The sequence below is a fragment of the Canis aureus genome, chromosome 5 (assembly GCF_053574225.1).
Source record: "Canis aureus isolate CA01 chromosome 5, VMU_Caureus_v.1.0, whole genome shotgun sequence".
Taxonomy (NCBI): domain Eukaryota; kingdom Metazoa; phylum Chordata; class Mammalia; order Carnivora; family Canidae; genus Canis; species Canis aureus.
Window position 1 is genome coordinate 24368960 of NC_135615.1, and position 488112 is coordinate 24857071.

Sequence of the window (488112 nt, forward strand, 5' to 3'; positions counted from 1 at the left end):
AAGCCTCCAACTCTTGGTTTTGGCTCAGGTCAGGGTCGGGAGATTGAGCACCGCCTCAGGCTCCTTGCTCAGGGCTCTGCTTCAGACTCTCTCCCTCTGGCCCTCCCTGCCCGGGCGCTCTCTCTCTCTCTCTCTCTCTCTCTCAAAATTAATAAATCTTTTAAAAAGGCAATAAGATGTATGCCATTCCTGCTCACCTCACCGGCTGTGTGAGGAGTGGAGAATCCTTGAGCAAGAGCTACAGACACGGGCAACCCCTCTGCAGGTGCGCTGGTCCCCCTGGAAGGGGTCCGGGCTGCTTGAGCCCAGGGCGGATTTGGGGTCCCGGCTGCTTGAGCCCGGGGCAGATTTTTGCCTGGGGGCTTATTCCTACTCATGGGCAGGCACGGGGATCCATTTTAAGCTGTCGGGAAGAAAACCTCTTTCCAGCCAGTCTGTGATTGGGTTTAACAGCCCGGAGGACCAGCTGCATGTGGGGTACAACTTCATGCCCTCCCGGCTCCACGTGCAGCAGAGAATGCAGGAGGGATTTTTTGTTTTTAAAGAGAGAGAGTTGGGGACAGAGAGAATCTTAAGGAGGCTCCACATCCAGCACAGGGCCCGTTAAGGGGCTCGATCTCACGACCCTGAGATCATGACCTGAACTGACCCCAAGAAGCAGAGGCTTAGCCCACGGAGCCACCCAGGTGCCCTGGAACTCATGAGTTCTTTCCAAAGGGACTCATTGACTTCATCTGGCACATAGGGTGCACCTGTGGGTTCAAGGCGTTTGCCCAAAGCTCACTCCTCCTCTGAGGAGCGAAAAGCCCCTTAGCACACACAGGCCCTGCCGTCTTCTTGAAGCTTCCTTAGGGCAGCTTGCTAATGCTTTGGTACCTTGTCCTGTGTGTTTATAATAAACACAAGACTTTAAAGAGTTAATTGTAGGTATATAGTTGGGAGGCAACGGGGCTCTTTCCAACACACAATGAGTGGTTCAGTCCCCACACTGCCCCTCCGCTCATATTAGCACCCAAATCAGAGCCCAGGCCCCACCCCATCTCCCGGGCAGCCAGGGTAACCGAGCAGTTGGGAGGAAACCCAAGGAGGGAGGATGGTTGGCGGGCAGCCTTCTGGAGCCCCCCAGTGATCCCCTGGTCCTGGCACTCACACCCTTGGGTAATTCTGGCTCTAATGCACATGGCACAAGCAGCGTGGCATCACGTCCAAGGGTAGGCCATAAAAAGACTGGTTTCCATCCTGGGTACTTGTTATCTCTCGTCCTCCTTGGCTGGTCCTACAAAGAGGCCCTACGAAGAGGTGGGGGTGGGAGTGAGGGGCCCCAACCACGCGAGCGGATCCTGAGGGGTCCCAGCTCCAGCCGGCAGCAGCTGGACCGCATGTCGTGAGCCACCTGACGCCAGGGCACCCAGCGAGGGACACCGTGCACAGACAACTCCCCATGCACAGACACCGCGAGAGAGCCAGTGTTTGCTGTCGGAGTCTTCGTTGGCGCTATTTGGTTGCAAAGCCGGTAGCTAATGAACGTGCGTGGAAAGAACTATAAGCAGAAACGACAGAACTGGAGAAAATAAAGGGAAGAGGGAGAGAGAAGAGAGTAAAGGAAAAGACATGAAGCCCGAATACATCTCTGCCGGACTGAGTGCCCCCAGCCACCCCCTCCATGGGGTGACCCACGGAGCCACCAGGTGGTGGCTAAGGGCCTGGCTTCTGGCATCAGGCACCTGCATTTAAACCCTGGCTCTAGGGCAGCCCGGGTGGCTCAGCAGTTTAGCGCCGCCTTTGGCCCAGGGTGTGATCCTGGAGACCCAGGATTGAGTCCCACGTCGGGCTCCCTGCATGGAGCCTGCTTCTCCCTCTGCCTGTGTCTCTGCCTCTCTCTGTGTGTCTCATGAGTAAATAAATATAATCTTAAAAAAAATAAACCTTGGCTCTGTCACTGGATGGGGTCCTTGGGCTGCCACAACAAAGTCCCCCACACTGGGTGGCTTCAACCACGGAGAACAGTTGTCTCACACCTTCTCGGAGGTGACACCTCTGAGAGGGGGGTGTTGGAGGCGTTGGGTCCCTCCGAGGGCCGTGGGGTCAGCAATCTCTTCAGGCCTCTCCCCTAACTTCTGGGGATCTCTGGCATCCTCGCTTGCAGAACTCTGTCTTCATCTTCACTGCTGTTCCTCCTGTGTGTCTTTAAAAATTTCCTTTTTAAAAAGATAGGGACACCAGTCAGATTGGATTTGGATCCACCCCAAAGGCCCGGTTTCCAAATCAGGGCACATTCCCGAAGTACTGGGGGTCACTACTTCAATATATGAATTTTTAGGGGGGCAACGTTCAATCCATGACAGCCCCTCGCTAGCGGTGTGGCTGGGAGAAGCCCCCAAGCCCTCCGTGCCTCAGTGTCCTCATCTAGAAAACTGAGCCCACAGCAGTAGCTGGGTCATAACAGGGCTGTGATACGCGTGGCCCAAGTCTCGAGTGGCCGCTCGCACACTACTCATGTTTGTCATACGAGGTCATCAGTCTCTTGTGTCCCAGTGACCCGGTCTGTGGGTCCGTCCCTGCTGCCTGGAGAAGCGGATCCTGGGCCCTCTCCACCTACAGGTAGGATGTAGGGGGTTTTGCTGATGAGAGATGGTGGGTTCCAGAAAGCACGGTGGGGAGAACAGAGGTTGGTTCGGACCAGAGGAGATGGCCTGAGCTCGTTGAAGCAGGTGCTGGAAGGCCTGGGCCGGGGTCGTGGGTGCTCAGGGGAAGGCAGGCGGCTGCTGGTGGTTCCGAGGTGCACCCTGCAAGCTCTGGGGTTCCTTAGCTCAGGTGGCTTGATGACGAGGCTGCCCTGGTTGTGCACCTGCGAGTCCCTGAGGCCACCTCTCCTCCCCAGAGATCCAATTCAGCTGGCGGGGCATTGACATTTTCAAACAGTGCCCAGGGTGATTCAAACGTGCAGGCAGGCATGAGATGCGGAGGAAGAGGCTCCTGCGAGTCCCTCGTTTCTCAAAGTGGGGTCCCAGGGCCGGTGGCAGCGCCCGAGAGCTTGTCAGAAAGGCCTTAAGGCCGGGCCTCAGCTTCCACCTGCTGAACCAGGGTCTGCACCCCAGCACGCCTCCCCCGGAGAATGGGTGCGAAGCACTGGGGTGCAGCTTTCCGAGCAGCTGGACTCACCTGAGCCCGAGGGCGACCAGGTGTTCTCCACTTGCTGTGCCCTCAAGACAGTCCTTCACGGTGGGGACTGCTGTCCCCGTACAAGACGATGACTTTAGAGACTTCCACCTGAGTAAGCCTTCTTCTCTCCCTCAGGGGCGCCATGTGGCGAGCACGTTGGGCCAGGTGAGTGCGTAAGTCAGCTGTTCTCCAGCTCGGAGCTGGGGCCCACCTGGCCCTGGGCAGGGGAGGGGGGGGTGCTCTTCACCGTCAGAGCCAGGTGCGGCTGGCGGCTCAGCGTCCCGAGTGAACTTCTCCGCCAGCTGACGACACACATAGCAAGGCCCACGTGAATCCATCTAGACACACTCAAGGAAGAAGACAGTGTGGAAGCGAAATGTTGGCCAGGGGAGGAAGGGGCTGAGAGGTGGGCAAGAGGGAAAGGGTTAATAAATTGGCCATGAGCTGCATTTTCCTGGCCCACTGTCATTCTGGAAAGAGTCCCCTCGCTGATGGAAACATATTAGGTGGATGAGCTCATGCTAAATCCAGTTCCTCTCAGGGGAGGCTGGAAGAAAACAAGAGATCTGAGACACTTTCTTGAAAATAAATCAGCGGCTTTGTAGATGATCTGCAGGAAAATAGCAGATGACAGGGAAGTCGGCATGTGAGATGTGAAACTGTGCACGGATGGAACTTTCCAGAGATACGAATCCGAGCAAGAGAAGAGACTGATTGCAAAATAAAAATAAAAATAAAAATAAAAATAAAAAAATAAATCCAGCCGTGTTATGATTATTGTCTGCATCTCTGATTCTAGATCAAATCCAGCTTCTGTGGCATTTCTCCTTGAGAAATGGGACAACAGAACAGCAGAGAACAAGTAGGGTGCTGGCAGAGGGACGCCTCTGCCCTCCCCGTGGGCCCTCGTTCTTGGGTCACACCTAAGCCCGGGCTGAGCTACTAAGAAAGATGAATGTCCCTTGGAGATGTGGACTGGACCCCGGGAACAGTGGTGTTCTGAAGAGTTAACTGATTTGATTGCGACAACCCTCAATTCAGGAATCGTCAGTGGTCCCCGCACACCGACTACATAAAGTCCAGATTTCATGCTTCTGACTCCAGTGACCTGGACAAAATCACGCGAGGCCCGGTGGCACAGTGGCCTTGGTATCAGTCCCAGCTGAAGCCACCTTCCCATCAGGCTGATGGGTAAACAAGATGCTGGACGGGGTGAGGCGTGGGGCCCTTACACGGTATCTAGAAGTCAGTGACTGGTCCACACATGATGTCATCATCACTATTCTTGTGGGTGCTGCTAACGCCAAGGCTCCCCCGGCCTGCCTACCCCCTCTTGCCCTGGGAGATTCGTGCTGTTGCGTCTGCACCCACGTCCTTGCTCGCACTGCCCCTACTCGCTTCCTGCCCTCCAACTCTACCCTTGCTTCCAGGCCCCTCCTGCAAGTCCCTTTCTCCTGCAGCCTCCGAGGGGCGTGTCTGTGGCAGATTTACCTCGTTGTCGTTGTTTTTGCAGGATGCATGAAAACTCTCGATTATAGTAGGTGCCCAGAAGATGTTGAATGAATGAATGAAAGCTTATCACAGGGTTCACGTGAAGGGCCAGGGTGGGACTTGGTGGGGGGATGGGTGAAGGAGGGTTTGTGGGTTCCACAGGCCCTGGGATCTAATTTCTCTGCTGCCAAAGGACCTGAAGGAAAGATAAACTCTCCCTGGGCCCCTGGCATGCGGCCAAGCAGGCTCCCACAGTTTCCTCAGCCCTGAGGCCGACTTGGTGTCTGTAAAGTGCTGTCATGTGTACCCGCCCTCAGGGATGGCCTCGAAGGCTCACGCTCCTCCCCTCCTCTGCCACCCCTGGGTGAGCTCCCCCGGAGCCTGTGCTCTCCGCTGGCTGCCCTCTCCAGCCTCGGAAGCCTGCTCCAAGTTCTGGTTGTCCCACTGCTCAGTCTGATGCTCCACGGTCCGCCGGGCACGTGCAAACCCGCTGGCCCCTGGGTGGCACCTTTGTGTGGATCGAGTGGAGAGACCAGGACCCTTTCCCCCCGAGCCAGGGTGCAAGGCCTGGCCTGGAGAATGCAGACTTGGATCGGCCCCCACTACGCACTCCCTCAATCGGAAGCCCCCCTGCAAGGGGTCCAAGAGCACGTGTGTGTGCATACGCGACGCTCTCTCGTTATGAAGAGCTCATGGAACAGGGGTGCTCTTTGGAAAGGCCATGCTCTGGGGGCTCAGCACAGGTTGACAGCGTCCCTCCCTCCATCTTTCTCTGGCATAGCCAAGTACGCGCACACCCCGAGACCACGGCTAGCCCAGCCCGATGGCTCGGCAGGTGTGTGAACATTCTGTTTTCAGAAACTCTCTCCATGGAATAGTTTTGCTGTAATCGTCCTCCTATGGGGGTGAGGGGGGTAGGGCCGGGAGGATTTTGGGTGGACACGGTTTGTATCCCCTTTTGCCGTCAAGCTCTGTGCCTGCTGTTATCAGGCACGGCTCTTTTCTGGATGGACAATCCAGAAAAAGTCTTTACTTCTTAGACTGTCAGCCCCTAAGTGCATCATGACGGATGATAGATACAAGAGAATGTGTCAGACCAGGTGATATCTGGAAAATACAGGATACTTGGGGTGAATTTCAGTGCCCAGAGCCACAGGGAGGCTGGGTAAATGTAGGAAGGGCAGAGGGGCTGGGCTGGTCAGTGTGCCAGGAGCCAGGTACAAGCTGACCTTAAACACTTTGACGCCAAGGCATCAATAGACACCAGCTTTCCACCAGGGCGTGTTTTATGCTTCAGTGCATCTGCTTTGGCTACATTTTCCATCACGCTTGGTGGGTCCTATCTTTACTAGATCCTTGTAAAGGGTTTTCAAAAGAGGTTAGGTTACCAAAGTTCTTTTGTTCCATAAAATTTCCATTAACAGTGTCACCTGTGAACCCACCCAATCAATGATGTTTGCTTGCTATATGTCATAATTAGGGTCTGGGCTAAGAGAAGCAGTAAGGAACTCCGAAAAGACTAGGAGTCAGTCGGCGTGCACCAGATTTCTCCGGGACGCCCTTTATTCCCACAAAGGCCTGTGCAGGTTTCTTCTGATACTGGCTGCACGGGACAGCGTCGATTTTGTGGTTTTTCTAACACACTTGCGGTTTACTTCCCTCTGCAAACGGCCACTTACTGTTTGGATTGGGGGAGTCGTCTGGTCATCAGACCTACTCCCCACAATATATTTGATGACCTGTGAAATGCTTGTCTCCCACCACCCCCAAGAGAAGGAAAGATAGCAGGCAGCCTTCTCTGCAGAACCAATCTTCCTTTGGGCCTGGAGAACTCCATAGCTGTGGGGTGCAAACCGATGGGTGTGGGTGGGAGCCTGCTCACCCTACTTAGAGAGGGGTTCCTCGAAATGAGCAATTCATGAAGGGAGCTCTCCTGTTGGGCAGGGTGGTAGACTGGGGGCACCTCGCACCTGCCCCAAAGCCAAGATGCGCCCACCCCTCCCTCTCCTGGCACTTTGGGCTCATCGGGCAGGTGACAGGAAATATTTTAGGGAACCTCATGAATTTCCAGGGAATCGGTTCAAACTCCCTGACTTCAAATCCAAACTTTGGAAAGAGGAGGAGAGAGTTGTTGGAACCACCTCCCGCCCCCAGTCCCGCTCTTGATGGAGGAAACAAACCGCATACCCCTGAAGGTGATTAATTGTCTTTATTGGAGGAAAACAAGAAGTCATCAATCTCATTATCATTATGATAGAAATCTTGATATGTGTACATGATTGTCAAGGCAGAGAATCATTTGCTACATAGGCCCATGAACAATTTTGCAGTGCCGCAAACCTATGTGGGTTAAACTTCTTGCAGAGTTTGTTACATGCATGGAATAAATGCACAGTTTCCCTTCTTTGGGACAAACGTGTTTTTATGGGACAATTGAACCAATCACAAGCCTCATAATAATAGACGCGGGGACATTCCTGGATTCGCCGGCTGTAAGCTTTTGGAAAACATGCTCACTCGCTGCTGGGAGGGCTCTGAGAAGTGACTAAGGCCAATTGAGAAATTGTTCCAATTTTTTTTTTCTGGACAGAACGTGCCTTTTCATGCCATCCAACCCGAAAGTGGCACTAAGTGTTCTCTGAAACATGCCGCCCATCTTTGGAAACAAAGATGCTCTGCGGCCTCTCTGCTGTCATTGGCCAGCATGTCACACACTCCGACGCAAGGGCCTGGGAACGGGGGTGGCAGGCTTCTGTGTGTATGACCCATGTCCCAGCGAGCGACGCTCCTGTTCCTTCTTTTTCTCCCTGGAAAGCCCGGCTGCCAGCCCAGCCCCAGCCCCCAGGCCCCGAAATACAAGGCTGGCTCGAGCGCCTGGCAATCTCGCTCTGTCCAGATTAAGGTTTTCCTTTGAGGAGTAATTTATTGAGTGTTTGGGGCTTTGGAGTCCCCGGTGATGACTTATCTCTACGACTGAAGCCTCAAACACTCCTCTCGTTTTCTTTGTGTTGTTTTTGTTTTTGTTTTTCCTGTCCATAAGAAAATAAAATCACCTCTAAGTAAAATAATTCAGTAAGTAATCAGAAGACAAAAATCACTGTATGAGAAGTTCCCCCAAGGACCAAAAGGTTAAAAATAGATACGGCAAATGCAGAAGCGGCCACAGGACACGGGGTGAACGCGACAGCTCGTCCCTTTGGTGTAGAGATACGGACACCGAGAAGCCATTCCACACTTTGCTTTGTCCACGAAACCAGACCTGGCAGCCGCATGCTGTGGGGTTGGCTGCCAAATGCACGGTCTTCGGGTTTGCAGAAGCGGAGCCCCAGGCCCCCCAGAGCCAGAAGCGGACGGCGGCTCGGGCAGCAGGTGGCAGGGGGGCGACTTCACAGTGGGGCCGGGCTGCAGAGCCTGACACGCTGGGCCACGAGGAGGGTGCAGGGGCGGAAGGGGGGCGGCCCTCGGCCTTCCTTTCTCCTCCCCACCTGCTGGCCTCCGCAGCCGGCTCAGCTGCAGACTGGGTTCCTCGGTGTCTTCAGGAAACACCCCCCACCGCCCCTCCCCCAAGTGTAGGACTCTGTCCAGTTCACCTTTTCTATCTCAACACTTTCCATTCCGAAAACCAAAGGGCTGGAACGCTGGTTTGCAAATGTCAGGGACACCTGCAGCCCCAACCTAGGGCCAGGTGCCCCCCGCCCCCCACACCCCAAAAGAGTGGTGGGTCACATACAGGTATACACATCTTTCGTTGTCGTTGTGGCTGTTTGGAACAAACCGAACAGTGTTTGGTCTGGAATGTGTTTTAAGGAAAAGGCAAACGTTGCCGAGTCTGGGCAGAGGGAACGTGGACGTAGTTGACGGTCTCAGGAGAACATGCAACGGGCTCGGGCGCTGGTTGAAACAGAGGCCCTTCGTTTCATTGGCCAGAAGCGAGCGCGTGACCCTGGGAAGCAGTACATCTTATTTCTGTTTGCAAAATGGGAGGAGCTGCCCTCTGCCGGCCCTTGCTTTCCTTTCACGCATCAGAAGGAGACCTTGGGAGCCACGCAGGGTTGGGGAGCGTTGCCGGGGGAAGCACAGCAGTCACCCCAGATCTCTGTCCTCAGCCCCGGCGCCCTGATTCCCGTGTGGCTGCTCCAGGGCGAGAATCAGTGCAGGCCGAGGCTCAAGTACTGAGTTATCTCCGCTGGATACGGTCTTTGCTGTTTAAGATTGCTCTTAAAATGTCACATCCCATGGGGTCATCAGATGAAGCTGTCACTCCTCGAGAGAGAGAGAGGCTCAACCCCCTTTCAGGGGTAGGGGGCTGGTCCCTCGTGTTCCTGACCTTCATCCTGAAGGGGAGTTCCTCTCTCCCACCCACAGCCCATCTGGGATGTGTTGGACGCCAAGGTAGATAAACGAACAGGATGAGGTGAGTGCCGGGCAGGTCAACTGAGTCTGGGGGTCACGACATGATGATCCCTGTCATCAGACGGCCCTTGCTTCCTAAGTGCCGGAGCCTTGCCTGTTCAGCCCCAGCCTGCTGAGTTCCCTGAACATGACACTAGCAGCTGGTTGGAGAAAGGGACCCTCTCGAAGGCCAAAGGCTCCCGTGCAGGGAGGTGAAGCTGCTCCCCGCTCCCCAGCTGGGATTTCAGAAGCGACCGGAACCATTGCCATAGTCAAGAGCGCTAAGCCCTGGCAGCTTCTTAATTTTTCTGGCATGCTTTCTGCATAGCTCTTTTCTTTAAAAAGTAGACACGAAGGGGGATGTTATCCTTGCTGTTCTCTCATGGGGTCAGAGGCAGTGGGAGATGGGGACACCTGCCCGCTCCAGGGGCCACACGCTGCCCTGGAGCTGCGGTCAATCTATCTGGGCATCTTCTCCTTTTTGAAGAGTTTTCCGTGCTCATGTGTACTTCCCACAGGGACTCCCTGCCCCTCTTGGCTCCGGCTGCCTACACCCCATCCCAGTGCAATACCCCAGGCCCCGGAGTGCTCGCTGAGGGAGAGCAGTGAGCGCTCCAGACTCCGGGGTACCCTGATTAGGAGCGATCAGCTGCTGCTCTGGGGGGGGGCCCACGTGTGGGCTCATACTCTGCTTGCTTCAGTGCTCGCTTCGCCCATGGCCTCACCGAGGAGGTGCAAAGTGGGAAATGAGGGATAGGCAGCTGAGGGAGAGACCATTCGAGAACACAATTTCAACAGGTCATGTTCAAGTGAAAAAAATCATCTACTTGCTTTGAGAGGCTTAGGAGACCAGTGCGGAGCTTGGGGTCGAAAGGAAGCCCACGAGGGGGCCAGTGGCCGTCCCTGAGCCTTGGCCACACACTGGCTTCCACAGGGAGTGGAGGCCGGGGGCACATAGGAGATGCTCAGCTACTACTGGTGGGATCTGAAATCGGCGAGGGTCCTGGGGCCTGGCCACCCCCCTCGGCAGGTCTCAACAGAAGGCACATTCTGGGTTCTCTTGCCATGTGATGTGATAATAAAGCATAAATAATACCAAATGTGGTTGAAAGAGAACCTCGATCCTTTTGCCACAGAGGCTCTCTCAAAGAGCAAGAGTTCTTTCTCCTCTTCCTAAAACAATAGGAAATGACTGAAGTCTGGTGACTTTGAAACAGTATGGATTTGCCTGATGTCAAGTTCAACACAGTTGATGTTTGGCCTGAAAGCAGTCACCATCTCCTCGCACGCTGTTGTCGAGACCCGGAGCGTTACAGGCCCAGCATGGCCAAGGGCTGACCAGACCCCAGAGGGGACGCTTGCAACGTGGCTCATCTTTGACCTGTTCTGCACTTGTCCTGTGAGACATACTTTCAAACTAATGGATTGGAACATGGACCCCAAATATCAGCTCTAGGGAATAATGTAGTCACCCGTCAGTGACTCTGGCTTCTAGGGTGCTCTCCCAATGCAGCACCTGGCTGCATCTAGCTCACAGGGCAAACAACTACTTTGACAACTATTCACGCACACGTGATAGGGACCACATTTGGGCAAATTACCAGCCCCTGTAACAGCTGATGGCTTGTTTTCTGATACTACAGAAACATGAATGTTCCATTGCACCTGTTAGTAAGCAACACCCTAACAAAGCCCCCCGGAGAGAGACGTCAGCTTTCTCAGATGCTCTTTAGAATCTCCATGCCATTTTCTTCTGCCTGTAAAGTTGTTGGGCCACAGGGACAGGTGGCCAGCCTGAGGCTGACGGTGCAAAATGCAGACTCCTGGTGTTGCATGGACAGGAGGGCCGAGGGAGGGCTTTTGCAAAGCTAGCATTTGGAGCCACCTGCATGCCTCTGCAAGGGAGCATCCCTGAAGCCTCCTACCCCCCAGAAGTGGTTTGCCTTGGGTTTCCCACCCACACATCTACGCACCACATGGACGCACAATGTGGCCAGTTCGCCCAGGACAGTGCCAGTTTTAGCAACAAGAGTCCTACACCCCAAGAAATTCTTCAGTCCCAGGCAAACCGGGCCCTTTTGTGACACCACCCTCACAGGTCTTTGGTTTTCAGATTGCTCTGGTCAGAAGGAGGGCTCCCAGGGCTGGCGGGGCCTGGCAGAGGCCGGCTCTGGCCCTCACCGTGGGGGCCGGTTGTCCCGCGTGCTCGGCAGGCCACCTCTCCCTCCCACCCCAGGTCAACGGACTCTCTCCCCAGGCCCCTGCCCTCGCCTCGCCTTGGTAGTAACACTCATAGAGGAACAGGGTAAAAATCTGCAGAAACGACTTCTGTGAGGTGGAGGCCATTTTAAGTGTTAAGATTAGAAATGCATTTTTAAAAAACAGAGAGGTTAACTTCAAAACTGCATAGCTGAGAGCCGAGCTTTCTGTGTCACCCTCGTGAGAAACAGGAGCTGTGCGGGGCATTCCCTTCGGACACACTGGTGGCTGGTTCCTTCTGGAAGGCAGGCTCTTAAATCTTTGCTGGGCATCTCCTTCACAGCAGGTAAAGACTCCTTAGGGTGAGCCTTCGTATCGGGGCAGCAGGCTCCTTTATTTCTGACCACTGGTGGGAGAAGGCCCCTGGGGTCTCCAGGTGGCCAGGGGGCTGCTGGAGGGGGTGGGTGCCGGCAAAGGTTTTCTGCAGGTTCCTTCCCAAGACGGGCCCTGGACATGAGACAGCCCCGAGGAACCGGGGAGTTGTTTTCTTAGAGGGCTGCTCCTCCAGGGAAGGAGAGAGAAGGAGGACAAATAGAAGTAAAGTGCACTCTTCGCCTTGGAGACAGATTCTTGATCCTCTTATTAGAATTTTAAAAAATACCTTTACATTCCTCTTGGTGGGGGGAGAGAAGAAAGAAAAACAAAACATCTCTTAAAGGTTAACATAAAACTCTACTACTGACAAGCCAAAGATACAGATCATGTGACTAAGTCTAGATCAGAAGGGCGTTATTTCTCAAAAGGTAAAAAATAAAACCCTAATGCGCAATATTTACCAATACTTAAATAATCCAGTTGAAACCTTGGTTTTTTTTTTTTTTTTTTTTTTGTCATTAATGAAAAAATACAACATAGACGGTTACCCATACCAAGAAGAGCGGAAGTGACAGGGCTTGGGGGAGAGGACGAGGGAGGTCCGTTCCTGCAGAGCTTTTGCAAGATTCGTATGTACAGCACCAGATCCTATTACGCGTCAGCTCCCTTGAGTCAGTACAGTTTGTGAGAAATGAACACTTCAGAATTGCAGTATAAAATATGGCCATAAAAAACTTCTGTCTTCCAGTCCTGTGCAGGAAGGCGCACCATGCAAGGTGGGATCACTCTGGAGGGGCAGGTGGCGCTGGGGGCCCCCTGCCCTGGCCCTGCCTCCAGAGGCAGTCACTTGCTTCCAGAGTGCACTGTGGTCACAGTGGTGGGCCTCGGTCTCCGCTCCGACCCCACTCCAGAGACCCCCGAGGAAGAAGAAACAAGACTACAGAGTGTCGAGGGTACCAGACCTGCAGGGGGACAGCAGATACAGGGGTGCAGGGTCAAGGCTTCAGAAGATAACGTTTGCTTCCCCTTTCCCCTTTTGGGTTTGGAGCAGGGTTGGGGGGGTGGTGGTAAACTTTTATACACTTGACTCTAAATTTTTTCCTACCTGTAGGAAAATGTTTGCAATGGGTCCTTAAAATGCTTTCCTCTTAGACTCAACTCTTCCCTCCCATTCTCATAATATGATCATAACTGCTTTGTACCCAAAGATGACATGGTTTAGCCACCCTAACAGAACCAGGTGCCACTTACTACGTACTAGGCTTCAGGCTCGGTGTTGAATACATACTGTCGTTATAAGAACTGCTGTCACACATGAAGAGAAATCTCACAGAGGAAGACATAGACATGGCCAACATGCACATGAGAAAATGCTCTACATCACTTGCCATCAGGGAAATACAAATCAAAACCACAATGAGATACCACCTCACACCAGTGAGAATGGGGAAAATTAACAAGGCAGGAAACCACAAATGTTGGAGAGGATGCGGAGAAAAGGGAACCCTCTTACACTGTTGGTGGGAATGTGAACTGGTGCAGCCACTCTGGAAAATTGTGTGGAGGTTCCTCAAAGAGTTCAAAATAGACCTGCCCTATGACCCAGCAATTGCACTGCTGGGGATTTACCCCAAAGATTCAGATGCAATGAAACGCCGGGACACCTGCACCCCGGTGTTTATAGCAGCAATGGCCACGATAGCCAAACTGTGGAAGGAGCCTCGGTGTCCATCGAAAGATGAATGGATAAAGAAGCTGTGGTCTATGTATACAATGGAATATTCCTCAGCCATTAGAAACGACAAATACCCACCATTTGCTTCAACGTGGATGGAACTGGAGGGTATTATGCTGAGTGAAGTAAGTCAATCGGAGAAGGACAAACAGTGTATGTTCTCATTCATTTGGGGAATATAAATAATAGTGAAAGGAATATAAGGGAAGGGAGAAGAAATGTGTGGGAAATATCAGAAAGGGAGACAGAACATAAAGACTCCTAACTCTGGGAAACAAACTAGGGGTGGTGGAAGGGGAGGAGGGCGGGGGGTGGGGGTGAGTGGGTGACGGGCACTGAGGGGGGCACTTGACAGGATGAGCACTGGGTGTTATTCTGTATGTTGGTAAATTGAACACCAATAAAAAATTAGTTTATTAAAAAAAAAAAGAACTGCTGTCACAACAGCTCCATGAATAGAGATGTGAAGAATAAAGAAAGAATATGATCCCCCTCCTGACCCCCGTGTGGTATGTAGTCTGTACTCCTGGCTAAGAAGCGTCTGTGACACAGAGCGACTGCAGTGGGAAATCCCCTGTTCCTCCTGTTCCAGCAGCCCTGGCCTAGAAAAAGCCCTCATAGGCTGCACTGTCATGCTCCCCAAGGGCATGTGTTGGCATCAGAAAATCCTGATGTGGGATGAAGCCCCTACAGCTCGGCCTGGTAGTGCATTTGCCTGTGACCTTGGGAGGCCCCCACATAGGGAGATCCAATATACGTGGGTGTACCACAGGGCACAGTTGGGCCAGGGGATGCTCATGGAGATTTCTTGGGAAAATTTAAGGGCTCACATTCCTGGATGAGACAGGAAGACTATTTAGACAGGGACTATTGGTTACCTTTTCCGAGGGTAATGGGATGAAATGTGATGCCCAGTGTGAGACCAAACGCCTCAATGATCAAGGAGATGAGGGCCAATGGGACCATCAAAGCAACTGCTCTGAAGTGGACAAGAGCCACTGGGGCGGCCTAATGTGGGATTAAGATAAATATACTAGGGGGTGGTGGGGAGTGGGGGAGGGAAAAGTAAGTGTGAGTGTGAGTGTGCCCTCAAAGACCTAACAGTCCACGCAAAGATGAGGGACCGTCAAATATTCTTACTATTACTCGGACTCCACAGCCAATGCACGTCATCTGCTTCAGCCCCAGTGATCACCATCCTCATCAAAAAAGCCAGATATTAAAACCCATTGAGATCAGGCTGTCATGAGCCTCCGCCATCGCTTCCTCAACCCCGAAGAAGGATGCACGGCGAGGAGCAAACCTCAGGGGAAGGAGACAGATCGGAAAGTGTCTGGGCTTTTGTCCAGACAGACATGGCCAGGCCGGGCCCAGAGCCACACATTTCTCATCTAAAAATGAGAATAATGAGGCCCACTATTGTGTGAATATCCAATAATTAAACGTCTAGCAGAGATTCTTTCAAATTAAACAATGTCCCAGGGTTGGCAGGGACGTTACACGACATGAAGTACCAAACATGGGGTGCTCGCAGACGTGGGTTCCCGCCTCCCCACCCTAGCGGGGCCTGAAATGCCAGTTGAAAAGTTCAGTCCTTGCTACATACGCACAATCTTTTTGGCTGGCCAAGCTGAGGCTGCTGGAAACACTTGCATTTGAACTGTCCAGGCTGCTGCCGAGATGGAGCTTCCTCATATGCCTCACGACGGCCGTGGCATTAAATGCTTGCTGAAATTTAAGAAAGGGGAGAATCAGACAACACAGTCTGGCCAATTCAGAAAAGACTCAGAGTCGTGTCCTGTCATTTCTCCCGTTACCCGGAGCATTTCAGACTTCTCAGAGCCTTCTCACACAATCCCTTAGAGGGGATGCTCGTCTTGCCCCTTCTTCCAAAATGACAGGGATTTTGTGTCCAGGCGCCTCCTCCCCCCACGGAGATGTATTTTGGAGATTTAAACAGATACTCTTCTCTTCTGATTCTAGTACACATCTAGAATAAATGTAAACCAATTCTCTCCGTCACTTAAGAGAAGTGCCTTTTAGAATCAAAGGCATATTGTAAAAAGACCGTATCCAAAATGGTACTTTTTGATGATGTTTTCAGTAGTTTTAATTTTCCTGCTATTGGTGCGAGTGTGCTGATTGTAGGTCCGTGGAATTAATTTTGTTTCTGTACAGTGTCTCCTGGCAACACAGCCAGCTCTTAACTTATGCACACTGATTAGAACCTAGGGTTTAGACTCTCCTAAACAGGGTTTCCCTGGGTGCCCCCCGCCACCCCTTTCATATCTTTAACAGAAGTCAACTAATCAAAGTTCTAGCAAAAGAAAGGCAGACAACAGGAATTATGTTCCTAAGAAACAGCCTCTGAGTAAGAGCCGCCACTATTGCTATTTTTTTTTTTTCAAGACAGTGTGGTACTGGCACAAAAACTGACACATAGATCAATGGAACAGAACAGAGACTCCAGAAGTGGACCCTCAACTTTATGGTCAACTAATATTCGACAAAGGAGGAAAGACTATCCACTGGAAGAAAGACAGTCTCTTCAATAAATGGTGCTGGGAAAATTGGACATCCACATGCAGAAGAATGAAACTAGACCATTCTCTTACACCATACACCAAAATAAACTCAAAATGGATGAAAGATCTAAATATGAGACAAGATTCCATCAAAATCCTAGAGGAGAACACAGGCAACACCCTTTTTGAACTTGGCCACAGTAACTTCTTGCAAGATACATCCATGAAGGCAAGAGAAACAAAAGCAAAAATGAATTGTTGGGACTTCATGAAGGTAAGAAGCTTCTGCACAGCAAAAGAAACAGTCCACACAACTAAAAGGCAACCTACAGAATGGGAGAAGATATTTGTAAATGACGTATCAGATAAAGGGCTAGTTTCCAAGATCTATAAAGAACTTATTAAACTCAACAGCAAAGAAACAAACAATCCAATCATGAAATGGGCAAAAGACATGAGCTATTGCTATTTTGAATCACAGAGGGGGAATGTTAAATCGCGGACTTTACCCCTCCCACACCACGACACCCCCTGAGGCTTCATCATTATTGGTTTTAAAATTAGCAAGATTTTCTGGGTGAGGTTCTGGGGACTGTCATCAGACCTGGGGGACAGTGAGTGTTAGAAATAATAACGCTCCAACCACAGGCAAGTGTCATGGGAGGGGTTTTCAGTTCACCCCGGATTAATTAAATCTCAAGAATAAAGACTCAAGACTTACTCTCCACTTGCTCTTGGCAAAGTTCTTGCGGATCTGGGCACTGACCGACTCGTGGATGTTTTTGTTGAGGGCGGTGTCACCAGCGATCCTGAAACAGAGGCAGAGATGCTTCTTTTAAAGAGTTTCTTGGGTGGAGGCGGGGTGCCCAGACCCTGAGTCCCCTACTGCTTTCCCAGGAAAGCCTCCATCATGTGCCCATCCGGAGGTTTACTGAGAGGGTGGCTTGCCCTTGCCCTTCTAGGCTGCGTGGCTCTTGTCTGAACACACATAACCGGCCACCACCATGCTCAAAGTCCTGTCCCCCCCCCCTTTTTTTAAGATTTTATTTATTCATGAGACACACACACACACACACACACACACAGAGAGAGAGAGAGAGAGAGAGACAGGCAGAGGGAGAAGCAGGCTCCATGCAGGGAGCCCGATGTGGGACTCGATCCCAAGTCTCCAGGATCAAGCCCTGGGCTGAAGGCGGCACTAAGCCGCTGAGCCACTGGGCTGCCCTCCTGTCCCCTTCTACACTCGCCACCCTCCCAGGAATTTGTTGACCTCTCTGCTTGGTTCCCACTTATTTCCTTTTGCCTGCAATTCCTACAACCTCAGAAGCCACAAGGTCACCTGAACCCAGTTTCCCTTCCCTCTCCCTCCCCACCTGCTCTCTACCAGTAGCGCTTCCCCTCCGAGTTCCCACATGTGTTCCCTGCCACCAAATCCCTATCTACCAAATCCCTACCCGGGGCCACCTTCCCAGCTTCCTCCTGCTCCAGGCTCCTCCTCTCTGCTCTCTCTGCCCATTGCTCCATGGCCCTGCTCACACCCTGGGGCCCAGAGCATCCTTCTGGCTCCATCTAGGAGAACTAAGCTCTGCGGCGCTCTCTTTGCCCACACCTGGCGCCCCCTCACCTCCTCTATGCTCAGTGAGAAGGCGCGCAGCCTCAGCTCACCCCTGCTTGGCAAATCTTCTTCCCTTGCATTTCCTTGGAAAATTCTCAGAACTGCCAGGACCAAATCCACTCTGCACTCTGCTGAGTCCCTGATATCACAGGGCATTAATTACTGTCTGTTCTATAGCCTTCTGTCGGCAGGGGAGAAGTGGGTTTGCTCTTCACCTCTGTCCTTAGAAACTACTTACAAATTACCCTCCTCGTCCTATTGTTTCCTCCTTCATTTTTTTCACATATATCTAAAAAAATTTTTTATTAGAGTTCAATTTGCCAACATTTAGCGTAACACCCAGTGCTCATCCCTCCAAGTGCTCCCCTCAGTGCCCATCACCCAGTCACTCCAACGCCCCGCCCACCTCCCCTTCCACCACCCCTTGTTCATTTCCCAGAGTTAGGGGGTCTCTCATGTTTTGTCACCCTCACTGATATCTTCACTCATCTTCTCTCCTTTCCCTTTATTCCCTTTCACTGATTTTTATATTCCCCAAATGAATGAGACCACATAATGTTTGTCCTTTTCCGATTGACTTATTTCACTCAGCATCATACCCTCCAGTTCCATCCACGTCGAAGCAAATGGGGGTATTCGTCGTTTCTAATGGCTGAGGAATATTCCATTGTATACATAAACCACATCTTCTTTATCCACTCATCTTTCGTTGGACACCGAGGCTCCTTCCACAGTTTGGCTGTTGTGGACATTGCTGCTAGAAACATCGGGGTGCAGGTGTCCCGGCGTTTCACTGCATCTGAATCTTTGGGGTAAATCCCCAGCAGTGCAATTGCTGGGTCGTAGGGCAGGTCTATTTTTCACTCTTTGAGGAACCTCCACACAATTTTCCAGAGTGGCTGCACCAGTTCACATTCCCACCAACAGTGTAAGAGTGTTCCCCTTTCTCCACATCCTCTCCAGCATTTGTTTCCTGCCTTGTTAATGTTCCCCATTCTCACTGGTGTGAGGTGGTATCTCATTGTGGTTTTGATTTGTATTTCCCTGATGGCAAATGATGCGGAGCATTTTCTCATGTGCTTCTTGGCCATGTCTATGTCTTCCTCTGTGAGATTTCTGTTCATGTCTTTTGCCCATTTCAGGGTTGGATTGTTTGTTTCTTTGCTGTTGAGTTCAATAAGTTCTTTATAGATCTTGGAAACTAACCCTTTATCTAATATGTCATTTGCAAATATCTTCTCCCATTCTGTAGAGGTTGTCTTTTAGTTGTGTGGACTGTTTCTTTTGCTGTGCAGAAGCTTCTTATCTTGATGAAGTCCCAATAATTGATTTTTGCTTTTGTTTCTCTTGCCTTCGTGGATGTATCTTGCAAAAAGTTGCTGTGGCCAAGTTCAAAGGGTATTGCCCGTGTTCTCCTCTAGGATTTTGATGGAATCTTGTCTCACATTTAGATCTTTCATCCATTTTGAGTTTATTTTGGTGTGTGGTGTAAGAGAATGGTCTAGTTTCATTCTTCTGCATGTGGATGTCCAATTTTCCTACCTCCTTCAGCTTTATCATAGGTAGATACCCCTATGCCCATCTCACACTTCCCTCCTCTCTCTCGGCTCACAATCTCCAGTCCCATTGGTCACCTGGAGGTCCTTTGCAGCTCATTCTTCTCCCACACATCCCTTTCAACCTCAACACCATCCCTCCGCTACATTGAACCACCTGGCCTTCCCCGCTCCATCCCCCCAGTTTCAGAGGAAGCTGTGTTTGCTCTCATTCTCTTCTGCACTTAGAACCTTCCATGTCTTCCCTTTCTTTTAACAACTATTAGATTCTAGGTCGGTACCTGATACCAAAATAATTTTTTTGCATCTTGGAAAGTTAAGGGACAGATAGATGTCAGGAACACTGACCGTCCTTTCTGGCTGGAAGGTAGACCCAAAACAGCCTGGACGCCTCACACTACAATGCACAAGCATTTCAGGACACGAAGGGAACAAGCTTAGGGCTTGTTCAGACAAGAAATCATCCCTGAGCAAAAAGTATGTCCCCACCTACCCAGCCCTTCACTTGAGAACTGAAAACATGGTTGATGACCTGGACCTTTAGTCTGTGCCAGGCTGGGCCTATGTTTGGAATGCAGTCTGATATTCCCAGCTAAAAGCAACCCCTGCCCCTCCCACCATAGACTCTGGTCTTTCCTCCAGCAGGGCTGGAAATACTTAGTCAAGAGGACACTCAGAAACTAACTCAAGGGAACCAGGTTTCCATTTCCAACAACTGTCAGTCGCCCCCTTTCCCCAGACACACACTAATGAAATAGAATACTGGGCAAATCCATTTGAAACAAGGGGGACGAGGTTAGGGGACTGCAGACATCTTCATTGGGCTTTTCCTTCTAGATAATTCATCTGAGTGTTTCCTCTTGTACCGTTTGAAAAAGCTACAGCCTCAGAATAGAAGGCCAATTCCAACTCATCGGTGGCCAGCGCCTTCTTGGAAACAAGCAGGCACAAGTGGTAGAAGTCTGGGGTTCCTCGGGCTGAGCAGCACCGCAGGGCAGAGCTGTGCTCCAAAGCAAACAGCCCAGCGAGGGGGGCAGGGAGACTCCCTTCTCTGTGGGTTAGCATGGGCTGAGATGCAAGGAAAATGCAAACTTCCAATTATTTTAGGAATGTTCCGTGCTCACTTCCCACCGTGCTGGGGAGTGCTGTGGCTGAGGAGGACCCAGCAGGGCAGACGTGGCCCAGAGGCTCCCGTGAGGCCCTCTCCTTGGAGAGATGTGGCCCTCTTGGCCCATGACAGCACACCATCTTCCTCAAACGGGCACTGTCCTGGGAATGCCTGCTGCTGCTCACGAGCCAGAGAGTTTATAACGACAACGTAGGACACTCGCGATGCTCGGTGCTACTAGCTTCAGCTTATTCATCAACAACACTGGTGGCGCGGGATGTTAGGATTGGAAGGGACTCCGGTTTTGCCTCGATGGTCCTAGGAATTGAGCAATGCCTCTGATACGGCAGAATTTCCTTATAAATCCGTATATACACACATGCAAATAGCTATGGACACCCATGTTCTATTCTTGTGTCCTTTGCTTTCCTTTTTTTGTTCCTTTTTAAGTAATCTTTACACCCAACATGGGGCTTGAACTCACAACCCCAAGATCGAGTCGCACACTCTACCAACTGAGCCAGCCAGGTGCCCATCCGCTTTCCTGTCTTAACCCCTTGCTAACAACACAGATGGCATTCACAGAGACTGCACTTTGTAAGGTCTTGCCTCCTTCTCCACACGCAAGTCATCAAACTCCTCTCTCCTTGCCTTCTGCTGTTTTGTACTTAGTCTGCTGTATCTCCACAGCTCTGAGTTTGCATTTACCTAGCCACTTGCTCAAGACAGGCTTGGTGATGCCTGGGTGACCCCCAGGACGGGGTCTCCCAGACTCCTAGTGGGCTGCTTCCCGATTCCTGTGGTCAACTGTGGCTCAGCTGGCTGGAGCCCAGGAGAGGGGAGGGGTCTCAGCGAACACTGAGGAGGGGGCTGCAGATGCCATCCAGCCTGGCCAATACACCATGTCTCCCCAGGTGGGCACACTGCCAAGTGTCTTCGCCTGGAGCATGGAAGCCTGGGAATCATCACGTTGGTTTCCTTGTCAGGGTAACTAGAGACTGAGATTCAGAGCAATCTGAACCAGACAAACAAACCTCATCAGGGTGCTTCCCTTAAGAGGGATGGGCTTCCAGCCTGCCACTTGCCAGACCCTACTCTTTGGCTGGCAGGGGGCAGGCTGTTGGCTCCTTACCATGCACCACCATGAGAAGGCAAAGCCTCAAGTGAGAGAGGCACAGGAAACATCTGGCAAGATGGGCTGATGGTCCTCTATATGGACAGTTTTTTTAAAAAAAATTTATTTATTTATTTGAGAGTGAGAGCAATAGAGCAAGAGTACAGAAGTACAGGGAGAAGCGGACTCTGAGATCATGATCTGAGCTGAAGGCAGACCCTCAATCCACTGAGCCACCCAGGTGCTCCCCACACATGGACAGCTTTGAAAGGAGCCCTGTCCTGTCTGGAGTAGTCTGTTTTGAGGCCAAGGTAAGGGGTCTGTGGCTTCCTGAGGCCGTCCAGGCTCCAGGTAGCCTTGATTGAGTTGGAGGAGCAAGTGCAGAGTAAGAGATCATGTCCTCTGGATATAATCGATGTGCCCAGAGCACAGCTTCTAGAACAGTGCTGCTGAGAAGCTGAGCTTCACCAGAGTAATCACTCCACTTTCTGCTAGATCTCTGTCGAACCTGTGCTCTTGGCCCAGGCAGTTTGACATAAGAGAAACAAGGATATCACAAATGCAGGCAGTGGGGCATTTCAATGATATTTGAGTCAAATGCATTCGTTTTCACCATTTTCTAATGTTTGGCTTCCAGGGCCTTTTGAAATGCATGGTAGAAATAATAAAGCACTGGCAAAAACCCAGCTCTGAAGTAAAAAGGCCTCCATTTGTGCAGCTCACGTGCTACTAAATCCTGATGTGACCCGGGCCGATGACCTTGAAATCTGTCTCTAGCTCGACCTCTTTCCTGGGCTCCGGACTCAGCAAAGGGTCCCCGAAGCTCTCCATGTGGAAGGTCCTGGGCCCTCCCTCCTGCTCTAGCACAGGCTGCAGCACCTCCCAGTAGAGGCATCTCACCTGCCCAGTCCCTCCAACTGGAACCCTGGGAATAAGCTCAGACCCTGCTTGTCCCAAACTGTGGCTCCCCAGCCCTGGCATGTCCTTCCTGCTCTCCATCCTGCTCCATCCCTGTGGCTCCGGGCAGGCCCCCTCCACCCTTCTCTGGGCCAGCGGCAGCCCGGCCTCCAGTCTGCACTGCCCTGTCAGCCTCCCTAGGCCCAGCGCCAGCAATTCCTCCAACCTCCATCCTGCAGCCAGTTGAGCTCTCAGAAATGCAAATCTGATCATCTGCTCAAAACCTCTCAGGGGCCCCCAATGCCCGATGGGGAAAGTACAAATTGCTTTAGTATGATAATAAATTAGCAGCAACTCATATAGATTGGAGATTTGTTCGGTACTAGGTCTTCTTCTTATTTGTATGTAATGTCTTACTCAATCCCTTGAAAAGCCCCATGGGATATGGACTATTATTTATGATCTTGGTTCATTCGACACAAGGAAGCCCAGGGCTCAGGAGCTCGTCCATGCAGTAACAAAGGGAATCTGGGACCTGGACTCAAAGCTCACGCTGCCCTAGAGGCTACGCTGGAGCAGGTGCCAGAACCCTGCTGGTCGGGCCTTCCCTTCGAGTTCTCTGCTGCCTTGCTCCTTTGTCCACTCCTCCTCCAGGAATACTGAGTGCAGGTGTCCCGGCGTTTCATTGCACCTGCACCCCGATGTTTCTAGCAGCAATGTCCACAATAGCCAAACTGTGGAAGGAGCCTCAGTGTCCATCGAAAGATGAATGGATAAAGAAGATGTGGTCTATGTATACAATGGAATATTCCTCAGCCATTAGAAACGACAAATACCCCCATTTGCTTCGACGTGGATGGAACTGGAGGGTATTATGCTGAGTGAAGTAAGTCAATTGGAGGAGGACAAACATTATATGGTCTCATTCATATGGGGAATATAAAAAAGTGAAAGGGAATAAAGGGGAAAGGAGAAAAAAATGAGTGGGAAATATCAGAATGGGAGACAGAACATGAGAGACTCCTAACTCTGGGAAACGAACTAGGGGTGGTCGAAGGGGAGGAGGGCAGGGGGTGGGGGTGACTGGGTGACGGGCACAGAGGGGGGCACCTGACGGGATGAGCACTGGGTGTTATTCTATATGTTGGCAAATTGAACACCAATAAAAAAATAAATTTATAAAAGAAAAAGAATACCGAGCACCGTGGCTCTGGGATAGAGGCGCAGTTTAGGCCCTGATCAAGGCCCAGGCTGCTGGCCCTGCCCAGAACCCCATCCCTCTCCCCTCCCCTCCCTTCCCCTCCCTGGACAGCCTGCGGCAGGTCCTCTGGGAAGTCTCCTGCCAGGCCCCTCAGCAAAACCGACCTCTCCCTTCTTTGGTTTCTCAAAAATGTCTGGTGAAGGAGAGACGAAGTTTTGGCTGGCATCCTTCCTGTCTTCCACAGAGCGAGGCTGGATTAGTGAACTGGTCCAAAGAAGCAAATTGCTTCGCCTCTTTAGAAATCACTTTCCTCCTCCATCAGATCATCCCAAAAGTCTCTTTCGTACAAGATAAATATGGGCTGGGACGTAATGTACAATGTGATGGCTATGGTTAGGCCGACTGCAGCATCAATTGGAAAACTACTAGAGAGTAAATCCCTCAAAGGTCTCAACCCAGGGAAAAAATTGTTTTGGGGACCTACGTAAGGGGATGGGTGGGATGGGTGGGATGGGTGTTCATTACACTTAGTACGGTAATCATTTTGCAATACATTCATATGTGAAGTCATTATGCTCTATTCCTTAAACTTACACAGTGTATGTCAACTACATACTTCCATAAAACTGGAAGAAGACAAAGTTCTCATACAGCTCTGAGGGCCAATTGTTGATAAAGTAAGAAAAGCTTTACTAACTTTATCGTCACACACTTTGACCTATTGTCCAATGTAACTGATTACAAAATAAAATACCATTTATTTTAAACTCACTAAAAATATAAATGACCAAACCTGTCTCCATATTTGGAAGTATCTTTCCCTCCTCTTCAACTATTCCTGTCCTTCTTTTACTTCTCCTTACAGGGTGGTGGTCAAGAGCATTTATTTTGGAATCAGTTCTGGCTGGAAACGATTGTGGCTTTACCGTTAGGTAGAGGCTATGCAGTCTTGGCTAAGGCTAAGTTACCTTTTATTTCTAAATCAATTTTATTATTTCTGAAATGGAGAGATAAAGCCTACCTTATTGGGTCATCATAAAAAAAAGAAACCATAAGATGATATTTTAACACAATTAGAATAGGATCTGAAATAGAATTGGTGCTCAAGAAGTGACAGATGTTGGGTAGCCCCGGTGACTCAGAGTTTTAGTGCTGCCTTCAGCCCAGGGTGTGATCCTGGAGACCTGGGATCGAGTCCCATGTTGGGCTCCCTGTGTGGAGCCTGCTTCTCCCTCTGCCTGTGTCTCTGCCTCTCTCTCTCTGTGTCTCTCATGAATAAATAAAACCTTTTAAAAAAAAAGAAGTGACAAATATTGTCATAAATGAAAATACAGAACTTCCTTAACTTACAATAGGGGTTATGTCCCTATAAACCTATCATAAATTGAAAATATCATACAGCAAAAATGCACTTAATGCACCAAACCTGCCAAACATAACTTAGCTCATCTACCCTAAACGTGCTCAGAACACTACGGTAGCCTCCAGTTGGGCAAAATCACCTAACACAAAGCTTATTTTATGCTAAGGTGTTGAACAGCTCATGAAATTTATTGAACACTGCACTGAAGGTGAAGAACAGAATGGCTGTATAAGAGATAGAACAGCTGTCAGGGTATTGGTTATGGACCATCATGATCACATGGCTGACAGGGCATTGTGGCTACCAGAGCGGGCATCATATGAGGAGATCTCCCCTAATACAGCCAGCCTGAGAAAAGATCAAAATTCAAAACTGGAAGGGTTCCTACTGAATCGGCACCACATTGGCATCATCGTAGTCAAAAACATCGTTAAATCAGTGGCCATCTGTACTATGAAACCAGGTTGTGACATTCCCCTGAGCAGGTCCCCTTTGGAAGACAAACCAGCATGTGACCCTATGGAGGAAATGCCACAGTGGACAGCAGAACACACAAGTGGCAGTTTCCTAGACTGCTTCTTAGGGGAATTTCTCCTGAAGTCAAAGTGTTTGTTGTCATCATACAATACATTTTACCATCCCCAGTCTCTGTTTCTAAATGGATGCTCCTAGTGGTTTAATGATAATAACCAACAAAACGTTTGCTATGTTCCAGACGTTGCGCTAAACCCCTGATAGGCATGATCTCAATTATTTCTTACATCAACTCTGTAAGCTAGGTATCATCTAGCTTACAGATGTTCTCATTTTAAAGATAAGAAAATCGGAGGCACCTGGGTGGTGCAGTCATTTAAGCATCTGAGTCTTATTTTTGGCTGAGGCTGTGATCTCAGGGTCATGAGATCAAGCCCCTCACCGGGCTCCGTGCTCAGTGTGGAGTCTGCTTGGGTTTCTCTTTCTCTTCTCCCCTGCACACACACGCTCCCTCTAAAATAAATAAATATTAAAAAAATTTAAATAAAGATAAGAAAACTGAAGCTTAGAGAAGTTAAGTATAAACCTAATGTAACAGCTAGTTGATAATGAAGCTGGTTTCAAACCCAGTAAGTCACAGGAAAAGGTGGCCTCAAGAGCACTGCTGAAAGCGTGTCATGGAACATCACAAGCATTAATAAATGCTGCTGGGGTTGAAGACACATTAACTTGAAAAGTATTTTCTTTCTTTTTTTCTTTTTTTTTGAGTAGGCTCCACGCCCAGACGGGGGGGCTTGAGATCATGACCTGAGCTGAGATTCGGAGTTGGACACTTAACCGACTGAGCCACCCAGATACCCTGAAAAGCATTTTAAAAAGAAAAACATATATAACATCAATTTACTTACTTATGGAACAATAAGCTCAAGGAATAAAACTCCAATTTTGATGCCTCCCTAGAGAACCACCTTCAGTAAAAACGATCCTAAAATACTTCATGTAAAATGAAAAACCTTCAGCTAGCTTTTGCTCACTGAACTTGTCACCCGTGCATTCAAAGGCCTGTGTGCCGAGGGAACAGAAGAGTTCCAGTGTTGCTGTGGGGATGGGATGAGAGCCAGTGGTCAGAATGAGAGGCAATCATTCCAGAACCGAGAACGGCCGAGAGGGGGTTTGCTCTGGGAAGGCATCAGATAGTGCGGTCTTCCCCGTGGGTGATCTCTCTTACCATGGGTGCCGAGCTGCTTGCTCACAGGTGTATCTTTTATTTGGATCTTTCTCCATCAGATTCCGGATGAAGTCTTTTGCTGTTGAAAAAGAAAGCACAAGGGGCGGGATCAGTTTGTGACTTGGGATGCGACAGTTTGATGCCACCAGGTTTTTGAGAATATTGTGTGGAGCCTGAAAAACAGGCCAGCCCTGCTGCTGACCCTGTGGCAGCTTTAGCACAAAAGGCCCACAGGATTCCGCAGTTGGGAGAAAAGGAAGCCACGACTTGGCAGTCTGAGAGGGAACACGGTGAATGGGGAGGCGGCCAAGCCAGGCCTGGGACCCTGCCTTCGCAACCCAAAGCCCTTCCTTTTGGCAGCCAGGGACATCTTTGGTTCAGAGATCAAACATCTTTGTCATCACGTGCCTCTCACTGAGCTCACTGCTTCGGGAAGCTGCTTTCTTGACGTCCTCTCTGTGTTTTAGACATTACTGACTCCAGAAGGTCCCCGCAGCCCCTGCTCGGGCCGCCGAGCTGTGCAGGCACTGCGGATACGCAGCCCACTTAGGCGGCTATGATGAGCAGGAAATTGCGATGCAGGAAAATGTGCCCTGGTGGGGAAGGGCAGAGCGCTAGGAGGCCTGGGATGAGGAAGGACCCAGAAGTGGGACCCTGAGAACACAAGGGACTGGGTCACAGAACCTGAGGGTGACACCTGTGTGCCAGGCCAGAGACCTGTGGCATCGCAGGGCCTGGCAGCTCTCTGCCCACAGGACTGGGGCTCCTGGCGGGAGGACTGTGCCCTCTGAGCTCAGAAATCAAACATTCCTCATGCCGCTTTTCCCTGCAGGCCTTGGAGAACTGTACTAGGGCACCAGCTTTTAGAAGACTGAGGAATAAAGCAGTGTCTCCAGTGAGGAGGAAATAACACAGATAATACATGTGATATTTGAACAGCTCAGCAGGATGGGAATGGCTCTGCCCCATTTATTATTTTATTTGGGCCTTGTGCCACCCTCTGTGGTAGGGAGGCCTGCTGTTACCATCCCAACCTTGTCAGGAGGACACTGAGGCTCGAGAGGCTCGTCAGTCCACCAGAGCCTTGGTTTTGATCTTTATCCCTGAAGAGGAAATGGGGAACATCCCAGAGGACTGAGTGCATTAGTGCGTGTGCGGAGCTCACAGTGCTCGGCACACAGCAAGCACTCAATGAACACTAGCCTACACTGCGGCAGTCCTGGAGTGCCCAGGTCAGGGCATGGCTTGCGGAGGGGGTAGGGGAGTCGGCCCCGACCCTCAGTGTGGCTCCAGGCAGAGGCCCCCAGCCTGTCTTCTGCTTTGCCAAGTCAAGTACGCAGCTCACGGAGCTTCCCTGGGAGCCTCAGGACCACCCCGAAACCCTCAGGCCTGTCCGGGTCAAGTGTAGGGGTCCTGGGGGCCAGCCCTGGGGCACCTGGACACCTACCAGAGTCGGAGATGTCATCCCAGTAGGGGGAGTCAAATTCATATTCTGCCTTGAGGATCTGTTCAAAGAGCTTGGAGTCATTTTCATCATAAAAGGGAGGGTAGCCACAGAGCCTGGAAGATAAGACAGAGTCAGGACCCGTGTGGCTCTATGTCCACCGTGGTCACTGGCCATTCCGCCTCAGAGGAAGAGCCGTTTATACTCAAGGGGAGTAAACCTGCACTGTGTGTTGCATATACAACCTGAGCAGAGAAATCACACATTCCGTGGGCAGAGGTGGCACAGAATTAAAGCTGCGATTTGATGGACGGCAAAAAGGTGAACACATACGGAAGCCCAGCTTTTTTTTCCACGTTATTAACCAGAGCCTTGTAATATTCCCAGATCAACCCCTAAACCCTCTGTGTGTAAGTGCTATTGGTCGTACTGTCTGTAACGTTATCCCCAACGGTCAGTGGGTTGATAACCAACTTGCTGTAAGTTGCCCTCACATGCACATTATCAACCTACCAGGCCCAAATTGGGTAATTTGGAAGGTTCCAGTTTGGGTCATTAATACACACTAAATATAAAAGCAGAAGTCGGCACAAGTCATAATGCTATCACCGCTTTCCCCCCCGAAACCCTTTCAAAATGGATTTATTTTAATTTTATTTTATTTGAAGATTTTATTTATTTATTCGTGAGAGACATGGAAAGAGAGGCAGAGACATGGGCAGAGGGAGAAGCAGGCTCCTCTAGGGGAGGCTGAGGTGGGACTTGATCCTGGGACTCTAGGATCACGCCGTGAGCCGGAGGCTGACTCTCAACCACTGAGCCACCCAGGCGACCCTCAAAATTGATTTTTCAAAAGATAATATTAGGATGTTGGTGCAAGTAACATGTAGTTCTAGAGATACTGACAGTTATCTGACTGGCATAACACGAGTAGAAATTTTCATTACACACTCCCAATACAATTCATCGCCTGAGACTACTACGGGCTCTCACTCCACTTCTGCTTTCTGCTCTGATGTGACCTGTACCATCAGTACAGGTGCCACTGGTGTATGTTCTGGACCAGGATCTCCTCATTTGGATGAGGAGGCCACACCAGGAAATTCCTAATATTCTTTGTGGCATGAAGACACTATGGCTCTATGACTCCCTCTTTCAATTGGCTTGCACAGCAAGGAGACCTAGGGAGGGATCTAGTACATGCTTGAGGCCCACATGGGGCAGGGCATCCTGGGAAGGGGTAAGATTTAGCTCATAGCTCTCAGGGACAGACAGAGAAGAGGCAAGGTTGGATTCTAGAAGGCCAGGTGCAAAGCAGCATGGTGTAGACCCTGGTTCTGGGCCTGTGGCAGCCCAGTGGGGGGCACCCACGCAGTGGGGGAGTTCTCCCCACAAACGAGCCCTGAATCTCCCCCAGCTAGCCAAACTTTGTTCAAGACCCAACTCCAGCCTAGAGACCTGTTTAATGAGAACAAGTGAACAGGAATCAACAGGCCTGTGAGGGATTAGGCTGTGGGCAAATAAGTAATCCCAATAAGGTTCAAGATGCAGGCTTGGTACACTCATTCTTCAGCTGCTCCTGCTGTGACACATGGTGTCACCGGTCCTGCTGCCCAGGGGGAAGGCCGATGACATTTTTAAAGGCTGTGAGACATTTTGCGGGCCGATGAGATTCAAACTCATCTATCCCCACAAGGTTGATTTAGGGGCTAAGTGCCTGGAAAATTTCATTTTTTAAAGATTTGCTGCTTTTGGCAAAATGAATTAGAGCCAGTGCTTCTGAAACCACCGAGCGCATATTTTACTGCCCAGGAAACCCTGGAGCCTGGAGATGGATATGTAAATGTTTCCCATAATGAGGATTTGGGCTTAAATGAAATGTGCATATTAGGAAAAGCAGACAGAGCAAAATGTTAGTTCGACTTGGAAAATAACTAAATTTTAGATATGTGAGGTTTTTGTTTATTAACAACTGAGTGTGTTTTACTTTACAGTTTGGCACTCTTTTCAACAGGGAAAAATCTTTAAGAAAATTCTAAGAAAGATTTATTCTTCTTGTGCCAGTTTTCTTAATGTATATCCCAATTTCTTCTGGTTTTTGGAGTGGGGGATAGAATACTGTTTATGCGGCTATATGGAGGACAGAAGAAAAGGATGTGGATCTAACCTGGAGACTGAGTTAATGTTAAGAAAGAGGATTTTAAAAATAAGGATGGGGAAATGAAAAGAAGGACAAATAGAAGTCGTAGCATCTTCCCCAGATCTAGAAATTTCGCAGAGCTCCCTGGCCAGGCTATTGCATTAGTAGGTCTGTGTTCAGGGTCCAAATAGGAGAACAAACAACTTTGACCTATTTCTCTCCATATACAGAACATGGACTTCCGTGGTCTGGACCTCTTTGTAAGTGGAATCTCTATGTTCTTATTTTACATATCAAACCATTTAAATAACGTACAAATTATCTCACCATGCGTACCCAAAGACCATAAAGCCATTCTCAACTGTTCTAGACCTAAAAAGTCTGTGGTTCAGAATAACATCTAAACTTCCAACCCCGATGACTGATGGTCATGCCCAATTATGGGCAACACATGTCCCCGGGGCTCATCGATTGCATCCCTCCCAGCCTCGGGATGGTCATCCAGGGAGAACCCTGATCCCTTCAGTCTTTCCTACTTTGCCATCTTGTCTACCTGTGGCACATTGGTGCAAATGTACTGCTAGATTCTAGTTTAACCTTGACCAGGCACTTGTTTTGAGTAAAAAATACCACTAAGAGCTTTAAAGTATTATCTCACTCAAGCTTCTCTTCCCCGGGAGGTGGGCATCCTTGACACCTTCTGTTTGTACTTTAGAGCCACCTTCCACTCACTCTGTGCCCTGGGAGGCTGACCTGTATCCCTAAGTGAGGGGTGAACTCCGTAACATCTGGTATGAGTTGGCCAATGGGGGGCCCCCAGTGGAGATGGTGAAAGAAGGGGGAGATACAGGACAAGGGTACGTACTGGCCTGACCCCTCTCATCCAGCATTCAGACCATCTCTACCCTTTGACTGAGGGCCACTGTTCCTCTGAAGGAGCACACCCTACCATGCACTCCTCCTCCTGGTAACTTCTCCCAGCCTCCCTTTACCACCTTGGGTCTAGTGGTGTTTATGGCTCAGCAGCTAAGAAGCTTAGGGTCACAGTCCCTTGTATAACTCCTATTTCGAAGGCTGAAATACAGAGCAAAGTCAGGAGTCCAGGCCTCTCCATCTGATTCCAGCTTTGTGTTCTTAACTATTTTGCTTATTCACTCAAGGGAAGGAGGCTTGAGAAATGAACCTATGTTTCAATCTTGACTTTGAATGCTCTCTGTAGGTCATTATTTAGTTTGCCCACCTGCTCCTTCACCTGGAAGTAGAACCTGGTGACTGGATCCTACCTTTCCTTTTTTTTTTTTTTTTTTTTTTTTTTTTAAGTTAGCACTTTTTTTTTTATTACACTATGTCAGGTAATACTATTTTATCTTTTCTGATGTTTCCAACCCCATTTCCCACACTCTGGGTCTTAAATGCTAAGATGCTCAGTGTGTGTTCTCCACTGGGCACTTTTTATTTCTGGACCAAGGTAAAGGTATGTGCTTGACTTGGGCTACCCTTCCCCCTTCACTTGCCTCTGGAATACCCTTGAAGACCAGCTAGGGTGTTACTAGGAAGACCTAGCCCCCTTCTGCCAGGTGGTAGGTGCTCTGCTCTGTGCCGCCGGGGCAGTGGATGGCCCTTCCTAGTGACACTTCCTACACTGCATGCTGCCCTGCTGTCCTGACCTATCCTCAAGCTCCTTAAGGCAGGACCACGTCTTAGGTCTTACTCTCATCTTTGATTTTTCAGTGGCCAGCCCTGGGTCTGCCATAGCAGATGCTGAGTAAATGCTTGGATGAACAAACGCATTCTTGAAGAAGAGGCTTCATCTTGGCTGCTGAGCCCCCTGGTTGGGCTCTGCAACAGAGACAAGGATCTATGATGTAGGCGAACCTACCTCTGCCCCAGCCCAGGGAGCCCTCAAAGATCCCACCGACCCTGACTCCTTCCCATACAGTACCCCTACCAGGAGGCAGTATACTCTGCATCTTTAAGAGGCATTCCAGAAGAATTCAATGGGCAAGGCCCAGTGTTGGGAGCAATCTGGCCTATCTTTGTAGAGAAGGCAATGCGGTTTGGATGACCTTAAATGTCCCTGTTGGGTGTGGACGCATGTCATAAAGGAGATTTTCCATGAAGGAGAGGGCTTTTCACATAAACGAATGTAAAAATCAGCAATGGCCAACCGTGGCTGATTCGGCAATGTACAATTTTTCTTGGAAACTAAAATGCTGTATTAGCTTAAGAGCTCCTGAGAGGCCCTGCTAGTTTACCGGGGTAATTAGGCTGCATATGTTCTTCTTGCTCATTTGCCCTTGGCCACGTATCTAGGTCCCACTGAAAATGGACACAGGCTAACAGGATTCCCAAGAAACAAGTCATTACCTCTTTACTCTTTTATGTAACTTTATTTCCACAATTCACCTCAACCCACTGGGGGAAAACAGTATGGAGGTTTTAATTAAAAATTTTAAAAAGGACAACCATATTATCCAGTAATCTCTCTTCTGAATATATTCCCAAAGGAAATGAAATCAGTTCCTTGAAGAAAGATATGCATTCCCATGTTCACTGCGGGGTTACTCACAATAATCAAGACAATGGAAACAACACAAGTGTCCATTGACAGATAATGGATAGAGAAATTACAGCATATGGAGCACTTGGGTGGCTCAGTTGGTTAAGCATCTGATTCTTAATTTCGGCTCAGGTCATGAACTCAGGGTCCTGGGATGGAGCCCTGCATTGGGTTCCGTGCTCAGTGGGGAGTCTGCTTGGGAATCCTCCCTCTGCCCCTTCCTCCCTCTCTAAAATAAATAAATAAGCCTTAAAATAAAATAAATTATGGCATATATAGAAAATCAAATATTATTCAGTCATAAAAGGAAGACAATCCTGTCATTTGCAACAACACGGTTGAAACTGGAGGGTATTATGCTAAGTGAAATAAGCCAGACATAGAAAGAAAAATACTGCATGATCTTACCTATACATGGAATCTAAAAAAAGTCAAATACATAGAAGCATAGAACAGTGGTTACCAGGGATGGGGTAGGGGGTGGTGAGGGAAATGGGGAGATGGTGGTTAAAGGTAAAAGTCACATATAGATAGGGTGAATAAGTCTAGAGATTTAGGGTACCGTGTGAGATCTATAGTTAATAACACTATACTGAATCCTGGACATTGGCTAAGAGAGTAGATCTCAGGTGCTCTCATCACAAGAAAATAGAGTAACAATGTCAGAATATATGTTAATTAGCTTGACTGTAATAATCATTGCACTATGTATATTAAATCATCGCATTATAACCTTAAATATATACAATTTTTATTGAAAAAAAGGTCATGGTAGAGAAAGTACCAGCTATGTTCAACATTAGGCAGTGACTTTTTAACAAGTGTTATTACGGGGGCATCTGGGTGGCTCAGGCATCTGACTTTGGCTCAGGTCACGATCCCAGGGTCCTGGGACTGAACCAGCTTTGGCTCTGAGCTCAGCAGGGAGTTTTCCCATCCCTCTCCCTCTCCCTCTTTTCCCCCTCCCCATGCTCTCTCTCTCAAATAAATAAATAAAATCTTTAAAAAGATGTCATTACAGTAAAAAAATAAAACCATGATATCTCCTGTTTTAACAAATTTTAAGTGTCTTGCATAGTACTGTTGACTACAGGCACAACGTCGTACAGCAGATCTCTCTAGAGCTTACTCATGTCGGGTCACTGAAATGTTATGCCTGTTGCTTCCCCATTTCCCCCTCCCTCCAGCCCCTGTCAACTACCATTTCACTCTTTATTCTATAAATTTGACTATTTTAGATACTTCATATGAGTAGAATCATGCAGTATTCGTCTGCCTGTGACTGAATCACTTCACTTAGTGTAATGTCTTAAAGATTTATCCAATATTCCATTGTATGTATAGAACACACTATCCATCTGTCGATGGACATTTACATTGTCACCGTGTCTTTGCTATCGTGAATAATGCTGCAATGAACATGGGCGTGCTAATAGCTCTTTGAGGTCCTAATTTCAATTCTTTTGGATATATACCCGGAACTGGGATTGCTGGATCATATAATATGCTCTATTTCTAATTTTTAAAGAAGATTTTATTTATTTATTTGAGGAGGGGAAGGAAGGGACAGAGGGAGAGGGATGGAATCTCCTCGCTGAGAGTTCGATGTAGGGCTCAATCCCATGACCCTGAGACCATGACCCAAGCCAAAATTAAGAGCAGGTTGCTTAACCAACCCTGCAACCCAAGCACCCTGATTTCTAATTTTTTGAGGAACCTCCATTCTGTTTTCCTCAGTGGTTGTGCCATTTTGCATTCCCCCAGCAGTATGCAAGGGTTCCCCTTTGCCCATATTCCTACCAACACTTTTTTTTTTTTTTTTTTTTTTATTTCTCCAAAGAAGATATACACATGAAAAAAGCAAGGGAGTATGTGTATGGGGTCCCAGAATTCAGACTACCTGATGTACAGCATAGACTGGATGGCTGTGTAAGGACAGCTGGTTTGTTTTTTTGTGCAGGCCAGCGAGCACTCAGCGTGAACCCAAGTGATCCCTCTTCATGGGGAATACGCTTGATTTTTCCCTGGTAGGTTTCTGTCAAATATTAGCTGGCTGGCTTTCAGGCCTTTTGCCCTGGATGTGAGCACAGGCCTGCGGCAGCTGTTCCTCACCCTCCCCAAACCCCATGTACCTTCCCTAAGTGTTCTCCTCAGGTCCCCACTAAGGACAGAGGATGAAAAACCACCCATCAGGTAGTCCTCTGGCAGGCCCCAGATGCTGATTGACATTGGCTATGTCCCAGGCTTGGGGATAGGAAGAGACCATGAATCCTACTCTCATGGCTTTTACATTCTATTTGGGGGGCAAGGGGAGAGACACTCAACATTAAGTTTCAAAATAAACAGGAATAGAAAAGTAGACAGGAAAGGTAATGGGAAGGTGATCACAGGAAGCCACAGCATTTCATTCGGATTTGAGAGTATTCCTTCTCATACACTGTTCCCTGTGCCTGGAATGCTCTTCCTCTTGTGTCCACTGTTGTGGTTCCTCCCTACTCCTAGGGCACCACATGTCTCACCCCTAACCTGTCCCAACCCTTCCTCTGAGCTCTCAGCCTTTTTGGCACAGCCATCATGCACACATGTCCTCTCCTCTGTTAGATTCTGAGCCCCCTGAGGGTGGTGACAGTGCCTCATTCATCTTCGCCAACCCCAGGACCAGCCCAGGATGTACTCAGCAAAAACCATTTGCTTCGACATGAATGGAACTGGAAGGTATAATGCTGAGTGAAATAAGTCAGTCGGAGAAGGACAAACATTATATGGTCTCATTCATTTGGGGAATATAAATAATAGTGAAAGGGAATAAAGGGGAAAGGAGAAAAAATTAGTGGGAAATATCAGAAAGGGAGACAGAACATGGAAGACTCCTAATTCTGGGAAACAAACTAGGGGTGGTGGAAGGGGAGGAGGGCGGGGGCTGGGGGTGGCTGGGTGGCTGGCACTGAGGTGGGCACTTGACGGGATGAGCACTGGGTGTTATTCTGTATGTTGACAAATTGAACACCAATAAAAAATAAATTTATTATTAAAAAAAAAGAACGGAAAATAAAGACTAGTTATAAAAAAAAAAAACCTGCTGGATGAATGACCCTGTCAACACCTCAATGCTTCAGGGACTGCCACCCCCACTGCACTCAACCCCTCTCTGAACACCTCCCATTCTTTACACTCTACCTCAATTCCATCTCTTTCTTGGGTCTTTTCAAAACATTTAGAAAGGATTATTTTGTGGTTATTACATGTGTCTTCCCACCTCAATCATGAGTTCCTACAGGAGAAAGACGATGTCATATATTGCTTTTCTTTGGATCTTTCATTTGCATTCAACAATAATCAATATTTGTCAACTATTCTTTCCTAAATGGGAAACATTTACATGAAAATTGCTTGTGTATGTTTGCATGCACAACAGCACACACTCGAGTTGACTTATGAAGTAGTGTTGAACACTCTGAAATGGATGTTTCCTCTGGGGAAATAATTTAACTACAGTTTCTCATGAGTTACAATTTTTCAGTTAGCTTTGCAGTGAAACCTGCTAATGCCCAATGATGTCTGTTGTAAGTCCTTCGAAGTGGATGGGAATGAGCACACCACTCGTCAACAACTATCCTCTGTGCTCACATTTGCCCCGTACCCTGAGGGCTTCCACCATGCATCAATCTCCCTGACCTCTTTTCCTTCCATCCAGGGGATGCCCATGAGATGACACAACCCATAGATCCTACCCTCTGTTCCCAGCCCGAATCCTTAAGCCAGAAGCTGAAAAACAACTTTGCATAGTAGGGGGATTTGCACAGAATCACAGAAATTTATTCTGGAGTTCAATAGTCCTCATCTGGCCCTAGCCACCCTCTCTTAGGAGACTGGGAAAGTAGGCCCCAGGGAGATGAAGGGGTGACCTCCACCAGAGCAAGTGGCAGGCCTGAGCATCTATCTGCCCAGGGCTCAGGCTTCAAAAACAAAAGCCACTTCAGCCCAGTTCTACAGAGATTTATGGAGCACCAATGCCTGTGCCAAACGCTGATCATATAGTAGTGAAGAAGACAGGCCCTGCTCTTGATCCCCAGGGTTCAGCATCCAGCCATATGTGAATAGCACAAGCGGGAGGCTGACTTTTCTATAAAGGACACGCTATGTTGTGTGTGTCCTGTAAACTTAATAACAATAGCCACCACGTGTGGAGTATTTTTTTTTTTTACGTGTGGAGTATTTACTTTGTGCCAGGCACTGGGTTATGCAGCTTACACGCCTTGTCCCATTTATGAGACGTGTGTACTTGTGACCTAAGCATGTCTGTCTTCCATTTCTAGGTGAGGGAATACATGAGAAGAACAGAACTTTAACTTTTCTCATCCAATTCCAGAGCCAAGTTGTATTAACCTTTCATGTGGGCTCTGTTGCCAGATAGGTCATGGCAAAGATGAGGAAATGCATACATGCTGTCTTCCTAGACCTGCCTCTGAAGTCAGGGTGCTGTGCATTTTTTATGTGATATATGAAGCAGGGCCAGAAACAAGGCTGTAAGACCTGCCAAAGAAATGAAGACCAGCTGAGTCTTTGCACTCAGAAAATCAACCCAGCCTGCCTTCTGGAAAAGACAGAGCAGAGGAGGATGGCTCCCTAGGGATGACTACTAGGGCCTATCTGTGGGAGACAGGGATTGAGTCTATACTGAACCAAATTCCAATATGATCACATCCAGCAGCCTTGCTGAGCTCCCATGGGGAGCCTCAAGGGGATGTAAAGGATAGAAATCCTTCTGTCAAGATCTTGTGGAACTCTGCAGGATGGGCAGGAGTTCAGGCATGCCTCACCGACCCAGAGTAGTTGGGAAATCAAATAACATATATAGGTGAATTTTCTAAGCACCTGAAATGGGCTTAAGTGCCAAAACTTATTTGCAATATTCTAGAGTTGTGTTTTTTTTTTTTTTTTTTTGAGAGGGGGAGCATGTGTGAGCAGAGGTGGGGGGCAGATGGAGAAAGAAAGAATCTTAAGCAGGCTCTATGCCCAGTGCGGAGCCCAGTGCAGAGCTCAGTCTTATGACCCTGAGATCATGACCTGAGTGGAAATCAAGAGTCGGATGCTCAGCCGACTGAGCCACCCAGTTGCTCCAATTATTTTCAATATTTTATCCAGAAAGCATTTGGGTGTGACAGTCCACAATGACAATGGAATAATCACTAGGAAAAGGCAACCCAGAATTTGCCATGTAGTCTAATTGGATAAAAGAGCTCTGAAGGAGAACGGAGATGTGGCTTTTCAAGGGAACGTTTGCTGTTGTCCTTTGAGGGCCAACTCTGTCACTCTGTGCTCAGAGGTTTCATGGTGTGGTTTCCTCAGCCTGAGATTTAGAGAAATAAAGACACAGATTCGAATCTCGGCTCCGACAAGTACAGGTTGAGTGACCTTGGGGAAATGACATATCCTCTTTAAGGCTTAGCTTCTTCTGGAAATGAGGATAATAGTGCCCACCGTAGAGACAGACATGACATGTATAACACATAACTATATAACAATAGGTGTTATTTATGAGACACATGCATAGGTGGATAGAGGGACAAAGAAACCTACAGGTAACAGGTAGAAAATAGGAAAATGCTGTCATACACTGTGTAATCCCTTTCAGGTCCCTCAGTTGAAGCACACAAGTGGGACGCTGCTCATGCACCAGCAAGAACAATAGAAAGGGGACAGAGGAACAGATGAATCCCGAGGGACTCAGTCCAACGGCCTCAACATGAAAACGAAGCAATATGTTTTTACACTTTGTGCAAAGTCTACAAATCATCCACTCAGGCCTTCTAAGCTTGCTACGAAAAGGAGGAAGAGCCGTGACTGAATTATGGACCTAACTTTGTGCACTGTGTCGTGAAAATAAGGACAGGGCGTACCAGAGACCAGCTCGTCACTCTGCTGTTTGTCTACCACTATTTCCAAGCATTTAGCTCGGGAGCCCCTCACTTCCAGGAAGAGCTCAAGGATCCCCGTGGACATTTGCTCAAAGGTGTATTTGTGAAGAGAGAATATTTTTGGGCAATTCGACTGGGGGTGCCATAGAAATGACCAAAACAACCAACCTCTATGTATATTATTACAAACTAAGGAAGCCACAGAAAGCCAACGCAGGCCCAAAGAGTCTCTGAAAAACATCAGCAAAGCCAGTCAAATCTGGGTGTCTCTCCGTTGGAGACGGGCGTCTGTCTGATATGCTATAACTCCGGGAAGCCCCTATTTGCCTTTTTGTTTTGGCACCCGGTGGGTATTTACGAATGTCTGGGGCCTGGGCTAAAGAATCCAAGTGTTATTCATCTTACTCTGGATAATATGACAGACTTTAATAAAATAAAGCAAAGCTTTTTAAGCTGATAAACCTCTTGTACTTAGCTGCAATGCCCACTTAGTGAACAAAACAGGTTTCGGCATATTATTCGGATTTATAAAACAGAATGACCAACGAGACCCGAATCATCACAAAGATGTAATCCAATTATTTCAACAACCATATGTTTGATTATGCACGTTCCAGAACTTTTTCCTCGCAAACTTGGAAAAGATCAGGCTGGAGAAACTAGGAATGGTTTACATATTAAAACCATGTGCAGGCTGACTTCAGCAAAGCGGGATGGATGAAAATTCAGGGGATACATGCCCCATGCCCCCCCCACCCCCGGAGATTTAGATCATGCCTTGAAAGCTGAGAATGAGTAAGCAGATCAGGGAAAGATGTAGGGGAGAAAGGAAACACATTTCTTGGAACATTTATACACAACTGGACCTGAAGATTGGGAGTGGGGAAGGGTGGGGGGGGAGACCCAGCACTTCCCCAAGCGAGAGAAGGGAGTAGCATACTCCATTTGAAGTAAAACCATCTTAAAGGAGTGGGCTGGACAATGCTGTTGCATTGTGATCCACGGTCCCACTTCCAAGCATATTACTTTTTGCTTGTTGTGTGAGCCAGATGGACAGCGCCGTGAGGGGTCTGGGGACCCCAGGGGCAGAGGCTCTGGGCCTCCTCCTGCAGGTCAGACACAGCCAGAGGAAGCCCAGACTGTGCTCCTTTGCATTTGGAGGGCATGGACAGTGGAAGGGAGGGCAGGTGGGGAAGAGGATGAGCAGGGACAGCTTCTAACAGCCAGGACTGTTGTGTTAGGAAAAACCCAGTGCAACTTCCAGCAGCTAAAATTAGTTCTCACGAGTAATGGATTTCATCCCGAAGCACTGCGGGGTGTAGACATCCATTCTGGAGGTGATTAACACCAGCGCTAACTGATGATTCTGAAGCCCGGGCGGACTTCCAATTCGACTTTTGCATCTAGAGGTTACTTTTTTTTTTTTTTCCTTGGTTCAGGGCTCTTGCTTCCTACCCGCCTCCCCTCCCCCCCCCTCCCCCCCGCCCTTACCTTTCCTCTCTCTCTTGCCCTCTCTCTCTCACCTGCTGATTGGTAAGTGATTATGATTCTGTGTGGACTGCATTTGGGAAATGTCCCTGGGTGGCCACACCGTGGAGTTTGGCCTTTGGCCCCTGGTTTGGTCACTTGGCCCCTGGCCTCTGCTTACTGTCTTACAGAGCATCCTCAGAGCAGGGCAGGGGACCAGAAGGCCCGAAGGCAGTCCTCGGCATGGTCTGGCCAAGTGCACACTGTGCTGCTCAGCTTCTAGTCCATTCTTCCGTGGGTCTTCCCATCATCTCCACGAGCAGTTACTGGCTTGCTCTTGGAAATCAGAGCCACTTCCCTTCCTGTCTCCATCATCTGTGCCTCCTGGTCACAAACCCAGCATGGAGTAAGTGGTCCAAAATCATGCCTTGCTACTGCACCTCCGATGTGCTTTCTGCTTCTTCCCACATCTGTGGGCCACCTCCCTCCTGCCTCCGGGCTGCTGTGCTCCATATCAGATGGTTAATATGGTAAAACATCCTTAAGGCCTCTTTCCAGACTTCCGTTTGCTCACTATGGGGATTGGTGAGTTAAAAATCCTGCTCGTTCAAAGACTATATTTTTCCCATCACCAAGTTTTAGACATCAGAAGGTCAAAGCTGGATCAAATCTTTCAAGTTCTATTTGAAAAATTATGTTTCAGATTGAATGGTACATCTTGTCTCAAACACAGTAAGTGCATCATCTCTTCAGATAATTGGTCTTGAAGGATAAACCATCCATTTCCCCGCATGATGGCCAATATTTGAAGATAGTCTGTCCAGAGCCAGATCACCACCACCTCTGTCGTGGAGACTTCCTCAAGGCCAGGCCAGTGTTCACGGCTCTGCCCTGGGAGCTCTTGGCTCTCAGCTCGGTGACAGCCAGCAAGACTGGGTTTTAACTGATCTGTTTACTGTCTGTCGCCTCCAGCAGACAGCAAGCATCTCCAAGGCCGGGTTGGTAATGAATCCATCTCTAAAACCCCACTGCCTGACATGTATTAGGCTCAATAAATGAGAGTTAAGTGAGAGAATGTCAATCCCCTGCCTTCCATTCTCCAGGCTAAATATCCTGAAGCATTTAGCTGCTGCTGAAGTGAAGGTTTCCAGGAGCCGATGCTGACATGAACACGAGAAAGCAGTGAAATGTTTTTCCATCCAGCCTGAAACCACACCATTGAGTGTAAAGGTGATACAGGTAAGACATTCCCTTCCTGCTTCTCCCTCCAGGGGTCCTCTCTACCCCAGGGCCTTTGCAAGAGACAACCAATAAAGTCTCTCTCCAGGAGCAGCAGAGAGAAGGCCACAGGCTCACAAACAAAGCAGGCATGTGGTCAAGCAGTACCTGCTTCTGAGATTAAAGGTAATCAAAAGGCATTGAGCCACACACAGGATCCACTCAGTGTAGACGGAGGAGGGGAGATGAGGCACCTTTCTGGAAAGCGCCACACTGAAATGCAATCGGTGGAATAAAATCAGTGAGCCTGAGAATTACCACCACCAGAGCCTGCTTGAAATACAAGTGATGATGCCTGAAAGGATGAAAGAGAGAGGGAGCAGGAGGCAGGAGAGGGAGGCGTGAGCATGGGCCAGCATGTGGCTACTCTGACCAGCCACCAGGAACGGCCCTGCCACAGCGGGCGGGACACAGAGAGTCTGGAGACGACTACAGGTTTTGTGAAAACCCGTCTGGCCATCGAGGTCTAGGGCTCTGATTCCTTGTTCGTAAAGGAAACTTCATACTTCTGCTTTTAATTTGCTTTCTCATGGAGCATTTCCTATTGGGGAGAGAACATGCTAGTTTGAGGACAGGCATATCCAATTACCCCGTGGGGCACAGATCCCATCATTTAGTAAACTGACACTCCAGGTTTTTTGTTTTAAATCTCTCTTGAGTCTGGCTAGCGTGAATCAATTCACTGGGATCATCTGAGCAAGACGAATAAACAGATTAATCTAGTTTCTGAGCTTCTAAAGCCAAAGTCCAGACCATGGGCCGAAGGCAGCCTAAACAAGGCAATGTGTCCCGTCCCACAAAGCTTATGAATATAACAAGATGATGGCTGTCTGCTGGCAACGCCAGTTAATTATTCCTATTAGTGTTAACGCTCCTTATGCTGATGGAAGTAACCACCATCATGATGCCCCATGCTTGGTTCTTTCCCTGGGGCTAATTATACTACATTCTCTCCTACTGGAGCTGGGGTTCATGCTCTCTCCCTGGGACATGTGTAGCCAGAAAGAGGCAGCTGTCAATGGTTTAAAATCATGATGACTCTCTTGGTGAGGAGCATTCTTTGTCTCAGAAAATGGACCTACCATGTGGATTAGGCATTCAGAGCCACTCTTACGAAGCCAATTACGCTGTGTATGTTGGCCAATTGATATTTATGTCACCTCATTTTAAAGACTGAACGATGCCAGAGGACAGTCGAAAAGCAAGTGGTTACCATCAATATGCGGCCTGGAGTTTCTGTTAGGCAGAGAGGTCAGAGGTCGTGGCATGGGTAGTGGCCCTCCCCACCCACGGCAGACCCTCCCTCACCATCCAGCCCACCCTAAGGCTCTAATGCCTAAATTCCTTAAGATCTCAGCCCATTTCTTATAAGGGCAAACATCCGCTGTGCTTCTCCATGGCATGCTGTATCCCCGAGCGTAATCTAGGCAAGCCATCATGAACTCATGTCCTTGAACTTTCGAGAAGAAAGGCAACGTATGTGTGATCACAAAATTCCATCTGGTCAGTGACATGGTGATTCTATGTCCTCAGAACTTGTGCTACCTTGGCTGAGCCACACCTCCAGCCTGGACACCAACATGCTTGTCAGGGTGCCCAGCACACTGTGTCCTCCATCCTTCTCAGTAGCTTACGTGATGCAGGCAAAGATGTTCTTCCGTAAGTCCTGATCCCCAAAGACAGATTCCGGACAAGATAAGGACCCATTGGATGTATTTTTAACACTGAGTATCCCTGATAGAAAAAACGTATTTCTCTTTCTGAATGATGGGTAACATAGAAATGCATGTGTGCAGAGGTCAAGAGAAGCAATTGCTCAAGTATTCGTGCTGACAAAATGCAGAATATTTGCTGGTGTGCAGAGAGGAAGATGTCTGGTACCTGGCCTGTCACAACCGCTTTTGCTGTGATCGGATATCTCAGTGTGACAGGGTTATCAGATGAAAATAATGCTGCACCCCAAAAAGCCGCAGAGGCTAACCCCTTTTCCATCACAGGTGACACGAAGACTGTAGTTGCATGCGGCCCCCCGCGGCAGAGCTGGCTTCCCCTGCGTGCTGTCTGTGGGTCACACGTTGTGCAGCAGCCTGGCTCGTCGGTCTCCAGCTGAAGGGTGGGGTGTCTGGGCACAGTGCGTCAGTGGGAAGGAGTGGAAGTCTGAGAGGGAGATCTGTAAGCTCTAACTTCTAATCCTCATCTCAACACCGAGCCAGCCTCCTGCTAGGCCGAGGCCACAGGCCTCTCACAGAACATTGTCATCAGCCCTACAATGTGCCTCAGGCGACCTCGTTCCTGTGCCCGCATTCCTCTCCTCTCCTTATCCAGCCTTCTAGACATACCTGGAATGGTGCCTCCCCCTTCCTGAATACCCTGTCCTCAGTGGTGGCTTCATCCCAGGAATTCCTACGGCTGTTCACAAGCCTCCCTGCATGTCACGTCATCTAATTATGAATTTTCCTGTCCCGCCATATACATTGTTAATTTTCTCACGAGAGGCAACATGTCTTCGCCATCTTGATATCTTTAGCACCTAATGCAGTGCCTGGACTAGAGAAGGTGCTCAAGAAGTGTTAGCTGTTGGGCCGCCTGGGTGGCTCAGCAGTTGAGCGTCTGCCTTCGGCTCAGGTCGTGATCCTGGGGTATCGAACCTCTCATCGGGCTCCCTGCAGGCAGCCTGCCTCTCCCTCTGCCTATGTCTCTGCCTCTCTCTGTTGTTTCTCATGAATAAATACATATTTTTTTAAAAAAAAGAAATGCTAGTTGTTGACACTGATAATGATAAAGTCAAAGCTAGAGGTTCTCAAAACATAGAGCCACACTGTGTAGAAAAATTATATCTAGACTTTGGCCTATCACTCAAAAGGATCTGAACATCTTGGGAGGTATAAGTGAGATGTTCAACGTCCATTCATTCTCTGCCTGAGACTCTCAGAGCTCTGGAAGGCATCAAGGAAACCAGGACCCTGGCTGCCATTTTGGAGTCTGACATAGTCATTAAATCAACCTGAGACCAATTCCTGGAGCAAAACTGGGGGTGACCAGGTAACCACCAAGTTGAAGCATATCAAGTTTAAACTTAAAATAGAACTATAGTACTGCTTTATTTAACTTAATTTAATATTTTAACCCAGTCAAGTATTGTATCATATACTATAATTATGATGATTTGGATGTAGAATGTTCAAACTATATACCCAATGATGTATATGGTATTATCTCTCCCCCAGACTTCTGACCTCCACGTGATTCCATAACCATTCCATGGATATCTCAAAGGGGCCTCAAGTTTAACATGCCCAGAAGGAAATTCTTGATCTCGCTGATCCCCCTAAACTTGCTCCTCCATCACCCCCTATTCTTTTTTCTTAGCCATTTACATGATTGCGTAAGCCAAAGACTGGGGATTATACTCGAAACTTCCCTCTCCTTTATCTCCCGCATCCAAAGTACACCTACCACTTGACCCCCCTCACTGCTTCCCCGGTAGACACAACTTTCACTGCTCACCTGAACGAGCCTCCCAACAGTCTCCACCCCCCACTGCTGCCCTGTCCAACCCCTGTTCATTCCAGAGTAGCTGGAATATTCCTCGAGTGAAAATCAGGTCAGTTCACACCTCTGACCCAAATTCTTCTTTGCCTTCCTATCACTTGTGTTAAACCAAACCTTTCTAAGTCTCTTGTTCCCCAGGCCCTTGTGTACCTCTTGGAATCTAACTTTCTGATATCCTGTCTTGCTATCATGCCTACGGATCGTGGCAGACACGCTCTTTACCTACTGCAAATCCATTTCCTACTTTCTTCTTCACCTGCACACCTGTGATTTGCCCCTCCTACACATGGTCACCTGCTTCACTTGGCCAGCTGTGAAATCCCATTTTCTTTTCTAGGGACTACTTTAGAAATGAGCACGGGAGGCATTTCTGGCCAATGAGACATGAGGAAAAGTTGGCTGAGGGACTTCTGGGGAAGATAGTCTAGCTCTAACTGCCACATGGGGATAAATATCACCTCTTCTTCCACCAATTGGTGCAGCATCTGTCCATGAGGCCAGAAGCTGTGGCAACCATCTTGTTTGGTTGGGGAGGGCACAAGGAAAAACCAACGCATTGAGGATGGTGGAGAGCAAGGATGGATATAATCTGGGATTGAGGTTCTGACTTAGGTGATCTTAGTGCTTTCCTACCTATGCACTTGTTATTACCTGAGGTATGACTTCTTAAAAATGCCTACGTTAGTTGGGCCAGGTTTTTCTGTTACTTGAAGCTGAAAGCATCCTTTGTTCATTCTGCCTGGAATATTTCCTCCTCACTCCTTGTCTCCCTATTCATCATTTACGTTTCATTTTAGGCCCTCTGCTCAAGGAAGACTTTCCCAGCCACCCACTGGAAATAGGTAATCTCTGTTCTACTTTGCCATGGTACCTTGTGCTCTTCTTTTAAAAGCAATTTGCACATTTTAAAATTCCACGTTCATTTATGAGATTTCTTTGAATGCCTGTCTCCTCCACGAGACTGTGAGCCTGTTTACAAACAGGGGCTGCATATGTCTTGGTGAGTGCTCATTCTCAGTATCTTGCATAGTGGCAGGTGCATGGGACAGATTCAGTAAACATTTGTGGAAAGAGATAAACAAATACAAGCTGGATAGAACATGGAGTGAAGTATCTTCTCTACGCTCAATGACATGGCCACATCCCCATGGGAGGGGTATACGGTATAGCACAAAGAGCTGGACTGGAAGTCAGAGCTGGGCTTGAGTTCAAATGTTGATTCTGCTACCAAGTGATATTATTTAGTCTCCCTGAAGTTATCCTCTCAGTGGGTTTAAAACAACTACCCCTATCTTGTAGGATTTGAGAGAGGGTGAAGGGAGATAAAACTTGTGACCGTATTTATATTCTTGCAGTGTTATACAGATGTTTGACATCAGCATTATTATAAAGTAGGTGCTATGTCCATCCTGAAATGTTCATATCTTAAAGGGATTCCATTGTAATAATTTTATTAAGGATAGCACAACCAAACTATGTACTATGGACCGAATAGTGTCCCCCTCAAATTCATATATTGAAGCCCTAACCCCCAATGTGATGGTGTTTGGAAATGGGAACTTTGAGAGGTAATTAGGTATAGATGAGGTCATGGGGATAGGGCCCCCATAATGGGGGCCTTCTTTATAAGAAGAGGCACCAGAGAGCTTGCATGCTCTCCTTCTGCCTCTTAAGGACATACCAAGAAAGTGGTGGTCTGCAAGGTGGAAAGAAGGTCCTCCCTAGGAACTGAATCAGCAGGACCTCCCAGATCTTGGACCCCCCAGCCTTCTGAACTGTGAGAAACAAACCTGCTGATTAAGTCACCCAGTCTATGATGTTTTTTGTTCTAGCAGCCAGAGGTGTCTAAGACACCACTGCTTATCCCAGTAAAGCCATCTGCACCTCCTCATAGCTGTGGTATGTCAAATGCCAAGACTTTAGGGAGACAATTATATACACAGCTGTATATATGAAGGGAATCTATAGACACTATAATGTAGACCAGAGTAATGGTTTAAGATTCAGCCAGATGTGAAGGAACAAAAAAGTAGAAGCCCAGATGGGGGGGGGGGCATTTTTTGCCTGGCCCCAGATTTCCCTAGATGACACCAGCTTTGGTCCTCGGCAGGAAGGACAGTGGCCCATCATTCATTTCTTTAAATCTTCCTTGTCAAGTCTGGCAAGGTCGGACCTCTGATAAGAGTTTCAGTTGGGGTTTTAAGGAGCCAGAGTAAATGACACACAGTCCATGTCTGCTTTCTGCTTACCCAGGAAGCTAATGAGGTATGCAGAAGTGTGTGTGTGTGTGTGTGTGTGTGTGTGTGTGTGTGTGAATTTATTTATTAGGGGAGAGGATCCATTGCTTTTACTAGATTCTCAAGGGGTCTATAACCCTCCCCACCCCCACAAAAAAGAATGAAACTACCATAGAAGACAGTCAATGTGCTTTGAAAGTGAAAGCAGTATGTAAGTGCAATATGCTAGTTTTATAGCTCAGATGAATCTGGCCTTTATCCATTTCCGTAAGTGGGGGCCGTAGGGGCCAAGGATATTATAATGGAAAAATCCTGTGATAATGGCAGGAATCTACAGGAGCTGTCAACTAAATCCACACTAAACTACAAAAGCTGCCCAGTTGAATGTAGGCTGTAGAAAGACCGCTTGCTTTCCAGATAATGAGACAAAGCCAACACAGGGGGGATGTTTCCAGTAGTCCCTGAGGATGCCACATGCTGTCAGACCTTTCTCTGATCACAATCCTCCACAGTCTTTCATTGTGTGTAGTGGGCTCTATCTGCTAGAAAGCCTTCCCTTCCCTGGGGAGAAATTCATTTCCTATCAATTACAGACACCAGTTGGCCCAAACCCACCCTAGGAATGTGCTCTGTAGTAAGCATTTGAAAGTATCATTGCAAAAAGAAATTATAATTAAAAAATAACTTTACAGTGGACTTAAGCAAAATGAAAAATAACAACAAAACCCAATATTGATCACCCTGAAAGAAATGCAAAAACCTTATGTCCATGATGGCCTTTCCTGGGTTGGGGAGATGAGGCACCTGAAAGGAAATGAGAATCTAAAGGCTACCTTCCCATTTTCATCACATTTTTTTTTCTCATTTTGATTTCTTTTGGAGATGTCCTAATACTTTCATAATACTGGTTTGTATCCCCAGGAAATCCAAGGTAGCACAAGAAAAGGTGTTAAACATCATTAACCATAAGAGAAATGCACTGCAGCATTATTTGTAACAGTCAACATATGGAAGCAACCCAAGTGTCCATTGATACACACACACACACACACACAGGAATATTACTCAGCCATAAAAAGGATGAGATCTTGTCATTCACAACATGGATGGACCTAGAGGGTATTAAGCTAAGTGAAATAAGTCAGAGCGAGAAAGAAAAGTATCATATCATTTCATCATATGTGGAATCTTAAAAATGAAACAAATGACTACCAAAACAAATAAAAAGCAGAATCAGACCTATAAATACAGAGAACAAACTGATGGTTGCCAGAGAGAAGGGGTTGGGGGATGGGCAAAATAGGTGAAGGGGACTGGGTAAGTCATGAGGAACATGGCCAATGGTATTGAGATAGCCTTGTCAGGTGACCAATGGCAGCTACACTCGTGGTGAGCACAGCATAACCCATAGAGTTGTCAGATCACTGTGCTGTACACCTGAAACTAATGTTAGCACTGTGTGTCAACTATATTCAAAGAAACACATTACCAATACATTTTTAAAAAGAGAAACACAAATCCAAAACGAAAGCACTTCATGCCAATCAGGATGGCTATTATAGAACATTGGAAATAAGTGTTGGGAAGGATGCAGAGAAACTGGAACGCTTACGCATTGCTGTTGGGAATGCAAAAGTGAGGGCGCTGCTTTGCAAAACAGTATGGAGAGTCCTCAAAAAAGCTGAACAGAATTACCATACGAGCCAGCAACCCTACTTCTGGTGTGCATTCAAAGGCAGACATTTGTACACCTATGCTCATAATGGCATTACGCACAATAGCCACGGGGCAGAAATACCCAGTGTCCACTGATGGATGGGTGGAAAAATACAGTGTATTATATGCATATCATGGACACTTATTCAGCCTTAAAAAGAAGGAAATTCTGTACCTACTGCAACGTGGATGAATCTTGAGGACATTATGATAAGTGAAAGAGCCAGTCACAAAAGGACAAATACTGTAGGATTCCACTGACGTGAGGAACGTAGAGTCGTTGAGTTCACAGAGACAGAATGTAGGACAGTGAGTGCCAGGGTCTTCAGGGAGGGGGGGGATAGGAACTTTAGTGTGTAATGGGGACAGAGTTTCTGTTTGGGAAGATGAGGAATTTCTGGAGATGGATGGTGGTGACGATTGCACAATACGGTGCCTGTACTTGATGTCACCAAACTGTACATTTAAAAATAGTTAAAATGGTAAATTTTGTGTCATGTATATTTTGCCACAATAAAACAGAAAAAAAAGGAAGAAAGAAAAAAGGAGCCAAGGTGGCAAGCAAGACTTACAAGATGTAGGCAATCACCCCGATGGACCAGCAGTCAACAGCTTTGCTGTATGGTTTCTGGGCCAGGACCTCAGGAGCTGTGAAAAGATAAAGGAGAGACACAAGCCTGACAATTTAAATGCCTACAACATAAAACATCTTTAAAATTTTTTTCTTTTCTTTATTGTCTGCCCCTCAGCCTGAACTTTCTGTGACTAAAAACTGAGTAGAGATATAGGACTTATTTTATGTGTTGGCTTATCTAACTAGAAAAAAATCTGTGTGTGTGTGTGTAATGAGATTAACAAAAAAAAATCAATCTATCAATCGGAATAGGTGGCTATTTTATATTAGTGCTATGCTAGGTATTGCAGCTCAGATGAGGCTGAGTCAGAGAAAAGGATATTCCACTTGGAGCCTGGTGGGGTGACCTCACCTAAAATTAATTCAGGGAAGCATTTTTGGCCCCAGGGTAGGGCCCACCTGGGTGCTGTGGCGGTGTGAGCGTGAAGCCTCCTCCTAATGCCTTTATGGAGCTCATGATCCAGTGGAGGTGAGACCTGAGACCTGGTCCCTGGGAAGCCTGCCTTAGGCCTGCTCTCAGCTCACTCTTAAGGTGTTGGGCAAATGACCTGTCAATACTATCGTTTCATTTTCTCATCCGTGAAACAGCAAAAATGCTCCTTGATCCTGATTCCTTGGTTCTTACCCAAGAATGCTCCATCCCGGGAAGGGGGGTGTGTGTCTCAGCTTATTTTGTCTTCTCGTGCTTTTTAATCCTGGCCTTGTGGCTCCAGCCCTGGGCTGGATATCCACCCAAGTATCTGGCAACCAACAGTGGCTGCCATACATTTTGTGCAAAGAGTAGGTAAATACAAGAGAAAACAGTGCATCTTTACAAGCAAAATCCCCCTTTTACCCAAATACACTTGACTAGCATGTCTTTAGCATGGACATTCCAGAAAACTTGAGAGTACACAAAGTAAAACTACCAGGCATGGGCTGTCTGCTGGATTGTGTGTTCTATGGGTTTGGGATGCCTTAACTCACTTACTCACCTGGCTTTGGGGGGGAAGAGCTTAATTAGCATTATTATGAGGACTCCCTAGTCACAGGTGAGGACACAGAGGGATTGACAGATCCAGTAACTTGCATCAAGTGATCCAGCTAGCAAGTGGTCTCTATACCAACTTCCTCTCTGAAGTTTAACCTAAAAGAAGTGCCTGCCGTGGCCTGGGTCTTGTGCCAGGCATTCATAGATGTTTTCTACTGTAACCCTTTTGGCAACCCGCACACTTATCACACTCTGCACCTGATCTAAGGAAAATGAGCCTCAGAGAAGTTCTTTTTCTGACACCACACAGTAGACATGGACCAGTTGGGATTTGAACCGGGTCAGTCTCTTCCTTGTTCCAGTTCCAACCATCGGAATATATTTACTGTGAAGGTGAGTGCTTCTTTAGCTTATAAGAAAAGTCTTTTTGCAGAAAAACCGACGGGGAAATCCTCTTATATTCATTAAGGTAAAAGTTCCTAAGCAGGATGAGGGACACACACAAACGTTTGCTGAATGTTTCTGGTTGTGATGGTAAGAAATACAATCCACAGATAACCCCCAAGTCTACTTTTCGATTTTAGCTCCCATTCCTCCACACTTCAAATCAAGCTTTATTTTTTGCTTTTTTATCAAGAGCAAAATAAATTCGCTTGCGTGTCCTTTCTTGACTGTGTTCACCCTCAATGCAATGGCACGAGGAGAAACAGGATTATAAAGTTAGGAAACTCACGTATCGAAGAAGTGGCCCTTGGATAATTGGGAGCTGGCTGCATCAATACGTCCTTTTCCCTGTAACTGCTAAGAGCATATTTCTCAGACACTTCTATTATGGCAACTGACAAAAGGGAGCCGTTTCCCACAGTAAATGTCTTGCTGATTTAGGAGGTAAGCTCTCTCCGAGCTGATGTTCTTCTGGCCTGAGTGGCTGCAAGGGCACAGATGGTGGAGGTGATTGCATCTGCAAGGAGCTTATTTCTGAGTCTCCAGAGCCATCCATGTAGCTTGATGGAAAGTTCAGGAGGCAGGATAAGGCTCACCGGTGACTTCTGACCCAGTGTTGCTTTCCAGCAGGACAGACGGCAGAAATCCTGAGCACAGAGGCAGGACGGCGGGCAGGTGCCCTGGCTTCGATGTCATGATATCTGCTGGGCTCTCTGGAGAGATGGCAAGCCAGCCAGGCCCAGCCGCTGCATGGCACCAGATGTCAAACAGTGGTGCGGGGGCAGCTAGAGTGCAGCACAGGATTTGGGGCACAAGCTCACGTCACACACCAGGTGGGACATGGTGACAGATGTGGGGAAGGAGCCCTGAGAAGGAAAATATTGGCGTCCCCAATGGCTGTTTCCATAGTTTATAAGCAAAGATTGAGCTGATCTCCTGAGCCGTGATTAGTAGAGGGTTAGCCTGCAAGCAGATCTCACCCCTAGGAGGAGCTGAAACTGTGTTCTCTGGAACATTCCATCCTCATGCTCTCCGGCACTGTGGGCGTGCGGAGGGAGGGCTCCTTAACAGAACATCCTTGTCCTCCTTCTCCTCTTCCCCCTTCCCTGCCTTTTAGAAGGAGGGATGTTCTGGCCACCATCCATCATTCAGAAAACAAAAGAATAAAGAATACGGTGTCCCTCTGGAAGTCTGTATACCCCCGGGGACACGCACACTTGGCAACTCACCTTCAGGCTGGCAGGGCCACCCCCATTTGGGAGAGCCGTGCAGGGGCCTACGTGCACTTGAGCAGCGAGTGGCTGATTTTTATGCAGTGTGGAACTGGGATGTTACTTGAGACGTTTAGATTCTTGAAGCCACAGATACCACATATAATTTTTAAAATATGAGATTTTGCATAAATAGCGAAGTTTATCACAGCAAGTATATGTTTTTAAAAAAGGTATTTGGTTCTTTCTTAGATGCTTCTGGTCTCACAACTGACAAAAGGGAGACACTGATGGAAAGGTGCCAGGATCAGAAGCATGGGTTTTAGAGGGGAAAGTTCTAAATGATTAACAGGCAAACATCAAGGTAGCAATCCGGGGGTGGAAGTCTATGTACCTGTGCCAAACATTTCTTGTTAGTTTTCTGGTGTTGTGTCTTATCTAGGTTCTATCAACAACAGCACAGTAAACATTTTTTAACCAGTTGTTGGCAGATGAACCACTTGCCCGCTGGTGAGGTTCTTCACAGCACTTGAAACAAATGGAGAGCGTGAAGTCCTTGGATGTGTAACATAACAATAAAAAAGGGAAAGCAGACTGATCTGGAGAGTCTCACCAAACTAAAATATTTAAAAAACTATACAATGGCAACATACACTAATGGCCTTAATTCCAATTTCACTTTTGATTTGATTCTTGAAACCAAATGTTCTCAGGGCTCCTGGATGGCTCAGTCGGTTGAGTGACCAACTCTTGGTTTTGGCTCAGGTCATGATCTTGGGATCATGAGACTGAACTCTGTGTTGGGCTCAGTGCTCACTGTAGAGTCTGCTTGAGATTTTCTTCCTCTCCTGCTGGCCCTCCCCCTGGCTCACACTCTCTAAATAAATAAATAGATAAAATATTTAATTAAAAAAATCCAAATGTTCTCTGGGACGTTGTTTGAACAAGCCTCCCTATATCCCTTTAGCTACTTTTCATCTCATAGTGATTCTTGGAAAGCGTCAATTCTCAGGCAATAATCAAAACCTTCCTGACAATGTGATATGGCAACCAAATCATGCTGAATCCCTGGGATCTGGGATGTCTTTTTCTCTTGCTCTCCTCTGGGTCCTGCAGTTGGCACCTCTTGTTTGGCCAACCTGTTGAATTCTTCCTGGCTTTTGGCCCCCCTCCTACCCTTTCCTTGATCCTTTCAGCCTGTAGACTGTGCTCTGTGAGAATCCGCCTCTGGCTCTGATCACTTTGAGAACCAGCCACGCTCCCTCGGATTATATCAATCTTATACCATGTAATTCTTGGCAAGAATTCAGCTGTAATCCTAAAAAGTCACAGCATCCAGTTTACAAACTCTCAGACAGTGAATAAGCTTCCAGGCAGAGGAGGCCCAGGGCACAGTCAGCCAGGAGCCTTGCAAAGTGGGAAGGGTTCTCTGAGCCATGCCCACCACACATCCACCGCTCCCCCAACGCTGTCAGATGCTGAAGAACTTCTTTATCAAGGAGAAACAATTTTCCCTTCTGACTGTATCCAGCTCAATGCATGTGTAGTGGGAGGGTGACAATGACTCTCGCCACCCCCACACCTCCTAATAGAGGGAGGCTTTGAACTGAAATAATTGGAACTACTGGCACTCGGAAAAGAGAGCTGTCATTAAAAGGCACCGCAGCTTGTTGGTGATGCTATCAGCCCCTGGGCAGAGCAGGAAAGGGCTTAGTCTCCAGGTCAGCCTAGACAGAAGGAAAGGACTCGAGGCAAGAGGACACATATGTTCCTCCGGTGCATCTCCAGGCACAGTCCCTGGGGACCATCAGTGGCAAGAGACCCATCTAGTGATGCTGAAAGGGACATACGCAAGATAGGCAGTGGTTGAGTGGGAGCAGCTCTACCTAGGTGACATGTGTCGGGTTCCTGGGTCCACTCAGAAAAAAAAAAAATCCTGTAACACATCAGCCTCCTGGACCACCACGCCTCTGCATCTTTTCCCTGCTGCGTGAATCACACTGTCAAATACCAGGCTTCGTGCCACCGGACACCAGCGACATATCTCAGGTCTATATTTTTAGGGCTTAGCACATTCCATTTGGTTAACAAGTGGCTATTCCTAACATGAATTTTAGGGATAAAACAGGCTGAATTAGCTCCAATTCTCTGCGTGTGGCTGACTGTCATTCATACCATTCTCCTTTTAAAACCTTGTTTGCAAAGGGATTTCAGGATTACTACTTTTAGGTCTAATGGGCAGAAAAGATATTCTGTTAAGTGATCTCTCAGAACTTCCTCCCTGGTCCAAGGTTGGGGTTAACAACTCAGTTTTCTTAGCCACCCCTGATGGGAACAGCATCCCTCTGGCCAGTTTAGTTTATTCCAGCAAATGGGAGTTAATATGTAAAGGATGCAGCTTCAGCAGAGCATCCCCGAGCTACTGGAGATATCTGCGGACAGACAGATGTGGTCCTCCTTCTGAGGCTTTTCTCATGCTCTTCAGTGAAACAGTGGTTCAAGATTTAAAATAACTGAATTTACTGCTGTGAGACTCACCGACCCACCGTGATAAATTCCACTTGGTGGGACACATCCTACAACCTGAGCTGTTTTATATTGGTTGAGAGCTAGGGTTCCTGGTAAACTCCAGAGGTTTCAAAAAAAAGGAAAAAAAAAATTTCAGAAACCTTTTGTCTTGTTTTTAAAAACATTTAAATTGCCCATTTTCCTTACTGAAAATGAAGAAAAAGGCATAACCAAGTCTAACTGGACACGGGAAGAGCCGCTGTCTACTGGAGAGACAGGAGGAGATTGAGAAGATCTCACCGGGTCCACCAAGTTCACGTTCAAGGCCGTTTGTCCTCCTCTGTGGAAGTCTGAGTACCACTGCACTCAGCACCTCAGTTGACCACCTCCAGTGCGTGAAGGACAGGGTCACATTAGGAAGAGGGTGGCCTGGGATGGGAAGGAGCAGCCCTCAGTGCCAGAAACGGAAGCCCACAGCCCCGAACCACGGGGGCCTAGGCTGTGTTTCTTGCATTCTTCAATTGTTTACCAGCTTGGGTTCTGTTCCAGGCACTGGGCGTACGGTGTGAAGGAAGCTGACCCGGCCCCATCCACCTGAGTGCTGAGTGTGGACACGAGCCACAGAAGTCATGCCAGCCACAGCTGCCCTCCTAGGGGAGACGGTCAGACCAAGCTAGACAAGATCGTGGCAAGATTTTTAAAACTCTGAATAAAACTCTGAAAACACTGCACTTGCTCTAAATAAAACTCAAAAATATCTAGGAAGGGATATATTACCTCCAACAGTCAAACAGCGGGGAAGAAAGGCTGTCGCTAGTCTGTTGTGAGAATATGCCCTTGAGTTGTGCTCTAAGAATAAAGTAATTGGTTTAGAGATGAGTAGGAGAGGTACGGGGGCTTGTTTTCTCATTACACAGGGGGTAAGGATGTGAAATGGTTGCTCGGATGTAGGTGGTTTTAACTTCAAACAACTTTAGTTGTCTGTATTTACGAAGTTTTAAATAGGCCCACTGACTCTTCAGTAAAAGAAATCTGGGATCTGCCACTTACTCCACCTGTGGACTCAGGTGAGTCATTTGATCTTTTTGAGCCTCTAGTTTGTTCATCTGTAAAATGGGCACCTTCACAGAGCCCGACCTTCAGGACTGTAATGAAGCTTAGTGAAAATAATAAACATAATAAAGTTACAGATAGAGCCAATAGTGTATCATGTAAGGACAAAAGGTTGAGAGAACCACAGAAAGAGAGAACGGAGGTTCTATTATTTTGTAGAATTTAGAATTTAGAATAAAGGATGGACAGATCCTTGATTTCATTCGGTACCCTGCCTTCATTCTAGCTTTACCTAATGGAACTGATTCATAAATGGGAGATTTCCTTCCTTTGCATTAGAACCTTCAGAAATCAGAACAGAACGGGGACTACAAGCAATGGAAAGGCACAGCTGAAGATTTGAATCTTTGAGTTCGAGGGCAAACCTCAAACCCCCTATACCAACCTCCCGCCTCGCTGGTCCCTCTGTCCATTGAGTTACTGATCTTTTGTTCACTTATTCGCCAACACACTTCTACAGGCCCCTCTCGGTCCAGGCACGGTTCTAGACACTGCAACCCAAGAACTGGGTTGTCATCATTGCTGACAGCGCCATGGGCATGAGAACTGTCTGTCATAATATTAATGATGCCCACCATGGCCGAGGGGCACTGGCTCACTGTGACCCCTTCATGGCTTTGTATTTATGGAGAGAAGAGCGAGACTGTACTCCTCCTACGTTCTCTCTCCCTGGCCCTCGGCCCTCCCTCACCCCATCCCACCCTCTCCTACCTCCAGGCCAGGGGTATCAAGATTGCCTTTGCCATCACCCTGAGCTCTCTTCAGTCGTGTAATTAGCAGCAAGGGAGCAATGCCCAGCTCCAGCCCAATTCTTCTTTTCACTGGCCTCAATTATAATTCTTTCTTAAAGGGAGATTAGAAAAATTTGCTTCAGAAGTAAATATTAATGTATCGTAATTTTTTTTCTAATTCTTGGGAGTTTGCAAAAGTCCTGCCATTTCCCTTACCTGCAGAACAGAGATGACCAGACCCCAAGATTAACAGCACTCTACATTTCCTCGAATGAGCTTCTGTTTTTGAAAATGGCTTAAAAAAAAATTTTTTTTTAAAGATTTTAAGCAGGGAGCCTACTTCTCCCTCTGCCTATGTCTCTGCCTCTCTGTGTCTCTCTCATGAATAAATAAATCTTTTAAAAAATTGATGAGATTTTAAAAAATCTTTAAAAAAAAAAATGATGAGATTGGGATACCTGGGTGGCTCAGCGGTCAGGCGCCTGCCCTTGGCCCAGGGCATGATCCCGGGATCTGGGATCGAGTCCCGCATCAGGCTCCCTGCGAGGAGCCTGCTTCTCCCTCTACCTATGTCTCTGCTTCTCCCTCTCTCTTTCTCTCTGTGTGTCTCTCATGAATAAATAAATCTTTTAAAAAATTGATGAGGCTGTGCACACAGAGAGTGGCACTCTCACCTCCACCCCCTGAGATCTGGCAGGGAATCAGAGAACAGAATTACAGGCTGGGCCCAGGACCAGCGAATCTCAGAGAATTCATTAAATTTCTGTGCCTCAGTTTCCTGTCTCAAAGGGCACCTGCTACTCTGTCCTGAAGTTATGCCTTTGTGGTAAAGAATCTGAGCTCAAGTGAAGAGTTGCCCGTGACACCTCATGGGAAGGAATACGGCTAGGGATTTGTGTCCAGGGCTAGCCACTTGGATCCTAGTCTTCCTGTTTTTGAGGATTTCCACAGGTGGTGAGAAGGAGCAGCTTCCTTGCTGGTGGATGAGTAAACGAGGCCTTCAGTGAAACTGGAATCCGGCCCCAAAGAGTTAAGTGATGGCGCAGGTTGGAGAAGTGACAAGAGGGATTTCTTTTAAACACTGGGAGAGAGGGGATCCCTGGGTGGCTCGGCGGTTTGGCGTCTGCCTTTGGCCTGGGGCACGGTCCTGGGGTCCCGGGATCGAGTCCTGCGTCAGGCTCCCTGCATAGAGCCTGCTTCTCCCTCTGCTTGTGTCTCTGCTTCTCTCTCTCTATCATGAATAAATAAATAAAATCTTAAAAAAAAAACACTGGGAGAGAAATAGGACATATCAACCCAGTAGCTACCTGTGCAGGGATGATAGATAAAATTCTACAGATCAAGGAAAATAAATTTCAGGCATCCCTTTCAGGGGGGAGATTTGGTTTCAGGAAGAACCGATGACAAGGAGTAGGACTGACTGGAGGAGCCAGAAGTCTGTCGGTGGACGTTCCAGCAGCAGCAGGGGGATTACATGGGCAAAAGCCCAGATAACGAGGGGCTTTACCATGAGCGTCCTCACAAGCGGTGCTGCTTCCCCGAGGGTTAGAGGACCGCCACGGGGATTGCTGGCAAAGGATACAGCTGCAACACAGATTCATGCTTTGCCTGCCCTCTGCCTTGAGCCCAATGTCATGGGAGCTCCGAGGAGTAGCGTGTTCTTGGGACAGCCCTGTCCTGCCCATATGGGTTCCCTTGTACTTTCTCACGCTGCCCTTAGAATTGCCAGTTACTAAAAACACATCACAAAACAGCAGCTCGCCCTGGCTTTCCTGGAGCCCCTTGAACTCCACCACAGGCAGGCGAGGTCCCCACAGAAAGCGCCGTGCTGCTGTCTAACCCGGGCTGATGGGGGCTGCTTACCAGGCCTGCGCCACCCAAGCCACAGTGTGGCGGTGCCTGGAGGGGCGAAGCCGGGGAACGGGAAGGCAGTGGAAAAATCGGGGGGCAGCTGGTGGTTTAAAATATGGGGGATTATGAATCTGAAGCGCTACCTACTGTGCTAATGAGGCACCTACAACCCAGCAACTGCACTGGTGGGGATTTACTCCAAAGATACAGATGCAGTGAAAGACCGAGACACCTGCACCCCAATGCTTATAGCAGCAATGTCCACAATAGCCAAACTGTGGAAGGAGCCTCGGTGTCCATGGACAGATGAATGGATAAAGAAGATGTGGTCTGTCTATACAATGGAATATTCCTCAGCCATTAGAAATGACGAATACCCACCATTTGCTTCGACATGGATGGAACTGGAGGGTATGATGCTGAGTGAAATAAGTCAATCGGAGAAGGGCAATCATTATATGGTATCATTCGTTTGGGGAATATAAAAAATAGTGAAAGGGAATAAAGGGGAAAGGAGAGAAAATGAGTGGGAAAGATCAGTGAGGGTGACAGCACATGGGAGACTCCTAACTCTGGGAAACAAACAAGGGGTGGTGGAAGGGGAGATGGGCAGGGGGACGGGGTGACTGGGTGACAGGCACTGAGGAGGGCACTTGATGGGATGAGCACTGGGATGCTCTATGTTGGCAAATTGAACTCCAATTTAAAATAAATAAATAAATAAATAAATAAATAAATAAATAAATAAATAAAATAAAATAAAATAAAATAAAATAAAATAAAATAAAATAAAATAAAATGTGGGAGAGACCTGGAATTCAGTGGGAAGGAAGAAGCGAAACATTCAGAGCCATTCTGGCCATTCTGGTGTTTGGGGTTTTAATCATTAAAAGAGAGAGAGGGGAAAAAAAAAATAAGTTCCAAAGTGCCACAAGGCTTCCTTCTCTTCCTCACCACCCCAGCCCACCTCCACCCAGTGGAACCAGTTTAGAAACTTTGATACTCCATCCTAATATCCTCTCTGCCTCCTAAGGTTCCGGCAGGGAATCAGAGGACAGAATAACAGGCTGGGCCCGGGGCCAGCATATCTCAGAGAATTCGTTACCTTTCTGTGCCTCAGTTTCCTGTCTCGAAGGGCGCCTGCTAGTCTGTCCTTCTGCCATTCAGCAATCGCAGAAGGGTGAAGAGTGTGAAGAGTGAGTTAGGGTGCCTGGGCACGTGGGGGGGGTGCTCCTCCAAGGGTTTACTCTCTGCCCATGTGCTGACAGGGAGCTCCTGCCCCCTCAAGGCTAGCGTCCCCACTGAGGGGGGCCCTGTTCTCTCTGACAAACGGGGTCTGGCTGCAGCACTCCGTGTGGCAAAACACTCACTGCTGGTTGTCACCAGCTAGCTGCAGGGAGAGGAAGAAAGAGAAAATTCTTCTCTGGGTCCTCCGCTTACTCATCTGCACCCTGCATGGCCATTTACGAGTTCTAGAAACCCTGTTTTAACACCAACAGCCTAAGAGCATGAGAATGATGTGATATTTTTAGCCAAACACTAAAATGTGAAATTTCAAGTAGCAAATAGAGGCTCCTGGGTGGCTCAGTTGGTGAAGCATCTGCCTTCGGCTCAGGTCATGATCCCAGGGTCCTGGGATCGAGCCCCATGTCAGGCTCCCTGCTCAACGGGGGGGGCGGGGGGGGGCTGCTTCTCCCCTTCTTCCTCCCCCTGCTTATGCTCATTCTCTCTGTGTCAAATAAATACATAAAATAAAACAAATAAGGGAGCAAACTAAAAAATCAAGCTCTGTGGGAGAAACAGCCACACAGAAGAGTAGGGATGAAGGGCTAAGAGCAAGGGCCCACGGGGGAAAAGATGAGAGGAATCACCATGACAGGTTGCTGACCAGGACAAAAATGGTTGATAGCAACTTATTCTAGTCTTTTCTTATTCGTTCTGAGTGAAGGTGGGAAAAGTGGCAGTCAAGATCCTCCACACATGGATATTTGTATACTTAGAGGACCGTGAGTCACATGTCTCTAGAAATACAAGATGGCAGACCCAGAAAAAATCATGGAGCTCGGTTAGTCCAGCAGTTATTTTATATCCAAGAAACTGACAACCCAAGAGTTTAAAGAAGGGCTCTGGCCTCCCACATCTCTAACCAATGGCAGAGACATGCAGGCGACTCGCATGCAAGTCTCAGTGCTGTGACTGCCACCAACTAGAGGCTGGGTGGCTTGGAGAACAAGTTGGGTCCTTGTCCCAACACCATGCTGGCTGCAACCACCACTTTCCAAGATCTCATCGGAGCCACAGGGCCCAGATCAAGCTCTAAAGAGGCTGTGGTCTCATGAATTCAGGGCATTCCTCTATCAAAAAAAAAAAAAAAATGCCAAGAATATCGACCAGCCTTTCTTCATTCCATTTACAAGAGAACATGATGAAACTTGTTTCAACTATTTTAGGGAAGTTAAGCCAGAGCTAGACCAAAGATTTGTGCAGGCAGTACTACAAGTAAGTTAGGGAAGGGAACCAGGACTCCTTTCCCACCGAGTTAGGAATATGACAATCAGCCACCACGTACAGAACCATGGTGTGCTTCTGCTCCTAAACGCAGTGGTGGACTGGAGGTAAGTGCGCCTTCCTATTTTTGAGCAACATCCCACCATGAAACAGTGTGGTTGCTGGTGTGCACTCCAGAGGAAGCACTGCACAGCGGTGGATCATCGCTCGGTAGGGCTCGATGAGAAAAGAAAGTCTTGTTTAGCTCGGAAACATCACAAAGCAATGAAAGTCTCTACCACTCTTCTTGCCCTTTCTAAGGTGAAGTCTGGGACTCTCGAGTCACCCTGCTAGCAAGAGAACACCTGCGCGCCTTCCTCTGACGAGGCACCCCTGTCACTCAATCTACAGATGGTGGTTTGAAGTTCTTTGAAACTGTTTACTTTTCTTTCTGGAATCAGGAGAACCAGACCCACAGAACTGGGGAAATCGCATTAGTGCACAAAGAGCAACATCAAGAAATAAAACAACACGCTGTCCTCTACCAGTCGGAGGAGATTTGTCATCTTTAGTTTGACTAAAATGGGTGCTTTCCATGACTTACTGTTGTCTTTTTTAAGATTTTATTTATTTATTCATGAGAGACACAGAGAGAGGCAGAGACATAGGCAGGGGGAGAAGCAGCTCCCTGCGGGGAGCCTGATGAGGGACTCGATCCCAGGACCCCAGGATCACACCCTGAGCCGAAGGCAGATGCTCAACCACTGAGCCACCCAGGCATCCTCGTGATTTATTGTTTCCATTCAGTGATTCAAAAGAGAGCCCACTTAGATATCTTAATTTACATAGCAGAGCAAGTGACACAAGTAACTTTACTAACTTTCTAAGCTTGGACTTTTGCCTTATTGGTGACACCAAGGGGAACGTTTCACCTGGCTCAATCAAGTGGATTCCAAGTCCAGGTCAATACCATACTGACGGCCACCACGTTACCCCGAGGAGCTAATGACCACCGGATAGCCCCATCATTTCTTCTAAATTATCTCCAGGAACTTGTATATGCAAGTCCCCTCTCCAAGCCAAATGAGTCTGTTCATTTCTTCCACACCTGACCTGACTCTGGAACTTTGTTCTCCTGCTTGCCCACATCTGTCACTCTCTTCGTCTTGGCCCAGAATTCTACTCTTCCTTCCAATCACTCCTCCTCCATGAGTTTTCCCCTGTTCATTCCAGCCCTTGCTGATTCCTCTCTCACCTGCATTTGTGAGGCTGCTTGTGACACCTGTCCAGTGATGGCATACTGCAAACGCGCCACCTTCTATGGGTCTGCATCGCCCCCGGCCGGAGTCCGTTGGAGGGGCCCTAGGTGTGAGAGCGAGCTCTAGGAGCTGCCGGCAGCGATGGGAGATGCTCATGGTCTCCTGCCACCACTGACGTGATGCTCTGCAAGCACCCTGGTTCCTTATAGAGGACATGTAATATCTGACAGCTGCGAAGGGTGAAGGGTGAAGCTCAAGATGCTCAGATCCTTTCACCTTCTCAAGCACCGGGTGCACCGGGATATTTGGGATAAACAGCCCTTTCTTCCTCACTATTTCATCATTAGAGAGCTCATTTAAATTGAAGGTATCTTGATGCTGCCAAACTTCACTATTTAGCCGAATAGTCATGTAGACAAGAATAGTGAGAACAAGAACGCGATGGCCTTTACAAACTGAAATCAATACTCCTAGAAGGACCTAGAAGGAGTCTGGACCAAAGCTGAAAGCAGACAGTGGTGCTCTGTGCCTGGCTTGGGCTCCTGGACAGCACGGCCCCCAGAATCAGGAGGGCTGACTGCAGCTGGGCTCTGCTGTGTTCAAACTCAAACTGCCCAGTAGGGATGGGGCTGTGGCTTCTTTGTCCAAGATCCCAAATAGTGTCCCAGTCTCGCTGAGAGATAAGCCAGGAGTGGGGAGCAGGTGGAGGTGGGGGTGTCCAGAGCTAGGGTTGACAGCATGTTGGGGTCCCCTTACAGAGACCCACTTCATCTTCTGCCCACTGGCTGTCGGGATCCCGGGATCCCACTGGCTGGGACAGATCCATAATTCAAGGCCCCCAAAGCCAATGGCCAACACCCAGTCTTCATCTTCCTTGACTTAATAGCCACAATGGACACAGGTACTCTCTCCAACCCGAGGTACTTCCGAGGTAACCACAGCACCCTGGTTCTCTTTCTGCCTCACATGCTCCCCCCTCACTGTTCCTTGGCCTCCAGCCTCAGTCCTTCTTCGCCTCCATCTCTCCCTGTCCAACCCCCATAGCCATTTCATCTGGGTTCATGGCTTCAAAATACATCCAGAAGCTGTCAAGAACCCCGGTCCAGTCCATCCTCAAGTCCACACATGGATTCTGTCCTTTTTAATTTGCCTACTTGCTAAATTTGTAGCCCCCAAATCAATACTTGCCATGCTTTTAGGTCACTTGTGGACATGAGCAGAGAGGCTCAAACTGTGTTTCTGAGGCACACGTTCCCAGCTGAGGTCAAACAAGGCCACGCTCTGCCCTCCTGTTTCGACGCTCACACTATAAACAACTGTCATTTTCATGATCTAGTTAGGGTCATGTTTTTCCCATTTCTGTGCATTTTTGTAGATTCATGGTTTAAAACGGCCCCCAAGTGCCGTGATGAAGTGCCTTCTGGTGTTCCTGGCACCAGAGAGCAAAGATGTGCTTATAGAGAAAATATGCAGCTAGATAAGCCTCCTTTAGGGCTAAGTTATGGGGCTGCTGGCCATGAGTTCAACGTTCATGAATCAAGACTGTCCATAAAATAAGGTGCCATGGAACAGAAATACACATAAAACAAGGTCATTTATCGATCAGGAGGTGCAAATGTGGTGACCAGAGGTTCACAAGGAACCTGACCCTGTACCTCCCCTGGGAACGGCAGGTCAGTCTTTACTAGCTCAGCGTCGACAGTGATGTTACAGGACATAATTCCTGCGCATAATGAGAATCAGACCGGCTCTTTCCCCAGAACTCCAGACTCACGTTCCAACTGCCTCCTCGACCTTGCAAATTCAAACCCATCAAAATCTGAACCCCTGATAATATTTTTGCAACCTGCTCTTTCTACTGACTTTTACATCTCAAATAAAATTAAAGGAAACTGCACCCTTTCTGGGGCTTAGGCCAAAAAACCCCCTTAGAATCATCATGGATTTCTCTCTCAATCCCTACTTTTAGTTTTCCAGAAAACCTCCATGACATTACTTTCAAATTTTATCTGACAACTTCTCACCACTTCTACTCTGTCAACCCAGCCCAGACCCCACCATTTCTCCCCTCCTTCCACCCTGGCCCTGCACCCTGGCATCTCTCCTAATCCCCGGCCTGTCTCCTAGAGGAATCCTGGTAAAAGTCAGATCATGCCATGCCTTGCGTCAGAACGTTCCCATGGCTCCCCTACCACCCTGAGTAAGAGCCACCATCTTGACAATGACTTCTAAGTCCTGGCTGCACGTGCCCTGCCTGTTACTTCTCTGCCTTTATCCTCCACTGCTCTCCTCTTTGCTCACATGACTCCCGTTTCTCCCCCAAATACCCCTGCCTCAGGGCCTTTGCACTATCCTTGGAATGCTCTTCCTCCAAGTAACAACATGGCCAGCATCTTCACTTCTATCAAATCTTGACCTCACTGTCACCCTCATAGTGAGGGCTGCCTTGACTACTATGTTTAAAATCACAACCTCCTACACACACACACACACACACACACACCCCTCTCTTTCCTGCTTTATTTTTCTTCACAGCACTCATCAATCTAAGATACTAAAGAATAGACTTAGCTGTTTGCATACAGTCCGTCTCCCTCTCGCTCAAATGTAAGCCCCTTGATTGAGGGCAGGGATTTTTATCTGCCTTTCTTTTCCTTTCTACTGATGTGTCCCCAGTACCTAGAACAGCAGGTAGGCACTAAATAAATAATCCTTAGGTGATGAATAATGTAGCACTTACCAGATATTATTCAATTTGCCTGTTTGTCCTCTGTCTCTCACAATACTGTGAGCATTTTGAAGTCAGAAACCCTGTCCCTATATATTTATATTCCTAACACCAAGCCACCGAGCTCAGCATGTAACAGGGATCTAATAAATGCATGCTGAATGAACGGAAGAAGGGGAGAGAGAGAAAAATGCTAATTTTCAACAACCTTGGGTTTTTATCAATTTAACAAGTGTCTCTGCAAAGATGAGTGAGAGAATTCCTAAAGATGAATGTAGGAAACACCCGCAGTGCAGTGGGAAAGAGACACTGATACGTAGGGACCCTGATGCAATGTAATCAGAGCCATGATGAAGAAATGGTTAGGAAAATGAGTAGGATGACGAGAGAGAGAATGAGGGGCACCTGGGTGGCTCAGCAGTTGAGTGTCTGCCTTCAGCTCAGGTCGTGATCCCGGGATCCTGGGATCGAGTCCTGCATCGGGTTCCCCATGGGGAGCCTGCTTCTCCCTCTGCGTATGTCTCTGCCTCTCTCTGTGTGTCTCTCATAAATAAGTAAGTAAGTAAGTAAATACATAAATAAATAAATAAATAAATAAATAAATAAATAAATAAATAAATAAAATCTTTAAAAAGAGAGAGAGCGAGAGAGCGAGAATGGGTGTTGGTAAAGTGGCCAAAGTGGGGGCAACCTGTGAAGTGGACTTTGAGGGCTGAATAGGAGTTTGCATGCAGCCTGGGGAGTGGGGAGGAAACAGGCCAAGCTCTGCTGCTCCCTGCCCAAGATGTAGGTCTACAAGTCATGAGCTCCCCAGCGTGGCCCCTTCCCTGTTCTCAGAGGACTCCCCAGGCATCTCAGTGCTCACAAATGCAAATGCTTGGAGCTGCTACATTCCCACAGAGCTCCTCTTCTCCCTCCTCACCCAAAGAAAATTCCATATCTGGCAATGGAATTACTTGATGGCTCCACTTGCCACTATTTAGGGTGGTCACAGCAAGGGCCACATCTACATGGTGCTCTCGGTTCCCGGACTCGTCAGCGCCTGCACAGAACCAGACCTCCCAGATGACAGCCGCTTAGAAACCCAGAGAAAGTGCCACTTTGCATTTTCTGATTCACCTGGTGGAACAGGTTTCTCTCCTCTGGGCCTTTGACGAGAACTGAGAAGCGCACCTCCTTCATTTTTATTTGCCGCTCGCCTGGCCTGGAATGAACCGGAGAAATCCCATGCGCGCACCGCACACACCCCCACTCCCAGGCACACACATGTGCTCCCATGTGCATCTCACACCACAGCCGTGATGCCAAGTCCCCTCCACCCCACGGGGCCCAGATGGGTCCTGCTGTGTCATTTCCCAGGCCCAGGACAGGGACCGCTCGGGACACTGTCCATCTCATCGGGGCCTGGCCTGCGTGGCCTCTCCGTCCAGTGCACACCAACCGGGGACACCACGCCCGCCTTGGCCACACTGTCATTATCTCCTCCTGAGTCTGTGGCTTCCCTTCACCTTACCCCCCCCTCCCGGGGCCCCCAGCTGGCTCCTCTCTCCTGTCCTATGGGCACCTTCAAAGATGGGATGGCTGCGACCTAACGCCCTGACACCCCTGCCCGCGATGGAAGGACCAAGAAGGCCACTATGCACCAGGCCCCTGGCTCCTCAGGTGGGAGGCCCACTTCCCGCAGCCTGGCCTGGGAAGGCCGTGTGCTTGGACCTAAAATCAGACAGGAGTGATGCCCGTCAGAGAACATTCCCTCTTCTCTTTCAGGGTGGGCGTCCTGTTCTCATTAGGAAAGGCCATCATGGTTTGTACCACGGGAATCCAGGCCTGGTCTCTTGTTCTGCATCCGCATCCTCGGATATTCCCAGCTCGGACCGACTCCCCAGGCTTTTCCCACTTGGGGCTCTGGCACCAGCCGACGCTCCGCGCCCTTGCGTCCCAGGGCCGCCTGCTTCTCCACAAGCAGGCGAATAGGCCGCCCGCCCTGCTGCGCCCTCAGCCCCATCTCCCCGGCGCCCTGCCACTCTGCTGCCTGCTCCCACTTCTGTTCCTCGTAGCCCTCGCCATGGCCTGAAACGACCCTGCTCTTCACCTCTTTGGCTGTGGTCTGCCACCCCCGAGTAACATGTAAGCTCCTCGAGGGCAGGCGCCCTGCGTCTCGTGCCCTGCCTTCACCCCGGTGCCCAGCACCGCGGCTGGCACGTGGTGGGCACCTTCGTGTATACATTGGCTGCAGGAGTGAACACGTTCGTGTAAACCAAAGTCACGGACCCCTCGCCAACGGCGCCCGTGGCCTTTCTCCGGGTCCCCAGAAGGCAGACGATGACTCTGAGCGTGCAAGTGCTCTTGCCCTTTCTGCATTCCGAATGCTTGGTACAAAGGATCTGGGGCTCTGATTTTAGGAAGGACTTTCATTCTTGGCTTCTCCAGGACAGATCCGGACCGGCTACTTCAAAAGTGACTGTCAAGGTACAAAGCAGCTTCCTCCTATGGATGTTCTCTTTCTAGCAGCTTCTATCTCCATATTTTACATGTTCTGTGTGTGTCTGCACCTCACTGCTATGTCAGTGTCTCGCTGTCTCGCTGTAAATCATTTGAAAACACGGGTATGTATGCAATATTTCTGGCATCAGAACCCGGGAGCTCATCCAAATCAACTCCAGGCCTCCGCGCCCAGGCCCACACTTGAACTAGACAGGATTTCTCCCCAACTATTCAAAGGTTTCAGGGGAAAATGCTTCCCTTCTATCTTGTTCCAATGTCTCTCAGCCTTTTTATTCTCCCCTCGAGGGGAACGAAGGCAGCTGTGATCCCGCGCCAGGCTCGAGCGCTTTAAGACAGACAAAGCGGACACGGACACACACACACTGTGCTTACCAACGTAGCCCGGGGTCCCACAGGCTGTGGACATCACGTCTCCTTTGCCTTCCATTTTTGACAATCCGAAGTCACTGATCATTATTTTGGATTCCTCATCTTGACTGTAGTACAAGAGATTTTCCGGCTGGAGAGAAAATAAGAAGCAAAAAATCAACAAAGGGTGTTTAAAGCGGGGTTAATTGTGGGAGACTCACCAAGCCACATAATCTGGTCACAGTTTTTTTTTTAATTTTTATTTATTTATTCATGATAGAGAGAGAGAGAGAGAGAGGCAGAGGGAGAAGCAGACTCCACACCAGGAGCCCAACGCGGGACTCGATCCCGGGACTCCAGGATCACGCCCCAGGATCACGCCCCAGGCAGGCACTAAACCACTGAGCCACCCAGGGATCCCCTAATCTGGTCACAGTTTAAGCACATGCTTAAACTTCAGACAGAGTAAATGCACCAAGGAAAGCAGTGTTCAGTAAGAGCAATGTGGAGGGCCCTACGTAGCACTGGGCACTCAGGTTCTCAAGAAATGTGACTCCCTTTCACTTACCAGTATGTTCTCTGCTTTAAAAAAGTGAACCCTCTATTAGGGTGACCTCGAAATCCTCTCAGATCTGTCAGTGTATTTCTTGGGTTGAAGCAGGGGGGTCTCACAGAAATGAAATTCCTTCCGCAGGTGGAATTTCTTGTTCCCTTTCTCTGACCCTTGTCAGCAACCTCTCTGTAATCCCAGGCTCCCTCTCCTGGCCCTTGGTAACGTCCCATGTCCTGCCGTTCTGGCAGATGTGTCCCTCGTTCCCTTCTACTGAGCCAGCTGACCCCTGCTCCCCCACCTCCTGGGAAATAGAGGGATATCATCATGGTTGAATCAAATCTGAAGATCCAGCACCGTGTAGGCATGTGTCCTTAAAGATTCTGAGCTCTGTTTGCCTTCCTGGAAAACATGGGTTGCAGTGGTTCTTCATTTGCTTCCCGGAACAGTACATGATGGCGCTCAGAGAGTAGGAATGCTTGACACATGGCAGAGGTCCTGTCTCCCCAGAGCCCTGCAGTCAGGGGCACCTGCATGGCAGCTCCAAAGGGGGGGCCGAGGGAATGCAATCCAGGGGTAGAGTGGGAGACAACGAAGCGTTATTTGCATAGTGTTCTAGGAAAAATTGGGGTGTCACTCTTCACCAAAAGGGGGAGAGAGAGAGAAAGAGAAGCTCAAGGAGACAGAGGGAGATGTCTCAGCCTCGGGACTGGGCCAGTCCTTCCCCAGGCAGAGCCTGAACACAGATGGGCTGCCTCAATTAATGATGTTGTCCCTGAGGAGATAATGTTGAGGAATGACACCTCCCCTCTCCCCCCACTGGGAAAATTCTGAAGATTGACCCAGTGAATAAGCAATCGCTTCTCTCATTTGCATTTAACCTTAGAGGAAATGCAACAGGAAGGACGGGAGCTGGGCAGGCCCCTTCCCCACGCCATTTCCTGTCTGGCTCTTCTCCCATCCCTGAGAGTGAAGCGAGAGCATCTCTGGTCAGCACTGTGTGGTGAGTCTTTGGTTCCCGAGTATTGAATTTGAGGAACTATTCTCTCATCGAGTGACTAGGCCTGTGTCAAGAAGTGGTTCTGGGCCTGGCTGTGCAGCAGAATCCCCTCGGACAGCAGCAAATGTCTGCATGTCTTCTTCAGGAGATTTCAGAAAGGCCCAGGGCCTTTGGGTGTTAAAATCCATGGAGGTGGGGGTGGGATTCTGAGGTGCAACCGCTGCTGTGAGGAAATCCTGGGAACTGCTCAAGACACCCTTTGTGAAGAAACCGTAGTCAGGCCACTTTGAGCCCTCTTTTTTTTATTTTTTATTTTTTTTATAGGAGTTCAATTTGCCAACATATAGCACAACACCCATTGCTCATCCCGCCAAGTGCCCCCCTCAGTGCCTGTCACCCAATCACCGCAACCCCCTGCCCACCTCCCCTTCCACTATCCCTTGTTCATCTCCCAGAGTTAGGTGTCTCTCATGTTTTGTCACCCTCACTGATATTTTCACTCATTTTCTCTCCTTTCCCTTTATTCCCTTTCACTAAGCCCTCTTCTTGACGGGGCCTCCATCCTGGCCTTCTGTGTCCTTCCTGTCTTGCTGGGCTTGCACAGTCCAGTCTTAGCAAGAGTCCTGCTAAGTCAGGTAGAGAGAATCCCTCACCCTTGATATCTGGCCAAGCTGGTCACATCTCACCTTGGATGTTGTTCAAAAACATTTATTCAGACACTTGGTAAAGACAGTTGGCAGACTTAATTCGGGGGGGCCACTGCAGTGGGGTTCTACAGTAGGAGAGGAAGAGTGGGCTCATGTCCTAATGCAACAAAGACAAGTGGAGACCTATACCCAGGAGCAGGAGGAGGGTCAGTGGATGGGAAATCACTGAGAATATCATGAGTGGGAGGATGGGGGCTACACCGATCTCAGAGGATCCTTTTGAGGGCAGGCCAGGGTGGGCGGATACGGAGGGTGGAAGATAAGGAATCTGTTCAGACCCTCAAGTATGGGTGATGTTCACCAACGTGACTCAGTGGGATTCTTGCTCAGCCTGGAACACATGGCCAGAGCCAACTGACTAAGGACAGAGCCCACGGAGCCTAGTCAGAAAGAAGACTCAGGAGGGGCCAAACTCAAGTTTGGTCAAGGGAGAGAGTCTGCCAATGTCTAAATTCTTGGCCAGGCTTTTATCAAGAATCCCCCCATCCTTGATATTCTCTCTTGGCAATTTTCCATCCATGCCCCTCATTCTGTTTAATGGCTATAAACCCCCCACAGGTCCTTGAGGAATTTGGCGTTGAACCCAATTCTCTCCTCCATTGTCAACCCTTCCTGCAATAGCCTTAAATAAAGTCTCCTTTATTTTAACAAGTATCAGAATAATTTCTTTTTTTTAACAGAGCTCAAAAGAAAAAAAAAAATACTATCCTTCACCCCAAATCATACCCCGAGAAGGAATAACACTTAACATTCACAGTGACATGAATTCCACGGATGAAGCATGAGAGTAGAAGAAAATCAAATGTATGCTTGAGGGTGCTTTCACGGAGTTTGAAGAGAGAAGAAAATGGGCCAGTCAATAATCAAAATAAGAACAATGCTTAGAGTGGGGATTAAATAATCTAATTAAAAGGTGTGTGTGTGTGTGTGTGTGTGCGCGCGCGCGCGCGCATGTGCGTAGGTGCATATGTGGTTCATGATAAACAGGAAGGATCTGACCTTGGGGGTGGAGAGGACTTTTAAGTTTCTGATTTTTAATCTTTCTATCCCAAGCAAGGATTGCGAAGCCAGTGGCCTCATGCTCCTCAACAAGGCTGCATCTAGGCAAGAGATTGCCATGGAGACAAATATCCCCCTTACACATTCTTCCTCCAGGGGATACATTTGGGTCATAAAGCCCTCTTTTTGCGGGATGATTACCAAGGAGGGTTAAAGCCACTGGTCATTCACAACTTAGATCATTACTTGTCCGTAAGCATCTTCTGACTTAGTGAAGATATAGCTTTTCCTTGAGGGGAGTGGGGGGAACAGGAAAGTGGGAGAGAAGACAGGTTCCAGGGTAAACTGGAGGGAGGCTCCCAGTTGGCAATAGGAGGGCTCAATCAGGCAGACAGCCTGGCGCAGGTGGGGGGGATCCAGCAAATCTGCCTGGGGTCACAAGAGGCCCAGGATTCACCTGAAAAAACCTTGTTCCTTTGATGACATCTTTGCAAGAAAACGGATGGCTAACTGGGGAGTTGGAAGGTCAATGCCAACCCTTTAATAGTTTATATAACAAGCTTTTAAAACGTCTGAATCAACACTTCCTATTAAGTTAATGTTATACATAAACACACTCCTAATCCAGTGATTCTCAACTGGGGCAATTTGGCACCCCAGGGAGGCGCTTAGCAATGTCTTTGGCTGTGTCAAAACTGCAGGAGTGGTACCGGCATCTAGTGGGTAGAGGTCAGAGATGTTGCTCAATATCCTACAATGCACAGGACAGCCCCCCACCCCCGACAAAGAACATAGGGCTGAGAAGCCCTATCCTGATGTGAGGGGGCAGTACTGGACATTGCCCGTCTCAGTCCCTCATTTTGAAAAAAGGACAACTGGGATGCCTGGGTGGCTCAGTGAAGCATCTGGCTTTGGCTCGGGTCATGATCCCAAGGTCCCGGGATCAAGCCCCATGTAGGGCTCCTGCTCAGCGGGGAGTCTGCTTCTTTCTGCCTTCCTGCCCCTCTCTGCACTCATGCTCTCTCTCTCAAATAAATATAAAATCTTTTAAAGAGAGAGAGAAACACAGAGAAAGATAAAAGGGCAACTGATTGTCTCCAGTAGGCCCCTGGGGCAAGAAGACACAAGACCACCTTTCTGGAGGACGGAGGGGGTATATTCGCATGTGAGGGTGCCACGGTATCCCAGATGGTGCCCTAATCTTCAATGAACCTGATCATGTTCTCTATTGCTCTGACCTGGATCATCTAGTTTGTTTTCATTTTCTAAGATGTTTATGAAAATTTAATAACTCAATCCCAATTGCTGCCACGTAGATCAAATTCCTCTGTGACTCTGAAAAGCAGTGACGAGATCCCAACGTGGCACTGTTCTTTCCACAGCGATAAGCCTGGTAGTCTCACAGTTGCAGAGGCTGGGAGCTGCAAGTGCTTCTCTGAAAGTGCTATGTGGGCATAAAAAGCAGTCTCTCCTGTGCAGCCCATTTGCCTTTTGAAAGGGGAATAAACAGTGCCCCTCTAGGAAATGGTATCTGCGTAGGAATGATTTCTATGAAGTACAAACAACCCAGCCTATCACGTCACACCCCCATGGTCAGTTCCCACACTAACTTGTTCAGAGAGCTGCCTGCCTCCTCTGTTCTGGAAGCAGGGAATCGGCCTTTGGTGAGGGCACTGCTGCCTGGCAGAGAGAGGCTAAGTGGGCTTAGCACTTGAAAGGGCCTCGAGGTTCTGAAGATTAATGCTCACAGCCCATTTTAGCTGTCAAGAAGCCTGCCAGGGGCAAAGGCTGTAAGGACTCCATCAACATTTCCAAATACCCTTGTCCAGCAGTTCTCCAAGAATATTCCCAGGGTAACACCAGCATCACCTGTAAACCCCTTAGAAATGTGAGTTCCTGGGCCCCGCGGCAGACCTACAGATTCTGAACCTCTGGGCTAGGGCCAGCCTGATTGCACAAGTGCTCCAGACAATTCTATGTAGGCTAACATTTGGAAGCTACTACCCCAGCTCCTGGAAAATGCCACTGGGAAGAAGAGGAGAGAACTTCGAGTGAGACCTTATGAAAAGAAAAGCTATATTGTTTATTCACACCCAGTATTTAAAAATGGGCAGATGCTGAAATTCTGTTTTAAAAAATGCTTATGGTGGGCAGCCTGCGTGGCTCAGTGGTTTAGTGCTGCCTTCAGCCCAGGGTGTGGTCCTGGAGACCGGAGATCGAGTCCCACATCGGGCTCCCTGCATGGAGCCTGCTTCTCCCTCTGCCTGTGTCTCTGCCTCTCTCTCTCTGTGTCTCTCATGAATAGACAAATAAAATCTTAAAAAAAATGCTTATGGTTTGTTCTTTACATCGGTTTAGACTTCACATAGTCATGCAGAGCATGGCTCCAGTACGATATAATCCCTGTGTTTATGATGTGAGTGGCAGGTATGTGGGCTGGGGTGAAGCTTCTGCCCTGACTGGTGCAGTGAGCTCTGGGGTCTATACCTGTGGCCACTGTAGCATGAAGCCACATTACAGCCTTGGGTTAACAATGTTGCTTGTTACTGTTCCTCCAACCAGTATGTTCACCACCTGCACTTGGTAGCATATGATTGATATCTACCCTTCGGTATCTATACTGACCAGGAAGGGATGCCAAGCTGCCCAATGAAGGCTCCGATCCGTTAGTGCTATTGGGTGAAGGGTCAGTATGCCAAGTCTTCATCAAGAAAAGATCAGATTATAACCAACAGGACACTGGGGGAAGGCTGCGATTGTAGGGCATTTCTTTCTTTCTGCATAACCTTCCATTTTTCCTCTTCTGTCATGCCTTCTATAGACTTGTTCCATTTCTTTCATGCAGTGTGGTGCTGAAATGGGGTTGGACCTGTGGGAAGGCTGTGTAGAATTGCGCTGGGAGAAGGCTTTTCGTGGCCAATATATCCTGAACAAAACTACCTTTCAGGTAGGCTGAAAGCAATACACAACCTACCTCCCTGTGGCCCTTTGGCTGCACGTGATTATAAAATCTCCCAAATAATGGCTGGCCCTATTGATCTTAATCTTCCTTTGGGTCCCAAAGGCCCTGACAACTAACAGTACACAGATGCCCCCATTCATGCCAGCCATATATCCATCCAGGCAACCTCATCCGTCTTCTGGGGTTGATCCTCTAGGACAGGTGCATTGTGGGTGGGAGAGTGGTAGGAGGATGTTGCTAAGTGACGGCCTTACCTTGAGGTCCCTGTGGACAATGCCCATTCTGTGGAGATAGTAGACAGCATCCAAGACCTGGCGGATCAGAGTGCTGGCATCTTTCTCTGTGTAAAATCCTTTCTCCACTATCCGATCAAATAGCTCTCCACCGGATACACTATTTTTAAAAAAAAGAACAAATAAGAAATTTGAGAGGACCTGTGGAATTGTTCAGGGGAAGCCATCAATAAGAGATTTCAGTCTGACAAAAGAACCAAATTTTATCTCCAAAATAAATTCATTTTCAGATTTAAGTTTTGCCCCATCTTTTCCACAGACACTATGCCAGGGAAGTGTTTCTGTGTCATGATGGTATAATTATCTGGAATGAAATGAAGGGAATAAAAATAAACCAGGACTCATGGACTAGCCAGGCTTGAGAAGTCTCCTCTGGCCTTTGCTTCCATCCCGCTATGACAATGTAAAGTCAGAACAACTTTCCAGAATATTAGCATCATAAGATATAAGGAGATGATGGATAGGATGCTTCTTCTGCATAAGCGAGGTCTGCAAGGTCTTCAAGGTCTTCAAGGTCTGGAGGGGTAGAGAGCATGGGAGGAGCAGCGCTGTGGGCAAAGAATAGCCAACATGATGTTTGGGTTCTTGACCAAGTTCTGCCCCTAACATGGTGGGGGCACGGGCATTCCTTGAATCTCTGGACCCCAGTTTTTTATCTGTAAAATAAGGGGATTAATCTAGTCAACTATAACCAACAGAAGGTAGGGGCACACCCTCTGAGGCATGAGAACCTGAAAGCCAATTGCAATTTACAAAAAAAGAAAGAATGACACCCCACTACACTGTTTTCACTGTTTTTGGTGACAATGTTAAATTTTAATTTGCTTGAATTTCATACTGCACTAGATATTTTCTTGGTATTTATTATATTTATTGCCTAGGTTGGCAAAGGTCAAAAAGCCCTGGTGGACAGGCCCTCTAGCCCCTTTCAGCTCCGATATTTGGTGCTGCTCTGAGTTGAACAAAGTAACAGAGCTGTACAATTCTGCCTAGGAACAATTCAACCCTTAGTCTTCAAATTTGTAGAATTTATACTTCTCGAAGAAAAACAGTGCTTCGTTCAGATAATTAAGCCATCTTGGAAATTAGCTTCGAGGGATATATTAACATTATTCTCTTGCATAAAAAAAAACAATTTCCAAGACCAAAATGAAGACGATTTATTTGAGACACTAAAATCTTAAAGCAGTTTCACAAACAACTTTTACAGCTGTAATAGATATAGTAAAAGACATGCCCTGGCAGTAACACACACACACACAAACACACTCGGGGCTCTGATTCATTTTCTGCAAGTCACAGCAATTAATGCGCAATATCTGATCCATCAAAACCCTCCTTTTTAAAAAAAAACAATAAAGAAAACCAATTGTGGCTATAAAACGCCAAGGTGTTTGAGTTTCTCCCATTACCGAGAGTCATTCTAAGCGATGTTGTGCTTGGATAATGTCTTGTTTCCCAAGCAAACTGAACAATCAAGACAAGAAAAGGAAAGACGCTCTGAAGAAATAAGAAGTAATTCAGAGAGTGAAAAGAAATGGAAACATCAAGGAGAAACTACACCTTTTGATGACCAGGTTGTCTAAATGGCCCATCCTTATGTACACCAAAATCCCAAGACATCCCCTCTCAGCAGCTCAACATCAAGCTCTCACCAGTCTTCATGTTTCTAGACCCTTCTTGCAATGAGTTTCAGTGGAAGAGCTCTGCAGACCTTGAGGGTGTACTATGGAGCATGCCCTGCTGCCAAGGCTAGGGTGACCCTGCGTGTGCTCACTTCAGCTGAAGTGACCCCCCTTTGCCAGATTCTCTCCCTCCTTCACAACTGATCTTTCCTGCTTCCCATTCTCTCCAAGTCCTCCTTTCTCCTATGTAATATATTAGGTATTAATAGAACATCTGCACTCTGATTGGGCATCAGTGCAGTAAGAATTGAAGCATCAGGGGCTCCTGGGTGGCTCAGTTAAACATCTGCCCTTGGCTCAGGTCATGACCCCCATGGTCCTAGGATCAAGCTCTACGTGAGGTCCCTGCTTGATGGAGAGCCTGCTTCTCCCTTTTGCTCTGTCTGCCACTCCCTCTGCTTGTGCCCTCTCTCTTTCTCTCTCTTTCTCAGTCAAATAAATAAATAAAATCTTAAAAAAAAAAAAGAATTGAAGCAACAGAGTCGAAGTGTAAGACACTGTACCATGTTCTGTCACAGTCTCAATGCTCTGCACATTTATTTCACTTCTGAAATTTCAAATCACACCAAGGCTTTATTCTTCCGAACAGTGTTCAGAAAGTATATGGTTTCCTTAGAAACCAAGGCACAGAGAAGTCTAAAAACTCACCAAAAAAAACCCCCATAATAATACTCATAAAAATGCCTTAAAATTTGCAAATCACCATATATTTTTCAAAAATCTCCTTAAGCATACATTCCAAATGGCTACTGTTACGTACTACATGTTTGTGCTCCCTCCCATACTCATGTTGAAGCCCGAACCCCCAGGGTGATGGCATTTGGAGATGGGACCTTTGCCTCAACCTTTGGTATTTAGGTTGAGATGAGTTCGTGAAAGTGGGGCCCTCTGGCGGGATTAGTGTCCTTATACAAAGAGAAACCATTGAGTCCAGTCCAGTTCTCTCCTCTCCCTCCCCATCTCCTCCATGCCATGTGAGGACACATTGAGGAGAAGCCATCTGTAAGTCAGGAAGAGGCCTTAAAAGGAATCACATCAGTTGGCACCTTGGTTTTGGATATGCCAGATTCCCGAACGGTGAGAAATAAATGTCTGTCATTTAAGCTGCCCCGTTTCTGGTATTCTGTTGTGGCAACCTGAGCTAAGACACCTACTTCTTTTGAAAACCATTTGTGAACAACCAGAATCCTAGAATCACTAATGGGGAAATAAGTTTAGAATCGTGGTGAGGGGTGTATCTCATTTTTAAGCCCGCAGATCAGGAGTTAGGTCGGTTGGTTGGCTGCTGAGCTGACTGACTGGCTGCTTTCTTCAATCAATACCCTTTCTTTTTTTTTTTCAATACCCTTTCTACAGCAAATTTCCCAGGTGCATGGTTTATAGCTCCACGTTAGAAATGGAGTTCCCCAATGGGAGCACGTCAAGCATCAGAAGGAAGTTAGAAGGGTCAGGGGTCAGGTGATTGGGGAAAAGGAGTAGAATCATCATGACAGATCAACAAATAAAATTAACTAATGGTGGTTATGGGAGAGAGGTTCATTAGGGGAATGTGGACATAGAAAGAAACTGGCTATTGGGACTCCTGGGTGGCTCAGTTGGTTACACATCCGACTCTTGGCTTCAGTTCAGGTTGTGATTTCGCAGTCATGGGCTCAGGACTCAGTGCTCAGCACAGAGTCCACTTCAGATTTTCTCTTCCTCTGTCCCTTCCCCCACCTCAAATAAATTTTTAAAAATAAAATCTTAAAAAAAGAAAGAAACTGGCTATTAAAAATTAAGGGAGAGGACAGAGATCGTGCAAAAATTCTCTACTCTTCTCATTTGACATTCATTTAGAACAACCTGTCTTTGCATCGACCTTGGGTTTGCTCAGTTTCTTATCTTCTGTGTCTATTACATTTTACTGCTATCACTGCACGTGAATTTTATATCCGCAAATATGAAATGGTTCGATGTCAATCTCAACCAAATTTCAGTTTATTTGTAAAATTTTAAGTAGTGCAAATATCTTCAAATGAAAAAAATCATTGTCAAGAAACATAATGTTAAAGTTGTTGGATCAAGTTCTGATTTCACCACGGCACACTGCAACATACCCTAGTCAGTGTACCATGCACCCACTGTTAGTACTGGGTACACCGAGCCATTCTTTACACGCACTTGAACTTCTCCATGCGGTTTCCATAGGTGTTATACCGTTGTTTTAAAAGTCACTGTTAATTATAACTTAAAATGTTTTTAAAAATCTTATAACAATATCTACACATTCATTAAAACACAGCACTTGAGTGGCTGTACCTGGTGGCTCAGTGGTTGAGCATCTGCCTTTGGCTCAGGTCATGATCCTGGGGTCCTGGGATCGAGTCCGGCATCAGGCTCCCTGCATGGAGCCTGCTTCTGCCTCGGCTTATGTCTCTGTCTCTTTCTTTCTCTCTCTCTGTCTTTCATGAATAAATAAATAAAATCTTAAAAAAAAAAGAGACAGTACTTGTGGCTAATGCTGAAAAGTGGGCTCCAAAAACCTGTTCCTCTAGGAGTTAGGTATAATAAAATATGAAGAAGGCGGCAGGAAACCAGAATATGTCACCCCAAAATATGTCTCCTTGACATAAAATTTATTTTGAGTTCCAAGCAATTAAGAAGCAGTGAATGCAAGAAAAAAAGTCTCCCTCTTTTGTCTAAAGGCAAGAAATGAGTTCTCCTTTTCCTGGAGACAGACTCTATCAGCCCACAGACTGCACCAGAGGAATGTGCAAACAAACCTCCTTCAACTAATCTTTTATCTCTCTAGTCTCCTCACCATTTACTATCACCGGCCCAAACCCCTCTGCGTTGTCAATTCTTCACAAATTTATTGTTTGTGTAAAAGGTATAAAAGCTTCCAGCTCTGATCACTCCCCCAGGTCTTCATTCTCTGGGCAAGGATCCCAAGTAACTGCCAAACTTCATTAACATGTGTCTAGTTTCTTCCCGTTTAATGTGTCTTTGTCAGTTTGACCCTAAGAGCCAGCCAAGGACCCACAGACAGGGGTCAAGGAAGACTTTGTATCTCCCTAAAAAGCCAAGCAGTATAGGGCTGTGTGGTTAATTTTAGAGAGCACTCTGAGAAATATAAACAGTCATGCTGAGATAAAAAAAAAAAAAAAAAAAAGCAATGCTATAGCAAATATGCCTTGAAACTCACAAAGACCATCACCCAACTAGGGGGTGATAATGGAAAAGAGCCAGAGACCCGGCTACGGAGCAAGGTGGCCTCTCTGTGCCCCAGAGCAAGGCTGGTTACACATGTGTTTTCCCAGAACCATCTCCCCCATTCACATTTCATCCTAAGAGGAAGGTCCTCTTGAAATGTGCAGGATGTGAATCAGAGAGGCTACAAGCGAGGCATGTTTCATCCATGAGACCCCAAGGCCCAGATGGCAGAGGTGTGTATTTTTTCAGCCAGCCTGGAGAAAGAAAGGGCCCATCCTCTCAGTCCTTTCCTCAATGAAGTCCCAACTCGGCGGTCCTCGGGATTTCCCTCCTCCCACGCAGGGCAGTCGCCCAGCTCCCCAGCTCCCGGGCCTGTGCTCTTAATCCTCACAGCTTCCCTTGGCTTTGGCACCCACATCCCCTGCTCCCGAGGGGACTGTCTCGCCCGCTCTGGAAGGATTAAGGGTTTATTTCATGCAACCTCTAGCCTCCATGTTTCCTCCCTTGACAAATCCTACTTTAATAATAAAAATATCTTTTTTTCTTAGAATTCAGTTTCACAATATCTTCCTGGCTCAAGCTGTTCAGAAGATTCCAAAACGCAAAGGCATGCCTCTCCACCTCATGGACCAGATAGACCAGTTTAACTTCTGGCGTTCTGGTGTTGGGGGGTGGGGGTGAGGCCGATGAAGGCGCTTTGGAAAATCCCAGAAAGACACCGAGGAGGGTCTCCTGCCCTGCAGGAGAAGATGAGTCTTAGCTGTCTTAAAGGGGACTGATATTTAGTCAAGTAGACAAAAAGTGCGGGGGGTAGGCTGACACCAGTAATTTGAATTGTCATGAAAGGAGTCTTTTGGTGAACTGAATATCCTTAGGGAAGTATAGTCAGTGAAAGAAGTGTTGACTGCATGCCTTTTATAAGCCCAGCACTTGGCAGGCAGCGCTAGCCTGTATTTGGGGAGCTACTAAAGAAGCCCAAGTTGACAATTCAGACTACTAGCAAGCAAGGACTTGCCAAGCCATGACCCCAGCTCAGTATCACAGGACATCGCGGAGGGGAGACATCAGTGAGGAGAGGACGCTGCCTGCAGGACAGTTCCTAACTTCCCTTTTGCCTCCAGAGTCCAGCACAATGCTAACAGAAAGACGATTCCCGAAGGCAGGGGTCACGCTGTCTTCTAACGAAAGTCTCCCATTGCCATCCTGGAGGCCTACTGATTTCAGATTCCCGGTCCTGTAGCCTTCCTGCCACCCTCAGAAGTGCTCACAAGAGCAAACCCATTCCTCCAAATCCACGCTGGCCAGCTCTGCAGTGCACACTAATTTTCCACCCACCCAGGCAGCAACTTCCATTGCATTCCGTGGGGCCTCAGGGATTCCTTGGAATTGTCTTCTCTCCCGGTTTCCAACTACGCCCCTTCGGTTCCCAGCTGGCTGCCCCTCAAGGAGGGCCAGGGAAAGTGTGGTAATAGTCAAAACCATGGATAAGAAACAACTAAGGCATTTTAATTTTGTATGGGAAACTTGCTTGCTGAGACCCTCATAAAGAAATTCTACTTTTGTATTACTCATGAGAAAAGGGCCAAATGATTTGTTGAGAAATTATTAGCATGTTCAAGTTTTCAAGAGAAAACAACTCATCTGTTCTAAGTCCAAACACCTGCTCACGTTTCAAAAAAAAAAAAGATAATTACAAATTATTTTTAGTTTTTGGTATTCCAAGGGGGCAAAGCATATCTCATTCTTATTGAATCCCCAGTATCTATAACTGTTGTATTCCAGTGGGAAATGCAGAAAAAGAAAAGACATAAATCAACAAATGAAGAAATGTAAACCACTCAGAGAGTCCAAAATGCTGTGCAGAGAACTGAAACAAGCTGCATGGTGTCACCACTTGAGTGGGCTCCAGGATGGGCCCCTCTAGACGACAGGAAAGAGCCGGCCAAGTGTCCATGGAGGGGAAGAGTGTCTGGGTAAGCCAATCCTAAGATCCTCAGGACAGCAAAGGTCTTACAGAATTTGGGGACCAGAAAGAACTTCAGCAGTGAGTGGAATCTGCTGGGCAATGGGTAGAATGGAAGGCCCAGATCACATGGAGCCGCTTGTTACAGATTGAATGTTTGTGAGCTCCCCTGCCCATTGATTCAAATGTTGAAACCTAATCCCCAATGGGATGGTACTTGGGGGTGGGGTCTGTGGGAGGTAATAGGCCATGAGGGCAGAGCCCACACCAATGGGATTAGTACCCTTATGAGACACCCCAGAGGGCTAGCTTGCCCTATTTTTGCCAGACAAGGATCCAACAAGAAGTTGGCAATCTACAACCTAGAATGGGGCTTTCACTAGCACCTGGCTGTGCTGGCACTCTGATCTGGGACTTCCAGGCTCCAGAGACTGTGAGACATAAATTTCTGTTGTTTACAAGCCACCTGTCTATGGCACTTTGTACTGGCAGCCCAAATGGACTAGGGCATCATGCAAACTAATGTTCCAACTGTGGTGTGTTTATTCTGTTTGGTAAGAAATCATTAGGAGGATTTCAGTTGAGGGACAGGTGAAATCATTTTTTTGTTTTTAATGATCACGCTGGCTGCTCTGTGGAGAATGGGTTGTAGAGGCAAGAGTGGAAGCAGGCAGATCACCGAGGAGTTACTGCAGCCTTCCAGGTGAGAGAGGAGAGTGGCTCAGCCTGGGGAACACTGGAAATCGAGGTGGACACCCGTGGGATATATTTTGGAGACACAGTAGGCAAGATTCACTGATGAGGTTGACATGGGCATGCAGGAAGGAGAAGAATCAAGGATGCCTCCTGATTTTTTAATTGAAAAACACCTGGGGGTAGTGCCATTATTTGAAATAGGGATCTTGGTGAAAGAACAGATTTGGAAGGGTAAAAACAGCTGAGGCAGCACTGAACTTCCTATAACAATGGAATGTTCTCTACCTACAACGTCCAATCTGGCAGCCACGAGCTACAGGAGGCTGTTGTGCATTTGAAATATGCTAGCACTTTAATTAATGTAAGCAGCCACATGGCCCTACCACATTGGATAGCTCAGACCTAGAGCCTTGGGTAGGATATGTGAAATCTGAGGTGCCTTTTGGATGAAGATATCAAGCAACAGCCGTGGGTAGAAGTCTGAAGTTCAAGGACAAGATCAGGGCTAATGTTTAAAATTAGCAAGTCATCCACATGGAGGTGGTCCCCAGAGCCAAGAAGCTAGACGTGATTGACCACTGAGAGAGTGCAGCTGAATAAGAGAAAGACGTCTGGGGGTAGCCCGGGTGGCTCAGCGGTTTAGCACCTGCCTTTAGCCCAGGGTGTTATCCTGGAGACCGAGGATCGAGTCCCACGTCAGGCTCCCTGCATGGAGCCTGCTTCTCCCTCTGCCTGGTGTCTCTGCCTGTCTCTCAATCTGGGTCTCTCATGAATAAATAAATATAATCTTAAAAAAAAAGAAAAGAAAGATGCCTGACTCCTGGGAATGCCAATACACAGATAAAGAAGAGCCAGCAGGGATCCCTGGGTGGCGCAGCAGTTTGGCGCCTGCCTTTGGCCCAGGGCGCGATCCTGAAGACCTGGGATCAAATCCCACATCGGGCTTCCGGTGCATGGAGCCTGCTTCTCCCTCTGCCTATGTCTCTGCCTCTCTCTCTTTCTCTCTCTGTGACTATCATAAATAAATAAAAATTAAAAAAAATTAAAATCATCTTCTACCTCCATAAAAAAAAAAAAAAAGAAGAGCCAGCAAAGGACCAGAGGTAGGAAGCAAAAGAGGAGACTGTGGTACCATGGAAATCAAGGAGGGTCTGAGAGGTCAAGCATCATGAGGATAGAGAAACATCCATTGTACTGGGCAAGACGAAGCCCAGAACAGGAGGCAGAGAGCTGGGAGTCACTGACATATGAGACTGCATCTAGACTGTGGGACTGGAGATGTCTGAGGACACAGAGAAGAAATGGGTACCCAGGACTGAGCTCTCTGAGTCTCACTTTTCTCCTCTGTAAAAGGGGTAATTATATTTGCTTTAAGAATTAAAGCAAATGAAGGCAAGGGAAGTCCCTAGGTAGACTCCCGGCATTCCTCACTGTTCTGTGAAAGTCCATGCCTTCTCTCCTCCCACTGAGGACCTTGGGCAGGTGCAAACCACTGACAAGGCATCTGCGAGAGGGCTGCTAGGAACAGAACTGCCCCCAGAGGAAGGTGGCACAGAGTTTTTGGTTCTCTGGACAGGAGAGCCCCTGCATTTCTCTGCTCCCCACAGACATAAAGGGGATTTTGGAAAATATCCATGTCCTTGATTAGGATGGAGATTTGTGAAAATTTCAGCCTTATTACATAATCTCACAGTTTTGTATTGTGACTTCGTCTGCATTAATTAGTTATTTTTTTTATCTTTCTTTCTATAACCTTAATAATGAGGATTTAAGGGGGGTGGTGGTGGTCAGAATGCTATCAACCTAGTATGGCCTATTTCCTGAAATGTTCTACGTTAAACATGCCACAGCCCCACATAGTGACCTTCTGAAAGAACACGCACAGCAAGCGCTTTGTATGAACAAACAATCTTGAACGTTTTAAATACAATTTTGGGAAAAGTTCTGCAAAGAACCATTACACACTGGCTTTCCAGAATTAGTCTCAATTAGAAAGATTTTACTTGGCAACACATTGTTCTGTTATGATTTTTCTAATATTAGAGCAGCTTTGCATTCCTTGAGCAGATAACAACTGGAAGAGGCATGAAATGGCTCTGGAATAGGTCTAGGAATATGGCTTAGTTACAGATAGTCCATAAATTATAACTCCCATGTAGGGAGTTGCCACTGGGCTGTAAGCACGTCTTTGTCTATCTTGGGTAATGGGTTGTGTTCAAAACTGATAGAGAGCAACCGCATACTTTCATGCATGCTCAGAGATTCAGACTCTGAAGGCAACTGGCTAAGGCTCTAATTTTACAAGCTTAAAAACTGCATTTTTTATTTTTTAATTTTTTTTGGTTGAAATATCTATATAAATTTTTTATTGGTGTTCAATTTGCCAACATATAGAATAACACCCAGTGCTCATTTTAAATTCTTCTCTGTCCAGTTTTAATGAAGTTCATTATACGTATTTATATTAGTTCTAGTGTTTCTTGGCTAAAGGGGGTCTCTTCCAAAAAATCTTCCAGTAGATGTGTGGGAGAGCGTATGTATTTAGGGAACTGGAGAAAGATCTAACACTGCCCTCAAAAGAGCAAAAACAAAATAAAAATGGCCTGCCTACTGTTTAGGCTTGCAAAATGCTCAATGCTTTTGCTGATTAAGTCCGTGAACCTCCCAAGTTTACTTCCTATCAATAGCCCTGACCAAGGGCATGGTCACAGCTGCCCACTGCAGGGTTCCCTGGCTCCAAGCCACCTCTGTACCTGTTGAACCCTCAGATAATTTCTGAATCTGATTCCTGCTCATTGTTGGGGTTGTAGCTTGAATGTCACTACTTCAGAAAAGCCTTTTCTGTTCCCCAGACTAAATTAGGTGCCCCCCCTGCCAGCCAATACATTCTCTTAATGCCTCCATTTCTACACAACACTCACCTGTTAGAGTTAATTATTGGTATATTCATCTGTGTAATGCACTGTCCTCCTACCCTGCCCCGACCTATCCCAGACTGTGAACTCCATGTAGGCAGAGGCAAGGTCAGCTTTTTTGCTGCTTCTACCCAGGGCCTAGCATGGTACCTGCACAGACAAAAAGCTAACAAACTATTTGCTGAATAAAGAAAGATGTTGCACAAGAAATGCATAGTGAGTGGGGTCTGGGTCTTGCTGGGCATGGCATCGTTTAGCAATCATGCACATTGCCAAAGAATGTGCCACAGAGCACCAAACAAAAGAGACCCAAACAGGCTGCAAAACAAAAGCAGGTAAGCCATGGAGATTGTGGTCATTTGTACATCTTGACGGCTAAGTATTTTAAAGCACCCCCTTGTAACTGTACGAATACACATTATATGTCCACTGAAATGTTTTCTTCAATTAATGTGCTCTTTTAGGAGGAAGGTAACAAAACGAAGCAAGTGCCAGACATTCCAGGTAAACCAGCCGCTATACTTGCTCTTTCACTCTGCTCAAACTGCAACGAGTTGAGGATGTAACAAAACCTCCACTCAGGGCTATGTTGCCAGAAGCTCCTAGAACATATTTCTTAGGTGTCCTAGTCCCCATATTGGGCTAAGTAATGCTTGCTGGTGCATTTCTTCTTTTTTTCTTTATAGCACCCACACATTGACCTTCCCCACTTAGCATAGAGGGGAAATAAGATGCAACATGACATTGAATGTGATCCTTACAACATGTTCAGAGACAACAGGTAACAATCTCTAAAACCATATTATGTTTGTGTCTAACATGAGCCTTCATATAAAAAATTGGCAAAGGTTTCTTCCAAGTTGACAAGGCCCTTAAGAATGCACACCATTGTGGTGGCTGGGTGGCTCAGTGGCTGAGCATCTGCCTTTGGCTCAGTCATGATCCCAAGGCGTTGGGATCGAGTCTCTGCAAGGAGCCTGCTTCTCCCTCTGCCTATATCTCTGCCTCTCCCTGTGTGTCTCTCATGAATAAATAAATAAAATCTTAAAAAAAAAAAAAAAGAATGCATGCCACTAACCTCAAAGAGTGAACGGCAACCTTGTGAAAATTACCATCCTGAAATTTGAGTGATAATTTAGAATTACTGTCTCCTGGAAGCTGTGCACAAAACTTAGGAGCGGCTGTTGGGCAAAGTCTGTTGGTCATGGTATGAGTCACCGATAAGACCCCTAGTTCATACTTTTACAATGAAACTGTCTCTCTGTAAACATAGATTATTAAATAAGAGTGTAAAAAACCCCTTGAGTGACAATCAATAGAGAAAAAGAAGTCATGGAAATAATCTGAATCCCTATAGCCCAAACTTTGTTTTTTATCAATCACCATTAAGGAACATCAGGCCTTGCCCAACCATGTCCATTGGCAACCGGAGTTTGGGGACATGGCACAGTGAAGAGCCCCTCCTGATGGGCTGTGTAAGTAGCTGCTGTCCTACTGATGGAAGAGTCACTCTGGTCTGCCAATGATCCCCAAACCAGAGGCCTGGAGCAACTCTCAGTGGCTTTTCAGATTCCAAAAAGGAAGCTCTTGCCAAAAATGCTTTTCTTCCCTCCTTGAGTTTTTTGTTTGTTTTTAAAAAGATTTTATTTATTTATTTGAGAGAGTGTGAATCAGCATGCACAAGTTGGGGAATAGACAAGGGAGAGGGAAAAGCAGACTCCCCGTGGGCCTGCTGAGCAGGGAACCCAATGTGGGGCTTGATCCCAGGACTCTGGGATCATGACCTGAGCCAAAGGAGAACTCTGAGCCCTGCCCACCTGGTCCCTCTTCCAACACCAAGCATGTCTCTAGCACCCGAGGCCTGAGCCTCACAGGAGCTTCATGCATCATTCCCCTTCTTTCTTCCTGATGTTCTAAGCACAGAATGGGTCTTCATACTTCAGTTTGACAAGAGGACTTTGACAAAATATTTCTTACTCAAGATTTTTCTGAAAGACACACTAAATACGCTTGCTTTTGAACCATTTAAAATATATATATATATATGTTTTTAATAAATAACAACTGGAAAAGTTTAAATATAATGAGCTGTGAGGGGTGAAGAGTGGAGTAGTGCTGGCCAAACTAGACACCAGGATAGTTCCTTAGCTTCTCTTCTTTGTATCTCTGACTGGGGCTGATACGGTTAACTTTGTGTTTCAACTCTATGGGAACACAGGATGCCCTATTCTGTGTGTGTCTGTGAGGGTGGGGGTTTGGGGGCAAGATTAACATATGAATAGGTAGACTGGGTAAAGCAGATTGCTCTCCCCAATGTGGGTGGGCCCTATCCAATCAGTTGAAGGCCTGGATAGAACACAAGGGCTGAGGAGGAGGGATCTCCTTCTGCCTGAGTGCTTTAAAGCTGAGACATCTGTTTTTCCTTGCCTTTGCACTTGAGCCAAAACATCAGGTCTTTCTGAGTCTTGAGCTTATTGGTCTTTGGATGAGAACCACATCATCAGCAGTCCTGCATCTCCAGCTTGCTGACTCACCTGGCAGATCTTGGGACTTGTCAGCCTCTCTAAAATTGTAAGCCAGTTTCTTACAATAAACTCTTTATATGTATTTTATATAGGGGTGTGTGTGTGTGTGTGTGTGTGTGTGTGTGTGTATTCATCAAATATATTTATATTCATATAAAATATATAAAACATCATGTGTACACACACCCTATTGGCTCTGTTTCTCTAGGGAGCCTTAACTAATGCATGACAGGGACTTTCAGCTTCCAAGTTTCTGAAGCTTCTAGAACTCCTTGGCTCAACCCCAACCCCAATTAATGGCATCATCTGCGGTATTCAGGAAAATATCTGGCCTCCAAGATGTGGGTTCCTTTGAGGCCATCTGGTTAGGCCCTTCGTTCTGCTGATGAGTAAAGGGGGCCCTGGCTACAGTGTGATTCACCCACGGTCACACAGTTCTCAATGGCAGGGCCTCCTGGCTTTGCCTGGTGTTGCCTCCTGTGAAAGGACACTTTTCTCTGCAACCCTAGTCACCACTCTAGAAAAGAAACCAGAGAGCAGAAACAACAATGTAGCAAAAGAAGAGGAGATGAAGAAGACTGGAACAGAAGAGGCAGCAAAGAACACAAAAAGAGGAAGTCGTTTCAGGAGCTGTCTATTCAGAAACCATTGTGTCGCCCCCCCCCCTCCAACACAGACCCCCCTCCCCAAAAAACTTTCTCTATAATGAAATGGGAGTGTACAACATGGGAAATTCATATTTATAAATAATTCATCTACTACTCCAAATCCTCCCACGATTTCTGGCAAGCTCTTCTAAGGTACTTCAGCCTCAAGCAGACAGATCTAAGACTCAGTAAATTGTGTTTTTACTTTTACAGGTAATTGTAGGCACCCAGCCAAATACTAAATGTCCCTTTGATGACAAAAACCCTCCAAGGCCAACTACAGCCTAACATGCTGCCCAAGTGCCAAAGGGGCCCTGGAACATATTTTCAACAAAGTCACTATCCTTAATTCACAGTTTTCTAGAAGAAAGTTCTTATACCACCCTTCCTTATATTTGGGAAAAAAAAAAAAAAAACACAACCCTCCCCCCCCATATATGGCAATACTTAAAAAACTTACAAAAACCACCTAGGGCAGGGACACTTTCTTCAGTGAGACCGACCACAATGATTTACCTTTCCCATTCTCTTTAGCACATTCTGTTTCTAGTGTTTTATTTAGTTCAGGACGTGTGTTTACATGGACATTTATTTGAAATTAGCCATGAGCTTTGACACTCTGGCTGTTATAAAATAGAGCAGGCTCTGTTTAATGAGTGAGGCCAGAACAGGCATCGTCATGGTCCTGCAAGTGACAGGGTTCTCCACACCAGCGGCCACCAAACCCCCTCACCGAACACAGAACTGAGGGCCCCAAACACGGAACTCATGTTTCTAGCATTCACCTTTCTTCACTGTCAGAGTCTTTTAAAGTGTGCCCTTCCACTTTATGCATCCTGGGAAGGCTATAATTTAAAAACAAAGCAAAACGAAAAAGCAGAAATGACAAATGTCGGTGGGAATGTAGTTAAACTGGAATCCTTCCATATTGCTGGTGGGAGTGTAAAATGGTGCAACCCCTCTGGGGAAAACAGTATGGCAGTTCCTCAAAATTTAAACAGAGACTTACAATAGGACCCAGCAATTTCATTGGTTGGATGCAGTAAACATACAGATGCCTATAAAAACTTGTACATGAAGTTCACAGCAAAATTACTCATAATAGCCAAAAAGTGGAGATAACCCAATGGCCATCAGTTGATGAATGGATTAACAATGTGGTATATCCATATAATTCATATAAGAATATTATTCAGCCATAAAAAGGAATTCAGTACTGGTACATACTATATAATACTGCAAACATATTGAAAATATTATGCTAAGGGAAAGACATGAGACATGAGTACACATTGCGTGATTCCATTTATATGAAAAGTCCAGAATAGGCAAATCCATAGAGATGGAAAAAAGATCAGTGGTTGAAGGCTGAAGTGAGGGGAGGGAGTGCGGATGGAAGGCTGGGTAACCACTAATGGGTACAGAGTTTATTTTGGGGGTGATAAAAAGTTTCTGGAATTATATAGTGGTGATGTTTCCATAATCTAGTGAATATACTAAAAACCACTGAATTTTATACCTTAAAAGGGTGAATTTATGGTAGTGAATTATATTTTAGCTTAAAAATCCTCTCTTTTGGGTTTCCAGAACTTTTCTTTTATCAACAGGATGACACATGTACAAAGGCTTTATACAAATCCTAGAGAATGCCTTGTTTTCTGCCTTGGCCACTTGACAAATGGAATTTTCTCCCTTTGTCTTTTTACCACTTTATTCCCATCTTTTCCACATCTATTCCTTCTCCTCTTCATGATTCCATCTAAAGGTGGTTTCTCACTGGAGCTACTGTTTCCTATTTTAGAAAGCTGTCTTTGCCTGCTGTCTTGCACACACTAATACTTGAACAGTTCCCTGTCTCTGATAGAAGAGTTCTCTTGAGGAATGCCCTAGAACTTTAATGCACAGAGCCGTCTGTCAGATGTGTTATTCTTAGATGACCTCTGGGAATAACTCACTTAAAGGGAGGGACAGTCATTCTCTCTGGAAAGAGCCTTCTTTACATCTCCCAAGGTCTTACATGATGTGACCTTAAATAACTTGTAAATGGCACCTCACTCATATAAATGTAAGTCTTGTCTTTTTCCTATCAAGAGATCCCTTCAGTTAAGAACTTAATTGCATTAAAACTTCACTGAAGTGACTTGCTTCAAAATATACCAGGAATAATTTTTTTTAAAAGGGAGTGTGCTGTTAGAGTGATAAAGAGATTCTAAAGCCAGATGAGGGGTAGGGTTACATAACTTGGTGAAATGTACTGAAAAATCATTGAGTTGTACACTTAAGATGAGTGGATTTTATGGTATATAAATTATATCTCAATAAATTATCAAAAAAATAACCCACACCAAAAAATAAACAAACCATGGGGCTGGAAGGGTCAGAAGCGGGTAGAGGTGGACACAATGGATTCAAGGTGGACAATCGTGGAAGATGAGTGGTGGGTAAATGGAGTAGATACTGTTGGGCGGTGCCTAGTACTCTCTTTCAGGCCACTCCAGATGAGGGACTGGTGGCTGAGGAAGGTTCTTGGCTGGGTCCCTCCAAAGGTATTTCCCTTAGTGGAAGAGCACTGCTCGTCTGAGGCTGTGCCCTCCCTCTCTGGGCATAGCCCACATACAAAGAGGAGACATGTGTTTCAAGGAAGGAGAGATCCTTTAAGGGCCATGCTCATCCAGATGTCCCAGAGTTGGCTGAGGCTTTTGTTGAGACTTTCAGCTCAGCATCTCCCTCTGGCCTGGCCTGCTTCCTTTACTTCCTGCAGAAGCTGATCACGACTGCTCTCCCCAGAAAACCACCTGCACCCAAACCCCTGCGTCAGTCCGAGTCGGTCTCCAGTGAACCTGATTTAAGACTGAGGCTCATTATATATTCTTTCTGTGTTTGCAAGCATTTAAAATTTTTCATAATAAGAAGAAAACAACAACAACAACAACAAAACCACCCCAAAAAACAAACAAACAAAAAACAACCCAAACTAAAATACCACAAACTCTAGGAACAATATATCTGAAGTTTCCCAGACTGTGTAGCCAATACAAAATTAGTCATTCAATAAATTCTACATCAAAACCTAGGCTCATCTTTATCATCACTTCCTCGGTCTTTGTTAAGTACTGAGATGTATTTACTCATCTGTGTAGATGGGGTGTTGAACTCAGGTCTCCTTTTGCCCTGGCTGTCTGCAATCATTTTAAGAGTGTGCGGTCTCTGCCAAGCATGAAGAAAGAAAAACAAGGAATCTGAGAGTAATGAGACTTTCAGAAAGGCAATGAGATGCCAAGTAAGTCTGTACCCACACTTGAATTTAGAGTCCATTTGTTTCCTACATTTAATATAATTGCACTTTCTGCTAGAAAGCCCACAGGCAGAAGAATAATAAGATTTTGGCGATTAAATTATTTAAAGTCACTGATACTATAACATTTTAGGGAACATTCCACATATTCTTTCCGTTACATCAAAAGGATGATCTGGAAAATCCCCTTTCCTTAGGGAGCCCAGGAACCAATTGTCTGAAATTGCCTGGCTTAAAAAAAATCCCAAATCTTATTAGACATCTCTGGTTATCTAACCATCATTAACTCCCATTGGCCCATTTCATGAATGTTAGTACTATACTAACTGTCCTCAACCAAAGAGATATAAATTACTGCTTTGGTTGTGCTAGGTCCAATTCAGTACCCAGCATGATGGAATGTGTTGTTCTATGTGAAAACAGTTCTCTCCAGGGGAGGCACTGCCTTCCAAATTCTTACAAATTGCTACAGAACTGCCTTAGTTTACCTATTTCCACCTGGTTCGGTCTTAGCTCCTCCAGTTGTAAGCCCATCCATGTTCATCCATTTGTCCTGCCCACCTTTCTGATTCCATCTCCTGCCTCTGATTTTGTCTTTCTCCCTTGACGTGGTACTTCCATGAATGAATCTCTTACTTATAACACAAAACCCTCTCCCATTTGTAAATTTCCCCAATAGGCTGTTCTTTGCACATACCTTTCTAAAACCAGTTTCAGGGAATACTGCCCAAGTGGAGAATAGAAGAGAGACCAGGGGATTTCTTGGGCACAGGCAGAGAAGCACACAGTGAGAAATCAGGAAAATGAAACCCCAAATGGTGGGATGAAATAGCAAGCAGCACTACTCCTTTACCATGCTATTTTAAAAAATTATTTATATTTATCTTATTTTTATTTTATTTTTACCTTTTCATGCCCTTCACTCATTTCTCCATCTCCCACCCCCTGTCTCTGGCAACCACCAATCTATTCTCTACATCTATGAGCTTGGTTTTTTAAATTAATTATTTTTAGATTCTATATATAAGAGAGATCTATGGTATTTGTCTTTCTCTGATCATGCTATTATATTTTTACAAGTTAGGAAACATTTGACACATTTCAACTCATAACTGTTGCCAGTCTTTTACTTTTTGAAAATATCAGTGAGATCAAAATGGCAAAATAGCAGTTTTCTATTATCTTCTTTCAAAGAGCACATATTTTGATAATCACCCACAATGAGGATGCCTTGTGAAAGCCTAACAGTCCAGAGAAGATGTTTCAGTGTACCAGTGGAGCCTAAAAAAATCTGAGATTGGAGTCATTGAAGAGGATAAGAGGAACTGTTTAGCTTTACCTGTGTCATCTTTCTCCCAATGTGGCATAGATCAGGGCCAAGGGAGACCTTCTTGGTCCAAGATTTCTCCCATTTGGGGATGTGAGAACATATGAGTGAGCATTTGGCTTCCCCAGATCTGCAGGACACCACCAAAGAGACCCACTTCTTTCTCACCCTACCAGAAAACTGTGGTATACTGTATAGCTGAAAGACAAGCAGATAATGGCAGACCAGTAGTCAGGTCTCTTTGATAGCCTCCAATGGACATGGATCCCACTAACTGCTTCACTGACTCTATCAGGAAGCCTACCATGAGCCTTCAGATGTGCTATCTGCAGATCCTCCCAACTAGCCCAAAAGCAACCCTAATGTTCTTTACACCTGAACCTCCCACCCTGAGGCCAGCTCCCTTATGCATATTCCGAATGGCAGCAAGAGTGAGCCTTTGCAGATGGCTAATAAGCACATAAAAAAAAAAAAAAACTGGGCCAGCTCCATGAGAGTGGGATAGAAGACACAGACTTGAGCATTTTCACCACTGCCTGTGGGAAAACAAGAAAACGAGAGGCTCTCGCACCTGGTATGACTTTGCAGAAATGATAGAAGACATATAATCTTAAGAATTTCTTCCCAAGAAAGAGCAGAAAGTGTGGAGGAAAACTATCCACAGAAAAGGTCTAAGAAAGCCTCAGAATCCCTAGCAGAGCTAATGGAAGGTATTTCTCTCTTGAAGCTAGTTAGTAAAGACTGGGCAAGGTGACTTCATTTTAAAGACAGCATAGCAAGACTTCAAGGAATATGAAATATCAAGGAAACATGACACCACCACAAGAACACAATAATTTTCAACAACTTACCCCAAAGAAACGAAGATCTATGATTTGCCTAATGAAGAATTCAAAATAGTTGTTTTAAGGAAGCTCAGTGAACTCATAAGAAAACATAGAAGGATGATTCAGCAAATTAGAAGAACAATACACAAAAAAAATGAAAAATTTAACAGAGAGACAGAAATCATAAAAAAGAAACAAACAAATTTGTACTGGAGACAAGGAATACAATGAATGAAATTTTACAATGCAATACAAAGTATCAACAGCAGACTGGATCAAGCAGAAGAAAGAATCTGGGAAGTAGATGACAGGTCATTTAAAATGATCCAGTCAGAGGAGAACAAAGCGAAAAAAAGGAATGAAAAATAGTGAAGAAAGCCTCTGTGAACTACTAAACATCATTATGAGAAACAACATATATGTATTATCAGAGTGCCACAAAAAGAAGAGAGGGAGAAAGGGACAGAAAGTTTATTTGAAGAAACGATGGTAGAGACCTTCCCAGATCTAGAGAGGCATTTGGACATTCAAGTTCATGAAGCTTATGAGTTTTCCAAAAATTTCAACCCAAAATGATATCCTCCAAGACACATTATAATAAAACTAAAACCAGAATTTTAAAAGCAGCAAACTAAAAGAGGAAAAAATTCTTCTCGTAGAAGCAAACTCCTATATGACTATCAGGGCATTTCTCAGCAGAGACCTCACAGGCCAGGAGAGAATGGAATGATAGATTCAAAGTGGTGAAAGAAAAAACAGCCACCCAAGAACACTTTACCTGGCAAAGTCATCCTTCTTAAATGAATGGGAGATAAACACTTTGCCAAACAAACAAAAATTGAGGAAGTTAATTACCATTTAGAGTTACCTTGCAAGAAATGCTTAAAGGTAGATTTCAAGCTGATATGAAAGGATGCTAATTTTACCATGAAAATATAAAACACGATGACAAAGGCAAATATATAGTCAAATTCAGAGTACTCTAATACTGTAATGTGCTAGGATGTTAAGCAACTCTAGTATAAATTTATAGTATAAACTTAAAGGATAAAAGTATTTAAAAAACATAGCTATGATAATTTGTCAGTGGAAATACCATATAGAAAAGAGGTAAATTGTGACATCAAAAAACATGATCTGTTTAGGGAGGGGACAAAAGGGTAGAGTTTTTGTGTGCAATTGGAATTAAGTAATTATTAGCTCAAAATAGATCATTAACTCTTTAAGATGTTTTCTGTAAGCTTTATGGTAACCACAAAGCAAAAAAACTACAGTTGATACACAAAATATAAAAAGAAAGGGATCAAAGTATATCACTATGAAAAATCAATTCATAAAGGAAGGCTGTAAGAGAGGAAGCCGGGAATACAGGAACTGCTAGCAAGAAAATAATACAATGGCATTAGTAAGTCCTTACCTATCAATAATTACTTTAAATATAAATTAATTAAATTCTCCAATCAAAAGGCATGGAGTAATTAAGTGTATAAGAAACAAGACCCAACTATATGCTGCCTACAAAAGGCCCACCTCAGTTTAAAGGACATATATAGGCTCAAAATAAAAGAATGGAATAAGATATTCCATACAAATGGAAAACAAAAGAGAGCAGGGGTAACCACACTTTCAGACAAAACTGATTTTAAGTAAAAAACTGTAACAAGAGACATAAAAAGTTATAATATATTAATAAGTGGGTCAAATCATCATGAAAATACAACACTTGTAAACATATATGCACCCTACATCGGAACATTAACTTATTTGAAGGGAGAAATAAACAATAATACACTAATAGTAGAGGACTTTAATATTCCACTTTTAATAAGGATTGATCATCAGAAAATCAATACAGAAATATTAAACTTAAACTATACTTTAGACCAAATGGACCTAACAGACATATACAGACATTCCATCCAACAGTAGCAGAATACGTATTTTTCTCAAGTACACATGAAATATTCTCCAGGATAGATCACATATTAGGTATTCACAAGTATTAGCAGACTTAAACCATTCCAAGTGTCTTTTCCAATTACAATGGTGTGAAATTAGAAAAACAGAAGGAAAACTAGAATACTCACAAATTACTAGATATTAAATGAAGCACTCCTGAATAACTAATAGGTCAAAATAAAAGCCAAAACAGAAATTTAAAAAATTTTGAAACAAGTGGAAATGGAAATATATACCAAAAATTATGGAACACAGTAAAAGCAGTTCTAAAGGGAAGTTTTAGAAATATGGAGATAAATGGTTATATTAAGAAAAAGAAAGAACAACACAGAAAACAACAGGTGTTGGCGAGGATGTGGAGAAAGGGGAACCCTCTTACACTGTTGCTGGGAATGCTAACTGGTGCAGCCGCTCTGGAAAACAGCATGGGGTTCCTCAAAAAGTTAAAAATAGAACTATCCTGTGATCCAGCAATTGCACTACTAGGTAGTGCATCAAAAGGACACAAAAATACTGGGATGCCTGGGTGGCTCAGTGGTTGAGCGTCTGCCTTTGGCTTAGGGCATGATCCTAGTCCCAGGATCGAGCCCCACGTCGGGCTTCCTGCATGGAGCCTGCTTCTCCCTCTGTCCGTGTCTCTGCCTCTCTCTCTGGGTCTCTCATGAGCAAATAAATAAAATCTTTAAAAAATATATTGATTCAAAGAGACACATGCACTCCAATGTTTACAGCAGCATTATCAACAATAGCCAAATTATGGAAAGAGCCCAATTGTCAACTGACTGATGAAAAGATAAAGAATATATATATATATATATAATGAAATCTTGCCATTTTCTTTTCTTTTGTATATATATATTTTTTATTGGAGTTCAATTTGCCAACATATACTATAACACCCAGTGCTGGGCAGCCCGGGTGGCTCAGCGGTTTAGCACTGCCTTCAGCCAAGGGTGTGATCCTGGAGACCTGTGATCAAATCTCACATCAGGCTCCTGCATGGAGCCTGCTTCTCTCTCTGTCTGTATCTCTGGCTCTCTCATTCTCTCTCTCTGTATTCTCATGAATAAATAAATAAAATCTTAAAAAAAGAAACACCCAGTGCTCATCCCGTCAAGTGTCCCCCTCAGTGCCTGACACCCAGTCGTCCGATCCTCCCACCCACCTCCCCTTCCACTTCTCCTTGTTCGTTTTCCAGAGTTAGGAGTCTTTCATGTTTTGTCACCCTCTCTAATTTTTCCCACTCATTTTCTCTCCTTCCCCTTGAATACCTTTCACTATTTTTTATATTCCCCGTATGAGTGAAACCATATGATTGTTCTTCTCTGACTGACTTACTTCACTCAGCATCATACTCTCCAGTTCCATCCACGTTGAAGCAAATGGTAGGTATTCGTCATTTCTGATGGCTGAGTAATATTCCATTGTATATATACCACATCTTCTTTATCCATTCATCTTTCGATGGACACCGAGGCTTCTTTCACAGCTTGGCTATTGTGGACATTGCTGCTATAAACATTGGGGTGCAGGTGTCTCGGCTTTTCACTGCATCTGTATCTTTGGGGTAAATCCCCAGCAGTGCAATTGCTGGGTCATAGGGTAGCTCTATTTTTAACTCTTTGAGGAACCTCCACATAGTTTTTCAGAGTGGCTGTACTAGTTCACATTCCCACCAACAGTACAAGACGCTTCCCCTTTCTCCACATCCTCACCCAGCATTTGTAATTTCCTGTCTTGTTAATTTTCACCATTTTCAAAGATGTGGATAGAGCTAGAGAGTATAGTGGTAAGCAAAATAAGTCAGAGAAAGACAAATACCATGTGATTTCACTAATATGTAGAATTTAAGCAACAAAACAGATGAAAATGGGGTAAAAAAGACAGGCAAACCATAATACAGACTCTTAACTATAGAGAACAAACTGAGGATTGCTGGGTGGGGTTGGAGGGTGGGGATTGGTCTAGATGGGTGATGGGCATGAAGAAGGGCACTTGCAAAGAGCACTGGATGTTTTATGTAAGTGATGGATCACAAAATTCCATTATTGAAACTAATATTACTATATGTTAACTAACTGGAATTTAAATAAAAACTTAAAAAATAGGGCAGCCCAGGTGGCTCAGAAGTTTAGCACCACCTTCAGCCCAGAGCCTGATCCTGGAGACCTGGGATTGAGTCTCACGTCAGGCTCCCTGCATGGAGCCTTGCTTCTCCCTCTGCCTGTCTCTCATGAATAAAAATAAAAATAAAATAAAAGTGGGAAAAAAAAGAAAAAAAGAAAGATCTTAAATAAACAATAATTTTACACTTCAAGGAACAAGGAAAAAAACTGCCAAATTAAGAGAAGGAAGGAAAATGATGGTAACAGAAATAACTGAAATAGAGATCAGGAAAACAAAAGATTAATGAAAACATGAGCTATTTTTTGAAAAGATAACCAAAATTGATAAGCCTTTAACTCACTAACTATAAAAAATGAAAAAAAATCAAATAAAGCCATAAATAAAAAAAAGGAGACATTACCACTGTTACCACAGGATCATAAGAGACTACTATGAGTGGTTATATACCAACAAATTGGATGACTTAAAAGAAACAGATAAATTCTTTGAAACATACAACCTACCAAGACTAGTTTAAGAAGAAATAGAAAATCAAAAAAAAAGAAAAAAAAAAAAGAAGAAGAAGAAGAAATAGAAAATCTGAACAGACAACAAGGAGAGTAAATTGTGATTAAAAACATCCCAGCAAAGAGAAGCTCATAGCAGATGATTTCCCTGGTGAATTCTACCAAACATTTAAAGAAGAATTAGTGTCAACCTTCTCAAACTCTTCCAAAATAAATGACGAGGATAGGGCACTACCAAGCTCAGATTATGTGGTCAGCCTTACTTTGATACCAAAACCAGAAAAGAACACAACAAGAAAACTACAGGCCCACCTGATGAACATAGAAGCAAAAATCCTCAACAAAATACTAGCAAATTCAACAGCATATTAAAAAGAACACATGCCATGATCAAGTCGAACTTATCCATGGTACATGAGGATAGTCCAACATTCACCAATCAATGTAACACACCACATTAACACAACGGTAGATAAAAATCATTCTATCTTCTTCTTGGAGAAAAACCACTTGGCAATTTCAGCATCTTTTCATGGAAACAAATTTCACCTTGCAACAAATTGTGAATAGGAGGAATACACCTGAACATAATAAAAGTCATATTTGACAAGCCTACAGAAATCATATACTTAATAGTGAAATATTGGAAGCTTCTCCTTTAAGATGAGGATTGAGACAAAGGTGCCCACTCCCACCACTAGCATTCAACCTAGTACTGGCAGTCCTAGCAAGAGCAATTAGGCAAGAAAAAGAAATACAAGGCATTTGAATAGGTAAGGAAGAAGTAAAATTGTCTCTGTTTGCTTGATAATACGATCTTATGTAAAGAAAACCCTAAAGACCTCACAAAAAACCTATTACAACTAATAAAAGAATGCAGTTGAGTCACAGGATATAAAAATCAACATAACAAAAGTCTGTTGTATTTCTTACACTAACAATGAGCTATTTAAAAGGAAATTAAGAAAATATTCTCATTTAAAATAATATCCAAAAATGAAATAAAATACTTAGAAATATACTTAACCAGGGAGGCAAAGATCTGTGCACTAAACTATAAGACACTGATAAAAGAAATTGAAGATGACACAAATAACTGGAAAGATATCCCATGTTCATGAATCAAAAGAATTAATGTTTTTAAAATGTCTATGCTACCTAAAATAATTGAATAGATTCAATACAATTCCCATCAAAATTCCAACTGAGTTTTTCATAGAAATAGAAAAAAAAATCTTAAAACTCTTATGAAACCACAAAAGACTCCATATAACCAAAGTAATCCTGGGAAGGAAAAAAAAAAAAAAAGCTGGAGGCATCACAATTCCTGACTTTGAACCATTCTGCAAAGTTACAGTAATCCAAATGGTATGGTACTGGCATAAAAATGGACACATTGACCAATGCAATGGAACAGCCTTGAGAGACCAGAAATAAGCCTATGAATATATATGGTCAACTGACATTTGACAAGAGAGCCAAGAATGCTCAATGGGAAAATGACAGTCTTTCGAATAGTGGTGCTGGGAAAACTGGATATTCAAAACAAAAGAATGAAACTGGACCTTTACCTTACACCACTCACAAAACTTCACTGGATATGGATTAAAGACTTAAATAAAAGACCTGAAATCACAAAACTCTAGAAGAAAAGCAGGGCAAAAACTTTGAGACACTGGTTCCAGCAATGAATTTTTGGATAGGACATCAAAAGCACAGGTGACAAAAGCAAAAATAAACAAGGGGAACATCAGACTAAAATGCTTCTTCACAGCAATGGAAATAATACGATGAAAAGGCATCCTACAAAGGGGAAGAAATCTGCAAACTGTGTGTCTGCAATATCCAAAATATGTAAGGAGCTCATACAACTCAACAGCAAAAAAACTGCAAATAATCCAATCAATATGTGGTCAGGGCACCTGAACAAACCTTTTTTCCAAAGTAGACACACAAATGGCTAATAAGTACATTAAAAGATGTTCAACATCACTAATCATCAAGGAAATGAAAGTCAAAACCACACTAGGTATCACTCAATATCTCTTAGAATGGCTGTCATCAAAACAATAAGAGATAACAAGTATTGGTGAGGTCATGAGGGAAGGGAACCCAGGAATACTGCTGTTGCAAATTAAATTGGCACAGCCACTACCGAAAATAGTATGGAGGGTTCCTCAAAAAATTAAAAGTAAAAATACCCTGTGATCCAGGAATTCCATTTCGGGACATATATCTGAAGGAAATGAAATTGCTTTCTCCAAGTGATAATGGCACCCCCGTGTCCATTGCAGCATTATTCACAATAGCCAAGACATGGAAACAACCTAAGTGTCCATGGAGAGATAGGTGGATGAAGAAAATGTGAAATAGATATAGATAGATAGAAGATAGATAGATAGATAGATAGATAGATAGATAGATAGATATAATGGGATATTATATATTCATAATATATATACACATATAATGGGATATTACATATTTATAATATTATATATATATAATGGGATATTATTCAGTTACAAAGAAGAAGGAAATCCTGCCATTTGTGACATAGTGAATCCTCCTTGAAGGCATAAAGCTAAGTGAAATAAGACAGAGAAAGGCAAGTCAAGTACTGTATGTTCTCACACGTGTAAACTAAAAAAGCCAAACTCGCAGAAATGAGAGTGGAATGGTGGTTTTCAGGTGCTGAGGTGTGAGGGAAAACAGACAAATGTTGGTCAAAGGGGGCAAATTTCCAGCGGAAAGATGAATAAGGGGGATGTAATGTACAGTGTGGTGATTACAGTTAATAATATTGTATTATACACTTGAAAGTGTCTAGGAGAGTAAATCTTAAATGTTCTCACCACACACAAGGAGAAATAATTATGTGAGCTGAGGGATGTGTTAACTAATGCTATTATAATCACTTCACAATTTATTCAGGTATCAAGTTACACCGTACACCTTAAATTTATACAATATCATATATTTATTATATGGCAATAACACTGGGGGAAAGGCATTTGTACAAATGTACAAATTTCAGTTGCTTCTCACAAGGCAAGCTATTCCTGGTGTTGTTTTAAGGATAAAGTAGCAGGGTTATGGAAAAGATAAATGATTCGGCTGGTTAGTAGCTGAGCTGAAATGAACACAAAGTCAGAGAGTACCACAAATTTGGAGGGCTTCCAAATTTCTGATTGTGAATAATACATGATTGTTATCAACAATATGGAAGGCACATAAGTACCACAAATTTGGAGGGCTTCCAAATTTCTGATTGTGAATAATACATGATTGTTATCAACAATATGGAAGGCACATAAAACATACAAAACTTTAAAATATCACCCAAAACTACCCGCAGTGGCAGCCACAATTAATACTTTGTCTTTAACCTCTCAATCTGTTATCTAAGTTATATGGAGACCAAATTACATCAATATATAACTTTGTATTGAGCTTTTCAAGTAATATGATATAACAAATGTTTCTTGACCTTAATAAAGATACTTCACAAAATAATTTCTGAGGTTTTCACAAAATGTGATTAAAAATAATTGAACAATATAGTCCTTGGGGATATTTTGGTTATTATAAATAATGAGAACAACTTGGTCTAAGCGCCTTTGTTTATATTTTGGATGATGCCTTTGGGGTCCATTGCTAGGAAGAACTATAGCCCACTGACAAGATAATAGGAGGAAAGAAAGTGCTCATTTTCACTCATACCAACAGTCTCTTATAGAATGTCTGGCGTCTTGCCAAAAGAGGTTAAAAATTTTTCCCATTCTGTAGGTCACACACATACGCTGCTGTAATTTGCGTGTCTTTAATTCCTGGTGAGTTGCAACATTTTACATGTTTATTCACCACATCTTATGCATCTATGTGACTATATCCTTTATTTACTCATTTCACCAGGTCAAGCATCTTTTTTTTGTTTTTATTTATTTATTCATGAGAGACACTGGGTCAGGCATCTTATGGTAGAAATTAGTATGGGCTCATAGTATGGTAAGGATATGAATCCTAGAGTCTATCAACTTTTGAAATATTTTTCACAGTTTAGTATTTTAATGTTATCCCTCCTCCATGCTTTGTCACTTATAGTTGCTGTCAATTTTATTAGGACATTAAATCTGTCCACATATTCTTTATTTCTTTTTTAAAGATTTTATTTATTTGAGAGAGAGAGCATGAGAAAACATGAACAGGAGGAGGGACAGAGGGAGAGGGAGAAGCAGATTACCCATTGAGCAAGAAGCCTGATGCAGGACTTGATCCCAGGACTCTGGGATCATGACCTGAGCTGAAGGCAGACAGTTAACCAACTGAGCCCCCCAGGCACCCCTATTCTTCATTTCTTTCACTGAAGAAAGGTCTTCTCTCTTTCAAAAATCTTGTAACTCCTTCTTCCCAGAGATTTTGTGATTTGGTTTGCTATTTTATGTTATTTAATCCACCTAGAGTTTGTTTTGATGTGTGATCTTAGTCTTGTGTAATATAACTGGCACATGAGGTCAATAAATCTCAATTGCTGTTATTTTTTGTTGACTTTGGATACTATAACTCTCATTCTTAGAGTATTTCTTATTAATCTGTGCTCATCTTGCAGTTCATGTTCCCTAAAAGTGAGTAGAAAGCTATAGAATCTAGGATGTGGTAATAAGTGACAATTATGAAAAATTTTGAATATACTATACTCAATACTCAGTACCTATATAAATCAACATTCACAAGATAAAGTGCTGATGGTAGCAGTATTATCTATCATCATAGATATTAGTGGAGTGGCCAAATCATGGAGAGAAGGCCTTGGGACTTTATTCTGCTAGCAGGAAAGACAGTGTTCTAAGCACAGAAATCTCATGTATAGGGTTATGCTCTAGAATGAGCATTCCAGAGCTGAGATGAGCTGAGGGGAAAAAATAACCAAGGTGCAGGAGTCGTCAAATGGCTTGGCAACAGGCCAGAAAGATGAGTGAAGTTGCCCAAAAGGAGCAACAGTACTAGGGGTAGGGAAAGGGGAGGGGTCGGGGGGTGGGGGTGACTGGGTGATGGGCACTGAGAGTGGCACTTGATGGGATGAGCACTGGGTGTTATTCTATATGTTAGCAAATTGAACACCAATAAAAAATAAATTTATAAAAAAAAAGGAGCAACAGTGATGCGAAGGGAGGAAAGAATTTAAGATTGCCAGGGAAAAGGATTGTCAGAACTCGATGGTTAATTGGCTGTTGGCAGGACGGAAGGATGGGGTGGGGAGAAGTTTTGAGAGCGAGTGGGGTGTGTGTCTAGCAGCCTTTGTACCAATAAGAGGACACTGTAAGCTCGTGTAATTAGTGAGCAGGAGATACAAAGAGTCACATGGATGACTTAGATAAGGCTAATAAACATTTAAAATGCTCAAACTCACAATTGAGAAAACACAGGTTTAAGCTTTGTGAGGGTCCTCCTGTGATTAGGCTAGGCCAGTGCATGTCCTCCTCAAAGCTGCATCTCCCGGACTTGTTCAGGGTTGCTCACTCCTCTCTTGGGGTGGTAAGCCAGAATGAGTCAAACCTTCGGCCACGGTCCCCACTGCAGGGGCAAAGGTCCTCCATGGCAGCAAAAATGAACCAACATACAGAGAGAATATGAAAGAAGAGACACTGAGAGTGGCCAGGAGAGAGAATGAATGAACATGAGAGAATCAGCACTGGCTAAAGGAGCTCCATTCTGGGGCTTGCTTCTGCTTGGGGTTGCTCTCGCTTGCAACCAAAGGAGTCTTTTTTGTAAGACTGATTATTCATTCATTCATTCATTCATTCATTCATTCATTCATTCATTCATTCATTTAGAGAGTGAGTAGGGGAAGGGGCAGATGGAGAGGGAGAGAGAGACTCCCAAGCAGACTCCATGCTGAACCCATGAGATCATGACCTCAGCTGAAATCAAGAGTCAGATGCTTAACCTACTGAGCCACTCAGGCGCCCCAACCAAAGGAATCTTAACTAAAAACAAATGTCATGCTGGCTTCTGGCCTGGACAACCAGGTAGACGATGGGGGCATTCATCTAGCGAAGCAATACAGGTGGAAGGAAATGTACTGGAAGGGAACAGAAAGTTTGAAATTAGAGCATGTGGATATATCCAAGTAGATGCATACAGCTTGTGCTTATACATAAGCATATAGCCTTGGCTTTCTTGTTATTCATTTGTCACAGTCTTTGAGTTTTGTACTGAAGTGTTTTTTCAAAATTGTAAACTACAAATCCTTATTTAAGAACTCCCAGAAAACTTTAAATGATAGAAGTTGCTTTGTTTCTAAAATTGAATTGTTTAAAGAAATTTTAAAAAAATTGTCAGTATTACTTTGACAAGAGTTTGGCAGTTAAATGAATAAAACTCTCCAGTCTAGCGCAAGGTTTATCCCTTCAACAGTGAGAGACCTGGGTCTTGTGGGTTGAGGCCACTCGCAGCACATGCACTTCTTGCACGCTCCCTGGGGACACAGAGGGGAGGGCAGTGGGGTGTGTGTGTGAAAGAGTGAAGGGTGGGACTGGGGCTCTCACTCAGAAGAGAAGGTGAGGGAGTGGGGGAGAGGAGAAAAGAGAAAGCATGGCTTGTCTTCTGTCATTGAGGAAGACACTTGTGGGGTGCTTGGGGCAAAGCAGACTCCACAGAAGTTTTGGCTTCTGGCACCATGATCGAAATCTCTGGATGAAAAAAGGGCAACATTTCAGGACTTGCTGCAGACCTGGCTGTCCTCCACAGTAGCTCCCCCTGGTAGCACAGCCTTCCAGCCAGTGCCAAATCTAAACAAAAGGATCCCACAGCATTCACCGGCTCAAAGATTCTTTAAAATTCCTCAAGATGCTTACAGTGGAATTTCAATCAAAATCAGCTTATCCTTCTTTTCCCCTTGCAATCTGAGCAACTGCCAGCCATCTATCAACCCTATAGCAGTTGGAGTCTGCTGGTCAAGAGTACAAGGGGTGCAGCTTTTTTTTAAACAGATTTTTTAGAGCAGTTTTAGGGTCACAGAAAAATTGAGAGGACAGTACGGAGATTTCCATATATCCCTTGCCACCACACATGGAGAGTATCTTCATTGTCAACATCTCTCACCAGAGTGCTACGTTTGTCACACCTGATGAACCTACACTGACACATTATTGTCATTCACAGTCCACAGTTTCCATTATGGTCACTCTTGGGGTTGTACAGCCTATGGGTTTGGATAAATGTCTAATGACATGGATCTACCATTTTAGTAGCATACAAAGTAGTTTCACTGCCCTAAAAATCCTCCCCGCGCTCCACGGATTCATCCCTCCCTTCTCAGTAACCCCTGGCAACCACTGTTTCTTTTATTATCCTCATAGTTTTGCTTTTTTTCCAGAATGTCATATAGTTGGAATCATACAGTATGCAGCCTTTTCAGATTGGCTTCTTCCACTTTACTAATATGCACTTAACTTTCTTCCATGTCTTTGCATGTAAGTACAGTTTCCTCATGTTTTTCTGTTTCTTTAAAAATAAATAAATAAAAATAAAAAACACCGGTTGACTCTGCTACCCTGTAACTCTACTGGGATTAGAACTAGCTAGGCTGTGGGCCCCACATCTTAGACTGCTGCTCCTGGCTCCCAGGTCAGAGCAGGTCAACCGACATGGACTTTGGTGACCTGAATCAAAGGGCTCCCTGAGAGTCCTAATTGCAGGACTACAATTTAACTCAATTCTGACGCTGTCTACCTGGAGATACCGTCAGATCCCACAGGTTAAGGCCTCCATCCTATAAGACTGTCCCCTCCCTACTTTAGATGCCAATCTCAAGTCCAGATTGTCACTGTGCTTCTGACCCACTGGCTATAAGGCAGAGAGTTCCACGACCTCCTCCTCTGGTTTGATTAATTTGCTAGAGTGGCTCACAGAAGTCAGAGAAACATTTTCCTTACTAGATCACTGGTTTATTATAAAAGGATAGGACTCAGAAATGGCCAGATGGAAGAGATGTGTAGGACAAGGTGTAGGGGAAAGGGCGCAGAACTTCTGTGCTCTTGGAGCATGCCACTCTCCCTAAATCTCCCTGTGTTCGCCAATCTGGAAGCTCCCTGAGCCTCATCCTTGTGGGGTTTTTTGGAAGCTTCGCTACACAGGCATGATTGATTAAATCCTTGGCCATCGGTGACTGAAAGTCTCCAGCCCTCCTCCCTTCCCAGAAGGTCTGGCGGGTATAACCTGCCAAGTTACAAAGCTCTAATCACCTGGTTGGTTCCCCCAGAGCTTTCCAGAAGTTGCCTCATTAACATAACAAAGACAACTTTGTGGTTGCTCTTGTCACTTAGAAAATTCCAATGGTTTTAGGAGCTCTGTGCCAGGAACAGGAAAAAGCCAAATGTCTATTTGCTGTCTCCTGTGATAAATTATAGTATTATAAGTTCCTTCTAGGGAGACACGCTACTGCCAGTTTATCACGTGGATGCTGCATTGCAGGGTAGTGCTACGATTCCAGGTGCTAGAGTTTCAATCCTCACTCCTCTACTTCTAGTTCCCTGAATTTGGATAAGATACCTTCCACTCCAGAACTCACAGAGGTAAAATGGGCATAAAAACTGTACTTATAAGGAGAAAAAATGAGTGGGAAATATCAGAAAGGGAGACAGAACATGAGAGACTCCTAACTCTGGGAAACGAACTAGGGGTGGTGGAAGGGGAGGTGGGCGGGGGGGTGGGGGTGACTGGGTGGCGGGCACTGAGGGGGGCACTTGACAGGATGAGCACTGGGTGTTATTCTGTATGTTGGCAAATTGAACACCAATAAAAAATAAATTTATAAAAAACCCTTTACTTATCTCACAGGACCATTAGGATGAAGATACTGTATGAAAAACAGACACAGAGTAAGCCCTCTATACATACTTGCCATTATTATTTTATTATTATTATTATTATTATTATTATTATTATTATTATTATTATTTATTTTAAGATGCTTCAAGCTAGACAAATGGTTGAGATCGAATCTCCATCACACAGATGGGGTCTAGTAAACTTGCACTGATTTAGCAAATGTTTACTGGATTCATGTTTTGTGACAGCCATTCTCTTAGGAGTGGGGAGGAACATGCCCAAACACTCCAATCCATCGAAAGGAACTACTTTTTATTCCCAACCCTATTCCAGAGAGCAGGTTGGAAAGGATGCAGGAAAGAAAGAAAGAGAAAGCATATGTACTATAAAAAAAATAAATAAAATTAAGGAACAGAATGAAGCTAAGGTGGGGCGGGGGAGAAGTGAGCATGCAAAGCCATGATGTTCTCCATACTTGGTGGAACCAGGTCACAATGTGGCTCTAAGATTTTCCTACAGCTAAGTGCAAGAGGCTTGTGTCCATAATTTCACACAAATCAATCGTGTGTAGGAAGCACAAGGGATGAGGATCTGAATGGAGGCCACTGCAGAAAGCTTAATCACACACAGTCTTGGCAAGGCTCAAGATTTCATCTTCTGGCCTTTGAACCTCTTGCCTTTCAAAAACTTTAAAATAATTCGGAAGCTGGGGCACCCGGGTGGCTCAGCCAGTTAAGCGTCCAACTCTTGATTTTGGCTCAGGTCATGATCTCAGGGTCATGAGATCCAGCCCCGTGTTGGACTCCGTGCTGAACATGGAGCCTGCTTAAGATTCTCTCACTCTCCCTCTCCTTCTCTCCCTCCCCCATGTGTATGTGAGCGCTCTCTCTCTCAAAAAAAAAAAATAATAATAAAATAATTTAGAAATTGAGCACATGTACAATGAGTGCATTTATAAGAGATACATATGGTTTTGAAAGTCACAATAAAATGAATGTCTGTTTTGAATTTATTGGCTAGAGAAACAAGTTCAATTCAGGAACCATGAAACCATTTGAGCCATATGGCTCAAGAAATACTACCATATATGATCATTACAAACAAACTGGACGGGTGTGTGTGCAGAACATAGGGAAATGTATGGAGTAAAGAGACACTGGTTGGCGTTGTAATTGTGATGTCTCTAAGACACTACCTTGTGTAATAATTCTTCTGTGGCTGTATACAGGGTTCCCAACACGGTGAGGATTTTGGAAATGGGTCCATGTCCTGATTATTGCCAAATCTGATGGAAACCCACTCAATCAACGAAGCAGCTGTTTGCCATGAAGTGTTCTAAGCCTTTCTTCCCATCTGTGTGGTCACCGGAGCCAGAAACCCGGGAGACCATCCATGACTCTCCACCCATCATTAATTCAGGTTTCAATTTCTGCTTATTTATGCTCTAGACATACTTCTCATCTCTCCTCTCGTCTTCATCTCCTCTCCTACTAAGGAAGGTGGCTTCTTCTCCTCCCTCAGCTCTTAGAATAATATTCGAGCTGCACTCCCTCTTTCTGGGCTATCCTTCTCAAAGTTGCCCTCCATACATTTATGGAGCAAAAGCTAAGAAATGGAGGCAAATGAACCCTATTTAGCAACTTGTTGCTGGTACATAAAAATAGAAAGAGAAACTGCCACAATGCTCCAAACTAGAGGCACAGGGTCTCACATGAAGATTCAAAGCAGGAGAGGGACATCATAGTGATATTTTAGGTAATTACTATCTACCAGGCACTGTGCTTAACATTTTATATGCACCATCTTATTTAACCATCACAAAATGCTTCATCTTTGGGGTACGTACTTTTATTGTCTCCATTGAGCAGATGAGGAAACAGAGACTGAGAGGGGTCAGTATTTGCCAGGCAGCAGTGGTGGAGTGGAGATTGGAAATGAGGTCCACTGTGGCACCAATGCCAATGCCTGTCAATCACATGACACAGATGATCCTGCCACCACCACTAGCTTGCACCACTGCTCCTCATTGCTGTTGGTGACTCTTGACCCCAGATCGCTTCCCCTCATGTATCAATGGTTTGAGCTCCCTGCTCATGGTCACACTCTTCAAGACCATTACTACTTAGTCATTTCAATATGCATGGAGATCACACTGCCCATGCATGGGACCCTCAGGTCTTGAACAGAGGTCCTCTCAGATCATCCAAGGATTTAGTCCTCCACCCAACCTCATCATCCATTCATGCTCGAAATCATAACTGAGACCTTGCTTGTCATCACCAATAACTGCAACCCTTCCATAATCTTAATATCAAGCATGTCTCCTCCTTTCTGAACTCTACCTTCAATCTTTCCAGCCCATTCCATCTCATACCAGGACTCCAATAATCCTTCAACCCATGGGGGCCTCTCATCCGTCTTTTCTACCCACCATCTTTTCACTGTCCTTAGCCAAATTCAGGTTCTCTCTTGCTCCCTTAACCAGATTAAATTTCACAGCCAGTCATTAAAATCACCCCTCCCATATGCCCTTGGTCCTCTCTCTAGCTTATTTACTTGGCAAAGCCATGACCCTGGTTGCAGCTAACCCTTTGCCTACTCCGTGCCTGCACCTGTGCAGCTGAACACAGAGGCAGAAAGACACACAAGCCTGCCAGCTGGTCCACTTTAGATTCCTGACCATGCTGACCTTTGACAATGCCTGGCAGTCATAGTCTATTTCCCCAGGCCATTTACTGTCTGACTCCTCCCCACAGATGACCATTTTGCAACTTTCCCCCTTCTCCAGTCTCTCTTGCTCAAGACTCTCAGCAGAAGACCTGGTTTCCTCCTTCCCTAGGAAAATCAGAGAAGAATTTCCACAGACTCTCACCACCTAAATAAAGCATCTGACCGAGTTACTCTGTCTTCTTCCTCTTTCACAGGCAACTACATCTGTCCTAATGCCAGTCCTTCTGGTCCTGCACCAGACCTCATCCCCTCTCCACATGCAAGGACCCATCTGAACGATTCTTACTTCCCTCCATGGTACCAACCTTCTCCTCTCTCTGCTGGATCACTGTCATCAAAACACGAACATACTGTATTTTTCCCCATTAAAACACACACACACAGAAACCTCCTAACTTGATCTCACTTCCCCCACCCTTGCTACTCCCCTATTTCTCTATTCTCCTTGGCAGTGAAACAGCTCAAACACACGTTCTACGCTCACATTTAAATCTTCTACCTACAATTCTCTCTTCACCTCCAATCAGGCTTTTGTTCTAACACTTCACTGAAAAGACTCTCATCAGGGTTTCCAAAGCAGTGGTCAAGGCTCAGTCCTAACTTAATTGACGCCCAGCAGCATCGGACATCAGTGGCCATGGCTATCCTTTGGAAACACTTCGTGACTCACCTTCCAAGGGATGGCTCTCATTTCCTGCCCACCTCACCAGTCATTCCTTTCCACTTTACTTTCTGACTCTTCGTCTTCTCCCAGCCTCTTCATGTTGGGGATCCCCAGTCTTTGTCTTCCTCTCTATCTATCCTCATACCTTGGTGAACTCATCCTGGGTCACAGATGAAAATTCAAATGGCAATGCCAATGACTCCCTACTTTCTATCTACAGCCCAGACCTCAAGCATAAATGCACAGAATTGCCTATTCAAACTGTCCACTTGGATAGGTCTCAGGCATTTCAGACTCAGCATTTCTAAGAGTGAACTCTTGACCTTTCCCTCAGATCTGCTCTAACTCTCATCTACCCCATCTCAGTTGATGGCAAGTCCATCCTTCCAATGTCTCAGGACAGAAATCCTGGTGTCACTCTTGAGTCCATTTTCCATGTCCACATCCAACCTGCCAGAGAATATTGACCCTCAAAACATCCAGTTCCTACTATATCTGCTTATCTCCCTTGCAACCATCCTGGTCTGAACCATCTTAAGTAGATCACTATAGCAGCCCTGTGATGGTCTGTGTCCACCATTGCCCCTACAGTCCATTCTCAACATAGCAGAACAACCAGAGTGATTTTTTTTTTAAAGATTTCATTGAGAGAGAGAGAGAGAGAGAGAGAGAAGGGCAGAGGGAGAGGGGAGAAAGAATTCCAAGCAACCTCCATGCTGATTGCGGAGCCCAATGCAGGGCTTGACAGGGCGCTTGATCTCAAGACTCTGAGATCACGATGTGAGCTGAAACCAAGAGTCTAATGCTTAACCAACTGTGTCACCCAGGTGCCCCTGGAGTGATTCTTTTAAAAGGAAAAACGGGCAGCCCGGGTGGCTCAGCGGTTTAGCGTCACCTTCAGCCCAGGACATGATCCTGGAGTCCTGGGATCAAGTCCCATGTCGAGTTCCCAGCATGGAGCCTGCTTCTCCCTCTGCCTGTGTCTCTCTGCCTCTCTCTCTCTCTCTCTCTCTCTCTCTCTCTCTCTCTGTGCTTCTCATGAATAAATAAAATCTTTAAAAAAAAAAGTAAAAAGAAACACATCACAATTTACCTCTGCTAAAAATCTTCCAGTAGCCCTGCATTCTCCTCAGAGTCAACCCAAAGTCCTAAAGTCCACATAAGGCTACACAGTCCTATAGTAGTAAGCCTCCTATTGCAGCTGGAGCCTTGTGTCTGTCTCTCATCCCCTCACCTCGCTCTGTCCCAACCACATTAGCCTCTCTGCAGTTCCCTGGCCATACTAGGCATATTCCTGCCTCAGGTCTTCCTCTACTCTTCCCTCTCCCTGCAATGCTCTTTCCCCCAATACCCACTATGTTAACCCCTCAGCTCCTGAAGTCTTTGCTCAGGTGTCACCTGCTCAATGAGGTTTATACCTGACCACCCATATCCTCCTGGAACCCTGATTAATTTTCTCTAGAATACTCAGCACCTTCCCCCATAGTAAAGACTATACTTAATTATTGGTTCTGTCCATCTACAGAGGCAGAGACTTTGTCTGTTTTGAAACTATAACCATCCCTGGCACTCACTGCATACACAATTCACAAGATTTGTTGAATGAAGGGTGCTTGAGTGGCAAAGCTGGTTTCGTGTCAGGCTCTCAGTTTTGGCTCAGGTCATGATCTCAGGGTCGTGAGGTAGAGCCTTGCATCGGGCTCTGTGCTTAGCAGGGGAGTCTGCTGGAGATGCTCTCTTTCTCTCTCCCTCTGTTCCTTCCCCCACTCTCTCTCTCTTTCTCTCTCTCTCTCAAAATAAATAAATCTTAAAAAAAAAATTTATTGAATGAAAAAACACACACAGAACTGCCCTGTCCCATGTTCCAAAGCCCCATTATGCTGGGAATCCTACTATCCCAACCACACTGACATGAAAGCATAAAGGATGGAATCAATCAAAATACTGAACTTTAGGGGCAGCTGGGTGGTTAAGCATCTGCCTTTGGCTCAGGTTGTGATCCCGGGGTCCTGGGATCAAGTCCTACATCAGGCCCCCTGCAGGGAGCCTGCTTCTCCCTCTGCCTATGTCTCTGTCTCTCTCTGTGTTTCCTAGGAATAAATAAATAAAATCTTTTTTAAAAATACCAAACTTTAGTAAGGAAATAAGAATTATTTCAGTTATTTTTTAGTTTTTTCACGTGTTGGAGTATCTTTTAAATTTTTTCCCCTTGTTAGAGAATTTGGAGAAGTTACTTCTTTTCTGAAGAGCTACTGTAAATTATCATCTCCAGGACTAACTACAATTTCTTCTAGACTTTTCTGTAAGCAGGCACCTGACTAAAGAGGACATGGACACATATACCAAAAGCCAAACAACAGTGGCGACCTCTATGGAATCATTGACTTTGGCAACCAAGGCAGCTCTGTGGCATGGGTCACTGAGGGGAATGAGGTGAGGTTAAAAAGGCAGGTAGAGAAACCAGGCTGCCTCATCTCGGCAGCCATCAAGAGCACAAAGATAGCATCTCCTTTAAAGGGACTGTGCAAGCAAAGTCTCCGGCTTGGTCTCGTTACCATACCAACAATGCAGTACTGGAGCACTTCTTCCAAGAGACTGTAACTCTTAGCCTACAGTTCTTAAAATGTGGGCCACGTCAAGCCACTTATCACTGCTCTGATGCCAATTCACAATCACACACTATCTCAGCCCTGCAGAGGCCATTACCATCAGACAGGAGCCCTGCTAATGGACTAAAATTGTAATGCATTTCAAATGCTTGCACCGTCATAGCCAGTGCTGCCCCAGGATCTCTACAAGCAGCCAACTGGAATCACAAAGCAGAAGGGCTGTCCCTGCAAGATGTTAGCACAAAATGGTTGCTAGAAAAACATGCAGTATTTCCTTAGGTCTTTAATTTTAAAAACTGCCACCACATTTATTAAGAAATGCAATGCCGTGACCCTATCAGCCCTCCAATGCGCGATGCAAGTCTGGAAATGTAGTTCAGTCCTATGGAGGCAGCATCTCTGCATCACTCACAGGGAGGCATTTGAGCACATTTTCCAGGCTAAATGGCCACCACGATCTACTTAGAAATATGCTACATTTGAAAAAGTCTGTGGCTCTTAGATTTATCTTATGATATATAGAGAGCAATGCACTAGAATCTGACCTTGAGTATAATCGAAGATTTTTTTTAAAGTCTAATTTCTTGGGGCACCTGGGTGGCTCAGTCGGGTGAGCATCTGCCTTCAGCTCAGGTCATGATCCCAGGGTTCTGGGATGGAGCCCCACATCGGGCTCTCTGCTCCACAGGGAGTCTGCTTCTCCCTCTCCCTCTGCCCCTCCCCTTGCTCGTGCTCTCTGTCTCTCTCTCTGTCAAGTAAATAAAATCTTTGAAAAAAAAAAAATGAAAGGCCTAATTTCTTTAATGCTGGTAGTTTCCAGGGGTCACCACCTGTATAGAAGAGCACCCAAAGACACCCTCTGTCTGTAACATAGACCCCTAAATTATTTATCATCTGGACACAGTGTATACAATCACAGTAAAAACGTCAAAAGGCAAATTGCTTAGGAATTCATATGCTGTCAGTAAAAATGCTACTTGAAGCAAGACGTTAAGAAATATTGTGAACAGGCACAGACCCATGATTACTTAACCCCGGATCACAAATACATCCTGGCTTGATGTTTTTGAGACATGACCTCTCTATTATTTCTGTACTTGAAAAGGATTGTTTAATGTCTGCGGAAGGCTTTAAGTTGTAGCCTACTGTAATCAAAATGAGCCTGATTTTCGCTTCCCTCACTTAGGTAATGAGTTTTCACAAGGCAGCAAAGCCTTAGCTGCCAGTTCTTCAGTCCCACCACCCACAAGGCCCACGCACGCTGCCAGGCGCCTGGGCAGAGCAGCTGGCAGATGGCAAGGGTGGCTCTGCCTGTGGTCACGGTCTCAGCTGCTAGAGGCATGGGTTTAATGTGATGGGCCTGGGTGCACAGCTCAGAAGAAATCTGGCTCCATGGAACATCTACCCAGATGCACAAAGGAGTGCAAAGAACTAGAGAGAGAGAAAGAGAGAGAAAGAGAGAGAGAGAGAGAGAGAGAGAGACTGCCCACAAGCGAGGAAGCAGGGCTATTCTGGTGGAAACAAAAGTGGGAACCCAAAGCCCTGCCCTGTATTTGAAAACCACAGTTGTTGCAGGTACAGCTTGGGAACTGGGAGACAGGACCACAAACCTAAGTTGTATCACTTTGACAAGTCACTTCTTTGTCCAGCTCTCTGCTCCTCAACCAGCACAGAGTGGGTGTGAGGACTTAATAAATAACCAGTGCTCAGCACGGTTTGCTCTATGAACTAAATGGTTTGCTCTAATTCTAAAATTACTAACAGTAACATGTTCTGATTGTAGCTTCCAGAAAACTATTTTCTGGGACATGGCTTTCTTAGTTCTGTAGCAGAAAAGCATCTAATTAAAGTCAACAAGATGCAAGTCTGTTTTGTATTTGACTTTAGTCTTCTCTTCGTAATATTAAATGTCATCAATCCTATTTTGTAAGCGAAGTAAGAATCCTGATAAAGTATGCATTAGCTAGAAAAAGCATTTGGTGTGTGCATAGTGATGAAACACTGGAAAGTTGTGCCACAGAATCCTTTTCCAATGTGTTTGTAATGTGTGGAGAAAGAGAGAGAAATTAGCATTTATTTTATTTTGAAAAATGTAAGTGCTGCCTGTAAATCCATTATGGAAACAACCAGATTTAAAGGAAAATAAGTGATAAAATGTTCCCTGTGGGGCAGGAGACATCAATTTTAAATATGCGCAGTATCCAATATCAAAATTTCATTCTGCGGTGGTCTTTGATGTAGAACGAAATTGGAAATCGTCTACAGCAAATGTTATGTTGGGTATATGTCTGTTACTAAAAGTACTCAGATGCACCTTAAAATGGTTTTGGCCTTAAATAAATAAAACAGAAAAAACCTCGTTCTGACCTTCAACACGTATGAACTAGGAATATTCCCTAAAAAGAGCAACAATCTATACAAGCCAACACCAGACTATTCCACAGTGTGTCTAATCTCCCAGGAAAACATGACCTGCTTTGGAATCCTTTACATTCCTTCCTTCTTGGGAACAGGTGCAGGCATGCCTCATGATACTAATCTCACCTGCCAGATTCCAAGATGAGAGACGAACATTGAGAAAATAAAGCATCACTTGACATTCCCAGCATGTACTTGGAACTTTTTAAGGGAGCTGTTAAAGGTTGTATGATTAGTAACAATTCTGGCTGAATAGTCATTCTCTGAAAGGATTTTTAAAAATCCTGTTTGGATTAATATTTCTGAGTTGAGGTTACATTCTACTTGCTATTTTCATGTCTTTTTTGTTTAGGAATAAAACAGACTATTTCTGAGTTTAGGTATAAAGGAGCTTCGAAATCCATTCACACATAGAAAAACATACCAATGCCTGACGTTGGTGAGGGTTTCCAAAGTTGTGACCACCAAGTACTTTCACATGCATGTTCTTATTCAGGCCTTTGGTGATCTGGAGTGGGGGGAGCAAGGACAGGAGTCTGCAAGCTGATTTCAGAGACAGAGGATCATGGATCTGGGGGTGCTCCCCAGACCCCCTCACCACATGGCTAAAGAGAGACACGTCAGGGACTCTCTTCTGCTGCAGATTGCTAGACAAACATGTTTAGTTATTATTTGAGACATTTATATTTTTAAAAAAGTTGGGTGGAAGGAAATGTGCCTGTAATACTTCCACAGTTACACCAAATACCTCTGGAGGCAGAAATCTGGACACAGATGGAGCATATTATGTTACCTGGTGAGACCCAAAGGAAGATTTAAAAAAGGAAGGCTGAGCAGGGCTTTATTTGACCACAGAAGGAGCATCTCCTTCCATTTAGATCCCAGGCAACAGGCTGCCTGCCATCAAGCTCTAAAATACGAACACTTCCACAAATAGCCTTCTAAATGCAGGGGCTTCTCTGCATTCACAACAATAGGAATGTAGGCAACTGCGTTCTTTAAAGCAGATTTACAAAATTTTGGTTTTGTCCAACAATGGCATTCCATTCTTACATCAGAAGACCCAGAGTTATAGCTGTAAGAAATCTGAGGAAGTGACAAGCCTCGGCAGTGAGGGGACTCCTTCCCTTGGTTAACTATACGACACTCTCAGGGAAATAAAAGCCCCAGAGTATAAACATCGAACCTTCTCCATTTCGGCTAGTGCCATTTTCCTTACCCTTTGAAGATACAACCAAAGATAAAGAGATATAAATCCAGAAGTACATTTTAAAAACCTGCTCATGTATATTAAAACTACTGCAGAAACTTGAACATGATCATTTAGGGTGTATTTTAATTGGAAAAAAATTTGGCTTACAAAGAAACTGCTGCCTCATGGGGGAGGCCTTGGTTTCATTTAATCTACAGGCTGGGGATCCCTGGGTGGCGCAGCGGTTTAGCGCCTGCCTTTGGCCCAGGGCGCGATCCTGGAGACCCGAGATCGAATCCCACGTCGGGCTCCCGGTGCATGGAGCCTGCTTCTCCCTCTGCCTGTGTCTCTGCCTCTCTCTCTCTCTCTCTGTGACTATCATAAATAAATAAAAATTAAAAAAAAAAAATCTACAGGCTGATTAGTGAGACGACTAGTAGAAGACTCACGTTCACCTGTGCAGGCTGCAATTCGGCATGCTTTCACATAAATTCTATGGTCTTTTTCATGATTTGTTTCCTTAAGTAGATAACCACTTCTTCTTTCTGAGGTGAGATGCCCTGAAAGTGATGCCAGGAAAGGCAGTCTTGCTTTAATTCTGTTACTCATCGGCTGCGTTAGGTTAAGAAAGTTCCTCAACCTCTCTGAGTTGTAGGTACCTCACTTTTTCCTTTTTTTGAGCTACAATTCTCCGATTCTCCTGCTTGGAGTGTTCAAAAAGTGAACAAATCTTCGTCCTCCCCAACTGCAGACTCTTTCTAAATAATTGTTAAGTTCTAAATTAGTTACGTGTGACTCAGTGAGATTGCTTGATTAAGATGTGTGGGCCCACGAGCGTGCACACCCACAGCCCGACGCCCTGGAGGCTTCAGTCTCTTCAGAAACACATGGATTCTTGTCTCCATGCCTGTGTGTATATTGTCTTCCTTCCGCCAGGGACTCTAAACCATCCTTCTTCTCCCTTCACCCCCCATCTACACTCTACTCCAGGTCCAGTCCACACAGCTTTCCAACATACTGCCATTAGAGATGGGCCGATTAGCACTTTCAGGATCCTGTCACTTGTTTATTAAATAGTATCTTGTGAACTGTGTACCTTGTTTTCTCATTTTTTACTCTTGTTTCAAGTGGTCTCAATGACACTGCATTCATCTCAATGATTATGTTTCTTTTGTTCCTGTCATAATATCAGAAACTCAGTAAGAATGGAGATTTTTATCTTTCATCAAATTTATTTTTTTACAGATTTTATTGATTTGCTTGGCAGAGAGAGCGAGTGAGCAAGCGCACAAGTGGGCAGAGGGAGAAGCAGACTTCCCGCTGAGTAGGGAGCCCAATGTGGGGCTCGATTCCAGGACCCCGGGATCATGCCCTGAGCTGAAGGCAGATGCTGAACTGACTGAGCCACCCAGGTGCCCCTCTTTCATCAAATTTAAATGGTAAGGCCCTTAGAGGTCACCTGGTCCAAATGCCCCCGTAGGCAATGGAAGAGGAGATCCACGTTTATTGAATGGAATGGCTATTGTCTTAGTTCAGGCTGCCTTAACAGATTACCATAGATCTGGTGGCTTTAACAAACCCTTATTTCTCACAATTCTTGAAGTCCAAGCTCCCAGTGCTGACCCCTCTTGGGTTTCCTGGTTTTCAAATGGCGCCATGCCCCACTGTGGTGGAGAGCAGAGAGAGAGAGAGCTTGTTGTCGCCTCTTCTTCCAAGGGCGCTAACCCCATCACAAGGTTCCACCCTCATGACCTAACGATCTCCCAAAGGGTCCACCTTCTAATACCATCGCCTTAGAGGTTAGGATTTCAACATGAATTTAGGGGGCACACAGTCCATAACAGCTACAGGGTGGCAAGCACTTGGCTACATAATCTTCACAACAGCTCCATAAAGAATGATTTTCTCTCTTTTCCACATGAGGATCCTGAAGGACACATTTCTATGACTTCCAGGGGATGACTTTACAGTCTGTGCTAATTTCAGACCTCTCTGGAATTATTTTAGAGTGCAGCCCAGGTGTTGACTCCTTTTGCCGATCTCCTACTTCCCACGGGCCGTGATGGGACTTCATGATGCGCCACACCTGCCTGGACACCCAACTCAACCCTGCTTTGAATTCACCAAAAAGGATCCAGCCACAGAATAGCATTAACGAGCAACGAAGGCCCTGCCGAGCTTTGCAGGCAGCACAGAGGACAGAGGTGGCCTCTCACTCTGCCCAGACGACAACGGGGACACACGTCATGATGAGCCAGCTCTGTTCTTGCTCTAAAATCCTTCCTTGCCCAAGCTCTCATCAGAGGCTCTAGTTTCCCCCAGCTCCCCCTTGGCATGTCTGGATCCAGGTTTCCCTCTCCTGGATCTCTCCCATTTCTCACTCTTTCCATGTACAGATCAATTTGCTCTGCCCTGCAGCTGCTTCTCCACTCACATCCCCTAATGCGCCTCTGTGATCAGTAAAACGGGGACTCTCCAGTTACAGACCCTGCCTCTCTTAGAAACCAGCAAGGGGTTTAAATAACTCCTACAAAAACTTCCGTTAGCAAATGTTATCAAATGTTACCAGTAATTCTGACTTCTAGAGACCAGCACTGTGTCCATAACCGGTACTTGCCTGCAGGCCGGAAACCAGCCAAACCTGTCTACCACCACTTTACTTCCAAAACCAAAACCTACTGTTTCCCACCAGTGATTCTTCATCAGGTTTTCACAGCACTACCTTATTTGGAAATATCTGTGATCATTTATGTGTATACCTGTTACTACAGGTCTCCCTCTCCTAGGTAATGAGCTCTGTGAGTTCAGGGCCCTTGACTATTTTGTTCTCTGCTATATTAATGATGCCTAGAAAGGGCCTGTCACCGAGGATGTGCTCAGTAAATATTTTTTGGATGCATGAACAAATATATGAATGAATAGTGGTCAGAGAAAGCAACGTGGAATGTTGAAGCTCTAAGCTCTCTCACACCAGAATCCCAGATTTGACCTGCCATCAACAGTGCAGCATTGAGTGATAAATGATCTCCTTAATACATCTCTTCTAAAGAAATTCCATTCTTTCTTACATGGAGTTCTATAAGGTCTTTTATTAAGCTGAATGTGGAGGGAGGCAGATGCAGAGAAACTGTTAGTTCTCATCAAGGCTGCCCACCCTGTAAAACAAAAATATATTGCAATCAGTCTCAAAATACTTATGGAGTGACTGAAATGTCCCAGAATTGGGCGTAGGCAATGAGACTACACACAAGTTACAACATGGACATTTCTTCATGTCCATATGTCTATGTTCTTCCAGACTCTGGCCACTTGGTCTTGAAATCCTGGTTCTGCCTCGCAAATCCTCCTTCCTTAAGGTTGTACCATCTGCACACTCCAGGCCAGTCCTTCCATCCCTGATGCTGCCCAAGCACACTGGGGGTGGCTGAATGTCTGCTACTCATGTAATGTAAATTAACAAGTCTGTCATTATTTGTGTGTATACATCTACACCTCACCCAAAGGCAGCAAGTCCAAGAGTCAGGGCCTGTGTTCTATCATCTCACAGAGTCTTACCAAAGGTCTCTGTTGAGTGAATTAATAAATTCCAGAAGATAGGTGCTCTATTGTTGGTTTCTGAGAACTACTCAAACACATGGTTTGATATATGTCCTTGGGTTGCAATTAATTCTAAGGCGGAAAAGGCTAAAGGATGATGGCACACACAATAGGTCCTCAGCATCATCTGCCAAGAGTAGCCACCTTTCCATGGATGAGAAAAGCCTAAATATGAATCCTTATTGATTCAGCAGGGCCATTCAAAAAATGAATTTTTTTCTCCAGAGTAGCAGTATCATTCTCAAAAAAAAGGCTTGAAAGGCTCTTATTTCATGTATACTCTCTGTCAAGAGAATCAGGGCTTTGTGCCAGTCACTGGTTTGGGACAATGGATCTCTGTTTACTTTAGTTGAGATTAGAGGATCCATCAGCAGTCATCTTATCTAAGATGTCACCTTTGGGTCTCATTGCCCGGAAGTAATGGTTGGGTTGAAAGATTGGTAAGAATGCCTTGCAGTGACTTGTTGGAGGAGGTTGGTCACAGACTTGCCACATTTCTCATCACTCATCATGTCTCCTCATGTTCAACAACTGGCATCAATCCCTCTGTGTTATTAATGGGATGATGTCTTGAGATATATCTCAATCATCTCTTCTAGATATAACTGAAGACATAAAACCAAGTAGGAACATTCTCTAGGTGATGTTCCAACATTCTTCCTCTTCTCACATTGATACCCCAAAAGTTCTCTTTGATAGGAATTCTGGAGATGGACCAAATTAGGTTTCTTTGCACCCTAATGAAAGTTAGAGTTCCAAGTCTCATAAAATCCTGTTTGGTTTGGACTTGCAAATGGTTTGATGTGGCTGCGGCCTGTTGTTTACCTACAAAGGCATCCCTCCCGACAGGTAACAAAAACTGAGTATTAAAAGCATGTTTTCAAAAGTCTTTCTGCTTGAAGGCTAGTTCCTGGACCACCAGCATCAGCATCACCAGAATCACCAGAATCACCAGGGAGCTCATTTGAAATGCAAATTTATACCTCTTTTCCTACCCCAATCTCTGAATGTGGGGCCCAGGAATCTTTGTTTTAACAAAATCTCTAGGTGATTCTTAATGTGTGCTAAAATCTGAGATCTACTGCTCTAAAACTTTCCCAAGATTTCTCACCCATCCTTCCTGGGGCCCCTACAGCTGCTAACAAAGTTATACACAGGTTTTGCCCTCAGATAACTGCAAAAGAAGCTTGCTATGTAAAAAGTGACTGAAGGAGGAGTAAGATTGGCAGGGAGACACAGGTTCACCAGCAGGAGTTAGTACTTTCTGAGTTCCTAGAGTTTTCTGGTGAGTGGTTTTGAGTGAGGCCAATACAAAGTGATTCTAACCCTAAAAAGAAAAGAGGATTATTGATGAAGGTCTGCTCAGTGCAGCCTGCCTCTTCCTCCTTGTCACCTAACATCTGGTGGTCACAAGAACATTGGGTGAATTTCTCCTCATGGATTTCTTTCATCATTATGATAACCTGCACCACGAGACCTAGAGTGGTGCATTTAAGAAAGGAGTGACACTCAACAGTTCCTGTGGTGAATCTTTAATGAGAAATTTTGCAAGAGAAATTACAATTGATGCCACAGAAATACAAAAGATTGTAAGAGACTACTATGAACAATGACACACCAACAAACTGAATAACCGAAAGAATTGGATAAGTTCCTAGAAACATACAACCTACCAGGACTGAATCATGAAGAAATAGAAAATCTGAACAGACCATGAACAAGTAAGGAGATTGAATTAGCAATCAAAAAGCTCCCAACAAAGAAAAGCCCAGGACCAGATGCTCTCCCGTGTGAATGTTACTAACCAGTTAAGGAAGAATTTGTGCCAATCCTTCTGAAGCTATGCCAAAAAGCTGAAGACAAGGGAACACTTCCACATTCATTCTATAAGGCTAGCATTACATTGATACCAAAGCCACCCAAAGATTCTACAAGAAAAGAAATCTATAGGCCAATATGCCTGATGAACAGAGAGGCAAAAAACCTCAACCAACTACTAGCAAACCTAATTCAACCACACATTAAAGGGGTCATATACCATGGCCAAGTGCAGTTGAATCGTGAGATGCAAGAATGGTTCAACAGATGTAAAATGATTAATATGATACACCACATTAACAGAATGGAGGATAAAAAAAAATCACATGATCCTCTTAATAGATGAAAAAAATTATTCAACAAAATTCACACCCCTTCATGATAAAAACCCTCAAGAAAGTAGGTCTGGAAGGAATTTCTCAATATTGTAAAGGCCATATCTAACAGATGACACAATCTTTTATGTAAAGAACTCAAAGACTCCACAAAACTATTAGTAATCAATAAGGTTGCAGGACAATCAACTTACAAGAATCAGTTGCATTTCTGTACACTTACAGTGAACTATCCAAAAAGGAAATTAGGAAAACAACCCCATTTCAATAGCATAAAAAAATACTTAAGAGTAAACTTAACTAAGGAGGTTAAAGACTTGTACACTGGGACGCCTGGGTGGCTCAGCAGTTGAGCATCTGCCTTCAGCTCAGGTCATGATCCCAGAGTCCAGGATCAAGTCCCATATCGGGCTCCCTGCGAGGAGCCTACTTCTCCCTCTGCCTATGTCTCTGCCTCTCTCTCTCTGTGTCTCTCATGCATAAATAAATAAAATATTAAAAGAAAAGACTTGTACACTGAAAACTACAAAACATTGATGAAATAAATTAAAGAAGATACAAGTAAATAGAACATCCTGTGTTCACGGATTAGAAGACATAATATTATTAAAATGTCAATATTACCTACCCAAAGCCATCAATATCACAATGACATTTTTAAAACAGAAACAAAGCAATCTCAAAATTTATAAGGAACCACAATCAACACCAAATAGCAAAAATAATCTTGAAGAAGACAAATAAAGCTGGAGGCATCACCCTTCCTGATTTTAAAATATATTTCAAAATGACTATAATTAAAGCTGCGTGGTATTGGCATAAGGGTAGAAATATAAGCCAATGAAACAGAATTAAGACCCCAGAAGTAAATGCACACACATATGGCCAACTGGTCAATCACAAGATTGACAAGAATACAAAATGGGGAAAGGATAATCTCTTTAACAAACAGTGCTGGGAAAACTGGACATCCACACACACAAAAATAAAACTGGACCACTCACTTATACCATACACAAAAATCAGCGTGAAATGGATAAAGCTTAAATATAAGACTTGAAACCATAAAACTCCTAGAACATATAGGGGAAAGCTCCTTGACATGGGTCTTGGCAATGGTTTCTCAGATAAAAGAACAGGTAAAGCACAGGAAACAAAAGCAAAAATGGACAAATGAGATGACATCAAACTAAAAAGTTTCTACACAGAAAAGGAAACAATCAACAGAACATAAAGGCAACCTCCTAAGGAATGGGTGAAAATATTTGCAAACCATATGTCTGATAAGGAGTCAATATCCAAAGTCTATAAGGAACTCTTACAACTCAACAGTAAAAACATCAAAGAAGCAGATTTTGAAAGGCAGCAAGGGTCTTGAATAAACATGTCCTTAAGAAGACAGACAAATGACCAGCAAGTATACGAAATGGTGCTTAGTGTCACTAATCCCCAGGGAAATGCAAAGCAAAACCACAGTGAGATATTACCTCGTACCTGTTAGAATGGCTATTACCAAAAACGCTAGAACTTCTTCAGCTGAAGATCTGCTGCATCACGTTGTACCTACAGCTAGTGATAACTATGCTGTGCACTTAAAAATTTAAGATGGTATATCTCATGTTGTATTCTTACTACAATGAGCAAACACTCCCATAATCCCTTGCTTTTGTTTCCTTTTAGTTAAAGATGCTCCCATTGGGTTTTGGAGAACTTTACAGATGGGAAGGTGCCCAGTAGTGAGAACTATGAGAAGTGAGTACACAAGATTAGCAGAGAATATTTATGTCAGATGAGCAACACACAACTTCTACATTCTGCTCTAGGTGTGAACTTCCAACCCTGTCTTTGGGAAGGTCATGCCCAGTAAGCAGACTTCTAAGGCACAGTGTAAAGAATAAGAAACAAGATGAGGCATTTCAACTTTGAGTAAAAAAAAAAAAAAAAAAAAAAAAAAAAAAATTAAAAAGAAAAGCCAGCGAAGATGGTAAGTCATGATGCATGTAGTAAAACCATCCTGATGATCTTGCATAGTAACCTCCTGCCAGCTCTAAACCTGTAAATTCACTTTGAAATCATGAAGATCTGCTCACATTACCACATTAGGGCATTATGCAAAATTTACTCAAGTAATGTTTTCAGAGAAAGCCAACTTATTTATCTAAGTGGAAATTCAAAAAACTAAGGGAGCCATCTGGTGGCTTGTGTGCCTACTAACTAACATTCTTCTCTTGGGCACAGGATTGATGTCCTATGAGCACTGTCACTGGAGCAAATGGCCCAAGACAAACCAGAACTGACAGAAAGCATTCTGATGTTGTATGAAAACCGAACAGTGCAATTTAGACACACTCAAACCAAAATTAAAGTTGGATACGATTAAGAGTAATCTGATCTTATCTGCCCTACCTGCTCTGAAAAAGAAACCAAATAATGGCTATGAGTAACAAAAAGTTGTGTTTTGTACTCCATTTCAAGATTGCATTTTTTACATAGAATATGGAGACAATTAATTCAATAATTACAAAACTTGAAATCTAACCAAAAACCATGAATCAATGGCTCACTGAAATGATGCATAGGTTTACTTAGCTTTATTATCTTGCTCCCACTTTGTAAGAGAAGCAGTAGAGTAGGGTGGGAAGATGCCGTTCCTGCTCAGAAAAATAAAAAAGTTCAGACTGAGCAATGTAATTAAAAATACCTTATGGGTTCCCGGGTGGCTCAGTCTCTGCCTTTGGTTCAGGTCATGATTTCAGGGTCCGGGGATGGAGCCCTGGGTGTGGGAGCCTACTTCTCCCTCTGCCCCTCCTCCTCTCGTGCTCTCTCTCTCAAATAAATAGATAAAATCTTTAAAAATAATAAAAAATTAAAACAAAAGTAGCATTATTTTTTATTAGTATTTAATGCGTACTTCCTTTCAGGACTACAAGGTCACACTAAAATCGCTAATGATTTCAGTGCAGTGTCTATTTCTTCAAATACTCTTTCTCTACACTACATTTTTTTCATGTTGAAAAATGTACATGTATCACTCTATGGAGGAAAGATCACTTCAAAATTTCAGATGATTGCCTTGAGTAAGAGATGGCTCTTCTGTACCAGCACACTTCATAAAGTTTTCTTCTAAAGCTTCTATCATTCCAATTTGCCCAGTCCCAAATAAGTTACCAGAAATGATTTTCTTCTTGCATGAACAAAACCCAGTTCCTTACATGAAAGCCTAATTATACCGATTTTACTGGCAACCATTAAGAACAAGCAGTGAAGAGTTCCTCATAATTGCCTTTATACCCCATTATTAAAGTATAAATTGGCTGTAAAAATGTACTAGAAAGTTGGCGTAAATGTTAAAAACCAAAATGCAATTTTCCAAATTACTTACAAAACCAATACAAGGACTACTTTTAAAAGAGATATGTCTTCTAAACTATAGTTTAAACCAAATATAATATTAAAACTGTGCAGTGTACTATGAAATACACCTTTTCACTGGACTATTCCTAAATTGATGGCATTCTGGGTCCTTTTTCAACTGAAGCCTAACATTTTTGTTTAGTTATTATCGTGGTTGTCTTGCATCTACTAAACATTTTCTGCGGTTCATAACTAGAAGTACAGAAATTCTTTATCTGTTAGTTCAAAACACTCTACTTACATTAATTGTGTGTTCCACTTTTTATTGAATTGTTTTCTTCAAGTCAGCTTACCTCCAATTGTTATTGCCATGTATGTTTATTTAGGTATTAAAAGTATAAGTTGTTTTGACTTTTACTGTTAGCTTATATTCATCTTTTTGTTATATTCAATATGAAACCTAGAGTCTGTTTTTTTTTTTTAAGATTTTATTTATTTATTCATGAGAGACACATAGAGAGAGGCAGAGACACAGGCAGAGGGAGAAGCAGGATCCCTGCAAGAAGCCCGATGCAGAACTCAATCCCTGTACCCTGGGATCATGACCCGAGCCGAAGGCAGATGCTCAACCACTGAGTCACCCACGTGTCCCTAGAGTCCAGTTTTTAAAACACAATGATTCCTTCATATATAAAGCACAAATTCAGTACTTTAATGAAATCCAGCCATTTTTGCTATAATACGTGCTTTGAAAATAGGAACTTTTTTCATCCACCATGATTGATATATTAGGGAATAATATATCACAACATTTCATATTTACTTCTATGCAATTCTGTCTGTCAGAAACACTAGATCAGTTCCAAATCGGGGTGGTTTTGCCCCTTCAGAGGACATCTGGTAATGTCTAGAGATATTCATGCCATGACTGAGGGATCTGCTACCAGCATCTACTGGGGTAGATGATGAACATCCTACAATGTGCAAGACAGCTTGCGCAACACAAAACTATGCAGTACAAAATGTCAGGAGTGAAAAGGGTGCAAAAGGTTGCGCTGAGTGGACACAGGGAACGAAGCTGAGCAGGAATCTGCAACGCACACACACCTACCCTTCCAGCACCTACCAGCCACCTTGGATTACCCCGTGTTGTGAGCCTTGCCTAGCCACACCTGCTGTCACAATTTACTAGATTTCAGGTAACCTTCCTTCCATTGCTTCACAATAACTCACAAGCTAGTCTATCCCTTCTTACGCCCACTTCCACAAATTTCAGGCGGTTTTTAAGGGAATTGTTCATTTCTTAATCACTTAACATGCATAAAACTGGGCTATTTTCATTAGGTTCTTATCTTTCCATCTTAACACATCACTGATGAATGGACTGAGTGTGGTGTGCCTAATACCATTTTCCCCATAAGTTCTGTGGGTTTGATGCATGATTTTGCATCACGCTGTGAGTCTTAGCAACACACATGATGTATTATCGCAGAACCAAATGCATGATTTTGTTCCTCCATTAAAAACACCTCTTCTCTGATTAAATTCCTTACTCTTAAAATGTTTTCAAGAAATGCCCAGAAAGCCTTTAACTGTTTATTATGTGCATTTTCAGGAGTTCAAGAGATCCAAAATCTTACAGAGAACACCGTAACAGGCACCCTAGGATTCACCACCGAATTGAACAAATTTAACATTTTTCTTCAGATTTCCTCCTAATGAAATCAATAGAACATGACAGAGGAAACTCAAGTTCCCCCGTTTCCATCTTCAATCCTGTTCTTATGTTCAGTCTCATTCTCTTTCTTCCCTGGAAACAAACACGATGAATGTAGTAACTTTTCAGTTCATGTTTTTAATTTTCTAGTCCATGTAGGTATCCACCCATACTATGTGGTATTGCTTCGTCTTTTATGGACAAGTGCTTTCTTACAGCGCAGCTTGCAGTTTTCATTTAACATCTTCAGATGTATACCTTGATATACACAGAACTGATTCATTTTAATTTTGTATAGCGTTCCCTTTTCCCAACAGATCAGTCTTTAACCCATTTTTATACACTGACCGTTTGTTTTCAGTTCTGTGAAGTGCTTGTTCATATCCTCCTGTGGTATTATTGGGTCACTTGTCCTTTCATTTCTAGGATTTCTTTATATAACATGTAAATTGATTATTTATGGACTACATTAGATTATGGATACTTTCTCCTAGTCTGTGGTTTACCTTTTAATTTTATTTGTGGTGTCTTATAGTGTATGGGAGTTTTCAATTTTCAAAAAATTTTTTATTTCAATTTCAATTTTTTTTAAGTAAACTCCATGCCCAGGATGGAGATCAAGACCTGGGCTGAGGTTAATAGTCTGACGCTCAACCAACTGAGCCACCCAGGCATCCCAGGAGTTTTCAATTTTGATGCAAATAGATAAATCTTCTCTTAGGTCATTTCACTTCTTGCATTTTAAGAAATTCTTTTCTACATTGAGGCTACAAAGATTTTCTACATTTTCTTCCAGAAGGCTGAAGGTTTGCTTTTCGTAGTTGGATTTTCAATTTAGCAAGAATGTGGCTTTTTGATAGCAGACAGTAGTGATCTACTACCTTCATGGGTTTTTTCCCAAATGGAAAAGTCAATTGTCCCAACACCTTTTTTGGCCTGTATATTAGTTTCCTAGGGCTGCTGTAACAAAAGGCCCCAAACTGGGAGGCTTAAAACAATAAAAATGTGGTATCTGCCAGTTTTGGTGGCCAAAAGTCTGAAGTCACGGTGTTGGCAGGGCCATGTTCCCTCTGAAGGCTGGCGGGGAGGATCTGTTCCATGCCGTTCACTTGGCTGCTGGTGGTGATTATCGATCCTTGGGGTTCCCTGGCTTGCAGCTGCGTACCCCCAGTCCTGGCCCTGCCCCAGTGGCTCTGCAGCACCTTCCCTGCCTTCTGCTGCCCAGACCCTCAGATCAAACCCAACTGCCCAAACCCCAGGGGCAGTCTTTTATTTGTAATGTGTATTTTCTTTTCTTAAAAAAAAAATGGAAGTATGACTAACATACAGTATGTTAATCTGAGGTGTACAATATAATAACCCAATAATTGTATACAATATTCAGTGCGCACAATGATAAGCATACTCTTAATCCCCTTTATTTCATCCATCCCCCTCAACTCTCCTCTGGCAACTGTCAGCTTATTCTCTGTTTTTAAGAATCTGGGGGCTTTGTTTTGTTGGTTTGTCTCTTTTTTTCTTTGATCATTTGTTTTATTTCTTAAATTCCATGTGAGCGAAATTGCTTGTTTTTCACTGACTGACTTACTTCACTTAGACCCCCTAGGTCTACCGGTGTGCTTGCAAATGGCAAGATCTCATTCTTTGTTATGGCTGAGTAATATTCCTGAGCGCGCGAGCATGCATGTTTTATTCAGTCCTCTATGGATAGACACTTGGGTTGCCTCCATATCTTCGCTATTACAAATAACACTGCAATAGACATAGGGGTGCATATATCTTTTCAAATCAGTGTTTTCATTTTCTTTGCATAAATACCCAGAAGCGGAATTACTGGATTATATGATAGTTCTATTTTTAATTTTTAATTATTTATTTTTTTAAAAGATTTAATTTATTTATTCATGAGCGTCACAGAGAGAGAGAGAGAGAGAGAGAGAGAAAGAGAGGTACAGACACAGGCAGAGGGAGAAGCAGGCTCCATGCAGGGAGCCTGACATGGGACTTGATCCCAAGTCTCCAGGACCACACCCTGGGCTGAAGGTGGCGCTAAACCGCTGAGCCACCCGGGCTGCCCTATTTTTAATTTTTTTAAAGGAACTTCCATACTGTTTTCCACAGTGGCTGCTCCAGTTTGCATTCCCACCAACAGTGCATAAGGTTTCCTCTTTCTCCACATTCTTGCCAACATTTGTCATCTCTTGTCTTTTTGATATTAGACAACCTAACAGGTGGGAGGTGATACCTCACTGTGATTTTGATTTGCATTTCCCTGATGATCAGTGATGTTGAGCATCTTTTCCTGTGTCTGCTGGGCATTTGTATGTCTTCTTTGGGAAAATGCCTATTCAGGTCCTCTGCCCATTGGATTATTAATATTTTTGGTGTTGAATCGTATGCATTCTTTATATATTTGGGATATTAACCCCTTATGGAATATATCATTTGCTAATATCTTCTCCCATTCAGTTGGTTGGTCTTGTTGTTTTGTTGATGGGTCTCTTTCCTGTTCCTTTTTATTTTAGTATCATCCCAACAGTTTAATTTTGCTTTGGTTTCCTTTGATTTAGGAGACATACCCAGAAAAATGTTTCTATAGCTGATGACAAAGAAATTACTGCCTATGTTTTTTTCTAGGACTTTTATGGTTTCAGGTCATACATTTAGATCTTTCATCTGTTTTGACTTTCTTTTTGTGTGTGGTACAAGAAGTGGTCCGGTTTCATTCTTTTCAATGTGGCTGTCCAGTTTTCCCAGCACCATTTGGAGACTGTATTTCTCCCATTGTATGTTCTTGCCTCCTTCGTCATAAATTAATTGACCATATAATTGTGTGTTTATATCCGGGCTCTTTACTCTGTTCCATTGATCTATTTTTATGATTGGCATTTTTTTAAATGTTAACCAATACACTCAAAATGAGAAATTATCAGTGTAGTCCCAGTGAATATATTCTCTGACTACTTCTGTGGCCAGCAGCACTGTTTATGGCACCTGGTATATGGAAGAGACTGCAGATCACTGTCCTTCTGCTCTCCTTTGTCCTCTGCTCTCTTTGTTGCTCCAGTAAGAGAGTCCCAACAGCTGGGCTGAGGATGATGGAGGTGGCCTGCCCTCTAATCAGTCTTGACTAGCCCCTCACTGTTGTCATTCCTTATGCTCCAGGGTACCAGAGGCCAAGACACGAGTTTAATTCTAGAAACGGAGTTCATGAAATATCTCACCAGTTTTCCAGGCGCACTGTCTGCATAATACCATAGTGTGAGTGTGGCGGAGTTGTCCAAATTGCACCGCATAGGCACAGGCCTCATCTTGTGTGGTGGGGAGCAGGCCAAGGAGGTAGGGTGCTGGGTGCACAGATTTGAGTGTGTGTGATACGAGTTTTCACTAAGTGATACATGTTCACTGGCACAGGATGAATGTGAGGCCTCTCCATACCCCTCCTGCCTCCCGTCTACAGCCCTGAAAGCTTTGTGAGCAAATGGACTCAAGAAGTAGAACACTTTGCTGGAGCAGTAGGGAGGCCCAATGCAAATTTTCCTGGCAGGGTCAACAAAGTTGGACAGTCTAATGCGGTGCTTCTCGACTGGGGGCAACTTTGTCCCCCAGGGAATATATGCCAATATCTGAAGATATTTTTTATTTCATGATTGGGGAGTGCCACTGGCATCTGGTGGGTAGAAGCCAGGTATGCTACTAAACATCCTCAAATGCACAGGACAGCCTCCTACAACAAAGAATTATCTAGCCCCAAATGTCTCTAGTGCTGAGGCTGAGGTTGAGAATCTCTGTTCTAAAGGGATATAAACACTACTTCAAAGGGCACCTGGGTGGCTCAGCGGTTGAGGGTCTGCCTTTGGCTCAGGGCGTGATCCTGGGGTCCTGGGATCGAGTCCCTACATCGGGCTCCCCGCAGGGAGCCTGCTTCTCCCTCTGCCTAGGTCTCTGCCTCTCTCTGGAATCAATAAAATTTTAAAAACAAATAAATAAATAGATAATGAAAATGATAAAATGTTAACTGAAACCACTAGAAGCAAGAAATGGAGAATTTACAACAGTAATGCAGTTGAGAGAAGACAAAGCCGGAACTCCCTAAATGGAGCGAAAGTGGCCAATAAGGAGCTTGTTGGACTCTAGCTTGCCCACTGTTTACATTTAGTTATGAAAACACAAAAATCAAAGAACTATATGGGAAGCTGGAAATATATAATCAGGAACTGTGGCTAAGGGATTAGGGGTAATGAGGGACCTCCTGTATTTTTATATGCTCATTCGTATAAATATTAATGTATTTTTTAATCTTCCTGGCATAGAAACATGTCAGCTCAGTGTCAGAGTTTTGCACATTAGCACGTGCACGTTTGGGGAAATACACTGTACATGCAAGTAAGAGGGTTGTCTGTATTAATCTTCTAGAGTGAGGACATGCCTCTGGGGCTCTGGTAGAGGCGGGAGGGGTCACCCCTCAAGGGCAGCCTACTGAAGAAGGTCGGAGAGGTCGGCCATCCCCAGGGCAGCAGCGCCTCCCCACACTGTTGGCAGAGGCAGTCTTGGCCCACTGCCCGTGGACTGTGGCCGGATTTGCCTGCAGGGGAGGGAAGACTTCACACTATGCCAGTCCAATGGCAGCAGCCATTAAAATAACCCCTCCTCCTACCTCTCACACTGATTCTATACATCCCAGCAATCTTCTGACCGTACTTTGCCTTTCCAGGTATTTTTGCATAAAGGGAAAGAATATGCTGCTTAGCAAACACAAGCCTGCTGGCTAATTATATATTTCATGAGAATTTACTAAAACTGTCATTCTCCCACTGTTGATTACTGGGACTCTGCTCTGACCAGAAGACCTGATCTTGGTGTGCTGACCCATCAGCTGAGGTCTAGACCTTGGACTGTAGGGAATTCATGGATCCAGGTAAATGCCACTCCTTGGGGGCTGCTTATGTGTGCAGCTGACGTTCCCAGGTCTTCCTCAATCCTAATGATCATCTGCAGCTCAATGAATTTCAAGCTTGGGGGTGGCCTAGCCTCTATTCCTCTCTCCCTCTCTCTCTTTCTCTCTCTCTCTCTCCTCTGGATTTTACAAACACGACCACATTCTCTCCTTGGTTTTGTTTTTTCCCAAACAAGCAGCAAGTGAGGATCTACTATACCAACAAGGTGCACCAGGCATTCATGTCACTGCTGCAAAAAACCTATTAGCACTGAGCACCCCAGGAAGTCTTGAGAGCCACCCTTCCACCAACATCTGGGCAAAAGGCAATTCATGGAGACCCCCAAGGCCAAAACAAGACCTACAACAAACCTGAGACGGCTCCCACATGTCTCCTGTGTTTTGATTTCTTAAAGGAGGCACCCACTTAGCAGAAGCCCTAAAAAGATCTGAAATAGGTTCAGTGCCTCCAGGAATCTCAAAAGGATCTTTTCTGCACAGAAATGTATTTTTCCACATGACGATGCTTCGCTCCTTTCACAGACAGTGGTCTTTGAAGCTCCTCAAAGTGTCAGATTGACAATGTAGCCTGCTGTTGCTAAGCTCTGTGCCCTTTGTACTTTAGCCTTCTTGTCAGTAAAGGTGTGAATGTGTGCACCGGGGGACAGTGAGGGATATTAGATTCAAATAACCCGAAGCTGAACCTACTCCTCTTTTGCCCTGTGTACTCTATCCATGGCACTTCATGAGGTTGGCTTTGAATGATATTTAGGTACGTGATTATCCAAACTCCTACCCTCCATTCTAGAAACAAGGGCTACATCTTAACATCCCCAAATTGTCCACAACGACCACTACACTTGATACTTCAAAAAACGTCAGTTCTGGGGCACCTGGGTGGCAAAGTCGGTTGAGCATCTGACTCTTGGTTTCAGCTCAGGTCATGATCTCAGGGTTGTGAGATCGAGCCCTGAGTTGGGCTCCGTGCTCAGTGCAGAGTCTGCTTGAGTTTCTCTCTCCCTCTGCCCCTCCTGCTCACTCATTCTCTCTCTCTCTCTCTCAAATAAATAATCTTTTAAAACGAAACCAAAAAAAAAGAGTCAGTTCCTATTGAGTGTTTTTCTGAGGAGTTTCAGGTAAAGAAGAGTGGGTGTTCCATGGGAGGCATTGAAACTCTGACTCGAGCTTCTTGGCGACACTCTTAAAAGTCCCTTTTGTATCTGCTGTGTCCCCTGCTCTTGGCACAACAGCAGATGCTCCAGAGATAGATACTGACAAGATCTATAAATCTGCGAATAAACCCTACTCTGCCCCCTTGAAAGCAGCAATAAACAAAACTAAAAGAAGAACAGCTGATATGTGGCTGAGCATATGGGAAACATGATCAGATCACACGGCGCGCAGAATATTTGAAATTAGGTCTGTCCAAGAAAAATGTGTTCCCTTTATGAAAGTATACATTTAAACAGAAGAATTCTGGTGGAAATTTATTTTGGACGGACTGATTTTTCATGGCATGCAGAAAAGCGAATGTTTGATAGTCTCCATTACCAATGTTCCCTTAATTCTAGACTAGCACTGTTTCTGCGGAATAGGTGGGTGGCGCAGGGGGACTGGATATTTAGAGCTGCTGGAAAGGGCCGACACCCAGTTTGGGGACAGTGGGTTGAGGCCGAACACCCTTCCCTGACACATGTTAACCGAGTCTGCAATAACATCCCCTTTGTCTTACGAAAACAAAGAATGCTTTGCATGGTGTTGCTTTTTATTAAAACATCAGCCAGCAGCAGCATTAAGCAGCAAGTTCTCTGAAGGAAAATTAATGTCTTCCCAATCTGGGAAGGAAAAAAATAGAAAATACAGGAATGAAGGGCATTTGTCAGAAGTCTTGCAAGGATGTGTTGCCATATATATTTATCTGCAAGTGATCCTTCTGAGTTCTTTGCTTTCTTGGGCTTCTTTGCCTTTCCTTCTGCTTTTCCTGCCTTTCCTTATTTACTGGGTTTTTCTCTCTTGGCCCTGCAGGTGGCGCCTCTGGTCCAGCCTGGTCAGACTCCCCAGCTATTAATAGACCTTGATTCCTCAGAAGCAAGTACTCACCACATCACCTTATGTAACTAAAAGGGGCAGTTTTCTGTTTTGCTTTTAGCCAGAAACCAACTGTTCTGGGAAGCACGGGGCCATTAGACCTTATTAAGCTGAAATTAATATAAAGAGGCAGAGAAGAAAAAGAGCAGGCATCCATGACTGGGAGCTCAAGGCAACTGTTTTACGTGGGGGGTGGATTTTGACTTCATGATGAATCAGACCAGCAAAACACACAAAAACACATTCTGTCAAACAAAAACCCACGTTACGGCCTGAACACGATGAAAATTCCAACTCTGACTGAGCAAATGTCAAACACTACAGTAACTTTTTGCACACTGGTGGTGCCCATGGATTCCTCAGTTTACACTTGGTCATGGGCCATGTCCGTGATAGGGTTCTGTTCACCCCAGGTTTCTTGGTTGAACTGGAAGTAGGATGTGTGGTTGTTATCTGCTCTTAGTGGGATAGAGTTTGTTCTTTACCAAATCTCCCTCCGCCTGGGTCCTGTCTCTTGAAGTACTGCATATTCACTGGCTAAGGTTGGAAAGTGTTCTGGGCTGCAGCAGGTGGATGCATCCAAGCATTGCTGGCCCCACATTATTCCATCCTCCACCCTACAATTCGCAGGACCTGAGCCCCATACAAGTCTACGGCCCTGATCTCCCAGTCATTGTCCAGAGTGCTAATAACTATCATGTACGAAATCAAGAGCTGTTACACTGGGATGCCTGGGTGGTTCGGTGGTTGAATGTCTGCCTTTGGCTCAGGTCATGATCCTGGAGTCCTGGGATCGAGTCCTGCATCAGGTTCCCTGTAGGGAGCCTGCTTCTCCCTTTGCCTATGTGTCTGCTTCTCTCTGTGTGTCTCTCATGAATAAATAAAATCTTTAAAAAAAAAAAAAAAGAAGAGCTATTACACTGCAGCAGAAGTACTTGTTTGCTTTTTTTTTTTTTTTTTTGTCTTTGTCACTAATCTGCAAACTCTTTATTTTTCACCTGGGTATTTTCCACAGCTGGTGCTGTCCGTAGTCCTGGATAGGTGCTCACCATGCAGGTACAGAAGGAATTACAGGGAACAGCCCAACTACATGAAGCTGTCAACAGATTGTCCAAAGTGTCCTGGTGGAGGTGGCATAGCACTTACCTATAAGCCAATGCCATTCCATCTGGACCCAGCTACTACACCTATTTGTAGAAACACACCTTGAGTTCTAGGTGAGAAAACTAAGGAAGAATCTAAGTGTCTTTGACTCAGTGAGCTGCATGTGATAATAGTCAATATTTCTTTGAAAAATTATGTGACAGACCCTTTTAAGCACTGATATAATATGTCATTCAATGTTCACAATGATCTGTAAAGTAAGGTCTGGTTACCACATCTTAAAGAGAGGAAACCAAGGAATGGAGAAGTTGAGTGATCTGCCTGAGGTCACACAGTAAGTTGCAGAGTCAGGGTGCAAACCCATGTGGTCTGACTTGAGAGCTGTTTCTCTGAATCACTACATGTTCTGCCTCCCTGTACTGTGTGGGTGTCTCCAATTCCATTAATGGAAAGTCTTAAGCAGCACCCACACTAATACCAGTAACTTATTGCTGGGAGGTAGAAGGGATGGGGGAGGACGGGCTTTTGCAAATCTGACCTTACTCAACCTTATCAGTAGCTGATCATCCATGATTGCTCCTACACATACATCCATCATCCACCGGGGAAGTTTCTAGCACTTCGGTTCAGAATTTCCGTTGTTCTTGGAACTTACAAGCGCTTCTTGGAGATCCTATTGTCTAATCAGGATGAATGAAATCATCTAATGAAGCTCAGTTGGGACAAACAAACTAGTCCGGAGTGACTCCAGGACCCAAGATCCTTCCCTCAGGTTCTTTCATCTTCAACAAGAAGGGTGTGTAGCTTCATCAATTCAGTGGAAGGAGAAACAGTACGAAGAATTTTGAACGGGTGGTTACGATGGGCCAGGCCCAGAAGCGGCACACAGTACTTCCACTTACATACGTTTGGGCAGAGCACACCCGTGGGGCTGAATGTAGCTGCGCCACTGACTGGAAAAGTACAACGCAGCTCTGTGCCCAGGAAGAGAAAGAAATGGGTCTGATAAATAGCTAGCCAGCCTCTGCCACACAGGCTAATCTTAGAATTAACAGGAGATGCAATCAATAAAATAATTTCAAACCCCTACATTATTATAGTACATCCAGTATTTTTATTTTTATTTGTATTTGTATTTTTGGGGAAAGGGAGAGAACCATGACATTGGAACTTTCAGGTTCTTCATTTTACACAAATAATTCAATGGCTTTCATCACCCTCTCCAAACAGGATTGCCTATTCCATGGGGGGTTTATACAAAATGAGACAAAGGAAGAATCTGGAGCTTCTCAATGGCTAAGATGTTTTCTTCTGCATAAGGAGACCACTGCTAATCTCCTTCGATTTGCTCGTCCATCAGGGCTGCGCTGGCACGAGGAGGCTGCACCCAGCAGTCACTGACTTCTGTTTCTGCATTGTCATTATAGTGCACATAACCAGCATCTCACACCTTCCTCTGATGACAGTGCCACTGCAAGCGACAGATGGCAGAGGCAAAACGGCTGGTGGTGCCCACAGCAATCACAAAAAGGTGAACCTATTCTAGGGGAAGGAGGACTGGGGGACTGGTGCTACCCACTGGGCTCCATTCTCTCTCTCCACCCCGGGATCCCAGCATACCTTAGGGCTCCTGGGCATAAGTTTGAAAACTTCTGTTCAGAAGCCCTATCAGCTGCTGTAAAGAGCTGTGGACAGACTGATAAATAAATCTGTGCTATTATCCTGGGAGTATTTCTACAACCACAGCTCTGCTTTTCTTTTCTTATTTTTTTTAAAGATTTTATTTATTTATTCATGAGAGACACACAGAGAGAGGCAGAGACATAGGCAGAGGGAGAAGCAGGCTCCTCACAGGAAGCCCCATGCAGGACTCGATCTCAAGACCCCAGGATCATGCCCTGAGCCGAAGGCAGACGCTCAACCACTGAGCCACCCAGGCATCCCATGCTTTTCTAATTAATAGCAAATATATGATGCTCAGGGGCTCCTTTTCTAAGGCTAAATGCTTATTGAGTGAAAGATGATGGATGGGTTCCCGTCTGTTCCTGTAATCAGATCACCTCTTCCTGCATTACTGGAGTCTTTCAGGGGCTTATGCTCAGAGAAGCTCAAAGCCTGGGACCAACCACCGGGTGCCAATTGAAGCACCACTTTCTATCACAGAAAATGGAGAATGTCACACCACCTCTAGCAGAATCCTGAGATTAGGATTATAGTCCCACTCCACCCCCCTCCATCCCCCGGCCCTATCCCTTTTCAACTGGCCAAATCAACTTATTAAAGTAGGATCCCAAATCAGCTTCTGTCTAAAACTGAATATAGAGTGATTGGTAATATACGGGAGCAAAGAAATTTGACTAGGGAATTTTAATCATTCATAAGCCTTTATAATGAGCTAGCTACCTTAAAGGATTTATCTTTTAGAGGATACATATATTCTAATTCCAGAAGATAGAATGCCATTGCACTAATTTGGTTTTCCCCTCTTTCATATTATAAGAAGGACAATGGTGGACAATGGTGCCATCATGGTTATATCTATGTGTATGTGTGCATATATATGTATTCTGGTCTTCAGCACCATTCACAGTGGTCACAGAGGTATTTAAGAATAGCTGTAGAAGGAAGAAACTAATGAATGAATTTACAAAGGGAGGGAGAGAGGAAGCCATTGTGATATAATCTGAAATACTCTTTTTTTTTTTTTTTAATCTGAAATACTCTTAAAGCCCTGTTAGATTTTCCTAAGAAGATACTGCAATCAGATAAGGAGATATCTCTTTGCCCTTAACCTATTGATAAAATGAAAGCAAAACCAAGGGACATCTGGGTGGCTCAGTAGTTGAGCGTCTGCCTTTGGCTCAGGGCATGATCCTGGATTCCTCGGATCAAGTCCCACATTGGGCTTCTTGCATGGAGCCTGCTTCTCCTCCCTCTGCTTTTCTTTCTGTGTCTCTCATGAATAAATAAAATCTTAAAAAAAAAAAAAAAAAAAACAGAAAGCAAAACCACGCTCCGCAGACAGTAGGTTCCCTGGGCCTGGTTTAATGGCCTAAATCCCTGATTAAGAACCAAGAGATCTGGAATTGTCTTCTGTGCTAAATAGCCAAGGAGTTACAATTTGGATGGGATAATTTACATCTCTTCCCAGCCTCATATTAAACATTTTAAAATGAGAATACTTCTCGGTTTTTCTCAGGGAGAGTGGGTCAGGCCGGCAGGGGAGGGGCTGCCAACAGGCTGTGGGATAACCAAGTGGTAAACTACGGGGGAAGATACAAGGATTCCACAGATGTACAGTGTGGTTGATGTTGGGAATTTAGAAGACATATCTGTTCCACAGGCATCTGCAATTTTCAAAATGGAGTCTCCTGCATGTTCCAAGTTTTATTAAAACAAATAATAAGGGTGTCTACTTTTGCATCTGGGACAAAACCTCAAATAGCCAACACTGAGACAAGGAAACTGAAGGACTCCGCAAAAATCTGCTTTTCACTCCTTTCCATGCTTCTATTCTTGCTAGGACCTGCACTCCCACCCCACTCCACACATGCCTCAGAATGCAAATAGTGTCTGTCTTTCCTGTAAGGGACCAGGAGTGAAGGATTTCTCTAGAACAGGTGACATCTCAGGAAGCACCATGTGAGAATGACCAGAGGAAGCCATCATATGCGTATTCCAGACCACCTGTGCTAGACATCTCAATGCCAACACCCCCTAGTTCCAAGGAATAACACCTGGGCACTAGCCTTTGTTCCAACCCCTTCTGGATGCCTGAGGGGACACAGACACCAGACCACAATCTATACCTTCAGTAAACTCTGCTTTCATCGTCTGCAGGCTCCTATTTGATTTCTATCCTGTGCAGAGCCAAGGACCTTCTTGGCTGGTCCTATGGGATCCCCTCTGGGTCCTTAAACCCCAGCTGCCTGCCTCAAAACCAGTGATGACCTTATATGGTTTCCCAGGTGCAGGGGTCAACCAGCTGCTACCTGGCACCTGAGTCACTTTGAGGTGCTTCCCTTAATTCTACTCCACAGGCTTTTATTTTTTTTTATTTATTCATTTTTGTTTTATTTTTCAGAAGTGCCCTAAGTGGTCTCTATGTGAGTGTGACAAGCTTAAAAACAAAGACAAATCCCTCCCACAAAAAAAAAAAAAAAAAAAAAAAGAGAGAGAGAGAGAGAGAGAGTAATTATGGGCAACAGTATTTAAAGCAAGGAACTCCAGGCAACTAGTCCACTGCCTTGAATTCCTTTCCTGTTGGCTTCCTATCGAAAGTAACCTCTCCTTCGAAACATCCCACCTGCTAAATCGGCCTAAAGTCCACAAGCTACTAAAAAATTAAATTAGTGACAAAACTCTACCAAAATACCTTGAAACTGCCTGAATCATAAGTTCTTCTAATGTCTTTCCCAGGCAGTGGGTGACACAGATATTCTCTTGGATGCCGCTCTAGGCAGGACACGGAATGACCCAATCCTGCAGTTCCTGAAGCAAATGCTTCTTGCTGTTTCTGACTTAGCAGACTCTTAGCCTCCATTCTAGATATTTTTATCTCCCTAAGACTTAGGCCTGCATTCAAGTCTTTATATTCCTCATTCTTTCACTTTGCCTCCCCAGACTCTTAATTGCATTGCAAAGTCTCCCCGCCGCCCTTTGTCTGTTTGTTTCCACAATGGCAAAGGGAAGGGGGCCGGCTCACCCCCTTTTGAGCCAGCAACAGCAGAAACCCTCCAACAGAGGCCTGGGTGATCACCCCACATTTTCTCAGCCAAGAATGTTCTCAGATACAATGCATCCCATCTTTACAAACCCTCGCTGTCTTTTTTCTTTTTCTTTTTACTTTCCATTTATATCACTGTGGAGGCTCCAGGCTTCACGTGGGCTTTCCCCGAGCCTCTCCAATCAGGTTCTCAGCCGCCCCCCTAGACAGGGTGACTCACCCAGGAGGAAGGCTTAACAATGTGCAGGGCTGTCACCAGGGTCTCCTCCCCCGCCACAATGCAAGCCCCCGGAGAGTCAGGGCCACTCCCTTGGCAATGCAGGCACCAGGGAGGCTGGGACACTACCTCTGCCTCTGCCAGGCTCCTACCTCCAGCTCACAGCTACGCCCTTAAGGTCAGGCCAGCAGCCACCAGTGCAGCCCCACTCTCTCATAGACCCCTTCAGCCTCTAAGGCTCCCAGCCTCCAAATCTCCCAATGACTATTAGATCTGGATTTGAATCCAGGTTCAGTTCAAATCTCCAGCACCCAGGTCTTAAGCATCGCCCCCCATGGACTGCTCTTAGGTACTTCTGACAATGAATTTCACTTCACTGCCTCCACCCCTATCCAATCCTACGATCCCATAGTTTTCTGATGCCTGGCATGCAGGAGGCAGTCAGGGCTTACGGACTTGAACACTCAGATATTCCATTTTACATGGTGAGGCCCGGGGAACTTTAGTTATTTCTTTTGCTTCTTACAACACTCGAGCAAGGCAAGGCAGGTCCTGACAATTTTATAGGGTGGGAAACCTCTGCCTGGGAGCCAAGTTACCTGCTCAAGGGGTCACAGTGAGAAAGTCTGTTTTGTTTTTTAACTCCCCAAATTCTGCATGTCGAGGGTTTCTGACGAGGGCTTCAAAATTGCAAAGAAGTGTCCAAACGAATCATCCCCCAGGTTTTCTTAGCAGCTCCCCAGGCTCATGAATGAACAAAAGAGATGCCCCCAATTAGCCAGAGAAGTCATCCACAGCCTGCAGTTTGTGCAGGCACTTGCGTGGCCCCACTGAGGCCATGGGGAGAGGCCCAGCCAGCTCTGGCCTTGGGAGATTTTTTTTTTTACCATAATATTTTGGATTAATTATGTGATACAAGTTGTCACTCACCCTCTGCCTGGGAGAGTTCCATTTCCTTCAGGACTTAAAGGAAGAACGGAATTCACTTTAAGGATTTCAGAGAACCCTAGAGCCATGAACATTGGTTGCCCTTTCCCCCCCTACAATTAATAAGCCTTCCCCCAACTCAGCACCTTAACTGGACATGAAGGCCCAACTCTAATTTTACAAAGCAGGGTTTTGAAAGAATGTGCACCTGTACACAGCTGTATATAGAATATAGCTGTCTGTGTCACGTATTTCCAAATATCAAATATCTGGGGGCTAATGCCACCTAAGAAACTCCCACAAGAATGGAGAGAGGCAGGAGAAAACTCACACTGGAGTGTGGATTCCAGCTCAGCTTCTTACTGTGTACCTGAGAACTTAAGGACCCTCACATCCAAGTGGGATCATTTAAAATATGCTCCAGTACATCAAGCGAGTGGCCTGTATTTATTTAATCTCCGATGACCCCCTCGATCAGTAAAATGACACACAGACTCACTATAAAACAAAAAAGGAAAAGAAGTTAACAGCCTACCTGTCTGCAAGGCTGTAATGACTGAACTGTCTTGGGAGTTAATATGTATAAAATGATCCAAGGAAACCCGTGCTGTTAAAGAGCACAGACACATGCAAGATATTTTTAAATTATGGGCAAAGGAAAAGATGCCCAGTTCTTTTGCTGAGGTCATCCAAAGATTTTATAGAAATGAATAATGAAAGCATGCCACTGGGTTTAACAAAAAATCAATTTGCATCGATGCTACCTTGATCATCGCTACGCTGAGTTGAGAGATCTGATTGGGATCAGCAATGAGGCAAAGAGAAAGGAAGTAAAGATAGAGGCCACGCTGGTCACCCTTCCTACGCTTTTTGAATCTCCAAATGGAGTTAAATTGCTTCTTCTTACACCTTACCTCCCTACCACCCCCAAGTCCGTATGTTTCAACAACAGAGGGCGTAAGCACACGCAAACCCCCTGGCACTGAGCCCCCAGGCTTCCCCGGGGGTGGGGGGTGGGGGTGCGTCATCGGCTGGGCCAGGAGCCTGAGTCCCAGTGCAGAAGGCAGATAGTGCACACATGCGACTGAGGGGTGGCTTGCGGAGGCTGAAGCTAAAAGGACTGTACTCTGTGCTACTCTGACATTGGCTCTGTTGTAGAGATACATTCTGCATTTTAAACTAAATACAACGTGTGCCCTGGTTGTTGCAGTGACAGTCACCTGGATGACTCCTAGACAGGCTGACACAGGATTGCACGGGAGGTGAGGGGCAGCGGAGGAAAACCACCGAAGGAGCACCTCCAATGCCCTGGGCTTTGTACTGAAGCAGATGCACAGAATCTCCACCAAACACTGGCTTGAAGGGAGTCGTTTTGGGGGCTGATTTTGCAGCTAAGGACATAGGCTCAAAGAGATTCTAGGCCTGGACTTTGAAAGCAGATCTAGAACCCAGGCTCTTTGGGCTCTGCTATACCCCTCTGAACCTCCCCACTGTCCTCATCACACTCACAGAACAGAGTCCAGGAGAGGTCAGAGGCAGGAAGCAATGTTGAATCAACCCCATGGACCTTTGCCCTGCGTGTTCAGGAATTCCCCTGACAGCTGTCCTCACCTCATCTGTCTTTTGACCACGCCCAGCAGACACGTCCTGCTTCCTCCCTGGCTTTGGCCACCTTCCCTGCTAGCTATGCTTTATTTGGCCTTTTATCTCTCTTCCCTTGTCAAGAAACACTAAATTCTTGTTGGGAAGAAAATGTGAGATGACAAATTGGATTTGTAAGGGAGGACTCAGAATCGAAATTTCACACATGGACTTCCACCCCAGGCAAGACAAACAAAAAACCAGTGAAAAACTCTAGATAAATCCAATTAAAACAAAAAAAGGCATTATGATAAGCCTGCTTTCTGGTACACTGAAGTTATAGTGAAACCTTAACCAGCCAGACCTCCCTAACTGGTACTCCGAAAAACTAGAATTACTTTTTTTCTGAAATCAATTTTAATAGAAAGATCATCGATACTCAAAGCTCATCACGTGCTAAGCCGAACAGATCCTGCACTGTTTCTAGAGTCAGGTTACGTCTCCCACCCCTGACTTCTATCTTTCTCTAGCTGGAAAACTCTTATTCGCCTATCGGGTTTTATTTCGATGATTCTGTGATGTATCGGGTTTTATTTTGATGATTCTGTGATGGGCAATGTCTTCCCAAACTCAACAGTTCTGCTTCCTTTAAAATCCCAGATAACTTTACACCCCTCTCTCTCTCTTTCTCTCTCTAACTCTAGCACTTAGCATCCTGAATTGCCACTGTGGATCTACATGCATGTTTCTGAATCTGGACCAAGGGCCAAGGTGATCATCTGTGGGTTCCCAGAGCATAGCACATAAAAACTGTTCCCCAGAAATGCTTGCTTTAAAGAAAAATGAGGGCATGAATGAAAAAGAGATCTTTCCCACTTTCTATCTTCGCATCTACATTGCTGCACGGTTAGTTCCTGATTTCAGAACGATTATGCTGCAATTTCCTAAATCGATAAAGATGAAATGACTTTAGTTTAACTAAGTGCTAAATAAGGATGCCGAAGCATGCCAATGCATCTCATAGAGATGCTCAACTACTGCAGGAATCATGAAAGCATGAGTTTCTAGTTAACATCACTTTTAATTAATCCCACTGTCTCATTCATAAAAGCATTCCTATCCTCCGGGCAGTCCAGCTAAGGGAGAGATGGCTGCTCTTAGAGCAGCACACACCATATCTCACACTTCGGTGAGTCTCCACTCTTGGCACGAGAGCTGAAGAGAGGCAGTGGTCCAACTGGAAATGGACCGCCATCCTCACAACCAAAGACCAAGCTAGTCTTCCTAAACCAGAGTATATCATACACACACCCATGTTCACGTAAGTGAAACAAAAGTTGCAAAAAACAGTCTTTTCTTATCTTTACTGTGTATAGTATACTATTATTGCCCATTCTGTTCTGTTTTGTTTTTTCAAAGCCAGTTGCAATCCACTGAAGTGGTTTCGATATCCAATGGGTGTGTCAAGACCTGGGTATAAAGAAATCTCCACTGTATCCCAAAACCACCAATTAAACAGCACACAAGTCAGCTGCCTTAACTTATCCCTGATCCCCACTGGTCAAGAAAAACAGCTCTGAGAGACAGCATAGCCATTACCTCTATATTTTAATTCTAACAACCTTTACCAGGTCTTACCTCACGCTTCTGAAACCAAAATTACTACCAACACCACCACTGCAAAGGAGTAATTTACTAGAGCAAGAAGAGAAAGAAGTGATATTTAACTTCGTGTTATAAATATACACCAAAAAGTAGACTTTCCATGGGAGATGCAGAGAATGAATGCCATCGAATGTAAAGGAATGACACAAGCAATACTTAAATCTAACGATCACTATGTCCCATCCCACCCCCAACGCACAAAGTCTGACAAAAGCCATGTTATTCCCAGGTGTCATTTTATAGCTCGTTAATCATCCAGAAAATGCACTTCACCTGAGTTTTGATACTCGACGACTCATTGTTGGGGAAGTCTCTCTTCTTTTTTGAGTGTTAACACCTTAGATACAGAAAATGAGAGACTCTTGAAAATGTGACATCTTCTGGGAGGACTGTCTATGCAGACCAAGGTCTTAACTCAAAACCCCAATGGCCGAATGTAGGGTCTGTGGGTGGATGGCACCCTGCCTACATTTTCATCTGTCCCTAGCTATTGTCATTCAGTGTTTCACACAAGACTGAGATGATAATAATGTAATTATGAGAATGAGCTCGTGTTTGTATTCCAGCCATGGTGGGGGACTGCTGAGTGTAATCAGCCACATTTCTAAGAAACCCTGACACCAGCAAGGGGTTTTACATAAATAATGTTCTATTTTTTTAGCCTTGCCTAATGAGTCTACTTCTACTTAAACTTATATTTAAAAGACTGAAAAGGGATGAACACAGGATAGCTGTGAGCACACCCACAGGAGGGGCTCATTAATAACATAAGTTGTAGGGTCAGTACTTATCCCGCACACATCTACACACACACACACACACACACACACACACACACGGTTCAAAAACGCTGGGAAATAATTCAGAGAACAATATTGGTTTATTTTTGGCTCATCAAGAAAAGTGAATCACATACCATCTATGGAATGTGCACCTTTGGATAAACATGAGAGCTCACTTTGTGACAGCGATTCACTGTCTTGAACTCAAAATCAGCTTCAAACGGATCTGGGCGGTGTATAAAAGGCTGCTGTTTGACAAAGCAGCTAAATATGTATCATTTCCAGGTCGGTGGCACGGAAGTGCCTTTCCTGCAGCGTTATCGGTTCATTTAAGTCACTAGGAGATGAGACAACCTGGGGACCCCAATGCCCACCACCCCACGGGTCCAGAGTCTTCCATACTTGCTGTCCCCAGCCCCACCAGGGGGACCCTTTGAGCCTCTGCCACTTGCAATGTATAGAACGTCAACTCCAGGCCACCACATCCCTCACCTGCCACTGATTCTGGGGCTGAGCCCCTAAATCCAAGAGGGTTAGCACCATATTTGTGTCCCAGCTTGGGAAAGATCAATGTATTGGTACTGACTAAAATTGCTTATGAGACAGACAGCAATTTGCCAAATGAAAGCTTTATTTTTAAAAAATGGTGAAACTTGTGGAAGGAGTGCAATTGTCATGATGGGCACTGGGTGATGCATGGAATTATTCAATCACTATATTGTACACCTCAAACTAATATTACTCTATATGTTAAAAATTTTTTTGAATTAAAAATGGCTAGGGGCAGGGGCACCTGGGTGGTTGAGTGTCTGCCTTTGGCTCAGATCGTGATCCCAGGGTCCTGGAATCCAGTCCCACATCTGGCTCCCTGCATGGAGCCTGCTTCTCCCTCTGCCTGTGTCTCTGCCTCTCTCTCTCTCTCTGTTTCTCTCATGAATAAATAAATAAAATCTTTTAAAAAGAAAGAAAGAAAGAAAGAAAGAAAGAAAGAAAGAAAGAAAGAAAGAAAGAAAGAAAGAAGAAAGAAAGAGAAAGAAAGAAAGAAAGAAAGAAAGAAAGAAAGAAAGAAAGAAAGAAAGAAAGAAAGAAAGAAAGGAAGAAATGGCTAGGGGCACCTGAATGGCTCTGTTGTTAAGCACCAGACTTTTGATTTCAACTCAGGTCATGGTTTCAGGGTCGTGAGATCGAGCCCCACTTCCAGCTCTGTGCTGAGCATGGAGCCTGTTTAATAGTTTCTCTCTCTCTCTCTCTCTGTCTCTCTCCTGTCCCTCCCTGCCTCATGAGCATGTGCACTCTCTCTGAAAACTTAAAATAAAATAAAAATGGCTGAACTTCAGGAAAAATCTCAGGTTTATTTCACAACTGGTTATCTTCTTGATGGTGGTAAGTAAGCTATGCTCAGAAGGAATCCCCAAAACTGAATTAACTTTTTGGGAGACAATTCTGATCTACTATGTAGCCATGGACCAGGCATTTACTTACCAAGCCTCAGTTTCTCTGTCCTTAAAATAGGGATATAATTGTAACATTCCCATTAGTCCTAGTCTCTGGCCTCATGATCTGAAAGGAACAACAGCGCCTCCCTGGTAGGGATCTAAAATAATGCAGTTCCGGGGCGCCTGGGTGGCTTAGTCAGTTAAGCATCTGCCTTTGGCTCAGGTCATGATCCTGGGGTCCTGGGATCAATCCCCTAGTCAGGTTCCCTGCTCAGCAGAGAGCCTGCTTCTCCCCTGCCACCTCTGCTGTTAGCCTTGCTTGTGCTCTTTGTCTCTATCAGATAAATAAAATCTTAAAAAAAAAAAATGCAGTTCAATGACCTTCAGTCACCATGGAGCACACTATGTGAAACCCTCAGAAAGTACCAAACGGGACAACATGTCAGTCTCATTCATTCCCAGCACCATTCATTTTCTTCATCCATCCTCCCCTACCCTCCACGGGTGGTCTGGGCTCAAATCCTAGCTCTGCTATTTCTAGGCTGTGTGCTGTGAGCAAGCTACGTGCCTTGTCCACACGACTTCCTCTCTGTATAATCGGGGTCACACTAATAGAGGCTGTGTCGTAATGGGGATTTAGAGATTAAATGAGATAAGAGATGTTAAGTGCTCAGCACAAGCCCCGGCCACAGTACACATTAGCTCGTGTCATGTGTGTTCAACTCGCACGTACTGAGTGCCTTCTTTGTAGGAGGCTCAGATGGAGCCTGTCTGCCAGTAGCTCCAGTGAGTATCAAAATCAGATTCCTGGGACGCCTGGGGGGCTCAGGGGTTGATCTTCTGCCTTCAGCTCAGGTTGGCTCAGGGCGTGATCCTGGGGTCCTGGGATTGAGTCCCACATCAGGCTCCTCACAAGGAGCCTGCTTCTCCCTCTGCCTGTGTCTCTGCCCCTCTTTCTCTGTGTCTCTCATGAATGAATGAATGAATGAATGAATGAATGAATGAATGAATGAATAAATAAATAAATAAATAAATAAATAAGACATTTTCAAAAAAAGCAAAAGCAAAAACAAAATACCAGATTCCCATGCCTTATCCTGGATTTGCCTGGAATCTAAATGGAGAAAACAAGGCTTCTGTACCTTGAAGGTACGACACTAACAGAGCTCAGCTTGAACATGGGGACAATTTGATGGAAACATTGCCAACAAGCTCGTCTCCTCAATGTTGGCATCAGCTGTCCTATCGTTTCACTATGGTGCCCCAATAGCAGCGCCCCACACGGCCTTCTGCTGCGGGCCAGGGACAGCTAGCTGCCCGTGAACACTTCATGCTCCCCTTCCACAGCTCACAGCCCTGCCCCTGGGAGGTGGCTGCCCCGCCAGGGTGCACGATTCCAGCCCTCACCCTATTATACCCAAGGGGGAGGCCACACACACGAGTCTGAGCAAGGAATGTGGGGAGAAGCGATGCACACTGCTTCTAGGGCCTCATAAAAACCTCCTGCCTGGTTGTCTATTCATTTTCTTTTCCCTGCTACTGGCGGCATATCTTGTACCTGTGAGTCTCTGCCTGCCTGGGAGTATTAATGACAGCTGGAGGAGAACCCCTGGCCCAGCCAGGCTTCCAATTGGATATCACATGAATGAGAAATGTGCTTCTTATCATATTTAGCCCCTAAGATCTGGGATTTATCTGCTCTAGCAGGAAAGAACTCTAGATTTCCTTTCTAGGAGGAGCAAGTGAGCATGCACTGTGTGTCTGGAGAAAAAGAAAACTGCCTTTATTTAAACAAGGCTCCTACAGTAAATACGGGGGAATGACCAGAGGTTCACGGGAAGATGGACATTTAAGAAACATCTTACAGTGCAAAGCGCAGGATGGTTTATCACAGAGATGTCACTTAAGAAGCCACACTAACTTAAACAAAATTGAAGAGGCCATGTAGCCAGCGAGAAAGATCAGCAGCCTACTGTTCCTCTCCTGATCCCTGGCCCAGCTCCTACTGAAGCCTGCTAACTATGTATTTAAAAACAGAAATGAGGACAGTTAATTGCCATTCATTTATTAGTTAAAAACACTGTTTAGGTGTTTAATTTTGGTGGAGTTTTGTTTGTTTTTTGTTTTTGCAAGTCACTGTAGTTTAGAATTCTAATGAATAAGCCATCAGAAGTGAAAATTCTATGCACACTGAAGAATCAGCTACAGCCACTACAGAGTAGAAATGTCAGCTTTTAAATAACAGTATATTTTCAATCATACCCAAGGAGGGGTAACAATACTGAATCCAATATAATTTCTTGTTTTTTTTTAAAAAAAATGGCTAATCTAGGGGCAGTGTAAGGTAAAGCCCAAAGCAGGTAACAGGAATAAAACAGATTCACCCAGATTTTAGAAAAACAGATTGAAATCAGATTTGGGCTAAATTGTCCTAAAAACTCTCAAAATGGTTGTTACTTTCATATGTTCAAGAATCAGACCTAGAACTGGAAACAGAACTAGAATTTAGGATTCTAGTTTATTTATTTATAAATTTAGAATTTATCTCTAGGCTTTTACCCACTATAGCTTGCTACTCTGTTGCTAAATGGAAAGCAGGGAAGATGAAGAATATGAATCTGAGTTCAACTTCTGCAGTGTTGCCAAGCTTTTGGGGAATGTCAAAGACAAGGGAAAGATCCTTGACACAGATGTACTTCCTGTGTTTCCACTGCCCTTGACCTAGTCTATGGCTCTGGTCTGGATTTTGGATGGTATCAAAAGGGGGAAATGCCTAATTTTTATGCTTTATAAATTTGTAGAGAAAGGTATGTATATAGTAAGCTAAATTAAAATACGAGTACATCCAGTCCTCATTGTTTGTGAATTGCAGATTTGCAAATGCTCTACTTGCAAACATCTCTTTGTGACACCAAAATCAGTACTTGTGGCACTTCTGGGGTCATGCGTGGACATGAGCAGGGGGGAGAAAATGTGAACCCCAACTCACTCCAGCTTGGGTCAAACGAGGCGACAGCTTTGCCTTCTTGTTTCAGCTCTCATGCTGTAAATAAGTGTCTTTTTGAAGTCTATTTAATGCACATGCTTTTTGTTGGTGATTTTGTTGTTTAAAACGGCTCCCAGTCACAGGACTGAAGTGCTGCCTGGTTTCCCCGATTGTGATTTCGAGAAGGCTGGGATGTGCCTTCCGGCAAAAGCACATGTGCTAGATAAGCTTTGTTCAGGCCCGAGCTGATGGAGGCTGTGCGTTCAATGGCAATGAATCAATAGTACGTATTAAACAGAAACGCAAATAAATGAGGTTATGTACTGATGGGCTGATGAAAAAGTTGGGACCAGAGGCTCACAGGGCCCCTCATCCTGTTTTCCCCTGGGAGCGACCGCTCAGGATTTGCTAGTTCGGTGTTTGCGGTGACTTTTTACACCTAAGAATTGCAGTAGGTGAGCTGCAGAGGCATTTCCTATGCATTACACATCGCGCTAAACATTTTCACAAACATGTTTTTGCAACTTAAGCATACTTAAAAACCCCATCGGGCCTGACAATAGAGCCATATTTACAGAGTAAATACCTTGAGAAAACACAATTTCAATAAATAGCAGTCTTTCCAAGGCCATGTAAGCTTTCCTGTCCAACAGACAACCCTTGCCAAGTAAACTGAACAGCCTTTGTGAGATTTAGTAGTTTTGGAGATGACCAGAGCCACTTCCTGAGGATTGCCTACAAAGACCACTGACCTTTCACGCTGCATGGCTGCTAAGAGGAACACACCCCACCACCCCTATTCCAAACCCTGAGCAATGCCTGGCCCAAATCCAGACCAGAGCAGCAGGCTCGGTACCATCAGTGGAAACACAGGAAGTGCGTCCGTGTCAAGGGTCTTTCCTTTATCCTTGGATTTTTAAAACCATCATTGTACTCTCAAAAAAAAAAAAAAAAAACAAAACAAAAAAAAAACACACACACACAAAAACCTGGCAACACTGCAAAGGCCTAAGGCAGATTCTTAATTTTCCCTGCTTTACATTTAGCAATGGAGCAGCAAGCCAGGAGGTCATCACAAAGAAATCTCTTCTGGTGCCTACAAAAGCCCAAGCTCTAGTTCTGGTTCTCAGACATAGGAAAGGCCAGTAGGATTTTGAGAGTTTTTAGGACAGTTTAACCCAAATCTCAATCCACCGTTTCCTCTAAATTCTGGGTGAATTCGGGGATTATTCGTACAGCCTGCCCTTGGGCTTTACTTCACACTGCCCCTAAGGTAGGCTGCTCTTTAACCATCAACTATATTGAATTCAGTATCATTTCTTTTTCTTCAGATCAGTGAAAAGTACCCACGAGTGTGACAGCAAACAAACTGCTTAGCTGGGAACTCTGATCTACTTCGAAAGGATCCAGCTAGATAAATATCCTAGAACATCAAACAAGACGGCCAAAACGGAGCCATTCTGAACCCCAAACTGGTATTTACATAAAACTAACACAGCTTCATAAACGGTTTTCTTCGAAAGATCTGTTTTCCTATGAAAGCAAGATTTTGAAATTTATTTCTAGAACCACTTGTCCTACTGAGTGGAAAATTCTTAACGTTTCTGAACATAATGAAGAAGAACATCAAGAATTATAAGTAGAATTTAGTCCGTAAATGACAGCTTTTAGAGACTGACATTTTCATCTGTTGAGACAATTACTGTTGAACATGAATATGAATGTTTAACTTAGGTAGATGGATATTTCTGCAGGCATTCAGACTCCAGGGATCATCTTAAAGCAGTAATTTTCAAGCTTTTTCACCCCAGGACAATTATTGAAAAAAAAAAAATCTGGAAAACGTTCAAGCTCCACTTGTCTCTTCTCTAAGTCAAAGGTATGTCAGGATTTCCAAAGAGATAAAATATTCCTCTGTTTTTTAGTCAACTACATTGTTACATGGATTACATCCTAAACCCCTTCAATTTTAGAGCTGGGCATGGACACAGTGCCTCCACTGTGGGGCCATGGTCCCAATGGAAACCACGGCAGGTGCTCCATCCCAGGGCCTGGGCATTCAGGAGGGCTGCTAAGGGGCCACAGGCAGCCACTGCCTGGCCTGCTTTCTGCTGGAACTTCTAGGGACAAAAGGAGAGTTCTTTCTGCAGGGTGAAGGGGCTGTCTGCCGAAAAAAACACCTAAAAATAAAGAACCCAAGAGGATGCAGAACTAAAAGATGAAAACAGATTTGGACTGGAATCCAACTGTGTCAGAAGCAAGTTTTAGCCCCCACTGACTTTCAATTTTGCAGCAATATTTTTTTGCTCAAGCCAGGGTGAACTGGGTTGCTAATCCTGAATGAGCCCTGAATTCTATACACTCATTACAAAACCTCTCTTTCTTCTTCAAATAAAAATACTCATTCTCTACATTTTAAAGACGACAAATAAATTTGGGGGCATGGGGGGAAGAAGAGAAGAATAAAGCCCAGAACCTACTAGCCACATCTTTAGTTCAGCCAGTGCTACGCTTTAAAAACTCTCTTAAGTATTTTTTAAAAATTAAACAAATCATACATGGTAATTGTATGAAACTATATAGAGAGAAGAAAATAAACCACCTATTATGCCAAGATCCTAAGACAATTTCTGTGGATGCTTTAATTTATATACTTTCAAACTTTGGGGGAGGTGTATTTTTTAAATACATTTTTATTTAAAAAATTTATTTATTTGAGAAAGTAGGGTGAGGGAGATAAGGAGAAGGAGAGAAAGAGTCTCAAGTGGACTCCCTGCTGGGCACAGAACTCAACACAGAGCTCCATCCCACGACCCTGAGATCATGGCCAGGGCCGAAATCAAGAGTTGGACGCTTAACCCAGAAAAACTGCGAAGACAGTACAGCAAACTCCCAAAAATCTCACAACCAATTTCCCCTAATATTAATATCCGCAAACAGTTCAGAGAGGTTGCTCCCATCTCCATCCCACTCCTTATCATTAGCCAAAGGCGTTCTGTGTTATGTTTTTTCTTCAAGACTTTATTTATTTGAGACAGAGAGAGAGAGAGTGAGGGGGGTGGGCATGCGGGTGGAACAGGGACAGAGGGAGAAAGAAAGAGGTGGAGAGAATCCTAAGCAGATTCTGCACAGAGCGCAATGTGGGGCCCAATCCCACAACCCTGAGATCATGAACTGAGCTGAAACCAAGAGTCAGATGCTTACCCAAACGAGCCACCCAGGCACCCCTTGTGTCTGTTTTAAAATTTACTACACATCCATCCTACACAATTGATTGTGAAATACAAAATATACATAATATGCCCTCTTTCCCCTAAAAGGGGTATATGTATGTGTCTTTGTGTAGCATATGACCAATAAATACATATTTAAACAAATATTACATATGAATAATAAAGGTAGGCAATTTTTCATATCAGCGCACATCATCTGTGTACACTGCTGTGCTATGTTAGTGTTCCATAATTTATTTAACTAGTTTCTTATCAATAGCTTGTTTCCACTTCTGTTTGTTTTGTTTTGTGATCACAAATGAAGCAATAAATTGATTTGTTGGACAAATTTCCAGACTTGGAATTGCCGGGTTTAAGAATATGCACATTTATATATGAAGAACTGATACAACTCAACACCAAAAGCCAAACAATCCAATTTAAAAAATTGGCAGCGGTTAGGTGGGTGGGGAGTTGGGGTGACTGGGTGATGGGCACTGAGGGGGGCACTTGGCGGGATGAGCACTGGGTGTTATGCTATATGTTGGCAAATTGAACACCAATTAAAATAAATAAATAAATAAAAATAAAAATAAAAAATGGGCAGAGGACCTGAACAGATATTTCTCCAAAGAAGACACACAGATGGCCAGCAGGCACATGAAGAGATGCTCAATATCACTCATCAGAGAAATGCAAATCATAACTACCATAGGTTTCTTTTCTTTTTTCTTTTCTTTTTTTTTTTTTTTTTTTTACCATAGGTTTCACCTTACACCAGTCAGAATGAGAAGTATCAAAGACAAGAATAACCAGTGTTGGTGAGGATGTGGAGAAAAAAGAACACTTGTGCACTGCTGGTGGGAATGCAACTGGTGCAGCCACTGTGGAAAACTACAAGGAGGTTCCTCAAAAAATACCATATGACCCAATAATTAACTCCCCAAAACACTAATTTGAAAAGATGTGTTTATTACAGTATTATTTACGATAACCAAGATATGGAAGTGACCTAAGTGTCCATCAATAGATGAATGGATAAAGAAGATATGATATATATATATTTATGTATGTGTATATATATATCATATTGTCTCACAAATATATATCTATATATACTACAACTTATTTTATATATATATAAAGCTAATGTAACATTGTGTGCTGGCTATATTGTATATATATAAATATTAAATATTAAGCAGCCATAAAAAAGGATGGGATCTTGCCATTTGCAACAAGATGGGTTAACCTACAGGGTATTAAAGGTTAAGTAAAGACTGACAAAGACAAATATTATATGCTTTCACTCCTATGTGGAATCTAAAAAGCAAAACAAATGAATACACAAACAAAAAGCAGAATCGAAGACCTAAAAATACAGAGAACAAACTGATGGTTGCCAGAGGGAAGGGGCTGGGGGGATGGGCAAAACAGATGAAGGGGATTGGGAGATACAGGCTTCCAGCTATGGGATGAGTAAGTCGCCGGGATGAAGGTACAGCACAGGGAATATGGTCAATGGTGTTGTGATAGCCTTGTAAGGTGACGGATGGCAGCTACACTTGTGAGCACAGTGTAAGAGGTGGCGAATCACTATGTTGTACACCAGAAACTAATGTACCACTGTGTGCCAGCTAAACTCGAGATTTTTAAGAAGAGCATGTGCATTTAAAATCCTGAGCAAGGGCAGCCCGGGTGACTCAATGGTTTAGCACCTGCCTTCAGCCCAGGGCATGATACTGGAGACCCTGGATCGAGTCCCACATCAGGCTCCCTGCATGGAGCCTGCTTCTCCCTCTGCCTGTGTCTCTGCCTCTCTCTGTCTTTCATGAATAAATAAATAAATAAAATAAAATAAAAAATAAATAAAATCCTGAGCTATACAGCCACACTGTCCTCCATAAAGACCATACAAACGTCCCATCTCACAAACAGTGTACAGTAATGCTTATTGCCCCGCACTCTGAGCTCCATGGGTATTATCAACCTTTAACATCATTACCATGTGATCGATTTCTTTTCTTTTCTTTTTCTTTTTTTTTTTTTAAAGCTGTTTTGTTGATTTCATCTGCAGGCCCTTGTCTGCCTTTTCCACTTCCGATCTTACATTCTCTCCAATTCTGATTCTGCTCCAGCCACTGGGCCTTTCTTCTCTTCCTCATTTGCATCAAGCACATCCCCGCACAGGACCTCTGCAGGAGTTACTTCCTCTGGCTGGAATGCTTCCCCCAGTTCTTTGCCCAGCAGCCCCCTCCTTGTCTTAAAGATTTTTACATAAATGTCACTTCTTCTGAGAAGCCTTCTCTGATCAACAAACCTAAGGAAACGCCAAGTCACTCTTTGTTTTATTTTATTTGTTATTTTTAAAAAGATTTTATTTACTTATTTGAGAGAGAGAGAGAGAGAGGGAGAGAACGAGCAGGAAGAGGGGAGCAGAGGGAGAGGGAGAAGCAGACTCCCTGTTGAGTCTACATGGGGCTCAATCCCAGGATCCTGGGATAAGGCCCTGAGCTGAAGGCAGAGGCTTAACTGACTGAGCCACCCAGGTGCCCCCAAGCCACTCGTTGTTTTATTTTTTATTATTTTTAAAAGATTTTATTTATTTATTCATGAGAGACACAGAGAGAGAGACAGAGACACAGGCGGAGGGAGAAGCAGGCTCCATGCAGGGAGCCCAGTGTGGGACTCGATCCTGAGTCTCCAGGATCACGCCCTAGGCTCAAGGCAGTGCCAAACTGCTGAGCCACCGGGGCTGCCCAACCATTTGTTTTAAAATATACATCTTAATTTTATCCAGTAAAGTGAGACCAACAGATCGGGGGATGACTGGCACTGAAAAGACAGACAGCTACTGAGGATTTCCAAGAGAAGAAAGCACACGATGCTATGCAGGGCCGCATGAGGAAGCACCGGGCTCAGCTGGGAGGCAGAAAGAGTGGGAGAAATGGGGCAAGAGCCTTTACTGTGGTGTTCAGGAAGAAACAGGTCAGGCAGGGCAAGAGGGTGTAAGACTGACTGGTTTTAATAATTTCAGTCTGACTGATTTCTGGGGTGCAAGGGCTGTCTTCAATTGTCTGGTACGTGGCCCCAGGTGAGAAGAACAGCATTCCTGAGTGTAGGAGCCCTGCGGAGGAGGTGGTCAGGCTGTGGGCTAGAGGTTGGTTGGTGTGCATGTGTGATCACGGGTGAGGCATTTACTCTTTCTAGAAACTGGCTAACCAGGAGGGGCCGTCTCTCCAAGGCCACCAAGTCCCCAAGATGACAAACCATCAGAGACACATGGTTAATACTGTCATATTATCCCACAACACTTCCCCAATGTGCTGCTTCCTTGCTAATGTATTCATGAACTGTTTGCCATCTCTTAGCTCCACCAGGATGTAAGGGCCTTAGGGCGGGATCATTGTCAGGTTCACTGCTAATTCCCAGCCCTACTAAAACCTGCAGCAGTAGAAGACACTCCATCCATGTGTACTGAAAGAATGAATGACCCTTTCTTCTTAGAATTGCTTATGTTTGTTCTTTGCTTGCTTGCTTATTTATTTATTTATTTATTTGTTTGTTTGTTTATTACTAAAGATAAATTTATTCTTTTACAGTTCTGTAAGTCAGAAGTGCCCACTTTTTACTTACATGGCTTGTGCCTTTCTTGTTGATTTGCATTTTGATGAACACAAAAATTAAGACATGGTCCATTACATGTTTTGCAAATATTTTTCCTGTTTCCTTTTACTTTTTAACTTGCTTCTGGCTGTAAAAGAGTAATTTTTATTTTCCTGTAGTCAAAGCATCAGTATTATCTTAGTTTTATGTCAAGCTTAGAAATTTTTCACAGCCCAACATGATAAAAAAAAATAGGATGATATTTAGTATTTTATTATTTCCGTATTTTACAATTAGGTATTTGGTACATCTAGAGTTTATTTTGTATGAGTTAGTAAGGTAGGGAAGCCCTGGTGGCACAGCGGTTTGGCGCTGCCTGCAGCCTGGGTTGTGATCCTGGAGACCCGGGATCGAGTCCCACATCGGGCTCCCTGCATGGAGCCTGCTTCTCCCTCTGCCTGTGTCTCTGCCTCTCTCTCTCTCTGTGTCTATGAATAAATAAATAAAATCTTTAAAAAATTATTTAAAAAATGAGTTAGTAAGGTAGAGAACTTTTTCCCTAAATTACTAGCGTGATTTATTAAACAATCTACTTTCCCCACTGGTCTGAAATATTTTAACATATACCAAATTGTGTGTGTGTGTCTATTTTCTGAACTCTCTCCTCCATCCTTTTATCTGTCTTGCACCAACATCACATATTACATAAATCACTCAGTACCAACGACCTCTCCTCTATCGGTAAGAAATAGGCCACGCTCTATTATCAGATTACTGAATGGGCTAGTTTTGCTGCTAAATTGAAAAGCTGTATCAAAATACAGAAATACCTATGAAGGAGAAATAACATTCACGATGCGTGAAGCAAAACAGGTGTTAAAACAGCCCTTTGTGACAGGAGAAAATAGTTCAACCATGTGGTTTACATAACTTGGCCTTTTAAAGCAAAATGAGCAAAATAGAAATTGCCAGGTCTGTATCCTCTCTCTTTGGAATCAAAGGTGACACTACTAAACTATGCCAGTTGTAGGAGCCAAAGTGAACTGGGCAGGAAGGCCAGAGGTGGTCCCCCGGCTACAGAGAGGAGCCAGAGTCACTTTCACTTGTTGTCACTGGCAATCTCAACATCTACAGCCCCAGGATGTGAGAGTTGGTCTGGTTATGCAAGGCCTCCCTCTCCTCTTCATTTATTCACAGAATAGACACACTACATATGCTGCATATCACAGTACAGAGGAACTGGGGCCATGCCAGGTCTCCTACCTCTTTTGCCCAGAGTCCTCGAATGCCCATACTCAGTGCCAGCTCATACTGTTACTAGACCGCCTTCCTATCTGTTCAGCTGCTCTGCTTCCAACACTCTGCTAATCGTGCGTCAGTCCAACTTCTGGGAAGCCCTACCTCCCTTGGCATTTCTTCTACTTCAAGCATCACCTCAGGGATGGTCTTCAAGAATTTGGGGAAGAGGAAGAAAAAGTCTCTAGAGACTGTCTTTGTTATTTCAGGGACCAGTGGTTCAGCCATATGTGTGTGATCATCTATATTATGAAACAATGGGGTCAACCTTTTGTCAGTAGAAAATATGATTGGAGTTGACATCAGTGGGCACTGAAATATTAAGAGTCAAGGCACAAAGAGTGCATGGGCCGTGGTAGCTCTTCTGATTTTTTGCCATTCCTCCCTCTCACTCAGCAAGTCTGCGGTCACATGGCACATGTGGTCATTGCAAAGTTTGGGAGAAGCTCATGGGTCCATGTGGACATCAGAGGACCGGCCAGTCCTCAGCATACAGGACGGTGCTCTGATTAGAGGGTGGGGCTCCTGTCAAGACCAAATCACAAAACACTATAAATATTTATCACATCCACGATCTCGGCACATTGGAGACATCTCTGTATGCTGACGTCTTGCTCACTTTGTATACTTTTCAACACAATTGTGAATCAGAGTGAACTATAAAAATGAAATGACCAAATGTCAACCTTATTTTGTTTTCCACTTAATGATAAGCTGAATATAAATAGACATGGAATAGAACTTAAGTTATAAATAGTACACTCAGCTCAGTTTAAACCAATTCCTAATAGCTACACTTTTGTGAGAAAACCACTTTACCTATGTGTTTAAGTGGATTTTCTGTTCAAGTGGATTTTAAATTTTGGATGAGGGGTGAGAGACAAGCAAAGTCTCCTTATAAGGAGCACCTGGGTGGCCTAGTTGGTTAAGTATCCAACTTCCACTCAGGTCATGATCTCAGGCTCGAGCCCCACATTGGGCTCCCCACTCAGGGAGGAGTCTGCTTCTCCCTTTCCCTCTGCCTACACACCCCACCCCCCAGGTCGTGTTCTCTCTCTCTCTCTTTCTCAAGTGAATAAATAAAATCTTTAAAAAAAAAATCTCTTTATGAAGCAGGCTATCAAACTGCCAAAATGAGAAATAGGGTACTAGAGAGTATACTTGGTCTGGTTAATGAGTATACTTAACCAGTTAATAGGATTAAGTGGTGTTTGAAAGGGGAGGAGGTGGTAGGAGCAGAGAAGCGAGTAAGTTATTCAACTAGCTGCTAGGGAAGCCTTCTAGGTGAAAAAATGCAGTCACAACCTAGCGTGGTCATAACCTCTTTTCTTGCAGCTTATTCCAAATTGTAGGAAGGAGAAGGCAAAGGAGCACATCCCTCTCTCCCTTCTGGAGCCTCTGTGGGACCACTGAGAAGGGAACTCTGAGCTCCCTTTCTCAGAAGCATGAACAGCCTTCCCAAAACCCTGAAAGAAGAGACTCATTACAGAGATACCTGAGGATAAGCTGAAGCTGTGAGCATTTTGGAAATTAAAGGAATTTTAGGCTCTTTCTTGAAGGATCTATACCACTTCACTGACCTGCGGATCTCTAGGATCCTGGTTGAGTGCTCTACCCAAACTTGGCAGGGGGAAGGTGCCAATATTATAGTAAAACTGCAATATGAAGGCACCAAGTCCTATTGAGCTGTTTGTATTTCGTTAAGTCTTTCTCTTTCTTATTCATCTTTGAGAACAGAGGTTATTTATTAGTGATTGGGTTGTACCTGTTCTTATTTCAATAAATTATTATTATTTTTTTTTAGGATGAAAGAGGCCCAGGGTTTCCTGATGCCATGACACTATGATGCAGTCATCCATGCCAGATGGAGTTTTGTCAACTGACCCACATGGCCATTGCCAAAAGCCACTTGTTCGCCTGGTGGCCGGGAGAGATGTCAGACCTTGGAAGGAACCAAACAGCCCTGAAGAGCTATCGTGGCAAATGACAGGACTCAGACCACGAGGGTATTTTCTAACCTTGGAAAACAAAACGAGAATTTAGGAAGACTTTCTGAGCAGAGCCTGGATGAAAACGATTTGTCATTTTTACCTTCTTCCCCTGCTGCCTTTCATCGTGTCCATCTCTGGTGAGTGGGGATTCTTTGTTTTCAACAGATTTTTACAGTCAGAGGAAAGACCCACATGCATATAGATCATTCATCAACTGTATTTATGGTCACTCTCAAAGTCCTCGATGACAAAAACTGAAACACACTGTTCTGGAGCTTATGAGCCTTAATGTTCCTGAGAAACTGTGAGGAAAGAACATGGGATAATTGGTGGGGATGCACAACTCGTTATAGTCATAAGGCTCCTAGATGGGGCAGCCAAGCTTCCCCTGCAGCCCTTGGCAGCTGTTCACCTCAGTGCTCCCCTCTTTTTTATTCCTCTCTGGAATTAGGAGAAGTGGCCTTTATTCCAGCCAATGGCTCTCTTGCTTGCACTGCGGCAAACACTGCCTCCCGTCCCAGTCTGGTGCGTGTGCCCTTTGGTTCAGACACTCCTATGCTGGGCACACAGGGGGCCTTTGGTTTAGTTTAGTGATTCGGTCGTGAGAAAGTACAATTTTGTTAGGATTTAGCCACCGTTCAAGATCATCCATCAACCAGCTCACATCACAACAAAACGAGAAGCTCATAAACTCACAAAGATTGCACAATCCTATATTAGAGTCCTCATAAAAATGAAACAGCAACTTTAATCTATTACAAGTGTAAAACCCAGTAGGGAGAGAACAGATGTAAAGATTTCTGGCGCACAGTCGTCGGGCCACAGCACAGGAGGCATTGTGTTAAAAGGCTCTTTGTCAAAACATACTGTGAAATATTTTTTTTTTCCTGAGCACAGAATCAATAAATCAGAGAGAATGGCTGATCTTGAATCAACATGAATTGCTCAGTGAGATAATTAACGACCCAAATCATTAAGGGCTCAAGTACAAAGGCTGATATTAAAAATGAATCTGTTCTGGAAACACACCACATCAGACTTTTTCCCATTTCGAGCCTGACATTACCCATCAATCCCCCTGCGTCGCTCTCTCCATCACATCCTTACACAGGAGGACTTGGGCTCTGATTACGCCAGCAAAATGAAATTGTTTGTCATACTGAACACTGATTCTCATTGTGACAATTCTTGGTGGCAACGAAATCATTAGTATTCAAAGTTGGCAGTGAAAAGTCCAGTCTTGCTTAAGTAACCGCAGTTCTTAAAGATCCAGTAAACAGTGTTCACAATAGGGTCTTAGAGCTCTGGGAGTAAGTGCAGAAGGAGGCTCTTTAAAGGCATTTTTAAAAGATATGGCCACATAAGAAATTTTATTTGTACAAAAGGGCACAGAGTAAAAACAGTTTACTTCCCACTCCAAACACCCAATCCTTCCTCTATGAATCAACCCCTAGCAATTTCCTAAACATGCCTCTGGATACTTCCTATGCATATAAGCATCTATGTGTCTATGGAATCTTATTTTTAAAACATAAATAAGAATGCACAGCCCTCAGTGTTAGTAGAGCGGTCATGCGTGAACATATCTTCACAACCATCCCAGATCAGTATATTACGAAGTAACCCCATCCAGGATCTAATATTTCCATGGATGCATGTAGCACAATGATGGGACTTTTCTAAGAATAAATAGTGTTAACTTCCCAATAAGCTGAACTGAGAACCAAAGAATCTGAGAAACAAACCGCCCCCGTGGAGCTACTATTGCTCAAAGTCACAGTTGCCACTTGATGGGACTCGTGGCTCCCACTGTTACTGCGATCGGGGAAATAGGGTCTGTTCCCAGCTCTCTGGGCAAGGTAGAGTTAGGGGATGATAGGAGGGCCTGAGATACACCTGTCGGGCAGAAACACGCAAGGCAGAGTCCAACCAAGCCTCATCATCTCCTGCAAAACTGGAAAAGTCTAGAGTTCCCACCACTGCCCACTCACCTGTTCCCAGGTGCCAGGCTGTCCATCTCCAGGCACCCACCAGTCCTCAATCCTCCATGACTTTCCACCACTCAAAACTGCCACCCCTTCTCCCTCTCAAGCCCAGATGATTGAGAACAGGGAGAGAGTGAATCACTGCCCAGAGGGGCCTCGGGTGACTTTCCTGAATAAAAATAGGCAGAATTCAGTGACTGAAGAACTATTCCTGGAGATGATGAACAACGCAGTCCTTTCATAAGGGGACCTGGTAAAGCTGCCATCACTGCAACAAGCTGCCCTTCGAGCAAAGTGAATATTGTACCTGTGACTGGCTTCTGGTGGCTCCTCCAGGGTGGGAGGGACAGTCCCTCAGCCCTGAGTCCTTGTAAAACATACTAAAACTCAGGCATGTCTCTTAGTTCTAACGTGTCTCTGCTCAAGGTCACAGTCCTGGTGGTGTGGAATCAAGAATGACAATTTTTAGATAACCTTTGGAAGACAAGGCTTCACCCTTTAGAAGCCCTTGGAAAACATCCCTCAGTTCCAGACCTTGCTGGGATCTCAGGGGGCAGCTACTCTTGTTCCCATTTCTATCTGGAGGATTTCCTATGAGCCACTGTTTGTTTTCTATAGTGAAAGGGAACCTGTTCCATGCTAACTCTACTCCTCAGTTTAGAGATCTCAATGCCAAAAAATAAATACCAAGCACAATGGTGGAAAGGGATTTTGCTCAACTCCCAACATCTTCCAGATGTAATCTCTTAGTTGTTTTTTTTCATTATAGGGATTATCATGGGATGTGTAATATAATTACACAAGAAGCTGACAGACCACATCATCTTTATATTTCATGGCTTCAAGAAGTTGTTTGATCTATACAGTGATGTGATTTTTTAAAATAAGCAATCATTTAAAAAATGTTTTAGGGGCACTTGGGTGGCTCAGGTCCTGATCCCAGGGTTCTGGGATGGAGCCCCCTCATTGGGCTCCCTGCTCAACGGGAAGTCTGCTCCTCCCCTTCCCTCAGCTCCTCCCCCCACCCCCCTGGTGCTCTCTCTCTCTCTCTCTAATAAATAAATAAAATCTTAAAAAAAAAACATTTCAGAACAATCCCATTATTTGCATTTATTTAGACATGGGAATCAATAATCTTCTACTATACTTAGAGATGTCTTTAAAAAATTCAGTTACCTCCCTCTGGGATCCTTATCAAGGACTCATAACTTAAAATGTCTCGAGTCCTTTCTTCCAAAGAACTTGGCTTCAATCAGTGGGAACTACCCTGGCTGGGACTGCTTCTGAGATACTCGCTTCTCTAATGCACTGACCCCATGTCTGACCCAAGACAGTTTCTCCACTTCCCCTCATCCCATCTGACCCTCCAGAGAGGCAGTGGGAGGTCACTGATCCATCCACAGCCCTTCCTAACTCAAAGTACTCCACTCTCCCAGGAGGAACAACAGCTTCTTAAAATACCAAGATGTTACAAATTTCCTGCTGGGGCTGAGTCCCCGCACAGGAGCTCTCTGACTTGCTGTAAGCCACCCCAAAGGGCCCCTGGGCTCTGTGGTGTGTGTACTAAGGGCATCTGTGCACACCACTCTCTTCACAGACAAGAAATTCCCCTTCCTTAATGTCCTGTCTTCCTTACGGCTTAATTTGCTTGCCTTAAAAAGGCATCAGATGCCACATCTGTATGCAATGCACCCTCACGCCTATGAGAGCACACTTGTACATCCATTATGAGTGAAATATCAGGTTTAGTTGCCCAGTAATATCTCTGTCTCATTTGCTTAGTCACTAGGGGTCTGAATAAATGGCTATCACAGGGGTAATGAAAAGAAAGGCGTAGTGTTGAATACAAATGTTTACCGATGGATTCATTTATTAGGGAGTTCTACTGAAAAAAAAAAAAAAAAAGAAAAGAAAAACCCTCAATCCCTAAATTCATTTACTTAATAATCATTATGACAGACCTATTATGTTCCAGGCATTGGGCTAGACCTTAAGGGTGCAAAAATAGTAAGATGAGATCCTGTTCTCAAGGAGCTTAGTTAGATGAGACACATATGAGCAAATAAGAACAGGAAAAAAAATCATAAAATCATGTGTGAGCACAGGTGCAACAGCCATGAAGGGCAGGCTTCATTCTCAGGGAGAAGGCAGCTTAGAAAGAGCATCGCAGGGCACCTGGGTCGCTCAGTTGGTTAAGCGCCTGCCTTTGGCTCAGGTCTTGATCCCGGGGTCCAGGGATCGAGCCCCACATTGGGCTCCCTGCTCAGCGGGGAGTCTGTTTCTCCCTCTCCTGTTACCCCTGCTCATTCCCTCTCTTCTCTCTCTCTCTGTCAAATAAATAAAAATCTTTAAAAAAGAAAAAAAGAGCATCACAGAGAGAACTACTATATAATTTAGTATCCAATCAGTCCATTTTCAGACTAATAAAACCCTATAATGTCTGAAATTTTTACTTATGGACTGACAAACTGATTTACCGCATTAGTAAGGCCCATAAAAGGAATTGTTTGACAACTATTTTTTAAAGCAAAATTATTACCAAAAAATTAAAATAACATATCCGTGTATAATTAAAAAAAAACCCTTTTAACTTCTTTCTGTTGTCTGAAAATCAGAAAATAATCTCAACATAATAATTACTCTTGGCACATATTCACATATTTTAGTCAATTTTTATCCATATCCGTATCTAAATGCATTTATCTGAAGAATTCACTTTGTTCCAAGGTGGATTTATCACTTTGAATTTTTTCATAAGATTGCTTACAACTGTCTTACAATCGCCCTCACAGTCGTATTTTATGATCACTAAGTTTGAACCTGTCAACACCTTCGGTGAATTCGTCTCTAATGACTATAATGTTTTAACTTGGAAAACACTGCAAGGGCTCTGATGTCTGCAATCCTGCTAAACGGACAGATTCTTAATCAAAATGTATAAATATTTCAGCCCCAATTTTTTTTTTACAGGTACTGTCATTTTGCTACCCTCCTTCAACAAATCATACCTTCCTTGGATAAATATTTTTAAAAGATAAACTTCGTCAAACTGTCTCTATTAATGGTTTTTTAAGTGCTTCTCCAAATTTGGATGCTGCAAAATAATCAGCCTTCTCAATCTCATTCCATTGCAGCACAGATATAAAATTATCCAATTAAAAATAGGAGCTCCAACCAAGACACTTCCCACAGATTGAGTTATTCCAAAGCACAATTCTAGAATTTCAAAACTAACTCTGATACACTATCAAGCTCTCATCACCTAATTTGTTCAGCTTCTTTCTTTCTTTCGTAGGGATGTCTTTCAAGTTTTGTTTTCAATAATTGCAATTTGCTAGAAGCTTCAAAAGTTGCTGTCTTTCACACTTCACCCATTGAACACTTTGATTAAAGATTTCCAACTGTCTTTTCACCAATGCCATCAAAATATGGGGAATTTATTTTTTTATTTTTTTGGGGGGGTAATTTATATACAGAGAAGTTTGGTACTATTTAGTATACTTAAATTGAAGTACAAAGTACCGCCCTCAAAGGCTCAGACCATTCTAATAGGCAACTGGTGGAGTAGGTAGTTTGGAAGAATAACAGAAGTCTGGAATAAATGGAATATAAGAGAATGAAGAATCTAACCAGAAGCATGTGACAGGGGAGTTGAGTGGTGCTGAGGGCTGAGAAGAAGTGGTTATCACAGAGGTGATGCTGCTTCTGAAGTGAGCATCATCTAATTTGCAGCAGTTCCAAGCCACCAGGCTGTGTGCTACCCTCCAGGAGTACCCAGCAGCCCTGTGTTGGAGCAGAGGATGCAGACAGGTGCACTGATATCCAGTTTTGCATCTGCTGGGTGGATGCAGCAGGCACACTGGCCGGGGGAATGCCAGTGGCCCTCCAAGGGGTGAGGCTGGGTAGGGAAGCCCAGAGGGAGGGAGGCATTGGTTTCCAGCAATGTCAAAGAATTGGTAAGAAGGACAGCATTAGGGGTAGTTGTCAACTGGGCTGAAGGCAGACAGAGGGTGGTGGAGACTAAACTGACAGAGCCACAGCAGCTCTGGGGACCATCATTCTAGAGAGAGGCCGTGAGCAGGAGAAGAGCAAGGAAGGCTGGCCGGAATAGAGCGTGAGAGCCTAAGCTATGAAGGAAGCAAGGATTTTTTATTTCCAGATGTAAAATTAATCATCTGGATGCAGCATAGGGGGATCCAGCAGGATTCTAAATGCCTGCTTCCAAACAGGAACCAGAGACCCTCTCTATAACCCAGCCATTCCCGCGCCAGCCTCCCTCTCTCACCATGTCAAATAACAAATTGCATACATTCATCAGGCTGCCAAGCCAGCTTCAGCACTACATGCCTTATTTATAAAGCCACAGAGTCAGAGGTAAGACATGGTTTTGGAAACAACATCTTGGGAAATGGAGAGACTTAGCTAGCAAATGCTGAAAAATCCAACAGATTTCTAACATCTGTGCTTGTTCCATGGGGATTTACAATGAGAAAATGGAGAGTACCAAAAAATGACAAGACCATGGGATTTTAGACCAGAGGCCATAGGCTTGTCTTAAACAAATGAACAAACAACAAGAAGGACCCTTCACGTTACAGATAGACCCAGGGAGACCAGGCACAGTGCTATCATATAGACCAAGGGCAGAAGGGAGCCTGGAATCCACAGCTTGTGTGTCCAGTCCAGTGATCTTCCCACTGCATAGCATTTCTAAATAAATTTCTCAAATAATCCCTTTGAGATCTCCCTCCAATCTCCTTCCATATGCCTGACATCATGTCCCAAACAGGAACATGAGGGGATTTGCACCTAATAATCCCACCTTTCCGCATGAAACAATCTGAAAACCATTTGAATTTCCATGATACTAATGAAGGGGCAGTTATTTCCTCAGAAGGACCAGAAAAACAAATATTGTTAAAATGTCTATACTACCCAAAGCAATCTACACATTTAATGCCATCCCTGTCAAAATACCAACAGCATTTTTCACAGAAATGGAACAAACTCCTAAAATTCATATGGAACCAAAAAAGACCCTGAGGACAAAACAATCTTGAAAAAGAAAAGCAAAAAGCTGTAGATCTCAGAATACTGGATTTCAAGTTATGTACAAAGCAGAAGTAATCAAAACAGTATGGTACTGGCACAAAAACAGACACACAGATCAAGAGATCAGAATAGAAAACCCAGAGACGAACCCATAATTATATGGTCAATTAATCTTTGACAAAGCAGGAAAGATATCATTGGAGATGTCCAATATTCCAATATCCAATGGGAAAAAGACAAATGGTGTTTTCTTCAACAGATGGTGTTGGGAAAACTGGACAGGCACATGCAAAAGAAAATGAAACTGGACCACTTTCTGATACCATAGACAAAAATAAGTCCAGAATGGGTTAAAGACCTCAATATGAGATCTGAAATCATAAAAATCCTAGGAGAGAACATAGGTAGTAACCTCTTTGAAATCAGCCTTTGCAACGTCTCTCTAGATATGTCTCCTGAAATAGGGGAAACAAAAGCAAAATTCAAACATGAGATTCATCAAAATAAAAAGCTTCTGCACAGTGAAGGAAACAATCCACAAAACTAAAAGGCAACCTACAGAATGGGAGAAGATATTTGCAAATGATATATCAGATAAAGGATTAGTATTCAAAATATATAAAGAACTTACACAACTCAACACACACACACACACACACACAAATAATCGAATTAAAAATGGGCAGAAGACATGAACAACATTTCTCCAGAGCAGATATACAGATGGCCAAAAGACATATGAAAAGATGCTCAATATCACTCATCATCAGGGAAATGCAAATCATAACTACAATGAGATACCACCTTGCACCTGTCAGAATGGCTAAAATCAACCACACAAGAAACAACAGGTGTTGGTGAGAATCTGGAGAAAGGGAACCCTTGTTCACTGCTGGTGGGAATGCAAACTGGTGCAGCCACTGTGGAAAACACAATGGAGGTTCCTCAAAATTTAAAAATAGAACTACCTTATGATTCAGCAATTGCCCTACTGGGTATTTACCCAAAGAATACAAAAACACTAATTCAAAGAGATACCTGTGCCTCTAAGTGTTTGCAGCAGTATTTGAAGTAGCAAGATATGAAGCAGCCCACATGTCCATGGATTGATGAACAGATAAAGAAGTAGTGGCATACATACACGATGGAACACGACTCAGCCATAAAAAGAATGAAATCTTGCCATTTGCAATGACATGGATGGAGCTAGAGAGTATAATGCTAAGTGACACAAGGCAGAGATACCACATGACTTTATTTACATGTGGAATTTAAGAAACAACTGCTATTTCTCCTCCTGAACCCAGGGCCCACCCATGGGGCCCTCCCCTGCTCTGAGAGTCCCTCTGCTGCACCCACTCCCCGACTCCCTTGGGGCACTGAGCTTCCTTTAGCACAGGGGTGTGGGGGCTCATACCCATCCTACTGTTTCACTGCCAGGATGTGCTTTTTCTGACAATCACATGCAGGGCTGGCCACATAATCCACTGGGCCCAGTGCAGAGTAAAAATGTATATTCTTTATACAAAAAAATAGGAAAAAAATTGCTTCCTTTCTTGTGCTCTCATTCTACCTGTCATGGTGTTTTTTTATCTGTTATTTAATGTCATGCTTTCTTGGTCATGCAGATACTCGTCTGCATGCAGACCCCTGTGGCTCCGGGGTTCCAGCCCACGTTGGTGAGCTGCGTTCATGCATCTCATTCCACCCCCCACATGGGTGCCCAGGTCCCCACCGGGCTGGGACTAGGGGAGTGGGCAGCCAAGAACCTATCCAGGGAAGGTGACAGAAGAAGCTGGGGACCTGGGGGTGGGGTGGGGGACGACTGTGCTCCAGGATGAAGGGCTGGTACAAAGACCAGCATTGTAAGGAGCCTGGGTGGGATGGTGAGGGGGTTTACCCTGATGCTCTGAAAGGAAAGAAAGGATCTAGATGCCTGACAAGAGTAAAAAGAGCATTATCGAGATTGGAAAAACATGAGAGCAAACCTGGAGGTTGGAATGTACACATCCCATTTGAAGGGCGTGAGGAAATTGGTTTAGCTGAAGCAGAGAGCCTGTTTCTTTTAATAAGTTATCAGATAGAACTGCAGTTCAGGAGCATCTCAAACCAAAAGGTATAATCTGATATATTCAGAAATGGATTACTGCATAGGCAGGTTTTGTACAAGCCCTGTTTTTATCTACTTAGGAAATTAGAAGCAAAGAAGTTCATGGTGATACCGTCTGGATTTTTAATTTTACAAGCCTCGGCTTGCTGGCTTTTAGAGTATTACATATTTCCTCAAATCAAATAAATATTTGTACAACATATAAGTTAATAAATGGATAATTTCTGAAATTGATGCTGTATATTCTAAACATGACTTTACTCTTTATGAACTTTTATGGATTCTCAAATTTGAGTATTAATAACCAATTATTACCTATGAAAATTTTTACAACTGTAGGGGGGATGGGTGAAACAGGTAAAGGGGATTAATGATAACATGATGAGCACTGGATAATGCATAGAATTACTAATCACTAAATTGTGCACCTGAAACTAATATAACACTGTATGGCAACTCTACTGAAATTAAAATAAACTGTTAAAAAAAAAAAACACAACAAAAGTTTTTTTACAATTGTTCTATAATGTATGGGATATTTAAATCCCATTAAAGAACTTTAAAGAACTCATTAGAAATTTAATGAAATATGTTAAGTTTCATTTGAATGGGAAAGAATGGAAAAGATGATGTTTAGAAAAGTAGTGTGAAAATCTTTAAGTCAAAAATGATTGTAATAAGAATGTGGTTATAAAAAGTAAAAACTGGGGACACCTGGGTGGCTCCGTGGGTTAAGCATCTGAATCTTGGTTTCTGCTCAAATCATGATCTCAGGGTCATGACACTGAGCCCCTCATAGGGCTCCGTGCTTAGCATAGAGTCTGCCTAAGATTCTCTCCCTCTCTCCTCTCTCTCTCTCTCCAAACAGAAGGAAAAACTATTACAAGAGACGAAGGAGAACATTATACAATGATAAGAGGGTCAACTACCAAGAAGATACAAGCATCAAACAAGCGCAGAATAGCAGAGTTCCAAAATACACGAAGCAATCTTCGACAGGATTGCAGGGAGGAAAAGATAGCTCTATAAAAATAGTAGGAGCCTTCCATACCCTACCTTTCATAGCAGATAGAACCACCAGACGGAACGTTAAGTTAGGAAACTGAGGACATGAACACCACCAAAGACCAGTTGGACCTAACAGACACACACAGAATGCCATCCAACAACAGCAAAACACATATTTTTCCCGAGTTTGCACAGAACATTCTCCACCATATAAGGCAAAACAAAACAAAATAAAAAAAACCCACCAAAGCTTAATAAATTTTAAAAAACTGAAATCATACAAAGTATCTTTTCTAAGCACAGCAGAAGGAAACTAGAAGATCAGCCATGGAAAGAAAACTGGAAAATTCACAGAAACGTAGAAATTAAACAATGCATTCTCAAACAGCCCCAGGGTCAAAGAAGAAATCACAGAGAAATGAGGAAATATCTTAAGACAAGTGAAAATGAAAGCACAGCATCCCAAAACTCATGGGATGCAGCAAAAGCAGTGCTAAGAGGAAAATTTATAGTTATAACAGCTTACATTAAAAGAGAAGACAGTTCAAACCTGCTCACAGACTGGACCCCTTCACGGACTAAACCGCCTCACAGATTGGACCCCCTCACAGACTAAACTCCCCCCCCCTCAGACTAGACCCCTCACAGACTGGACCCCCTCACACATTAAACCCTTCATGTCCCACCCAGGCTCCTTAATATTTCTCCTTGTATCAGGCTGAAGGGCTGAAGGAACAGGCCCCACCCCACCTATTCCAAGCGCATTCATCTGGCTTGTCCCAATCACCCTATATCCAAGTGTATCTCCTCCACACAGCTTTCCCTGTGACCCACAGTCCCCACACAAACCCCAAGGGGTACAGAGGTTGTGCATCATGATGGCTCCTCCACAAAGAAAACCATTGCAGAGACCAGCTGTGCCCCCAACCTGTTCCCATTCACCTAGTACTAAACAAAAGTCATCAGACCCTAGATTCTCAATTACAGTCATATTATGAACAAAGATAAGACTTTGGAAATTTATATGTAAATATATTAAGGTATCATAGGCAGAAACACTTTTGTCTTCATTATAACTCTTGCCTGTTTGAAAAGACTTTCTCTTGGGAGTAATAATTTGTGTTCTAATTAAAACTGTTTCTGGGAACACACTGCATGAATTATGAATACAATATGCACATGAAGCTACCACTGGCAACCCCCACAAACAGGTTCATGCAGAAGCCAATGGGGTAGATAAGCCACACTTTTCTCTTGAAGGCTGTATATATTTTCATGTCTTAGACTATTCAGGAATCTAAAATTCTTTAGAGAAAGTGCATTCAATTATTAGCATTTCTAGTTCAGCAGGTAACTTCTACATATCTTAATACTATCACAAAATGAAAGAAATATTAGACATATTTGTATCTTATGTGGAATATACGTAATGCAACCTATCATAATATTGGTAAAACATGCTCATCTATTCCTTCATTAATTGACAAAATTATCTAAGAAAGAAACATGATCATTGCTATGTATGTGGAGATTAGTTTAGTGATTTCCTGTGATAATATTTAGTAAACTTTTCCCCCCACACAAACCATGACAAAATACAGGGCATTTTCTAGTTAGCTCTGCTTTTAAAATCCTTATTTAATCACAAATAATATATATTTTTCCAAGTAAACTATTCACATTAGTGTTACCTACTAGATTTATTCCTAGAAAATATCAGCAGTGTATTGTATTATGCTGGTTAAGGGCATTCACTGGGCCACTTGCTGGCTTGGGGAAACAATCCAACCCCTCTGCTCAGGTTCTCCTTGTAAAATTGGGATAAAAGTGGCTCCTGGGGCTCCTGGGTAGCTCAGTCGGTTAAGCATCTGCTTTTGGCCCAGGACATGAACCCGCGGTTCTGGGATGGAGCCCCACATCTGCATCTGGCTCTCTGCTCAGAAGGGAATCTGCTTCTCCCTCAACCTCTGCCTAGCTCTCTTGCTCACACTCTCTTGCTCACCTTCTCTCAAATAAATAAAATCTTTAAAAAAAAAAAAAAGTGGCTCCTAAGTTTTTTGTCAGGGTTGTGACTGTTAACCATTATCCTTCTTATATGTAATTCTATTAATTGAACAAATACATGTTAAATGCCTACCATACCATTCAAGCACTGCTCTAGCAGAGAACAGAAGTGAGAAAAATTTTCTGAGGGTGACAAGTGCTATAGAAAAAAACCAAGTTGGGGAAGGGGACAGGGAATGAAGATGAGTGTGGCAGGAGGTGGTGGGGGAGTAGCTATCTCACATAGGGGATCTGGGGAATATCTCAATGAGAAAGTGTTATCTGGCAAAATTTTGAATATTTCCTTCATTCCACGATAGCATTAAGATCTCTAAGGGAAAGTGCTCCAAGCAGAAAGAATAACAGGAACAAAGGCCCACAGTCATGCAGGCCTTTTGAGGAACAGCAAGGCCAGTGTGGCTGCAGATGAATGAAATCATGAGAGAGAGAGAAGGGGAAGCTGAGGTCAGAGAGGTTACCAGGGACCCAGGACACACAGTGCCCTGGAGGTCGCTCTAAGGACTTGGTCTTTTACTGAGATGGGAAGCAAATGGGAGCTCTCAACAGAGGAACAGCAAAGCCTGGCTGATCTGCTAAGAAAGAACAGTGCAGTGGGAAAGGTTGTGGGGACAAAGATACGTTTCATAAATGATGGTGGCTTGAATCAGAGTGGTAGCTGCAGAGATGATGGCGAAGGGGTTGGATTACCAATAGTCCCAAGCTGGGACCATGGGATTTGCCAATGGATAGGATGGTGGGGCGGAAGAGCAGAAGATGAGTCAAGGATGACTGAGGGTTTTGGCCTGAGCAACTAGAAGAACAAAGTTGCCATTTGCGGAGAGGAGATAGACAGCAGGAGAAGCAGATTTTGTGTAAAATTCAGGAGTTTATTTTGGATCTGGTAAGTGAGCGATGCTTATTACACAGCCAAGTGGAACTCTCGAGCAGAAAGTTGGATATACATGCACGGTTTCAGGGGAGGAGTCCAGGCTGATGATAGAAATTTGAGAGTGACCCATATATAGAAATTTAAGTCTTACTGAAAACATGATATAATTCAATAGGGAATAAAATACTTTTATAAGAAAAAAAATAGTCATCCCGATATGTCCTTTGAATTATACCAGCCTGAAGTATATGTTACATCCCATGCTGGTATAGACGTCAAAGGGGAGGAGTTGGGGGGGGGGGGCCTTTATCATCACCAAATATATGGGCTGATACGCCACAACCAAAGCAGATGAGGAATAAACTCTAAATAAACTGACTTCTCAATGGCATCTTATCTCAATGTCGTATTGACCTTATACTATCTAAAGAAGAATGGTTCAAAAATTAGCATTCTGGAAAAAAAAAGATAATTCTCTCAAAACCCAAATAAAACTGTAAATATAGACCACTATAAACAATCAAGTCTCTGCTGTAGCTTGCAAAGGAACAAATATGCTACAGTACTCAGAATCGAAATAGCAATTAGCTAAGTAATAAAATTAGGGTGCTGAGCAGCCCCTGTTATATTTGAGCATCAGTGCCCAAGATGATGTTTCCTAGGAAACCAAAAACCTCCCAGGCACAAATAATGTGAAATAAGTCCCCCCAAATGTTGCGCTCTAGACACTCCCCAAGTATTTAGAAACAAAATCAATCAAATCAAATCAGTCAAAAAAAGAAAATATTTCAGAACAAATTTAACAAAAATATAGAAGGGTCACACATTGAAAACTATATAACATTAAGAGAAATGAAAGATCTAAATAAATGAGGGATTGACTGACCATGTTTGTGGACTGAAACACTTGATTTTTTAAGCTACTGGTTGTTTCCAAACTAATATACAAGACTCAATGCAATCCCAAATTCCCACAAGCCCTTCTGCAAAATAAATAAATAAATAAATAAATAAATAAATAAATAAATAAATAAATAAATAGTAGATAAACTGCCTCTGATATTCATGTGAAAATGCAAACAATCTAGAATACCCAAAGCAATTTTTAAGATTTTTAAAAAAATTTATGACAGGATAGACAGAGAAAGAGAGAGAGAGAGAGAGAGAGAGGCAGAGACACAGGCAGAGGCATAAGCAGGCTCCATGCCGGGAACCCGACGCAGGACTCGATCCCAGGAACTGGACTCCAGGAACAGGCCCCGGGGCAAAGGCAGGCGCCAAACCGCTGAGCCACCCAGGGATCCCCCCAAAGCAATTTTTAAAAAGATTTACTTACTTATTTGAGAGAGAGACATATACACAGAGAGAAGCAGGCTCCCTGCTGAGTGGAGAACCCGACACGGGACTCAATCTCAGGACCCTGAGATCGTGACCTGAGCTTAACCACCTGAGCTACCCAGGCACCTCTCTAGAATTTTAAGAATTATAAGAATTTTAAGAAAATAGGGCAGCCCCGGTGATGCAGCGGTTTAGCGCCACCTGCAACCCAGGGCGTGATCTGGAGACCCTGGATCGAGTCCCACGTCAGGCTCTCTGCATGGAGCCTGCTTCTCCCTCTGCCTGGGTCTCTGCCTCTCTCTCTATCTCTCTCTCTCTCTCTCTCTCTCTCTCTCTGCATCTCTATGAATAAATAAATAAAATCTTAAAAAAAAAAGAATTTTAAGAAAATAATAACAAAGTTAGAGGACTCTGATACCTGATTTCAAGACTTACTAGAAAGCTACAGTAAATGAGATGGTATCATATTGACAAAAGACAGATATATAGAGTAATGGAATAGAATGAGTCCAGAAATTAAGTCAGCCTTATATGGTCTAAGGTACCAAGGCAATTAATTGAGAAAAGAAAAGACGTTTTAATGAATGGTGCTGAAAATTGGATATCCCAATGGAAAAATTAAAAAGTATCCTCCTTACTTCACACCATGTATTAAAATTAATTTGAAGTTGGTCTTATAATAGACCTAAGTGGAAAACTAAAACTATACAACTTCTAGAAGAAAAGAACATTTGCAAACTTACAGTAGGCAAAGACACAAAAAGCACAAATCATAAAAGGAAACAAACTGATGAGTTGAATTTTATCATCATTAAAACTTCTCCTGTTCCAAAGGTACCATTAAGCATTAGGTGTTGGTTTCTTGGGTATGACACCAAAAGCATAAGTGACAAAAGAACGAATAAGCTGAACTACACCAAGACAAAAACCTTTGGTGCTACATGTGATACCACTGAGAAAGTAAAAGGACAACCCACAGGATAGGAGAAAACATTCTAATGCATGTCTAATAAGGGACTTCTACTAGAATACATAAAGAAGTCTTAAGCTCAAAAACAAAAGGCAAAAACCCAATTTAAAAATGCATAAGGTATTTGAATAGATACTGCTCTATAGGAGATACACAGGTGTCCAATAAGCACAGGAAAAGATGATCAACATCACTGGTCATCAGGGAAATGTAAATCAAAACTGCAATGAGATATCACTTCACACCCACAAAAATGGCTATCACCAAAAAGACAAATAATTAACAAGTCCTGGAGAGGGTGTGGAGACGATGGAATTCTGATATAGTGCTCGTGAGATTGTAAAATGGTGCAGCCACTTTGGAACACAGTTCAAAAGTTCCTTAAAATGTTAGACATAGAGTTACCATTTGACCCAGCCATTCCACTCCTAGGTATACACCCAAGGGAAATAAAAACATAGGGTCACACAAAACTCTGTACATGGAATGTCTAGCATCTTTATCGTTAATAGCTGAAAAGTATAAACAATGTAAATGTCCATCAACCGATGAATGGATAAATAAAATGTAATATAGCCTTATAATGGAATATTATTTGGCCATAAAAGGGAATAAAGTATTGACACATGCTACATCATGGATAAATCCTGAAAAGATTAAGCCACATGAATGAAGACAATCACCAAAGGCCACATATCATATGATCTAGAATAGGCAAATCCTTGGGAATAGAAAGTAAGAGGTTGGGGAAGGAAGAACTGAGAGTGATAATGGGTATGAATCTCTTTTATTTGTTCTCCTCTAGAATATAAAATGTTCTAAAATTAGATTGTGTGATGGCTGTACGATTCTGTGGCTAAAACAAAAACCACTGAATTGTACACTCTAAATGCATAAATTGTATGGCATGAAATTATATTGTATGTATATTGTATGGAATTATAGCTCAAAAAGGGGAGTTTTTAAAAAGGCTTCATTAAGAAAACAATAAAAAGCTACGGAATGGGAGAAAAATTCATATTACGTATATTTGACAGAAGATAAAATAGATAAAGAACACTCACAACCCAATAATATGATAAACCATCCAATAAAAAGTGAGCAAAAGATTTGAAGAGACATTTTACCAAAGGAGATATGCAAATGGCCCATTAAGACATAAAAAAAGTGATCACCATCATTTATCAGCAGGAAAATGCAAATTAAAACTACTGTGGGATATGACTACAAACCCATTAAAATGGCTAAAATTGAAAAGATAAAGTATGAAGCACTGATGGGAATGTGTATTAACAAGAACTTACATATGCTGTTGACAAAAATGTATAATGGTAAAAACCACTTTGGAAAACTGACAGTTTCTTAAAAAGTTCAACCTAACCCCCATTGTATGGCCCACTCACTCTGCTCCTAGCTCTTCACCCAAACATATATATACACACCATATATATCCACACCAATGCTGTACCTGAATGTTCCCAGAAGCTTGGTTTCTAACATCCAAACTGGAAATAATCCAAATATTTCAGCAACAGCAAATGGCTAAAATGTGGACTCATCTGTAACTATAGAATACTAATCAGCAATGAAAAAGAACATGCTACCACACGAACCAATGTCAGTAAGTATGATGAGTAAAATAAGCCAGACAAAAAAATGGACTTCTATATAATTCCATGTACATAATATTTTAGAAAATTCAAAATCAACTCTAATGATTGAAAATAGTTGTCTCCAAGGTCAGGGGTAAGGAAGCGAGCATGTCAAAGGGGCCAAAGGCATCTTTAGGGTGATGAAAATTTTCTGTTCTTGATTATGGTGGTGGTTTCACCAGTATGATTCGCTCCCACATTCATCACTGAATTGTTCAGTTTATTTATTTTTTTAAAGATTTTATTTATTTATTAATGATAGACAGAGAGAGAGAGAGAGAGAGGCAGAGACACAGGCAGAGGGAGAAGCAGGCTCCATGCAGGGAGCACAATGTGGGACTCGATCCCGGGACTCCAGGATCACACCCTGGGTCAAAGGCAGGTGCCAAACCGCTGAGCCACCCAGGGATCCCCTGAGTTGTTCAGTTTAAATGGGTGCAGTTAATTGGATGTAAATTATACCTCAACAAAGTTGAATTTTTAAAAAGTAATGAGAACCAAAAAAAATAAATAAATAAAGTAATGAGAACCAATGGAAAAAGAATTTATATACAAGTTAACAGCTTGCAATTAGCAAATCCAACATTTGTGTAAATAGCGCCTCTAAACTCCTCAACGGTGCACATAAATCGTGTCCTCCTTAAGCACTTCAAACATTCCTTGCCTCTAGATCTGGATTCTATCACCAACTTGCCTGACAAACCTCATCTGGGATCCCCAAAAGTTCATTCTAGCCCGACTCCTCTGTGTTATTACAAATCCTGAACGAATGTGATCCATATTGAGGAGGTTTTAGAATGATTGTGAAAGGGGATAAAGCCCTGATAGAAAAGCTCAGTGAAGGAGTGGGGACAGCTGTGCCCCAAGAAGATTTCCAAAGTCTGTCCCTAGGTTTGTTCCATTCCAGACACTTTTATACTCTCAATGCCGACCCATCTTTACATAAACTCCTGCTGGTAAGGAGACAATCAAGTTGCTTAGAAAGTTAGAATTCAAATCCACTTGAACTTCATCTCATAAAATGAAAAGACCATCTGCAGAGATACTGATGAAACAATACAGATGTCCATAAAGAGACAGTCTGTATTGGGGACCTTCTATTTATGACATTATTTATATTTAATACATTTTTATACATTTTTCTCATTCAGGACTCACTAAGACCTTCTAATATAAATATTATGATGATGAAGATGTCAATATTATTATTTCTTTCCATTAAGGAAACTGATACTCAGAGAGACCCAGTTATTTGCCCATATTTACCTAGCTAATAAGAGGCAGAGCTGAGATTTACATAAGGAGATGCTTTCGACTGATTTATTTAGTGACAGATCCATAAACAGAGATCTTAAAGCAAGGGAATACATAGAGCAATAGATTCAAATATTAATGCATTTTTTTCACATCACCAATAAAAAAGCACACATTTAAATATACTACCGACATTTTTGTGGGGCTTTTTCCTGTCATTAAAATGCCATATTCTTCCTACTGGGAAGTTAATGTTTGGGGAGAAAGTGGTTCACCTGCGTAAGAGTAGCCTCTATTAAAAAAAAAAAAAAAAAAAGAGTAGTCTCTATTGTTCAAAAGAAAGCCACAGGCCCAAAATGGCACCATTTAGGTTAAGGACCCAAGTCAATAAACCAAGACTTAATACCTAACCTAACTGCAGTTTCAATTTTCCAGGAATGTATTTTTTAATCAGTCAGTATAGCATTTCCTGGTCAATACTAGGAAATTTACTGATAGACCCTTTCTATCCCCTTTAGGATGGCAAGCTTGCCTCAACAATGCATTCCTGCTAATAAGTTCCTTTCTTTTTCTTTTCCAGTGCTCTCTTTTTGCCTTAAAAAACCTTTCTTTTGTTTAGCTCATCTCTACTTGCTAGATGGGATGCTGCCCAACTCATGAATCATTTAATAAAGCCAACTAGATCTTCACATTTACTCGGCTGAATTCTGGGGGTTTTTTTTTAACACGATATAAAACAAAGTCACATGAACTTCTAGGGAGTATCCCAAATCTGGGGAGAGCTACTGCTCTCAAGGAAGAACCAGAATGTGGCGAATTACGAAACAAACAGTATAGCAAGGAACTAGGAAAGATTACATTTAGGTAACCAGGAATAAATGAGGAGCCAGCAGTTGAAACTGCTTAAGCCACCAGTCTCATGGCAGACAGTAACAGCCAAAGCTGTAAAACTTCTGGTCACTGATGTGGGAAGCAAAGGCAAAAGAAAAAGTTATATTTTCATACTACTTACTGCCCATTGACACATCCTTAAAACAGGCAGTGACATTCCCCAAGGAACTCAGCTGCCTGGATGTTAATACTTTGCTAAGGGCAAGAGGCAATCTTAGCCCGGCCCTCAGAATCCTGTAAGTTTACTTTAACATATAAAAATTCCTTTGGAAGCTTCCTTTTGCTCTACCCCTCTAAGATCCATGCTGGCAATCACTCCCCAAGCATATGGCCCACTGATACACATCTGAAGAGTCTCATGACAGAGTTTTTTTCCATACAGTAATAAATAACCTTTTTTTCTAAAAAAAAAAAAAAAAAAAAAAAAAGATTTTTATTTATTTATTCATGAGAGACAGAGAGAGAGAGACAGAGACACAGGCAGAGGGAGAAGCAGGCTCCCTAAGGGAGCCCGATGCAGGACTCAATCCCAGGATCTTGGGATCACGACCTGAGCAAGACAGATGCTCAACCACTGAGCCACCCAGGCATCCCATAAATAACCTTTTCCTAACAACAGCTAGCCCCCTCAGGATTCTGGAACTCTTGTTTCCAAAATACCTTGGAGGCTTGTGCTGTCCGTAACCTCCTCCCAACTTGAAAGTATATAATCAACCGCCCATCACAACCCCAGTACAGCTCTTTCTGCCCACAGGTTCTGTCCCAGTGCTTTAATAGAACCACGTTTTTGCACTGACATCTCAAGAAATCTTTCTTGGCCGTCAGCTCTGAACCCCAACATTTTCCTACATCCGTCGCCAGCTAGGACAGAGAAAAATTGTCCATGTGCTTCCAGACTGGATGCTTTTAAAAATGTTGGTACAAAAAAGGCCTACAGTGTCCTATAAAAATGTTAAGGCAAAAAAAAAAACCCAACAACCCTACTAATGCAGAGACTAATTTCATTGAACAGTGGACATGTTACATTTACGTGTGCCTTATAGGTTCGAGTCAAGTTTCGACCTGAATATTCAGCTTTTTTATTTCTCCCCTCTTCTGATAATCTCCAGCCTCACTGGCAAGCAGAAATAATCCGCCGGGGGTGACAGTGTCATGGTGTGACCCATCTATACTTGTCTTAGGCCTGGCACAAGTTCCAGTTCACTTACATGTGCATTTATCTGCCGGCAGAGTCGATGGCAGGACAGAGCCCACAGGGACCATCTGCTGCCCTCCCCCAGCATCCCTCGAAATGAAGACAAGGTGGGAGTTTCTCCTAGAGACGGGAGCAGAGTGTACTTCTCGGTGGGCCCACTGGAGTGTTTTCAGGAAGCACCATTTGGACCTCGTGCATGAAAAAGCAAAAGAGGCACCCCGAATACAGGCACCCTGCAATGGCAGCATCGGGTTCCACTGTGAGGATGGAGATGCTCAGTCTGGTGCCATGGCTGCCCGAGTCCCCAGTCCCACCCCCCATGGCTCACCTGGCCCGCCACCACCCCCGCTTCCTAGACCACAGGCGGACCTTCATGTTAGCCTGCGATCCCCACTCCCCTCACCCCCTTCCTCACCCATCAGGCACTCGAGGTACTCACAGCTGCATGACCAAGTACAAGTGATTGGGGCTTTCGTAAATGTCTTCCAGGGCAACGATGTTTTCATGCTTGATCCTGAAAGGGGAAAAAAAAAACCACAAACAGAAGAGTGAGTATGATCAGACACGAAGGCTTTTTAAAAACAGATGTTGTTATAGCAAAAAAAAAGTTCTAAGGATCCAAACTTCCTAAGGTGACACTGGAGACTCCGCTCAGTCTTGGCCCCAAACTCCCTTCCAGACCCCTGTCATGTGCGGGACTCCGGTGCAGGCAGAGGAAACCTCCACTGACCCCTCACTGGGGACCTAGTCACCACCACCACCAAAGGCCATCCTCAAGGACCCCAGCAAACTGGACTGCTTCTAATCAAAATGTGGTTCCCGAACATGGTGACAGCATCTCCCGGGAGCCTGTTAGAAACGCAAATTCTCAGGCCCTACCCTGGTCGAACAGATTCTGAATCCCTGAGGGGCAGAGCCCAGGAACTGGTTTTGTAAGTTCCTCAGATGATCCGTATGCACAAAGCAGAAATTCTATAGTCAACTCATGCTTTTCTTTTTTTTTTTTTAAGATTGTATTTATTTATTTATTCATGAGAGACACAGAGAGAGAGGCAGAGACACAGGCAGAGGGAGAAGCAGGCTCCCTGCAGGGAGTCCAATGTGGGACTTGATCCCAGGACCCCCGGATCACACCTTGAGCCAAAAGCAGACGCTCAACCACTGAGCCACCCAGGGGCCCCAATCCATGCTTTTCAAGCTTCAGTGTACATGTGAGTCACCAGGGATCCTGGTTGCACTGCCCATTTTGATTCAGTGGAGCCAGGGCAGGCCTGAGCATCTGCATTTCTTTTTTTTTTTTTTAAAGATTTTATTTATTTATTTGACAGAAAGAGCACAGCAGGGGGAGCGACAGAGGCAGAGGGAGAAGCAGACTCCCCACCGAGCAGAGAGCCCGATGCAGGACTCGATCCCAGGACCCTGAGATCATGACCTGAGCTGAAGGCAGACGCTTAACCAACTGAGCCACCCAGGCCCTGGAGCATCTGCATTTCTAAGAGTAGCAAAGTCCTAACTACAGAACCAAGAGAGAAGGACACAGCCTCACGCCGGCCCCTGGCATTACCCATTAGAGTCGCTTTCGCTCAGAATATAAGGCTTGCTAGTTATTTAAAGCATTTGCAAGAAGAATCATTTCATTACTCTACAAGCTAATGAACTCTTTCCAGAAGACTTTCACTGAAATGACTACTGAATCCCAGAAAAGCAAGTGTGTCATGTGCAGATTCCCCTGAACACCTGAAAGCAGGGACCGCGTCTCACTTATTTCGTTTCCCCTCCTACCCAGCATCCACCTGCTTAATAAATATCTCCTGGGTGAATGAATGATGCTCAAAAGCTGTCCCTACTGAACAGCAAGAACCATTATTCAGGGGAAATGGAGGCAATTTTCCCAAGTGTGAGCTGTCTTTCCCTCAAACGGAAGCTTATAAGGTGCAACAAATCAGAATATCATCTTTCCTCTGAGCAGATGAGAGAAGAGAACAAAACACTTCGTTGAGGGTGGCTATGGTTTGTTCTGATTTCTACAGCTCTGAGTAGTCAGTGCGGTTGTCTGGAGGAGCAGAGAGGAAAGAGTGTATGCGATTCACATTCATCTGACTCCCGTGCACAGAGCGACAGCCCAATATTTATTTGTTAGCGGTGGTTACTCTGATACCTGAGCAAAATAATATCCACATTATAGAAATTACTTTTATAACATAGTATTATTATAGAAATAGTAATATAAACATATTATATATAATAATATATAAATAATAGTATATTATAGGAACCAACTAAATATGCTACCAAGGAAACAATGACGAATTAAGTTAGAACTGCTGAGGTCCTGGATGTTTATGGAATGATCATTACTGGATATCCTGAAAGAATGATGACCACAAAAAGTATACAGCATATGGATGCTCCTGGTTTAATTTTTAAAGATTCACAATTAGAATCCCCCCAACCCAGGGGCACAAGCATTTTCTTTCAGTGAAGAAAGAATTTGGGGGTGTGCTAAAAGCATAGGCTCATGGGGATATGAAATAGTAGGGTTTACATGAAGGGTTGCCAGATAAAATGCAGGGGACCCCTGGGTTATGTTTCATTCTAGATAAACAACACTTTTTTTTTGGTGTAAGATGTCCTGAATATATTGCATTGTTGTTTATCTGAAATTCAAAAGTGACTGGGCACCCTGCATTTTCACGTGCTAAATCTGGCCACCCTAGTACATGAATCCCTGTCAATGGGTCTCTCAACTGAGCTTCAAGATTTGTACCTGCTGTCCCACCTCCCCTCAGAGGTTGAGCCAGGAAGGCTGTTTGAGCTCTGAAACAGCCATTAATACAGATTCCACTACATACAAAGACTCAACTATGTGCAAAGCACAGGCCCAGCCAACACTGGAGACTCCAATAAATTAAGAATATAATCCCTTCTTTGGATGCAAGGGATAGAGAAATTAAAGTCTACTTAACCTGCCATGTCTTACATGACTTCTTGCAGTGGCTCAGATGATACTGCTCCTGACTCTCCCACTCAACTAATAAATCTCCCCCCTCAACTAATAAAAATAAATCAAGCAGTCAACCCGATCGTCATTTCCTGAGTTTTGCTATGTCTCTGAAAGAATATAAGAAAAAAATAAAATAAAATTTTGCCCTCAAAAAACCTAGCATCTAGCTGGAGAGACCCACGGAGCAGTTAGGAAAAAATTAAATGCTAAACTGTAGCATTGCTGTTAAGTTCAGAAAAAGCAAGGCTACAGACCCGGAAGTACAGTGAAGGCCTCAAAAAGTGATGAGCATAGTGCTGGATGAGTGATGTTTGAAGAGTATACTTCAGAAATTTCAAAAAAATCCTCAAATGGCCTCTTAAATGTCTCTTAAGTGGCTTTAACTAACTTGTAGATGTTGGAACGTGATAGAAGAAAAAAACATTCTGGCCCCCAACAGCTGTTCATAGGTACTTTATTCCACCCTCAGACTCTTAAGACATACAGAAATCGAGCTTGAAGTTTTAACAATGGGTACCTAGGTTACCTTCACAAACGTCATAGGAATATCCACCTACATATGTCTGGGCACCCACCACATACCAGGCACCGCACAAGGAATCCCCAAAGTACCAGGGCAGCCCTCACGGAGCTCCCACAGGTGGGTTTCCAGGTGCAGCAAGGATACTCCACAATAAGCCTCTCTTTATCACCAGGAATCAGCCTCCTTGTACTTATTAGTGACTCCTGAGCATGACACAGAACAAGCTTAATACCTTCTTGTCATACTCCTACAAGTATTTGACTTAGTGTTTCTCCCTGGGGCCAACCAATCCTCCTCCAACGTGGTTTGCGTTCCTCTCGCCTTGCTATTATCACTCTCCTTTGTCCAGAACTGAGAGCAGTGATCTCAGTATAAATGAGACCACCAAGAATGAGGTATTATATAAGAGAGATGAACTCTTAACCATCATGAGTGGATGTTACACTTTTATAAATAAGGCCTAATATTAGGTTCATCTTATTTAAAGCAGTTGCACAAACTATGGGCATATGGAACATAAGCTCCATGGAGGTAGGGCTTTTTAAACTATTTTGTTCACTACCATCTCCCTACTGCCAAGAGAAGTGCACGGCAGCTGATACTTTCATACATACTTGTTGAATGAATGAATGAATGAATATTAAGTGTTGGGTCAATAAAATGACCAGATCAGTTTTACCTAAACTTCTACTAAACAAGATCTCTTTTCCTATCCAGTCGAGTTTTTGAGCTTCAAGTCTTCACCTTCAGATTCATTAAATTCAATCTCTTAGGTTCCCATGCAGTGTTTCAGATCATCAAGACTATTCTGAGAATTTATCCTCCTGTCTATTATATTTACTATCCCTCTCAACTTTGGGCCATCTACATATCGGGTTGGTTGGTACACATCCGTCTCCTCTTTTTTTTTTTTTTTTTTTTGGAGTGAGACAGAGCATATGCGCATGCGTGTGCATGTGCACAGGTGGGGAGGGGGAGAGAGAGAATTTTAAGCAGGCTCCATGTCCAGCACAGAGCTTGATCTCACAACCCTAAGATCCTGACATTAGCCAAAATTAAGAGTCAGAGACTTAACCAACTGAGCTACTCAGGTGCCCTTCATCCCATATGTCTTGATCCAAATTCCTAAAGTCTTAAATGGGAAGGTTACATGTCAGAGCTGGCCTCTGGTATCACACTAGAGACCCCCATCAAGATAACCATGACATGAATCAGCTGGCTTCGACTGCTACCAAGCTGTAAACCCAGCAGGACTATCATCTAGCCTATATTTCACCATCTTACCCATAAGGAGACAATTAGACTCCTTGCTGAAATGGCATTCCTCAGATTTACACACCACGTAATACTATTTAAAAGGGAAATGGAACGTTTGGGAAGATTTGTTCTTAGTAAACCCATGGTGGCTCCTAGCAACCACTACAGTCTTTACTAAATGATCACAAACCATCTGCTTAATTTACTGTTCCAGACTTGTGCTGAGCACTGAAGTCAAACTTCCCAATCTATACATCTCATAGCTTACCTGTTTTATGTTTGGAAATTTTGCCAACATCTTTTATATTCTTTTCTCAAACATTTCACCCGTGACTCTTTTGTGATAAGTACAACTTCCTCAGTCTCTTGGAATGTGAGACATCTAAATCTAGGGACGAACTAATATTAACACTTTCTTTAGGCCCTACTTACATAGCTGTTTTATTTTTTATTTTATTTATTTATTTTTTTATTTATTTATGTATGATAGTCACAGAGAGAGAGAGAGGCAGAGACACAGGCAGAGGGAGAAGCAGGCTCCATATACCGGGAGCCTGATGTGGGATTCGATCCTGGGTCTCCAGGATCGCGCCCTGGGCCAAAGGCAGGCGCCAAACCACTGCGCCACCCAGGGATCCCACATAGCTGTTTTATATGAGCCATTTCCTGAGTGTTAACTAAAGGCACACCTTGGAGATATTGCTGGTTTGGTTCCAGATCACCACAATATAGTGAATAGTACAACAAAGAGAATCAAATGAATTTTTTGGTTTCCCAGTACATATAAAAGTTAAGTTTATACTATATTGCAGTCCAGTAAGTGTGAAATAGCATTATGTCCAAAAAATAACGTACGTACATTAGTTTAAAAAATACCTATTGCTAGGTGATAGCTGGCTCAGTCAGTAAAGCATGCAACTCATGATCTTGGGGTCGTGAGTTCAAGCCCCATGTTGGGCCTAGAGTTTACTTACAAAAATACGTGATTGTTAAAAAAATATGTTAGCCATCACCTGAGCTTTCAACAAGTCATAATTTTGTTGCTGGTGGAGGGTCTCACCTCAATGTTAAAGGTGGCTGACTGATCAGGGTGGTGATTGCTGAAGGTTGGGTTGGCTATGGTAATTTCTTAAAATAAAACAACAAAGAAATTTGTTGTGATTGACTCTTCTTTTCATGAATGATTTCTCTGTAGTATGTGATGCTGTTGGATAGCATTTTTACCCACAGTAGAACGTCTTTCAAAAGAGGAGTCAGTTCTCTCAAACCCTACTGCTGCTTTACCAACTAGATTCATATAATATCTAAATCCTTTGCTGTCATTTCAACAACCCTCACAGTATGTTCCTTAGGAGTAGAGTCCATCTCAAGGAAATATTTTCTTTGCTCGTCCATAAGAAGCAATGCCTCATCCATGAAAATTTTATCATAAAATTGACATAAGTCAGTCATGTCTTCAGGCTTCAATTCAAATTCTGATTTTCTTGCTATTTCCACCATATCTGCAGTAACTTCCTCCACTGTTGTCTTAAGGCCCTCAAAGTTATTCAAGATAGTTAAAATCACTTCTTCCAAACTCCTGTTTTTGTTTATGCTCTGACTTCTTTCCAGAATCAGAAATGTTCTTCATGGCATTTAGAATGGTGAATCCTTTTTCCAGAAGGTTTTCAATTTACTTTGCCCAAATCCATGAGAGGAATCACTGTTTATGGGAGCTATACCCTTACATAAAAATGTTTTTCTTAAATAATAAGACTTGAAAGTCAAAATGACTCCTTGATCCATGGGCTACAGAACGATGTTGTATTAACAGGCATGAAAACACCATTAATCTCACAGTGCACATCTCCATCAGAGCTTTTGGGAGACCAGGTGCATTGCCAATGAGCAGTCATATTTTGAAAGGAATCCTTTTGTCAGGTCTCAACAGCAGGATTAAAATAGTCAATAACTATGTTGTAAACAAATGTGCTGTCATTCAGGCTTTGTTGTTCCATTGAAAGAACACAGAGTATGGGGTGCCCAGGTGGCTCAGTGGTTGAGCGTCTGCCTTTGGCTCAGGTCGGGATCCTGGGGTCCTGGGATAGAGTTCCGCATCGGGCTCCCTGCATGGAGCCTGCTTCTCCCTCTGCCTGTGTCTCTGCCTCTCTCTCTGTGCCTCTCATGAATAAATAAATAAAACCTCAAAAAAAAAAAAAAAAAGGAAGGAAGGAAGGACACAGAGAATATTTAGGATAATTCTTAAAAGCCTCAGATTTTTGAAATGATAAGGGCTTCATGTGAAAGTCACCAGCTGCATGATACCCTAACAAAGGAGTCAGCCTATTCTTTGAAACTTTGAAGCCAGGCACTGATTTCTCCTCTCCAACTATGACAGTCCTGGGTGGCATATTCTTCCAATAGAAGCCTGTTTCATCTACACTGAAACTCTTGTTTAATGCATCCATCTTCATCCATTATCTCAGTTGGATCTTCTGGATAACTTGCTGCAGCTTCTACATCAGCACCTGCTGCCTCACCTCATGCTTTGCTGTCATGGAGATGGCTTCTTTCCTTAAATGCCATGATGCAATCTCTACTAGCTTCAAACTTTTCTTCTGCAGTTTCCTCATCCTTCTCAGCCTTCAGAGAATTGAAGAGCATAAGGACCTGGCTCCGGGTGAGGCTGTGGCTTGAGGGAATGTTGTGTCTGGTTTATTCTTCTCTCCAAACCACTAAAACTTTCTCCCCATCAGCAAATCAGGCTCTTTCGCTTTCTTAGCATTTGTGTGTTCACTGGAGTAGCACCTTTAATTTCCTTCAAGAACTTTTCCTTTGCATTTATAACTTGGCTAATTGTTTGGCCTGAGGGACCTCGCTTTCAGACTCTCTCAGCTTCCGGCCTAAGTTTAATCATTTCTAGCTTGTGATTTATAGTGAGAGAGCTGCAATTCTTCCTTTCACTTGAAGACTGAGAGGCCATTCCATGATTATTAATTGACCTAACTTCAGGACTGTTGTGTTTCATGGAACAGGACAGCCTGAGGAGCAGAGAGGTGGGGGAAGGGCAAGTCAAGGATGGAGCAGTCAGGACACACATGACATTAAGGATCAAGCTTGCCGTTTTGTACGGCGTGATTTGTGGTGCTCCCAAAACAATTACAATAGTAACAGCAAAGATCACTGATCACAGATCACCGTAACAAATATAACAATAATGGAAAAGATTGAAATACTGCAGGAAATATGAAAAAGTGATCCAGAGACACAAAGCAAGCAAATGCTGGTGGAAAAATGGTACGGTTAGACTTTCTCCACATGTGGTTGCCACACGTCTTCAGTTTTGTTAGTAAAAAACAAACAGAAAACACAATAAATGCAAACTGTAATAAAATGAGTTATGCCCTGAGGCACTTAGTAGCTCAGTCGGTTGAGCATCTCACTCTTGATGTTGTGAGTTCAAGGCCTATGTTGGGCTCCACTCTGGGTATGGAGCCTAATTTAAAAAAAAAAAAAAAAAAGAAGTATGCTATAGGTATTAAGACCATAACTAAGTATTTTTCATTATTGTGTTTAATACACCAATCCTATCAAGCAGCTGTGAGACAATACTGGTCTCTACCCCTGGTTGCTGGCACAGAGCTCCTGAACTCCTTGTAATTTCCTAAGTGATAAGAATACTAGGAGCATCACTTATTCTAATATTTGGTCTTTCACTGCACCCCTGACACAGGGATTCTAAAACTTGTAAATTTCTGGGTAACAGGAGTGTCTTTTGCTCTAATGAAACTACCTGACTGGGGTCCTGGATGGCTGCTTGGTCAGAGCTGGTCACTGGAAAAACCAGGGTCATGACTGGAATACTCAGCCCTATCCCCCTCTTCTCTGGAGAGGAGAGAAGGGCTGAAACAGTTAATGATCCATCATATCTACATGATGAAACTTCCATGATATCCCAAAAGTATAGGCCTCAGAGAGTTTCCAAGTGGGCAAACACATGCATTCTGGGAGGATGACACACCCCAAATCCATAGAGACAGAAGGTTCTATGCTTGGGACTCTCCCAGATCTCACCCTGTGTCTCTCGTCATCTGACTGTTGATCTGTATCCTTTACCATATCCTTTAATGAACTGGTAAAAATAGACCTGAGCTCGGTGAGCCACTCTAGCAAACTAATGGAATCCAAGGAAGGGGTTGTTGGAACCTCCACTCTGGAGGTTGGTCTTCCAGAGCTGGTTGGTCAGAAACACAAAATGACAACCTGGGCTTGCACCAGTGTATGTTTGTGTGCTGGGGGCATTCCTGTGGGACTGCGCCTCGACCTATGGGATCTGACTCTACCTCTGGGAAGACACAGTTAGAACGGAGTTAAATTGTAGGACACCCAGATGGTGTCCAAGAATTGCTTGATGTGGGGGAAACCCACACACATTTAGTAACGAGAAACAGACCTTTGCAGTGTTCCATGTAAATAATAAAGGAAGATACAGAGAGAAGAATCACAAAATGGGGAAGAACTGGGACAGGAGAGAGTAAAATGGAAAAACTTAGTTTAGTCTATTATTCCCCCTCATTTGTAAAAGAGGAACACTAGGATTCCAAGATATTAAGTACATATTTCAAGGTCACACAACTGGGGATAGAAATCACTAAGAGTCTAACTCCCAAGCCCATGTTAAAGCACTTATACTATAACTTTCCAGTAACTATGTTATACTGAGAATATGGAAGAGCCCATATAAATTCAGTTATTTGTATGAAATCCTGACACCTAAAGTCAGGGTATTAAATTTCATTACTAAGGATATAATATCCAACTTCTGGAGGTATGGAGATTGGAACTATTCTGAACACTACTGGAAGCTCTCAAGATATTTGGTTATAAATATCCTCACATATGAAATCCCAGGGGGTCAAAGTGAACTAGAGGAAGAGATACTCAGAAGCAGAAGGAATAGTTAGGAGTCCAGAAATTATTATAATTAGAAAAGGCCTAGGGGCGCCTGGATGGCTCAGTCATTGAGTGACGGACTCTTAGTTTTGGTTCAGGTCATGATCTCATGGGTCGTGGGACTGAGCCCCCGTGTCAGCCTCTGCACTCAGTGGGGAGTCTGCTTGAGGATTCTCCCCTCTGCCCCTCCCCTAGCTTGCGTGTGCTCTTTCTCTCTCTCTCTCTCTCTCATAAATAAATAAATATTTTTAAAAAAAGAAAGAAAGGGCCTTTCATCAGCCCAGATCTGCTAGTGTCATCAAAAAGAAGAATAAAGTGGAGAGAAGAGGCGGGGATGTCAGCTATAAGCAAATGGAAAATCAAGGTACCATTAACCTTGCAGAGCTTATGTTGCTAAATCCTATAGATCAGCATTCAGTCTTTCTAAAATACGACCAAGAGGACCTTCATGCATAAGGAATGTTCATCTCCAAACAACAAACCTTTCTAAAATGCTCATATTTCAAAGAAGCAATGTCATGAAAAACAACTGTAGGTATGAAAATAACCTCACTTAATTTTAATCACTTAGTATTTACCAGGCCCCAATTAAACATTAGCTAGTACAACCACGTACAGAATGTAGATGGTTTATATGGCAATCTATGCTAAAGTCTCCATAATCCCCAATAAAAGACAGATGAGCTGGATAGAGGGAAGTGGCTCAGGCTGAGAGAGAGAGGGAAGCTGAATGGGATCACAGCATATATGGACATTGATGCAGACGCCTGCGTGCATGGCAACTGACAGCCAAGCAAGAAATCCCCAGAAAAAGCCAGGAAAACATTTAAAAGTTAATTCATGCAACAAATCGTACCAAATGCACAAGCAGGCCCTGTTCCAAAGCCCCCAAGCTGGAGGGAACATCAAGACCCAGAGAACAGGCTCTCTATTGAACACACATGCCTCTTTGAAACAGCCACACCATTTCTCCCTCCAGTTAATTCTTCACAGTTCAAGAATCCCCAAATTTTGAACTTCATGTAAAACAAGGAATGTTAGAAAAACACAGAAGAGGAGAGAAAGGAAAGTTCAGCATATTGTTTCTCTCATCCTATCATGGCTCATTGAGCTGGATGGGGGTAGATTGCGGCAGCAATAATGAGTATAATGAAAATTATCAGAAGAAAGAAAAGGCAACAAAACACCTTTCTCTTGTGTGGTCACTGGAAATGGTCGCTTATCTACTCAGATTAAAGGAGTCGCTGGAGGGCAAGAGATGGACAGGAGACAAGGTGATTATTAATGATGATAGATGAGAGGATGGGAGGACCAGATCCCCCAGCAGGGGCTCAACACAGAAGTTATGACAATGAGCTGTGACTGATTTCCTGTCCTCTCTCAACACTTCTGCATTAATTGTCCAGTCAGGAAAACGCCCCTCTCAGGAGAAAAGCAAGCACCTCTTTTAGACAAAGATTGTAAAGGACTAGGCCTTTCACTTTCCACCATGACGTTTTTCTAAATGGTCTGGAAAATTTAAATGTTATTCACAAAAAAGATGCTATGGTTCTCTGGCACGGGCAAATTGCCTCAAAAACATTCGAAGAATATTCTCATGTCTTGGCAAACACTCTTTGTCTAAGTAAACACTATGCTTTTTGGAAATAAAGCAAACCATTTCCTCCTTTCCTGGGTCAGATTATCGCCACCCCTCCTCCCGTTAAAAGCAGTACAGGAAATAATGCTGAGAAAAATCAGGATACCATCAGTCACAAGGGAAAGTGGTAGAGTTGAAATATTTGCCAGATGGTATTAAAAAATAATACCTTTCCTTTTTTTAACTTAACAGGCACATTCACAGATGTTTCTTCATTTCATTCTCACAACAGCTCCATGCAGTAGGTATTATTATTCCTATTTTATAGATGATCAGCCCCAGTTTATAATCACGTAATTGTTCTCCCTCCATCGCTCTTGCTGTCTCACTACTCTCCATGCTGTCTCCTGAGCCATCATTCCACAAAACAGAAGTATCTAAACTTCTTAGCTTGAAATCTTCCATAGCTCCTCATAGTCCAAGATAAGATCCAAAAGACTTGACATGACTTACAAGGACCCCGTCGCTTGGTCCTTACCTACCCCTCCCACCTTCCACCATTGCCCCATACCAAAACTTTCCTAGGCCCAGGGCAGCTCTCGTACACCTGTGCACACCTTCTTTTCCGGCCACATAGGTGTGCTCATCCCTCTCGTATCTTCTCACCAAACTACACATGATACAAGACTCATTCTACATCATCCACTGAGAACCCTTTGCTATTCCTCATCTCCTGTAGGATGGATTCTCTTCTGGGCCAGCCCAATTCTTTTATCACTTTGCTGTTGTACTGCATTGTATCCACTGTCTGCATGGACATGTGAGTACATATTTAGATGCTTTTATATGCAGAGAAAAAAGTCTAGAAGGATACATATCAAACCAGTTACAAATACCTCAGAACATGTGCTAGAGGATTTTCATCTTGCAGTTTTACTGAACTGAGATTCTTCCTCTGAGCCAAAAAACAGAAGAAAAATTATTTGAGTGACTATTTTCTCAGTTTTCCCAAGGAAAGTACCCTTCTAGTTGCATAGGAGAGAAAGTTAATTCCGAACATACAACAAACACCTTAGGGCATCAGGGCTCCATTCTCTCACTGAACCCAAGTAGAGAAAGGTTGTCAGACTGTTGTACTGCCAGATTTTTACAAAGAAGTGCTTTTTTAAAAGTTCTTGATCAAAATCATTAAAGCTTGGTTCACCAAAATACATAATGCTGGACTAAAGAAATTCATACTAATTAGTCTAACTGCTCAAGACATCAAAAGATGAGGTTGGGTCTCAGTTCTCACACATCTAGCTGCAGGATTTTAGATGGGTCATTAAATACTTTCTGACCTGAATTCCTCATCTGTTGAATGAACATTAAAATATGTGGTCTCATCATCTATCAATAGAAATACACACATGTAGAGGTAAAATATGCTATGTGTACACATGTATGTACCATATTACATATAGAGAGAGATCGTGTCTAATAAGAATATAGGCTGGGGTACCTGGATGGCTCAGTCGGCTGAATGGCACTCTTAGTTTTGACTCCAACCATGATCCTGGTGATGTGGGATCAAGCCCAGCATAGGGCTTTGTGCTCAGCGTGGAGTCGGCTTGGGATTCTCTCCCTCCACCCCTGCCCCCGCTTGTGTGTGCTCTCTCTCTCAAATAAAATAAACAAAATCTTAAAAAGAAAGAAGGAAGGAAAGAGAGAGGGAGAAGAAAGAGGGAAAGAGGGGAAGGAAGGAAAGGCAGGCAGGCAGACAGACAAGAAAGAAAGAAATGAAGGAAGGCAGACAAGGAAGGAAGGAAGGAAAAAAAGAAGAAAGAAAGAAAGAAAGAAAGAAAGAAAGAAAGAAAGAAAGAAAGAAAGAAAGAGAGAGAAAGAAAGAGAGAGAGAGAGAGAGAAAATATATAAAAATATATAGGCTGCCTTGGGAAAGACGAGAATTCAAAATCCAAATCTTCAATCACTTCTGTTTGCTGCCAGCAGATGGAGCTGTAATCAATGGGAGACTAAGGAGCAAAGACTGGTAAGTAAATAAACTACATCTTAAAAATGCAAGGCAGTGTTGTTGTTAAGGAGTAAGTACCACATGTGATAGTCTCTCATTGTGAAATAAGTTTTGCTTTGAATTCTTAAAAACAAACAAACAAATAACAATTAAAACCCTTGTGCGCAGCTGATGATGTTTTTGTTTTTGTTTTTAAAAAAAGCATCTCAGGCATCCTTAGCACACTGTAGAACGCACAGGGTGGGGGGCAGGGGGGCGCCTGGCCAGCATTCCCTGATGGCCCTAGGGAGGCAGGGCTGGGGTCTGTAAGGGTACCCTGGGAGGGGCACCAACTTGGCTGACTCTGTCTCTATGGGATGGTTCGCTGGTCATGTCCCTTCCCAGGGTCTCAGTTTTCTCATCTAGAAATGAACTTGTCAAACAGGATCCTCGCTGAGGCCCTCTCTAATAATCAATGAATTTAAAATTATAATGAGGTAGAGTGTACTAAAGTATACATGGGTCCCCAAAGCTTGACCCTAAACCAGTATTCAGGGGTCCCTAGGATAGAGCTTGCTGCATGGAAGCATGGATGACAACACATGCGTCAACAGGCTCTTCTGCATTGGTAACTTTGTCAAGTTAGACGTGGAATAGAATTCCTTAAGACAGGAAGCCATTTACACGGGAAAAAACCTCCTTTTCCTTCTCTTGCAGCCAGCCTTGACAATGCTATGGATGGACAAAGAAACGGCCAACTAATTTGCTTATGTCCAGAATAGCTCCAGCCAAGGCCTAGTGGTCTTTAGTCCAAAAGAGAAATAAGTTAGGTCCAATCAGTGGGCGAAGCCCAGTGCTTGGCACATACCAGCATTCAGTGAATGTTCTGAAGAACAAATAAATGAATGAACAGCTAATTCTGGCCTTACCAAAGTCTTACATGCCAAAGATACTCAAAAGCCGGATACCTGAGTACATTTACTTCAGAGGTCAGATTTAAAGGTAAGGTGTCCTGAGGACAAAGGTTCAAGTCTACTTGTCCAATACGTTAGCTTTCTCTGGAAAAGAGTATGAAAAATGAAGAAATGTCACCTGGTCACATTAGCTTCTATTATTTCTCAATCAGGCCTTACAACACTAAGACATTTAAGACGTTATCATTTCTTTCTCCTAATTTTTTGGTAACCTCTTGCCAAAGGGTAATATACATTTTCTGGATGTTTCCACATGAGAATAGCTGTCTGGAGCCTTAGAGGCTGTCAAGGGGCTCGCCTGTCTCAGAACAGAGATGAGGCCTTGTAACTCTGATTTATTAGCTCTGCTGATATGCAAATACAGCATGCAAAGGTGTTCCAGGGTCACTGCAGAGAATGATAATGCGAATTTAGAAGCCATGCCCACATGAAATACTGCTGACATACATAAGCAGGCTCTGACCGCCTGGATCGCACCCGGCAGCTTCATCACACACAGTCTACGCCCCAGACGGAAGACTCTGGGCTGGAATTCAAGAAGCATCTTAGATGCTTCCAGCTCTGAACACTTGGATTTATGTGAGCAAAAAGGAAAGGGGATCAAAACAATGCGTTAGAATCTTGGAGAAAGGCATCATTTCCCTTTTCTTTCCTCCCATGAAAGCCCCATGCTTTCCCCATGCTGATCCCCAGACCGTGAGGCTGGGTTTCACAACTTGAACCCAGAACCATGCTGAGGCAATAGGTACCCTGACTGGCAGGCTCAGACACAGCCTTCTCGCTGACACAGAGACCCAGGGATGCAGCTAAGGGCTGTGGCCTGTGTCTGCTCTGGATAAAGAAGCATTAAAGGCCGGGTGAGCATCTCACTAAGTCTGCTGGAATACCATGCCATTTATTTATACGGTGAGAAGCAAATTGTAAAAGAATAAGATGGGGTGGAAAGGAGTAAGAAGCAAAATAGAAAAGGAAGGAAGGTGGTTTGGGACAACTATCTAATATCAATCCATTTTCAGGCTGCAGAGGGTTGACCACACACCGTAAAGCATTCCTTGCTGTTCTAGGAAAGTACCCAGGTTCAGAGATAATGGTGCAGAACTGAGTGTTCTTTAGTTTTTACACATCAGTAATTAATGCTGTCACATAATGTGTTCAGGGCAGACCCTGGCTTCACCAAGTCAGATGCATTCAAATAGAAACACCACTTTTTTCAAGGACTCACATGTTGGGAATTCAAAAGGGTGTTTGTGGTTGGTTGTGTATAATATATACATCTTGTTTTATTTTATTTTTTTTAAAGATTTATTTTATTTGAGAGAGAGAGAGTATGTGCACACAAGTATGGGAAGGGGCAAAGGGAGAGAATTTTCAAGCAGACCCTCCGCTGAGTGCAGAGCCCCACGTGGGGCTTGATCCCACAACCTGTGAGATCATGACCTGAGCTGATCCAAGAGTCAGAGGCTTAACCGACTGAGCCAGCCGAGTGCCCCAATATATGCATTTTAAAAACACAAGAGATCATTTCTGTGAATGTGTGTAGTTAAGTGCAACTCTGTATTCTTCTCTCGAAAAAGCAAGGGCAGTCTCTTCATAACTGAGATTGGAGACCTGATTAGAAAGAACAGCATGTTTTGCTTTGTTGATGATTTTTTGAGAAGGTGTGTGATACACACATCGCCTTTCCAACGTACAGTTTTATGGGAGATGGGTCTTAAATGCTGAGGCAGTTCAGGATTTACAGTTTTATTATGTCCTGCTCATAAAACATGATGATAACCCAAGGGATGTCGGTTCTTAAGAAACTTGCCAGGGTGAGCTCCAGGGCTACGTGCAAATTCTCAAGAATGCTAGTACTAATTGAGGATCGTGAATAAACAGTTGCCAGATCACCCAAACAGTTGCCAGATCACCATTTCCGAGTTTGCAAGGGAATTAAGGACAGCAATTGCACCATGAGGGATAAGGGATGGGAGAAACTCAGCCTTGTGGATTGGCCCTGCTGATCACACAAAGGTAGCCAGACAGGGGGGTGGGTGGTAGCAGTGGCTGCCCTCCTCTGCCTAAGCAGAGCATCTGGTATGTCCAGGTGGTGGCCACAGTCCAAAAGCCACAGAGCAGGGCCGGCTGGGCCAGGCTGAGGTCATACACAGGCCATCGGGGGCATTTTAGGTGATTCTGCTGTTTTTTCCGAACAAGGCATAGGGATATTTTTCCTCTAAGCATCAGAGCATTTTAGGCCAATGGCTAGACTTCACTGAGGTCACTTTTGGCTGCTGCTTTTCAATCTGGTTTCCTCCAGAGCCTCCAGGTTCTCAATAAATATTTTAGAAAGTGCAATGAAATACAACTGCACAGCCCCAAGTGCAACAGATACCAGATGTGAACACACCGCAGAGAGTGCCAGCGTGTTCGCGGGTGTCCTTGTTGACAGGATTCGTCATAACATCATAAAAGTAAACGTATAAGTTCACGCTGATAAAATACCGACCTGTGTATGTTTGGGGGTTCTATGTAAGAATTTACTTTTTTTTTTTTTTAAGATTTTATTTATTTATTAGAGACAGAGAGAGAGAGAGAGAGAGAGAGGCAGAGACAGGCAGAGGGAGAAGCAGGCTCCATGCAGGGAGCCTGACATGGGACCCGATCCCAGGACCCTGGGATCACGGCCCGGGCCGAAGGCAGTGCTAAACCGCTGAGCCACCCGGGCTGCCCAAAATTTACTTTTTAAAAAGGGTTCTGCTAGTCAGCAATGATAAAGGAAAGAAGACAATAAAATGGGGGTGGGGGAAGGGAAGGAGACACAAAATCAGTGCAATAAATAGTGCAGAAGTGAAGGAAAAAGTTTCCTCCCTAGAAGAAGACAATATTAATCTATCTTCAGATACAAAGGGAAGTCTTGCTGCTCAGAAAGGCATCCTCAGAGGTGCTAATGTATTTCTTTTTCTGCAAACTTTGGCCTCATTATTTTTTTTTAATTTTTTTTTTTTTGATAGTCACACACAGAGAGAGAGAGAGAGAGAGACAGAGAGAGAGAGAGAGGCAGAGACACAGGCAGAGGGAGAAGCAGGCTCCATGCACCGGGAGCCTGACGTGGGATTCGATCCCGGGTCTCCAGGATCGCGCCCTGGGCCAAAGGCAGGCGCTAAACCACTGCGCCACCCAGGGATCCCAACTTTGGCCTCTTTAGATCTTTTCTTTTCTTTCTTTCTTTTTTTTTTTTTTTAATTAGGCTACAATCAGGAAGAAACTGTCTGTTCTTTTGTGCCCTATGAATTACATACCATGTGCTTCACTAGTGAAGAGTAGATAAGTACAATTTAATTTTTTTTAAAGATTTTTAAAATTTATTTATGAGAGACAGAGAGAGAGAGAGAGGCAGAGACACAGGCAGAGGGAGAAGCAGGCTCCCTGCAGGGAGCCGGATGCGGGACTGGATTCCAGGACCCCAGGATCACGACCTGAGCCAAAGGCAGATGCTCAACCACTGAGCCACCCAGGCGTCCCTACACTTTAATTTTTTTTTTTTTTAATTAGGAAGAAACTAACAATGCCAGTAGAGACAGGCAGGGTGGTGAAGAGTGAAATACATACACATACGTGCACACACACATACATGCATACATGCGTGCATGTACATGCAGACATGCACACTCACATACATGCACACTCACATACATGCACACGTGCACACGCACATACATGCACACAGTTTGGAAGCCACTGTCTGTAAGCCCAGTCTCAAGTCACAGTGTTGTGTCCACAGCACTAGAGTTCCTCACCCGAGGCTGGGGAACAACCAGGACTGTGTAATCCACTCCGCAGGCAGACAACCTGGCAGACTGATTTATCTCAGGGAGAGGGTGCCAAGAACATTTGAGGGGCAAAGAAACAGAAAGAAGGGTGTGTGTGGAGGAAGGAGCAAAGCGTGTGCCTTCTGAAAAGCACACACAAGCCTGAGTCAGGATTATTTCCCAGTCTCCTGATGCAAAAGCAGAAGGCAGCCGCAGGCCTGGCGTGGATGCGTGTTGCTAGATCCCAGGACCTTTAGGGGAGGCAAGCTCTCCTTGAAGGAATGAAGAATGGCAGTTCTAAGATCTTGCAGTAAGGAGGTGGAGTTAGAAGGACCATCTGGTGGCTTTTCCTCTTTTCTCTTGTTCTTTCTCTTTTTTCTTGGGGGGTGAGGAACGGGGCTGGTGGTGGATGTAGCATTTAGAGGCCTAACATGGTTTGATGATGAATAAACACAGAGAAGTTCTGCTTAATAAGATGGTCCATCCGGTGTCATGATGGGACACATTGCACACGATGAACACTATCGCACGAGGGCTGAAGCGTGTGCAGGGAGAAGGGCAAGGAAGGGGAGAGGCATGACCTCTCACTATTGCCGTGGTCCTTTCCCATGCTCGCAGCATCCCTTGGTGAAGCATCATGGCACATGATTTGCAGAAAACTTGCATAAAACTCACAGACCTACTAGACTTCATCAAACATCTAGAGAGTACCTACAAGAGCCAGACATGAGGCTAAGCAGCGGGGACATAAAGACAAATAAAACCCAGTCCCTGAAACCCAGTAGTTCCCAGGCCATTGTGGGAAGACAGATGTACTTATAAACATTACGATACAGGACGCCCCATGTCCTGCCAGGAAGCTGGCCATGAGCTGGGGAAACACGGCCTGTGCCCTGTCTTACTGGGCCTGAGCACTCTGGGCAGGCCACACGCACTCTGGGTGTTGGCAAGTTTGTAGGGTAAAGGAAGACAAGGAAGAGAGCATACCAGAGGGAAGGAACAGCATGTGCAAAGGCACAGAAAAGTGAGGTGAGGTGTGCTGTGTTGGGACATAAGAGTCCTCAGGTGGGTGGGGGTCAGGGGAGATGAGTCGATGAGTGTGCACCAGGGAACATCATGAGGGGCTTTGGAGCCGAGTTCAACAGTGTGGGTTTTATGCTAAGAGAACTAAGAAGCAATTTGCAAGTGTTGAGACCCAGTTCTGAGAAAAAGGAAATAGAGTGGTTTTTTTGCAGGGATGTTTAACGTGAGCAACGTGCTAGAGTCCCTCAGAAATCGTGCTTGATGACCTACGCCAACTCTCCTACAAATGGTGTAACTTTAAACATGAAATTCACTTTGCTCCACTCCGCTTTTAATTTCCCAAGTGGAAAGTTCATATACGTGTTTCTCTTTCGTCACGAACAAGTATAAGGAGTCAACTGGACCATAGTGTAAATGCCTCGATTTCTTTGGGGATGGAGGCTAATTTGGGAGTTCTTAGTATGTAGTGATGGGAAGACTAGAATCTTGCAAAATGTCAAGTTCATGACTCTTTGCACTGGTTTCTTTTTTCCCTCGAAAGGAAAAGGGGACTGTGAGAAAGAAAACATAACTGTCATTATCTGGGTCTCGTTCTTCAGAGTTTTCCTACATCTCCAAAACTGGAATGCCATTGACTCATTGTCCCCAGAAAACACACTGTACATATTGGAAAGACTTTTTTTTTTTTTTATCTTTGGCAACCACAAACACTTTGAATAGAGAAAATGCCAATTACTACATGGAATTTCTGATAATCCAGAAACCCACCTAATGTTCCTTGGGCTTCTAGCACACAGCCTCTGGCCATTTATTGGTCTGGCCTCTCTCTCCTTTCAGAGGTATGTCTATCTTCTTTTTTTCTTCTTAATTGTCACTCCAACTTGGTTCCTACTAAAAACACTGACTGCAAGTCAAGGCCGTGGACCTCACGGCTGCCTCTCTGTATTGGTGTGTGTTCTAACAGGCAAAGCAACGCACAGATCTTAAGAGATACCAAATAGACAGTGTCTCCCAATGAACACATGCCCCTGATCTCCACATATGGTGGAAAAGAAGCTTCGAAGTGGAGAATAAATAAAGTAAACGGAATAACCCTAACGTCTGTCTAGTAGAGTGGCAGGGAGAGCCAACTGATCAGCAAGCTCCTGCATGAAATATATAAATACATACATTTCCAGGACTTACTCAACTCTACTAAAATACCACTGCTAGGCCGGTGGAACCTGGGAACTATGGATATTTTTTAAAGTCCTCGGTGATTGTGCTGATTAGCCAAATTTGGGAACCCATGTTCTAGCCAGCCCTCCATTTACAGATGGAGAAATTAGGGGATTATCCAATAAACTCTGACCCAGTTATAATGACAATATGTCCCAGTGTATGATTTCTTTATATCCTAAGGAGGAAGATTTTTTTTTTTTTATAAAGCGATAAATCAAGACAACAAAGTATTAAGTGGAACATGCTCTACCTCCTACCAGGTTTGAATTTTGGATTTTCAGATTCCTCTCAAGGTGGTGGCATGGGTAGGATCTCTGGGGTCAAGGTGGAGGGTACGCACACTGGGCGGGAGCATGCCCTTGGCCCTCTGTCCTTGATGCTGCAGACACCTCACTCAGGAGAAGGGCATGGCTGGCATGGGGCTGGATGGGACCACGAACCAGGGCTCTTCTTCTTGCCTGGGACCAGGACAGAGCCTCTTGTGGAGACAGAACCTGCCCTGATGAAAGCCAGCCTCTTTCTCGCTCACATATGCAGCTATGCGTATAGGTTTCTATGTCAATAGCTTTTCTACTAAGTGTTGGCATACAGAACGTTTTGAAGGAAATTGTTATGTTTCTAAAGAAAAAGAATCCAATATGACAAAGAATAGAGAATTTCTAAAGTTTCTAGGTAATAGAATAATTTTCTACAACTCAGTCGGAGGTTGGCATTTGTTTTCTTGTTCAGTCTCATATTTTTCGAAATCACCATCATGTGCTTAGAGTTCTCCCCATGCAGGACACTGGGTTAATCACCCTTAATTTCAATATCTTATTGGAACAATTAAAAAGCCTGGAGAGGGGTCTATTATCCCCTATTTTACAAGGAAGAAAACTGAGATTCCAGTTAGTAATCGGCCTGAGATCACTTATGTGGCTTATTCTGGATTCAAAACCATGACTGTTTTATTTCTTTCTACTACAGGAATTGCCTTTGCAAAGAATGTGTGTATGCATTTCTTCATGTCTCTTTAAGAAAAGTCCATTTTTCCAGAAGGGGAAAAAATTTTTTCCAGAGAAACACGTTTTACTATTTTTGTAACAGCATAACAATATTAGTTATATTAGTTACATAACAAGATTTTTTTCACGTTTCTACTCTATCTGTAACTGTAGTCAGAGAGGGTTCTTGAAAGCTACGCAAGCCAGACAAGAAGAAACTATGAACTATTAAAATGAAAGAATATTAAAAAGCCTTACTGACATTTCAGGAAATTACTATCCTTATATCCTTGAAAAAACTATTTTAAAATCGATTACAGGGATGCTTTACTTCAGAAATCACCTCTCATACTAAGATTTAAGGTTTTATCCAGTTTCTGGATAAAAATACTTAACGGGATAAAAAAGAAGAGTAAGTAATTCTTTTCATAGAAATTTATTTTCTGTTTAGTGGAAGATTCTAAACAGAAGCTATTTATGATGTTTCAAGTTCTTAAAAATAAAAACTAAGCATGTGTGAGAATTTACAGAAATTCTCTCAATAATATGAAAATAATCAAAATGAAGTCAGATAGCCTCAAAATGAAAATGGACAGATTAACTGTAACATTTCTTTAGTCCTATTTGCAACACAGGCAAATAGGCAGTATTTTTAGATGAACTGCCCACAGATGCTGTGGTGGATATGGATACTAGGTTGCCTCTCATTAGCCGCGTACCCTTTCCTTTGTTAAGTTCTTGATTTTTCAGTGGGTCCTCATTGCTGACTCACAACTTGTACTTTGGGGAAAATGACCTCTACTCCTGGCAGTAAGATCCAGGGCATCTGGCTCAGGCCTGGAGCAAGGACACCATTGTTCTAGAAGATGCTGGCAGTCATCTTTGTGAGCAAAGAAGAAACTCTAGAATGGAGCTATGGACAATAGAGCAAAGAAATGGGTAGAAGCCAAGGTCTTGATCTCAGTATTGTTTTACTGAATCAAACCACATGCAATCCATCCTGTCTTTGAAGGACCAGACACATCAACCAATGGTTGGTAGATGCCAACTTGAGCTTTGTTTTCTGTTGCTAACAATCAAATGCATCCCAATTGATACAGATAGACCAACAACTAAAGGAGTTTGTATATTTCTAAGTTGTTCTAGAAATGCAAACTAAAATAGAGGTATATTTCATATCTAGGTTTAGAAATCCAGTTGAGGGGCACCTGCATGGCCCAGTTGGTTAAGCGTCTGACTCTTGATTTGGCTTAAGTCATGACCTCAGGGTTCTGAGACAGAGCCCTATGTTGGGCTCCATGCTCAGCAGGGAATCTGCTTGAGATTCTCTCTCTCCCTCTGCCCCTCATCCTACTTATGCTCTGTCTCTCTCCTCTCTCTTTCTCTCTCTCTCTCAAATAAACAAATCTAAAAAAAAGAAAGAAAGAAAGAAAGAAAGAAATCCAGTTGGAAACCATAGTGTTAGTGCAATAATGAATATGTCATTACCATTGATCCTGGCCATAAACAGTGGGGAGTAAATGGTTGCCCCTGTCAAACAGAAAGTGTGGGAAGCTCTTAACTGCTCCTCATACACTTCAAGAAAATGTTCAGGCACTTAAACACATGAAAAGAACAAGACAGAAGAGGATATGAACTTTGGAATGATTTCTGAGAGACCTGAGACACATGGTAAAGGTCAGATGCTAAGAAAAGTCAGCTCTGCAGAAGAAAGAAGCGCATTTAAACCATTTGTGGAGATTGTCTAACCTTCAAACAATCCCACTTGGGTTTCTGCATATCAGAAATCTAATCCTAACACGCGAAACTTCTGTGTGAGCAATCTGACACATATTTCTGCTTTCTTCAGCGATAAGGAAAAGATCCACTGAGTACAGCCTTTTGGAATGTTAACAGGAGATTAATATTAACTTGTAATGGCTTATGAAAAAATAATGGAGAAAGTTACACAAGATACAAATCAGAGCTTGCACTGCCGGTAAGGAAAATGTATAATTTAGTATGAAAGGCCTAGAGCCCTTTTGGAATCAGAAAGGGCTCAGAATCAGAAGAAAGGCTCTACATTTGAGGTTACTGAAATTCCAGGGGAAGCTCCAAAGCCCAGGTGGCTGAGAAGAGCCAGGAACTCTGAGGGAAAAGTGAAGGTAAGCCAAGCACTGAGGCGAGAGCAACAACATCTCGAAAGAAGGGAAAGAAGACAAGCCAGCTTCTGAGAAGGGTCATGGAGGCTTCCAGTGACGAGGCAAAAGCTTTAGGTAAGGAAATATTAAATTTGCTGGTGTATTAAGATGTTGACTTATCTGATTTGTCACAAACATGAAAGGGATTGAATTTTGGTGTTAAATGTTTAGTCACTTGGCACAATCCTTGGGTTTGGCTTGTCTTTATTTTGTTGACTCACACTAATGGAAAAGGAGACATTTATTTTTGTTGAGACATTCCAAGAGGTAACTCCGTCCTGTTTTACTCAGGCAGCTCTAGCGCAAGAGGCAAGTGGGTGAGAGGCCTGGGTAGGGGGCTCTTACACCCCCAAGAAGCGTGGCTCGTACCAACCACATGAAACGAACATGTCATTTGCCAAGGAGAATAAATAAGTTACCCCGAGCTTTTATAGTCATTTGGAAAAGGAAAAGTTATGTAACTCACTCTTCTAAGACTACTTTTGACTCATCGTGTTGGTTTTTGTTTTTTTTTTTTTAAACCTCGTATATACTAGGAAAAACTCTGAAGTTTTCTTCACAGAATATTCCCCTACACTCCCTGGAAATGACTACAGAGCATTCATCTATCTTCTTCCATATTGTCAAAATCCAATCATCACTAGAAACCCTAAAATAAACTAAAGAGAGTGGGTGGAAAATTAAATTAAAAGCACAAAAAAACATTCAAAAAAGGGTAAATGTAATTTATTGTGTCATCTATTATTGGTAGAATTATTTTTGAATCTAGCTTCTGGCCATATGTAAATTTAATAAGTATGCTTTCCATGCCTTCTTCTAAATTATTTCCTTTTTGCAGTATTGGAAAAAATATGTTCTGAGCCAGCCCTGGGGAAAATCCCTAGAAATTTCCTTTCAGGTTCTACTGCCCAGTGATCAACAGCTTTGGGACATGACAGCTCAACCAGTCATCCCTCCATTTAAGTGTGATATTATGTAGCTCACACTTTTTCTATCTCACCTAGAAGGATATTCATTAATTCATTCACAATAATTTATTGAAACATAGAATGCTCCAGGCCCTACAAGGGCTGTACTCAGTGATTCTCAGCCCTGGCCTCCAAGAAATCACAGTCTTGTCTGTAGATGGGCCAGTTAGTAATTACAACACACGGTGACAGGTATGACATCTCTGGCACATGAAATTTCATCTAGGTCAAAATTTTACGGAAGATTCAATGCTGGCTCAAAGCTATCTCTGCTTCTTTATCTTAAGGTGCTCACGACCTATCTCTTCCATAATGTGTTTTATAGTCTATGCAGAATCAACTTACTTCTTAGAGTCCTAGATTTAAATGTTTCTATTATTTAAATATTTACTTATTTTTACACCAAGGTAGCTTATGAGAATTGTATTTTAAGACAAAGGATATCTATGATGACTGATAATTTTTTTATTTTATATTTTTTATTTATTCATGATAGACACACAGAGAGAGGCAGAGACACAGGGAGAGGGAGAAGCAGGCTCCAGGCAGAGAGCCTGATGGGGGACTCGATCCCGGGACTCCAGGATTGCGCCCTGGGCCAAAGGCAGGCGCTAAACTGCCGAGCCACCTAGGGATCCCCGATAATTTTTTTTAAAGAATATTTTATTTATTTTTTTGCTGTATTTTGAAGTCTCCTCTACACCCAACATGGGGCTCAAACTCACGCCCAAGATCAAGAGTCACATGCTCTAGTAACCGAGTCAGCCAGGTGCCCCTGATAAAGCATTCTTTAAAATCAACTCAAAAGAAAGAATTTATCTAGAAAATGTGGTTTAGGAAGAGGTTCCCCGTCTTCTTCATCTCTTTTCCCCAGGCTGAAAAGAGACCTTATTTGTAGAGCACTGCAGTAAAAACAGAGCTAGGCCTCACCCAGCAAAGTCAGTTGTCGCAGGACACACTGACCAGTACACAGGAGAGCTTTGGTCAGGAATATTCTCTGAGAATGTATAAAAAGCATGCTTAATCTTCTTTTTACTAATTATAGAGAGATGCAAATAGCCTGATTTTTCTCTCGTGAAACAACAACAAAAAACATTTTTTTGGGTCCATTTCTAATGTTCTCATGGTTTCCACAGAGAAAATAAAGTACCCTTTCCTACTAGGATTTTGTAGCTGATGTGTCCAACCGGTTTGCACCTAATAAGCTCCCCAAATGAAGCTCAATGCCACTGATACGACATTTGTTCACAGAGAAGTGACATGGAAAGCTGTGTGCTAGCAGGTGCAGGCCCCTCCTGCAGGACAGCCAGCAGGATCCCCATGTCTACAGCCAGGGGGCCTGGGAACAGGGAGGCTGGCTGGCTGCTGAATGCCAGAGTGCCAGGTTTTCGGAATCTGAAATCCTTTCACTTTCCCCCACCCCACTGGCAAAACCTGTAACTTCCACAAAGCCTGGCCTAATTGAATGGGACGAAGGCAAGCTGACAGCAAACAAAAATCCCAAAGCAGGAGAAACATTCTCACGAGCAGAGTGAACGGAAAGAGTTTTCGAGGAGCAGAAACCGTTGAGTCTAGGAACACAGATTCTCCTCGGTGAGAGAAAGGAGCTGTTCTGTGGAATAATAATAAGGACATCTGTCGGTTTCTATCATCCAATACAGTTTTTTCCCCCCTCTCATTAAAGTCACACAGAGTTTGAGGGACTAGTGCTATTAGAAATCATCAATGATTTCAGCAGATCTACCGAGGGAGTTTTCACATAAAAATTTCAGGTGCATCGAAGTCTCCAGTTGAACACCAGGGATGCAGAGAGAATCTCCAATTAAGGAATGCATATCCACAAGTCATCAGATTGTTATATAATAACCCTTTCCCACGGAGCCCTGGGATGAGAAACACCTAAGGGCTTAAATGATCCGGTAATGAATGCAGTAATATGCAAATCAATGTAACTAAACACATAATAAACAGATGGACAGTGAAAAACAAAATGTTAATGAAAAAGTAAATAAACATTACATCTCCTTTAAAACAGGTTTCACATGAGCATGTCCTGGAGCAAATGGAGAGGAACACTCTCCTGGGGGCTCCTGGGAGCAGAGGATGAGCTGGATGGACTAACCCCCAAAGCCCCTTCTGGTTCTGACCCTGTCTCTTGAAAAATTTTTCTTCGATATTTGAAGGCAAATAAAGGGAAAGAGGCCTTCTTCCTTCACTGCCATCTGAATTAATGAATTCAGCGCATAGATACTGAACAGCTTGTGTGCTGCAGGGGGATGCTGAGGGATGAGGCTCCCACCCCGGGAGGAGAACAACAGACAGCTGAGATGGCTCCTCATGGACCTAAGCACTGGGAAGGAAGTGGCGGCGAGAGGGACAGTCATGGAGACGAGGGTGGCCACACAATGTGTCTCTGAGAGGCTTCCCTAGCACGGTGGCAGGAAGGGAGGGTCCCACCACCTTCCCCCTCCCGCCCTCTTCCACATTTACAGATCTGATGATCCAAAATGAGGCGGGGCAGGGCCTGAGGGAATGCACCTGTTCCTTCCGCAGACGTTCAGGCATCTGAGGACAGAGCTGACCCCAACCCCGCCGCCAGGTTGTCTGATGGGACTTGGGGAGACCCTAGTGGCTGTGGGTCAACACGTCAACTGGGGCTTGTGGGATCATGCAGGAGGGGAGCCTGGCCAGTTATAGGGGCTTGGAACAGACTTTCTGATGGGAATAAAGGGCATAGATCAAAGACCAGTAGACTTTACTCCAGCAAAGTGGGGTGGGGTGGGAGTAAGGGAGACAGAGGCCTCCAGGCAGAGAAGAGCCTTTGCAAGGGGCAGGGGTGGCGAGAGAGCACAGTGCATGGCCAACAGCATGCAGTGGTTGGATTATAAAGGGCTGGGGGTGGGGAGGGGGAAGGCTGGTGGAGGCACAAGGATGAAGCCAAGAACAAGGGCTAGATCATGGACAGCAGCCAGGCCAGGAGCTTGGATTTCATCCAGATGGCAATGCAGAGCCATTAAAAGTCGACCTGAGGAGGGTCATATGACAAAAACTATAGATCTGCAAATGAAAAAAAAAAAACTGAAAAATTAGCTGGGAGCTTGGCCTCTGTCAATCCCTAGCCCTTCACATTGACCTTTGGGTCATTCAATGAGGGAGGCACTGCAGTGTGTGTCAGAGGAAGGGGCGGAGGGAGGCAGAGATGAGGGGTGGGGAGACAGGGGGTGGGGGGCTCCTACACACATGGCAGGTGCCACTGCCTTCCTTTCCCTGAGGACCTTCTTGCCAGAGGATCTCAGGAGCCCTGCAGGCTTCCCCCCATCATTCTGCTGCCTGTGGCCACTGGAGGCACCGGCCTGTGGGAGGGGCCGCCGTGGGGAGGTTTGGGGAGGGGGTGTCACAGGGTTCCCGGGTTGGGGCGTTGGGTGGCCATCCCCTAGTCTCTAATATTAGAAGCCATCTTCTGCCTTTGCAGTGTTTTCCCTCTTATTTGCATGTCAAACTAGAGAAAGAACATGTTTCTTTCCTTCTTTTACCATATGTTTGATGTTACCATCTGAGTGATATGCCTTAATATAGCACCGCAGCCTCATAAAGGGGAAGGAGCCAAGGATGCTTTACTGCTAATTCCTAGCCCTGTTCTCTAACAGACTGTTTCTTCCAAGAATAAAAAAGATTGCTAACATTTGCACGATTTTATGCAACTGACTTGCACGTGCCCCCTCCCCCACATCAAAATGAGGGCACCTATACATTCGCAGGTCCAGGAACACCAACACCGGGACCTGCCCTGGACCTTCTATGGTACTAATGTTTCCACCACCTACCTCTGCAGGCATCCCGGCCAGTAATGAGATTAAGGACATTTATGTCGTAGGTCCACGTGTTTTCACAAAAGAAAGACACAGATGCCACCGTCAATGGGTAGAAAATTACATATAACAGTGACAACATTCATGGCCTCGCATTAGTTAAAAAAAAAAAAAAGAAAGAAAAAAAAAAAAGAAAGAAAGAAAGAAAGAAAAAAGAAACACCAATGGCGTGGGTTTTTAGAGGGGGAATATTCTCAACAGAGGTACCCGGTCGTCACACTGCAGGAGTATGTTTCCACATCGTCTTCAACAAGAAAGTATGGTTTTAATTTTTAGCTGCTTTTGCAGATGCCTGTTGTGTTGGCACTCACATTTATTGATCAGGAAAATCTGAGCACAAAGGAAAGATGCCTAGCATTCTGAGAAGATGCAAACCGTGCTCTGGTCTGCGCTGGAGACAGTGATGGAGAGAAGGCAAGATGCCAGAATCAAAATTTCAAGCTGAAAATCACCGGGAAAAAAAAAAAAAACAGGGCTTCGGAGGCAGCTGAGTCCAAATTCACATCCCCATGTCTCCTGGCAGGTTAACCCCCTAGGCCTGGCTTCTCAACGGTGAAAATAGGGTGTAGAATGTCCCCGTATGGGATTACGGTGACAATTACATCATATAATATGTGTAAAAACCTGGCGATTTGGCTAAATAAAACATGTCTATTAGCAAGAGAAGCTGTACAAACTCCAAGGCCTTTGAACAAGATGAAGAGTCTGTGGATGGACGGTGGTGATGGGTGCACAGCAACGTGATGTACTTCATGCCACTGAACGGTACTTAGGCACAGTGAAGATGGTAAATTTTATGTATATTGTACTACATTAAAAAAAAAAAAAAAAAAGCCAAGTGTGCACCTGGGTGGCTCAGTCAGTTAAGTGGCTGTCTTTGGCTCAGGTCATGAGCTCAGGGTCCTGGGAATCCTTGCTCAGTGGGGAGCCTGCTTCACGGTCTCCCCTCTGCTCATGCTCTCTCTCACTATCTCCCCCTCTCTCAAATAAAAAAATGAAATCTTAAAAAAAAAAAAAAAACGCCAAGGACAATTTGGAAAGTATTTAAAATGTGTGGATGGAGAAACTCACAGGAGATTTCTTCCACTTTAAATAGGCTAGTTTTCTTTCCAGCCTAATGGATTGTTTCTCATTACTGAAATATGCATTTTAAATAGTGAATTGGTACTAATAAAATGTTCAATGGAGCATCGTTGAACTATAAAATGAAAACGCTGGCTTTCATCAGGAATCACCTATCTTAGGAGAGAAGGAGGAAAAGAATCAATTGTCATTAGAATGAAGACAAAGAGCGCTAGTTCTCCAGATCATTGCCCCTGCTCTGAATTTGGGTTTAACATTTATAAATAAAAACCGGTTTTGCTGCATTAAAATATGTAGGCCTCAGTCCTCCTGACTGTGGACCTTCGCAGGACTGTGTATGTGTAGCCCTGAATTGTAGGCAGCCTCTTCCATCCCTGGGCAGGCCCACTGGGTCCTCCTGTCTCTCAGCAGTGGTCTGTCCCTCCACCCAGCTCCAGACTGGAGCTCCTGTGGGCAGGACCCCTCTGCATGCTCCTGCAGGATGCCATGGGCTCCGGGGCACTTGGTAAGCAACCAGTGAGTGAATACAACGTTAAACTTACTCCAAATGGTGAAGTCTGGACAGTTTTGCACTCGTTCAGATGTTTCCATGATTATGTTCATTAGAACAAACTAACAGCTGCGAGGGTCGGTGAGCTGCTAGGGAAGGGAGGAAGCAGACAGTTCAGCTGGGCTGGGAGTCACAGGGGCGGGCAGTTCTCTGTACTGCTGTGGCCACAAGTGGATCGGACCCCGCCTGCACAGGCCTGGTGTCAGGATGTGGGGCTCCCCGTGCATGCTCTACACAGGGCCCTCCGGCCCCCAAGCCCTCATTCTCCACCACTGACCCCCACAGCATCCTAGCTCATGCCCTCACCTGTGCACGTCAACTTCTGAAATCATCTGGTTTACTGTCTACCTCCCCCATCCCTACCCCTGCCCTATTAACTCCATCAAAATTAAGACTTTGTCTTGATCACTATTGTATCCCATCTCCTAGCCTGGTACTGGCGCATGCTGAATGAATGAGGGAACAAATGAATGAACGAATAGAAGATTGAACAAAACAAATCCCAATCCTCTCCTTATGCTGTCACCCCAGCCCCACTGAACATGGTCACCACCACGACCTCACAATGCCTGGCTTGTGTTATGATGAGGCTCCCTCCCTCCCCTGGGAACCCTGGGACGCTGCATCTCCATGACAGGGACAGTGACAGTGACCGGGAATGGGCTGGTAGGAAGAACAGTTGAACCAGACTCTAGCTGCAAGGACATGGCACACTGGCACCACAAAAAAGTCAGGAATCGTGCTGAGACTCAGGGGGGAAAGTATTAGGCTGCTCCCGAGGCCTGGGCACAGTGTTGAACAGAATGCACACAGAAGAAAAAAAGGTTGTGCTGGCTACACCAGCTGGACAGGGAACAAGAGTTCCTTGGGCCCCCATGCCGCTCAGTTATGGATGAGCCTCAAAATCCACCCCCCCCCCATCTGTCCCTATAGAACCAGGGCCTGGAGAACAGTTGGTGGAACAATGTGATGGTCACTTGGGGGCTGACTTATGGCTGAAAACACCTGCCGAAAGGGTCCAAGAAGGCATCTGTTTGGAGGTGACTCCTGACAGCAGATGGGGGGTTTCGTTATTATGTTTTATTCTCTCTTTTCCAAATGAATCATTGCACATTCTACACTGCACAGCATGAGAAGAGGAAGGTGCAGATAAGAGGGTGGGTGCTCCCACACAAGAACCTGCCAAAGGATTGCTCCAGCCTCGTGGAAAACACTTGTTTTTAACCAGGACAAGGCTGAAAGTCAGCCTTTAAAAAACAAACAGCTGGGCAGCCCGGGTGGCTCAGTGGTTTAGCGCTGCCTTCAGCCCAGGGTGTGATCCTGGGGACCTGGGATCGAGTCCCCCATCGGGCTCCCTGCATGGAGCCTGCTTCTCCCTCTGCCTGTGTCTCTGCCTCTCTCTCTGTGTCTCTCATGAATAAAAAAATAAAATCTTTAAAACAAAAACAAACAAAAAAACAGCTCCTCTGAGTGGTGACGGAGACTCTCCCCAGTAGGCCTCAGCCTCACTGCCCGTCACCCACAGCGCCCCTGCTAGGCCGGAGGGGATCTTCTGTCCAGGGGCAGGTTGTGCCAGACCTGGAAACTCTTCTTTCAGTGTGAATGTCACACTTACTGGGATCACAGCCTCCAAGAGTCAAGTGATTGTAAAAGGTCAGAGCGTCCCTGACGAAAGCCCATGCTAACCTTTCCAGAAGAACAGCTCTGCGATTTCCTTGGAACCAAGTTTCTAGAAGTGCCCTGTGTGGGCTGCGTAGGTATCCAATGTTGCTTATTGCTAGGAAGCTCACTATGCCTCATCGCTCTGTATGGCTACACTTGAAGTTGACCTTCTCTAGTTTAATCTTCTGTGCAGATGGAAGTAACTGGACAGAAACCTCAGTCACTTGGAGACCACTGTTGCCGCATCTCAGTTTTGCCTCCTGGCATCTCTTCCATTCCCCCACCTTCTCCCAAAGTGGGGCAGCCAAAACTGAATCTGCCACTGCAAGGACAGGACCAAGAAAAAGGGGTGGCTTCTCTCGGCTCCTGCTCAGCAACCAACACATACATCACAGCCTTTTTCCCTATCAGAGCAGGGGCACGATGGACTTGCTGTGGCTCAGCCTCTTGGGGCCTCCCGAGGGGAGGCTCACAGTCTGGGGGACACTCCACCTTTCAGGCAAACAGTGAGAACTCCTATGGGCCGTCGAAGGTCTGAGTTCCAGCCTGTGAACTTCTCAGAGTCCCATTTCCTTCATCTCTACAATGGGAATAACTGCATCTAATGGATTTACTCCAGGCTGCTGTGAGGTTCAAATACATATAAAGACACTTATATCGGGCACTAGCCCAGGGTAGCCTCCCCATGCAATTAGGATACAATCCAGTCTCCCCAGAATGGCCCACAAGGCCACCGCATTGGGCCCACAAGCCCTTCTGACCACTCAGTGCACTGTCACCAGTCATGTGGATCTTCCTGCTGTCTGTCAACACTCCAAGATCACCCTCCCTCTTCCGGGCTTTCACATTCTTATTTCCCCGCCTGGAATTCTCATCCTCAGATTCTCCATGGCTGGCTCCTCACACTTACTGTTTTTGCACAAAAACGTGACATTCTCTGATCCCCTATCCAAAATAGTCACATGTGAAATGGGGAAGGGGTCGGGGGCAGGTTCTTTCAGGAGGGAGGTGAATCTTAGCTACAGAGTCTGCAAATCACAGAGAAGCCTGAAATAGAGTTCAGTGTGGCCTTAATCAAATAGAGACCTCATCCATCAGTCAGGGGGTAGGGCCATCAGCAGCAGCCAGAGACAGATCAGTTCTGCTGGATTGGCAACAACCAACCTTGGCGTAGTGCTTTAGAGTTTTTATTCATTTACTCATTCATTCAACAAATATTTACCGATATTTACAAATATTTGATAGGCACCTCCTGCATGCCAGGGTCAGGATAGAGACGGAGTTTCTGCTCTCATGGTATTTGTATCCTACTAGATAAGCTTTCCCAGAGTGGCAAATGCATATCCTCCAGCCACTCTCTGCCTTCACGTGCTTGTATTTTCTTCATAGCACATGATCTGAATCATTTATTATTCTGAACAAAGGCCCCTGAACAATGATGGCCAATGTCTTGACTTTTTGTGTCCATGTTCAATGTACTGAAGCCCTTCTGACTAAGATTCACCACTGCCCTTAAAGCACCTACTCAATCCTTTACCAACAAAAATTTTGCACCTTTTGCAAAATTTTGCAAAAATTGCCATGAAAACAGCAATACAGAGCTTCAGAGGGTCTGTGCTGACCTCTGGAGATTTAAATTGCTCCTCGCTTTCAAAATAAAGTTTTGGGGTGCCTGGGTGGCTCAGTTGGTTACTTGACTCACAATTTCAGCTCAGATTATGTCTCAGGGTCATGAGATCAAGCCTGCCCCACCCACCCTTTCCAGTGTTGAGCCCTGCATCAGGCTGGGAGCTCAGCGTGGATTCCACTTGAGATTCCCTCTGCCTTTACCCCCTCCTTGTGCATGTACACTGTCTCTCAAATAAATAAATAACATCTTTAAAAAGAGATAAAGTCTTGACTGCAACCTCAAAACAGCTCCTCTACCATTTTGTTTGTGTTGTAAAATAATGAATCATCAAGTACTAAGACGGAAGATTATAAGGTGTAGTTTCTTCTTCTAAGGAATGTTCGTGGAGACATGGGGTGGAGGGGACACTGCTTCCTCATCTACCCATCTTTACACATAAGTCCTGAAGGCTCTACCAACTCCCACCCTAAAAACATAATTTATAATGTGCTTGAGATCGTGCTGCGCAGGAAGTAGCTACAATTAGGTCTCAAAGAAGGGAAATTTGGAGGGATGCTTCAGTCATGAGGGAAAGCTCACTGGCAAGATGAAAAAAAGAAATCTCACTGGGCAGAACATAGATAAGGAAAGAAGAGAAGCGGGGTCCTACCTGTGGTCATGATGGGGGGGGGGCAGGGAGTGGTGCAGGGTTCACAAGGAAAAGCAAGATGGAAGTTCCAGAGGCAGAAGTGAGCCTGCCAGTGAGGAAAAGATGTGGGGAAGAAGTATAACAGTTCTATAACAGATCCCCAGGTGACAAATGGCTTCAAGTAGCAAGGTGAGGAATTTGGCCTTCATTGTTCAAATTCTACATCTTCAGGGTTAGAAAGGATTTTGGAGGTCATTTGTCCAAACTATACCCAGAAGGAAGAGAAAAGCCCACTTTGGGAGCTGCCCTGAGGTCCAGCGGAGCTCACCAAGGGCCAGGTCATCAGCCCTGCCTCTGTGACCTTCCTTCTAGGTCCATGCCATGGAGCTCCTAACAATCTCAGTGTCCTTTTCCTTCAGTACCTGGAGCCCCTCACTTACATGATGCTACCCAGCAACATTTGTTCGAGCCCAGAGAAATGGAACATCACAAGAAAATCAAGAGCTCTAATATTTTCAAAAACAACTGTTCGGATATTGTAAGAGTTACCGTTTGACACTTTTCTGCAAGATAGTGTGGAGGTTGAAACAAAACCAGAGGTAGAGAACATGTCCCCATCCATAATGACTATAATCAAGATCTTCCCACACAATGAGCTCTTCACTTGAGAGCCACACAGAAGGCCTCTAACTTTGCTCCGTGTGATATTCTGACAACCTCGACGTGGGAACAACACACAAGAGCTCGGGAAGAAAGGACAAGCTTTTAGCTCTGTTTCCTTACTGGTTTGTTTATTATCATCCTGGGCTTTCAGTGCCTTGGAACAAGATGTTTCCATGGCATCAGGTGGAGTGCAAAGTTTATTGCATAAAGTCACAGCTTTTGAAATCACAATGAAATCAACCCCTTGGTAAAATCAAATGGAAAGGTAATACATGCTGTAGGCTTTTTGTTAACAAATAAGAACTCAGCATCTAATAAAACTATCCCCTTTCAAGTGCAGACCATTATTTGCCCTGTTGCTTTATCCTTGTTCCCTAACACCTTATAGGGGAACTGAGTTACCGTGAGACCAAGGAAGCGCGCTGGATTCCCAAATAGCTGATGCTTAACATTTCACCTCTTCCAAGGCTAAGTGCATTTCACTATCCTAACGCCAGGATGCTCAGATGGGGGAATACATCAGAACCAAGCAGAGAGAGCTTTTCTAATGACAAATTCCAGAACTCCACCCCAGGCTTCGTGAGTCAATCTCTGGAGGGGAGCCCACAGGTTTTCCTCAGTTACACCTACGGTTAAGAAGTATTCCTCATCAAAAAAAAAAAAAAAAAAGTATTCCTCAAGACAAAGAACTTATTTTCTAACTGTGAATTTTAGCCTTTAATAAGCTCTATGAAGAAAATGCAAAATATGGAAAACATTCTAGTATTCCTGGAAAGAAACCAGCATAGGTTTCTGTACATGAAGCTCTCCTCTCTGAACAGAAGATCTCTATCAGTTTACTCCAAAGGGCAGAAAGGTCCCAGACTCTGAGAAAGAAGACAGGAGATTGGTACAGTAAGTGGTTTTCCATAAGGGTCTAGATGAGTCCACCCTTGCTGCAATGTGTTCATTTCCTCCAACTAAAGTGGCACAGGGCTGTGCCTCAATCTAGTTCTCCCATAGCAGGTGGTGAGGACAGTCCTCAGTATGTCCTGGAAAATCCACTGCCCATGCCCTAAATCAAACACGCAGGAGGAACATCAAGGTGCCGGAGCCCAGACTCTGTAGTAAGGTAGACGAGATAGATGAGGAGCTAAAGGGGCAGCGACTGAAGCTGTTTCCTGGAGATGAGGCAGGAGCAAGTAAACTGGAGAACAATTCTGAAGGGTTTTGAAGGGTTCCGTCGGCCAGGGCAAAGGATCCAAACACCTCTCAATTAACAAGCATGTCGCTACCAAAGACTTTTGCTGGTGCAGAAGCTGCTACAAGAACGAGGAGATGGACTCTGAAGCCAGGCCGCCTGGATGTGAATCACAGCTCCACACATTCCAGCCGTGGGCTCTCGAGGTGGCTTGCCCTCTCTGTGCCTGGACTTCTCACCTATAAGGTGGGGATGATCATAGTGCCCACCCCATGGGGCTGCTCTGATGCCCAGTGGGGTTTGTGCAGATGAAGCATCTGGGACACAGTAATACAGTGGAATCTGAGTCTGTTTAACTGCATTTGGTTTGTTAAATGGATTCATACATCAACTGGCATTGTCCTAATACATGACCCAGGAGAAGCCTCTCAGGAGACTGCGATGCCCTCGTGAGGGGACACTGAGGGAAAGGATGTGGGGGCAGCATTGCCAAGAGAGCAAGTTGCCATCGGGCGTGAAGGTGAGGAGCTCAGCTCTGGGTCTGAATCCCAGCTGAGGTGTGCCAGGCTGTTCTTAACCCCTTTCTGTTCTGGGTCAAATGGGGGCACTTTTAGGACACACCTTGCAGAGCTGCTATGAGGGTCACATAAATGATATATAAATAATCCTAATTATTTATGAAGCATAATAAAATTATATAATAATAACACAATATATATTGTTGCCCGTAACATAGCAATGTCAGGTGCTTAGAAGGGTTTCTGGCAGGGAGCAAACGGGTCTGCAACACTGAGGTTGTTGTGATGATGGTGAAAGTCAGGTATTCTGTAGTTTTTCAAAAGTCACAGAGGGTGACAGGGAGCTAGCTACTTGTGTTTTTATTTACTCACTCATTCACTCGGGCAATGCTGTGTAGGTGCTAGTGAGCCAGTGGTAAGCAAAGGGCAGCCTGTCTTTGGCCTGTGGAGACACGAGTGGCGCTCCACTGACCACCGTGAGGAAGGTATCGCCTGGGGAGGGGCCGGGGAGGAAAGTCACAGGGAGATTGGCAGGGCCCTAAGCCAGTGTGTGGGTTTACTGTTACAGCCATCATCTGGCATCCTCCCTCCTGCCTGGTGGAGAAGACAGTCGAGATGTCATCACTGCTCTAAGGATGACCCATCTGATACTTGAGAAGCTGGGATGCCCTTGGCCAATGCAGAAAACTCTGCATTACACCTAGAACCCGGTCCTTCCAACGCTCAGCTCGGAGCTACTGCTCTGCCCCTGGCAGGCTAATGAAGCTGCCGTGCTCTGTCCCCCTCCAATGCCTTCCTGGAGCTTCCAACTCTGGGAGACACACCGTCCCTGGGAGCAGTCCCCATGCACACCCTGTGCAGGGGGCCTGGGACTGTGTGGCATCTGCTTCCACTGTCCACATACATAGACTCATTAGTTGTAGGGAGGTTAAAATCAGAACCGTGAAAAAGCCAATGGGAAGGGTCACAATGCCTAAAAAGACCAGTTTGGGTCCTTTCCTCATGACCCAGAGAAGGAAGAACTGCTTTGGGCCTCTAAGGGCCACAAGAACAGAATGCTTTGTTCTTAAAAGAAAAAACTATCTGAGATCAGTCAGGTGAGCAACACCCGCAGCCCTCCTCCTTTCTTTTTTTTTTTTTTTTTTAAGATTTATTTATTCATTCATGAGAGACACAGAGAGGCAGAGACATAGGCAGAGGGAGAAGCAGGCTCCCTGCAGGGAGCCTGATGCGGGACTTGATCCCAGGACCCTGGGATCATGACCTGAGCCAAAGGCAGACGCTCAACCACTGAGCCACCCAGATACCCCACACCCTCCTTTTCAATGCGGTGAACAGTGTCCCTGCTGAGACTCCTGCAGGGTGTGCATGGATGGCCACAGCCCGTCACCAAGGAAACAATGACCTCCTCAAGGAGGAGTATAGAGGTTGTCCATTCAAGTTCCAACTGAAGCCATCATCGCCACGTGGAATATCACACAGGGAATGTTCCTTTGCCAACCTGAGAAGCCTTTGCTTATATTCCCATTAACCTTCTTCACTTTAAAAATAATTTGGCAGCATTTATCAAAACTTACTATTGAAAAAAAAAAAGCAATCAGCTAATCTCAAGTCCACTGCTTAAAATAATGCTGCATGCTCAGCCCTCCTGGGACCCTAATTTTCTCACTTGGAAAGTGAAACGGAATCCAGTGCTGATGGGAGTGTAAATTGCAACCAACTTCTGGAAAATTAACCTGACAATATCTATTAAAATGTAAAACATACACACCTCTGGTCCTACAATCCCACGCAGAGGAGACTTTCTACAGAATTAAAAGAACCCAGTGAGAAAGGATATGGGCGGGAGGATGTTTATCCAAGCATTATGGGTAGAGCCAAGAATAATAATAATAAAAATACAGAAACCAAACTGAAAGTCCATCAACAGCAATATGGCTGAATAAATGATGGTATGTTCATATTATAGTATCCAATAAGGATCTTTGTAAGAAGAATGAGTTGGGGGTTTTCATTAAGCACAGCAGAAAAGGTAGAGGAGGGGAAAAAATGACTCATCAAGGTTATGACTCATCAAAATTATGGCAGTAGAAGCAGATGGACAAGTTGCAACTGACTTGATGGACCAGCAGATCCAAATCGAAGGCCAAGGGTGGGCCAGGGAGGGCAGTGTGGGAAGTAAACCAAACCAGGGTCGGTTTGCATCACTGAGCCCTGGCAGACTCAGGAGCTGAAGGTACCAGATACCTCAGATGGTTGGTTTAAAAACAAGGGGATGGATCGGTCCTTAGAAGGACCATATAGACCCTCTCCAATCCCAGATTGTCTCTCTTACCCTCAAGCAAGCCAAGGGGGAAAGCTGGAGGAGGCTCGCTCTCCAGGGAAGCTGACTCAGGCAGGCTCAGTGGCTGAGGGGGAGACAGAAGCACTCCAGGAGGACAAGAGTCCTGTCCCTGTCCCACTCAGCTCCCAGATGCTGGCATCCGACCTCCATGTCCACCAAAGACCAGTGGATGTTTCTAGCAGCTTCATTCGTAACTGTCAAACCCAGAAAGCAACGAAGGTGTTCTTCAGTAGGCAAATGGAAAAACCAGCTGTGGTCCCTCCAGACAATATAACACTATTCAGTACTAACGAGAAACGAGCTATCAAGCCACAAAAAAGACATGGAGGAGGCTAAGTGAAGGAAGCCCATCTGGAAAGGCTATATACTGGGTGATTCCAACTAGAGGACTTTCTGGAAGAGGCAAAACTATGCAGGCAATAAAGAGGTCAGGGACTAAGGGGAGGGGGAGGGAAGGAGAAGAAGGGGAAGAGAACAATGAACAGGCGCAAGATGGGATTTTAAGGCAGCGAAACTATTCTATGTGATATTGTATCAGCAGACACATGTCATCACACATTTGTTAAAATCCACAAAATACAATAAGATTTAACCCTAATGTAAACTTTAGAGTCTAGCTAACCATCAATTGTAATAAATGTATCACACTAGTGTGAGACAATAGCTATTAAAATGTAAAACATACACACCTCTGATCCTATAATCCTATTAATAACAGGAGACACTGTCACCTGAAACTAATGTAACATTGTGTGTCACCTGTACTCAAACAAGATTTTTTTAAAAAATAGGGAAAACTGGAGGTGACAGTTTATAGAAGCTCTTTGTATTTTGCACTCGATTTTTCTGGAAACTGCTTAAACAAACAAATAAAATCTACTGATTTAAAAAAAAAACCCACAGTGAGTCATAACTACATATGCACTAAAATGGCTAAAATTAAAAATACTGACAGCACCAACTATTAATGCACAATCAGAATTCTCTTCATTACTAGAGGGAATGAAAATGGTGCAACCACTTTGGAAAACAAGCACACCACCTACCAAGTTACCCAGTGGTGCTCCTCCTCAAGATTTACCCCAGAGAAGTGAAAACACATCTACACAAAGACTTGAATGCAAATGTTTATTACGGCTTTAGTATAAGAGCCCCAAACTGGAAGGAACCCAAGTATTCACCAACAAGTGAATGAGTAAACACTGTGTGATATGTTTATACAGTGAAATACTAGCCAGCAGTAAAGAACAAATACAGTAGCATGAATGAAGCCCAATAACATTATGCTGAGGGGAAGAGACCAAACCAAAGGCGTACATGATGTATGATTTCATTTACATGAAGTTCTAGAACAGGCAAAATAATTTATAGCAGGGGCGCCTGGCTGGCTCTGTCGGTAGAGCCTGCGACTCTTAATCTCAGGCTCGTGAGTACAAGCCTCATGTTGAGCGTAGAGCCAACTTTATTTTTTTAAGATTTATTTACTTATTTGAGAGAGAGCACAAGTGGGGAGGGGCAGAGAGAGAGAGAGAGAGAGAAGCAGATTCCCCATGGGGCAGGGAGCCCAATGCTGTGCTCGATCCCAGGACCCTGGGATCATGACCTTGATGAAGGCAGATGCTTAACCAACTGAGCTACCCAGGCTCCCCAAGAGCTTAGAGCCTACCCTAAAAAAAATGTATATAGTGAAAAAAATTAAAAATAGAAAAAAGAATCTTAGATCAGTGGTTGCCTGAGACAGAAGGTGAAGGGGATTAACAGGGAAGGGACACAGGGCATTTTCTTGAGGCTATGGAAATATTCTCTATATTGATCGGGCTGGTGATCGATTACCTGCATGTATACACTAGCCAAAAACTCATAGAACTGTGTGTTTTAAATGGATGTTTTTTATTGTATATAAATTAAACTCCAATAGAGGTCATTAAAATGAAAAACATAAACAAGGTAATTAGGGTAATTAGTAAATCCAAGGGAAACAAAATAAGTATAAGAAAGGAAATGTAATCCTAATACACTTTTATGATTTTGCTGTGAATATTATTTACATAGTCACATAATATAAGCGCTGATCTTTGACATAAGCACTGATCGTTTAAGACAAACGTGTGTGTGTGAGCATATCTTTTGTGTGGTTAGATAAAAAAGCTAAATCCTCTTGTTGGTATGACATCAACAGATGATGTTCTAAAACAGATGAATTGAGGAACCATAGTAGAAACATATTGTTTAGAAATTTGGAGGTAAATACCCAAAGAAAGAGTTTAAGGAGTTCACAGCGTGTCTCTTTGGGAAGAGAGAATCCAAGAGTAGGGAGGACTGGGGTAAGTGGCCGCAATTATTCAGTTGACGTCTAGTGATACTATTGAATTTTAAAACAATATACAAGGGTCTTGCTTTGACAAAAGTAAAGTTAAATTTTAAAAGAATGTAGAGGCGCCTGGATGGCTCAGTGGTTGAACATCTGCCTTTGACTCAGGTCATGATCGCCGGGTCCTGGGATCGAGTCCCACATCAGGCTTCGAGTGAGGAGGCTGCTTCGCCCTCTGCCTATGTCTCTGACTCTCTCTCTCTGTGTCTCTTATGAATAAATAAATAAATCTTTAAAAAAATTTTTTAATTATATAAAGACCTAAAGAATATTCGTGACATACTGTTAAGTGCAGAAACATGATTTTGGTAAGAGTATAATATAGCTTTCACTTAAAAACAAAAACTAACGATAGAGGTAAAGGAATTTTTGAATATAAAGTAAAGAATGGTGAACAACAAAGTTACCGTTAGCCACCTCAGAGGGGAGGAATTAAAGATTACAGAGGTGGTGTAATAGATTATTGACTTTTTCCACATACATTTCTGAGTCATTTATGTGTTATAATAAGTGTATATTAGTTTTGCTATTAAAAACTCAAATAAATAAATAAATAAATAAATAAATAAATAAATAAAAAAAAACTCAACAAAAAGGGATCCCTGGGTGGCTCAGTGGTTTGGCGCCTGCCTTCGGCCCAGGGCATGATCTTGGAGACCCGCGATCAAGTCCTGCGTCGGGCTCCCTGCATGGAGCCTGCTTCCCCCTCTGCCTGTGTCTCTGCCTCTCTCTCTCTCTCTCTCTCTGTCTCTCATGAATGAATAAATAAAATCTTAAAAAAAAAAACCCTCAACAACAGCAAAAATTGAGTAAAAACAATTAAGCTGGATGATCTCTAAGATTCCTACAGATCTAATATCATAAAAATATGGGACCCCTGCCTAAACTCTACCAAAAGTCCAGACTTACTAAAACATGAATTTTATCCCAGATATGCCCACATGTAATCTTGGCAAATTGTTTAAAACTTCAAGCAAAGACATCTATGGAGTCTACTATAATTTGACATACTGACTCCAAGCAATCAGAAATCTAGCCCTTCACAGATTTCCAGGAGGTGAGAGATAGCTGAAGCAGAGCATATGCCAGCATGCAGGGAGTGCCGGGGAAGGGAAGGATGGTTCTGGCAACCAGGGTCATGTGCCCATGTAGCATGGTTCCGGATACTTTGCCTGCTATGTCCTTTAATTCTTACAACAACCATAAAAAGAGTATGATGAAGAAATTAAGGCTTAGAGGGTTCCAGATAAATGGGAAGCATCTGTCACTCTGACCTTTCAGCAGAAATCACTACCAGCTGAATAGTCTTACCTGGACCAAGGCATTTGTTTTTCTAAATGAGAAGGGCCCTCCCTCCTGTATAAAAGGAAGGAAGGGGAAGGCTGAGGGGCTCAGTCAGTGAAGCAGCTGCCTTCAGCTCTGGCCATGATCTTAGGGTCCTGGAATCGAGCCCTGTATCAGGCTGCCTGATCAGTAGGGAGTCTGCTTCTCCCTCTCCCTCTGCTCCTTCCCCTGCTTGTGCTCTCATTCTCACTCTCTCTCTCTCAAATGAATAAATAAAATCTTTAAAAAATATAAAAGGGAGGGAAAAATTAAAAACTTTTGCTTCTTTAAAAAATCCTGCTTGGGGGGCAGCCCCGGTGGCTCAACAGTTTAGCGCCGCCTTCAGCCCAGGGCATGATCCTGGAGTCACGGGATCGAGTCCTGCGTTGGGCTTCCTGCATGGAGCCTGCTTCTCCCTCTGCCTGTGTCTCTGCCTCTCTCTCTCTCTCATGATAAATAAATAAAATCTTTAAAAAAAAATCCTGCTTGGGGATGGAAAGACAAGCTACAGAGTGGAGAAACTATTTGCAAACCACATATCCAACAAAGGATGACTCTACTCAGACTGTATACTATATACTTGGCCTATATAAAGAACTTTCAAAACTCAACACTAAAAAAGCAACCAATCCAAATAGAACCTGGGCACGAATCAACATTTCACCGGAGAAGGTAAACCGATGGCCCTGTTGGTCATTCGAGAAATACAAATTAAAACCACAAAAAGATGTCATTACATGCCTATCAGGATGGCTAAAATAAAAAATAGTGACAGCACCGGATCACTCATACTTTGCTGGTGGGAAAGTAAAAGGGTCCACCAACTCTGGGAAACAGTTTGGGCAATTTCTTAAAAAACCAAACATGCGACCACTATATAACCCAGCAATTGAACTTCTGGGCATTTATCCCAGAGAAATAAAAATTTATACTCACTCAAAAACCTGTATACAGAAGTTTATAGCAGTTTTATTTTTAATGGCTTAAAAAATGGAAACAAGCCAGATGTCCTTCAACTGGTGAGTAGTTACACAAACTGTGATCCACCCAATTCCATGTAATACTTCTCAGCAATAAAATGGAATGAACTACTGATACATAGTTCATGTATGACATACTGACATACTGAACATGTCACTGATACATGTGACAACCTAGAAGAACCTCCAGAGATGGCTGAGTGACAAAGACAATCCCAGGTTTACATCTGTATGTATAACATCATAACGTTAATTTACAGCATATAGGTACATGTTAAGTACATGTATAATTTCATGACATTATTTTTAAAAATAAAACTCTAGAAACAGAGAGCAGGGGTGCCTGGTGGCTCAAAGTCTGCCTCTGGCTCAGGTCATGATTTTCCCTGCTTGTGATCTCTCTCTGTGTCTGAAATAAATAAATGAAAGAAAAGAAGAAGAAAGGAAAGGAAAGGAAAGGAAAGGAAAGGAAAGGAAAGGAAAGGAAAGGAAAGGAAAGGAAAGGAAAGGAAAGGAAAGGAGAAAGGAAAGGAGAAAGGAAAGGAGAAAGGAGAAAGGAGAAAGGAGAGGAAAGGAGAGGAAAGGAGAGGAGAAAGGAAAGGAGAAAAGAAAGGAGAAAAGAAAGGAGAAAAGAAAGGAGAAAAGAGAAAGGAGAAAGGAGAGAGGAGAGAGGAGAGAGGAGAGAGGAAAGGAAAGGAAAGGAAAGGAAAGGAAAGGAAAGGAAAGGAAAGGAAAGGAAAGGAAAGGAAAGGAAAGGAAGAGAGAGAGAGAAAGAAAAAGAAAGAAAGAAAGAAAGGAGGGAGGAAGAAAGAAAAGAAAGAAAGAAAGAAAGAAAGAAGAAAGAAAGAAAGAAAGAAAGAAAGAAAGAAAGAAAGAAAGAAGAAAGAAAGAAAGAAAGAAAGAAAGAAAGAAAGAAAGAAAGAAAGAAAGGAGGAAGAAAGAAAAGAAAGAAAGAAAGAAAGAAAGAAAGAAAGAAAGAAAGAAAGAAAAAAGAAAGAAAGAAAGAAGAAAGAAAGAAAGAAGAAAGAAAGAAAGAAAGAAAGAAAGAAAGAAAGAAAGAAAGAAAGAAAGAAAGAAAGAAAGAAAAGGAAAACAGAATACAGGTTGCTAGGAGTGAAGGAGGGGGTGGGAGCAGAGAGAACTGGGTGTGTTACAAAAGGACATCATGAGGGATGCTGGAACCTTCTGTATCTTGACTGTATCCTTGCCAATATCCTGGTTATGACACTGTACTTCAGTTTTGCAAGATGTTACCAATGGCAGAAACTGGGTAGAGGTTTATGGGATTGCTCTGTATTATTTCCTGCAATTGCATTTAATCTATAATCCTCTCAAATAAAATGTTGGGAGTTTTTAAGAAATCCAGCTCTGTGTAGATTTGGTCAATTATTCTATGCCTCTCTGTGCCTTAGTCTCCTCGAGAGTAAAACAGAGATAATAGTAATAACACCAACCTCATAAAATTATTGTGATATTGGAGAGTTTACTAGACATTAAATATTTAAACGGAGCTTAGCAGGTATTACTCAAAAAATACTAGCCACTCTTATTTCAAGCAGTAATTCAGAAGTATTTATTGAGCACCTGCTATAGGCCAAGACTCAGTAATTTCATTAGAAATCAGCATCTCAGGATGCCTGGTGGCTCAGTGGTTGAGCGTCTGCCTTCGGCTCAGGTCGTGATCCTCGGGTCCTGGGATTGAGTCCCATATCGGGCTCCCCGCAGGGAGCCTGCTTCTCCCTCTGCTTAGGTCTCTGCCTCGCTCTGTATCTCTCATAAATAAATAAATAAAATATTTTTAAAAAATAAAAATAAGCATCTCATTTTGGGATAAGCAAGAGACCTGGATTCAGGACCCCAGCACTACCACCATTCTTGCTGTGCCTCCTTGGACAACTAACTTAACCACTCTGAACTGCTTTCTCTTAAACAGCAAAAAGGAGTGAATAATACACACACATCCCATAAGGCTAGGAGGACTGAAATGATGCATATAAATGCCTGCCACGTAGCAAATCGTCAATAAATGGTAACTAACTGTAAGGCGCCGGGGTGGCTCAGTCAGTTGAACATCTAACTCTTGATCTCAGCTCAGGTCTTGATCTCAGGGTTGTGAGTTCAAGCCCTGTGTTAGGCTCCACCTTGGGCATGAAGCTTACTGAAAAAAAAAGAAGGATAACTATTATGATTACTTATGTATTCTCTTTATTGTTACCTTCTTCCCACTTGAGTTTTAAGCTTCTTGAGAACATAGTCCTCTGCTTTTTTCTCAGGAATCCGTCTTGACACCAAGGATAATGTAATAAACACATAAAGGACTCCACAAATACGTACTAAAAAAATAGAATAATCTGGCAATCCCTAATGAAATCATGTATGCCTTCTGATTATAAGGCCTGAGAAAATTCCCCTATAAGCCTAAGACGGGGCTTGCACAAGGGCGTGCATTATGATACTCTTCATGGAGGCAGGAAAGCCTGGCAACCCACATATCTATCTCTGGGGAGATGGAGAGTAGAATGGATGGAGCAAAAGCAGCTAAAATCAACAGACTGGAGGGAAATATAGTTGTAAGGCCAGATGTTAAAAACAGTGTGAATTAAAAATAGTAAGCCACAGAATGGAGTTTATTTAAGAACAGCACTCATGAAAATAAAAACACAAACTCGGCACGCCCGGCTGGCTCAGGCGGAAGAGCGTGCGACTTTTGATCTTGGGGTCGTGAGTTTGAGCCCCATGTTGAGTGCTGAGATGACTAAAAAATGAATATAAAATAAACTTAAAAAGATAAAACAATAAAAACACAAATTCGCCCCCCCCACACACACACACATACACCACAAAATGACAAATTTGAGGAGGATGCTCATGTCTTCAGGAGATATATGGAATCCATTGTGGTGGATGCCAGGTGACAGGAAAGACAGAGGTCAAAGATGATAAAGATTTAAAAAAAAAAAAAAAAAAGCAAAAAATCCCGAAGAGCCTGGAATCCACTGCTGCTGACAAACTAGACTGGATGACATACTCCAATCATATACCTGAATCCAAAACAAATATGAATTCATACAAAATAAATAATTACGTAAATGGTGACAGTGGGACCCCAGACCTTGTGGGAGAGGGGCAGGAGCTAAAGAGACAACTGTGAATTGTCATTTCAAAAAAATATAAACTTCTCTATTCCAATTATGGATGTTATGCAACAAAATCAATGCTTTGAAAAACGCCTATTGCTTCTTCTTCTCTTTGGAAAAGTCACTGGGAGGAATTTCAAGAATGTCGCTGGTGGAAACAGCATTGCAGCGCCCTGGTATGAGCTTCTCATTTCTGTCTCTCCTGAACATTCAATATTTTTATCGCTAGTGAATCAGAGACACACAACCCAGAGGAGTGAAAACAATGCGGCAAGAATCTCAGCATCTGGAAAAGCTGAAGAACGGTGTGTGCGCCACTCGCGGTCCTTTGCGTTTGGTCCCCAAGGTCAGAATCCAGATGCATGTGGAACAGAAAATTACTTTTTTCCTTGAAGTTTAATGAACAGCTCTCTCACGAGCAGGAAATACAAATCACCATGCCCTGGGCCACCTCCTTTTCTGGCCCTACCTGCCTACCACACACACAGTGGCTCCTTCTCCCACTCCAAGGAAAGGCTGATCCGGATTCATATATTGGGGTGGAAAGAGGTTAGGGTGACTGGCAGTCCCTAATGTATATGTGATGTGAAGAGCGGGATTTCTGGAATGTGGGATTCTGAATGTTTTTCATCTTTCTGCTTAGACACTTTTCCTAATTTATCTTCCATGAGCACACATTGCTTTGGTCGCTGTGGGAGAAAAAAAAAATTTCAAAATGGAATAATAGCACCAGTTAATCAGTTAGAAGGCTTAAAAATCATGTTTCCTTTGGTGCACTGGTAACTGTATTGCAAAGCATAAATGCATTTTCAACGATTGATTATTCTGAAACCCACTGGCCCTGTGTGTCCTTGAGGGAAAAAACCTACCACTCACCTTGCTTATGAGATGATCGTGGTGTGTTGGATTACCATAAGATGTCTTGAGCTCCTGTGACTGGACATGGCCAAACGCTGAGAAAGCAATCCCACAGCTAAATCTCCTGCTACCACTTCTTCCTACCTTACCCCCAAAACACACAGTCAATTTACTTTAAAAATACCATGAAGTGGGTGTCATATGACTTAGCAGCTAAGAATGTGAACTCAGGAGGCATATTTGCCTGGGTCCCCCACACTGGCTCCTCTACTTCCTCACTGTCAAGCTTCAGTCTTGACAAAAAAGACAAAGATATTTGCTCTTTTAGGTTTTTCTGTGACGGGTGGGTAAAAACAATACCTATGTGAGGGGCTCGTATGAGAATTAAAGGAGCTAATGCATAGAAAAGATGTAGAATAGTCCAGAGAACCAGAAGCATCACTAAATGTTAACTTCTGTAATTACTTGTCAAGATGATTAAGTTCTGTTATTCATTCAATTTTAAAACATCATATAACAAATACAGTATCTGTTTGCCCATAATCCTACTTCGCCAACATGGAAACTAATTTCTTTGTATTTCCTTATCAAATTTAACTATACATTAAAGACACACACACACATACACACACACACACACATACATTCATTTCCTCAGTTCCATTTCCAAAGAGGGGCAAAGAACTGAAACAATTCTCTTTTAGAAACTATACTTGATGGAATTACTCAAATATATTTCCATATTTAGATTGAAATGGAATCTAAGAACCCCATCAAGAGTCAAAAGCAGGGAGTTGAGCTTCTTCTATCAATGGCTCTCAGTGACCTGAGGACATCTTGCCTGGTCCCATTTGGCCTCCTCCCTCGCACCCTCCAGTCACAGGCTCCTGGCTCACCCCCAAATACCCCTCCACGCTCTTGGGCTTCCTATAGGCCACTCTTTCTCCATCCTCCCTCTCAGCTGCTTCTACCAACCCTTAAAACTCACCTTAAAAAAAAAAAAAAACTCACCTCAAATGCTGCTTCCCCTGGGGATCCCCAGGTTTGGGTGCCCATGGCATGGATGATTAGTTGGGAATGTGTTTCCCTCACCACACTGTGTTGTAATTATTACGGCACGTGGCTTTAAGATTGGAGACTTTCTGCTGGTCAGCAGTTTCTAACACATGGTGGTCTGGCTGGAACTCAAAGAATCAGAGGACGTGAGACACAGCCATCTTTCTGTATTTTTAACAGCCTGTAGCCCTGCAACACTTCTCTGTTGGTTTCTGCATGGTGAACGGGCTGTACGGGGCAGGAGGAGCATGCTAGTAGGTAACTAGTTAACTTCGGGAAGGCTGGATGGAGGCTCCAGTGGTTTATCACAGACTTCCCTACGCAGGCTCAGTTCAAACACAGTCTAAAGTCAGCCAGAAAGGCAAAAATTATGTACATGGTAATCAAAATTTCCCTTAGAAATTCCTTCCATTGCCCAGAAAGTATGGTGCACACATTTTTAAACATTTAGCCCAATACCCTACTACATATTTAGAGCTTAGTAATATACAAAAACTCTAGATATTGTGTAGTAGAGAGCACTCACTATGTGCAAAAAATAACTTTACAGTATTTTTTTAAAGATTTTATTTGTTTGAGACAGAAAGGATGAGTAGGGGCTAGGGGCACCAAGGGAGAGGGAGAAGCAGACACCCCACTGACCTGCTGAGCAGGGAGCCCAACGTGGGGACTCGATCCCAAGACCCTGAGGACTGTAACTTGAGCCAAAGGCAGACGCTTAACTGACTGAGCCACCCAGGCACCCCACTTTACAGTATTTTTAATCACATGAAAGAGAGATGCAGCTGATGGAATTTGCTCGAATTAAATGTATATGTAATGTAAATCCACAGTTCAATTTTTTTTCATCACTGATCTGAGAGCAACAGCAACAGTTTGGGCATAACAACAATGACATTTACCGAACACTTGCTACCTGCCTTGCTTTGGGCTAAGTGCCTACAAGTTATTAATTCAATTTTCACAACCCAGTGAACTAATAAGCACTATTATGATGCCACTTTACAGATGAGGGAGCTGAGACATAGAGAGGCCAAGTCACAGCTCAAGGTGACAGGGCTACCAAGTGGTCTGAGGACCAAAGCAGTCCAGCCACCTAACCATGCCCTACCCTGACTGCCCCCCTTAGCAGCTGTACATTGGCAAAGACTGTATGTGTGGTGGTGGTGGGGGGGAGATCCCGTGGATTTCAGTCGAAAACAAACTCAAGTAAGGCAAAAATGTGATGTGGCTGTGCCCAAAAGTGTGATTCTTGGACCACGTCAACACTTGCTCCAGAAACGGCCAGGAGAGGTCCCATTGTACGTTTGTTAGAAAGATCGGCTCGCATCTGAAGTACTGGGAGCCAACTCCTGTGATATTTCTAAACCAAAAGCTTTAAGAGACAGGCAGGGGTGTGGAATAATATATTTGATGGGGGAATGAAGGGACGAAGGGAGTGGGGGCGAAAGATGGGAGAGAAACCAAAGGAGGGCAGAAGAACCCAGAGTTCCAGCACAGATTCTGGACTCAGCCTCTGCGCTTACTGGGCGAGTCACATTTTCCTTTTACCTGTTGGTCTTCTTCCCTGCAAAATAGGAATATTATGGCTTACCTTGAAAAATCCTTACAAAGATTAAATGAGCTGGTACATTAAGTCCTACGTGGAGTACTCGACCCATAGTTAGGACTCAATAAAATTATCCATCACTGTCAGCGTTATTACATAATAACAACGGGGGGAGTCTACAAAGCCAGAGATTCAAACATAAGAATCCATTTCCTAATAGTTAAATTGTCCCAAAATAAAGGGCACTGCCTTATAAGGTAGTAACCTCTGTACTATGGGCCATCCTGTCTGTGACTTAACAGATAATATCCCAACATTGGAGGGTGTTACTCAGATGGTGGTCTAGGAACTTCTCATCTGACATTTTTATGAACCAATGATTCCACAACATCACAAGTAGAGTCACATATCCAGACCAAGAACAGAAATAACAGAGGAATAAAATAAGTAAAATTTATGCCTTTAGCTTCAGTTCAGTTTAGGTAAATGCCCTTAAATCTTACCATGCTTCTAATGGCTTTTCACTTGACTTTGTATTCCTTAAAAAAAAAAAAAAATAGCCAGTGGATTTATAAGAAAGACAGTTAACAAAGCTAAGTGGTCATCATGCCTGGATGATACATTAGCTAAGCATCCGACTCTTGGTTTCGGCTCACCTCATGATCTCAGGGTCCTGGGATCAAGCCCCACATTGGGCTCCCCATTTAGCAGGGAGCCTGCTTAAGTTTCTCTCTCCCTCTCCCTACCCCCTGCTCACACACTCTCTCTCTTTCATAAAAAAAAATAAATCATAAAAAAAAATTTAAGGAAAATTTGCCCTTGACCCTCCACAACCATTCGGTTTAAAGTGCTGAAGGGGATTCTAAGGTTTCAAAATAGAAAAAGTTTATAGTTTCCATGGCCACTTCACACATTATAGATGATGGAAATGCAGATCAGGATTCTGATCAACACTGCCCTGGGTTCTTTACGGCTTTCCATCATCTCGTATGATGGCCATGACTGTGACATTCCCACCAAGTGGGCTGCTGTCAGGAGCACCAGCCGCCCAGGTCCGGGAGCCACCTGCTACACTCAGAGACCAGTTTGGAAGGGACACGTTTCTGCACATAGATTCCCAAACTCTTGTCTGCGGAAAGAGCTTTTAGCAAGTTTCCCAAAGCCTTGGGGTTGCAAGAGGCAGGGCTTAAGGATGCTGAAAACTGAGTCCTTGGAGAAGGCTGGGATTAATTATGCATAAACGGGAGGAGGGGACGTGGGTGTTCAACCACCAGCTTTACCTACTGTGATTCCTGCCACCAAGGACGGAGGCACCACGCCACACCATCTAGTCAGTTCTTGAGATGGAAGTGGGGACATGCATTCTATTAGGGAATCAGAGCCCCTACAGATACCATCTCCCAAATGAACTGCTGTCACGCATCTGCCTTGGAGGACTCACGTTCCATGACTACATTGATCAGATTTTTCTTTTTTTTAAGTACAACAATGCTCACGATAAGAGTCTCTATGAGAACTTTCCACTGTCATCAAAATCATGAAAATTCTAAGTGTATTGAAGCACAGAGCTTCAGCCTTTCATTGTCTAAGCAACGACACCAAATGCTCAAAGAATGACGCTGACCTGCCGGGGCTGTACCAGGAGAGACACACTACCTCCCCTTCTCTCTCTGCAAAGGTCCTCTCCTCCACTTAGGACGACTGGGGGAAAATCAGCTGTTTTTTCCCCGGATCCAGAGAACTTTCTGATACAGCCAGGGTACCCTTAAAGCCGCATTATAAAAACCAGACCTCAGACCACAGACACAGAGAAATGCCAAGGGACATCATTCCATCCCTCTGCCTTGAGACTTTGTTTTTCAGTGAGGCCTCTTTATAAACCTTGAAGGTGACCTGTCATCTCTTCTCCAGCTCGGAGTGTTGAAGCTCTCGAAGGGCGGCTCGCAGGGGCATCTGCTGGAGGCCCAAGGAGAAGGGAATGGGGAAGGCAGAGGCCTCTCATCTTCTCAGAAGGTACTAAAGAGCCAAGGAGAGGCTTAGGAGGAATAACTTTTTAGCTACTGCATCCCAGTTCCCTTTTAATTAGCTTCTTAGTGGTCTAGCCTCAGACACAAAGTGCCCAGCCAAGCAGGGCAACGAGGCATTATCAGGATAACGTGGGGGCAAAGAGAAACTCAGGCGGCATCCTCCTGAAGTATCCAGGGAATTGGGGATACAGGAAGGGTAGGGTCCATTAGTTGGGCAGGTAGTCAGACATGTGATCCCAGGGCCAGGGTTGAGCCTTCTCACCAGGAAGCAGATGTCTGGGGCAAGAATGATCACAGAGTAAGTCTCCAGAAACCAAAAGAACCAGATGAGGGCATTACAGCTGCAGAAGCAGAGACAGTAGAGCTTCCTGTTGGAAGGAGGCTCTTATGGTCCTGGGATGGTCTCTGTTGCATCCTTTCCAGGACAGACAGAGATCTTGTGTTTTGCAGTGTAAATGGAATCTTCCAGGTTCTCTGCAACAGTTCAGGGTCTCATTCTAAGTTCTGGAACTCACCAGTTAGGAACCAGCCTATGGTAGTGGTTAGACCATTGGGAACCAAAGGTCTACATTCAAATCCTGGTTCTGATCCTTGTGTGACCCTGGACAAATTACTAAATATCTCTGTGCCTTAGGTTCCTGTTCAATAAAATGGAGACCTAGAGGGTTCTTGTTTAGATTGACATGTAAAATACTTATAGGAGTGCCTTGTGTGTCATAAGTGCTTTGTAAGTACTTGCTGTTATTTTCATTTACCCCTGGGGTTTTCGGGTCTTGAATCCTGTTAACCAAACTGACAGGAAACTGATGTATCAGTCAGAAAGTCTATGCATAATTTTGAATTGAGACTTATAACCACCACATAGACAGAAAAAGTGGGGTCAGTTGGACAGTATATTTTCATTCACATAACAGAAGTGTACTTGAGAAGCCACATTAAGATCAAAAGATTGCTTTCTGAGTCCAAAGTCGGATCATCCTTCCGGGCTGCCACACAAAGCAAGACTGAGTCATTTTTCCACTGCCGATCATCCCTGCCAAGTGGACCCAAAGACTGGCGTCAGTGGATCGGGACACACTCTGCCTTGAAATGTGTTAGAGACAGACGGACCGGCTCTTATCCCCAAACTCTTCCATTTGCAATGATATGTTTAGGATTTGGGAGAGGCAGCAGGTTTTTCTGAGCGGCGGATGACAGAAGGAGGTCTGCTGAGAACATGGGAAGCCTCCTAGAATCCGGGGTGTGCCCAGAGAGAAGGGATCAGGGCCACATGTCAGTACCCAGACTCAGTGAAGGCAGGAGCACTGACACAGCATACGTACCACCGCCTCGTTTATATCCATTCTACACAAAGCGCATGAACTTGAAAATGAAAGCCATCTGCTGCCCATCTCCACCTTGAGGTCAGGATTGTGAACATCTCTTTCCAGTCTGGATCCAGCGACCTCAAGCTTTCAATCAGCCATGCTGGGAGTCTACACCTTGACGTTGGTAGATACTAGAAGAGAGCCCCTTGTTGGGCATTCACCAGCACACCACGGGCTGTGTCCCCACCCGTTCACTAAAATGGCTCATATGGGGACCAGATGATTTTGCTGTCCCTAAATTCAACTGGCACTGTCTAGTTTTAATTTTTCTCAAACTCTCCAGAGCGTCTGACGGGTGAACATTTCCTCCCTCTTGAACCTTTAAGATACCTCTGGTCTGGTCTTCCCTGACATGCCCATTTCTCTGGTCTTCCCTGACATGCCCATTTCTAGAACACTTCTGACCTTATCTCCATCACAAATAAATGTCTGTCTACTGGTGAGCTCCCTCGGCTAGAGGGCAAGGGCCTGGAACACCAGGACTTGGAAGTAAAGCAACAATAATAAAAACAATAATGATAAACAGCTGCTACTGGCACTTACACACTCCAGGCATTGTCCCAAGCGCCTTGCAGAGATTATTCCATTTTACTCTTTACACCAACCCTGTGATTTCTCCCATGAGACACTTGACACTAGCAGAGCTGAAATAACTTGCCCAAGATTACACACTGATATGAACTCCAGAGGGCAGGCACTGAAGCCAACACATGTAATCATTGCTCCGTGATGCCTTTTCCAGTTGGCGTAGCCCAAAAACTTGATTTATCCTATGTTTGAAGGGGAAAAGAAAGGAACAGAGAGGCAGGGACATCTTGAATCAGTAAATGTTTTGCAATCTTAACACAAGATCTTGTCTATGACATTGTTAAATAAATGGAATAATTCCTAACTCTGATTTACTTGGTTCTTGACAGCTGCCATTCAGGCCCGGGGGCTGGATTTTTGTTGTAAAACACAACTTACCAGTTTAGTGAAAATATTAATGAGGCATGGAAGAAGAAAAAAAAATACTATTTAAAACCTGATGATCTTAAATCTCTCCACACAAATAGCAAAATGCTGTAAACTATGTAAATCTGCTATTAGTTCCATGGGTTCCATGGACTTATCAGTGTCTGTATATTACCTCTCATAGATCTGTTCCGTTTTGCTATGAAATCTCAGGTTCCCCCCTACCCAAAAAATAAAATACAAAGCGTCCTCTGGGTTTGCATTCCTGTCAGTTGTAAAAGCAGAAGTATCCTTGTATTTGGGTAGGAAAGTGCCATGATACATTTGAGCAATCTGCAAAGCTGTGACTTGCTCCGGATCCTCAGAGTAATTAGAGCATGCCAGGCATTTGCTGGAAGGTTTATGCTTTTGTGTCTGTGGTGGAGGCAGCACATGCTCAGGGATGCTCAGTGAATGTGAAGAGTGCAGGGGAGATATTCCTGGAAAATTAACACATCACTAAATGGCCTAGGAGGTTTTCTGAATTCCTCTCATTGCAAAACCCATAATTCTCAAGAGCAGCTTACCCTTTACAGTGTGTTGGGTAGTTTATTAGAAGGTTCTCGTACCGTCAGCCTTGGGGTATCCTCACTGATGAGGGAATGGGACATGTGGGGGATAAATGTGTGCTTGGCTTTAAAGCCCAGTAGGAAAGAAAGGGAGAGAGGGAGGGTGGGAAGAAAAGAAGGAAGGAAGAGAGAAAGCCTCGGAGATAGGGAAGAAAGGAAGGGAAGGGAAGGGAAGGGAAGGGAAGGGAAGGGAAGGGAAGGGAAGGGAAGGGAAGGGAAGGGAAGGGAAGGGAAGGGAAGGGAAGGGAAGGGAAGGGAAGGAAGGAAGGAAGGAAGGAAGGAAGGAAGGAAGGAAGGAAGGAAGGAGAAAGACTAGGAGACAGGGAAGAAAGGAAGGGAGAGAAGGAGAAAGAAAGAAGGAAGGAAGAGAAGTAGGAAAGATAGAAGGAAAAGAGGGAGGCAGGGAGGGAGGAAAGAAGGAAAGAAAGAGAAATGCAAGAAAAGAAATGTTCATTAGAAACCTGTTCTTCCCCATCTGAAGACATTCCTACACCAATCAGGTGTTGGGGGCCGAGGAATGGGGAGCCCTGATATGACCCCCAAAGTATAATTCACCAGAGATTTGACTCCATTCCCTTCTTTTAAGGGTAGAATGACTGCATACACATTTTCTCCCTCACTACCACTCACTGGGTGGAGCCAATTCTTTGGCTGCATGATCGCTAAGAGTTTGTTCCCTCATCTACTTGGGAAGACCCAGCTCTTGGGGATAATGACAAAAGCAGATGAGAAGTGTCATGTCACAAATATGAGGGAGGACGCAGCTGGTACGGATGGCAGCTGTAAGCACCATCACCATGATTCCAAGTCCAGTCCTCTGCCACCACTGCTATCTTGGATGTCAACCACTGTATGCCAAGTGCTGCCTAAGTGTTCCTGGGCTTGGGGGCACCCATACAAACGTCCCTTTCCTCTCCTGCTGAGTTTAGAAACAATAGAAAATTGAGTCAGAGAAGCCACACACAGAGGACGGAGATGAAAATGTGAGCTTCGTTCCTGAGAAGCCAACCAGGGAACTTGGCTTTACACCTTTGAGTGGGTTACATGGACCCCTAAATTCCTTTTTGTTTTTATTTTTGGTTTTTTGTTTTAATTCCAGTATAATTAACATACAGTGCTATATTAGGTTCAGGTGTGCAATACAGTGATTCAACACTTCTATACATTACTCATTGCTCACCAAGGTAAGTATACTCTTCATCCTCATCACCTGTTTCACCCCCACCCCACCTGCCCTCTGGTGACCATCAATTTGTTCTCTAGAGTTAAATGTCTGTTTCTTGGTTTCTCACTCTCTCTTTGTTTTTTACCCTCTGTCCATTTGTTTTGTTTCTTAAAATCCCCCAAGTGAAATCATATGGCATTTGTTTTTCTCTGAACTGACTTATTTCACTTAGCATTATGCTCTCTAAATCCATCCATGCTGTTGTAAAAAGCAAGATTTAATTCTTTAAAGATTTTATTTATTTATTTATTTATTTATTTATTTATTTATTTATTTATTTTATTAATTTAAAGAGAGGGAAAGAGAGAGGATGGGCAGAGGCAAAGGGAGAGGGAGTCTCAAGCAGACTCCATGTTTAGTGTGGAGCCCAATGCAGGGCTCAATCTCGCGACCCTGAGATCATGACCTAAACTGAAATCAAGAGTTGGCCACTTAACCAATTGAGCTACCCAGGTTCCCCAAGATTTAATTCTTTTTTATGGTAAGTAATATTCCATTATGTATATATACCACTTCTTCTTTATCTATTCATCTATTGATGGACACGGGCTGCTTTCATAATTTGGCTTTTGTAAATAACGCTGCAATAAATACAGAGGTGCATATATCCTTCCAAATCAGTGTTTTCTTTTTTTTAATTTTTATTTATTTATGATAGTCACACAGAGAGAGAGAGAGAGAGGCAGAGACATAGGCAGAGGGAGAAGCAGGCTCCATGTACCGGGAGCCCGACGCGGGATTCAATCCCGGGTCTCCAGGATCGCGCCCTGGGCCAAAGGCAGGCGCCAAACCGCTGCGCCACCCAGGGATCCCCAAATCAGTGTTTTCACATTCTTTGGGTATATACCCAGTAGTGCAATTACTGGATTGTAGTAATTTTTTTTATTTTTAATTTTTGAGAGAAAGTCCATACTGTTTTCCACAGTGGCTGCACCTGTTTACACTCCCACCAACAGCGCAAGAGGATTCCTTTTTCTCCATGTCCTTGCCAACAGCTGTTGTTTCCTGTGTTGCTGATTTTAGCCATTCTGACAGGTGTGAAGTGATACCTCATTGTGGTTTTGATTTGCATTTCCCTGATGCTGAGTGATGAGGAGCATGTTTCTGTTGGCCATCTGGATGTCTGCTTTGGAGAAATGTCTGCTCCATTTTATAACTGGACGATTTGGGTTTTGGGTGTCAAGTTCTATAAGGTTCTTTATATATTTTGGATACTGACCCTTTATCAGATATATCATTTGCAAGTATCTTCTCCCATTCAGTAGGTTGTATGTTAGTTTTGTTGATTGTTTCCTTCGCTGTGCAGAAGCTTTTTATTTTTATATAGTCTCAAGTTTATTTTTGCTTTTGTTTCCCTTGCCTCAGGAGACATATCTCAAAATAAGTTGCTATGGTTGATGCCACAGAAGTTGTTACTTGCCCTGTGTTCTCTTCTAGGATTTTTATGGCCTCAGGTCTCACATTTAGGTCCTTTTTGAGGTCCTTTTTTAAGATTTTATTTATTTATTCATGAGAGACAGAGAGAAAGAGAGAGAGAGAGAGGCAGGCAGAGACACAGGCAGAGGGAGAAGCAGGCTCCATGCAGGGCACCCGATGTGGGACTCGATCTTCGGACTCTGGGATCATGCCTTGGGCCGAAGGCAGGCGCTAAACCCCTGAGCCACCCAGGCGTCCCATCACATTTAGCTCCTTAATCCATTTTAAGTTTATTTTTGTGTATGGTGTAAGAAAGTGGTCCACTTTCATTCTTTTGTATGTAGTTGTCCAGTTTTCCCAGCATCATATGTCGAGGAGACTGTCTTTTCCCATTGCATATTCTTGCCTCCTTTGCTGAAGATTAATTGATCATATAATTGGGGGTTTATTTCTGGGTTCTTTGTTCTGTTTATCTGTGTATCTGTTTTGTGCCAATATCATACTGTTTTGGTTACTACAGCTTTGTAGTATAACTTGAAATCAGAATTGTGATAGCTCCAGCTTTGTTTTTCTTTTTCAAGATTTCTTTGACTCTTCAGGGTCTTTTGTGGTTCTATACAAATTTTAGGATTGTTTGTTCTAGCTCTATAAAAAATGCTGTCAGTATTTTGACAGAGATTGCATTAAATGTGTAGATTGCTTTGCGTAGGATAGACATTTTAAAAATATTTGATCTTCTAATCCATGGGCATGGAATGTCTTTCCAGTTCTCTGTGTCCCCTTCAATTTCTCTCATCAGTATTTTAGTTTTAAGAGTACAGGTCTTTCCCCTCTTGGTTAAGTTTACTCCTAGGTATTTTATTCGTTTCGGTGCAATTATAAATGAGATTATTTTCTTAATTTCTCTTTTTGCTCCTTCATTATCACTGTATAGAAATCCAACAAATTTCTGTGCATTGGCTTCTGAATCCTGCGATCTTACTAAATTAATTTATCAGTTCTAGTAGTTTTTGGTTGATCCCTGAATTCTGTAGCCCAATCTGCAACCTCTAGCCCTGAAGGACAGCTGCAGGTCTTGGCTGCAGATGGATCAGAATGCACTTGCCAAGGAAACAAGAGCCCCATCTGGGGTTAAGCTGTGTGCTCAGGTCCATCTCCCAGGTCCTCTGTTGCTGCATGGCTGCTCCGCCTACTGTGCAGTAGTGTGGAGAAAGGCCAATGAGGAGCTTCTGCTGAATGAGCTCCTGGAAGTCTGAGGCCAAGAGAATGCAATTTTTATTCTGAGTGATGTTCTCATGTCAGTTTGATAGCATCTCTGACTCCCAGATCTCCACATTACTACTGACAAGAAAGTGAGGTTCAGCAAGGTGGGGACCAGGGCCCAAGGTCACCCAGGGAGGAAGGACAGCAGGATTAGCACCAACCCTGCCAGCTTGTGCTGTCAGCACACAATTGGCATCCTGGTTGGCAAGTGATCTGGCCAAGCACTGCACATAGGGATGGACAGGAGAGACTAAACAGGGCACTATTTTCTCATTAATCCCACAGACCTCGTCACTACAATAATGTCTTTAACACACATCTTCCAAAGATAGATACAAACCCTGATGATGTCTTGGAAGATTTCATTTGCAAAATGATTCTGCTGACCTTAGGAACCATTGCAAATAGCTATGACCTCTGGGCACATCCTCTGCTGCAGAGGTCAGAGGTTAGAGTTGTCAAGGATGCAAAATAGTGGAAGAGCTCCCACATATCCAATCACAGCACAGAGCTTTTGATTCCTCATTTTAAACTCCCCCTCCCTGAATAGAGCACCTGAGTGGCTCAGTTGGTTAAGTGTCCAAACTCTTGATTTCGGCTCAGGTCATGATCTCAGGGTCAAGCCCTGTCCTGGACTCTTTGCTGAGCATGGAGCCTGCTTAAAATTCTCTCTCTCACTCTCTCTCTGTCCCTTCCCCCACTTGCATTCTCACTCTCTCTCTCTTTCTTTCTAAAAAAAAAATAAAATAAACTCCCTCTCTCCAAAAATCATCAGCTCATAAGATTTCACATTTGCTGGTTCCAGTGGTACAGGATATTAGCAGAAGAACTAGTGATTTTCTAGAACTATTTAAAGAAGTATTGGAGCACAGAAACATGGGAGAAAAAAAAAAAACAAAGGATAATATGCAGAAAATGCCAACTAATGCAAGTAGATAACATTAATTGAGCATGCACAAGGCAAGCACTGTTGTTGGTGTTTCATGAGTATCAATCCATTTAATCTCACACTAGTCATCAAGAGAAGCACTAGTTTCCTTGTACAGATGGAGAAACTGAGGCACAGAGAGAAGAACTAAACTGATCCCTCAGTTTATGTATCCAGGCAGATTGAGACCCTCCCCTTGACCACCATGTCATATCGCCTGACCCCGCAAAATGGGCACTGCATCAGCCTTTCAAGGGGGAAGGCAACCTCCCCCCTCAACCATCCCTCCCTTTTGCTTTAAGGAAAGGAAAACAAGTGAATTCATTTCTCCTAGTCAAGCAGTGGACAGCAAGGCTCTCTGTTATGGCTGAGTTTCAGGTATTTCTTCTCCCCTTCATCAGTGGTCAGATGGATAAGGAGGAACTGGCCCAGCCAACAGGTACATGACATGCTGCTTGACATCACAGGTCATCAGGGAAATGCAAATCAAAACCACAGTGAGATATTGCCTCACATCTGAAAGAATGGCTAGTAAGTATAAAAAAAGATAAGAGATAACAAGCATTGGTGAGGATGTGGAAAAAAGGGAACCCTCATGCACTGTTGATGGGAATGTAAATTGGACGGCCATTATGGAAAACAGTATGGAGGTTCCTCAAAAAGTTAAAACTAAGAACTACCATATGATCCAGTGATCCTACTCCCAAATATATAACAAGAGAAAATGAACTCAGGAGCCTGAGAAAGTATCTGTAGTCTTGTGTTCACTGCATTATTCACAATAGCCAAGACATGGAAACAACCTAAGTGTCCATCCATGGATGAATGGGTAAAAGAAATGGTGGTATATGTGTATAGTGGAATATTATTCGGCCACCAAAAAAGATAAAGAAATGCTGCCATTGCAACAACATGGATGAAACCCAAGGTCATTATGCTAAGTGACACAAGTCAGTCAGAGAAAAACAAAATACTGGATGATCTCACTGACATGAAGCATCTAAAAGAGCCAGAGAAACAGAGTGTAGAGTGGTGATTGCCAGGGACTAGAGGGTGGGAGAAATGGAAAGATGCTGGTTAGAGCACACATGCTGCTGGTCGTAAGATGACTAAGTCCTAGGGATGTAACATACAGCGTGATGACTACAGTTTATAATGCCGTATCCTTGAAATTTGCTTAGAGGGTTAGTTAATTCTTGAGTGTTCTGACCACCACCACCACAACATGGTAATTATAGGAGGTGAGAGAGGTATTGGTCTTACTGTGGTGATGATTTCACAATATATACGTGTATTAAACCATCATGTCATACACCTTCAACTTGTTACATGTCACTTATATTTCCATAAAGCTAGGGGGAACAAAGAACTGGTTCATTCTGACCAGCCCTGGTGGCTCAGCAGTTTAGCGCCACCTTCAGCCCAGGTTGTGATCCTGGAGACCCAGGATCGAGTCCCACATCGGGCTCCCTACATGGAGCCTGCTTCTCCCTCTGCCTGTGTCTCTGCCCCTCTTTCTGTGTGTGTCTCTCATGAATAAATAAATAACATCTTAAAAAAAAAAAAAAAGAACTGGTCCATTCTAAGGGGTATTGGTTCTATGGGGAGGTAGGTATGAGTCTGGGCTACAGGGACTCAACTGGGCTTGAGTATTTGCCATTTCTTTAATTCCTTCCTTGCCAGACCACTGGCAAGATGAGCCTCAGGTTCCTCTTCCATGAAATGAGTATGATAACATCTAACCCCCAGCATCCTTGCAGTGGTTTAAAAAGCTCTTATCCACAAGGTGCTTGGCGTGGTGCTTGACACCCCATAGGGAATCAGAAAATGGAAGCCATGGTCATGCACACCACAGTCATGAAATAGAACAATGTGAGTCCTCTGAGCCGGCCTGGATCGAGGAGTAGCACGAAGACCTGGCAGGAAAGGATGTTTCCCGCACTCAAAATCATCAGGGAGCCAAGAGTTAAAATCCCTGCCTTCCTTGTTAGGATGAGCACTGGGTGTTGCATGGAAGTGATGAATCACTAAATTCTACTCTTGAAACCAACATCATACTCTACGTTAACTAGCTAGAATTTAAATTAAAATCTGGAAGAAAAAGAAAAAAACCCTGCCTTCCACTAGCAACTCCGCCCTGTGAGGACAGCCCAGGGTTCGCACCACTGTCCAGTAAATCTGGGAGTGAAGCCCGAATCTACTGAGGTTGCTGTCTGGAGAACCTCAGGGCAAGCTGAGCTGAGCCTAAGTGCAGAGGAGAGCTTGGCCTGTTCATAGTCATCCAGGGTCCCAGCCTCTCGGAGACCTGGATTCTCCGCCTCTCGATGGGGCTCTGGGGGGTAGGGGGGTCGAGGCAGAGAGAAGGCAACACGTGGGTCAGAGGGCCCGGGGTCTGAAATCTAGTGGTCCCTCTCCTGCGGGACACTGGTCAGTCACACCCTCTAGGCTCAGGTGGAAATGAGGACGGAGCTGCTGCTTTCACTTGGAGGAAGAGCTAGTCTGGTGACTTCGCACCTTGAGGTACACAGCTGAGAAACCAGCAGAGGTCTCTCTCTCTGACCTCAGTTGGTCCCTGGCAGTCAGGACAGGGGTTACCAGGCAAGGCCCGATCCTGCCCTGTGGCTCCCAGAGCCTGCATCCACGCACAGCCCCTCCATGCCCAGGGCCTCGGGGAGAGGCTGGCCTGTTTACTCTGATTTCCCAATAACTCCTGTTTCCAAGAGCTCCCTGCCAACTGGCGAGGGAGGGAGTTGGCCACAAACAGCCATGTCCAGGGGCGGCCAAAGCCTGAGGCAGAAGCACAGGCCACACGGGCTGTGGGCTCTGAGGACCGTGGTCATGGTACATCTGCCCCAGTGGCAGCCGCTCCCTCGTGCCCACCTTCACCAGCTGACTCCTGACAGCATCCCTCTTTTGGATCATTCCTTAGAAGGCAGTGAACAGGAATTTGACTGTAGAAGCTCCGCTTGGGTCACAGAATAAAGGAGAGAGAAGAGCCACGGGGGTCACAGTGGACCCCTGATGGCCTGAAATCACCAGGTGCTGGGAAGCATGGGTAGCCGAGGGTGAAATGCCATTGATAAGTGGGCAGAATAAGTTCCTGCCCAGGGCCAGCTCTGGCCAAAGTGTGTGTGTGTTTTGCCCTCCTCTCTCTTACACACACACACACACACACACACACACACACACACACACACTCTCTCTCTTCTCTCCACCCTCTCACCCTACGTGGGAAGCCGTGCGGTTCACAGGGAGGTACCCAGACCTAGGAGCCAGGAGACCTGGACTCAGGTCCCAGCACTATCACTTCTTAGTCTCACGGCCTTCATCTGTCTGGGCCCCACCTGTTTTCTCTGCAAAATGAAAATATCACATTGGGTCAGCGTTTCCCAAAGTGTGGTTCTGTGGTGCACTAGTGTACAGGGAAGAGGATTCTGGGATCAACCAAGTCTGGAAACACCTGGCACTAGCAGCATAGGCACATCCCTCTCCCATTCTTAAATATTTCCATTGCAACTAGGACTCACCCCCTGCACATTTTCAGCACCCCTAGATACACAACAGATCAACAGCGCGCCTCCTGACACTTCACTGGAACCGGAAACGTTTGAAGCAATCCCTAGGAATGCTCAAAGTACTACTCGCAAGCAACAGGTGGTAAATTATTTCTATTCTCAGGAATGAATCAACTCGAGATAATTAAGACTGACCCTCAAATTCCTGAAATCCTTTGAATAGCATCAAATAAGAGTTTCCAGAAAGTTCCCCAGAGAAGCCAAGCACACTGATTACACCTTGGAGGAGACAGAAATTCAGTTTCCCTCGTGCCGCTGCCACACAAGCACTTTTGCTAATGCATCAAAGATTTACCACATATGTTTCATCTCATTATTTTTTACCGTCCATCATCTTCAAAGACGCTGGTGCTTGTACTGCTTCCCGTGCCCAGTTTCTACCAGCCTCGGGATTTTTGCCTGACTTGTTTGTGCACACCCATCTCCTTCTGTTGTCTCTCTTGCTGCATGTGTCCACCCTGAGAAATGATCCTGCGCCAGACACTGGCTTGGTTGGTTGGGTGCTAAGAATTTGAACATAACGTGAGAAATGATCCCAGGCCCACGTGGTACACCTCCCACCTGAGAAGGCAGGCAGGTAGGTAGATAAGGGATTCGTGATGGCTTATGATGGAAAGTGACCGGAGCGAAGGCCACCATGAGAAGCACTTACGGACACTCCCGGGGGCACAGGGAAAGGTCTCACCGGTGCTGCCTGCAGACTTGGCCAACTGTGCCAAAGGCCATGTAAGGAGAGTTGTGAAGCAGAAAGTGACTCTGAGGGCAGGTGGGAGCACTCTAGGCACCAAGGTAATGCAAAGCCCCAGGGGACTCCAGGCACAGGGTATTTTGGGAATGGAAGGTGCAGCCGGTAAGCCACAGCAAGAATGTGTATTCCAGGGCAGGCGGGGCTAAACAACAGGACTAGAAAGGCAGTTTGGGGCCACTTTATGACTGGTTTGACGTGCAAAAGTAAGGAGTTCAGCCTTTATTCCAGACACGGAGGAGGAACACGTGAAAACTGTGTCCAGAAGGGGGTGGCGTAATCAGGTCTGAGTGTGAGAATATTCACGCAGAAAAGACGGGAGAATGAGTTCAGAGAGGTGGAGCCCACACATTGGCTGGGCCCTCAGGGAAAGTTCTACATGGGTGAAAACGTGAAGGAGGAGTTGGAGAAGGAAGGCAAGGCAGCTAGGGGACCTGTTTCAATCGTTCACATCAGGGATGATGATGGTGCTGGGTGGGGAAAGTAGGCTGACAAACCTAAGACACTTCGAAGGCTGAAGCCAGGTGCCCTAAGGATCATGTCCATGGCTGCACCAGTGGGCAGGGGGCAGAGTTGTGACTTCTTCTGTTGGAAGCACCAAACGTGATTCCCAGGTTTTCTTGGCCTTGACAACTGTGCAAGTGGCATCAACCCCCCACCACCACAACTGAGACTTGCACACAGCAGGAAAAGCCAAGGCTGGGTGGGGGATAAGGCATTTGGACATGCTGAGCTTGAGGTAATCGCAGGACATATATTGGGGGATACCAAGCCAGCAGTGAGAGATATGCATGGGTACAGTTCACAGGCGGAATCAGGGCTGGAGCTGCAGCACGAGTCTGTATTCAGACATCCTGAACTTCCAAATCTCTGCACGGCAGAGGGTGTGCAGTGGACAGCCTCCACACGTGTGTGCAGGCCCAGCACCCACCCAGCCATCAGCGAGCTGGACACAGATGATGCAGGTGCCCCACAAAGAAATGTCTACTAAGTGCTCAAAAAATAGGCAACACTTTTGATTCCGACTTCCATTCACATAGAGGTGTTTCTGGGGTTCCAGGAATTCACAACATAAGATGGACCTGCTATCCAGGAGGATGAAGCTCTAACTCCAAGGGTCCCCCACGAACCCACCCTGTGTTCGGAAGGACACTCTCTCTTGTACAACATAAAGAATTTCTGTCATGCAGGGATCTTCCTGTCACTGGGGTTGTTTTCACACCTTTTCTGGCTTCGGAAAATAGTTGGCTGAGGAGATTCCCGTTACCTTGGACTGCTTTTGCTAGTGAAGTAAACAAGAGATTGTGAATGATGATGACAAGGGAGCTCATAATGAGCTTTCCAGTTATTTTATTATTATCAGACTTTGCTCAGATAAAGAACTGGTCACATGAAAGAGGAGTTTCACACAAGTATGGAAAGGCAGACAGGATCATGGGAGAGGTCCTTCAAATCATAGGTAGGCATTTCCCTAGTTCTGGAAGATTCTGAAGTCCTACCTCCTGTGAGCAGTCCCATTCCTCTGGCAGGGCCCAGGGGCAGGGGGACTTCTTATTCTGTCCTAAGAGCTGTGTTCCCAGGCCACAGGCGCCTGATGTCCACCAGCTGGGCTGAAATGACCTAAGGAGGTTGTGGGAAGAAAGCCCTTCTAAGACTTCAAGACCTCAACCTGTATCTTCAAGGACTGAATGGAGACCCCCATGGAAGAGGCCCCATCACTCCACACACCTGCCAGGTCAGGGACCATGTGAGACTCAAGGGAGCGTCAGAGCCTGTGCATTCCCACGTGTTGTCAGATAAGAATCAGCCAGAACAAAATGGAACAAAATGGGTCATAAAAGAAAAACTTGTTCACACCATTTACTATTTACAGGACATAGAATGTTTGTGGGTAGAAGTTCATGCCGGAAAAGACTAATAAAGGACTTGAAGATTTTGGAGCAAACAGCTTGTATGGCTCAGGGAATCAGGGGGAAAATTCTTTCATTATCATACACTGTGGTTGCTAAAAGGGAGAGGCTACCACATTTCACGAGATCAGCATTTGCTAAACACAGGAGCTTGGAATTTCCTCCGAATCAAAACACAGGTTCATCAACCCTTCTATATTTTGTTTAAAAAAAAACTAAATTAAAAACAGAATATGAATGCATTGCAGAGACTCTTTCTAAGTTTTCCTTGAGTTACATAAAGCATCTGAGTGAAAATGTAGGATCCATTGTTTTGAAAGTCTCTTTTTGAGTTGAATTCATCACAAAGGGAACATTTACTCACTTGGGGGCACCTTCCTAGCTTCCTGCTTATTCAGCAGGTGGGAACTACAATCAAATCTACTTTAGTAATTCTTTTTTTTTTCCCCTAGACCTAATACTTTTACAGCCTTCTATTGTCCTCTATTTTCTTACAAAATCAGGCCACTCATTTGCCTTTATGCATGCATTCAAGCATCTTCTGGTGGATAATAGGGAATTTATACAATTTTGACATTCTTCTCCTCTCCAGAGGCTGACATGGGGGATCTTACTGGAGGGACTGCAGCCCTCTCCCTGGAGCCCATGTGGAAACTGTGTTAATATTTCTGGGCAGAGAGCTATATCATTAAAGGCAAGAGCTCACAAGTGCTCATCAAATGTGAGCATCTCTAATTGGAGAGACAAAGCCAAAGTGGCGACATTGCCCGACCTCTCCTGATCCCGTTCTTGTCTTTACCATGGAAGGCTTGTTGGGAAAGGGACTCCACAGGAAGGAAACACTGAAGAGTTGCAGAGTGAAAGGTTGGGGCTTTTCTTCTTACTTTGTATATGTCTTGGTCAGAGGATTTCTCCTACTCCTGTGATGCCAGTTGGGTACAATGAAGTCATGCAACCTCCCAGGATCCAGTGAGCCAGATGCTTGTGTCTTCTCTGCAGCCCCATGCCACCCCATCTGGGCTCTAGGAGACCACAACTGTTTTGGTTTGGTTTTTTAAAGATTTTATATATTTATTTGACAGAGGGAGACAGAGAGAGAGAGTAGGTGGAGCAACAGGCAGAGGCAGAGGGACAAGTAGATTCCCCGCTGAGCGGGGAGCCCAATGTGGGGCTCAATCTCAGGACCCCGGGGATCATGACCTGAGCAGAAGGCAGATGCTCAACTGACCGAGCCACCCAGGGGCCCCAAGACCACAACTGTTAAACAAGGATCTAGGGAACAGCAGTATCTTACCTGAATTGACTGAAGCTTCCCTAATCAACTCTTAAAATAGGGCAAAGGATAGGGAGGCCCTTCTATTTCCAACACTTTAACCCAAAACCTGACCCATAATCTTACAACTCAAGAAAACAGAATGATTTGCCCAACTAATCCAAAAAAGATACTAAGTCACCACTATTTCTCAATAAATGATGATGATAAACATTTATCATTAGCCATGGGACCATGTGGACCAAGAGAATCCCCAGACACATCTATCGCCTTCTTTAATTTACGGGGAGGTTGCATCCCCTTTCTCAATCCTATGAATACTGGTACATTCTTTTGCTGATCCCAAGGTAGCTGTCTTCCCTATACTCTGCTTACTCAACTCCCACCCTAAATACAGAGATTACATCACATCACATATATTGCGATATTTTGGTCTTTGTAGACCTAATGAAAAGGGATTTGCTATATCCAGTTACTGCACATAGAGCAGATAGTATGTCTGTCATTTACAAGCCCCTCGTTCAAAGATTAATCTGCCTTGGCCTAATCTTGCTTCTGTCCCTGGACAAAAGCAAGAAGTTCAGTTGACAAAGAAAAGTTTCAGGAACCTGACAGTATAGTATCTTTCTCCTCCGTCAGTCCTTCCATCTAGCCTTCATCCCTACAACCCAGACAGTATTCCAAAGATCATTTGCTTTCAGTGTTACTCTATGACATAAGCATTTATCAGACTATGCCAAACTCAAAAAAGAGTATCCAGGGACTTGGCTTCTCAGTGGGGTGTTCTAAATCTGCAGGAAGTAGACTAGCCTGAAACACACTCCATTTTCTTCTGAAAACAAGTTTGCTTCCTTAGATACACAGAAGGGTGCCCAGCACATAGCAGGTACTCAAGAAATATTAGCTAAGATTCCTCAGGTTCTCTAGGTCATCTGTTTCCTTCGGTTCCCTCTTTGGATGAAGCACAAATTGATGCATCTTGGGAGCTCTTTATGGGCAAAATGTCTGCATCATTCAAATTTTATCATGCTGGAGAACAGCTGTAGGAAATGAAACAATCTCAGCTGAAGTGGGAGCCCACACATAATCACATGCTTTGAGCAGATGCGCTACCATGATGGTCTACCACGGATGCACATGAATAATGGAAAAGCAATCGAATATCCTCGAGTATTTTCATTTTCACAGCAGGGACCCAGGTTTAGCTATTGCTTTCATGTGGCAACACTGAAAATCAAGCATGAATGAGGTCCTTCTGGAGCTAATAAGCGATTATCCTTCACCAAAGAAATGGAACTGCAGTGCTCGCATAGCAAGACTTTGCGTAACTTGCAATCCATTTGGTCTATAGTGTTGATGTGAGCTCCTGAGAGACTGGACTGTGCCCATGCTTCTCTTCTACAGAGTCTAGCATGGCAACATACGCACTTGGTGCTGGCAAATGTTCGTTGCTATTGTTCAATGATGGCAGCACCAATTTTATGTCCAGGTAACTGCCCCAGGTGTTTTGATAGAATATAGGCATACCTCATTTTACTGCACATCTCTTTATTATGCTTTGCAGATATCACATATTTTATGAATTAAAGGTTTGTGGCAACGTCGGAGCAAGCAGGTCCACTGGCATCATTTTTCCAAAAGCTTTTGCTCACTTCATGTCTCTGTGTTACATTTTAATAATTCTCACAGTATTTCACTTTTTCAATGTTATTCTGTTACAGGAATCTGCAATCTGTGATTACAGCTCATTGAAAGCTCAGATGTTGGTTAGCCTTTTTCAGCAATAAAGTCTTTTTAATTAAGGTATGTATATTGTTTTTTTAAGATTTATTTATTTGAGAGAGAGAGACAGCATGGGTGGGTGGGGCAGAAGGAGAGAGAGAGAGAGAGAGAGAGAGAGAGAGAGAGAGTCTTAAGCAGACTCCTCGCTGAGTGCAGAGCCTGATGTGGGGCTTGATCTCACGACCCTGACATCACGACCTGAGCCAAAATACCAAGAGTCAGACACTTGGTTGACTGTGCCACCCTGGCGCCCCTGTATATTGTTTTTTTTGACATAATGCTATTCACATTTAATAGACTACAGTACAGTATAAATTCCACTTCTCTATGCACTAGGAAACCAAAACATTCATTTATCTCACTTTACTGGAATATTCACTTCATTGTCGTGCTCTGGAACCAAACCTGCAATATCTCCAGTCTGCCTGTGCACCTCCCAGAGATCTGGTTAGAGCACAGATATCAGCAAATATCAAGCTTCCTTTCTCTTTGGAGAGAGAGAGAACAGCTGATAATAGGTGGTGAATACCCACCGATGGCAGCCCAAGAGAACTGGCAAATTGGTACAGAACTGGCCAAGGATATGAAGGAATCAAGGATCTAAAGTTGGCATAGCTACAATTTACAAGCAGCTGGCTCTCTCCACACACCGTCAATTAGCGAACACCTGGGTCACAGACATGCCTCTCTGTCACCAGAAAGACACCTGTCTGTGCTCGGAGTGTAGGTCACAGCTGCCCCCTTCTATGGCTGTTACTCTGAACCACCCCCTCATTTACTGAAGTACCTCCCAGAAAGGGAAATCCTGTTCCCTCCAGATGGTAAATGTTTCTGTGGGAGGAGACTTTCAACCCCACAGGCCAACGACCTTGAGTTAGCAGAGCTGTGAACTGCAGGATGCCACCAGGAGAATGGCCTGGCCTCAATTCCTGGAAGTTCAAAGTGAAGTCTCCTGAGCTGGAACAGCTGGAACATCACATCACAGCTGAATTCTGTTCTCAAGGGGAGCAGGGGTGTGACAGATGTTCTCCCAATTCTCCCAACCATGGACGTTATTACAGATTCAGCTCAACTCCTTGTATTCAGGAAATTAAGAGCAGTCACCACAGAGCCCAAGTGTGATCTGCAGAAGTGTTTGTTTTTGTACAAATAAATACTGTTCTCCCCACTGTTGGAACCGAGAAAGGGGATCAGTGCTAAGGTTCCCCCCCTGAAGTTGCAAAGCACGAGCTGTGTATTTAGAATTCAACATCCCCACTAACTGGGACATTGTAGGGGCCCAATAAATGTTGAATGCATTCAACCCCCGACCCCACGGATAGCTTCACAGCCTCCTCTCAACATTTATCTTTCAACATGCTAAGTTTGCTGTAATACTCCCAGGAAAGAAAATACTCTGCTTTCCTTGACCATGGAGGAACTTCATAAAGACAAAGACAACAGCCACGAGAAAAAAATGTAGAAAAGAAAAAAGAAAGTCAGGTCTGGACAAAAAAAAAAAAAAATTGCAAGTGGTGAGTGGGACAGGAGGCCTGGCCTGAAGGCCCAGAGTCCAGGGAACTAGTGATTGGCGTGAATGATGCCTTAGACAGGGTCTCCAGACAACCCCCACCTCCACCGCCCACCCCCAATTAAATTCTGAACTGCACCACAGGATTTCAACATCACACTTTTTAGGAGTAAGGATCCACACAGCTTCATTTTTAGATACTCTCCCCCTACTGCTTCTTAAGTTTGAGCAACACTAATCTACAGGCTACAGAGGGAAGTTTTGGGGATAAATTCAACCCCACTCCCAAATTTCTCCACACTCTCCCCACTCCCTGCTCCCCCTTTCTGGGGTCTTACTGGATCATCCCCCTTTTTAGGACTGCTGGCTCCCTCGTCCCCATCCTGCACAGGTGGTCTTAGGCCTGCCAAGGAGGAGCCCTACCCAGACTACATTTCCCAGACTCCCCTGCGGCTGGTTCTGCCCAACAGGTACTGAGCCCTAGAGGACAAGGAAGGTGGATGAAGTGAGGTGGAGGCTGCTACTCACAGCCACCGAGATATGACATTCATCCAGGGCCAGCCATGAAATTTGCAGAGACCAGTGCAAAATAAAAAGCAGGGCCCCTTGTGCAAAAAGCAGGGAGGAAAGTTTCCCCTTGTTTCCACAGTCTCTTTCTCAATCTGCCATCCATGGTATTTGTCATCTGCTTCTTATTGTCATAAATATCCTAGGCCAGTGACCCCCTTCCGCCTCCACTGTAGGCCCTGATTCTCCCTCCCCTCCCCATAGCCATGCCTGAGCCAGCATAGGGGTGTGGGGGGCGAGGGAGTGGGGTGGGGATGGGAGCTGCAGAGGGTGATGGGAGAGAGCAGAACCCACCCTGGAGAGGCAGCTGGATGGTAGAGGGGAACCCCTGTGAGCTGAGGCTCCAAGCCCCTGGCATATGCTGGCTGGACTTGATTCACAAAACACAAACGCAAACAGAAAGCGATTTAAAAATTTCAAAATGGTCCTTGATGTACTGGCCACCATAGCTGCAGGTCCTGGGGAGCAGGCCCTAATTCATGAGGCAAGGGGCAGGGCTGATGCCACAGCCTCAGCATCTTAGGAAATCCCCAGATTTGGATCATTCTCTGTGTTCCTGATCCTTCCCCGCCTCCTGGCCTTGGCAAACAGGGACTCTCCCTGGAATCATTCCGAGAATCATTCCTGGCAGTTCTGCTTCCCTAACACTTCCAACTGTGCCAGTACCTGAACCTCTCTGGTATAGGCTGGCTGTGCCCCCTACATTCACATCCTGAAGCCCTGAACCCCTCCCCCATGTGATGGTACTGGAGGTGGTGCCGCTTGGAGGCAAGCAGGTATAGGTAGGGGCATCAGGGTCCTCATGACGGGACTAGGGCCCTTATAAGAAGAGGAAGAGACGTGTTCTCTTGTATGGTTGCCTCCCTCTCCCTCTCTCTCTCTCTCTCTCTCTCTCTCTCTCTCTCTCGGCCATGTGAGGACACAGCAAGAAGGTCTGTAAGCCAGAGAGCTCTCCTAGACACCAGACACCAAATCTGTTAACCTGGATCTTGGACCTCCAGCATCTAGAACTATGAGAAATAAATGTCTGTTACTTAAGCCCCCCCAGACTGTGGTATTTTGTGACAGCAGCCCCAGCTAAGACACCCTGTGGTGTTCACTCTGTGCATATTCAGGAGTTTCTGCTTTCTGCAGTGGAAACCAGTAGAATCTCCTCCCAGAGTCCTGGGGCCCCGGGCCCCTGGGCGTGGCTACATCGGCTGCCTAGGCACCTAAGTCAGCCACTTCCTGGGACCCCATGAATGCTAAGCAGGCTGGTGCAGATGAGGATCACAGGATCAACCTCCTGGAAATTGTTTTTGTACCAGGAAAGTGAGTGTTTGAAAAACTATGCATTTCCCAAACTGCTAATAACCTAAAAGTAGCCTTTGACCTCCTGATCATAGGAAACATTTCTACATCTGAGACATTGAGAAATGCCTGAGTTCACTGCCTCCCTGCAAATTTACCATCAGGAAAGTCCATCCTCACTGGCTCTGTTGGTGGGTGGTTCCACGTTCCTCCAACTTTTGGTTCTATGGAGACTCAGAAGCGTTGACAGCCTCAACTGAAGGCATTTATAAAGCAAGAAAAATACAACTGAGATCAGCACGTCTAAAAATGTCACTTTTCAATTAGTCGCCTATAAAAATAAGGATCACACCTATAGACTTACGCATGGTTGAGCAAAACAAACTCATCTGGTATAAAAGAAATAGCTGCATCTTGGAATGCTTGGCGTAGACCCGAAATGCTTGGTGGCTGTTTTTTTTTCTCCTTCCCCCCAAATCATACTAATGACAGTCTGACACGGCCAAGCGTTCCTCCCCGTATATGGATGCCATAAGACTCTTAAGATGAGCTCATCTCTCATGATGGCATACACATAACTTCACTCAGGTTTTAATTAGAGAAGGGATCACAAACCCCCATCTGGCACCACAACTGCCTGACCAAAGGTAATTACCAATTGAGTGGCTTGAGCTTGGGAAGACAGAGAAGTCCGGAAGGATCTAGGCTTGGAGGGGAGGCGAATCAAGCCCAAAGACCACAGAGGATTTTATTCTGAAGAAATATTCAGAGCTCGGAGATACAGGAAAGGGTTGGCAGACAGACCGAGGACAGTGTATTGCTGACAGATAGGAAGCAGAAGGCGCACCTCAACGCCTGCTGCACGTCTACTGCATCAGTCATTCAGCAAATGCTTATTAAGTGCCTGCTGGGTGCCCAGCACTATGCTTGTCCTACAGGCGCAGAATGGACATCAGTCAGCACTTGGATCTAACAAGCTCCAGTCCACAGGGAGGAGAGAGATAATAAGCAAATAATCACATGATCCTATTGTGCAGAGAAATTACACAGTGCTCTTAAACGCGTTGGTAAACGATGGCCAGCTATCTACTACTTGTTTCTATAAATGAAGTTTTACTGGAACTCAGCCCACCTCCTCATTTACATATTATCTATGGCAGCCCTTGCCTTACAACTGAAGAGTTGAGCAGATGTCTGCATGGCCTGCAAGGCTGAACACTGACTACTGGTTTGTTGTTTTTTTTTTTTTTTTTTTTTCCAGAAAACAGTTACTGACCCCCAGTCTAAGGAAATAAAATGAGGCTCTAACTTAGACGGGGGTTTAGGAAGGCTTCCTGCAGGAAGTGGCATTTCAGAGAGATCTGAGACACAGGGGAGAATGAGTCAGCCAGAAAGAAGAGAGTGAGGTCTCAAGCAGAGGGAACTGTGTGAGTGGAGGCCAGAGGCAGGAAAGAGCTCCGTGTGTTCAAGGAAGGGAAGGGGCGAAGCAAACTGGACTTAGAGACGGTACCAGCCCCCGACATCGACTGATAACAGCAGTAGCAGCTGCAAACCTTGAGCCACGGCTACGGACCAGGCCATGCACTAAGCACCTTATACATGGTAACTCTCTATCCCTGTTACAGGGGCTCATGGCATCAACATGTTTACAACTGAGGGCCTGACAACCGCATGCACACTTCATGCAACATTGACAAAATGCCAAGAGGACTAGGGGGATAGGGCTGGGCTGACAGACACCTGGGAGGCCCGATTCCTGCCCCCCCAACCCTGGCCAAGTACCCCCTTCGCGATGTCACTACTTACAGAGAACTGACACGCAAGATGGTCCTGAAAAATAAGATAATTTTCTCTCTTTAATTATTGACATTCAAAAGAAGGAGACCCCTGGCTGGTAAACTGTCAACCTGATTTGTGATTTCAGACTTTTAAATCTATACTGGGAAATACTGGAGAATAAGAAAAGTCCTGATTCCCAAAATAAGAGAAAAGGATGGATTCCAGAAAAGGATCAATGATGCCTGTTATCATCCTCCTTGAAAATTCTCGAGAGATTATTAAATGGAAGTTTTAGGAGCATCCAGAAAACCTGGAGGTAATGACTCTGAGCCACATCAACCTCCTTTCCTATCTTGGCAGGGTCACCACATTGACAGGTCAGAGGAATGCCACATGTAGAGTGTATGTTCATTTTGGCCAAATGATCCACCAAGGCTTTTACACCCATTCTTTGGGCAAGGAAAGAAACAAATGGGCTTTAAAACAAAACAAAACAAAACAAACCTATTATGCAGATGTATTACTGGTTCCCCAATCATAACCAGAGAGAACACTGAGGAGTTGGCAGGGCTGGTGTTCTTTCTCCATCTTTCTCCAGGTGGGGGAAGCCCTCCCAAATGAGGAAAGCTGAGGCTACTCAGAGCTTGCCAGAGCAAGAGACTCAGCCACCATCGGTTGAGTTTGGCAGAGACTCAAAGGCAGGCAGAGGAGTGGAAGGCTCCACTCTGGGTTGGAGGCTGCCGGCATGTTGAGGCTGTAGTCGGCCTAACTAGAAGCAGGGCATCCTCTGTGGCTGGTTTAGGGGAGCACATTGGGCTGAGGTCTCAGGCTGGCCCTACCCTGGGTACAAAGACAAAAGTTAGAGAAGTGCTAATAACTAATCAAGTCTTGACCACTCAGGGCCAACTGCCCCAAGGGTTTTTGATTTGCTCCCTGGCCTGATGCTGCAGATTAGAGGTCAGAGTCCTAGAGTCACATATGGTCTGGCCACTGTCTACCTGCATAATGTCCCTAATCCACCACCCTTCTACATCTCATATAGGGAGAATAATAGACTGCGGGGGGGGGGGGGGGGGGGATTTCCTTGAAGGTGGCATGAAGACAGTTGACCAAGTAGACAAAGAAAACATGCGATTCATTAGCCCCAAATTCACAGGAGATAAAATTAAAAATCAATTAAATATCTTCCCCGAGGAAATCAGGGCCATAAAGAAATTTAAGTGCACCAGAGGAGTAGCTAAAACAATCGCCAGCAAAGTCAGTTTATAGGAGACCCAAGTAGAGCAAGGGGCTGACTCGCCTACTACTTGGCTCTGCAACCTTGGGCAAGGCACTTGGTCTCCATCAGCCATAGCTGCTCAACTGTAAGATAAATAGGCTGAATTAAAATCACTCAGGTCCTTTATGGTTGCAAAATGTTCCGGTCCTACGATTCTCATCACTTGGAGAGTTCTTTTATTCTACAAATGGCAGCTTTATGTCTGCCCAGCTAGATATATTAATTCATTAGGAGCTGAATTTGAAAAAACAAAACAAATCATACCCATGTTTTGTAAAAGTGCATTCATTCAACAGTAATAATGGAACAATAACTATGAATAAAGCACTCTCCTTGATGCCATGGGAGAAACAAAGAGAAAAGATCCAGCACCAAAGGACTGTAGCTGAGAAGTTAAGTATGCACATAATTAACTCTAAGCAAGAAACAAAGTATTCAGTGCCCTAATATGATACAGAAAGTGCTGCAGAAAATGACAAATACTCTGTACAAGCTGAGAGGCTTCCCTAAAGGTGGTAAAAAAAGAATCAGCAAGTAATTGCAATTTTTTAGCCTATTATAATTTGCAAAGAATTTTCATTTGCTCCCATTGCTTCTCATCCCCTCCCCTCCCCCCCTCCCCTGCCCTCCCCTCACCCCTGGCTATGGGATTTGGCACATCAGAGTCCTACAGCAGATCTCTATTGCAAAAGGGCATTTTATCTTACTTTTTATTTATTTATTTGTTTATTTTTGCAAAGGGCATTTTAAAAGAAGGTTTATGCCAGAATATTGGTTGGCAACTCTACATTTTACAGGATGTTCTGGCCAGAGAAAACCCAGTCTCAGAAATTACTAAGTAATTGCAAAGAAGGGGCACAAATGTTCCCACGAGCCTGATTTTCCTTAAAGTCTCTGGTTCCTCCTCGGAAGCGGTAAATGCTGAAAATTGCCATTTCCTGCTGCCCTCCACCCCCATCTGAAGCTACTTGCAGTTGGGAGGGGTGGGTTTAAAAAAAAAATGTACCTCTCTAACACTCAGGATGCCTTTCATTTCATTTCCACTGGCAGGAGAGGGTTAGGGGAGATTTTTCACTTGCCCCTTCCTGCCTGGGGAAGCCAGACTTTAATGTCAGCAGCTCTCCTGTTGCTGCCCCCAAATGCTTCAGTTTTCTCCCATTTAAGAGAAACATGCAAATCACAAAATACAAAGTGCCCTCTGCCCAGGAGGCACAGCCACTCCCTGCAGTGATGCTCTTCAGCTGGCCTCCAGCCACAGTGCACAAGTCTCTTAAACAACAGCTCTGGGTCACATTTAACACACCCCCTTCCCTGTGACAAAAATGACACACGAGAGGCACCTTAAATCGATAGCACCGTCTCTCCTTTAATGCGGAGCATTAGTTACTTCTTGAGCAGCCTTGGCAAATGGCAAATTGATTGTCCTGTTTGGGGTGGGAGGCAGGGATGCCCAGAGCAGTGGAGAGGCTTGCTTTCTCTATTACTTCCTTTTCGGGGTGACAGGGAGGCTGAGCAGGTGCACTGTGGCCAGGAGAGAGACCCGCATGAAAGAAACAGGAAGTTCTCAGAGACCAAGGGCTCCTGGTTTGTCAATTAGTAAAAACAAGCGCCCCAATACTGACTCAATATTTACTAAATCTGGCAAGGGATTCGGAGGTCCCTGCTGATGTTTTGCATATCTTCACAAATTCCCCCCAAACAATTAGCGGGTGGCTTTTTGAGAGTAGGGTTTCTCTTTGTTTTCCTGCAAACTCTCATGGGTGTGCCTATTTAAATTCTGTGACTAAAAGCCCTTGGGGATGATGCTAAATCTGTAGAGTGCCTAATCATTATTCTTAACAAGTTCACCAGCTACATGTGGCCAAACCAGCTAGGGGACTCTCCCCACCCAGTCACTAGTGGATACATCTGGCGAGCTCTGGGCCTTGCAGGTGGCTAACCCATGCAAAGGGACAAAAGGAGCTGCGATCCCCAAATGCCCTGCCAATTATAAGTACTGAACTACCCAGGTTTGTATTTGTTTGGCTGCTTGGTTTTGCCCTCTTTGGAATATTCACTTATGTTATACTGACTTGCAATAAACTAACTCATTTCATCAGTAGATAGATGTGAATTCCTTTTTTTTTTAATTCCTTTACTTAATATTCTCCTGCAAAGCTGCAAGTAAATATATCCTAAAAAATAAAAAATAAAAAAGCAACTAAGAAAGTCGCTGTTGTCAAAAGCTTGAAGGCAAAAATCTTTGATAACAGTACATCCTTTTACAGCCAGCCAGCCAGCCATTCCTCGTTTCTCTCTTGGGTTTATTGATGACAGGCTCATGCATCTACAGAACAATCCAGAGAGATGCAAAAGCAAACCCAAATATTCTCTCTTAAGCCCTGAAAAAGAAGAGGAGGGGGAGAAATAGTTTCCTAAAATATGGAAAGATGAATTGTTTTCTTACAAGAAGAAAATAAATTCCTTGGCAGCCTCCCCGGATCATCCCACCTGCACATTCCTGGGGGACCCTCTCTGCTCTGGTCCTTCCTGCCGCATTAGTCAGGTCCAAGGGTTCTCAACCCTGATTCCACATTAGAATCATCAGGGGTTTTTTTGTTTTTGTTTTTTTTTTTTAAATACTCATGTCCTGACCCTAATCCCAGAGATTCTGATTTAATTGATCTGGAATGGGTGATTTTAACATGCAGCCAGAGTCCAGAACCACAGGCTGTAATCAAAGCCGATAAATCACTGCAATCCACCACCTAACCCTGAACAAATGTAGACATCTAGAAAGTCAATACGCTGCTAGCTCCGGATCTCTCCGAATTTTGTATCCAGGATATCGTTAGGGGGGCTACACACTGTTGTCTGTGCCCACTTATGCTGGAGGTCAAAGTGCATTTTAGGACCGGAGAGGGGGATGGCTCCCCTCGAGTGATCACTCAGTAATTTTAGATTCTATACCACAGAGAACCTCTCTCGATGCTGCAGGGAAGTCTATTTTCCTTTAAAAAGGAAAGGAAACTATAAAATCAGAGCACGGTACTCCGAGATCATGTGTACCTAGACAATTTGCAAAGCAGGAAACTGAAGCCAAGAAGAAATAAAATGAAAACTGCTAAAGGGAAGTTGCCCCAAGTGAGAGGAAGCCAAGTAAAGTAGATGGTGGTCCAAATTTTCTTGCAGCAGATGAGGCTTAAGAGTAGGGCTCTGCGCACTAGGTGGGTAGCTAGCAGCCTCTCTGTGGCTCACATTCCTTAGCAGCACAGTTCTCCAAAGCTGCTCCCAGGGCCGGGGCCCAGCAAGCCCTTACCTGTCAGTTATGGCCTCAGAAAAGCCGGTTTAGCAAGAGGAGGGTTTGGGGGTATTTTTCTCATTTTTTCATTAAGAGATTAGATTGTTCTTTGTTCTGAGGGTCCATCGTTCCTGTATTTTTTTAATACCCTTAAGTTCTTCTGTGAAATGACTCTCAGGGCAGATTCAGTTGGTGTGGATGTGTGTATACAAAGTAGCAGCCCCAGAAATGTCTCCTGAACAACCGAAGGGAGGAGTAGAAAGCTCCTGTACACCCTAAGTAACTGTGTCCCGGGTGAGGCACAGGGTGCATTTTTATTTTAGCCACAAGGGCACAGGTTGCTCTTTGGCAACCAGCAACTGATTGGTATCTCGAGAAGGACAGATGCCTTCGCTTCATCCACGATGCGCTGCAGTTGGTTATATGGGATCAATGGACCAGGCGGGGTGGTCATGAAGGGGGGTTGAGGGGAAGGGCACCTCTTCCAAAACTCTCGGGGACTACCTCTTGTTTGAATGCCCTAGCTCTCCTTTTACATTCTGATACGGGCCTGTCTAGAGGAGATGGGCAGCAAGGTCTCGCCAGAAAAGTGGAGTTATTTTGGGTGCCCCTCACCCAGGGCATGGGAGGGGGCCCTCCAGAGATAGGAAAGTGAGCTTATAGAAGGGAACGAGAGCAGCAGAAGGGGAACCCAGACCTTCTCTATTGGCCCAGAGTTGTTAAGGGATCCGTAAATCCAGCATTTTCCTTCCAGATGGCAGGTGAGAGATTGTAGAAACAACCTGGGAACCAGGAAAGCAGGTTCCTGACCTACATATATGGAACCCACATGTTCCAAAACCCACATGTACGGAGAGAACCCCTGGGCAATAGATAGCAAAATCTACCCCATGCCTTGATTTATGGAACTTGCCATGTTTCATTCTGCCTCTGTGATGATCCAAAGTGCCACCGGGAACCAGAGGAAGAGACACTGGAGAAAGCCCGTCTGCCTGTGTCTGAGCCCACGTGTCAAGGGACAGCAGTGGGTGGCCACGCTCCCAGGCATGAAACACCAAACTGAGATTACCTTGGGCTCAAGGGAGGCTGCGGGTCACTCTCTCTCTCTAGTGGGGTCTTCCCTCAGAACCAGCTTCGAAGAACAGGTGTTGTTTTTCATAAAGGAAGTCAGACTACCCAACCACTGAACTGAACCTTGGCTGCCTTCCTTTTTAGTACGTTCCACTTGCTACTGTACAAAACATGCTGACTTTTCAGACGCATAGTTGGTCTTGTTTTCAGAATCATCTCGAGCTCTCCCCTCCACGCCATGGAGTCCCAGAAGATGGCACACGTCAGGGGCACTCCCAGCTTCCTCTGACCCTGACTCACTGTTTCCTTCCCTTGGAACATAGAGACCTAGACAATGGCTTTCTCAAATTGAGCACAGCCTCCGGGCTCAAGGAAGTCCTTAGCTCTTGAGGAATTAGGAGCCGGTTGGAAAGTGAGTGCTCTGCGGGAGGGCGGAAAGGGAGCCATCTGGAGCCCCAACTCCTTGCTCAGCCCCTGCAACCCACGGCACCAGACAGCTCTGGTAGCAGCAGGCTTCAGGAGGAAACGTCAGTGCCAGAGTGTTCAGGCCATGAGACTGTCACATGTTTATGTGTGTATTTTACTCTGTTGGATTCAAAACTATCTGAGCTTTCATAGCATTAAAAACAGAAATGAAGGCAAATCTTTCTTGCTAAAAGTCAACTATCAGAATGCTCTGAAGCTCTCTGGAGGCTGAGTCTCTCCTTACAAGGCACCCTGTAAGAGTAGCAGTGAGGACAGAATTTTATTGCAGGCGGGGCAAGTTCCACACACCTCTCCTATGGCCCTAGAGATGCTCCTCTTCAGAGGAATACAACTAAGCTTCTTTAATTCCCTGACTGCCATTTAAGTTCGAACACCTTGGACAACTCTGGGTGGGGTGCTGGGTTGACAAGATGCCACTCTTTTCTGGCCATAGCTCCTAATATACCAAGAGGAGTCACCAAGGGCCACGGTTATGCCACATGAGTCTCACTTTAGCTGCTTGATCCAAGGATAACTCTTAAGCCAAGACAGGTCTATGCTGTCCCAGGATTCTGAGGTTTGGGAAAGGGGAGAGAGTGAGAGGGAGAGGGAGAGGAAGGAGGAGGAGGAGAAAAGAGGAGAGGAGGGAAAGGGAGAGAGGGGAGGGGTGAGAAGAGGGGTGGGGAGTAGAAGAGGGGAGGGGCGAGGAGAGGGGAGGGGAGGGGAGGGGAGGGGAGGGGAGGGGAGGGGATGAGAGGGGAGAGGGATGAGAATTAGGTTGAGTTTTACCAGTGGTTATATCCTATGAAGAGGACTGTGAATTCCTAAAATGACATTCCAGAAACAGACCTGATTGCCCCTCCAGGAGGGTCTTGGTTATTCATTTTTCTCTTCAATTAGCTAAGATAAACCAGTATTCTGCTAATAAACAGCTTTTACTTGAGCTAACCAGAAGCAGTTTTCTCTAATACAAAAATGCTATAGGTCTATGTTAGGCAGCTAGTATTGAAAAACACAACAGAAACAATTAAATACGTTGAAAATCTTTTTTCAAAATCTTGTGAAAGACTTTATGTAGGTTTGGTGGGAGAAAGCCATTGTGTGCCAGAAGCTACGAATATTCATGAATACTCAGGTTCTGAGGTGCCATATCTAAGAGACCACCTATCAGAGCAGTGTCCCTAGCAAGCCTCTTGTTTCAAAAGGCTGGAAGAAGCCAAAGGCATTAGTGGCTTACCTGCCACAGCGGACTCTGTTAAAACTCGTACCAGGCATACTTCAGATTGCTCCATGTACTGAGGGGGAGATGCTCTCTTGAACAGGGCAGATGTTGCTGTCCTGAAGCCTCCGGTAGGCCCTAGATTGAGCCAGCTGGCAAGTCACTGAAGACCAGCGTTGGCTGTCCAGGCTGAGCCCCAAGGCCCTCACAGGCTCTTGTGCTTGGTCACCACATTGGAGAAACAACTGCAGGATCAGAGTGCAGACCTTGGGCTGAGACAGCCAAGTGAGTGCTTTTCAAAGTGTGGTCTCCACACCAGCAGGATCAGCATCCCTGGGTAGCAGAAATGCAGCACCTCGGGCCACAATCTCGGGCTGAGCCCCGCAATCGGTATAGTTACCATCCCTTCAGGTGATTCCGATACCTCTTGAATTGGGAGAATCACCAGCCTAAATCTCTAATTAATCCCACTAAAGACTGGCCAAGTTGTAAAAAAATATCTCAGCAAGGATATCTCCTCAACTTTACTTCTTTGGAGGGAAGGGCAGCCCATGTGGTCTGAATATGGCTCCCAGCTCACTACCTGGTGGTCCACAAACTTTACAGGTAGCCTTCCGAGCTCTGTGTGATTTCCCTTATTCCAATTGGTTGGCTTACACACACACACACACACACACACACACACACACAAGGCTTAGATTTAAGAAACACTTAGATTTTCATCTCAGTTTTGGCAAGCAACTGACCTCCCTGAGCTTCCTCCTCCGTAACATGGAGATTCAACACCTGCCCTATGGTGGTGTTACACGGTCCCGCGATAATGCGTGTGCTCAACACCAGAGATGCTATCACCACCACCAGTACCACCACCAGCACCAGCGCCAGCACCCTCACCTTTATCATCATCATCTCTCTCCCACCAAATCATATTTATGTCTTACTTCTTGGGACTGTGGCCTCCTTGGTTTTGCAGAAGGAAGTCTACTTTTTTCCCCCCTGGAGAATCACATTACTCGTCCTTAGTTAACACTTAAATTTTATTGCCATTCTTCCAAATAAGTGCAATATACCTGTACAAGCCCCTTAGCCTTGTTAGATTTTATTTACTTACTTATATAAATCTTAGGGTTCAGGCATCATTTCACGAATCTATACTCACATTAACCAAAACCTGAGAGATTCAGGTCCAGCTTTCTGCTCTCCAAGCATGCAAAGACAAAAAGAAAAATAGATGTCCCCAGGAGCGCAGAAATTGCTTCCACTGAAAACAGCGCCAGAGTGCTGACAGCCACTTTGCCATCATAATGTTCTGATTACTCTAAATCTGCTTAGTACAATCACACTCGGGCAGTCCTTGAAAAGATAAGAACTCAAAGTGGAAACACCACCTAAATGAGAAAGCCTAAATCCTGGAATACATCATGAATACCCAAACGGATTCAGCTATTGGCAACATCAGATAAAAACTAAGGACCCTGATGGAAAACAGTGTCATCCCTGTTGTTTGTCTTAAAGCAAACCTGGCTGAAAATAGGAGATTAAAAATGTTACTTTAACAAACATAAAAATAGACAAACAAACAAAAACCAGACTCTTCAATAGACTCTTAACTCTAGAGAACAAACAGATGGTCACCAGAGAGGAGGTGGCAGGGGGCAGAGCTTGAATGAAATAGGCACTGGGGATGAAGAGCACACTTGCCACAATGAGCCCTGAGTAACCTACAGAATTGCTGAATCACTATACTGTACACCTGAAACTAAGGTAACACTGTATGTTAACTCTCTTGGAATTAGCATTTTTAAAATGCTATTTTAACAATGTCAGGTATCAAACTACATGTTTGCCAGGATAATTTCTCTTACATATGTGCCAAAGAACGACCAACTCCTATAATTGGAGCCCTCATACTACAGAGTCACTGAGAAATCAGCTCCCTCTTTCCTCCTCTGGGCAGAACTGTAACTGTCCCTGTAGAAACTGCACTTTTTAAATTCTCCAGATAAAATACTATAGTCTCCTTCATTTGAATATTAGATAAGCTTCTCCAACAGAAGACTGGTCTTTTTGTTTTGTTTGAAGATTTTATCTGTTTATTCACGAGAGACACAGAGAAGTAGGCAGGGGGAGAAGCAGGCTCCCTGCGGGGTGCCCGATGCAGGATTCGATCCCAGGACCCTGGGATCATGACCTGAGCCAAAGGCAGACACTCAACCACTGAGCCACCCAGGCATCCCCAGAAGATTGTCTTTATGCAACCTCAATTTCATCTAGGACTTTTGGAGTTCAAAACATGCCCCCCGCCAAATCTGCCATTCTGACATATTGAGTATTTTGAGTTTAAAATGGCAAAAATGAGCAAAACATGCTGACTTTCCTTCTTTTTCTCAAAGGCAGAAGAGGAAATTCCCATGTGAAAGATCTCCTTCCTCTACCAAAAGAAAAGGAACACTCTTATCAGCAAGGACAACAAGTTGAGACCAGGAGAATTCTGAAAAAGTGGACCTTGTTAAAATTATTCCTATTTACCTTTAACTCCCCCATGGAGTTGAGTCATTTATCCACAAGCCTGTCTTTGTGGCAGCCAGGGCAAAAGCAAGTTGGTTTCCCCATGTCTTTGAGTCTCTCTTCATCACAAAGGTTTCTGTACCACACAAAACTGGTGATCAGTGCATCGGTATGCTTTTTTCCCATTGATCCATCTTATATCAATTCAATTCAAGGGCCAGCCTAAAAGTTCCCCTAGGAGGGTAAAGAAGTCTGCCCCGTACACTTCTGTGTCCTCAAGTCCCACATCCTGCCCCTCCCCCAGCCCATGACAAATGGTGACCTGTGGTGGTTTAATTTCTCTGGGATAATCCTTACTCTAAAATAAGAGCTGGGCTGGGGGTGGGTAGGGGTGGGCAAATGTGAGAGCTCAGTCAGTTAGGAGTGTGACTCTTGGTTTTGGCTCAGGTCATGGTCTTGGGGTCATGGGATCGAGCCCTGCATCAGGCTCCATAGAGTCTTCAGATTCTCCCTCCCTCCCCATTTCTCCCCCAGCTCTTTTGAGAATATGTGTTCTTTCACTCATGTGTACACACTCTCTCTCTAAAATAAATAAAATCTACAAACTTTTTAAAAAATGAAGTAAGAGATGGATTATTATGTCCACATGTTATGATTCTAAATCTTCAAGGATTTTTTTTAAAAAGTATAGTGCCCCCCACCCCCCACCCCGAATGCTGGCCACTCAAATATAATCATAAATATATGTGAAATGATGCCAGTTGTCATACTTCTCCAGGTTAACTAATGCCAGTTGCTTCTGGCTCTCCTCCCAGAACGTAATTTCCAACCTTTGGCCATTCTTGTGGCTCCTCATGGAAACTTCTCGAAGTGCTCTCCTATTCTTAGGCTGGTTCCAGAACAGCGGGATGCAGTATCCCATGACTCTTGCTTTTTTTCTCTCTTTCTAATGCGGCTTCAATGATACATCACTTAGTTAGGATTTATGTACTATTTTTCAAATACAAAGTGGAATTTCAGTGGGTTAACAAACCTTGTTTGAACAGTAACGTTGCGCATACAAAGTGTATTTCCCACTGTCATCCGAAACAGAGTCTCAGAGGAGTTAATCTGTAGCTAACTCAATACTCTCAGAGTCACTAGCTTTGACACCAAGTCCTATGGCCCAGGAGACAAGCCACCAGTCCCAGCAGGCTCCAATCTCCCATTGAAGAGATACAGATTCAGAGAGAGAGAGAGACAAAGAGAGAAAGATTATATATCTCTATATTTAAGCATATATTTTAGTCTGACTACGTTGGTACAGCCTAGATTTCCAGTTCAAAGGCATCTGTTAATCAAATTGCTTTCAGATCATGTTGACAAGCAAACTGTAGCCTTCAGGAATATCTAGAGATGGGGGAGGCCTAGCTCATACAGCCAGGTTTGGATAACTAAATCTTTGGGATATTGGTCACTGGGGAATTCTGGCTCTGTCCAAAGACCCGATGAGGCCTCACAAGGCAATCTTTCCCTCCAAAGAAGACATCAGGTCACTGAGTTCTCTGCTCAGGGGAAAATGCCCAAGGAGACACACAAGAAAGAAAGCTTAGAGTGCACACCTTTTTAAATGATTCCACCTAAGTAAGGGGGTTTTCAGGCACCTTCGAAACTGAAAGTCACTCCCTGAATTTCTGGGTTACATTGATGGGAAGGATGTGGACGGATATGGAAAACAGAACCCAGCCGCTGCCTTAAGGATTGTAAACAAGGACAAGAGAAGAGGCGGCCCAAGGTGATGGCAACAGCACCTTTGAGAGGGGAGAGAGGATTCTGGCCAGATGGTCAGGAAAGGCGTCATATTTGAACCTGGGAGATGGCCTTCAAGATGGCTAAGATTTGTCAGGGGCAGAGAGAGAAAGGGTAAGGGGATTATGGAACTGCCAAGACGAGGGCATGGAGATAGGCAATTGGGCACAGTCTATCGAGAGAGCAGACAAGAATTCTTCTTGTTTGCCCAGTGGCAAGAGAGGGACAAGTCATGCAAGACACAGCAGGAAACAGACAGACACCCAAATATGGAGGGTATCTGAATGCCAGATTAAATGGTTTGGCCACTGAAGAGCCATTCTTTAATTGAGAAAGAGAGTGAGATAACGAAACAGTGCTGTAAGACTGGTTGGCTTTCGTGACACACAGATCAGAAGAGGTAGAGAGTAAAGGCTGTCATGACCGTCCCGGTTTAAGGCAACGGGAGCCCAGCACAGGAAGGCAGAAGGAGGAAAAGAAAGGAAGAGAAAGACATCAGAGTGGGCTTATCAGCACAAGCCCAGGGGTAGAAACAGGAGAGCAGGTCTCCATCTCATCATGCTTCCCCAGGGCTGTTCCCTGTTCATGCTTGTCCCATCACTCTGGCTGTTTCTTCCCTCTTCCAAGGGGAGGATGTCCATGAACATGTGTATCCGCTGCTGCATCTTTCATCTGTCATCTCCTTCACTGCCTTCAACAACTCTAGAATTAGTGTCTTCTTCATGATTTCTTTTTTTTTTTTTAAGATTTTATTTATTTATTCATGGGGGTTGAGGGGAGCAGAGACACAGGCAGAGGGAGAAGCAGGCTCCAGGCAGGGAGCCTGTAGAGGGACTCGATCCCAGGACTCCAGGATCACACCCCGGGCGGCGCAGAACAACTAAACCACCCGGGTTGCCCTTCTTTATGATTTCTATTGAACGTCTCATTTTGTTCATGTATTATTTCTGTGATTTCATTGAGTTTTCCATCTGTGTGCTCTTATACCTCTCTGAGTGTCCTAAAACAATTATTCAAAATTCCTTGATCAGTAATTCTTAGATCTCCATTTCTTTGGGGTTGGTTATTGGAAAATTATTATGTTTCTTTGGTGGTACCAGGTTTCCTTGATTTTTCACATCCTTCAAAGCCTTGCATTGCTGTGTGTCTTCTCATTCGAAGAGAGAGTCATTTTTTCTGGTTCTTACTGACTGGCTCCATAAGAGAGATACCTTCATCATCTGTCATTTTGGCTAGAGATTTTGGGATTTTCTCAGATTTTTTCTATGGAGGCACCACACTTCTTGTTCCTCTTGGGGGGGTGGTGGTAATTCCTATGATGGTATGCGTTCTCTCCACCCCACAGAGCCATGCTAGGTGCTGAGAGCCTCCCACTTATCTTCCCTAGGGCAGTGCTTTCAAACCCTCAGGTTTCCTTTCTGCACTTGCTCATGAGTCATCTACAAAGGCTCCCTCTCACCATGTGCAGAACCATGTGTTGGAGCCAGCCACGAGTGAGAAGGGCAGGAAGCCCTACCGCCCAGTATCAAGGTATTAGGTGGTGGGGTCTTTGGAGGGTGCTTACCCCCCAAAGGTAGAACCTTCATGAATGTGGGATTAGTGCCCTTATAAAGGAGACCCTCCCCCCCACCTCTGAGTCCCCTAGCCAGACTCCTGCCACATGAGGACACTGCAAAAGCATGTCATCCATGAACCAGGAAGTGGTACCTTGTTCTTGGATTTCCCAGCTTCCAGAACTATGAGAAAGAAGTTTCTGTTGTTTATAAGGTATCCAACCTCTGTTTTTCTGTTAGAGCAGAGCCCAAATACTAATATAGGAAGCAGGAGTACTTAAACAATGTCATAATTAAGCAATCTAGAGTTTAAAGAACAGAGCACTGGTCAAATATAGGTCAACAGGGTCTACCATTTCAGAAAAATTGAAAGGAATCTATACATGGGCTGTGATGCTCGGCAACTCAAAATTATTGGTGATCTTTGAGGAAACAATCGCAGTGCCACGGTTGGGCAGAAACTAGGTCTTAAGAGGTTAGTGACTGAGCTGGTGAGTGAGGACGTACAGCAGTAGATGCAGAAACATTAAAGAAGTTTGGTAGTGAATGAAGGCCAGAGGAAGGAAGGAAGAAAGAAATGAAGGAAGGAAGGAGGGAGGGAGGGACAGAGGGAAGGGAAAACAAGATTCTGAAACCTTCAGTGATGAAAACCACTAACCTGTAAGTCAGAACTTCAGAAGATGAATCCTCCCACTCTATACTACCAATAATAATAAGTGTTTGGTCCATTTGGTCCATCTTAAAAATCCAAGCTATAATCATGACCTACCTCATGGGCCTAAACATTCATCCTAATGAATATAATGCATCTCGGCAGTGCTAACTGTAATACACCACCATGATACACAACCTCTTCTTCATCTGTGTCTGTGCACACCAGTCCTGAATATGGGGGAAACTGCTCCATTTCCAGCATGCCCCCTCTCTCCTACACTGCGTGACGTGCCTATCACAGCACACCTCTACCAACTGTCGCCAACTATAACAAGCACTGTGGGTTTTTCTTTAAGGTTTTATGTATTTATTTGAGAGAGAGAGAGAGAATGCGTAGGGGTGGGGAGCAGAGGAAGAAGAACAAGCAGACTTCACAGTGAGTGTGGAGCCCAACACAGGACTCAATCCCAGGACCTTGAGATCATGACCTGAACTAAAGTCAGATTCTAAACCAACTGAGCCACCCAGGAGCACCTGAAGCACTGTGTTCTTATGTAGGCTGCAGGGTTGTAGCCTGATGGATTTCTGTGCTGGCCTCATTTCTCTCAGGCCTATGGGGTCATGGTAATTAATTCTGTCATCAGACATCCTATTGGAAGGAGAGAAAAATGCCCCATGCTGTGTACTGCCATTGGCTTGGCTCCTCTATTCCTGTGCATGCCCCAGCACATTCCCAAACACTCAGACTTAAGGACCCGCTTCCCTCATGTCTTACCTCCCTATGCTTGCAGAGCTCCATTGATCCTTCTACCTCACATCCCTGGTGAAGTCTGTGTGGCCCCATGCCTTGGCCAGGACTTCCCCCAATCCTATGCCAGGTCATCTCCAGCCTCTACCCAACCGCTGCATGGCTCTGATCAGCCTTCATCCCTCCCACCACCTCAGGAGCCATCTTCATTTCCCCAGCATGCCCTCCCAGTCACCTCCTTCCATGAAAAACACTGCAGAGGCTACCTCACCTCTAGTCTCACCCTCAGGCATCTCCACGCTCTGACCTGGCTTCCCCACACTTGCTCCCATGCACCTTCTCCATCATTTCAGCGCCTCTTCCACACTCAGCCCACACATTGCATATGTCTCTGCCTATGTAAGCGTCCCAGCTGTTCCATCCACTGAGATCTCCCTTCCCCCTGCCTCCACCCCAGAAAAGCCTACCCTCCTTCAAGGTGACTACAATACTAACCAGGTGCCTCTTCAGCACCTCTCTGCCAAGCACCTGTGCCCCTTCTGCAGTGTGCTCGGGCCACCCGATGCACACCTGTCAGCTGTTCCAGGAAGGCTGCCTGTCTCAACACATCAGTTCCTTGAGATGTGGACTGCATTTCATTTGTTTGTGAAAAAGTGTGTCCAGGGATCAGTAAGGCTCAAGAAATGAAATCTAGGAATTCAGCTCAAATTAATGCCAATTTCTTTCCAGAAGGTGATTTTCTCATTGGAACTTTAGAGCCATGAATATAGTTTTTTTCTTTCATATTTAAAATGCTGGACAAAGTTGCAAACATGAGAGGCAAATCTCAACCAGAACTGTTTTAAACAGTAGGGGTATGTCATTGGTGTGCCATTCACACATTTCCCTCAGCCTGCATTTTAAAAGAGAGTATTATGTGTCCCATCTGAAAAGAACTGACAACAAAAGTAGAAATTCTATGCCAATTCTGATGGGGATTCACATATTATATTGAAACAGGGTTTTTTGTTGTTGTTGTTGTTGTTGTTTTTAGTGTCAGTTTCCATCTTTGAAAAGAATACAAATTTGTCACTCTCAAACATTTTGTTGAGATACGCATGGTTACGTTTTTCAAAGCGCCTGAAGATTCTATTCACTCAAAGAAATAAAGCACTTTGAATTTTTTTTTTTTTTTTAGAGAGAAGGGAATACGTTATCATCTTCCTCAACCCTCTCTCATGTAAAACTGGTATCATTTTATTCAACAAAATGTACAAAGCACCTACTATGTCGCAGGGACTCTGGAAGGTACTAGAAGTATGTTTGGATCTCAGAGATCACCCCTGTCTTCAAGGAGCTTTCAATGCAGGGGGAAAGAAAGACACGGACACGGTTAATTACTCTATATTGTAGTGAGTGGGTACAAGGGAGAAGAATCCAGACATGACTGGATCTCACAGAAGGGGCAGCTAAGTCATTTTGCTTTCTGCAGGGAAGTTTCCTCTGTCAGAGCATCTCAAAGACAAATGTGCAAACAAATCACTTGGGCTTCTGGTTACACCACACATTCTAAGCACATTCTGATTCAGAGATGCTGCCCAGGGCGGGGGCCCAAGAGTCTGCGTCTCTAACAAGCTCTGGGCTGCAGATGGTGGTCCTGGACCACACTCTTGAGGAGCAAAGCACCAGACCAGCCCAGTGCTGAGGAGGAAGTGCATTCCAGCAGAAGAGGGGATGTGAAAACAGCCCAGCTGGAGGAGAGACCCCAGAGCAAACCACCCCTTTTCTCTCTATCTTAAAGAGGTAAATGAAGGGAGACAAGAATTTGGAAGCTAGGAAAGTATTTGCAATCCTGGAAGGGTGATCCGGCCTTCTTAAGTAGATCTGAGAGCTCTCCAACTCAGAGTAATTAGAAGACACATCTAAATAATTTAAAAGTCTGAGCTATAAAAAATTGCTAAAGGGAACAGAGTTATTTCAAGTACTTGTAGGCTCTTGAACCTACGGCCACCCAGGGTCACTGCCGTATCACTTTAGGTGAAAAGGTAATTACCAACGTTTAGCACACTAGTTTCAAGAACACACAACTATTTATTTCTCTAGGTAGGTTTCCTTTATAATAGAAAAGACAAATTTCAACCGGATCTGTATCCTGATAAACTAAATTCAAAATAACAAGATTTTATATACTAAATGTAGCGTCTAACACCATCCAGAAAGAGACACAATGAAAAACATTCTATATGATATATTGATAGTATGGGTGAGGGCATCCAAAAAATTATGGTTTAAGCACACAGGTGAATGCAGGTCAGTATTGTAAAAGGAGATGAAAAACTGTCCACACTAAGAAAACTCTTCAGTACAGAGAATCCGGGAGTCTGAAATACGTTCTCTGCAAAGTCTCACTGCCATCTGGTCATCTGACTCAGCAACAACAGTGTGGAAATATCACGCATATTTCTTGCTTAAGTAGTTTCTTCAGAACAGAATTTCCATTCAGAAGCTTGTGCTGTGCTGCTTGACATTATTGTATTTATAAAGGAAAAAACATTCATTCTAAATTGGTTTTTTAAGTAGGAATGTTATCTTTTTGGAAAAGTTATATTGACTGAATGTTAATAATAATGGACTTCATAATAACTTACTAACAATTGCCTCCAAAGCGCCTAAATGAGCTAAAGCACCGAAGCTTGCATAATAAAATACTGTTGTCACTTCATTAAATGACTATGTTTTGGAAAGTAAAAACCATTTGCTATATTCCCCCAGGAAATTATATCAATAAGCAACTTCGGGTTTTTTTTTTTTTTTCAGCTTTACTATGGAATAAATGACAATCAGCAACTTACTCCTGAATACTTTTGGTAGGTCAGATCAAGGCGTATTAGCTTACTCTCCTATCCCTACAATCCTCTATGAGGTATTTAAAAATGAAGCACTCGAGAAAGAAAGGAAGAAAGAGAGAGAGAGAGAGAGAGAGAGAGAGAGAGGAAGACAGAGAAAGGCAAACAAGGAAGGAAGGAATGAACTCTGGTCCCAAGAACAAATTCATCAAAATTTCAACCACTGTATTGATATCATTCAAGAAAACCTGAGTAGCAGCAGGTGTAGGAGTCTCCAGGGGTGGATCAGTGCCTTTGTCCTGGAGGCACCCTATCGGGATTAAACAAAGCATGAATGCAAGAACAACACCAGGCATTCCCAGCTAGGGAACGGGGTTTGTAATTGGGCAAATACAGTCCAGATCCACCAACTTAACCCAGGGAAACCTTCATTTCAAAGAAATAATTGCATTATCCCTTTGCTCTCCAGCTAGGAGACTCACAAGAAAGAACATCTCATGCTTAAGTGAAAACTTCTTCCTGTAGGTTTGCCTTTAGACCTAGAAAGGGTTACATACTGTTGTATAAAAATTTACCACTAATGAACAATTTTGCAGCTTCTGGAACAGGTACACTTACCCCCCAAACAGTACCTTTTGACTCAGATCTGCTCAGTAGCTTCCCCTGCCCTGCTCCACCTACACTGGGCTGCCCTCAGCTGACCCAGTGTCCCTCACACCCACTCTGGTGTCCAGGACACTGTGTGAGAAGGCAGCTCTCTCTGTTTCTAGAACATCCTGGAAAGGATCAAACAGAGCAAAGAAGGAATAGGAGCTGGGCTCAGGTGTTCAGCACGCCTCCCTGGCCTGTGGCCGGATGGGGACAGTGGAGAAGGTTTTCTGGATTACAACTGCACCCCACAGTAGCACTGTCCACATTTTCTGAATTCTTCCCCATCCTGCAGCGGGCTTCCTCGTACTGCACTTCTGAGAGGTACTATCTTCATTCTGTGGACAAGAAACTGGCACAGAGGCCCAACGTCATCAAATATACCTGAAGTAAGGGCAAAGCAGTCCCATGTTTCATCTTTCACAGGGGCCCTGAGCCCATTTATGGTGAATTCCAGAGAAGCAGAGGTAGTATGGGGCAGGACACAACAGCAATCACAGCAGCCCACAGCACTGCTGCATCACCACAGAGGGGGAAGCGGAAAGAACGGCATATCTAATTGAAATCACCAGGAGACTTTCTGAAACCAGATTCAATATCCCATACTAGCATCAGGCCAGGCTGGTGGGACAGAGGCCTCAGTCTGTGCCAAATACACCGAGGGGCTTTTTTTTTTTTTTTTTTTTTAAGATTTTACTTATTTATCCATGAGAGACACAGAGAGAGAGAGAGAGGCAGAGGCACAGGCAGAGGGAGAAGCAGGCCCCAAGCAGGAAACCCGAGGTGGGACTCGATCCCGGGTCTCCAGGGTCATCCCCTGGACTGCAGGCGGCGCTAAACCGCTGAGCCACCCAGGTGTCCCCACCAAGGGGCTTTTAAAGATGAGGAAAGATAGATAGATAGATAGATAGATAGATAGATAGATAGATAGATAGATAGAAAATTAATTAATTAATTAATTAATTAATTAATTAATTAATAAAAGGAAGAGCTACTTCTTTCATTCTCCTAAGAGACGCTCTCCAAGGGAGCCAGCGGGGTTATGTGGAGAGAGTTCTGAATTGGGAGGCCAGAAACCACCATTCTGAACACACACCTGCTCAAGTTAGTTTGGTGACCTTGGCCCAGTCACTTAACCTCACTGGGCCTGTCTCCTTACTTGGACATCAACAGAACTGGACCCAGATCTCTAGGCTCCTTTTCTGGTTCTAATGCCCTCTGACTAACAATAGCAGAAGTAGACCAGAACACAGACAAAGAGAAGAGCAGTTTTCATGCCTGTTTTCTGCAAGAAAAAACAGCAAAGCTGACAGAGTCTCAGCAACACTGCAGCTACACCAGGTATCCAGGCACCTCCTGCTGTTGGCGCTGTTTCCTCTGCCAGCAGGGCTTCCTTGGGCTCCATCAGGGCACCTTACAGACCTGTGTGATGTAACTTCTGGAAAGGCATCTACTCCCACCATCCTATCGCCACTATTCCCACTGTCTAGCAAGATGGCCCCTGTACCTGTGATAAGAATATAAACAGAAAGCATTTGGAGAGCCCATACCATGTGCCAGTCACTGTTCTAAGCGCCTTATGTGCATTGATTCTTCAATCTCTACAACAACTATGTGAGGAAAACTCTAATGTTATTCTCCTTTTCCCAACAATGGAGGCACAGAGCTGAAATAATCTGCCTGAGGTCACAGAGCTTCTAAGTTGTAGTTGGGTGAAAACTTAGATAGGCTTGTTCTCAGGCTTTCACCAATATTTTGTACTGCCCCTCTGATGACAGTACAAAATAGACAATTAGAGATTTATTCTTTCACCATTGATGAGCACCCCCCACATGCAGTGTTGCCTACATCAAGAATATATGGCCTTGTTTGGGGGCACCTGGGTGGCTCAGTCAGTTGGCCATTTGACTCTTGACTTTGGCTCAGGTCATGATCTTAGGGTCGTGGGATCAAGCCCTGCATCAAATCCCACAATAGGCTCTGTGCTTGGTGGGGAGTCTGCTTGAGATTCTCTCTTTCCTTCTCCCTCTATCCCTATCCCCACTTACACTGTCTGTCTCTTAAAAAAGCAACAAACAATACATGGCCCTATCTTAAAGAGACAACATGGAGACACCAGATGGATCAAATCATAATGGGAAAGAAAGACAGATTTGGGTCTGATTTCCTGCTCTACCTGTTACTACTTACATAGCCTCTGGAAATTTCTCATAAGGAACCCATTCCTCATCTGTAAGATGTGCTACCTCATAGGATTACATTAAAATAGTTCTCGTGGAAGTCCCAGCTAGTTTCTAAGTTTGACAAACGGAGAATATCCATATTTAAAATTTTTATTTACTTTAGAGAGAGACAGGGAAAGTGGGAGGAGGAGCAGAGGGAGAGAGTCTCAAGCAGACTCCCCACTGAGCACAGAGCCAGACACAGCGCTCCATCTCACGACCTGAGATCATGACCTGAGCTGAAATCAAGAGTCAGTCGCTTAACCAACTGAGCCACCCAGGCACCCTGAGAATATCTGTATTTAAATTTTTTTTTTCAATTTTTTTATTTATTTATGATAGTCACAGAGAGAGAGAGAGAGAGGCAGAGACACAGGCCGAGGGAGAAGCAGGCTCCATGCACCGGGAGCCCGACGTGGGATTCGATCCCGGGTCTCCAGGATCGCGCCCTGGGCCAAAGGCAGGCGCCAAACCGCTGCGCCACCCAGGGATCCCAGAATATCTGTATTTAAAATCTCAAAGGAGGGGCACCTGGGTGGTTCAGTTGGTTAAGCATCTGCCTTTGGTTCTGGTCATGATCCCAGGGTCCTGGGATGGAGCCCCATGTTGGGCTCCCTGCGCTCAGTGGGGAGTCTGCTTCTCCCTCTCACTCTGCCCCTCCCCCTGCTCATCTCTCTCTCTCTCTCCAACTCACACTCTCTCTCACTCTCTCTCTCTCAAATAAATCTAAAGAAAAAAAAATCTCAAAAGATAGGTATAAATTTCTCCAGACTTTTTTTTTTCTTAAAGATTTCATTTATTTATTCATGAGAGTCGGAGAGAGAGAAGGCAGAGGGAGAAGCAGGCTCCATGCAGGGAGCCCGACATGGGACTCAATCCTGGGTCTCCAGGATCATGTCCTGGGCTAAACCACTGAGCCACCTGGGCTGCCCCAGACTTTTTTTTCCTTAAATATTTTATTTATTTATTCATGAGAGACCTAGAGAGAGAGAGGCAGAGACACAGGCAGAGGGAGAAGCAGGCTTCAATCCCAGATCCCAGGATCATGCCCCAAGCCAAAGGCAGATGCTCAACCCCTGAGCTACCCAGGTGTCCCTAAACTGCTCTAGACTTCAGTGGACTAGGATGAGACAAAATCTGAATTCTGGTTTTAGAGTTCTCAGTGTCTTAATTTAATTAATTCACATCTATTTCAATTAATCTATTGACTACATTATCATCAATTGAAATCTATCGATATTTATGTCTTAGTACAAGCACTAAGATTCCTACCAGTTGTTTCTAGTTGTTTCATCCAAAGCACCAATGGTAGTTTCCTAACACTGGCTACCTTAAAACATGGAAGGCAGCTCCACAAGTGAGAAGCTCTCTGGCGCCTCCCCAGCTCCATCACCTGCTCAAATTATATACCGGGCACCTCAGGTTCTCCTTCCGTGAAATTGATGCAATAGTTTCCACTCTCACCTCTCCCACAGAGATATTCCCAACTTTTATCATATTACGATGAGCGTAGTAATGCCTCACATTATATCATCCCTAACACCCGAACATTTCAAAGTTTCAAAATGCTTTTCCTATGTCTTATTACCTTACTTAGGTACCTAGACAGCAGATGTTTAACAGTCTCGGTATTTTACTAAATTTACTATTATTTATTAAATATTTGCTAAATTCAGCAAAAATAATTTTCTGCTCTTCAGTAGAAATAAAAACACTGAAATGTATTTAAAGTGTGAGTATATGCATATATGCACATGTATGAATATATATATTATATATGTATATATATGCACAGAGAGACACACATGCACGCATTTAGCACATTAGTTCTGCAGCCTTCAGGAACAACGAAGACAGCCCATCTATCATACCATAGTACTTGTTCACAATTACCCTTGCATATGTTCTGGATTCCCCATTGATACCTACCACATGTCTGAATCCTATAGTCAACACTATTTTTAAAGTATTTCTAAAAGAAAATGCACATGGCCAAAAATGGGATACTGAATCCCATTTATCAAATCCCATGCAACTACTGTTTTAGACATGATTTCTTTAGTTACATACTTCCTAAAGACTTCAGACCAGTCACCTAAGACCTCAGTTTCAAGCTTGACTTCAAGAAGTCAGTCCAGCAACTTTAAAATGGTGACGGTTTAAGCCACTCAAGTGATAGCCTTGCACTTCAGGTACGTAAAGTAAAATTTACTCACCAAGTCATGCATAGTTTAACTAGATGATCAATCATAAATAAAACTTCACTAAAATCATTTCTCTGTCCATATAAATATGCCAAAACCATGCAGAGAACAGAATTTACAAAGCATAAAGTTTAACAGAAAAGTAACAGCAAACCATTGGTGTATATTTATTTCTTTTTCTGTCTTTGCCATCCTCCTCTATCTCAGGACTCCTGTACTTAATTGTTCCTGCTGTGTGATCCTCCACTATTAAGCTATTCTGACTTTTTAGGAATATTAGGTTGCAAAATCTATATATGTTTCTGTTGGAACCATATAAGTGAAATTTGTATAAATCATTAGCTAAGTCAATTCACAAAAGAAGGGGGGAAAACATTTGCCAAGATATATTATTAGAGGAATTTAAACCACCAAGCAGCCCACGCAAGGTTGACTCCCCCAGCACCAGATTAGGTGGCAGGGAAGCAGTGCGTGGAAACGAGCCTGCCAGTAACTGACACTGCCTCTAAAGTGTGATAAAACACATTGTTTCTTCAACTACTCTAAATATCTGTGGAGTCATATATATAGTATAAAAGGTGGTAAGAACAGCCAGACTGGATTTAAGTCTGCTCTGTTGCCATAGGAAAATCACCTTCCCCTCAAACCTGCCTCCTCTCTAGAATCCCTATGTGGGCTGATGCACCTGTCACGCTCTGGGTCACAGAGCCAGAGAGGGCTGTAAATCAGCACAGATTCTTTGCTTACCCTGGTCCCTCTTCCCTTCAGTACCCAAGCTCAGGGCTTCTAACCTCCTTCTATCTCTTGAATCTCCCACCCAGCCCTGGCCTCCATCCTTACAGTCATGTCTTTGGTTCAGGAAGCAGATCTCACTGGCAGAGGCAGGAGGGACAGAGGGTCAATATTGATGCCATAGGGTCTCAGAGAGAGAGAACAATCAAGGGGTGATCTTCAAGGGAGAGAGGCAGGGAGAGGTAGAGGCTGAATCATCTGTTCAGGAATCATCTGTTCCTTTTGGGGGGGGCCTAAACTATGATATGGGGTGTTGGGGCAGGGAGGTATACACTAGGCAGCAAGATCACAAAGCAAGGGGCTTGTTCACAAAGGAGTTTGGATTCCATCATGCAGGTGACTTTGTGGAATTAACATCAGACATGCATTTAAGCTTTCATTTCATGGTGCAAAGGGAGCAAGCACTGAGGAAAGAAGACCGGTCAGTCCATATAACCCACACTAAAGGTAGTATTTGGGAAGCAGAAACCATAGGCAGGGAGAGGCTCCAGAGGTTCATGGTCACTGAACAGATAGACCAACACGCCTGCTCAGGCTGGTTTGAACATCCCTGTTTTCTAGTAAGGGATCCCACCAATCCTATCTGCGTCCATCCTTTGAGTTCTGTAAGCAATAACCAAGAAATTGATAATACAATAAAATATACTGATAATAAAACCACTATAACAATAAGAATACAGTGATTCTGGATCTCAAATCAAATAAAAAATGTTCCTGGATTATCTGTTATGGACAAAGTACCAGAGGAAGGCCACTAGGAAGTACAAAATGTAGCTTCTCTGGCTGTACAGTTGTGTTGGCATCAGACCATTTTTATTACTTACGTACACACATGATGCTAAGATGAAATGAAACAATGACTACCAAAGGGTGGTCTGACCAAAGCTGAGTGTGCTATCTCCCTGGCAGGGACGGACGCCTCACTCAGGAGGCAGACCCACAGGACTCTCAGAAATAGAGAAGCCTGGGCCTAGAGCAAAAGAAGGGGAAGCACACAGAATCAGGCAAGACTGAGGTCAGGTCTCTGGCAAGGCCATAGGGAAGAGAGTCTGCTCTTTCACAGAGCCTGGTTTGACCGGATCCCCCACTGGGTTGTATCCACATCCCAGCAGGCATGGGGTCATTCAGCAGACACACCCACACAGCCTGCTCCAAGCTTGGCACAATGGTGTCTTCAATTACACAACAACAACAGCGATCAAACCACAAACCACCTCCCTCAACTTTGGTTTTCATTGAATGATATGTTTTTTTCCTACCTCAAGGAAATTTCACTAAGGGTTTTCCAGGGTCCTCAAGGGTTCTAGGATCATAAAAGATATACCTCCTTCTCTACGGGCTCATCGCATGGCCTTTGCCATTACTTCCCACACTTGCTGCCTGTGTCCTTAATTCCAAAATTACACTTCCAAAGAAAAGGTCTCTGTGTTAGAATATAATCTTCTAAACAGATCAGTTAGATCCTTAAAAAGCTATCCTGGTGCCTGAGAAACGCAAGTATCAGCTTTACTAGCTTAGCCATTTTCAGTAGCTGGAAAAGTGATTTTGTTCACCCCAAATCGATGAATTTCTATTGAAGCGTATGTTTCTCTAACACACACAATAAACTGGCATTTGGCAGTGATTTAAACAAGTGAACGGGGCCAGCCTGCCATGAGAACAAAGCTGCAGGAACAGAAGCGAGCCAGATCTAAATGAGTTAATCTATGGGGAAACCTTTCTCTGAAGGCTATTGCTTAATACAAAACCAGCTGTCCTTGCCTTTGGGTGCTCAAGATGCCTTCCCTCTAGTTAGTCTGCACTGAGAGAAATGGGTCTGGCCTAAAAAAAACAGAGAACCAAGCTACTGCAAGGAGCACCCAGGCCCTTAGAGTCCTGCTGGTACCTGGTTAAGTGCCCTTTCTCTCTGGAAGGCCCAGCCTCCCCATGCTTCCTGCAGCCCATCCTGACCCTGGCCACAGGGAATCCTGGGCTTTGATATTTGCCACCCTTCACAGCCCTGATCCCCCTTCTGACAGCATACCTGTCACCAAGTCATGCTAACTTGACCAACCTGGACCCCAGGCTCTTCCAACCACCAATGACCACTACTACCCCTACTTGGTCGTTCCTACGCATCTCAAACTCAGCCAGCAGCTGAGGCCTGCTCCCCACTAATGGGATGATGGGCTCCTGTCAATTCCCCTTGTTTACAATGAAATCCAACTCAAATATGGACCATATTTGAGTTCCCTCCTCTAAGTGAAACCGCTCACCTAAAGGAAGCATCATCTGGCATGTTTGTGTGTGGACATCTTTCCATGCTGCTGGCCACAGAAGAGCACTTTCATTGCTGGGCGGTGAGACTTGAAGGCAAGGGCCCTAAGCTGCTCTTCTCAACACTGAGTCGGCTGCGTGTCCGCATCCCTAGGTGGGGAGCAGGGGAAGTGCCCATCATAATCTCCAACACAGTGGGACTAGGATGGAGTCTGTGCATCTGATATTCCAAAAAGCATCCCTAGTGATTTTAATGTGGGTGGAGCACCACTGATTCAGAGAGAAAATGACAGACGGTCAGCCGAGACTCTCCAGTGTACCCAGATGGAGGACATCCACTTTAAAGGCCTTTCCTACTGAGATCCCTGCCCTCTGCCCACCGCCTCCACCCCACCCCCCCCCCGCCCACATCCACTGCAAGATAATCACTGTAGCCTACAAAGCATGCATTGGAACAACATCTTGAACCCTGGGACCTTGCTTCATTCAGATGGTGCCTCTGCATCCCAGCTGAGCCTCAGTCTCCCCCCTCTTAGGAAAAGGGATCCTCTAGATACATTTGTTTTCCTTCTCCTTCTTTCTTCATCTCTCATTTAAATGCAGCCTGGTTAAATGCTTGCCTTTCTGCTTCTCTAAAAATGCCTTATGTGTTGCCTTGAAATTTGATTTGGGTAGTGCCTGCCCTCTAAGTAAATAACAGCACAAAAACTAGAAGCTCTATAATGCGATCAGGGGATGTAACACTGATGACATGATATTCCATAAGGCACGAAACACTCCATTCTGCTGCAGAGACTCACATGGAACCATAGAGGACTTGCCCCCTGAACGCCAAAGTAAGACCAGCAGCTCTCTACGACATGACAACTGTCCACTCTGATGCTTGTCGCTTGTTATTCCCTCTGAGCCTGGCTTAATATCTACTTATCAAGTAGAAAATTCACTTTAGATCTATTTTCAGAGCAAGTATGAAGACAGTCTTAAGGATAAATTAGCTACATTCCTTCAGTTCAATGAAAGACATAAATCTCTCACCCCACAATAAGCTCTGCACATGGGACGACAAGCCATCCTCTGACGGGCCTGCTTGGATGAAAAATGACACTGAAATACACAAATGACTAGTATATGGCACAATCTGGAACAAAGCAGGTCTCTTTGGGACCCCGTCTACAATGATTTAGCTATGGAAAGTGCCAAGAGGCGTTTTGTTCTATGTTGTTTCAGAAAGCTTGAACATACAGCAAGCCCAGATCATGACTATGTTCCAGACCTAGCTGGTCAACTGGCCATCCCTACCTGGCCATCCCAAGACGCTCAAACTCAGTGTGCCTAAATCAGAACTCACCACCTGCCCTCCAGGGCTTGCATTTCTGATCTCAGTTAAGGGAAGTGCTATCCACCCCAGTCAGCCAGTCAGAAACCTGATAGTTACCCTAGAACCCTATCTCCTCTCCACCTTCTCCCCACCCCTCCCATATCCCTAAGTCCTGGACATTCCAGGCTCATAGCTCCTGTTTCAATGTGTTGCTTTCCAGACTCCTCTGACTGTCCCCCAACTGCTCCCCTACACGGAGTCTTGCCCCCTCCAGTCCATCCTATGCTCCACCATAATAATCTTTTTTTTTTTTTTTTTAAGATTTTATTTATTGGGATCCCTTGGTGGTGCAGCGGTTTGGCACCTGCCTTTGGCCCAGGGCGCGATCCTGGAGACCCGGGATCGAGTCCCACGTCGGGCTCCAGGTACATGGAGCTTGCTTCTCCCTCTGCCTGTGTCTCTGCCTTTCTCTCTCTATGTGACTATCATAAATAAATAAAAAAAAATTTAAAAAAAGAAATATTTAAGATAAAAAAATTTTTATTTATTTATTCATGAGAGACACACAGAGAGAGGCAGAGACACAGGCAGAGGGAGAAGCTCCGTGCAGGAAACCCAACGCAGAACTCGATCCTGGGTCTCCAGAATCAGGCCCTGGGCCAAGGGCAGGCGCTAAACCGCTGTGCCACCCAGGGATCCCCCCACCATAATAATCTTAACAAAACAATCCTGATCACGTCGTTCTTCCATTAAAATCCTTCAGTGGCTACACCCACTGTCTACGGAATGATGTTCAAAGTCCAAAGCAGGGTATGTGATCCAATCTCCAATCCAACCTCTCCAAACTCAGGCCTCCGTGTGTCACCTCGAACCCTCTGCCCCAGTCACATGAGCCACGTGCAGTTCCCAGCACACCAACCTGCCTTCCATCCTCTTACCTCTGTGGGGGCGGCTCCCTTCTGGTTGGAATATCCCTGTCTTTCTGCCGCCCTCCCAAGCAAAATACACTCCTTGTCTGGACCCACCTCCTCCATGAAACCTTTGCTCACACCGCTCCCCAAAAGAAGAGCTGGGCAGCCCACACCTTGAGCCCCTGGTCAGTCTCCTGTCATGGCATCTACATCATTATCACCCTTATTTTTAACACAACAATAAGCTCCTGGAAGGCAAGAACTGCATCTCTTATCTTTCCAACCTCGGTGCCTAGCAGTGCCACCTGACGCACAGGAGTTTCATAAATATTGGTTATTACACTGAATGTTTATCGCTGGATTGTTGCGATGGTGGCATTCCAACAGTTCCAAAACTGCTTTCTTTACCACTCACACACTTTGCTTTCAGCTGCTTATGACGTGGGCCCGTCTCTTATTCCCCCTTGGAAGTCATTTGCAGGGGACCAAAAATAAATAAATAAATCAGCACAGGAGATTTATCACCTTCTTATCCCTTGAGAAATTATTTCTTTGTTCTTTATTCCTGAAATAAGGGTCACACATCAAGGCCCTTCAACAGCAGATGGTGAGAAATGACCAAATGAGTTATTCCAAATTCCGGCCCTCCCTCCAGTTCAAAGCCCTCTCCCTGGAAGTGATTATTGACTCAGGCACAGGGTTGAGACACTAATTAAAGCAGAATGAGCACGGCCTAAAGCGAGACTGGCTTAGGAAATCTCTATCTGTGACCCCTGCCCATGCAGATACAGAATAACTCTGAGAATAAAAACAGACTTCCCTGGCTTTGTGGCTTCTTCTAAGCCTACGAGGGAGTCATCTAAATATAAAGGTGCCATTCCCAATTCAGCAGTGGGCAGCCCCTGTGCCCAAACAAGGTAAAAGCTCTGGAAGGTTCTAGGCGCACCCAGAATTCCAACTGAAATGTCAAGTACCTGCAACGTGGCTGCCATACCCTCTTCCCCAAGGGCTGACTTCATATTGGAAAATGAGCAATTTAAATAAATGTTTCATTAACCTAGTGTTTTCCTGCTTGATGCTAATGTACTTAAGAGTAATTTGTTTGCCCAATTTCTTTTCCATAGGATCATTTCATACAATCCTCCCCAGGACAATCTGAAACTCTTTGGGTCCCTAGTACACAATCCAGAGAACCTAGAAACCAACCAAACAACCAAACAAATAAGTGAAAACCCTTCCGCTAAAAAGCTGTCGAGACCTATTTGTTCCGGAACACCGATCACATATAATGCAGAACAGGACAGACCATCCTGACCACTTTGGTGGCCTTGGGTTTGTACCAATGGCAACACAGCATCCTTCAGCAGCCACCGCTGGTCCCAGAGAGACAAGAGGGAGACGCTGATTATTCAGAAAGAATGTGAGCATGTAACATTTTGTTTTGAGCCCCTAGAAGGCCTGTTTCCACACTGCTTTGCTTATCTGTACACAGATTCCTGCTGTGTGCTGACTCCAAACCCCCAAAATTTCAAGGATATTTCTAATATCCTTTATTAATAGAAGCTCTTAAGAATCTCATAGCATAAGGCTCAGATACACTCTCCCAACATGCAAAAGCAGGTACCGCTTAAGAGTTTCTTCCTCCAAATCTGTGAGACGTGGAGAAATGGCTTGATTGTGATGATGTGGGGAACAGGCTAGACAGCACACCAATAAGACATCATCTTTTGGGTGGATCCAGCCACATCAGAATGGTTGTGTGTGTGCCATTATGCTAGAGGCCAGATTTTGGTCTGGGGAACAAAATTAAGACCCAACGAAGAAGGGAAGCACATGAACAGTGGAACTCGGTGGAACTTGCTGGGTGCCAGGTGCCATGTGTGTGGCAGGAAGTAGAAGACCCATTAAAGAGTGTGACTCCGGTGGCGTTGGCACTCCAGGCTCTGCCACACGCAAGCCACGAGGCATTGGACAAGTGACTTTATTTTGAGCTTCATCCGCTTCTTGTAAAATAAAGACAACAACAAGGAAACAGAAATAGTACTAACAGCAGGGCCGGACGGCACCAGCTACCCTGTTGAAAATGCTCTAGAGACACTTGTTAAGCACCACCTCCCTTACTCCTGAGGACCCCTGTGAGGGAGAGATTATTAACTCCAGCTCATGGAGAAGGCCCTGAGTTGAGTGACCAGCCCAAGGTCACCGAGCTACAATGAGTTCAAAGCCAAGTCTCCCTGACCGCTGTGTTCTTTGGAAATAGTAACTCCAACAACTGCCACCAAGGTTGTGAGATTTTAAATATACAAATATGTATATATGCAAAATGCTCTGAATGCATCCGAAGAACATCAGTTAGGTAACAGCACCCACCCCCTCCAGCATTCGGATTGGCCTCTTTGACCTCCAGGCGCCCAGCTCCTGGCAATCTCTCCTTCCCCTGGATGGAGACCCAAACATCAGAAGGTGGTGGGACAGGTGGGGGGGGCGGGGAGGGCCATCCCCCGGGGGCACTTACTTTCTCAGAACCGCTATCTCGTTCTCTATGCTGCTCTCCTTGCCCTTCAGCGCCTTCTTCGGAATGCACTTGACCGCAAAGAGTCTTCCACTTGCCTTCTCTTCGGCTAAGACCACTTCAGAAAACGCCCCGCTGTGAACAAAGAGGGAGAAAAAGAGGCGGCTTAGATTCAGGAATTAGGGGTTCCCCAGTGGCTCCTCCAATCCCATTACCAAGGTTTAAGGAAAAATAACAATAATCGCCAGCATTACTATTACGTTTTTAGCCAACATCACTCCCCATTGGACTTCTTTATGCAAACAAGTACACACACACAAGGATGCCCTCATGCAAGGGGACACATGGATATCGCCCTGGGTTTGGCCGGCTCCCAGTGCCACCTGCCACCCTACAGACCAATGCAGTGGCAGTTATTTTGGAGCAAACAGAATGGTTCCTAAAAAGAAAGTACCTGTCCATCTCCGTTGCCAGTACCCCACCCCAAGTAAATGAGAAAGTGATGCTAAAATTTCTAGATTCCTCACAGGCCCCTCCACTCCAAGGAAATTTCGGAGCATGCAGCAAACATTAATTAATTCTCACAGATACGTAAGAATGTGATTGAAGTGTGAGTTGGTGCGACACGTGGTATTGACACGGGGTTAATTAATTGGTAGGGACACGCAAGTTTTCAGTAAGTTGTCTTTTCAAACAAACAAAACCATGATGCCTTGATTTGGGGAGACTTTTCTGCCTGAAAATGTAAACTGAACTCTGCAAAGGCAGAGCCACAAACTGAAAATATGACCAGGACATTTGGGGTCAGAGAGTTCATTTTTCCAGAGAAGACCACTGTGGTCAGTGAGCCCCAGAGCCAGCCCCTCAGGAACCACCATGTCCCCCAGTCTTGTCACCTCCTCTCTCTGCCAGCAGGCAGTGCCTGGGTGCCACACTCGGGCTGGGGGTGCAGAACTCCCCTAAGGACTGAGACAGAAGTAGGCTTCTCCATTGCCCACTCGGGGCCCCAGTAACTTGAGCTCTGTGTATGCAGGCCAAGGAAAAGCCACGGTCCACTGAGTCATTCCCTGTCTCTAGACTTCAAGGAGCAGCAATTCTTTCCTCAGAGAGACACCACACGTGACTTCTACCCAGTTATAATTAGAGACAAACCCTCCTGCATCAAAAGAAACCACTAGAAGGACCAAGGTCGTTCCAATCCCAGGGCCTCCGGGCTCTTTTCTTCAACATCAAAAAGATGCTTAAGCAAGGAAAATGTACTTTTGTCTCCCTCTCCTTACCCATCTGACAAGGGTACACATCTATCACAGACCAAAGAACATATAAATATACATATATTCTTCAAAATCTCTTCCAGTGAGAGGAGTTCACTCTACTTAGTGCAATTAACCATGAATCTTCAGACAGCGTTCCTTCTGGAACATAAACTCGAGAGAAGAAGTTCAGCTACCTCCATGTCTGTATCTAATTATATAAAACCCGAGGGGCAGAAAACAGACATTCCACCAAAGAACCAAATGGAAACTACTGGAACAAAGATCTTCTGCCCAAGTCCACAAATCACGGTCGAGCAGGATTTTCCCTCACAGTATCACATGCCTCACATAGACAGTAATATTCTAGAACCAACCAGAATGACGATTATGAACTATAAATACAAAAAGAAAACCCACAATAGATTTATCACAGAGGGATAAATAGACTCAGACATTCCCAGGGACACTTGATCACCACCAACAGATTTCGCCCAAGGAAACCAATTCTTGACAACTTGAAGGAATCCCCCCAAACCCAGCTGTCTCTCCTCCTCACCTCTATCTCTGGGATGGACTGACATGGAATCACTTCACGGGAAAGGGTCTGAGATGGACAAAATCAGGGATACCTGTGCATATGCTCCCTTTCGCTCCCCTCCAGGAGGTAGAAGAAGAGTATAAGAATAAGAGATGAGAAAAATCAGGGAGGAAAGACCAGGATTCTAGCCCCATGGGTGATTTTATGCCAGGGATTCCATGCATTTGTTTCCAGCGTCCCTATTTGCCACCTGAGTCCCTGACGCTAATGACACCACAGTGGTTTCTCTTCTAAGTCTGTTGGGTTTACTATCCCCATTTTCCAGAAGGAAGCTCTTTAGCAGCAGTAACCAAGCTGCCAGAGTTTGGGCTGGGACCTGCTAGACCTCTCAGCTGCCCCCTGCCCCCTCCACACCCACCATGCTCCTTCCTCTCCAGAATCTGCATGGAGAGTAACAGACTATGGTCAATGCAGAAGAGGTACTCTGCTTAGTGGTAGCTATCAAGAGCTTATGGGAGAAAACGCCCCTTTATCCTGTGGATCATTCCCTGCCTGGAAAACAGAGTGGGAAGTGAAGCTTCTGTGTGAATTGACCCCTGGACCCACAACAGAAGAAGGAGGGGACTTGGTTCTCCATGGGAGCCAGGGCTGGTGGGCTGCTGCAGGGAGCAGAGGTCAAGGTGAGTAGTGCTGCTGGATCAAGGGCTCTCTGCCTTTGTCCCTGACTTCATGAGGGATGGACTATCTGCAACCCTGGGTGAGGACAGGGTGGTGGGACATAAATACATAAGGGGCTTCAGAAGAGGCTGGGGCTTGACCCCAAGTTACCTATGAAAGGACACAAGGCAGGCCCCCAATGGCCAAGCACGCCCGCCATGCCTCCAGGAGTTTCCATCCACAGTTCCCCAGCAAAGTCACCCAGCCAAGGCTACACAGTCCCATCCTCTCAGGCTGAAACTCAGTCTGCAATCCCATTCCTGAGCAAGCTACCAAAAGAATCGACAGCAGAGACGGGAACAGATATCTGTGCACCCATGCTCGTGGCCGCATTATTCACAACAGCAGCCAAGGGGTGGAAACGGCCCAGATATGCATTAGTGGATGGATGGATAAACAAGATGCGGTCTACCCACACAATGGACTCTTATTCAGCCATAAAAAAGGATGGAATTCTAGTACCTGCTGCAACATGGATGAACCCTGAAGACATGATACTGTTTAGGCCAGAATCAAAAGGACAAATACTGTATGATCCCACTTATACAAAGGACCCTGAGTAGTCAAATTCATACGCAGAAAGAGAGACGGCGGCTGCCGGATTTGGGGGAGCAGAGAATGGAGAGTCCGTGTTTAAGGGAGACAGGGTTTCCCTTTGGGAAGATAAAAAACATCTGAGATGGATGGTGGTGATGGTATATAACAGTGCAAATTGACTTAACGCCACTACGCTTCACTCTTAAAAAATGGTTAGAGTGACACATTTTACTTTATGTATGTTTTACTGTAAGAAAGAATTAAAAGTCATCCTGGTTCTATCCATGGCAATCACCTGGGGATGGATGTGCGGAAAAAATTCAACAACCCTTTTCTCTCACTACCTTCCTAAAGGAGAAAGAAATAAAAAACAGCAGGGGCTGTGTTCCCCTTGACACTCCCAGAGTGCCTGGCACATGTCAACGAGTCCCATGCTCACAGCAACCTCAAGAAGTGTACAGGGCGGGATGTCTGGGTGGCTCAGCAGTTGAGCATCTGCCTTTGGCTCAGGATGTGATCCTGGGGTCCCGGGATCGAGTCCCACATCGGGCTCCCCTGCATGGAGCCTGCTTCTCCCTCTGCCTGTGTCTCTGCCTCTCTCCTGTGTCTCTCATGAATAAATAAATAAAATCTTTAAAAAAAAAAAAGAAAAAAGAAGTGTACAGGGCGTGACTGCCACCTCCACTCTGCAGATGAAAAAACTGAGGTCCCAGTCGCACAGGCAGGAAGTTCCAAAAAGAAAATTTAGGTTTCCCAACCCGTCCGATGTCCTTTTCCATACACTATGCTGGGCTGATGCGCGCTGCTGGCAGGAAGCCTGCCTCTCAAGCACGGAGGGTGACAGTCATGGAGGGTCACCCTGCCCCTCTTTGCGTGACCTGCCAACCCTCCCAGAGTGTGCGAATCCACCTCGCGGCCTCCTCATTTAAGCAAGCAGTGTGCATTTACCTTCTTCAAGCTTCCCAAAGACAAAGCTCTCTGGTCTTTTAGGGGATGTAAGATTAGCATAAATTGTTATTGTTCCTGCAATAAATAGAAATCACTTGAAGACACTTCCCCCGTTGCAGGAAAGCTAATTAAAACCATCAGAAACAGAAACACATGAATGAAGAGTTTGGGCACTTTCAAGGTAATTGCACAACAAAGTGATGTGTGTGTCTGGGCTGGCGGGGGGAGGTGTTGGAGGGAGAGGAGGCGGGCAGGGAGGGGGCTGGTGGCAGGAAGGAAGCCGGCAGGAAAAGTGATCCGAAAGTCCTTAAAGGTTTCAGACAACCCAATGAAACAAATTCCTAGGAACACAAGCAGGGGACAGAGAGTAACGGAGCTTTAAAAATCAGGAAAGATAAATAAAATAAATAAAATAAAATAAAATAAAATAAAATAAAATAAAATAAAATAAAATAAAATAAAATAAAATAAAATAAAATAAAATAAAATAAAATAAAATAAAATATAAAATAAATAAAATAAAATAAATAAAATAATAAAATAAAATAAAATAAAATAAAATAAAATAAAATAAAAATAAGGAGAGATCATAGGAGGTTCTTCCATCAGCTGCACCTTCAAAACAGAACAGTAGAGACTTGCAGCCGGATTGAGTGCACCTGTGTCTTGAAATGGCAGTCGGCTTCTGCGGGGGCCCAGGGCCTCCAGGGCCCCCTGCTGTCTGCAGTCTCCCCCTACCCCCCACCCCCCACTACCACTTGCCTGGAACCAGGTGATCTGGGCCCCAGGGGAGGGGCAGCCTCCCAACAGCTCAGATCCAATGGCTTCTTGCTGCTCATCCCCCTGGGTTCTCGTGTGGGCCCCTTCCTAAAACTCACTTCTTCTTGGATCTACGACACAGTTTTCACCATCTCCCTTGTGTCCCATTGTGTCTCCACCTCCACCTGTTCCTCTTCCTCCCCTAAAGCGGCAATGCCCCCTCTCCAGGCTGCATCCTTGGCTCTCCCTCCATCCCACCCCACACACCTGCCCCCTAGAAAATCTCTTCTTTCCAGTTTCAGCCCCCTGTCCCCTCGTGGCCCCCTCACCTTCACCTGAATTTTAACCTGGCTCACGTGCAACCTCATCTCTCCAGCTGCTTTCGAGGGCCTCCTGGCTGAATGTCCCGACCGCCTCTGAAGAGCACCAGAAACAAAGTAAGAAACAGTATCTTTATCCCCAAAGTTCCTTCTCTGTTCTCTCATTTCTACCAATTCGATAGCGCAGCCCGGAACCCATCTACTTCGCTCCTCCCTGGCTCATCTCCATCACCAAGTATGCTCGGGCTCCCACCAAAGCTCTCAGATGCCCTCTGTCCAGCCCTACTGCGCTGACTCCGGGTCTGGTTATCTCACCCTGCACTTCTTTCAGGATCCCCTTGGCCCCTTGGCCCCCCCCAGCCCACCTCCCACCTGCTTGCTCCTACCTGCTACCGGTGATACTTTTCTAAAGCCAAGATCTGGTTATGTTGCTGCCCCCCAACACCCCCCCCCAAAAAAACCCTGAGGTTTCGTGTCTACAACATCAAGTTGAAACTCCTTTGCAAGGCATCTGTGGCGCTCAAAGTGCTCCTCAAGCTGACCCCAGCTTTGCAGGCTCATCCGCTCTGGAGCCAACCTTCCCCAGCGCAAACACACCCCCGCCATACACACAGGGCCTCCACCCACCACATCAGTCACCTGGCTGCTTCCCAAACACGCCCATGCCCTTTCATACCCCTGGCCTTGCTTGAGTCCTGCCCACCTCCCCACTTCCTTTGAACGCCATTCCTTTTTCTTTCTGCTTGGCAAAATTCCATTTGTATTTTAAAGGACCCAGTTGGTCTACTTCTCCTCTCTTTGAAGGCTTTCTCAATTGCCTTCCCACCCAAACAGAATGAGGACCTCTTTCTGGGACTCCTACGGCTGGCGATCCCTGCATTACCCACTTACACGTTCCACCGTGGGCCTTGATGTGCTTGTCTCCATGACAGCAGGCGTCCTAAGCCACTCTCTGTGTCTCCAGGTCTAACAATACTGGCACCAACTGGTGCCCAAGGCAGTGCTGATGATCCTCATCACTTGAGGCTCTGTGTCTCCTCTGGCTTTCTACAGCTTCCCTGTATGGTAGACCCACAAAATAAATGACATCCACTAATGACCTTCCATTGCGTGTTGAGGAAAATAATCTGGTCCTCCTTCACAACATTTTTCTCCACATTTCTATGCAAGTGTGTGCAGAAAGAACCACAAAGGTTTCCCTTGAAGCATAAAAATTCTTTGAGGGGGATCCCTGGGTGGCGCAGCGGTTTGGCGCCTGCCTTTGGCCCGGGGCGCAATCCTGGAGACCTGGGATCGAATCCCACGTTGGGCTCCCGGTGCATGGAGCCTGCTTCTCCCTCTGCCTGTGTCTCTGCCTCTCTGTCTCTCTCTCTCTCTGTGACTATCATAAATAAATAAAAATTTAAAAAAAAATTCTTTGAGGCTTTCTGGATAGATTTTAGACCATGCATTTGTATGCCTGAACACTTGAGAGATATTCTCCAGCTGAAGAACCCCAAGATCACTGTTTGACCTGCCTGGGGAAAATATTAAATTTGTGACATTGTAATATGATGATCTCTCTCCCATAAACCTTCATCCTGGTTAAGTAAGTCAAATTTGGTAGGAAAGAGGAGAGGGGCAGATTTTTAGATGGTTGGAAGGACTTTGGAAAAGCCTAGGAGAAATAAAAATCTTGGTGTTTCAAAGATTGCATTTCTTTGACTTGTAAAAACATATTTATTTGATTTTTAAAGAACACTAACTTTCCATTTAAAATTTACAAAACCAAAACACCAATTTTCCATCTAAATTAAATCTCTGTGACAAATTACTGAAAGGTCAAACAAAAAGTTATTCTTGAAATGCTACATATTTCCAGCTCCTGAAGATAAAACTGTACAAATTACAAGAGTTGAATCCTTCCTCTTTCTCTTTCACATTTCAAAGAAAATCAAATCTCATCACCTAGAGGCAGCTTACGCTGATTGTAAGCCAGGTACCCGGGAGGAAATAAACGATGTTTTGCTAGCTGAATTTCCAAGATTTGGGGAAAGGTCACATTTTCTACGCTGACTAAAGAATTCTAAACAGCTACTTCTGCTTTTAACTTCGTAAATCATGGCTCTGGAAAAGGTTGTTTCTTTTTGCTTTATCTAGTCAGCTGTGAGAAGGGAATCCTACTGTCCTAATGGTGGACCATCCATGCCTTAGACTCTGCATGCTATAAAGTACTACCCTGAGTACTTTACTGGAGGTACCCATTCCTCCCTGAGGGAAAAAGATTCCCTTCCAATGGACCAATGGAAGGACACAGAAAATAAGGCTGGGATCTGGGAATTCCTTACATTCCTGAGTTTCCTAAAAATGCAACAGTTATGGTTTTGTGAACTACAGATAGACTTTACCTGCCCTTTGTTAAAAAAAAAAAAAAAGTCACAGAGACATTCAAAAAAAGTCACCTCACCTCCATAACTGCTTCTGTAGACAGTAGACCCTCTAACCCTGGGTTCACTCCCAGTTTCATTGACCCACAGCCAACCAAGCCCTGGAAGCAGATGGTTCTCTTCTAAGCCTCACGCTCTGTCACAATGCCTACATCATTCACCTACTCCATCTCATCACATATGCATTTTATCATCTCACATCATCACAAGGATGAGTACAGCAAGGTATTTTGGGAAAGACTATACTCTTGTAACTTTCATTACAGTATATTGTTTCAATTGTTCTATTTTATGGTTACTGTTGACTCATCTCTTACTGTGCCTAATTTATAAATTACACTTAATCATAGGCATGCATTTATAGGCAAAAACATTGTTGTGCAGCATTTGGTATTATCTGCGATTTCAGGCAGCACTGGGGGGCCCTCCATGATAAAGGGGACCAGAACTCAGAGCTAAGCCACGCCCAGAGCTATGCTGGCTAACCCACCTACTCACTATTATTGCCATAAAAAGCAAAAACAAGGATCTATGAATTCTGCTTTCCCAATTTCTAATGATCTTTAACCTGAGGTTGTTAAGAACATACATGAGATAGTATTTAAAAAGGATAGTAGGGATCCCTGGGTGGCTCAGCAGTTTGGCGTGGTCCTGGAGTCCTGAGATCGAGTCCCACATTGGGATCCCTGCATGGGATCTGCTTCTCCCTCTGCCTGTGTCTCTGCCTCTCTCTCTCTCTGTGTCTCTCATGAATAAATAAATAAAAGATTTTAATAATAAAAAAAGAATAGTGCATATGCTGGCTACTTTAAGCGCATATAGTTTAAAAACAAATTCTTTTCTCATACAATAGCAATTTAATCACAAAACACACATGTAGCCTCCAACAACCTATAGTGACTTGCACATTTTAGATGTTCCACCAATGTCCATCCAATTGAACTGGTGACACCTTAGAAAAAGATGTCTCTGATTTTCAACAAGAATCAGAATTCCAGAGTTGCCTCTTTGATTCATGACAGTTCACTAAACCAATCACTCGGTAAAATTATATCCATCCCAAATTAGACCAAGAAATAATCAGATGGTGCTGAAATGATCTGCCCTATTAGCTTAGAGTCAGCTATTATTGGATCATTGCCTTCTCATTCTTTTTAATCATTCTACATACAAATCAGATTGATTGTGTTATTAACTGTATTAACACCATCATCTCTGGCCTATGACCATCACTGTGCCATGTGACTGGGCTGTCAGACATTACCCTCGGCCCTCAGGCTATAAATTAAAATGTTCTTTTCCACTAAGCATAGTATTTTCCACTAAGCATACGATTTTCCTCAGTGTCAGACCAGGACAATATTAACGGCTGAAGGGAGGAGAAGTGGGGGAAAAAACTGCACAGGAAAAATGAAGTTGGTGATCTTTCACTTTAGAGCATCGAAAAAAACAGACAGGTGGCTTTTAGACCTATTGTTCCAGACCAGAATCAATTCTTAAAATAAGAACACCTGTCTGCTAACTCTAACAATAATCTTACTGACCCCAAAGGATCCAAACAGATATAAAACAGTAGCGGAGTCAGATGGTCTAAGCAACTCTCCAGGCAGACATTAGAGAAATTAGACAATTTTCAGAAGTGGCATTAACTCTTGCTGGTCAGATCTTCGGTCTAAAATCCCCACTAATCCACACACCCCTGATGACATTGTGTCATGCTAATTCAGCCCACTGAACTAAAGAAAGCCATGCCCAGGCGGACAAAGAAAACAAAGCAAAAGGAAAAGTTTTGCCGTCACATGCTTCAAGAATAAATACGCACCCATAAAAATTGGTATCCCATTTAGACAGAACATCTATTCATTAGAGTGTGTCCTCTAAAACCTCTGCTTGGCAATTACATAGAAAGCCATATGTGAGTTTATGTTAATGCTTGAGCTAAATGTATCAAAATTCCATTTCTTAAAAAAATAATCTATAAGTCAGGCCCTTATTAATTTGGACCCGCGCCTCACCAACCAGTTCAAATTAGAGACGTATCCTTGACTTTAGTAAGTTATGCATACAAATAGGGAGGGTCCTACTGAAAATAGCTATTTTTTTTTTCACTCCGAAATCCCATTTTCCTCTTTGACTTGGTAAATCCCACAATGACTAGCAAGTTTCCCTAATAGCTTCAAGAACCATGACGGAATGTTCTTAAATATTCATACCATTAGCCTGATTTTTGCCCAGATCAATTCTTATTCTGAATATGTCCCTGTGTCTAAAACCACTGGAGCAGTTTGGGTGGTGACAATGCCTGTCACAGGGGAAGGCATCAAAATGCCGGCATAGTCATTGCATGTGACATCTCTGGGTTCTTAAGGTTTTTCTGTGGCACTACATCTTTGCTGTTAATTGCTTCACTGATCCAAATGCAGAAGACAAATAAATTCCAAATGAATGCACACCACCATATTTGAAGGCACCAGTTTCATTTAATACCACAACTTTTTCCCCCTCACTTCTCTGATAGGGCCTCACATTTTATCTCTGCCCTTTTTCCAGTCACTTGTGAAAGGTTGATATGGAGCCCGACTACGTCAGTCATTTTTCCTTAGCTCACCAACAGGGAGCATTAATGGAAGCCTGGTTCACGGAGGCAGTGACAAGACAAAAGATTCGGTTCTTCTGAGACTACAAAGTCTCCTATAGCCACAGCTAAAAGGCTCGTAACACTGAAAGGCACATAAAGTGTGTGGGCCACATGGGTATTTGTTGCAAGGGTATATTTCACTTGGATGACACAGGTTGAAGGGGTTCAGGACAGCTGCCCTACACCCCCCCAAATGGGCCACTTTGACATGTGGATTATTTTGAGCTGAAGGCATTTGACACCCTGCAGTCTCAAGAGAAACTTCTGTCCCTCCCTTAATCACATGGACAAATCTAAATTGGGGGTCTTTCCCAAAATAAGAGTTACTAAAAGAGATAAATTTTATCTGAGTGACCCATCTATATGGCAGGGCAACCATTGACTTACCAAATATCTGTTCCTCTCATCACCCTGTGAAGTTCATTCTTTTCCTCTGAAGTCCCAGACTCCTACCCCCTTCTCCTTTGTTCAGAATGACATACACACCTCATTTTGCCTCTTTGGAATTCCCATGTCTATGTGGATTCCCTGTATGTATGCCTAATACATTTTATTTTCTCAGTGGAAAAAAATATTCTCTCTTGTTAATCTATCACATGTCAATCTGATTCTTTGTCCAGCTAGAAGGACTTCTGCGGGGACAGGAAATCTTGCTCCTCGACAAGGCAATGACTCAGATGAAACTGGAACATCCAGTATATATTCCATTTTTCTTTGTTGACTGTGTAGACTTCTCAGGTGGTACATCTTGTTGTGGGCTACACAGATCTCCTGTTTGACAAAGATTCTCCCCACAGAAGTTGCTCTTCAGTGTGGCCCTCTTTTTCACTCTCCATTATGGTAAGGGACCAGAACTAGAAGGCTCTCATGTCCTCCTGCTCCTGTGACAGCTACAAAGATTCAAGGTCCTCCTAATGCCAAATGCATATTCCTTTATAGAGGCTGGTGGACATCATCATAAATGATGGGCAACACCTTCACAGCAAAGCTGGCGTGGCTGTTTTAAGATAATCCCAGCTGGCCCACCCTCACAAGGCTTCCTACTCCTTGGGACCTGCTGGAAAGCTCTGATTTTAAGTACTTTTTAAAATCTATTTTAATTTTGGTTAAGGGCAGATGGATCAAAAGGTAACTTGTAGGAAAAATCTTTCAAGTTCCATGCCAGCCAAACTCACACATCAATATCCTTTCTAATTAGTTTTTCAAGGTCTCACATTAAAAAAAGAGTCCTTATTAGTATAATAATTACTACATTAGGGGCACCTGGGTGGCTCTGTTGGTTAAGTGTCTGACTTCTGATTTCAGCTCAGGTCTTGATCTCAGGGTCATGAATTCAAGCCCCACATTGGACTCCACCCTGGGCATGGAGCCTACATAAAAAAAAAATAATAATAATAATAATAATAGCAATTACTACATTAAAGGGACATTGGCTATATCTACATTAAAAAAACAAACAGGAAATCTATCAATAATCTGGTAAAAAAAAAATCAAAAGCTTAAGTGGCACCTGCCTGGCTCAGTTGGGTGGAATGTGAGACTCTTGATCTCAGGGTCATGAGATCCAGCTCCATGCTCGGTGCACAAGTTACTTAAAAAAAAAAAAAATCCAAAGTTTAAAATAGCAAATCACTGGAAATATTCAAAATATCTATAATAGAGGACTGGTTAAGTAAATTACGATCTAAAAATACAATGAAGTACTAAGCAGCCATTTAAAATAATCAAGTAGATTTATGTGTGCTGATATAGAATTATCCCCAAGATATACTGTCAAGTGCAGAAAGTGAAGGTGCAAAGTGTCTATTATGTTCCTATTTGCATAACACACGTGCACACATCAGACACACACACACACACACACACACACACACACACAATCTCTGGAAAGAGACAAGAAGCAAGTTACACTGTTGCCTCTGGGAAGAGGCCTAAGAATGATAGGAGTTACTTTTTATCCATTTTACTATGTGCATATATGTGCACTATTTTTCCATGAAAAGTTATTTAATGAAGTACAGATAATGTTAGGAAAAGGCAGTGGAAGCAATCGATAATCATCTATACAAAATGACTATCCACTCACTAAAGCCTCTTACTAGGTCCAACTAGCTATACCCTACTGATATGAAATGTCAGTAACAACCCCATTATACAGTGAAGTTTACCCTTTATGATACCTGGATATCTAAATGTGGCTGGTATTCACCGGTATGAATCAGCCTTGTATACCTGGTTCACATTTAGCCTTGACACCTTCACCAATGAAGCTATTTTTTAAGAGGGACTTTTCTTCATAGAGATCATTCATATAAGACATCGGGGAACTTATTCGTGGGGAAATGCAACTTGACATGGGCTCTGAAGGATGAGTTTGTTTCAACAAAAACATCAAGGTAGAAGGAAGGAAGTCAAGAAAGGCAGGTTGACAGAAGGAGAACATAATCCAGAGCCAGCGCCCTCAATAGGGCAGATCATAAACACATGAGGGGACTGTGGGAAGACAGCATGGTTTTTTGTGCAGAGCATATAGCTAAGAACAAACTGTATGCATGAGTGTGTAAAACTATAAAACATATCATTGATGTACACAGCACTCGGACAGACTAATGGCCCCCTAAAGATATCCATGTTCTAATCCCTGGGATCTAAGAATGGCAGTTGACATGGCAAAAGGGACTCTGCAGCTGTGATTAGATTAAGGGCCTTAAAATGGGGCTATTACACTGGATAACCCAGGTGGCCCATTTTAATCACAAGAGTCCTTATAAGAGAGAGGCAGGAAGACCGGAATCAGAGGAGACGGGATGCTGGAAGCAGGGTTCAGAGTGATGCTGTTGCAGGAGGATGTGAGTTAAGGAATGCTGGAAATTTCTAGAACCTTAAAAAAGCTAAGAACAAGTTCTCCCAAGACCCCCTAGAAGGGACACAGTCATGCCAACATGTTTATTTTAGCCTGTAAGACCCACTTCTGGATTTCTGACTGGAACTGTAAGATAAATGTGTGTGGTCTTAGTCCACTAAGTCTGCGGCAAATTGTCACAGCAGCAATAAGAAGCTAGATCTACATCCGTATGACTGGCAGGTATCCCTATCTTATAGATGAGGAAACTGACCTCATCAAGGTGCAAGTACTTGTCCAAATCTCGAAGCCAGTGCCTGGAGGTACCAGAACTCAAACCCAGTTGAGAGGGGTTGATGGAATGCTGCCACTGGAGAAGTAGCTTGAGAGACGCCATGGACATTGTAAAGATCAGATGGATAATATCACTCGGTGCAGCAGGCAGTAACAAGACATGAGGTTTTGGACAAATGAAGGAAATGAACAGAGCTGATTCATATAAGGTATTCTCAATATGACCAAACTTGTTGTAGGCAATTGTGTTCTTTTACATCATTTGAACAGAAACAGGTAAGTGTCTTCCTTGGCAAGGTGATATGGCTTTGCCATCTAAGAAATTCATTTATGGCAAACATTTTCCCCAGTGATGCTACTGAGTAATATATAAAAGATGCTTCTTTACTTTCAACTTGAAAATTCTCTTCTCTTTATTCTTGGTTTGGTAAGTGATTACTCCACATTTGGCTGAATCTCCCTACACTAACCAATGAAATGCTCTGCTCATCTTTTCATAACTGAGCTGTACTGTGGGCAGTTCCATAAACAAGGCTGTAGTCAGAACTTGGTCAAGATGCAAGTTATTCTGTGCTTTCCTTGCGTGTGTGCTTTTCACTGTGAGGAACAATTCCCTTTGCCAGGTAGATAGGCTATTGTGCAAACAATGAAACTTCCCAAATCTAGGTAATCACCACCACTACCACCATCACCACCATCACCACCACCATTACCACCATCACCATCACCACCACTACCATGACCACCACCACCATGACCACCACCACCACCACCACCACTACCACCACCATCACCACCACCATCACCACCACCACCATCTATCCTGCTTATTTAAGCCATATTAGAAGCTTATTTTGATAACTATATGCCAATAATCTTCTAATTCCACCAATAACCTTGCATGACAACATTAGGCCCCACTTAACACCTGAGGAAATCTAAGTTCAACAAGGTTAAAATTTTTACAAATGAGATAAAAAAAAAAAGGATTTCTAACTCTGGCTTGTTGCAAGAATCATGCTACTTCATTTTTAAACCATGCCACCTCTTCAGGTAGAGTTAATTTCATAATTAAGAAAAAGTTAAAAAAAAAAAAAAAGTTAACAAGAGTGCATAGGATGCAGAGGGGGTTTTTTGCTATACTTTGCTCCAAAAAAGAAAGTTGAAATTCTCACCCATGCTACATCAACAGCAACCTGGGCTCTGAGGAGTAAAAATCACTGAAATTTTCTTAACCAGAGAACCCTCTGGCTAATAACTTTGGCCTCTTTCTAAGTTTCTGACAGTGTTTGCCCATGTCAATCCCAAGGACTGAAGACAGAAGGTTCTCTTGCCTCGGATTTCCAGGTACCCACGCTCTCCATTAAAGGAGAGTGGAAGAATTTTCAGTTTGAAATTTTATGTTTGTGTTCCTAATCTACTCCTCGCTGTTTTAAAATTAGGCCCCCTCCTTATTGCCTTTATGTCTTAAAATTCTACATAATAATTTTTATTCTTTTCAAAAAGACAAAAATTCAGTAGACTCAAGATGAACCCCTAACTTCCCCACCTGCTAATTTCTCTTTCTCAACTGCCCACGCATCTCGATATTCATGTCTCGATTACCAGAGTGGACTTAATCTCCAAGCACAATTGACAAGCTCTCCCATTTCCCAAAATATGATCACATGAACATTGTCCCAGCTGAAAGAAAAGTTTGCATGTCCATGGGCATTAGTGACTTGGTGCAAAGCTTTAATCACCACTCAATCATGCACAACACAAACCACCAATCAATTTGTTGTGAGGTGCTGATTACATTACTTCTGGGTGAAAGTAAGAATAAGCCTGCCTAGTGGCTACCCACAAAAACAAAAGATCACTCCCTGAGATACCACTGCACACAAAATGGAGGCAGACGCACGGGGATATTGTTCTTTGGGCTTTTCTCATGACCGGGTCACGGAAATTATAACACATCAGAGATGATGGAAATAATGTACGGGCTGCTCCACCTCTACTGGCCCTGGCAATTCTCAAATGGTAAGAATGGTGCCCAGAATGCTCTGACCCCTGCAGAGGCCACCAGCCCCAGGCACAGGCTGCTTGGCTTCTTCCGTTAGGACAGAGAAACATGCTGGCCCAGCAGCACATCTGTCTCTTTCGCCGTGTAAGGCAGAAGGCATCCATTAAAAACTCCCTGGCTCTCCTTTCTTGACGGTGCACTAGCTGATGGTCAGGTTGCTCTGAGATTTATGAGATTCCCCAGGGAGGTGAATTTGAGGGGTTCCAAAAGGCTTGCTTGCTCAGAGATATCTCCCCAAATTGGCCCATTGAGGAGCTTGAGCCAATTCTCTGGGTCAAGGGACACAGCTATGGACATAGCTATGACTTCTCTGGGTCAACGGACATAGCTATCGACATCTCCCCTGAAGCCCAAGTGTGTTTCTTGGGAGCCACACAAGCACCCATTCGCAACAAGCCCTACTGACAGTAGTAACAATCCACAGTTTAAACTTAGTTAGCTCCAGCCCTGGGAAGACAGACTCCACTTTCACAGAAACCTGAATTACAAGCTGGTGCCAACCACCGTATGTGGCACAGTCGCCTTGCACTGCTTTCCGCAGGTGGTGAGGTATAGTGGCAATGTCCCCTGGCCCTGCTGGCTGCCTCGGGGAGCAGGTCACACATCCATGAGCGGGCAGGGAGTAAAGAGCACAGGCCGCCTGGTCCCCAGAGAAGTGGTGAGCACTCTCGCATGGCAGGCCCTGGGGAGATGGAGGGGAATGGAAAGCACATTCTGCCCCAGGAAGCTCCCATGCCAGCGAGAGAGAGGGAGACTGTAAACATATCTGTGCCAGGTGTTGGTTAGAGCTGGAAACAAAGACAAAGCAGGCAGGGGAAAGAGTAGGCCTTGATGGATGGGGTGCCTGGGACAGGCCTCTTTGCTGAGAACTGAACAGCACAAGGAGGAGATCACGGCGTATCTAGAAGACTTCCAGGATGGCGAAGCACACACGAAGGGCCCCGCCAGGTTGCAGAACAAGCAGCCAGGCTGCCGCAGCTGCGAAAAGGAAAAAGGAGACAGGATCATGAGATCCAGAAACAGCGTTAGCGCCTGTGGACCATGACAAGGGTTTGGTGGGGTGTGGAGTATTTTTCCTGAAAGATGTCAATCCATCGGTCATGGGACACATTTTTCTTCTGCGTGAGAGTTTTATTTTTTTTTAAGGTTTTATTTATTTATTCATGAGAGGCACAGAGAGAGAGAGGCAGAGACACAGGCAGAGGGAGAAGCAGGCTCCATGCAGAGAGCCTGATGCGGGACTCGATCCCAGGACCCTGGGATCATGCCCTGAGCCAAAGGCAGATGCCCAACCACTGAGCCACCCAGGTGCCCCCTGTGTGAGCTCTTTTTGAAAAAGCACAAAGAGGGGCACCCCAGGTGGCTGAGGGGTTTGGCGCCGCCTTCGGCCCAGGGCGTGATCCTGGAGTCCCGGGATTGAGTCCTGAGTCAGGCTTCCTGCATGGAGCCTGCTTCTCCCTCTGCCTGTGTCTCTGCCTCTCTCTCTCTGTCTCATGAACAAATAAAATCTTAAAATAAATAAATAAAAAATAAAAAGCACAAAGACTCAAGCCACGCACTGGCTTACAAATGCCATCATTTTAGCTAAATTAACTAATACTCTTAAGCTCCCTAAAAAAGTGGAATTGATACTGATTTAGCCCCAGTTCCTTGAGAAGCTGGTAAGGCCCTCAGTTCTAGCCTGAGTGGTCTCATGGAGGTGCTTAAACTCGCCCTCTTTAGGCCTCTGTTTTGCCACCTGCAAAAGGGAGACTGTGCTCTGCCTTCCACTCCAGGGAGAGCTGCAGAGGCGCAGGCCAGGCCCGCCTTCCCACCCACCGTGAGCAGAGGCCTGAACCCCAGGGGTTCGCCTCCCACCCTCAGTCTGGGTCTTCTGCTCCACGCTGGCTGCATGGAGGATCATAATTCTGCTGGATGCCTTGCAACTGGTCTGCACCTCCTCAGGACCTTCCTGGAACTGGCACTTCATCCTCATCATGGCCAAAGGCGCTTCATATACTTACCGACAAAAGGAGGCAACGGAAATTTATCTAAACCACACACACACACACACACACACAAATATAACACTAAAACGATTTAACTTTTTTTTTTTCATTTGCCACACACTTTAATGCTTCTGAAGAGTACGCTTAAAAATAGAAACTGGAGCCACAAATTGTTTTCACCATTAAATTAGATCTACCTCACCAGCAGCAGCAGCAAAATGAACCCCTTTCTCACTGTGGCCTGCCTTCTCCTCTACGGGGGAAAAAAAAAATCACTATGTCTCAACCCTGGTAAATGGCAGGAGCTGAAGACATCATCTGCCAGTTTCCAGGATGCTTCAGTCCTGGCATCTTTCCTGAGGGTAAATATCAGGGACAATTACAATGGCCTTGTTTCTTTATTTGGTTTTTAAACAAAAATACCAGTCCAGGTCTTCCTTCCAAGTGTGCGGAACCACCAGCTGGCCACCCTCTCCCTGTGTGAGCTCCACAGTACTCGAACAGGAAAGATCATAGTGGAAATTTTTAAATGGAAAAGATGAGAACACATGTCACATCATTGTTCCCTGGCAGAGCATTTGATACAGCACCCAGGCGAATGATATTTAGTAAATGGGTTCCAATGCCTTCGCCGCACTGTAATAACAATACCTAGAAAACCTGGGTTCTCTGAAGACGTTGCTTAAGTTTCCAAGTAAAAGCTACAGTAAAAATACTGGAAACATTTTAGGAGGAAAGAATGAAAAGGTCTGCAAAAGTTAATGTCACAAGTGAAAGACACAAATGTCATAAGTTAAAGACACAAAATCCAAGAATCATGTTGGAAGAGAGAAAGTAGTCAAGTCTTTCAAGTAAGAAATTGGGGCATAGTAAAAGATGCTGTAAGCAAAGTATAAAAAATAACAGGCTCAGATAGGAGTGAAGAAATAATTGCAAGCCGTAGGACCAAGAGTTAATATCCCAGGGACAACAAGGGCTTCCCACTGAGGCTGCCACACACACCTGCAGGAGGGCAGTGCTCACAGATACTATGCCCAGCAGAGATGCTCCAGTCCGGCAATTCGATGTGGGCAAGGATACAATCACACAGTTCACAGGATGGCCAATGAACATATTAACTGATGCCCAACCTTACTAGTGGTCCAGGAAATGCCAAACAAAACCTCAACAGGATGCCTTCCTTCCCAACAGGTTGGGAAAAGGTCAATTTACATGGGAAAGTTCCTGCCTGGAAACTGCTATAACATTTTTGGAAACTAATCTGGCTGTTCCTGTTAACTTTCATCTTAGGAAATCTAACCTATAGAAGTAAACACACGATAGAATGATGGATGTATGAAAATGCTTATTGCAGAGCTCTAAGAAATGGAATATAATGAAAACACTATGAATGGCCAGGAATGGTGGAATAGTGACTATCATGGAATACTATATGGCTAATGAAAAGAGTTAGAGTTACATGTATTTATCTAAAGGGATGTAACATCCCAATTAATCTAGAGGGATGCAAATACCCCAAATGACAAAACTAAGCTAAGCTATAGCCATTCAGTGGAATACTTTAGCAGTTAAATTAAATGATGAGATCTATCATTAATCAACAGGGATAAGTCTCCAAAACATAATAGGTGAGCAAAAGCGGGTTACTAAGAGATACCTACAGGATTGACTCCACTTAGGTCCCTCTATAAAATGCACACACATATGCACCGATAATCCTAAAGCCCTACATTGCTAGGACATATGGTACAGACATATGTGGTAGAAGCCTGAAAACACATAACAAGAATGCACAGGAGTTTCAGATACAAGTTGCCTCTGGGGAGGAAGAGAATGGGATGTGTATCCATAACTGGATCCTATAACATTTTTGAGAGAGGAATCTGAAGCAAATATGGCAAAATGTTATTCAACATTTGCTCAATCTGGGTGGTGGTTACATAGTAATCTGTTCATTTATTTTTCTGTACTTCTTGGTAAATTTGAATATTTCATGATTTTTTTTAAATTTAACCCAAGGCAGAACAGCCAGCAGTGCTTCAGGAAACTGCAGAGCTGAGGGCATGTAAGGAGAGAGGCCCCAGATCCTGGTTTCCTTAGAACAGTGCCAGTTTTTACCCGTGCCAACACACCATGGTAAATCACAGACCTGATTTTCGCTCACGAGGCGCATTTGCTGAACCTCTTTTCCTCTTTAGTACATGGGGGTAAGTGAGACCATATACTTCATGGGGCTGTTGTAAGGATTAAGTAGAAACATTATACTCACTCCGTAGTATGATCAGAAAACACTAATCAGGGATCCCTGGGTGGCACAGCGGTTTGGCGCCCGCCTTTGGCCCAGGGCGCGATCCTGGAGACCCGGGATCGAATCCCACATCGGGCTCCCGGTGCATGGAGCCTGCTTCTCCCTCTGCCTGTGTCTCTGCCTCTCTCTCTCTCTCTCTCTCTGTGTGTGTGACTATCATAAATAAATAAATTTTTAAAAAAAATTAAAAAAAAAAAAAAAGAAAACACTAATCATTTTGATGAGGAAATAGGCCCTACAACAGAGATATTCACAAAACATTGTAAGAACTCAGAAAAAAGAACAAAACCTGCCTGGCCAAAACTGAGCACTGAACCTTTGCAAAGCAAAGGCAAATGAGTAGCCTTTTAGGAGGAGGAATTTTCTATAGTAAACTTCAACCTAGGAAAGAGAGGGCCCTGTCCAGGTTCAGATCAACAAAGGACAGTTAGCACGCAACCACAGAAGCCTGGTGGTCCTTCGAATGGCCTCTGGATGTTGCCCAACAGTGTCAGTCACTATTTAACTCCTGGCCTCGTTATCTCTTTGAACGGATTTCATCGAGGACTTCTTGGCCATTCTCATGAAAAGGACACATGGCTGACTAGGGCATAGTTAACAGTAAATGATAATGGAAGAAGAGAATAAAGTCCCTGCTTTCACCTGGCTAGGGTGCAAAACCCAAGACCCAGGAAACACTGAACAAATAGAAATAAGTCACTATGGAATCAGGAGCTAAAGTTGGCAGTATGGACAAGAAGTTGGAGAATAGAGAACACAGTGAGGGCTGGTGTCACCACATAGACCCAGGAGGGATAAGGCCCGACCTGGGGGAACCAGGAACAGAAGGAGGATCCATGGGGAAAATGAGCAGAAGCTGCAGCTGAGACTGTTCCTCACTTCACATGTCTCAATGTGTCTGAACGTCTTTTCTAGGAACAGAATCGTGGCAGTACTGGGGCAGCACTTTGCCCGGTGGCTGGCCATTCTGCAAGCCCATTTCCCTCTCATCAGAGGCACAGAGCTAGATGCTGAGTATCAGTCTTTCAGGGATATGTGGCCCGCCATGTCACTGAGCTCTGGCCAATGGAACATAAGCCAATGATATGGGCCCTTGCAGGTTGGCCCAGAAACACCTCCCAGGCATGACTCTCCATTCTTGCTCACCATGTGTCCACTCAATGAAAAAATTCAGGTCCTAGAGGAGGGTATAGCCACAGGTGCAGGGAGCCTGAGTCTCAGTCCCCATGTGGGAGGCCTACTGGCAACAAAGGACAACTTTCTTTTTCTCCGATGAGAGAAAAATAAAGGCCTATCATGTGAAGCCACTACATTCAGAGGTCTATTTGTTACCATCGCTAACCTCACTCTCCTATGCCAATCTGCCAAGTTACATTTCCGAACTGCTCTTTCAGCTAGAGGTGGCCGATGAGATTGAGGCCAAAGTCACCATGTGAGGCTTATGTAGGAACTCTTTCAAAGGAGAACTGATTTGTCCCTTGCTTTTTCTTTTCTTCTAGAACAAGGACATGATGGCTGAGTCTCCGGTGGTCAGGCTGTGACCATGAGGATAGAAGTTCCTCACTTGTGGTTATGGAATAGAAAAACAGAAAGAACCCAGGTTCCTTGTGTCTTCCAAGAACCACGTTAGCCCTGGATCCCTGAATTTTTAAATTCTGTTACCTGAGATAAAAAATGCATAACCTGTTCATGCCATATTAATATGAACTCCATTTACTATCAGCCAAACTCACCTCCTTACTAGTAAAATAGCCATAAAAACTACCCAGTTAGAGTGGAGGTTCTGTGTCACACCAAAGAGTTAGCGGCAGGAAGGATCGATAGTGGTGATAATACAGAGCCATTAAAATAATGACAACGCAGACTGAAGAAGCATGGAAAACCATATCCAGAAAGCACAGTACAAAAAAGTACATGGTGGTCACAGAGTAAGCACAATTGGTGGTTTATGGCATGAAAATGAGGCTTTAAAAAGATAAACTCATGACTGTCAGTCAGTCCATGAAGGAGTATGGCATGCCATTATGGAATGATGACCGGGAGATGGCACATGGAGCAGTGCATGAGACACTTCCTTCCATTCAAATTATCTCACAACCAGACAAACAATGCAAGAGGGAGATGGTTCAGAACAGTGACGCATTCTCAAAGACCAGTCATGAAAATGAGAAGAGTTAAACATGACTCTTTGGGCCAAGTGATCAATCTTCAGCTGTAGAATGAATGAATGAATGGAGACAACACGTATTTTTTTTCAAAGCCTAAAAAAAAAACAAAGAAGAAAAAGGGCAAGGTGTCCTGTCAAATTAAAAAAGGAAACCCAATTACGAATGGAAAACATGAAGATTTTTTCCCATTCTAGGGATGATTTAATTGCTCAATAACCTTCCCAGGGAGAGTGTGGTCAAGTAAGTGGTCAGCTAGCCCGGCCAAAGGTCTCCACTGGGTAGTGTTTGGAATATCCCTTACTGGGAAGAGCTGGATTAGGTCTCTTTTAGAATTGAACTGAGAGAGTTCTCAGATTCCTAGATTATAAATCTTTGTAACTAGAGACAGAAAATCTTCGCCTTTATTAGCAATTCCCCGGCCTCTGTAACAATACCCAGATTCATCATTTAATAGTTATTTGCTGCATCAAACACCCCATGAGGAAAACAGCAAAAAGTCATTTTTCAGTTTGTGACAGACCCAGATAGAACATTATGAGAAAATTATTGCTAGGAAACAAAGAAAGGGAATGTAATGTCAGGTGACAGCAATTTTGAGTCTTGTTTCTTATTTATAATTACTCTGCATTCTCTAATTTATCACTTCAGCATGGAAGATGAATCTTGAACGAGTGCCCCCCACCATGCTATTCTGTGCCAGACGTGTTTTGTTTTGTTTTTTTTCAATTCTGACGATTCCCGGTAGCCCCCGCCACCACCCCACTCCATGGCAGTGTACAATGACAGACACTGTAGTCATTATGTTTATCATTAGTAACTTGGTTCCAAATAATTGGACTTTGCCCGCAGACAATATGTTTAAGCAAATGTGATGCATACAGATTAGGAAGGGCCAGGGCACGAGAAATCTTCTGATGTTGGTAATTTCCATGCGTCCCTGGCAACCATTATCTCATTTCAGCACAAGGCAGAAGGGAGAATGAAGGCACCCTGGGCAGGTTTCTGGGTAGAGCCTTGCTTTGTGCCTGACTGGGTCCCTAAGTATACTACATACTTCTGGAAACCGAAACACAAACAAGTACCAGCAGTTCATCATCGAAACGTGATGGTCTCACCAGTAATGTCCAAAAAGCAAGAATGCTGACGTTGAATGTAAACTTCATGTAGTTTCCACCCATTTTACTTGCCACAGGGGAACCCTCACATTTAGAGTCCTTGAAAGCCTGTGCTCTAATTGGCTTATCCTGGACAATTAGACGTCGGATCACATTGGCCTCCAGACTAACGATGCAAGAGAAGGAAGGAAGCTTGGAATGGCAACATGGAAAGATGGAAAGGATCTCCGAAAGTAATACCCAAAACAGTCCTTGGCAAAATGCACATGATACCAACTGCCTACCCCATACAAAATAGGGAGATCATTCCTTTCTTTGGAATTACAATCAGTATTATATGCTTATGTATACTGAGGTATTACCAAGCTTGACAAATCATGACCAGATAGTTGATTAGCTATCTTTTTCACAAGTATGTAAGAAAAAATTCATATTTAAGTCATTCGTATTTCCAAAGCCCTACCTCCATGAAGCACAAGACAATGGATTTTCCTTCATCTCAGTGTTAATAGAGGGGAAAACATATCTATTCTCACTCATATTTAATCATACTCATCCTGAAAGGTTCATGAGTACTCAGCCCTAGAGAAAAAAAAATCTATAAAATATATATTGGTTTAAGGGCTTTCTTCATGACTTTGCACACCAGTCATATTTTAAAACTGCACTTGCTAAAAGGATGTCCTTTCTCACTCAGCAACAATGAGCAATATATCTAAGTGACCTCTGTCCACACATTAAGGAATACCTAGCTCTGTGTGGTTCATCTCTGACAAACCTGGAAAACAGACTGGCAGATCCATTAAAATAAATACTTATGAACACTGGCCCTCTGGAACATTTTATATCATCTAAATCAAACAAACTAAGGCAAATAGAAATTATGCAATCAAGAAACAAAGGTACATAGCTAAGGTGACCCTCTGTCTCAATTTGCCCAGGACAGTCCCAGTATAATTACTACTAGTACTCACACTCCCCCCCCCCCCCCAGAAAAAGTACCCTAACTGGAACCAAACATTACATGGTAATTACATGGATGATGAGTATATGGCAAATACTCATAGGTAGAAAGTACTCAGGAAAGAAGTGTGAATGATTCTTGACCCAAGTATGTTACTGTGCTTGAGTAAGTTACCTACAAGTTACTACCTATCATCTCCAAGCATCCATTTTCTCCTATGAAAGGCATGGATTATAACAGCTATTTTGAAGGTTATTTTAAACATCAGAGCTGTGTCCTGCAGAGTGCCTGGAACATTTGTGTTCTATAAATGCAGCTACGAAGATGGTAATGAAGATGAGAATTTCATCACTTTAGCTCTTCTAGAACTGTCTCCTTATCTATAACTAATGGTCACATATCACTTTACCTTTTACAAGGCGCTTTCCGATACATCATGGTATGTGATTTATAAAATTTGGGGTAAACTTAGACCCTGTGTGTCACTTCCAACTCTAATCGCCTATGATACTATTATTCCAAAATACACTGGCTAGAAATGTACTGTACTGTCCAGAGGGGCAGCAATAGTCATTGAAAAGACCTCTCGTCTGCACTAGAGAATCCTGCTGACATCTCTCCAGCTAGTCACCTGACTTTTTTCAAATTTCCTACACGTAGAATGAATATACTTGCTCCCTGAGAATGATACACGTGATGGGCTAACAAATACACTTCGTTCTAAAGATTATTTGTACATTTATTTCTATAGTAATTCTCTGGCTAGCATGTACTAATATGTGCTAGTTATATGTTAGATATTATTATCACTGCCATTATTATTATTATATAATTTTTGTTATATGTATGGACTCTGGAACCAGACTGCCTAGGTAGCTCCTCCACTGACTAGCTATGCGACCTTAGACAAGTTTCTTAATTTCTCTCATGAGGTATCATCATCTGTAAAATGGGAATAATACTATCTAACTAATAGGATTGCTGCGAGGATCTCATGAGTTAATATACATATAGTGCTTAGAACAGTGCCTAGAACTTAAAGCATTTGAAAATTGTTGTTTTATTGTCACTGTTAATAGCATTATCAAAATCTCCAAAATATATTATTAAGTAAAAGAAAAAGAAGCAAGCACTAAACAATATGTTAAATGGTATACCAAATACTGTGCCACTGTTTATTTTTTAAAAGGAGGATATAACACTTACAGGACTGGTCCACCTGGAGCAAGCCCCATAAAAGCCTACATCTCCCACTGATTACAAGTGAATTGTCTATACAGAATACAAATATCAACTTCCTGATGACTCCGAAAAGTAAATAATACCAGACAGATTGAGAGAGAAGTTGAAACTTGAAGAAATGTACATTGGTAAATTTCCTGTATTAAATTTCCCTCTTTTAATTCTTAGCTTTGATCCAAAAATGGGTCAAATCAAGGAACTGTACAGGAGGAAGAACATGGGAACTCCAAGAAAAATCTCCCCTTTCTGCCCAGAGAACTGGGAAAAGGAGCCCTTGAAAGCCAAAGAGTGTGATGAGATATCCCTGGCATTTTTTCCTCTTCTCTCTGCCCTGATCTGAGGCCAGTCCTGGCCAACATGAGCAGCTAGGACCCCAGGAAACAACCCATGCCTCTGGCCAAAGGACTGGAAAGGAGGAATCCTGTGTGGTCTGAAGAGTGGAAGATGCTGGTTATTTTTGTTCTCTTTCTTCTCTCACTGCTTTGCCCTCTGGACATCAGCACAAAGCTACACAAAAGTGTTTGTGGTGTGAGGATAAAACTCTGAGACATATCCACCTGTCTGATAAGAACTGGGAAAAGGGGCCCCTGAGAGAGAGTGTGAAGAAAATCCCAGAGAGGGGAGAGTCAGAGAAAGAAATCTTGAAAAACTGTATATGAATCAAAACAAGTTCCAGACTATTAATGAGCTGTGCACGTGTGAAACACACCCAAAGAAGCAATGGCCTCAAGAAGTAAATTATGATATAAAGAACTACATAAATCCCAAACTAATCCAGAACAGCACATGCAAACCACATAGCAAACTAAATGGACATTGTTGCCACGACCCATGAAAGGTAAGACAGACTTGTCATCTGAGCCTAATCTCGTTGGCTCTGTTAAAACAAAACAAAAAAAATAAGAAGATGAAGATGAAGATGAAGAAAACGAAAGAAAGAAACAAAACCATTCTCTAGCAGATTTTAATTAGGACCCAGAGTCTCACAACACAATATTCAAAATATCCAGGATACAATCTAAAACTTTTCAACATGCCAAAGAAAGGAAAAATACAATCAAGAGATGCCAACCCCAAGATGATCCAGTTGGAGTTATCAGACAAAAACTTTAAAGCACTTAGTATACTTATGCTCTAGGAGTAAGTGTGAATACTGTTGAAACTAATGGAAAGATAGAAGCCTTCAGGGGAAAATTAAAAATATTGAAAAGAACGGAATGGAAATTTTAGGCTTGAAAAGTACAATAATTGAATTCTTTTGAAAATTCACTAGATGCATGAAATAACAGATGCAAGAAAGGGTCAACAAATTTGAAAACAGAACAATCAAAATTATTGAATTAAGGATGGGGAAAAACAAATTGAGAAAAAAAAATTATCAGAGCCTTAGGGATTTGTGGAGCAATATCAAAAGATCTAATATTGATGTCACTGCTATCCCAAAATGAGAAAAGAAAGTGATTAGTGCAGAAAAGGATGTTTGAAGAAAGAATAATATTATTCTTTATTAAATATGGTAAAGGACATAAATTTACAGATTCAGAAAGTCTGTCAAACTGTAAACAAAATAAATTCAAATAAAAGAATACATTCAATAATCAAATTGCTAAAAACCCAAAAATAAAAAATCTTGAAAGCAATCAAAGAAAATCATCATATAGAGAGAAAACAGTAATCTCATCAGAAATAACAAAAGGTAGAAGACAATGGAAAAAATCTTTAAAGATTTTAAAATTCTATATCCAGTGAAAGTCAATAGCCAATAAAATACCATTTAGGAATAAAAGTAAAATAAAGACATTCTCAGTGAAGTTAAAAAAAGAGAAAAATCATCACCCAAAGACGTGGACTAAAATAAGTGCTACAGTAAGCTCTTCAAACTGAAGGAAAATAATACTAAAATAACTTCAAACTTTAAGAATAAAGGAAAAGCTAAAGAAATGGTAAAGATCTCTGTAACTATGATAGATTGTCTCTGCTTAAGTTCTTTATAATTAGGATGACTGCTGAAAGCAAAAATTGAGTTTTTAATGTATGTAGACAACTGTACTATAACAAAGATACAGTAAAGAAATCTATTTGTAGAGCTTTTAAATTTTATTCAATTAATAAAATACCACCTCAAAATAGATTATGAAAAAGTAGACATGTATATTGTAATCCCCAGAGCAAACACACACACACACTATATATATATATATATATATATATATATATATATATATATATATATATAACCAAAAGTCCAAGTGAGAGATTTTAATGGACTCTTCAAAATATCAAATAATCCCCCAAAAGGGAGGAAGTGGTAATGAGAGGTACCAAAAGAAGAAAAAACAGAGAGCAAATCATAAAATGGTAGACCTATATACAACTATATGAATACTTACATTAAATGTAAATGATCCAAGCAAACCAATTAAAAGACAGAGATGGTAAGATTGTATAAAAAAACAGAACCTAAGTATAGGCTGTCTACAAGAAACATCTAAAAATATAAAGATATAGATGGAGTAAAATTAAAGGGATCGAGAAAGATATACTATGGAAACACCAAAAGACAGTTGTTTATTAATATTAGACAAAATAAACTCCAGAACAAGGACAATAAGGAACAAATAGGATTGTTACATTAGGGTAAAAGAATAAACTTACCAAGAATAAATAACAATATTAAATGTGTATGTATCTAAAAATAGGGCTTCAAAATATATGAAGCAAATATTTATAAAACTAAAAGGAAAAATAGAACAAAATCAATGTTATACCAGGATAGGTACATCAACAATCCTCTCTAAGTAATCAACAGAACAAGTAGACAAAAAAATCAGCAAGGATCTAGAAGTCCTAAATAATACTATCAAATAATTTGACCTGACATTTATAGAACACTGTACCCACCACCAACAGAACACACAGTCTTTTCAAGTGCACATGGTGAAACACAGCTGAGCTTGGGCCTCATGAGTGACCAAGAAAAGCATGAACTAGTGACCTCAAGTGCATATGGACTATTCACCAAAATAGACTACATTGTGAATCATGAAACAAACCTTAAAGTTTTTAAAGAACTGAAATCATACAAAGTATATTAACTAACTATAATGGAATTCAATCAGAAACCAATATCAGATTATCTAGAAAATCTCCCAAACATTTGGAAAGTAAACAACACGCTTCTAAATAACCCAGGAGGCAAAAGAGACAAATTAGAAAATGTCCTAAATTGATTGAAACAAAACTGCAACAAATCAAAAATTTGTGACAAATTAGTAATATGTAGTATTAAACACTTGTAATAGAAAAAAGAAAGATCTCAGGGCACCTGAATAGCTCAGTCGGTTAGGTGTCTGACTCTTGGTTTCTGCTCAGGTCACAGTCTCAGGGTCGTGGGATCAAGCCCTGCATCTGACTCTGTGCTCCCTCTTCCCCTGTCCCTCCCCCGATCACATGCTCTCTCTCTAAAGCAAATAAATAAATCTTTTTAAATTTTTTAAAAAAGAAGTAAGAAAGATTTCAAGTCAATAATCAAAGATTTCACTTCAAGAAACTAGAAATAGAAGAGCAAATTAAACCCAAATTTGGCATAAGGAAGGAACATAAAAGGATAAGAGCAAGAATTGATGAAATTGAAAACAGAAAAACAAAAGAGAAAAGTCAATAGAACCAGCTTTGGCTGGTTCTTTAAAAAGATCTATAGAATTGATAAACCTCTAGCCAGGCTGGCCAAAGGGAAAAAAGAGAGAATACAAATTATTAATATCAAGAATGAATGAGGAAATAACACTACAGACCCTATAGACATTGAAAGGCTATAAAAATATTATAAACAACTCAGCTTGTGTATTTGACAACTCAGAGTAGGTGTGAGCAAACATTTTTGTAAATGGACAGTCAGTAAATATTTAAAGCTTGTTGGCCATATGGTCTCTGTCACAATTACTTTACTCTGCTATTATAGTGCAAAGTAGCCATAGACATTAGGTAAATAAATAGGCTATGCTCTAATAGAACTTTATTTATAGGAATAAATGGCCGGCCTGTGGGCCCTATCTTATTGATGACTGGCTTAGATGGAATCGACCAATTCCTTTAAACAAAAACTATCACTCAAGGAAAAACAGATAACCTGAACATAGTCCCATATCTATTAAGAAAATTGGTGGTGGTACATTATGCTTAGTATATATTGCTAGACTCAATTTGCTAATAGTTTGTTAAGGATTTTTGTGTCTATGTTCATGAAATTTATTTTTACCATTTTATATTCTCACCAACACTGTATAACTGGCTTTGATACCAGAGAAATCCTTGACTCATAAAATGAGTTGGAAAATGTTTCCTTCCCTTCATTTTTCTGGAAAGGATTGTTTAGGATTGGTATTATTTCTTCCTTAGATATTTGGTAGAATTCATCAGTGAAACTGTCTGGACCTTGAGTTCTTTTTTTCGGAAGGATTTTAACTTTGACTATAAAACACTGAAAAAAGAAATCAAGAAAATCACACTTAAGGAAAGAAGCCTGAATGTTTTTCCCCTCAGGTCAGAAACAAGTCAAGGATGTCAGATCTCACCACTCCTATCTCTCATTATACATCATACTGAACACTCAAGCAAGTGCAATAAGGCAACACAAAGAAATCAAAGGGGCACAGATTGAAAAAGTAGAAGTAATCTACCTCCATTTGTAGATGACATAATTGTTTAGGTAGAAAATCCCAAAGAATCTATTACCAAAAAAGCATCTAGAACTACTAAATGAATTTAGCAAGATCTAAAGGATTCAAGATCAATATTTAAAAACCAACTATATTTCTAAATCTTAACAATGAAAAACTGACAATAAAGATTTTAAAAATAATGCCATTTACAATAGCTGCCCCCAAAAATGAAACACTTGGCTACAAGGACAACAAAATATGTACAGGATCTATGTACCAAAAAATATAAAACACTGAAGAAAGAAATCAGGAAAATCTAAATAGAAAGGCAGATCATGTTCATGGATTGGAAGATTAACATTGTTCAGATATTAGTTTTTCCCAAATTGATATACAGATTCAATGCAATCCCAATCCAAATACCAGTTTTGTGTTTTTGTGGAAATTGACAAAATAATTCTAAAATCTTTACAGAAAGGCAAAAGAAATACAATAGCTGGGATCCCTGGGTGGCGCAGTGGTTTAGCGCCTGCCTTTGGCCCAGGGCGCGATCCTGGAGACCCGGGATCGAATCCCACGTCAGGCTCCCGGTGCATGGAGCCTGCTTCTCCCTCTGCCTGTGTCTCTGCCTCTCTCTCTCTCTCTCTGTGACTATCATAAATAAATAAAAATTTAAAAAAAAAAAAAGAAATACAATAGCTATAAACATTCTGAACAATAAGCAAAATATTGGAGGACTCACACCAACTGATTTCAAGATTTAGTATGAAACCACAATAATCAAAACAGTGTGGTACTGGCAGAGGTAGTAACACATAAGTCAGTGAGACACAGAGTACTTAGTCTATCAATAGACCCACACGAATACGGTCAAATTTTGACAAAGGTGCATGGCAGAAAGAATAGTCTTTTGAACAAATATTAACAGGACAATCCTTATGTAGAAAGAAGAATGGCAACACACAACTCCTACCTTAAACAAAAATTAATCCAAAATGGATCGTCCACGTTGAAGTAAACTACAAAACTATTAAATTGTTGGTTTAATCCAAGAGTTCCTAACTATGACATCAGAAGTACAATCCCAGAAAAGAAAAAACTGGAATATTGGACTTTATCAGAATTAAAAGTTTGTGCTCTCAAGAGGGTGAAAAGAAAACCCAGAGACCAAGAGAAAATACTGGAAAATAAAACCGACAAAGAAATTGTATCCAAAATGTATAAAGAACTCTTAAAAGCTTGATAAGAAAAACAATCCAATTTTTGAAAAACCAGATTTAAACACTACAGATTGTAAACGAGCACATGAAAATGATGCTCAAAATCATGAGTTATTAGGGAACTATAGACTACAGTGAGATATCTCTATGTAACTATTAATATGGCTAATTTTCTTAAAAACCTGACAATACCAAGAGACACTGAGAACACAGAGCACTTTAGGACCATCATCTGCTGCGAAGGGAACTGTAAAATGGTACAGACACTTTGGAGAAGACCTTAGCAGTTTCTGACAAAGTTGAACATATACTTACCTTATCACCCAGTAATCCACTCTCAAGTACTTACAAGATAAATGAAAATCTATTGACACAAAAACCTATATGCAAATGCTTATAACAGCTATATTCATAATTGCAGAAACGGGAAACAATCCAAAAGTCCTTCCACTGGAGGATGGTGCAAATGGTCTGTTGGACATCTGTACAACAGCCTGATACTCAGAAATAAAAAGTAGCAAATTACTGATACGTGCAACAATGTGGATGATTCTCAAATGAATTGTGCTGACAGAAGCCCGATGCAGAAGGTTACACACTGTAGGCTCCCATTTATATTACATTCTGGCAAAGAAAAATTAGAGAAATAGAGAACTAGGTTGCCAAGGATTAGGGCCAGAGGGGGTACATCCGACTACAAAGGGGCAACATGAGGGAGTCTGGGGGAGTGATGGAAATGTTCTGTATCTTGATTGTGATGCTAATGATCTGATTCTCTGCATGTGTCAGAACTTATGGCACGCTACACCAAAACAGCAATTTTTACAGTATAAAAATTAAAAAGCATTTTTTAAAAGGGTATATAAATATACACCGATAAATACACGGCATTGGCTGTGTCCCAGGCCCTGTCTTAAGCACCTCCTATTGGGTGGGGAAAATAAATAATGAAGCTTCATCCCTCGAGTGGCAGCCCTGCTTTGACCAAAGCCCAGCTTGGACCAGTATTCTTTGTTAATTCCACGCTAGGGAGCCAACTGAACAAAATTATTATTAAAACCTAATTACAAACAGTACAGACCTGGAAGGAAGGCAGGCCTGTGACTTGAAATCCTGCCTGCCCCTCATGCTTCCTATATGACTTGAGATAAGTCGGTTCATTTTGCTTAACTGCAAAAAGGAAACAGCACCCTGACCTTACTGTGTCAGTGTGGGAATTAAATGAGATGGTGGAAGCCTGCAGTGCAGCACCTAGCGTACGGCAGACTAGAGTCGAAGGGAGGTTATTCTTTTTCTCGTAAGTTTTTGTTTACTGATGCAAACGCTGCAGCGGTGGTCCAAGGTGGACCTAAATTATTGCAAAATTTGCCTAACCATGAATAAGGTGCTGAATATAAACAACATATGTGTGGGAGGGGGTTACCCCGTGCTAATAACCCACAATGTGTCATATCCTCCTATTGTCTCCTAATGGGACCAATCTGATCAAACAACTAATGAGTATGAGCATTAATGAAATCTTAATATCTCTGTACCACTCTCCAGCTAAAAAGCACACTGGGATCCATTAATGTCCTTACCCCACTGCAGCAAGCCAAGGAAGCTCTGTTCTTTCCAGCACAGCACAGTGACAAACGCCTACATGGGGAAGGTGTAATTTATAACGCTATTAGAACCAAGCACTGCCCAGCTCTGCAGTCGGGTACACTAAGAGGGGAACAAATGTTTGATTTAAACACAGAGACAAATGTGGAGATACGACCCCATCCATCACTTAGGCTTTCACTACTTTGAGACTTCACTTTAAATAGAGAATAAGGCATAATCAGCTCACCAAATATCGATTAGACACTTTCTATGAAGAAGTCCCAGGCCCTGCCTTCAAGAAGCTCACATATCCCTAACAGGCCTTCCTTAGTGGGCCTGCTACGCATTATAATGACTCGATTAGCTAGCGGGTTAGTGCTGAAATCCAGAAAGCCCACGTATTTATAATAATGCTGCTTCCTTCTGCAGAGGCTCACATGATTTATGTATGTCCCACCCCAAGAACTCAAAAGCCTGACATAATGACTTCCCTGAGGCTGCCCGAGTCCAATTATTCCACTGGCTGTCCTAACACCTCTTGTAGAGTGTTCAGAAAGGCCAGGAAAAAAGACCCTTGGAGAGGTTAAAAAAAAAAAAAAAAAAAAAAAGTAAAGGCCAGTCAATGAAGCCAGCAAAAGCCCCAGCTAGACAGCTGCAGCCAGAAACACTCAGCTGGGGAACAGATGATCATGAGTCCCCATCAGAATTTCCTCATTGGGGCTGGACTGGGCAGTAAATCCAAACCTTTGCTATTCGTGATGGGTTAACACAATCCTGACTGCATGCTCTGAGGTCAGGGTTGTCGATCCCGTTCAGAAGAAGAAAAGAGCCGAAGCAGTTAAACCAAGTGTGTTCGCCTTGGTCCTTCTATTATGGGAATTGTCAACATCAGCCACATACGGTTTGCTTGTTTTTCCCTTGCGCTCTTTGAGCACAATGAAGTCACCTGAACCACGAAAATCTTTCCTTCGGAAATAAGCAAAGGCCCATAGGAGCTTTAGCGAGCTTTCATAAACACAACCTTTCTCCTGGGTTTAACAAAACACAGCGAGAGTCAGTCCACCGCATCACACCCACTTCCAGACTCCAAGACATCGACTAAGGGACTACTGGAAATGACGAAAACAATACCCCAGTGGCAACCAAGGGGTCTAAATCCTGAAAGCCAAAATGAAGGCGTATCTATGAAAATAAAGGCATGCTCTATTTCATCAGAGCCCCAGATCTCCCTATGGGCAGGTGCCAAGACAGTGGGCTTTTGGCGGAGCAGGTGGTCTGCAAACAGAGGCAGGTTAAGGCATTGCCTTCTTGAGCCTGGACCGACCCCAACTGAACCACAGAGGTGTCTGGCTCCATCCATCCCTGGGCCTCTTTTAGAAAGAGTGTTATGAACATTTTGATGAGGGGACACATATTGATACTTCTCTGCACTCAAGCCACATGCTAAGGCTTTAGACAAGGTTACAGGGCATTGAGCTTTTCATTACACTGAAATATGCCAGGGAATAATGAAGGCTTCCTTTAGCAAAGTGCTTTGCTAGATTCTTCCATGGGTGTGCTTTCCCACACCTGAACGATTTCATCAGCTTCTTTCTAACATCCCAGAGTAGGGATCATTATCCCCATCTCACAGATGAGGAAACTGAGACAAACACATATATGGGGAGTGAACTCGTGCAGCTTGTTAACAGCACAGGCTCTAGAATCTCCAGGGCCGTAGGTTGCACGTCCTGCCCCGACTGCTCAGAGATGCTGCTGAGCCTGATGAGAAACTATGGACAGTCCATTCTTATGATCTGTGTGGTAGGATCAAGTCTTTGTTGTCCATCCTTCTGTAGGGCCCTGGGGTTCTGGATCCTGTCGCACATTCACATCAGCCAAAAAGTTGCTTTTTAAAAATACCAATGCCTAGGCACCACCCAGAGATCCTGATCCAACTGGACTGGGACAGGGCCCAGGTAGGTGTATTTTCTTTTTCTTAAAGTTCCTCCCAGAGCATCTATTTTTCATCTACAGATGGAAACCACTAGTCTTGAGGTCCTACTAGGTAATAAATATCTGAGCTGCCTCCAGCATTGCAGCGATGATCCCTAAAACCCAACGGAACCAAGGTTCAATTCCAAAACTGAGAATCTCTACGGCATTGAAGTCGGGAGACAGGGCCGGTACCTGAGAAGAAAACCGTGAGCCCCTTTGTGACAGAGCAGACCACCGACTGCACGCTAAAATCACACACACTAGAAGTGCCGGAAAAAATGAAAAGTGAAGGTCAAACCATCCTGCTTGGGGAGCAGAAGCCAGCTCTTTTGCAAAGCCTAGCTGCCAGGGCCCTTCTCTCCTTCGCACCCCATTTCTTAGCAGAGCGCAGGGACCGCCTTCGAGAATGAGAAATCAATGATGTACACGCTGCTGAATTAAGGCTTCTCGCCGCTCCTCGGGGCCGCCGCTCTGCATTCATTTGCATTCATTTCCACTGTCTTCCCTGCAGAATGGATGCATAGAAATCCAGAAAATGCCACGCTTGTACATTTGTGTCCTCGCCGCATCCTGCAGAAGGCACTCCTCAGATTCATTCAGGGGAGGCCAGAATGAAATTTCGTGTCATTTGGTGACTCTGGGCAAGGGCTGAATTACTGTGTGGCCCGGGAGGCTGACTGGGAGCTGGCATGAGGACCAGGACCACACTGCCCTCAGCAAAATGGTACAATTCTGATGCACTCGTGTGTGTGGCCACCTTAGAATATTCCATTCTCAGACATGCTTGTCAATGAAGGAACATTTTGGGGTGGAAAAAAAGGAAATGATTACATGAGATCTTAAGACAGTTTGGGAAAAGGTTTCAAAAAGCCAACACAGGTCTCCAACCCACCTAGAACTGAGTAGCACAGCTCTTTGAGCAAAGCCCCTCCCCACCCACCCCCAGCACACCGATGCTGAGGACTAGTGTCTGAATTTACATTCGGGTTTTTATTTTTATTTTTTTAGAGGTTGTGTTTATTTGACAGAGAGAGAGCAAGTAAGTATAATAAGCAGGGGAAATGGCAGAGAGAGAAGCAGAAGCAGGCTCCCCACTGAACAGGGAGCCCAATAGCAGAGCTTGATCCCAGGACCCTGAGATAATGACCTGAGCTGAAGGCAGACGCTTAACCCACTGAGCCACGCAGGCGCCCCTACATTCAGGTTTTTACTTGCCCACAACCTGGTATCCATTTGAAAATCTAAGAGCTACAATAATGAAAGCAGGCAACAACACAGAATGTTATTATCTGCAATCCCAGCCCATAAAATGGAAATACTCATCCAGCCGGGGAGCCTAGAAATTGGCTGCGTCACCCAGGCCGTGACGGAATTCACCTGCTGCCACCTGGCTACTTCTGCACCATAGTCATTGCCAACGCTCCACGCGAACACAGGAAAAACTACTGTGTGTTGAGCACAATGGCAGGCCCTTTGCTAGAGCTGTTTCCAAACAAGGATCACTGAGACTTCACCTTCTAAAACTTCAACTTTCTCAAAGACCCATCCCCCCACCCACGTCGAAATGTGCACATTCACATCCAAGGGAAGCTGAGGATTCGTGCTCACGCATGTGATGAGAACTCACACTGGTTTGGTCAAATACTGGTCTCTACTCAGTTTTCCTCCTGGAACAGGATTCCAGGGCAGGAAACGGCTGTGGTGTGCCCAAGCTCAGGGTCGCCAGGGCACACCCACGAAAGGCAAGTGATGCCTCTGGCCTGCGGCCCTTCCCACAAGCAGCTGCTAAAAGGAAAGACATGCAATTATCCAAATGATGGCTCTCTCCAGCCACTGAATTTTGGCACGTGCCGCTTCCTCTTCTGAGATGCCTTCCTGCATCTCAGAAAATTTAATAAGATGTGATGGTCACAGCAGCCTGTGTGTCCCCACATCCCTCTCTCGCAGATGACTTCATACATCCTCAGAACTTGCCAGCCCCATCATCCAGGTCAGGGAGGTAATTTTCCAGAGGTCTTGATTTGCCTATATAAACCCATTTTCGGGATGCCTGGGTGGCTCAGCGGTTGGACACCTACCTGCCTTCAGCCCAGGGCATTATCCTGGAGTCCCGGGATCGAGTCCCATATCAGGCTCCCTGCATAGAGCCTGCTTTTCTCTCTGCCTGTGTCTCTGCCTCTGTGTGTGTGTGTGTCTCATGGATAAATAAATAAAATTAAAAAAAAATTTTCCTTTACAATCTTAAAGAGAATCTAAGGACAGAGGACACTCCTTTTTTATTGCTTTGGCTTAAATGCAAAAACTAACTCCAGAGGGTTCTCCAAGCTTTATTAAAGTTCTATCAACTCAAGATGGACCTCAAGATGAGACGTTAGTAGGGAAGGTAGAAGAGAAGGGGACTGATGTATTTGTTTTTTCTTTTCACTGTGATAAAATACATAGAACATAAAAGTTATCATCATATTCATTTTTAAGTGTACAGGTCGGTGGCATTGGGCCCACCCACAGTGCTATGCAACCGTCACTACCATCCATCTCTAGGATTTTCTCATCCTCCCAAACTGCAACTCTGTCCGCATTACACACTAATGGGGACACTCTGTCCCTATTTCCCTCCTCTCTGCATCCCTGGCACCCACCAGTCTGCTTCCTGTCTCTGAGAATTTGACGGCTCCAGACACCTCATATAAGCGGAATCACACAGTATTTGTCCTTCCGTGTCTGGCTGATTTCTTTCATTCAGCATTATGTCCTCAAAGTTCATCCATGCCCTACCATGGATCAGAATTCCCTTCCTTTTTAAGACTGAGTAATATCCCACTGTATGGATTACCACCTTTTTGCTCATCCATTCATCTGTCGGGGGACATCTGGGTTGTTTCCACCTTTTGGCTATCGCAAATAATGATGTGTTTGCTTTTTGGAAGGATTAGTCTGAGTTATCAAAGAAATCTAGAGGGAAATAGCCAGCACAGAGCAGGAAATGAGGATTTCTCACTGACAGCAGGCAGCAAACCAGAAACTGGAGTCTCGGAATCATCATCCGAGGGCTGTTTCTCAAAGTGTCTTGGGATGCACATTAAATGTGCAAATGGCTCAATTCTACCCCAGGCCTCCTGGATCAGATGGGCTAGACACAGGACCCAGGACTCTGCATTTTGTAAGCTGTCTAGGAGATACTGAGGTCTGAGAACAATTTGGCCTAGACATGATGGCTGAGCCCTAGGGGAAGAAGAGGTGAAGAGCCAGACTGTATAAAGAGGGACGGTGCAAGGACACCTGGGTGGTTTTAATGGTTGAACATCTGCCTTTGGCTAGGGTGTGATCCAGGGGTCCTGGAATCAAGTCCAGCATCGGGCTCCCCACAGGGAGCCTGCTTTTCCCTCTGTCTATGTCTCTGCCTCTCTCTCTGTGTGTCTCTCATGAATAAATAAATAAAATTAAAAAAAAAAAAAAGAGGGGTGGTGCACTTCTAGAACACAATCTTGAGAAGCATCTACATTCACAGGAAGGAAGGATCAAAATGAGCCATGACTGGAGACAGGAAAGATGAATTAGTCATGTGGCAATGCAGTAGGGAATCAATCAATAAGAGATGTATAAAAAGAATCAGGAATGGCAACAAGGGCCCAGCTGAGGGTAAACAATGTGAGTCAGGGGGAGCTGGTCAGCCATTTCCTAGGAAGTGGATTCTCGGGGTGTCACTAACCTGCACGGAGTACCTCGGTGCAAATTTGAAAAAGCTTCCTTTCCCCTAGGCACCCCTCAGCCAGCAAGCTACAGAAATCAAAGCAGCTGAGGGGCTACTGTCCCTGCTCCCCCATCACTCCTAGAAATGGAACACGATGTCCTGACGTCAGTGGGAAGTCACTCTATCCACGGAATCCAGAAGTGGAGATACTACTTCTCTCAGCTCAGCTTAAGTGCTCCCCACCTACTTAACAGAAATTCAGAAGAGAAGAGAGAGACACCCCACCGATGCTGGGTGTCCCCCGTCTCTAAGGCCAGAACCCTCAAAGCTACCACCAGTAGCAGAGAGATGCACGCTAAGCTTATCCAGGAGACTATTTCCTCAGGTCCAGAGCTTCCAGGGCTTTCTTAGCCTCTTTGTTTTCAGTACTGTGCTTGCCAGCTTTGGGGATGGATTACACACAGTACCCAGCGGAAGGAAGAGTCATGGGGAAATGAGAAAACCCAGGTTGCACCCTTCCTGTAGACAGCAAGGTGTATTCAAACAGGAGCTGTAAAGTTTTCAAAATCCTTCAGAAATTCATCTTCACCCATCCTCAAGAACAGTTTTTCCTTTTAAACAATTTTTTTATCCTCTACAAGTAATACAAGCAGGATATTTACTGCCACATTTTCGGGTCAGACTGGTCTGATGATGGAGAAAGACTTTTCCTCCCCTTGTGTTTTGGGGTGGAGTTTTTTTGGTTTGGTTTGGGAAGCACACTCCCCATGAGATCCATCCCCTTAATATAATGAAAACATTCAATACCATATGGTTAACTATAGGAACTCAGGCGTACTGTAGGTCTCTAGCACTTCTTCATCTAACACAACCCCTATGCCCACTGAAAAACAATCCCCTCCTCCCCCTCCCCCCAGGCCCCTCGCAGCCACCATCTTATTCTCCAATTCCATGAGTTTGACTATTGTGAATACAGCATGTAAAGTGGAAATCATGCCGTTTTTGTCTGTCTGTGGCTGGCTTAGCACAATGTCCTCTAGGTTCACCCATGTTGTCACAAATGGCAGGATTTCCTTCTTCAGTAAGGCTGAACCATACTCCATTGTGTGCGTATCCCACATTTTCTTTACCCGTTCATCTGCTGATGGACATCTGGACTGTTTCCACATCTTGGCTATTATAACTATCACTGCCATGAACGTGGGGTGCAGCTAGCTCTTTGAGATCCCAGTTTCAATTCTTTTGCTACCCTTAAAATTTTTAATGAGGCGCTCGGCATTGTAACAAACAACCCAATAAATCAACTCCTCTAGTAATTAGAACAGTTCATTTGAAAAATGTTCCCAGCTCTGCCTTTACAAAAGGAATATTAAAGACCGTTATCTTGCCCCCAAAACATTTCTTGAGCACTGTGCTAGAAACCAAGGATATAATGGGACCCAAGGACAGAGGGTCCCCACCCTAGTGGTTCAGTGGTACCAAGCACTGGGCGAACATGAGAGAAAGAAAGAGCCTGAGTCCCTCCAGTTACTCCTTCACAGTACGTAGAGAATCGTAAGCTTCCCAACACTGACTCACACATTATCTCTTCTGATGCTCACAGGAGCCCCCAAAAACAAGCCAGACAGGCATACTACACCCATTATACAGATAAGAAAATAAAGATCTGGGGAGTTGAGTGACTTGTCAGTCCTCGCACATTTAGTATGTGACAGAGCCTGGAGCCCTCCTAGGTTCTCCATTCCTCTAACTTATGACTCTCATACAAAAGAATGAATTCTGGGGAGCCCCTGCTTTGGGAGGAAATGACAGATTTTCATATACATGGAAAGGGTTGGGGGCTGGAGCAGGGGAGGAGGAGGAGGAGCGGGGAGGAGAAAGGCACCTGTCTGAAATCACTTGTTTCATCTGAGCAGCTCTTCTTGGGCCCGCGCTGTTAGTATGTGGTACACGCCAGAGCATGTAATGCTGGCCTTAATGAAGACCAAACAGTGATAAAGCCACAAGGCAAAGAAGAGATCCAACTTTGCCAAGAGAGGCGTAATTAAATTCTCGTAAACCAGACACTGATGCTGGCCCATTTGCTTTCACTGTTATTTATTCCTGGTTGTGCAATTGTGCTGAATAAGCAATAAAGGACAGACAGGGCTTGTGAAGAAGGCAGCGTAAACGCCATCCGTGTAAGGGAAGTGGCCAGGAGGACCACTCCATCAGGAACGTCCCCTCCAGAAAGCAGAGGCCAGTCTTCACTGGCATTGTAATGACATTTGGAAGCTTTTGATCCACCTTTGAGAAGCTTTCTACATCCCACTTTTATTGCCTTTAAAATTCCAGAGCGGGCCTCAGGGTCTCTGCAGGCCTGAGCCACACTGGGTTTTGCAGAAGAATGTGGGTTTCCCTGGCACCCGTGAGAGAAAAGAGGTTCAGAAGCTCTCTCCTCACAAACATGTTCAGTTCTTGAAGACTCTCAGGAGGCCACCTGCTCTCAGGCTCAGAGGGACACCCAGCAAGTGGCCAGCACTGCCGTCAAGTTTCCCCGTAGCGCCACTGCCACCATACACCTCTTTCCACTGGGACTTGCTGCACTAGCACTGCTTCTGCACCAATCTGGACATGATAGAGGCAAGCATGATCGTAAAACAGCTCGAAAATAAACTTCTGTCCACAGTAACAACAACACCCCAGAGACTAAGGGGCCGTGGCTGCCCTGGTGCCCGTCAGAAACAGAAGGAGGTGAAACCCTGGGCTCACACATACCCCCGCCTTGCTGCCTTCGACAGAAAGGTCCTGCCTGGGGCAGCTGCTGCCCTGCCTCCAAGAACAGGGCCCATACCTCAGGACGGGGTCCGCACTAACCCAGGGCTGTGCACAGAAGGTCCCAGAGGCAACGTTGGGAGAGCAGCCACCTCCTGGGAGGAACCAAGAAGGGGCCACAGGGGCCACCAGGGCCTTTGACAGGACTGGTTCCCAGAGGACTGCAAAGCCAGCCTTTCTGACTCTGGCTGACACACTCCAGGTCTCTGCCAGGGAGACAGGCTTCAGCTAACACAGGAAATCAGGGACACTTGTGGGATATTTTTCCATATCCGTGCCAGACAGATGCCCTCGGACAGCAAGTCCAAGTCTCCTTGAGAAACACTGACTATCCACAGGCCAGTATCATGCCCGCCTACGAACCAGGGCTTTTAAACCTGGTGACTTTAACATCACCACAAAGCAGGACCCTAAGAGAAGATACTCTAATATGGTCTTCCATCCCAGCAGATGACCCTGCAGGAGTCCGCAGACCCAACTCTGAAAGGCTGGCCTAACAACATGGGGAAGGAGATAGGACCCATTAGGAAGCACAACACAAAAATATCAGAGCAAATGGCACCTGGGTGGCTCAGCACCTGCCTTCAGCTCAGGTCGTGATCTCGGGGTCCTGGGATCGAGTCCCACATCAGGGGACTGCTTCTCCCTCTGCCTGTGTCTCTGCCTCTCTCTCTCTGTGTCTCTCATGAATAAATAAATAAAAGCTTAAAATATGTATACATATGTCAGATCAAGTCATCTCTCTCAGTTAATTCTCCCTCAAACGTATCTACTCACAAAAGGTGGAGCCAGCCTGATGAAGGGGGGGCCTCGCCTGAACTTCCCATCTCACAATAAGATCTCCACTCACAAGTAGGCCCACGCACGTGCATGTGCACACACATGGGTACACACACGTGCACGCACGCATACACACCAGAGCACACGCACGCACACCCGTCCCCCCATCAGCCCGCTGCTGCCAATGTCCCCTCTCCCCCTCCCTGACTCCCCCTCTCTCCTCTCCTTCTGCCCAGCCACCACCCTCCCCAGCCCACCCTCTCCTCCGTTGTTAAAAGTAGCCCAGGCTGCCAGACGGCGGTGACACACGCCGGGAGGGACCTGCTACTCTGCTGTAAGCGGGCTCCCAGGAGTTGTTTTTGGTTCACGCATCTCATTGAATGTATTTGAATATATTATATGCAGCCACCTGGCTACACAGGCAGGCAAGGAAGCAAGAGCTCCTCCCGCGATCCCAGCAGCACATGCACGCACACACGCGCAGCACACACAGAGACACGCATGGGCACGTGTGTGCGCGGACACGTATGTGCACACATAACACATGCGTACTCGCACAGGCACAGGTGCACACATACACGTGTACTCACACACATACGTATGCAGACACACATGCATACATGCATGCACACCCACACGTGCACATTCACATGCAAACATAGGCACACGCGCACACACACGCATTACTACATGGGATGAGCATCAGTGCAGGACTGACGAAGCCTGTGCCATGGGCACGAGGGTGGAGGCACTCGCATGAAGAAAGCTAGAAGGGCCACCAAGGCCGCTCCGGCCCACACCAAAGACGGGCTCCAAGGAGGAAGGGAGGAAGCCGACGGCGGCAGGGGACCTGGGGTGCACACAGACGTGCAAGTACCAGGCAGGCCGGGCTGCATGCTCGCCCCACTCCAGCCCCCCCGGGGCAGGTGCACGGCCCCCTGAGCCCGGCTGCCAGCGCAGAGCCAGGCCCAGGCCGCGGAGGCCCGCCCTGCACTACTGCTGCACGCCTGTGTGCACCCTGTGCCCTGGGCGTGCGGCTCCCAAGGGGTCTGGAGCACACACCTCCTGGGGTGCAGCCCCTGCCTCGCCCCCGCTAAGCCGAGGACCCAGGACATGAATCTGCCTGCCCCGGGTTCTCTTAGGGGAAACTGAGGACCAGCTGGGTTATGGCCCGTGTTCCCTCCAGCTTGCAGTGCATAGTGCCATCTGTTTCTCCATCTGCTGCCAGGCACCCCTTTCTCCCTTCTGGAGACTCCTTCCTTCAGACAAGGCACTCCTACCACCGCCCCAAAAGCCTCCCTTGTCCACCAGGGCGGCACCCCGGCCCACGCTCCACCTGCACCCTGCTCCTGGCACTAAGCCTCTGCCAGCTGCCTAAATGCGACCCCAGCTCCCGGGCAGTGGGGCTCTCTGCCACAGGCTCGGATAGGGACCGCTCTCCTCAGCAACCATCACAGACCGCCCCCTGAGCACCACACGGCTCCAGGAAGGCACCCTCGGGACACCAGGGTTTCTTGATCTCAGCATCACTGACATTTTGGTGGGACCATTCCTCATTGTGGGGGCCCTTCTGTGCACTGTAGGCTGCTAAGCAGCGTGCTTGGTTTCTACCCACTAGATTCCAGGAGAAGCATGGGCAACCCCCAAATGTCTCCAGACAGTGCTAAATGTCCCACTGGGGGATGTGCAAAATCTCCCCCAGTTGAGTATGACTCTTCTTTTTTTTTAATTTATTTTTTTTTAAGATTTTGTTTATGCATGAGAGACACAGAGAGAGAGGCAGAGATACAGGCAGAGGGAGAAGAAGGTGCCCCATGGGATGTTTCTTTTAGAAGAATCATGGTCTGTAGGGGCTTATCATGAAGCACAGCACTGTGCTCTGCACCTAACATCTGTTGATTAGAAATCACACTGTCGAATTCTCTGGCTGGCCCAAAGAAGAGGAATTTGTACTGTTATGGAAAGCCTACTATGGAAAGACTTTCCCACACTTGCCTCCGTTAAGCCTCACATAACCCTCTGTGGTTGGCGTTCTATTTCTCCTTTTACAGATGAGGAAAGTGGAGCTCCCAGAGGCAGCTCGCCAGCAATGTCTGAGCTCCTAATGGATGTATCTGGCGTCCAGATCTGTGCCCACCTGCCTGCCAAGCCCTTCTCTACATGCTGCCATGGTTTCTCAGCTCACAGCCATTCTGCTTCTACAGCAAGGAAGGGAAATAGGGAAAATGGGAATATGCTTGTCCCACTCTACCTGGGTAGTAGAATTTCCTGTTAATTTTAGTTCCTAACTTTTGTTATAAATAGTGCTCTGGGAAGGGTTGGGGGGGAGGTTACTCATTCTTCAGACTTTTATTGAGCCCTGCTATATTCGAAGCACTATCTCCTGGCTGGAATTGACTACAGGGTGCAGTGATTCAGAAAATCTCATTCTTGTTTATGATATAGTAAAGGGCATGGGGGGCCTCATGTATGTTCAGGCGTTGGTTTACCTGGAGATATAGGTTCCTCTGTGCTAAATGCTTTCCTGAGCCACTGCCCTGCTCTGTGGCTACTCACATAGTCATTCATTTGTCTGTTTATTCCAGTAGGAATTGGACAGCGCTGTGCTTGGTGCTGGGGAGGAAATAAAAATCAATAAATAACATGGACCCTGTTCTCCAAGGGCTCATGGTTTATTTAGAGAAATAAGTGTATTGTGGGCCACCCAGGAAGGCGGCTCAGTCAGTTGAGCATCTGACTCTCGGCTCTGGCTCAGGTCATGATCTTGGGGTTCTGGGATTGAGTCCTGCATCAGACATCGTACTCTGTGGGGCATCTGCTTGGAGATTCTCTATTTCCCCATAAAATACATAAATAAATCTTAAAAGGGCACCTGGGTGGCTCAGTGGTTAAGCATCTGCCTTTGGCTCAGGTCGTGATCCCAGGGTCCTGGGATCGGGTCCCACATCGGGCTCCCTGCAGGGCACCTGCTTCTCCCTCTGCCCATGTCTCTGCCTCTCTGTCTCTCTCATGAATAAATAAATAGAATCTTTAAAAAAGAAAAAGAAATATGGATTAGATGACAAAGTGGTGGAATATCGAAGCCACTTTTGACAGCTAATTGTCTCTGCATGGAGGTCCAGAAAGGTAAAATAACTTGCCTAAAGTCACAAGGCAAACAGTAGTATCAGGCTTCAAAATCCAGTCTTTTCTCCTCTATCCTAGGTATATTCTTGATCACTAGGCAAGGCAAGTCACACTAACAATAGCAGTGACAGCAAAGGCTTCTCCAGTCCTACAAGAAAAAGGCTCCCGCTGCTGGTTACCTATACCCCCTCCAGAGCAGATTCACACTGGATGATGCCTTTGTCCTCCATGAGGTCTAAAAGCAGGTAAGTCCAGCCCAGGACAGGTGCAGGCACTGAATGATTCTGCCCCAGGAGGGCAAGGAAGAAGGAGGAAAGCTTTCCTCCCCTTCCTGATCATCTGCACAGTCAAAATCACACCCTCTCTGGGCATCCGGCTCTGCCACGGCCCCATCCAATGACCGACAGAGGGTTCTTCTTCCTAGGATTCCTTCTCTCCAATGGACCATGGAGAATGTCAGTCTGTCCCATTGCATCTATTAGGGGTTCTGGAACTCTACACAGGCTGTGACAGAGACACCCCGTTAAGTAATGGGGCTGCTAACTCCCATCAACATCCTGTAAAAGAGCCTTCTCAAAACCTCACAGCTAAGTGGCAGACAATCCACCAGTGATTCTATGCTCTGCTCTTCTTGGTCTGCATTAAGGTGAAAATCTCCCCATTTCAAGCCCATCTGTTGAAAACAGGAGAAAAATAGCCCTTCTTTGCTTTGTTCTAGGCAAATCCTATCATAAAGCCCCATGTGTGCCACCCCCTATATAGAATCTCCTGGTGAGAGATTCAGATTTGGGGGGAAAATTGATCCTAATGCCCCAGGGCCAGCTACATGAAAGTGTTTATTTTTGCCTTTGCTCTCCCATGTCCTTTTTTCATTTTTTTTCTTCAGAAGCAACTGGAAGGTAAGAAAATCATGAAATATGCATGCAGATATGGATTGTGGGCAGCAAAGATAAAGCAGAACAGTTCTTATCAGAATGAGAAAAAAGGTATAGTCTCCTGGCAGTGAAACAAGACCTAGAATCATCCATCCGCATCTTACCCAAGGTTACTGGTCACCCTAAGTGGCCTCATCAGGGCAGCTCTAAGGACTGAGATTGATCAAAAAGAAAATATAAGGAAAAACCACCCAGGAAGCTTTTACTTACCCCACATCCTTTCCATCCCTTGTGGCTCTTTAATCAATAAGATAAATGGTATTAGAGTACTAAGTTTGATATGGATGTAAAAAAAAAAAAAAAAAAAAAAAGCAACAAACAAAACAAAACAAAACAAAAAAACCCACTAGTCCAGAGGCCAAGAAAGTAGATTTCAGGTATGACCCAAGGCAAGTCATGCACAATTGATGTCTTACCATAGCCACTGCTAGAAGTGTGCATGAATATCTGCCACCTAAATTCTATTGAGAAAACTGACAGAAATTCTTAACTTAGATGACATTTGGGAATCCCTGGGTGGCTTAGCGGATTGGTGCCTGCCTTCAGCCCAGGACGTGATCCTGGAGACCCGGGATCAAGTCCCACATTGGGCTCCCTGCATGGAGTCTGCTTTTCCTCTGCCTGTATCTCTGCCTCTCTCTCAATCTGTGTCTCTCATGAATAAATAAAATCTACAAAAAAAAAAAAAACAAAAAAAAACTTGGATGACATTCTGTGAAAGAAAAGGCTGCAGCATAGAAGTCCAGGCAACACCGGCATTGTTCCTCTTCAAGATTTCCTGAAGTGGGACTTCCCAGGACTGAAGGCACACCACCAGGTCGTAGCATGAGAAAGCATGTTCAGGCAACAACGACTTTGATGTTTTCTAAAATCCAAGATCAGCGTGGGGTCTTAAGATCAGCCAGTTTCCCATCATCCCCATCCACCTCGAAGGTCACTTTCCACCTTCGTTCCTCACCACCCATCTCGAATCTGGAAGCCAGAGTCTCTTTTCTGTTACCAAACCTCTCTTGGTGACATCCAAACATGAGAATTAACTCAATGCTTCCAGAAATGGTCCCTTGCTTCAGAATCCAGGTTTTATACCAGTTGGAAGTTGGGCACATCAATGATTCTGGAGTTTAGCCATATCTCAGCCAAGGAGCTCCTGGAGAACTCTGTTACCCAAACCCATCTACCCTGGCCTACATAAGGTCTTCCCTACCTGGATAACTCGGAAGTCTTTTTTTTTTTCTTTTTTGTTTGTTTGTTTGTCTTGTTGGCACCAAATGCCAAGACTCTAAGATCTGGCCATGGGACACATCAGTTCCTCCAGCCTGGTTCGGGCTATCTCAGCACTCAGGCCTAGGTTCCCCATCATCACATCTGTCTGGCTTTCCTCTATCACAGCCTCCTCTTACCCCAACATCTCTCTTGCCTCCGGTTCCTCCCCACCCTCACTCAAACAAACAGGTTCCTGCCACATCCTTTATTGCTTGCTTCTGGCCTCAGTACTTTCCATTCTAATCACACAGTTCATACTCTCTAGCCAATTTGTAGGCCTAAGTTTAGTCAATTTTCACAAACCAGGCTTTTGTGAATTATTGTGTACTTTTCAGCCCCAGTCATTTGGGGTACAGGTAATAAAAAATTTAAATAAAATGTATTAACGTGTGAACAAGTGCATTTTGCCATTTTAAACAAATAATGTTTACCACGGGTCTTTATACACAAGGGCAAACCAAATCTTAAAACTAATAGAATGTAAGTAAGCCCATAACAACCATAAAAAGAAATTCAACTTGTTTTCAAATGTCATGAATAGATTGTTTCCACTGTAATGCAGCTAAAGTCTGTTACTGCAGCAGAGATGGCTAGCCATCCGCTACTAGCTATGCTCTCTTTCTTCTATGGGGAGGAGGCCCCTGATTTCCAGCTTGACCCACACACCCCAAAATGGACAATTTATTTCCCATCCTCCCTTGCAGTCAGGCATGCCCAGCTGTCTAAGCTCTGGATAGTTCACATGTTCCCTTTGCCCCTACTATCTCTCTGTCCCTTCTTCCATTCTGCTGCCTGAAGCAAGGCTGTCCCCAATTCACATCTGGAGATTAAGGCCACACAAGGCAGAGCAACAAGCCAGAAGGAGCCCAGGTCTCTCACACCAAGAAAATCATGCCAGCCCTACACCACCCACCAACACTCGTGCTAGAGAAACAGCCCTTATTCTGTTTGACTTACAGTTATCTATAGCTTTCTATGACTTGCAGCCAATCTAATCACAACTTATACAATCATTAAAGAGTAAGAATTGAAAGTTGTAAAACTGGACGTGAACTTCATAAAGACATCAACAACCAAAATAATTTACAAAGACACTTGTCCACATCCCTTAGAGAACAAAGGGATATTTGATATTGTTTAAAAGAATGTTTTAGGAAGAAAAAGAAGTTTTTCCTACAGTAGATGTATATATTTCCAATTTTTTCAACATTTCACATCATCAAATCCTTGACAGATAATACAATAAATCCCCTTGTGCATTCTTCCAACATTCTACTAGCCTAACACATTGGAATGTTTTCATCCTTTTAAAATTCCTGTAAATTTTGTGTAAATGTTTATTCCTCAACTTTCCCAAGAACATAAAACCTTGAATGAGCAATATACCCAGATGAACCATTCTGGCATTCTGCATTTCTTAGAGAGCTAAATCTTTTGCTGCCTTAACTGGCAAAAAAAAAAAGTCTTTGAGTCTTAAAATTAAGATAAAATTTTTTTTTTAATTGGGAAGATGGACCCATTAAAAGAGAGAACCTTGGGCGTCATGAGGGTGGCTCAGTCGGTTGAGTGTCTGACTCTTGATTTCAGCTCAGGTCATGATCTCAGGGTTATGGGATGGAGACCCAAGCTGGACTCTGCACTCAGTGGGGAGTCTGCTTGTCTCCCCCTCTCTTTGCCCCCTCCCTGCTCACCCTCCCCTCTGAAATAAATAAATAAATCTTAAAAAAGTATCTTGGAAATTGAAAAAGGAATATTATTGTTTGAACCAATTGGAACATTCCTTGATAACAACTGGAAATATTCCTTGATAACATTTAGCTCATTCTACACAGTCACTAAAATTGACATCATTGTGATGTCCTGCATCATTAGAAGGTCTTACGTACAGGTTGCAGAAGAAACAACTATTGGTTCTCATCTGGGAACTTTGTGGCTGCAAACAAGTCAAAGGCATCTTCCTTTTTCATAAATGTCATGGGTGTAACTGGGCCAGTGAATTTTGCACCATGAAATTCACAAAAGTGAAAAAAATGTGCTTGCTTTGGAAGTAACCAGAATCTGAAGTTTTCAATCCACAAAAGTTCACAGTTGACTTTTTTCTTCTGAAGGATTTTGACAGTGGTGCTTTTAATTCTAAATAAGAAGATTTTCCCCTGAAATAGAAATTCCACCTCTGAGTGACTCTTACCTGACAGATTTCCAGTTTATGTTTACAATCAGTTTTATTGCTGGATCTCAAATTGAGAACAGTGAGATTGTCAGCTCTTCACCGACCAAACCAGTGAAGGTGAAGAGTGACAGGAAAATTCAAGACAACGGTGAATACGAAAGTGAACCCAAAAATATCTGGCTTTGTGACATACTAGGTGACAGTGGTGGGGAAGGGAGGAGATCAAGGAGGCAGCAAATCTCCCTTCCTGTCTATGACTTTGGAATATAATATATGTGAAAGAGAGAAGCTCTAATGTTAGAAATTAGCATGTATTCCCTAACACAAACCAGCTAAGAAGAAAAAAATGGCTCAAAAATAAGCTGCATGCCAAAAATATACAGAGTGAAGCTAGCCCAGGATGCAACATTCCCCATAGATAATCCACCCTAGATAATCTGGTTCTATAACAGAATTTAAGCTGCAAGCTGCTTCTAGTATTTACCTACATCTGATGTACTGTACTATAAATGGCTGAGATTTGTCTTGTCAGGACTGACTTGACACCTGCCAGTCCTGAGATACCCCCATCTTGCTGGGCACTTCCTAGCTTCCCCTGGAGACCACCAGCAAGCCTGTATTACCCCCTCCCACAAGCTCTGTGCTGAAGAAATGTCTATTACCTTAACCCAGGTCTCAGGTCCAAGGCTAAATCCCCTATAACATCCCTTCAATTATCCTCACCACCATATTTCCCCTCACTGTCTCCAAATTGCAACCCCCACATTTTAAAACAACATGCATTTTCTACTTTCCTTCAACAGCTCAGAAGAAGAGAGGGGTTTCTACCAAAAACACAAGTGTAACCTCAATCCACTTGAACCCATCCCATATAAACTGAGTAACTTAAATCAGGTACACAAACAGGTTGGGGTCATGGACACTATTCTGGACTACAGCACATAATTAATATTTCCTCCATGTGGATTAGAATGTACTTATAAACTCCTCATCGATTTACATTGGTGGTGGTTTCTTTAATCTGGTTCTGCATTCATTCTCTGGGAGTATGATTTCTCCACTACTAAAGAAATGCAACTGACAAAAAAAAAAAAAGAAATGCAACCGACACCATTTATAAAAATACCATTCCGATGGTAAATTCATTCTCAATGACCGTCGCACAACGGGGATTAGGTCTGAGCAGTGAGACTCTTGAAAGCCAAGATACAAGATTCTTCCAAACCCAACCTCATTGGCTCGAGCAGGAAAATCATAACCACCCAATGAATGTGTTTATTTCCCTCCACCCTGACTTCCAAGCAAATGTGTTATTGACGCAGGATAGGTGGTCAGCGTACTTGCCAAGTGGGCCAGTAAAATCAAGAGTTTTCTCCAACATTTCCAAGATCTGTCTTGTCACTTTCTACAGGAAATGTATGTAAATGGAGTCTCAATAAATGAGGCGCTATATATTGCGAAATGGAAAAGCATGTTGGACGAGGTCAAGCTTGGGCCACTGAGGTGTCTTACCAAGACCTGCCAATCAGGAAATGCCTTCCATTATGAGGTGAATTGTGTCCCCTCAAAATTCATATGCTAAAGTCTTAATCCTCAGTGTTTTAGAAATGCAACCTTATTTGGAAACAAGGTCTTTATAGAGGTGATCAAGGGAGGGTAGGCCCTAATTTTCTACATGACTCGCATCCTTTCAAAAAAGAAAAACTTGGACAGACAGACAACACACAGAGGGGAGATGATATCAAGAGACACAGGGAAAACAAGGCCACCTGAAGCCAAAGACAGAGGCCTGGAAGAGATCCCTCACTCACAGCCCCGAAAGAATCACGCTGTCAGCCTTGCAGCCCCCAGAACTTTGACATAATCCATTTCTGTTAAGTTCCCCGGTTGAACCATCCCAGCAAACTAGCACACCTTGTGATCTAAAATGATCCTATTCGCTATTCCAAACTACTGCTTAATAAGAGGGCATAGGGTAAAGGGGGATAGAAGCCCCCATGGCCAGCAGTGATGTCACAGACTCTCCTTCCCAGAACTAGCTGTAAATTCTCAGGTTGGGTGGCGGGGGGGCGGGAAGCAGACAGTCAAGACACACAGGGCTCCCCTCTACTTAGCTGGGTTGGGAAAACAACTGAAATAAACAGTCTACACTGAGATGCAAGAAGATGAGTCGTTTTCGTGTGAACGTCACTGAGAGCAGTCAAGGAGAGAGGTTAAGGTGAAAGCATCATAGGGTTATATAAAAAGCACTGGATCAAGAGTCTAGACACATTCTGTGAGCTCTTGGGCCTGGCTTTGCTGCTAATCGGATAGGCGGTGGGAAATAAATCTAGACATAATCTTTTCACCAGTGAATCAAGGAATGGGGGGGATCCAGAGTATCTGGCTCCATTGCCCCTTAGCTATGGTCCATAAGTACATTTCTGGTAGTCAGTGAACTGAGCAGAAATCGAGAGTCGGCTGCTTAACCAACTGAGCCACCCAGGCACCCGTGTGTGTGTATTCCTGTCACTCTAGTGAATCAGATCCATGGTCAAGGTGTTCTAGGCTCTCTGCTGTGAACCTCCCACCTTGGAGAAGAGCCTTGGAGCAGTGAGCACGGGCCCTGGGGCTGCAGTCACAAAATCCCCACTATTTTATCTCAGCTAACCCTGTGACATGCTTCACAGGTGAGGATGAAGACCCGCCTGGTTCTCAGAGCTGGTAAGCGACAGAGAGAGGATCTAGCCAGGACTGCCTCACTTTGCAGTCAGACGTCACCTGCTACCCAGTATCCCGTGGTGGATCTGGGGATCTTTTATTCTGGCAGGATTTTCTTTTAGACACAGGAATTTCTTCTCCTGACCCTCACACAGAAAAAGAAGAAAATATATATATATATGTATCTCCTTATCCTTGCATCTGCTCAAAAAGTAAATTTAACGTGACCTTTGCCCAAGGGGGTGGATGAATGTTATAGCAGAAAACAAGTTAATAAGATAAATAGAAGTATTCCTGACAAAAGCAGCATCACCCCAAGTCTGGCAACTACTTTGTCCAGCCTAATGAGTGATTAGCCACCATCACTTACACAGCAGCACAGCGCAGCCCAGACATTCCCAGACATTTTCTTTCAAAGCTTGAGACACCTGGCACTGGGTCTTTGGTCCGTTCAGGGTGTTGTAAGGAGATACCATGGGCCGGCAGGCTTCTAAACAACAGGTACTCATTTCTCAGGGGTCTGAAGGTACGAAACCCAAGATCAAGGGCTGCTGAGAGCCCCCTTCCTGGTTCAGAGTAGGCCTCCGAGGTCTCCTCCCGAAGGGCACTAACCCCATCATGAGGGTTCCACCTGTGACCTAAGAGCCCCACCTACAGACACCATCACACTGGGGTTAGGTTCAACCTTTGATGCTTAGGGGGACACATCCAATGCTTGGGGGGACACGCACACTCACAACCTCCAGTGACCCGCAGTTACAACCGAATGTGCACGGGGCAGGAGGATTCTGGGAAAGGCCAGGGAATGGGCCATGGACATGTGATGTGCCCAACCCAATGCACATGCATCAAATCTCCAGGGGCCACACAGCCTCATTTTCCTTTTCATTACCTGGCCAGTGAAGCCGGTGAGCCCAACCTGCCTCTGTCCTAAGCACGCCAACTGAGGGGCAGTGGGGCTGGCAGCCTGACATTCTTCTTCATCACCATCCTGTCTCTTCCCTCCATCTGTAAAGCCTCTACCCCGCCCCTGCTACCCCACCACCACCACTTCCCTGTCTTCTGATTAAGCTGAGCCAGGTCCCTGGATGCCCTTTCCACACCACAGGAACCTAAAAGCCACAGGTGGTAGAAGAATCTAGCAAGTCAAGTGTGTCCCAGCGCCCTGCAAGCAGCTGGCTTTGATGACAGTTCCAAGGGCAGTATTGCTGTTTCCCGACACTTATCACACTGTAATTAATTTCAAAACAATGTCTCTCGAGTCTTGTGCCTTGGTGCACCAGGCGGGAGGGGACAACCCCTCAAGTGGTTTCCCAAGCCAATTAAGGTTTCACAGCGATGGCTGTGGTGCAAGGAGTGCTGCTGTCGTGCAGGAGGCTACAAGAGATTGCACCCAGACAAACTTAGAGACACACCAGAGTGGCACCAGCCTGTCCCCTCCCCTGGCCTGGCCACGTGACACTGACACCTTTAGTGCCTGGAGGGAGGCGCCTACAAGGGTGGCGGCCCCCTCACAGCGGCCCCCTGCTATCTGGGGCAGGGATCGTGGTGTCCAGCAACACGTTCCCCTCGTGCTAAGGGCGCCGAGCTCCTGGCCACACATGGCTCTCTGCCCGGGCTGGCCTTGCCTGTAAACAGCCGCTGGTGCACGTGGTCAAGCCAAGGCAACCCAAGGGAAAAGCACAGAATGGAACACGGATGGATACAAGGAAGGCAGACAGCTCCCCCCTATAGTAAGTACCCTGGGAGGGGATGGTGGGAAAGCAATGCATTCATTTAGGTCATGCAGATGGCCTCCTCAAGTTAAAAGTGGACTCTGGCACCTGCATCATATGGTCACTATTGCTCACTGCTGTGGCCTGATACATCAACCCTACATTTGGGTGGGGCTTGGTAGGGGACACTGAAGGTAAAGGCATTTCCCCGTAGGATACAGATCCAGGGCACAGGAAGCATCACTGGGTGTATCTCACCACCATCACTTACATGATTTGAGCACCCACTTCTGTAGTTTCAGGGAGCTTGGAAGCTTTCCATCCTCAGAAAACAATCAGCACCCTTCAAAGGCTTAACCTTGGAAACCTCACCTCAGACCTGCTTCTCTAGGAAGCATGACACTAGGCTCCTGATACTCCTACCTTAGAGTGAATGATGGGGTCAGAATGGGAGCAGGCCACATCTGGGAAGGCAGGGGACTTAGCAAAGAGAAGGGGGTATTTCTCATGCTTGTGCTCATCAGAAGTCACCCTGACAAGATCCTGAAATGCCCAGATTGTTTTTTTGTTTTGTTTTTTAAAGATTTTATTTATTTATTCATGAGAGACACAGAGAGAGAGGCAGAGGGAGAAGTAGACTCCCTGCGGGGAACCCGATGCGGGACTCGATCCCAGGACCTCAGGATCACAACCTGAGCTGAAGGCAGATGCTCAACCACTGAGCCACCCAGGCATCCCAATGCCCAGATTGTTAAAACAAGAATGGACGGGCCATGAACCCACAAGCTCAACACACATTAATAAATACTTTTACAGTATGGGTAATACACTGTCCCAAATTCACATTCTCCATTTCAGATCTCAGTATTTGCCAAACACCACTGAGGGTCTGTGTAGAACACAGTGTTCTGCTGTAGGAACAGAAAAATCTCAGTCCCAATGATTCTTCAGAGCCTGATACCATCTTTCTGATGACAGGAGTCCCTTTTAAGTAAGACCTATCAGAAATGATTGCAGTTACCTGATGCCTTCCTTCTGGGATCTGTGTCATTATGGGGCTGAGCTGAGGCTTGCTGCAGGCGTTGAAGATTTACAAAGGACTCAAGGATTGACTTAAAGTCAATCCAATGAAATCAAACCCAAATAAACAAAAGAAGTACAAATCGACCAATGCTCGCTGTGTCACAGGGTCACTCCCAGGGCCACACCAGTCATTGGAGAACAGCCTCTGAGATAAATCAAATGTAAACCTTGTGAATCGATCAACAAGATTGCTCAATATTATGCAGTAGATGCTGATAGTAGAGGGGTAGTTCATTTGAGGTAATCTATGCACAAATCAGAATTTTCCAAATAAAACAGAAAACTTGTTCATCAAAGGGACCTCAGAAGAATCCTATTTCAATGTGAAAAGTTAGCCTCTAATTTCTCCTTTTGCACAGGTTTAAATTTTGTGCATTGAGTTTCTTGAAAGCGGGGGCCATGTGACAGCCACATGCAGAAGAATGAAACTAGATCACTTTCTGACACTATACACAAAAATAAACTCAAAATGGATGAAAGAGCTAAATATGAGACAGGAATCCATCAAAATCCCAGAGGAGAACAGGCAGAAACCTCTCTGACCTCGGCTGCAGCAACTTCTCACCAGTCACATCTCCAGAGGCAAGAGAAACAAAAGCAAAAATGAACTACTGGGACATCATCAAGATTAAAAGCTTTTTGCACAGCAAAGGAAGCAATCAACAAAACTAAAAGGCAACCTACAGAATGGGAGAAGATATTTGCAAATGACATATCCAGATAAAGGGCTAGTATCCAAAATCTATAAAAAACGTAGCAAACTCAACACCCAAAAAACCAAAAAATCCACTCAAGAAATGGGCAGAAGACATGGACATTTCACCAAAGAAGACATACAAGTGGCTGACGGACACATGAAAAAATGCTCCACATCACTTGGCACCAGGGAAATATAAATCAAAACCACAATGAGATACCACCTCACATGGGTCAGAATGGCTAAAATTAACAAGACCAGAAACAACAGATGTTGGCGAGGATGTGGAGAAAGGGGAACCCTCTTGCACTGTCGGTGAGAACACAAGCCGGTGCAGCCAATCTGGAAAACAGTCTAGAGGTTCCTCAAAAAGTCAGAAATAGAACTTCCCTATGACCCAGCAATTGCACTACTAGGTATTTATCCAAAGGATATAAGCATAGTGATCCAAATGGGCACCTGCACCCCAATGTTTATAGCAGCAGTGTCCACAATAGCCAAACTATGGAAAGAACCCAGATGTCCATCGACGGATGAATGGATAAAGAAGATGTGGTCTATGCACAATGGAATATTACTCAGCCGTGAAAAAGAATGATATCTTGCTATGTGCAACAACGTGGATGGAACTAGAGGGTATTATGCTAAGTGAAGTGAGTCAGAGAAAGACAAACACTATATGATTTCACTCATGTGGAATTTAAGAAACAAAACAGATGAACATAGGGGGAAGGGAAGGAAACTAAAATAAGATAAAAACAGGGAAGGAGACAAACCATAAGAGACTCTTAACTATAGGAAACAAACTGAAGGTCGCTGGAGGGGAGATGGATGGGGGGAATGGGGTAACTGGGTGACGGGCATGAAGGAGGAGGGCATGTGACAGAATGAGCACTGGGTGTTGTATGCAACTGATGGATCACTAAATTCTACCCCTGAAACTAGTAATACGCTACATGTTAACTAAGCTGAATTTAAATTTAAAAATTACTTTAAAAAAGTAGAACCCCTGTGGCTCTAAGTCTTTGACCCACTGCCTGCTACACAAAGACTAAATGCTGAAAGAACTCAAGTTTGACTCTTCTGCTCACTCCCTGCCTTTTCATGAAATCCTGTCATTGAGAAGAAGGCGTTTTGGATGGGCCACAAAGTATGCTTTTATTTGGCAGATGGTTGTATTAGTTGGGGTTCTACAGAGAAACCAAAGCAACAGAACCAGAAACAGAACCAATAAAGAGTTTTATTATAGTTATAATTGCTGCACATGATTATGGAGGCAGACAAGTCCCAAGATCTACAGCGTGAGTCAGCAAGCTGAAGACCCGAGAACCGGTGGTGTAGTTCAGTCTGAAGGTTGGCAGGTTCAAGTCCCCAGAAGAGCCAATGTTTCAACTGGAATCCAAAGGCAGGAAAAGGCCAATGTCCCAGTTAAAAGGCCAAGAGGCAGGAGGACTTCCCTTTGGAAGCTGGGGGAGGGTCTGCCTTTTGATCTACTTGGGCTCCAACTGATTGGTTAAGGCCCACTCACATGAGGCAGAGCAATCTGCTTTACTCAGTCCGCTGATTTTTAAAGGTGAATCTGATCCAAAAACACCCTCACAGAAACACCCAGAATAATGTTTGACCAAATGTCTGGGCACCCAACAGCCTAGTCAAGCCGACACATAAAATTAACCATGACAACGGTGATGGCCACCTTCTGAAGGGAGAACACAGGAGTAGGTGAACCGGACCCCCATGAATCTGAGGATCCCAGAGTGAAGTCGGCCAACAGAGAGAGACCAGACTACAGAGGTGGAGCCCAGCCATGGGAACCCTGGGTGGGCAACTGCGTTAGCACCAGGCGGTCGGGGCAATCCGGTACCCAGAACTTCAGATGGACTCCAGGAGGACTCGCCTGGGGTTTAACTTTATTCTACTGTGAATAGTGCCCTTGCAAGACTCCTGTCGCTCTCGGGTGTTACACCCTAGCTAATCTGCAGGGAAACAAGTAATGTTACATCTTGGCATTTCGAACAATTTTCTGCTCAAAGTTCTAACTTTCCCTTCTCTGTGACCTTGTTTGGACTCCTGACTCCCTGAGAATGTATTAACACTCTGTCCACTGAAAGAGAGAGTCTGGGGAGGTGTGGCCCTCACAACCTGAGCCCCTAGGATTCCTGCGGTGCTCACAGCCCGCCAACCAGGGCCTTGGCGTCCTGCAGCTCTCTGGCCTTCCTCTCACAGGCCTTCACAGGCCTCCCCCAAGGGAGGCAGCTGGCGGCAGCCAAGTCTGGGTGGGCGAGCCTCCCCCCATCTGGTGGGCTTGCCAAGCTGGTCCCCCGGGGCCCCCTCCCCTGGGATCACCACGATCACACCGCCACCATGGCCAGAAGCAGGAGCATGAGGGGCTCTAGAACCAGCACAGTGCCCCCAAGAAGCCTCGCCCCCCCCCCCAGGAGCCCCGACATCCTCAGGCCCCACCGGTCTTCCAGTGCAGGGGGCGGCCCCCAGGCAGCCGAGCATCGGGCCAGCTCCCACCCTTCCCTTGCACCCATCTCTCACCGCACCCCTCAGCTTCAGCCGTATTTGCTAAAAATACACTTCGTCTCCCTGTTACGCTTACTAATACGTTCTATTTCCGGCCTGTTTGCATTCTTACTTAGAAATACCCGCATGGGTGGCGGCGAAAACACGCAGGGCGCTGTAGGTTTTCCTTCGGGAAGGTTCCCGGCGCCTCTGCTCTGCTCAGCACGCAAATCCAAAGGGGAATTAGTGATTTCCTCACTGGGTGGGAATGAGTGATGCAAAAGAAAAAAGGCTGCATCGGAGCGGGAAGGAGGGAAGGAGCCACCAAGGGACTGGGCTGGGCACACACAGTGGAGCCGCCCGCGCCTTGGCACACCCGCCGGCCGTGGGCACACGCGGGCCCAGAGCAGCTGCGGAGTGGCCTCTCGCTGAAGCCGCACAGCCCAAGCCAGGCCCTGGAAGTGGTTTTGTGCATTGGCGGCCGGGGAGGTGACTGTTGGCACCGCAGTGGTCCCCTCGAGGGAGATCATCCTCCCCAAGCTCAGGTCCCCACCGGCTTCCCTGGGCCGCCTTTGAAGAGCCCCCTGACTTCCCTGGCGTTTCCAAGAACTTGGGCTGGCCCCTGTAATTATGTGGAGGATAATGACAGCTCTCCGGCTCCGATCTTTGCCTTCCTGAAGGGAAGGAGGTGGAAGGACTGTAGGACCAATTTCAGAGGCCTTAATTCATGCATCCCTCTTCCTGTTTTGTCCTGGGATCCCCTTTATTGGCCTTCCTTTCTCCTAACCCACATTTTACACATGTTCCTCCACCTGGAGATGTACCATGAAGGGACACAGTGGGTACTGCTGGCTGCAGAGAAGGCAGGCAAGGAGGGGACAGGTGAAGGGATGGCTGGACTGGGGCCAGACCAGGGAGGAGGCCGGAGTCTTGGGGTGTGGGTGCGGGGTGTAAGCCAGAGCTCGGAACACAGCTGGTGCGACAGTTGTCTTTCCGATGGCCAAGCTCATGGGTGACAGGCTCGTGGATGAGCACAGAAGGAAGCATTCGGGATGCTAACTCTGCCCTGCCTCCTTCTGGCCTCAGGTTGTTGGCTGGGTGCCAACACGTTCCCCAGAACCACCTCCTTAAAAATACAAAAACAATATTACAACTAAGCAGGAGCCTAGGGAGTCCCTCAAATAAGATAGATGGGAGTCTCCCAAAGTGCAGGATCTGGGAGCTCCAGGCCGCGTGAAGTGGCCAGGCGGAGAGGCTTAAGGGCAGGTAGGAGAAGCTGATCCAGCCAGATGTGATCGTGAAGGATCACGAGGTACAAGGAACAGAGAGCTAAGAGCACACATTTCTCTAACTACATTACCTCTTTTGCACACTTAGCTAGCCCCGTGATCTGGCCAGGGAAATGATTATTGACAACCCTGAAACAGGAGATCATACTGTCTGAAAATCTCCCAAATACCAAGCAAGAACAGATCTTATTCATCCACGCTTGATTCGACCCTTAGTACCAGAAAATATTGGTATAATGGGGGACCCCTCCACATCCATCACCATCAGGGCAGCTCATCAATGAGGTCAGGTGATCAAAATAAGCTTGATGGCCTCACAGTATATCCTCAGGTGCTGCCACTCAATTCGATTACATTCCCATAACAAAAGACAGTCACAATCTCGGGCTGTTTATCATGCACGCCCAGTAGGCTGCCGCTCCAAGCAGGCAAGGATGCAAATATGTGTGTAATATATATGCGCATATGGAAAAAACCCACTCACACTGAAAAGAAGTTTCCCAGAACCTCATCCCCTTTCATTTTCTCGGCTATTCCTCTGAATAGCTTGTCTTGAACACTGTAGCTGCCAAGACACAAGAATTCACTGCTGAGAAGAAGAAAAAAAAAAATTCTATTATTCAAACTTTCTTTCCCTGAGCGGAAGGCGAATAGTGAAAGGGGCTGGTGAGCTTTCTTTAGCAGGAAGAAGGTTATTTCTCCATTTAGCTATTAGGCAGTACGAAGGAAGTGGGATGCAGGTGAGCTGCCCTGAGCCCTCCTCCAGGAGGCCCCCGCTTTCCCCAGCTCTGCCCCGGGAACTCCAAGAAATGACTCCCTCCCCCTCAAGGCCCCTCCCCTTCCCACCTCGATGCAGAGCTTTCTGGAGCCTGGGGCAGGCTGTGCCAGTTCACTTCCCTCCCTTCAGAGATGCTAAGAGGATTACAGAGGTAATTGTTGCTTCTGGAGCTCTTCAGCTATAAGACGCTCTATAAATACCCGTAACCACCCCCTCCAGGGAAAACACATTTCATTACAGTGGAGGTGAGCACTGCAGAGCCCGTGAGAACGACGTGATGCCCCGTGGAAGGATTTTCCACCAGCCTGAGTGGACCCAGAGCAATCAACCACCTTAGAGAGTGAGTGGTCCTCGCAGCATCCCACCCCAATGGGCATCTAACACACCTGCTCCCGTGCGGCTCTCCCTTGTGCACTTATGAAGCACCGACTGTCTGCCCAAGGAGCCCCAGGGCACAGTGGTGAAGCCCACGGGGCACTGGCGCAGGGCTGCCTGGCGGGAATCCTGGCTGTGCACGCTCACTAGCTGTCTGACCTTGGCAAGTCCCTTCGCTAACCTCTGTGCACCTCCGTGTCCTCGCCCGTGACACAGGGACGAGGACAGAGCCCACCTCACAAGGTCATTGTGAGAATTCAAAGGGTTCGCCTTTGTCTGGGGGTCAGACCACTGTCTGATGGGGGGGAGGGCTGCTACAGAGGCACTGCTGTGAAACATGCCTACCAAAGGCATGGCTCTGCCTGTCTTTTCTGTCTTCCTGGAGTATTTTCAAGTAGGTTATTGGCCTTAAAATCGAGGTAAAGGAAGGATTGACCATGGCCTTAAAATCCAGGTGAAGGAAGAAGGATTGACCAATCAGATGTGGCCTGAGGACTCAGTCCTGTGGAAGACAGGGATGGGAAGACAGGTCCCAGAGCCCCAACAATGAAGGGTGTTCAGGTGTTTTTACCTTTAGCTGCCAGGCAATGGATACAAGGCAGTGGGGAGAAGAGTATTTATCGCAGGCACCGCTTAGAATTGCCAGGACAGGGTGATACTAAAGCAGACCGACTTTTAGTTGATGTTTCTACTGTTCTAAGTCCTGGGGAGACAAGGCCTTCCCTTAGCTCCTGCTGCCAAATGTTCCTTTGCCTCAGGACACCTGCCTACACGGGGCAGCAGCTCCCCTGAAAGAGAAATAACTCCTCCCCTTGAATCTTCTAGGATGCCCTTAGTCCATCCCGGGCAGTGAGAGGGCTTCCCTCCTTGCAGGTTCCCAGAGTGCACTTCCCATAAAGTGGAGAGCACACCTGCAGTCAGCCCGGCCCTGGTGTGAATTCCCGTCCTACATCCAGTCCTGCATCCAGCAAAGTGTGGTCCTTAAGGCCCACAGCCGCAGCACCTGGGAACTCGTGAGAAAGGCAACTTCTCTGGCTCCATCACGGACGGAGCTCCTGAATCCGAAGCGCTGGGGATGGGTCCCAGCAGCCAGTGTTTTAACAAACCTTCCAGGAGATTCTAGCGGCCACTCAAATTTGAGGACCACTGGCTTCAAGAAACTTACTTCTATTTTCCAGAATCATAGTTTTTTTCATTCAGTAAAAGGGGTTAACAACACTATAGTCCATCAGGCTGTAGTGCAAGAATTAAATGAGATGATATACATCAAGCGCTTGGAACAGTGCCCCAAATATAGTCGGCACTCCGTACACTGCACCTGTTATTACCAACAGTCAGTGGAACAGATTCAGAAACAGCTAGAGTGAGCGTGAATCCATGACAGATCTGATGCCCAGGGATGTGGTTTAAAGGACAGTGGGATAAGAGAAGTTGGAGGAAACCAGCAGATAATACTGCGCATTATCCCAGGTTCTCCGGGGCCTTGGGGTCACCATCTCATGCCACCTGTGACCCTACAAACTCCAGCTCCTCGAGCATCTTGCAGGTTGGGAGTCTCAGAGAATAAAAGTGTACCCCACTGTATTGTTAAAATAAGGATAGTATGAGTTTTGAGGAATTGCCTCCAGAGAGGACTAGATGTGTCTGAGTTCAAATGGTGGTATTTAAAACATGTAACGGAAGTGTTTAGAACATGTTCTAAATTGCTGAAGGGTATTTTTGGTAAGGAACGGTGATAAGAAGCATCATGTGCTGACTGACAGAGCTTCTGGACTTCAAGACCTAAGGGGAGAGCACGTTGGAAGGATCCCATCTTGGATTGTAAACCACCATGACCTGAAACAATTCTAGAAGAGATGATGAGGGCCTCCTAACAGCCAAGTGGACACTTGTCAAGCATGTGGTCCCTCCCACCTCCCTCAACCTCCTCCCTCTGGCTTCCAATGCACCACGTGCCTAGGATCACCAGTCAGACCCCAGGCCCACTCCACCCCAGCCTCTTCTGTAGGCTCCTCTCCTGCCACCCATGTGGCTGCCACACCTCAGCCAGTCTCTCCAGCGTTTCTCCTGAAACCCTACTCTTCCCCTCTGGAGTCTGTGCCCATGAAGACAGAGGAATGGGACACGGCTCCAGGCTGGAGGCCACCTCTGACACTTGGCCTATTGTTCACTCTGTCCCTCAAAATGGAACAGGAGTAGACAAAGAAGAGGATGGTCTTCCCCTCTCTGCCTTCTTTCTGAACTCGGGCAATCTCATCCCCCTGGGCTCTAGGATGGTGTCCATAGCTATGTCAGCTTCTGGTCAATCCTGAGCACCAGATCTTCATAACCACCCACCTACATACTTCTGCCAAATGGTCCACCAGCATCTCAAGATCAAGACACCTGAAAGTGAACCCATTAGCCTTCCCCTAAGTCCATCCTCCTCCTGCGTGGTCCCTTCCGATTCTAAAGTAACAGGATGTGGAGCAAAGGAAATGAAGAGCCAGGTCTGTTAGGAACGAGGACTTTATTAAGAAAATATTAACCTTCATGACAGACACCCAAAATAAAAAGTCCTGACCTGACAAGAGAATTTCTGTAAAGAAATGTAACCATCTTTGAATAAGAAGTTGTGATGTATATGTACACAATGAAATATTCAGCCCTAAAAAACAGGAAGTCCTATCATTTGCTATAACATGGATAGAACCTGAAGGCATTACACAAATTGAAATAAGTGAGACATTTATAAGGTACTGTATGTTCTCACTTTTATGTGGAATCTTAAAAAAAAAAAAAAAAAAAAAAGATTAGACCCGTGACTATCAGAAGCAGAGGGTGGGGAGGGGGAACAGGAGGAAAGTGGTCAAAAGATACAAACTTCCAGTTACAAGTTAAGTAACTGTTACAAGTTAAGTTAAACTTCCAGTTAAGTCCTAGGGATGGATGTACAGCCTGGAGACCATGGTGAACACAGATAACGGCATATGGAGAAATTGTTCAGAGAGCAAATCCTAAGAGTTCTCATCACAAGAAAAACATTTTTTCCTTTTCTCTGTTTTGTTTTGTTTTTTAATTCTTATCATGTCTATATGAGAAGACGGATGTTAGCTGAACCTACTGTGGTCATCACTTCACAATATATGTAAATCAAACCTTATGCCCTAAACTTACACATTTGGTTATAACAATTATCTTCAATGTAACTGGAAAAAAATAAGTTCACACTAATTTACTATAATTTAATAATAATTTCACAATAATTTACTATATAGTAACTTCACTATATTTTTCCAGTTTCACTATATGGTCCCATTGTAATGATCCTTACCCTGCACATCATCTGCAGGCCCATGAAACTTCTTCCCCTATTTTGTAGCAGTCCAAAATAGATGTATGCTCTATGATCTCCCAGGACTCCCCTGCCTTTGCCAGTCATCCTAGTTCTGGGGACCATTTAGCCACCCAAACTAGAAATATGGGGTTCACCCCAGACTCTTCTCTCTTCCTCATGCCCTACAATGAAATGCAAACTCATGAATGCCCTAAATTCTACTTCCTAGACTGGGCCCCCAATCAGCACTGCCCCTCAGCCATGTCCCTCCCTCACTCCTCACCTTCCCTTGATCTTCTACAGCTCAGAGAGTCACCTCCTACTTGAGATTTGTCAGGGAATGCTTCCTGTTTAATGCCTACTAGGCTTCCTGTTCCATAAAAGTGGGAAAGAGGACCCACTCTAAAACATACTATTCCTGAAATCTACCTCTACTACTATATTAAGTATGATTCATTTGACATGGTAGCAAAAGTAGGGAGAAGGCAATGTCTATCCCCATGAGCACAGCTATGTTACAGTTCCCAAGGTGAGGCCTAGGAGGGAACAAAACCTCATGAAATACCCAAAAGAACTAAAAGCAGGGACCTAAACAGAAGATACTGACCTATGTTCACAGCAGTACTGAGCACAACAGCCAAAACATGGAGGCAGTCCAAGCACCCATTGATGGTTAAATGGTTAAACAAAATGTGGCCTATCCATACAGTGGAGTATTATTCAGCCTTAAAAAGGAAGGAAACTCTGACACCTGCTACAACATGGATGAACCTCAAGGATATTATTATAAGTGAAACAAGCCAGACACAAAAGGTCAATTACCTGAGGTACCTATGGGAGTCAAATCCATTGAGACAGAATGTAGAATGTGGGTTCCAAGGGCTGGAGGGTGAGGCAATATGGGAGTTGTTGCTTCATTCATCAGTTCTGGATGACAAAAAGAATAGGGATGGATGGTGGTGATATTTGCAAACATGGTACATGTATTTAATCCCACTGAACTGTGCATTTAAAAATGGTTAAAATGGTAACATGTGTGGTATGTATATTTTACTACAATTTCCTTTAAGATTTTATTTATTTATGTATTTATTTGAGAGAGATACACAGAGAGAGAGAGAGAGAGAGCACACAATCAGAGGGAGAGGTAGAAGAAAAGGGAGAGGGAGAGAAAATGTCAAGCAGATTCCCCACTAAGCGTGGAGCCCGATGCGGGGCTTGATCTCATGACCTCCAGAACATAACCTGAGCCAAGACCACGAGTCGGATGCTTAACCAACTGAGCCACCCAGGCGCCCCATACTACAATATAAATAACTGTTTAAAAAAAAAAAAAACCTCCTGGAAGAGGTACCAGTTAGGGACACCATCACAGAGGAGCCAGCTGCTTCCCGAGGGGTACTGTTAATGAAACTGCCAGCCTCCCATCAGACCGAGAAGTGGAAGGAAGATCCAAAGGGTCTTCAAGAAAAGTGCCTAATAAAAAAAAAATTGTTCCTTTTTATTGTACAGCAAAATATTTAAAATCACATAAACATATTGATTATTAAATTCACACATTAAATTCTATCAGCATATAGGGCATGTTTCGTTATAAACTAGCACTGGTTTAAAAATAGGCTGCAGAGCTGCCTTTTCAGGATATAGAATTCTGAGAAAGCCATTCTAAAAGACGTTCCACCAGATTCCCACACAACAACGGCAGGGACTTCTAAGCAGCCTTCCTGGATCAAATCTCCATCTGTCTCTAAAGAACTATCTGAACAAATTTCAGATCTGTTTCCCCACGAGTTAACCCCTTCCCATCACTCCCCGAGGCCCATGTGATGAAGTAACTGGAGTGTGAGATGTGGCCGCTGGGCCACGAGGACAGCCAGCTCTGGGCCATGCAGTCCCACAGCAGACTCCCTGGCCCGAAGCCCAGATCCACCCCTGCTGTCCGGAGAACCTTCTGTCCATCCCAGTCTCTCTGGTCTTAGTTTTTTCATCTGTAAAATGGAGACAGCAACAGTTGCTACCTCTTAGAGTTGGTATGAGGAATACATGAACCCATGTCTATAAAATGCTCAGTGTCTTGTCCATAATAAGGACCATGGAAGTGTTAACTGGGTTGCTATCATTCCGATATAAAAGGGCCTTTGTGATGTGGCCACAACCTTTCTCCCAGTGTCACTTCTAATCTGGCTTTCCGCATGGCTCATTTTCATGAACGTGCCACACTGTCAATGCCTCCAACCTCCACATGTGTTATTCTTTCTGCCTGCCTGTCCTCTTCCTTTTGCCCCACATTGGCCTCACAAACCCTTTGAGGGGTGTCACTTCACCACTGATGGCTTTCCTGACTCCAGCACAGACTTAGGCCCACTTTCTTGTGTTTCTGCTGGACCCTGTGACCCCTACCTTGCATAGTCATCAGCTTACCTGACTCCCCAGGTAATGAGCAGCAGGCTCCTGGGGAGGCAGGAACTGTGCTGCGTATCGTTAGGCACTGAGACTCAAGCAACAGGCTGGCACAATCACAGATGAATGAGTGAATGAATGAATGAATGCTGTGCAACAGAAGTGTGAGACTAAGCCCAGGAATGAAGGGAGGAAGGAAGGAGACAGGTGGGGCAGCCGGAATAGAGTTGCATGAGGCCTCCATGGAGGAAGAGGGGTGCACTTAGGAAAGAGGAGCAGGAGAAGCAAGGTTTTTAATCACAGGAAAGAGAGGAGACCAAGCAAGCACGGATGCTGTGTACAGGCTCCCAAGGTTCCCGGCTCCTGCCAGGGCCTGCACCATCAATGCACGTGACAGACTTAGACCTAAAGAGAGCAACGGTGGGGAACCCCACGGACAGCATGTTGTCTGTATCTCAACAGGCCTTCACGCCTCAGTAAAGGGCGTGACACGTCCAGAGTGGCTGCATCCTGACAAAGGGGAGACTAAGAAAGGCAGAGACCTCTCATGTTAAATGGGGAATTGCAGTCAAGCTCCAAACCATGCCTTTCCAACGTATCTGTCCTCGTTCTACACTAGCAATAAAGGAAAAAATCAGACACCCATCCGGCAGGTGGAGAGAGGAGTGGAGAGCCCAGGCTGTGGGGAGGAGTGCTCCAGCCCTGTCTTTCCTGATTCTCAGGAACTTACAGGTTAAGGGGCCCTTGGTCTGTACCCTGGCAATGAGGTTGGCTCCTGACCTGTGCATCCTCAGGCTTTGGGTTGCTAAGCTCTAGTCAAAGAGCCAGGCCACATTTCACAGGGTCACCTGATATGCAAAGCCAGCCCCACACCAGCCACTAAAATACGGGTTCACCATGTTTAGTGAGGGGCTGTCTCCAGTTAGAAGTCAACAAGGAGAATGAATGATCATGGGCTCAGAAGGAAACATGACCAAATATCATAAAGGCAGCCACCCCCGTGTGCAGTGAACAACTCGGATGCAGGCCGGGGCTAACTCCCACTTCCCAGGAGGAGCAAGCCTGCAGCGGGCACGCCCGTGGGCAGAGAAGCATGGCCAGAGGACCACCACTCGGCCCCCAGCTTCTGATCAATACTGGCGAGTGAGAAGGAACTAAAAATACGCATAGGAAAATGCACATGGGGACAAAGAGGAGAAGGAATGGAGAGAAATGAGAGGATGCTTATGGCACTCTGACTTCAGGAAGGCAAGGGGACCCCCTCCTCCCCTACACACACCCTGGGGCCCTGGTCAATACAGAAGTGGGGGCGCAGCAGGCCATGGTGCACACTTCAAGCTAGGCCTGGGTTTCCTGGGATTCAAACGGCATATACAGCATTTGGGGAAAAGATTTACAATGTGAGAAAATGCCCAGGATATGTCATTTAATGATAAATGAAAGAAACAATACACAACAAGGAAAGTAATCGTGTTAACTATGCATAGAAAAAGCCTGGAAAAATACATTTTTGTAATTTAACAGTGGTTATGGCTGAGGATGAGAGCCAATTTTCATATTTTTCTCCAAGTCGTTATCATATAAGGGATGGGGGCGCAGACGCACTCTTTCTTTAATTTACAAAGCGAGCCTATGTGTACTATATAGTTAAAGTTTTCAAAAGCATTCCAGAAAGTCGTCATAAAATCCGGGAGGCAAATGTAGCCCTCAAGGCTAGCTGTATCTATATAATAATGGACATTCTGCAATAATTCGAAGAAACTCATTATCTGGTTGCTTACTGAGATGTGAACATTTGGAATCATTGAGACATATCTTTGGATCCAAAGAAACATCCAAAGCAATGAAGCAGAAATTTACCATTCTTTCTTTCTGGTATTCATCCATTTACTGAAATATCAGAATATGCTCCGAAGAAAATGTTCAATACTTAAAAAGAAGAATAACCTGGTAAACCAAAAAAGCGGGAACAGAGGGGCGGGGGGAATCTGCCAGGAATAACAAGGTTCTGTGAGAACCGGTTATATAAAAAGGCTTAGAAGAATAACTGAACACGTGCATTTTCCAAATCCCTTGCAAGGGTCATTTCAACTAAATTGTTCTCCAAGTAAAATAAAACGTGATTTCCTCCAGAAGCTGCAAATTTAAAAACCGGATTCTTAAAACCTTATTAAATAATATTATACTATAAGCACGTTTGCCAAAGTATTTTATTATATTAGCTTTTCCTGGAAAAAGTTCTCAGGGTTCCCACATAGTAAGCAGTTGTTATGTAGTTATTTGTTGGACAACTAGTAATTCCTGGGGAAGGTGTGTCTTTTATTTTCTAGATCTATGGCAGAAGGTGGCCAGCCAAATAAGGGAATATTATGCAAATGTTGCCTTCCTTGGCTCTGCCCCAGGAAAAGCAGTGATGGTAAAGCCAGCAAGCAGCCTGCCCACCCCTAAGGGAAGGCCTGGCTCAGACGCAAGAGTTAACTGTGAGTTAGCTACTCACACAGGCTGAAACCCAGACACTTTTAAGTCAGAAAAGAAGATGGTAGGGGGGACCTCTATCTTCTAACCTAGAAGGCTGGATTCAATTCGGGAGCGTAAAAAATACTGGGTGGTTTTTCTCTCCCTAAATAGAAACAAGGCCACGTTCCCACTTCAGAGAAGCTCCTTCAGCTCTGTGGGACCCTGGGCTTCAAGGGTCCCAGAAACATAATGGGCTCCTGCCCTCTGCACCATTACCCTCTGCTCACCCCACCTCCTCCGCATCAGGGGAGTTGCAGGTCCTCGTTCCCTGGAAATGTCTCCCTAGGGAGAAGCTGACTTCATTTCCATCAGCATTAATGACCCACCTTTCCAGCACAATGCTGTGCGGGCTGCACAGGGCAGATGAGATTTGGTTAAGAGACTGCTCAATAATGAATAAAAAGAGGCACCATCAGCCCTCTAATACCTCATTATTTGTTCGCCTGAATCCAATGAGAAAAACAACCACAGGAAAGGAAAGAATGACAGAGACTGGGGCTAATTCTCAAGGCTTCTGGAAATTCTGGTTCAGAAGGGGGCGGGTGTGGTCTGGGATTTGGGTGTAGACCAGACTTCGGGCCCCTGTAAGCCCAAACCATGGCATGTGTTCCCGCCGCGTGGCTGGAGCAAGGAGGTCACTAGTGGGAAGGGCACCCACTGGCGGCAGCCTCAGCCCTGGAAAATGCAGAACAAGGCTCCCTCCTTTCCTCTGGGCTGCCAAACAGACGCCTACTGCTCTCAGCCCCAAGGCTCACTGCCCTGAGAAGCCTCTGCTCCCCGACAGGGGACCCCCTGAGTCGTCCCACACTCAGCTCTCCTCTGGACTGGAAACCAGCCTCGCCCCAACATACGTTCACAAAGTTCTAGTTCCACCTTTGCCACAGGAGCCTACAGTCTGGCTTTTTTCCCTCCCCAATCATACTTCACCATTTTAAAAGCACACTAAAAAAATATTTGAACAGCGTTGTCTGGGTGGCTCAGTTGGTTGAGCTTCCGACTCTTGGTTTTGTCTCAGGATCGTGGGATCAAGCCCTGTGACAGGCTCCACACTCAGCACGGAGTCTGCTTAAGATTCTCTCTCTCCTGGGGATCCCCGGGTGGCTCAGCGGTTTAGTGCCTGCCTTTCACCCAGGGCGTGATCCTGGAGTCCCAAGGATCAAGTCCCACGTTGGGCTCCCTGCATTGAGTCTGCTTTCCCTCTGCCTGTGTCTCTGCTTCTCATGAATAAATAAATAAAATCTCTAAAAAAAAAAAAAAAAAAAACTTTCTCTCCCTCTCCCCATGCCCCTCCCTCTGTTCTCTCTCTCTCTCTAAAAATAAATAAATCTTTAAAAAAATACATTTGAACAAAATCAGCAGATCATATGAGCGACATGGGTGGACTGTCTTGATGCCAACATCCTAATTTTGATACTGTGTTGTGTTTTTGTCAGAAAAATTTCCCCCATTGGGGAAAACTATATAAAAGGTACACAGGATCTCTCTATATTATTCCTTACAGCTTCATGTAAATCTACAATCAAATTTGACCTCAATCAAATTTCAATTTAAAAAAACCTAAAGAATGTATTTTATAAGCTTCGTGTGAATAAAGACCAATCAAGAGGTCACCCTACTCACGGATGCTCAAACTGAGCCTGACTTCCAGGAGATGCTTCTGCAGTACACATATTCAAGAAGTATGTATGTCATCCCTCAACGTGCCAGTTACTGTACCAGGCACTACAACGTCTGTCTCAACTGATGTTCTTAGAAGATGAACAGGGATGAGAGAAAAGTCATTGAGGCAGCCCTTGTGTAACTGGCCATTCTCAACAGAGGTGAGAGGTTTAGGTACACACTAGGCAACTGCACTGTCTGGGTGAAGACTATTGCTCAAGCAACAATTCATCTGTGACAAGAGTTCCACCAGTCAAGGCACCATGACGGTGGGTTCCCAACCACCGACTCACTGCTTGCTACGCGCTTAAACATGGCAGCGTCTTTCCATTCCTTCTGCTCCGCATATATTTTTGAGCAAGTTTCTCAAGTGGCTGAGGGAGAACACAGTACTTGGTTTGCTTTCAAATGAGTTATCCAAACCTTGTCTGCCTTTTAGCAGGAAAGTTCCAGAGATCTTAAACAAGAAAATGGGCTCCTGGCCATGACAATCCTCGTTCAACACGTTGCTTTGTTTGGCAGCTCTCATTTGTCTAGACCAGATGTAGGTCTCAACTAGTGTAAACAGCCGTGCTGAGCTATCACAGTGACCAACCTGTAACTCAGAGGGGCTGAAGGCACCGTCCCAGGCACCGATTCTTCTCAAAGGGCAGAGGTTTAAGGGACTGACAATCCGCCTTAGTATGTGTAGGGCTGGTTGTACTGACCAGTGCATTTCTAATCCATTATCTCATTTGCTCCTTATAATGCTTGTCAATACTTTGGTATGAAGAAACCCAAGCTAACTCTCTCAAATGTTCGTCAATTCTTGGTTACTCAGGAATTGATGATTCATGATTATGTTAGCCCTTTTTGGGCCTCCTCCAATCTTACAGGACATTTTACCATATTTCTACCAGTGGAGAGGCAGTAGTTTGAGAGAGAGATAATGAGTCTTGAGTCAGAGAGGTGAGGTTAGGGCCCAGCTCCATGACTCAGTGGGTGGTCCTGCATTAGCTTCCCTGAACCTCTGTCTCTTCATCCATCACTGGGGGGAGTAACACCCACATTGCAGGATTAAAGCAATGATTAAATGAGACACCTAGATAGAACAAGTGGTGATTGCTCACAATGTTGCGTCTTCTGTCAAAAGTTGGTTTCAAAATAAGACTGGTTCCAAAGAAACAAGAACTAGGAACGCCTGGGTGGCTCAGAGGTTGAGCGCCTGCCTTCGGCCCAGGGCGTGATCCTGGAGATCTGGGATCGAGCCCCACATCGGGCTCCCTGCATGGAGCCTGTTTCTCCCTCTGCCTGGGTCTCTGCCTCTCTCTCTCCGTGTCTCTCATGGATAAATAAATAAAATCTTAAAAAAAAAAAAAAAAGAAAAGAAAAGAAAAGAAAAGAAAAGAAAAGAAAAGAAAAGAAAAGAAAAGAAAGAAAAGAAAAGAAAAAAACAAGAAACAAGAACTAACAGGGGCGCCTGGGTGGCTCAGTTGGTTAAGCATCTGCCTTTGGCTCAGGTCATGGTCCTGGGACTGGAGCCCCACATCTCCCTCTGCCCTTCCCCCTGCTCATGCTTTCTCACTCACTTTCTCTCTCTCAAATAAATAATAACTTTAAAAAAAAAGAAGGAAATAAGAACTAACAACCAAAGTGAAATTTTTTGATTATCAAAGAATGCATATTATCTATAAGAATCCCTGAATTCATGGGCAATTGAGGATCATCTGTAATTAGCAGCTGCTACAGAAATGCCCAAATGATCAGAAGGATTTCTTTCTTATTTTCATGTATCTGAGTTAGTAAAAAAATATTGTCCTATTATCTTACCCTCCAATAAGAAACCCACCATTAAAACTCTGCATGTAACTAAAATCCACAGGACACTAAGTACAAATGTATTCTCAGCAGATTTCCACATTTTAGCTGTACGAGCAAATGCAAATTTGAGGAAAAATGGTTCCCTGCCCGATGTCCAGAATGACTGGGGAACAGGTGGGCTGTTCTAATCTACCTAAGAGAATGGCTTTTTTTTTTTTTCTAAAGATTTTATTTATTCATGAGAAACAGAGAGAGAGAGAGAGAGAGGCAGAGACACAGGCAGAAGGAGAAGCAGGCTCCATGCAGGGAGCCCGATGTAGGACTCAATCCCAGGACCCTAGGATCACGCCCTAAGCTGAAGGCAGTTGCTCAACCGCTGAGCCACCCAGCATGTCCCAAGAGAATGGCCTTATAAACCACACAAATATGACCAAATTTCAAAGGATATCAAACATGACAAAACATATTTGTGGTGAATACACTGACCACTCCCTTCTGTCTTTCCAACATTAGCTGCTAACACCAAACTTCTCAAATTATAGTATGTGTGCCAAGGGGTAGAGAGAGCCCTTGGGTTACAAGGGCCCATCTTCCAAGAACATCAGTAGTCCTCAATGGGAGTCCGTGAGACACCCAGAGATACCTAAGCTCATGCGTCTACCACTCTCTGCACTTGAGAGTACTCAGAAGAAGGATGAAAAGCACTATTGAGGGGCGCCTGGCTGGCTCAGGTTGTAAAGCATGCAACTCTCGATCTCAGGGTTGTGAGTTCAAGCCCCACATTGGGTATGGAGATGGACGGAAGGAAGAAAGGCAGGAAGGCAGGAAGGCAGGAAGGCAGGAAGGCAGGAAGGCAGGAAGGCAGGAAGGAAAGGAGGGAGGAAGGAAAGGAGGGAGGAAGGGAGGGAGGGAGGAAGGGAGGGAGGGAGGGGGAAGGGGGAAAGGAGAAAAAAAAGAAAGAAAAGCACTATTGAGGGTGAGGCAAAATACTAATTTACTGAACACTCATCTGCCAAGGCCAGTGCTCGGTGTTTGCACATTAATCATCTTAATTCCTCACTTACTCGTTCAATAATCATGGGAAGAAGAAAGGGAACAGCCAGTGACTTTTATTATTGTTTTGAGATACATTTTAACTAGGCTCTCAGAGTCCAGCTCAACATTAATATCAAATCTTTCAAGTCACTGGCTCTAAGTGAAAAGAAAAAAAAAAGGGCACAAGGAACTTGGTAGTGAAAACATTGGCAACAAAATCAGACATGAGAAAACTGGTTGATAGAGACACAATACGCTAGCAGGGGACACGTGGGTGGCTCAGCGGTTAAGCGCCTGGCTTTGGCCCAGGGCGTGATCCTGGGGTCCCGGAATCGAGTCCCACGTCAGGCTCCCTGCATGGAGCCTGCTTGTCCCTCTGCCTGTCTCTCTCTCTCTCTCTCTCTCTCTCTCTCTCTGTCTGTCTGTCTGTCTCTCATGAATAAATAAATAAAATCTTTTTAAAAAAAACACACATACGCTAGCGGGTTAAGAATTTTGTTTACTTAAAAAGGGCAACTTCTGAATATAAACATATGAGTGAATCGACTAATAAATACTAATAAGCACCAACATGTGACACGTGTATATACATGTAATAATTTGCTAAAAACCTCTTAGAGGGGCGTCTGGGTGGCTTAGTCATTAAGCATTTGACTTTGGCTCAGCTTATGATCTTGGGGTCCTGAGATCGAGCCCTGTGCTAGATGCCAGGCTCTGCGCTCTGGGGGGATGTCTGCTTCTCCCTCTCCCTCTCCCTCCGCCTCTCCCTCTCCCTCTACTTACGCTCACTCACTCTCATCTCTCTCAAAAAAAAAAATAAAGAAAATCTTAAAAAAAAAAAAAAAACCTCTTAGAGTTTATTTTCTTTTCCTAACCCAATCAGGCAGGAAATAGGTTGTTACTGACACCAATTTCAGCCATTGTTTGCTCAACAGAACCTTGCCAAGAGATGCACCTTCTCTGGCGTAACGTGCACCCCCCCTTCCCTCCAGCCCACTCAGAATGTTCCCTTGTCCCTGCTGCTGTTAAGTGCTGCCCTCTGAGTTCTCACCAACATGAAAGGACCCCATTACCACCACTGGTTAGAAATAAAAGCTCCTTGACTCAAATTGGCCTGTTGAGCCTGTTGGCTCTGTCCTCTGATCCATCTCCTGTTGAGTAACACACACGACACAGAAATTGCATGTCATGAACTCCAATGCACTGTACAAATGCCAGTTATTTTTTTTTTTGTCCTTATGACTATATTTTACACCCATTCTGCTGGACTGCTTTGAGGCTCCCACAGATATGGTCAAATGCTTAGCAGCAGTTAAAAAAACTCTTAACAGGCCAGATACACAAATTGTTAATTCGGTAAAATATGAAAAATTTTTAATGAAATTAACAGAATTTGGGCTTTGGAGGAACATTACAACTACTGTAAACATACATTCATCCTCTTTCCCTGACTCACCAAGGAGCCAAGGATCATGCTGTGTGCAGAAGATAGAAGAAGCGATGGCTGAGAATATTCGGCCAAAGTGGACACCGGAGAACAGTTTACTGTGTGGTTTAGAAACCAGGGAGTTGCTTCCAAGAAAAGCAATCCTTTGGTTTCTGTAACGAGCAATAAACTTCTTCCTCCAAAGTTGCTGTGGCGAAGCAACGCAGTCTCCACTCAGTGTGGCTGGTCCACTACTACTAGAAGCATGAAGGGACCACAAAGAAGAACACCCCCAAATGATGAGAGATTTCACAGGCCAAGGTACCCCTTTTGGATATGCTAACTCTACAAACATCCCCCCAAACAGCAAAAGGCATCAGAGAACTCGCTCCATCGTCCTTTCTCACCTTTGCATCCCTGTTGTTCTACTGTCCTCTCTGGAAATGACATTCGGAAAGAAAACACAACCTAGTGTGAGCCCCAGACATACACCCTCACTGTGCCCAAATGCCTGGCACCACGCATGTGCGGAACTGCTTAATGCACCTCACTCTCTGCAAGGCTGCCTTGCTGTGCTAGTGATGGACATTGTGAACAGTCACCCCATCAGGGGGCAGCTCCGGTGACTCCCACCGCCAGGCCCAGGGATGTCACACCTTCCTGTGAGGCCCAAGTCTCTCAAGCAGCAAGCAACAGGTAAGCATGCTGGCCAGCTTCCACGGCCATCACCTTTCTGAGCATCCCCTAGGATGACAGAGGATCCCTGGGACCCTGAGCGGTTCTTACTATTCCATAGAAAGCACTTTGTTGTGATTATAAAATAAGGATCTGCATTACTCTGCTTTTTTTCTTTTTTAACTTAAATCTGACTTCTGGTGCTTTCTTAACTAAGTCACAAACCTCCGATCGTTTATGAATATGCTGGCTCCAGAGAGATCTGTATTTTGGGCTTTGGTTGCCAGGAAGATTCCAGACTCCCAACTCTGGCTGCCAGTCTGTGTTTTTTATTCCGTCAAATCTGAGCAATTCTTAAGTGGCTGGAGAAGTGGAGATGCGAAAAAGCATGCTGACCGTCACAATCTCCTATGGCCTTTGATCTGTTTCTCAAGTTTCACCGAAGCTTAATGGAATCGAAAGAAACAGAGGAAAAAATATCTCTCCCTTTTAAAAAATCATGTCATCGTAGAAACTTTTAAAAATAACCATATTAATATTTCATCTGATTCAGAAACGGTGAAGGAGAAATCTGCCAGTAAAAGACCAGAATGAGAAAAAAATAAACAGAGGAGAAATGTTGCAAATGTCTACACCATCTACCATGAGAACATCTCCATAGTATTTTCAGAAAATAATTGTCTTGAAGATACGAGGAATGTGAGCCTCGTATCTGGGTTGGGGGGGTTGGGGGGGTGGGAGGGAGAAGAGCACGTGTTTGAATTTTCTATAGCTAATATGTCACAGTAAAGGGACAATTTACATTTAACTGCTTCCAGAGTGGAGCAACAGATTGTCAGACTAATATCTTGTCTGTTTAATAACCTATGGTTATAGTCACACAAATCATAGAGATAATATAATCCCCAATACAGCCCCACTGTTGTGAAAAAAACTGTAATGGTCAACTCAACTTTGACTTATTCACCTAAATTCTGGTCTTCTGTGCAACACAGTAGTAGACTGGGGTGCAGTGACCTCTATTCTGTGTTTATTTCTTTATTTGAAACTTAACTAAAGGGATAATGAGATTATGGTAAAAAATGACATTCTGAGCGCAGTGGTGAAAAGAATAAAAGTGAGAATTTACCCCCAATTTATTGCTCACAAACTCGGCTCGACATGAGGAATACAGTTCAGCAGTTAACCTCCCTTTTGACCTCAGCAAGGACTGCTCTCACCTCCTTCCCTGGGGCCCAGCAGAATAAGCCTCCTGCTTGCTCATCATTTCCTCGTGGTCTGTCCCTTCAAGTAGCTCCATGAAAGCTGGACCTAAGGCCCCCAATGACAGCACCTAAGCCAGTGCCTGGCACATCAGATTGGCAGACCGGTTGAGTAAGCACCTGCTTTGAATGTCTGAATTTGAGAGCTTCTGAGAATGGATATGGAGTGGATGACCTCACCCTTTCGTGATGCATTCAACCGGCTTCGCTCTCTGCCACCCGCTCTTGGTCTAGTTCAATGTCAAGGGGCACACCTGGACAGAATCACTTTTGTTGGTTGGTTGTCTACTGCGTGATTCCAAAAGTCAACACAATATAAACAGGCGGACGAGCCATTCCCACCCTACTGCCAGTCCCTATGCTCACCGCTGCCTGCTATCTATCCACATCTACCTTCGTTTCTTGTTATCTCTCCAGGGCTTCTCTATGCAAATATAAACAAACCTCCCTACATATTTCCAGATCCTCACCTTCCTTGCATAAAGGTAATATAGTCTATACACTCGTCCCCAGCTTGTTTCCTTCACTTGGCCGTGTATCTGGACACCATTCCATGTCACAACACACATCATCACTCTCATCAACAACTACACAGCATCCACTGCCCACAGACGCCATCCTTCAACCACTCCCTCATAGACCACCGTACATCCAGTGGCTTCTGGTGCTCTGGTGTTACACACAAAGCTTGTACCGGTGTCCCCTCAGTATGGGTGCAGGTGTGCATGTAGGAAAAGATTCCCGGAACAGGACATTTGTAATGTTGGTTTACACCATAGGGTTGCTAAGAAATATTGTTAGGTGCTATAAATAGGGGGTGATAGCATCCAGGTACATGTGTGCTACAGGGCACTAGAATTTTTTTCCACTCTTGTCAAGGGGAGTGCTAACCGAATTCCTCACTTTCATAAAACACAGACCCTTTGAAATTTTAAATTGATGCAGCATCCCCCAATGGTAGCCAGAGTTCAGCTCCCCTATTCTACTTCCACCCATCAATTTCCTAGGCTGACAGATTTTTCCTCTAGAAACCTATTAGAGGAAAACAGGCCCTCTAAAAAAGCCTTGAAAGCCTAGTTAATATGGGTGGAATTAAATTTTTATAAGAGTATTCAGGGATTCTAAATCAGCAGCAAATGCTTTCTTTTCATCACAATACCCAAAATGACATGGAAAGAAAAACATAAATGAATATTTAAAAACCCTATTCATTCCAATGCAGGGGACCCCCAAAAGTAGTTGATATTCTCAGAGTTTTTCAGTAATTCATGACTTTTTTTCACAGTGACAATCTAAAATTAGAAAATGATGCCTATTTGCAGAATCAATGAAAAGGTCCTTTTCCCACCCATTCTAGAGAAGGCATGAGGAAACAAAATACTTTCACATGAGAATCTCAGCTCTCAGGAAACGCACCCTCTGGCTTAGAGTATTTATTAAAGTCAAGGAACACAAAAGCAATGATTTCCTTTTGTTCCAGCATATACTTTGGTAAATACCAACATACCAGACTGTATCCCTTTCTTTGATACAGTTTTGTATGATCTGTTCAATATACTTAAAAAAACATGTGTCATGGCCAACATTATGTTCTGTGTTGATGAATATAAACCGATTTTACAGACAATCACCTTAATCAGTAACTCATAGTCCATCCACCAAAGACATGCACCAGAATGTTTTTAGCTGTTTTATTCACAATAGCCCCAAACTGGAAATAATCAAATGTCTACCAAGTATAGAATGGATATCTAAATCTCATACAATGAAATACTGCACAGCAATGGGAAAAAATGAGCAATTATACAACATGAATGAATGTCACAAAACTTAAATATGATCCCATTATACGGAATTCAAATAGGCAAAACTAATTTACGGTGACAGAGGTCAGAATAGTAATTACCTTTGGGAAGGAAGGGCATTGTTCTCACGGGGAAAACGGTACCAGAAGGACTTCAAGGGTGCTGGAAATGTTCTTCATCTTGATCTAGGTGGTCCTTACATGGGTTAAAAAATTCTGAGATTTGTTATCTTTACTATATGTAAAGTGTATCTCAGCATCCTGAGCTAGTCAGCTAGCATCCTCAGCCAAGAAGTCCTTACCCCAGAAGCAGCCAACTAGAACCCCTTCTGTTACCTATATTTGAGTCATATTAGCCCCTCTGCTAACTAGCAAAATGAATGTGAGGAATGATTTTTTTTTCTTGATGAAATCAGTGGTTAATTAGCATGATGAGCATTAAGAATGGGGAAAATATTTTAGATAATCTCTATCCTTGAATAGGCAGGGATAAGGCTCAGGACCTGTACCCTTCGACTTGATCCCTAAATGGTCTATCTATTGGTTTGAGGGATTTCTGGCTGCCTGATGCCTATCCTAACGGAAATGTAATCCTGCTTTTGGAATATTGGCAGCTTTGCTTCAAGGGAAGCTTTCATCCTAAGTGGTGGTCGGAGTACCTAAGAGGACACAGAGCTGGGATTTCAGGATACAGCACAGAACGTATGAACTACATTCTGCTAATACCCATTTAAGAAGCGTCCTGATGCTGAATTTGTTCTGAAATTTGCTTTCATTATAAGCTGGTCATGAGGCTGTAAGAGAACAGCTAATCCTCATTCAACTACAACTTTCTGGTGGTTACCATCCCCTACCTCAAAACACTTAAGAGCATGTATGACCAGTCTGGCTAATTTCCATTGTCAAGTCTGGAGACTGTTAGAGCATGAAAATGTGCAGACATGCATGCTGGAGGGTAACATGTTTCCTTATGAACAAAATGAAGAATGGAACCAGAGGTGAGAAAAGCAGGATAAATGGGCATAGAACAGCACAGTGACACCCAGAGAATGAAGCCAATCAGGGGGAGGTTTCCAGCAGTACTCACAACTCTTGGAGGCTTGCACAGAGATACACAGGATACGATCATATTTGTGAATGACCCAAAATTAAACAAGATGAAAGACTCAGAATTCTAAAAGGTCTTGTCAGGCAATTTGGTGAACTAGATCTAACAAGATTAAACATACAGTTAGGTGTACAAAAATTAACAACTCAAGACAAAAGGGGCAGAGATCAATGACAAAATCCATTATCATTGTGACATTTAAAACTTTAGGGGTTTTGGATAAGAAGCTCAGGCTCAGTGTGAATTGGAAGTATGCAATGGTCACCAAAAATGTAATGCATATATTACATTTCAAAAAGAAAGTTTACTTTGAAAAGATATAACGCAGATATTTGTACATCAATGTCCATATCAGCATTATTCACAAAAGCCAAAAGGGGGAAGCAATCCAACAGCCCCTTGACAGATGAATGTAGAAACAAAATGGTGCATATCCCCATACAGTGGAATATCGTTCAGTTCTAAAAAGGAAGGAAATTCTGGCACCTGCTACAATGTGGGTGAACCTTGGGGACATTATGCTAAGTCAAATAATCCAGACACAAAAAGCCAAATGCTGTATGATGCTACTTATTTGAGGTCCCTAGATTTAGTCTAATTCATAGACAGAAAATAGAATGGTGATTATTAGGGGCTGGTTACTGGTGGTGGTTAGTGGGTAGATTTTCAATTAGGGAAGATGAAAATGTCCTGGAGACGGACAGGGGAGGCACACTATGAATGAATTTATGCCACTGAGAAAGTTGTTAAAATAGTAAATTTTTATGTTATATATGTTTTACCACAGTTTTTTTAAAAAGATGGTATTTATTTATTATTTATTTATTTATTTATTTATTTATTTATTTAGAGAGCGCGCGCGCACAGGGAGGAACAGAGGGAGAGAATCTCAAGCAGACTCCCCACTGAGCAAAGACCCCCCCACACACACCAACTTGGGGCTCAATCTTGTGACTCTGAGATCATGACCTGAGCCAAAATCAAGGGTCGGATGCTTAACCAACTGAGCCACCAAGACATCCCTGTTCTACCAGTTAAATGTCATGCAATCTTTGGCTCCATCAATCTGAACAAAGTTTGTTGTCCTGCTCTATGCTTAAATCTCAGAATATGCCTGAAAACAAAGTATGGTGTCCATACGTTGTAAGGTCAGTAAATGCTGCCTACCCAATCCGCCTGCTCGACCAGCCCCTGTTCCTCCTCCCCTGTCACACCAACTTCTTGGGACCCAAATGGATCATCTTCCTCTGTGACGGGACTGCTGGTCACTTGTGAAAGGAGGGTGCTCCCAAAAGAAGTGCCACATCAAGTCCCCAATGTCTCTGCCCTGGTTCCTGGCACGCAGGGGCAAAAGGTCCGTCAGTTAAGGGAGCTGACTTCCAGGACACTCAGGGCATGGGCACCCCTTCAGAGCAGCCTGGAATTCCTCCAGGTAATTTCAGAAAGCCTTGGCTCTTCCTCCCACTTCCTCTCTGCTCCTGCCCCAACACACACACACACACACACATACACACACACACACACACACACACACACACATCCATCCTGAGTCTCTGCCCCTCAAATCCAAATAGGTGACTGGTATATTCATTCACGCAATAAACATTCAGACTTTGGGGGAAATTCTGAAGTTGAATTTTTTTTAAGACTTATCTATTCATGGAGTATGTATCACACAAATGACAATATTTATTGAATACTACTATTATCAGAACTTATCTCATTTCTCTCTCTCTCTCCTCAAATAATTTAGTCTACGAAGCTGAGACAGTGGGAAGGAGCCCACAAGGCATCCATGACACTGAGGAATGCTAGATCCCAAGAGGAAGGTTAACTGTAAGGGGGAAGGTTTCCCCCTCCCCTTCTCCTCCACGGAGCGGCAGAGACTTGCCTGGCTGGCCAGAGGAATGGGAGGGCTGGATGCTTAGCCCCTTCTTCCTCTGTCCCTTAGGAGCCTGCTAGAAGGATCTGCCTGGGGAGGGTGCCTGTAGTGGGCAGTGCCCCAGATTTGGAGGTTCCGAATTAAGAAGCTTCTCTACTGTCACATACTACAGCCTCCAACTTAACTTTGATCAGAAATAGTTATTACCTTGACCTCCACCTGCCTGACCCCTCAGCCATACTTCTCATATGGTTCAGAGCACAGATGGGAAGAGCATGTTCCTAATTGGCCCTCATACCTCACACACATAACAGTGTGGCCCCAGGCAGGTGTTTGTCAGGAGAAGGCTAAGATGCTGGGAAGTGGCTTCATAGGGACATCCACCCAATGCAGAGAATGTGCCAACAGGCTGGTGATCCCTGGGGCTGAAGCACCCAACATCCCCTAGGCTGTTACTATATGACTTTTTCACTCTTCTGTTCTGGAATAATGGGACTTTCCCTAGACAGGCAACCAGAGAGAGAGACCCAACATTTAGTGTCTCTGAAGAAAATACCAGAGTCTCAGATAACAAAATGAAAACAGAAGGCCTGTCCAAGTCCTCCTTGTAACTGTATATGGCACTCAAAATTTATGGAGCACAAAATGCAAGCCGCTCTTGGGCCTCAAACTCTTTCTCTCTGGCATGTGCACCACCTACCTAACACAGGTCTGCCCAACCCAGTGTGACACCCGCAAACCTGTCTTGACTGATCCCATGAGTCAAAATAATTTTCACATTCCATCTCATCATGCTATAGAGCCATGGTCAATATCTATAAGTTTTGTATCCTCCTTCTCCAAGAACAAGAGAGAAGTGAACAGAATCAGAGCAGCGCTTGCTTGAAGGTATTAAAACATGAACACTGAAAAGAAAAAACAAAAACAAAAACATGAACACTGAGCCTTAGAGACCATTTACTCGGTACTACCCCTCATCCCCCATTCAAAGCAACTGCACTAACATAAAGCACATTCAGTGTATGACCTGATCATACCTAGGGAAGCCTGAACATGAACTGGATATGAGAGGATATTAAAGACCTATTATTAACTGTGTTAGTTATGTTAATGGTATTTGGGGTACATTGGGAAATTTCATTTCTTCCTTCCTCCTTTCCTTCCTTTCTTGGGGGGCTGGGGGAGGACAGAAAGCCATATTATATTACGGGTGGCATGTCAAGATATCTTTTTTTAATTTAGATATAACTGACATACAATGAACATTAAAGGTGCACAATGTGTTGATTTGGTACCATCCCAGTGTCAGCTAACACCTCCACTGGTGTTACCACTTTTTTTGTGTGCTGAGAATATTTATGATCTAGTTTCCCAGCAACTTTCAAGTATGTAATACAGTATGTTAACTCTAATCACCGTGCTGTGCATTGGATTCCCCAGAACTTACTCAGCTTCTAACTGTAAGCTTGCTTCCTTTGACCAATAATATCTCCCCAATTCCCCCACCCGCTGGCCCTGGTAACCACCACTCTATACTCTGCTTCTACAAGGTCTGCTTTTTTAGATTCCACATGTAAGTTGTATCATGCACTATTTGTCTTTCTCTGACTTATCTCACTTAGCATAATGCCCTAGAGGTCCATCCATGTGGTCACATACGGCAGGATTTTCTTCTTTCTCATGGCTGAATAATATTCCATTGAACCGCATCTTATATATCCAATCATATGTTGACACTTAGGTGGTTTCCATGTCTTGGCTATTGTTCAATTGTGCAATAAGATGTCTTAATTTACTTTAAAATATTTTAGCGTTTTTTACAAATGGAGGGCATGAATGAATGAATAGTTGGCCTGACCCAGAGTTCACACAGCTGGTTAGTGGTGGGGCTGGTTAACAGTCCAGTGTCCTTCCTCTAATGTTTTACAAAAGACCACCATTTGTGATGTTTTATATCCTCTACACCAGAGCAGCTACTCAAGATGACTGCAAACATGTAGAGGGCCATTTGGACTCTGCCCATTCAGCTCTGGAGAGGTCCTGCAGGCTCCCAATCAGCGTGGTAAACTGAGTTTCGATGACAAAAAGTTGCTAGATTGGCTTTCTCCTCTCATCCAAATAACCAAGCAATGGCCACACAGTCATTAAACATTGGCGTGGGTGGACATTTGTTGAAAGTTTCTAAGACCACATCAGCATACCAAGAAACTCAATTCTTTCATAATATAATAACATGACCTAACAGAATTAGTGTATAATCGTACATAATAACCATGAACTGCTTACTGTGTACCAAGGAATATTCTAAGCATTTGACAAGAATGATCCTGGTTAATCGCCACAACATCCAAGAGCTTATTGTCTCCATCATGTAGATGCAGTGAGTGGGACACAGAGTTTAAGAAAATTGCCAAGCCCACAGAGCCCTGAGGGACAGAGGCAGCATTTTGGATGACTCCACCATACATTCTCCTCATGGCCACATGCCATTTCTTCATAGTCACACCTAATGTTTTCACTGGGAGAAATGGTCCAGGGATAATTCTTTCTCATTGTTGTGTTTAAAAATACTACCGAAGAATTGGGGCGCCTGAATGGCTCAATCAGGGATCTGACTCTTGGTTTCGGCTCAGGTCATGATCTCATAGGTCATGGAATTGAGCCCTGCATCAGGCTCTGCACTCAGCAGAGTCTGCTTGTCCCTCTCCCTCTGCTCCTCCCCACCACCCGCCTCAATCTCTCTAAAATAAATAAATCTTAAAAAAAAAAAAAAAAAACCTACAGATTAAAAACCAAAAGTGAAAAATAAAATCTGCCCCATAGGCCAAAAAAATAGTCTGATTTCATAAAAATATTTCACTGTGTTTTCCTTATAAAAAAATCAAATTATTCACATGCTGTTTAACTTTCTTCCTCAAACATGAGTAAGAAGTCCAGGCAGCTCTGCAATTTCTCCTCTAGAAAACTATCTGGAGGCTGCCCAGTGGGCAACAGAGGCCTTAGGCTACCCATTCAGCCTCTGATCATGATGTGATAGAAAGCTGCCAGTCATTCCCTTGAAGGGTTCTGAATGACTTTCTGTAGAAAAGTCTTTACACACACACACACACACACACACACACACACGAAATAAAGGACAATGCAGTCAACCTTCCAGTACCTGCACTATCTCTCAGTACTGACAATAACTTTGAATGATTCAATTCCTTCTTTAACGTTGTGCCATCAAAGCTAAAATAAGACAAAAGCCCCCCAAAATCAGATTCAAATCCTAGAAAAGGGGAGGTGTCTTAGGATAAACTGGAGAAACTACCACCTTGGGATGGTGTTCAGCTCTATTCCAGAGCTCCTCCCTCCATTAGCCCAATTATCCCAACAGGAATAAATGAAGGGTGGCTCATGTCATCATAGAAGTCAGAATTCTCAACAGAAGTAAAGTCAAATGAAGATACGGCAAAGGTAGCATGTGAAGGCACAGACGGAAGGGGAGCCTAAAAACCAGATCAACACCAACTGAGTGGCCTAACTCTGAAGGGTTTGGTGATTACTGGCATGGAGGTTGCCACAAAGGGTCCTGATTACAAGAAGAGAAAGGATTCGTATTGTGGCTACTGTCCCTACTGGAAAAAGCTGAGCTTCCTCAAATATAAGCAGGCTGAATGACAAAGTTAATAATCGAGGCCAAGAAGCCATATTTCCTGTTGCAATAGAAATGAACACTGCTATTGCTGAAGGACAAGCGTCTCTCCACAGAGGAACTTCTCGTTCCTCCCCAGAATTTATTATCATTAAAACTAGTATTTGACATTCACCAAATGCCAACAACATGCCTATATCTGCTATTATGACTACATCATTAGTTCACCTCTGAACTGACTTTCCAAACACAGTTAACTTTGTCCCGGAAAACAACAGGCAGGCACAAAGATAAGGAAGGCAATTAAGAGTTATGCTAACAATAAAAATAAAGTAGTGATAAAATTTTCTGCATTGTCCAGGCATGGTTTATGACTTTCACATTAAAAAGACTGGGAACCTTTTTTCTTGTTGCGACTACGTAGATACAGCATATGTGGTGATTATAAATGGCTAAAGGCAAGTCAAAAAAAGATCTTGGGGCAATCTCCTGTCTAAAACTGTGTGTTACTCTGTAATCAGATGTGAACAGAGACAACAAAGAAGACATCATTCAAGTCACAAAATTTTGACTATCCCCCTTCTCCAAGCCAGTATGACAACTGCTGCTTTTTTCTTGACTACAGCTATAGTTTTGTTCTGGGATTACCTATCTAGAGATGAAATTACCAATCATAAAAGTATACCTGATTACTGATACACATCACCCTGAGTAAAATTCTGCTTATTTTAACCCACCCCCAAAATCAACTAACATAAGTGCAAAGTCTATATATAATAAGGCTCTTCTAACAATTCTTTTGAAAATGGCCCAAGGAGCTCCAGTGGCACAATCAGTTAGCACACGGTACTTAAACGAAAATGGCCCACAGTTCCCATGGTACATTTTTCTCTTAATGAATGGAGGAATCCAGGTTCTATTTTTTTTAAGATTTTATTTATTTGTTCATGAAAGACAGGGAGAGGGAGGCAGAGGGAGAAACAGGTTCCATCCAGGAAGCCTGACGTGGGACCTGATCCCGAGACTCCAGAATCACACCCTGGACTGAAGGCCACACTAAACCGCTGAGCCACCCAGGCTGCCCTTCCAAGTTGTATTTAACTATATATATATGTTCCAAGTGGTCTTTCACTTGGAGGTCATTGACCTGTCTATAAAATATGAATGTATACATGAATATTAAGATATAGATATCATTTTATTCTATAGACCTGAATCTGTGTTCACAAAATTTTAAACACATTTTCAAAAAAGAATATACATAAAAAAATAAAACTGTGTGTTAACATTGTAAGGTAATGCTACTTTGAATACCCAAAGGAGAATGTGTCTACTCTGCAGCCAATCATGTCTATCCCCTTCTGGGCCATATTTCTTGAGCTCTGCATCTCACACTCAGGACAACAACACTGACACAGAAGACAGTCGAATCCCAAGAGGAGGGAAGCTGAAGGAAGCCAAAACAAAGATGGCAGAACCAGAGCTAGGTCTAACTCAACTCTAGTCCTCAAGAGCTCAAACCTCCAGGATGGTTTCATTCCAGAACTCTCACGTTGCCTCATTTCACAGTTTTCTCTTCCAAGTCTCTGAGACCAGGAGAATGGATGTTTCCATGGTTGTTCTCACATCTAACTATGTGAACACAACACGTGGTTCATGCCTCCAGGAAGGCAGTTACAATACTATATGGTAACTACTAATTTCTATGTTGTCTGTCCCTTCCCCTGCCATTGCAGGGTCCTCAGAATGTGAGGGACATCATTTATCCACCTGTGTGTTTGACAGCAGCACCTGGCACACAGTGGGCATCCATCACCTCTGTCCCATAAATAGTGAACAGATCTTATAAACAGACAATTCCTGAGAAGACCTTCTGCTCATAAATATCCCTCCCATTAAAGCCAAAGTTTCCTTATTAAGGATTAATGTCTTTGGTTCTGTCGTCCAGAGTCCTCAACAAAGCAGATCTCTGTGACACGGGTGCCCCTGTTTTCTCTACTACTGTGAGATAATACATAAAAGGAGTAAAAGAAACTGGCTCAAAATAGAATGGAAGTAAAAAAGGAGAGAAATAGTGGGGAGAAAAAGAAAGAGTAAAGAATTGAGAGGAAAGATAAGGTGGAAAGGAGGCAAAGACATTCTCCTCCTTCCTCAGAGGTTTGCCTGGAATCTGCGATCACCGCCTCCTCCCCCCAGCATTGTGGATGCTTCCAAGTATACTTGATTCTAAGGTGCTTCTCCTTGCAAATGAAGTGGAGGAAGCAGGTTTTCATTTCCCCCAAAATGCGTAACAATGGCGGATCATTCCCTTTTGATCTTCTCCTTGTTACAAAAAAAAAAAAAAAGGAAGAGAAAAGGATGCCACATATAACCTTCCTCTATCTAAAAGAACAGAATGGGAGTGCCTGACTTGCTCTGTTGATGTAGGACCCAAATCTCCATCTCCGGGTTGTGAGTTCAAGCTCATATTGGGTTTAGAGATTACTTAAAATCTTTAAAATGAATGAATGAATGAATGAATGAATGAATGAATGAATGAATGAAAAGAGCGGAATAATTAGACTTTATACATATGAAAACTCTGAAGGTGAACATTCAAGGTCTGGGGTGGCAGCTACAAGGGTGACAAATCTCGGCAGGGCTTTGCAGGTCCATCTGAATTTAACTATTAGCAGAACAAAGTTCCATTTTTGTATAACATTTAAGAGGAACCAAAGTTGGTTTTTTGTTTATTTTTTTAAGTAATCTCTACACTCAATGTGGAGCTCTAACTCACGACTCCGAGATCAAGAATTGGATGCTCTTCCAGCTGAGCCAGCCAGGCACCCCAGGAACCAAACAACTAGTTAAGACTCCTGTAATAATTCTTTGAGCCTTTGGTTTAAATTTTATGGAGCCTTAGTCCATTCTAATTCATTAATAAGACCTGAAGAATTATTACTGGCCGCATTTGTATGCCACCAGAGATTCTCTTTCATAAATTTAAAAATAGCTTGTGAGGGAGGCCTGGGTGGCTCAGTGGTTGAGCATCTGCCTTTGGCTCAGGTCATGATCCTGAGGTTCTGGGATCGGTCCCACATCAGGCTCCCCGCATGGAGCCTGCTTCTCCCTCTGCCGCTGTCTCTGCCTCTCCCTATGTCTCTGGTGAATAAATAATAAAATCTTTAAAAAATAATAGCTTGTGAACTTCCATTTTTTTTTCCACCTTTTTGAGCAAGAAAATTCATTTTATATAATTTCCAATCCATTCTATGTTCTGGAAACTTCACTGAGATGAACTCTTACCAAGTTCTTCCCAGGTTATGGGGGGGGTTAGTCCCCATCTTTGGGAGGAATGTATAAAGTTTAGACTGAGGGTCAAAAAAAAAGTTTGGCTTTTGTCACACAAATTAAACAAACAACAACAATCAAACATTATAAATGTATCCAAAAGGGCTAATTATAACAAGAATGGCAGGAGGGGAAAAAAGAAAAAGATCAAGAGATATACTAGCTCATAAATACCAGGTGACCCAAAAGCAACTCTTCTAAAGAATTGCAAGACATTGAACCCCAGGCCAGGGCAGCCCCAGCTCCACCTGTCCCCAGATACAAAGAGATGTTCCTGCTAGAAAGCAACACAAATCAGGCCACCAAATTTCTTCCTTTTTTTTTTTTTTTTTTTTTTGGAAAAAAAAAAATCTCCTCAGCCTCTTTAGTGACAAAGACACAGCAGAAAAACGAAGCAAGTTCTTGCCCCCTGTCAGGAATGTGGGACAATCAGATTCAAGTGCAAACCACTCAGGGGTGCAGCTTTGCAGCCTCACCTAGCAGATGTTCACACTGACCATGCTAATGGAAAAGGGGAGGACAAAATATCCACAGCCGTTACCACAATGAAGCCCGAAAATGCAGGCAAATAATAAAACACACAATATTTCTGTCCTATCAATCCAATCTCCACAGCTCAACTAAAGGGTGATAAAGCTTAATGCAAACATAAAGGGATGCGCATTCACAGAATAATTTTGAAAACGTGTGGCTCTTGCTAGCTGGGCTCCAGTCAATAAATGCACTAGACAAATACTTTCAATAAATAGTAAAACAGAACAGACAACCATTCTGGTCTCGGAGACACACGCAGTGTTTTTACCCCAGAAAGCACCTGTCATAATAACTTCAAAAATGAGTTGTGGAAAAGAAAAATAATTTTACCCTGTGCTACACAGAACAATAGTCCTCAGACAGCCAGGCACTGGGCCTGGATAATAGATCCTGTAGACACAGACAAGAGTGCCTGACATCTGGCCTGCCCAGACTACGGTCTCCCACGCACCAAGAGTGTATGGCTTCGTTATAATAATTGGGAGCAGAAAATGGGAAAGAATCCTGCAGCAGAAGGCTGAAGTCTTGGGAAAATATTGTGAAAAGTCAACATTAATTAGAAGTAGTATGTCTTTCTAAAAAAACTAAAAATAAAAAAAAATAAAAAAAGATATAGTGCTATCCAAGGGTGTGGTTTGTATTCAGTGTCTAAACCACTTTATTGTTAAACTAAAGTCAAACTATTAACTATTCACTACTTGGTAGAATGGAACCAGACAAGAAGGAGAGAACAAATGTTGTTCTATGTTACAGAGAACAAATCTAACACATCTCTACCACAATCCCTCAAAACTTCAGAAGGGATGGTGAGAATTTTAAATCTCAGGGTTAATAATCCCTAGCAAACATCAAAAATGTAGACTCAGCACCCTGAGAGGTTAGTAGCCTTAGGCAAATTTCATTAAAATGTTTAACTCTAAGATGAGTGAAAAGGGGTCATGACAGACAGTAATGGCCCACAAGGAACAGACATGCCCAGGGACCTCTCCTCGTGGAACAATCGGTGCTTAGAAAACAGACTTTTCATTCTGGAAAGTAGTATGGAGGTTCCTCAAAAAGTTAAAAACGGAGCTACCCTACAACCCAACAATTGCACTACTAGGTGTTTATACAAAGAATACAAACATAGTGATCCAAAGGGGCACCTGCACCCCAATGTTCATAGCAGCAATATCCACAATAGCCAAACTATGGAAAGAGCCCAGATGTCCACCAACAGATGAATGGATAAAGGTGTGATGTATATATACAGTGGAATATTAGCCATCAAAAAGTATGAAATCTTCCCATTTGCAATGACGTGAATGGAACTAAAGGGTGTCATGCTAAGTGAAGTAAGTCACAAGAAGTAAGACAAATACTGTACGATTTCACTCATATGTGGAATTTAAGAAACAAAACAAATGGACAAAGGGGAAAAAAAGAGACAAACCAAAAACACTCTTAACTATACAAAACAAAGAGATGGTCACCAGAGGGGAGGTGACTGGGTGGGGAACAAGTAAAACAGGTGAAAGGGATGAAGAACACACTTGTGATGAGCACTGAGTAACGTACAGAATTGTAGATTCACCACACTGTACACCTGAAACCAACCTGACGCTCTGTTAATGATGCTGGAATTAAAATTTGAAAAAAGAAAAGAAAAAGAAGTGAAAAATATATATATAAATAAATAAATAATCAAACCTTCCTGTCTGAAAAAGGAAAAAAAAAAAAAAAAGCTACACACCTGGAGAGGGAAATGAGGGCAAAAAGAAAACTAGAAATTGTTAGTAATTAAATCCTTTGGTTTGCAGAAGGGCACTTGGTAGTGATGAGAATCTCCAGGAAAGTGTTAGGCATTAAAGTGGCTGAGCTGAGAAAGGGTTTTCATCTGGGAGACCGGCGGGGGGGGGGGGCGGGGGGGCATCTCCATGCCCCTGTCTAATCTCTAAGAAAACAGTATAAATAGGGTCATTCTGAGGTTGGCTGAGATGAAATCTGCCCTAGCACCTGGTGTGTGGTCTGTCCGTTGTTCCCTGGCAGGATGATGTAACTCATGCTCTATCTGCCCCCTGCGCAGCATGCACCTGGGCAGTCTGTGGTTCTCTGCAGCTCTTCGGTGACACAGTTCAGAGATTGCTAGATCACTGCGGAACCATTTGTATTTACTTTAATTCTGTGGCCCTTGTATAAGACTCTCAAGAAAAAAAAAAGAAAGAAAAGGAAAGAAAACAAGTCAGGGGCTATAAGAAGTTGCAAAGAAGGTCTCCAAATCCTCAACTGAAGCAAGGAGGTTTGTCAATCTTCAAATGTCATATAGGGAAATGGATAAAAGCCATTACTTCAAACTTTCCTTGTTAATCCCTGGAGGGAATCAGCAGAAGTGGTCATGCAGGCAAGATGAGAGTCCTGGAGAGCATGGCCAGCTCCCCACCTCACCGCCCCTGGGGTAAGAGAGGACACTCTCATTCCACCCACAGCCACTTGGTTTGCTTCTTGCTAGCCAGGCTGGTGCTCCGGACAGCCACACTGGTTTTTCTTGAAGATTAGAGTATCTTTTAAACAAATCACTCCTTGGGGAAGTGAGAGGGTCATTTATCACCTCTTGGTAGTATGTGATTACTTGGGTTTCCTGGGGGTGTCCAAGAACCAGCCCTGCACCCACTCAATCTCTCCATCTCCCATTTCCCTCGCTGCTCCCCGTCCCTGACCCAGTGATCAGAGCCTTGCATACTTCCAGACCAACCGCTGCCCTGGTTCCCTCTAGCAACTGAACCTTCTAGCATTCGGTGTGGGTGAGCTCAGAGCAGGTCTCGGTTTCCACTCCCGCCCTCACCAAGCAGGGATTACGCTGCTGCTGTGAACAATAGCTCCTGCCTCCAAGTGGCAAATGTGGGTGAAATATGGGTTTGATCAACTTTGCCACGAAACTGCCTTTAACGTTTTGGTTTATTGTTTTAATTTTGCTTTGTCCTTTCTCTACGACAATAACCAGGCAATAAGAGCAAGGTGGAGAAAGCTTCTATTTTTTAAAAATAAGAAAATGAGGCAAATCTCCTGATTTGTTATTCAAAACACAGCAAAAAAAAAATTGAAAAATACTAATCACATCGATGCATAAAAGCTCCGAGAGAGAAACAATAGAGAGATCCAGTGCTCAAGACTCTAGCTCCAGCTCTGTCCCTAAGGAACTCTGTGATCTTCAGAGTCTGGGCAGGTGTCTGGTCTCAGTTTCTTCATTTGCAAAGTCAACCACATACTGCCTCATTCTCAGACTACAGCATGTGGCCCACATGCCACAAGTAGGACACGGGGAAGGTTGCGTAGTTAATTCAAATGACCTGGGGTAATGGCTAATTTGATTTAGGGGGAGCTGAAGGGCCTTGATCCCTTTCACCCTTGTGAGAAGCAAGAGCTCAGAGCTGCAGCCCTGGCATTAATCACCCACCAATGGGGTAAGTGTCCCAAGATGCTTTCTTCTCTCAGAGAGGAGGGCTCCCCGCAGGTGCTTCTATTGCTTCTATTGCTCCGCTGAGCAAAGCCTCTTTTGTGGCGGGTACAGAGGTCAACATCAGCTTATCCATCCAAGCACTCGCAAATTCCCAAAGAGCGGATCTGAAGTGATAAGGGTTTTCAATGACTATCCTGGCTGCTGACTTCTGTCCCAGAGAGCAGCAGCAAGAGAGACAGGGCGGGGGGCACATGTGGGTCTTCATCATTATGTATGGCAATGAAAATGAGGCCAGAAGGTCAGACAGAGGCTGAAAAAACAGGAGAAAGCCAGCCGGGTAGAATGTGGGAGACAAAATAGATGGGTGGTTGACCCAGGGCCACCACCTAAAAGACACCCACACTTGGGGGATGAAGGGGGTGGCCTGTACTTCTACGGGCTCCCTTCGCTCTGTCCTGTGGCCCACAAGATCCTAAACCAGCAAATTAAATTCATGGAAGCATTCGTACCTATACAGCCCAGGGACTCCCCAGAAGTGAAGCCTCAGGAGGAGTGTGGCTGGAGGTGCATCCTCTGCCCAGATCTCCCACACGCACCTTCCTCAGATCCGAACTGGTGCCAACGTGTACCAGCTCCTGTCCCAAGTGCAGGCACATCAAGATGGGCGAGCGGGGTCACAAGTGTTACAGGAGAGACGAGGGGGCAGGAAAGGACCATTTTGACCTTCAGGAGTCGGGAGACAAGGCCCTGAGGGGTAACATATAAACTGGTAGGTGAAGCATGAGAAGAAGCCGGCCCGGCAGAGGAAGAAGGTGGGGAGGTAGAGGCAGCTAAGGGGGAGCATGGGCACAGGGCAAGGTGAGAAAGGCCTGGAGAACTGGGGAGCTCAGGGATGCCAGTGCGGCTGAAAGGACAGTGATGCAGGGTGCCTGCAGGGGAGTGAGAGGCACACAGAGCCCCCCAGTCTGGCCTCTCAGCCCAGGTAAGGAGGCTGGGGTGCACTTGGCTGCGGCAGGAAGGCGACGTTGGCACAGGGCACCTGGATCTGCCTCCCCTTTCTCAGGATTGCTCTGGGTCCCAGAGAGGGGCCAAACTGAGGAGGGACAAAACAAGAGGGAGGAAGCCACTGGAAACCACTTCATCTGCCAGGAGAGGGAGATGGTGCCTCCGTCTAGGACAAAGGTAGACATGGAGGGAAGTAGATACCCTGAGGAATGACACCAGGCAGGATTTTGAAAATGGGATAAAGAAAGAAACCCTGATGAGAGGGAACTAGGAGGCTTGCGTCTTTAATAGGTGTGTACCTGCAGCAGGTCACGCCTGATCCAGCACTTGTCTGTCAAGGAAGGATAAGCTCCATAAAGCTAGAAGAATATTTCCAGCCCTGTGACATTCCCCATGGAATAAAATGGATGAAACCAAAAGAAGGGCAACAGCTTCAGCCTCCAGGATCACTGGTTATTCCCTGCCCTCTTGGGTCTATTGTCCACCCTGTGTCCTGCTCTGTGTCCCAGAGGCCAACCTGTTGATGGCATCACCCAGGCCCTCTGGCTTTGGGTTGGCCAGGGGGGTACCCATCAGAAGGACAGAGAGGCCAAGAGGAGAGAGATCAGGGTATTTCCTCTCTATCCCCTCCAGGCCTTGGTCCAGGGTTCCAGCAATGACTGTGTCCCCAAGCCATTCACTCTGGCACCATTCTCCGTGGCTCCCTGGGTTGGTGCCCAGGGGCAGCACAAGCTCTGGGCACCCAAACAGCTATCACTGACTTCCTTCACTCTGCCTATACTTCTGCCATTAGCCCCTCTAGTAAATTCTCTTCACCAGAACCCTCTGGAATGAGCTCCCTTTCCTGCTAGGACACCATCTAAAACACCAGGGGTGCCCAGTGGTCCTGAGAACTCTCTGGAGCCCAGCAAGCAATGGGAGGTGTCTTCCTAGTATCAGCGGGTTGACTCCATATCTGGCCCAACTATTCCAAAGCTCACAAATGTCTCATTAAAGAGGAATCACTGTAGTGCTCAAAATAACAGCTTATCACAAGCAGTGCGCTACAGAGGAAATTGTAAAATAATACCAGGATCAGCTAACGTAGCTGAAGAGGTGACATACACCTGGCATGCTCTGTTCTCCCACACCATCACCGCAGGCCTGAATTATTCAACAGCAGGGTGAGAATCTTTGGATCTCTCTTCCCAGTGTTTCCAGCAACACAATCGAAACAGTTCCCAGGGCTGGGGTTTAAAGGGTTCCTCTTGGCACCTAAGAGTTGGGATAACTGATACAGTTTCTCAGTTGGGAGGAATCCTACTTTAATCTTAACCTTTTATTCCCCAGTTAAACAATATTGATCACTACTTTTTGCTACTTGGCGGGCACTGAGCAAACCTTAGAGAGCAGTGACCATCACACAGCCCTTGCCCCTGAAGGAGATGAGCATCTAGCTGAGGAGAGGAGGAAACATGTGCAATTAAACACAAGGCCAGAGGCAGCGCCCAGAGCTAACCAAGTACAGGAGCTTGGGGAGCCCACGGGAGGGGACATCCTGTCTAGTGAGGAGGAGATTACACGGAGGTTTCCTGGAAGAAATGCAATCTAAGCAGAACCCAGGAGAAGTGCAGGGGCCAGCTGAGAGAGGAGGCAGAGGGTCAGGCTCCAGGCAGATGGCCCCACGTGTGTACAGGCTGGAGGGAGGAGAGGAAACATCCCATACAGCTGATGCAGAATGTGACCAGAGGGCAGAGGTGAGGTGCAGGAGATGCATGGCACCCCTCGAAAGTCCTTATAAGTCGGGAGCCCCTACGGTTTATCATCCAAACTGGGGACATGAAGAGAGACATACCTGTCCTAGGAAAAGAGACACAGCAGACCACAGTCACTATGCTTATATCACTTTGTGGGCAATGGGAAGTCCCTGATGGGCCAGAGCAGAGGAGTAACACCATCGGAAAGTCACTCTGGGCCCTCCATTGACAATAAGCTGGAGAGGAGCCAAGACTGAAGAACAAGAGAGTGAGCAGTGAAGATGTTACTGGAGAAGTTCAGGAAAGAGACAAGGGCTCCCTGCATTTGGGAAGGGGGCGGGTGGAAGGGTCATGGTTCGCAGAGAAATTCAAGAGGTTGACAATGAAATAGATGATGCAGGGCAGTGGCTGGAAATGGGGGCAGGGAGGACATATGAGAGGTGGAGGAGGGAGCCCAAATCTGAACCAGATGCCTTGGCGGAGGGGGCAGGTGGAGGACGTCAGCCCTTGGGAAATGGGAGATGGAGGAGCCCATGGGGGAGAGCAGTGAGATGGAGGGAGAGTACATTTGAGCCATGCCAGGCTGCATCATTTAGGGACATCCAGGGAGCCACTGGATAGAGGGGCAGGGGCTCGGGAAGGAGACTGGGGGGTGGGGGGGGGAGGGACCAGGACTCGACTTAGCAGCATATGCATGACAATGCAAATGGCCCTGGAGCAGGTGGCAGTGACCTTGAGAAGTCCTCATGGAAGACTGGGGGATACAGGCTGCAGTGAGCGCACAAGTGAAGGAATGAAGAAGTAAATCTGACAAGACATTTGGCCTTAGAGGGTGTCATCTGATTGGCACTAATAAGACAGCAAGATTTTGAACAGGAAGCACTGACTAGGGGCAGCTGGGTGGCTCAGTGGTGGAGCGTCTGCCTTCAGCTCAGGGCATGATCCCGGAGTCCTGGGATCGAGTCCCACATTGGGCTCCCCGCAGGGAGCCTGCTTTCCCTCTGCCTGTGTCTCTGCCTCTCTCCCTGTATCTCTCATGAATAAATTAAAAATCTTTAAAAAAAGAAAAAAAGGAAGTACTGACTACTGAGACACAAATGTCATAACAGACATAATGTCACGGCAAAAGGTCCCTCTAAATTCAAATACACACCATTCAGAATCTTTTTCTTGATTTCAGTTCCACAGAAGCCAACCCTTAAAACCACCAAATTAGGATAAAACATTCATGGCTATATGAACAAACCTGAAGGGAAATGTCCCTTAGATCCAAATCTGGGACATTCAAGCTATCATTTCAAGCTGGTTTCAATCCGACTCGCGAAAGGAAGACTAAATTTCCATCACTGACACCTTCAGACTAACACAGGGAATTCCAGAGCCTCTCTCCCTCAGTGGTCAGAGGTAACAGAATCTGTCACAGGTAAAATTTTAGGGCCTTTCTTTTTAATACAATTAAGTGGTCACTCATAATATTAGATGAAGTGCATGGGTAGTACAAGACGAAGTGCCTGGAAGTACAGGGAAGGGACAGAAATCCCTCTTTCCTCCATTGCTCTGTTCCACGAAATCATCCTTCCCTACTGGATCTAAGCCCGAGCTCCATTACATAAGGAACACTCCCTCAAAAGAAATAAAGAATACTGTGTAAATTTTTACAAACAAAAATCCTTACATATATACACATTTCCTAAAGAGAGTTCAGACTGGAACAACATAACCCTGTTTTCCATGTACCTGTTAAGTCTTTTTTTTTTTTTTTTTTTTAATTTCCTAGCTTCCCTTCCATTTTGGTTGGGCGTTCCAATGGCATGCTGGAGCTTGAAATACACAGCTATTCACATCCACGGAGCTGCGTCCTCTCGTAATACCTGTTATTATGCAGTAATGCTCGTGGACATGAGCACCTGCTCATCAGAGCTGGTGAGTTATTTTTTGATCATTGTGTAATTATCCCATTACCAACAGACGCTGAAAATCAAGAGGAACCAGAGAAAGGAAACACTCTGTCCCTCTTGTTAAACACAACTAAAATCCTTACTGAAAGATTGATCACCAACAGATTTACTCGCCCTTCAGTGTCTGTGAGTGCTTGAACCAAGGAGAGAATTTTCATATTGGTGTAACCACCGAATATAAAGGGAAAAATCATTCCTGAATGCCTGGCTTCAAAGGCATTAAAAAAAAAAACCCACAAGGGCATAATTGGAACTATTCAAACAGAATCCAGGCAAAGTTGGCTCTGCCCAAACCACAGCCAGTGACACAAGGCACAAGTCAATTGCTTGTACTGGTTATAGTTAGTGATTCTGTTGGCTGGAGGACACACGGGTTTGTAAGCTCCCCTGATCTTGATGAAAAGCTCTGCCCACAAAGCTCTGACCCTCAGGATGAGTCACATAAGCAAAGGTGCTTTATTAAGAGAATTTCATTCCTCTTGCTAAGCTCACAGAGCAAAGCCCAGACGGATTCACACTTGAGCAAAGGTTCTTCCTACACTTAAATGTGTAAGTGGGAAAGACAGCAGGCCCAAACACCTGGAGCCTCTACTTGCCTGGTCTTGGAATTCCTTACCCAGAGAGGCCAGTGGCCGGGCTTGGGTTCACTGGAAACCATGATCTCGTTTTCAGGGCCTCCTGCCTCCTGAGAGGTGGAAAACTGGACAGAGTATTATAAACTCTGCAAGGACCCAGTGGGCAGATCAAACCGGCAAGCGGGGCTTCTTCAGGCATAAAGAAAAGCAACATGCCTATGTCTTTTAGATGGAACAGACCCTATAAGTGATGCAGGAGCCCGTCTGCACACTTCCACCCTCCTCCTTGTCTGATGGCCAGAGCACTGGACTCCTCAGTTGCCCCCAGATACCAACGTGAGCCCAGAGGAGCCCAGAGGAAAGATGACGGCCCTCTGGGAATGGAAAAAATTACATCTGACACTTTATTTTATAAAAGCCGGATTACTCTCAGGCAGGCATTGGTGGTAATAGTGCTGCTGTAATGCACTTGGTTTTCTCCTGAAATCTTCAGTCTTCCTAGATTACACAATGGCCCTTTGCAAGAGAGAGGCTCTTAGAATAACCAGAAACTGCAAGAAGTCTGGAATAGTGCATTCTTCTAGGCAGACTCAAAAAGGAATATATTTGACTAAGATTTCCACCAAAAAGGGTTAAATGAGCAAGCCTAAGTTACCTGAAAATCTTCTTAATCCAGAAAATCCATTACCAATAAGGCCTTGTTGGAATTATAAAAACAAATATTATAATTTATAAAATAATAAAAATGATTAGGGGTACCTAGCTGGTCAGTAGAGCATGTGAATCTTGACCCTGCTGGGTCCCCATTAGTTCGAGCCCCATGCTGGGTGCAGAAATTACTTTAAAAAAATTAAAATCTTAAAAATATAGTAATCATAATTACACATGTTCATTCATTAGAAATGGTCCATCAATGTAAAATAATGAAAGCATTATTATATCATGCATCCACTTTATCACGAAAGCGCCATGTTTTTAAAAGTTGCACAGATTCGATCTTTTCACAAAACCTGGACAAAACTATTATATCCAATTCTTTATCACTTACTAAAAACTTTTTAAACTTCAATTTAGTTATTGAAGTCATTATGAAAGTAGGTTCCATCCAGAGTCATGCTCCAGATGAATAGCTGTGATGAGCTGTGATGGAAATCTTACGTAAAAACCCAATATACAAAATGAAATCCTAAGAAGCCGTAAAATGAGTTTTTCCAATATTAGTTTTTTTTGCAACTTCAAAATAATGGGAACTCTTTTGCTTTTTGGTTGTCTGTGTGTGTGTTTTTTCTTTTGATCTAAGGCTGAATCACTTTCTGGCTTCATTCAGAATCCACTGAGGCCCAATGGGGAGCTAGTTATTTGTGCTCAGTGCTTTATGCCCTAGGAAAACCATGGGTCTGACTCATTTCTAATGTGTGCCCTGTGTGTTGTTAATAAAGCCTGTGGAAAAGTCAAGAAACAGGACTTGGCTCTGGTTATCTAGTGGATTTTCCCATTTTTCATGGTAACTTGGAAAATGTTCCTACCCAAAGCCAGTGGGTGTCAAAATAATCCGGTTCTATTCTTGGAACCTTCAGTTCCAAGCTAGCAATCTCACCTCACTGGCTGAATTTTCTCAATTTTGCCTAATTTTTTGTTTTTGAAGTGGAGGGAATATGGAAGGGTAGCGATTGATGAGATTATGTCTGCCAACTTTTGTAGAAAATATATGAAAAATCATAATGCTTATGAGATCTCCCATCCCCAGGGTTTTAAAAAGTAGGATGGATTTCCATTTATTTGAGATGAGATCTGAAATGGAGATGTATGACTTCTCAGGGACTTTTCTTGATTTTACATCAAAAAGAGACACAAGTTCATTTACTCACAAAAGTCAAGCAAAAAAGCATCAGGCAACTGTTCTAAAGTCTCATATGGGGATCCCTGGGTGGCTCAGCAGTTTAGTGCCTGCCTTTGGCCCAGGACGTGATCCTGGAGTCCCAGGATTGATTCCCACATCGGGCTCCCTGCATGGAGGCTGCTTCTCCCTCTGTGCCTGTGTCTCTGCCTCTGTCTCTGTGTCTCATGAATAAATAAAATCTTAAAAAAAAAAAAAATAAAGTCTCATATGAGCAATGCGTTAACCACATCCCAACCTCAGTTCACGTCCTCCATCTATAGTAAACCTGTGGATATCTCTCAGCAAAGACAGACTATCACCCCCCCATCTTCTACCCAAACACAGGTCTAAAACTCCTGGCAAATGCAGTAATTGGGATCTTCACTCTACTGAACATCAAGTGTTTTCTTATAATACCTTGATTAGTTTCCTAAAAGGTTTCATTTTGGACTTTCAAATTAGCAAAAAATAAAAATCAGTGGTAATCACTCTCAAGGATGTGGTATGATGGACATGCTCATTAGTAATAGTAGTAGGAGTATAAATTAGTAAAGATCTTTCTAAGAGCTTTGATGACATCACATAAGCCCTTAAAATAAAGATATTTAATTTCCTTTCTCATAATCTGTTTCAAGACCCATGTTCATAGCAGCAGGATTCACAATGGCCAAGATAGAGAAACAACCTACGTGTCTGTCAATGGATGAAGAGATAAATAAGATGCGGGGTATGTACATTCAATGGAATATTATTCAGCCATGAGAAAAAAGGAAATCCTGCCATTTATGACAGCACAGATGGACTGTCAGGGCATTATGCTACGGGAAATAAGAGAGACAGAGGAAGACAAATACTACATGGTATCACTTGTATGTGGAATCTTAAAAAAAAAAAAAAAAAGTCAAACTCATAGATACAGAGAGCAGAATGATGTTTGCCAGGGGCTGGAGAATGAGAGAAAGAGAGTGATTCATAAAAGAGTACAGACTTCAGGTACAAGAATGATAAGATCTGAAGATCTAATGTATAACATTGTGACTATAGTAGATAACTCTGTATTGTATCACTGAAGTTTTCTGAGAGAATAAAACTTAAATGTTCTCACACACACAAAAAAATATAAACGTGATAGATGTGATAATTAACTGGGTGGCAGCAGCTTTTCACAATGTACACACACATTGAATGATCACAATATGCATTTTAAATATCTTCCCACTTTATCTGTCATCAATAAAGCTGAAAAAAAATATCGATGTTAGTATATGTGCTGCCAAAGTGAACACTGAAAAAAAAATTATATCAAAACCAGGAGATAAAAAAAGAATATAATCAGGATTGTGCAGAGAAATGTATGGACAGGATGTTCCCTGCATGTTATTTATAACAGTTTAAAAAAAAAAAAAAAAGGAAATAAGCCAAATGTTGAACAACAGGAGACTGGATAAATAAAATAGGACATAGCCAGACAAGGAGATATTAAAAAGTCACTGAAAAGCCTATTTGCAAACAACCATATAATTCACGATACATTTTTCCAGATGTAATATTGGAATAAAAAAAATTCAGGTTGAAAGTTATATAGTAAATGTGATAGCAACTTAGATAAATGCAATTTAATGAGCATAATAATAATAATAATAATAATTAATTTAGGAGGAATCAGTAAGAAAGCAAGTCCTTCTCTACTGCTAAAGTGGGCTCATCTGCGTCTCTAATCTGCCAACAGCTGGCCAATGTTTTATCCTCCATATGGCGCCCCAGTATTGTAACCACAGGTTTCTTTTGAGGACCTATCTCTACCTCCCTTGACCCACTACACTAACAGCTCTCTGCAGGCAGGGACTGGTTTAAACATTGCTTTGGACACCCTGGGGATGCTCGGTCATTTGTGCTCATCTTGCTATGTGCCAGTTAACATGGAGTGCTCGGTTGGCTGGAAGAAGTTTCTTTGAAAGAAAACACAGAAGCCCAGTGACCATTTGGTTAGTGTTGGAGTGAGGCCCCTACATCAGAGATCTCTGGGCAACTCTGTCTCGTGCTCACCAGGAGTAGCCCGTGGTGGGCCTGCCCAGGCCTCATTTCTGCAGGACCCATGAGGCAGAGGAAACCCCAGAAGGTTTGCACTTCACTGTGGCTTAACCTGGGTTCCCAGGCAAACTGCCCCCATGCCCCTTCCCCAAAACCCCAGCCAATGCTTTCTCCGCCCCAGCCTGGGCCCCAGGGCCACCTTCTGAGCAATCCCCCTGGCTGGATGCCACCCTAAATAACTTGTGGCCACCTCCTGCTCTGTGAGAGATCCCACCTCTGTTTTCCTTCTCTGGAACCTGTTTTCTCTGGCATGGTGGCACTCGCAAATTCCTGGCTCTCTTCAAAGGGATGACACTGAAGCATCCCCCATAGTCCACAGAGTGGCTATGCTATTGTCCCTGTCTTTGTCTTTCCCTCCCACACACACATACACACACATACACACAGAACGGGAAAAAATTCACAAGGTCATAGTGCATCATCCTGTTTGGGTGATAATAATAGCTACTACGTTTTGAAAACTTATTCTAGGCCAGCTCTGGGCTCATAGGCTCTTTCCATGGGCTGTCCTGCGAGACAAGCGCCCTAACTACCCCCATTGCACAGATAAGCAAACAGAAGCTTCAAGAGCTTAAGCACCCAGCCAACATCATGCAACTGAACTAGGACCCACGCCCCAGCAGTGTGGCTATGGAGCCCCAACAAGGTCACAGTCACACCGAAGTCCAGGGGTTCAGCATCTCCATGCTGGAAGGCCCTTAGGGGGCCTGCCAGGCAGACCACATGGGCACCCCCACGATGAGGCCCATTTCTGGTAGAACATGGCTGGAAAGCTGGGAGCCTGGAGGAATAAGGAGGGAAGAGCAAGGAAGGAACAGGACCACGAGGGCAGCAGAGCGCACGGGGAGGGAGAATCCCACTCACCCTGGAAAAACCGTGACACTGACTGTGGCCATGGTTTCTAGCTCTTTCCACCACCAAATTCTAGTCAGAACCTCCCCCTCAGGTGCCCAGAGAAATCCCTGCCTCAGAGCAACTCCTGCCAGCAAGTGAAGCATTCCCACCTTTACCATCTCCCCAGCGCACAGTTTTGGGATTACTGGCAGGGCCACTGGGAGTCCTGGGCTGGGATTACCAAACCCCATCCAAAACAAAGCCCTCCAGCCAGGGGGCTGTAGCAGAAGGAGAAACAGGACTTGGCAGCCTTGAGTCATTCTACCAACACCCTTCCTCTCTGTGCTACATAATTTTTCCTTCTCTGAATTTTATGTGCAACCAGCAATCAAGACAGGAAAAACAAGCAAAGTCTTACATACACCGCAAACTGCTGATTTGTCTATTCTATTAATAATACAAAATCTCAGCAAATGTAAATGGCATTACATGAATAATTCCATAAAAAGTTAAATCCAAACTAAATGTTTCAATTTTAAATGACATTTGCAGAGACCTCTCCGTATATGTTTAATACTGACTTTCTTTTTTTAAAGGGACTATTTTGTATTTCCTAAGGAAAAAACTATGAAGACACTAAAGACCAACAAATAATTTTAAAGCTGAATTGTAAAACTGTCTTTTATTCTGCTCTACTGCACCACTCTTGGCACAAGAATAGCCACAATCATATATTAATAAATGCTTTTGTCCCGCAGTCAAATGCCTATCTTTTTCAAAGAAGACAAAATAACCATGACTTCAGTCTGCTCAAACAAGGAGGTTGTTTCTCAGCACTGAGTTTAGAATAATGAAGCAAAATGTGCAGAAGTCCATCAGACCTTGATAAGCAGTCACAGTATTGCTCGGAAGAAATAATTTTTAGAAAAACTCAATACAGAATAAATGTGTATCACTAACATACACTCTGGATACTAAAATAAGTGACTGGCTGACTTAGTAAGTAACTTTATTTTTGAAAGGAAAAATCACACATATTGCAAATGATATTAACAGACCAGAGAAGCTTGAGCAGCATGAAGCACGATTCTTCAAGAAAAGGGAAGTTAATAAGCTAAGGAAGGAGGTCCTCAGGTTATCATGAGACTGATGAACATGACGGAGGAAATATCGATAAACTGGGAAGGTAATATGATCCAACAGGGAAACAAGACAGATTTACAAGGGAAAAATCAAAGAGAGTCAACTAGATTTCTTTTTCCAATAGAAATCCAAAATGAATGTTTAGGGGAATATTTTGAGCACAAAAAAATATACTGATTCTCCCTAATTTACCTCCTGAATGAGAACAGAATTTGGCCATCAAGCAAGATCTGATAAGCCTCAACTAAGTGTATATCTACACAGGCAAAGCCAAGTAGAGAATGAAGGTAATCAAGCATCCAACCAATTGACACAAAATGCTGGGATACTGTGACCAAATTCAAATTAATGGGGGAAGGTTGCTAAGTTGTCTTCCATACTTTGCCTAAAATACTCCAAAAATAATGGTGAGAGCTCATCAAATCACATCCAGAAAGAGGTCTACAAGTGGGCATCAGTGTTAGATTTTTTTCAAACAGTGAAGCTTAAGAAAGCTATCCATTTTTTAATGCAAACTGTACAAAATTTAACATCTCCCACCAACTATGAGACAATGAGGCACAATAGATAAAATACCAGATTAAAAGAAAAAAAAAAAAAACTCTAGCCAGGATCCATGTAGCTGTCACTCTCTCCAGCCATTTCTGAAACCACAGAGGGAAAGAGATGATTTCAGATAAAACATGTCACAACTGTACACAGGCTGCTGTCTTCTTTGTACAGTGAGCTTGCTTCCAGAGTTTTTGCAAAACAGATCAAGTTTACCACATTTATTATCATCAGAAAATAACACAATTGAAGACTTGGCCAAACAAAGAAACAGTGTCTCTTACTTCACCTGCTCCATTATCCTACCTCCTGTGTAAAAGCAGATAATTTTCCAATTAAGGAAATAAACCACACATTTATTAGATGATGGTCCTCAGACTTCTGGGTTTTTTGTTGTTGTTGTTGATGTTGTTTTTATTTTGACACATTATTTTAATAGGCTGGGAAAGAAACACATTTTACTTAATAATGACAAGTATATGTAGCAATTTCTTAACCAATTTTAGATTAGTAAACAATTTTTAATTTTGGATTTACAGAAAAAAAACAGTGCATTTTAGAATCTTTTGAGTTAATTTCTTTCTAGTACTCACAATGTAATTTTGGCTATGTATAAATAGTTCAACACTGTTCTATTTTAATGAAAAGTGGGCATACAGGTCCAATGCTCTGGATGAGAAAATGTAAAAAAAAAAAAAAAGAAATGTAATACAATGATCACTGTCTACATAAACACAAAAATAAATGTTTTTAAAGCTAACAATAGAGATTATCAGTGATTTAAGTTCTAAAATATCACTTATATCAGAATAATTCTGTTTCCTCCATGCTCAGGACACAGTATTTTCCTTTAGGAGTACATTTTCACACCTTATTGTTTTGAAAATATTTACACAAGTTAACCTAAAACAGCCCCTTATAATTCTAACCATTCATTTATCATTCCTAGGGAATCAGGCACACACACACATATATCACAAAAACGTCACTATCTCCTAGGCAATGAAGGAAGGCAATATTTTCTTCTAAAGTCCTTTTTTTCCCCCACAGTAAATGTCTTCAGTTCTTTCAAATCTTTTTCCTGCTTCTTTTTACTTATTTTTTTCTTTTCTTCTTCTTTTTCTTAATATCAAAGTTTTCAGATACTTCATCAATCAGGATGCATAAAACAGATTTTAGAGGGTGGGGGGTGGGGTGAATGGGTGACGGGCACTGAGGGGGGCACTTGACGGGATGAGCACTGGGTGTTATTCTGTATGTTGGCAAATTGAACACCAATAAAAAATAAATTTATTATTAAAAAAAAACATTTTAAATATGCTGCCCAGACTGAATCCAATACTCTGCATAGGGCCTAATCTTGAAAACTGTAATATGGTATTTGCTCTTTTTTTTTTTTTTGTATATTTTTTATTGGAGTTCGATTTGCCAACATAGAGCATAACACCCAGTGCTCACCCTGTCAACTGCCCCCCTCAGTGCCCGTCACCCAGTCACCCCATCCCCCCACCCACCTCCCCTTCCGCTACCCCTTGTTCGTTTCCCAGAGTCAGGAGTCTCCCATGTGCTGTCACCCTCTCTGATATTTCCCACTCATTTTCTCTCCTTTCCCCTTTAATCCCTTTCACTATTTTTTATATTCCCTGAATGAATGAAACCATATAATGTTTGTACTTCTCCGATTGACTTACTTCACTCAGCATAATACCCTCCAGTTCTATCCATGTTGAAGCAAATGGTCCTCAGACTTTTGGCTTTCAGAGAGCCCAAAAATCAAGGAACAGCATTAGAGTCACCAGCTGTGAATTTCCACTAAGGTACGTACATCCAAACTACTCACATAGTACCCATCATATCATGAAAGGCAGGATATTGAACATCAGAAAACAGAAAAATAAGATTTCAAGGAAAAGGAGGCTTATCTTTTCCACTTGATGCCTCTGGATTTCTGAAAACCCGGTGCATTTTTTCCCTCCTTTTCCTGTGCACCAGGGAAAACTTTGTCATGAGCCAGTGTTGAGACAAAGTGGTCCATGTGGTACAGAGCAGTGGTTCTCTAAGTGTGGGCCTCGGACCAGCAGCAGTGGCATCATCTGGGAACTTGTCAGAAATGAAAATTTTCTAACTCCAAGCAACTCTAGGGTAAAGCCTAGAACCTAACAAGCCCTCCTGGTGATCCTGGTGTCTGCTAAAGTTTAAAGACCAATGGTATAATCCAAAGCATATGCATTTCAGAACTGGGAAGGAAGTCCAAGGAACCTGATTCAAGGCTGGCAGACCTGGGTTTCTCATCTCCAAACTCTGAAAACAGTATTTTTTTTTCCAAGCAAACAATGGCACAATTTTGATCTGAAATACATGGTGTGAAAATTGAACGGAATATCTGAAATATCTACCCCACATGCAGAGATCCAAAACATCAGCAAATGGGGGCACCTGGGTGGCTCAGTGGTTGAGCGCCTGCCTTTGGCTCAGGGCATGATCCCAGGGTCCTGGGATTGAGTTCTACATCAGGCTCCCTGCAGAGAGCCTGCTTCTTCCTCTGCCTATGTCTCTGCCCCTCTCTCTGTGTCTCATGAAAAAATAAATAAAATCTTTTAAAAAAAAAAAATCAGCAAATGACCAGCAACTTCCTCAAACACATGGCGCCGTGGCCTTCCGGATTGACTCATCATTGTCACCATCATCATCACCAGCACTAACTTCATATGACACTTACACCACATAACAAGTTAGGATAACATTCAAATTCATGATTTCACTTTTATTTTGAACGACCCAGCAACCCTGTGAAGCTGTTGTAGTGACAGATACCAACATCCCATTTGGCAGATATGAATCCAGAGGCTTGGCCAAAGGCAAGTGAGCCGCCTTGAGCATCTATCTCATCATCATTGCTCTTGACAGTTTTTTGTTGTTTTTAAAGTAGCGAACTTCCCTTCTTTCCCTTGCAAGCCAGCACAAGAAGACTGCTTACCACGGTACAATCCCCAAATTCATCACTTCCCAAGTGGGCTGAGAGTGTTGTCATGATATATGGCATACACAGAACACCACAGAGGTCCCTGGCAGGTCCCCCAGAAGGTCTCCAGCGCAACCTGGGCACACCCGGGTGACCTGCCATGGATCCCTGGGATCATCACGTGCTTCCTTCCTTTTTTTTGGGTCCCCTTGCACCCCAGCAAGGCCAGCCCTCCCCTCTGCCAAACAGGTGGGCCACTTCTCCCAAAGCCCTGAACAAACCTCTCACCTGCCAAGAGATATGGGCATTGCTCTGGAGCAGCGAGACCACAAGGTCCCTCAGAGAGGAGAAGGGGCCCGACTCCCACGAAAGGAGCTGCAAGCGGGGTACAGGGGCTCTGTGTCACTCCACTGTGGACAGAACCCACCACCCTGCAACATGACCCAAAGTGGACAAGGACCCGATGTGAGTCAAGTAGAAAAGGACAGTGAGAAGATGTTCGTGCGTTCATGAATGCTTTCCAGGGACAGAAAGAACCCAGGGGGGCCAAATACAGATGAGCAAGTGATTCATCTAAGGGAAAGATTTAAAAAAAAAAAAAAAAAAAGCCTGGAAAATTTAGTACTGAACACCCCCACTTTACCCTGGCCTGTTTCTGTTACACTCAACCCAGGCATCTGCTATAGCTTACGATTGGTTTCATTTTTAATAGACACCATTTGACTTTTCTTTCTTTAGTGGCTGTGAAAAGGAGCAGAGAATGTGTTAGGTGTCAGAGTGTCAGAGTAAGCTCAGGAATGGGGGAGGGGGGTCAGCCTGCTTCCCCTCTGGTCATCGCATCCAGAGCCACTGGTGCCACAAGCTCATCCCACAGGTGAAGCCCCAGGAAATAACAGGAGATGAGGATCATTTACAACACGTTGTGTTGTAAACAGGTAGGAAGGAACATACCTGTATTATTAGTCCCCTGGGCTCGGTCTCCTACTTTGCTTCTCTCAACAAATGTCACCGGAGATGCCAGCCACTCTGATGGACTCAAACCTCAAACAAGACCGATCAAAAGACACCAGCAGACCTTCCAGTCTTTGTTTTGGAATCATTATGTTGATTCCTGCCTTGGTAGCTATTGTCAACAATGAGCATAAGAGGCCGGGTTAGACTACCACTACAAATTAGAATGCATTTACAGTATTTCCCTACTCAGAAGCCTGCAGTGTGTAAGTCAAGGCTTAGGTATGCCCAGGGAATAAGAAAACAAGACACAGAGGGCTAGCCGAGGTTATCCTGTCCCAGAGATGGTTACTCAGCACCCAGACTGGCCCAAATAAATACTCCATGAGTCAGTGCTCAGTGAGATGGTGTCAGGCGAGCCCTTGAGGAAAGCTCAAAGCTTAGTAATGAATGAACACACTGGATTTTTTAGCATGTATCTCACAGATGAGGAAGGGAAGAGCAAAGGTTCACCACGAGCATTCTAGAAATGTCACAGACATTGGCCACTATCGCAAGCCATTATGCCCTGACACCTTCGGTAATGAGTACAAACCCAAGAAGAGCAAAAGCACGGAGGAGATCTGCAAAATGGGTTAAAAACAGTCTATACCAAAGGGCAGAGGGAGGAATATCTTCCAAGGTGAAACTGAGATTCAGCAAAGGCCTAGACCCCAGGCGGTCCCGAGGTCTAGAATCACTTTACCTCAGGCCACCCATTAAATGTGTGCTGCTCCAGTCGGAGAGAACTAATGTCTGTCATCAAACACATTATATATTTGCCCCACTGCCTTACAGTACTGGATGTGTCCTCCTTTGATTTGTGAAACCAACGACAAAAAAAGATTTATCAATTCACTTTCCCTGGGGAGCAGCCCACCAAAGAAGTACATTTTGTCCCTGTGTTTCTTCAGCCCCACGAGACACATTTATTATAAGGAGACAGATATAAATCTGTTTGGAGCAGACTGCAAGAGTAAATTGGGATGATATTAAGCTTCACAAGAACTGGCTTTTCTTTTAAATACCTCTGGAGCAAGGAGGAGAGTGAATTATTCCAAGGCCTTGTAATGCCACCCTGACCCCTCATATTATCTTCCCCAGACAGGTTTATTAACTGGATGACCTCACTTATGAGGGACCCAGAAATACACACATTCAAGAAAATGCCATAGTTTAAAAAAAAAAAAAAAAAAAAGCACATAGTTACATACATGCACACCAGGAAATGGCATTTCTGACTTGTCACTACCATCACCTTGTTGGAAATTGTTAGTCAAAGCAATCATGAAATATTTACCAGCCAGATGGCAGGCAAATTAATCTGTTGAGAATTCTGGGGAAGCCCTAAGAAAATACAAAGCATGCATCAAGATTTCAAATGACATGGGTAAATGAAACGTAGAAGAAAAAAAAAAAGAAACGTGGTATATACTTACAAAAGAATATGATGAAGCCATAAGAAGGAAAGTTCTGACACCTGCTACCACATGGATGAAACTCGATGACATCATGCTGAGTGAAATAAGTCAGACACAAAAGGACAAATGCTGTCTGTGTCCACTAACGGGAAATACACTGAATAGGCAAATTCCTTGAGGCATTAAGCAGATGAGAGCTTGGTGGGGAGGAGGGGGTTTGGGGGAGTTACTGCTTTATAGTTAGAGTTTCTGTTTGAGATGACGAAAAAGTTTTGGAAACAGCCGTGATGGTTGCAGGGCATTGTGAATGTAATTAATGCCACTGAATTGTACACTTAAAATTGGTTAAAATGGCCAACTTTGAGATCTATATATGTATCCACAATTTACAGAAAATAATATAGTAATATATATATATATATATATATATACACATACTAAAAAAACACTGGAAAAAACCCTTTAAATGGATGAATTCTATGGCCTCTGATTTGTATTTATACCTCAAAAGGACTGGGTTTTTTTAAAGATTTTTTAAAATTTATTCATACATTAGAAACACAGAAAGAGAGGCAGAGGCACAGACAGAGAGAAGCAGGCTTCCCACAGGGAGCCCAACGTGGGACTGGATCCCCGGACCTGAGATCACACCCTGAGCTGAAGGCAGATGCTCAATCACTGAGCCACCCATGTGTCCCAGGATTGGCTTAAAAAAAAAAAAAAATCAAGTGGTGCAAGAGAGCTTCCTATCACCCTACATAAAATAACATTCCGTCATCTCCCCTCATTCCCTATCACAGCATTCATCGTGAGTGGAACTGTTTTATTTCTTTGTGCATACATTCCTAGCCTACATCTCATTTCCTCTCCTACCCTTAAGTGCAAGGACCAAATACACAGAGGCAGGGCCCAGGGTGTCTTACACATTTGTCTTCCCTGAGCCTGCCCACGAAAGGTGTTGAATATTCATTTATAAATGAGTAAAAAAAAAAAAAAAAAAAGTGAGTAAATAAGGAATGGAAAAGGCAAGAAAGGGACAAAAACCATAAAAGAGAAAAATGCATGTATTTCCTAAAAAGAATGAACACAGGAGAAAACCAGTGGCCAAGTACACCACTGGAACACATACTGCATACTGCATGTGACATGTGAGTCAAGAAAGAGAGCCCCTCACATGTCTCAGCTCCTGAGTCACCCAAGCTTTCCCAGGTCACCGCATGCCGCCCCCCCCCCCCCCGCCCCCGTCTACGCTGGATATGAACAATTCTCAGGAAAAACATCTGACAGGGTACCTATCTGTGGTCCAAACTTTTTCATAAGCAAAGGAAGTCAACTGTGCCACGTGCATACCTGGAATCGTGGCTCTGGTGTTTTAGACAGGGCATGAGAAAATGAGACTGTCGGCAAACCGTGTCCCTGGGAAAAGCACTTAGACCATGACTGCTGTAAAGTGCTCAAGAAAATCACCTATTTGCATGATGTTTGTCAACTTCTAACACAGCTGGAACTGATGGGTCAAATCTCCTCCCAGACTGGATATTCATCCAACCAAATATTCCTGCACTAACTCCTTGATATCTCCTGAGACAGCTTCCTCCTTGCCCTTAAGGCCACTCACAGTGTAGCAGGAGCCTGATACCACCCCTGTAAAATAATGGAGGGGTACAGTGATAGATTGGGAGGTGGGGTCTCCAGGAAACTTCCAAAGGAGGGCTTACTGCAAAATAACAAGCAGGAATCAACCATGGCAGAGGAAGAAGGGAACTGGATGCAGACAGCCAATCAGAAAAGACCCAGACAGGCAATAGCAAAGCAGACAGGGATGATGATGGTGCCATCAACAGTTGAATGGGATTGAAATCTGAAGCTGGAAGGAGGGAATGCTGAGAAAAAGAACACAGGCAAAAGAAGCAAGGCCTTGTATGATTGGCTGAGATTCTCGCCCACTGGCAATGGCAAGCTCTTGAAGGATTCTAAGCTGGGGTGTGACATGACCCTAACTGCGCTCTATTTTATTATTTTTAAAGATTTTATTTATTTATGAGAGACACGGAGAAAGAGGCAGAGGGAGAAGCAGGCTCCCTGCGGGAAGCCTGATGCAGAACTCGATCCCAGGACCCCAGGATCATGCTCCGAGCCAAAGGCAGATGCTCAACCACTGAGCCACCCAGGCGTCCCCCTACCTGCATTTTAGATCCAGCACTCATGGTGACCTTTCCTTCCATGGTGGGCATTACAATCCCCATTTAACTCATCAGGCTGGGAGAGGCCGAGCAGGCCAGATTCTGCTCCGGGGCTGCCCATTGCAGGACCTGTGCCCTTTCTACCAGGCGAAGGAGAATGTATGCAGCGGTTTAGACATGAACGTGAGGACCAAGGTAGGCCAGTAGATGATGGTACAGGAATGTGGATGTTAAAGATTTATTTTAGAATTTTGGGATATCTGAGAAGGTTTACATGCAGTGTGGAAAGAGAGAAGACAAAATGGAAAATGCTAGAGATGGGAGGGGTGGCCTAAGAACAGCAAGCCAGGGCAGCGAGGCTCCAGCGAGAAGGAAGGAGGCATTCTGAGGCCTTCTGAGGTTTGGAGAGATGACACCACAAGTCACTCTGGTTGGCCTCAGTCCCCTGTAAAGAGGCAGAGAACACTGAGAAAGGGCTGGAACAGCCCATGACAAAATCTAACAGGCAGTTCGAGGTTAAAAACAGCAGAGGACCCAGGTAGAATTAGAAAGCCTGATTTTGTAGAGAACCCAACAATTTAAATTTTTTTAATCTTTTTCTCAGAGACTAACTTATATTTCCTTCTATTTTATTATCTTTTTTATTTTTTTGTGTGCTTTTTTTATTTTTTTAAAGATTTTATTTATTTATTCATGAGACACAGAGAGAGAGAGAGAGAGAGAGAGAGAGAGAGAGAGGCAGAGACACAGGCAGAGGAAGAAGCAGGCTCCATGCAGGGAGCCTGACGTGGGACTCGATCCGGGGTCCCCAGGATCACACCCCGGGCTGAAGGCAGCATTAAACCGCCAAGCCACCCGGGCTACTCTATTTTTTTATTTTTGTTTTTTTATTATCTCTTTTCTACATTTAATTTTCTAATATCTGTAATTTATTTTGGCATTTGCAGGGGAAGTGGTGGTCCCCAACTAGCGACTGCACTGCTCCCCCAGGGGTATCTGGAAGCAAATAGGGCTTGGTGGTCCATCTCAGTGGGGTGGGCACTACTGCCCTTTAGTGGATGGAAGTCAAGAATGCTGAGTGTCCGGAGATGCACCAGGCAGCGCTCAGACGAAAGAATCACCTTGGCCACAGTACCAATAGCACCTGCCATTGGAAAACACAATATATTACTTTTTTCTAACTAGTTAGACCACAATCCCGGTGTCATTGTATTTATTCACACCTTCAGTTATACATTTGACAAGGAAGCACGGGGCGCCCCCTCCGAGCCAGGTCCTCTTGCTGGCACTACGCACACAAAAGAGACACTATCGCATGCCCTTTCCCACTGATCTTAAAACATGCGTGGAGAAATGCAATCTAAATGCTTCGAAATTCATAACAACTTTTAAAAACCAGCGAAGCATTGCTAAGCAGGAGTCTCACTGCTCCTGATAAGAATTACTTGTAACAAACACTTAACTACACGTGCAAATATTAAAGCTAAGTGGTTAAACAACATGAGCGCGTCCGTGTTAATACAATTCATTTGCTTAGCAAACTCCTTTTTCGTAGATCCTGGCTTGAACAAACTCCAGCCTACCCCTGTGGGGTTTTGCTTGGCACTCCAAAGGTAGGGAGGTCTCTATAAATGAGGTTTCCCTGGGGATTCTAACATGCCAGGGTTCTAGGGCCAGACAACTGCAGGTGTTAATTGTCCTATGTTCCTATCTGACAGACTGTGACTAATTTTTGCAGAGAGCTGCTCAGGGCAGTGGGCATGCGAGTCAATACAGAGGCGCTCGAAGCAGACAGCGGAGGTGCAGAGCCAGTTCTCTGCTGGCCTTTCTATTGAACATGAAAATGGCATGTAGTATTATTGCTCTCTGGCCACGATTTTTTACAGAGACATCAGGGGTTGGCCCCACAGTTCCCTCAAGCTCTATCTGTCCTGCATATAACGCATTACCCTACAAAGGCCCTATGATTCTGACCTGGGCAAGTGATTTCAACTCCCGAGATCTACAAAATGAGGTGCCTGGACTGCAGGTGGCTGTGGATGTCCCCGGAGGGAGCAGTGGGAGCACCAGCTACTTCCAGTATTTTGAAAGGCCCAACACTAACCACACATTCACCCACAATATGATGGCACAGGCTAAAGCGTATTTACTTTGGCCTAGAATTATGTCAACTCAACGGGCAGTGGCCGTGGTGACAGCTCACGGAGGAGGAGCCCTCGCTAGCAGCGAGGTCTGTCCTTTATTAATAAAACTATAAAGAAAATGGATTAGCACTTCAAAAATACACTTTCCTTGTTCCTTGTGATTAAAAGGTGATCTTTAAAATCCCTCGTATTCTAAAGTTCTATGATTCTTTCACAGGAAGTTATTCATACCAAGAATAACCCATTCTTAGGGTAGCCTTAATACATAATTAACAGTAACAAGTAGCTTTCTCTCTTGGCTTCCCTACACTTGTTGATAGCTTTTCAACTAACTGAAGGAGAGTTTATTTATAAGGGGTGCCAGATTTCCAAAAAGAATTAGCTGCCACTGTATGTTCTCTGAAGATATAGTAAGGAATGGATGGCCTGGATTTGCTCAGTTAGCAGGTTCTTCCTCAATTTCTACCTCTTCAAAAAGCTCAAGGGATCCCTGGGTGGCTCAGCGGTTTAGCACCACCTTCAGTCTGGGGCGTGATCCTGGAGACCCAGGATCGAGTCCCACATCAGGCTCCCTGCGTGGAGCCTGCTTCTCCCTCTGCCTGTGTCTCTGCCTCTCTCTCTCTCTCTGTCTCTCATGAATAAATAAATAAAATCTTAAAAAAAAAGAAAAAAAAAAGCTCAAGCAACTAGATATTCCTCTCTTTTCTCTTTTCTTTCCAAAGCACAGGAAAGGTTTTTTTTAGGTGGTGATGTCCCTGAAGCTCCCTGGCCTTGGCATCATCACCAGTAACATCAGGGCAGCGAGGCCAGCTTGACTGTGAAGCCTCTACCAGAGAAGCAGTTGAGAGGATGTAGGGGGGAGAAACTTCAGAGGTCAATGCATTATAAAATATAGTTGATTTTCATTTTGTAAGTGAATTTTGTACTAAATCATATTATTATTATTATTATTATTATTATTGATAATGGACTACGATGGTAAAACGTACAGAACTATTGCAGGTCAAATAGTTTTAAATGTACGAAGATCTTCTACAGGGACTCTGCAGCGCATCCCTGCTTAAAACGAGAAACGAATCTCTTAGAAAACCAAACCTGAGTTCCAGTTTTATGTTTGGTTGTGAATTTAGAGTCATTATATAAGAACTGTTCGTGTAATTATTTTGAGATGTAATCTTTTTGAGAGCTCACTATGCCAGGAACTGGGCTAAGAAAATAGCATCAATTATCTCGTTTAATCCTCACAAATAAAGTGGATTCTATTATCATCACTATGCAAGAAAGATATTTAGACACAGAGCAGGGATTTGCACAAGGGGGATGTGAATCCGCCCGTGACGGGATAAACTAGGTCCACCTGCACCCAGAGTCGGTGTCCTTAGCCTCTGTGCAATTCCACAGGGTGGGTGTGGACACAGGATGGCAAGAAGGGGACAACTTGTCCTAAGTCATATGAAAACCAGCCCACAGCCTTTTAGTGCATTTGGTTTCGTGTGCCCACACTGGTGTGTAGACCATATCATCAGAGATTTTTCTCTCTTCCCAGGTACTTTGACACATTTTGCTCCACGCTCTTTTTCCACCGACAAATAGATCACCATAAATTACATGGATAATGCAGGCCAAAACACACAAATAAGACAAAACCAAACCAAACCCTGCCTCGGGGATGCAACCCTGGGTCTTTATGCCATAATGATGAATCTATTCACCTGTGACTGGGTAACTCCACTCTGAGGCTGCAAGGCAATTCTCTGCATTCAGAACGCCTTACCTTTCTCCCCTAGACCTGCTCCTGCGTGTCCTCTCAGGAGAGGGCATCATCTTTTACCCAGCTGCCTAAGCATGAACCCTCTTAGCCCTTCCTTCTGGGATGGTCCCAAATCTAAAATGATCCCAAAGAACTGAACTTGACCTACTTCAGCATGCCGTTTGTCCATCCCATCTTCTGGTCCCCATACCCTTCACCTCTACCCCAGACCCCTTCCACGAATCTAAGAGCAATCTAGAGCAATCCCCTTGACACTGTCTGAAACTTCCCAACTACAGCTCCAAGGTGGGCTTCCAGATGCACAGACAGGCTCATCATGGTTCCTCTTCAATTCCCTCACCTTCAGGATAAATTCCACATTACTAAATGTGGCATAAAACGTCATTAAACCACAACTCCATTTCCAGCTTCTTCTCTCACCACTCCCCTGTTGTGGCCTGAACACCCAAACAGACTGTGCTCTTTCATGCTCTGGAGTACAGCACTAGAGTGGGACCATCTACTAGGAAGTCCTCTCTCCCTTGCTCTGCTTACATCAACTCCAACCCATCCCTCAAGCCTCAGACCCTATACCACCTCATCTATGAAGCCTTCCTTGACTCTCCCAGGCAACCTCTGGGACACCCCAACCATACCCTTCTGAGGTTCGTCTCAAGGACCCTCGCCTGCCAGCCTCTCCATCTACAACACAGATTCTTCTCAACAGAAAGGGGGCTCCTCTTCCCTGGGCTGAGGGCTGGCTCTCTTTATCACCCCGGCACCTGGCACAGACCCAGACACAAAGTAGGGGCTCTGTAGTATCTACTTATTAAATACACATGAATAAAACCACATACATGGGAAGGGAGGAAAACCACTGGCTTTATAATTTATTGAGGTGAGAACCAGTCTTGGAATCTGATTTGAGCTTATAAAACATCCCCTTAAGGGAAGAAGTGAGGAGAGGAAAGGTGTTCTTGGACCAGAGATTTGTCCCAGTGGAGAAGGGAATTCAATAAGGAGCACATCCTTCCTGGATGCCCGTGTCCTACCCTGGGTGAAGGTTGTCCCCGTCCACTGAAACGCAAAGCCCTCAGGCGGGGATTCCAGAAAGATGAAGTCACATCTTAAAATACGCTATGCTCCTCAGAATATAAATTTCTGTAAACCACAACAATTACATCTTTATGTACTATTTAGTTGGGATTAGTGGTTGTGGGACAAGTGGCTGTTTAAAAAAAAAAATCATTTAAGTCATGTGAAATCAGAGACTAAATGATGGCTCTGAATGTAAACTAGGAGATCCATGTGGCTTCCGAACTCCGGGCTTCTCTGAGCTCTTTCATCTTCCAGGCACAGAAGCTTCAGTCGAATAATAAAAGAGTAACTCAGATGCTGTGCTCACTCAGCCCCCAGTCTGACTCTCAGACTTCAAGTGTGCCATGAGCACAAGTTCACAGTCAAGTCCAAGTAGCAAAGGCATCCACCAACATTAGAACATTACCCCTTTTGATGAACCCTAAAGACTCACGAACGAATGCCATCCTGTTAGGGAAATGCTTTAAAAGACTATCTTGTAAAAAATAAAATAAAACACTTCATCTTCTGAGTGAAAAGCCTGCCTACCTAGACATTACACTGAGATTGGTACTTAAATTTCTTTTCTTTTCTGGTACTTAAATTTCTAAAGCTGTAATAGCCATGTGCAAATTACAGATCTTCCCAGACTTATAGATGGGCTTACATCCCAATAAACTCATTCTAAGCTGGAAATATGGTAAGTCGAAAATGTATTTGATACACCTCACCAATTGAGCATCGTGGCTTAGCCTGGCCTATGTTAAACATGACCGCAACACTCTCATCAGCCGACAGGTGGGCAAAATCACCTCACACGAGCCTATTTGATAATCAGGGGTTGATGGTCTCACGGCATATATTGAGGACTGTTCTGAAAGTAAAGACCAGAGCGGCAGGATGGGTGCAGGATGGGTGTCGGGATGGGTGGTCATGTTCGTGATCGCTGGCGGCCTGGGAGCTGCGGCTCATTGAGACAGGCCTGACCCCACTAACCCAGGACAAGATCCAACTTCAAAATTCTAAGTATGATTTCTACTGAATATCATTTTTGCACCATCATAAAGCTGAAAAATCATGAGTTGGGGACTATCTGTACATTCAGGTGATTTCTTTTTTTTTTTTTTTTTTTAAAGATTTTATTTATTTCATGAGAGACACAGGCAGAGGGAGAAGCAGGCTCCATGCAGGAAGCCTGATGTGGGACTCAATCCCGGGACTCCAGGATCATGCCCTGAGCTGAAGGCAGGTGCTAAACCGCTGAGCCACCCAGGGATCCCCCACATTCAGGTGATTCTCATGATTCACAGTAGTTGTGTCCTGTAAAATCATGGTGCACAGTGAAATTACAAATACTGAACCACTGCTCCTAAGGGAAACACAGCAGCAGTCTCTTTTGGGCCTCTGGTCACAGCATTTTTGGTCAACTGATCCACACAGAGCTTGTTTTATGGGAGTTTCTGTTTAAAGACACCTTATTTAATATATATTTCTGGTTCATTAACATGAAACACGGCCAACAGCACCATAACTCATGCCTGAACAAGCTTGTTTGGCACATGTGTTTGCACATCTCAGCCTTCTTTCATCAGGACCACCACACAGCACTTGGGCATCTGTGTCGGGGCCATTTTTAGCAGTGACATCACTAACAGCGCAAAAATGTGAAAAACGTGGCACTAAACAGACCATGGGAAGGACACTTGTTTCCAGTGCGAGAGCTGAAAAGAGAAGGCAGCACATGGCCTTGGTCAACCTCAGCTGGGAACACGTGCACTCAGGGACAGATTGTTCACCACTCTGCTCATGGCACAAGGAATGACCACAAAAAGCATCTCAACCATTGTTTTGGGGTAACAAACACATTTTAGTGAGTAGATGAATTTGAAAATACAGAATCTGGGAATACTGAGGACTGACTGTAGTTCATGTTACATTGGAAACATGACCCAGGACGCCTGGATGGCTCAGTGGGTTAAGTGTCTACCTTTGGCTCAGGTCATGATCCTGGGGTCCTGGGATGCCCCGCATCGGGCTCCCTGATCAGTGGGGAGTCTGCTTCTCCCTCTCCCTCTGCCCTTCCCCACCACTCGTGCTCTCTTTCTCATTCTTTCTCTATTAAAGTGAAAAGAAAGAAAGAAAGAGAGAGAGAGAGAGAAAGGGAGGGAGCGAGGGAGAAAGAAAGAAAGAAAGAAAGAAAGAAAGAAAGAAAGAAAGAAAGAAAGAGAGAGAGAAAGGGAGGGAGCGAGGGAGAAAGAAAGAAAGAAAGAAAGAAAGAAAGAAAGAAAGAAAGAAAGAAAGAAAAGAAGGAAAGAAAAAAGAAAAGAAAAGAAAAAAGAAAAGAAAAGAAAAGAAAAGAAAAGAAAAGAAAAGAAAAGAAAAGAAAAGAAAAGAAAAGAAAAGAAAGAAAAAGAAAGACATAACCCAGACATAACCCAGACCAGGTTGGGTGTTGTGGGGGAGCTCAACAGAGCTAAGCCATGGTGTGGTTCTCATTCTTATGGAGCTACAGTCTAGCGATGACCCTCATCATTAATCCTCCAGAATGTTCTGGAGGATACAGTGCCAGTGAGTCTGGGAGAGACACATGCATAGTTGAACAGCGCCCTACGCAACCCCCATGCCGATGCCAACGCACCGCCCTGAGGGCCATGCTCCCAAGCTTCTGAAAAGGAACTAAGAGCAGCAACTGACCATGGATGCAGTAACAACACGGCATATAACTCAGACACAGCTCCAGGGACTACAGGACTGCTATTACAACTCCTGGTCCCATATACTTATTTGGTTTTATATGGTTTCTTTGTGCTTTCATCTGTGTTAAACCACAAAAACAGGAATGAACTGGTGTTGAACTTTCTTACTCAGCAATAAGTAATATTCATCCATGGATACAGTAAACAATTGCGAAAACACAAAGGGCTCTATGCATTTTATTAGGAGGTGTGTTTCCAAGCAAATTTTGTATTCTCCTGTTAATATATTTAGCTACATTTGTAATAGATTTATGCTTTGTCCAAATGCATAACAATAATCAACCACAATAAGTAAATACCAGAGCTTTTTAATACTTAGACCCTTACAGCCATAGGAAATTTAAATGTATGTACAGATTTTTGCAAGGATAAATATAATTCCTAAGGACAACAGTCTGTGGCAATAGAATATGAATTCAGAAGAAAAGGGAGAATGAGGTAGAAATTCCAATGGTTACGGAAGGCTCAATTCAAGTACTTTTTAAATGGGTGATGATCGGTATCAAGACTCTGTGGTATTCAGTTTCCACTGGTTATATTTAAAAGAATGATGTAAAGTTTTATTTAAAGATGTCATATTTACAATAAGCTAGAAATAACATCCTTTGCAACTCTTAAATTATGATGAAAAATGTTAGCTATCAACACAAAGTGTGTGAGGGGATAGATGGCTTTCTTTACAAAACTATTTTAGCGGGGGAGATCCCTGGGTGGCTCAAAGGTTTAGTGCTGCCTTCGGCCCAGGTCGTTATCCTGGAGTCCCGGGATCAGTCCCACGTCGGGCTCGCTGCATGGAGCCTGCTTCTCCCTCTGCCTGTATCTCTACCTCTCTCTCTTTCTCCTTCTCTGTGTCTCTCATGAATAAATAAATAAAATCTTTAAAAAAAAAAAATATTTTAGGGATTACGTGAGCAAAAGCCAGAACACTGGCCCCTCCAAGGTAAGCTCACCCTTCAGTTCCAGCCTAGTGTGGGTCTTAACATTTTGCAAGAGAAGCTGGAAATGTGGATTTTCTATGTACAGTTTACCTATTTTTGTAAGATGTTGGTTCAGAAATTTTTTAAACAGTGTGCAGGCCAAATAAAACACGTCTGGAGGCCAACATTTTTTCTACCTTGACTCTGAGCAATAGTTACCATCTTCTGTCAACTTTTCCATATGCTGATAGGAGAGCCACTCATTCAAAAAACCCTCACTGAACACCTCCTAGTGTTCCAGGACCCAGGGACGGCAGAAATACAAAAGTGCCCTCAAGGAAGATAGATAACCTTTTGCAATACCAGCTGTTAAAGTCAGTGCCAGTTAGATCCCAGGTACAGTGGCCATGGGACCTTGGCTTGAGTGGGTTTAGGAATAAATGGTTTATTTGTGAAAGCTTAGTGGGGGAAGACAAGGCAGGAGTAGAAGCATCCTGAACTAGCACAAGATGTGACTTCAGCGCTGGTGACTAAGCAACGTTACCTGGGGAAGGCTCCTTGGAAGATGGCCAACCAGGCAGACAGAAGCAAAGAACATAGCAGGATATCTGAATGCAAAGAACACCCACAGTGAGACAAAACCCAGCCCCGCTCCTCATTTTCAGTTCCTCTGTTAAAAACAGGCACATGATGGAAATAAACCATTGAGACAAGATCCAAAAATAATCTTAACTGGGCATAAAAGCTCATATAAAAATTCTTCCTTTAATCACTTCTGGAAGGCAGCTGAAAGGTACGTACACCAAAACTCAGCCTGTAAAGCAATCAACTTAATCTGTTTCTTTGAAAGATTAATTAAAACTGAGATTACCGATGGTGGCAGATGAGCTGGGGCAGCCGACAGGGCACAGTGGAGATGGAGAGAGAAATTGTTTTAAGATCACACAAACACAGCTGCAGGCCAAACGCGAAGATGTTGCATAAAACCTGCTTCTTCCTAGGCCCTATAATTCCAATTCCTGGGGATGACGCTTGAGTCAAAAACCCAAATCTCAGGAACAGCATGCAGCAGGACTCCAATGCTCCAGGCATGCAGCCCGCCCTGTGGGCAGTGCCAGCAGGGGACCTCTGGGGCCTTGAACTTCTGAGCCGCAACAGCTGCAGAAGGACAGCCACAGCCCAGAGGGACCAGCTATGGGAGCAAAGAATACAACTGTCACTCTAAACTCAAGCAAGATTTTAAGTGCTTGTTTAAAACAATGTCAAGGATCTGCCCAGGAAAGGCCTCGATGAGAGGCAGAGATAAGAAACCAGAACAGTGGGGCGCTGGGTGGCTCAGTGGTTGAGCATCTGCCTTTGGCTCAGGGCATGATCCTGGGGTCCTGGGATCGAGTCCCGCATCGGGCTCCCCATGGGGAGCCTGCTTCTCCCTCTGCCTCTCTCATAATAAATAAATAAAATCAAAGGAAGGAAGGAAGGAAGGAAGGAAGGAAGGAAGGAAGGAAGGAAGGAAGGAAGGAAGGAAGGAAGGAAGGAAGGAAGGAAGGAAGGAAGAGGAAAGAAGCCAGAACAATAGGGTGACACTGTCCACAGAGCCCTGACCCCATAGGGAGCTGCTAGGAAAGGGAGTTCTCTCCGAAGGAGAACTGCTCTAATCTCCCCACCCCCTGCCACTGGCAGCAAGAAGAAGATTATGTAGGAGTTAAGTTATGGAAATTCTGGTTTGGGGATCCGGAATTTGAACACGCTGTCGTTGGATGTAAGCTTTAGTATTGAAAAATTCTCTGTAGCACTCACCAGAAAAATGACAATTTGTGCAACAGTTGCCAAAGTTCTTAAATCGGCAAGAGGAGCAAAGGGAGACAATGAAGACACACAAAAGAGGGGACAGCAGCAGTGTGAGGAGGAGCCCCTGGGACTGGGCTGTGGCCTCCTGCATCACTCCCCAATCAAAGTCCACTGGGGCCTCCGTCTGCTCCGTCTGAGAAGCCCAAGACATAGGCTCCCTGGTGCTGAAAAACTAGCATTGCCCAAAGGCAACAGAACATTCCCGACCGCCCCAGACACCAGGCCCTGTCCTGATGGCCCCCACCAGCCACCTGCCCTCCCTGCATCTCTCTCCCTACCTGGGTGCTGAGGAGGCGGAGCCCAAATTTCGAGAGTAGATCATCTCTTATGTGGTCCTCCTCACTCCAACAAGCTCTTGTTCTCCTGGCTTGGCCATTCCCATCCAATATCCTGTAATGACCCTCATGACAAATCTGATTTCGGGAGGCTTCTACTGCGTAGATTATGGATCCAATGGATGCTTACGATCGTTTTATTTTAGGAAGGGAAGAGAGTCAGGATTCAAGGAAATACGCTAAAATGTGAATGTCAAATGTACTGTTTACACCACAGTAATAGTTAAGAGTATAGACCCTGGAGCCAGCCTTCATTGTCTCATCTGTAAAATGGGAATAACAATCATAGCCTGCCTTGCGGAGTAGTCATGAAGGGTAAATGAGTGAGTCATAAAGCACTTGGAACAAAATGTGACATAAAGCATTATGTGTTCAAATAAAACTATATAACCATTTTATCTACCATCAAGAAGCAACTACAAATTACACCCAAGTCAGGCTGGAGGGACACCGTGCTGCAGTGAATAAGAAGCCCAGCTCCCAGGTGAGATGGCCACTAGACCCCAACAAGCCCCAAACCCCGTACAGTAGCTCTCCTTCCTGCTCCCCTCCTCTGCTCCCCCGACCACACCAGATCAGCCCCCCGCACTGGAACCACCATGCCAACCCCCCAGCTCTCCTGTGGGCCTGCAGGCCCTCCCAGCCCAGTCCCCGTACCCAAACACCAAGGTCAGTTTCTAACATTCTAACTTTAGAATATTATATTCTGGGACGCCTGGGTGGCTCAGCGGTTGAGCGTCTGCCTTCGGCTTAGGTCATGACCTCGGGGGTCCTGGGATCGAGTCCTGCATCGGGCTCCCTGCATGGAGCCTGCTTCTCCCTCTGCCTGTGTCTCTGCCTCTCTGCCTCTCATGAATAAATAAATAAAATCTAAAAAAAAAAAAAAAAAAAAGATTATATTCTAATAGCTTATATCATCAGCTAAAATTAAACACAATATTGCCTCAACTTCAAAACTCATGATTTGACCCTGTACCTACTTTATAACTGTACTTCCTACTCATTTCCTTCTCGACCAGTGACCTGAGCCCCACCCTTCACACCCACCCACCGTCCCCCATGGTGATACCTCCAACCTGGCCTGTTCACCTGGCTGTGGCTCCTGCCTCCAAAGCTGGACACCCCCCCTGCCAGGCTTCAAGGATTGGCTTCCGTCACATCTCCCAGCCAGCAGAATTACTGCCTCCCCTTCCAGCTCGCAGGGCTTTCATCCCTGCTTAGGGAAGGCAGAGGAGAGTCTTGTCGGGAGTTGGGAGTCCCAGCTCTGCCGCTTACTAGCTGAATGTCTCTGGGTCAGAAAATTAAGATCTCTGAACCCATCTCACTGTGGCTGAGAGGAGAAATGGGGATAATATATGCAAAATGCTTGGTTTAAGTTCTCTTCACCTGCCCTCTCTTGTGGAATTTATTACTTCTCTAAATTTTATTATAGCTATTAGGCTTATAAGTTTTCTTCCTACTGACACTCGAAGTTCCTTGAGTGCGTATTTCAGTGTTTCTCAAAGGACCCAGCACAAGGCCTTACACTTCGTAACAGTGAAACAACAATTTATCAAATGAAGGAAGAGATCAATGGGATATTTTATACTTACTCTTTATTACTATTTTTTTTTTCAGAGAGGGGGGTGGGGGAGGAGCAGAGGGGGAAGGAGAGAAAAAATCCCAACCAGGGTCCATGACCAGCACAGAGCCCGACGCAGGGCTCCATTCCACGACCCTGAGATCACAACCTGAGCCAAAACCAAGAGGTGAACCCTTAATCGACTGAGCCACTCAGGTTCCCGGAACTCTATATTATTTTTAATCATTCCTCATTTTCACCCAAGTTGTTGTTAATGACAGTACAGATATCCAGATGGTTCTGAGGGGAAAACTCTATTCTAAGTCTTGAATGATTCAATTCCATTCATTCAAAGTTATCTATTTTCTCCTGGCTCCTTCATGTATCCTACTACCAGGAAACCCTGTACTTGACGCTATGTGGCCTACAGAAAGACAATGCCTATTCCCAAATTCACCCACTGGCATTGTAAGGACATTCTAACAGGCCTCACAAATTTAACCAACTGGTATGTTTTGTTTTTCTTTCTTTCTTTCTTTTTAAAACTTTTATTTATTTACTCATGAGAAACACATGGGGGGAGGTAGAGACACAGGCAGAGGGAAAAGCAGGCTCCCCGCAGGAGCCTGATGCGGGACTCGATCCCAGGACCCCAGGATCACACCCTGAGCCGAAGGCAGACGCTCAACCACTGAACCACACAGGCGTCCCTTGTTTTTCTTTAAAAAAAAAAAAATTTTTTTTTGAAAAACATCATCCTGAAAAGGAATATTTTATTCATGCCAGTTTAAGTAGTGACAGGAAAATATTCAGTACTCAAAATGGAATGAAAAAAAAAAAACGGTCAGCATGAATTTCCAAAAGCATCTGGAAAATTGGCAAAAGATTTAAGAATGCAAAAGGCAACCGGTGATCCCAGCTGGGGTGAAGTTGCCGTCATAATTACATGTGATACCAACCCTAAGACTGCTTTAGGAATTCCCAAAAACAGTACTCTGGAAAGCTCATTTACATAATGATTCCCACTTAATCCAAAGAAAGCACACCTACAACTTGTCCCCAGGGTCCCAACAGTCTTTAAAGCATTTGATTTTGTATTGAGAATAACAAGAATCCAGGCAGAAATCTGACTTAAACCGGAAGTTAAATCTTCCCCCTATAGATAATAATAGGTATAGGGACTAGGGTATAATCCCTACCTATACCATGACCCAAGAAAAGGGTTTCCTCACCCTGGGCAGAAGAGGGTGGTGGCTCAACACGTCAGCTCTAGAGCCAGCTGGAACGGGCTGGAACCCCCACACCCCCACCCCCATTCAATGGCAGGCTTTGAGCCCATTAGCGACCCCAAACTGAATCCCATCCATCCGACTCATCAAGTCAGGATAACGTACAAGCAGCATTCCACTTCATGCACACTGAACCTAACTACCTAGGTCCATTTGGAATGTGGTGGGCCAGAAGGACCACCTGGTGGGGACAGCTGCACCTGCATTTCAGACCAGGATCAGCAGCTCACTAGGTGTGAGGCCCTCCGCCCCTCTGGACTTCTGCTTCTTCCTGTGTCATTTACACATGCGACTGGATGCTCCTGCTCTCATGCAACACGAGCATGGGGGCTGAGAGCCTGGACACAGAGTTTCAGAAGCGTCCCTAGGGGCCATTCTGTGCCCTGGCCTTGCTCTCTTATTTGGGTTTTGCTCTTACATTCTATCCTATTCTGTCCCTAACTAGTTGTGTGGGCCTGAGCAACATGCCGAACCATTCTGTGCCAGGTTTTGGTGGTGGTGTTTGTTTGGTTTTCTTCCTCTGTAAAACACAAAGATAAGCTGTATATATACACAGCCTCTTCTAGCTCTAGAATCCTACCTGTCAGAGAAATCCCTTCCACTCGGGACTAAAACAGAGACTGAACCACTTTATAGTTTTTCAGTCCCTTGGTGCACATCACCGACAAAAGGAATGCAAAAATTCTGCATCGGCTTTAAAAATGAACAGACCTTGCTGAGCAAGTGCGTTATAAAAGGTCAAGTATAGGATAAACATTACGTATTCGTTCCTGCAGAGAAGTCAGAGCAGTCGATTGGTCATACCCATGACTCAAAAGGAAATTCCATCCAGGACCACCAGTCATCCCTCAAAGTTAGTCACCCTGCACCATGGGACCAGGGCGGGGGGTGGGGGGGAAGGGGAGAGGTGGTACATCCCATGGCAGCACAAAAATGACCTACAGGGAAAGTGACCTTTTCACTGGGGCTCCCGGAGAGCCACTACAGGTCTGTACACTGAATTCAACACCCCCACCCGACCCTGCCTAAATCCATATGGAAGACATTGAAAAAAGAGAAAACCACAGGTGACAATCCAATGGCACAGATTTTGTGACCACTCTGTCCCCAGCCTTTTCCCCCAAGAAGGAAGGGGCTTCAGACAGCTTAGCAGTCTGACAAGGACACCAGGGTCAAGAAGAGACAGTTTCCTTATAAATAAAACTTTCAAACTCACGGCCATTAACACTCACCCAAAATAAATGGACGAGAGCCAGCCAGGAAAGGGCACGTTACTAAAACTGGCCCTCCGGCCTCCGAAAGGCTCAGCAGAATTATTCTTGCTGTGAGGAGAGGAGGAAGGAAGGTCTGGTTATTGTGCCAACGTGCTGGGAGGCACATAACTAGGTCACGGTCCCACTCGGGCCTGCCTGCTGCGGGAGCGGGTCCCACTCCTGCTCTGTGCTCAGCATCTCTCAGGAAGCCACTGGAAGGTGCCCCTGGCCACACAGGCCCCGCCACGGGAAGCCGAGGCAGGAGGCTTCCAGAGTACATGACATTCTAGAGAGCCTGTTCCACGAGCAGTGGTCTAGCACACATCCAGGGTTGTGTGAAAGCGTGACAGCATGAAAGACACCTGGGACACACTGCAACCGTCCACCCAAACCCTTCAACTCACACCACAACCACACACAGTCCTTTAACTCAGGAGCTGGTCATTAACCTGGGTGACAAGCCCCTTCTCTTGAGCCTTCCAGGTCCTGCACCACATGGACTGGAAGCATCTTCGATGAGCACAGGTGCATCTCGGGCAGCTCCCTGGGATGGAAATCATCATACAGATTTAATGAAAATCTTCACCAGTGGAATCGCAAGCCTCACCTTTTCTCCAAGGCTCATAAAGCATTTCCTCCAACAGCAGAGTTTTTAGGAGAACATGATGCAACTCGGGGAGCTTTGTAATGCACTCACGTTCGTGCCACATCTCACGACTTCCTCGGGCTGTGACGTTTTTCTTTTCAGAGCAGACAGACCTCCACGTTGGCACAGTTTATCCAAAAAAAATTGTCGGAGCCTCTAGCCCCAGGCGATCACAGAGCTGCTTAAGGATACCTCAGAGGGCTTGCCACTGTGCATCTTTCACAACTTATTAATTTAAGAGGCACGTTAGATGAGATGTGCTCTTGCTTTTGCTTTTAACCTCTGCAATTAGCCGATCTGAAGCTCTCCTTGAGCCTCTTAACATCACACAACAGAGACACAAACACTGACAGTGCCAAAGTATTTCCTGCAAAAGCAGGCACACCGGCACATTCCAGGGCTTTCTTCTCCTCTGCTTTTACCTGACACTGTTTATCTGCAGACACAGGACCTAGAAGCCACGTCTGAGGGAAAAAGTTGAATGTGAAAAAAAAAAAAAGTTGAATATGAGAAAACTATTAAGTTCAGGGCTGACTCAGGTAAAATTCTACAGTAACAAGGGCTTAGAAGTCTCTTCCTCATCAGGGTTCCTGGGTGGCTCAGTCAGTTGGGCATCTGCCACTGGCTCAGGTCATGATCCCAGGGTCCTGGGATCAAGGCCCACCTTGGGCTCCCTGCTCAGCAGGGAGTCTGCTTCTCCCTCTCCCTCTGCTGCTCCCCCTCCTTGTGCGCTCTCTCTCTCCATCAAATAAATAAATAAAAAATTTTAAAAAAGAGGTCTCCTCCCAAAGCATAGGGGAAAACAACCCAGTGCCCCAAAAGAGTCTCCCAAAATATCGCTCAAGGAGCCACAGGATACAGACATCACTGGAGAGTGGACATCTCCCGAGAATCACCGCTCCAGGTACCGCCTGGGGCCGCACACAAAACATGAGCTGCATAAGAAATGCTAAGTGGCAGGTGCCTGCAGAAGAGGACGTGAAGCCCAGGAAAGAAACATCTGAGGTTCTTCCCTGCCCCTAAAGGCTCCATTTCCACGCTGTTCACTCATGAAAGCGACGTGCTACTGGAAGGGATGGGAGGCAGGTGAAAGAGGTGTTACTACCGCCCAATTTTTAGAGATGAATATGATATTTCAGAACTAACATTCCGGAACATTGACTTTGCAATTATTATCAACTGGTTAAAATACACACCTACAATTTATAGTAAGAGCTTACAATGTCTAATATACATATTACATCTTCTTAAGCTCTCAGTGAAAGTTAACTGTTTTATATGCTGCATATAGTGTGTGCGTGTCAAAACATGGAAAAATGTCACTATTACTGAGAACAGTAATAATTGTAAAAGAGAATAAGCGGTGGGAAGGTTATCTTCTTTTAGGTCCTTATGATTTCAGTGAAGTATTAAAACCAGTCTCTTGTGTGTAAATTGTACATAAAATGTCTTTTCTGATAACTAATGGATGATTAGAATTTTTTAAAACTCTAGGAAATACAGCAAGGCAAAAAGGAGAAAATTTAAGCTTTCTGTCATTTCAATACCCCAAGAGGGGATTACTATCACTGTAGTTGATGTACATACTTCCAGACCTCTCCCTATGCATATAATTATGTTTTTCCACAAATTTGGGAGCATGTTATTGGATAACTTATGTTTTTCACATTAAATGGTGTGTCACTTACTTATGCCCTAAAATCATATTCTGCATCATGAATTAAAGCCTGCAGTGTCACATTCTATTGAGGTGCTAATATTTTATAAATAGTATTAAATGAGTTGTTTCCAACTGTCAATTACTATAGGAAATACCAGTGGATGGATAGAGAGATAAACAGATTTCCTTTTTTCCATAAAAGCTTTATGGAGAGGGACAGCTGGGTGGCTCAGTGGTGGAGTGTCTTGCCTTCGGCTCAGGACATAATCCTGGGGTCCTGGGATCAAGTCCCACATTGGGCTCCCCATGGGGAGCCCGCCTCTCCCTCTGCTTATGTCTCTGCCTCTCTGTCTCTCTCATGAATAAATAAAAAAATTTTAAAGCTTTATGGATATATAATTTGCAATTCACCAATTTAAAGTAGACAATTTAGTGGTTTCAGTATATTCATAGTACGCGCAATGATTGCCATAATCAATTTTGGGACATGTTCATCACCCCGCCCAAAAAACCTGGCACATTTTTAGCAGTCATTCGCCACATTCCCTCAAAGCCCTTCCACCCCTAGTCCTAGGCAACCAACTAATCTGCTTTCCATCTCCACAGATTTGTCTATTCTGGACATCTCTCATAAATGGAATAACACAATTATTGCTTTTTGGTGACTGGCTCCTTTCATGTGACCTAATGTTTTCAAAGTTTCAATCATACTGTAGCATGTATCAGTGTCTCATGTCTTTTTATGGCTAAATATTATACTTTGTATGTATATACTACATGTTGTTTATGCATTGACCAGCTGACGAACATTTAGGTTGTTTCCTCTTTTGGGCTAGTATGAATAAGGCCCTCAACATCCACGTGCAAGTTTTTGTGTGGACACATACTTGCAGTTCTCTTAAGGATATATCTAGGAGCAGAATTGTCAGCTCATATAGTAACGTATTTTAACCTTTTAAGCAACTGCCAGACTGTTTTTCAAAGCAGCTGCACCATTTTACATTGCCATCAGTAGTGGGTGAGGGTTCCAAGTTCTCTCCATCTTCACCAACACTTATCATTCACCATCTTTTTATTATATTCATCCCACTGGGCATGAATTGATCTCTCTCTGTGGTTTTGATTTGCACTTCCACGTTGGCTAACAATGTTGATCATCTTTCCATGTGACCTACTGGTCATGTGTATATTTCTTTGCAGAAATGTGTACTTGGATTCCTTGTCCATTTTCCATTGGGTTGTATTTTAATTACTGAGTTGTGTTTTACATTTTAGATAATAGCTTCTTACCAGATTTGCAAAAAAAATTTTCCCATTATGTGGGTCATCTTTTTACTGTCTTGACCAGGTGTCCAAGTACAAAAGTTTTCAGTTTGGATGAAGTATTATCTATTTTTTCTTTTGTTATTTGTGCTTTTGGTGTCCTACCTAAGAAACACTGCTTACTCCAAATCATGCAGACTTACACCTGTTTTCTTTTACGTGTTTTATAGTTTTAGCTCTGGTATATAGATCACAGATCCATTCTGAGTTAATTTTTGTATATGGTGTGAGGTAATGATCTGAGTTCATTCTTTTACGGAGATCCAGTTGTCCCAGTACTATTTGTTGAAAAGACTATTCTTTCCCCCATTAAATTATCCAAGTACCCTTGTCAAAAATCAATAGATCATAAACGTAAAGTTGTATTTCAAGACTCTCAATTCTATTGATCTATATATGTCTGTAAGCCAGTGCCACACTATCTTGATTATTGCAGCTTTTTAATAAGTTTTGAAATCAAGACGTGTCATTTTGGGAAGCCTGGGTGGCTCAGTGGTTGAGCGTCTGCCTTCGGCTCAGGTCGTGATCCCAGGGTCCTAGAATCGAGTCCCATGCCAGGCTCCCTGTCAGGAGCCTGCTCCTCCCTCTGCCTGTGTCTCTGCCTCTCTCACTGTGTCTCTCATGAATAAATTAAGTCTTTAAAAAAAATACATGTCATTTCTCCACTCTGTTCTTTTTCAAGACTGTTTTGGGGTCCTCTGCATTTCCATATGAACTTCAGGATCACCTTGTCAACTTTTGCAAAAAGGGCAGCTGGGGTTTTCATAGATATTATGTTGACTCTGTGGATAAATTTAGGGACTTTTGCTATGTTGACCCTATTAAGTCTTCTAATCCACTAATACAGGATGTCTTTCCATTTATTTTGCATTTAGTTTGCAGTTACAATTCCATTTCCATTTAGTTTGCAGGGTATAAGTCTTGTACTTCTTTGGTAAACTTATTCTTTTTTATTCCATTACAAATGAAATTGTTTTATTAATTTTGTTTTCAAATGGTTTATTGCCAGAATATATATATAATTGATTTTGTATACTGTACATTATATATTGATTTTGTATCCTACAGACTTTGATGAACTCATATTAAGACTAAATAGATTTTTAATGGAGATTTTAGGGGAGTTTAGCATTTTCTCTCTATAAGACCATGTCATCTGTAAGTAGAGACAGCAAATAGAAACTTATTATTTTATAATCTGGATGCCTTTTATTTCATTGTTTTTTTGTTTTGTTTTTTGCCCAACTGTCCAGTCTAGGACCTCCAATGCAATGTTGAATAGAAGTGGCAAGAGCAGATATCTTGCCACCTCCTTGATCTGAGGAGAAACATTCATTCTTTCACCATTAAGTATGATGTTAGCTCTGGGACTACTCCCAAATTCTTAACTGTTGGAATTTTTGTGGGAAGATAAAAAGGTCATTTTAGTGTTTTACCCATTCATGAAAGTCCTAAATGTGCCCATTTCCCAATGCACAGTTTCCTCAATATTTATTTCTCTAACACAATTTCAACATCCTTTGTACTTGTAATAGGTTGGAAAGGGATAGTGACGTATCAAAAGGAAATCTCAGGTGGTTGCGAAGTTCAAGAAGTCTTGAAATGGATGGAATTTTGAAATCCAAAGCCTGTGTCTGATGATATAAACACCTGCTAATATAAAGCCCAAGCAGTGGGCATTAAGTGAAAGGCAATTTGACATTTCCCTGAGCTTGTCAGTCACTCAATTCACTGCTAAAAGGAAGACTTCATTCTGAGCCTGTTCTGAAATTCTGTGTCAGTTTTACTGCTAGAATGTTCCCTGAGTTCTCATTCTCCTTCCCACCAAAATTAGTTCTTCCACAAAAAGCTCCTCGCACTACCAAAAAAAATTTTTTTCAGAAAATCTATTCTAATTGTATTTAAATGTGCAAATCCTAGAACAAAGAGGGATTTGACAGTTACTTAATTTGATTATTTAATCACCCCAAATACCTCAGATAAAAAACTATACTCTGAAATACGGATTATCTGGTCTGACCCCTAAACAAATTATATTAGAGCAACATCTTGGTTAGCTGAGTTATATAGTTAGAGGTACAGGGGGAAAAATCTGGACTTGAAAAGACATGGCTTCAAATTCGAGGTCCTTCTGTTCATAGCTGTACGTCTTTGGGCAATTATTCATCCTTTCTGTGTCAACTGTTAAAAATTTTTCAAGAATAAAAACTCCTGGGGCAGCCTGGGTGGCCCAGTGGTTTAGCACCTGCCTTCAGCCCAGGGCGTGATCCTGGAGTCCCGGGATCGAGTCCCACGTCAGGCTCCCTGCATGGAGCCTGCTTCTCCCTCTGCCTGTGCTGTGTCTCTGCCTCTCTCTCTCTCTCTCTCTCTCTCTCTCTCTCTCTGTCTGTGTGTCTCTCATGAATAAATAAATAAGATCTTTAAAAAATAAAAATAAAAAAGAGAATAAAAACTCTTGCCTTGTAGGGATGTTGTGAAGATCACATGACATGCTATTCATAAAGTGCCTGGAACATAGTAGGTGCTTTTATTACTAACAGCAAAAATAATTCTTAGCTAAAGTGTTCAGGAAATGGAGTAGTTTGATCCACTGTAATTTCTAGTTTTCAAACTCCTGTGGCTGAAAATCCTCCTAAACAATCTTAGTTTCTGCATCTGTTTTATGGTAGACAGCTACGTCTTCCATCTCATTCCTAAGTAGTTCATGTGTAAGATCCCATGCAAGTTACCAAGAGGTGTGTCCAGCTCATCCACAAGTACTTTATAACCTAGAATAAGTGCAACACGTGCAGTAGGACTTTATGTGAGTTACCATTACACAGTATTTTAGGGACAGCAAGTGCAGGAGTTTGAGCTAACTATGCAAGGAGGGACTCAGCACACATTCTCAACCATGGTTTTCACTGATAAATTCCTTTTTTTTTTTTTAAAGATTTTATTTATTTATTCATGAGACACACACACACACAGAGAGAGAGAGAGAGAGAGAGAGAGAGAGGGAGGGAGGCAGAGACACAGGCAGAGGGAGAAGCAGGCTCCACGCAGGGAGCCCAATACAGGACTCGATCCCAGGGCTCCAGGATCATGACCTGGGCCGCAGGCAGATGCTCAACCGCTGAGCCACCCAGGCGTCCCTCACTAATAAATTCCAAATCTGAGCCAATGCAATGGGTGTTAGCTGTTTTCCTCCAAAGGGTAGCACAGGAAAAAGGCCAATGAATGGAAAGCTTTACCTTATATCCCCAATCTCCCCGGAAAAGCCACGTCTGCACTCTGAAAACTAATCAGCAACGGCCAAACTCCTCATCTCTCCCATTTTAGCATGCTCCTGACACAGGCTAATTGGCACATCTGAAATCATCCAATTAACAAGATGATGAGAACTGCCCAGCGCTGTGAAGGTGAACCCGGGCCGCTTCTGTATGTGTGCCACACCACCGCCTTCCGCAAACTCAGTCTGTGATTCTGATCAGTCCTGAGAGGTCTCTGTCCTCCTTGAAAGCTTAAGAACGAGTCTTAAGAACAATACATTTTCCTAGCTATGAAAACTGTATGCACCTGACACAAGTTCCTATCTCAGGAAGGCCAGCACCCCACTGACAAGCAGGGAAAGAAACCAAGGGAGCGGAGACCTCCCTGCAGCAGAGCAGTTGCTGGGAGGGGGACTGGCTCAGGAAGGTCAGGGGACACTCCTTCCAGAGTCAAGGCTGGATGCCTCCCAGGACCCTGGGGCTCGGCTCAGCTGAGCCCCTGGCCTTCCCGAACAACACAAAACTTAATTAAGCAGTATCAAAATCTATCATATGCAGAAAGCATGCACACGCACACTCGCACACACGCACAGGGCTGTCTCCTAATTAGCAATGTCAGCCACAGAAAACCATTCATCAACAACTAAAAATCATCAAACAATGACAGAAATAAATCCAACAATAATTTAGCAGATGGGGCCTCCTCTACTTGGCCTCCTGGAGGGAGGAGAGACAAGCCGCTGGCACCGAAGGACGAAGGCCACACGGTAATAAAGCACAGAAAACGAGACCAGCTCCACAGCCACCTGCGCTCACCCAGGGCGCACAGCCCCTGACAGCAAGGGCTCACGGTGATTGAGTGCTCACTCCGAGGCAGGGCTGTGCCAAGAGCTCTACCTCTGTCAGTTCACTGAATTCTCGAGACAGCTGAGACAGGGGCTCCCCATTACCACTCCCCCAACCTCCCTGAGAACTGGAGAAGGAATCACAAACAGGCGAAGAAGGCACATTCAACGTGTCTATTCATCTGGAAGGAGAACCTACATGCCTTTGTGTCCCCTATAAAGTCAGCATTTCTAATCCCAGTGCCATCTCAGAAAGAGCCCTGCACACAAAAGTTCCAACTGTTTACACCAAATCTGCCACCTTCTGCTGTGGGGTCCTGTGCAACGCCCCCAACCATCCCAGGCCTCTGTTGTCTCAACCCAATCAAAGAACAAGATGTTGTCCAGACCCTTTCCAGAGTCCACATTCTCGAGGCTTCCAAATCCATGATGTTCCTGCATCTGCTCAAAGCCACGTGAGGACCCTGCCATACAAACCCCAGGCTGAGCCTGGTTACCAGAGGAACCTGAGAGATGACATGTTTCACAATAAAGCGGCGTGTTTTTCACGTTCTTCCTGCTTCCCATTTAAGAAGCACTACCCATGGGACGCCTGGGTGGCTCAGCAGTTGAGCATCTGCCTTCAGCTCAGGGTGTGATCCCCGGGTCCCCAGATCGAGTCCCACACTGGGCTCCCTGCATGGAGCCTGCTTCTCCCTCTGCCTGTGTCTCTGCCTCTCTCTCTGCATGTCTCTCATGAATAAATAAATAAAATCTTAAAAAATAATTAATTAAATTTCAAAAAAAGAAGTGCTACCCAGGATTTCGCTTAGAAAATTGCAGGTTTTTATCACCTTCATCCAAGTCTTTGGCTGCAAGCACATGGGAAAGGGGGCAGCATTAATACTGTGGCTTTCTGGGGCGCCTGGCCCATTGTTGGTGCCCGATGTACAAAAGTGACCTCCTTCTATAATTATTTTGAAGGTACAGCTAGTTCTTTGCACTTCCGTCCCCCTTTTTATTTCCCTAAGTCTAAAGAAAAGACGAAGGCCTTCACCTAAATCAAAATGGAAGAAATTCATAAAATGCACCTGCTACTTTCACACAGGTATATACTTTTCATCGTTTTCCTCTCAACCTCAAGCCACTCACGTGAAGCCAAAAAGAGATGGGCAAATGACCGGCCAGCCGATTATATCATTATTCAATTTGTGAGGCCTTACATGAGTTCAGGAGCGCTCTTTAAAAATAGGTTGATTTGGGGGCAGGCACCATGATGGAAATCAATCCATTTTATAAAAGCCATAATCACACAAAAAGCAGAAGTGCCATTACGTTATCTGCTTCATAAAAGGAAGGACTATTCAGCCTCCTTTCTGTTGTCAAACTGGATAATTATGACATAAAATGGGCCACAAGTGATTGAAACCTTGCAGCCTTACAAACCTTCCTCTCATTCTTGAAACCATGTATCCGCTCAACTGGCAGCTGGAACAGTATTACAATAAAGGCTCTGCTGCTTTCAGGGCTGTGGAGAGAAGGGTTTCATGTGATCTGAAATCAGATCTGACTCCTCTCTACCCTGCTCCCAGCCCACCCCCACTCATGGTCACCCAGGCCAAAGGCTCACTTGTTCTCTTTTGCACCCCTTCATTCCTTGCGATGCCAGCCCTAAGACACGGCAGGTGCATGGCCCGTGACCCGCAACATCAGAGAAGAAACCACATGAGCAAATGCCTCCCTTTTTCCAGCTCTGCGGGACCATGTAGCAAATATCATGAAAGGGTACCTTCTAAGAACTCCTTGAGGAAAGGAGCGGTTGTGACCTTTTCATTTTTGTGACCATAGGGCCTATAATATACCAGGGGTGGGTGTGTGTGTATGTGCATGTTCCTGTGATGAACTGCAGTCTTACCTCTTTTCAGTTTGACACTCCAAATATTATTTCTGGCTACACTTTGATTTACCAATTACCAGGAAACTAAGCGATCCCTGCCCTTCGTATGCAAGGACAACATCTCAAAACACATCCCCTCCTTTTTTTTTTTTTTCCTTTTTTTAAAGTTCTCCTAAGGATTTATGCTGATCCATTCACTTTGTGACACATTTTTGAAAGCTATCAAACTGGGAGTTATAGGTGTCATATTTGACCATGAAGCAGTGTGACAAAAACGGGCCCGAAATGATTTCAGTTAAGATTTACTGAGCATTTAATATATGCCAGGCATTACATAAAAATAAAAACAAAATAACAGAAAAAGCACAACCTTGCCCACTTTATCTCACCAAAACCTCTTAGCAATCTTAGTGTGTGTCATTGTTATTCCCATTTTATGAATGACAGAGGCTCAGCACTCCACACACATATGGCGGGTGAGTAGGAGAGCCAACAGTCAGGCCTACAGAGGGCTGTACTCCCATGCACAGACCATGACCTACTTATAAGAGCTGCTGTGCTTTGACGTCAGCATTGGCAGCCAGGAAGTTGGCCGCATGAAGATCAAGCTCTTTGCAGACGTTGTGCCTAAGATGACCAAGAATTGTAGGCAGTTCTACACTGGAGAATTCAGGAGAGTCCCTTGTCTCAAGTGTGTAGTTAGCCAGAAAGGCCTATGACGACCTGTCATCATTCTAAGTCTCCTCCTTTTTTTTTTTTTTTTTTTTTCTCCTCCTTTTTAGTTATAGGAAAGGTAGGGTTCCAACAGGCTACAGAGGGAGCACCTGCCACAGGGTCATAATGGGCTTCATGATTCAGAGTGGGGATTTTGTTAATGGAGATGGTACTAGAGTTGCCAGTATTTACTTGGGGGGGGGGGGAGCATTTGCAGGTGAAAGTTTTAAACTTAGACATTCAGCTCAGCTCCAGGCCTACTTCAGTGGGCCCAGTACAAATGGCGAGCAGTTCTTCATCACCTGCTCTAAATGTGATTGGCTGGATGGGAAGCATGTAGCATTTGGGGAAAAAAATAATCACTGACAGATTTTTTGTGATACAAAAGATTGAGATGCTCCCAGAGACCCCAATATTAAGCCCAAACCACCCGTGGCGATCTCACAGTGTAGGGAGAGGAGATCCAGATCCAAAAGTGATCAGGCCTTGCCTTGCTCTGCATGAGGCTCGTGAGTAAAATAATCTGGATTGGCCCTTGTGTTGGCTTCTCTGACTGCTGCTGCCCTCTTTGATCAAGGGACCTTGGAAGTCTCATAGATTCAGAACCCAAGATGCTCTGTGTTTAAGTTTACAACTATAAATAAAGTTATCTTTTTTTTAATTCATTATAATACCGAGAAAGCCTGTAGGCCACAGCATCCTGAGGTGCAAAAACACCTCAAGTTTTTGCAGACTAGAACCTCAGATATTTCTTTTTAAATATACCCAAAAATGTATGCCCATGCCTGGGTAATGTTTACCACACAGGATATCACAATACAAGACTTCCCCAAGTATCCAATACTTTCAGTATTCAACAAATTCTAACCACTAACCCTAAGAAAAGTTTAATCAATCAGTAAAATCCCTTCAACATCAGGCTGGAAGGGTGGAGGGGAAGGTTTTATAATTAAAAGGGATCAGACCAGCTATGTAATAACTTACAGGACCCAGTGAAAAATGGGGGCGGGGTGGGGGAGGAGGGAATCCTTGTTCAAAAAATATTAAGAATTTCAAAACAGAGGGAGAAATCCATTAGAGGAACACCAGGCCCTGTGTCACTGTAAAGCCCCCACACCCAGAAGCTGGCCTCAGAGGGCACTGGTGTCCAGGACCCTAGGGGTTACTCTGGAGTCCAAAGGAATGGGGCCTGATGGCCTGTGAGCTCAGCTGCATGTGTCAGATGCTTTCTCCAGAATAAAACCCAGGCAGTCAGGACCTCAAACTGGAACATGAAACAGCTTGGCTCCAGATATCTCTGGATGTGAACTCAACACACATACGGCTTCAGCTGCTTCTTTATGCGAAGGTGTCGCCTGCAATAGTGGGAAAAGGTCATCCTGCACACACATCGTTAGAGAAACAGATTTCGAAACACATCCTGAAGAGAAACAATAAATACCGTCATCTATCACGCTGGCATGTCTTCCTTAACAGAGCAGGTGTTCAGAACTTTTCGTGTTTCTATTGGCTCTTTCCTGGTATTTTCTAATGAGCAAAAATACAAAGAAACTGCATGAGGCCCATAATATATGATGGGGCCTTTATTGCGCAGCTAATAATGCTTTTGTTTAATTGCCAAGCCCCAAGAAAAAGTCAGTCTGAGCTAACAAACTTTTGAAAAGCACCTATAATACTTTGTTATGAGAAAAGGAAAATACTTATTTTCGTGTGATTGGAACAAAGACAATTTTTTTAAAAGTTCAGTGAAAAAAAGATCACTGAGCTGGAAGTCAACAATGGAATAATATCTGTCTCCTACTCATTGGGCAAGCCACTCAGTAACCAGCTCAATACCGGCTCAAACAGGAGGAATAAGGATAGACGTCACACTCCTGTGCACGTTTGACTAGCCATGTTAGAGAATAAACCAGGCTTGATCTGAATTCCTGGATATCTGCCTGAACTGTGCATGACCTTTTGTTAATAGATACCTAAGCTATAAATGATATGTATTTTATAGTTCCAGGGAACACTAGAATCTGTTTGCCAGAACTCTAGGGCGAGCCCTCTAACTCTTTTCTTTTGCCAATAGTCTGATTTGAAATCTTGGGGTTCTCTGGATGTGCTAAAAATGATTTTCTTCATTTCTGCTGGTACAGAAATAGCAACCCAATAACCAAATGGATCCTTAACCTGTAAACTAATCATTAGGCCCCATCCTCTCTCAGCACAGAGGTTTTTGACGCGCAGATCCCAAGTCCCAGGCTCCTCACCTGCACGCTGAGCATAACACAACTTCCCAGATCAAGCACTTAGGCAAGGCCTCCAATGCACCCGCAAGAGAGAGGGAAGCTCTGGAGACCCAGCAACAACAGTTATGACACACAAGCACACAAGTTGTCCCTGTCAGTGCCCCTAGGGCAGTTGTGAGCCAGGCACAGCCTTCCAGAGCCTCTTCAGACAGATCTGGGTTCAATCCCTGTACTGTGACTTACGAATCACGTCACCTGGGGCCAGTCAGCTCTCCTCAACAGTCAAGCGATACTTAACACACAAAGTCATTGACAAATTAAGTGATCCATCAACTAGTCAAGTGTCTCCTGAGGTACCCCATGACTAGCAGATATTGAAACACATTAGCCATTAGTATTCTTTTTCAAACCACCTCCACACCTTTGCACTAACACCGGTTTTGGCAACCTTCTCAGAAAATCTAGTAGATCCGGAAAATAGATGTTGGTGAAAGAAAAAATGCATATTTTTTTTTCCACTCCAAAGGTTTGGGTGAGGGTCCAAGAACAAGGAAAACTTTTACCTCAGAGTGAATACATCTGGGACGGTGAGGGCTTGATAAATTCTGAGGAGAAAACACCAGGAAACGCCACTACGCATGCCCAGAAATTTTTCATCCAATCTGCAGCTCTACAGACATCACATCTTCTGAAGAGAAATGATGCAGCTGATAACCGTGGCCAAGGGATCATCCTTGGGTTTCAGACACACACTGGCATGCAGACAAAATAGTCACAAAGCTATTAAAGGCCAGATTTGCAGGGGAAATGATGAAACAGCCAAGCACGCCTTGCTTCCATGAGGAATCTCAAGACCGCAACAAGCCATGCTTGAGGGGGGATATCTCAGGAAGGAAAGTAACAGAAAATAGTATTTAGAGGGACACCGCAGGACACTGCCAACTGTGGTACCCAACTGACAGAAGGGTATAATGATCCAAACATCATTTATATTTAGTTTGGGGCCGTCCTACTGAGGAAGACTCTGTTTTCGGAGCCTGACAACTAGGTTTTCTTTCCCCGAGCGCAGTCCTGATAGCAGCCAGCAGAAAGAGCCTGCCAACAGGCTAAGGGAGGAAGCAAGGCAAAGCCCCACAGATTAAAAGTTCACCCCAGCTAATCCCTCGAGTGAGTAATCCATGGGGGGAAATGTGGTGACCATCTAGAGAGACGAAATCCAGAAGAAGAAAAGAGGGACAGAACATTCTGAAGAGCTTAACAGTAATGAAAACATTTAGAAAAGCAAGCTTCCTGAGCAGCTATGGAGACAACTTCACGACTCGGGATTTTTAAAACTGAACCAAACAAAACTCTCCATCTGTTGCACAGCGTGCCAGGTACTGTGGGTGCTTCAGGGGACACCGTGTGAGAGGTGGCCCTTCCTCTCAAGAGCTTCCTGTTTCATCAGAGAAAAGTCTCACAAGAGAAAAAACTTGGAACAACTGACCCTCAACAGTATGAGTCTAAGACTGAAGAACCGGGGAGAGGAGCCTCAGGTGGACACTTGACACTTGATGGAAGGGATCACACTGAAGCAGAGCCCTGGAGACCTGATGGGGCAGGTGGTGGAAGCAGATGACACCACAGGGCCAGGGCAAGGAGACTGGAATACATCTGCGTACCTGTAGGACACGGGCGGACCACCTCTCGCACCTCCCACTGGTACAGCAACAGCCTCCATGTGTCACAGCTTAATAGTCTTTTGTTAAATGAATACATGACAGTCATCTGGGAAGTGGGTCACTGGAGAAGCTCTACTAGAAAAACAATCCCCCAGGGCCCCTGGGTGGCTCAGTCAGTTTAGCATCTGCCTTTGGCTCGGGGCCTGATCTCAGGGTCCTGGGATTGAACCCCACATTGGGCTTTTTAAAAAAAAAGAAAAACAGGGGATCCCTGGGTGGCTCAGCGGTTTGGCGCCTGCCTTTGGCCCAGGGTGTGATCCTGGAGTCCCGGGATCGAGTCCCACATCAGGCTCCCTGCATGGAGCCTGCTTCTCCCTCTGCCTGTGTCTCTGCCTCTCTCTGTGTCTATCATGAATAAATAAATAAATCTTTAAATAAATAAATAAATAAATAAATAAATAAATAAATAAATAATAAAAAATAAAAAGAAAAAAAAGAAAAACAATTCCATTACCAGGTCTTACAACTGGTCCCTATCCATTACTTCCCTTCCCTTGGAACTCTTAAAACACTTTGCAGCCTGTTTATATCACCATGCACTGCTTTCCATTGTGGGCATATGGGCACATGTCCTTTTTCTCTAAGAGTTCGGGAAGCAAAATGTACCAACCCGCACAGGAGAGCCCCTTTGGGGTGATGGTTAAGAGCCCTGGCTTTGGCCCCAGACAGGTAAACCTAGGTTCGAATCTCAATTCTTCCATACAGATAGATCTGTGTTACTCTGGCCAAGTTGTTTAACCTCTCTGGGCCTCAATTTCCTCCAAAATGGTGACAATACTATCTATTTTATCGCATGGTGGGTGGATTTAATGTGAAAATTCATGTAAAGTACTGTACCTGGCCCACAGTCTAGCAGTGGGTATTCGTAAAGTCTGATACGATTATTATTATTAAAACTCTATGTCCCTTTGTCTTGCAGAAGCCAGTCTTCTCTTTGGCATACAGCAGAAGCTCACTAAATACTTACTGAGGAATGCTAGATTTTTTTCCCTTCCGACTTCTAGAACTTTCTAGAATCCCAGCTGTCTCTGAGCCCCATTGCCAGCAAGGTATACCCCTCTTCTCAACTTCCATATCATATACCTGCTGCAATAGCAGTATCACACTGAATTGCAATTACATGTTTGTCGGTCTTCCCAAAACGTTCCCTGGGGACACACAGGGAACAAAACCACATTTTGTTTACCAGCACCTCCTCAGTGCCTGGCACTAGACTCTCAACCTCTAATATCCCATGAATTTAAAAAAAAAAAAAAAGAAAAACTGTGGTATCAGTCTTACAATTCTCAAAAATTTTATCTGAAGTCTGACCAAGGGGAATAAATGAAGGCTCACTTCCAGATGGCTTTGACCAGACACACCCATTCAAATTTGCACACCAGAATTAGTTTCAGCATCCCTCACTCCTGGGTTTGTAAAGAGAAGCCGTTTACCCAGTATCCAATGAACCCACAGTTTTCTGCAGGTTTAGCACCTGTCTAGACAATACCCCACAGGCCATGGTGGGAGCTACAGAGCAGACCCCAAACTCTAACTTCCTGGAAAGCTTCCAAAGGACACCCAGCTCTTAGGACCTTTAGAGTTAACCAGGATTTTTAGAGGTCCCTGCATTTTTTTATCTGGACCATTTCTACAATCGCCGGATGAGGTTACACCTGGGGGATACACATTCAAAACATTCTATAAGAGGATGGCCACCAGGAACCCCTGGGGTGGGGGTTGGCAGGATACAAGTCACTGGATCCTAAGACTCAGTGGCTGTCACGTCCACACTCAGTTAGGACCCTGCCTGGGAGACTAACCAGCCAGGGTTGTGCCTTCCACAAACAACAGGCATTGCCCCTCCCTTGCCCGCCCTGTGAACCACAGAGAGGTGGCTGCAAGGGTGATGCGGCCAACCAGAAAACAAACCACACTGCCCTTCCTCAAGGCTTCCACCTGACTATGAGGATCACAAAGAATATGGTCATCGCAGGCCACAGAGACAGAACTACCAGGCTGTCACAGTACTTCTCACATGGCCAGCATTCACCAACTATTTGCTGAATGAATGCTATAAGTCTGGCTGACTTCAGCACCTCTGATCTCTGGCATCACTGACATGACTACTACCCCTTAATTCTAGTTCAGCCCCTGTGGTTTTCAAGACCACTTTCCTATCTTTCTCCAAACTCATTCTAACAAAACATAAACTCTCTTCCACTGACCTATAAGTGGTTATTATTATTTAATTTCTTATACTTAAGAAAATGCTTTAAGCCAAAGGAATGAATCTCTAATGGCATTCCTGAAGGCATCAAGTAGAGACCTTCTTAATGAAGTTTAAATCACATGATAGGATCTAACATCTACTTGCTTAAAATTCAAGTCTATACCCTTTTTTTTAATAACAAAATGCCACAATAAGTTGGAAAGGCAGGTACTGTTATCCACACTTAAATATGAGAAAATAGAAGCTCAGAAAGATCATCTAATTTGCTCAAGGTCTCATAACTCATAAATGGCGCAGTTAGGACTTAAACTTTCTTAATCTAATCAAAGCCAGTGCTCCTTTTATTCCACTTACTCGTTCATTTACTCAACATTGATGAAACGTGTAGGTGTCCCATGTGAGCCAGTCGCTGCCTGGGAGGCCTGTTCTGTCAGCATATGGGAAAGCCTCCACGCAGGCTCCTAACATGGGTCTCTGCAGCAAGACCCTGTAGGAACCATGGAAGCCCCTTCTCTGCTCTCAGGTCTCTGAATGCAGATCCTTCTCACCGACTTGGGGACACATGGCCTAGGAGCCACAGCATGGCCGGGGGAAACATGCAGAGGTAGCAACAGCACTCACTCTCTGTTCATGGCTCTGAATTCTCTCTGGAGCCAAATGCATCCTCAGGAGCTCATTTTGCACCTACAAAATGAATTACTGAGGATACAGGAACATAACAATGGCTGAAATAAGAAATCTCTAACATGGATGGCTTCTTCTTGGTCGCTGTCATGACATTGATGGTGATGGGTGATGCCTCTGAACGTTCACTGTCACCATCGTCAGGGATAACATGACACACACGCTCTGGATGTGGTCCAGGCTACCTGTGGGACCTCAGGCAGCCTACCGATGAGAGAGCTGGCCTGACAGTATCAATTTGAGTTAGAAAGACTTTAGCCCGTAATTGCAAGAATGAGTTGATTATGAACACTATGTCCTAAAGAGGGGCTGGCTTGAAGGTTTTGGGTGTGAACAGTTTGGCAGACGGCAAAGGCCTAGCCCTTCCCAGCATAACAGAATGCCATAGGCTGGGTGGCTTATGAACCATAGAAACTTACTTCTCACAGTCCTGGAGACCAGAAGTCCAAGACAGGGCCGCCCGGAAGATTTGGTGTGTGGTGAGGGCCCACTTCCTGGTTCATGGAGGACCGCCTCCCTGCTGTGTCCTCACATGATGGAAGGGCCCCAGACCTCCATGGGGTACACTCTTTTACAAAAGGGTACTAATTCTATCATCGGGCTTCACTTCCATGACCTAATCACCTCCCAATGGCACCACTTCCTAATACACCACGCTGGGGGTTAGATTTCAACTATGAATTGTGGCGGAGGCAAAAAAAATCAGTCTATAGTCAACAATATTTATTTTAAAAGTGAAGTGCCTGAAGCCAGGGTCTTGTGTCCCACCCCAACCAGGTACAGTCAGCCACATGTGGATATAGTTTTACCTCTTTCTTCCCACATGTATAACTAGCCAGCAGAGGTCTCTTGAGCAGGGTCTCCTGTAGGCACCAGGTCTGTCCCACTGCAGATGTTCAGAGGTGCTGATGAGTGTAAAGATGGGATCATGACAATAACTCCAAGAACGCTCTCACCCCCCACCACCATGAACCTAACACAAGTATCAGAAACCCATAGCACTCAACGAAGACCACCACCCCTATTTCCAGAGCAGATAACCAATCTGTGCACAGTGGTTCCATCAGCCAAGTTAGTAAAGTACTGAAATATTTTCATACCAATCAGTGATAACCACAGCCTTATCGTAGCCCTAACAGCTGACCTCTACGACCTCTCCTGAGATCTCCCCACCCTCTAGAGAGATTGACTACCCAGGACCCATCCAGATAACAAGTCAAGTCATATTGCCTTACTTATTTCACTCTTCTAGATTTTTCAAATTCTCTACTAGTATAACATGTGGCTTTTATGATTTTTTTTAAGTTTTTCCTAAGGTACCAATCACTTATAAACACTAAGAATGAAAACAACAAGCATGTGAAGACAGCCAGTTAAACTATACTATGAAACTCGTTTTTGTTGATGCTTCCAGAGTCAAGGTTGACCCACAGCCCAACTACTATGGGAACACTGCCCATAAGATGATAGCTAGGTTTCAAAGAGTGTACGTGATACTAACATTCATAAGAAAGGAATATTTTTAAAGCTATAATTTCCATAACATAATAATACCTTCTATTTGTATAAGGTCTTACTACACATGCCTTATCTCATTTGGGACTTACAACAGATATGTAATATAAGCAGGTGTAATTATCCCATTTAACAAACAAGGTATTCAAGAGGTAGAGAGGATAAGATCATGATTCCACAGTTCTCAAGTGACAGCTAGAACTCAACTCCAATCTCCTGACCTCAACGTCCTTCAGAGGTATGCTGGAGTCACCTCACACCTGCTCAGAAGAGCCTGATTCAAGAATTTTGCAGTAGGCCACTTGAAACTGCTCCATGTGGAAGTATTTACACTATGGAAATCAGAAGCTGTTACAGATCAGAGCCCATCTCCTTGCCATACCATAATACGTCCACAGAAGGGGAGGCGTTTCTTCTTCATTCTTTAATATTCTCTATCTCCATCAACCCCACTAACCAGCTTGTAAGCCATGTGACCCAGGAGAAAGAGCACTGAAGTAGGGACTCAGAAGACACTTAAATCTACCCCATCTACCACTCAGCAACCTTTTCCCATGAGTCATTTGACCTCTTTGAACCTCCATTTCCTTATCTGTAAAGTGAGGGCTAATAACTGAATCATTCAGGTAAAAACATTCTGTAAACTGCAAAACACCACATGGCTGTGAAAAACAATATGGCGGCACTTCCAGAAATGTCAGCAGAGAATTACCATATGATCCAGCTGTGTTACACGGGGTTAACTTCTGTGTACACAATCAAGAGAATTGAAACCTGGAACCTGAAGACATACGTGTACCTCCATGTTCATGCAGCATTATTCATGACAGCCAAAAGGCAGAAGTAACTCCAAGTGTGTACCAACATGAATGAACACAATGTGCTATAGACACACCATGGAATATTATTATGCCTCAAAAAGCAAGGGAGGGGAACCTAGATGGTTCAGTCAGTTAAGTGCCTGCCTTTGGCTCAGGTCATGACCCGAGGTCCTGGGATAGAGCCCCACATCGGGCTCTCTGCTCAGCGGGGAGCCTGGTTCTTCCTCTCCCCCTCGCCCTACTTGTTTGCATGCTCTCTCAAATAAATAAGTAAAATCTTTTTTAAAAAGGGGGGGGGGACATAGAAAAGAAAGTTCTAGTACAAGCTTCTATGTGGATGAATCTCGAGGACATTATCCTAAGTAAAACAAGCCAGTCACAAAAGAGCAAATGTTTTGTGATTTCACTTCTGTGAGGCACCTAGAGCAGTCAAATTCATAGAGACAGGAAGCAGAATGGTGATTATCAAGGGTTTGGGAGAGAAGGTGGACTAGGGAGTTGGAGTGTAACGGGGACGGAGTCTCAGTTTGAAAAGATGAAAGGGTTCTGGAGATGGACGGTGGTGACAGTTGCACAGCACTGCGAGTGGACTCAATGCCACTGACCTGTACAATTAAAAATGGTTTAGAGGGACGCCTGGGTGGCTCAGTGGTTGAACGTCTGCCCTTGGCTGAGGGCATGATCCCAGGATCTGGGATCGAGTCCCGCATCGGGCTCCCTGCATGGAGCCTGCTTCTCCCTCTGCCTGTGTATCTGCCTCTCTCTCTCTCTCTGTCTCTCATGAAGAAATAAATAAATCTTAAAAAAATAAAAATAAAAATAAAAATGGTTTAGGATGGTAACTTTTCTGTTAGGTATTTTTTTACCAAATTAAACATACACACACACAAATATGAAGCCTTGTTATTATATTCTAGTTGTGAAAGGAGCCAAAAGGGCCACAAAACCCCACATTCCTTTTTTATCATTACCAGGACCACAAACCCCGTCTTTGCTGACCGTGCTAATATAGGCAGAAAGAATCCACAAGCAGTATCACTCTTGCACATATTATCAGATACAGGTTTTCCCCAACTTTTATGCAAGGTTTGCTCTAAATGTTCACTACAAGCTTTTTATTATTATTTAAGGCATACTTCCTTAAATGAAATTTTTCAGGGCTACCTAGGACTGTACTCTAGCCTCAAAAAACTTTGGGGGCACTGACATGGCTGGATACAGTCCCACCTGGCCCTGGGAGGAGGGATAGGGGAGACACAGAGGCCACCCCATGGCACCCCCCTCTTCGGGAGCCCACACTAGCTAGTACCCAGCTTTGTCATGGCTCTGCAGGAGGCCTCGCTGGGTCCTCCACTTCCCAGTTTTCAACCCATCTGAGCCTCCTCAGTACCCCCAAAGTCCCAAGACCACAATTACCTATCTCCCTCCTGTCTTACATTCAAACACGACTTCTCTTAGGTGTTGGAGAAAAAGCACTTCCTTTAAAATCGCTTACATCATAAATGACTGGGCCCCCGACCTATTTCAAGGTGTTCCTATCTTCTGATGTTTCAAGGCAACTTTCAAGTGGCCGTTCCTATAAAGGTTAAAGAAGTGGCAGCTTATAGACGGAAGGACACCTGGGGCCAGGGGCACCAGGCCTGCGGGACGCCTGCCACCTCCACCCCTCCGCCAGACCTCCCGCTCCGCACCCATTCTCTTCCCTCCACCCACAAGTTTTCTAAAGCTACAAAGGATTTGGGGCTGTGGGGTTGGGGGTCTTTGGTTTTTGTTTTGCAGTTTTCCCACACACACACAATACTGTGGGCCTCAGCATGAGACAGGACACAGTTGTGTGAGGAGGCAAGGCAGAGGGGCCATGTGAAAACCAGGGACTTTGGAGGTTGTACTAAAAACCTTTAGGGTTTCAGTTACAGCATCAAATCCAACTCCGTACAAAGGCGATTGCACTGGTGTGTGTTGTGGATATGAAAGAAAGAGAGGTCCTCCATCAAGTAGAAATGTCAGGCACTTTTCTTCCCCTGCTCACCCCATTAGAGATCCCAATAAATTGTGCACCCTACCCTCCCCCTGAAATGGAGAGGTCAAGACGAGAGATACTGCCCAACGCAGGCATCTCCCCAACTGTCACACCTGTCATATCCTGAAACCTGGGAAATGACCCTTCGGAGATCTGGTCCCACACCCCCTCCAACATTCCCCATAAAGATATTTTTAAAGAAACTGTTACGTGTGTCCGTGTGGTAAACACACATACAGGCTGTCACTTCTTAAATACCCTCCCCCTAAAATCAATTCAGGACATATCAACCTTAAACTACGATGTTTTGTCATACTGCAAATAAATTACTTCAGTGCTCAAATCAAAACCTTCTATTCAATAAGAAACAAAGCTGACACACGGTAGCAATTCTCAGAAAGAAAAGCACCTGTAAGCCCGAAGCAGGGCCACAGCTGTAGGGAGACCTGGGTGCTGCCTGGGAAGATAGAAACTACAGGCAGAGACTGTTGCACAAGCTGACGCAGATAGGGACAGGCTAAAACAAAACAAAACAAAACAAAAGACCCAGCTCAGGGTGCAGGGAGAGGTGCAGAGACAAAGCTGATGAGATAACCAGAGGAAGGAATGAGCCTGTGAAATACAGCAAACTAGGTCACTCCAGCACACAAGCTGGCCCGGGGGACGTTTCAGGCTGAGTCTCTTGGTTAATGCTAGCACTCTATGAACTAATCACCCTCCTGTGGGGAGCAAATGTTGAATGGTTCCACGGACCCTCCAGATCCGTGCAAATGGCCTCTGAGGAGCAGTGTTCCAGCACCACAGGGGCTAATGAGAGGGAAGGAGCATTTCCTGAGAACATATTTATGGGCCCTGCATTGTACTAAGTAGTCTTCATGGGCTCTCATTTAATCCTCCCTACAGTCCTGAGATAAGGTGCTAGTCTTATCCTGTTTTATGGAGATGAGGCTGAGAATGGCCAGAGAATTTGCCCAAAACCAGACTCTAAGAAGCAGCGGAGCAGGATTTGCACTCGTGTCCTAGTGACCTCAGCGCCTACTCACTACTCAGAGCCACTCACTGCTGTGCTGTGTAAAACAACCAGCGATTGTTCCTCCCTGGCTGACTGAAGACTTGTTGATGGTTTCTTAAATCAATTTGGGGGTGGGGTGGGAGGTGAGGAGAGGTGAAATATGTAGCATTCTGCGTTTTTGCAACAAGAGCTTCCAAAAATCCATTTCCCACAGATTCAGACATGTTCTTCTCCACGGTACTGGCCCTGAATTCCCATAGGCAGTCCCCCTCAACCAAAGCTGCTTGAAAGCAACTGGAGTTGATGACAGCTACTGTTGACTTAATCCCAATTATGTGCCAGGCACCTCATAGACATCGTTGCATCCTTACAAGAATCCCACAAGGCAACAACTTCCATCTCCATCTCAACTCAGAAAGATTAAGGAACCTCTCCAGAGGCACACAGCTTGGAGTGGTTGGATGGGAGCCACCTTTCCATTACGGGTCATGGCCACCTGATGCCTCTCCTATCTGGCCTCAGCAAATAGGTGATTTTCAAAGGCTTATCCTCAAGATGTGGTATTACCCAAGAGACAGAATCTGAATCCTATAGTTAGTTAAACTATAGATGGTTTCTGAATCCTTCTGAAATCACTAGGAAAAACAGCACAAGACACAGAGCTGATTGCTGGAGATGTGGAATGAATCCGGTGTGTCACCAAATGACCCTGGCCTGTGGCATCCATTTGGATGTTACCCTTGGTCTGACTAGAATCAAAATAATCCATACACTGAATAAACATTTTTGTTTAGAAGTCAGGCAGGACCTAATGAAAGTTAGCCCAAGGGAAAAGTGGTTTCCTTCCCAAAGAAAGACAAGGCCATAACCAACATGAACCGAGAAAGAAGATTAGGTCAGCATCTCCCCCAGAGTCCACATATCCTTCGCTTTTAGCTACGTATGAATTGGATTGCCCATGCCAGAAAAGGAATTCAAGGCAATTGCCTAGGACACCAGGCTTCCTGGTGGCCACCCAGAAGCAGTTCCTTCTTCAATTAAAAATATGGGTCCTCAGGGGGCTGTGGACTCCCTGATGATTCCTGGGAAATCTGGTAAGGATGAGAAGTATGAGGTTGAAGGTCTACCACTATGGGTGCAAGTTGATCAGCAATGTGACAGTCCCCCACTGGACCAATGCCTAAGCTGTCCCAGAGGAGAGAGGAGGAGAAGGAGAGAGATTGAAGGGGATTTAAGGAGATTTATTCGGGGAAAGGAAAGATTAAAGGGATTTATGGAGACCCAGCCAAAGAAAAACTCAACAAATTAACCCCTAAAATCCTCCCCTGAGGAGACACAAATGTCTACCTACCTACCAAGCCTAATTACTGTCCGTGCAGTGGCCAAGTTTGAATCAGAAATTTCTGCTTGAAACATCGTCCTTATTAGCCCCTCTGGGAACAAGCTCTCTACCCAAAAGAGCAATCTCCCAAATCCCACTGCACTAATCAATACGGACACTGGTTGTCCGTTATCTTTTTTCCCAATCAAGAAAAATGTTTGGCTTTTCTTCTTCAAATAGAGAACATCCTGTCAAAGAAAGGAGCAGTAAGAATGTTCACGTTTATTATTTGTCATGGCATATGTTTGGGCTTTAAGTCACCAAATTAAGTGGAAGAATTAAAGGTTACAGGCCCACCTGTCAAGGGGAGCCAGCTCTTCCTGTTGAGAACTCTAAAGGCAAAACCCAGCATTTTCACAGAAAGTTAAGTAGTTCTTCCAGCTGCTGAAATGTCCAGCCTATCACCACTTTCCCTCTGTGACCGAGGAGGAGGGGGCACGTCAAAAGCCCCCCACCCCCCACCCCGGAAATAAACTCAGAGGGAAGGAAATTCACCTTGAAAAGCAGGCGCCCCTCCTGAGGGGTCCTAAAAGCCCAAAGGGTGTAAGCTTACCCAATAAACGGTTTCCAAGAACCTTCCCAAGTGTGGACAGCCCTGCTCTGCAGAAGCAGCAGGCACTTGGAAAATCCTTGAATAAAACTGACCCAGACCATCCAATGGCACCCTTCTTCCAACCCCAAATCCTTGGAGAATCTCATGTCCAACCACAGCAGTTCCTCTCTGCTGTCCCTTCCAAACATATCCAGAATCCAATCACTCCTCCCCACCTCTGTGGCTACTTCAGAGCCACCTGCCCCACACCTGGATCATCACAATAGCCTCCAAGAGGGTCTCCCCACGTCTGCCCTGGAGCCCACCGTCCATCTTCAACACAGCAAGTACAGTGATGATGGGAACACTTAAGTCAGATCAAGGTTCTCCTCTGCCCAAAACCCTCCAACGCCCCCCACATCTGTCAGAGCAAAGGCAAAGTCTACGGCCTCCAAAGGTTCTCCATGAATCCGATGTCCCCTCTGCCTTGCCCCCACTTCCTGACCCTGATGCCTCTCTTCTCTCGGCTCCTACCTTCCTCCCCTGACTGCCCACTTCCAGCCTCTCTGAATGCCAGACAAGCTTCCCACCAGGCCCTCATCCCTTGCTGTTCCTTCAGATGTCCCATGGCTCCTTTCGATGGCATTCAGATATGAGCCTCCCAGGGAGGCCATCCATGACCACCTGGCCTCAGGCTGCCATCGCCACCTCACGCCACAAAATCCCCCTGCCCTCCTTAGCTTTCCTCCTAACGTGTATATGGAACACCATCCTCTCCATCCGATTTACTTACCTTTGTCATCCCCTGGTCCTCCTACCTCCAGAAGGTAAGCTCCAAGAGGGCAGGCATTTTTGGTTGTTTGCTTGCAGCTGTGGGCCACCCCCCCCCCACAGTGCCTAGACTCTATCACACGTTCAATAGATTATCTTGTAATGTATGAGAGGCTGAATTTATATCCTGCCCCCTTCCAGAAAAAAAAAAAAAAAAAAAGAACTGAGAAGTACAAACTCCTGACAAATACCCCAGCTGGGACACCCTCAGGCAGAAATCTAGGGGCTTCCACCCCTAGGTTCCTCTTAGTAAAATTCTTTCAAATGCTTCACCCAGATTCTAAAATTCTGAGCAATCCCAGAATAAATACTATTAAATCAGCCGGTCAAATATACAACCACCTGAAGCAGCTTTGCGTTCTCCTCCTCCCCCACACACACACATACCCCCCCCCAAAAAAGGACTGTTGATTTTTTCCCCCAGGGCTTTCAGATAAATCAATCATCTGTGTACTCAACAGGTGTATTTACTGAGCAATTTCAGAATAAGGAGTTTAAGTATGATACTAGTGGGAAAGGACCGCGCTTGCCCCACAGATATTTCTATTTATACTCTTCCTAAAGCAGCACCCAGCAGGCACTCATTTAATGAAAAGGGGAACACACTATGCTATTGACATTAAGTGGGATAAGACTTCCTGTCCTGAGTTGTTTCACTTTGCTACTAGCATGAGCCCTAAAATGTTGCTTGCCACACACAGAAGGCTCGTAAAGAGCCACAGCAGGTACCTTCCTTGTTCAGGTGAGCCATAAAACCTCAGGGCTGTAAGGGTCCTTGAAAACCATCTTGTCTGTCCTGCCCCCCTGATGAGGAAGCTGTGACCCAGAGAGAGTGGTGTGGTCATTTGTCCAGACAGGCCACATAACCCATTAGTGGCTGAGCCAGACCTGAGAACCAGGCCCAAATCCTCCACGATGCCTAGTTCAGCCCCCTACAGACAGCAATTACTTCACCGTAAAATGTTCCGTCTATAAGAAAAGCATGTATTCACACCCTGCAGAGATGAAGATCTCTTTTCTAGGACATGCCATTTCCTATACTCCAGAGGAAAGGAGGTATATTGGGACAATCATTCTGTGTCATGCCAGGTACTGAGACCTTCTCTGTTCAGATGGCTTTCGTAGCATGGAAATTATAGAAGTGATTTCCAGGAGTCTGGGGGACTCCCTGGACGCCGCACCCAAGCTCTCTTCCCATCTGTTATTCTTCTCCGAATGGCATATTATCATTTTTTTTTTTAATTTCGGAAGTCATTGAGAGGTATCTCCGGAAGAGATGGTCTGAAGATGTCTCTGCAAATACGCTGACAGAAACGTTCACTACCCCTAATTTGTTGTTACACAACGTTTATGTGCTCTCACAACATGCCAAGGATCTGAAAACATGTCGTTAATTAATAAATAGTAATTAGGCCTTCCACCTAATTCAGAGCTGTGGTCAGGTTCTGCAATTCTCTTTCAAAGGGAGTTACCTGCAGCCCACCCAGCTGGGAGGTTTTCCATGAGGCCTGACTCAGAGGCACATCAGCTAACCCAGGCCCAAAGCCCAGAGCCAGATCCTGTGCTGGGAGGCTGTCCCTGGCTTCCTTAATCTCCTTCCCACCCTCCAGGGACCGCCTTCTCACCCACCTGGCCCCCACCCTCTAGCAAGGCCCCTCTGATCACACAAACTATAGGACTTGACCCTTTGGCTTCGACAGTATGTGTTCTAGCCCTGCAGGGATATTGGCAGCCAGATATCGGATGACAAAGTTTGGCAAAGTGTGCTCCTCGGGCCCTTACGATGCTTTATTTTAAAAGCATTTTAACACTGTAAGATGACAGTCTGGCTCCTGGCAGGGCTTTCCTGCCTTCGGATCTTGAAGGCATATGGGGAAGGTGTGACAAACAAAATGACTTGGAGCTGCTGAGTACCTTGGAAATGAATCCCAATCTCGATTAGTGATGCCTTTGACTTACGCCGGGGGAGTTTTGTTACAAACAGGAGAGGGGTCCAGACTCCACGTCTACACAGACAGGACTGGAAGTGATCTCCCTACTTGAACTCAGGCCAAGGTCACTGGAGTTGGCCCAGGGTGAAAACAGGCATCCTGAACATCAGACCACTGCTAGAAAGTCCAAGGAGACCAAATAATGCTGATAATCCAAAAGCTTTGAAATGTTGCCATATTTAGATAACAGGTCACCCTCACCCCACAGTTATGTTTTCGTTGCACTAATATTAAAATTAGCTTTCCAAATACTAAAGTCAAATCAAATTATTAGAAACATTTGCTGTTACGTAACAGCATAGTGGCTCGACCCCAGATAGAGCCTGATGAGTTGTTCTGCCTAGATTTGAGTATCAGCTCTACCACTTAATAACAAGCTCACGTTTAGAGAGTCACTTAATCTCTCTGCTGCCTTACTTTTCCCATCTGCAATTGGGGATAATAGCAAAACCCACCTCCTAAGCTTATTAGGAGATAAAATACATGTAAGGCACTTAGAATAATGCCTGATACTTGGTATTCATTTAAGAAAGTCACCTATGATGACTATGATTGTGTCATTGAGTAAAAGCATTTTGATCACTTAATTATTTGTGTTGGACTGTTTTAGAACCCATGCCAGCACCACAGGGCCTCAGTGGGAAGCTTCTTTTCAAAGCATTATTTCCAAGGAGGAAGGCAAAGCTTTGGGTCCCCAACAGAGACCCATGCCCAAGTGCACCGGGCACCTGACCAGAGTCCAAGAGATTGTTCTGCAACAGCTCCACCGGTCTCTCTGGCACCAGAAGGCAAATCCCCATCTGTCCCCCAAGGGAAAGCTGCCCCGCAGTCACTCCCAAACAGCGTCTGCCATACAGCAGGAGCCACTCAATAAAGCCACAGCTCACTGAGCTTCAGCGGGCCAGGTTGCTGCAGAGGCACCGCTGCAGGGCTCTCCTGAAAAGCAAGAGGGGGAGACTGCTTCTTTCCACCTGGAGGCCGCAGACAGGGGGAACGCGAGCCAAGGGCTCAGGTGGGATAGTGCCATGCAAACTCCCACATGCTGAGGCTCCACTCTCCCATCCCCTCATCTGCAGCCACATAACCGGTCTCAGGATGACAAGCAAGGGCATGCTTCTTGTTTCTCCATAACTTGAGAGCATCTCCGCATGAAAACCCTAAATCCGAGTAAACCTCGGATAGTAATTCTCAAAAGTTTTGACCAAAACTCACCCCTTAACTGGCCATGCTGAAAGAGGCCGTCCCAACCCCGTCTTTATTAAAAAGGCTAAGTCCTTTCTGTTTTCATCCCAACGAAGACTGAAAGTCTATACCCACAGGTGCCCCCCCCCCCCCAAAGAGCAGCGCACAACACCCGGGAGACCCTTCTGAGCCTCGCCAACGGGTGTCTTCCTGGGAACAGGAGTGCGGCTGGAAAGGTGGCCTCTACAACTTCGCTCTGGGGGATCCACTGCAGATGTGGGGGTGGGGCTGAGGGGGAAATAAAAGACTGAAGAGCCAGGTGGACCCCAAGCCTGGGGGCAGAAGCCAACCTGCCATCTGAAAATGTGGTTCCGGGAAAGCAAACCAACCACAAAAAAAAAAAAAAAGGAAAGGAAAGGAAAGGAAAGGAAAGGGAAGAAGGAGGAACACAGTGATTTATCTCACCAAACACCTCCTCTTTCTCTTCCCAGCCTAATCAACACCTCCATGAACCCCTGCAAAACGTTCAGTTCATGGAGCACAGGTGTGCGTGTCAGAGAATATATATACCGACAGATACTGATCACCAGCAGATGCCCATCCCGGGGGGGGGGGGGGGGGGGTAATAACTTGAACTTCAGACTCCCCCAGCAGACCTGACTCTCCCTCACTGTCAGCCTCCCTACCTAATCGGGGGCGCATCGAAACAACAAACCAACCAAAACCAAGTCAGGGGCAGAGAGGGAGCCGCGCCGCACCTGCTGGGAGCTCAGGCCGTGCGCTCGTCCAGCCTTCCCGGGAGCACAGACCCTCCCCGGGGCGCGCGGCGCGGCCCCGCCAAGTGGGCCTCGGCTCAGGGCAGGAGGGACGGAGCTGCCCGCACGCGCCCCCCAACACTGCGAAGAGTCGCTGGCACCCACCGTGGTGCCCGCACCCGTGCGTGCAGGTGTGGGCTGAGCCTACGCGATGGAAGGGCGGGGACGGGGGGCCCGAGCCCCACTTGCTCGCGGCCGTCTCCCTCCCGCACACCCGGTGCGCCCGGACACGCGGCGACGAGACGCGCGCCGCCGGGAGGCAAGAGGACCCACCACGCTCAGCCCACAGTCACGCGTGGGGGGAAGGAGTCGGGAGGGCGGCGGAGCCCGGGCAGGCGGGAAGTCGGCTCCCCTGCCCCGGCCGGGAGCGGCGCCCACCCGCGTCCGAGGCAGCCCTGTGCGCGGGGGCTCCGCGGGGCCGGGCGATGCGGGCGCGGGGGGCCCCACTTACGTTCCGAGGGTCTCCTTGAACTCGAAAATCTTCTTGATGTCTTCCGCTTGCTTTTTCCAGGAGGAGCTGCTCTCGCCGTTCTCCCGGGCCATGGCCGACGAGGGCGGCGGGGGCGCGGGGCGCGGGGCGCGGGGATGCTCGGGCGGGGGCCGGGGCCGGGGCCGGGGCCGGGGCCGGGGCTTCCTCTTCTGCAGTTTCCTCTTTCACTCTCGCCGCCGCCGCCGCGCGGTCCCTCCCCGGCTCGGGGCTGCTGGTCTCGGGCACAGACTTCCTGCCGCCGCCGCCGCTCCCCGGCTCCGCCGCCGCCGGCTGCCAGCCTCACTTTCTGCTACTTTCTTGCCTCCCTTCTCCGCCCTCCGCGCCGCCCGCCCCGCTCCCCTCCTCCGCCTCCGCCCCCTCCGCCCCCTCCTCCCGCGGGCTCCCCGCCCTCCCCGCGCGCCCCGGCCGCCTCCCGCCTTCGGGGATGTCCTGCGCCCCGGGAGCGCCGTGCACCGGCCGCGGGGACCGACCGCGGCGCGCCCCGGAGCCCAGGCGAGGGCAGGTGCGGGGCGCCCGGCAGGTGCGGGGCGCCCGGGGCGCGCGCGGGAGGCCCCAGCCCCCCGGGAGCCTTGCTGGCTGTGCGCTCGAGGCCCGGGGGCGCGAGGGCTTTCCCCCGGGCGGCGGGAGGGGGCGCCTCTGCGTAGCGCTCGGCGGCCGCGGGGTGGGGGCGGGGGCGCGAGGCTGCGGGCCTCCGAGGGTGGGGGCGGGGCGGGGCGGGGGCCGCGGCCGGGGCGTCCCGGGGCGGGCGGGGGCCGGTTGCTATGGCGACGGGAGGCGGCGGGGGGGGGTGGGCGTTGACTCGGCCCCGCGGTGCCGGAGCTCCCGGAGCTCCCGGAGCTCCCGGAGCCTGCCGGTCCCTCCCGACCGGGCGGCTGGAGCTAATTCGCATTGCACCAAAATCGGCGCTCGCGTCAAATTCTGGCCGGGGGAGGGGGCCTCGTGGCGAGGAGGACGCCTGGAGGCCTCGGGACGGGGGCGCGCAGGACGTGCTCGTCTTCCCTTTGGGAGCGGGTGCATGTGGGGACCGCGCCCCTCGGGCTGCCGGGATCCCCGCCTTCGCTCCCGCGCGGCACCCCCTGGCCAACCCCCCCCCCCCGCCCTCTTCCCGCAGGAACCCAGAGACTTGGTGAAAAGTGAGCATCTGCCCCCACACCCCCCGTAGCCCTACCCGCAGCGGGCTTAGTGGGGTACCCCCTCAAAACATCCTGCCCTACTGGCTGGAGAAAGGAACCCAGAGTTCCCTCTGGCCTCCCATCTCGGAGATGCTCTTTGCCCACCCTTCTCCCCATGTCCACCTATCAGAGGGGGCCCCGCGTGCAGATCCCCGTCCCCGACCTGAAGGGACTACCTCTTGATTCAGGGGGAAAAAAAAATAAATAGTTTTTCTTGTATCCAGATTAAAGCTCGGCTCCGTAGGGCTCCTGGCCCCTCTGCTGAGTTGGGTAAACAGCCTTGTCTCTTGATTGTTGGTTGACACCTGCCCCATTTTCCCAGGACTGTTCCAATTTCACTGTAAAGGGGGAAAAAAATCTACTCCCTGAAAAGGAAACTTCATCCAGCATCTTCTTCCTGGGTCTGACAGGGTGGCTGCAGGCCACCTCCGGGAGGCCCTCTGGAACACCGCCAGCCCTCCACCCCCCTCTGACCCCCAGGAGGTCACAAGATACCCTGGCCTGCCCATCCCTCCACACCTCCGCGCTGGTTTCCTGTCTTTCAGGAATTGTGAGCTTAAGGCTCTCCAGGCTAGGGAGAGCGAATTCGGTATTATTTGGCTGTTAGAAATGCAGACTAAACCCGACAAGCGCAACTTCCAGGACAGATTACTTTAGGGAGGCAAGAAGTTGGGGCACATCACCAAAGTGGGAGGCAAACAAGCACTCGTTTCAAAAAGAACTGGGTTTGAGGAACTACAATATCTTTTAATCAAAGGTTCAGTGATATGAAGACTTAGAACTGGGCATAACCAAGTTGCTAGTTGACACCCTTCCATGCCCTACTATAAGCATCTTCTTCCCTCCTTCTGTTCCTCCCACTCTCCTTCTTACTCAGTTCTTTCCTCTCCATTTTACCCTTGCTCCAGCCTAAGGATCAGGCTCCAGAGCTCCTGAAAATAACTCTCAGTCTGAACTTTTGTCCCCAGAACTAAGGAAAGGATTTTGCTCTCTATCAAAGAGAGACAGTTGTCCAGAAGGAGCAAAAGGGAAGGGGGAGCAGGGAAGGGCGGCCTGTGGTTCTATGGCTGTGGCTTTACCTACCAGCCTGTAAGGTCCATGAGGTCAAGGAACACATTGCCTTTTGCACCACTGTATGCCCAGCACCTAGCATGGTAACTCACACAGAGTAACTGATGGATGAATGGGCATAAGAAGGATAAAGAAATGAAATAGAATCAAGACAACTATTTGATATTTGTTGTACTGATGGGGAGGCTATAGAGACTCTTTTTTTCTCTTCCAAACTTTGTAATGATGTTCATTCAGTATTATCAAGTCATGCTCAGCTGGACTAGGTCCCAGAGAAAAGGCACAAGCATTTAATGCGGAGCTGAAGAGGCCAGACCCAAAAGAACAGATCCCACAGGAGGTAGAAATGCCAAAAACTAATTGTGTGGCTCTACTTGGTCATTTCTCCCTTACTGAACTTCATGTAAATAAAATAAATATCCTCATCCTAGAAATTGCAATGGAAAACAAAACCCACCATTTCCTAAGAATGGTTACACCTTAGACTGTACGCTGCCTAATTCTGTTCACTTGAAGGCCGCACTTGGACTATGTTTTCTAGTAACTGACCATTTCCTCCAGCCTGCCATGTTTTTCTAGAGGGACAGGTGGTGGTTGCCAGGCTCATGATCCTACCCCACCTCCACTGTCCATCGATTGTTATCTATCCATCAAAAGCTATCTGTTCCCCCCAACAATTCCACTCTAGAAAGCTCTGTCACATATTCTGGGTTACTAAAGTTAGATCTGTATTTTTTTAAAGCTCTTTTTAAAAAAATATTTATTTATTTGACAGAGAAAGAGAAAAAGCACAAGCAGGAGGAGGAGGGGTAGAGAGAGAGGGAGAAGATGGATAAAGAATCAGGGAGGCTTGCATCAGCAGGGAGCCTGATGCAGGCCTAGATTTGGACCCTGGGATCGAGACTTGAGCCGAAGGCAGACAGTTAACTGACTAAGCCACCCCGGCACCCCTATATTTTCTTAAAACTTTTACAATTTTCCTTAAAGAGACCAAAGAAGAGGTTTTTTTCTTAAGGATTTTATTTATTTATTTGAGAGAGAGAACTTGAGTAGGGAGGAGGGGCAGAGGGAGAAGCAGACTTCCAACTGAGCAGGAAACCCATATGGGGCTCCATCCCAGGACCTGGAGATCATGACCTGAGCTAAACCCAGATGCTTAACCAACTGAGCCACCCAGGCACCCACCCCAGAGGTACTTTTAATAATGCATCATTAAGAAGCTACTAATATTATGCTCATCAACCTTTCTCCCACCAACCCTCCAGCCAATAGATTAGGCTTATGTGGCCCTGGCTCAGAACTGGGCAGATGGTGTAAGGGAAATAAATACTGTCTAGAGCAGATTCATAGATTAAATCTGAAATTTTCAAAAAAAAATTTTTTTTAATCTGAAATATTCTAAATTACCCTATTCAGTTGTTCATACCTAAAGTGATAAGCCAGCAAGGCAAACTAGGGCAGTGGAAAGAACTAGAAATCCAGAAAACTAGATTTAGGGAGCAGGTCACTAAACACCTGACCTCCTTGGACCTGTAAAATGCAGGTTGTAGAAGGAAGAATGATACATAAACTCGATAATTTTTAGGACATGCAAATCAATGTTTTTTTTTCATTTGATGAAAAGCTTATCAAGAATATCATTAATCTTTGAAAACTTAAGAACTCTTTGGTCCAAAAATGTATTGATCAAAAATATTTTATTAGGTGACCTCCTATAGATGCACTCTACATGAAAAACTTAAATCTCAACAAGAAATATTGCAGAGAAAAGCATTTCCTTCTTAAAAGTTGGGTGCTGGGATCCCTGGGTGGCGCAGCGGTTTGGCGCCTGCCTTTGGCCCAGGGCGCAATCCTAGAGACGCGGGATCGAATCCCACATCAGGCTCCCGGTGCATGGAGCCTGCTTCTCCCTCTGCCTATGTCTCTGCCTCTCTCTCTCTCTGTGACTATCATAAAAAAAAAAAAAAAAAAAAAGCTGGGTGCTATCCTCTTCATCGAAAGGATTGTTTGACACCACTTTGATATTAGAGCCTCTTATAAAGACTACAAAGTTCTTAGCATCTTAAATTGTGTACTTAGTTCTTAGAAATAGGTAAAAGAGTTACTAGAGCATATGTTTTATATACTGATGATTAACATAAGTTGTTGCCAGTCTGCAGGACAATAACATCTAGGAAAAGCATAGCCAAATGAGGAGTTACAGAGAAGGTCCACCTCTGTGCCAAGCAGCTTGTCAGGGAGGCATAATCAAGAAGAGGGACTTACTATTGTCATTTCAGATCTCTACTGGTAAAGGTAGAGATTAAAAGAACCTTCAGTCACAAACCTAAGTCATAAAGAAACTGAGCATGATCCAAGGAAAATTCTAGCTAGCCTGGAAAATGTCTAAGGCCCACTCCCTAACACGAACCTCTTACATATTAATAGCCATTCATAGAGGAATTCATCTGGTTCGTGTGATGAAAAGTCAAGGTGAAACCAGCACAAAATATTCACACATTTCCTCCAATTAAAACCAAAACAAGGGATCCCTGGGTGGTGTCTTCAGCCCGGGGCGTGATCCTGGAGACCTGGGATCGAGTCCCACATCTGGCTCCCTGCATGGAGCCTGCTTCTCCCTCTGCCTGTGTCTCTGCCTCTCTCTCTCTTTCTGTGTGTGTGTGTCTCTCATAAATAAATAAAATCTTAAATTAAAAAAAAAAGAACTGTCTTTAAAAAATTAAAAAATAATAAAAACAAAAACAAAAAAAATTGGGGGGATAGGAAGAATAAGGAGCAGAGGAGATTTAACACAAGAAAAAAAATTGCCATAGCGGAAGTAAAGTTTGTGTTCAAATACATCATAATTTACAAAAAAAACAAAACAACAAAATATAAAACAAGCAAAGATGCATTTGGTCAGGAAAGACAGGGCAAGACAACAGGAAGGAAGCAGGAAACAGTGAAGTCACCATAGATACGAAGACTATCTCAGAAATGGCACAAGGAAAATTGCTAAAAACCTTTTAAGTGATCTAGAGGACAAATCAAGAATAGTGAGAAAATAAAATGGAACAATGATTAGCTAGAAAATTATTTGAAACAAAGGAAGTACAATGTATTCATAAACGGCATCCCTTCTGAAGAAACTGAAATAATGCAACAAAAAAATACTTAAAGATGTTACTCAAGAAAACTTTTCAGAAATGAGGAAAGACTTTAATTTACAGACCAAAGGGGCACATCACATACCAGAAAATATATGGATGATCAGTATCAAGACATACCCTAGTTAAACTTATCTCTAAAGAAATAATTCTTTGATTTGCAAAGACAAATAATCAAGTCACATGTATTGAAGAAAAAAAATATACCAGTCTGTTATGTCTATAGCCATGGGGAATGATAGAAGACATGTTTACAAAGTCCCTAAGGAAAAAGTCGTGTAAGAATTTCCTAATAATAGCTAACATTTACTACATTAATGTTAATGCATAATTCATATTATGCATCAGCCCTGTTCTAAGTGCTTTACCATATTTATTTGTGAGTCCTCATGTCAATTCTAAGAAGTAGGTAATAACCGTCTTCCCATTTCATAGTGGAGTGGACCAGGATTAGAAAGGTTGAATAACATACCCCAGATCACACAGTATGAGTAAATAAAAGACACGCAGCCTGGCTCCAGAGCCCTGCCAGTAACTATGGCACTCTCAAATAACAGGCCCCAGATGAACACTGAGAAGCTGTTACTAGAAGGAGGAATGGATATTAAGCAGACAAACAGGAGAGATGTCCACCACCATGTAAAAATACTCTTTTGGGGGGGATTCCTGGGTGGCTCAGCAGTTTAGCACCTGCCTTCCACCCAGGGCGTGATCCCGGTGTCCTGGGATCGAGTCCCGCATCAGGCTCCCTGCATGAAGTCTGCTTCTCCCTCTGCCTGTGTCTCTGCCTCTCTTTCTGTCTCATGAATAAATAAAATCTTTTTTAAAAAATCTTCTTTTTCATTAAAAAAAAGAGAGAATTGATAGTTGTTCAAAACCAAAATAGGATAATCAAATGGCTGCTAGACCCACAAATACATCTTTTCCTGCGTGTTTAGTTTCACTGTTTTCAAATCTTAAGGGACTCTTAAGCAAACACACCCCTTGGATCTTACCTAGTGGACACAACCTTTATCTTTCTACCTTAGACCCAGGACAAGGGTGAGACTTCCTGACATTCTCCTGGACCTGAATTTTGCTTTTTCTACAAGTGACATTGAGACACCATCTTGTTAGTTCCTGTTAGAATTAAGAGTCTATTCTTAACTCACTGAAGTGCATTTGGCAATATGCACAGGTGATTTATAAAATTAAGGATACTGCAAACAGTAAATGTGCTGCCTCTTCTATGGGGGACCAGCCTAAACAAGAATGGGACCTCCCCTGACTTTCTACCTGGAATGGAATCTACAACAGACGTTGAAATAGAATCTCCCCAGCTTATATTTGAACTAATAGTACATTCCAAGCCACTGAGGGAGGTATGTTTGATGATATACACAAATGCATTTACCAAAATTGAGGGCACTGAGTCCATAAATACCTGTTTCATATAAGCAGAGCCAGACCTAGACACGTAACTACAACGCCTTCAAATAACTGCCCGTAAAAGGTTGATTTTCTCCAAAATCCCATATCTTTTAAAAACCATTTCCTGTAAACATGAGTAATTGTCAAAAGATGGGAGCCTGATTGTACAGTGTTTTCTTCCCTTTTAGCTATTTGAACCACAAGCATTTTTGAAATATGATAGTCACTTAAATAGTATTGAAAAAGGAGAGAAATCAACCTTTAAAAATGTCTTCCAGTATCTGGGAGATTACCAGTTCTGGTATATCTGGGGGCATTGGGATGATGAACTGTAACACCAGTCAGTGACTGGTTGACCTTAATTATGTCCACCAACCCTTCAGAGTGTCTTAATTTCTCCGTGAGACATTTGTTGAGCTTGTACTTTGGAATGGACAACTTGGATAGAAAAATAAACTAAACCACAGTTCCTGCCCTCAAGGTGTTCAGTATCTAAGAGACAAAGACAGACACGTAAACAGACAGCAAGCATAAAATGTGATTAAAGCCATCATGGAAGTTTGCACAGAGACTGGTGGGAAGCTCAGAAGAGAGAGGGTCTACCTTCCCCAAGATGTCAAAAGAGTCTTCACAGAAAGGAACTTGTGAACAGGGCCTGGAAGGATCTGTTAAGAATTTGTCGAGCAGAGAAAGGAGGGTGCAGATTTCAAGCAGAGGGAAAAGCATATTTAAAGGTACAAAAGTCAAAGAAAGTTGTATCCCTCTGAATAGCCCGGTGACAATCCCAGAATCATAAAAACAGAAGTTTGTTTCTCACATCCGTCATACATTGGATGGGGACCTAATGGCAGAGCAGCTGCCATCTTAAGCTTTGCTAGTTGCAAGTTGCTAGTTCCTTGGATGGAGGGACATCCAGCCACGTCTTGCACCAGCAGCACATCGCTTCCACTCAAGTTACTGGCCAGAACTATTGACAGTCTCTCCCGACCACAAGGGGGCCAGGAAGCACAATCTTATTTAACCCAGAAAGCCAAAACAAGATATGGCAAAAAGCACTAATGGCCACCACGAAGGCACCACAGAAGGCTCTGCGTTCAGGAGCTGGTGAAGTGCTGCTGGGGCTCCAGTGCAGCAAGCAGAGAGGGGAACACAGATGAGGCTGGAGGAAATCAAAGGATCTATTCGTGAAAGGCCTAACTTGCTCTTCCTTTGAGCCCAAAAATAAAAATGTTAAGTGCTTCAACAAGTATGACAACCAGGGTTGAAAACCTAGCAACATCCCACCCTGCATTTCAGTGATGGCTCTGTCGCTCACGGAAAGAACACGGGCTTGTGGTGGATTTTCTAATCCTGGCCAAGCACAGCCTGAACCACAAGAGAACCCCACACACCTCCGAAGGAATTTGGACCAACAGCTCCAGAGAAAATTGTAGTATTGCTTCCTACATTCCTACTTTTGATGTTAGCAATAGCTTTCAATTTCTAGTCATTAAGGAATCTTGAAGTCTGGGTAAAGTGCTGAGGATATGCCAAAGACAGACGGATTAGCCAGGATTCTAAAATGCAATCTCCTATTGGGGGCATCTCTGGAGGCGTTATTCTCAGAGCTAGTCAGGGGCAATTCACTGAATCTTAACTCCAACAGAGCTGGGACCCTAGAATTATGTTCTTGGTGACTGCGTGCATACACCTTGCAAGTGACTTTGCAAACTGCCCAGTGCAGGAAACAAGGCCAACAAGCACCTGGGTAGGTCAGTGGGTCTGGTGAGAGCTGTTTGCATGTTCAGTCTTTCTGCTGTAGGGCAATAGGGAGGCAGCACAGTGGGGGCAATGAGGGGTTTCCTAAAACAGGACTTGGGTTAAAGGCATCTAGCTCATGTTCCAGCATTGGTGCACTGAATACAGAGTATTCAGTATGTGGGGTGCGGTGCCAAATGTAAGAACGGGGGTCTTCTCTGATGTCTAATATACTCCCTGACTTCAGGCACTTTCCAGTCCTTTCTTCAAATGAGGCTGACATATGGGGTTGGAGGAGATAACATCTGCAAAACACTTCGAACTTCTCAGAAGACAGGCAATAGATAAACGTAAGGTATTCATAGTATGCATCTTTTTCTCTTAATCACTGTCACATCTGGCTTTTAAATTTTTTTTTTTTTTGGCCTGGGTTTTATTTTTTTTTTAAGATTTTATTTATTTATTCATAGACACAGAGAGAAAGAGGCAGAGAGACACGGCAGAGGGAGAAGCAGGCTCCATGCAGGGAGTCCGATGTGGGACTCAATCCTGGGTCCCCAGGATCACACCCTAGGCTGCAGGCGGCGCCAAACCGCTGCACCACTGGGGCTGCCTTGGCCTGGGTTTTAAATGAATGGCTAAAAAGAAAACATACCCCACCAAAAACACATCTACCCACAAGACTTCCACTAGATTGTTGCATTTTATATTAGACATAAATAATCTTGCCATGTCACAAGATTCTTATTTCCCTCAGGGATTTTCTAGCTGAAGGAAACCTATCAATTCACCAGATCCTGCCAATACATTATTCCCTGAGAGTGTCTTGGGCACTGTGGCATTAATTCTTCAAAACCAAGGCTTTAAAAATCCGTAACCGGAGGGACGCCCGGGTGACTCGGGGTTGAGCGTCTGCCTTCGGCCCAGGGCGTGATCCCGGGGTCCTGGGATCGAGTCCCACATCAGGCTCCCTACGAGGGGCCTGCTTCTCCCTCTGCCTGTGTCTCTGCCTCTCTCTGTGTCTCTCATGAATAAATAAATAAAATCTTAAAAAAAAATCTGTAATCAGAAACGTATCTGTTTTTATATTTAAACCTACAAGCAGAGATGAATATTTTTATAAAAGCAAATGACTTGTAACTTAATTTAAAAAAAAAAAAAAAAGATATGCTCCTGCAAGCTGACAAAGTGTTTCTGAAAACAGGAAAGGTAAAGGGGGAATATCCAGTCAAAAGTGACAGGGCAAAAAAATCAGCTAAGTGCTTCTCAGCATTCTTGGTCCGAGTGCTTTTTCCAGGGTTCACAGATGGAGGTGTCCGTGGAATTTACACCTCCAACGGACATAAGCCAGCCTGTGGGATTATTGGGGCGTTAACTACACCCGTGACAAAATGTAGGCGCTCTACCAAATGCAACCCCTGTCCTTCAATGGATGCACTTGGGTAAAGTGTTTAACCAGCCAAGGGGCCTTGAGAAGAGTCTTTCTGCTAATGAAGCGTACATGGGAACTGAGGAAGCTTGAAGTTGGGCCCAGATAGTAGCCTGGGGAGCAACCCAGCTTCCCCCCTCATCTGCCTCCCCAGAGAGGCCTCGCCTCCCAAGTCTCAGACAGCTCCTCTGTCCTCTCAAGGTTAACAATGCTGTTTCCCGCTGAACTAGCCAGAAACAACACTGGAAGTGGGTTTATTTTTACCCTGGGCTTCGTCATCTATCATTACTGAAAAACTAAGAGACAGGTTTTGGCTGAATATGCCGAGGAATATTCAAGATCTCCATGCGGGAGTTGGCCCTCCCTCTGCCACACTTATCCTTTTGGATTGGCCTTCCCCTCTCTGCCAGTTTCTCATTAGCAAGGATATTTGTATTTGAAACAAGAGGCCTTCTCTCTTGGTCAGACACCTGAGGGATCCTGTGATGACATCGTGAGGCAGCGCTTGTGATATCGTAGCTTCTTTCATGGCAACAAATCATTGGCACCTTGGATGACATGGTGTCTTTAACCAAAGGGGAGGGGCAGGCACATTGAGAAATCTCTCGCAGATTTCTTCAGCACACAGACATAACAGCCAAAACCTTGCTTTATTAAAGGGCCCTCCCTCAAACGAACAAGGGGTGGTAGAAAGGGAGGTGGGTGGGGGATTGGGGGTGGCTGGGTGATGGGCACTGAGGGGGGCACTTGATGGGATGAGCACTGGGTGTTATTCTATATGTTGGCAAATTGAACACCAATAAAAAATAAATTTAAAAAAAAAAAAGGGCCCTCCCTCTGGATTCGGGTATATTTCCTTTCAGGAGGGAGCCTTTTCCCTGGTCTGCAAGGTGAAAATCATATTAGCTGCTGATTTGATGCCTTCTCAAACCACGAGACCCAGTTGTGGGATGCACTTGTGACTCCCCTTTATCTTCAAATTACATTCAAACTATTTTTGGTTTTCAGAGTCCTCCGTTCATGGAACTGGGCATAGATCTCCTTTCTCACCTTCCTTTCTAGTCAAGCAGATTTGACTGGAGCCTCTCAGAGCAAATCCAGAATGACAGAACCGGGTTACCGGGTGCCCAATACTGTGCTGAACCCAGACCCAGTCCCTTTGCTCTCATTTCCATGTCTCATTTCCAGTTCTTTCCTATTCCCAGTTGTTCTTCTCCAAGCACCAAACTACTACCCACTCTTCTCAAACTCAGCAAAGATTTCTTTCAGGATGCCTTTTGACAGATGAGGAAACTGAGTCTTCCAACTTGCTCAAAGGCACACATCTACACACAAGGAAATGGAACCAACAGCAAAGTTCTAACTGAAAGAAAACCCACTAGGGTCTATATCGCCTCTGAGTGTAAAATTAATGGAAGGAGGGCTTCAGGGGAAAGTAAGGAGTAACCACCCATGACCTTCACATTTCACATTCCAACTCTCAAGTGAAAATTCTAGGTTTTCTCACATCAGTGCATTTATTTATCAATAAGTACGAAAGCCAAGTTCAGAAAGAAAATACAGGTTCTCCCCCACTATCCAAAAGCAGAGTGTTCCTATGAAACCTTTCGTAAGCCAAAATGATGTAAGCAAAGAAGCAATTACCATTAATTTATATGGAAATTTTTTGAGCATTCCCAGACCCAAAAAACAACCTCCGTTAGGCTTTTGATACCTTAGGACATATCTTGTTATGAGATGCACAAAATAAATCAGGATAAAGCACCGGTGCTCACAGGTGTGGTTTAAATCTACAGCGCTTTGATGATGAGACACTGAGTGTAGCACCTGAGAAAAGAGCTTGTGGGGGCCACTCACTGCTGGGGTGCATGCTGCCTCTGTGATGCCTGGCTGCAAACAAATGCTAAGTGCCATTTTTGTTTCCCACTGTTTTTTTTTCCCCCAAACTTTCAAAAAAAGCAGGGATACCTATATACTAGAAAAGGTGTAAGGTCTTCTATCAATCTCTATCTGGTCCTGAGATTGGCACTGCTCTGTTCAGCTGTCTGCCTTGGGTTGAGAAAGTGGAATTTCCCCGGTGTCCCCTCACACTTCTCTATGACACTTTTGCTCAGGACATTCTCTGGCCGGGAGAGGGGAGAGGGTGGGGAGTCAGTCATTGAGTAATTTTTTTTTTTTTTTGTCATTGAGTAATTTGAACCCATAAAGCTGGGTGTGTGGGGCTCTGATTTTGAATCCAGGCAGCCTTCATAATGCCCAGTTGTAACTCAGAAATCCAGCCTTGCTCTGGATCTCTGGATTTGCTTCGAGCTGTCCCCTGCGTGACCAAGCACAAGCTTGGTCTTCTTCATTACCATACCAGCATGCTTCCCTGCAAGCAAACAATCGCGAAGTAAGAATTCTATCATCCTAAACCCTCCTACAGATCCCCAACAGAAGGTCAGTGGGGGTTTTTCCTCTGTTGCTTGGCTGACTCAGATCTCTCCTCTCCCTGGTGCTGCCTCGAGGAGGCCGAGGTTCCAGGTTTTCTGGTTTCAAAATAAATTGGCAGAAATCTGAAGCAATGCCAATACCGCCCTCCTGCCCGCAGGCAGCTGGGTCCCAGTGGGAGGTCTCTTAGCAACCAGGCTCAAATCAAATATTTGGGCGTCTGGACACATTCTGATTGGAATGAGCTCACGAACAAAAACTTCTCTCTTTCCCTCAACCCAGCTACCGAGGGTTATGAAAAGATGCTGAGTCCCTGGCTTGCCATCGTGTACTGGATGAATCTGACTCACGCGGAACGTTACGTTAGAGGCAGCCCCAGACTGGCAGGCCAGAGATCCGACTTCTATTTCTGGCTTGATGTGTATCCTTGGACAAGACACTTGAACTTTTTGTCGCTGTGCCTACAGAAAGCCCGAAGTTTTCATTTGACCTTCTGCATGCTACGTGTTCCCCCCAAATTCAGAATATTCACAGGCTCACGAAGGGCCTGAGCTCCAGTTCAATTCAGAAGTGAACCAGGAGGAGGAAGGAGGCTTTCAGAGCCTCTTTCTCCATGTACCACCTCATCCTACTGCTCCTCCAAACTTCCCCCAAAATGCCAAGGGACAAGGGGGCAAATGGGTGCTAGCCAAGAGCTTCATACCTTTTTATTCAACCTCAAATCCCAGCTTTACACTATTCCTGGGTACTCGGAAAAAAACTAAATACTTCACAGTCAGCTTTGGATGATAATTCAAATTGATATCTTTATGTACAGTAGAGCCTTTCATCTCAGTTTTCACGTCTATCAAATACAGCCGTTAAACCCTGGTGTCCTGATCTTCTGAGAGACGGCTGGTCCCAGCTTCCCCTCCTTGGCCAGCACACCCACCCCTCCTACCTCTGGTAACATGTCATAATTACTGAGGGTACCACCTCCACTGGCCACTGCAGTTGCTTATTTCTGTGGCCATAGATTCCTCAGCTCTTCACTGAGCCCCCAAAGGCAGATGTCATGGCTTATACCCCTTGTCACCTTTTAAGTCACCTCACCCACTGGGGCAAATGCAGCTAGTCCTAAAGAAACACTTACTGAATTTAATGAACATCCAAACCTCATGGGCCTGAGGATGCTCAAACAGGGTGGCATGAAGAGCTCTCTCCAGCTCTCCCCAGTAGGAAATGTCATGTTTCCTTTCTGAAGAAATGAGAAGTCAGAGGATAGTGGAGTGCATTGGAAAGAGTGTGGCTCTTCACTGGTACCATTGATTTGCCTCGGTCACTCTGTAGCTGTGTGGCCTTGGGTGGGTTCCATAACCTCGATCTGTTTCCTTATCTGGACAATGGACATAGCAGTAGTATCTAAATTGCTGAATGGTTTCAAGCCAATTAACTGAGGAGGAGCTATAAAGCACCTCACACGAAGGCAGTCAATAAAATGTAGTTCTTATTGTTGTCATGACTTGGTCACCCAATCATTCGATCATTAAATAAAAGCATAGTTGGGTTACTCAGTCGTTCTGATTACTAAATTATTTTAATTGTTTATCTAAAAAGCTGCAGGAGAGTGTGGAATGAGGGAGTCAAGGACTCCTATAGCTTAAGATAAAGATCATTATTGTTTTTAAATCACTCTTTGGTTTAAAAAAAAAAAAAGGTAGGAGTGCCTGGGTGACTCAGTCAGTTAAGTCTCTAGCTCTTGATTTCAGCTCAGGTCATGATCTCAGGATTGTAAGATCGAGCCCCACATCAGGCTCCAAGTTCAGCTTGGAGTCTGCTTCTTTCTCCCTCTCCCTCTACCTCAGCCCCTCCTCCTGCTTATATGACCACTTGCTCTCCCTCTCTCTCTAAAATAAATCAATAAATCTTAATTTTTAAAAAAGGCACCTGTGGAAACAATGATAGAGCATTTATTAAAATAATTTTTGTCCAAGGATACACACAAGTTAATCACCAGGATTCAACGGTGAACCTGAATCCCATATTTCATGACCTCCTTCCTTGATCTGCTTTGGAAGTAGCTTGAGCTTTACTCTGGGGAGAGTCAGAGATCAATTTTTGCCAATTTTGTTTACACTATAAAAGATGGCAGACTTCAAGGACTAAAAAACATGCTGGTTCTGAAATGAGCCTCAGCAAGATTTGACAATGGACACATTTTATCCATTTCACTGTCATCAGAACAAAGAAGCCAGCACTATCTATCATAGTGGGAACTGCAAACAGTCCAAGTGTCCAAGAGGTGGAGACCCTGTTTTCACAAAGCAATGGAATATAATACTTTCACTTAACGTGTAGATTCTAGTCGAAATAATATCCAGTGAAAAAACTAAAACAAAGTAAGAGGGATTGTATGGCTCTAACAACCAGGATTATTAATATAGTATAATAGGATCTCCTAAATAGAAGCTGTTATGAAGATTTGAGCTTGGCACTCCCAAAAGTACACTTTTCCAATACGTTTTCATTTCAAAATACATGCAGTAACCCTTTCTCCTATGCCAAGTTTATCGAGTATCTACTATACGTCAGGTATTGTTGGGGAAACCGCAGTAAAAAATAAATAAATTTGCCATCCTCATGGCACTTCCATTCTAGTGGGGGACACAGATGATAAATAAAAATGTTAGTATACCACCTGACAAAAAATGTTCACATTTTATGGCCATGCTGTCAAGTAGTTAGGGTTTAATGAACCCATGTGATAAATGTGGGAACTTGGCCAACATCAAGCTAGCTTATAAGTGTCAGACCTCGAATTTAACCCTACGTCATTTGGTACTTCCGCTTCTGGCAATTGCAGACTAAGTAATTCGGATCAACCCTCCTCCCAAAGACAACTTAAAAAGCTGGATGAAATATTTGCTTAATTTTCTTAAAAGCATCAAAGCAATAATAAGGTAGTGAAGAAACACCTGCCAAAAACTAGAGAGGACAAACCCCAGAGAGGTTAGCCCAGCGCACAAAGCTTTTATTCTAAGGCATTTGTCAATCTGGAAAAAAAGCACCTTTGAAAAGGAGCTCTCTCATTCTGACGGCCTCACAAGGCCGAAGCCCAGATACTGCCAGAGTTGGGGATTCAGAGGAACCCTCACCATTTTAAGCTGGATTGCCAGGGTGAGGGACAAAGGGAAGGATATAGCCCTCAGCCTCACAGACAGGGTCCCTTCCTCATTGGGTCAAGGGAATCTCAAGCTTTGCACTTGGATTAAGGTGGCTTCAGACAGGAAGTGCTCTAATGCCTGGCAGACACAAGGGAAAGCCTCTCCAGTAGAAGATTCCACAATTATATATTGTTGTTTATATATTCTTGTTTCAATGTCAGGACATTGTAAGAACCACAGAAACAGCCAAGAGAGCAAACAGGCCCACAAAGACTTCAGAAATGGGTATTCTTCAATACAGACCATGAAACAACTCTACTTACTATATTCGGAAACATAAATGCCACGCTTGAAAATTTTGACAGGGAACTGGAAACTAGAAAATTAGTGTACAAGATTTTTAAAAGAGCCAAATAGAAACTCTCAAACTGAGGAATGCAGTTACCAAAATTAAAAAAATAAAATAAAATAAAACCAATGGCTGGGTTAACAGCAGATTATCACAGCTGAAGTGAGGATTAGTGAACCAGAATATAGGTCAGAGATAGCGCCCAGAACTCATCTGAAAAGGGGGGTAAAAAGGGGAAAACATGAAAAAAACAAAACAAAACCAGGATACATTCAAAAGATGGAACATACATTGAATTGGCAGGTGGAAAAGAAGGAACTATTGGAACAAAGGGAATATTTGGAGAGATAATAACCAAGGATTTTCCAGAACTGACAGCAGACATCAACTCTGTTTCAAGACCCCAACAAATCCCAAGCAACCTGCAATTGTTCTTTGTGATCCACACCTAGACACAACATAAAGAAACTGTAAGCAACACAAACCAGAGCAATCTTGAACCTAGATCACCTGAGGCCGAGTTTGGCTTTCTTCCCATCCCATCAAAGCCTTTTTCCATGGAAGCCTCACTGTACTTGGGTGGGCCCCATGCTCCCTGGGTGAGTGGCAACCTGCATCAATTTCTAAATGGCCTTCTTTTCACATAAGCAGAAATGCCACTGGTTTCTAGAACATTTCTAATTGCCACAACTAGTTAGTAGTAATCAGAAGAATGAAACATGCTCTTGAAAGCCAGCAGGACAAAAAGGGGATCAAAATGCAACTACTGGAGGCGGCTTTATTAGGAATCTGAGCTGACAGCAGAGGGACACCCGCAGGCTGTCACTGGCCATCCCTTGTTCCCATTGGCCTGTCTCTCCCCTACGGCGCTTACTGCCATGTTCTGCCTCAAACTCCAGCCTGTGGCCCCATCTGATGTCCCCTGTCAAACCAGAAGGATTTTTAGCTCACATAAAAGCAAAAGAATCAGATGGAAATGGGATGAGCACATTCCAATCTATTCCAGTCTTCTCTCAGTGGCCAGTCACCTGTGTGATCCAATGACCCCACAGTCACTAAAATAAAGAACTCAAGGCTGGGTCGACAGTGGGTGATGAGGGAAGGGGGGCGATTTCATTTTTATGCTATTCTTTATGGGTGCTCCAATCACCAGGGCAAGATGTCTATCATCCATCCTATAGGCCCAGCCTCGGAATCGGGGCCTGGAATTACAATAGGAAGTCATACAGTAATTTGTGAGCAAACAAATTTGTAGGCAGAGTGAGGCAACTCTACCAAGCCCGTATCAGGAATATTGATTACCAGGAAGGTTTCAGACACACAGACTACTCCCTAGAGAAATGAAAAACTCCTCATCTCATTTCTGTCATCTTCTCCTATCACGCGTTATCTGCTGTAGTTTCTAAAAATATGAAGATTTTTAGAAGTTAGGGTGAAAATGAACTTATATGGTTTGGCAGTGTATTGAGTCCTTTTAAAAGCCCTAAGGACCAGTACCGTAAGGCCCTGGTCCTAAAATAGTGCTAATGCTTTGGCAGATTCCATTCTACACCCAAACCGCCTTGGGTCTCTGGCTCTTGACCCCAGCTACCTGTGCAAGTCCTGCCATCCTGCTCAGGGAGGGCTACGACATAGCTGAAACAGCGCTAGGCCAGAAGCCAGGATAAGAGGATACCTGTGCCCTGTAGGCAAGTCACTCGCTCGCCTGGGACCCAGCATCTCAGTGGCAAGAAGAGCTTGTAGTGGGCGGGGGGGGGGGGGGGTGCAGCTGTGAGTGGGATGGGTGTGTTCTGCCAAAATCTCTAGGTAGTATGAGCTGTGTGGTTCAAAAACAGCCCCAGGCAGTTCTGACAGGCCCTTTCCCAGACAAGAAAATGGTTCCCTAACGTCTCTAGTAGGAATAAATGCTCTACAATTGTCCCCTAGTCCCTCTGTATCCTGCTTCCACCTCCATCGGAACCAGGAGCAGTTGTTCATACAACAGGCCCCTCTGGCTCTGGCCCTATACTTGACACTCTTAGTCACCACAACGGATTAGTTTGAAGCCAAGCTGCAGCCCCCAAAGCCATTCTGTGGCAAAGCAGATCCCACAACAAGCTAATCAGCAATCAAAATGCAACCACTGGAAGCAGCTTTATCACAAATCTGAGCTGACAGCAGAGCGACGCCCACAGGGTTGTCACTGGCCATCCCTTGTTCCCAACAGTTCTCTCTCTCTGTCTCTCTCTCCCCCACTCTCTCCTACAGCCCTTACTGCCGTGTTCTGCCTCAAATTCCAGCCTGTTTCTCCATCTGATGTCCCCTGTCACACCAGAAGCCTTACAAAAGCCCTCATGTTCTACCCATGAAATGGTACCCAGAAGCAATTGCTTTCATTTTTGGGCCCTTTATGGCTTTTAAAGAGTGTCGACACTGTGCCAAGCCTACAGTTATGAAATGTTGGGTTGCATAGCCTGGGGAGGATCTGGGGGGTTACAGAGAAGTGACTTGCTTTCCATTGAAGCGGTCATATAAATCTTTCCCAAAATTGTTGATTGCAGCCCTACCTAAGGGGGAGCACAAAACACATACTCCCCCACCTTCAAGACTGATGAGTGCCCAGGAAGGGTAATGGTCATCCTTCACTGTCTCCAGATGTTCACAACTTTGTTGTTACATCACTGTCCATGGGCCACCTGCTTCGGTTGGTTTTGCTAGTTTTGAGGACATTTACACCATCTCTTCCATCCACATCCTCCGTCAGCTCCCTGCCTTGTGGCCAGTGGCAGACACTTGGAGAATGTCTGGCCGCTGACTGAAGTTCTGGAGAAAAGCAAAGCTCCCTAATGTAGATATGACCAGACCTGTTCTTCATGGGTGGAAGGTAGGGAAGGCAAGGGGTACCTGCCATAGAGCATGCCTAGCATTTGACAATTCTATCACTGCTATGGGCTCAAATACCAGAAATCACTGTCTGGCAGCCCCTGGGCTCAATCAAGCCTATAGATGTGACTCATTTGGGCCAAAGAGGGTTTGGGGTTTTGAGGTTTTTGTTTTGCTTTGTTGGTTTTTGTTTAAAAGTTTCCAACATTAAAAAAAGTTGCCAACATTTAAAGTGTAGGAGATTTCATACAAAAATCTGTATTTCTTGCTGCTCTTGAAAAATCAGAAGCTCTAACCCTGTTTTTGATTAGCTGTCATCACTTGGAGATGAATAGTCCTACTTGTTTAGACAGGGCACCCCAGTCACCAGAGCTGCACCAGACACTGGAGCCAGTGGGGCCTGAAGCTTATGTAATTTGGGGCTACCTCTCTGAGAAAAATAAATCAAAATTATAACTATAAAGTTGTTAGGGCCCCTCCCAGGGCCTGAGTAAGTGGTGGGTCAGGAAGTTTATACACCAGGAGCTGCCAGGTAAATCCCCCTCAGGCTCCCACCCATGGCCTGCTTAAGTGTCAGAGTCCATGACCTCTTGCCTATATACATCGTGGTCACCAGCTCCTGCCACCACTCCTGGTTCCAGCCCCAGTTTCCAGTATAAACACAGCCCTGTAAAGCAGGCCCCACTATCCCTAACACTCCAGTAATTAAACGAAAGATGACTTCATTTATTTTTAAAGGCAGTAAAAAGAAGTCTTTATGCTTTACAACTCCCTCACCTTTGCAAGGTTAGAAGGAGAGGACCATCCAAGTATCTGCCTAGAGTTAATACAGAAAGTGACTCCTTAACCAGCACAGAGATCTAAGAACAGCAACAAAAAGGAGGGGAGGGTCCTAATGGGGGCTCGGTCTACAGCCTATTTTCCGTTCACTTGGGGATGCTCACTGAGATGGCCCATCACCTCTAAATGACTTTGTTTTGGAGGTCGGGTGGAGGGGAAACATGCCAACAAAATGTTTTCCCAATGGGCGGTGGACTGTACTGCCACAGTTACATCAGGAATGAGATAATCAGCAATATTTATTGAATGCCTAGTGTGTACTAACTCTACCTCTTATACACCAAGAATTTTTCTAGACAGCACATACATGGTGGTTCCCTGTGGATTCCTGCAATCTAGTTTCAGAAAAGGACACCCCCAGAGAAGTTAGATAACAGGGAAATGTAATAAAGGTTTGTAGGAATTCAGAGGCCTAACTGGGAAGATGATCGTGAAGCAGGGGTGAACCCCAGGGGCCTTGGAAATGCAAGGAGCAGCACTGAGAACATTCTAGCTGGTGAGAAGGGTTTGGGGGACCAAGAGGTCTGGGTCTGGAGAGCTGGAGGATGGGCTGGGAACAGAGAAATAAAAAGAAAAGTAGGTAGGGACCCTATCAGGAAGAGATGTGAATTTAAGATAAAGGTCTCTGAATTGTGTGACTCCATGATGGAGTACAAGAAATATAATAAAGGGGGCGCCTCGGGGTTCAGTTGGTTAAGCATCTGCCTTCAAATCAGGCGGTGATCTCAGGGTCCTGGGATGGAGTCCCACGTCAGAGTCCCTGCTCAGTGAGGAGTCTGCTTCTCCCTTTCCCTATTATTCTGCCCCTCCCCTTACTTGTGCTCTCTGGTCCTATCTCTCTGTCAAATAAATAAATAAAATCTTTAAGAAAAAAATAAAATAAATATAAGAAAACTGCATGTAGGTGGTGCTTCTCAGTTTCCTGAAAATAAGCATTGTGACTTATTCCCATTTGATTCTTACATGCCGCATTATACATGTTTTTGTAGAAAACGTGGAAGATGGCAAAAATTGAAAACTGTAATTCTATCAACCAGCAATAACCACTAACATTTTGGCATATTTTCTTCCCGTTTTATTTCCAAAGGTAATTTTTTTTCAAAAATAGGATGAGTGTATCTATTCTCACTAAACACTGTAAGACTTTCCCCCATGTCACTGAATATTCTTTGAAAACAAGATGTTTACTGGTTGACTGATATTCCATTGTTTGATGTACCATAATGCTATCAATTGCACTGTGTTGATCAGTGCTTAAGTTGCTTCCTATTTTTCATTATTATAAATCATACTATACTGAATATCTCTGGATATAAATATTGGTCCACACCTCTCTTATTGCCTGGTGATATGCAATTATTAAAGCAAAGGGCACAAATATTTTTAAAACTCTTAATAGATATTGCTAAATTATTTTCAAGTAAAGATTTTTACCAATTTACACATTTAACCAGAGTACATGAAAGGGCTTGTTTCAGGCAGATCTACCCTAGAATTAAGTATTATTTTTCTAGTCTTTGCTAATTTGATAAATGAGAAATGGAATTACAAAACCGCATCTAAATAATCATTTTTGTTACTCATGAGTTTGCATTTTTTACATATGTTTTCCATCTATATGTATTTCTGCAAATCATCTGTGCTTCCACTCATTTTTTATTGGTACAAAGTGTTTATCATTTTGCATTTTAAAAGCCCTTAATAGGGGTGCCCAGGTGGCATGGTTGGTTAAGCATGAGCTCAGCTAATGATCCCAGGGTCCTGGGATGAAGCCCCGCATTGGGTTCTCTGCTCTGGGGGGAGCCTGCTTCTCCTTCTCCTCTGCCTGCTGCTCCACCTACTTAAATGCTCACTCTCTCTCTCTCTCTCTCTAATAAATAAATAAAATCTTACCAAAAAACTAATAAACCCTTAAATATTCTATTGCCATTTTTTATGTGTGTTTTAATTTTGCTTGACCAAAAACTGCTTTCCATTTGATATCGTTCAATCTGTGGATCTTTCCTTTTTATATTTCTTCCGCTGATTTCTTTTTTTATTAAAATGTCCTTTTCTACTCTGAGATCACTTATATTTTCTCTCAGATTTTTTATGGTTTCATTTTCACATTTCACTCTTAACCATCTGGAATTCATTTAGACATGTCTTTACCTCTGAGGGTAAAAGTAAATACAACTTGATACTTCCCAGATAGCCTGTCTTCCCATCAACATTCATTAAATAATTCATTAAATAAATTCATCCCTTTAGCACATGACTTGTAAAGCTCTTTTGTCATATACTCTCTATTCCATACTCTGGGATCGGCTTCATGGCCATCTCCTCTGTTCTATTACGCCATTAGCACACTGCTTTAATTACCGTCTTCTTCAATACACATATAGAACCTTCTACTGTTTCATAGATCTTTTATGCATGTGCTTTCATAAATAATTCTACTTGAAAATAAAGACTGTCTAGTCCTCTCATTTCTTTGCTATTACTCATGTAAAAGACAAATAGTCATGTAGAAAACAAACGTTTTGAGCTACAGATGTGTGGACTTAACTTAAAAAAAGGTCTTGCAGTTCTGTGTCTTTTCTTTGGTGGAAAAAAAAACCCCATAAAATAAAAAGCATGGTCTGGTTATTAAAATGGAACACTTACTGAGTTGGAAAAATCAAAACAAAACAGGAGTGAAATCTGAATATGCTTGCTTTGATATTTTTTTTTTAAGTTGAGAATGGGAAACCTGAACTTGTAAAAAAGGAAGCCAGGCCTTGGAGGTGGAAAGTTATAGTCCTCTGAGCTTTCCTTTCCTAAATAGAAACCTTTAGGGATGAGCAGAGAATCTGTAGAAGCCAAAATGAGTGCATCTGTCCTGCTCTTTAAAAGTGACACATGAATCACCGGCTTTACATTGAACTTTGTCTACTAAGGCTCAGATTCTTCTCTAAAGAGGGTCTGCAATGATGGGTACATACACCCTATAGAGCACCCTCAACATAGGATCAACTGCCAAGGATTTGGGAATACATGGTTCATCTGGGTATAAAACATTGTGAATCATTTTGACCTGCAGCCTTTGCCATCATTGCAAGGCATGTGACAGCTGAGTTCAGCCAGCTTACTTGATGGGAACATGGTGCCAGTGGGGCCGTGGTCACTGAGCCTTCCTACTCTGAGTCTTCCCTGTACCTCTCACTCAGCTGGTCTTCCAGAAATCAGTACCTTGGTTCACAAGCAAATTCTGGGTGAGCTAAGTCAGTACAACCTATTGCCATCACTAGAAAATAATGAAAGTGTTCACCCTCTTAGGCAGAGCTAAGTCAGTCTGCCTCACGTGCTGATTGTGAGCTCTCGCAGGATGAGATCTGTGCTTTATTTATCGCTCTTCTATAAACAGAAGGCACCTGACAATCACTACATGATTCGTGAATGAATGAATGAATGAATGAATGAATTACAACATTCAAAAGATAGTCTGTTACTAGGGAATTGAACTAAATAAACTGTCAGTTAAACTCACGATCTTAGCAAGTGTGGACATTTTTACGTGGTCTGAATATGTATGTGATTCCTTTTATCTTTGTATTTTGAACAACCCCAAAAGAACATCAGAAAAGATATGTGTGATAAACAGCATCACAATGTATAGTCTTCTTGGAGCTTGAGAGTCAGCCTTGCATTTTTTTTCACGAGGTGAGTAATAAGAACCAGATGAAAGAGTGCATGGGAACAAATATGCAGATGCCACCATTAAAAACAAACTGTGGTTCAGGAAGACAGACCCATGAGGCATCTGATTTTCCTCAAATTTTCTTTTGGATTCAAGGAAATTGATGTTCCTGAGGAAGGTCTGAAAATGATGGAGTTGGTTATGTCTAAGCTTCTGTCTAGCCCTGAAATTGTTTGAATCTGGGACAGCTTGCCTTTTGCAGAAATGGCCATGAGGAAACATGGAGTGCTGCACAGTGGAACCAATGCCTTTCTTCCTGGGATTAGTTGAGTCTTCCTTCATGCACAGCAATTTCCTCATTGCTCTGTGTGCACGATGAGTATGCACATGACAGCATTGCCTACCAGACACTGACCATTGCTAAAGTATTGTGGGTACAGAAATGCAAATTTCAAGAGACAAGTCAGCTCATTAAATCAGAAGGAATGACTGCTCACAAGCTGAGACAATACTAATCCCAGAATTTTATAGAAAAGTAGGACATCCTTGGCTAACAAGGCTGTCTGATCAAGAGAATAACGTTCCTTCATAGACGTAGCTATGGGGGCCACTTTGGTAATCTGGGAATAGAACATGTACCTAATATTTACTGTCATCTGGGAAGAAGTCCATCTAAGGCATCAAAACTCACCAAAAACTATTTACCTTTAACAGTTCCAGTCCTTGTTTACCTTATTCATTTGTATAGTCTTTAAAGAAATTGTTTTGCTAAGTACACACAGGAAAATTTCAACTCAGCTGCTGTTCAGTGGCCGTGAATTCCAAAATAGAAGTGTCTGAACTTGGGCGCCTGGGTGACTCAGTTAAGCATCTGCCTTCGGCTTAGGTCATGATCCTGGGGTGGGTGTCGGGCTGAGACCCTCGTGGGAAATCTGCTTTTCCCTCTCCCTGTGCCCCTCCTCCTGCTTGTGGTCTCTGTGTGTCAGATAAATAAATAAATTTTTTTTTTTTTAAAGAGAGAGAAGTGTCTGAACTTAATGAAACCGCATTACAGATTAAAACTCGTCATTTAAAAAAATAAAAAATAAAATAATAAAATAAAATAAAACTCGTCATTTTATAATGTACCACAAAACTTGCAGACATAGCCCAATTTTGGATACCCACTTCTACAGCCACCAATTGTTGGTTCTATTAGGCTAATTTCTAACCTCAGTCTGGTTTGGGCCTTTGATTCTCAAGCTCCCCAGCTTCAGTCTCATATCTTCCCATACCCTAAGCTGCTGTAAACCCACAAAATACAAATTAATTTCAATATTAACCTAAATAAAACAAGTAAATCCCATAAATAATGGATTCCAGAAGGAAATAGGAATATTTTTAAGTTTCCTATTGTTTGGATTAGCCCCACAGGTTCCCACTCTTCCCCCCTAGAGGACCACAAGGCAGCCAGAGCATGACAGCCTGGTGGTTAGGAAAACAGGCTTTGGCTCTGGACCAAATTGGGTTTCAGCTTAAGCTCTACCTATGGTTGAACTCCTTGGAGCCCTATTTCCTCATCTGTGAAATTGGTGAGAATGCATATAAACGGCTGGGCCAGGACACAGACCAGACTCATGAAATCATAGCTACTCAACCACCACTGATAAAGAATTCCTTAGAAGCAGTTACCAAATACCCCCCTTACATCAAGAAGGGACAGAAAAGACAACATGGCTGGTCTATCTCCCTGCTGCTAATACGTAAAAAAAAAGCATGGAAAATGCTTTCACGCAAGTACCAACTAATAGTTAAAATATTCGATGACCCCAAGACCCATTCTCTAGATTAGACCTCCCACATGGGAACCAACACTTGAAACAGCACAGCTGTCTCTGGAGGGTTTTGTGTAGGAAGCCACTGAAAATGAGGCCAGTCCACGTGGAGTATCCAAAAGCACCAAGTAATTGCTGGAAGCCTGCCAGACCCACTGACTTAGAAGGATGACACCCCAGACATGTGGGAGATGAAAATTTAAGCCCCAGTTCTGTGTGAGGGTGGGGGTGACTACTTTATAACACAGTTTCAGCCCAAACTTACAGCCAGGAGCCCTACTCCCCACCCATTACCATCAGCCCTGGTTTGACAAAGGAACATCGTTCCAGAAGTTCATGAATATGCTGTTTTTTAGAATTCATAACACACTTTCCTCCCAAAGGTGTTACAAATAGTTGTTACATATTTTTTTTCTGGTTAGGTACACAAAAGACTCCACTGTTAAAGGTGTCACTGAAGGGGTAGCCCTGAGCCTGATCCCTGGGGCTAGTGACTTTCTAAACTGCAACAGCTGGGCAGCAAATTAAAGCATTCTGGAGCCTCAGTTTCCTCACATATAAATTAGAAATAGTAATACTTCTATGCATATAAAGCATTTAGATAGTGCCTGACACATCATAGGTACACGATAAATATTAGCTGTCGTTTCTCGTGAAGGCAATGAAGTCACAGAGTAGGGTCTCCAGGAGGGCCACAGCAGGGAGTTTCAGCCTCCAAGGAGAGCAAGGATTGCACAAGAACCCTGTGGCAAAGAGAAAGGGTTTGGAGTAACCAGTCTCCCAAGGTGGCTGTTTACTGAGCACTTAGTACATCCTGGGCAGCGTGCTGAGAGCTTCCCATGCACTGTCTCTTATTCCTCCAAACAAAGCTTTAACGGAATTATGACAGTGATCACGATCACCTCATTTGTTCACAAGAAAACTAGAGCCCCAAATGGCAGATGGACTCATTTACCATCAAATTTTGGTCTTTTTCCTCCAGTGACATATGTTCAGCTGCCTGCCTTCAGGTCCCTGCCCAGAAAATAAAAGCTGCCCTTGTAAGCGGAATGTTTCTCAGTAACTTCCATGTGGAAAAAAAAAAAAAAAAAAACAAAAACAAAAAAAACACCAACAACCTTCACACACCACCAAAGGAAAAAAAAATAACTGTAAATATGAGCCCTCAGTGATAATCCCCTCTCACTCTTCAAGAAATGTTTATTCCCTAGAACATTTAGGCAAAAGATACTGGGAAGAGGCCTATTTTGCCCTGTTTTTCACTAGAACCTTCTTTGCATACTCCTACTCTGTGTTATTAGTTCCTAGATCCATTTCCAGTACCACATGCAGTGGGAATATGCTAAGGGCACAGGTAAGTGTTAGAGGGGAAAATGGCACTGAAATGTCTAGTGTTTGTGAAAATTGGGTCTGCTTCTACTTATGACAACAATTCAGGAAGGAAGAAGCTTTCATTTCACGAGAGTTTTCAGAGGAATGATCATCAATTATTACTATACAGAGAGATAAGGAATAAACCTCCTAAATGCTGGAGGAAGACAAGGGCAAAGATGCTCCTAGGGGTGTTCACCATGATTTTTTTAACAATCAGAAACTAGAACGTTCAGCCAAGGGGAGCCTGGGTGGCTCAGTCAGTAAAGCTTCCAAGGCTTGATTTTGGAGTCATGAGATGGAGCTCCATGTTGGACTCATGCTGGGTGAGCATTCTGCTTGAATGCTCTCTTTCTCTCCCTCTCCCTCTCCTCCTACTCTCATGCTCAAAATAAATGAATAAATGAATAAATAAAATCTTTAAAAACAAAAGTGCAGCCAAGAAAAGTTGAATGGAGTTGGGGCGATAAGATGGGCAAGACCATCTGAATGTGAAGAAAAACCTCGTCATCTGTAGGAGAAGTAGAAGGACAAGTCTCTCCTCTCTCCTTGGGGGGTTAGTATTAGCAAGAACCTCACTGATCAAAGAAGAGAAGGAAGGTAAGGACAGAGCAGTAGCTAAAATGCATCAATAGCTCATTGGGATCTAAAAATTCAAGAAAGAAAAATTCCTAGTGATTTGGTGTTACTCCGGACATCTGGTTTACCTGAGTTAGCAAATATTTATTGAACACCTATTACTACCCCAGTACTCGGAGTGTTTACATTTGCTGTAAACATTGTGATTCATTGAAATGTCTTCACCCCGGGAGAGAGACAGAATTTTCTTCACTGGATAGAACAACTCATCTCAAAGTCAAGTTCTGCTTGGAGACAGAGAGGTTGTCCTCTCTAGTCAAAGTTTCTCCAAAGTCAAAGACGATGTTGCTGTGGGGGTTGAAGTCTTAAAACTACAGACGGAGAGGGGATTCAAATGTTAACAACTGGATATGTTATTTTGCTTCTAATAGATATATCATTACTCTTCTCATGGTTTAATTTGCCTTTTAATAGTTTCCAGTTTTGTACATTGTCATGGTTGCAAAGAAAACATCTTTAAATCTTTGAGAATCAAATTAAAGTCAAGTCAGGAAACTTTTTCCTCTTAATATTATAAGAACATTTGTCAGGAAAGTGCCCTGGCACTCAGTCAAAACTCCTCCTCATAAACTGGAGAATTTTCTCGAGGCAGATTACCATATGTTGGACAATGAAATCTCTACCTCTTACAGGCTGTTTCTTTTCTTTAATAAGAATTTCTCATACTTAGATACACTTTACAGAACTACAACTGGTTTGCAAGCATAAGTGCACCAGAAGTCCTTTATATAATACTAACAAAAGTTTTGAGTTTGGGGTTTTTTTTTAGGGGGGGGTGTTTAGGAAAAAGAACATATCAAATAGGTACTCAGTTTATTTAAGATCATTTCTATTGACAAAATATTCTATTATAATTGTAATATAATTAATGGAGAAAATATTTTCTGATGCTTACCTCTCCCCTTTTTAAAAGTAATCTCCCTGTTAAACGTGAGGCTTGAACTCATGACCCCAAGATCCAGAGTTGCATGCTCCACCAACTAAGCCAGCCAGGGGCCCCAGTGGAGAAAATCTTTTGTTAAAGAAAACTGTATTTAAATGTTAGACATGTCAAGGTTACTCTATCAAATCACCTTATAGTAGCATCCGTCAGCATTTTGGTGAAGAGGAGTCAAAAATAAGGTGTAATCCTTGCCCTCAAGGATCCAAATACCATACTTGGAACTCAAACTATTCTAATGAATGCAGTAAAATAATATGTGCCTTAATAAAAAAAAAATACTTTTTGGATTAGTCTCATTGATATTGATGAGACAAACAGGAGGCTTTCTTGGCTTAAAATTATATTTGACTTGATCCTCCAAGCAATTGCCCAAACCGGGTATTTTGTTTGAATTGTTGAGTAGATAACTCATCCATTTATCTACTCAACATTTATTGAGTGTTTATTATGGGTCAGGCACCACACGAAGTGTGGAAAATTTAGCAGTAAACAAGTAATTAATCTTAAGGCTTGTTCTGATGGGTGGCTTTGCCAGCCAGCCCTCTTTGTAATGAGGGTGACAATGGAAGTAAATAGAACAATGTTAGGATAGTTTCTCTTCTCCCTACCTTAGAGTCAACAGTGAATCTGAAAGGTGTTTGAGATGAGACAGGTATGAGCCTCTTTTCTTTCTATCAGTTTTCCCCAGGTTTCTTTGACTGAACCTCTTCATACTGAAAGGAGATGGTCCTACTTTTGCCTTTAAAATCTGCAAGTTCCCTCCTGATGTTTCTGCTCAACAAAATCCCTCTCTGAAGGCCAGATGCCACTTGATGAAGTTTGATGCAGACTGAGTTTAGGATTTTGCTGTCTGGAGCCTTCTACAGAGGAAATTCATGTTGTTCCTTTGGGAGGATGGAAATATCCTGAAGAAGCAGTCCACGAAAATGGTAGGCTGCCTTGGTTTTGTCTGGTGCTTTCTACCTAGTGGTGCCCTTCTACCCCTGTGGTCCTCTTCTTAGTCACTACAATCTGTTAGCACAGGAACATTCTAGAGCACATTGAACTTAATGAGATTCCTCTGCTAAAAGTGAAGTGACTCCTTACTATTCTTCAAGAGCAGAGCAGCGATAGATGGCTCCTGTTTGGAGCCTGTGCAGATAAATTACAGCACCTCCCTTAAGAGACTTCTCTGCTACCATTCTCCAATTGGTGCTTTCATCCAAAGCCCTAAGCTGCCTATCAACCAATTCCTTGCAAGCTGATAGTATTTTTTTTAATATTTTATTTATTTATTCATGATAAACAGAGAGAGAGAGAGGCAGAAGCATGCTCCATACAGGGAGCCTGACACAGGACTCGATTCTAGGACCCCAGGATCACGCCCTGGGCCGAAGGCAGGCGTTAAACCACTGAACCACCTGACATCCCTACAAGCTGATAGTATTGACGAGCTACCATGTACAGGAAGTATGTTAGGGGGTTGACAGATATGGAGGCTCCAGTAAGGAGTGGGGGAACAAAAGGGAAAATAATCAGGTGATATTTTGATGGGTTCTGTGATGTGAGTTACATGCCGAGTTCCATGGGAGTGCAAAGGAGTGAGTGGCTACCTTCTGAACAGATCTTAAAGGGTAAGTAAGAATTCTATCGGTGGGTGTTGGGGTTGCAATATTTTAGGCACAGGGAACATCAAGAGCAAAGAACAAAAATGAGAATGAACGTGATATTGGGGGGGAAATCCCCAACATCTGCTGTGTCTTAGTTCATTCAGGCTATTCTTACACAATACCAGAGAAACTTCTCATAGTTCTGGAGGCTAAAAGTCTAAGATCATGGAACAAGCAAATCTGGGATCTAGTGGTGGCCCGCTTCCTGGTTCAAAGGTGGCTGTCTTCTCCCTGTGTCATTACCTGGTGGAAGGCGTGAGGGAGCTCTCTGGGGTCTCCTTCCTGGGAGTACTAGTCCCATTCATGTGGGCTCCACCCTCATGATGTGCCTCATCACCTCCCAAAGGCCCTCCCTCCTAACACCATCACATTGGGGGTTTCAACATACAAATCTTGGGGGAACACATTCAGTCTGTAGTTTACTGTGACCATGTATAATGTGCATCAGGGCATGTTGTAAGAGAGGAGAGTAACAGACATGGTGACAGATGGAAAGACTGCGTAGGTCATGCTAAGGAAGAATTACATGTCTGTTACAAATGGGGAAACTGAGGTTCATGGTCATTATACTTGTCACCCAAGGTCGCTCTCACAAGAACAGGACTTGAGGAAGCAATCTACCTCTCTCCTTCCCGCTAGGGCAGGAAGAGGAAAAGAATAAATACCCAGAGGTGGAAGAGATTGAAGTCTTTGGTGATCAGTTGCATTGTTGCCTCTTGTCCCTGCAGCCTGCTCCTTGCTCTAAGGAGGACTAGGGACTAAGAACACAGCTGCCTTTGGGAGGTTCTTATTCACATACAGCCAGCCCAGCTCCAACACCACAATGGCCTGGAAACCCAGCTGCTTCTTGCAATGGTCCCATGTAGCTGAGCTACTTCACAGGTTAAAGCCCATCCTCATTGTCTACATCACTGGCCTTCTGCCTCGGGACCCAGGAGTCCATCTAGGTGGAAAGCTGGCAGCGTGCACTCTGCATGACTTTGCAGGCTGGGACCAAAGAGAGCCACTCCCTCTGTGCTGGCCCTTATTCTGGGAAAAAGATCGAATGCTTATCAGAATTACAGAAATCATCCTCAAGTCCTTAGGAGTTCAACCATACTCACATCTGAGTTGAATACAGTAGCCCACATGGCTTCTTAGAGCCTTGAGAAGGGTAGAGCATAATGGATCAGTGACGTCAAACAAGAAATCAGAACTCAAAGGGGTTTCCTAGGTAGGTCCCTTCCATAAGTAAAATTTTCCTTGGTTTTACCAATATGTGCCCCAGCATCTGTGACCACCAAGCCACCTCCGGTGCTGGGCTGTGGAAGGCACAGTGTTCAAATCCTAGCTCCATCCCTGTTGCTGTAACTCTAGACAGTCTACTAGCTATGGCCTTCTAGGGAACTGCTTACTCTTCCTGAACTTCGCAAAGGGAAGCTAGGACCACCTCCAGTGGTTTTCGCCAGGACCTCACGAGAGGATTCAGGTAAAAGGCTTGTAAAATGTCAAACATGATATGAAATGTTAGTTATGACCATTAATCATTATTGCCTGTGGTTAATCTCATCAGCACCCAGTGTTTTCAGTTTCCTATGAAGGAAGGGGCCCATTCTCATGCTCATGGCTAGAATCCAGAAACATTATAGAAAAGCTTTTCTCGTTTCCAGTTAATGGTCCCAATCTCACATTGGATAGCATTGTCACAGGACTGTTTATTTTATTTATTTATTTTTTTTGGCAGAACTTCTGAGTCTAAAGCACAATTCAGCATAAACAAAGGCCTGGCTCTGACCCCACATATTAATCAATGAATTAATTCTTTCCCCCATCCATTAACCTTGGGCCTGAAGCAGTGACTTAGCACTGGAGGAATTAGGAATTCTTAAGCTATCTGAGATGTCTTGAGGACTAGGGGGGAAAAGCAAGCAGTCCTCAGTCTCCTGAGAAAGAGGTGGCCAAAATGACCTGTGACCTCTCTGCTCTCAGGCCACGTTAGTTTTGTCTAGTCCTCCAGCAGGTTCTACAAATAAGAGAGAGCTATGCTCTTGCTACCAGTTATATGCCGGATCTAGGTGGACCCATTACAATACTTATTTTAAGCATTCATTCTCCAGATATGCGTCCTTCTACCCCACCCTTTCTCCCTTACCTTTCTCAGATGGTGTTTTTGTAATTGTGGTTAAAAAAAAAAAAGACACACATAACATGATATTTACCGTCTTAACCATTTTAATTGTACAACTCAGTAGAGTTCTAATTGCTGAGCAACATATCTCCAGAACTTTTTTATCTACACCCATTAAACAACTCCCCCTCACCCTTCTCCCCTTTCACAGACTTTTAAATCTTTGTGATTTCCTTTCAACCATTTTGTCCTCCGCAGAATCTTCCACTGTTAGACCACTCTAGCCTTTTTTTTTTTTTAGATATTGTAGCTGGCCTTGTTCAAATTGCCTTATAAGTTCTAGAATCATCTCTGACTTTTTATTTTTATTTTTTTTTAATTTTTTTTATTTATTTATGATAGTCACACAGAGAGAGAGAGAGAGAGAGAGAGAGAGAGAGAGAGAGGCAGAGACACAAGCAGGCTCCATGCACCGGGAGCCCGACGTGGGATTCAATCCGGGGTCTCCAGGATCGTGCCCTGGGCCAAAGGCAGGCACTAAACCGCTGCGCCACCCAGGGATCCCTGTTTGACTTTTTAAAAGCAACAAACATATCTTCAGTGGTGAAGCTTTCTCTGTCAGAGCACCCTGAAGGGAGCTGATGTGGAGATCTGCATGTAAGACTGAGCCATCCCAGAGAGGAGAGGGCAATTGGTGCCCACTGGAGTCAGCTCTTAAGCAGAGCCCTTTGCCGATTTCTAGTAGGCATTATTCAAAAAGTAAAAACTAAAAGGGATGGGTCCTATGGTCAAATCACTGGAGGGACCTTGGGTGACTCAAAGTTGAAAAGGACTCTTTCCTGTGTGATGGCTCCAATCCTTGGCCATGCCACTGAGGTGAGCAGCGCTCCACAGAGCACCTGGCTCAGGGACATTGCCTGCTAGGGGTCTCCAGAGGTGCCAGCCCAGCACCGTGAGAGATTCCACAGATGGTGAGCAGAGCTCAAGAGGTAGGAACACACTTACTCCTGGGACAGCTGTAATATCCGGGGAGTTGTATTTATCAGAAAAATTCACAGAGATCAGTCCCTCGGGGAAGGAAATGTAAGGTTAGACTTGTCCAGTTTTAGAAATCTGTCTTACCTTTCCCCTTTTCAGGGAAAAAGCAGCCAAAACAGAATACGGGGTATAAAGCAGGTTGCCCATAAATACTGTTTGCCTTAGCTAGCTCATGTGGCCATATAACAAAATACCACAGGCTGGATGGCTTAGCTTCTTTGTCACAGTTCTGGAGGCTAGAAGTCCAAGTTACGGTGTGGGCCACTTAGGTTCTTGGTTGGGAGACAGCCACCTTCTTGCTGTGACCTCAATGACCTTTCCTAAGCGTGTGTACTCGGAGTGCCCTCCCTCTCCTTCTCAGGAGGGCCCCACCTCCATGACCTAATCTAACCCTATCTAACACACTTTCATGACCTAATCTATTATCTCCCAAAGGTCCTATCTCCAAGGACCATCACATTAGGAGTTAGGGCTGCAACATGTGAATTTGGGGGTGGGGGCAGAGGACGGACATGAACTTTCAATTCACAGCATTGTTGATGCCTCTATTGAAAGTATAGTCAGACACAGTGTATTCTTCCAAAAAGGATTTACGTCACCTTAAAATAAAAGCTGAGAGGGATCCCTGGGTGGCGCAGCGGTTTGGCGCCTGCCTTTGGCCCAGGGCGCGATCCTGGAGACCCGGGATCGAATCCCACATCAGGCTCCCGGTGCATGGAGCCTGCTTCTCCCTCTGCCTGTGTCTCTGCCTCTCTCTCTCTCTCTCTCTGACTATCATAAATAAATAAATAAAAATTAAAAAAAAAAAAAAAAAGCTGAGGCATCAGGAACTACAGAGAAGAGGGCACTCATCATTCTACCAGGAACCAGGAGCAGGTAAGTATTGTTATTGAACGCTAAATTTTAGTTCATTCTGAGCATCTTGGGGGCAAAAAAAAGTGTTCTTCTATCCCTATTCAGATAGAATCCCTATTCAGATAATAAAAAAGCATTTTCCCCCTGAATTAAATTCTAAAAGGAATTTATTATTAAATCTAAACAAGCATGAAAATGTACCTTTACTCTGTGTGGCTGGCTTTTGTATTGACATTTTCTAAAAACCAGGGACATGAGATACTGATTTACAGCTAAGCAAGGAGGAGGATTCTACAGGCCTAAACATATTCATGTCTGATGACCAACCTTAATACAATGGGAAGAGTCAGGAGAGGCAAGAGCAGGGCCTCTCCAAGTGTGTCTTCCTCACCATCCCAACCCACCCCGAATTCGCATCACCTTCAGCTGAACTGCTGAGAAAATGTGGATTCTCAGACCAACCCCCACCTACTGAATCAGAATATTGGAAGGAGGGGGCTAGAAAGTCCCTAGTTTTGAAACTTCCTGGGTGATTCTGATGCCCATGAAGCTCTGAGACACTGTGATCTAGAAAAGAATGTTGGTGTGTGGTCTCATAAGCATTTTCTTTCATGTTGTCTGCATTGCTGGATAGAAAGCATTTCCTGTTCTTCAGCTACCTGAGGCTAGCTGCAAAAAATGGATGGGCTGTTACGGAGATTAAGGGGTCTGACATATGTTCTCTTTCTGAAAGAAAGGCCACTGTTCCCACAGCCATCAGAACCTGTTTTTCTCAACCAAGAATGAGGGGCCCACCTAAAAGTGCTCGTGAGCATCTAGTTACAGCCCAATGTCAGGCACCATGATGTACAGAAGAGATCATTTAGCCCTAAATTTCAGACAAGTGTTAGCAGTCGGCTGCCATGATCACAGAGTGATTTCTTGTGGTACCTAATATATATGGAATAGTGATGAGCAATTCCTCCAATGTGCCCATCAAAACAAATAGGTGAGAGACAGCTGTGGTCCCTAAATACCAGACTCAAAAGAAGATTCTTTTGTATGCTTGACAATGGAGAGTGTTGTTTAATAGTCAGGAATATAGTGAGCCAGCTGTTTAAACTGTTGGTAGTTTGAAGTCTGCCACATGTGAGCATTTATCCCACAGAAATCAGCAAATGCTACAAATCAGGGCTCATTTTCTCCCCTCAGAGAGCTGGTTCACCAGTGTACCACTAGTGCTGACAGAGGAATGAGTCGCAAACGCAGAGAGCAGTCACCTTCCTGATTCCCATGATAGAGAGACTCCCTCTTCTCCCCACACACTCTGTTTTGTCCCGAGCCCAGTGTCAACTTGGGTAATGGTCTGTGTGGAAGGTTGTGATTCCCCAGGTAGTCAAGTGCATTTAATTCTATTTAGACAGGCTCCATGTGGTTGACTTGTAAGGGTCGCTATGACAAATAAACAACAACAAAAACCTTTTAGCTGATACATTTCTTTCATTAAAAACTTTGTTTTGGGGGAGGGGCACCTGGCTGGCTCAGTCGTTGGAGCATGTGACTCTTGATCTCAGGGTCATGAGTTCAAGTCCCACATTGGGCATGGAGCCTACTTAAAAAAAAAAAAAAAAAGAACTATGCTTTTTGGTACCTTTGGGGATAAATTTTAAATGCAAACAACTAGAAAAAAAATGAGCTCATTGATTTAAATTCATATCCAGGTGGGAATGACTAACACCATGAACCAGGTTTCACTTTCCTGAGTGCAGGGTTGATTAGGGGGCAAAGGATACAAAAGCAGTAAAGTGCTGAGTATAAAGAAAGTGAGGAGCAGAGTGACCAGGGGGAAGTGAAATAGCTGCCAGGAGGGAGGCTGGGATGTGCACAAAACATGGCAGACAGCTTCATTAGGTCCGGAGCCTGTCCTACCAATAAGCTTGTCTTCAGAGCACAAAAACAGAAATCAGACACTGATTTGCACACAGCTCTACAACATTTTACACCAACATCTCCAGGGCAATACCCTGTCACAACACCTCTCTCAGGACAGTGAACTCTACCAATGACCAGGTATTTTCATTTTCCCTGTGCCTAGCCCTTATGGAGAATCCAAAGGAAGTTGACTTCAAGCTTCCTGCTTCTGTGAATGACAGAATGACAGCTAGAGAGCCTAACAGTTAAAAATGCAAGACAGTGTATATTTAGGCACTAAATTGGTGGTTGAGTTAGGGAAATAGAGTCTAATGTGGGTTGATATAATCAGGGAGGGAGTGTTGGGTCATGAAATATGGTCAGTTGGCTTGGGGAAGGCAAACAGGCTGAGCAAAGGTGGTGTGCAAGCAGGTGATGTAAGAAGGAGACATCTAGAAACTGCTGGGAGCAGGAAGCAGTTGGTATTGGTAAATTAGAAAGGTGGAATTGAACCAAATTAATGAAGGAGGTTAAAAGTCTGGGAAAGAGCCTCAGGCTGAGCCTGTAGCAAAGGCAGCCCTTACATGGCCAGCCGGAATGAAGTCTTGAGCAAGAGGGTGATGTGATTGATGAAAGCAATGCTCTGCCAGGTAGCAGAAATTTCTTAACAAGATTTTAAGTATGGTAATCCTACAAAACCAGCAAATATATGAGAGTATGTTCTCTCTCATGGACAAACCTACATTACTTGTTTCAATAAATCTGTGGATTTAAATAATCTAAAACAAAGACTCTTTCTTAGCCCAATCATGAACCAGGTTTCCTTCTTGTTCTTTTAATATTTTATTTTTAAGTATCTCTACACCAAAAGTGGGGCTTGAACCCATAACCCCGAGATTAAGAGCCACATGTTCCACCCACTGAGCCAGATAAATGCTCCTTCTTCGTTTTTTGAATCAACTCATATTTGCAACTGCTTCACAGAATTTGGTTTCCTTGTCCCTCCAGATAAAGAAATACGTCCATCTTTCCCTGTTTGGAAACAAAATCATAGGCTCTGGTGTGTTCCCAAGATAGCAAGCTGTATGCCACAAGCCAGGTCAGCCAAGTCCTCCAGACTGCTTGTAGGACTACTAACCTGAACGCACCTGGAGGCTAGGTGACCATGCCCAAGTCACCAAAGGAACCCGATGTGAGGCTAAGGGGACAGCCTAAGCTCCTGCGTGGGAAAAATCAACACCAAATTTCCAACCATACAAGAGCTAGAGTGATTGCTGGGCAACCTTCCTGAGATGCTTCTGACCTCAGAGGACCAAAGCAGCTACCTGGTTTGAAGTAAAACAGCCTGGGAAAATCCTACCCTGTCTCCTAAGTTATAGGGTTTCTGCCTCAATCCTCTACTTCTTGAAATAGCCTAAATATCACCAAAAGAAATGCCACCCACTCTTTTGAGTGACCACTTTCCAAAGACCAAAATGCTCTCTGGATTCTATTTTTAAGAGCAAAAGCAAAAAAATGTATATATATAAAAGCAAAATATATATTTATGTGGTTTACTGTTGTATCCATTTCTTCCACCCCAAGACCCTTTTGTAAGTTCCTGCTCTGTTTTCCCATAGGACCCCTGCACCAATATGGAGTGTGCTTTATAATTACCCAGACCTAGAGAGTTTGTTAAACACAGTGCTGGGCTCCGCCCCAGAGTTTTTGATTCAACATGTTCAAGGTAGAGCCAAACTTTGCATTGGTGATGAATTTCTAGCAACAACAAATTTCTCTGCTATTTGATGTTCTTCATCCATGCTTATGTGCACAGATGCTCTTTCCAGTTCAAAGGTAGCTTTCTCCTGGAAGAGAGATATAGGGGCAAAAAGGACTTCAAAGGTGAAGCTTTCTGAGTGGGGTACTTGTAGTTGGCTGGCTATATTATTGAAAGAAATCACCAAGGCAAAACTGTTCAGCAATAAAAATGGTATTCAGTCAGCAGAACTCTCTGTGGTGAATGAGTTAAAAATTTGGTTCCCAAACCTGTGCTTGAGTCCTAGCACCAACATCTCATAATTATAAAATCATAGAATCTTAGAACTAGGTACCTCTTCAAATTCCCTTATTTTAAATATGAGGAAATATGAGGCTCAGAAAAGTTAAGTAATCCAAGATCTTAGAGCTGACAAGTAGCAAGAATGGGATTAGAACCCAGCTTTTGTAACTTTTGAAAATCACTTTGACTTATTTAATGTACAAACGAAAGGGAAGGAAGAGTTCTGCTACCAGTAACTTGCTGTTATCAACCTTTATGCCAATAACAATTATAAATTCAGAAGTTACCAGACAGTAAAAAATGCAAGGAAAAAATATAGCCAATGACAAAAGGATGAAAAACAGCTAATAAAAGCAGACCCAGAGATGACCTGTTTGTTGGAATTAGTGAATGGTAATAGGTAAAAAAAATCATGAAGGAAAAGATAGATGAAGAGGGAAAGAAATGATGAATTTAAAAGCAAAATAGAAACTTAAAAAGTCAAATGGAAATCCCACAACAGATAAAATATCTGAAATAAAATTCATCACATGGGATTAATAGGAGATTGTTCACTGCAGAAGAATCAGTAAACCCAGACAGATGAACAGAAATATCCTAAGCTAAACAACAAAGAGAAAAGAAACTGGGAAAACATGAGCAGAGACTCCGTGACCTGTAGGACTGCAACAAATAGTCTAAAATAAATCCTGTGAAATACCCTAATGAGTATTAGATATTAAAAGAAAGGTACAGACCACTATCCCTCAAGAACAAAGATGCAAATGTTAACAAGACTAATGTCTTGCTAATGCAAAGCAATATATGCAATGATATATCATAACCTAGTGGGGTTTATTCCAAGAATGTAGAGTTGATTTAATACTTGAAAATCAATGAATATATTTCACCACATTAACAGAATAAATAAGAAAACTCATGGCTATCTCTCTGGATGCAGAGAAAGCATTTGACAAATTTCAACACCCATTCATGATAAAAGAAATAATACTTAAGGTTGAAATATTGAACGTATTCTAAGTCAGAATGAGGTGAGGATGTCTGCTTTTAGTACTTCAACATTGCTTGTGCCATAAGGCAAAAATTAATTCATCAATCAGTTCATTAGTGGTATAGAGCTTGAAACTGAAGAAGTAAAACTGTCATTATTTGCTGATGGCATTACTATACCATATAAAAGCCAAGGAATCTGGAAAAGCAAAACAAAACAAAAACCACTAAAAGAACTAATATATGACTTTAGTAAGAGATTACAGAATGTAAGGTAAATATACAAAAAATCAATTCTATATGCCAGCAATAAATCAAATTTAAATTGCTATATCATATACCTGAAACTAATATAACCATGTATTAACTATACTGGAATTAAAATAAAATAAATAAATAAAAAATTTTTATTTGCTATTATACTATTATAATAGCATCAAAACTATGACATACTTGGGAATATATAAAAGATGTGTAAGATCTCTACACTAAAAGGTGCAAAATGTTGAGAAGGACTTCTTAGATGCCTAAACAAATAGAGATATGTCATATTCATGAGTTGGAAGACTCAATTTGTTAAGATGTTAGTTCTCTTCAAAGTGAACTATAGATTCAACATGATCCCAGTCAAAGTCCCAACAGGTTTTATAGAAATTACCAGGCTGATTCTAAGATATGAAGACTTAGAATAGCCAAAATAATCTTGGAAAAGGGATCCCTGGGTGGCGCAGCGGTTTGGCACCTGCCTTTGGCCCAGGGCGCGATCCTGGAGACCCGGGATCGAATCCCACGTTGGGCTCCCGGTGCATGGAGCCTGCTTCTCCCTCTGCCTATGTCTCTGCCTCTCTCTCTCTCTGTGACTATCATAAATAAATAAAAATTAAAAAAAAAAATCTTGGAAAAAAGGAGTACCAGATTGGAAGATTTACATTACCTGATTTCAAGGCTTACTATAAAAATAAAATCAATCTGGTTTTGGTGCAAAGACAGACAAAGAGATCAATGGAACAGAATAAGGAATCCAGAAATTTTGAGAGTGTGTGTAAAATGTGATCAGTTGATTTTCAACAGAGATGCAAAGGTACTTCAGAGGAGAAATTCATTTCACCAAATCATGCTGGAACTATTGAATATCCATACTGAAATAATTATGTTTTTTGACCCCTGCCTCACACCACACACAAAATATTTATTTAGGATGGATGTTAGGCCTAAAAGTAAAAGCTAAAACTGTAAGGCTCCTAGAAGAAAACACAGGAGAGTATCTTCATGACCTTGGAGAGGGCAACAATTTCCTAGAACACAGTACTAACTATAAAAGAAAAGATTGATAAACTGGAAATAATCAAATTTAAAACAAATCTGTTCAAAGAACACCAGTAAGAAAATTGAAAAGGCAAGCCACAGACTGGGAGAAATCTATAATATATATATAACATATGAATATATAATATATATATCACTAATATATATATCTGACAGAGATCTTACATCCAGAATATATAAGGTATTTCTACAAGTCAAAAATCAAAAGACAAACCCAATTCTTTTTTTTTTTTTTAAGATTTTATTTATTTATTCCTGAGAGACACAGAGAGGCAGAGACACGAGCAGAGGGAAAAGCAGGCTCCATGCAGGGAGCCTGACGTGGGACTCGATCCCGGGACTCCAGGATCACACCCTGGGCCAAAGGCAGGTGCTAAACTGCTGAACCACCCAGGGATCCCCAACAAACCCAATTCTTAAATGGACAAAAGGCTTGAACAGACATTTCACAAAAGATGATACAAAAATCACCAGTGAGCAGGTGTTCAAAATCAGTAGTCATTATCGAAATGCAAATTAAAACCAGCATGATATGCCACTTAACACCCAATTATCAACTAAAACTTAAAAGACTGACAATATTAAATGCTGGCAAAGAAATGAAGCAACTGGAATTTTCTTACAGTGTTAGTAGGACTTTAAAATGGTACAACTACTTTGGATAAGAGCTTAGCAGTTTTTTAATAAGACTGAACATATAACTACCATATGATCTGCCAACTCCTAGCAATTTACCCAACAGAAATGAAAGCATAGGTCACTGTGAGCTGAGAGAAAGAGATGTTGTTGGTGTGATTGAAATGGAATCCAAACTGGAGTGGGTGGAAGTGTGAGTGGGAGGTGAGGAAGTGAAGAAAGAGCAGTCACTGGGCGGGGAGCTGGGTGGGTGCAGGTTGGGGTTAAGGATTTTTTTGTTTGTTATGAAACAGCCTTGAGCGTGTCAGGCATATACGTCACACCAAAAATCAATATAAATTCCAAACAATATTGCTTAACCAAACAGACTACAGGAAAATAAGATCTTTTCGAAATATCTGGAGAAGTTGGAAGAGATAATCTTGTCTAGAAGCAGCATGTTCAATAAAAAATATTTGAAATGGCTATATTTGACTACATGAACTTTTGAAAATATATTAAATGAGAAAAACAATTAAAATGCAAACAGACCAGGAGAGATATTTGCACCAACTCTAACAAAAGGTTAATATCATTATTACTAAGAGAAAGTCCTTATAATCGACTTTTTAAAACGTCTCCTGGATAAATGGGAAAAGGACATAAAGCTACAATTCAAAGAACGCTAGCCAAAAAAGAAAAAAAAAGAAAACAAAAAAACAAAGAACTCTAGCCAGTGGACAAATATACAGCATATCGTTTAATTGTTCTAATTATAAATGCTAAAATACTGCATTTTCATTTCAAAATTTTAAACTAACATAACTAATGGTAGCAGGATGTAATTTATAGATGGATGGACAAAGAAGGTGATATATATTTATGTGTCATTTATATATTACAAATGGGCATAATTATTTTAAAAGTCATTTTGGCACAAGACATCAACTGTCATTAAAATATTCCCAGTCTGACTTTGTTATTTAGAGCAACAACATTATACAGTAGATGGCCTATGGATAAAGACATTCCTTGAAGGGTTGGTTATAATAACAAAAGGAAAAAAAAAAGAAGTAATTTAATGTCCACTTAGAAAGGAAATGATCAGCACTCTGCTTAAATGCTCAGGGCCTGGAATCAGACCTGGGCACAACCAGCTCTGCCACTCCTGGGCTGTGTTACCAGTCCTTCGCCTGAAAAAAAAAAAAAAAAAAAAAAGAGCTGCTATCCTAGAGCTGCAAGAAATAAATCAGATAAACAAGGAAAGCTGACAATAATATAAACAGTACATGTGAGATGTTATTATTTCTTCTCCTTAAGAAAATACCACTTAGCCACAAGAAGCTAGAAGTGTGAAACAAGAGTTGAAAGTATCCAGCAAAATGCATATATTAAGCAGGGGGAAAAATTCCAATTACAAACATTATATTGGCATTACAATTGTAACAGCCCATCTATCTCTAATAAACTATATATGACATCCGAACTCAGAAGGTATTTTTGGATCTTCCTATAGCGTTGTAATATTATTTTCATATATGAAAATAAATTCACAAAACAGGATATACCCTCTATCAGATTACAAATTCTGATTTTTTTTAAGATTTTATTTATTTATTCATAGACACAGAGAGAGAGAGAGAGAGAGAGAGAGGCAGAGACGCAGGCACAGGGAGAAGCAGGCTCCACGTGGGGAGCCCGACGTGGGACTCAATCCCGGGTCTCCAGGATCACACCCCAGGCTGCAGGTGGCGCCAAACCGCTGCGCCACTGGGGCTGCCCACAAATTCTGATTTTTGATTCAGAAACAAAGCGAGGTGAAGATGGGCTGTCTGGACCGCCAGACCCCTTCTTTTCTTGTTTCCTGTCACCTGGACCAGCAGGGCAGGCACTTCTTGGTGTTGACTTTTGTGCTTCTTTTGGGTAGTTTCTCTGGATTCTATCTGCAAGGCTCCATCTTGGGGCATCTTGGGTGGCTCAGTTGGTTGAGCTTTCAGCTCAGATCATGATTCTGGGGTCCTGGGATTGAGCCCTGCATCCGGCTCCCTTCTCAGTGGAGTCTGCTTCTCCTTCTACCCCTCCCTCCTGCTTGTGATCTTTCTCTCATGCTCTCTCTTTCTCAAATAAGTAAAAATCTTGGAGGGAGGGAGGGAGGGAGGGAGGGAAGGAAGGAAGGAAGGAAGGAAGGAAGGAAGGAAGGAAGGAAGGAAGGCAGGCAGGCCAGCCGGCCCTGAGCATCCCTTCCTTTACAAAGAAGAGAGAGAGAGAGAGAGAGAGAGAGTGAGAGGCAGTCAGACTCCATCTTTTCAAGCTTTCTAACTGAATGAATGGGCACCATCAACTGTATCTCTGTTATCCCCACCCTTACAGACTCTGTCCCTAATCTCACTCCACAAGTAGGTAGACAAAGGAACTGTGGGAGATGGGCCACACTCTGCCTTCTTCAACCTTCACAGACAAGAAAAGCTGTATTTTCCAGGTTTGGTGTTGCCTGGCTTCTTTCTTTTTTTTTTTTTTTTTTATGTTTATTTTTTTTTATTGGTGTTCAATTTACTAACATACAGAATAACACCCAGTGCCCGTCACCCATTCACTCCCACCCCCCGCCCTCCTCCCCTTCTACCACCCCTAGTTCGTTTCCCAGAGTTAGCAGTCTTTACGTTCTGTCTCCCTTTCTGATATTTCCCACACATTTCTTCTCCCTTCCCTTTCACTATTATTTATATTCTGGCTTCTTTCTTATTATTCAAAAACCCTTCAGTCTGTGCCTAATCCACATGATTAAGAAGGGCTTTGCTGTTTAACTGCTTCGTGCCCCCTATGTGTGGGTTATATCCATTCAACACCAAGTTTTTAGTAGTTCTAGTCCTCAATTCAAACTCAGCTACTGTTTGTGGAAAAGATTATTTTATTAACTTTTCAATATAAGTAGTTAATAGTAGTTGCAGCTAAAACTTGCTTAGTATAAACTTGAATTATAGCAAGCAAAAACAGTGATGCCATTCAACTTGGCAGCTGCCTGGTTATCAAGTCCACAAACATTTTATTTAGCATATATTGAGCATCTACTGTGTGTCAGGTGTCACACTAAGTACTACAAACATAAATTCTCATGGTTGAAAAGAACTTAAAGATCACATGTTCCAACCACCCAGTAAGTTCTTGGATCTGATTTATAACATCTCCACTAAGACTAATTCCTATGGTGAGGGATTCACAGATTCCCAAGGTAGTCCAGCTCACTTATAGACAGCTCAGAGGGTAGTTAAGTTCTCCCTTGGGTTAACTTATACTTCACAATTATCAGTTATGCTGAGGGACTATAATTAGCTATCACCTCTTCCTAAGAACATCAGTTACTCCTGTCCCTTATACTGGCATCCAAGTGTCCTAACTATCTCTCTCCCTGTGACTCAGCAAACATTGCAGATGATTTTAAGACCAGGAAGTTGACAATTACCAAACAGGTATTCTGTACTCTGGCACCCAGCCAGAAATAGGTAGTTCTCTGGTTAGTTAAAATGGTGTCTAGGTGCTAGATTTTAACCATGTAGCTGGCATTCAGCCCAATGCAATTAGGAGTCCAACAGGAGTAAATTAATCTTTTAGCCTCTTGAATGATGAGCCACAAATTCCGTAAAAGGCCCAACTTGCAGCTCCTAGCCCTGAAGATTAATGGCTTTTCACCCTGAATATAAGTGCTTAATCCTCTTGAGACAGATGCATTCTCAGAGGGAGTTCTGACCAAAAGTTATTATCCCATTCTGGTTATGAGGAAATGCTTTGCCCAAGAAGCAGAAGTTAATAGGGGTGGAGAGGCTTGATGGGGGACGGAAATGGCCTGAAAGAAAGCTCTCACTTAAATTTTTAAAACTTAAATAATTCTTCTAACAGATAATGAAGCAAATGTGTTCAAACTTTTATGGGAAATGGCTCTGAATTTAGAGTTCTCTGTCCATTCAAATTATCAATCAAATGTGAAGGAACCAAAAGACACTGTGGAATATGCATGTGAAAACTCAGAAGGATAACTGGCCAAGTACCCACCATGAAAAGGTTACCTAAGAGACTACTTTGGAAAAATAAAAGAGGAATTCAAGAAAAGAAAAGAAATAAGATACAGGAAAGGATCACTAAATATGACCCAAAAGACGTGCCAAGAGGCTGGACAATTTGAAGAGCCTTCCATCAGCAGTGAAATTCTGGAGCCAGGAGACTGGATTACTGTTTCTATAGTCCATTCACCCTTCAAGAGGGCTCTTCTTGAATAACTCAAAGCTCTCCAAAATTGTTTCTCTCCATTAAGCTGGTTCTTAATTTATTTTATCTTCTTCCACAGTGACCAATTCACTTCAGCATCAATAACAGCATTCCAAAAAAAAAAAATAACAGCATTCCATGCAAGAAAGGGATGCCTACTTTCATCACTTTTATTCAATATACTACTGGAAATCCTAGTCATAGCAATCAGACAAGAAAAAGAAATAAGATGCATCCGTATTGGTAAAGAAGTTAAACTGTTACTATTTAAAGAGGACATAATAATATTCATAAAAATCCTAAAGACGGGGAACCTGGGTGGCTCAGCAGTTGAGCGTCTTCCTTTGGTTCAGGTAATGATCCTGGGGTCCTGGGATCGGGTCCCACGTCAGGCTCCCTGCCAGGAGTCTGCTTCTCCCTCTGTCTGTGTCTCTGCCTCTCTCTCTGTTTCTCTTATGAATAGATAAATAAAATCTTTTTAAAAAATCCTAAAGACTCCACCAAGAAACTACTAGAATAAATGAACTCAGTAAAGTTGCAGGATACATAATTAACACCCAGAAATCAGTAGCATTTCTATACTCTAATAATGAAGCAGTAGAAAAAGAAAGTAAGAAAATAGTACCATTTGTAATTGCATCAAAAAAAAAAAAAAAAGAAACCCTTAGGAATAAACTTAACCAAAGCAGTGAAAGACCTGTGCTCTGGAAACTATAAAACCCTGATGAAAGAAATTGAAGATGACACAAACAAATGGACAGTCCATGCTCATGGATTACAATTGTTAAAATTTCCATATTACCCAAAGAAATCTACAGATTCAATGCAATCCCTATCAAAATACCAATAGCATTTGTCAAAAAACTAGAATAAACAGTAGTAAAATTTGTATGGAACCACAGAAGATCCCAAATAGCCAAAGCAATCTTGAGAAAGAAAATAAAGCTGGAGCATGCCTGGGTGGCTCAGTCAGTTAAATCCTGCCTTCAGCTCAAGTCATGAGCTCAGGGTCCTGGGATCGAGCCCTGTGTCAGGCTCCCTCCCCAGTGAAGAGTCTGCTTCTCCTTCTCCTTCTTCCCCTCCTCCCACTCATGCTCTTTCTCTCTGTCTCTCTCAAATAAATAAAATTTTTAAAAAAGAAAAAAGGAAAAGAAAGCTGGAGGTATCACAATTCCAAATTTCAAGAGGTACTACAAAGCTGTAGTAACCAAAATAGTATGGTACTCAAAACAAAATAGACACATAGATCAAGAGAACAGAATAGAGAACCCAGAAATGAAGCCATGATTATGTCATCAGTTAATCTATGACAAAGGAGGCAAGAATATACAACAGGGAAAAGATAGTCTTTTCAACGAAAGGTGTTGGGGCAACTGTACAGTTACATGTAAAAGAATGAAAATGGACCACTTTTTAACACCATACACAAAAATAAACTCAAAATGGATTACAGACTTAATTGTGAGACCTAATATCACAAAAATCCTAGAAAAGAAGGCAGGTAAGTGATTTCTCTGACATCAGCCATAGTAACATTTTTCTAGTTATGTCTCCTAAGGCAAAGGAAATAAAGGAAAATAATCAATTGGGATTACATCAAAATACAAAGATCTGCACAGCAAAGGGAACCATCAACAAAACAAAAAGGCAACTAACAAATGGGAGAAAATATTTGCAAATGATATATCCAATAAGGGGCTAATATCTAAAATATATAAAGAATTTATACAACTCAACACCAAAAAGGCAAACAATCCAATTAAAATATGGGCAGAGAACTTAAATAGACTTTTTTCCAAAGACACATACAGATGGCCAACAGACACATGAAAGGATCCTCAACATCACTAATCATCAGGGACATGCAAATCAAAACCACTATGAGACATCACCTCATACCTGTCAGAATGGCTAAAATAAAACATACAAGAAACAACAAGTGTTGGTGAGGATGTGGAGAAAAAGGAACCCTCATACAGTGTGAGAATGTAAATTGGTACAGCCACTATGGAAAACAGTATGCAGGTTCCTCAAAAATTAAAAATAGAACTACCATATGCTCCAATAACCCCGCTATTTGGTATTTACCCAAAGAAAATGAAAGCACTAATTTGAAAAGATATAAGCACACCTATGTTTATTGCAGCATTATTGACAGTAGCCAAGAGATGGAAGCAATTTATCCATTGATAGATGAACAGATAAGGAAGATGTGGTACGTGTACACACACACACACACACACACACACACGAATATTACTCAGCCATTAAAAAGGATGAGATCTTACCATTTGAGACAACACGGTTGGACCTAGAGGGTATTATGCTAAGTGAAAAAAGTCAGACTGTGAAAGAAATACCATATGATTTCACTCATATGTGGAATCTAAACAAAAGAAAAAAGAGAAACAAACACAACAAATGAATAAACCAACAAAAATCAGTTTCGTCAATACAGAGAACAAACTCTGATGATTGCCAGAGGGGACTGGAGAGGTAGGCTGGGCAAACTGTGTGAAGGGAAGTGGTAAATAATACAGATTTCCAGTGACAGAATGAATAAGTCATGAGAATAAAAGGCAAGGCATAAAGAATATAGTCCATGATATCGTAATAGCATTGTACGGTGATAGGTGGTAGTCACACTTGTGGTGAGCACGGCACAATCTATAAACTTGTGAATCATCACGTTGTACACCTAGAACTAAGGTAACATTGTGTGTCAGCTATACTCAAATTTTAAGTTAAAAAAAAAAAAATCAAACCACAATATTTTTCCAAGGGG

The 488112-nt window shown here is 44.3% G+C and overlaps 1 protein-coding gene, 2 long non-coding RNA genes and 1 other non-coding gene across 6 annotated transcripts; 1 reads left to right on the forward strand and 3 right to left on the reverse strand.

Moving 5' to 3' along the window:
• Positions 1 to 6843: 6843 nt before the first annotated feature.
• Positions 6844 to 440881, reverse strand: CAMK1D (calcium/calmodulin dependent protein kinase ID). Of its 3 annotated transcripts, none has more exons than XM_077897218.1 (11): positions 440504 to 440881; positions 284219 to 284350; positions 180357 to 180431; positions 74009 to 74147; positions 67561 to 67687; positions 49320 to 49395; positions 27883 to 27995; positions 26436 to 26514; positions 16601 to 16688; positions 14961 to 15082; positions 6844 to 12581 (listed from the first exon to the last, which is right to left on the reverse strand). In XM_077897218.1, exons 1-11 carry the CDS (start codon positions 440593 to 440595, stop codon positions 12557 to 12559), a joined length of 1068 nt encoding a protein of 355 aa, XP_077753344.1. In that variant the 5' UTR covers positions 440596 to 440881; the 3' UTR covers positions 6844 to 12556. The 3 variants fall into 3 exon arrangements, with proteins under 3 accessions (XP_077753344.1, XP_077753343.1, XP_077753345.1); XM_077897217.1 differs by having other exon boundaries at positions 14965 to 15082; positions 440504 to 440880; XM_077897219.1 differs by lacking the exons at positions 180357 to 180431; positions 284219 to 284350; positions 440504 to 440881 and adding an exon at positions 161522 to 161562 and having other exon boundaries at positions 14965 to 15082.
• Positions 202935 to 206557, forward strand: LOC144313841 (uncharacterized). The gene is made up of 2 exons (XR_013379449.1): positions 202935 to 203449; positions 206378 to 206557. It is a non-coding gene; the product is annotated as an uncharacterized LOC144313841 (long non-coding RNA).
• LOC144313360 (uncharacterized) lies at positions 225838 to 228525 on the reverse strand. The gene is made up of 3 exons (XR_013379017.1): positions 228150 to 228525; positions 227157 to 227278; positions 225838 to 226969 (listed from the first exon to the last, which is right to left on the reverse strand). It is a non-coding gene; the product is annotated as an uncharacterized LOC144313360 (long non-coding RNA).
• LOC144315032 (U6atac minor spliceosomal RNA) lies at positions 361586 to 361715 on the reverse strand. The gene has a single exon (XR_013380848.1). It is a non-coding gene; the product is annotated as a U6atac minor spliceosomal RNA (small nuclear RNA).
• Positions 440882 to 488112: the final 47231 nt, after the last annotated feature.

Excerpts from the sequence above, each read along its gene's own strand:
- CAMK1D (XM_077897217.1), bottom strand. The coding sequence starts at position 440,595 with ATGGCCCGGGAGAACGGCGAGAGCAGCTCCTCCTGGAAAAAGCAAGCG. Across the intron at positions 180,432-284,218 it reads GAGATAGCGGTTCTGAGAAA|GATCAAGCATGAAAACATCG; the intron begins GTAAGTGCCCCC and ends TTCCCCTTTCAG. Across the intron at positions 67,688-74,008 it reads TTGTCCACAGGGACCTCAAG|CCGGAAAATCTCTTGTACTA; the intron begins GTAAGGCCGTCA and ends TTTTCTCTCCAG.